Below are 518426 nucleotides of genomic sequence, written 5' to 3'. Positions count from 1 at the left end.
ATGGAATGAGTGGAATGGATGGAGTGGATGGAACGGATGGAACAGATGGACTAGATCGAACAGATCGATCGTGTATGGAACGGATTGAGTGTATGGAACGGATGGAGTGTATGGAACAGATGGAGTGTATGGAATGGATGAGTGTATGGAACGGATGGAGTGTATGGAACGGATGGAACCAAGTGAGTCGATGCAACCGACGGAATGGATGAGTGGATGGAACTGATGGAGTGGATGGAACAGATGGAGTGGATGGAACGGATGGAGTGGAAGAGCAGGTATGGAACGCATGAGTGGGTAGAACGGATGGACTAGATTGTACAGATAGAGTGGATGGAGTGGATGAAATGGATGGAATAGATGGTGTGGATGTAGTAGATGGAATGGATGGACTGGATGAGTTTATGGAATGGATGGAACGGATGGAGTAGGTGGAACGGATGAAATGGACGAGTCAATATAACAGATAGACTAGATGGAACGGATGAAGTGGATGTAACAAACGGAGTGGAAGAAACATATGGAGTAGATGGTAGCGATGGAACAGATAGAATGAATGAGTAGATTGAACAGATGAGACAAACGAGCAGATTGAACGAATGGAAAGGACGAGTAGACTTAATGAATGGAACAGATGGAAAGGATGAAACAGATGGAATGAATCGAGTGGATGGAACGGATGCAGTGGATGAAACGGATACAGTAGACAGGATGGAACAAATGGAGTTGATGAAACAAATGGAGTAGATAAGAACAGATGGAGTGGATGGAACAGATGGAGCGGATGGAACAGATGGAGTGGATGGAACAGATGGAGCGGCTGCAAAGGATGGAGCAGAAGGAACAGATGGTGCGGATGTTACCGATGGAGTGTATGGGACAGATGGAGTGGATGGAACAGATGGAGCGCATGGAGCAGATGGAGATGAATAGGAAGGATGGAACGGATAGAACACATTAAACGGATGAGAAGGACGAAATGGGTCTACGGAATAGATGAAGTGGAGCATGTGGAACAAGTAGAACATTTGTTCACAAGCGCTTTACTGATAACCACCATATCACAGTACCACGCTTACTCTCTCTTATACACCACCACTCAACTAGAACACGGCGATACTATGACACATTCGGTATAGCTGTTCTCATACTAACTCCCACCACATACTCCTCATCATCCTAATTAAACACAGCTAGCACACACCACTAGCTTATGTGTATCCTCAGGTCTAACGCAGCCAGAATTCAGTCTGGGTGTCCACCCTCCAGAATTGAACACATACAACTGACCCCCCCACCACCACACCTACCACTAATAAGCAGCTATCATGCAACTGCCACACCGGCTGCATACATATCCGGTGCACCCACGCACCTTATGACTCTCTCTCTCTCTCTCTACTGACTTGAACTACAGTTCCCGAGGTTGTTCAACCTACCAGTGCTTTGAGATCATACCAATGATACATAAGGCACTATATAAATGCCAAATAACATAAAATAACATCTACAACTCCCTCTCCCTAAATAGTCTCCTTCTAGAGCCCCCCGCTCATCCTCTTCCATCTCTCTGCGTGTGAGCTGTTTTTACAAACAGAGATTTGGGGGTAGATCTTTATCCTCAGTAGGTGCTTCACTCTGGAACAACCTCCCTGCCCTTCTCCGTCTTGAGCCTGATCTTCTTAAGTTCTGGAAACTCCTTAAGACCTTCATCTTCTCGTTATCTTTCTCTCTCCCACTTCCTTGCTAACCTCCTCTTCATTCCCTCCTCCTCTCTTCCCTAACTCTGCTCCATTTTTACTGACTGGTCGCCATGTGCACCTACAGAGCCTCACAGGTCTCAGGCTCCCACACCACTCTTTGCACTTACCCCCAGGACTCTGCACTCTGCTCACCACTACCGCACTTCTGGAATTCGTTCCATGAGAAGGGTAACCTTTCTGCACTTAACTCTCCTTGGCTGAGCGCACGTTTTCCCGTCCCCCTCCCTTTCACTTCCTTTCTGTGTACTTACATTACCTAGAATGCTCTAGGCCTAGTTCACCTTGGCTAGTAAGGTAGTTTTGTTTCTGTGAGTTCTTCTCCTTCTCCTCCCCTCCCCTATCACCTCACTTTTTGTCATGCACTTGCACTATCTGAAACATCACTGATCTAGTATTGTAGTCTATGGATTGTACGTCTTCTCCCTCTCCTCCCCTGTTCACCTTCTTTCCTGTCATGAACTTCACTAGTAGTAATGCCATCAGGCCTACTATACTATTTTTTGTTAGATAATTGGAAACCTCAAGGCCTAAGAACGACTCTGTATTCCCCTGTTCCCTTCCTGCCTTGAAGCGCTTTGAAGCACTTCACTTGTGTATGAGTGCTTTATAAAAAAAACAATTACAATTACAATTACAATATTAGAACATGCTTGGTGGGAGCAGCAGACACCTATTGCCTTACTCAGTTTAACACATAAGAGCTAGCCAATGTTAGCAGGTACTATCTTGTGACATCATAAGGGGGGTACTATATTGTTTCACCTCCACAATTTTCAGAGTGGAATCGTCCCAGTTTCCTCATTGCCATTAAATTGTTGTCTCCTTTCTTCTGAAGGGGTTCCTCCTCAAATCCCCCTCAACCTCTTGTTTCACTCTAGCATGTCCTTTCCCGCATCTATATATATATCATATGTTGGCAATCAAATTGACATGAACAATGAGTCCACTAAAACAATTGGGTAGGCCAAACAACTGCAAAACATAGGTGCTCCATGAAGTGAGCAAGGATGCACCATTGTCATTTTCATATTCTGATTGGCTAGTGGAAAAATATGTTATGGCATGGCTAAGAGTTGACAGCAGGCCTTTGACTGAGTGAATTGGGCACCAACCTAATAGAGATTCCAGTTGAGCATGTACACATGGTGTTGTCCTTTCTAGCTGATGTTTTTGTTTCAAAGCTATGGGAAACAATCCATTTAATTTCAATGTCCAAAGCGCATATACCTGTAGCTTGATCTAGTAGAAAACATTTGCAAAGGGTCACTGGGAAGTTCAACTGTAGCTAAATATATTTATTTATGTCCAAGTTTAATGCACTAACTAGTGGTGGTGCCGGTTCAAAGTGCCTGTAAAAACAACTGGACATTGAGTACCATAAAACATTTATTTACAAAGGATAGAGACATAGGATCAGCTTACAAACCTAAGAAGTCTGCTTAGTTAGAGTTGATAGTTGAGTCACACAGCGTGGTTGGCTAAAGGCCATTGGTTACGGACATTCTGGTGCTTGCAGGTTATTCATATTACAACAAACATAAAAACAAGTGGATTATGGTAACAAGTCAGATAACCGTTCATATGGTGAAGGCAGGCAAATTCAAGGTTATAAGGTAATCTCTAAATGTGGCTGTGTGTCAAAAGTGCTGGTCATAAGTTTTAAGTGTGGTGAGACATGTATAGGAGTCATTTTGGGGAGGGAAGTTATTTGGTTAACATAAGCAGAGATATCTGTGCAAGGTCCTTTGTTCATTGAGTCGGATTTTAGAGCTCCTTTTGAACGTTGTAAGGGAATATTCTGTATTCCGGGTTGTGGGATGTTGTTCCAGAACTTCGGACCTAACACTGTAATTAATACATAATAAATAATTAAATCAAGTGATCATTGTTAATTGAGACAATGCCTGCAACATCTTTCATTGCCAGTACTATAAACTATCTCTATGATTATACAAGATCCACCACTTGCTGAATAGGGCTCATTGCTACTTCATTAAAAACTGCTTCTATCCTATTGTACCCTATTCTCTCATAATCCTCGCCCTCAGGGATGTGGCGGGAATACTGGGGTTCTCGATCATTCCTCCTGGACTCTCTTACCATCTGTTTCTGGCCTTCCAACCTTTAATTCCTCTGAATATCATTTTGCTTGCTTCTCTGGCCCCTTTCCAGTCTCACTTCGTGTTGTGTATCATCCCCCAGGCACAGATGTTGATTTCCTTGACCATCTTTCTCTCCTTCTTTCATTTCTTCTTCCTTCTTCATCACCTTTTTTTTCCTTTTGGGTGACTTTAATCTCTCTTCTTCTGAACATTCCTGCTCTCAGTTGATCTCACTTACTGACTCCTATTATATTCAGATGTTCCCATCCCCTCTTTCCCATCAGTCAGGCTCTTCTCTTTACCTAATATTTTCCTCACTTCCTTCAGCCTAGCCTGTGTCGTCTTGTCCCTTCTATGCCTCTGATAATTTTTTACTTTCCTTTTCTCTCTATCTCCTTATCTTTTCTACTACTACTCATTATTCACCTACTTTTACTCATCGAAATCTTCATTCCTTTGACTCTGCAGGCCTCATTATTAGATTGGCGGAATGGGTTAACGGGTGCCGCTAATGGATGCGGACCCGTTAAACCCATTCCGCCTGATTACGAGGTCCCCTCGCGGGACCCGGTAAGGACACCTGGTAAAACCAGGTGTTGTTACCGGGTCCCACGAGGGGACCAGGGAGCTAACAACAGGCTGGTCGTAATCGGCCTGTTGTTAGCTCCCGGCACCCATTCCCATTGAGCCCTATGGGGGCTTGAATGGGAATGGGGAAGGTCCGGGCCTGGGTTCCCCGAGGGAGGAAATACTGGGCCCTCCAAACTCGGAATGGCCCGGTAATTCCCCATTCAGGGGACCCGGTTTTGGAGGCAGCCATGCCGCCAAAAGCCGTAATGAGGCCCTGTAACTTTTATAATAATAATAATAACAATTTAGCATTTATAAAGCGCTACGAACCCTCAGGTATCTGTGCGCTGCTTAATATTACCCACCTGTGTATGGTGCTCATTTATCGACATCGGAAGGATGAAAGGCTGAATTTGGCCTTGCCGGGATTCAAACCTGCATCAGCAAGCTCAGCACAGATGTCAAAGTGAGAGCTCTTCCTGCTGTGCTATCAGACCAGCTACACTCTTCTCCTCCATCTAGTCCTACTTTATCTTCTTTGCTGTCTATACTTAATTTTGCCTCTCCTCTTTGTTCTTTTACTCCCACTCGTAAAACTCCTCATCCTTGGCTTACTTCTGATCTTATCTCCCTCTACAGCCATCTGAATAAAGCTGTGTTGCACTGACAAAAATCTAGATCACCATCTGATCTTGCTGCACTTACATCTTTACACTCTTCTTTTGACTTTGCCTTCCTTGTGGCAAAAATAATCTTACTTTTCGGATTTTACTGTTACTCTTTCTCACCACCAATCGTCTTTTCCAACTTCTCTCCAACTTCCTGTCTCCTGAATCTCCTGACACGAACCTACTTTCATCCCTTTCTTCCTCCGACTTTGCTAGTTATTTTACATCTAAAGTTGCTAATCTTCGTTCTGTGTTTGCTTCTTCCCCCACTCCTCCTCCTTTCTCTTCTTTTCATACTCTTTATCCTCATTTTCTCCTCTTATCAATTCTGATACTTCTACCCTTCTTACCCGTGCTCATCTAACGGTGTCTCCTTCTGATCCTCTTCCCTGTTCTTATTCCACACGCCTATTCTCTCCTTCTTACTTATCTTGCTTCACTTATTAATTCTTCTCTTTCTAACTCATGTTTCCTCACCACCTTTAAACATGCTCTTATTCTCATGATTCGAAAACAAAAGACTCTTGATCTTTCCACTCCTGCTAATTTTCGCAGTTTCACTTCTTCCCTTCCTCTCTAAAATTCTGGAGCGGGCTGCATATGCTCAGGTTGCTAGTTTCCTGAATCTTAATTCTCTTCTGCCACCTCTCCAATCTGGATGCCGTCTTCTCATTCTACTGAGACTGCTCTTTTACATGTCTCTAACCCTCTTCTCTCTGCTCATCATTCTAAGCTCTCCTCTATACTGATTTTTCCCGATCTTCCTGCGGCATTGAATACTGTTGATCACACTCTTCTTATTTCCTCTCTTTCTTCTTTCGGTATTACTGGGTCTGTCATTGAATGATTGTGCTCCTATCTTTCTCAGCAATCCTAATCTGTACCTTGGTCTGGACACACCTCTTCCTCTTCCTCACTTTCTCTTCTCTACAGTGCCCCTAAAAGTTCTGTACTTGGTCTTCTCCTTTTCTCTCTCTATCCTGCCCCACTCTCTGCTCTTATTTCTTCATTTACTATTTCCTTTTATCTGTATGCATCGTGATACACACATCCTTCTCTCGTTTCCTTCCTTTGACTCTATTCTGCACTCCACTGTACCTACCTGCCTTTCTGTTGTCCAAAACTGGATGTCTTCTCATTTTCCACACCTCAATCCTTCTAAGACTGAGGTTCTGTTTTTTCCGGCGTCAACTATTCTGTCTACTCTTTCTCCCCCATCTCTCTTTTTTCCTCCTTTCCCTCTGCCCTTGTCCTCATCTGCATGCAATTTGTGGATTATCTTTGATCCCTCACTTTCCTTTAAACTGCATATTTCTTCTTTTGCTCTCTCCTGTCACTATGCCCTTTTTAACATCCGTCATGTTCGCGTTTAGGTCTCATTTCATGCTGCTAAACTTCTTCTGTTCCGCCTGGTCTTTTCTGATATCAACTACTGCTCTTCTCTTCTTCCTGGCCTTCCTGCTTCACATCTTCTTCGATCCAATTTGTTTATAATTCTTTGGTTTCTCTTCTCTTCACCTTTTTGCGCCTCTATCACATTTTCTTTATTGTCTATTTCACTGCTTCCCTTTGAATCACGTCTTCTCTACCATTTTCTTTCTATTGTTTTTAAATGTACTGATGCTAGCCTTTTTGTGTTCTCCCCATCCCACAATCTGCTTCTTCTCAATATCCCCAATCCCCCTGTGCTTCTTTCTGTTTCCAATCTTTTGCCGTCTTATGCCCTATAGAATGGAATTCTCTCCCTCTCTCTACCCGCTCTTCTTCTGGAATGAATGTCTTTCACCACTGATTTAGTGCATATAACATTGTGTGTCTGTGATTATCCTTGGGTAAATTTAAAATGCACAATGGTAAAGGGGGTTCCTTAATTTGTGGGTCAGTGCACCCCATGCACATGCCAGCATGCCTCCATGCCCATGTCACAATGCCCACATTCACATGTGTACGAGGTGCAACAACATGTGTGTATTTGGTGTTCTAAAAGGGGCCTTAGTAACTCTTCTGTGACACTTAAGTGTGAGCCCTGCAGGTTTGACAGCATCATGTGCAGTCTGTCCCGGGGCACACTTTAGTGAAACTGCATTTATGCCATGCAATACGGTGGCATCAAATGATATATGGATTTTCACCATATTTTGTTTATTGTAGATTCACTGTTTGTTTGTTTGTTTATTTGGTAATAGGCACCAAACCCTTGGGTAGCTGGGCACAGCAGATACAAAGAATACTTGAAGCTTGGTTACAACATATAAAAAGGTACAGAAGATGAATTGAGGAATGCAGTACATACATAACATGCATAACCGGTTGCAGATGTCAGATAGACAGGCAAGTGCATTAGGTAATGAATAGCATACATGATCAGTGCACAGATAGGTGCTGTCAAAATCCGTTCATGTGTTTGTGCATTAAAGTGGAACATGTGCATTTGCCCAATAGTTAAATTAATGCCGTGCATTTAACCAATATATCTGAAATGTTCCCTGAGCCTGTTTGTCATAGCCAGTGCTTCTGCTGTACACCAAACTACATGCAGTTCACCTACACTGCTAACATCAAACCAGTCCCTACACGCGGGCGCAAAGTTGGATCATAACGGCTGATTTCCTTTTCTTTCACGCATTGCTTGTTAATAGGTGTGTCATGTATGCATAGGTATATGTACATGTGAATTATTAACAGAACATGTATCTTTATATTGAGCATAATGGATGCATAGCATCTGTTGAACAATAAAGTGTATATTTTGTTGCACATGCACCTGCATTTATGGTTGTTGCATGTTCTACTGAAGACAAAGGAAATGCATTGTTTTTGCTTATGGAGGCTATACAATGTCAAATGTTGTTTTGCAAAATATTGTGAAGTGGCTACTCATATGCTGTCTTTAAAGTATGCCTCCTCAATTCATTGGTGACCCCTGTTTTTGATATGTTGTAATGACATGGTCGTTTGCCAACTTAATAGCCAGTTACTTGGGGCAGTATTTCAGAAATCTTACACTGGTACAAATGCATTTAGCAATTGCCCTGGTGCAAAAGAAATGTGTTCAATGCATTTTGCCAACAGAGAAGTGTGTTCCCGAGTCCTAGCCATTTGCAGCGGCGAAACACACATTGTAAGAAAATGTTTTTTGCACATGGGCACTGTCGGCCCAATGCTGATCGCGCTAGCACTGGTGTAAAAGTTTCTGTAATACCAAATCTATCAGATACTCTTTTTTTATGAATAATGTAATGCTTGCACTCAATGATCTCAATGAGATACATGGTTTTCTCTTCAAAATCAGGCACCGTGATATAGTTTATAAATGCCCAGATAGAAGTTCCTAAGAGATTTATGCACTGTGACAAAATGGCTGCACCCAGCACTGATGTCAGAAAACACAGGCTCACACAGCATTTTCAGTTGATGACAAACAGAAACATCTTTATTTGTTGTCTTGCAAGGAATTGAAGACAGCGTCCTATGTCTATCAGGAACTGCCCCCTGTAACCTAACCATGCCTCCAGATCCCTTTACCTTATAGGTCACAAGTTATCCGACCGATTTTAAACCTAAGAGCATGCTGGAACCATCACAAGGCCTTCCTGCAAAGGCGTCCCACCACTTGCCAATAGTATGGATCTTTAATGCATACGTATTCCCCGCTCAGTGTGTACTTCCCGTTGCCACAACATACGATGACGTCATGTCCAGCGATTTCCACCGAGGGACATCGGCACCTGTCGTTCATGTTGATGTATGCTCTCTCATAAGCAGTCTCTTACCAGACACAACTAGTTTATTTTGGACCCAAAAGGTCCTTGCCCCGAATTCCAGCTGAACAGCACTTTTCCGTATCCACCGTCTGGGCGTGATTAAAGTGTACTGACAACAAGTAAGAACAAAGCCAAAACTTAATTGTCACATTGAAACCCCATAGCGTCCACTAGAAGAGGGGGGGGCATGATCTAAGAGCTTTCCAAGAATGGTGTAGCTGGGGTGTGCCCCTAGATTTCATTGTATTCGAACATGTGTTCAATGTTTATTTATTCTTGCTCTTTACTCTCATTTCCACCACAGTCCCCCGTTTTGGACTTGAATGCAACCCAGTACACACGTGAGTGATATTAAAATGTATTCTCCAGGAAGATGCTCTTAAAACAGGTCAGTCACCCTGTTACAACAAATCTTGGTTTCGTGGGAGCTGCCCTACAAAGACAAGACTTTAAAACTCCCCCAGATCACATTCTGAGATTCAATATTCATCAGGGCATCAATCTCTTCATCTTAATAATTTGCTTCATAAGGAATACCATCATACATTATATGTGAGCAGTACATGCAATTATCCAAAATGTCAGAGGGGTTGGAGGCGCTGATGTTCACAGTCTTCACATAGCCTCTATCCTTACAACAACATATCAGTAAAACCACCAAAAGACAGAGAACAGTATCAAATGCAATGCAGTGGTAAATAACGTTTTTTCATTGATATTTTCAATAATGAAACACATCACATCTCAGGGGGAGAACAGGTTGACAGTTCGGTGTGTAACTTCTTTCTTACCTCATCAATGTTTTCAAGCTGTGGTAATATTTCGAACAGGTTTTCAGACCTCTGTGAAATCCCACTGGTCCATTTCTGTTTGATGTGCAATCTTTCCATTTTCCCTTTTTGGCTGGCCAGGATGCATTATGTTTCCTGGTACTAAGCAAAACGTGTAGATATGCTGTTGGTTGTGATACCATATTTATGCAACTGTAGTTTACGGAAACAGAAATATACCTTGAAGCATGGTCCCATACGACACTTCCTTCCCAACCTAGGCCTCATCACGACTTTGGCAGTAACCCTTAAATCCGCCGGTCACGCTATTACCGCCGGATTTAAGGGTCTGCCAACTCAGGACTTCAGCAGATTTCACCCCAGCTCTTGGCTCGGGGGAAATCCACCGAAAATTTGCGCTATTACCGCCAGTGGATTTCCCGCAAATGTTCCCCATTGAGCCCAATAGGGAATGGGGCATTCCCGAATGGGCTCAATGGGGAATGGGGAATTACATTACTGCCGAACTCGTGATCCAGCGCTATTAGCGCCGGGGAGTTCGGCGGTAGGGCTAATACCACCGGCGTTACCGCCAAAGTCGTGATCAGGCCCATAGTCTGCTCTCTCCTAACATCTAGCTAACTTGCTACAACTTTTCATTTGTGGAAGTTGAGGGGGCCAAATTAACCAATGTGTGCTTGATCATACGCACCACTCAGGATTCCGGGGTTGTTCTTGGGGCTGTGGTTAGGTTTCAAGTTGGGCTTCTGGGAGATCTCACTTCCCATACGTCATGATGAGTTACCCAGTCTGAGTTGCCATCTGCTTATGGACCTGATAAAATCGGACTTGTCAGGGCATTTACACCATCAACTGGGCCCTGGATCTGAAAGGTGTACATCCATCATCAACAGCTTCAGCTGCTGCATATCCCTAAGTTCCTCCATGGCCAAATATCTTCTGGAATACCGGAAACATTGCCAAGTTCCTGTGGCCAGATCTGATGAGGTACACCTTGGATTGTTACAAGCTGGTTATTCAGGAAGAGTTACACTTCAGCACAGACAAGGTCCCACGCCAGCAATGCTCCAGTACCCGTGATGCTATGAAAGGACTGAGTCAGAACTTCTCTGGTTGTAGAGCTGAGAGCAGCAATCTTTATTTTTTTATTTATTTAATATACGCATTTAGCCAACCAAGGCTTTACATATATTCACACAAAATAGTAAAAACTTTTCCAAAGGTTAAAACCGCTCAACACTAAAATAGCACACCAACTTTAAAAGAGCTAATTTAAAATATACCACCTGACAATTGTTTAAGAATGTCCAAGCATAAATAATACAAACTCATCACATGAAAAAGTCAATTAACATTGTCCCCTCTTAAAAGATGTTCCCACATTTCATTGACAAAAACATCAAGGTCACACGTATTGTCATATGCCTTCAAATACTTCAGCCTTAGTAAATCCAAACTCCCACAATGACACAAAATGTGTTCCACTGATTCAATTTGTAAAGTACCACATAATCTACACCACCGCTCACGTTTTACAATTCCACATTTAGCTCCAACTATTTCTAGCGCGTCAGAGAGATCCAATTTAAACAATACATATTGTCTGATCGTTTTGCTATCTGGGAATGCAGATACAAATTTAGGAGATTCGCATCGACTCAACCTATAATGTATACATGTTTCACTTTTAGACCTGCAGCAATCACAGATAACTCACCAACGTTAGCATCTGGGTTCATGAGTTGTGCCCGATTCATAAGCTGTGTTGCTCACTTTTTGCGAACTAAACTGTCATTAAGGGAATGGCCTCTATACACATGACACACTGCAAGGGTTTTATTTACTCCATCCCCCACTTTTTCAGAGAGTTATCGCTCATGCATTCTGGACATAAATAATTACCACCACAATTCTAGCCAGGTGGTTGCTCCCTTCCAGCACTTTGGAAACAGAGGGGTTACCGGAAAGGCATACAGAGAAATGGTGAAGATTACAGTACCTTACAAGGCATTCATAATTGCAAAACTATACCCCACTCTATCCCACTAACTTTTGGGTTGAGAAATGATCCCAGTGACATCCTGAAACTCAGACACATTTATATAAGCACGACGCATCGTTGGATGATTGAGCATGATTGAGCATGTGCGATTGTCCTCACTGCCCAAATGTTGGCACAATAGAATGGACACATTTACACATAATTGGTTTGTCAATGTTGCATTGCATTGGAACGCGCTACCAATGATAATCAGAGCTGACACTTCGTTCTGGATGTTCAGAACCAAGGTAAAGGAACTGTTCATAACTCAGCAATAGACTGTTAACTGCACTAAGCTAAATCTTCCTTTCTTGTATCCTTGTATGAAATGTATGCCACTATTACAGCGGACCAACCCGTAACATGTTCCGTCTATAACTTTACTGTGCCCTTCATCAGAGACCATTCTGTAACCCGGTCCCTCACACTATTTATTGTACTGTATCATCTTCGGCTGTCCTTTGTATGTGCAACTTTCTGTAACCATTGCTGCTCCTAAGGCCAAAGCGCCCAGTTACCCCAGGGTTTGACTGCGCTATACAAATAAACAAACTAAAGTAAACTAAACAAAATTGGTGGGATTTTGATAAGCTAGCAAGAAACAGACATGTCCATTGTAATGGTCATCGTCACTGCCTAGCTCTTATTCTTCCCTACCTACATTGCAAATTGAGTTGCTGCCACTATGTGTACCTTACACCGGAGATCTACCCCTCTGTAGGTCATGCTAATTGGCGTGATGTACCTGCACTGTTATCATTCTGCGACAGCTGTCACTACATATACCGACTGCCATATAAAACGTGAAAATTATAAGAACAGTAGGAGAGTAAATTAGATAAATGTGAATTCCCAGTTCTATGACACTGTTCCAGTCCCTTCACAAAGCACATGGCTGACCCTGCAATACTATGGCATATCTTATTTTATACAAAACCATGATTCCACTTCTAAAGTGCTCACTACCCATGACAGGCTTGGTATTCCCTCAGACCCAGTTCTGGTTTGTACCGCTTTGTATTTTTTCAAGAGGAGAATGCCATTTTAAGTCAATAGTATTAACAGAGCCCTAATGCTACTGAGTATGGTTACCTTTAGGATTAATTTTGGTGGTGCCATTGTCTTCTTACAGTAGGAGATGTTCACCCAGGTGGGGAGTTTCCTTACTTCCACTGAAGACCCTGTGACCAACAGTATGTGAAAGCAACACAGCCACCTTGGACCGAATAATGTCTTCCACTGGAATTTGCCAGACAAATATGAATGATGTAGGGAATGACAGGCCTCTTCAGGTTGGAAAATCTTATGCAAACCAGTCCTGATTTAGGGTGGAGATTGTACCCCCCTTTACTATGTGTGCGTATCCATGATATATGCTAGTCCTCATGTAGTCGACAACCATTTATTTCCCAAAAGTCTTTCTCTATAGCAGGGACTGCTTCTTGTATGAGGGCTAACTCGTTGAGTGTCCGTAAGGGTGGTGCCCCTGATTCGTCTTTGAGTCTTAACTCCTTCTGAGCTTGAGAGTTGGAAACAGCCTATAATTTAACAATCGAAACTGAAAAATTATTCCGACAAGCAAACTCTCTATCCAAAGGTTGATGTGTTGCTCACTATCTGTTTAGGTACAATAATATCCTCCAAGAAGCCCCTTACATGAGCATGATTCTTTACAGGTGAACTAGAAGATATCCTCAATCCAAACAACATCCACACAACAATGCCTCATGGACATATACAACTGGATGACAATAAACAATCTCAAACTCAACCCAACCAAAACCGAAATAATGATCTCCCCACCAGAGGATAACATAACACACACACAAAACACACACATCTCAAACTAAACCAACCAAAACCGAAATAATGATCTACCCAACATAGGATAACATAACATAACACACACACAACTGAACTGGTCACCAGAAATGGGAACCCAACCGGAAGCATCTTCCATGATGAAATACCTGGAAATACTCATCGCTAACAGACTCTCACTAAATGCAAGTCAACACATTAGCAAAGAAATGCTTCTACCTCCTGTAACTAATTCGAGGGATCCTCCCCTATCTCTCCTTCCCACACAGAACCCTTGGAATCAACTCCTTGGTATTATCGAAAATTGACTATGCAAACAGCCTCTAATTGGGAATGCCAAACCATCTCACAAAAGAACTCCAAAGCATTCAAAATACTGAGGAAGGATACTCCTGAGGCTAAACATAAGAGACCACATCACACAAGTCCTGAGAAGCCTCCACTGGATCCCAGTAAAAAAAAATAACACATTAAACTTTAAAGCCATCTGCATTGCTCACACATCACTACACAGACAAGATGCCGAATTACTCAAAGCCAAAATCAACCACTACCGACCAGGAAGAAGCCTAATTTCGAGCAACGACCTCCAATTCGAAAAGGAAACACTATAAAAAAAGGAAATTAAGGAGGAACCACATGCTCCCATCTGATAGCCAAACTATGGAACTCAATCCAAAAGGAAATAAGTATGACAGAAGATCACCTTACCTTCAGAAAATGACTGAAATCCTAGCTGTTCAATGAGCATAAAAACAGGCACTTCCCACAACTATCACTGATGACCCAAGACAATCCAGGGACATTACGGATCCTGAAACCAACAATACAACTACCACATTGTACTAATCACTAAACATCCCTGCTCCTCCATCTCTCCAGCATACCCCACACATGCCTCACACAACCTAAAAGGGCAGCTCTACCAGACACAAAACACACAACCCACAAAGGGACAAACTGGCACAAACAAACAACTCAGACACTGGACGTTGCCCCACCAGATACAATAAGCACAGTGCACACAAACAAACACACTCAGAAAGCTGATATGCACAGACACAATTTTCTTCTCGTTCTGCAAGCACCTACAGAAAAGCACAACCTCTGTCCTATTCCTCTTCCCTCACTAACCTACCCAACCCACTTTTTTACAGAGCCACATAAGTGCCTGGAGACCATGCAAATGGTAGTGGTGCATGGTATACATCAACTTAACATAACACGACATAACATAACATAGACAATGCCAGGAAGTTGCATTGCTTCTAAAAAATCACCAACATCATGAGCACCAACAACTGCATATTTTGAGTATATTTACTGTTTGTTCTTCTGATAATTTGCTAGTGCAACCAATTCTGCTACTTGTGCTGAAATGACATTTGGCGAATGCCCACTTTCTACAACATGTCCCAGTGTAAACGCTGTGTACTCTACCACCAGCTTACCATCTTTACCCTATAACAAAACCCATCCACATAGTATATCCAGTCAGTGGTGTGCATTGGTGTATCTAACATATCTATTCTAGGTGTCAAAAGGAAATCAGTGATTGCAACACAGCCATGTGGTTCTCAATCTACTGGAGTGGCAGTAAAAGAGGCTGGATTCAGCACAGGAAATCAGGTTAGTGTGATGTTGGATGAATTCAAAGGTATACTCATATCTGTTGGATTCAGACACAGACATGTTTTGTATTGTTGTCTTTAGTATTAATGAAGCAGTTCTATGTGATCCTCCTGCATATTGAATGCTGTACACAAAAAACGATTTTCTTCAGTCAATTTTGTGCAGCTTTCAATTGCAGAAATATGACATGTTCAGGGGGATTTCACCCCCCCCCCAGACTTCTCTGCCAGCCAATCCCCCACCTGCCTCCACCCTCACCCTGCCCTGCGCTAGTGTGATTTCTTTTAAAATGGTGGGTTTTACCCCTGAACCCTCCTTTTACCCCAGACCTCTCACTTTCCTTCCAAAACATTCACCTTCCACTCCCCACCCACAGATAGGCACACATGCACCAACATAGTTACATACCTAGAATAACATGCCACATAAATTCCCCCGTCTATTCTCTTTCATGCTAAAATCCTTCCATCTGAATCCCTACAGAGACACCAAACACACACACACACAAAAACTCACCTGGGATGTACTTGGCTTCCATTGTCCGTCTACACCTCCCTGTCGGCCCTTAAACTCACTTGTGTGCACAAAGGGTGTGACTGGTCCATTTATAAAGACTGGCCCGAGCGGTCTTGAAGTGTTTTTTCTAAATCAACCTTTTTATGTTTTTAAAAAAAACATTTCTTGACTCAGGATAAATGTAACTACTGAACAGGGATTACTACTTCAAAAGAAGACCCCAGAACTAACTATGTTCTCACTGAGCTGCACTTTCAGGGCTGTGGCTGCAACGGAGCAAAAGCACAGAGGCTTTCCTACAGCTACTAGGTTAAACTCCTTACTATACTATTCAATAAGTCCTTGATTCTGACCATGTGTTTGAGGCAATACTGCCAGTGCAAACCCATTTCTCTCATGACAAAACAGGGCACATTTCTTCTGGCAACCACGGAGACCCAATGCAGGGGCTTTATTTAATACTTTCTAATCATAGAAAATACCCCTTTTCCTTCCTCTATCCATGGTAGAGGATCTGATGTGTTGACCTTCATATAGTGTTGTAATGGTCAGACTATTTAATCATAACCTGTATACTTTGCCTGCAGTAATGTGTAATGTATGCAATCCTCTCATTTGGGTAACAGTCTAGGGTTTATGGATTTAATACACTGCTTCTTTGCTGGAATGGGCTATGGATCTGTGGCCTCGCATAATATCACGCCTCACATTGTTTACCCTTTCTTTACAAAAATATATTTTTTCTAGGATGATTTGTGACCCTTATTCATTAGAACATTCAGTAATGCTTGTGTGTCTTCCTTGCGTGATTCATATGATTGGAAGGCTAATAATAAGGCAGTGTACCAACAGTGACTTTCTGGGAAAATGGATATAATCTTAACTTTCTTAAGCTGCTGAGAGAAAAGTTTAGGTGATTTGGTGTAAACCTGAAGATGTGTGGGATGGACGAAATGGCCTGGTATGCAGATGCCTGCTGTATGGGCAGAGTTGATTTTGATCGTTCAAGAATGGCAAATACTGCATGCTTCACGTACAGTGTTACAGAGCACCCCATGACAATCATGGAGCTTTTCTCAATTGCAAAAGCAGAGGCTGCAAGAGCCTGTTCGCAAGTGAACTGGCACTGCATCACTGAATCCAGCACCCCACTCTAATAGGCCAATGGCTTGTGGGCCATGGTGCTTTTCTGTGTGAGAACTTCAGTCATCATTTGAACGTTCGAGTGGGAAAACAAATAGCACTCTTGAGTGTTAGTCGGGGGTTGCTAGCAGTAGAGCAGTGGAAATTACCTCTTTTAGCTCATTAAAGCTTGTAATCATGTCCTCTGTCCATATTATCCTTTTGTCTGTCTTTTGTGCTTCTTTGAGGCCCTGCATCAGGGGCCTACTGAATGCTGCATAGTCTAGAATCCACAGACTTCAATAATTACACATCACAAGGAACCTCTGCAATTTTTCAGTCATTTTTTGGTTGGGGGGCACTGCGCAATGAAACAGTGCATTGCGGTAACATTTTCTTCCCATGGACCAATATCAATTGTCTCAAGTAGAGCACTTCTTAGAGTCAGTACTGTAGCTTTGTCTACTTTGTACCCTTTATGTGCTAACAGCTGTGAGAGAGTGAGAGAGTCACTCCAGCACTATTGTCCATTGTCACTGCACACTAACAGATCGTCCGCATACTGAATGGTAATACTGAACACTTGGATGTTTCCTAAACCAGCATGTGAGATTCTGTTAAATATACTGGGGAATTCACAATAACCTTGTGGTAATCTTGTGTGCTCGAAATGCATTCCACCATGCATAAACGCTGTGAGGTATTGTGAGTCTTGGTGCAGGGGTATGGAAAAGAAGGCATTCTTCAAATCCACCACAGTGAAAATGTGTTTCTTGTTTGGGGATGCTGCACAAAATGGCCACAGGGTTAGGAACTACAGGAAAAGCTGCTTGTACAGTGTCATTTAGGAATCAGAGATCTTGGATCATTGTACAACTCCCCCCTTTTGCCCTGTTTATCAGGTATATAGCTGTGTTACATGGGGAGGTAGAGGGCACAATAATTCCCTGATTCAGGAGTTAGGAGATGGTGTCTTGTATTCCCTCCTCTGCTTCTTCGGACAGCGGATAGTGTTTTGGCCTGGGCCATACAGCACCAGGTTTCAGTATTATTTGTATGACACGCCTTATAAAAGCTGTACATCATGAGCACTGGTTTTCCATGACCTCTCTGGGTCCTGCTCTAGATCTTTGTCAGTAAATGAGGGCGGGGTAACACGGGCCATTAAATAACATTTCACTCTACGATATTGCACCATAATGTCGCAGGGGATACAGATAGCCAGCACTATTTCTTTTTCCTCAACCCGATCCTCAAACAATTCTGCATCTGTAACTTCTTTTACGGACACCTTTGGGTCAATAAACAATACAGTTCTCGACACGCACCCATCTGACTCTTTTCCTATTACAAAAATCCTCTTTGCAGACACTACCAAGCCTTGCAAATCCAATGAGAGTATGGTCCCTGCCAGAAGCCCTGGGGTCACAATGGGCCTGAAGATGAAATCACATGGTACCCACCAACATGCCTTACCAATTTGAGGCACTCTGTCAACTAGAACTGTGATCCCATACACAAACATATCAGGGTCAACAGGAATGCTACAAACCACCACCTCCCCTCCTGTGACTGTATCATCACCATTGCCCTCATGGCACACATTCCAGTGGTGGCACACATGATCGCCCAATCTGTGAAGGTGATGGTCATGTTCAATTTGCTCAGGAGATCATGCCCTAGAAAAATTTACTGGGGAGGTTTCTGAATAAAGTAAGAGTGCATGCCCCATATTTTCCTCCTATTTTAATGGCTATTTCTTCTGTGTATGGAACTGTGACAGTAGCCCCAGAGAAGCCTTGCATGTTGAGAGTTTCATTTGATAGTGGGAAGTTTCCCTTACTGATGCATAATTTAGTGGCACCCGTGTCGGCCACAAAGATGAATTGCTTATTACCTCAGCACCCACCAAGGGTTCTTTGTCAGGGTGGGTTGTCAGTGACAGGACTGGGCATGCAAGAGCTTTCTGTGGGCTGCCCTAGTCAGGGTATGTGTTGTTACCCGGGAATGTGAAAGGGTTGCCTCCCATGACACCCACCCCCTGATAAGGTGCCACAGTCCCATTCAGTATGGCACTACTTCTGGGCATTGGGCCCCTGCTTGCAATGCGATGCTAGGTGGGGTGGGCAGCTGCGCCTGTGGGGGCTTTGGTGGTAGGTGTGTGTAGGCTTGGTATATCTCATACAGTATGGATGTGGGCATTGGGGATGCAGAGGATTGTTGCTGATGTTGCACTGGGCATGTGGGGGTGTATTTATCATACCCTGTTCCCATTCTGCTTCTGCATTCATTTTCAAAATTACCCCACTTCCCGCATCCCCAGCTCTGGACTGGACCTCCTCCCCCTCTGTGCCCCATCCCTCCAAATCCATCTCTACCCCCTCTACTCTCTTGGAACCCTACTCTTCCACGTTGCTGACCTCCTTCATACCACTCTGAATACAGCGGCTGAGGTCCACTATTCCACTGCCCTTGTCCTTCTCCTGGCCAAAACGTGGCTATTCTTACATCCATTCATGCCTCTCCCTGCTCTGCAGAATCTGTTTGTGTGACTGTTGCTACCACCTCTTCAACTGCTATCTTTGCTCATTTTTTCTGTACCAGTTTTGATTTCTCAGCCTGCTGCCTTTGTGCCATGTCCTTCTCTCTCATTTAAATGCTTACAATGATGTATAATTATAGCCTGTATCTCGGCCCATCCTTTCGCCTCTTCGGCTATGATCTTATCAAGCGTCTGCTGCACTCCCTTGGGTAATCCTCGTTTGATAACAAAATAGAAAATCGGAAGCGATCGGTCCCACTAGTCTCCCATTTTAGCCCTCCACATCTCCTGTACCATCAAAATGTACTGAGCAGGGTCTTCATCATCCCCCATCGTATACTGTATTATGGACTGCAAGTCCGGCATGTCGGGTTACGCAGGCTGTAGTGTGTCCCACACCTGTGCTTGGATATTTTTGAAAGGTGCCCCATTATGTGTGTATCCTCTATTTTCACTCCCAGATATCCAGCTTTCACCTAAACATCTCCGGCTTGGTCTCCTACAATTGTGACAAGCAAACATTCAAGTCCCCCACCGCAAAAAGTATTCCTGCTGTATGCTTTTCAAAGGCATATATCTACTTCCCAGTCCCTGCAGTGGGGGGCGGGAGCACTTTAATCAGGTTATTCTTATCCATCTGGGCCCAGGGTAGCTACTGTGCCCTCCCTATGCCCTCCCTGGGCTGTTATGCCGTTAGGCAGTTATGCAGTAACGGCAACGGCATGCCCACTCCCTACTCCACTTCCTGCTGTCACTTCTCTTTTTCCTGGCTACTACTACCTGCCCAAACCTGTTCCTCAACTGCGGACCCCACAGGCTTTCTACCTGTGTGCTTACTGCCAGAGCCTCCTCATCCTTCAATTCATCCATATTATCTCACTCCTCCTCTTGCAACTCCCTGTTTGTGTCTCTGTCCGATCGCACTGTCCCGTGACCTATGCTCCCCGCTGATCACTCCTTCTCAGTATGTACATCCTATATTGCAGTGCTATCTAGTCTGAACAAAATCGTTCCCTCCAGTCATTTTACCCTCGTTCCCCCTGTCGCCCCCTACTCACTCCATGCACATGCACTCACATTCGCTCCTCACACCCAACACACTACTTGTTGAACAGGCCCTGCCTTGCTCTCCACTGGGTACAAAATAAAAATATAAAACACTAAAACAACAAGCTAAAACAATAAACTAAAATAACAACCACTACTTCATTTTATTCCCCCACCCGGGATATATTGGGCACAGGAATCCGAGCTCTCTAATTATACAGAGACCCTACCTTTTTATCCTCTTTTCACATGTAGAAATATGGTGCCACCTTATTCCCTAGCTCAGAAAGGATCCCACCTCTCTGTTTCATGCTTATCATAATAATAATAATAAAAACTGCCACATGGTCCTTACACACTATCCAATTTAAATACACACCAGACTGCACATGCAAACCTGCACAAAGTTATTCCCACTCTCCCACTTCCCTGTTGTTATCGCTCGCAAGAGGTGTACTTACATATGCGTGTTCACCCAAGCAACTCCGTCACGGGGTCCCATTACCATCCTGCACCTTCCTGAGAGCTGCACCAGGCTCCAAATAGCAGATAGGAAGTCTGTGAAAAAGGCATCAGTACACCACCACGGGTTGCGCGTTTTGGAACTGGTCACTGCAGGTGGGCACGGCCACTGCAGATGTGTGGCCTGGAACCCTCTGCCTTTGTAGAAATCTGGGATCACGTCGGGGTCACCAAAAATGGAGAGAGGGCCCTCAATGCTCAAACCAGAAAAATACAACCACTAGGGAATAAGGCCCAGCACACCTCTTGCAAGCAGAACTAGGTTTGTTTCCATAAAAACAAAGGTGCACCAGCAAAGATGGCTGCTGCCACTGAGCACTCTGGCAAAAATAGCACGTGCAACAAATTATAAAGGCACACAGTGTCATCAGTGACATATATTACACGGGTTACAGATACAGATGGCTGGTTGGTGTGACCCTTTTCATATACTGCCTGCCCCATAAGGGATGCTAGGTTATTGGTCCCAGCTCTGTTTGCTAATCTTCTTCCACGTGGGTTTCTTTTTTGCACATCATCAGGCACCAGGCTCGTAATTGCCAATTAAAAACACAAATCACAACATTCCCTATCTGTGGCCTAATGTGCACCTGGTATTGCAGACATGAGTGCAGGGAATACTTTCATGGTCACAGAAACTTGCAAATCCAAGCTCAATCCCAGACAAATCGGTGCTGTACCAGTTCTTCTCACGCCGGGCTTACATTTGTTACTTTCCCCCCTGGCATCTTCAGCACAAATCACAGGGTTTCAGGACATTGTGAATTTATCTTTCTGCTATGATCTCCCTGATAGATTGGTGATCTAACAGTTTTATGGTCAGTGGTCTGAGGCTGGCTGTTACCTTGGAATGCTGGGGTCTTGGGACAGGGCTTCTTAGCATCATAATTTAGGTTTTGGCCTGTTGCAGGTCGGAGGTTTGTGCCCTCCTTCTCATGGGATAACTGTTCATAGGGAGCTCTCGGCCCTCTCATGGCCTTACAAGGCACATACTTTCTGGGTTACAAGTGTTAATAATATGAGACAATGAGAGCTCTATGAATCTCCACTGGTTTGGCATTTCTCACTACTGCCCAGTCTGCAACCCGACCCTGCATTCACACTTGCATTTTTTTGTTCTGCTCCCATACCTAATGCCCTGGCTGCAAAGCGACGCCAGGCCTGGATTTCAAGATGGCTACTATTTTCTAAGATGGCTCTTCATTCCTAGTGCAATTTACATCCAATTCCATAATACCCAACCCATAATGCAACTCCTAATGACACCCTCCTCCGCCCTATGGCCTTCCCAAGCATCTACAACACACTCTTATGCTTCTGCCGTATTCAGAACATCTTTGGGGTCTGGAGCAATTGTCCCCACTTCCCAACACAAGTTTTGGCTTCTCCTGTAGAACCTATACGGTAGCTAGGGCTTTGTCTGCATTTTTACTAGGGACATTTAGAAACACTCCATCCAGAGAACAATAGATTATGAAATTCAGTTTGAAAACAGGTCTTAGTAGATGAACAGCCGTTGACAAATTGAGAAGGAAAGCATGTGCATCAGAAATTAGTACTGGGATGCTCTTTACTGGTTCAGAACATTAGGATGTACTGAGGTGTTCAACATGCCTGCTGCCTACACTGTTTGAGAGGACAGGGGAATGTCTGGGTAGCAGTCATATGGAAAGGCAGACTAACAGGCCCCAGGGTCAACCAAAGGACACATGGCTTGTCCATCTTTGTCTATTGGTATCATAGGGTAAATAGTGAGGACATCTCTCAGGCTGTCTCATCACAGTTTGTTTCCTGATGTGGTTGGTGTATTTATTTTGGTGAATCATAGTACATTAGGTTTGGGGAAGGTGCCCTGCCCATAAGAGGGAGGAGGATGGTTATGCTGTGCCTATATGGGCACTTGTCCGTCTAATGCTCTGCTTCTTTCAGTAGTTACAGGCCACAGAATCTACATATTTCCCCTGGGCTATCATGGTTGATTTTGCTTTGGTGCTCCTCTTCCTCTCCCTCTTTTTCTTCCCAGAAACCCTCCAAAGCCACCCCTACCTACTAGGAGAGCCTGGGCCTGCAAATTCTGCAAATGTAGCACCATAAGATTTTCTCAAGATCCTCTTCCTCCTGTTCTTGGCATGCCACACAGCGGTTCACTACAATTGCTTTCTTGGACAATGGTTCATCCTGCCAACAAATGCAGATAGATTTTAATTGGGTTTGAAGTTTAGATTGCAGTTCATAGACAGAAGCATTGAGTTCACTTTCTGTACAGTCTCATCATGTTTCGTTAGGTTTCGTTATTCCTGAATGGTTATACCTTCAGTTGGTCTAAAGGTTCAGCCGGAGATGTGTCCTTATTCTGTGTACAATTGATGATCTTGGGGCATACAATAGGAATGGTAGCATAATTATATTCTGAGTCTCATTGCATGGGTTTCCCTATTCCCGAATATGCCTCTGGCTATTGGGCCTATGCTATAGGTCACTGTATAACCTCCAGAAGCAATAACTATCATCATGATCTGGTTCAAGTCATCCCAGGCAGGACTTTAATACTGGATGATCGTTTGGAAATCCTTGACTAAATGTTGAGGGCACATGTGCATAAGATATGTATACCAGGGCCTGCATTAGCGGCCCTTTTGTTATGGTTTAGTTGCTCAACCCATAGGAAGTGACATTTTTGGGCTGTTTATAACTTTGGCACCGTTCGATGAATTTGCACGAAACTTTGCAAAAGAAGGTAAATGACCACCTCTGAATTATTATGCAAAGTTTTGTGCAATTTCATCAAGGGGGGGGCAAAGTTGTAGGGGGGTCCCAAAACATTTGAACTCCGGGTAGACATTAATAGAAAAAAGTTTAGCTCGTAGCTACAGCCCAAACCGCTGGATGGATTTGAGCCCCAGACTTGCGTAAGGAGTGGTGGCCCGGACCCAAAAGTATGCTTTTGTAAATTAGGTGTTATTCCGTCCAGTAGATATTTTAGAAATGTCCAAAATGTAACTCAAATGTTTTTAAAAAATATGCATCCGGTCCATGGACTCACTTCCTGATTCGGTGTCCGGGGATGTCTCTGGGCCCATCAGGGAGTCGTGTGACATTCACTGACATCGGACACACCAGATAATTGGACAATTAAAAACATGAGGTGCATCAAAATCTTTGAAACGGATGCCATGTAGGATGTGTGAAGCGCGCCCTTAGTCTGCAGATATCACAATAAAAAAACATGTTAAAAAACACATTATTACAATTGTCAAACTAAGGGTGATGAGGATGGGATGGGATATGCCAAGAAAAAGCCAAAAATCATGTGTTTCTTTCTTCTCGGGTGTCTGCAAACATCTCAGATGTTCAGGGTCATTGCTGTGATGTTCACAAACTTGACAAATGTCAGAAGACATCCATGCATATTTCTGCATTACACAGTCGGTGAAGAGCAGTTATTGGATGGCTTATAACTTTAGCGTCATTCAATGAAACTGCATGAAATTCTGCAATATAATTGTAGACCCAACAAAAAATGCTTTTGGATATTTTGGTGCCTTTTTCGACAAGAAAGGGCAAGATTAGAAGGGAGTCCCAAAATGTTTGAAAGCTTACACATTTGGAGCCATTTGACAAGTCTGTGTACAGATTTATAAAAAGAGTTTAAACCCAACATTGGATGTTTTTGCAAAGTTTGGTGGGATTTTGTCAAGAAGGGACACAATTAGAAGTGGGGTACCAACATATTTAGATGGCTTATAACTTTGGTGCTGTTTGACAAATCTGCACAAATGCTTGCAAAAGGATTATGGACACAGCTTTGAATATTTGTCAAGTGGGGGCTTAGTTAAATCACTGTGTCTTGTACCTACATTTTGAGACTTGCAAAGTTTGGTGGGATTTTGTCAAGAAGGGACACAATTAGAAGTGGGGTACCAACATATTTAGATGGCTTATAACTTTGGTGCTGTTTGACAAATCTGCACAAATGCTTGCAAAAGGATTATGGACACAGCTTTGAATATTTGTCAAGTGGGGGCTTAGTTAAATCATTGTGTCTTGTACCTACATTTTGAGACTTTAAAAAAAATAAAACACAGACGGATTTGCAGCAAACCTGTACGAGGAGCATTGGCAAGGTCCCAAAAACATGGTTTCGCAAATGAGTCAGTGTTCTATTTTTTAAAATGTTTCATATGTAAGTACAAAAAATACTGATACACATTTGGTGACAATCTGGCCACTGGCCATGACCACCAGGGACCAGCAATGTGGTTAAAGAGGCCATGATCACCATGGACTGGCTATGTGGTAAAGGTTTTTTTCTAAATCGGAATAGGTTTAAATAGGAAAAAGAATTCAGCTTGTGGCTCCAGCCCAACGTGCTGTATGGGGTTGCAGCAAACATGCATGCAGAGCCTCAGCAAGGACTTGAAAGTCTGGTTTTGCAAATGTGTCTGTTTTGTTTTTTGAAAATATGTCATAATGTAGGTACAAAAATAGTGATATACCATTGGTGACTGAGGTACAGCCTGTGGCCATGGTCAGTAACAAGATTGTCTGGTACTGGAAATGTGGTTAAGTGGGCATAGCCACCAGGGATGAGGTTTGAAAGGGGGAAAATATGCTTACAGCGACAGCATGAAGTGCTGGACAGAATTACAGCAAATGTGCACAAGGAGTATCAGCAAGGACTTGAAAGCATGCTTTGCAAATCTGTCCTGTGTTTTAATTTTTTTCAAAGTTTCTAAATGCAACTACAAAAAATAGTGATATAGCTTTGGTGCCAAGTAAGTGGGCCTGGCCCTTGGCAAGGACAAATGTCTGCTCTGATTTGCTTATTGGGGCAAGTGGGATGGCCAAAGCCCATGCCCCATGGGTTGTGGAGACTGGGGCCATGGCTGCAAGTCATGAACACTGGCCATTGGTCAAATTATGACGGTATAGTGGGCACTGAACTGGGATGCAGGGTAGGTGCAGTGGACAACGCAGGTGTTTTGGTGGGGCTGGTGTCATGGTCGAGCCGCATGCCCTAGACAATTGAACAATAACTGGAATCTCCAGCATGCGCTGTTGAAACCGACACATCATATGCATTGCAAAAAATGTATTTGTCAAAGGTTTATAGTTCTTTCATTTATGTTAAAAGAGGAATTATTAATAACATATCTACAGTGCTGTAACATAAAACATTTTCATTAATGAAAACCTGCGAAATTCACTGAACACACTTTGTTAAAGGGACATTATGGTTAAGTTGCACTAATAATTAAGTTGCACTAATAAAAACCTGTGCAATTAATTGGAAAAACGTTGTTAAAGGGATGCTATGGTTAAGTTACACTAATAAAAAAACTATGAAACTCACTGAAAATACTTAGTTAATGGGACGTTATGGTTAAGTTGCATTAAAAAAACGATGAAATTCACTGAAAAAAAAAGTTGTTAAAGGGACGTTATGGTTGCAATTAAAATTGATAAACCAAAGAAATTCTCCAGTTATGGTAAACTGTGCAACCATAACTCGTGCCACTACCATGTACTGCTAAGACTAACAACCAGGACACCAAAGATGACATCACAATTGGCATAATTGATGGAATCACTGATGTCATCACAGCAGTTGTTTTGTTCAGTGACTGTGAGAATTTTAGGCCGATGATTTAATACTACAGGTGCAGGACAGACAATGTGGGCCTCATTACAAGGTAGGAGGTGAGGGATTACCGGTACCGGTAAGGACACTGGTACCGGTAATTCCTTACCACCCTATTCCGAGGTCCCTTAGCAGGTCCCTTCCTTAACGCCTGGTTTTTACCCTTGAGGGACCCGTTAAGGGACTTCAGAGCTAATAACGATACTGCAAATTGCGGTACCGTTATTAGCTCCATCCCCATTCCCATTGAGCCCTACGGGGGCTCAAATGGGAATGGGGAATGGTTCCCGGAATGGGGGCTTACTGAGTCCTCCAAGGTTGGAATGACCCAGTAAGTCCCTATTTCGGGAACCCGGACCTGGAATGCGGTAAGGGTGTAGCCATGGTGCTAATAGCGCCATGGCTACCTCCTACCTCGTAATGAGGCCCAGTTCATTTTATATACCTGATGATGAACTTTAATCTTAGTGTCGTTTTCTGGTCATGTTGTTTCTTTCTTCCTAATTAGAGATGCTCCATTAAAATGAAGCAACAACCTTAATATGTACATGGCAGACATTTTCTGAGCAAGATATATCTTGTAAGTCCAATTTACAACCCCAAAAAGAGGAGGGGAGGGGTGGTACTGCATGAATGTGTGCTTGTTGTTTTGGGTGGAAATTCAGAAAGTTCACATTAAAAAAGCCACGCTTTTCCATCTTACAATGAAAAAAAAGTCATAAAAGTACCATATTTTTTGTTTTCCAGAACCACTCGTAAAGTATGTTTTTGTAATATAAGACCTTCTGTATTTATACTCAAATATAACAAAGCAGCTTATGAAACTAATGTTGTTTGCACTTTAAATGCGAATGAAGAAAATGAAGAAATAACAAACATGTTATCTGGAATAATGCCTTCCTCTGAAAGGTTTGCAATCACGTTTAAGCTCTCGGCACCATACCAGAGTAGAAGTACAAATGTGCAGATCAACCTGGTCCCATTCACAAAAACAGTCGAGGACTGGAATTTCAGGCAATTCTCCTCTGAACACATATACCAACAGCAACACAAGACGCGCCTCTGTCCTGTTGGGTGCCATCAGTGAAGTCAACATAGACTAATCTAGCATTTGAATCCTAGACTATCCGTGTGGGCAGGACCAGACTGATAAGCAAATGGAAATTCTACTCTATAAAGGCAGATGAGCTTGAATGTGTTTGTAGACAATTATTAATGGAGCAGGTTATTTGGGTCTGGTTATTCTCAGTAAAGGGACATTCCCATTGTTCGCAAATAGTCTGTTTCATGTCACGTGAGATAGTTGTGCCTAAGATTCTCACATGACGTCCATTTCATTGTTGGGACCCTTGTGCATCTATGGTATCAATCTTTTTTGCCAAAAAGCATTGTACATCCAAGTGACCCACCCCATGTTTGATGTGACACGTACACCAGTGATTGTATGTTTTAGATGTTGCTATGTTACATTCTGGGAACTGTAGTTTCACTTGACCCATTGCAAGTATGGGTCTAGACACCCAAGCATGCAAACTGTTGAAAAGCTATTTATGTCTGAAAGTGTTGACGTTTCTGATAATATCATCAGAAAGCATTGTCTGTTAATCCATCCGGTGTTTGTCACATTTCCACAGGTGCACTACATTGGCAATACAGCCCCTTATTAACTTGCAGAATGAGTTAGTCAGTTGGATTACAGAAGCTTGTTGAAGCCGAAACAAAACATGGCCACATTGATACCAGTAGCCTCAAAGGATACATTGGGAATCAGTCATGGGATGTGTGTACCGCTTACAATGAACGCAGTCCATGTGTTTACTTTGAACAAGGCCTGTAACTGCTGAGCTTTCCTTCCCTTAACATGACTTTAACAAACCAATTTTTTTCCACCTAAAGGATTTTTCATCAACATTTTTTTACCTAATGTAGATACCGAAACGGATTTTTAGCGAACACCTGTATACTGAATTTCATTTTTTTCATTGGGGCGGTCACCCTTAACCCCTGTTTTCCGCCCTTAAAAATGTCCCCAACATTCCCAAATAAATGTAACACTTTAACCCACCCAAACATACATACATGTATTTTTTACCTAAAGAGAAATCAGTGAAAAATGTTTTCGAGGAAAACATCTTTCAAATACAATGTTTAGGTGAAAATGTCCTCAATGAAAAACCTTTAGGTGAATAGTCTATACCGGTTTTAAGGCCACTTCATGGCTCCAGGCCTGGATTCATTCGCCCATGCTTTTATGTACACAAGTTTAGATTTCGGGAACACCCTTTCTGTAGCCCTTCCAGTATGATCGAGGATGGGCGCGAGCTGTGCAGGATTCAGACACTGGATATTACACAAACAATCCAAGAGGTTCTCTGCCATGATTTGGCGCTCAGAATCAAGCACATGCCAGCAACTGTACCTTATAAAGCTTTGCAGGGATGTCTGTGGACAACAGTATCTGCAAAACCGACATCTGCAGACTGGATAATTGTGTCTGAACAGTGTGGCTCAAAACCCATGGATGTGTTTCCTTCTGTGCGAGACGATATTGCAGGGTATGTTTCATGCACTACGGGTGGTTTTATGATTATTTCCCATTTTAGGGTGGCTGTCAAGGTTGGCAGTACTGTCCCGAGGTGCCGAGCTATGATGCACTCTTCCATATGCCCTCTCAGGGATGAGGGTCTACCCATCCTTTTCCATGGTTCTGACGTCATGGCTGATCTCTGAGACAAAATGCACACGTGGTTTGAACCCTTAAACAGGCAAGGCCTAAAAAACATAAGTAGCAAAGGAACAAGTGGCCTAAACAGCACAATTAAGTATTCGATATATTGCATAATTCAGCTAGCAAAAAGGGAGAACAAAAGTCTATCAAAAGGTTGTTTGATTATAAACCAGTAGTCAAATACATCTACTAAAATGAGAATATCCAAGTGAGAAACAATAAATAAAATCAAAATATGTCAATGCCGATTCCAACCTCTGCAACACTGCATAAGAGATATTCTGGTACCCTGCAGGTCCGAATTTCCCCTTCTCAGTAAGATAGATCTACGGGTTCTTGTGCCTGTTGCAGTGACCTGAGTGTAACAGGCAGTGATATAGCTCCCACACTAAATAAAAAGAGCTCTTTTCCCATTCACCCTTTTGCAGCCAGCCCCCTCACCCTCAAACAATAAAATACATACCCCAGTCTGCTACATAGATAAAACAACTGAAAACATCTTCTCTTGGGATAGAAAGGTGAAAGTGACTGTAGCTGTATTCAAAACGAAGATGTGTGTTGTTCATTCAGCATGTTGTAGGGACTGGTGAGGTGTTAATGTCCTAGTGCAAAGCACCAGCTTTGATATTTTCCGTGTTTGCTCTTTCTTTAGAATGCTCAGGTTCACCTATATAAAGTAAAAGACCCCTCTGCTGCATATTCACTCGTTGTGCTCTGGCCGACAATGAAATAAAAGTTTGAAAAGGTTAAGGAAACAAATAGCTAAGGACAATGTTTACAAAGGGAGGGGCCTATTGGTATTACCTTATAATGAAAGTCGTATTTTCATTACTTCCCTCATATAACAGATATAAAGAAATATCTGGGCAGCAACGATCATACAATGAACACAGGAAGCTTTACGGGGCAAAACAAGCAAACAACTTGTTGGAGCGAGTCTTTCTTCGGACTGTCACCAAGGAAGACACACACACACAAAACATTACATGGCCAGGGTATGGTGCCTCTGCCAATAAGCCTTAACAACATGGAAGCTTGAAGAGTGCAATAAGCCCAAGTAACCCTTGTTTTACATCAGTTCACCAAATCCCACAATTTAACGACCTTGGTGGGACAATTTCAAATAAAGAGAACAACCTTCCAGGAAATTACGTAGACAGACTGTAGGCATCGACAAGGCTCACAGTAGGGGAGCACACATCCGCAGGCTCACAACTACAGTTTGTGTACCATCACGTCAGGCGCAGCCACACGAGCACCAATATATTTTAAGTTAACCCAGCTTGTTCATATCGATGAGTGGGGTCAGCGCTCAAAGTGTAGCAAGCAAACCCAAGAGATAATCGCTTTGCATATCAGCCCATCATCTAAATGCAAACAATCTACCTTGCACTAAAATGATTTTAGTGCAATGTGGAGCATGCCCTTGTAATCAACCAAAAATGTGCCATATACTGTATAAAAATAGGTCCAGCGGACTGTCAGTTCTTTCAGACAATGACCAAATGTCTGTCTAGTCAGTCAAACCATGTCAACGTAATGCTGCTTTAATGTATTTTTTCGTAATACCTATTACAAATATGTATCTGTTTACATTTACACCATACATTATAGTTCTACTTACTAATAAACACCTCGAATTACTTTATACGTTACTTTAAAATATAGGTACAAAGTGTAGTGTTTCTCAAATGTGTCCTTCTTTTTACAATGTTTTACAGATACAAGTGTGTTTATTACCATGAGTAAAAAAACATGAACATCTAGAGCAAATGCGCAAAAAATAGCAAGCATTAAAATGTTTTTACATGAAGTAAACCACCCAAAACATAAAAATAAAAGACTCATACCACAAATGAGCATTGGGTAAATTAAACATTTAAAAATGCTGAAGAATACAAAAGATTAAAAAAGGGTACAAAATAAAAAGTGTAACAAAAAGAAAACAGGCATATAAAATACAAAATGAAATAGCCAAACCAAACAGACACTTTTCAAAAACTTCAATAATACAAACACATGTGTTTGTCAGCAAAAAGAAGAACAATTACTTCCAGGTTAATGAGACAAGTTGATATTTGCATAAGGCATACGTCGATACATTCCTAAAAAAAATTACATTCAAGGCATTATAGATGAAGCATTTGGAATTCAAAGGAAGTTATTTAAACACACTGTTAATGTTTATATGGAGTTAACAATGATACCACATAAGTATAAAACAGCCCTTATATATGTTGTCCATTACAGTCTGGCAACATTTAAAGACAAAGGGCAGTGTTTGGCAATGAGAAAACCTCATTAGAAAATGTCTTGTAAATCAGGCCCAAAATGTTAGGCAAATGCATACATACTTCCTCTTCAGAAAGGCATTTTGCAGAAGAAACTTACTCAGTGAACAATCATATAATATATGCTTTGACAAAAGAAGGCAATGCCTTTGAAAGTATACATGGATGCATTAATGATTTGATTCATATTTAAAACGAACCCAAAAGAATGCACAGCCAAATGAAAGTGTAAGATTTAAGCAATGGACATGTGCTCAAACATGTGCAGTACTAGAATTACTCTGTAAGGGCTTGATTCACAGAGTGTTTCCAATGAGATTGCCCCATTATAAAACACTTCTGTCGATCAGGCCCTAAATCATTTTTAAAGTGTGCAGCTAAAAATTGCCAAAGGAAAAACAGCGTCAAAATACAAATTTAGCGACCAATTCACCACTGTTACATGTGACAGTACACAGGATTACATCAGGTGTATAGTTCTTCTGGCAATCACTGCAATAGCACATAGCACAGTTCATCACATTGGCATGCTTACTCCACATAATACAGCCCTTAGATATTTAGTTTGGAAAATATATATGGCTAAACAACCAGCAGAATTACTGTTAAAATTAAATGAAAATATGGAAGTGCAATGTTTACAAAATATTGTAATCATTTGCTACAAGATACAAGACTGATACTTTGGAGTAGAAAATTTAGAAGAAAAGATTAAAACAATAATGTACATATTGACTTACAACATCCATGCAAACGGCAACGTTGCTTACAATATGATAAACGAGTTAAAATATACAACTGCAAAATTAACCACCATCCATTAGATGTGTGTGAATGATGCAGACACACATACTATAAAAAGTCAGTTACATTTGTAAATGTAGATGAAAAAACTAGCGAAGAAAACATAAACATGTGGGTTTGCATTATAATGGGGGTCATTCCGAGGTTGGAGGTAAGGAATTACCGGCACCAGTAAGGTTGCCGATGCCGGTAATCCCTTACCTCCGTATTCCAAGGTCCCTTTGCGGGTCCATCCTTACCTCCTGCTTTTAGCAGGAGTAAAGTACGGGACCCGCAAAGGTACTTCGGAGGTAATTACGGTACCGTAATTTACAGTGCCGTAATTACCTCCTTCCCCATTCCCATTGAGCCCTATGGAGCAGAAATGGGAATGGGGAAGGGCAAAAGATGAATGGGGAATTACCGGCCCCTCCAACCCTGGAATGGACCGGTAATTACTCCATTCACCACTCCGGATTTGGGACGATTCGGAGGCAACCATGGAGCTAATTACTCCATGGTTAGCTCCAAACCTGGAATGAGGCCCAATGTGTTTATTTCTTGAAGAAAAATGATCATGGGAAGAACATTTAAAAATGTGTTTATATTATTGTAAATATTTGCACCAAAATAAAGGGGGTAATTCATAGAATTTAGCGCACAAGCGGCGCACATGGCTGGCGCACAAAGTTTGCGTGCGACAGTCTGCGCCAGCTGCGTGTGCCAAAACCCATTTTAGCGCACATACTAACATCCATAACCAGCCGTGGCGCAGAGTGGCGCAGCGGCCCTGCAGCAGCACCAGTTACGCCCCAACCCCGCCCCGTGCGCGAAAAACATCGCCCAAATCCCCTACATGGCGCAAAGGCCAGTGGACCAGCATACAGCCCCCCAACCACGAAAATGCATGGAAAACTACCCGCGCACCCCTCAGAATACGCGTACCCCATCCGCGCTAGCAAAAACGAGTGTGAAAGTCCATGCGCACCCCCGGAAGACACATACCCCGCCCGCGCTAGCAAAATCGCGTGTAAAAGTCCATGCGCACCCCCGGAATACACGTACCCCACTGCGTCAGGTAAAATGCGTGGAAAAAGTCCACCCTGTGTTGTGGCCTGCCTGCGGGCCATGCCCAGGAGTGATGGGCTGATGTGGGGCATGCCCAGGGGTGATGGGCTGCCTGCGTGCCATGGGGAAAGTGGATGGGCTGCCTACGTGTATTCCGGGGGTGCGCCTGGACTTTCACATGCGTTTTCGCTAGCGCGGACGGGGTACGTGTATTCTGGGGGTGTGCGTGGACTTTCACACGCGATTTGGCAGGGTGTGCCCTCCTCGGTGTGCCCCCCCTCCCCATGCCCCACAGGCAGCCCATCACCCCATACCATGTCCCACAGGCAGCCCATCACCCACCCCATGCCCCACAGGCAGCCCACATGGCACTATGCACTAGGGAGCACTGACACATGTCCCCCACCCACCCCTATTGACGGGCACCTGCCAGCAGGCCCCGACTCATGTCCCCCCACACCCCTCACCCACCCCCATTGACGGGCACCTGCCAGCAGGCCCAGACACATGGCCCCCCAAACAACATGTCCTAACAAAACAGACCTATGGCCCTAATGCCAACTCAAATCCCCCTTGCCCCCCAGTATGAGCATGCAACCATCCACTGCACCCACTCCCAAATTACCCATGCCATGACAGTCTTAAAAGAACCACATTGCCCATGCATAAATGCACAACAGAACCAATGATAGTACACAACACCAATCATGAAGTTAGAAACAATGTATTAAAAACATAATGAAATAACATAAAGAAAATCAAACTTTAAACTGAATAAACAATGACAGATATAACCAAAAAAAAAGGAAATCCAATGAAAAACAAAAAGCAACTTCATTAAAAAACAAGTGGTCCATCGCCAATGTGAATAAGAAATAAATAATCCAAAGAAAAGAAAACCATTGATCAATGGGGAATTTGAAAAAGAAAGTATGTACAAGTCTTCAACAATTTACAATCCAAGTCCAAAGGATCCATTATCCACAAAACAAATGAAACCTACAAAAAAGTCCTATGAATAAAAAACTATATACATGAAGTGGAGCAAAGTCCATTAACTCCAAAAGAAAAGAAAAAACAAAGGAAACCTAACACTAAAGAACTATGTACAAAGGCGGCAGGCAAGTCCAATGGCTCACTTGTTGATGTTCCGGGCCAGGGCATCATCGAACTCCACGTCGATGTCCCAGAGGCAGGCCTCTTCCCCGGCCTCGAGGTCTCACAGGTATGCAGTCATGGCCCCCTCCAACCTCCAACTCCCTGCGAATTGCCTCGAGGCACTCAGCCTGCCTCAATGCCCTGCGCATGGAGTTCTCCACCCTGACCATAGTGAGCCGTGTCCTCTCCGCCCGCCACCTCTCCGCATCTATCCGCTGGCCCAGCTGCTGCCACATGGAAGACACTCCCAGTCTGGGGTCCTCCTGCCCCTCGGCCGATGCCTGCCCCCGGGGTGTTGATGGCCCCGAGCCAGGATGCCTCCCACGCTGAGCCTGCTGCTGCCTCCGACGCAAGTGCCTCTGCCACCACAACGGCCTCCGGGCTGATGGAATCCACCAGCGCCATCATGCACGTGCCCTGCCCGATGATGCTGGCACATCCTCCATCAGCTTGGGTCCAGTTGGTGGGGTGGCCACCCCTGCTGGATCTCCAACTCCTGACTGCGGCAGGGATGGGATCTCCACCAGGCTGGCTGCGTTGGTTGGGGCAGATCCACAGGGGGCCCTGGTGGCATCTGGGCCGTAGGATGGCACGGTGAACGACTGGCATATAGTGTGCACAGAGGAGGAGTGGGCCGCAATACTGTCCAACACATGGAGGAAACCCCCGACCATGGTCCCTCCCAACTGGGCCATATTGGCACACAGCTCTTCGTGATGACATGCGTGGTCCCCCCAGAAAGCACGCACGTCATCACAAATGTCACGTGTGCGCAATGCAACACCAATCAGGACGGACTCAATCCAGTCACGGGTCCCCTCGTCTGCAGGTAGAGGAGTGCCAGATGACGTGTACCCCCCCCCCCAACGGGCCTGGGATGGGGCATCCCTGCTTGTGCATGGTGATGCAGTCACAGTGTCAGGGACAGAGACATGCACAAGCACCTCCACAGCGACCTGTGCTGCCTCCTGCCCCTGCTCCTGGACAGCACCACTTGCACCAGTGGTACCACCCCCACCAGGCCCCATGTGCAGCTCTGTAGTGGCCTCCTCCTCCGCTATACACACCAGCAACCTGGATGGCTCTGCACCGACTTCCGCCATTGTAAGCCGCTGTGGGGGCTAATCCGCCCCTTCCGCTGCATCCGTAGTGGCAGACGTGGCACCAGTCCCCTTGCTCCCGGATGATGGAATTTTCTGGGAGGGTGACTGGGCCTTGCGTCACCGGCCGGTGGAGGCATCCCTGCCGCTTTCCTCCACAGCGCCGTCTCCGCCCTCTTCTTCACCCGCTGCTTTGTAAAGGGAGACATTGAACACAAGCATAAGAGAACTGAACTATAGTCCCCTAAACACAAAGCAATAGCACATGAGTGGCACTGTCAAACATCACTTCCATCATGTCCCTCCACAACAAATGGGTCAGTGCAGGAAACACACATGCAGGACCAGGCATATCACATGCAACATACATTGGCATCCATGTCCAAGGCACCGTAGATTCATCCAATGGTGGGCTGATACTCACATGCATCTTGGGACATGCTGGTCACATGCACACACATCACTGGAGGGTCATGCATCTGGCCCTCTATACCTCCAGACACATTGGATACAAGGATGACTAGGCTATGTCAGTGAATCAACACATTGTCACGGACATGTGTCATGCATCCATGGCGCACACACTACTCAGACACACAGACATGTACATCATGCATGTCCTTGACAGCAGCAGACATCTCTCACACCCCAAACATGTCAAAGTACAGACACAGGCATGCATACATGTGTGCGTTCCGCATGCTACTCCGCATGATGCATTGTAACACATACACCATCCATTTGGGTCATGCCTGACTGGACTTACATGCAGCACCATCATGTCCCTGCACACGCACATCCAAACATGACCCACGTCAGACATGCAGCCAAATAGCTAACTACCAGCACACTGCAATATGCCCTTTTTTAAACGTGAATGCATGGCCACTTACCGCTCGACTCCAGACGGGCCTGCATCCTGAGGACCTGGTGGTGAAGCACTGGGTGAATGTGCTCCAGGACCCTTATCTGCTGGCTGGTAGGCTGGACCCGGCGCCTCACTGCATCCGCTGCTTCCAATAGGCGCCGGGCCTTCTTGAGGGTCCTGGACTTGTAGTCCTCCCAGTGCTTCTGGACATGTTTTATGTCGCGGAGTGCCATCCCCTCCGTGTTGATGGCACCCAATATGTCCTTCCAGATCCTCTTCCGTCCTTTCTTGTCGGCGCGCAATGGTGTGAAGAGGGCATCATAATGCCCCAGGACTTGCTCCACCAGGATACCAACTTCCTTTTCACTGAAGCTGGTAGCCCTCTGCCTCTCTGCTGGGGGTTGCCTCTGGTGCCGGAAGGTGTTGTGTCGGACATGGCAACCCCCGAGGCAGGTGTGAGTGGGTCCTGGGGCTGGGCTGTGGAGTGATGGAACACAAGTAGGGAGTCTTCTGTTCCAGGAGGGGTGGTCACAGCAACTGGACCCTGCACATGGCAGATGTGCAGGCACCAAATGGCAGGGCACAATGGCAGCAGGCAGGCAGGCAGTGGCAGATGGCTCGTGGGAAGCTGCATGGGGCTCTGGGGGGCAGTAATTCGGCCTTCTGGGCAGGAGCGTGGTCTTCCGTGTGTTGTTGCGTGGCCAGCTTGATACGGAGTGGTTTGGCATGTGAAAAACAGCATGTTTGTGTGAATTCCAAGGAAAGGCCCTTAGCGTGTAAGCGCGTATGTGACGTAACATGTGCGCAGGCATTTCCCTCGGCATGGGTTGAAGGTCCTATGTGGGTTTGCATCGCTCTGTACGTGCTTTTCGTGGAAAGCGGCGCCTGTGTTTTCCAGACATTGGGGTTCACACACGATTACTTCACAGCGGCTACAATGCATACTTCTTCTTTTGGCGTGGGTGTTGGCTCTGCGTTCTTCTTCTAAACGCAAGGCAGAAGGTGAGTCACACATGCTATTGTTCCTACTGCAGGTGTCCCTGTTAGTCGCGTACCCCTTTTTTTTCGGGCATTGTGCGTTGCGTGACATGTCGTATCTCCTAAGGGACCACAGAATCGGACATTCATCATATCTGTATATACGTGCTTTGTTGTTTGTGCGCCCTTTTATACTGCACAGGGACGCTTCCGCCTGCCTTTGGGTGGCAGACGTGTTTAGGCCTGTGCGTGTCTTTTGGCGTGCACGTGTTTCCCCTATTCGATTCCATGAATATGTGTAGTTTGCGTGCGTGTGGGCGTTCCGTGTATTTCACAGCAGTACTTCCCCAGTTACACCCTTATTTTTATGCGTTGTTCTCCATTCCGCGCGTTCTGCCCCGTGTTCTGCCCCCTTTTTGGTTTGTGCACTAATGTTGTGCGCTTTCGCTGTGCGCATCGTGCACGGCGTTCAGGATATTGCAGTGACGTGTGCGCCACGTGCAGATTTTGGCACACATCCCGGGAAATACAAGCGCAGGGCCTTCGATGAATAGCACGCGTGCGCTGGTTTTTTCACGCTTGTGCCAGCTTACGCCAGTAATTTCAGCACACATTTATTCCATGATTACTCCCAAACTGTCTATGCTTTCCATTGGATGAACCAACAACACATCCCCTAAAATATTCCAGGATTTAAACTTATATGAACATTTAATTTTCTAAATTATTTCATGCTTTTTATGATTACAAAAAAAGTCAAGAAAAAGAGCAGCCAATTAACTAGCAAACACTTTAAAGGCAAAGTCGTATATTTACTTTTAAATATACATGTAAATGTGGAAGCTTTAAGGGTAGGTCTTGACTTTGAAAAAAAATATTATTATTAATTATAGAAGCCAACAAAAAGTAAAACAATGTGGAAAGAACTTGCTGATTTACATAAAGTTCATCAATGTTGATCATGGTTAAATGCTAACAGTAAACATTAAGTTACATGTAAATATACAAGAACATATGAATTGAAACCTTAAAGATTCAATGGAAAACAGGCACAACATGAAAAGGTTGTACAGCAAAATGCAAAAATGTACATGAATAAAGTAAAATCCACCTTCCACATTCCAGGTGATTATGTTGAATTATTTTGAATAAGGCAAGCAAACGGCACAATACTAACTATATTGAACAAATTCTTAGAAGAAAGATGCTTTGCTCAATTGTTCCCAACAGAAGATTGGGAAGATTAGATAACAAAGCAGTAATAATATCAGCTTGAGAATATGTAATAAGTTGCAAGTATTCAATACATTCTCAATGTAGACTTAATCATGAATATTTTCTCTAACATTATTATAATTATAATTGTTCTTTTGTAACGTGCTTAATACCAGAGACATGTTTCTAAGCACAAGACTGGCATTCGTATCTTTGTTGTTACGCATTGTCTTTCTTCCAAGACAAACATTTTGCCCCTGAGCTATCCTCCCGGCCTATGAAAGTGAATACCAAAACTATGTTACAGAGTTGCCCATATCCTTATTAGAGGAAAACATGATCAAAACATGACACCAGCTACACTTGTTCAAAAAGTTGAAGCTTAATTTCAAGTTTTCGAAAATAGCATTACTAACATTTTAGTACATATGTGAGAAACATGATAATACTGGTATAGGCTTTCATCTGAATTAAATAATATGTTGCAAAACCTTGGCCCACCAATGTGGTTGTGACTTCAAGGTGTGCAGAACATGCATGGGAAGTACTATTAAACGTATAAATAGAAGCAAATGCACATCTCTCTAACAATAACTCTTTAACTCTAAGTAACCTTTTGCACGCTTGAGCGAGTGAATGTATGGAGTTATTTTCATTATCACTTCCTTGCCATGTTAAATTTTGTTTAACAATCACAGTGCCCAATAGGTAAAGTTACACATTACTTTTGGATAAAAATTAATATCAAGCTTGAGGAGAACACATTATACATATGGCTTTATTGTTTGTAGTATCTATACCAATGGAGACCCTGGATCCTCAGTCCTGGAAATTACTGGAAGAATGAAATGGCTACATCGAAAAAGTAGCCAAGGACTGGAACTTTACCATGAGGTGGGACCTCTTCTAGGGTTAGTTAAGCAAACAAATAAAGACATTTCAGACATAGAGCGTGCAGTGAGTTACTGGGAGTAACAGTTCATCACAAAATATATCAATTATTTATGTCTAAAAAAAGCCACAGCATATAATTCATACCAAAGACTACACTGTGTGATAAACACATGGGCAGTAGCCATACATATAAATCAATCACTGATACCAGATGTAGTCATTTGTATGGATGGTTTGAACTTGGTTGAACATGATTGAATCACAGCTAAGAGTGGTTCTACTGTGAAAGGGCAGAATTCCTGGTTGTCTTGGCTCTTATGAGTTGTGAAACACACTCCAAGGTCCCAAAGACAAGGACAGAAGTGCCCAGAAAGTACCTGTTGGAGCCTGGAGGAGTCTGCAGGATTCTGGCCCCGAATTGGATGTAGCTACGTGCCGAGTGATTTTCAGTGGAAAACTTTCAGTGTGGATTGGCCTCGCCCCCTTTTCTGAATTGGCATCTTTCTACAAAAGGCACAGGCACGTGCCCCTGGGTGTGCGCCCTGGAAGTGCCCAGAAAGTGCCTGTTGGAGCCTGGAGGAGTCTGGAGTAGTCTGGCCCCTATTTGGATGTAGCTACGTGCCAAGTGATTTTCATTGGAAAACTTGGAGTGTGGATTGGCCCTGCCTCCTTTTCTGAATTGGCATCTTTCTACAAACGGCACAGGCACACGCGCCTAGGCACGCGCCCCAGAAGTGCCCAAAAAGTGCCTGTTAGTGCCTGGAGGAGTCTGACCATGAATTGGGTGTAGCTACGTGCAGAGTGATTTTCAGTGGAAAACTTGCGGTGTGGATTGGCCTCCCCCCTTTTCTGAATTGGCATCTTTCTACAAAAGGCACAGACACACGCCCCGAGGCGCGTGCCCCGGAAGTGCCCAGAAAGAGCCCGTCAGAGCCTGGAGGAGTCTGGAGGAGTCTGGCCACGAATTGGATGTAGCTATGTGCCGAGTGATTTTCAGTGGAAAACGTGCAGTGTGGATTGGCCCCACATCCTTTTCTAAATTGGCATCTTTCTACAAATGGCACAGGCACACGCCCCTAGGAACGTGCCCCGGAAGTGCCCAGAAAGTGCCTGTTAGAGCCTGCAGGAGTCTGGAGGAGTATGGCCCCGAATTGGATGTAGCTACGTGCCGAGTGATTTTCAGTGGAAAACTTGTGGTGTGGATTGGCCTCCACCTTTTCTGAATTGGCATCTTTCTACAAAAGGCAGAGACACGCGCCCCTATGCGCGCGCCCCTGGAAGTGCCCAGAAAGTGCCTGTTAGAGCCTGGAGGAGTCAGGAGGAGTCTGGCCTCGAATTGGATGTAGCCACGTGCCGAGTGATTTTCAGTGGAACACTTGCAGTGTGGATTGGCCTCGCCCCCTTTTCTGAATTGTCATCTTTCTACAAACGGCACAGGCACACGCCCCTAGGCGTGCGCCCCGGAAGTGCCCAGAAAGTGCCTGTTAGAGCCTGCAGGAGTCTGGAGGAGTCTGGCCCCGAATTGGATGTAGCTACGTGCCGAGTGATTTTCAGTGGAAAACTTGTGGTGTGGATTGGCCTCCACCTTTTCTGAATTGGCATCTTTCTACAAAAGGCACAGGCACGTGCCCCTGGGTGTGTGCCCTGGAAGTGCCCAGAAAGTGCCTGTTGGAGCCTGGAGGAGTCTGGAGTAGTCTGGCCCCTATTTGGATGTAGCTACGTGCCAAGTGATTTTCATTGGAAAACTTGGAGTGTGGATTGGCCCTGCCTCCTTTTCTGAATTGGCATCTTTCTACAAATGGCACAGGCACACGCGCCTAGGCACGCGCCCCAGAAGTGCCCAAAAAGTGCCTGTTAGTGCCTGGAGGAGTCTGACCATGAATTGGGTGTAGCTACGTGCAGAGTGATTTTCAGTGGAAAACTTGCGGTGTGGATTGGCCTCCCCCCTTTTCTGAATTGGCATCTTTCTACAAAAGGCACAGACACACGCCCCGAGGCGCGTGCCCCGGAAGTGCCCAGAAAGAGCCCGTCAGAGCCTGGAGGAGTCTGGAGGGTCTGGCCACGAATTGGATGTAGCTATGTGCCGAGTGATTTTCAGTGGAAAACGTGCAGTGTGGATTGGCCCCACATCCTTTTCTAAATTGGCATCTTTCTACAAATGGCACAGGCACACGCCCCTAGGCACGTGCCCCGGAAGTGCCCAGAAAGTGCCTGTTAGAGCCTGCAGGAGTCTGGAGGAGTCTGGCCCCGAATTGGATGTAGCTACGTGCAGAGTGATTTTCAGTGGAAAACTTGTGGTGTGGATTGGCCTCCACCTTTTCTGAATTGGCATCTTTCTACAAAAGGCAGAGACACGCGCCCCTATGCGCGCGCCCCTGGAAGTGCCCAGAAAGTGCCTGTTAGAGCCTGGAGGAGTCAGGAGGAGTCTGGCCCCGAATTGGATGTAGCTACGTGCCGAGTGATTTTCAGTGGAACACTTGCAGTGTGGATTGGCCTCGCCCCCTTTTCTGAATTGGCATCTTTCTACAAACGGCACAGGCACACGCCCCTAGGTGCGCGCCCCGGAAGTGCCCAGAAAGTGCCTGTTGGAGGCTGTTAGAGCGTCATAGGCTCACAGCTCCAGCATATCTTTTGGGAAACATCATTCTTGCATTTAAGGTAACGCGGTTTATGTCTACTGCATTGCGGGCTAATTCTTTTCATGTAAAGCACTGCCTGGTCATATTTTTAAGATCACAGCATACGCCGATTCAGGTACCATTAGACCTTTTGTGGGGTGTTCTGTTCGAGTGGATAGTGGAGATATCTACTGTGTTTACCCACACATGCACATATGCCGTTCTGGGCATGGCTTATTGTCCATATGAGGCTTTATCACACAATTTGTTAGAATGCAGTGTAAATAGCTCTAACTTATACTTTCTCTTGGCAGTGCACTCTATGCCCTCCTGTATCCACGTAGGTGGGCTACTTTTGCTAGATTGGAAGGTGTGATTGTAAAGGCTAGTAGTAGCACATTGATTTTTCAGATTTGTGGCATATGCCAATTCAGGGACCCATAGACCTCTCTTGGGGTACTTTGTTCTAGTTGAAAGTGCTGATATTTGTTGAGTTTAGCCTCGCATGAACATAAGCCGTTCTGGGCGTGGCTTATTGTCCATGCAAAGCTTTGTTACATTGCAGTATAAACAGTACTAATTTAACTTTTCTTTTTGTGGTTCATTCTTCACCCTGCTGTGTTTATGCAAGTGGGCGGTTTCTCTCTATTTGGAAGGTCTGATTCCAATGGCAATTAGTACTGAACTGTATTTAGTATAGTGGCAATGGGATATTGTTCCTTGGGTCCACATTTTTCTACATTGATAGTAGTGGATATTTTTCATTAATCTTCCCCCCTCTATTATTGCTGCTGCGTTATTATTTTAAACTTGACCCCATATTATGGTGGGGCCTCTTCGAAGTGGCAACCTTCGAAACTCCTCCTATATCAATACAATTCTAAAGCAGTCCAATAAATTAAAAATTGCTTCGGCCAATGAGACTGCTAATAACTATTCAACTATGGAAACGGATCCCCGTATAGGTTCTAGTAGTAGTGGAGCAGATAATCTGACACAGGACCAAGCTCGTCCCTTTACTCTCGAGCCTAGCTCACCACAGTTAGAGCCTATGAATGGAGTGCTGGCTGACTCCTTTAAGCCCATCAGGGAAGCAGATGTGCTAAATCATAAAAGTTTTTTGAGCATTCAATAAACAATGATCCATTCTACAGATGTTATGGAGGATGAGGAAGATATTTTGCCTAAACCTATTTCAGATACTTCTCTGATTGCACCTGTGGTCTTGGCGGAACCAGATAAAAGGGTAAATTTGTCATGGGGACTCTCCACACTCATTAGTACTAGAGGGGAGGGCATGGATAGTGTACACCTACACAAAGCTCAGGGTGTCGATAACATTCTTGACATGTCTACTATGTGACACAAATATAGGATCTTGCAGGAACTACAGAATGATATACCAGAGGGCAATGTAGGGGCAGAGGAGAAAGCTAAATCGCAGCTGCCTTCAGAGCCCTATAAATGTTCTAGTTCCACTGCTGCTAGCTTATTGCCTCTATATGATCACAAAGCGTCTCATATTGATCCTGCCACCGAAACATTGACCTCTACTGATCTACAATCAGCTCATACATCATTTCCAGTGCTAACACATATTCTGAATCTTCTGGACAAGTGACATGAAAGGACCCATGTTGAGATTCAGGAGCTTAGGCTCTTCCTAATAGACTGTGCGGACAAACTTAGTAAGGAAGGGTTTATTTTTGCCCCAGAGTCCCGACCGGTGGCGGCGGCAGCCATAGATGCAAGGACAATGCTCTTCCCTACTAAGACTCAAAGTACCCAACTATGCATGTAAGCTTTGAAGAAAAGGGAATGCTAAAAAAGACACCATCTATTTCAGGGAACTTGGGAGCAAGTTGCGGAAGTCATACGGCAAGGAGCATCAGACTTGAAAGTACAAGAAAAATATAAGCTGAAGGCTTTGGGGGAAGCTGTCCAATGTAATTCTCTTAAGATTGAATGTTTAGACCATGCAATTAAACTTCTTCCGAAGCGGGAAGAAAAAGATAGCGAGCTTCCGTGCACCCTAAACCAATCGAGTTATAATTTACATATACAGCATACCTCTAATAGTCCATCAATTCTTCTGGAGGTAATGGAACAGGAGTCAAAGAAGAATTTGGATGGGGCAAGTATGGCTGTGGTTGCTTTTGATGAGGTGCCAGATGATGCTCCCAGTCATTATACATCTTGGCGGGAAAGAACAAATAGGGCAAGGGCCCTCAAGATTAGAGAAACTAAACAGACGGAGCCTCCTCAACCTAGTAATAAAACAAAAAAATGACCGTTGATAAAAAAAAAAAATTGCAATTGAAATATTAAAGATATCTTTGCAATAACCCTGGAAGAAGGGACGCTAGATTCAACTCAGTTAGATGAGGAAAGCAATGCGGCTCTTGAGCTTAAGGAATCTGTGCAGAATATCAAAACGCTGGTGGCTTCCATTGAAAATATCAACAAAAAAGGCCAAAATAAACAACCCGCTACTCAAGGGACAAACACCATAAAATTTAAACATATAAAGGAGAATGAAGGGACGTGAACTCCCTTCCGGATTTGGAAGGCAAAGTGGAAAATAAATCTAAGTCCAAATTGGGAAAGGGTTTGAATAAAACCCCCAGGAACTCCTGGCGTAAGCTGATCAATAAAGATAGGGTGGCCATAAGTAATAGTCTCCATACCATCGGCACAGTGGAAATAATTGATCTTACTGTTAGTGATGATGAGGATGAAAATATGAAGAACCGAGTGGTTCTTTGAGTGAGGCTATGAAACACAAGGGAAATAAACAAAATTCAAACAAAAAAATGGTACAGAAGGGTAAGAGAATTGTTAAAGAAGATAGTGTGATTGGTAATTCTAATCAAGATAAGGTCTCTAAGGGGGGGGCATCCAACCATTTTTCACTAAAAATGACAAATTTGTTGGAAAGTCTCCAACTCATAGCCCTGATAATGTACAAAATCTGGACACCTTGACCAATAAACAAGAGATCATCAATTCCACCTCAACCTCTAAAAATGAAAATGAGATAATTATTGTGAAAAAAATAGTTAAGAGTGAACAGAATGTGGAGAATGTACAGATTAATGCAACAACTTCATTGGATAGGGAAGTTGTGATCCCCCCTTCTGAAGGTATTAAAGTTCTGGTGCAAGAAGCCTTATTGAAACTGTTACAATTCCCCACCAATTCGGGTTCCCATCCTCTTTTTCTGAGATGGCTGCCTCGAGTGGTGGAAGGGGGAATCAGCTTCAAATCGCAGCTACTACACGCTGCACTAAAACCCCACACTTATTGGGAGATCCTTTTAAGGATATGCTATTTCCACCTAGAAGTAATCCAGGGAACAATCCCAATGACAATCAAGAACTCCATAGCATTACTGAGAAGAAATCAAGTAATTTAACCCAAGACCTGAGAGGAGTTGGTTTGGAAACTGCTAATGCAGGAGAGATGCAAGACACAGTAAGCTTTTACCAACGGAAGGAATGGGAGGGTGTGTATTCTGATAATAGACACTGGGATACTGGAACCGCAAAGGAAACTCAGGGGGAACAGAGACATCAGACAAGCTATGATCATCCTTGTGAGGAGGTGCAGTGGAGACCTACTCATTTTATTGATGACCCTAGTGTGACACTGAGTTTCCTGTTGCACAAGAGGGATGCTTATTCCCTTACTCGCGGAAGGATTGTATCCCTATTGAATGAAATTCCTCGTCTGTCTCTCATTTCATCAGGAGATATTAAGTTGATTGATTTTATTGATCCTATTGGATTTGACTATGTGAGGATTGTCATGTACTCTCGATCTATCTAAGAGCTCATACTTTCTGAAGCTAAGTCATTTAACAAATTTGGATATGATGTTCAGGATTACAATAAAGGCAGCTTCAAACGAAGGGGTGAGGAATATAGACACATCTTGGATAATGTGATAAACCCAATAAAGGAACCAAGGGTGGAGACCACCAATCAGGCGGACTCTTCGAGTGTTACTGACCTGAGATGGCTGGCACTGACTTTGAGGGAGTCTATTTCTAAAATACATGAGCTTACGGAGAAATCCTAACGTTGCAAGAGAGTAGTTTGATTTCCTGGAATTCTAGAGGATCGTGGTTTTTAAAAAATTCTATTGAAATCTGTTCTCTACTTTCTTCTTGCTCCTTTGTTTGTCTCCAGGAGACATGGGCCACATTACCGCTTTCTTTGGATGGATATACAATAATTAAAGAATTGGCCACAAAGAAATTGAAGGGGAGACCCTTGGGTGGGTTTCTGATTGCCTTCAATAATGAACTAGAAGGGAAATTGCTTAAAGATTTTAAAATTGTAAAAGGGATCATTGCCGTTCTATTGGAATTCCCAGAAAGCAAACCCTGTCTAAACCTGTTGATAATTAATATATATTGGTCGCCTGATTCTTGTTTGAAAGATACCATAGGACTTATAAATTTGGTTATTTCGGAAAGCCAAGAGTTGTGTGTTGAAATAAATATTATTATCACAGGGGATCTCAACTCAGATTTGGGTCCTAAAGTGAATAATTGTTATGTGAATGCTTCCCCAAATCTGGCCCACAAATCTAATAATCAGACTTTTAGTCATAGTGAGGACAATGTCAAATGTATTAATGGGGATAAATGGCTACAAATGTTTGAGGATTGGGGTTTGTGTTGGGTGAATAATATGCTTGATTCCACCTGTGATTCTTTTACATGGTCTAATGGTATATTCTACTCAGTGATTGATTATGTCTTTGTATCCACTTAGTTGCACAATCTGGTGAAAAATGTCTCTTTAAATTCCACACATAAAAGTGATCACAAAGCTTTAGTAGTGACTTTTGCCGTGGATCTGATTAGATGTAAAAATTATTTTTTTCCCATAAGTCTTAGTATTAATAATTCGAGCAATCGTATAACTTGGCATAAAGGGAATGTGGTGAGACTAAATACTTTTTTTACAGGACTTTGAGGTTACCGAATTCAATAGGAAATGAAGCCTTTATTCTTTGGATTTTTTCAGCGATTATGTAGGCTCTGCAGTGAAAGTAATGTGTGGTTCCAAGAAATTTTGTGAAGGAATTATGCTTCATAAGCATTCGTTTTATGAGGCTATGAGAGAACTAAAAAAGGAAAGACATAGGGAATTAAGAGTTTGTCGTAAAAATCTTTTACAGAACAAATCTTCCCATGCTTCTGTCAGAACCATTAAAAATAAATGGAAAAATAGAATTAAAAATATCTGCGCCCTCTTATATAAACATGATGGAGAAAAAATGTTGCTATCATTATCTGAATTTACCTCACGGAAATTTTGGGCTATGATAAATAGAGAAAGGGACCATCAGTTTATGACCCAAACTGTAACGGTTAGACCTGAGGTTTAGGAAGGCCACTTCGCACGGATGTTTGCCCCCCCTGCTTCGAAATGGAATATGCCACAGGATATTTGTTGTTGTCATTGGAATATACTGTTTGGGCAGGCTGACATACGAAATATAATCATGCATAGTTCCTCTTCTTGGGCTCCCGGGCTGCACGGGATTGCAAATGTGGCACTGAAGTCCAATCCTGATTTGTGGTCTAAAATCCTGTTTATGTTATTTAGAGACATACTGTTAGCCAAGAGTATTCCGGACAGCTGGCATCTTTCTTATATAATCCCGATATACAAGAGAGGCGATAGGGCCTGTCGTTCCAACTACAGGCCCATCGCACTTTTGGATACTGAATCTAAGATTTTTGCTGGGATTATTTTGGAACAGATTCAGGATTGGATTGATGCTTGATGCTGAGGGTATTCTGTCTATATTCCAATTCGGTTTTAGGCGCAACATGGGTACAGATGGGGGGGGGGCTTTTGACCTCCATCATGCAAGACATAGCATGGAAACCTGGCAACTTGCCTATTTATGCTGCTTCCATTGATCTGTCCAATGCATTTGATAGGGTAGACAGAACCATTTTGTGGACAAAACTGTATTGTTTTGGAATGCTACCGCCCTTACTCTCCATACTGTTTCATTTCCATGAATGATCTATAATTAAAATTCGGATTAATTACGAAGGTACTCTGTCATATGATATTGGAGTTTGTAATGGGCTTAGGCAGGGATGTGTTTTTCCTCCAACGGTATTTCATCTATATATTTCGGATGCAGGAAACTTTCTGGAACCCATGGCCTTTGCTTCTCCTAAAACAGAAAGAAGAAATATTGGCTGGACTGCATACGTAGATGATGTGACATTATATGACCAGACACCAATTGGCCTTCAGCAGCTTTTGGTTGCATTTCATGATTATTTTGTGACTAACTCCCTTCTTATCAATAATAAAAAAAACTGTTATTATTCAACTATCCCACAGGAAAAGCCCTATTAACTTCACTTGGCTCTTGAATCCCGAAAAGCTACCAGTGAAACCGGTGATTCGCTATCTGGGAATCACCGGTTTTTGGTTAAAAAAAAAGGCTACCCTATATGAGTATCTTGAGAAAAACATTTCCCCTCTTATGGCTCAATTGAGAAAAATCGACTACAAGTTTGGGAAATCCCCAGTCCTTCTTTGCATACGTTATTACAAGAGTAAGACTATTGCACAGTTATGTTATGGACTGGAGTTTGCACCGCTATGGTGTAGGAAAGAACTAATCAACTATGAATCCAAAATTCTAAAAGCAATCTTTAAATGTCTGCCTAAATGTGTTCCAGCGGCTGTAATACATCATGAATTAGTACTTCTGTCAATTAGAAGTATTGTGGAATGGCATAGAATTTCACTTTATAGGAAATTGATGGTGTGCAAAGTTAACAATGTATATTCAATTATGGGCCATGGGTTACGTAATGGATCTGCGGTTTCCAAATACCTACGAGACATGGAAACGGAGGTGCATGAAATCCTGGACAGGGCGGGAATTCCATACGATCTTATCACATCTAATCTTGAGTCTATTACAATACCTAGACTGGAATTTAACTGTGGAAGATGTCTCTAATTACAAATTGTATAGCCACCTGGTATCCGGGGTGAGACATTTTTTGGGAATAATTGAATCTTACCTCCTGCGATTTCCAGACAGGAGGTGGAGACAGGACTTTATGCGCTTCTGCTTTAATGTGCTGAAAACAGGTGAAATTATTGATATAAGAGAAGGTAATACTGAGAACCAATCCTTATGTAGATTTTGTAAACATGTTGAAGTTCGGGAATCATTGAAGCATCTTCTACTCGAATGTGATGGCCTAAGAATGGAGCGTATTAATTGTTTTAGTAAATTTGTGGCGAATACTGCAAATGTGGATTTAGAGTGCTTGTGGCTAGACATGCTCCATGGCAAAAGATTGAAAATGCAGATTGCTGTGGTGCACTTTCTGGGGGCTTTTTGTAAAAGAGAAACTAATATTGATGTTTTGTAAATAGGTAACAGAAATGTTTATCTGTATCTGTCTCTGGGATTTAAGGTTTGTGATTCTGGCTACGGAATATCTATGTTAGTGTAAGAGTGGGGGACATTTTGAGTCCAAGTGTGGCTGTAAAGACTGGTAGGGGGTGTCTGTACTTCCGCTCTCTATATGGTAGAGGAGAGGCACAGAAGACCCCAGCCAAGATTCTCTATAAGGTAGCAATGGACAAGCAATCAAGGGCTAGCTTCTCAGGAGGTGATGCAGACTGGTTCTTAAGTACAGTGTAGTCCCCAAACCCCCACAAAGGAATGTCCACACAGTGTATTACTGAAAAGACAGTCTTTATATAATTAATATTCAAAGGTATGTACACGATCATAACAACGCACTTTGTACTCGGAAGTCAAGAATGATAAATTTATACAATTCTAAAGTGGTACCACTAATGTTATCAAATCTCATTAAAGTGCATCAACTGTACGGTTAAAATGTCACACAGATCAATAACGAGGAAACCAGCAATAGAGATAGGAGGGAACGCAAGATGGTTGAAACATTAGGCAGAATACTGACCCCTACCATGAGGCACAGTTCTGAATGGAGATCCCCCCACCTGGGCAACCTGTAAATAAGATATATCGCACAAGCCCAGTCCATATGTTCAATAGTCTCACTTCTTCCTATTAAGGTTTTATCCCCCCCAATGTACCTGGTGGAGTAGAGTTCTCCGTCGATGCGTCGACCGATCCTTCTGGAGCGCCTCCCTTTCCGGCCGGAGCCATGGATCGTAGAGAGGTGTCGGGGAACTTGGCATTCGGTGTCGGGGAATCGACAGCCCTTCTTGAGTGCCCTCCCTTTAAGGCAGGAGTCACGGGTCGTCGAACATCCGACAGTGAACAGGGTGAACTACGGCAGGGAAGTGGCAATTTCGTTCCGAGCGGTGCTCATCGACGAAAGAGCGTTGGCGTCCTGCAAGGAAGAGGCGTGCGGGGCACCTCGGTGACGATAGTTCTGGACCGCAAAGAGATGATGAAGAACTGTGGCCCAGCAAGGGCGTCGAGTCGTCGGCGTCTCTGTGGTCTTTAGGTGGCGGGAAACCCACCAGTGGATGCTCCTCGGCGCGTCGACGGTCGGGCCATCTCCAGCGGGAGACAAGCGGATGACGATGCATACGAGAGTGTCCGATGATCAATTAAAGTTCTTAGGCAAACGGGAGCACGGCAACTCCGGTCGGCGATGGCGGTCGTCGACAGTGGCGGACAACAGTCTGAGGGCTTCTCCCTGGAGTTCCGCAGCAATCCCTGTATCGGGTCGGCAGCCTGTCGAAGGTCTGTCTACCAGGGAGCGTTGGCAAAGATCAGCTGTGCACGATGGTCCCTCGTAGCCCGGGAAGAGGGCGCCTTACCAGGTCCTCTCTGGGTCAGTCCTTGGAAACACAGCAGCGTTCAGATTGCGAGGGAGAGCCACAGCACTCCTTCTCGTCCAGCGGGGGTTTCAAGGTCAAGCGTCAGTTACTCCAGTTACTCGTCGTAGTGGACTTCAGCTTCTGAACACAATTCCTAGCAGTGAGAGGTCCCCAGATATACTGTTGATCTCCCATTCATTCCGCTGGGTCACACTCAAGCATCCAATCACGACTAAGGGCATTCATGCAGGCAGGCAGCCAATCAGGCACACGAGGTATTCAGGCCATTCACTTCTCTCCAGACACTCACAACAAGTTATGTGTATTGGGACAAGTACCGAGCCATTCAACACTCAAAGCTGCATTCATACCGGTTTCGGGCAGCGTTGTCTCAGTTATTGTGTCAACCACCAGATACTAGACACCCACAACACAGAATGCATATTAGTCACACACTCTATTCACCCAGGTCCCACCCACAAGAGGTACCCACAACATACATCACCGGGAAGGCTCCAGCTAGTCTGGCCGGGCCTTCACAACAACACCATATATGGCATTTCCACCCAACAGCCAGTCAGGGGGAAGGGACAGAGTCAGGGCTTCCCAGGACTTTGGGAAACAAGGTAATGGGTAATAGAAAGCAAGAGGCCACCGGGGCCATCTTGTTCTCCATCAGGAATCAACTGATGCCAATGGCAGGGCCGGGGTGTCCCAAAATGAAGGATACTCCGCACACCTGTCAAACTCAGCATGGAGCTGCCACCAGCCCCTACCCTGCTCTGCGGGCCACCCACAGGTGCCCAAAAACATACACTAGGGGCACAGGGTTGTACCCCCACCCATGGGTGCCAGAAGGGTATCCCACGGGTCTGTTCACCAAACCAAAAGAGAGCTCACCGCCAGGAGTCCCACATGAACTCCTGCGCGGAAAACACGACAGAACACACGATAAAAAGCAGTAAAGGACAAGGATATGGAGGCCCTGTCCCTCCGATGCATTTCCAGCATCACAGTGGCGCACTGGAGTTATAGTGGAATATATTTTAATATTATTATTGATTCTCCTTGATTTAGCTTTTTAGGTTTACTTGTGAAATTTCATAATCAAGATGCTATATGACTGTTACGTATTGAGATGTAAATTTTATTGATTTTTTATCATTCTTTTGTATCTTTTGTAAAGGTTACTGTGTAACCATATACAAATTTTAAAAAATGTACAAAAAAAGACAAGGATGGACCATTTTCTGGGGCTCCCAAACACGGGGGAGGCTGGCACATTCAGCAGGTGGAGCTCCTGGACAGCACAGTGTCTGGCAGCAGTATTTCACCCCCAGTGGTCCCTGGGGATGGGAAGGAAAGAGGTTGGTTCCTGGTTAGTAGAAATGTGAGGGTTGGATAGGTCCTTTAGCCTCTACCCATCCTTGTAAGATGGGCGCTGAAGCGCAAACCATCTCATGACGCACAGACGCTGAAGCAAGTTCAATTCCTCTGACCCTCTACAGTTGCTCTTACGGGAAATTCAGTCTCGTCTGTGCAATTTTCCTCACCTGCCCTATGAAGTGCAAAATGGGAGTTAATGCGGATACATTCCTCTTAACCTTACCTTGTAATGTAATTAGTGTAAATGCTATTTACGCATGGCACACAGCACTTACAATGTTTTCCTGCCTTTTTTTAAAAAAAAAGGTGCTGAAACCATGATGATTCCCTGTCAATCCATCGGTTTTACCAGAGCATGAAAATGTCATACTGGCAATAAGCTATTACTTTTTTGCAGGTAGCATGGGACTACACAGCAGAAATGTTCATCCCATTATGTGCCCGCACTCCACCTGCAAAAATATTTAAAATCCAGTGGAGCATAAATAAATGTGTAAATCTTGGGGCAGCCCTTTGCATGCTATGTTTTTCCACCTTCATTTACGCTCGGGGTAAAAGGAAAACAAGCCCTCCTGTCTGGTGCGCACCAATGGCAAAAGCAGAACAGCATGTTCAAAAGTCTGTATTTCACAAAAACATGAAATGATAAAGACACCAGTAACAATGTGTACCACAACACTGATCAGAACAAAACAAATAAAACAAATGAAAGGATAAATTATAACAAAGCACATATTAAATGAATAACACTGGTGTTAAATGTGCCATTTACTGAATGCAGTCAAAGTCGCTATGGTGGGGCAGATCAAATCCTGGGATGCGGTTGTTGTAGGGCTTTCCCAGTGGATGAGGCATATGCCTAGTTTGAACCTTGATTAGAAATCTATCATGGGTGCACAAGGTAAGCGTTCAACCCCACAGCCACCACTGCTACATAAAGCAACTGGTAACTGAATGATTATTTGCTTGACAGGATGCCTAGGTCACAATCCCAACCCTAGCAGTATGCTTGTGGCCTGGGCCAGCGCATAAAAGTATTGTATGGCAAGGAGCCACGCTAGTAGTGAAATGATTTGCAGTGTCTTGGGAGGCTTCGTAGAGCACTTGTGGTCAATAAATTGGACCTTAAATACTGTTTATATGTGGGGGCAATTTTGCAGATTCGGTACATCGTTTATTCATCCCCCATTTTTTTTGTGGCTTTTTTGCTGAAACATTTCTGCTGAAAAAAACATCGAAAAATATAGGGGTGGAGGTAGGCATATAAGTGGTAGGGTGGGGTGGTGTATAGGGGTAAATAATAGGGGAGGGAGATTGGGGGACATCGGGGGTGCATCGGGGGGCCACACTCATATAAAAATACAAATTCAATGATTTTTTTCAGCAAAAATCTTTCCGCAAAAAGTGCAGCAAAAAACAAAACAGGCGAACAATTAACATAGAGCCACAGATTCACCCTGTGAAAAAAATAATACAAACAAATGTCGCTCATAATGAAACAAGCAAGAAGAGGTTAGAGAAAAACATATCGGACTAACTTGTTGATTCAGAAAGTATGGGAGAATGACACTGATAAGCCAGTTGTTGAGTTTATAAATAAGCCATGGTTGACCATGGTTAACCCATGAGTTTGGCTATGGTCAATCATGAAAAGCATAGATGGTAAAAGATATCAGGGCCTAAATATGGATAATCATCGGCCTTTGGTGTTTATGGTGCCATGGACATGAATGGTGGTCCCTGATCCTCAAAAGATAGGGTAACCATGAACAACCAAGCAGAAACCTAAATATGTGCATGTTCTGGCATGTTACCTGCTCCCTTTATCCTCAATGTACATGTGGATTATCAACAATGTGTGATTTCAAGTCAAAATCATATACGTCTGTGGGTAGCAATATTTGCCCCAGACCTGGCACTGTTTCGCGAGCTATTTCATGGCTAAAACTACCATCCCAAAGTAAAACGTTGTGCATCTCACCAATGCCTGACTATTCTTTTCATACAACCACCGTGAAAGCAGACTCTATGCAAAACCATGGAAAGCAGCCATTTTACTGTTGAGTAGCAAGAGTCTTCTTAGTCCAGGTCCTCCGCTCTGCATAACACTAACAGTATCAAGACGACTTTTGAATTGTATAGTGAAATGTTATCTCGGTTTTAGATGGAAAGAAGCATTTGTATGTGCACTGTGTGAGCTATTAAAGTAATGTGTTAATTCAGGTGGCATTTGTCAAGCCTGTAGGAGCCCTTGAGAACAACCGGCCTGGCCAAATAACGTGTTTCCAACAATAGTTTCCAATGAGAGGCCTAACATCAGATTTCAGCTCACTGTACATTGCATAGAGGAGAGATTTCAACGTGCAAATCAGTATGGTCCCACCCACAAAGCACAACGACAGCCCTACGCCAAAACGCTCCTGTGAACACAAAGTGCCAACTGCAACCCAAGACATATTACTGCATTGCTGGGCATCGGGAGGGCTGTTAAGCTGCGTCTCTCTAGGAACAGAGAGCAAAGGGGTTAATGTCTGAATTACCCTTCTAATTTAGGATGAAAGACCCTATGCTAATTACAAGGCAAATTCAGTCCGGTGGGAATGTAAAAAGAACTAACTTCAATTCTGCAAAGGATTGTGGGTATGGAAATAGGTTTAGCCCCAGGTAACAGAAGGTACAGTTTGCATGCTCACCTTTCACAGTGACTGTGCTAAAAAAATTAAAAAATAAAAAATTTAAATTAAAGGTATATACAGTGGGTAGAGGGAACATAAAAATTACCATGGTTGGGCTGAAATTAATGTGAAGTTTGGAAGGTTGGTGTTTCAGAGTTAAGTTGTTTTGAGGTAGTGCTAAAAAACGTTAACTAGAGTTGTATTATTTACGCAATAACCCCCTAGCTGCGGGAGCATTACCGAGTTAGGTAAAGCCCCGGGGCCTATAGTTACAGGCCTGAGAGAAGCAAGGGCCTTAACGAAGGCACCAGGGCTTTACCGGACTCAGTAATGCCCCTGAGCCAAGGGTCTTATTGCTATTAGTACACAGGCCCGCAAGACCGGGGTACTAAGGGCATTGTTTTTCTGTTCCAAAACACTTGCACGTTTCGGAACAGAAAAAAAAATGTTATAAAATATGCCCACTGGGGAAGGGAAAACTGAGTCTGTTTTCCCTTTCCATGGCGGCCATTCAAAATCAATGTAAAAAAAATTCAACAAAGAAATGGGCGCCATGGAAAAGGAGAACGGACTACATGTAGTCCCTTCTCCTTTTCCATGACGGCCTATCAGGGATCGGGAGCGGACACGCTGCTCAGAGAAATGTTCCCAGCGCGTTCGCTCCCGAAAAAGGACCAAAAAGAAGGCGAGTGGGGTTGAGAGGGTGAGGAGAGGATTTTTTGGATGGGAGGGGGAGGGAGAAAACAGTTACCTGAATCCCCGGCAGGGGAGGATAGCAGCCTCCAGCCGTGTGGTGGCTCGGAGCGGGGATTACCTGTTCTGAGCCTCCTCTTTGGCTGAGGGGTTGCCGCACACACCCGCTGGGGACAAAGGAAAGGAACGCCGGAAAAGGGATTCCCGGTCGGTAAAGCCCCTGGGAGGGCCAATCAGATTGCATGTAACAATCTTATTGTCTCTCGCCGTGTACTAATAACAGAAACACGTGTTTCTCTCAAACATTAACACTGCCCCACTTGAAAATTAACCATCAAAAGAGAGGAAAGAAACATCAAAGATCCACGTCCAAGGATCATGGACAAACCATCCAGAATACACTGAGAACACTAGGGGCTGATCGTACATGACAATGGGCAGCTGTGGCCTGTCCTTGTGTGCCCCAATGACATGGGCAGAGACCATGGATGTAATGGTTGTGATTCATCGACAGACCACGGGAGACCATACCACGGGCACATTTCACAGACGTCAAAGGGATGTCCTTGCTTATTCCTGGACATTTCGTTCAGGGCCGGTGTAAACAGTTTTAAAAAATGCTAGATGTTGAAGTGTTCGAAATGAGAGGAAATACATTTCTTGTCATGGGGGAGTATTTATTTCACAGGGGCAGATTCCATTTCAGAATACATTCTCCGGGTAGACTTTATTACGGAGGAGGGTTTATTTTAGGACACCGGCCCCAGAGACGCCGTTGGTCCCATAATACCATGAAAGAAACGAAGAAAGGGGAGGCTCGGCATAAAGGTGGGTTATAGAGAAAAGCAGGCAGTGGGCCTGGACGTAAACCTGAGAAGAAACGCATGGGCAAGGGTATTTTAAGAGAAACAAAATATGACAAAGGAGCCCAGGAAGGAAGTGCCAGATACTCATAGAAACCGCTTTATCAATGGAAATAGAAAATGTAGCACCCACCACACCTGTGTCGATCATAGAATAGGCAAGTGCACGCGGGATGATTAGGCTAGTGAAAAATAATAAAATAAGGGAAACCGACAGTTGGAAAGACAGAAAATGTATATAGAGTGTCAACTTTGAAGGGGGGGGGGGATACAATGCTTGAAGGAGGAACATTTAAAACTCTCGTTGTCCACACATCGTTTGCATTAAGAAATACTAGTGGCTGGTTTCAGTGTAGTACACACACATTCGGATCTCTGTATGTGTTTGTGGCGTGGCCATACGGTAAGTATGGGTGTTTCATTTCCTTTCTTGTGTGCGTTCAATGCGAAAGACGAGATCCTTGTTCCCTTTTTAGAACTTTTTTTTTGTTGAAACCCCAGCCTCAAGCCCGTAGTGTGATCAGGCGAAAACCTGCGCTGGCATCTTTTCAGCCTTTCACACGCAGCGCGTGGTTTCCCAATCTCCAGCAGCAGCAGCACGAGGTGCGCTCTTCTCGCCAGACGTTTACAACACAGGAAGCAAAGGTATTGTGTGGCATGGCTTTTTGTAATCGTTGTGTGAAAGTTTGCGAGCGAGCAATGTGCGCTTCCGCGTCTGGCACGGCGTGCGTTCTCAGCACTTCTCTAACGTCTGCCTTTACTGCGTCCAAAATGCAGCGTGTTGGGTGACAGAGGGATTGTGTCAGTCCCCTTAAATACAAACGAATTTCCACAGCTGCGCAGATTACCCTGATTCCGATGACTGAAATTATCATATGAAGGAAGCGTCCAGTGTTGTACGTCCATCCAGAGACCATTTTTCCAAGCACACAATTGTGTATTGTAAACAGCCACGTTTTCGGTCGGATGTCTGCAGGACCAATTGTATTTCTGAATCTCCTGCAAACGCGTTTACCATGCAGGTAGCAGCATTGTTGCAGGTTCTGTGCGGTTGCATTCATCTAAAATAACCTATCTTCCATGGCCTGCTAATCTATAAATCAATGACTCTATCCAGGGAGATAGCTCGCAAGTAAAGCGCTCACCTTGGCGCGGGCCTAGCCTGCACTTTGGAGACTCCGGCAGGTCCGGCACAACACTTGCCGGCAGTGCAAAGTCACTCTTCAGCAGTGAAAATTCACTTTGATCCGGGCGAATATTCCATGAATCGGGCCCTTTATCTTTGCCAGGTTGATGAATTGAGCAATAATAGCACCTGTTATTACGGTGCTTGGAAGCAGGAGGAAACCGTCTTGTAGCGCTATATAGAGTTCATTATAAATGAGAAACTGCGTGACATTTATGTATTTCTAGATTTTAATGAATTGTAATGTTACCTACCTTTCTGGCACATTGTATTACCTTATGGAAAGTATAATAGCCTTCATTCTCGCGCTTTCTTCTAATTTACCATCTATCTTAAAGTATAAAACTATCTAAAAAGTGCCCCTTTTTATTATCGTTGCTACTTTGTACTGGTAGGCTGCAGGTGAATGGTAATCTTAGAGGAAACTTGCCAACTTGAACTATACGTAAGAAGTCAGTGGCATCCTTATAGCTGCTGCAAGCACCAACCTCTGCGAAACCAACAGACTATACCTCCACATCATCAATCAATTTACTACTGATAACCAATACAGGCTGCTCAATCGTTGTATGAGATTGGCTAATCATTTCTTGTAATACGTTGATATAAACTGGATACCTGTTGTTGGACTCTCTTGTAACACATTTGATCCTTTTTGTGGTTAAGCACGTTTTGCGATGAGCTAACACCTGGTGAGCACTCGTTTTGTCCAGTATGTTGTCGAGATATGTGGAGATGTGCCTAGTGCCATGTTTTCTATGAAGGGCTAAAAAAAGGCAATTTGAAGCGGCACGGGTTTGCAATGAAAATATTGTTCACAGGAATATGTTTTGGGGCTGCGGCTCAGTGGATATCAAGTCCAAACCATGTGTGTTATTATTTGTAATCCGAAGACGTGGAGAGTCCCCGCCCCATTGTGGGTAGCATGTGTTCGGACTGTGATCAGGACACAGCTCGAGAAGCAGATTTCAAGTCCCAGAGACACCTGGCGCTATTATCTCACGGTCAGTACAGTGCTGGAGTTCACATAGAATATGGCTCATGACGATTTACTCAAATAGAAAGGTTTCAGGCAGGCACACACCTTCGGTCGTGACAGAATCAAATGTCCTCAAAACGTTCTGGAGCTTTCCATAACTACTGTAGGGCGGGAGGCAGTGATATCCATGTAGCGCTCTGCAATGACATGTACAGTAAAGCGGTCTTGGATTCAACACTTCCGCCACTTTGACTTCCTCGTGGTAATGCACAGAGTATTCGAGAGTCAAGGAACACGCCATCCTCCCTGGAATTGATGGTACCCAACATCAAATGGGGGATGGGCCATAACTGGGATGTTTCCACTGAGGGCTTCTGTCTGTGCCATTCATGAGAAGCGCACATTGCTGGTGGTTGTCACTATCAGTGTGGACGGTCTGTTTGGAGGCCTGGATAGGAAGGCTACGCGCACATTTATTTTCTATATTTCTCAGTCCTATACACCCACCCCCACACCGCTCCCCCATACCCCTGCAGTCCACACCGTGACTCTCCCAGACACCAGAAGTGCCTTGTTTTTCATGGGAGAGAGTCAAGGGTTACCTTAGCACGCAGAGCTTGAACATTTTATTTCACAAATTACTTAACTATTGTCCATAACTTTGGTGATAAATAGTTTTGAAATTAAAATGTCTAGACAAGATATTTTATAAAAAGAAAAATGTACAATTGATCTACAATATAAATGCCTAGAGAAAACGTAAAGAAAAACAGAAGTCTCGTGGGACTATCAAAATTGTGTGATACGGAAATATTTACAATGTTGTGGACTAGGAATCAAGCTGTGGAAAAACGGTACTGATTTTAATAAAAAACTATGCACTGCCCTTGTTTTTCATCGTAATAATCGTGCATATGTATTAATATTGTATAGTAGCATGTATGACATGAATGTGATATTGATGTGTGAATGGCATACTTTTATTTACAAGTATGTATTGAATTGTTGGTCAAAATGTTGGATATTATATGGGTCATAAAGTAAGGCAATTGGTCTGTATTAGGGTTGTACCGAATAGTACATTTACTATTCGGCTGAATACCGAATAGTTAGCCAAAATATTCGGCCGAAGCCGAATAGTGAGCCGAATAGTTGGTTAACTCTTAGAAGTTTCTGTTCAGGGACGGTTTCTGTTTTGTTGCGCCCATGTATTGTGTGCTCATGTATGTGTGTACCGGAGCTAATAGGTAGGCCGTGGTGTGTGCTTTGAATATGATTACATCTGAGATAAGTGAATTAAGGCAGTAATCCCAGAAAGTTTTAGTTTTAAGTATGAATCCTTCTTTGTGAGCAAGTGGCTGATGTGGAAGAACCAGTGTTGAAAGGCAGAAAGGTGCTAACACTTCTGTGTTCCCCAATGGAAGTGACGGTCAGGCGGGCTCTGCACACGTAGCTTGTAAGGTGAGTTCTGTAAGCCCCCCAAACGTAATATATGAAAGTATATATTGCTGTCTCATTAGACTGCCGACTGGCAATATTGGGCAAATGCTTGGGGCCTACTTGAGTCTCAAGGCCTCTTTCATTTGAAAGTGCTGAAAGGCCCTGACGCTGTCACTGATTATATGCCATGTTTTGCTTGACCTCAAAATGGAAACATCTTTTGGTGCGCATCACTTTTCCTTACTGTGCCTTGATTTCTAACTATGCACGTTTGGATGCCATGCTTCGTGTCCTGATCGCGCCCCTATATTTGCAATACCCTGGAACCTTGGTCCTTCACCACAACCCCTTCTATGCACACCAACTCACGTGATAAGATAATTACTGCCCTAGATAGTACACCTGTTCTCCACAATTTGTGCTGCTGATTCTTGGCGCCAGCCTAAAGCTATGTCAAACCCAAAATAAATAACGATGTGTCCGTTTTCATGTGGAGTTCTGGATTAACTTATGTGGCATGAACCGGGCACACGGTCCGCGGACATCATGGAATGCTGCGTGGCGCTGTGTTGCTTGTGTGCCCCGTTAGAGAGATTGCCTAGCAATTAATGTGTTTAAAACTTAACTACGTCACGAGACAGCATTGACTATTGCTCGCAAACCAACAGCGTTCCGGTTACAGCTGTGCCCATAACAGCGAATGTGTCTGTCCATGAGAGAAACTCGCCGTACTTGCCTCCCCACGTCCGTCCATCTAGCTACATATGGACGTTTTAAATGTGTTAGATACTTTTAAGCACAACACGTTGAAATGTAATCTGCGGTTAATCAGATTTTAACATGGTGCGTGCAATATAAAAATACGAATTTCACGTTTTGTGCACAGTATTAAAAGGTGGACATTTACCTGATGACGCCTCGATGACCATCTTTCCTCGATCCTCTTCTGGTCGTCTTCTCCCGGTCTGGTCGTCTTCTCCCGCTCTGCTTACTGGCTGCTGTTGCTTTCCCACGGTTTTACTTTCTAGGATTGGCTATCGTCTCTCACACCGAGAGAAGATAGCTAATCATAGAAAGAGGACTAAAAAAAATAATCTTTTTTTGTTCTTTTTTTTTTAGCTTCGGCTTCAAGTAAATATTCCAGAAACATTCGGCCGAAGCTGAATAAGTGCTTTTCTGCCGAAATTTGACCGAAAACCTACTCAAAGCTGAAGTTCGGTACACCCCTAGTCTGTATACAATATTTAAGCCCCTGTTTGGGCTTTTAAATGTGTAAGTGGGCAATATTAAAATACTTTGTCGGAAAATGTCAAGCTCCGGGATGATCTTTCAACACTTTTCAAAAGGTTTTTTCAAAACTCCTATAACTCTTGCCCCAGAACTAAGTAGGAGGTGTATCTTTAATATAAATACCATTGCAGGGCATAACATGTACACAGTATCACCTGCCCCCAGTGGCAGCTGATGATTTATTTTAATTGGTGGCGCGTTAATATTTCCCACAAATATGCCAGAGCAACAGAGAATAACACGGGAGCCTGAACCAACCAAGGAGGGCTTGGGTATGGGAGGCACTCCCCCAAGAATGTGTTGTTATTGTTGGGTTACCATGGTGCATCAAACAGCTGCATTTCTGTGAAATAGTGGTTAAAAAGTCAGACAGCAATTGGTTTTGTAGGGTAACTATAACCCAAAGAAACAATAGTTGCAAGTCACCAACAGTGCACAGGAGCATTTGCCAACACATTTTCATGATGCCTTTACCCAAAATATAGGCCAGTTTAAAAACATGTTCACACTGGCTGTGCCCATACATTTCGATGCTGGCTGCCCCAATATTTGCCAGAATTCCTATAACATAGTCATATTTTCTTGGCATGTAATGCCAGTAAGTATACTATAGGAAAACATGTCCCCACTGTCTGTGCCAATACATGGCTATATCCCCACGAATGAACATACTCATGTTGGTTTTGCCATTTATAGATGCCATTCCAGAATAAGAAAATATGCTGACTGCCCAATGTGGGCCAGTCTAGACACATAATAACACTCATGTTTGCTGTATCCATGATGCCCAGTATAAAATACCATGTGTGGGATGTATTGACCAACTCCGCTATGCTATGCGGCATCACTCTGATAGTATGTTGCAAGGAACTGCAACAATGGTGGCGAAACTGTTGTGGGCGCCAAAAACCTACAAAACCCGCATTCTCAAGCACACAAAAAGATGAATGCACAACCAGCCACCCAAGGTGCATGTTTGGTGGAATAGAGCACATCCTGCAGAAAATTTACCAGTGGGCTCCATGACCAGCAAACAGAGTGCAGAGAGAGAAGCAGCGCTTTGCAAATGAAACTCCAAAATGTGCACATAAATGACATTTGCTTTGTTGCTAAAAACTCCAAAATGCCTATAACACAACACTTCTCAACATTCAAAATCTTGCTTGGCGCTAAAATTCATGTAATCTAATGAAGCATTGTGGACATAAAAAGTCCTAATGTGAAGAGCAAAACATTCATCAGACAAACTGGATTGTCTGTAAACTGACAGCCCCTGTCAAGATCAGGGTGCAGTACCTTGGGCTACCTGAATGACAGCTGTCAGATGAGTTACTGATGAAACTTCAAAGTGATATAAACTAAAAAGTCTGCTGGGTTAGCAAACATAAAAAGGATTGAATACAGATCTCAGTTGCTTTTTATCCCACAGAGTTAAAGCTAAGAAAGTAATGTATTTATGTTTGATGCAACAAGTTTAGTTTTTCCTGGATCTTTAATTAAGAATAAATTAGCTTGGCTGAGCTGCAACCCTTTGGAAGTGGACAAACATGTTTCTTCCAGGGGGAGGGAAATTCTCTCAGCTGAAACTCACGGGGAGATGATAAATGTGGGTTAACCCAGACTTTGATCTACAGAAAGAAAATGAACAATAGCGGACTCTTCATCCCAGGAAACGGAGGTCTGAGATGGTTGTAAATGCCTTCTGGAGGGTACTTCCCCAAGGAGGGGGATGCTCCTGGACTCCAGGGAGAGAAAAAGGGGCGTACCATTTGCTGTTAAGCATGAACAAAGAACATTTTTTAAAGACTCATAACTTATGATTCAAAGTGGTGAAAAATATATACAAAGGACATATCTGTTAGTCTAATTTTTGGCTGCACGTTTTAAGAGGCGGCAGAACCATGTAACATGTTCTGGACAGGAATGGCAATATATGTGGTTTTATGTCAAATGTATTAATCCTAGAATTGTGAAAATGTACACACACATCCCTATGTTAAACACACACATTTGTGGAAATTTGCATAACATTTGGAAAATGTGTTCATGGTGAAAAGGACGCAATTCTGTAAAAAGGTGAAACAAGATCCCACAACTGCAGGATTTTGATGAGCAGATGCTACAGAAAATATGGCATATTTGGACAGAACACCTTAGTGCTTCTACAAACTGTACTGACATCTACAGAGAATGAATCCTTTCCCATCCTGGCTCTCGTGGACTGTGGTGCCATGGGGATTATCATTGATCACGAATGGGCCACCGCTCATAAAATTCCGAGAGAACTCAAAGAAGTGACACAACCAGTGGAAATAATCGACGGTAGACCTTTGTCTTCAGGTCCTATTACTCACCAAACAAATGAACTACCACTGTCAATAAACAACCACCAGGAAAGAATACGATTTGACATCATAAAGGCTGCCCACTATCCCATGGTGTTAGGCATGCCCTGGTTACAGAAACACAACCCTTCCATCAATTGGACAGCAGGTCCCTTGTTTCTTGGCTCAGAGTTTTGTATGTCCCACTGTTTATGTCAGGACACATCTCGAATCTCTTTAGTGAACTCTCAGAACCACGAGCCATCCTCCTTAAGCGTGTCCAACATTATCCAAGTACCGGAATCTTACCAGACCTACTCTGACGTGTTTTCAACAGACATTGTTCAAGCTCTTCCACCCCACAGACCTGAGGTTTGTGCCATTGAAACAGATTCTTCCGCTGTGATTCCATTTGGGAGAACGTTTATACGCTCCGAGCCTTACGTGAGTACCTTGATACCAATTTAGCAAATGGAACCATCAGGACTTCAAAGTCTCCCGCTGGTGCGTCCTTGTTTTTTGTTCCCAAGAAAAACACAAAGGAGTTACGATCTGTTTGGATTATCACAGACTAATTCAATGTACCCTCCAGGACCGCTATCCATTACCACTCATATCAGATATTCTGGAGGCCGTTCGAGGAGCTGTTATCTTCACCAAACTCGCCCTTGGGGGTGCTTACCATCTCATTAGAATCAAGGAAGGTGATGAATGGAAGACAGCCTTTAGAACACCTTTTGGCCACTTCGAATATTTGGTCATGCCCTTCGGTCTTGCCAACGCTCCTGCGGTTTTTCAACGTTTCATAGACAGAGTGTTTTCGGATATGTTGTTCCTTTTTGTTATTGTGTACCTGGATGACATATTGATTTATTCTAAAGATCCTCAGATTCATCAAGAGCATGTTAAGGCAGTTCTACAGCGATTACTAGAAAACAAACTCCTGGCCAAGCCCTCAGAATTGTCTCTTCCATGCTCAAACCGTTCATTACCTTGGATCTGTGCTCAGTCCTAATGGAATTGGAATGGACCCGGGTAAGATTGATTCCATACTTTCGTGGCGGGCACCTACCACTGTGAAGCAGATACAATCCTTCTTGGGACTTGCCAATTTTTACAGAAAATTCCATCCTACTTTTTCTGAAATTGTACATCCCATCATGGCATTGTACATCCCATCATGGCATGGCATTCTTTAAAGAAGGATACACCGTTTATTTGGTCTACAGAACAAGAGAAGGCCTTCCAACATTTAAAAAGAAAGTTCACTGAAGGTCCTATCCTAGCCCAACCCGACATTGATCAAACCTTCCTGATGGAAACCGATGCTTCTGACTATGCCATTGGGGCAGTCCTAAAACAACAATTTGAGGACAAGATGGAACATCCAATTGCCTAGCTATCCCATACCATGACTCCAAGTGAATGCCACTATTCTGTCCTGGAGAAAGAGCTATTAGCCATCTGACAAGCATTCACTGATTGGCGTCATTTACTCCTGGGAGCTAAATATCCAGTGCAAGTACGAACAGATCATCGGAACTTACAAGTATTACAATCTCTGGTGTGCAGAAACAGTCGTCAGGCCCGTTGGGCCTTCTTTTTCGCACAATACCAGTTTCAAATCAACCATCTTCCTGGAATCAATAACATTGTCGCTGACGCCTTGTCCAGACGTCCAGACTACAAATCTGTCGAAGTCAGGGCATTTCCCAAGATGTTTCCAAAAACAGTGTTTGTGGCACAAGCTAATTTCCTCCTGGAAGACATCCATGCTCATACTCCTTCCTCAGATCTCTGGAAAGAATACACCCAGAATAATCCTTGGAACCTAAATACTAAGGATAGTTATCTCTTCAAGGACCCAGGACTGGTCATCCCTACACAAGGTCTGATAGATAAAATCATGAATCTCTGTCATGACACCTTTGATTCAGGACATTGAGGCATTACTACTACCCTTCATCTCACACAGAGAAAATTCTGGTGGCCAAGAATGAATACTGACATAAAAACCTACATTCAATCCTGTGCTGTGTGCAATCAAAACAAACACGACAATAGAAGACCTGCCGATCTTCTTCATCAACCTACAATACCAACACGTTCTTGGGAGTTCATCGCTACAGATTTTATTGTGGATTTACCACCATCCCGAGGTTATACAACCATAATGGTTACAATTGACTTGTTTACCCATACAGCTCATTTCACACCGCTGTTCAAATTGCCCTCTTCACTTGAACTTGCTGGCATATTTATTGAACACATATTTAGGCTCCATGGATTACCTTCCAAGATCATCTCCGACAGAGGTCCCCAGTACATATCCCAGTTCTGGAAACACCTCTGCCAAATACTAGGCATTCAGCGGGCATTGTCTTCAGGATATCACCCCCAAACCAAAAGAATCACAGAAAGAACTAACCAGACCTTAGAACAATATGTCTCCTGTTTTGCTAGCAGGGTCCAGGATGATTGGTCGCTATTGATTCCGGTAGCAGAATTCGCTTACAACAATTCAGATCATTCGGCCATCAAGACAAGCCCATTCTTTTGCAGTCAAAGATTCCATCCTTCGGTTTTACCATCCATTTTGCCACATCCAACCCCGGTACCTGCAGTTGATTCCTGGATTGAAAAGTTGGTGAACGTTCACAAGGATGCTAAGGAACATTTGGAAAAGGCCAGGATATCTGTAAAACGATATGCAGATGCCAAGCGAAGACCTAGCCCTTCTTATTCAATAGGGGACAAGGTCTGGCTATCCTCCAGAATCCTTCCTCGACATCTACGGCCTAAAAAACTGGCTCCCAAGTATTACAGACCCTTCACCATCAAAGAAATCATTAACCCAGTGGCATATCGACTCCAGCTCCCAGATTCCTGGAAAATAATTCATCCAGTCTTTCACACCTCCTTATTGAAGCCAGATGTACAATCCATTCAGATAGTTCGTAGACCTAATCCTGTGCTCATAAATTATCAGGTCGATTTTGAAGTCTGCAAGATATGTGATTCCAGACATAGACGGGGACAACTACAATACTTGGTAGAGTGGAAAGGTTACCCCCCCAGTGAACGTACATGGGAACCAGTTTCTAACATGAATGCTCCTCGTCTACTGCAAAGGTTTCATCGAATACACCTGGGCAAACCCGGTGGGCTCAGGAGGAGGCATGCTGTCATGAATGGCCAGTTTCAACCCTTCTGGACTTCATGGTCCATGATGCACTGCGGTGTTAACTCTTCAACCCATCCAAAATGGACGCCGAGTCAGAACTGTTGCGGTCTAGCCTTTGCGTGCACTCACCAGCTTCCTAGAAAACCGTCACGCCCCGCGGCTCTGCACGTCTCAACTCTTCCCCTACGAGTTACTAGACGTTGTTCGAGTTCGCTCTCTGTGCTTCACGCTATCTATTTTTCCTTTCACTCTTGGAACCCCCCCTTTCTATTCCTTACCTTCCGATATCCTCCTTACTGGACTAATTGACTTTGTTCCTGGATTCCGAACGCCACCGGCTTGGCAGTCGGCTTCCACGCTGGAACCCGAGGACTCGCGTTCAGGCTTGTACAAGTCACAGTCAGTGAAAAAGAAAGAGGCCTCATCCCGGAAGGACACCAGCAAGGAGAAAAAGGTGAGAAAAAAGGGAGCTTCTGACAACGTGTGAATTAGCTTTAAATTGTTTCCGACTTGGACTTTGAGATTTCCATTGTTTTCTTTTGACGAAACCATTGCTTCTGATTGTATACAACTGTTCAAAGCGGCTCCCATAAGAATTTATAACAATTTAAGTATTTTTGACCACATTTGGTGTTTTTGCTCATTCAATTCCAAATACAATTGCAAAGCCATTCTGACAGCTGAAAAGTCAATTCCGTTTTCTTTGTGTTTGAAGGGGGAAGGTGGGACTGATATTCTGTTTGATTTGTGCTATTCCAGGATACCTGCTCTCTCCTCAAATCTCTTTACATTGCCTATTGGTGGGTTGAGGGGTGTTGCAGGGGGAACATCTAGTTCTAACCCAACACAAAAGTTTGCATTTTGGTGCTCCATTTGTTTTGTGCTCCTTACTTGATTCCTAGTGTATTACAGATATCATTCAGTGTTCTGTCACCCCATTGGTGATGGTGATTGTTGTTACCTATTAAAATATACTGTGATTAAATTCTAAATACATAAATAAATATTTACCTTTGCAAACTAGCCTGATTTCTGGTTCAGTATAACCGGCGGGGGGGGGGGGGGGGTTCCAGGGTTCCAGGAGAAGGGTGTGATATGAGTGGTATATCATTCAGAATATTGAACTGATAGATAAAAATACATAAGAGTTTCAATTGTGCACTACATGCTGGGCTTGACTTGGGTGTGTGCCGGATTGAAATCACTTACACATGACATAGTAAACTAGATTTTCTGCCCCAAAATGCCAGCCCAGCCAAGTAATAACTCACATCACACACGCCAGTAGAAAATGTCATGCGACAGTAAAAAAGAAAGGGCTAAACTGGCTACCCCAAAAGGGCAGTCCAACCAAGTAATGACACATATCTTGATTGATTTATCATAGATGTCCAGTGAAAAATATCATACCGCAGTAAGAAAGAGCTAGGCTGGATGCCCCAAAATGCCATTGTAGCCAAGTAATAACACATCATCTTTTTCTTTTATTAACTGCCGAATGATAAAAGAATCAATGATAGGTGGCCAGTAAACAATGTTGTTGTTGCACACCCAACCCCCACCTACCACAATCAGCTTCACAGTCCCAGCCCAAACACTCATTCACAAAAAAATTCACTTGCTCATTCCATTCAGACACACCCTTCACTCATGCATATGTGCACCCATACAACATACACTCAGTCATTCATTCACACACACATATAAAAAACACATAATTAAAATCTTAACTGTACACAGCCCGATCCTCAGGTAATCTCCAGCTCCTGCCCAGTACAAAAAGTAACCAGGAAGCAAGGCCACTTCCTGGTTCCTTCACATGCATGCAGGAACCATAGCACATCTGCCATGCCACCCTCATTCATTTGAATATGCAGGGAGGTGCAGGAGTACCCTCTCGCACATTCAAATGTCCAGTACCGCAGCTTGTACCCAAATGGGCCATGCAAGTCTTGGAAAGTAAAATGGCCATTCCCTTGCTTGGCCATTTGAACATGTGCTGTTGTGGTACGAACTGTCAAAGGGAAACTGAGTTCTTCTTTGACAGTTCAAGCCAGCCCATGAGAGGAGATCGCTTTGGGTTTACAATGGGCTCGCATGGCTCCTCTATGATGAGTGAGGGTTATAGTGGGTCGACACACCTCCTCCATTATGGAGAAGCCACCCCTGCCAGCCTCTCTCCACCAGTTCACGTTTCCGCAATGCACGATACAAAAAAACTGGTCTCTGTTTATCCCTTGTGGTACCTCCTTGTGGCTTTTCCCTCCAAACTGATCATAATGATCAGTGTTTTTTACCAGCTCCCTTGCCTTCCTTGATCTATCCACTCTTCTACAGCCCAAATACACAAGATTGCCTGCCACCTTATACCACCATATGCCACAATCCCCTACCACCACCACCAGTGTGTTCTTTCGTGTGATTATGTGAATAGGGATCTGCCACCATGCTCCGCTGTGTAATGCCTGTCAGGAATTGCAATCTTCCAAGAGTGTCCCAGCCATGGCTTTTTGGATTTGTATTAATTAATAAGATGATGCATGTATTTCCATTTCTTAAGGAGTGAACTGCTAACCAGCTGTCCCTTTCCTAAGCTTCATGCCAAAATCATAGTGTTCATATCTGCCCTGCTGAACCAGTATTTTATGTGCAGTACCCACTCTTGAGCCACAGAACAGGTTCAGAAGACACAGCTGCCCATTTGACAGCTGATGTCACAGCCAAGTTACTTCAGTGCAGAGACTGCATTTGAAGTCTGCACCTCTGATACAAAACCATACAGTCATGAGGAATTACTATTGTGTCAGCAGTTTAATCTTTAAACAAAAAGCTATACCTGATTTAAGGGTATGGTAGATAGTAATTCAAATGACTAAGTCACATCAGGTTGTTATCATCAGATTGTTATCAAACACATATCAGCACTGTGAGCCGAGGCCAGCTGTCAATGACTGGGCCTCCTATCCTTTTGATCCTTTGTGAGGCTTTGTAACATCTCTCCAGAGCAGGACAGCCACTCAGCACGGCTGCCCTGAGATGAAGAAATAAAAGGGCTTATGCATCCGCAAAAGGACTAGCCTCAAAGGTATCAGGCTATAATATCGCCATATATATGGTCGCCGTAAATAATATCGCCAGGAAAATGTTGTGGCAATATTATTTGGGTGACCATATATATGGGGACAGGGGCAAAAAAAAAAAAGTTTGGGGGTTGCGGGGGTGTCCCCCGCAAGTTCCATGCAACAATGTCGCCACAAAAAACGGCCATTTCTCGGCGATATTTTTGCCTGGCGAGATTTTTGTGGCGATAATATTACATGGAACCGCCTCAAACCAGGGTGCTGCATACCAAAAGGGCCTTTGAAATAATTTATACGGGCATGGGGCAAAGTTAGTGTAGAAAGAGAGCACAGCATAGCAGGAGGAGGATTCCACCATTGTGTTTCTTTCTGTATCTCTCATTTCTTCCTGTGTCCTCCACTTCATTTTGCAGAAAACATTTTGGATATGATGTCAGAAGGCAAAGACCACTTGTCTGAAGGCCATGGATTGGACCCCTTAAAGCAGGCATGTTGCTGTTTAGTTACCTGTGGACTTTTGCCTTTAAAATAAGAGGTCTCCTACTCCTTCTTGAATTCATTTAGGAACAAACACCTGATGAAGAATTCACTGGTCCTCTGTTGGGAGAGTTGACACTCCAAAGACCTCGGCCAGAGATGAAGACTAAGGGCCTGATTCATGGATTTGCTTGCATGGTTCAAAGTGACTTTGCAGTGCCAACACAAACCTTGATTCATGGTACTGTACAAAGTGTATTTTTGCAGTGCAAAGTCCATGCAGTCATTTTGTACTGCAAAAATGACTATGCTCTGAATTTGCACTGTAAAAATAACTTTGCAGAGTTCCATGAATCAGGGTTTGTGTCAGCAGTGCAAAGTCACTTCGAACCGTGCAAAGAATTCCATGAATCGGTCCCTAAGTGTCCAAGGCAGAGGCAAACTCTCTCCCTAACCATTTGCAGGGAGGCACATTGGGGGTGCTCTACTGCTTGAGCAAGACATGCATCTCTGCCAGCCACAGTGCTGCCCAGGACATCACTGAGTTGAAGGACACCTGAACGTGTGTGCCAGCCTCACCCGTGCTTGCAACCCCAAGAAGGAGGACTGACATGTCCCTGAATCTCTGGCTTGGGATTCAAAGCACCTGGAGAGTTAACATAGACAGGATCTGTGTGTTCAGCGTTGGACCATTGTGAGACATAGATTGACCCATTTGACTTCATTTGAATCAACAGGATCATCCAGTGCTGCTTTTGTCACTCAACCGATTTTCAAGCCTGAAGCTCGTTGTTGCCCCCGGCACCTTCGAACCGTCTTTCGAACCGTCAGCAGCTTTGTTGCCAATCTTCATCAACAGTCAACAAGACCCTGACTGTCCATCGGACCGGAAACTTAAAACACTGGGCCAAACTTGCCGACTCGATCAACGCATCCAGTCACTAACATCTTCGGTGTCTAACCAATTGCCAAACTGACCCTGATGGCTCTCACAAGCTGAACTTCGCTGGGCACCACTTTGAACAACTTTTGGAAATTTAGTCTCGGGAGGATAGCTCAGGAGCAACGCGCTTGGCAGCAACACGACATGGAGCACTACAGGTCCGATCCCCGGGTCCGTGTTTAGAAACCTCTGGGTATTAAGTGCGTTATAAATAACCTATCATTTCATATCATAACCACCAGCATAATCGCTACCATGGAACCGACACTGGTGCCTCATCAAACGCAACCCTCAAACGCTTAGTTGATTCACCTGCCTCGAACTGTGCAACAATTCGGCAGCATCTTTTCCATTGAACCGACCATCAAAGATACCCAGGTGGTTTTTCTTCGAGCCGCAATGAACTTTAGCTCAACCCCAGCTAGACAACTCAACTGCTCCCCTTCTGGAACAACTGATTGCTGAATTCGAGCTCGCTTTGAATGGCAGGAACAGTACCGACAAGCCTGATTTGATGCTGTCGAACCGCCAAGACCAATGAAAAGTACTATTTACTCTAACCAACCCCTTGGTCCACCTTCGAGCCCTAGAGACTAGTTAGGTGACTTTATATTCCCTTTTCGCATTAAGAACATATCCTTTTCGAGTAAAATATGGTTTTTAAATGCCTTTTAGCCCTGATTCATTACCTATCTTTCTAACTTTGCATATTCCATGTCCTTTCCCCAGAGGTGAGTTTTGTGTAGTGTTTTGCAGATGGGGATTTTAATTAAAGTAGGTACATGTTTGGGGAATCTCTATTGTACATTTCCTTTATTTTGGGCTGTTAGCTGTTTGGTTGTCTGCTGTGATCACATTCACACTCCTCTGGAGAGTATACCTTCCCTAGGCCCATAATACCACAAAAAGCGAAGAATCTCTTAACTGTTCCTGTTCTACCTTTAGGATTGGGGTTGCTCTTGTTTTGTAGAAGTGTGATGCCACTGCTCATCCTTCTTCTCCTGGAGGTCAGAGGTTGATTAATCACATTACCAGACCAATAACGTTTCCGAAATGCATACCTCTCTTGAGCCCACAGAAACTCTTGTGACGCGCGGCAAGACGGAGGCGGCCACTGAGTGGATTCCTACCTGAGAGTAGGCGGGGAGTGTTATCTGCATGTTCTGCATATATGCTTTCTCTGGTTCCGTAGATATAAAAAGATCAATAGCAGTTGGAAAACGGGACAGTGCAATCATGGAGCACTTCCTGGACGTCTAAGCCTATAACACTGGCTAGCATTGTGCACCACTTTGCGCACTGCTTTGACACAACAGCCTTGCAGAACTGCTTTCAGTTTTCATTTGAGACTTATGCTAAAACACACACTTCCAAACGCAAAATTCTCCTACAGGCATATTCATCCATATAATAAAACAGGACTTTGAGGAAGTTTGAAAGACATCGCTCAATCCAGCAAACCACGATTGCCCGTATATTTCCGTCTAATACCAAATCTAATTTGCTCAAACAGAAAATTACGTAATTTTCAAGGGACCCTTTACTTTCACAATGGCGCTAAACCCCCAAGGTGTTTGGGAATAATATTCTACAGTCATAGAATGACTATGCTGCCCCATCCCCTCCTCTTGTACTTAGGCTCTCTAATTCTGTCTGTATGTTGTAAATATCTGCCTATGTACTATGTAACTTAGCATGCCGTCTAACTGCGCCACAGTGCTGTTGCTCGCTCTACAAACGTGAATAAATAAATAACTCTAGTTACTGAAATGCACACCGCGAGAAGGCATGCATCTTAAATATTTGGACATTTTCAGCGAAATAAGGCCCCTGGGACATCACTCTGTGTGCTCTGGAGGCAAGGGATGAATTCCCCCCCCCCCCATCAAAATTTACCCCTAAGCAACAGAGATATGCAAAGAGAGAAATACGTCGCATTTCTATAATTGTACAAGTCAGTATGGGTCTGATAAATAAAGCATTCTTCAATGGGATGGCACCATTGTAAAGTGCTTTTGTGATTCTGTAGGCAGTGCCTCAGCCCACCCAGAGGCTAAACTCTGAGGCATGTTAGAGTCGAACTGAAAAGCATTTTTAAACACTGATTAAGCACACTAACTACTTACATAATGCCCAATTTAAGCATTTACTAATCACTACTCAGGTATGCCTAGTCACGCAAAACCTCTGGGGCGGAGGAGGCTTTCACTTTTCACCTCTGCGCCGCTTGACATATGCAGCCCGGGAAGACTTTTAAAAAGGTCACGCCTCGCTGGACTTGAGGCTGGGCAATTGGGAGCACCGCCGGGCTGCCTGGTACGGGCCTCCCCATCACGCTGCTCAGACTGGCTGGTCCATCTTCAGCCCGGTCAGCCTCACTCAAGCTACCCGGGTCGTTTGGTATTCTTGGTCATATCTGGACTGGCCCCTGCATAGGCCGACGCCTGTCATAGCCCCATGGGCGGCCAAGCTGCCCCTGCCAAGCAGCTTGGCCTCACACCTAACTCTCTGGGGCTCCCCACAAATGTGACCTGCCAACCTTGAAATCTTTATGCCCTGGAGGGCTGCTCGAGGAAACGGCCCCACCATGGGGCTAGTTTCTGCTTTTTCCTCTCTTTGGTTTCTTTCTTCCTTCACTCTCCTACTGCCATTTCTCGTTTTTCCAACTGTCTTTTTCCGCCTGTCTCTTCTTTTTAAACCCTCTTTGGATTGTTTTCTCCCTGCCCCGCCCCCATTCTTGGCTGGTGGGTTCTGTTGCATCATACTTCCTTTATTCTCTCCTCAACATTCCATCCAGCCCCATGGTGGTCTGGATGGATTAGTTCAAAACACAGTCACCGAAATAAAACACACACACACAATACACTTAATAAAGCCTGTTATTGAACCCTAGTGTCCGGATCTTTATTTCTAGGTTTGCTACACATTGGAGGTGTCAGAACTACTGGGTAAGGGGATAGCGGTCCTCTGTACTGACTGGTGCTGCATGACTGTGCATGAAATGAGTGTACTGTAAGTAAGGGACGCTGAGGCCATCAGCTTAACCCTGCTGTGTTTTTAAATGTTGGGACAACAAGGAAAGTGGCTATGGCCGAAACCTGTTGCCACAAGAAAAGGCAAAAGGGCAGTGGACCCTAAGGCTACTGGTGATGGACTTATGCTATAGCTATTGGGATCTGGCTAGGCAGTAGGGAGGGGGGCATGGGCCTTGCACAGTTGAGGGTGCACCGGCCATGGCCAACTGCCATGGCCAGTGGCCTTCCCTCCTTTAAAATCATTGGTGCAACATGGACGGTGGCCACAGCCAAAGCATCATCTACAAGATTGTATTTTAGAAGCGGCTTCCTGAGTTTCAAGTTAAGCATCAATAAGTCATTTGTCAAAGCAGTTAATGCCACCAAAATGTAAATGATTGTGTGCATTGTTAGCTAAATGTTGATTTTGGTTTACCTTCTGACTCTTTACTGAAATGGTAATCAATGTTTCGATCTTCAAGCAGGGCTTATATTTCCAGAGCAGTGGCTTAAGTAATAGAAATCATATTTACTGTTGAGAACATGCTTCATTGTCGTGGGCATCTGGAGACTGACTGGAGGAGCTGCATCATGGAGGAGCTCCATGGCTGCAATGGGGACTTACTGGGTTACTCCGACATAGGAGGACCCGTAAGTCCTCCTTGCCGGAAACCATCCCCACTCACATTGAGCCCCCATAGGGGAGGGAGGTAATAACAGGCAGATTACATCAGGCCCATTATTGCCTCCCTCTTCCCCTCGCGGGACCCGGGAAGCCCGCCTGGTTTTACCAGGCGTGCGATCCGGGTCCCGCGATGGGAAGCTCGTAATCGGCGCTCCCGGATTGAAGGGGGACGGTCTTGTACCGGCCCCCTTCATTCCGGGAGCACCAGCCTTATAATGAGGCCCTGTGTCTTTTTGGAACAGGTCATGAATTCATGGCCTCATGGTTTTCTTCTCTCTGCATAACCCCTGTCTCTTCTGTCCCTTCAAGTTCTTAGTCTGTGCCTGTATTTAGAGAGGACTGATCCTTAAATGTAACACTCATCTTAAGGTGGTTGTCTTGCTGCTCTGATATCTATAGATTTATTGTAAAAATCCTGTTTGACAAGGTTTGTTCTTTTTCCGTTCTTGTCCTGGTAGTTCTCTCCTCCCTGATTGCTAAGTCTGGGTCAATGTGCACTGTAGAGGTACCTGATGTACTTCTATACATGGTAATACATATACGTCTTCAATTATGTTTGGTTTGCAATCAGAGTCCTTTTGTAAAAAATGTTAATATACATACAGGGTACCACCATCATTAGCACTTGCGTGATGTTAGGGCCCATTCATGCAATCTTCAACTTTCACAAAATGGTGTGCAAATGTTAAGAGTAAAAACACGCGGAAAATTTACTCATTACATTTACTATACATTTTTTAAATGCTTTGCAGGTGGCAGTTATCATTGATTCCTCTGGAATCCTCCCGCTTTAACTGGGCTGGTGCTAAAACAGGTGGATTCCATGCAAACCCATTCATTTTACACTTGTCAAGGTGTGTGCCCTTTGAAGTCAGACGGGGACTACACAACAGAAATGTTAATTTCATTTAGTGCTCCTTCTCTGACTTCAAATGGCATCAAAATGGCAAGGAGCGTAAAGTAAAGCGTAGATGGCTAACACTTTGCTTTTACTCCTTACTTTTGCACTCCAGGGCTTGTAACATGACCTGCATTTTGTTTTTTCAAACATTGTGTTAATCTCTTTCCTCACAAAACACTTGTAAGCTTTAAAAAGAGTAAGTTAATTGTGATATTCAAGCATTCGTTTATTTTATACATATGCGGTCATAGCTTCTCTTGGTGGGACCTGATCTGCCTCAGCACAATGAAGAGACAAATCCATTAATTATTGCAAGCATGCATGTGAGGACATAGAAACCCAGATGTGTCACAGATTTCTGAAACCTTTGCCACAAACATCTAGTCATTCCAGACTGCTTCCACCATGTGAGCCGGCGAAGACAGGAGGCCAACACAATCGGCCACCATTGTAAAAACAGCAACCATCCTCCAATGGATTTCAACAAATGTGCCTCATTTTTGTTAGTGCTGAAAAACCAGGCCGCTGTAGCAATGCACTGCAGGAATCAAAATGAGGATATGTTGCACTAACTAGGGCACGTTTGTTGAACACATACCCACCTCCCCCCCCCATGCGCATGCTGAGCTGTTGTCACCACGTGTGGGTTCCCTGCACTTTTACATGTCAGGCCATCAATGATTGGAAGCTGTGGAGAACCACACAAAACAGGGGAAAGCATGTTCGATTTGAGTGTGGCTTTTGCCAGCAGTCGTTCCATCTGCGTGATCGGGGTTCTGTGCTGTGTCTGTTTGGGTGTTAGTACGGCTCCATCACAAAAAACACTTCAGCAATTCCTCACATCTGACAAATCAACTGACCTGTGCTTCAAAGGGAAGCCTAACAAAGTACTGGGTTGTAGTGCAGTTTCTCTCTTTATCTTCCAAAGGAGATCCTTGATTCCATAGTCTTCGAACAGCCAAAAGATGGCAAAGGTAAAGCGACACTACTAGTGTGCATAATGCCATTGGATGAGTACTAATCGCACCTAGTACTCACTGTTTCACTCCCATTCTATCACCCCACAAACACACCTGCCTTAAATCCCCCCGGTTGTGTATTATTTCTATTCCCTCACAAACTTGAGCCTCCCTGAACTGGCAATTTGAAAACAAACAGGATTGAGAAGACTAACACGTTTTTCTTGCGAGATTTTCTGGTGGTCCCACATTGTTCTGGAACACACATGTGAGTTTGATCTAATCAGAACTGGACAAGGGATAAAGTAAAGCAAAAGAGGTGATGGCTGGCAGGTTTAGAATGCATCCTAGCTTCTGGCATTGCTCTGGACAAACTTCCAGACTATCATTATCCCACTTGCCAAGCCATCATATAAAGGGGAAAGACCATATGCATATTCAGGCGTCGTTCGACCCCACAATGGGTAGTCCAGCCCAAAGTACTTGGTCAAGTCCCTTCTGAACAAGACCACAAGCAACCCCAGATGTGTTTCAACCTCATTGGGCATCATCAGTGAGCTGTAGATTGGGTCGCTAGGCTAAGTAGGCTTGGGGCCGTATTTGGGCATACCCCTCGCATTCGGGGTAACTACAGCAAAAAAAGAGGTGATGCCGGAAATGGTTTACAATTAATATTAACCTCTAGCATAACTTTGGGCAACCCTCTAGACATTTTGTTTTCAGCCTGCCAAAGTAATTTTTGAAATGGGAAAGACCATGTATAAATCTGCTTGGTCCCATCCCAAAAGGGCCAGTCCAACCAGAACCACTTGGTCAGAATCCCTTCGACACAAGACCACAAATAAGCCCACTTTGAGAAATAGAGAAGGAACTAGCTCTTGTCCTTTACAGAGACACACAGAAAAGTTAACAGTTGAGCTATTTCATAGCTTGAGAGCTCCGGAGAAATATTTTAATGTTGCTGCTGTCAGGTAGCAAAGAAAGCCAGAGAAATGCTTCTGTTGAGTGGGCTCAAGGCCACTTAGACATTGAATTAAGAAATTACTTAATCATTTAGTCAGAATATTTACAGCATTGAGCTTAAATCCAAAATTGGATTGCCCTAAACCCCCTTCCATATACCAAGAACCTTTGTAAAACTGTAAGCAGGTATAGTTAAAGGAATGGTTCTGCCTGGTGCCTGACTGAACTTTAAACCCCATAATCAGAATGGTCTCTCCTTATATCTGAACTAGACATACTTCCTACAGCATTTGATAACACTTAGGAAAAAGTAATATAACAACAGGATGCCTTCTCCTGAGGTTTCTAATACCATCCACCTTGGGTTCAACAAAATGTCATTTATTTCAAGAGAAGTCTCTGGATTTTATGCTTTTCATTCAGGAATCCACTCTATATTCCCCTTCCTCAGTTACTAACAGTCTTCAGGGTTTGAGTATTCCCAGACTTCTTTCCTTACTCTTCAGTCTGTAAATTAAGATCTCATGCTTATCATCTTTGACTCCTGGCAAATCCCCTCCCCACCCCCACCATGGTCACCTCTCTGCAGACCCTGCCTTTCTGCTCCATTACCTTCTCTTTTTCTACCACTGAATCTCTCAATAAACTCTGCTTCCATACAACATCATCCAGACCACTCCCCCAAAAGCTCATGTGTTTTACAGAGGAATGGCCATTGCTGTGCACCTCCCACAGAATTACGGTATGTCTATTGATCCTTTATTTTTTTTGCTTACATTTTTGAGTGAATTCCTTTTTGATAGGAAGCAGGTTGAGCCCCGCCACACTACTCCCCACTGCCCGTACAGAAATTATTTGAGGAACAACGATAAAAGAAGTATTAATAAACCTACTTCCAGAATTATAATTCAAATTTGTTTGCTTTAACTGCATATTAACACAGGCCTAAGGTGATTTGCATCCCCCTACCCGCAGAGCCTTCCGCTCACTCGCAGGGAAGTGTTGAAGACCCCCCAGCAGGGGCTGCGATAGGAGTAGGAGTAGGGAATACATATACCTGTCACTGTGCATCTGTAATGGGAGCAGGTGATTAACCCCCTGCAGTGAGCGGCTGCCACTCATTCATCAGCATTGGAGGGGTTTACCAATGTCACATATATTTGTATTGATAGTCCACTGCTCGCACCAACCCGTAACCCTTCATATGTGCATTAAAAGACATGTACCATATATAACCCATCAATACACAATCCCATTAGATAGATGCCCCATTCTTTACGTTCATTTTCCAATATTTATCACTCAGTAATGAACACTTAATGTATGCTTCTTACACTCTCATGTGAAAAATATATCTGAGAAAAGTGTAATAAAGAAACATTGCCATTCTAATAGTCACCATACACAACAGAATTAAAATGCAAAAAGTAATTAATGAAAATCCTGGAATCATTGTCATTGCCTCTACCTCAAATCAAGACAAAGACAGATCAACCTTCTCCAAGAAGTCGTGGTCACCTTAAAAAACAACTACTTGCCTCACCAGTCGTGATAGGCAACCTCACAAATGATGATAGGCAATCTAACACTTGCCTCACAAAATCATGGTAGGCAAACTCATCGAAGCATCTGCCTCAATTAATACCTCAATACCTTTCTCAATGTGATATTAAATGAAGGGTAAAAGGCCTCTCCATACTTACTAGCTTTAGAAGGTAAGGAGTTGAGAGGGCTGAAGAAGACTGGATTGCTGATGTTATTGACAATTCAAAGAAAAATTGGAAAATGGAAACAAAATTAAAAACCACATATTAATGCACCGTGATCTTTTCATCAAAAAGTATCACAAATAGGATAAATGGATCAAAAAAGAATTAGATTTCCATTGGGATCAATGGTGACAACATATAACCAATCCAAAATAAGGTGGCTGGTCTTTAGGTGGTGAGCTGATGTGCATTAGGGGTAAAAAAAAATAATCCCCATTCAGCTCAAACCGAATCCAAGTTCTGCTCGAAAGTCAACAGGCAGGGTCCTTTAGGGACTCAAAATGCTTGGTGGCTTTAGTATCCAGTAAGAGAAAAAAGAGGGAGTTGACCTCTCCCAACTGGAAAGCCTCAGTGCTCTCTGTTCAATCTTCCACCCATCTATGACTTCAACTTGCCAGCTCTGCCGCCTCGAACAGCCATGTGCAGGGCTTGTAGATTGTTTTATTTATACCCTTCAGACTTCCCTCTTCCCTATTCCACACCTATAATCACCAAAGTTCATCCAGCACTGAAAATATTTCTAAACAAAATGTCAGTGTAAGCAATAGCAAGGACAAAAATAGTCATCCAACACTAGGAATCTCTCCAACAAAGTGTTTAGCAAACTGCACCTTTCTTGTGCAAATATTAGCCAAGCACGTCTTCGTCATTCATCACTAGGAATCCTTCCAACTGACCCACTCAACAGCATTCACCACATCACTAAGCTGCGTCTGCGCAAGAAACAGCAACCTGGCTGTGCTGGCTCCTGTGCACACCAGGACCTTAATACTGTGTTTTAGCTGCAACAAAAAGATGGCTGCACCATCCTGCCTAGCACACTTCAGGCAAGGTGGAACAAGGGGACACACTGAAAAAGTATGCCAGTGTGTTAACATATAAATGGAATCAAGTGAAAAGGCAGCACTGCTTGACAGAAAACCCAAACTTCCCCTTCAAAATGAAACATTTTCACCCTTTAAAAATGCTGCTTTGATGCTAATTCCATCTGTTCATTTTGAAACCACTGTGATTCAAAAGGCCCTGTCATGCCCAGGATATTTCACTGTGCTTCACCAAAACCAGGCACAATTCCTGAGTGACAGGCCCAGTCAAACCAACTCTGAGAGAAATCAATAAGCAACTTTACTTTCACTCACACGGGAACAAGTGTTTATTTTTTTCCAAAAAGTATCGAGGCTCAGCAGTTCAAAGAGACTTTGGGCCTCATTACGACCCAGGCGGATTTCGCGGTGCTAAATGCACCGCGAAGCATGGCGGAAAGCCGCCGATAGCGCCATGGGGGTTGGCGGATTTACCGCCCCATTCCGACCTTGGCGGGGCGGTAAATCCCCAATCCCCATTCTGCCCTTCCCCATTCCCATTTTTGCCCCATAGGGTATAATGGGAGTGGGGAAGGAGTTAATTACGCCACCGTAAAATACGGTGGCGTAATTAACAACGAGGTCCCGTAGCGCCATGGTTTTCTCCGCCTGGTAAAACCAGGCGGAAAAGGCCGCCATGGCGCTACGGGAACTCGTAGTATGGCGGAGAGGTACGCCATGCACTACGCTGGCGTAAAACCCTCTCCGCCAGGGTCCTAATGAGGCCCTTTGACTCTGTGAGCCAGGTCAGTGTCAAATGTTTCTATGCTTTAGATGAAACTCCTGCATTCAAGTAAATGACTACAGCTGCAAAGGCAGTGGAAATCTGGTGGAGCTGCCAAACCAAATTTAAAGAAAGAAATGCTAGCAGTTTTAACACATGTGGAAAAATGGCTTTTGCTGACTGAGGAAAGAAATGGACCTGGTTAAAAATAAATTGTGAATAAAAGCCTGCTTACTTAGCAATGTTAAGGGATGATTTTAGTGGTGAAAATACACACATAAGCTATCTTCTTTCACAGGTTTGTTTTAATTAATTGAGGACCCAAAATAATAAATTAAAGAGTTTAAAACACATGGGCTGGATTTGCAAGCTCTCAGAGAAAACAGTAATTCCAGTTGCCAGCCAGGAAACTTCCCCCAAGGGGAAGGGGACAACGATAGAAACTCTCAGCAGATACTGACAACCCCCTGATAATTACAGGGTTGAACAGACTCTTGTCTCCGTTGGGACCCAAACAATGAAGCTCCAAGGGAAGGAAGCCAGAGGTGTGAAGGGGGCAATATAATTCCAGCCAAGGGAGAAGCCCACCCTGCTCTAGAGGAAATGACAGTTGACAACAGTGGAAGGACAGGAACTAAAAATGGATTCAGGAACAAAGAGACTGCCTTTTGGTCCTAAAGACTATTTCAGAAATAAACTTTAAAGACTTCTATCTTTGCAGCAAGACTTTGAAAAATTGTAAAAATGTCACAGTTTAAAAGTGATTTTTCGTGCTTGCTTTTAAGACTTGGTAGAGCTCATTGCCGCATGGGGAACAGAAGTTACAAAATATAACAGATTACAAGCAAAGCATCCATGTTGTAAATGTGAAATTTTATACATACATCCCTGGGGATAATTCGCCTCTGTGTACAAAGTTATGTAATTTTAGGCCAAATCTTTCATGTTTAAAATTACTGAAATGTATCAGAAAGGCAAAACAAGGTCCCACAAACCTTAGGATTGGACTGACCTGTTCTGCACATAATATGTAACCTGTGTGTATAATTTGCCAAGAGATTGCAAGAGTATAAATATGTTTTTAGCAAAATCAGATTTTAAGTAAAGTAAATGTGGGAGTTTGTGGACATTGTAAAACACACCTCATAAACCTGACATCATTCCATTGGAAATCCAACCAGCTGAGAGCGAGGCAGAGACTAGCACCCTCTTCCAATCCCTTTGTTAGGGGTGTGATTAGTTAAGCCTGCCCCAGTCATATACTTGGATGATGTCACTAGGCATTATAAATAAGGGTCCCTGACAAGACTCTGGACATACACTCTTCCTGATTTCCTGCGCTGCATTCCTGTATCCATCATCTTCCAGATCCAGACTCCAACTACAAGGCCAAGCATTGCTGATCCTACTCCAGGGCTCATTGCAAAACCCAAGCAGTGCTGATCCCATTCCCAGCAAGGCCTCCAATATAATAACCTACTAAATCTCCCATTAACTAGGAGAAAACTGTGGTACTTTGTCATCCTGATCCAGCTTTGCTTGCTGCCACTCACTGCATGCTGCTGCCATCCTGCTACCCTGATGACCCATATTATCCAGTGACCAGAATTGTAAGTCCAGAAGTGCTACCCGGTAACCAGAACTGCCCAGCTGATCCTGTCCCACTGATTTGTCCGGATGTCCTTTGTTAGACCAGATCCGTGTGGTGACCAGAACGCTGACTGTTCCAAAATCATAACTAAAGTGGACTGTGAGTATCAATAGGAACCATTAAAAACCATTGTATACCTTGCCTTGCTTTGTTCTCATCCAACGCTCTAAGTCACCCTATCCTTATCCTGATACCTTGTTCAAACTGTCACAATCTTTCTTGCCACCCTAGCATTGATTTCTAGTGCTAGCGCCATCTCTGTAGTCATTTTGTCTTGTGTAATCTTAAGCCCTTAGTCCTATTTCGAGTTTTCGGACTGGTTCCACCAGGGTTGGGCACTGAGGTGCGATGGTCTTGAATTTGCAAATCAACCCTGGAGCTTACTATGTCCCTCTTTGCTAGTCTAGCCTGAATGCTCTAGTGTAGAGTAAAACAGTTCTTGTCAAAACTGATTTCCTTTCCTTTTCCACCGCTCCATTTTACTCAAAACGCACCTTTCTAGATCTTGCATAACTCATTCAATATACCAGCTGGAGACTTAATTTCACTTCCATATTGTACCTATGATTTATAGCTACACCCCAACACAATGACAGCACTCTAAATCAGTGTATTTCAGCTGTTTGTATTAAAAACCATATGGGTAATTTCAGGCAGGAATTGCAAAGTTTGCTAAATTTCCAACGTGTCATTTTCTGCAATCTGTTTTAAACCTGCCACTCAGTTTCGACTGTATGCTCTTGGTTATCCATTGCCTGTGATTGTTAGTACATGGACATTGTTGCTGTAGTGAGGAATAATATTTGTTTCAGGATTTTTACACACATTCATCAATTAATTAATCAATTTCCGAATGTCATTTTTAGCATTGCCAGGGTTTAAAATGAGGTTTTCTCTCTTGTTTTTGGAGGGAAGGTCGGATTTCAATTCTGTTTTCCATTTGTCATTCCTGATTACCTGCTGCTTCTGTTTATCCACTCAGAATTGATGGTTTGTGGGTTGAGAGAACATTGCAAGAGGAAATTCTAACTCAAGTGCTATCTTTCCTAAAACCAAAAAGTGCTCTGTTTCCATGGTGGTTTGTAGATGTGTTAATAGAAGGTCTAAGTGTATTGCTTACATTCCTATTGATCTTATCACCCCATTCGTGATTGCTCCCCATATTGCTCCCCATATTAAAAATTGTCTGATTTCTTTTAAATTTTAAAATAAATAAATAAATATCACATTTTATCAACCCGCCTGGTTCATGATCCATTGTGACCTGGGGTATTTGAAAAGGGGGTGTGATATGAGTTGTGTACCATCTCAGTATTGAATCTAACATAACAATATAAGCATTTCAATCGATCGCTGCATACTAGGCCGAAACTAAGGTGTGCGTCGCCTGATTGAAATCCTTAACACAACAAAAGTGATTGCAGACCAAAACTATAACTCGGATGGGTTTGGACTTTTCTGCAGTGCCTTGTTATCTCTTATTTTCTTTTCTGCTTCAACATTGGCTCTTGTCCTAGAAACACCTATAAAGCAGTGAACAGCCTTTGTTTATACAAGACGGCTATGGTGTGCCCGACTTAAGGCCGCCAGCGCTCAGCCTGGACTATCAGTTACTCTTTGATGTATCTTCTGTAGCTTCCATCAATTTTTTCATTTCTATAACTACGGGTTTTTTCTAACAATGGATAAATACAGACTGGAAAACCAAATAAACAGACGGCATGCATGCAGGATTATCTACCAGCAGAGCTATTTAAAGTTAGTTGTATGTTCTTGTGGAAGACGGATATTTCATCACCCTGCCAAAACGTAGCTCATTCCTGCATCAACATACAGACACGCCTGAGTGATGCGCCGCTCAAGAACTACAAAGGCGCCGTACGTAGACCCCGAGTAGATTCAAAAAGAGATTGCGTCCTACTTAATAGTAGAATGACATAGAAATCAGGACAATTTCTCAAATTTATATGGATAATTGTACTACATGCTACTAGAAATTGACAAACCAGTGATCAGTTGCTGGACATAATACATTGCTTTATTTATGCTATTTTTTGTTTTGCAATTTGTTTGTCGATGTAATCAAAACAATGTTTGGTTCTAAATACCAATTGTAATGGCATTAGACCGTTCCAATTTCTTTACCCTTGTTTATTTTTATTATTGATTCTGACTTTGGGCCTCTTGAACTACTATTGCCTATTTAACAACTGTTTGTATCTAGAAATTGTTATTCTAGAACTTGTTTAATTGTGTTAGCCAAAGAAATAAAACATGTCAAATTTTCCTTTATATATATATGTTGAGTGTCCAATATAGTGTGACTTTGCTCCTTCATATTTGAGAGCGGACATGAGGACACAAGAGTATGTGTTATTTAATAGCACACAATGATGGCCCCCGTTGGGTAAAGAGCCATAACCAGGAGTACACACCAGGTAGCAAGTAGATGCACCTAGCTAGGAGTGATTCTTTTTTCTGCAAATGTATATGGAGACAGCACACAGTGAATTACTTCACAGTTAGAGTTTGCATTTTTTCCTGTTGGGACACATTTTCTCGTTTGATTGTTGGTTGGCCTATCCACAATGAAGATTCCAAAGTCAGTGATGAGCATACGCCAAAGGCTCCCCAATCTGTCTGCAGTGCACAGGTTGTTACATGCTCTTTCTATCTGTTAACGTCATACGGTTTATTTTCCAAGCAGAACATGAGTGCATCTTTGTACCATTTTCATGTGTCTCATGATGCTGATTCTTGGTTCTCCAAATAGTCACACAACACGTGTGGTTGAAAAGTTGCCACTTTAACCTTGAAACATGGGTCACAAAATAATGAGAAGAGCTGTTCGATGTTACCTGTAATTATGTAGGACTTTCGCCAACGTGTTTGACATAGAATATATTTACATACATTAACACCCAACCAATGTTGATACCCTGTTATCAGCATCGGGTGAATGAAACGCTGAGTTAACCTTGCCTGGATTCGAACCTGCGATTTACAGATGACTCATAGATCACAGTAGTCAGTGCTCAACCCGCTGACTTATCTTAAGGCAATGCTCGGTTCTTTCCCAAACCTGCTTGAAAGGATATCAAACATTAGCTGCGCTGCATCCGCCACACCAAACATGGTCCCACAGCACGTTTAACAGGTGAAATTGTGTCAGTACGCTACTGGTAAAACCCCACTGAGTGATGCCACGTGCTAGATACCGCATTTTCATGCCTCTGCAAAAGGTTTCAGAAAAGAACAAATTTAAGACAAGAACAGACATCAGCCAGCCATTGTCACTATCTGGCATTAAACATTACTCCACCTAATGCTCAGAGGTTGCAGTCATCAGTGACGGCATCTCATTTCCACTGGGTCTTTCGAACGAGTGCACAGTGAAATTCCAGTGGATAGCAACAGCAGTCTTGAAGTTGTGCTCTGGCAACTAGTTGCTCACCTGCAATTGGTACCGCACATCACCACAATAGGAAGGGTAAGCACAAATCAATGCACAGGGATGGTCTTGTTAATTCGCAGGAAAACGAGTATATTAGACCTATTGCCATAACTGGTTATTTATACGTGCTTAATACCCAGGTTTCTAAGCGTGGCCCCTCGGATCGAACCTGTGTTGTTCCGCGTCGTCTTGCTTCAAAGGCAAGCAACTTGCCCATGAGCTATCCACCCAAGACCTGATGGCTGAGGGCCTTCTACTTTTAGAGGTTCTGTTTTGGTTGACTTGTGAGTTCATCCCTGTCCTGTGCATGATTCTGCATAATAGGAGACCGGAAATATGAGGTAGCCATGTTGACCCAGCCGTTCCCAGCTCAAAGGCTTTCTTTCAAAGTGTGTGGGTTATGAGATGTTGTCACTTTTTATCCTCGATGAAGAAATTGCACATGTTAGATTTTCATGGTGGGCTAAGAAATGTCCTATGCTCGCCTGGCTATGAGGGCTGCGGGGGTAAGGGTGGTAGGGTGGCTACAACACGTCAAAGTTTTACACTTCCAGGTTGAATTTGAAAGACCCTGTACACAGGTAGAGTACTAGTTGTATCTATTCCACGTCTCTGAATCAGTGGCATTGTCCTTATTAGTGGTTTTGGTGATTTCCAGAATCATGTGATGCAACCTTGGCTAAGCTAGATCATCATCTGTATCTTGTGCATTAGCATCATCATCATTCTCAGAGTCATCAGAAGATATTGGCGATGGCAGAGACCAGGCACTTCCAGTAGCCCCTTCCTGTACATTGTGGTTATCAGTAATAATGTGGCATTAGTGGTAAAACATCTGCCATTCCCCAAAACAAGCTGTTGTACTGCTCTGCCAAATTATGTGTCCTAACCAACACTCTTGTAAAATGTCTACTTTTGTGTGGAGGACATTTCTTGCAAACACAGATGCATTACCATATGGGCTATTACCCATGCAGTATTACCCCTACTCTAAATCATAGAGACTATTCCCATTAATGCATTATTACTGCATGCTGTAATAGCAAACACGTTTGGCAGTATTCCCAAAGGACATGCTAACCAAACTCAAAATTAGTTCTTGTATGTTGCTTCTTCTGGATTTTCAGTAGATGCAAACTGCATCGTGCCCCTTCTGTCCCAGAAACAGTTGTCCTTCACTGATCAGGCTGCAAAATACAAGCACAAGCTACTTAATAACAAGGCTGATGTCTTAATTTTATCAAACACAATTCTAACATGAGCAGTACACGCAAAACAGCGGCTCTGGTCATTGTAAAAAGTCTTCTGCTCACATCCCTCCTTGGCATGGTATATTTGGTTTTGCTTGGACATCTTGGTAATCAAGGTCCCTAGTCAAAACAAGATTGAATGCTTGCTATATACTCTGGCAATGCTCCCGAATGACAATCGCCTGCCTACAAACAACTCTGTGATTTTCTCCTTCCTCAAAGTCACTGACAACAGTCAGGTGTATGCTTGTGGTGACTGGGATTCTTTCCTCCTTAGTAGTAACTGTACAGAATAATCACAAAATTGTCCTTTCTCATGCCATGTACAACAACACAGAACAAAACCTCCCATTTACAATATCAACCGACAAGTACATGTTTCTCTCCTATTTTGGCTAATATTGTTGGGACATTCGCCAGGTGGGATATTCACCAGGGGTCATAATATTTCAATCCTTAATTCTTCTTGGGGGATCATTCCTTAATAATGTCCGGGTGTGAGAATCTTATACAACATATTCATAGTAATCAATGAATGTCTACTCTTTTGGAAAGCCTGTAGGAGTAAGAGAAGATTGCATCACCTCTTGTTATATAATTTATAAATCCAATTAGTACAAAATTGTGTATCTCAGTTTCTGCTCAGTAAAGTATTACATTCCCTAAATATGTTTTCTTTAATATTGCTCCCTTATTAATAAGCATGTCTTTTTAGTTTCAAATGTGTGTATTCTGGTGTTGTTGTTTCTCTCACCATACTAGAATTCAAACAATCAATACAGTTTAACATCCTCCCTTCTTTTTATTATTTTACTTCCATATATTTATTCATTTTATTGTATGGATGGTAAAAACTTACCTTTTGTCTCTGCACAGACGTTCATATGCCTTCAGGTGTCATGATTTCTTCAAAAAGATATATTGATTTGTCCATTATAACTGGCTTTCCTCTTGATCTCATTCCTAACTATGGCTTGTTCAGACCACTCACCTAAAACATTATTTAGTAAAAAAATATTGTATTGCTCTACTACGATTTTGTACCACTATGGGTTTATATTCTAATGTCTTTACTCTTGGATAGGAATTGGGTTAATAATTTTCTTATTTCAAGCATGATTTGCAGATTATCTGTCAAATGGTCGCCAGCTCTTAGCATTCTCCATTTATGAACAATCCATTTATTCTCATAATAGTTGCCGCATTCTCATGACAAAAACTGCAAAACCGCCTGATTATAGTCAAGCACTGGGTATTATAATTCCTTCTACCACCCAATCGAATTTTGACTTGGCAATAAGATATTACCACCTTATAGATCAAATATACATACAACATATGTGCTAAATAACCATGCTATAACCATGTTGAATTAATTAATGTCTCCCATTCAATAATGTTTTTACAAACCAGGATGCATAAAATTGGACTTTTTCATCTTTAACTTACATTTGAGCAAATTCCTACTTCGCGCGAAAATATTTGAGGCAGAAACATTTTATGTTTTACCTTTTATGTTTCACTTCCTATGATCTTAAAGTTATTTAGTCTACCCTGCCTTAAGATAACACTAATGCTATTTGTTTTGTCCAAGAATCTGTAGCCCTTCTAATAGCTGTTCATTTAAAATGAAATGACACAATGTCCCTTCTGCAATCAGGAAACAGCTCAATTTAAATTTGTATATCCATATGTAAGGGGAAAATGTTCACATTCTCAATAGAGTTTTAGTTTTACAATGTCAAACATTACTCTACTAATCATACATTACAGCTCTCTTCTTAAATTCTTTCATAACTAAGTTATGGCCAATCAGTCATCAGAACAAGAACATTCAAATTTTCACACCTGACGGCAGCAAGCTCCTTATTGGAACCTTTCTTCAGCATGTATTTATGTATTAAACATTTTTATATAGCACATAAAGGACACAAGAGAGTCTGAGCTCGGTACAGAAGTAACATACATAATAAATACAAGAATCACAGTAAAAAAGGTACAAACAAAACCATGTTAAAATACACTAAATCATAAAGGAAAATACCATTTATAAGATCACACAGGAGAATAAAAATCAGACCAAAGCATAACAGCAGGAGAATGAATTTAAATGACAAAGTCCATAGCCAGGCTTTCAGGTGCTTCCTAAATGTAAGAAAATCCAGTATCACTCATAAATTGGAAGGTAAACAATTCCAATCAAATAGAGCTGTGCCTGAAAAAGAACGTTTGGCAGAGAGAGAGTCTAGCAAACCCTGGTAACATCCAGTCGCAATGAATCGTGACTCCGAAGCCGTCTTGAACCGCCACTTTTCATTTTTCAGCTAAGTACAAATTAGTATTAAAATGAATTGACTTATATGTAATGCATAGTAATTTGGATAAGATACGAGCATGCAAAAGAAGCCAGTGTAGAGTATTGAAAATTAGAGTGGTGTGATTGAACTTTCTGGTAGCAGGCACCAACCAGGCTGCAGCATGAAATATCCCTCTTACATGTGCTAAATTAGACCGAGGAAGACCCGTAAAAAGTTAATTTCCTGAATCAATTCTTGATTAAAAAAAACAATGATTGTATTACAAGTCTAAATTCACATCTGATAGGCTTTTTCGAGGTTGTAAGGCTAAAAGATTAAGTTTCAAATTTCGCAATCACATTGACATGGGGAATAAATGATCCTGTAAAATCAAGTGGAAAAACACATTTACCAGTAGGAGAAAATCCCCAACAATCTTTGAAGCAGAGGAGTGCTGTGCATGAGAGAAATATTAGAAGGGTTTTACTAGAATGTACTGCCCATGTGTGTGTGGTAGGGCTAACATGATGTTTATATACAACCCACCTTTCTACCAGTGTGGTTAAAGAAATCATCAGTTCCTCACTAACCAGGTGTATCAGGAGATCCTTTGGTAGGCATGATTTAATTCAAACATCCAAAGATGTCCTTGCAACTGATCAAGCAAAGTTAAAAACACATGAAGAGAGCATTCCAATCCATATAACATGATGGGTACTAGCTTTTGAAGATAGTTCTTAATTAAGGCCACTGATGAAAACCCATCATACTCATTCTCAAAACATTTAAAAGACCCCAATCAGTATGAAAACTCTCTAAACTTCCAAGGGGTACAGTATTTAAATAGTATGCTAGATTAGACGTCTTCCTATAAGATGTAACATGCATGGCTTTGTTCTCCCAATATTCATCTCCACATGTCAGGACTGTGAATATCTTTCTAATACATAGACCCATTTTAGTTGCATCCTTCAAAACGATGGAGTAGCCTGTTCAAGATAAGGAATATGCAGGACTCCCCATGGTTTGGAGTTGTTACTGCATCATACAGTTTCTAACAATGCTGGTAAAAACCTAACTTTTCACACTTATCTGATTCTCTATATGCTTTTTATAGGATTCATTAACTAAATAATAGTCTCTAGATTCAATGTGTTGACTTCTGCTACACTTGTCATCATGAATGCTACTTAACTAGTACAGCCATCATTATAGCCATGGTCAGAAGTATTGCCATGGTGTCCAGAGATCAATGTCATACCTCTGAGTTCCCTGTCTGTTAAATCACCTGCAGAACCTATCATGCCTTGGTGTAATAAGGAAGAAATTTCAGTTGTTAGTGATTCCTTAAAAAGAGCTAAAGGTGACTCACCTTCTCCACTTGACTAACCACCTAATTCAGTTGTGGATACGATTCTGGATGGTGTAATGGCTGCTAAATCCTTAGTCACGCAGATAAACTCCAAATTGACAACCCTGTAAGTTGCATGGAAGACTCCTTTGGTTGGATGGACACGTTTGAAAAGGAAGAAACACCACTTAAAGCTCATTGTGAAGGATTGTTTCTGGCAGCTGTATGAAATGATTTGCTACTTTAGCAGAGCTTCTGGAATCTGCACATCTATGGTGTACCAGTGGGGGCTCAGGAAGATTACCTTATAACATGTTTTCTTTCTTTTCTTACAATGTTACTTAAATTGCCACCAGGCCTTACGTTGATCATTCTCAGGGAACTTCAAATAGGACTTCTCAGACCTACTTTTTCCATGAAGCAAAACCAAAACCCGGAGGCATGATCCTCTTCTTTTTGGATCACACTCTATTGTTGCTTATCATCAACACTGCTAAGCAGGGTGGAATACGTAAATGATCTGACAATAGAACATTCATATCCCAAGATATCTCAAAAGTCCCAGCTGAAACAAGAAAGGCATTGTTGAGAACCAGGGAAGAACCTGAGAGACTTTTTTTATCCTCGGTCATTTGAGGTTACAATATGAACAACACAAACAATGTTGAGGATCTGCAAAAACGTTCTTTGCTAGACATAGACAGGAGAATATGGAAACATTTACTCTCCCAGATATAGAGTCCAACTCAAGTCAAGAGTTCAGTGATCAAATTATTTCCTAAATTGCTGAACATCTAATCTATTTGTTTTACAAATTTACAATATGAATTGTGCTTTTCTTCATTCTATTTGGGTTAATGTACTGATTGCTCTTGGTTTTTACTCCACATTATTAAACAAATTAGAAACCTCCTGGAAAATGTTTCTATACCCTGGGCGAAGGCTTTACCATTGCTACAAGAGAATAAAAGAGGTAGCACCCAGGCTATTGTTCCACATAGCAGCTGTGGAGAAAGACAGGCAAGACAATAATGTACATCAGTCCTGCCATAGCTGAGCCCTGCTCACATAACTGACAATATTGTTATATTGCTGTGGCTGTATTATTATGTTGTTAGCACTCAACAATTCACAAACAGGCATGGCTTATGTGTACAGGTTTACATGTCACCGGACTGACTAAGACACACAATTATTCTAATTTAGATCAGAGATGCAGGAGATCTAAATGCCACCTCTGCCTGCAGGACTGTTCTGTTCCAGCGCAAGTCACGAATGTACATGTGAACTTTTAACCTGTTCTGTGCCATTGTAGAGCTGATGCTATAGATGTCTGGAGACTGGCTACTGCAAAGAAACATAAGTACTATAATGTTGGCATGGAGCATTGATGAATGGGCAAGGTCTGATTTGAAGACCTCCCTTTCAAAAGCATAATTGTCTGCATTCATTTATGTTAATGAAAATCAAAAAAGCTGGTGTTAACCCGCCCACACCAGATGGCATCCTGACAAAGAGTCAGTCAGAGATAGAGGAGAGATGAAGCAGGAGACACTCCAAGTCTTGGAAGACAGGGTTGTGGCACCCCCCAGGATAAGAAGACCAAAAGCGGGAGAGATGGTAATAGAGAAAGAGACTAGTGAGTGGACATATATGTACCCAAACGAGTGAGCAAGGAGGTTGAACGTGTTATTCGGAGGCTAGAGTCTGAGAGAGTTAAAAATTGAACCAAAAGAGGGAGAGAAGGAGATACTATTAATCCTGGAGGGGAGGGAAGATATGCGACCACCTAGCCAATCTAGCAAAGTTCTAGCAGAGCAGGAAGTCCAAGTCAGGCACAGAATGTGTGAGGAGATAAGAGACAGTGCTGATACATAGATGGTGAGGGAGTTTGTAATAGGTGTAGAGAGGACAGTGGGAAGCCCAGCCTTCAAATCCCAGAGAGAATGCAAGGATTTGAGAGGGAGGATAGGACAACACTCCTCTTGATACCGTGCAGGACTTTGAATGCCAGGGGCCCAGTTTACCAACGCTGGGAACAGACTTTGGAACCAAAGGGTCCAGCTACTCATTGAATTGAGAGGTGTGGTTGTATTTGGTTATTTGTGGGATATGGGCCCATACGTAGTACTTTTATAGAAGGCCTGGGAATATTAAGAGAACTAGGAAATACAGACTTGATTGAACTTCATTGGTTCTCAAGAAAAGGAAGGGTTGAATACTGTGCAATCCTGTGTTCTTGTATTCAACAAAATCATTCTAATACATTCATCTTTTTATTATGATCTTAGATAACACTTAAGGACCAACCTCGCATTGTATAGGCCACCTTGTAACACCGGGAAGTAATACCATTAGTGAATGCTAGTTAGGAGATATTGGCATTCTGGTGATCTCAGACCACACCCCTTTCATAGCAGCATAAAGCATGGGAGGCATAGGCTTTTCATCTGGTAAGTGATATTTTTACAAAGTCTCTTGTTAAATCTAGTAGAGAATTATTTCAAAGTTAGAATTGTATTTACTATTGTGTTCTCTTTTAGAGCCAGTGGCATTCTCCTGAGAAATAAAACGTAACTCTACGAACACAAGACTAGATCCATTATAGTTTTAGGATCTTTGAGGCCTTATATCAAAGGTTTACCACAGCCATACACTGAAAAGCTTGCCTCTGAGTCATCAAGCAGCTCCAGAAATAGTACCAATTGAGGAAAACAGGGTTGTTTACAAATCTCCAAAATAAATCTCTGAGCAACTGTTCAGCTAGGTACATTTAGTAAATTAATGCTTGAGATCTAGCAGTACCTCATTTTCGTTGCATAACATCTACTTACGCGTGCTATGGGGAAAATGTGCTCTGGACCCTATTCCTTCTAGTGTGTCTAAGTCATATAATATACATTTCATAAAAGCTTGACCCAAATGTTCAATCTATGTTATTGATTCTTGGAGAAATATTTAATTTAAGCTTTTGAAAGTTCACATCCCCAAAGCCGAACCCACTTTTAAATTAGATGGATGAACAGATAATATAGTATTTGATGGTGCAGAGCAAATTGTTTTGAGGGAAGTTCAGCAAGTGAAAGTGAAGTTAAGCTTAAGTTTTAGCATCTCATCTGAACAGGCTTGCCTGGCCAAAGCCCCAACGTGGGATGGCAGAGATTACCCTCTATTCCTATCAACTTTAGCTCAAAGGGTTCAAGTCCACCCGCCATATCATATAGAACAGGGGGAGGAATTTTTGCTTGTATGCTTTTTTCATTAGGTTACAGGAATACTCACCATACTTTTGATAAAAGCAATGTACAACTCCCATTGTTACATTTCATTTTTCTGATATTGTGTAAAAATAAGCCCTGTTTGAAAGCTTTCTGTCAAGGTCTATGCCCAAATAGCAAATATTATCCACTACTTGGTGCCCAGTTTCCTTGTAAACAATAGAGAGTTTTTCTTTGACCTATGGCAAATTATTTTCATTTCATTAATATTAATCTCCAAAGCTAGGTCTTGGGCTTTGTTTTCCTAAGGCATAAAGGCTCATTTGCAATCCTACAGGTCTGGAATTAAACGCAACTATATCATTAGGGATGCCAGATAATACATGTGTTGTCTACCTAGTGTCAGGGAGAACTATTGAAAAGGACAATGGTTTCTTCCAAATCAGAGATATATAGAATACATAAGAAAGGGGCAAACACACATACTTGGAAAGACCTTAATAATTAGGTATACTGTTTGAATAGTTACAAATCGTGCCCGAATTGACTTTGACCATGGTGTTTGTGTGGAGTAGCACTATCATTTTAAGAATCCCCCATTTAATCATCTAACCTGACAACTAAGAATTCAGAAATCTAATTGATCAAATGCATTTTTTGAAATTGACAAAATCCTAGTGCAAAGGTCTTTCCCTAAGCAAAAATAGAATTCTTAAAAGGTTGGGAGAGTAGTAGACAATTTGGGATAGTTGATATATCTAGGCTGAGCCTAGTTTCTTTGCATGTTAATGTACCTTTTTTATCTGCCCAATCAGTGAGTTCTCATAACAGGCTAGATGGAAATGTTGTGCTCCTGCCATCTAACAGAGTGATTGCCAAGCAAATACTTGCATATTCTCATTTTTTTAGTAGATTGGAATCAGAAAGGTCTCAGGTTACATACTGAGCATTACAGAAATGTTAATATTGTAAATAAATACATTTTGTACAAAATAAGCCTAGAAATCCAGCGATTGTGGTAATACAATATTTACAAGACCATTTGGGCGGGTCGGGCTTCATAGTTTTAGCCTTGTAACGATGGCAACATCAAAAACACTAAAAGTCCATTCCAATATGGCTTTTAAGGTTTCTGTAAATCATGTCTTAATCATTGCAATTTCACAAAGCATTGTGCCATAACATTCCCCCCGCCCCCTGTTGGGTTGTTTTAAGCGATCATTGACTGTAGCCCTGCTAAATCAGTCAACGGTCAAAATATTCTAACATCATTACTTACAATAATATTTCTCAAAACAAGGGGGAAACACCAGGAAACACAGACAGAAATAATTGTGTAGAGCCTGACCCATCCCCAGACTCAAAATACTCACACAAAACTTTAAGGTCAGGTGTGTGTAGGTAGCTGCAGTACGGAAATACCACATGCTTCTCACAAGAACACAGTATCAACTTATCACTTTAGATAGAACGTTTGCAAATTTTAAAACACTTTTTATTAATCATTTATCAATAAACCAAAAACTCACATACAAAATAAATCACAAAGTTAAAAAATCAATCAAAAAATAATTCCTAAAGTTTCAGAGAAGCTGTGCAAAGTAATCCATTTTTGTTAGTCTCTATCCTGCCCCTTTGTCCTCAACTAAACTAGGTCAAACAGTTGTGACTAAAACACATCAATTAATAAGATTTGTTTTTAGACTGAAAGATCAGTCAGCCAATGATGGAATCACAGTACATTTAACACTCTATGACCCAATGCTCAACATGTTTCTGTTCTTATGCCAAATGAGTGCTGAACATTCCTCAAGAGCTACAACCTTAGCCACCAATCACAATATATTTCATACATATTTTTGAAAACAAACATTCTATTTTAGTTTTGTAAGGAAGGCATGGTATCAAACAGTAAGCCAGACACAAGTGACCACAGTTCAAGGGTGTTTATTGAACTTCAATGGGGTTTGATAAATGCCTATCTAATCCTATATCTAAAGATGGGAAGAAGCTATGACCATCAAATAATAATAACTAAGTCACAGAGGAGTCTGTGAAAATAAAATGGCCTATACTAATAAACCTATTGCCAATCCTTTCTCCTAAATACAAATAGTGTGGAAAACAATGTTATTCAAAAAGAAAAGTGCCCAAGAAAGGATATGTCAGGATATTCAAGCCGTTGGCCTCCCTTCCCCACATTTTCAGCAGAGTACAAGACGGCACTCTCAAGCTTAACACAGTCTCTGGCTTCTTTAAAACAAGATGCAGTACAGATCTCAGCATCATGGCCTTCTATGTCAAAGTCTCTTTGTCATTCAAAGTCTCTTACTTCAGACAGCCTGATGCGATAAACAAACATTCAAAAAATCCTTTCTCTTTAGGATTCTCATGTACAACTTCTTGGGTGATTTTAGACTCATTCTAGGCCCCCCTCTGCCGTGCTCAGAACCACTTTAACACAAAGCCTTCACTTTTCCCCCCTCTGTCAGGCTCGGAACAAATCCCTGTACTTTTCCAAACTTTTATCCACTTCATCGAAATTGAAGACTTTCAACTGCGTGGGATTTGACTTGACCTGTCACAGGACAACCTCGACTGACATTTTTTCGTTCTTTCTCAATTGATCTCCCTCTGCCGGACTTCGACCAACTTTTATCTACTTTTCTCACTTCTTAGCTGGCTACATACAGAGACCTTGATTGAGCACCAACGCGGTGCCGAACCACTCTATCAATGGTATTGTAGTTTGCTTTAGAGTTCAATCACTCATCAACAGTTTAACTTAAATTGTGTCTCTTATCACACATGTTTTAATAATGTTAATTCCAGCGGTCGCCATTCAATGTTGCTGCTTGCAACCTTGGCTTCAAAGGAGACTGGTCTTGTATCGGTCTCCGCAACTCACCGGCTGTGTTGCTTTCACTGAAGCGGCTTTGTTCTTGAAGCCAAGGATAGTACCACAGTGTTTGGAGATTCTCCCTGCCTTGATTACTGATGAGGGAGGGGCCTGGGTACCTCCGACACACATTGAAGGATTCTTCAACCTGGTTTACTGGTCTTACGCTTTCTCTCAAGGTACTGTGAAAGTAATGACTCCTTGATGAAAATGTCAAGAGAACTTTCTTCCTTGCGACCCCCTTCGATTTCTCCATCTTTCTCCTCTTGGTAAACTGCCATCTTGGAACTGTTGTTTCCTTGTGTGCTTTGCCTCGCTCGGAGTGTGCTCTTGCACGCTGCCTTTTATCCGTGTGGGGAAGTGTAACGGAAGTGAGATGTGTGTGATGATCAGTAGTTGCCTGACCTCACCTGACCATTGTATTGGGACATGTCAGGTACACGGCTCGGGTGTTAGTCTGTTTTCCCTTAGAGCAGGCTGTCAGTGAGAAAGTGTTTGTGTTGTAAAAGGGGGGGTAGTGTTCTTAAATATCCTACCAGGTAGGTGTTATAAGGAAGGGAATACTGCCTCTCACCGTCTGGTGTCCCACTCCCAAACCCCAAGACCACTCACTGAGGTGATCCTCCCACACTGGTCTACCCCAAGGAACTGGATCCTAAAGTGATGGCCGTGTCCTGGCCACTTGGATGACAGCTCTCCAGGGACAAGTGGGAGGGACATCTTCTGGTTTCGCACAGTTTATACCTCAAGTTCCTCTTGAAAAATGCATTCAATCCAGGAACTGCAAGAAACCAACACATAAATACCCATTATTGCTATCAATTTATTGTATGGATAAGACCTTTACCACCCCTTACCCTCAAGACAGTGCATTTCACCTCAGGGGATGTTTTAGCAGTTTCTCATAAAGTCTGCATTTTAATTGCATCTTGTCAGGTAATCAAAGTCACCACCTGTAAAAATACACAAAAATGTGTACTGAGAAACCAATTCTGCTATTTGTCCACAACTTACAATCACAACTTCAAAAAACAACCATATGGTACTCAGCCCATGGAGTTTCTCAATTTGCACCACTCCCACTCAGAAATTATATGTCTCCCCAACAGTAGATCTCCTTGGTTAACTACTGTCATAGGCCACTTTGACACTCATTGGGCCTCATTAAGGGTCTGGTGGTAGCCATGCCGGTAAAACCATCAGGTTGCCACCAGACCTGTAATAAATTACCAGCACCTGACTTCCCAGTAGCACTGGGGTATTCCGACCCCGGCAGCCTGAAAGTCAGGCGCTGGTCATTTTACAAGCCCCATTCCCATGGAGTACAATATGAGTACAACTCCATGGGAATGGGGACCACGTAAGCAACAACGGCGCTGGTTCTTCCATGAAACTCTGCAGGTGGGTGCCGTTCTGCCTGCCAGGTCAGACCCTGTTGGGCGGGACAGCACCAGCCCGCAGAGTCATAGTGTGTCGGTCTAGAAACCACTGTGCCAATAGACTTACTGGCACCATTGTTTCCAGACCGGCACACTCATAATGAGGCCCATTGCCTATGGGAAACCACAAAAAATGCTTTGAGTCTCTCGTCCATATCACAAATATTAGCAGCCTAATGTTGCACATTACTGAATAGGGAGCACCCATTGAAGGATTTTGCCTCCACTATGCTCACCTCAAAAGCACCCTATAACCTGATGAAATTAATTGATCCACACATCAGCACCTTCCTAGATTTCTACTGCCAGTCACGGCAGGCAAATGCGCCCTTGTACTCCATGCCAGCTCGCCTCTATTAACATATTTCTTACATGACTTACCTCTCATGGGGTTTGACTCCAATCTCAGTAAGAACCGATGGCTGGATTCTTTAAACTAGGCAGCTTTCTTTGAAGGGAGCATTGCTCATATTCCTATGCAGTTAACACATACACATTAGGAATCTACCAATGTGCTTAACGCCTGAAATAATATATAACATACTCATCTACTGACAGCTAATGCCATACTTCTCCTCAAAATGCAGTCCGTTTTTATAGCTCTGTATTGCTTTCCTAATCGTCTCTTGTTTACACCCAAGATTGTAATCAGTAGAATGTGTGTAAACTATGTACTGCTGTCCTGATTTATACCATACCACCCCAAAATCAGTCCAAAAAGCAAACTGGGGCTGTGGCAGTTTTTTTGTGGCAGGGAATTGTGTTATACAATAAGAAAGGCTGTGGAGAAGGTTGGCTCTCTGTGCATTAGTGCAAGAGAAACATCTACCCCTGAGTACCTGGCATGCTTACTATTGGACAGCATGGTTTCTGTTGTTCTACTTTCTGGGTTAATCTATGTATCAATGCTTATTACCCTTGTGTGTATGATAAACATTAGATGTTATTAATATCTTCCCTACACAGTTGTATTACAAATACAACTATTGTTTACACTTGCAATAGAGCTTTTTATACTCAGGAACAGAAACACATTAATAAAGATGCCACTTTCTTTGTTTAGCATGTATGCATTTGCATTCTTTTTAGTGATAATGTATGAGTATTTAAAATACAATAGTCAAACAATATATGGTTACTAATATCAGCAATGAAGTAGCTGAGTAGATAGCAAGCATCCTACTCTAATAGTCACTTTTAAAATGTTAACACAACCTACTATACTCGCCAATGTGTAATTAGCCATTGTACCCAGTAAGACCTAACATCATACTCCCAAATATGATGCTGTGGATTGGCCAAGACAGGGACCAGATGAGGTAATTCAAACCACCCTATGGATAACCCATTGTGTGGAAGAGTTAAAAATAGCCAAGAATCAAATATATATTTTGAATAAATGGATTAAAATATATCGTTTCACCTCCAAATTATTTAACAAGTAAATAAATCGAATTTTGAAAAATGTGCCAAGTGCCAATTCTTTGCCTCACAAGCAGGATAATGTCTCAGAGTGAAGGCATCGAAAAGCTGTTTGTGCGTGTTTTCTAGGCATCTAAGCTTTGTAATTGATCTCTGCCTCCAAATTAAAGATGCAAGCATTAAAAAACACAATTTTGAAAAATTGGCTAAATGCAAATTGTTATGCCAAAGACTGGAATTACAGTCCTCACCTAGTCATCAAAGTGCCTGCTAGATTCCTTACCCATGTAGGTCAATATATTGTGGGTAAGCAGTGTCCTCCAAGCCTCTGCTTCCTTGTGGTTCAGAGTGTTGCAGCCTTCTGGGAAATTTCAGTAGAGCTGCCATACTGTCTGCATCTGTTAGCTTATAATGCTTAAGACCCACCACTGTATCTTTGTTAGCCAATACAATTCTAAAAGATAAAGACGTCATGCTTTACTCAGTTGAAACAGTAGAATATGACATATTGCTTGTTTACATTTGAATCCAAGCCATTGTTTTGGCTATCAATCGCTTAAGTAAGAACTGGCATGTCTGAATATCGTGGGCCTTTGACAGTGTGATAAAATATGTCAGTGCTTTTATATGTAACATTTTTGGCTATCCTGTTTGCAATTAAACCTTTTCAAAATAACTCTTTTGTTTAGCAAAATATTGCATGTTTTTTGTGTGTGTGTACTCTCTAATGCTATGTTTTCATAATGAAGCAAGCACATTGTGACATACTACTTATATTTAAGCAGAGATATCAGTTATTTTGGAAAACAATCAGAAAATGTGACAAGGTTAGAAGATCAGCAACAACATCTGTTACCTTTTGCTTTCCAGATAGAAAGAAAGAAATGCAGTTTTTAAAATGTACAAAGCTCATCTGGATTCCAGTGAACACAATGGGCATCCTTACAAGTTTGCCGGTCATGCACCCTTCTTTCCGGACCGGCAAACTATGAGCCTGCTGGGGCTGCTGCACCCGACAGGTCAGACCCTGCCAGGTGCAGCAGCCATGGTAAGCAGAATATTCACAGAAGCGGTGGTACCGTTAGCAACAGTGCCAGCGCTTCCTAGTTCCCAATCCTTTAGAGTCCTATGGGACTCTATGGGAATGGGGACTAACATTTTACCAGCGCCAGACTTCCCGCGCTGCCGGACTTGTAATCTCCCGGTAGCACCGGGAAGTCAGGTGCCAGTAAAATGTTACCAGTCCGGCAGCAACCCACCAGTAGCACCAGCAGGTTAACCATCAGACTCGTAATCAGGCTCATTAAACAAGGATTATGCATTCTGCAAGTTTAAGTAATGCTCTGTATATTTGCATGGCTGTCAACATGAATGGTTGGAATGCACATTTGTGAAATGTATCCCTACCAGAGTTAACAGGAACATGTATAACGTGTATTAATGGCTGCATGCTGATGTGGCCTAGCTTGGAGTTTAGAGCTGGTTGTAGCATTTATATATAATGCAATTTATAACAACATCTGATTTTATTCTCCTCTTTGTGTTCCTATATTTTCACCATAAGCAGTGGCAACAGCCAGACATTTAGAAGTTACTGTTTTCCCTGGTGTCAAAGCCCTTATAATAGTGAATACCTGAGCCCAGTCTGAATAACAAGATGGGTCACTGGACTTTCATTATATTTGAAAATTAATTTCCAAGATCTATTCTGGATAGGTAGTTGTCAAAAATATGTTAATTCTTATTTGACCAACAATCTGGTTGCATCCATTATTCACCAAAAAGCCAGTAGTCCCTGAGTTGATACCCATGGGTAGAACAACAGTCTCTAATGACACTATGGCCTTCAAAGGGAGGTTGTCAATCGCATTACTCAAATTTACAACTAAATTATGCATGATATGAAAGTGTGCAACAGAGATAAAACTTAGTCCAAAGTAGAGACATTTCCACCCTGAAACCTCAAAAAGAACCATGACTGTCCGTGGAAATCCCAAAGTTCATCATAACTAATGCCCATGTTTTCAAAGAGTCAGACCAAACTGCCCTTTCTCATTTACTCATTTGTGCTTAATTTGTGCCATAACAGCTCAATTTGGGAGAAAGTCATCGTATTCATCAGCGGTATACAAATCAGATGTACATTTTGTGTTTAAGTCCCCTGCTAAAAGCACCTATGCTATTCCACATACCTGAAAAAGTGCTACTAGTAGTCTAATCATGTATAAGAAGCATTATTGTGTGATCATACACCATACTAATTACCATAACAAGAGCAGACCCAGGCAAAGAAAAGGTTAGGTGGGCTGCAAAGAAGTACTGTAATTTAAATGAGGTATCATATTGTGTGATATAAGTATAATTCCCAACACCAACTGGAAGACCTTCTTTTAGTCAACCTTTGCTCTTTTTTATAAGAGACTACACTAACTATCCATCAATGCGGGAGGGCATGTCAGTAAGACAAGTCTCTGGCAAGCGCATTATATCATGCTTTATCATGAAACTCAGCATCTCATTTTGACCTATGTAAAATACCATCCGATTGAATGCAATGCACTCCATCAAAAAATGCAAACTCAGAAAAGGCTGTAAACAAAAATGTCGAGTGATTACTGTTGTCCAGATAATGCAAAGTCACAGAAAAACATGCTATGTTATAGGCTCTACTTAACACAAGAAACAGTGATTTAAAATGTGTGTTTGCATGTTTGCTGCCATGTTGCATGGGGAATATAGTGAATTAGTGGAACTTGAATTTTAGTTTTCTTAAAAGAAAATGACAAAACAAATGTTAGGTACCACCTTAGACTATTCATTATATACGACAGCATCAGGGAAATATCTGTTAACATAAAAAAGTATTATTTGAATAAACGGTTTGTGAGTGTAAGTGTTAGCTTTTGTGGACCAGGAATAAACAGACCCATAATTCATCACTTTCATCAAGGCAGGGAAGACTAAATGCACCCAGCTGTGTTTGAGACGATAGGCTTGCATTTCAAATTATGAAAAAAGATGTCAAAATGAATTCCAGTATCAGGGTGTTCATGGTCTTTTTTTAAGGTAATTTGGAAGGACAACGTGGGAATGGTTTGACATGTGTCTTGTCGACCATTAGAAAGGACTTCAATGGAAGCCGATGTTAAAACATGCCATAGCTACTGGTCTTGGAGGAGCACAAGGTCTCATAAAGAATGGATATGTTACACAACAACAGCCTATTCAAATAATCCCTTTGTTCCACAGAATGTCATTCTCAGCAGATGGCCCCTGTTGATAGGAGCAGGCCATATTAAAATCAACTAAGTTAATACATATAACAAAAGCCTAATAAAACAAATATGCGTTTACATACGATAACGGGAGAAGCATTTCATTAATACCTAGAGAACCACTTGTCCGATTTGAAAAGCAAAGATATATCTGAACTCAGCAGACAGTGGAACATCCTATTCTTGTTATACGTATATATTAATAGATCTGAAAATTATGTTTTGCATGCAGCAACTAAAACATAGATTATGTCTCCAGATCCTGAATATTCTTCTGAATATGAATATATAATTCTCATCAATTACATGTGTCCTTACTGAAAATGATAAGAAAAAGAAAAACATCCATTCAAATGTTGGTTCCTCGGTCCTGATGGGAGTGCTAGCTAACAGCTGACAAATCCCCATATAATGTAGGGCATTCAATTGGCCAGTGGAAACAATCCCTGGAGAGCTCTAGACAGTTTGAGAACATGAAGGAAACCTATCAAAGGTACTATCCAATCCAAAACTGCAGCAAGGAATGATGCTTCATGGGTGAAGATTACTGGGTATTTAAACTCAAACACATACTAAGAAGAAAGAGTTTTCGGAAAGCAGAAAAGAAAGAGAGCCATCTTGACCGGAGAAAAGCTGAGTGATACTCAGAAATGAAGTAGCTGAAGGGAAATCTCTTAACAGGGGTATTTTATAGGTGGGACAGCATACAGAGGCCATTCCAGAAACAGACTTTGATTCCCTGAGTGGGATTTCTGGAGCAGGTCAACAGATTGATTGGCAGTGTTGCCTGAAGCTGGTTGATGTTACTACCTGACCTCAGCCTTTGAAAGACAAAACAAATGTGAGAACAATGATAAAACAGTATTTAGACACATGTCCCAAGAATTAATTAAAACATAGAAAGCAATCAAATATATTTTTAGGAAACCACATTTAGAAGATATGTCACTGAAAGAGGGAATATAATATAAGGCATACATGCTTTTCGAATAATAATTAAAATGTAAACCTAATTCAGGTTCACCATGATAAAGCAAATCAAAAGAGGTAATGGCTGGAGGTTTTGGAATTAATCTTAACCTCTGGCATCACTTGCGGCAACCCTCCAGACCATCGCTCTTCGCCTGCCAAATCCATTAAAGAAAGGGAAAGACCTTATGCAAATCAGGATTTGTTCCACCCCAAAAGGGGCAGTGCAGCCCAAACTGCTAGGCCACATCCCTTCTGCACAAGACCACAAGCATCTCCCGACATGTTTACGCCTCACTGGGCATCATCAGTGAGGAGTAGCTTGGGTTTCTAGATCCAGCAGGCACAGGGCCCAGATATGGGCATAGCTGTCACACTCATGGTTACTAATGGAAAACAAAAGAGGTGATGTGTGGAAGGTTTAGAATTAATCTTAAAAAAAAAAAAAAAAAAAAAAAAAAAATAGAATTAATCTTAACCTCTGCCATAATTCTTCACCTGCCAAGCCATTACAGAAAGGGGAAAGATATATGCAAATTATGCTTGGTCCCACCTCAAAAGTAGCAGTCCAGCGCAGCCTGCTTTGTCACATTTCTTCTGCACTAGACCACAAGCACCCCAGACATGTTTCTGCCTCATTGGGCATGATCAGTGAGGAGTAGCTTTGGTCTCTAGGCCCAGCAGGCACGTGACCCAAGTCTGGGCATACTTGTCCCACTCTGGATGACTAAAGCAAAACAAATAGGTGATGGCTGGAAGGTTTAGAATTAATTTTAAGCCCTGGCATCACTCTGGGCAACTGGCCAGACCATCGTTTTTTGTCTGCCAGGGCAATACAGAAAGGAGAAAGACCATATTCAAATCAAGCTTGGTACAACCCCAAAAGGGTCAGTCCAGCCCGAACTACTAGATCACATCCCTTCCGCACAAGGCCAGAAGCATCTCCAGACAGGGTTCGGCCTAATTGAATGTCATCAGTCAGGGGTAGCTTGGGACTCTTGGCACAGCAAGCATGGAACCCACGTCTGGGCATACCCATCCCACTTAGGATGACTAAAGCAAAACAAATAGTTGAAGGCTGGAAGGTTTCCAGTTCTTTTCTAACCTCTGGTATCACTCTGGGCAACCCTTCAGACCATCGTTCTTCACCTGACAAGCCATTACAGAAAGGGGCAAGACCATAGGCATATCAGGTTTGGTCCCACCACAGAAGGGGCAGTCCAGCCCAAACTGCTAGATTACATCCCTTTTGCATGAGACCACAAGCATCCCCAGACAAGTTTCGGACTCATTGGGCCTCATCAGACCCAAGTTACTGCTCACTGATGAGGCCCATAATCTCTGAAACAGACACCTAAACAGTTGGCTTTAGACTAAGTAAACTTCAGAAACCATGAATCATTTCTAGCGAGAACATGACAATGAATGTGATGAGTATTTCAAGATTAAAACGGTGATGAGAACTCTTGGGGGTCTTTTAAGGAGACATAGTTTAAAAATGAGCACTTTCAAGCGGAGTCCAATTCCTTAGAAGACACCTTACCAGGCTTCTTGTGAGTTGCTGTTTTAGCCATAGTCAAAACAGCTGTTTGTAATGGGTCATCATTTACGATGTTCTGGGGCACCTTATCCAACATGTGAGAATTCCACAGCGACCGCAAACCATGTGACTTCACAATACGTTTTTTACCTTTCTGTGTAAACTGTTAAGGTCACTGCAAATGTAGACACAGAGTTGTAAGTGCCATCATCTTTTATGGAGTGCACTGTGGTCGCCAATCCATCCACAAAAGACCTCTGGGGGTTTACTGTTCTAACCTTTGATCGCCGTCTGTTCCTCATGGATCTTTGACTTATTTGAAAATAATATTTCTGGTGGTTATTTATATGCGTAAAACCTGATTCTGGTATTTCAGTCACTCTATTACACGAGTGCTTAACATCGTTCTTCTCAATTAGTAACATAGAATCAGCAGAGTCACTGGCCATGAAATAATGCATCAGGCATAGTATCAGATTTCTACACTTCAAGCTCTTCAGAAGGTGTAGGTTCAGTTTCAGGTGGGGTGTACATTTGAGTTTTGCAAGATTGAGTCATTTGATGATAAAACAGTTTTACCAATAGGCTAAATAAACATTGTGCTATTTATTCACAAATTTCTTTGATAAGGATCCAGCCTGTCCCTGTGCTCTTACATCAGCTGCAACGTGGTGGCGATACAGTTTAAATAATGATAAGGATGAAACACTCTCAAAGGGGAGGCCTCTGATGGTGAAATCTTTGCCTCACCATTTGCCCTATACCTGCATCTTATAACTCGTGAAGAAAGGAGCTTGAATCGTTCAACAAAGGATGAAGGTTTTGTTTTCAACCTTCCTTCAACAGTATATTATCTGTTGTCAGACTAACTGTGGCTCGAACACCCGGTGCAAAGTCACAAATCTCTTCTCACAGACTAAGACAAGATTTGATAAAAGTATTATCCATTTATGTTGATTGAGATATAAGTTGACTTTGACTTCAGTCACATTTAACTTTTGATGAATCAATTGACAGAGAAGGATGCTGAATATGATTAATGTTGGCAACATTTTAGGAATTTTAAACAATCTTTAACAAAAAGTTTCGAAACATTATCCCTGATAAATACTCTGATATTTTTCTTTATCAGGTACTCCCTTACTCAATTGGGAGGGTCGGGTAGCCTTCTCTGGATTTTTACTGTGCACATTATAATGGTGTATAATTCAATAGACTTGAGTTGACATTGTAAGTAATATTGGTCTCCTACGCAACGGTAGAGAGAGAAGGAGACCTAGTTTTCTATGAGCTATGAGTTCAAACTTTATTTCCAATTTATAAAAAGACTTCTTCAACCACCACTGTTGTTTTGACCTAAATAGGATTCGATGGAGCAGGGAAGATCTAGGAGCACGACATCTCTTTGTTCAGGAACCCTAGAATAGTCAAACTCACAGTTTAAGAGAGTCAAACATCATACTTTACCGCAGTTACCGCAAAAGTGAACACCCTGGCAGCCTGCTTCGGTAAACTGTGGATAACTGCGTGAAGACTTCTGCACTTAACACGCTTTGGGCCTCATTACAACTCAGGCGTTAAGGGTTAACACCACCGTTAACCCTTAACGCCTGATTCTGATTTTAACGCCTGCTTTTAGCAGGCGTTCAAATCCATGGCGCTAACCTGCCATGGTGCTAATTACGCCGCCGTAATTTACGGCGGCGTAATTAGCGCCTTCCCCACTCCCATTATGCCCTATGGGGCAAAAATGGGAATGGGGAAGGGAAAATGGGAAATGGGGATTTACCGCCCCACTCACCTTGGAATGGGGCGGTAAATCCGCCATCCACCATGGTGTAAACGGAGTTTACACCATGGTGGTAAAGTTGGTGCACTTAGCACCAAGGTTGTAATGAGGCCCTTTGTGTAGAATTGCAGTTTTATGTAGCGTTGTCCCAAAACATACTTCTCATAAAGTCCTGGTGTCTGCTGTGTCCATTCATGGCCAGTTTTGCTGTACACCTATACTATATTTTTATGCAACGTGGCGACTTTCCACAACCAACTCTTTTCAAAAGCCTTGTGGGTGCTGGGTCCAAGCACTGCTGGTTTTGCTGTACATGTGCTTACAACTAAATCTCCTGAAGTTAACTGCAGGACTACTTCTGCCCTTCCTTGTTTTTAATGCCTTGCTATGCCCTTACCATGCCTTGTTAGGCCATGTTATGCCTGCCTGTATGTGACTTGTTTTTTTTGTAAATCTAACTTGCCTGCTCACCCTTCTTCTTTCAATCTTATATTCAATTGTATACTGTTATTTTTTTGTTGTTGTATGTTTTATTGGTTAAACAGATTAAACCTTTAACATTTCACCGTCTTCACTACTGTCACATCTCGGAGATGTCCATTGTTAATAGGTAAGTGAAAGTCTATTCCTGTGCTGGTTTAAAGCTAATGGGTACTATATGCCCACAGGTTCTTCATCCTCCTCAAGTTCTTCTTTGTCTATTTCCAATTTCAGGGATTCGACAAATTTTAGGGCATCTAATGTTTCGCCAACTTTTTCGACTGTCAGCAATCTCTCCCAATACTCCTCCTCCGTCTCCTCAGAGATGTTAACAGTGTAACTTCCCATAGCTGACTGGCGGTTAGATGTCAGGGCCGGACAGGCTAACATCACATGTCTGATGGTTTCCAAATGGTCTTTGTTTTTTACAAAACCTACAGTAAGCTTTTGATTTTTCCACAAGCTTTCTTCTCTATTTCACAAGTCTACATCTCAACAGGAGGTCTCTATAGCGGCTTGATGGAAATTTTGCCAGGTAAGGAGGGAGCAGATTTAAGCCTTTTCGCTCCCATATAATGTTATGGCACTGATTCTTGGACAGTCTGATTGCCTGAGTTTACTCCCAATCCTTTTCCTGGATGGTTCTTTTTGCCTTGTCTGGATTGGATTTCAGGGTATCTTCAGAGATTCCGAACTGTTACAAAATGATCTTACATTTCTTTTTCCAACGTTGGAGTATCGTATCTCCAGTTAAGGGCCCTGTCTGTGCTAGGATATCATACGCTTTAGGTGGCTTATCCAGGATGCATTTTCTGTAGAGCGATAGAGTTTTCCACAGCACAGTTGATACCAAGGATTGGAGCCTTAGTTCAGTTCTTATAAGCTCTAATGACAGCGAATTTGGGAGGCGTAGAATTTTTCTCCAAAAGTAGGACTCACACAAGTTCCAGGCTTCCCACCGTAGGGCTAGCAGGGCCTCGGCCCCATAAGTGATTACGGCCACAACTTTTTGTTTATAGAAGGTTATTATGGGTGTCATGGAAAACTTTCCATAGCTTCGGTATATAGCTAGCCCTTGACTGGTCAGAGTCGTTAGCTTTTCCCGGATCAATAAGTAGTGCCCTTCTTCATTGCAGTTTTTATTTATTCTTACCCCAAGGTATAAAGTTGTGTCCACCACCTCCAATTTTTCCTTCTCTAGAGACCAAGCAAAATGTTTCCCTGCCATGTTTTTCCATGACAGGACTTCATTATTAGGACCATTGACTTCTTGATGTGAATTTTCATTTTGTTTTCGACAAGGTACTTGTTGAAAGCCACTATTCGACGCTGGAGTCCTATGGGCGTTTGGTCAACCAGTACGGCATTGTCCGCATACAGCATCCATGGCACTTCAGTCCTGTTTATCTTTGGAGGGAAGGCACGGACTAGATCTTGCAAGGTCTTCATATCTGCCATACATATGAAAAATAGAAAGAGGGCTAAGGCGCATCCCTGTTTGATTCCACGGGAAGTTTCAATCTTTCTTGTCAGCCCTCCATTAGCTGTCATTTGAATCTGTATAGTAGTGCCGATGTACAAGGGTTGGATCGCTTCTAGAAGATCTGGCGGGCATCCCCAGTTTGTCATTTTGATCCACAAGCGCTCCCGATTTACCCCATCGAAAGCCTGTTCGAGGTCAATAAAAGCTAAATAGGTAGCTTTCTTTCCTTCCAAGGCTTTGCCTTTCAACAGGTTGATAAGGAAGAGGTTTAGACCAGTTCCTACTCCGCTGATGATGTTTGCCTGGATCGCCCATTTTTTTTAGATCTCTTAGAAGGAGAGAAGCAAATAGCTTGCCAATAGAGTCCAACAATGCTATCGGCCTATAATTTCTTGGGCTGCTTCGATCTCCTTTTTTATAGATTGAGACAATATATGCCTCTGTCCAAGAGGAGGGGATTTGCCTCGCTTGTTTTATTTGTTGGAACAGCGCATATATTAGATTCGACCAATCTTCACAACTGTCTTTCAGTATCTTATTCGAGATGCCATCGGGGCCAGTTGCCCTAGAGGCGTTGAGTTTTTCAATTAAGATTACGATGTCATCTCTATCGAATTCAAGGGCCCATGGAGTTTGTTCGTGGATCTTCTCTGTAGGCATTTTCTTGGTTTTCTCCTCATGACACCTAATGCTGATTGATTGCGATCTCTGTTATTCAATAAGTCCCACAAGCTTTGTGTATTATTTGTTGAGACTGCAGCTAGCATTTTCTCTGCATCCCTTTGTGTTCTTAGGAATCGGGTAGAGCGTAGCCAGTTTTTATACGATTGCTGACACTTCCTCCGGAGATCATACTTCTCGACACAGTTTGCCTTTTGAATCCGTGTCAGTTACACTCTGTACTATTTTCTTCTGGCTACTAGAGCTTCGTCGTAAGCGTGTTTCTTTTCGATTGTTTTCACTCTGTTCGGGTCAGATTTAAGTTCAAATGCTCCAATCAACCATTTATATTCAACCACCTCTTTATCCTTCCCAATGGCCTTGTTATAGTCTTGTACCAGCTTTGGTATTGCCTGCTTTTTGAGCTTTAGACAATTTCGACCCCACGACACCTCAGTTTCCATCAGACCTTTTTTCCTTGGAATTGAACTTATTTTCCAGGCTAGTTCCGTTTCCAACAGGCTATGGTCGCTATTTGTTTGCCTTTTTATTGTGAAAGAATTTACCCATGCAAGCGTGTTACCTCCTACGAAGCAGTAGTCCAGACAGGCTCCCGATTTGCTGCTATGCCATGTATTCGCTCCGTTCAGGTCACCTCGCGTCTGGCCATTTAGCAACCTCATGTCTCAGATACGCATTTCCTCCATCCATTTTTGTTCTGTCCCAACTAGATGTTCTGTCTTTTTAATTTTACCCTTAATGTCAAGCTACTTGATATTTAGGTCCCCACTGAGAAGGATCAACTGGTCTTTTTCCTCCGTCATTGATTTATAAATGGCATTAATGATTGCTTTTAGATACCTCGCCAGATTCGGCATATTTTCGCTCCAATAGGTGTTAATCAGTAGCAGACTTGACGGCCATCGGTCTTCTTTGATTTGACTGCTACGTTTACTATTTGCACGTAGGGGTTTTGGGTGGTGTGCTCCAGCACTTGTAGTGGCAATCTAATTTTTTTAGGATCATGAGGCCCGCAAAGGGTCTCCCTTTCGGCCCCTTTCCGGCTGGATTTATGTATACTTTGTATCCCTCACACACTGGTGGTTCACGCAGCCAAGATTCCTGGCTAGAGATGAGGTTGTATTTGCCCAAGAATCTACTGTTTTTAGAGAACAGATGTTTAAAGCCTCTGGTATTCCATGAGGCGCAGTAGACCGACCTTTGGGACTCCTCATCAATCTATTGTTTCTTCTTTGTGTTTAGAGTGTTGGCCATCCACGTCCAGTCGTTGGACTTCTTATCCCCTTTATTAGGGTTTATTTTCCCCTTCCTCAGGTTCCCAGAGTTGTCCACAGTAAACCTCAAGGTCCTCAGTTTTTCTATACTGTTCTTCATTATGGGTAGTATTCCCCTTTGCGTTTTCATGTCTTCGTTCGTGTTTTGGCTTGAGGTCTTCTTTATTTCATCCACTGGGAGTGATCTGTTTTTTTACTAGTCTCCTTCTCTGTGTCTTTCTTTGTATTGTGTACTATTCTGCTCTGCGTTGCCCCACTGAGATTCCGCCAGCTGTAACTTGCTCCCATGTTTTCCCGCAGTAATTTTGCTCATGTGTACTCCACTGTTATTTCATCACTCTTAGATTTTCTTCTCTGGTGTCCCACTGTAATTTTGCCCCATGTGTCTCAGTGCAATTAGTGTCCATCCATGTGTTGGTCTCCAGTGACAAATGTAATTCATGGGCTGTTAGATGTCACCTGCAGAGCAAGCAGAGCTGTTCCTTGGGATTTCACTTGGACTCCCACCCCTCTGAAATGCAAACTCTGAACTCCCCCCAGGAATTGATCTCATTGACTACTTGGTTTTCACTGCTGTGTGCTCCTTATGACTTGCACTACTCCATATGATAACCCACACTTATACAAGGACCGTCACTGAACACGTTTCACTGCTAGAGATACAAGTCATCCACTCAGAATATCTCCTGAGAAGTACCTTAACTGAAGGGCCCCTCTACCGAGACATCACCCAGGGCCACCATTATGAACACCACGGTCACACCAGATGCAATGATATGATATGATATGGCATTTATAACGTGCCTATACAGAAGTGTTTCAAGGCGCGACGACGCAAGGGAGGGGGAACAAAGGGAGGACAGACAGCGATCCTACTAGGCCAGGTGACATTCAGATCGCGCAAGTGCATGAGATGGGGGAAGGGGGAAAGTGTGGTGGGCTGGGGGAGGGGACAGTGCAGTACATGGCATGTAATAATAACAGTAGGTAAGGTAACGGTCAGCAGGTAGCAAGTGCGAAGGTAAATGCAGACATCAGGTGTTAAGTGCTGGTAGTGGGACTGTAGGGATACAGAAACAGTCCCCAAGTGCGGGGGTTGCCAGGCAGGCAGTGCAGGTGTGTGTGACTGGTAGGGGAGGGAACTGGGCCTGAGAACAGAGGGTGGCCAGGTAACTAGTGCAGATTCAGTTTCAGCCAGGAGGTCAGCAGGGGAGAGGAGGAGAAAAGGCAAAAGCAAAGAGAAAGGTGTTTAGGTGCTTCCGGAACCAGAGATGGTTCTCCTCAAGATGGATGCTCCAAGTTGCCCACTGAGCCCTCCACTAACCTCCCAGCACTACATTTCTCAGCCTCTATGCTCAATCTACACACATACCAATTAGGCCACTCGCACATGGTAAATAAATAACACACTTAACAGACATCAAACAACAGAGCACTATGCATCTACAATCAGCTTTCATGATACAGTCCCATCCAATATATACCAGCACCACAGGCACTCGAGGCTCCACTCTGGACACACATGCCTCTTTGGTCTTAACACTTAGAAACAGACAAGCAGGTAGACAGGATGGCGCCAGGGCCTTTCAACTTTTACGGCCTCAGGGGCGGCATAGTTACTGCCCCCATGTTGCCCGTCAGAAGTCTTAAACACAGCATTACATTACATTCTATATTACTTTAGTTCTGGGGCTTTAAATGGATGCTTTGCAGCAATCACCTTACAAGCTGTGTTTGCTGGAGCCCTTCCAGCTTTCACTTACCTCAGTGTATACAAAAGTGGCGCTGCCTTTTAACTCCAGTTCCTCCACATCAGCCACTTGCAGACAAAGATGTATAGCTTTTCAGTGGGCATTTAGTGTTTGTGCTCCTTGATGGCTGGCCGTCTCGTGATAATTGGTGGCTACTAACCTCCGGCTGTATTTATCTCAATTGTAATGTGTGCACCACACGGATGCCTCAGAATCTATTGCGCTCTAAGCAAGGGGTGGGTGGGCCCAACCCTTGTGGTGGGTGGGCCCAACCGGGCCCAACCCTCATGTTGAAATGGGGTGGCTCATGTTGAAATGGGGTGGGTGGGCTCATGTTGAAATGGGGTGGGTGGGCCCAACCCTCATGTTGAAATGGCCCCGGCACATCTTTAACCAGGACTGATGCAGAGATTATGGTACTTTTCGTCTGTATGCATCAACACAACAGCATGGGTATCCTGCATAGTCCATCTTCCTCATTAACCTAACCCTGCCATCTCTTTCAGATTTGCCACAGCGCCTGGAGACCATACAAATGGCCACAATGTACAGTATAACTCCAAGCACCATGACATAACATAACAATGCAGTATGATGCTTAAAGCATTTCAATATTCTCCCCATAGTTCTATGTCGAGCATGGTTCTATGTCGTTTTACCAACACACGTTATTCTTTAAATATTTTTTTCAAAGACATTATTTGGAAAAATCTCATCGACTTTTTTAATATATATTGGGGGTGCGGGGATCCACCAAAACCCTACCTTGTCTATGTCATTAATCTCTTCCCAACCCCCTCCCCACCCCTTTCAACCCTTTATCCTCCCCCTCTATATTTCGATAGTTTTTTTATGTCAATTTTTCGTTAAAAATGACATTGAAAAACCACTTGCGGATGAACCAGAAAGCATACTGTGTACATTAAAAAAAATATAAAATAATCAACAAAATTAATCAGAGTTAAAAATATGTTTGATCAAGCGTACAGGAAGACCTCTTAGGTCATTTGAATCTGTAATTATTTCTCGAATGTCTCCTGGACCAGCAACACATGCATTTCCAAAATTCTAAGATTTTTCAATTGTACGGGTACTTGATTGCCGGGTGCAGGTAGAGTGGACAAATCACCTGTGTTCCTTGCAGAGCAACACATGAAATCCACTGTGTTGGATCAGAAGCTGGATGTGGCATGTTGGTTCACTTCCTGAACCCGTTGTTCACATCATAACTCTGCAGTGTGAAAGAGGCCCAGTCCCACTGGGGCCACACGCGGTGCATCTGCAGAGGAGTGTCATAGGAAATAGTCTATAATCGTAGAAATGCCTGATCTGAAGAGGAACTTAAAAGGGAAATCACATTGGGCCTCATTAGGAGTTTGGCGGCAGCCATGGAGCTATTAGCTCCATGGCTGCCGCCAAACCGGGCTCCTTTACCGGGTTCCCAGAATGGGGAATTACCGGGCCATTCCGAGTACGGAGGGCCCGGTAATTCCTCCCTCTGGGAACCCGGGCCCGGACCTTCCCCATTCCCATCTGAGCCCCCATAGGGCTCAATGGGAATGGGAGAGGGAGCAAACAACGGGCCGATTACGAGTGGCCCGTTGTCTGCTCCCTCTTCCCCTCGAGGGACCCAGTAACGACGCCTGGTTTTACCAGGCGTCCTTACCGGGTCCGGCGAGGGGACCTCGTAATTTTGTGTAATGGGATTAACGGGTCCGCCTCCTTTAGCGGAGCCCGTTAACCCATTACGCAAAACTCGTAATGAGGACCCTTGTTTTAATCGGCATGAATTATGCAAAGAAGTGTGCATTACAGAACTATATTGGTTTAAGAGTTAAAATAGATGTCTTCTCATATAAAAACTATAAGAGAAACAGTCGAATATTTTCGATGTATATGTCCACTGTATATGAATCTCAAAATAGCTTATGGGAGGCCATTATTAAGAGAATTTGTAATCAGAGTAGTTGCTGAAGTTTAACATTTTTGTAAATCAACGGCCTGGGGGACAGTCGCCTTTGCTCTCGCTGAATGTAGCCTTAGGGTGTGGTTATACAGAGAGAAGAGATTAAGAGCCGTGTTGCGAACACTGCTTAATTTTATCACGATACGTAATTATGAATTACGATATCTAATATCTTTTAGAATGTGGTAATGATTGCCGTAGAAATATTTGTTTTTTATGGTTGTATCTGATTACGGTGTTCTTTATTTGTAATGTGAGGTTTTTATGACACCAGGTCAAATACAACTAAATTATTGGGAATTTAAATTATTTTGTTCCTGTATTCCAAAAAAAAATCATACTACAATAGCATTTCTAATGGTACATTATTTCTGTTATGTTTGCTGAGTTCATGTAACTTTAGCCTGGGTTTTTTGTTCTTCTCATGCATAAGTCTGGTTTGCAGCCAAGCCAAAGGTTAATGCCTTACTTTCAGCCAATAGAGTCATGAAGGTTTCGACCCTGCATTGAGTCTCTTCTAAATCAGTTTGACTGTGGAGAGCATTCGTGGGTAGGCTTCAACAAGCAAGGCAGCTACTTTCGGGGGGTGCTCAAAGTCTCTCTCTGCACGACCCTGCGACTACAAGAGCCATTTCAATGGGTAGCCATCTCTTATGTTACTAACAAGATACAGCGATTCCTAAGCAGTGGTTATAGTTGCTGTGTGTGGTTCAGCCCTGCCCTTTGAGTTTCTTTCACTTCTTTCAGAGCTACGCCTTCATTTCAAGTTGACAGGCTTGCAATGCCTTATAAGGTTGTTGCTCTGTCTGCTGAGTGCTGTGGCTGCCCAGACAGCCACTGAAGGCTTACGTGAAATGGAACTGCAGGGCAAGCTGCTTCATGTGTGTTGTCCGTGTCAATGTAAATGCAAACCAACATTTTACAATGTAATTTCCGCTTCCCTCCCTGCCGTCCCACCATACTTTACTGTTTGGATATACAAAATTACCGTTGGTACCCCAAACCATAGACCTGCCCTTCTCACTTTCTACTGAAGACACCTCTGAAATCACCAAAGCCAGCAGGACCCCTCAAGCGCCCTATCGACTAATATACCAAAACAAAAAAAACACAGGTTGGAGCCCAGACAACCTGAGGAGAACGCACCAATCACGTCCGTAATCATTCAATAATCCCCCATTATCTACCAGCAGACACATACTCGCCCGGTTCTGAAAGGCACACACGATTAGATCTGTCTACACCAAACTAACCATCTACCATCCGACACCTCATCCACCCACCTTTCACCACACTCAAACGTCTCCACTGATGGCCATTCCAGGCTTAGCAAATCACAGGAACGATTCCATGTTCCAGTTTATGCTCCTCTCTTCAGCTCTTTCCAGTGTAGACGTGTACCAAAAAAACGTAGTGGAACTGTGACCCAAGCGGGGGATAGAGTAGGCAGGAACGGAGCAACGTGCAACACATTTTCCAATGTTTGCAGCCATGTGGGTTGACTACCAATTGAGTTGAAACAGATTTCAGTTTGGCTGTAACTGCTACCAGGTGGCAAAGTGGAGAAGTGTGCTTTAACGTCACAAACCTCCAGAATGGTGAAAATGCTCGCAAAAAAGTAGTGGAACGGTTAACAGTAAAAAAGTAGTGGAACACTGCTCACGACCGTTCCCGCTCATTTCGACCACGGGCTCTATCACACTCCCCAGCATTAACTTGCAACATTGTAATAAACACGCATCATCCTTTCCAGCCGTGGGCTCTCCTGTTGGGATAACAGTCCAAAATGTCTCTGCCTTTCACATAGGAGCACACCAGCACAAAAAAACAGGTTACTTCTGACCCGAAACCATCAATACACAGGTTTCCCACCCGCCTCTCCCCATATCCCTCTCGCAGCCCTTCACCCCCTTTCTCTTACAAGGCCACACAGAGCACGGCCAACAAAAATGGTCGAAAATGTTATATAATATTATTATTATTATTATTATTATTACTACTATTATTAGGCGTGTATATGTCTAACCTAAACCTATTTAACATGTGATTATCTACAGTAAAATCTAGCGTTGAGCTAGTTTCACAAAACAGTTTTTCGTTTACCTCAGAGTAGTATTTGATAGTGATGGCAAAACCTTTTTTAACAAAATGAATGCACAGCTTCCTTAAAGAGCAAGAAGACAGGGCTTGCAGAGATGATACCGTGATAGGGTGAGTCATATATTTGGCTTCCAGCTGGTTAGACTCTCTTTCTCAGGGAGCTGCAGTACAAGAGAAACTGGGCTGTCATTTGTACGGAAGAGAAGTCAGATTACATATGTTTAAGCAGCAGTCAGAGTACATATGTTTTAGGTGCACAAAGCAACCGGGGAAACATGTTTCCATTTCATGGGAAAAGCTTCTTCTATTTATGTTTGATCCCTTTGTTCCAATGGCACTTTACTATAGGGGAGAGGAATACGCAGGTTTGATATAGATAGGAAAGAGGTCGCCTTTCAATGACGTCATGTTAAATTCAGAAGCTCATCAAAGCAGCAGCCAAAAGAACACTGCTGGTGAGGTGCATATCATCCTAAAGTGGAGCCACTTGCGTGATAATAGTCTGCTGTTAGAAGAGAAGTGCTTGTCTAGTGTGGCAGTGTAAACATTATTAGGGCTTTTTATCACTGGTATCACGTGATTGCTGTGCAATGCACCAATGCCATTACAGTTTAGATAGGGCCAGAGAAAGATAGTACATACAAGCATTGCCAAAGCCAATCGTTTTCCTCTTTAAAGTGGTTCTTTACATTTTATATTTAGAGGCATTGCTGTATGCCGCTCACATAGAAAAACTGCCGAATTCATAGAACAAGCAAGCTGCAGGGTGGGGCCACCACATCACTATTGTACGTGAGCTGTCAGCCTCCGCTGGCTGAATACATGCTAAACAAATATTTTACCTCAGCAGCTGGGGCATGAAGGCTGCAGCTAACACAACCTGCTGCAGAGGACTTTGAATGACTTTGACCTTTGTGTCATCTGTCAAGGCATCATCAATAATGTGAAAACACACCTTCAGGACCCCATTGCCCGGGATATAAACAATCTCCAACAGGAAGGTGTAACCCCTTACAATTTGTTTAGCACAGGGCCTTAAGGCAGAACCAGTACAAAATACAATACAGACACACATGATATACGAGAACATGTGTAGGCGAGTATGCAATGCTTGGTAACTCCTGTTTGCAAACAAGATGGGAACATGGTGCTGCACCAAGATCCAGCACCAGTTTACTAGTCATGTCCCTGCAGAGAGGGCATTAACATTCATGCAAACATGCTAGCTATAACTGACCTCAGGAAGGTCTGATAGCATGAATAACAAATGTCCATTTCTGTCTGTGAAACATCTGAGCAGCATTCGCACCTTATCATGTATCTCTGAGTTAACCGAGGAAGCTGGTAACGTCTGTGGTTCATTGCTTGTCCCATGATTCATCGCAGAGTTGAAGTACTATGAATACCTCCTTGCTTTCCAGCAAGGGAGGGAAAAGGTGTGAAATGTAGAAATATCACACACAGATCATTATGGGGACTAAGGGTATGGCTGCTTCAGCTCAACAGTTTGAACGTCTCATACAATAGGTCCCATTGTATACATTGAGCACCCCGCCCCCTTACACTCTTGTTGCATCCTTTCATTCTTTCTTCACCTTCTCTTGCTCGATTTTCACACTAGTGAGATGAAGAGCGAAATGCAGAGAGAGAGAGAGAGAGAGAGAGAGAAAGATAGAGCAAGAGAGAGGGAGAGAGAGAGAGAGAGAGAGAGAGAGAGAGAGAGAGAAAGACAATGATATACATCCTGAAACAAGTGTTCCTGAAACACTTGTGTAGGAGTGCGATATAAATAAAATATCATTTCATTTATCATTTCATTTCATACATGTGGTGGGAGAAAGAGAGTGTGAATGTGAGAGAGACTGTGACTTTTAAAAAGAGAGACTATGATATTGAAACAAGGACTGAAAGAATGTGCTTCTCAGACTGTGACAAGGAGACTATTTCTGTGTATTGGACAGTGTGACAGTCAATGAGAGAATATACTGTGACTATCACATTGACTGAGAGAATATGACTGAGACTGCCAGACAGTGACTGCCAGACTGTGACTGTATTTCTGAGAGACTGTGCCTAAAAGACTGTGGGCCTCATTACGACCCTGGCGGAAATCGAAAAACGATGGCGGAAATGCAATACCGCCATCGAATAGCGCTCGGTGCGATCATGACCCGTCACCGCAAAGTACGATGCCATTAGCGACACCGTAGTGAACGCCAACGCTAACTGCACCAAGTACGCGCGCGCGCGCCATGCCAAACCGTAATTACCACCATGGCGCAACGGTACGCGAATTCTGACCCTAGCGGACATGCACCTAACGCCATCAAGCACGGCGGAAAGTACCATTCCGCCATGGTGAGAAGTACGGCATCGCGAACCAACCGTAAACGGCCCTACTGAGTGCCTGTGCACCGCTCCCTGGCCACATTGTACAACTCCCCGTAGGTGCAATGAAGTCACACAATGCAACCAGTGAAATGTACTAGTCATCCATGCCTGCCAACGAACAAATGAATCTCAAGAGGGGCCAATGGGAGCTGCAGGGCACAGATGGCACGAATACAGAAGCTATACAAATGGACATGACCTCAGTCTCCCACCAAGAAATGCACGCAAACACAGGCACCTGTGACCAGCCATATTCCGATAATCACATCATTCCACCAATCCAACTGGCTGACCGGCATCTGTCACACAAAAGCTAATCCCCCGCCCCTGAGCATGACATCATCAAAACAGTCATATTGGCAGCCCTTATCCCTGACCTCACTGGGCTTCGTAGGCAAACGCGCCCAGCACAGTACCACGCAACTATACTCCGAAGCTGGAACCCAATGCAGATCTCCTCACAATACATCGCTCCCCAAATAGGAATATGCCACATCACTTGCAAAGAAGAACGCTACACGGTTCATATCAGAAATGCAATACCGCCATCGAATAGCGCTCGGTGCGATCATGACCCGTCACCGCAAAGTACGATGCCATTAGCGACACCGTAGTGAACGCCAACGCTAACTGCACCAAGTACGCGCGCGCGCGCCATGCCAAACCGTAATTACCACCATGGCGCAACGGTACGCGAATTCTGACCCTAGCGGACATGCACCTAACGCCATCAAGCACGGCGGAAAGTACCATTCCGCCATGGTGAGAAGTACGGCATCGCGAACCAACCGTAAACGGCCCTACTGAGTGCCTGTGCACCGCTCCCTGGCCACATTGTACAACTCCCCGTAGGTGCAATGAAGTCACACAATGCAACCAGTGAAATGTACTAGTCATCCATGCCTGCCAACGAACAAATGAATCTCAAGAGGGGCCAATGGGAGCTGCAGGGCACAGATGGCACGAATACAGAAGCTATACAAATGGACATGACCTCAGTCTCCCACCAAGAAATGCACGCAAACACAGGCACCTGTGACCAGCCATATTCCGATAATCACATCATTCCACCAATCCAACTGGCTGACCGGCATCTGTCACACAAAAGCTAATCCCCCGCCCCTGAGCATGACATCATCAAAACAGTCATATTGGCAGCCCTTATCCCTGACCTCACTGGGCTTCGTAGGCAAACGCGCCCAGCACAGTACCACGCAACTATACTCCGAAGCTGGAACCCAATGCAGATCTCCTCACAATACATCGCTCCCCAAATAGGAATATGCCACATCACTTGCAAAGAAGAACGCTACACGGTTCATATCAGAATAGAAATTTAATGCACAACAAATTCACCAAGCCCATACAGCCATTAGGCCATGAACTCCAAAATACATTTCACCATTGTGGGCTGCATCCGCAATAAATGACCAGCTACTTCTTGTGTGACGGCCTGTTCCTTCTTGGTACACAGGGGCTACATTATCGTACGAAAAGGCAACATGGAAGCGCCTAGAACCGCAGGGCCGTCCCAATAGGGAGGCACTAGTCCAGCTGAAAGGCCGAAATGTTGCTCCTAGCCACTAGTACTGCGTAAGGGCATGTGGCCCATTGGCGATCGTCCCATAAGATCGTAATGCTGCTCCACTGATTAACACGAAGCAGCAGGTGTCGGGAGTAAAATCCATCTGCAGGAGTGGCATACAGATGGCAGTGGCAAAAGGGGAGGAGATACCTGTCACCCAAATGAAATGAAAAAGAATAACATGGCCATCAGAACTGCATTTGAATTACTCACTTCAATGATCACACCAAATCCACAGCCATATGCATGCTAGCCCACTCCAAAGGATCATCACCACCCAAAAACCTCTTGCGAATCATAACTATCTATATCGAGGTGAAAACACTATCACAAACGAGTGTACCTGTGCATGCGTCTGTTAAAACAGAATCCATCAGATGGGATTGGTAACGTGCATAGACACAAGTGTCTGAAGGCGCGTCGAGACAGGGAGGGCTCAACAAGGCCAGATAGACGATGGTCCCACTATGGCAGCCCTGCACCACATAGCGCAGGGGAGTCGGATAGATTCCAAGAAGCCCTGTACATGGCAAACTCTGTATCAAATCATCTGTCCATGCATCCATACATCATTCCCTCATCCCGTAATGAAAACGCCTGTTTCCATACTCACATAACATGTCAAATTTCCATTGAGTCTGTGCGTTATGCAGCCTGCAAAATCCACTGTGCCCCAGCCCGTAATTCCAGTGTTGTGAAGTAACATGTATTTGGGAACGTCCGGCCTTATCGCCCACTTCGCTATTGCGCATCCCAAACTATTCATATCAATCATTGCATCCTCGCCATGGCCCCTGTCCCAAGGACATTGAACAATAGAACGTTATATTTGCAGTCAGACCTGTGGGCATCTCCTTGCCGCTAGCTGAAAACCGAAAGCGCCGCCCTTCGAATTCCTCATTTGCAACATCACGTCGAAAAGGCATCTGTGGCCGCTTGAAATCACAAATTAATCCATCTAGTGCGGCTGTGTGTGAAAATGGCAACTGCCTTCACTCACAAATGGGACGCCCCGCCCGTCGGTGAACCTCGGTACAGTGTTGCATGAGGGTCCACCGTTACTCGAGTACTACGTTCCACTGACCCTTCACAAGTCTGTTCGCGACTGCAAAGATAGTATGTGAAACAATGGGACCATAGCCGAATGAACATATCAACCAATGTTACACTGCCATCGGGTACAAATACATGATTGTAATAGCAAGATGCCATTCGTTGAATTGCAGCGTTGTGTGCGGGACGTGCTCGCCCAAAGGGGAGAGCAGCTTGCACAGGTGGAATGAATCACCACAGGTGGAGGCCATACAGCCTGAAAACACATAAATTGCACACCCAGTCTCCTCCCACAACCACACCCACTCCGAAATGCTACCGGCAGGACTAGCTATGTTGGCCCTGGGGGACCTGATAGCACTGCAAGTACTCCAACTTCAAGAAGAAGACGAACACCAACTACAACCGGCCGCACAGAGGAGACGCAGGAGGAGGAGGAGGGCAAGACAGGGCCAGCAAGGGCCGCCAGCACAGCCACTACCACCACGCAGGCAGCCCGCAATCCCACGCCTCCGAGCACATCCGTTCAACCTCACTGATGAGCAGATCCACACCCTCTACCGTTTGGACCGGGACACCATAACCGCCATTGTGGACATGACACAGGCTGACCTTGTCAGCATGATAGATAGCCCAACCGCCATCCCACCCCTACTGAAGGTGGTGGCTGTACTCCACTTCCTGGCCACAGGCACCTACCAGCACACAGTCGGACAGTTGCATGGCATTTCACAGCCACTGTTCTCACGGACACTATTGCAAGTGCTCGATGCCCTCCTGCAGCACGCAGACGACTACATCTCTCTACCACGCTCGGAGCAGGAAATTACCAACACAAAAGTGGGATTCCATGCACTTGCCGGCATACCGGGTTGCATTGGTGCCATCGACTGCACCTATGTGGAATTGGTCGTCCCACATGCCATGGAGGCCCAGTACCGCAACCGAAAACAATTTCATTCCCTGAATGTACAAATGGTGTGTGACTCCAACAGGATCATTACACATTGTTGTGCCCGATTCCCTGGATCAACCCATGATTCTATGGTCTTGAGGAACTCTACAATACCACGCTACATGGAGCGACACGCAGGGAACAGATCCTGGCTACTCGGTGAGTCTCATTTCATGCATGATGATGTGGGGTATGTGATGCGGCAATGACCTGGCAGGAAGGGGGGGGGTGCGTACGTAGCAATGGCATTCCTCAAAATTCCTTTATTGTCCACATACAGGTGATGCCGGGTATCCACTGAAGAGATCGCTCCTCACACCAGTCCGGAACCCACGGGACAAGCATGAGGAGGACTACAACCATGCCCACTCACGTACCCGTGTAGTCATAGAACAGGCATTCGGCCTACTGAAGACTCGTTTCCGCTGCCTCAGCAGGTCTGGCGGGGCACTCCTGTACCGCCATGTGAAGGTTGCAAAGATGTCATGGCATGTGTCATGCTCCACAACATGTGCGTACGTAGAAATGTGCCCATGCCCCCTGACGCAGAACTGCAAGCACCTGAAGATGGTCATGATGAGGGTGGGGATGTGGCAGCACCTCAAGGAGTCCGCGAGGCACAGGAGGGCCGTGACATTCGTCAGCATCTCATAGATGCATGCTTCTAGCACTCACGCCTGGTGGCTGATACATGGACACGGGACTCGTGGCACTGTGTGTGTCTGGAACATGCACAATATGGACTGTACGCCTATAATGGCCTCGTACACAAAGATCAATGTCCACACATCTCATTGGATGATCGTGCATTGTTTATGGCATATGTGATATCATGTTAAACACCCTATCGACCCGCCACCCAAGTGAGCCCAACACACCCCCTCCACCCTCCTACCTCCCCCCGAACACCAGTGTCCAAAGATGCTCATTGTCAGTGGGCAGTCGCTATTGCAAGCGCCCTCTCCGGGTATCAGGGGCACCCCTGCCTGTGGAGCGCAGGTTCCTCCCAGATCTACTTTGGGGGCTGCCCTGGACGGAACTTGCAACGGATGATGTCTCTGCCTGCTCACGTCCATGCATGTCCCTAAGGGTTTGTGAGAGCTCAGTGAGCACACGGCGCACTGCGGCAAGTTCGGCACATACGTCTTTGGACGTCGCATGCAGTTCCCCCCTCAGGCTCTCAGTGCTTCTCTCCATTTGTACTCTCAGGCTCTCGGTGCTACTCTCCATTTGTACTCTCAGGCTCTCGGTGCTACTCTCCATTTGTGCCCTTAGTGTCTCTGTACTTCTCTCCATTTCTGCCCTAAGTGTCTCAGTTGATGTTTCTATGTCTGCCTTAGTGCCCCCACATTCATCGGCATGGTCCTTGAGGAGCGTGGCCAGTTGCTGCTGTTGCACGATTACCTGGTCGAGGGACTGTTGCCTCTGCTGGGCCATGGCCATTTGCGGTGGTGTCACAGAGTGGCTGATCACCTCATGTTGCCTTGCCACAGGGCTTGTGGGGGATGGCCAGTCATCGTCTTGTGGGTGCCCCTGCGTGGTATCCTCATGGTGTACGGGATGGAACAGACAGGGGGATTGAGACAGGTCATGGATGGATCTAACTTCGACATCCCCGTTTTCTGTGTCGGAGCATGCTGCCATTAATGCAGTGTCACCTATGGTGCTGCTGCCACCAGAAGCAGTGCCTACTGTGGCATCCATTGGGGGGACCTGTGGTGGTGCTGTTGTGGGCATGCTGGCTGCTGGGGTGCCTGTTGGAGTTCCCTCCTCTGTGCTGCCACTTGATTTGTGCTGCTTCCGTGTCTTGATGCGTGCAGCTGAGGTGGAGGGTCTTTGGCCGTTGGTCTTGGCCCTCTTTGCAGGTGTGCTGGTAGGGGTGTCCTGGAGCTCGTCGTTTGGATCGGACCCTGTGGTGGAGTAAAGGAGGGCGAGCGTTATTAATGGGTCTGTGGGAATTGGAATGGCAATGTATCACATACATTGGGGTGGTACCTGAGGGTGATTTGGGTCGGGGCCTTGGAGGTGGTTTCATTTGTGTGTGGAGTGAGGGTGCAGTTGTTTTGCAGCCTGCAGTTAGGGTGTGCCTGCTGCACGTGTAGAGGGTGTTTTTAGGATTTTTAATTATTTATGTATTTGATGTGAGTTTTAAAGTGTGCTATCAGGCCTATGTATGTGGACGTTCTCCTGGACATGTGTTACTGTTGCACTATGTGAACACGTGGTACTTCACATGATTGGACATTGTGGTTTTGGCATTGTTTTATTTGGGACACCTACCTGATTCTTCGGATGTCTGCACTCCTTTCTCCATCCCTCCGACTCCCTCTATGCTCTCCATTCCAATGGTGGAGGCACAGATTTCTTCCCAGGGGGTCAACTTGATGGGTGATTCCGATCCTCCCCCGGTAGCTGTGGCAATGTTGCGGTTGGCAGAAAGTATGCTACGGACGCGTATCCGCAGGTCGTCCCATCGCTTTCTGCATTGCTGTGGGTTGCGGGTTGCGGTCCCCACCGCACTTACCCGCTGTGCCACCAGGGCCCATATGGCCTTCTTGTTCGCAAGTGCCGTCCTGGTCATTTGCGTGGAGAAGACGGCGGCAGCATTCTCCTGGAGGGTCTCTGTGAGCACGGTGAGTTCCTCATGGGAGAAGTGGACCTGCCGCTTGCGGTCGCACGCTTTCTTCACTACTTTTCCCATTTTTCTTGGTTTCACTAGGGTGGATGACGGGTTGGGATGTGTCTCAGGGTAGTATTTTTAATGGTTGTGTGGAATTTGTGGTTTTATAGGTGTACGGCGTGATGTTTCCCGTTCCGGGACCATGCTTTTACTTCCGTTTCCGTATATTTCCGGTCACCGTACTTTCCGGTTGGCGCTCACTGCGGTGTCCGCTAAGATGGGTGGCGGTATTGCACCTAGGGCGCCGTGCGGCGGCGGTGTGGGCCGTTTTGGGGTCATTTCCGCCATCGCGGACTTTGCACTTCCGCCATGGCGTGGTGCTCGTGCCCCCTGGGTCGGAATGAGCCGCACTTTGCTCCGTCGTGCAATGGCGGAAACGCTATTTACGCTATGGCGGTCCGGTCGGTTGATTTCCGCCAGGGTCGTAATGAGGCCCTGTGACTGAGAGATGAAGTGATGGACTTAGACTGTGACAGTGACTAAGAGACTGAGACTGTGAAATACTGAATGATAGACTGTGACTTGTAACAATATATTGGGAGACAACATTAACATAGGCAGTGCCCCCGACTAAGATGACCCACAGTACACTATTGATTTTGGGTTCAGCTAGCCATATCTATGACTCAAATAGAGACATATAGATCCCTCCCCCTGTGCCAACAATGAGCTAAAAACCAGGCTGGGTTATAGGGAGAATATCTATGTATTTAAAGTATAGGTACTTGCACTCAATGGATACACATGCCATATTCTCTGTGGCACAAAATAAAGCTTCAAGGCAAAACACAAGTTTTCTTTTTTGTAATAAACAGGTAAATATTACTTGATACGGTTTAGATTCAAAACAAAGCACCGTTTTGGTTTTCAAGAAAAATACAAATTACACATTCAGCCCTTGCAGGTTTAATTCCCCTGCACACTTAAAAATGTAAGAATTTTTGAAATCACTCAGACTTTTGAAAATAATTTTGATTGATAGTATCTTTCTTTCTTCACCCCCACAAGCAATACAAAATCGTTCTGATATCAGGGTCGCTAAATCACTCTCAGAAAAGAGTGCATATTTTTCAATGGAGAAACCAAGGCATTAGTTATATGCAACACTCCTCTATTTAAAGACCAGGTCTAGGGATTGGGGACTGTCAGGAATTTTGTTTTGATGCAAGAACACCGCTGGTGTAAAGGAAAGGTTTAAGGATTGATAACATTTTGGAATTTCGTTTTAGGACAAGTACACTCCTATGTTGAATGGAAAGGTTAAAGGAGTGGTAACAATTAGGAATTTTGCTTTGGGAAAGTACACTCCTTTGTTTAAAGGCAAAGTTTAAGGAGTGGTAACAATTAGAAATGTAGTTTTGGGACGAGTACACCCCTTTGTTCAACGGCACAGTTTAAGTAGTGACAGTTAAGAATTTTGGTTTGGGACAAGAACACCCCTTGTTGTAAAGGCAAGGTCTGGGCAGAATTTCAATGTGTCTGTCCTTTCTCCACAAAGCAAGGGCTTTTTAATATATAAGCCACACATCCAACTATTACATATTAGTAGGTGTCAAATTATTGGTGCTAAGTTTTTAATTAGAGGATTATCCTCTCTTCACGCTCCCAAGAGCCAACCCCTCACTGCCGATAGGCCCTAGGAGATCTATGATGTAAGTGATGTTTTTTACATGTTTGCTTTTTCACTCAAAACGTCCCTACATGGTAAAAATGTGTAATTTACCAATAAATTCCATAATACATAGATATTAATGTTCCCCTAATCATGACGGATATGGGAGACTTGCTTTCATTTCAGCAAGTTATTGCACATTGGAGCTATGGTTTTTCACCCTTTATGCAAAAATTAACATAGTTGGGAATGTGAAACTTTCAACCCATATACCTAATTTAATAAGTCATCAGCTCCCCAACTTCCAGATTCAAGACATTTCTGGGGAAGGTAGAAACACCTTTAAAGTTTTAACAAAAATTCCCCAAATCGCATTTGACAAAAGGTTTATCAATACCATTGCCTTGAAATCAGCTTTAAACTGACATCTGCCACAACCCGGTAAGTATCAAGGTTCAAACATTTCTAATGTAAGTCTATGGGCACATAATAAATGTATATAAGTTACAGTGCTGTTTCTTCCACTTGATATTTATGAGATCAAGTATGAAAGATTATTGAGCCGAAAAGATCCACACGGCGACACTTGCTGTGAGACTGCTGCGGAAAAGATGGAGTTTATAAACTGTTACCCATAAGTACCTACAATCTCTATGCATTATAATAGGCACATGGTGAAGCTTACGGGGACAAAAATTGCCCAATGAATTAAATGGTATGTGTCTCGTGCGATATAGCAATTCACATGATTGCTCTAATTTTAACTGCACGGACGCCTATTCATATTGATTGAGAGTAGGAGAGTGTGTAAATAAAACCCAACGCAATCAACAGATAGGATGTATGCCAAGTTATAAAAACTCAGTCAATACAAATACTTTGTTTGATCTCTATCTAACAGTGGCGAACTTACAACAAAAGATAGAGATAAGAAACTAGAATAACCCAGGAAATTAGGAGCAGGTGGTGTTCGAAGTAGACAGCGATCACCTACAAATTTGGCAAGACCAACTGACTCACCCCAGATTGTTGAGATGTCAACACAGTTAGAGGTTAGTGAATAATCATTTGATGGTAAAAATGTTTATAAACATGTTCTATAAACAAAATAGAAAATAATGATCAGATCTGTGTTATACACAGGTGAATTGAAATTTCAGCCTTCACAAACGGAAGGAAACAATACAGGGAGCAGAATAACACAGCTCCTGACAAGAAAGGAAGAAATCTCCCTTCCACGAAGAATTCTGAAACTCATGTCTGACCAAAGAAACTGACCAGGTCAGTGGGATGTGAGAATGGGGACATAAAACCCCATAATGTATGGGTTATGCCGGTCTAATTGTGTTTTTAAAAGATCATTTGTATTTTGTATCTTTGTCTATAGTGAATTCAAGACCAGAAATACTGGGGAATATATGAATGTTGCATCTACATTGAAGAAATTGTCTGTCCAGAAGAGGGCTAAAATAAGTGAGATAGACACCAGGGATGGTGCCTAACTATGACTTTAGCCGAAACATATGTAGACATATCCATCGGACATAAAAAGAAATTTGTCCAACTGTAATAGAGACTCTATCAACTGCCTCCTATTTAAAAGTTGTCCATAAAAAGAAAACTATTGATAAATGACAACAATGGTGATACTTTCATCAGTGAATTGACGTATATAATAAAATCTGTCACATACTAACCCCACTATTCAGCCCTAGACTTGGCCTGTTGAAATATAGATAAATGTTTGTGTCTTTTTTATTGTGTGCCTTGTGGAAAAGCACACAAAAACTAAATGTATGTGTTTTTATTAATGTAGTGATTTTTTGATAAATGAATACATTTTGTTTTAACAGTTGAAGATATCGGTGTGACCCCACATATGTGTTGTAATCTATGGAGTAGATAACACAAAGTGCAAACCACTGCCTGGCTGAAAAGGCTGACTTAGAGAGAGGTAATTAGGCTGATCCCCCATTGTTTTCGCTAGTACTGTCCCTCTTAAGCCTAATCCCCCTTTACCTAAAAATCTTGGATCCACCCATTATATTTCCTTTCTCTAACCGCCTACTCAAGGCCGGCGGTAGGCAATGTGGAGTTTTCTTTTTATCCCTAGAATCTCCCAAATCTTCGCCTTCATCTCACTCGTAAAATGTAAAATATGTTACTCAGTCTGACTCAATACTTTGTGTCTGTGGAAACGAGAGAAGATGTGGTTGATCATTAGTACGGCAGCTGTCTCTGCCTTACAATTTGGAGCAGGAAGACATTCAACCCACTTAGTGAACAATCAGGTTCCTGTCAACTTGTACTTGTTTCCTCTAGGGGAGCGAATCACTGGCCCAATGAAATTGACTTGCAAATCTGACCAAGGCAGTGTCATTCCCCTTTTTTGGAGGGGAGCACTGTGTGTGAGTTAACTGGGTTGAAATTGAGCTCAAACAAAACACCTGTTCAAATAAATGTTTAGGTCCTGGCCCATGTGTGGCCACTATACAATCTCATGCAAGCTCTCAAATGTCATATGAAACCCCCTATGACCGGCAGTGGCCACGTTATGGGCGTGGTTCAACATCAGGCTTTGAAATGAGTTAGGTACCACCCACTGGTCTTATCCAGATAGGGATCTCCATATCAACAAACCATCCTGGATCCGGAACATCTTGAAAAACTTCATCAACACCCAGTGATCCTCTTTACCAGCATAATCTGATTCTGGTGGAGGAAAACTCACAGGGTCTTCAATGTTTTGATAGAATTTTCCAATAATCGGGTCCTCTTTCTGTGCCGTAATTACATCTGCATATGGGGTATCTTTACTCCACTGAGCAGCCAGAAGTTCACAGTTGGCACAAATTTGTGACCTGTTGGCAGCAGTGACTTGGATTTCACCCAGCTGGGAGTCCATATTGATAAAATCCCCCTGCAGAGTTCTGGTTTTAGCCAACTGGTCAGTCAGGTCATTCACAGTCTTATGTGAGCCCTCTATTTTGGAATGACCTCTTACCTTCTTCCAGTAGATGGTCTCATTAGAGATCACCAGATCATCAATTACCAAGATCAGTTGGCCATTCTTCAATGGTTTGTTGTTGGAAAAAAGCATGCCTTGATCCTTCAAGTTAATCAGGTGTTCCACAAACCCATTCCTGACATAATCAGAGTCAGTGATCATGACAAGTTCTTGGAGTTGATGGTGCATTCAAGTGAGGATGACTTAATAACAAGCCATCAACTCTGCCACCTGAATGCTTCGAGGTCCTATTTTGTAAGCAGCAGCGGGCTCTGGTGTATCATTCACCCAGGCATTCCCAATGCCAGCCACTAGTGCCTATTCCCTGTTATTACCAACATGATAGGAGCACCCATCCACATAAATTGTGGGTATCTCCTTACATGTGTCTTCTTCACAGAATTGTGCAGGGAAGTTAAGTACGGTGACATATTGTTGTTGGTCATTAGACTTTTGTCCTCAAGACAGTTTTCTTGAGCTCCATCATAGAAGTCTGGCAATCCTTGCGCTAGAGGACTGTTCTTGTTTTGGCTATGTCTGACCTCCACAGGAAAGCGTTGCATGGACAGAATCCAGAAAGTAATTCTACAATTACTTATGTTCCCTGTCTGGATTTTGTCACTTTGTAAATATTGCAAGGGTTAGTGGGAGTCTCGATGATGTTGTGCTCCCCCGTGATGAATGAGCATTCATTTTTTAACGCCCACACTGTTGCCAGGAGTGCCTTTCTGCAGTCATTACATTTTTCCTCCACAGAGGACAACGTTTTGCTTGTGTACAAGATGCATTTTTTGACCTGGTCATGCTGCTAGGCAGGTATCTGAGAACCCTATCTCCAAAAAGAACTCCTTATTCTTGATGGTGTAAGCCAAAGAAGGAGCTTGGAAAATGCTTCTTTTCAGTTGTATAACTGCCTTGGATTGTTTCGGACCACACTTCCACTTGACTCCAGCCTTTAATAGCTGGACCAAAGGTCCAAAGACCTCTAACTCTCACAGAGTAGTAGGGTATTTTAATTTATTTCAATAAGACTTCTACCTTCTTTGCCTGGGAATTCAGACCCTCAGTGGTAATTTTGTGCCCTAAGAAGTTCACTCTGGTCTTACACCACTGTCCCTTCTGAAAGGAAATTTTAGCTCTGGCTTTCTGCAACTGGGTCAGAACGCAGCAGATTTCTGCTATTTGTTCCTCCACAGATGAGCTATTGATCAAAACATCATCTACTTAGGCCAGGTTCCTCTTTCATCCAAATCAGGCATGGCCTTATGCAGAAAGATATTAAACTCATTACCAGACTTTGTGTATCCAAAAGGGGTTCAGGACAACATGTTTTGCTGCCCCCCGAAGGTAAAGGCAAGCTTGTATTGGTCTTCCCTACTCACGGCTACTCTCCAGTCGCTGTTAGTCAAATCAATGGCTGTGTACACCTTTGATCCTTGGATCTGTGCCAGTCCTTAATTGATATAGGGAAGTGGCCATCTTGGCATGTGGACCCGTTTGTTCAACTCCCTCAGGTCTGCACATAGTCCCCATTGGCTGTTTCCACATGACGAAGTTGTTAGAGGTACTCTGTATCGGACACATTATCCCACAGGATTCTATATTTTTAATAATCTGTGCGAGTGAATCCATGGAGGCAAATGGTAACCAGTATTGCTTAACAAATACTCCGCCCTCTCGGGGTTCGTGGTTATGGTGGTTGAATGGATGTGTGTCCACAATCATCTGAGGTCACTGAAAAGATATCCTGGAAGTCCAGAAGTACTTGTTTCAGCTTTTGTTTTGCTCCTCGGTCTCACAGGCATCATCAAGATTGATCCTTTCTTTGACCAACCACTTGAAATCTTGAAAGACAGTAGCTTGGCAATTTCAGTGGTGTCCTCCCGTTTTGTGTAGAGATCTCTTATTATGGTGTTAACCTGGACAGGAGTTTCCAGGGATTCAAGATAATTGTTCTTGACTCTGAATACTACCTCATCTCTCCTGTTGCTAGAGGTCACCTCTTCCACTGCACAAGGGCAGGAAGAGTACATCAAGAAATTCCCTTCATGCCTGGTAAAAAATAGTTTCTGGAAGAATACTGTCGCTGATATCATAACAATTGTTTGAGATTGGTTCAATGATTTAATTACCTAAATCAATAGAAGAATGTTGGGCAGCAACCGCCATTGTGATAAAGGTGTCTGCGCCCAAAGTGATACTTTAGAGTTGCTATAATCCACCAATATTCAAATGTTGTCATATTCTAGGTCTACTAGGGGCATTGGATTTAAATATAAACCTTGTTGGAGATTGGAATTCAAATGTATACAGGCATCCTAATGTTTGAGGTTGTCTCCTTGCTTAATTTGGAGGGGAATGGTGAATTGTCGCACCAGTCCTGGGATGGTAGCGTCTTCTCACACTTGAACGTCAACTGCATATGGCAGCAATTGAGCTGACCGAAATGCTTTTTCAGTGTTATCAAAGCCCATGGGGTTACCCTGCAGTCGGGACCTGGCTTTATTATTAATTAGGTTCAAATTAATTGTGAATCGGTTGAGAATGTCACTACTTAAATTAAAATGAGGCAGGGACATCTCTCATGACCCAACAATTATGTTCTATACTTTTAAAGCCAATGGACATTTTTAGAATACACGTGCTAGGCAGGAAATGTTTAGAATGTGGTGTTTCCAGACCCACTTCCCATTTATCAATCAATTTAAATGTGTTAATGGTCTGATCTTTTGGGAGTTTCCTGAATAATCCTTTGCTGATTTAGCTTTTTACATTATGCAGGCATAGTCTGGTGAGCATTGGTACCTCCCACTCACTTATCTGAAAGGGGAAAACAGCTGTTTGCCCTTTTTCGGAATCTACGTCAGATAATGAGCTGGTTCTACAATGTCTTTTTTCATGGGGCTCAAGGTTTCTTCTGACTTTTGTGCAAGTGTACAATGTCAATGTGTTCCCTTCCAGTGTGGAATACCACTTAAAATCGGGTGGAAGGTTGATTTTCAAGAATGGAGGAGGGTTCCCATCACACGTTTGCTATCCTACAGAGATGATGGTGATGTCTGGGACCTCATAATTCTGGAAATGGGATTCCACTTTCTCAGACTGTCATTCAATTAAATGGCAGGTACCATTCAAGCTTACATAATTGGTACACATTTTTTGTTTTATAGGATGGTTAGTCTGGGTCCAGAGGACCTTGTTTACACAGTCAATCAGGGGGGATAACCTCCTAAGCCTAAGGAGATTATTACCCAGTAAGCAAGGTGACCCCTCTGGAGTCACAACTATCAGCGGATGTTTCAACCGATGTATCCCAATTTTCATTTCCAGATATGCAGTCCCTTCGACAGAAATATAATTCCCATCAAAATGTTGGAGTTGTCCGAGAAGAGATATGAGGGGAATTTGGTGACCCTCCCCCACTTCCTGTGTTTAGTTGGTCAAGGAACTTTTTGCACAGGAGGGTGGCTTGGGATACAGTGTCCACCAGAGCTGATGATTCACACTGATCCTGCACCTTGACTGATGCATAAAATATGCCTTCTTTCTCCTCAAGGGTGCAAAGAAAGTATGAGTAATTTGTCAACCTGGATATCATTCGCTTGATATTGACCCCCAACAATGTCTGGTCTTGGGTGATTTTCCACACTCAGAGATAGGGAATCTGTAAGAAACCATTTTCATCCTGCAGTTTGCTTCAATGGAGGATCCTCTTTCTCCCCAGATACTTTGATGCCCCCCCCTTACCTGACGACAGTTATCAGAACCTTTTAGTGGGAAGGGTACCTCTTCGGTTTCCACCATGTCTGGTTCTCATTTTTAGGATAGAAGAGTTTCTTGATCTGGGCCGGTCTCTATATTTACCCTGTCAAACTCAGGGTGTTTTGGGACCCATTCTTCTTTGGGAGGGATACCCCAATTCCTGAAATAGAAGGTTTGCTTACCTGAATCTTACAGGGACTCTTCTCTTTCGAAGGTGATGATCTTGAGGTCCTCCAAAAAAGGGTTCTTCTTTGGCCTCTCCTATTTATCATTTGTTTGTTGGGCTCTAACTTCCCGGGGGTAGAAGAGTGACTTTCAGGCTGAGATGTTCCCAGGGGTTCTGTCTGGGTGAGAAAGGAAGCTTCCTCTAGGTTTTAGCATCTCCCCTCCACCCGGGCCCCTTCCTCTGGAACCTGTGGCTTGTTGGATGCTTCCTCCTGTCCCCCCCCTGGGCTTTAGATCCAGTGTTGGGGAATTCTGAGAAGCAGGGTTAGGTTCGGGGTTTGACTGAGCCCTCAGCATGTGCCCCAGATCATTGGTTAATTTCTGGACTTGTCAATCCAGCTGTGAGACCTTTCAGGGTTATAGGGAGGTCTCAAGCCATACCTCTGCAGCTCCCAAAAGGGTAACTGTCCCTTCTCCCAGAGTAGCTTGGGTACTGGAAATTTCCCCTGTAATTTTCCATCCTGATACTCCCTTCTCCCAGCTTCAGGGATCCATTGTCCTGGAACCTGGGAAAACGAGGAGGATTATACTGGAAGTTCTGATTTGGAGGGTACCTGTGAAAAAAGTTCAGGTTGGGGGTGGAGTGATACTTCACTCCCGAGGGAGGTTTTGAGGGAAGTTTCCCAGGGCAGTACTTACTTGGTTGCGACCCTTTCCGGTGCTGGAGGAGTATACACATACCCTAGGATTGGTTTTGTACCCTTATACTCAAGGCTTACATAGGTGTCAGGGTCAGAGGGATAATTGTACTGAACTCCTTCTTTGACCATCATTCGATTGGGCCGGAGTGTTGTGTCCCTTCTGCCTTCCATTTGGCTTGTTGGCAGGACAGGAATTATTAGGCCTCCCCCCAACTCCAGGTCCAAAAAAAGGGATAGTACTCACCTCTGCCACATTCACAACAGCAGGTGTGATAGATGGCTTTGGGGTTTAAAGGGTATGTATAATGTCAGTGGGCTTTTGGACCTCATAGATCCTGGTAACTTGTTCAATTACCAAATCCAGGATCCTGTGCTTGTGAAAATCATGCACCAACTCAGTCATAATGCATTTGGGGAGCACATAGAAATAGGTGGTGGCAAACTCCCTTCCATTTGTGTTCACCTGCCTGGAAGTCTGAACAAGTGCATGCTTTAATTGCTGCACAAACTCCCTGAGCACCTAAAATTCCACACATTGCAAATGATATGCCACCTCAAGGGCCTCTTGTGGGTTCCTATGTGTGGAAACATGTATCAAAAGGGCTGTGTTGCAGGTGGACCATTTATAATGACCCTGGACCTTCAATCCTGCAAAGAAACTGGAGTACTCAAGTTAGAATATCCATTTGACAAATCCTATGCAATTCACATAATTTCTGATCTCAAATCATGACATCATTTCCTCATAAAATTCCAATTGCTCCCACACCGAATACTTGGCATTCTTATGGTATGGGTTCAGAAAGCTCTTTATGTTTGATTGGGTCTTTAACAAAGCTGTTTGTCTGTTTTGTTGGCTTTTTATTTTTGCACCTGAGTCCTTTCACTTTCTGACTAAGAGCTGCTATTTGGACTCTATACCATGTTCTCTAGGCGCTCTCTATCTCTGTAAGATTGGGAACACCTTACAGACTCAGAGAATCTGGACACCTCTTGCTTAGGTTGCAGTGAACTCTCTGGGTCACTTTCCTTGTCGTCACTTTTAGGCCTAGGATGAAACACAGTTTCTTCATCCTTCCTTCTAGGGAGTCTAGGGAAATCTCTCCCTTTCCCTGAATGTATGCAGGATTTTAGTATGCCTTTCATAGGCTGAAGCTCTGGCTTTTCTTCTCCAGCGAAGCGGGCTAGGTGGTCTCTTTGTAATCTCATTTTTAACCAAGCTATCTCCCTGATTTTCTCCTCATAGGAGTTTTCAAGGTCTGAAGTACTTACAATATTCTTTTTAGTCTCCAAGGACACACCGATCCAGCTCTCTTCGCCGTGTTAGCGATGAATGCTTATCAGTCTGACTAGGCCTGGGTAAGTCAAACTGCCTCATGTCATGCATGAAGTCAGTTCCCATTTGTACATGAGAGGTTGAGGATAACTGACCTGAAGCCCTTAATGGCAGGGCCATCTCTCCTTGATCAGAGAGCCTGATCCCATACCCTGATTTGTCAGGGTGCCTCAAGGCCTGATTATGTTTTTCAATTTCATTTATGAAACTCTCACATCAGCTACTCTCTGTCATTATTTCCTGTTGGCATTCAGAGAGCTGGCTTTTTAACTGACACCAAGGCCTGACTAGTCTTGAGCACCCTGTTCTGAACCTCTAATTGACCCTTCATTTCCCTTACTTCAGCCTGAAATATTTTATTTTGTCTCTAGGAGTCTGGTATTATGCATGCATATTACAGGTGTTTGTCTTTCAAGAGAGTAATTGCTTTCTCTTTCAGACCCCTACAATGTGCTGCCTTTGACAGGTCAGCTTCTCCTTGCTTCACTTGCTTCATAAGCTCCATGTTCTGTTCCCTAATTCTGGTAATTTCCTGTGAAACTGACTGACCATTTTCTGCATCCATGTTTAACTTGAATGAATCTTGGTCTTTACTAAATTGTAATTTCTGCTACTTCAGAATATTTAAATCCTGAAGCATTTGATCAAACTCCTGTTGTGAGTCCATATCTTTGATGATGAACTGACTGGTTTCCCTTTCCAGTTCCTTGATTAGTTGTTTGAGGGCCACAGTGTCATTTTACAGCACTCTAGGGTGACCAGTTTGGTCATTTAATTGGCATTGGATGTGGCTCACAGTTTCTGCACTCTCTTTGCATGTGTCTTGTTGCACAGCAAACTCTATTTCTCGCTCTGCACTGGCCTGTAGGTGGGGTTTCACCTCATCTGTAAGTTGTTCAATGAGGTTTTGTTGTTTTAATTAAAAATTCAGGCTCTGTTGTGCTTTATCTTCTAACTGTTTTAATTTTTTCTTGGCCTCTTCCAAGACCTTAGTCTGATACAGCACACAGGCCTCACTATTTTACACTTATTCTTCTACTAACTGCAAGTGGAAATATAAATAAGCTATGAGCTGAGCCATTTGGATAAGTTCTTCACGAGTAGTTTGGGTCATGTCAAAAGCTTCTAAAGCTTTCTGTGATATCCCACCTTGCTGTGTCAAATGTCAGTGCTTACTGTGGTTACCTCCTGCACCATTCTAGGTTGCCAGCTCCCGGCTTCTCCCTCATGCCATTCTCTTCAAATAAATAGCTTTGCTAGGAGATGCTTTCTGGCATCACTAACTTCTACAGTAGTCATTTTAAGGATGGTTGTTTGCAACTTTGTAAAAGTGACTTCGCTCAGGGACAAACATCTTCATATTCTTGCTTCAATTCCACACTCAATGCCAAATCAAAAATCTATTCTAATCAATTTACTTTTTGTATTGGCACTCTGCACAATTCTATTTCCCACCTATGCACCTTCTTGGCTGTCAGGGGTTAAGTCACGGTGGTACTTTAACAAAACATTAACAAACTTCTATCCACCTCAATGCAGTTACACCACAATTAATAGTCTGTCACAATGCAGTTGTCATGAGTCAAAGACAGTAAGCTAAATCCCGGCACAAGCCCACATTTTGTAACGATATATTGAGAGACGAAACTTACCACAGGGAGTCCTCACCCCATTGTTGGCTAGCTGAACCCAATTAATCGGTGTGCTGTTGTTCCTTTGAGCCGGGGGGAGGAACTCCCAATGGTAAGTGTGGTCTCTCAATATATTTTTACAAACTGAAAGGGCCTGATCACGACCTCGGCGGTAACGCTAACGCTATTAGCGCGGGGGCTATTAGCGCGACCGCCATAGCCCCCGGCGCTAATAGCGCGGGATCACAAGTTGGGCGGACTTGGAAGTACCCATTCCCCATTGAGCCCATTCGGGAATGCCCCATTCCCCATTGGGCTCAATGGGGAAAATTCACGCTCTTACCGCCAGCGGATTTCCCGCCGGCGGTAATAGCGCAAATTTTCGGCGGATTTCCCCTCAACCAAGAGCTGGGGCGAAATCCGCCGAAGCCCTGATTCGGTGGACCCTTAAATCCGGTGGTAATAGCGCTACCGCCGGATTTAAGGATTACCGCCAAGTTCGTGATCAGGCCCAAAGTATGTAACTGAGATTGAGAAGCCATGACTGAAATGCTGATACAGACACTGCGGTTGTGACTGAGAGATGGTGTCTAAGAGACTGTGAATGAGAGACTGTGTGATTGAGACGGTAACTGAGAGACTGTGACTAAAAGAGTGTGACTGACACTCAGACTCTCTAAGTTACAAGTGGGTTGGAGCTTTTAACTTTTCCTCCACCAATGAATTTGCAGGCTAGAAGAAGTAGCATCTCATGGCCACAAATAATTGGGAATCATGAAAGGGCAGTAGAACTTTAATGACTGGTTCCTCTGCAGTCTTCAAATATGTAGGTGTGCACCGTCTGGTCTGCACACAGTCTGCTTTGCAGTTTTGTCCTGCATAAACAGAGCACGTTCCTACATCCTAACTCCTGATTGGCAAACATTTAGTAAAATAACGCCTCAATGATCTATAAGGCAGAAAATAAATAAAGTAACAAATTGTCATACAGCAGATACATGCCATATTCATTGTCAGTTAAAATACAAACAAAATATTCTTCTACTCAACATCCCCTGTGTTCTCTGCTTCTCTGTACAATTGTTTCGGCCGGAGGGTGTTGCTAAAGTGCAACCGCATGTGCCCACATCACCCTTGCACTTTTCCCACTTCCTTCTCCCCTGCACTTGCGTGTTTTCAATGTCATTAGGCCTAGTGAGATCTTTGTTTTGTCCTTCCTTGTTACCCTCCATTGCCTCGTTGCGCTCTGAAACACTTGTGTATGAGCGCGATACAAATAAAATATCATATCATATCAAACCGAAAAGATTGAATTGATAGTGAAACCCGGTATTGATTTTCCATACAAGACCTTTTTTTCAACTAATCGCATCTGGAAATGGAAAACACACATAATCACAGATGTGTCATAGGACCTTGCAGATGTATTATCAATATTCCAATATCTGGATTTACTCTCATGTTGTGTATAATGGCCAACTTAAAAGTAGTGCGCTCAAAGGTAATATATTCTTAGGCTGAGTCACACAGTGATGATTAAATAGTATAATTATGTGTTATATTCTATGGCACTGGATTTATAATTATAATATGATTTTATTTCCAAAGACGATGAATATTATTTAGGCACAAATACTTCAGTTGCATAAACACTTTTCGTCCACACATTCAATCCATTCTTGTACAGCGGCACAGGGCGATGATGGGCACATGAATGCATAATACTTCAGAATTGCTTCTAAAACCAATGGCATTTTAGTGAATTCATTTGGACAACTGTGTGGAAAAATGCACCGCTTGGACCCCTTCTATAACAAAGAGGTTCTTCGAGAATCTATCCCCACACATGTTTGGAATGCTTGGGTTGCTTGCTACTCCTGCTTACATGGTTCAATATGATGCTGGTGGTAGTTTTGGAGGTGTTGTCAAATAGGTGACGAGTGGTTGAAATGATTTCTATCACTGGAAGTGCTCTGCCACTAGCAGTGCTCTGCGGAACCTTCCACACCATCATTTCTAGCCCATTCGTACCATTGCAGAAGGGGACCAAACATGTGCAATTCAGTCTAGTGCTGCCACCAATTGGAGCAGTTCAGCTCAAAGGTCCAGACATGTTTCTGCCTTGCTGGGCCGTATCAGTGGAATGGCATCGCTATGGCAATGTCAGTGGCACAGTTTGATTCCACACCTTCCATCCATCCATTTTACAGTAATATTGTGTCTCCCTACGTGATAGAGGACATTCCCAGGTATAGGTCCCTTGCTTGCTGTGCTATTGAAAACCAAGCTTAACCTCGATAGTGAGTCACGGCAAGACTAAAGATGTATGGGGTTGCTTGTGTTTCCATGGAGTGGGGAGAGGTGGCCTGGCAGATCGGGTTGGACTGTTCCTTTTGGTGGAAGTACCAGTACTGATTTGAATGTAGCTCGTCCGTTTTTCTAATAGCACAAACAGTCCTAATATGGAGATGTGGATAGTGGTCCAGAGCCAGTGGTTAAGATTAGTTTGAAAACGTCCTTCCATCGCAGTTTTTGATTGGAGTATTGCTTGAAGTAGCCCATTCTAAAATGATCGACAAAATACATCTCTGGGTTCAACATTGCAAATGTGTGGCTCAAAAAAACGGAGATTAATTTAAACCATTCTTTATTGTTCTATGGGTTGTTTAGGACGGATCTGATTGGTTTTTATAACCCATAGTAAATGTTACAAAAATAAATGGTATTCTGGGTGAAGTGTAGTTGAAATGACACGTTCACAGAGCTCTTAATGCTGCCCTTTACAGTGGTTGATTTGGAAATCATATGTGTGGTGCATGACCGTGCCCTTTAGGACAAGCTCTGATCGTTTGTACAGTCATTTGAGAAAGTCTGTGTTTTTCCCTTCTAAAAGGTGGTCCAGTGTCCTCCAAACGCAGATTCGGTGCCCTCAAAGACTTGAAAGGCCATCTGCATTATCAAACTCTGGGCAGATTGCTGTCTCAGATTACAGTTAACTAACCATTATAAAACGTAGTTTTTTGTCTGATACAAGATACATGGGCTGTGATGACGTCTATACTTTTTTTTAGAACAAATTAGTTAAACCAGTGTGCAATACTAAGAACAAGTAGTAATAATGTTTTGATGAAAGGTTGATACAAGTAAACCAAATCCAGTGCTTCTTAGAGGCCCCTTTTCAACCCTGCGTATCATATTTTGCTTCCAATATTTCACAATCAATGGCTCTGAATAGCTCAGACTCTTGCTGCACTCACTTCTGCCAGACTGCCCTAATGTGTCCCGTCATCAGTGCCTGGCAGCCCCATTGAAGAACACGAGAATATATCTCGTCAGCCATCTTCTCTACTTGAAGACTTTGGTTGCATCTGAGAAAATGTGTCTATCTACTTGTATTTCAATTATTTAATCTGCTTAAAGGTGTACCACTTAGAAACTGGCTAACACCCAGTGTCAAGTGGTGCCAGGTGCAATCGTACTGTTCAGCCTGAAGGCACACATAGTTGTATCTCTATTCATTCAGAAAGTTGGGTTGTTTTGATAGAATAGCTGATACCATAGACTGTAACATTGCTTTAGTTTTTCATTTTCACATATCATTTCAACATACTTTGATATTTACCTTATGCAGTTGTCTATGATCGCTGCTTCTTGAAAAACTATGCCTATTCAATCTTTTTTTATTTAAATATTTTGTTCATGGGGTTTTGTAAAATGCTCCCCACCACTTCTGCCTACTTCAGAGTGGTTTAGGCAGGGGTTCTAAAAGGAGGGAAGCTTTGGTTGCATCTGAGAAAATGTGTCTATCTACTTGTATTTCAATTATTTAATCTGCTTAAAGGTGTACCACTTAGAAGCTGGCTAACACCCAGTGTCAAGTGGTGCCAGGTGCAATCGTACTGTTCAGCCTGAAGGCACACATAGTTGTATCTCTATTCATTCAGAAAGTTGGGTTGTTTTGATAGAACAGCTGATACCATAGACTGTAACATTGCTTTAGTTTTTCATTTTCACATACCATTTCAACATACTTTGATATTTACCTTATGCAGTTGTCTATGGTCGCTGCTTCTTGAAAAACTATGCCTATTCAATCTTTTTTTATTTAAATACTTTATTCATGGGGTTTTGTAAAATGCTTCCCACCGCTTCTGCCTACTTCAGAGTGGTTTAGGCAGGGGTTCTAAAAGGAGGGAAGCCTGAAGAACATGTATTCCGAAGATCATGTCTAGTACTGCCTATCAGCAGAAAGATAACAGCTTGACAAATGGGTCAGTCTTGACCGTCCACGTGAATCTAAGCCTTGTGCGAGGCAGATTTTGGAGGAAATCCTATGCTGGCTAGGACCATCCACCTATAACTGTTCACAGTGCTGATAACGCATTAGTTCTGAAGTATCCCAACACTTGTCATGCTTCTTCTGGTTTTGATGGCTAGGACCATCCTCCGATAGCTTTTCACAGTGCTGATAATGCATTGATATGGGACATTCTGCGGTATCCCAACACTTGTAATATTTGGGTGGTTGTGATGGCTAGGACCATCCTCCTATAGCTGTTCACAGTGCTGGTAATGCATGCGGTATCCCAACACTTGTCATGCTTCTTCTGGTTGTGATGGCTAGGACCATCCTCTGATAGCTTTTCACAGTGGTGATAACGCATTGATATGGGACATTCTGCGGTATCCCAACACTTGTCATATTTGGGTTGGTTGCGATGGCTAGGACCATCCTCCTACAGCTGTTCACAGTGCTGGTAATGCATTATTTGTGTGGTATCCCAACACTTGTCATGCTTGTGCTGGTTGTGATGGCCAGGACCATCCTCCTATAGCTTTTCACAGTGCTGATAACGCATTGCTTTGGGACATTCTGCAGTATCCCAACACTTGTCATGTTTGGGTTGGTTGTGATGGCTAGGACTAGCCCCCTCTAGTTTTTCATAGTGCTGCTAAAGCACTGATCTGGGAAGTTCTGTGTTTGGGCTGGTTGTGATGGATAGGACCATCCTTCTATAGCTTTTCACAGTGCCAATAACGCACTGATAACGGGACGTTCTGCGGTATCCCAACACTTGTCATGCTTGTGCTGGTTGTGATGGCTAGGACCATCCTCCTATAGCTTTTCAAAGTGCTAATAAGGCATTGATATGGGATGTTCTGCAGTATCCCAACACTTGTCATATTTGGGTTGGTTGTGATGTCTAGGACCATCCTCCTATAACTGTTCACAGTGCTGATAACGCATTAGTTCTGAAGTATCCCAACACTTGTCATGCTTCTTCTGGTTGTGATTGCTAGGACCATCCTGCGATAGCTTTTCACAGTGCTGATGACGCATTGATATGGGACATTCTGCGGTATCCCAACACTTGTCATATTTGGGTGGTTGTGATGGCTAGGACCATCTTCCTATAGCTATTCACAGTGCTGGTAATGCATTATTTATGCGGTATCCCAACACTTGTCATGCTTGTGCTGGTTGTGATGGCTAGGACCATCCTCCTATAGCTTTTCACAGTGCTGATAAGGCATTGATATGGGATGTTCTGCAGTATCCCAACACTTGTCATGCTTGTTCTGGTTGTGATGGCTAGGACCATCCTCTGATAGCTTTTCACAGTGGTGATAACGCATTGATATGGGACATTCTGCGGTATCCCAACACTTGTCATATTTGGGTTGGTTGTGATGGCTAGGACCATCCTCCTATAGCTGTTCACAGTGCTGGTAATGCATTATTTGTGTGGTATCCCAACACTTGTCATATTTGGGTTGGTTGTGATGGCTAGGACCATCCTCCTATCGCTGTTCACAGTGCTGCTAATGCACTGATATGGGAAGTTCTGTGGTATCCCATCACTTGTCATGAGTGGGTTGGTTGTGATGGCTAGAACTATCCTCCTATAGCTTTTCACAGTGCCAATAACGCACTGATATGGGAAGTTCTGTGGAATCCCAACACTTGTCATATTTGGGTTGGTTGTGATGGCTAGGACCATCTTCCTATAGCTTTTCACAGTGCTGATAACGCATTGATATGGGACGTTCTGAGGTATCCCAACACTTGTCATCTTTGGGTTGGTTGTGATGGCTAGGACCATCCTCCTATAGCTGTTCATAGTGCTGAGTGCTGATAACGCATTGATATTGGACATTTTGCGGTATCCCAACACTTGTCATATTTGGGTGGTTGTGATGGCTAGGACCGTCTTCCTATAGCTATTCACAGTGCTGGTAATGCATTATTTATGCGGTATCCCAACACTTGTCATGCTTGTGCTGGTTGTGATGGCTAGGACCATCATCCTATAGCTTGTCACAGTGCTGATAACGCATTGATATGGGATGTTCTGCAGTATCCCAACACTTGTCATGCTTGTTCTGGTTGTGATGGCTAGGACCATCCTCCGATAGCTTTTCACAGTGGTGATAACGCATTGATATGGGCCATTCTGCAGTATCCCAACACTTGTCATATTTGGGTTGGTTGTGATGGCTAGGACCATCCTCCTATAGCTGCTCACAGTGCTGGTAATGCATTATTTGTGTGGTATCCCAACACTTGTCATATTTGGGTTGGTTGTGATGGCTAGGACCATCCTCCTATTGCTGTTCACAGTGCTGATAATGCACTGATATGGGAAGTTCTGTGGTATCCCATCACTTGTCATGTGTGGGTTGGTTGTGATGGCTAGACCTATCCTCATATAGCTTTTCACAGTGCCAATAACGCACTGATATGGGAAGTTCTGTGGAATCCCAACACTTGTCATATTTGGGTTGGTTGTGATGGCTAGGACCATCTTCCTATAGCTTTTCACAGTGCTGATAACGCATTGATATGGGACGTTCTGCGGTATCCCAACACTTGTCATCTTTGGGTTGGTTGTGATGGCTAGGACCATCCTCCTATAGCTGTTCATAGTGCTGAGTGCTGATAACGCATTGATATGGGACATTTTGCGGTATCCCAACGCTTGTCATATTTGGGTTGGTTGTGATGGCTGTGATCATCCACCTCGAGCTGTTCACAGTGCTAGTAATGCATTCGTTCTGCATTATCCGAACACATGTCATGTTTGTGCTGGTTGTGATGGCCAGGACCATCCTCCTATAGCTTTTCACAGTGCTGATAAGGCATTGATATGGGATGTTCTGCAGTATCGCAACCCTTGAATGCTTGTGCTGGTTGTGATTACTAGGACCATCCTCCTATAGCTTTTCACAGTGCTGATAACGCATTGCTTTTGGACATTCTGCAGTATCCCACCACTTGTCATGTTTGGGTTGGTTGTGATGGCTAGGACTATCCTCCTCTAGTTTTTCCTAGTGCTGCTAAAGCATTGATCTGGGAAGTTCTGTGTTTGGGCTGGTTGTGATAGATAGGACCATCCTCCTATAGCTTTTCACATTGCCAATAACGCACTGATATGGGAAGTTCTGTGGTATCCCAACATTTGTCATGTTTGGGCTGGTTGTGATGGCTAGGAATATCTTCCTATAGCTTTTCACAGTGCTGATAATGCATTGATATGTGACGTTCTGCGGTATCCCAACACTTGTCATCTTTGGGTTGGTTGTGATGGCTGGGACCATCCTCGTATAGCTTTTCACAGTGCTGATAACGCGTTGATATGGGACGTTCTGCGGTATCCGAACACTTTTCATGCTAATGCTGGTTGTGAGGATGGTGTGAACAATGAGATGAATAGTTGTCAATCAGTGACGTCAGTAAATAATCTTAAATTTAGCTAACGCTGTGGGGGAATGATGGTTACTTAATCGAAAAGCAATTGAAAGAGGTGTGTTTTAAGTCTTAAATGAAAAAAACAAATGATAGCTCTTAGATGTTGAGAGAGCACTTTCCGGAGTGTAGAGCCAACTATGTGGAGAAATCTGTCCTCAGCTTTTTCACTTGCAGATGGATGGATGAAGATTATGCTATGTTAAACAGCCTCAGACATCTCAGTAAATGTTATGGATGAGAAATCCTGAAGCAGTGTTACGGAGACTATGTGTGGCCTTGTGGATCTGCACAGGATCTTGATGTGCAATTTATTTTATTGTGATCCAGCATTGGGACTTTGGTGTTGGCATAATGTAGTCATGGTATTTTAGCTGGATAATGAGACAAGTGTCATAGTTGTTTTATTTGTCGTGCTTCAGTAATGTCTCTTTTGGGAGTCCTGTGCACATGGGATATTGTACACATCCCAGGCCAATTAACTTCTAGTTCAGTAATAGAGAAATTGACAAGCTAAAGGTGTTTAGGGTTCAGGAGATGGAAGATGCAAATCAAACATTAGGCAAGATGGATAAACCCTGAACCATTATCAAAATGTAATTGAAGGTGTGGGCAGAAACCCCGTTAATTCGTGCACGTGTTCTCTCTGTCCCTTTGTCATTCTTGCCATTTGGAAAGAAGGGATTTCAGAGCACATAACTTAACATTCAGTACTATCGGATGAGCTGGTAAAGTCAAAGAATATGACCCAAGGCCCATGATATTCAGATCTACATGGTCTCATATCATGGTAAAGAATGTAATGCAAGATCAACAACAGCTAGAGTCAAGAACAATAAATAAATATTAATATTGAAAGCATTTTTATTAATGCTAGAAAGGAAATTTGAATGAAGTAAACCCTTTAACTTAGTTCTCTCAGCAATCTCTTGCTTATTTGGCCCGCAACCTTAACTTACACGCAGGACTGGTTTCAATTGCCTCTACATTAATGTTAGACGGCAAATCTCACAAAATAGACACAAGGAAGCATCAAGATTATTTTGTCTTTTCTGTATTAGCATACAGAAGAGTTCTTTCTGTAAATTGTTCTTTAATAGGAAATACACAACTCTGAGACACTCCAATGTAATCTATATTTTGAGGAACCGAAATATTTGCCAGTGCTGGCTGGCATTCATTTGCTTGATCTGGGACAATGACATAGTGGCATCAGGGCTCTAATGACATTTGTAACTTTTGTAATGCACAAAAGGCTTAGGCACAGTAAGCGATATTCAATCAACACTACAGCCAAGTCAATGCCTAGTCTGGGATGCTGAGGAAAACCCTTATTAATGTATTTTTATGTCTAGTTCAGTATTCTGGATGACCACCCTTGTATAACACCCCCCTCTTAGAATCCCCCTGACCCCACTGAGCCAAGAAGTAGGTTTGTTTTGCAAATTAAAAGGTTTATTTGAGAATTTAAACAATATATATATATCGCACTTTATAATAAATTAATATCTGATAGTACACTTAGACATATGATGTTGATCAACAATGGGTAATCTGGCACTAGCACACTTCTTTACAATCAATGAGGAGTTAGTATAGGATGGATAAAGTAGCAAAAACACTTTTATGATTTCAAGGGAAAAGCAATGAGGAATAAATGCAGTACAGAAATATTTGATATGATTTTAGCAAAAGATAAGATAATCACTTTTTCTCTGGCAATTCACCCCCCTCCCCTATGCAATGTAAGAAATGGAAGGAGATGGAAAGGGGAGCTCACAGCTCTCACGATTGCAATCAAATACAATACGAAATTCAGTTCCCCCCCAGCAAGCTTAGAGAAAACAGGGATGAGTTGTAAACACAGGCGAATGACTTTAATGTGGTTTGCAAGGAAGTGAAAAGGTGCTAAAATTGCTTTTAATTCCCTCTAGAGGTTCAGGGTAGGTGATGGCTACTTTATATTAGTTCAGGCTCACTTTAACAATGCTCTATGAGTTATTACCAAGTTGCAACGGATTTTAACAAAAGAAAGAATGGAGCTGCTATTTCGACAAGTGGAGAAATTGAGCCAAAATCGCAAATCGCGGTAAATTTCACGAGTGCGTGAATCGTGATTGCGGGAAAAGTATAAGGAGTAGAAAGTCGGTTCTAGGTTCGTTGGAAGGCTCGTTCCCAAGTGGTTCCAGAGATACGGACGATTAAATAAAGGTAGTTTTTCAGATTTAAAGTAAACTCAAAATGACAGGTGACAGCTTGCAGCTTCAGAATTGACAGGTGACAGTTGTGCAGCTTTACAAATGACAGATGACACGATTTCTAGGAGGCTGTTCTACTTAGGTTAAAATAGTTTGGATTAGATTATTTTAACTAAGAGATTGGTTCTGCACAGTTCTACTAGGTACTCACAATATATGTTGTGCAGGAATGGGCCTCGCCACGGATCTGGTCAGGTTTTGGACTGGACTCCGGTTCTGGTCTCGGCACTTCCCAGCGATCTGGGTCACTGGTTCTGCTCACAGCGGTCTGGGTCAGCTCTGCTCTGCTGGTCTAGCCTCTCTTGATTCTGGATGTAACACTGCTTTCTGGGTACTGCTACAGGTTCTGGAGATTGATGGATTTGAAGTCTGGATCTCTGGATGTGAAGTCGTCGGTCAGCATGCTCCGCAGAAAATGGAATTGAATGTCTCTACCTGTCCCAGCAGTCTCTTTTTATGTGTTTTGAAAATGGGTGTGTGCCTGGGCCTGGCTAAGCCTGCCCCTCTCTACTTGTCATTGGCCCAATTCTCCCCTCTCCCATGATTGGGGGAAGGAAATGGATTGTCATCATGATGAGGTCTGTTTATGGGTCAGAGGATCCTCCCCTGATCAGTTTGCCCACAAATCTATATTTGATTCAAATACATCTTTCCCAGATATACAATTTGTTGAAATTACATGTGCACATTATATATTCCTTATGGTCCATGCTTGTCCGCCTCTGATCTTCCTGGGGGCTTGCATTAAAAAATGACAACATTTTGCGCTTTTTAACTGGTTTTGCAATATCGGACATTTACCCAAAATTACACACATGTGCGCAAGGAGTATGGACATTAATTGATGAAGTGTCAAATTTTTAACATGCAGACATTTGGAGTGAGACCCTATTTTCCGCTAGCAACCCCCCAGAATACACCACAGGGTCCTAACGCCTCTCAAAATGTTCACAGAAAAATCACAAAAATAATGATATTACTTATATAATTCTGACAAGTCCGCACTATGAGTTATCTATCTTTTTAAAATTATGCCCTGGTCAAAAAGGGGTGTGGCTTCCCACATCACAGGGTGGAATAACTGGTTTATCCACTTCCCCCAAGCTCAGCTGCTAGCAGAGGCACTGCCCCTCCCAGTTTCCCCTAAGAGGAAGCCACTTTATGACGCCCCCAATATAACATTTGCCTGAGTCCAGGACAGGCCTTTGTTCAACTCCCTGTAGTCCCCAGCTGCTCCACCCCTAATCTAATCATAGAGGTGACAACTCCTTTTGGCAAGGGGAAGAGTGGCTGAGCAGGTTTCAACTCCTGTCGTCGGGGGTAGTTGTCAGGTAGAATCCAGTTTCATTAAGCCAGGTTTCAGCTAAATGTCACTTTTTGTTCCCAGTTTAAATCACTTACAATTTTTACATATACATTAAATAATTACTTCTTTCAAGTCATTTCAGAATATAGTTCTACATTGTATCCACCTCTTAGCAAGTCTTTCCTTGGTCTGGTTTTGTTTCATTGGTTCAGTTTCACACAAAAGTCTGGTGGTTTTAAAACGCCGGCTTTCTGATAGTGGTGAGTACTGGTAATGCAACCATTTTTGGGATTAAGAAAATGAATTCCCCACAGTTCTGAGTTGCTTTTTTGGCAATCAGCATTGCCATTCCCAATGGTTTCAGGCTACTGTGTGTGTAGCCCAATGGTGGTTTTAGGCAGTGCCCTCCTGTGCTCACAACATAGGCAAAAATGGGTGGCAGCCTATTCTTCATGTTTTCCCTGTGCACTCTCTGGGGAGTTCTGGCCATCATGACGTTTTCCATGCCAGTACTGCACAGTTTTATGTTAGGGCTTGGATGCATTGGTAAAAACATCCCACAGCACGTTGCTAGTCTGTAAATTATTTTATTCTACTGAAATCAAACACTGAACCAAAATACTATTTTTAATTATTAATGGTCATTTTTTGCAGATTATTTTTCTATGTGTTTATCATGTGATATGAAGTTGCAATTGTATGTTTTAATGTTTACGTTTTTATGGCAAATATGTGTATCAAAAAAGTACAAAAACAAAATGAACTATAACACCAGTGGCATTGCAGAAAGTGGCATCACTTGCTCTTTGAGCCTGTTAACAACATCAGAGGAAATGACGGATGTGAAAAACTACACTATGCATGCAATTCATAAAATAACAAATGTATAAAAGACACAATTATATTTTATCTGCATACCATATTTGTATTAATGTGCTGCCTTGATATGCCATGGGCACAGACATGAGGCACCAGGGATACACCCACAAGTAACACAATTAGCCATTCATCATGCGTTCACATGTCAGAACATGCCCACTTACTTCCATCTTGTTTAGTGTGTAACCTCACACACTAGGCAAATACTAAATATTACCACACATGCCTACCATATGCAAAAAGCAGCATCGTAAATGTGGGTACTCACATTGTACCTTGCTAGTTACAGCTTCAAAGTATAGGTTTAGTAATAACATGTACGGCACATGACTAGGCACCAAGATCTGCTTGAATTCATGCAGCATTGTCATCTATGCTAGTTCATCTCTTATAAAGCTGGTGTTTTCATCACATGTGTGATTAGGCCTTTTATGGCCATTTGCTGCTCTCATATGAAAAGTGCAACCTCAAAAGTCTGAATCCTTGAATTTTAAGCCAAGTGAATCCTTGCATGAACGTTATCGTCTCATGTGAATAGCAACTGCAATCATGTGCCAAGTGCAGCCTGAAATGTGTAAATAATGTTTTTTTTTTTTTAATGTAAGGTAAATCCGCTTTTGCCAGGTATAGTTATCACATACAAGGAACAACCTCCCATGTCCAAGGTGCAGCCATCATGTGCCAATTCCAGCCACAAATCCCACAATACCCCAAGTGAAACCTCAAATAGAAGGGGTAACCCGGCATATCCAGGTGCTGCCATCATATACTAAATGCACTTTTGAATACCCCATTACTGCTATCTAATGACATATACATCCCCAATTACGACCTAAATAACCCGCCAAAAAATGGCAACAAGAGGGCGGCCAAGTGGTATATCTACATGGACCCAATTCAATCCTGTAATACTATTGTGTATCTGGGATACACAACTAATAACATCCCAAAAGTTGGGGGCACTAAGGCAAGATGAATGAGTAAATGACCAGCACTGGTGGCTCAATTTAAGAAAATTTAGACTAAATATTGTAGGTTCACTTTCATTCCACTGTTAACCGACTATAGGCAAAACATTCTCCTATCATAGCTATATGGGATCGAACTCATGGATACACCTAACGAAAAAGAAATCAACCACTAAGTGAGCACCAGCTGGAAAAAAGTACTGAATCACCCGATCTGTGTCCCTATGGTTGCTCTCAGGTTAGAATTGGGCATCCAATCGATCGACTCATATATTTTAACGAGGAGGTTGATGACAATTGAAGGGTCAAATGGCAAGTGCGGGTCTATATTTCCAAGTGATGCCGTAATATACAAGGTGAAGCCGTAAATGTCCCAATAATGATTTCTGTTTCCAAAATAAAGCCTGTTATTATGCTGTCAACATATGAACTATGCACCCTGCCCATCCCCCAACGCCCCATATCGTATGGGCCCCTACCCTTTATGGATGGGAAGGGGTTCAGGATAAGGGGTCTGATAGCAGAGTGGAGAGAGCAGTGTTGCTCTATCCTGCCGCATCACTTTCCCTCTCCCACTCTCTTCCTGCTTTTGTGCAAGACTCACTGGGGGGGGCTGAATCTTCCCCAGTGCCGTTCTCAGAGATCAAAAGATGGTAGCTCAGGCGAAAGAGGGAAATGGATGCGCTCTTGTAGGGTTCTTCTGCCTCTGGAATAGCTGAACGAAGCATCAAATGCAAGGCATGTGACTAGGAGGAAAGGAAGCTAAGGGAGATCTGCCTGTCATACAGAGTACTAATGTCAGAGCTGTATTATACCTTCCCATTCCTCCCTGAGGTTCCCTGCCTTTTCTTGTATCTACTATTTGCAGTGATTTGAAAAGTCCCTTCCACCCTTTGTCCCTCCTCTGTCATCTCTGCAGATAAGAGGCTTATAGGAGGAGAGGAGCAAGAGTGTGCATACACAGCATTTGACACAACCTTAATCCTTCCTCAGACTCTCTTTGGAGGTTGGAGGGCAAGAAAGGGACATGGATGGAATCACTGCAAATAGGCATGACTCCTAGCATGATCCTTGTTTGTTTTCTCTTCTTGGGTTTCCCCCGTGACCTCTGACTAACTGATAGCAAGGGTAAGTGCAAGAGATACCAAAAGGATAGCCAATGATGTAAGCTGTGCAAGAACATATGGGATAGTGTGATAGTCATCTCTCTGAAAGTGATGGAGAGAAAAAGGGTAATTATGCATAGAGATTAATCGATGCACAAAAGAGACAAACACAAATAATGGAACTTGATTTAAATTGTTAACCAAATGTGTAAAAGGTGTGACTATTCTGCAGGAAAAGGTTAGGAAATTAAGTCCTTGAGTTCAGTTCAAAATGATGCATCAAAAATTAAGTCTAATGGACCGGCCATGTGAATGGTAAGGACATGTACCGCTTTCTCTCAGACAGAGCCTGTGGACATCTTTGTGAGACATTACAGGGACATATCTGCACAAAAAAAGGAAAAAGAGGTAACATTACTTATGTTATTGCTTATAGGGCAAACCTAGCAAAAGAGCAGCAAAGCGCCTTACAACCGAACAGTGCCGGAATTAGGCTTGGCTTTTGAAGCAATAGGATTATATTTCCCAAGTAGTGAATAGAATACTAAAAGAAATTGAAAACCTTGATTGATTACCTTATCCAGTATAAGAGAAGAAAATACAGAAAATAAATACACTTTATTATCAGAAGCACAGAGTGGGGCCTGCTGGGGAGTGCAATGAATGATTCTTAATATTTGGAAATCATACCCACTTTTAGTTTTGGCTTTTAGGTGTCAGTTTAACAACACCACTATGAGACAAAACCTATGGTGTATAACCTATGGTGTATAATCGAGAAGGGATACGTAGAATAGATTTGTTGTCATTGAGAAATTCCAAGCTACATCTGCCATCTTCATCACATGTCATATATAATTGATGTCTTGTCATTGCTCACCTCCAAACCAGCTCTTTTGTCTTCATCCATTTCCAAAGTGTATTTGTGTGATTTTAAGTGGCACTGGTCAATTGAGTGGCCGGGAACATGTTGGAATCTGCCAGTACCCACCGATGATCTCTCCTGGCACTGAAGCCTTTCCGAGGGGTCCACCATTATTTTCCAGCCCTGCCCCCTGTGTTGCCCTTGCGGCCCAATCGTTTCAGATGTGATTCCACCAGTCCCCTGATGGAAAGGTTTGTGAAGTAGACAGAGGAGAAAAAGGAATCCTCCATAAAATTGAGGTCATGTGATCTGATAGGATCCAATAGACACGTTTTAAAGATAGAGAAGGTGATATAGAGGAGCCCTGACAAGCCAGAATGGGGAGTAATGCTACACTTGCAGCGAGACAGCAGCTGTGTGAACCCCAAGAGACAGGGAAGAGGAATTGCAGAAGTGAAGAGCGAGGGAGCCCAACAAAGGGCAGAGCCCGTAAACCTGAAGAGTGCAATTGTGCCCCAGGAGTAAAGAATGAGACTACCCATAGGGAATCTTTTCGGGATTAAAAAAAATTGAAAAAAGAAACTATGCTCCTAAACTAAATAAATAAATCAGCAGAAAATCAGCAAGGATTCAAAAGGGCAGGTAAACTATGCAGGAATCATTGTCAGGCTTAAGCCCCATTGATACAAATATATAGCAAGCGCCCTAAGGATAAGCATGAACGAGATGTCTTTGTTACTCCAAAGTCTAGTCTATTAACCCAGAACATCACCATGGGTGTGTCAACTTATGTTTAGTATGGCTGATCCTGGTCACTTGAAATCCTGCCACCAATTTCAACTGTCCCAGAAATGTCATGCTTTATTGCCTCTTCCCTTCATTTGGTATCTGTGTTTAGATGTCCTAAATCACTTTTCTGCATAGTCTTAGCACTGTGCCCCACCCAGATGTCACCACCACCAGTATTCCACCTGTTGTGCTTCATGTAGCTCGCAAAGCACTTCCCCACCAGCAGCCGTGCTTGCCCATCATACTCACCATGGAAATAATAAAGGGACGTACTCCCTTTTCTACTTTCCATGGTGCCCCACTTTGTTCCTAGGGATATTCTTAGGGAAATTGGCAATGTGTAGTAGCCATGGCCCTACTTTCTCTAAAAAACTGCTTTTACCACTCCCTGAAAAGGCCCCAGTGTACCAATAGCTGCAACTCCCTTGTTTGGAGGTCAGATAGAGCCGGTAAAGTTCCTGAGCCTTTGCCAAGGCCCTCGATATGCTTGGGCCTATCTTGGGCTTGAGCTGGTAAGTCATTGGCATCCCTGTCTCCCCTTGAAAACAGGGTTGATAGCTATACTAACTCATCCAATCCCATACACTTTCATGAAGTCACAAATTGTGCTAATCGATATGGAAAACAGCCTCTTACATTTTTAGTGATTTCAATGATCTGTACTGAAACCATAACACGCGTAGAATTTTTCTGTGAATTTCTGATTTTTGGTACACTTTATCAAGTATATTTAGTAGGCATTTAATGATATATTCTAACATACACCCAGTGGCCATAGGACCTGGCCTGCCACCATGCCCAGTGAGCACAACAATTCTACAGGCACCCACTTCCACGTGTCCATTGCACATGGCTTGCGTCCAGGCAATGTTCCCTGTAAGCTGCGCACATGTGCGCATGCCCAGCTTCCTTCTAGGTGCTGCTCAGAAGAGTTTTAGCAGCACACACAGACAATTCCAACCTTCTCAAGAATTAAGAAGGCACAAGCCACAGCAGTCACATGACATTTTCTTTCTCTCTTAATAGGTTCAATTACACTAACTAGTCCTTATATCTGATGTAGCCTATTTAATTTGCCCTACTGTAACTAGTGTGACCGTAAAAACCTAAAATCTCTAAAACCAGAATACAGCCTCAAGAAGTTAAAAACGAATATGAAAAAGTGGCCCCATGAACAGAAGAGCTAACTAAGATATGCCTGCACACATTAACCAAATAACTCCCCCTCCCATTCATGACTCCTGTACTTGACTCTACCACACTCATACCTTATGAATAACTTCTGCCCGAGGCCAAATCTAGACATCACAGGACAACCTTGCCTCTGCCTGCCTTGGCTCTGTGAAAAGTTACCAGACTTGGAACCTACATCCACTTATTTTATGTTTGTTGTAATATGAATAATGTTCAAGTACAAGAATTTCTGTGACTCATGGTGCTTTAGCAAAAGCGTCACCCACACTATGTAACCCTACTGTCAACTGAAATATCAGATAGACTGTAAGTAAGCGTGCTAATTGGATGTGTAATCTCATCACATGCTTCCTATTCTTTTTACATAGGTCACACAAACACTTTGAAGCATATCCTTGCAAGAAAACACATTATAAATGCCAATTTGCCTTCTAAGGATTTTGAGTAGGCACATGTCATGCTCAACGTCTCCTACTTTAGGTATCCTTACATATTATCCCTACCAAAAATATCTCCGTACATATGGTCATCTGTCTCACCATAGGCAATATTTTTGGGGTGATAATTCGTGGAAGTGGAGGTTGCGAGGGTGTCCCCTGCACATTTAAAAATAATGCAGGGGTTGCAGGGGTGTCCCCCGCAGGGTCCATGGATCAATATCGCCAGAAAAATAAGGTGATATTTTTGTATCGCAATATTTTTGCGGGGATATTAACACATGGAACCCTACTTTAGCATTACTTGCATTAGGCTGTAAGTGTGACAGCAACATTTTCAAAGATCCAGTGGGCGCAGACCTAACAAAGTATACAGTAACTATCTGCTATACAAAAACAGTTGCACTGAGCATATTCTACATAATAATATTAGAATGTGGTATGCAGCAAACAATCTTCTGTGTGTTGCAAAATAATTGTGTCCGTGCAAATTCATAAATTGCCCATGATATGATGATGAAGCTTAAAAATAGGTTTTGCTTGCAAAGTAATGTGGATATGCAAATATTCCAGTGAATGTATAATAGATACAATTCCTTACTTTTACAGAGCCTTGTCAACTAGTATTGGATGCTAACACAGGAGCCAGCAAAGGGTACTGGGCAAGGGTGAACACTCATTGGGGTTGAAGAACAACACCAGACGTTTCAGCAGGACAGTAAAGGAAATGTGTTTGTTTGCTAACGGTAGTAAACTCTAGTAACAATCTAGGAAACTGCAACTTCTGTTGTTTTTATGCTCAGGGCCAGAAGGCTCTCCAATATAACCATGTGTTCTGCCTTTTTTGCCTCTAGCATCCCCATACATCTTGTTTAACTGACAACAGGGAATTGCAAAAGCTGGGTTCTTGGTTACAGAATAATGCAGTCACCCATTTGTAGCTCTGAGCATTGCAGCTATTCACTTAAATGGCAAATATATGAGATGTACTTTGATGCTCCATAAGAAACCTCTGTAAGGTCGAATGTTGACTAGGCTGCAGTAAGGAAGGGAGAGAAAAAAAATCAAAAGCTGTATTATGTACCCTCTCATTTCACTTCATATGCCAGGGTTCCAAGCAGAGCGCCAAACATATTTTACTGCTCACCTTGAATCAAGTGATTTTTCAGGGAGTAAAAAAGTAGTTAGCTATGACAAAAGGGTATACTTTATGCTTATTAAAAGGTGCTCAATCTCATTAAAATCCCTCTCAAGATCGAGCAGTAATATTATTAGAGGTCCTTCCTATTTGACTGCTCTGCTGGTCATGGACTCCAAAATATTAGAGGAACATTGTGGGTAGGAGCAGAGGTTAGGCTCCTATGTTTGTTGTTTTCCATTTTTGTTGGGCACATTTAGGGAATACAAATGGGTTTGTGTGCATGCCTCTTAGCTGTAAGGCTGGTTTTGTGCAAGCGTTGTCACAATCGTGCTTATGGGACAATGTAATATGGATAGTAAGCAGAGGCACATGTATTCTGATCATCATACTCTGATGGAGCTATTCTGATGAAATGTATATCCTTACACAAATTGAGATGCATGTTCTCCTGGCCCTTGAATTACTAAATGAAAGCTGCACAAGGACTTCCATTGGCAGGTTTTATGACACATTCCTTTTAATTGCCATTGTTCCATCTGCACATTTTGTATCATGTCTGATTTTGTTGCCAGCCACAATAGTTATGAGAAGTGATATTTGTTTTTTTTATAATAAACATGTGTTTTTTTTAGAATGGCATAAAACACTTTCTGCACTGTCTGTGAGCAGTGTCAACAAATGATTAGTCCCACATAAACCTATTGTTTATACCAAGCATACAATGCTTTCTTGGTGCATACACATTATTCTCTGCAAGGGAAAATACTTAGTAGGCACTGTGGCAAATCCTGAATTCTTGGACTGATTGACGAGCATATAAAATATTTGTTTTTTTAACATATATCTTTGAAAAAAGTGCTGTAAAATGCACCTATTACACTGATTTATAAAGAATTACAGTTGTTGGGAAGGGGCAATAGCCTTCCAAACTCTCTTCAGAGAGGATAGCTCACTAACTATGCATGCGTTCGGTCTTGGGCCATGTCCATAATGTCGTTAGTCAGTTGCACGCATGTAAAAAAAAGTGCGCACAAAAGCCAAACATGTCCGCACTTACAGAAAAATAATTAGAGGGAACATTGATGCCAGGTGAACATTTTGGCTGAGCTATTGCTTATAGGTATGACCATGGCGTATCCAGCTTTGCATTGTATCTAACCAGCATGTCCATTGGCCATATCCAGTGGATCCTGTATCCAGTCTATGGGTTTCAGTCCTGCCCTTGTCTCCTCTAAGGGCCCTATGTTGCTTAATGTGTATTATCTGCAGCCATGCCCAGTGGCAAATGTGCATGTAACGTGGCCTTCAACAATACCTCAGCCACCTACAAGCTACCTTTTGTGTTCACCTGGCATAGCCAGGGTATACCTCCTTTGTATGATATCCTGTGGCCCTGCCAAGTTCACACTTTGCTCAGGGATAGGCCATGAGCCATTCGAAAGGCCATTCCAAGACACCCATTGCGTCCACTGGTCATATCCTATAACCATGCCCAGTGAGGACGTTGTCTGCAACATGGTTTTCAGCCATGCCACAGGCACTTACAAGCCACCCATTATGTGCATTAGGAATGTCCTGCAGCAGAGTACAGTGGACACTGTGCCTAGGCTATGACCTTCTGCCATGCCCCTTTCTCAGCTAAGACCCAGAAATGATTGTGGATCCCAAGATAGTACCACATGCCCCTGCAGTTCCAGCTTAAAACCAGCTCAAGGTCAGGCCCCAAGGTGGTTCTGTGGGCCAACACAGACCTCACTCAAACCTATCATTGTGCACTCACAGCCTAAGCCTGGTCACTGTTCCAACAACGACCCAGTGGAGACCACGGTCTATGAGCCAAGTCTCTGCGCCCATATAGAACCAGCTCAGACTCGAGCAAAAACCCACAAGTCCTCAGGAATATGGTCACAGATGTGTCTCAATCAGGAGCAAGTGTCCACAGGACCCAAGCGACTTCATAGGCAAACACAGACCTAGTTGAGTCCTGAGCCAGGTGTGCAGGTCACCCCAGACCTGTCTCTGTCTGAGCTGTCAGGTCCCAAGTTGGGTTTAGGGGCCAACACAAACATTGCTCAGACCGAGGTCACGTCTCATGGACCATGAGTGGATCTGCAGGCCAACACATATGTGACATAGATCTGGAACCAGCAACCTGGTTTCGGGTACAGGAACCTGCCCGAGGCAGGTGATCTTGGATCCAACCTCATGGGCTCGAGTTGGGTGTATTACGTTTCCCAGACTCTGAGATGGGTCTGCAGGATTGTTGACAAAAAGTGTCTCTTGTTTCGGCAGGAATATTGTACCTCTCTGAGCGCCCAATTTGATCAAGTGGGAGCCCGCATGGTTGAGCTTGTAAATGGATGGATGGAGCCGGGTGAACTTGTGGTCACACAAGTGTAAGCATGAAAATAAATCCTTGGGAAATGCTCTGTTTTGTTATCCTTCGTGCCCACACGACTTCATCAAATGAAAGTTGTCGTTCCACATTTAAAAGTTATTAATCAGTAGCTTTCTCTGTAACATATCATCAAAGGAAGGTCAAACGACATAATCAGTATATTTGAAATCAAATTGCAGAAGCAAGCAGTGGTTATCATTTTCCAATCGAAAGGAACATCTTCAAGTCGAACAAATAAAGGTGCGTGATTGCAGTATCCGTCTCCTTTGATGAAGGCGAGTGGGGACAGGATAGCACAACAAAGCATCACACATTGTTTCATGTTCACTAGGTGAACATGCCAAGATGTGTGGTGGACCTCAAAGGGCCACAACACGCCCCTGTTAAAACAAGATGCAGTACACGTTTGAACACGTTTGAACATTTTTCAGATGGGTCCACCCGATCGGATTGGCTTTCTTTCAAGTAGCAACCCTGCTTACCACATACTGAAATGTGCACATCTGGAGTGGGAAGCAGACCCGAAAGCTCACACAAATCAGCTATGCAGCTGCACTTGTGGGCTAAAGTACGTGCCTTGTTTGGTTTATTGAAAATCCAGTCGTGTTTGTTTTTTTTAGTCGTCAAACTTTACCAAAAACTTACTAGACGAATACCAAACATCCATACCAGTGTGCAGGCCCGTATAGGGCTTATCTGGGCTTTGCTTGGCCAGACAGGTTATCGGACCTGGCCGCCTGGTGCCTTCCTGGTTGCCGCTCTTTTTCCCTACCTAAGGAGCCCTCCAGCTTCTTTTCCTTTGCAAATGGGGAGCAGGTGCAAGTGGATCTTGGTCACCTGGCCTAAGCCCCGCCCACATGGTGCCTCCCTGGTTGACGCTCTTTTCCCCACTTAACAAGCCCTGCCCACCTGGTGCCTTCCTGGTTGCCACTCTTTTTCCCTACTTAAGGAGCCCTCCTGCCTCTTTTCCTTTGCAGATGGGGAGCAGGTGCAAGTGGATCTAGGTCACCTGGCCTAAGCCCTGCCCACATGGTGCCTCCCTGGTTGACGCTCTTTTCCCCACTTAACAAGCCCTGCCCACCTGGTGCCTTCCTGGTTGCCACTCTTTTTCCCTACTTAAGGAGCCCTCCTGCCTCTTTTCCTTGGCAGATGGGGAGCAGATACAAGTGGATCCAGGTCACCTGGCCTAAGCCCCGCCCACATGGTGCCTCCCTGGTTGACGCTCTTTTCCCCACTTAACAAGCCCTGCTCACCTGGTGCCTTCCTGGTTGCCACTCTTTTTCCCTACTTAAGGAGCCCTCCTGCCTCTTTTCCTTGGCAGATGGGGAGCAGGTGCAAGTGGATCTAGGTCACCTGGCCTAAGCCCCGCCCACATGGTGCCTCTCTGGTTGATGCTCTTTTCCCCACTTAACAAGCCTTGCCCACCTGGTGCCTTCCTGGTTGCCACTCTTTTTCCCTACTTAAGGAGCCCTCCTGCCTCTTTTCCTTGGCAGATGGGGAGCAGGTGCAAGTGGATCTAGGTCACCTGGCCTAAGCCCCACCCACCTTCTTAGCCCTGCCTCTTGCTTCCTGCTTGTAACTCTTAGATCAAGGACATCTATCGCCCGGACGTCCAAAGCGAAGAGCAGACAAAGAAAAGGGCAATTCCTGTTTGGACCTGTTCAGACCAGGAGGATCCAGGGCCCGAACCCCTGTTCAGACAGCAGCTAATCACCAACATGTGTTTACTCACTCTGTCCCCAGAGGCCATCCCTAAGCCTCTGGTCCCCTGTGATGTTCCCTTGTGCCCCCCCTTCTCGCACACAGGTGATGCCTGTTTTGCATGATTCTTCTACCCTGCTCCCCCTCACCCCCTGATACATTCTGGTTTCACCATCACCATCTCGTGGCCAATGCTGGATTTACTTTTATGGACTTCATTGATTCACGCTGCGTCACCCTTTCTCATGGTGGCCCTAAATCATGCTCTTCCCATCTTCTTCTTTTATCCAGGCTTGCAACATTATGTGTTACTACTGACTTCTGCAATTGAATTTGCTCTCCGCTTTTGCTTCTCCACTCTTTTTGACTGCTTATTCTCTGTTCTCTCCTCCACTCCCTTTCTCCCTTTTCCTATCTCCTTCCCTCCTCCCCTTACTTTCTTCTATGCACTTACTCTATCACAATTGTCCCTGGACCTAGTATGATAGCAACTTCATCTGTCTCCTCCTCCCTCTCCTTACTTGTTTTTTTCCTCCTCACCTCAGCCCCTCCAGCACTATCTGGAATTTCATCAGGCCTAGTACGACAGTCGCTTGTTTTGTTCCTCTCCTCCCATTCTGCACCCCTCTGCCTCACCTTTTAATTTCTCTGGCTATACCAGAAATGTCGTCAGGCCTAGTACGGTAGTTGCCTGTCTGTTTCCAGGTCCTTCCCACTCAACCCCTCCCTTCCTTATCTATGTCTTAGCTCTTGCACTATCTGAAATGTCGTCAGGTCGAGTACGATAGTTAATTTCACATCCTTACTGTTCATGGCCTGTAAGAATGTCATTGTATTTTCCCTTGTTCCCTCCCTTGCCTTGAAGCGCTTTGAAACACATGTATAGGTGCTATATAAATAAACTATCATATCATATCATATCTCTGCAGACTTCAATAATTGGCTGCTTAGAAAAAAGACATTCTGATTCACGGGGAGCTGGCTGAATATTTTTAAAACGACTGCCAACGTGGCTAGTGGAATTTCAGTAGAGACATACATGATGCCTCTGATGAAAGGTCTTTTAAAACTGACACATTGTAGCACCTTGGGTGTCACTACAAACCTTGTTAGGGTCTATGTTGCCTCCGAAGGGTACAACAAGCCCCAAAAAACAAAAAAGCAGTTATTGCAATAAGCCGCCCCATGATTCCTCGCTGTGTCCCGGCCACCCCAAAGACCTGAACCTAAGCAAGTTAGCAGAAAGACTTAGGGACCTGGGGATCAGTCCAGGCACCCACTTCTTTTTGGAACTAAGTACAGCCCTAAGTGCCCTGATCAAGGTCTATGCTTATATTAATAATGGAGACTAACGTAGACACCATCAACATAGCACCAGGTGTGTAGCTTGCTCCAATTGTTGGAGAATTAATTGACAGGGTGTCCGAAAAGTAATGATTCACTGAAGACAAATGATGTTGAATGTAGCTCCTTTCTTTACTGACACGTGTTTCAGCCCCACTTGGTGCCTTTTCAAAAAACAGGGCTGTTGTTACGTTTGACAATACCAATAGGTTGAAAGAATGCTAAATCGACGGGCTCGATCCCTGGGTCCTCTTTGTTGGGCAGGACCTTGCAAACTCTGTTTAATAACGGCTTAATAATGGATCCAACCCTGAGCCAGTTCTAATCTGAGTAGTTCTGGTCATGGGAACATTCATTGTGGGACACAAACAGGTCTGAATTAGGGCTATGTGGGGCTGCAGACCTGGCCCATTGTCCATAAGCCCACAGGCTGGCCTAAGGATGTTTATTGTGGGTCCATGGACTTAGGCCTATAGATCCAGTTTGTGACATGTGGGCCCTGAGCCATGTTTGAGGTACCAACCTCTGATGGCCTGAGATTAGGCCATGTCCCTCTCACAAGGGTGCAATGTGGGCATTGATGAGTGGGCACAATGGCTGGATTGGATGTACCAGGGTCAAGTTTGAAGGGTACAACATCCTTTCATCACAGGATATTCTTTGGTGGGTTTTTTCTACCGCAGATTTATTTACAAAAAAAACTCATTGACATTTTTAGGGGGGGTAGAAAAATATATGTATTTGGGGTGTGGGTCCTGCCCAGGGAAACATGGGTGTCTTTAATGCGCTGTTATATGTACCTTCTTCCTCTGGCAGGGGCCTGAATAATACGTGGGCTACGGCGAGAATGTTGTGGTACGCGGTGAAGTCAACTAATTTAAGAATCTTTTCTCTAATCACTGATGATGGATTCATATGACTAGGCTGAGAGAACACAATAACCGAAATACAGAGTCTGAATAAGAATTTGGGTGTTGGGAGCAGGAGGGAATTTGGCAACACCCTGGAACAGTGAAAAACTATACCTTGAAACTATACCTTGTGACTACGAACAAGTAAAAACTGGTCTTAACAAATCCTTAGATACCGTGAAGGATTTCTTCCAACTATCTACTCGCCATCCCTTGAATTGATACACGGGGATCTGAAATTGGTTTATACCATTCCAAATACAAGGGCAGATCTAATAGTTTGTGCCCCACGTCCTGAAGAAGATCTTGGAAAATTAAAGACAGTCGGTTCTGTTTTATGTGGACCGAAACACGTGTCGACGACAATATATACATTCAGGTTAATTAATAAACCAGAAAAAATACGACACCTGAAAATAAGGACTGGGCCATAAACATTTGTGACAATTACTATTTGGAAATACTTGTATTAGGAGATCAATACATTATGTATAATTTGCCAAATTTGTTTTTTTAAGAAATGACTGTATGAATGAGTGAATTTGGGATTGAGTATGAAAGTTGAATATATGAAATATATGATGATGAATTGATATTTCAGTTTTTTTTTAAAAAAAGCAATACATACAATGATGTACTATGTGTTTATTGATTAAAATGTGTAATATTTTTTTAATAAACCGTGTCATGCCTATCCACTGGTCCACCTTTTGTTTTGTGAACCTTATATACCGTACCTGAAGGACCAGGGATTTAGTGCAGTTACACCCCTTTATTTTGAACCAGTGTACACAAGAGGCATATCCACATGCCACGTTCATTGGGCACGGTGGTTATGTTTCCTGCGGCATGAGAAATATGCCTTGCCGTGGTCTCTGCGCCAAGTGGGCTTTGTGTTTCCGAGTTTCACCAAGCCTGGGACCCTAAGCCGCAGTGTCCAATGCGAAATTCTGCAGAAAAGCGTTTCTGTGGCATTTGGGTTTTGAGTTACCCACTGTCATTTTAATATAATTTTAGGCATATGTTTCACGAAATTTCTGTTTTCATAACAGAAGGTTAAAAATAAAGTCCCTACAAAAAAGGTTATTTTTCAATTATTATATGAAGACGAGTGTCTTAAAAAACAAATGCCACTAACACTAGTGGCGTCCCACCGTTGCCACAATCAACATCTGCTATACATTTCTGTTGGTTCTTTTGAATGTTTGCTACTGGATCATGTTGCTCACATATGGAATTTTTGTACAAATATTATATAGTATCAATCCAGATATGTGTGGCAAATGTCTATTCATATAGAACTCAACAGTAGTTACATTCATATACTGAGCAATAATATTAGTTTTGAATTGTTCTGCATCACACATTTCTACTACTCGCTCTCAATGATCACAATCATCCCGGCCGGATGTAGAATGATGGCTGATGCTGCCAGCTTCAAAGGTGTTCTTCCAGCCCATAGTCCACTCACACACCTGAATAAATACTGTGTATGTGCAAAGGGTATTTGTGTTTTATGTATATATGGGAATTTATTGCATTTCTTTTTTAAATATGTATTTATGTGTCACGTCTTATAATACAAACCTTTCACATATCATTGGAATAACAGAAATCATAAAAAAGTAAAATAATGCAATACAAATATGTTTAGTTATTTAAACATTCCAAATAAAATGATGCACAGGGCACATTTCGTTAACTTCTCAATTTGGCCATAAGACATAGAATTAAATACGAAAAATGATGAGCAAAAATCTAATAGCCGCTAACATTAATGAAATTTGTTTACCTACTAAAATTCTTTGCCACAGTTCTTCTTGATTAAAACACTTAGGGTTCATACAGTGCACATTCACCAATATGTTTTGATGTTTCTATGTTCGTATCAATCCCACAGAATCTGCATACTCGTTTATAACCTTTCACTTGTGAGTGCAACCCCATTATCACATTGGAAGAAAACAAATTACATTGCATTCTGAGGAACAATTACTGCTAACTAAATTAGGAACTTTTTGCAGATATCTTGGAAGGATATTTACAGCTTTCTCTGGCCCACATATATAAGTAAAACGCTTACATTGAATTCCCTCCTCGCTAGTAGTCATCCAGTCAAGTTATCTTCATTATTTCATGACCAAGAGTGGTTGGTCAGTAATCAGTTCTTTGGTGCAGTTTAATTAAATTAATAGATGCTTGAACCCCATCCTCCACGTTATACAATCTTTGTCTGGCTGTAAAACTAGAGCTGAGTTTATAATACCAACAAGGGATTCTTGTTGGGGTATCAAGAACCTTCCTATATAGAGATATAATTTTCCATTTGACTATGTATTTCAGTGGCCCTCATTACGACCCTGGCGGAAATCGAAAAACGATGGCGGAAATGCAATACCGCCATCGAATAGCGCTCGGTGCGACTATGACCCGTCACCGCAAAGTACGAAGCCATTAGCGACACCGTAGTGAACGCCAACGCTAACTGCACCAAGCGCGCGCGCGCGCCATGCCAAACCGCAAACACCACCATGGTGCAACGGTACGCCAATTCCGACCCTAGCGGACATGTACCTAACGCCATCAGGCATGGCGTAATGTACCATTCCGCCATGGCGAGAAGTACGGCATCGCGAATCAACCGTAAACGGCCCCACTGAGTGCCTGTACACCGCTCCCTGCCCACAAAGTACAACCCCCCGTAGGTGCAATGAAGTCACAATGCAACCATTGAAATGTACAAGTCACCCATGCATGCCAACGAACAAAAGAAACACAAGAGGGGCCAATGGGAGCTGCAGGGCACAGATGGCACGAATACAGAAGCAATCCCAATGGACATGACCACAGTCCCCCACCAAGAAACGCACGCAAACACAGGCACCTGTGACCAGCAATATTCCGATAATCACATCATTCCACCAGTCCACCTGGCTGACCGGCATCTGTTACACAAAACCCAATCCCCCGCCCCAGAGCATGACAACATTCAAACTGTCATATAGGCAGCCCCCATCCCTGACCTCACGGGCTTAGTAGGCAAACGCGCCCAGTACAGTACCACGCAACTAAACCCCGAAGCTGGAACCCAATGCAGATCTCCTCACAATACATCGCCCCCCAAATAGGCATATGCCACATCACTTGCAAAGAAAAACGCTACACGGGCCAAATCAGAATAGAAATTTATGCACATCAAAGTCACCAAGCCCATACAGCCATCAGGCCATGAACTCCAAAACACCAATCACCATTGTGGGCTGCATCCGCAAGAAATGACCAGCCACTACTTGTGTGTCGCCCTGTTCCCCCATGGTACACAGAGCCACATTCACGTACGAAAAGGCAACATGGAAGCGCACAGAACCGCAGGGCCGTCCCAATGGGGAGGCACTAGTCCAGCTGAAAGGCCGAAATGTTGCTCCGAGCCACCAGTACTGCGTAAGGGCATGTGGGCCATTGGCGATCGTCCCATAAGATCGTAATGCTGCTCCACTGATTAACACGAAGCAGCAGGTGTCGGGAGTAAAATCCATCTGCAGGAGTGGCATACAGATGGCAGTGGCAAAAGGGGAGGAGATACCTGTCAACCAAAAGAAAAGAAAAAGAACAGAATGGCCATCAGAACCACATTCGAACAACTCACTTCAATGATCACACGAAATCCACAGCCATATGCATGCTAGCCCACTCAAAAGGATCATCACCACCCCAAAACCACTTGCGACTCATAAACATCTATATCGAGGTGCAAACACCATCACAAACGAGTGTACCTGTGCATGCGTCTGTCAAAACAGAATCCATCAGATGGGAATGTTAACGTGCATGGACACAAGTGTCTGAGTGCGCCTCGAGACAGGGAGGGCTCAACAAGGCCAGATAGACGATGGTCCCACTATGGCAGCCCTGCATCACATAGCGTAGGGGAGGCGGATAGATCCCAAGAAGCCCTGTAAATGGCAAACTCTGTATCAAATCACCTGCCCATGCATCCATTCATCATTCCCTCATCCCGGGACCAAAACGCCTGAATAATTACTCACATAACATTAGAAACATCCATTGAGTCTGTGCGTTATGCAGCCTGCAAAATCCACAGTGCCCCAGCCCGTAATTCCAGTGTTGTGAAGTAACATGTATTTGGGAACGGCCGGCCTCATCGCCCACGTAGCTATTGCGCATCCCAAACTATTCATATCAATCATTGCTCCCTCGCCATGGGCCCTGTCTCAAGGACATTGAACAATGGAACGTTATATTTGCAGTCAGACCTGTGGGCATCTCCTCGCCGCTAGCTGGAAACCGAAAGCGCCGCCCTTCGAATTCCTCATTTGCAACACCACGTCGGAAAGGCATCTGTGGCCGTTTGAAATCACTAATTATTCCATCGAGTGCGGCTGTGTGTGAAAATGGCAACTGCCTTCACCCACGAATGGGACGCCCCGCCCGTCGTTGCAACTCGGTACAGTGATGCATGAGGGCCCACCGTTACTCGAGTACTACGTTCCACTGACCCTTCACAAGTCTGTTCGCGACTGCACAGATAGTATGGGAAACAATGGGACCACAGCAGAATGAACATATCAACCAATCTTACACGGCCATCGGGTACAAATACATGATAGCAATAGCAAGATACCATTCCCCGAATTGCAGCGTTGTGCGCGTGACGTGCTCGGCCAAAGGGGAGAGCAGTTTGCACAGGTGGAATGAATCACCACAGGTGGAGGCCATACAGCCTGAAAACACATAAATTGCACAGCCAGTCTCCTCCCACAACCACACCGAAATGCTACCGGCAGGACTCGCGATGTTGGCCCTGGGGGACCTGATAGCACTGCAAGTGCTCCAACTCCAAGAAGAAGACGAACACCAACTACAACCAGCCGCACGGAGGAGACGCAGGAGGAGGAGGAGGCCAAGGCAGGGCCAGCAAGGCCCACCAGCACACCCACTACCACCACGCAGGCAGCCCGCAATACCACGCCTCCGAGCCCATCCGTTCAACCTCACTGATGAGCAGATCCACACCCTCTACCGTCTGGACCGGGACACCATAGCCGCCATTGTGGACATGACACAGGCTGACCTTGTCAGCATGATAGATAGCCCAACCGCAATCCCACCCCTACTGAAGGTGGTGTCTGTACTCCACTTCCTGGCCACAGGCACCTACCAGCACACAGTCGGACAGTTGCATGGCATTTCTCAGCCACTGTTCTCACGGACACTATTGCAAGTGCTCGATGCCCTCCTGCAGCACGCAGACGACTACATCTCCCTACCACGCTCGGAGCAGGAAATTACAAACACGAAAGTGGGATTCCATGCACTTGCCGGCATACCGGGTTGCATTGGTGCCATCGACTGCACCCATGTTGAATTGGTCGTCCCACATGCCATGGAGGCCCAGTACCGCAACCGTAAACAATTTCATTCCCTGAATGTACAAATGGTGTGTGACTCCAACAGGATCATTACACATTGTTGTGCCCGATTCCCTGGATCAACCCATGATTCTATGGTCTTGAGGAAATCTACAATACCACGCTACATGGAGCGACACGCAGGGAACAGATCCTGCCTACTCGGTGAGTCTCATTACATGCATGATGATGTGGGGTATGTGAATTGCCAATGACCTGGCAGGAAGGGGGGGGGGTGCGTACGTATCAATGGCATTCAACATCATACGTTTCTCGTCCACATACAGGTGATGCTGGATATCCACTGAAGAGATGGCTCCTCACACCAGTCCGGAACCCACGGGACCAGCATGAGGAGGACTACAACCATGCCCACTCACGTACCCGTGTAGTCATAGAACAGGCATTCGGCCTACTGAAGGGCCGTTTCCGCTGCCTCAGCAGGTCTGGCGGGGCACTCCTGTACCGCCATGAGAAGGTTGCAAAGATGGTGATGGCATGTGTCATGCTCCACAACATGTGCGTACGTAGAAATGTGCCCATGCCCCCTGACGCTGAACTGCAAGCACCTGATGATGGTCATGATGAGGGTGGGGATGTGGCAGCACCTCATGGAGTCTGCGAGGCACCGGAGGCCCGTGACATTCGTCAGCATCTCATTGATGTATGCTTCTAGCACTCACGCCTGGTGGCTGATACATGGACACGGGACTCGTGGCACTGCGTGTGTCTGGGACATGCACAACATGGACTGTACGCCTATGATGGCCTAGTACACAAAGATCAATGTCCACACATCTCATTGGTTGATCGTGCACTTTTAATGGCATATGTGATGTCATGTTGAACACCCTATCGACCCGCCACCCAAGTGAGCCCAACACACCCCCTCCACCCTCCTACCTCCCCCCCGAACACCAGTGTCCAAAGATGCTCATTGTCAGTGGGCTGTCGCTATTGCATGCCCCCTCTGCGGGTATCAGGGGCACCCCTGCCTGTGGAGCGCAGGTTCCTCCCAGATCTACGTTGGGGGCTGCCCTGGACGGAACTTGCAACGGATGATGTGTCTGCCTGCTCACGTCCATGCATGTCCGTAAGGGTTTGCGAGAGCTCAGTGAGCACACGGCGCACTGCGGCAAGTTCGGCACATACGTCCTTGGCCGTCGCATGCAGTTCCCCCCTGAGGCTCTCGGTGCTACTCTCCATTTGGACTCTCAGGCTCTCGGTGCTACTCTCCATTTGGACTCTCAGGCTCTCGGTGCTACTCTCGATTTGTGCCCTAAGTGTCTCAGTTGATGTTTCTATGTCTGCCTTAGTGCCCCCACATTCATCGGCATGGTCCTTGAGGAGCGTGGCCAGTTGCTGCTGTTGTTCGATCAACTGGTCGAGGGACTGTTGCCTCTGCTGGGCCATGGCCATTTGCGGGGGTGTCACAGAGGGGCTGTTGTCCTCATGTTGGCTTGCCACAGGGCTTGTGGGGGATGGCCAGTCGTCGTCTTGTGGGTGCCCCTGCGTGGTATCCTCATGTTGTACGGGATGGGACAGACAGGGGGATTGGGACAGGTCATGGATGGATCTGACTTCGACATCCCCTTCTTCTGTGTCGGAGCATGCTGCCATCAATGGGGTGTCACCTATGGTGCTGCTGCCACCAGAGGCAGTGCCTTCTGTGGCATCCATTGGGGGGACCTGTGGTGGTGGTGTTGTGGGCATGCTGGCTGCTGGGGTGCCTGTTGATGTTCCCTCCTCTGTGCTGCCACCTGATTTGTGCTGCTGCCGTGTCTTGATGCGTGCAGCTGAGGTGGAGGGTCTCTGGCCGTTGGTCTTGGCCCTCTTTGCAGGTGTGCTGGTAGGGGTGTCCTGTAGCTCGTCGTTTGGATCGGACCCTGTGGTGGAGTAAAGGAGGGCGAGGGTTATTGATGGGTCTGTGGGAATTGGAATGGCATTGTATCACATGCATTGGGGTGGTACCTGAGGGTGATTTGGGTCGGGCCCTTGGAGGTGCTTTGATTTGTGTGTGGAGTGAGGGTGCAGTTGTTTGGCAGCCTGCAGTTAGGGTGTGCCTGCTGCACGTGTAGTGCGTGTATTTGGGGTTTTTAATTATTTATGTATTTATTGTGGGTTTTAACGTGCGCTATCAGGCCGATGTGTGTGGGCGTTCTCCTGGACATGTGTTTCTGTTGCACTATGTGGACGCATGGTACTTCACATGGATGGACTGTGTGGATTTGGCATTGTTTTATCTGGCCCACCTACCTGAATCTTCGGATGTCGGCACTCCTTTCTCCATCCCTCCGACTCCCTCTATGCTCTCCATTCCGATGGTGGAGGCACAGATTTCTTCCCAGGGGGTCAACTTGATGGGTGATTCAGGACCTCCCCCGGTGGCTGTGGCAATGTTGCGGTTGGCAGAGAGTATGCTGCGGACGCGTATCCGCAGGTCGTCCCATCGCTTGCGGCATTGCTGTGGGGTGCGGGGTGCGGTCCCCACCGCACTTACCTGCTGTGCCACCAGAGCCCATATGGCCTTCTTGTTTGCAAGTGCCGTCCTGGTCATTTGCGTGCAGAAGACGACGGCAGCATTCTCCTGGAGGGTCTCTGTTAGCACGGTGAGTTCCTCACGGGAGAAGTGGACCTGCCGCTTGCGGTCGCACGCTTTCTTCGCTACTTTTCCCATTTTTCTTGGTTTCGCTAGGGTGGTTGACGGGTTGGGGTGTGTTTCAGGGTAGTGATTTTAGTGGTTGTGTGGTTTTAGTGTATTTATAGGTGTACGCCGGGATGTTTCCCGTTCCGGCCCCATGTTTTAACTTCCGTTTCCGTATATTTCCGGCCACCGTACTTTCCGGTAGGCGCACACTGCGGTGACCGCTAAGTGGGGTGGCGGTATTGCACCTAGGGCGCCGTACGGCGGCGGTGTGGGCCGTTTTGGGGTCATTTCCGCCATCGCGGACTTTGCACTTCCGCCATGCCGTGGTGCTCGTGCCCGATGGGTCGGAATGGGCCGCACTTTGCTCCTTCGTGCAATGGCGGAAACGCTATTTACGCTGTGGCGCTCCGGTCAGTCGCTTTCCGCCAGGGTCGTAATGAGGGCCAGTGAAAACAGACTTAGGTTCACAGAGTGGTTTCTAATGGGACTACGCCATTATAAAGCACTTCTGTGAATAAGGCCCTTAGTTTGAATCTAATGTTAGAAATCGGCAGCCCTTTGGTAGCCTGAGAATAGATCTCCAGAATATTCCTTCTAATTTAGCCCACATAATATTACTCCAGTGACCCGTTATCTAAGCACCATAAGTTAGTACTTAGATTACCTTGATGTCATAGAACTTGATCGTCGGAATCAAAGAGCAAAGACTGTACTTAGCTTGGGTAACCAGGGCTAGGGTTTTACTATGTAGCAGACTCAAGGAGGCATGGAGAATACCAAATACACCAAAGTATTGTTATACATGATTTTAGTTGCCAGGTAAACCTCTGGTTGGCTTTCTTGTACGGAGCCATAAGCATTACTTTTGTTTTAGCCACATTAGTTTCTAGATCATTGGATTTCAGATAATAGTATATATTATTCAGCTGTCTTTGAAGACCTATAGGTTCATAATCAATCAATACTAAACTGTTGGCATAAGCCAACCAGGAAATGCTGGTGTTCCCCAACGTAGGAGGAAACATTCTATGCGTCCCAAAGGCATCCGCGATGTCTGATATGAAAAGGTCTAAAAACATAGGGAGTAGGGCACAGCCTTGCCGAAGCCCCCTGCAAGTCCTAATCAGTTTTGACATGAACCCCATGTTGTTTAGTTGTACCTCAACCACTGTATCTGGATGGATACATCTCAAGATGTTCAGCAATGAGGGGGCATCCCTATTTTCGCAGCTTATCCCACAAATGATTCTTGTGTACAGAATCGAAAGCCATAGTGAGGTCAATGAAACAGAGATATACTTGCTGACGAGATCTCAAAGATAACTTTTGTATTACATTAAAAAAAAACATTACCAGTATTACCAAAGAGTTTCTCAAAACCCTGATGGAAGATTGTCTATTCTTACGTTTGCAAATGCCCAAGCCACCAGTTTTCTTAATATCAATGATGAAAACAAACATCTTTCATTTAGCTGCAATTCACTACACCACACATATGAACAAAGATAGCTGCACAAATATATTTCTGCAGATGTTCTATTAGGCTACTGATCTTTGATAATGTTTTTGTATTCACTGGCTTAGACAGCAGACATATCTGCAAGTGGTGCTCAATCCCCTACTTTACAATATTGGTTTTGCAGTGTGTAGCCTGCGGATTATGCACAATTCTCTGATGCACAGACATTTCAACTCAAAAAAGAGACTTTCCTTCACTCCGCAGTCTTTCACTACACCTCTTTCCCTCTGTCCTCCTCACCCCTACTTTCCCTCACTCTGAACCACCCTTCTTCCATTGGGGCACAAGTTATCCCACTTCCTATGCCAGTGGTCCCAACCATTAACTATAAACTCAACAATGATACATTCCATAGATGCAGAATACCTGACAATGCAACACATACATCAGTGGGTCTTTGGAGTGTATCTTGAACTAACCCATACCGGGGCCCAACTGCAAAAGAACAGGTAAGGCCAAAACACCACAGAGGATTTGCTTAGTGCTGCAAACCCCAGCCACCGAGAGAGAGAACAAACCTGCATTGGCCATCACATTCAACTTACATGAGGAGCTGGATAACCTGAGCTCCATGAGGGAATAGACCCAGACAAAGAAAAACACAGAGGAGTTATCAAAGTTTGAAACAATTTCCCACCTTAGTAGAGCTGGTCCATAGTGTAGAACCGAAAGGAAGGCCGAAATATTCATCACAACTGAGAGAACAAAGCCACAGCGACAAAGTCATATACAGGAAGGTTATAACACCTTTCCTCCCTAAGGGAACAGGTCCACACTGACAAAGCTCTCACTCACATGTCATGGAAGGTTAAAATACCTGACCACGTCAACGAAACATGGCTATGCAATTGTCATGAATGACCAACCTCTGATCACTCTATGGAAAGAGACCTTCAATGAAACATCATAATCAAGTGTTGTAGAAGATTGAAATACCCATCTGTCATTAGGGTAAAGTGCCACACTGACAAATCACAGCTAGCTGTCAAGTACGGTTTATATACTGATCACCTTGAAAGAGAAATACTACCCTGAAAATAAATCTGAGGTGTTGGAGTTTTAGAAGCCTGGCCTTCTTCAAGGAGCAGACAACTACTGATAATTTTGTTTAAGTTTCCATGGATATTGGGATACAAGCCTGCACTGAGAAACAAAGCTCAACCACATTGATGACACATGTCTCTGCTGTAATCCATCTAGTCGCATCATTATCTCCCTATGACCTAACAAAACACTGCTCATCAGACACATCATAAGCTTTCAACATTAGCAAAACATTCTTCAAAGGATCACACATTGCATCAATCACCTAACAGACATTGTAACACCTCACTCCAAAAACGAATAAAACTTAAGTAATGACTTCTTCCAAGATAAAATATAATCCTACAGATCCCACCTTGGTACATGCCAAAATGAACTTACCTAAGGACAATTACACTTGAAGAACTGACCAGCATTCTAGTAGCCCTTAAGGTAACTGCACAAGTAGATCACATCCTACAAGGCTCTATCTCTCAGACTATCTGTGAACGGGCACTAGCCCCCACATCATCCACAATGCATTGAAGAACAGCCATATGTGTCCCGTACTAAAGAAGATTAAGCTTGAACCAGAAGAGTTTCAAAAATATCAATCATGCACCTCTAGTTAATAGTAAAGATCAGGGAAAAACAAGTCAAGCTTCAGTTGCATGATAGGACCACACGCCGCAAGCTCCTACAGAGCTTTCATTCTGAGTTCTGGCCAAGGTGTATCAGTGAGACAGCCACCGTGAAGGTAATACATTATTTAATCCTCATCATGGATTACAGTGACCCTATCTACCGGTTCTGCTCAACATGACAGCCGTTCAACAATGGTTTGCCTTCTACCAATCACACTAACACAAATTCATCCTGATGGGTACCAATAGATGCCATCACTGACCAGTAACTTTCAGATTCCCAAAGGACCATCTTATCCTCATTTATCTTATAATGTTACCTGTAGGCAATTGGGCAACCTCTCGCTTACCATGATATCAAGATCCACCAATATTCCAAAACACCCAGCAATGTCAATCACTTACCTGAAACTGAATGTCACCGAGACATAATTAATGTCCTTGAAGGCCCTAGCAAACACGTTACTATCCAAAACTTAATGGAAACAAACATAGGTTATGTTTCTTCTCAGCTAACATGCAGCACTAACTCCCTCATGTATGTCACCAAGCTTTTCTTTAAGATCTACTTTAAAAAGAATGCTCATATAGTCTGGTACCAGCTCACTCTACTTTCAAAAGAATCAAGCCCTTCTTGCCTGCCACATACTTCAGAACTGTTGCACAGGGCCTGGTCCATTCACACTTGGGCAGGCAAATGTTCTCCTAAAGACAGACCTAACCTCCTATTTGGCCCCTCTGAAATCTTTCCACAATGCTGCATCCCATCATATCACAGGACATGTGAACAAATCACCCCAAACCCTCGAGAACTATACTGATTGCACCATCTATTTCAATACACCCTGAAAAACATACAAGGAAATTAGAAAGTTATATCATACCTTTCTGAAAACACTCAGCTTGTCTGGGAACCTCCACAGTCTGAAAAATCATACCCGCAGCAGACTAGAATGTAAGCAATGCAAGACGTAAAGAACTATGTAACAGATTTCCAGATACACCCCCAGGGTCTGATTTACAAAGCGTCTTCCAGTGGGATTGTGCAATTGGAATACATGTTTGTAAATCAGACACCCAGATTCTGAAGTAACATACTAATGCACTTCAGATTGGCCCTATCTCTACTATTGACCCGGGACATACTTAAGATACTGGTCTTCAAGGAACGTCTGGCCACCGATTAAACTCATGGCAGTTCCTTTTTCCCCAATTGGGCTTTTCTATCCAGAATCATTTGAATTTTGGATGAGCTACATATGCCCCCCAATGTTGGAGGATGTTCTGTTAGGTATTGTCAATTGAACTGACTAAATGTATCTTACTGACTCTCTGTATAAAGTTCATTGTGTAAACCTCTATAAAAATCCTGAGTTTCTATGTTCCGGTTCCACAAATTTGGAAGAGGGATACTATGCCAGTTTGCCTGTCCATTTCTACACAACTGTATGGACATAAATCCTCCCTCTACCTTTGCATGGTGATGAGTTTGGGGTTTCTGAAGGGCCATCCACTTCCTAGCATACATACATTCATATACACACATGCATCCATAAATACATCAAAGATCAATGAAGCACATTGAATTCCTCAAGGCTCCTTAGCCAGCAAACCTCATCAGAAGAATTGTCTCCCAGCTGCTGATGAATCATTTTCAATCTAACAACATCCTTCATAAGATACAGCTGGCTTCAGGCCACTGAAAGGAACCAAACCTATACTGTCTGATATTTGAGACCATTTGAAGATCAATGCATATTCTGATGGTCCAGCATCCTCATCAGTCCAAATACTTCATCCACCTTCAGTAGGAATAGCCACTAAACCCCAAATTAAAGTCATATTGATGCAGAACCAGAATTATGAGGAATAACGTAATTTCTTTTAACTAGGGTGGAAACGACTACATGCCACCTTTCAACTCAACCCTGTGTAATAAGGCAGGTTCCTTCCCCCAAGGATCCAAGCCTTCACAAAGATTCCCTGTTTCAACAATTCTGACGACCTTCAAATCATCTTCAAGCCAAACACGGATTCAACAAATTGACTACTAGACCCTGCCATAACCCTATCTCTAATTGGCTCTTGAATGCCGAAAAAGAGATTAATGCTCACCCAGAAAAAACACAAATAATAAAAGGCTTAAAAAAACAATACACACTAGTGCAGTCCCTTGGCCAAGAGAGAGGATACACTGCCTTCATTCCAACAAGTCAGCTAAAAAACGTGGGATTGTTATTTACAACTCCCTTACTCTGGAAGTACAAGTCAAAGGAATGGTCGTGAATGGCTTCTTCTATTGAAGTTCTCGCCGTTCATGAGGACATATTTATAATTTCCAAACAAAACCCTTGTGGTCATCAGACTTGTATTTTCAAGGTTATATCACAAAAGCAGCCTCCAGGTGGGCTTCTGAAACCACCATTTCAACTGCCTCCACACAGCACAAAATGCCAAACCCAGACTCCTGTTGACAAAGCAACAATACAAAACAAATACATTACTCTATGCTCTGCAAAGGCATTGTTTTGCAGTCAAAGGCAAGATCAGATTTAAAACACTCCTTGGCACGGTTCCATAGTAACACTGAAGTTAGCTTCTTCTGTCCCAGGCAAGATGCTATGATCTAGCGAGACTTCCTTACTGATAGTTCCATGGTACAACAGGAAATTGATAACTTTTCAGAAACTCCTACCTGTCTCTTTACCAGGCCACTGGAAGGAAATAATGCCATTATGGACATCTACCAGATGAGATTGACTAAATATCTGACACAATATCTGTTGTACAGGAAACAGCTCGCATCACGTACGACATTGAATAACACACCTAAGCTGGGACAGCACTGAAACCAGACAAGGGCCAGATATCATATCCAACTACACTTAAATTAGAAACGTCAGTGTGATATGACAATTCATCATGACATTCAGATTTCACAAACATTGAGAAATAGGCAAGAATGCCCTGTGGTACTGATTATTCAACTGGACCGGCAACACCACACACCAGCATGTGCTGAAGATTTCACCCCTACCTAACCGAGACTGTACATCAGCAGGATACAGACAGGTTTTCCTATACGGTCACAGTGAATTCAGCTAATTCTCAACACATAAAACATCACGATGAGCAAGAATACCTTGTGGTACTGCTTATTGAAAAAGACCAGGCACAAAAAACATCAACTTGCACCAGGATACAATCCCTAAGCATGTATGCCTTTGCAAGGGCATGAGCTAGATTGCTGCTCTCTGCCCCAACTTTCAGTGCTATGCAGATGACACTCATCTCATTTTCCGGGTCCCTTCTGCCACCTCTTCTACTTCTCTCATCTCTGACTGTCTGTCTGCTATCCCAGAGTGGTATTCTGCCAATGATCTCTGCCTTAATGCCTATAAGACTGAGATTCTCCTCATCGGCACAACTGCTCCCTCCATTCCTGTCGCTCTCTGGCTGACCTCTATTGGCCCTCTTCCTTCTCCCACCTGGGAGGCTAAAAACCTCAGGGTCATCTTTGAATCCACTCTCCCCTTTTCTCCTCACATCTCTAATGTCTCTAAGAAGTTACAATACCAGCTGCACCTCCTCAGAGCTATTCTTCCTTTTCCCTCCTTCCCCCAGAACCTCACTGTCTCCAGAGCTCTGGTTTGCTCTAGGCTGGACTACTGCAAAATCCTCTTTCTAAATCTGCCTGCTTCTACTCTCCGCCTTCTGCAACTCATCCAGAACAGGACTGCAAGACTTGACCCTGGCCTCAAGCCTAGGGATCGTATCTCTCCAGGACTGAAATCTCTGCACTGGCTCCCAGTGGCTGTGAGCCTTAAGTTCAAAACCTGCTGCATTGTCCACAAGGCCTTCTGGAGCTTGGGGCCCAAATACCTCAAACTCTTTGTTCCTAAATATCTTCCTTCTCAAGCTCTTCACTCATCCGCCCCCAACTCCCTCAAGGTCAGCCGCTTCTCCAAGCAACGATTTGGTGGTCGATCTCTTTCTTTGGTGGGGGCCTTCCTCTGGAACAACCTCCCTGCCTCCCTGATACTTGAGGAGAACCATCTACGGTTCTGGAAGCACCTCAAGACCTTCCTCTTTGCTTCTGCTTTCTCTCCTCCACTCCCCTGCTGATCTCCAGACTGAAACTGCACTGGTCACCTGGCTACCCTCTGTTCTCGGGCCCAGGCCCCTTCGCACACCAGCTGCACACCTGCACTTGCCTTCCAAGCAACCCTTGCACTTTGGGACTGTTTTCTATATCCCTACAGTCCCACCAGCTCTTGACACTTGATGTCTGCACTTACCCCTGCAATTGCCACTAGCTGGCCGCACTTTTACCTACTGCTTGTATTAATTCTATTTATTTCTCTTACTGTTGATCCCATTTATTGCACTTTTCTCTTCCCCTCCACCCCTGCACTTGCGCAACCTCAATGTCACCTGGCCTAGTAAGATTGTTGTGTCTGTCTTCCCAATGTTCCCCCTCACTTGCCTCATCACGCTTTCAAACACTTGTGTTTAGGTGCATTATAACTGCCATATCATATATCATAACTTAAATAACTAAGAGCAAACAAGAACGCACCTGTCTGGGACTGCTTACTGAAGCAGTTAGATGGGATCAGTTGTTATCGCAAATAATATAGGAAACTCCTCATTGGCTGCCTAAAACAGGTTGATACATTTAACCATACCGCAACATATGCAAGATAATTACTCATCAATACATTTGATCCTAACAACCACAAAGAAGCAGAAGAATGCCTCGGGTCTGCTGAGCTCAAAACGGACACAAGCAACCACAGACAATTATTCATACGCAGAGCAGAGGTACCACCATTTAGACAGTCTCCCATAACATACACACCATTCTTCCCTTGGCTAACCATGTCAATACTGCACAATCCCCCATCCCACACTATTTTACATGTTGAAGCACACTAATGTGAACAGTGCATAACAATGCATGCCCCCCTACGCTTTACTAGCACAAAGAAAGTGGGTACTTCCAAACTGCTTGCACCAACTCCCCAAGTTGCACATCTTGCCTTTCCACTCTTCCGTCTAACTAAACCCCCCTCTCTTGCAGAACTGTGTAAGACGCAGTAACCCTCTTTTATATTACATTAGTACCCGGCGCACATTTAAAAAAATGAAACAACTGCACCGATTGGTGCATTTGCATGCCTTACCATATGGTACCCCGCACACGCTGCAGCATGTCCCTCCTGCGGGTCTTCCCTTTTTTTGTTGAGTAATCCCTTCTCCCTCTGCCATGGCGTACATTTTTATTGTTTACCTTTTTAATCTTTTACTTTAATGGCTGCCATGGAAAGGGAGAAGGGACTATCTGTAGTCCCTTCTCCAATCCCATGGTGGCCATTTTGTTTGTTTACTATAGCTGCCACAGAAAGGGAGAATGGACTATGTTTCCCGGTCCGTAGCAGCTGAAAAAATACACCATTAGTTCCCTAATCTAATGGGACAGGCTACTAATGGCAATAAACCCCTTGCCGGGGGCCATTACCACGTCAGAGTAACTATGGACCCAGGGGACATTACCTGACGCTGTAATAGCCTCCCAGCTCGGGGGTTGTTGTTGGTTTTACTGCATTCACAAGAACCTCTGTTGAGGTTTTCTATTCCTTGATAGAAGGATTGTTGTATTGTGATATGCCACAAAATCATTAGCAAAAAATTTAAACGTGTTTCCAATGTTCTTTACAGTAACAAGGCCTTAGCTTCTCAGTTTAAAGAACAGGAGTGCAACTTCTTTATGTATCTTTTGCAAATGACAGGTGTATTATAAGGCCAGATGAATAAAGAGCCTCTCGAGTGAGGTATTTGTCACCAAACTCATAGGGGTAGTGTAAATACCAACACACAGTCCTGAACACTTCTATAAGGCCATAGGTAGTGACATTCTGCGGGCATGCAGGGCCATCTTAAGCAGTTTTGGGGCCCTGGGCACGGACATCTTTGGGGCCCACCTCCCCAAAACCAAAGGAATTAAGGGATCCAGAATACTGGCTGCGCCCCCCACACCCCACCTGTCTCGCTCACAACCTATAGTTTGATATGCTGTCTCGCAGCATAATAAGCATGTTTACTCCCTTAAAGTCCCCTTGCCCTCTTCATTATTGCTCTAATCAGAATGATAAACAAGTAGCATTTGAAGACCAACATTAGCAATCTACAAAGGGGTTACTGTTCTAGGACATACAGGATACTTTTTTATCAATAACATCCAGGAAGGTAGATGTAGTATTAATGCAGCACCGTATGTAAAAGGTACATGTAACCCATAATAGACAGAGAACTCACATTAGCTGCCTCACAGAATGGAAAAGTACTCATGCATGGATAGAGACCACCAATTGGAAGGAAGGAGAATGCTACACATGCCGTCGCATGGATAGTGGAGACAGATAAGAAGCTACCAGGAAGGTGGCTTTAGCCAGACAGACTGAGATTAGAAGTGGGATATTGTTTTCAAATAGTGTTGCCATTAGATATCAAATGAACAAATGCCTGTGGTGTGCTATATAAATCTGCTCACTATTAACACAGTGAATCCATGAATAAGGCTTTTATGAAGATTATACCATGAGAAGGAAATCACTCTGAAGGGCTGACAATTTTGAAAGGTTTAGGGACTGGCAATATTGAGAGGTTAGCCAATACAAGATTAAATGAGATGCCCAGGATCACACATGGGTGAAGGGGTGAAGCTGGGATTTGTGTCAACTCTGCAATTTCTGCATTTGAACACTTTCTTTTCCAGTTCTTACCATGAGCTAAAACAATCTCATTTTATAAAAGAAACGTACTTGGAAAGTACACAAATCACATTATACAAACATGATCATTTTTAAACAAAATATTATAGAAGGGAGTTATGCAAATGGGAATGATTCTAGCTTCATTCTCTCTGTCATCAAGGGAATGATATAAGAACCAGCATACCAATCGATGTGATTTAACAAATATAATCTGCATTTGTTTTTTGTATTTTAAACTTTTACCAAAAAGCAAACCGTGTTTTGTGTCAAACAAGCAGACCTTAAAATATGCTTGTCTGAGGCCTGCAACATATGGTCCTCTCTCTTCTGTCTACTAACCCTTCCACCCAAATGGCCTACATAAGAAGAAAGATCAAGTAATGGGCTAAACAATACCAGCAACATGCAAGAAGGCAAACGTCACAGAAGACAGCACAGTAATGTAACATATATCAGATGATTTGACCAGGATCACTGTATCATCGGCTGGCAAATCCAGGATACTAACATTAACGCTGTCGTCCCATAGTTTTGAATTTGGATACGTATTCACCTCTTGGACTATCAATGTATGCCATCGTTGGAGATGATTGCCTAGGTTTTACAACGCCCCATCTGAACAAACCAATTTCTAGACCTTCATCATACGGATGATATGTTAGTTTTTATAGCAACCCCTATCTTGTACAGGTACATTGCTGATAATAGCAGATGTTGTTCTGCAAAACCAAGCAAATATGCAGGCAGGTTTATGAACTTCAGACATAGGAAAGGCTCAGCCAGCCTTGCTGGAATGTGATATTCTAATTTTGCATATGAACACATATCTCTGCAATGGGTGCTTCACACACTGAGCTAACTTCTGGACCATTGGGGCACTCAATTTATCAATATGCATTTCACCACTGCCTATTGCACATGATCAACATAATTCCTACAGGAAGGAAAGAATGCTACAGAGTTGTGCCATAAGGAACACACAAACTATGTATACCACGGTGCACACAGAAATCAATACATGATGAATTGATCAAGGCAGAATGCACTTGCCAAAACAGAAAGGCAATGGGTTTAGAGCCTCAGCAGCACTCCATAAAATATCCCAACGTGTGCAATTTAGGACTGGTCAACAATGGAATCTTACTTCTTCAGATCAGGCAGCTTTGTGGGGGCCACCCTCCAAGGTGGGGGCCCTGGGAAAGGGCCCCTTTTGCCCTCCCATAAAAACGTTGCTGCGGGCATGGGGGGCGTTCAAGCCATTATATTGAAAATTAAAGTGTAGAGTATACTGATTGGCACTGATAAATAACAAGCACAGATGCTGAACTTCCAAAATGCGTATGGACTCAAGGCATGGACTTGAAGTGTACTTCTTATTCTTAAACGATTACTGGATGGGGTTCCTAGATCACAGAGATTGCAAAGCCCTCCTTAGTGATTGCAAGCAGCACCATAAGGACAGCGATGGCTATCACGTGAATTGACACTCATAGTACGATTGTCCAGGTGGCTTAGGACCCCATTGCAGATATGGCAGTAATGTTAAAATGAAGTGGTGTTTGAAATACCTACTATTTTTAAAATGCCACATCATCACAATTTGATATCACATATATCATGGGGAACATTGATTTACTGCATCAAGACAATAAGTATCACTTATTTACTCCAATCAGTACGTTTACCCATGAAATCCCAACTTATAATTTAGTTGGTATTTAACAATATGAAGTATTTCAATTACCCTTTTACTGTTGCTCTTCTGACCATACATGTAACTTGGCCTTCAAACAAGAACATGTCTAGCTGAAAGTTCTATTAAAACTACGGGCCTGTGTGTAAGGATGAGACCAGGCAGCGTTGTCTGCACAAAACCAAATATAAGCTTATTTTACACAGATTCTGCAGGAGGGCATGGTCTGCTCAGGAAACTTTGCTTCAGTCTTCTCGCCACTCGCTCCTGGCGTTGCAATCCATAGTCTGGGTGTTTCCTCTGGTCACTCCGGCTAGTCCTTGTAGGCACAACAATAGACTTCTCTTCCCGGTCTTTCGCCTCAAATAACCTACTGCATTGAAGAGAAGGGTTTCCGTTCAGGCTGGGATTAACTGCAGGTTTTGTAGGGGGAGGTTCCCCAGCGGACCAGTCTTAGCCGTCCTTGCACATGACCCACCACACACCCCTAGTAGCCTTGCCCCCTTTCACTCTGGGCGCAGATTGCCATACTGCCTTGCCGCAATACATGTCCTTGGCGAGGAGCCGAGACCTCTGGCAATCCGGTCTTGACAATCGAAATCTGTGTGGGTAAACACAAGCAGGTAAGTGATCGCCTGCTGTACTGGACAAGGAGTATCTGGCCGTCACCGAAACGGGCACTGTAGGGTGAGTCCCTAAGTCCAACTGGGAAGTAGAGTCGCAGCAGGGGTTGCTTCCCTCGAAAATCCCTGTATGAGTATGCCGACAGGTTCAAGAGTGGCCGCTTTGACAACTTCCCCCTGTCACCGGTTCGTGCCTCGTCCGTGACATGGACACTGTTGCAGCCTGATTCGCAGACGTTTTTAGAATGCTGCAATCCCATTGAAAAACGCTATGCAAATCAGGCCCTACATATTTTAACACCAGCATTTTAAGTCACAAAAATATTCAATTCGTTATTTGTAATTCTGAACTTTGCTTGGTCTACTTTAAAGAAACGTTCAGTTAATAACAATGGTATCATTATTATTATTATTATTGTTGTTGTTGTTGTTGTTGTTGTTGTTGTTGTTTAGGTGTCTGAGCCAAGCCACCATTTTGAAACCCACTTCACTAGCAGTTAAACTCAAAGCAGATAGAATAATCCTTAACAAAATGGCGTAATTTAGATGCTTTAAACGTCTACTGCTTTAAAGGTTACTACCATTACCCACATCCATTATTAGTGTTCTTGGCTCCATAACAGTATATTTATTTAGCCACAAAATCTGTTATTTCGAGCGTTTAATTTTTATAAATGCGGTTTAGAGTATAAAGACCAGTTGGAGGTTCCTTTAACTAAATAGATGTGCAAATGATTTAAATCAATAGCTGAAAACAATAAAACATATATAGTTTCAGTTGCAGTACAAAATGATTGTAAAGTTGCATTTCCTGGTTTCACATACGTCAATAGATAGAGCGGAAAACCACCAAAACCACAAAAACTCCTGAGCGGAACACAATAACACAGTAACAGGCTCACTTTTAAATCCTTGCTATATGCTTCCTCCATTAAGGTAACCAGATAGTTTCTCAAGAGGCACATACGACGTCAGTGTTCAGAACAAAGGTATGTCTATGTTTAAACATTTTTTGCTAACTGTGAGCTTAGGTCTACTCTCCATAGAAAGGACACATCTGCGGAGACAAATTAAACATCATACAGATTAAAATCAAATGAATTACACAAAACACTAGCCTGATTCATGGAATTTTTAGCACGGTGTAAAGGGGCTTTGCACTGGTGCAATGTGACTTTGCACTGTCAACAAGCACCCTGATTCACAGAGCGGTGCAAAGTGCATTTTTTCAGTGCAAAGACACTTTGCACTGCAAAACTCTTTGCACCAGGCTAAATGGACCGAATTCACAGTGCAAAGAGTACTTTTGCGGTGCAAAGTCACTTTGCACTGCAAAAATACACTTTGCACCGCACTGTGAATCAGGGTGTTTGTTGGCAGAGCAAGGTCACTTTGCACCGCGTGAAAAATTCCATGAATCAGGCCCACTGTGCTGATATGTCTGCACTTAAGCAGCACATCTAAGGCTTTGCTGGGAGAAGGCAAACCAGGTTCTACTGGTTGTGTAAGGCTACTAAAGGCCTGATTCAGAGAAGCATGTTGTAATGGCGCAATACCATTGAAAAATGCACTATGTTTATGGCCCCGATTCATGAAATATTTGCCTGGTTCAAAGTGAATTTGCACTGCTGAAAAGTGACTTTGCACTGCTGACACAAACCCTGATTGATGGAACCGTGCAAGGTCTGTGCAAAGTAATTTTGTATTGCAAAAATAACTATGCGCTGGCTTTGCCCGGACTTAAAATACACTTTGCACGGTTCCATGAATCAGGTTTGTGTCGGCAGTGCAAAGTCACTTTTCAGCAGTGCAAAGTCACTTTGAACCGGGCAAATATTCCATGAATCGGGCCCCTTGTGTTTATAAACATACCCATACATTCATTTAGATTGTATGTTTTTGGTGTTTGATTGTGCTGAATGGGAATAGCCAGGTGTAATGCTGTGCTCTTGGGTCTTGTACAGCTTTGTGTTTTTCCATTTTTGTGGCCTCTCATTGCGTTGGTTGCTTCATGCAATGGTTTTTGGTTGCTATAGGGTTGCATGGGGAAAGCAGGGTTGTTAGTGCTTAAATAGTGGTATGAGACAGAGTGGAGAAACAATGCTTTGCTGGGGGTGTGCCATGTGACTGTATTTAAAAACATTTGGTGATGTGTTTGTAGCGGGGTGAGATCTGAAGATGCTCGAGTTATTTCTTGCCTAATCGTATCCTGAGGCATCTTCCTGGCTTGCATGAGCCCAATCGCGCAGAGGTGGTTTGCACGTGGCTGGAGGTGGAGGAGAGGTTTTTGGGTGTGAATGGATATTTGCTATGCTTCAAAGATAGTCTACTGTGTGACTAATGATGGGTGCTTGTAAGGAAGGGTGCCTGTAGTGTGCTAGAGCAGAAGAACCTGACTATTGGTGTAGATAGAACGCTGAGTTACATGGTAGTGTTGGGGCATTGGTTGCGTCAAAAGAGTGCGGCAGAGTGACTGTCTGCCACCTCGTTTTCCGAAATGCAAGTGGTACAGGAAGGAATGGAGACAGGGCTTCGGGAAATATGAAAACACAAATGCTCATGACTCCATCATAGGGATGCAGGAAGAAGGCACGAGAAGTCACTGGGCTCATCCCTTGTGGCACATGTCTGCAGCACGTGGGAGATGCTCTGCCTTTCCCTATCAGTCAAATAACTGCTTTTGTTAGGGGTTGATCCAGGCGTTCAGGGCTTGGGGCAAAATCCCTGGTCATTTGCCCTTAATACCTGTTCCACTGCCTCCAATACACGCTTCTGCACACTCTGGAACACAGAAGGGTTGTGGGCGGAAGGCCACAAAAGGAGAGATTTCAGGCTGGAGTTACAGAGTGTGCTCCATTCAAAGAAATAAATATGATCGCAGATAACACAAACACCCACTAATACAAGCACACGCAGTAACAGGCCCGACCCCTCTTCTCTTTCAATGGTGGCCAAACTCACCTGGTGTGGATGCATTTTCATTCCAGGCCAGTGTCATGGACTGGCATATCAGAAATTGTAATAAGAAGCAAAAGAACATAGTCTTAGAAAATCACTTGACATTATAATAATATGTTGTTTTGGTTCTTACTGAAATCTAATTGGGTGAGTTAGCAGTCCCAGTGAAGTGTTTCCTCCCGTGTATTTGTATTACTACATTTTCTCTTTGAAACACCATTGCGAGATCGGCGGTAACCCGCTGATGCTACCGGATGGCAGCTGACCTCATTACACTGTTCCGCCACGTGACATCCTGGTACCACCGGCATATTACAAGTGGCGGCGGGCCGGGATGTCAGGCGGCAGAAACTGTAAATCCACATTCCTGTGGAGTCCCACAGGATCTTACATGCATGGGGGGGAAAGGCATGATCCTGGGCAGGTCAGACCTGCCGGGAGATCCGTCCTCTGTAGGAAATCTCATAGTCTGAGCGGTCCGGAAAGGGTGCCGGGACGTTGCTACCGATACCCTTATTTACGGATCGCTAAACTTGGAATGACGCCCCATGTAAAAACCATGTTAAGGACAACATAGCTGCTAATGGTTAGGTTGTGATAATCGTTGACATTGTTATAGGAACATTTTAATGACTAATGTATCACTAATGATGGTAATAATTTGGAACTCATGTTACTACACATTATGTATTAATATTATTTGATTATATTGTTTACGTTTGATAGATAACCAAAAAAATACTACAGCTTCTAATGTGCCCTAGAATCTGTGTCTGCTCTGGTAAATCATGTGCCAAAAAAAGTGAGACATCAATACTTTTGCACATTTACAGTTCACGTAAAAGTGATGTGGGCAGAGTAGACATCCTTTTAATTGTGCATAATTTAAGAAATTGACCTGAACTGTTACATAAAGGTTAAGCACTACAATGGGAACATGTCAACAGTATGTAGCCAATTGATATAGCACCATCATAGGTGAAAAGCAGTGGAGCAGAAAGGGTGTTTAGGCATAATAGGTCCATTGAATGTTGTACAAACGAACAAGTAGAATAAGCTATTTAATCCAAATCGCATATGCTACATACAGCACCAACCAATAACCATCACCAGACATGTCCCTGCCAGATTTTGGCTCAATGAACACCTCTTATATTGTACACATATCTTTATCAACCCTAAACAGTTCTCAGGGATTCCGACAACTACATGCAAGTGCTATCCGTCTCAAAACTCAGCAGTGCAATATAGTGCAACATCCTCCTCCTCCTCCTCCTCCTTCTTCATCTTCTTCTTCTTCTTAGGGTGACTCCAGAAACCCGGAGCCGGCGAGCCAGCGATTTCCTTCTAATTAGATGATGTCCGCCAAGCAACATCCTTCTGCTTGAGCAATGGTGAATGCTTTAGCAAACACCAGTAAAGTTATTGTGGGTTTAAAAAAAAGCAGGAAAAAAGACTTGCACCTGAAATGTGCGCCACAGTGCCATCTAGTAGGCTTCGCTGGAAGTTCACCTCTAGTTCAGAACCGTTGAGCAATGCATTGTGGTTAGTAAAATCAGCTATTCTGCAATGTGGATATGCACATCAGCTATACTGAACTGCCGATCCCTAATAAGGGTGAAATGTGTATGGCATTGTATCCTTGAGAGCTGTCAGCCTTGGGTTGATAAAGCTATGTGTAATAGAGGGTTCTATGTAAGAACAACACATGTTTTGGTCATGGGTAAAAAACACATTTGTTACCTTTATTTTACTGCAAAAATGCCTTGGGAGACCCCTGCATCCTCCCTCAACTACCCTCAAACTACTTTCCCGATACCTTATGCAACCCTCCCATCTACCCTTTGGTGGCAAAAAACGGTGGTAATTAAACTGCAGTAAAAACAGTGGGTTATTTTTACCCACAACCAACATGGTAAGTTCATAATATAGTGCTGCCCTATTAGACAAAGACAATTTCCTAAAACTAAAAGCAGGCATTTGAGGTGATTTGCATACCCACAATGCATTGCCCAGAGTCTCTGAACTGGAGACCAGCTTCCAGTGATGGCTACTGGTGTTGTAGTATCTTTGTTTTAGCTCAAATGGTTTATCGTAATATCATATTTCTGCTAGTAGAAATGTTTTTCCTGTTTTAAAAACCCACCATAACTTTAATGTATTTTGCCAAACATACCCGAATGCTCCAACAGTACACGTATGATAGTATGCTGTACTCACAATTTCTAGTAAGGTAGAAACGCACACACTGTTGCTTGTATGTGTGGGAAGAGCACAAATAACAATGTCTCTCAGAAAATCTACTGTTTTAGATGCTCTGAAATAATCCGAGCATTTGATGCATACATAAAACGAATGCCTGTATTGTGTATAGTTGTCACATAAGATATTAACACACAAATACGGCATTTTATATTTTCGTTTCATGTGAAATTAAAATCATCACTATACTTACATTACTAAACTTAATTAGTAACCCGGCGAGAGACAATCAGAATGCAACAAGCATTCTGATTGGCTCTTGCCAGGTCCCTACCCGGCCGGGAATCCCTCCGTCGCGATTCCACGGCCTTTGTCCCTGGCAGGGGGCGTGGCAGCTCCTCAGCCAATGAGGGGGCTCGAAGCAGGGCCATCTCTGCTGCGATCCTCCCCACGGCTGAGAGGCTGCCTTCGCCCCCGCCGGGGACTCGGGTAAGTCTTTTATTTTATTTATTTTTTTTCTCCCCCCCAATTTACCTTCTTGATCCTGCGTCCCCGGCGGGGGACGAGGGAAGCCTCCAGCAGTGTGGAGACTCGGAGCGGGGCCATCCCCGCTCTGCGCCTCCACACGGCTGGGGGCTTACCTCGTCACCCGCCGGGGACGCAGGTACTTTTTTTTTTTTCTCCCCACGTCCCACTCCCACCCTCCCAACCCCACTTACCTTTTTTTTATCCTTTTTCGGGAGCGGACGCGCTGTGAGCACAAGTGTTCCCAGCGCGTCTGCTCCCGATGACCGCCATGGAAAGGGAAACCGGACTCCGTTTTCCCTTTCCATGGCGGCGGCCATTTTCTTGGTCGTTTTTTTTCTGTCCCAAAACGCTGCAGCGTTTTACCGCCGCAGGTTTTCGGGACAGAAAAAAATTACTTTTAGCACCCCGGTCACGCAAATTTTGCGGGCCGGGATACTAATATCATTAGAACCCTCCCGGCAGGGGCATTACCGACGATGGTAATGCCCCGGGGCCTTCGGTAAGGCCCTCGCTTCGCTCGGGTCCTTACCTATGGGCTCCGGGGCATTACCTGAGCCATCCCGAACATTCTGACACAGACTGTGCCTGAAACCATCTCCATTGCTAAGGTCAACCTTCTCTCCTGTGCCCTCCTTTGACCGCAGAGACTTCTGTGGATGCTCCAAGGTCAGGTAGAGTGCACCCCACCATGCTCTTCAGACCTGCTCACGTCACTTTGGACTAAATAGGAAAGACTGAAAAGGGACTTTGAGGTCCCTTTTTAGCTTCTGATGGTGGACAGTCTGGCCTGAGAAACCGTACATTTCCGTCCCTCTTATTTCAAAACGCGGCCCTGGTAGCCTTAAAGACCTCCATACCGGTCATGATTGGTTTGGACAATGGCGCATTCACAACTTGTAGCCCTCAGCCTCCACAAGTGCAAAACCCTGTGCGTGGGTCAGCATCCCATGATCATGACCTTGCACTTGGTGTGTAAAGATTAAAAGTATGAGTCAGTGGCCAAAAATATATCTTGAGTCCATGGTCAGCAAGATGAGGCACAAAGAGAATCAATGAGAAGCATGATTACGTCGACTAAAGAGCAACATATTAAGCAGATAATCCAGCAATAACCAGCACATTGGAGATCAGGTGATCAGTGAATACATAGCAGTGACCAGTGGACATGGTAATGTGAACAGTTAGTGATGGAGGGTAAGCAGTGCATATAGCAAAGTGGCCAAGTACTCATACAAGTTGCGAACAATGTAGGTAGGCACAGTAACAGAAGCGGAGTAGCCTTTGAGAAAGTCATGGTGATCAGTGAATGTGACACGCTGACCAGAGAGTAATGAGAGGTGATCAAAGAATTAAGCAGAAGGACCATCGGAAATATCAGGACGAATGATACTCGTGGGAGGCTTGGTCAGCGATACACTCAGAAAGATGATCAGTGAATGAGAAAACATGTTCAGTCAATAAAAGCGTAATGACCAGTGTGTGAGGCAAGGACACCAGAATGGCAAACCGAGAGGTAAAGTGGCCAGTGAATAGGACGGCTGAAAGCTGATAGGTCAATGGAGCATTGAGCAGAGACGGAGGCTTGGGGAGACGTTTGGGGTAGGGCAGGGTACCCAGTGATGATGAGGCAGTAAGAAGTGAGCAATGCCGGTTGGGCAGTAAGTGATGCAGCGAGAAGGGAATGAGGCAATGAAAAGGGAAATAGGCAGTGAGCAGTGGGCAGGGAATGCTGAGCAGTATACATGTGGGGGTGCTTTAGCATCAATAACATTTATGTTCCAAACTACAACTACAAAGTAACTAATAATATATGTTCACCTGATCCAAGAATCATGTGTCAACTCAATCTAAACTGAGAATCATTTTTCATTTCAAGCATGGTTCAGGACACATGAAATTCCTTCCGCCTTCCAATTGCACTAAGCTTAATTGCTTGTTGAAGCAAATGCTGGCCCATTTTTTAGTACATGTCGTGACACATTTGTACCACTCCAGTCTTTTTTTCTTAGTCTGACATCATTATATATGGAGAAACTTATAGTCGAGTCATCAACAGAGACTCTGCGGTTATGGTTACGGTTGACGGCCCATAGGACGAGCACCTTTCCAGGTTTGGTGCTTTCAAATGAAACCTACAAAACATACAAACCTCCATCTGCAACATTTGTTCTCACCAACAGCAAAACCCAATGGATTGATTCAAACAAAACATGTGTGAGAAGCTAACAACTGTCTCATTCACAAACTTTGCTTGGGCTGTTAAAAATGTGCCCAGCAGTTTGTTACATCATTTAAAAAAGTAGACAGTCCATGCATGTGTATTGCGAGCTCTCTGGCCTATTTGTGGGGCTACAGGTCCACCTTTCAGACCCACAGGCCCAGACTGTGTCTGGCATGTTCGAAAAACAGATTATTTGATCAGTGTGAGGCTCGCAGAAATGTTCTTAATGGTTTCCAATGAGGCAATGTCATTTTGACGGTCCTGCTGAATGTGCCCGCTGCCAACCGTAACGGCCACAATGGTGTCCAAAACAAGGAGCGTGGCCTCCCCGAAGCCCCCCAACAAGCATCAGATCTGCTGGCCTCCCCAGCGTACCCAAGGTCTGCTGGCCACCCCAGCAGGCAATGAAGGAAAAGGAGAATATACTCCTGCCTGGGGGAGCCCGCCGGAGCCCGACCAGGACCCTACCGGCGAGAGCTCCTGCCTGACTTGACAGGGCCTGGCGGGAAGTCCGCTGTCCTGTTCGGGCGGTTTGAGGTGCTGCCATCAGTAAATAGGAAAAAAGTAAATAGTAAAAAGGTCCTGCTGTCCTGACACTGCGGCAGTGGTTGCCGCCATTCGCAAGAGGACTGCCTGTGGCGTGGCCCGGGAAGGAGGGGAGGCAGCCGGCAGCGCTGCAAGCTCAGCTCCGCTTAAAGGAGAGTGTCGGGCGGCTGCACAGGAGGGACCATGGCGGCTTTCCACAGCCGCCCCAGAGGAGGTAGCGTGACGTGCCATTGTACAACCTCTGCTGCATGCCCCAACTGCTCCCAAGACGTATGGGCTGCTGCCTGCCCCCTCTTGCCAAGGACCGAACAAGTGGCTAGGACCGTCTGTGCTCGCCTTTGGTCCTGCTCCTACTGCAAATGTTTCCACATGGCCGCAGCTTTCCTGGAGGAAAGTGCGTGTGCGGCCGGGCGACCCTTTCAAACACGTGGCCCGGGGCATTCAAGTTGTCCATCTCCGGCCTTGGGGGGGTGCCATGGCTGGAAGGAGATGCCCCTGGGGTCACAGAGAGCGGCATCCGCCGCAGGGGCGGTGTCTGGGGCGATCCCAGAAAGGAAAGAAGAAAAATGGCCTGACCATGGCTAACAGTTGTCCAAACACAGTCAGCCCTGCCCCGCCACCATGAGGACCAAAGTGCTGATGTGGCCCCCTGTAACCTGGGCGTGGCTTTACCGGCCAGGGGGTCACATTCCCCAATATTTAATGGACTAATAAAGTGATAGGTGAAACTGTTACTCAGCATAGTCCTGAGTGCTTACAATGGTCCCAGCAACCTGTCATTTTACTGTAATCCCATGTATGTGTTGTTTTGTTTATACCCCAGGCATGGGATGTTGTAGCCCAAGCCCCTCCTGGGCTTGAGTTGAAACCATGTGTTAAGTGACTCGTGGGAGACGTGTCATCGGCTCAATAAAGGGCTGAGCGGCTTCCCGCTCCCCTGCAGTGGACCCCCCCCACACGGCCCGTCACCAACAGGGCCTGGGACCAAAGGGCCCCATAACACTGAACTGATGCTGCAAAATCTTTTAAAAGGGGTTTGCTTATCCCTCCTAGATAAGGTTGGGCAGCAGGGGTGGCGTGGTGGAGGGGAGGCTTAATTGAATGATAAAACATGCCCCAAAAATGCCAAACACATGGATAGATTGTTGTACTTTCTCAGTGACTCATTCAGCAGGTTTTGAGGCTGTTAGTTTGCGCTGCATCAACGGGCATGTGTTTGATGTACCTAATAACTTATCAAAGGCTATGGGCTGCATATTGTCTACTGGGCCCGGGGCAGGGGTACCGTGAGAATGTTATTGCATATCATTAAAAAAAGCACAATTCCTGAATACAACTTTGTTAAGTACAGGTACATTTAACATTCCATAAGAGAACCCAAAGCAACTCTACTCATATTTCCCACACGCCTTTGTCAGCGGATACTTTGTGGGTCTTTGCAGAGTCAGTGGCAAATTCAAAGGCTTTGCCTGTGTACAGTTTCTGCACTTTGAGTCTATTTTAGGTGCTGAGCCATGGACGACAACCATGACTCGGCACAGTTTACACTGGGCATGACTCTGCCAAAGTGGATACTTTGGGTGTATTGGAGGCACCCAAGCCATTGTCAAAGGTCATCCATTAGATACAGTAATGTCTGGCTGGCTTGTGGTCATGATCACTGGGCACTTTAAGTCTCTTTGAGGTGCCCAGTGCATGCCTGAGGCAAAGTGTTCAATAAACAAGGCTGGGCACTTTGGGATGTATGTATGGTGCCCAGGCATGCCCAAAGGCCATGGGCTTGGTACCAGGTCCACATTGCATGGCTGCATGTCAAGCACAGTGAACAAAGTCCAAGACTCAGGCAAACAGACCATTAGGTATGGCTGCAAGCCGTGCCCACTTGCTACAATGGGGATCAAGGATGGCCCTGGACATGGCTGAAGGGCAAGTTCAGGGAAAATGTGTCCTAGATGCCCAAATGAATGCAACATTCCCCATGCTAAATGGACACATGAGGTGTCCGAACAGTGGCTAGTGGATAGTCCAACGAAATACTAAAGTGTCCACCGGACATGGCCACAGTCCATTACAAGTGGCCACATTAGGAATCTGGAAGAAGACCGGACCTTTGCATAAAGACCATTGGGCATGGCCACAGTGGGGCTCTTCGATGGATCTATGTGATTATTGCGACCACTATTATTCTGAGGGCCGAAAATGCTGACTTTATATTTAGTATTTTTTTTAAACTCCTCTTACACCACATACATATGCGTGGGGAGGCCCGCCACCCCCACCTCCGCCATACCACCATTATATTGCATACCCCCCACACATATATATATGGTGTAAGGGGGGTCTAAAAAAAAAGAAATCAGCAGTTTCAGCCGTCGTAATTGTGAGGGTAACATTTTGAGCCATTACCCTCTTGGAGCAACCCTAGATGTGACCAAAGACCATGCCATGGGCACCGCATCTACTGAGCATTTCCATTTGCCATGTCCACTGGTTGCAAAGCGTGGTTAAGGATGGCTGGGGCTTCACCATAGGCCATGCCAAGTCCATACAATGTGGGTTTGGGAGGTATACCATGGTCTACCCAGTGGGCACTTACATACAGTAGTCTATATTATTAGATACTCCAAATAATTCTGTGAACAAACTTTGGTAAAGGGAAGTTAAGTTTGCTGCACTATGCAAGACAAACCCATACATGTTGCTTGTAAGACACCAAAAGGAACCATAAATCAGACACCACTTTCCACTGCGCCAGACTCCACGAAGGCCATCACAAATGAGGTGCACAAACCCACAGTTCCTACAGAACGTTCCCACAAACTTTTGCCCCCAGACTTTGTATGCTCACTTTTGATTTAATTTGTGGCTCAACACAAACAAACCTACCTCAAATGGATTGCAAAGATAATTTTGATGTGAGGTTTTGCTACATAAATTAGTTCAATGTGAAGTCACCCAAGCAGTGCATGCCAGTGGCCGAAAGTGATGATCTTTTAATGTTTTGCGCTGCAACCATAGTGCCCATTTAACCATCATTTTTACCAACATACATATACTTCTGGATTATGCTAGTGCCCCATAGGAAGAATTTGTTTCTAGATGCTAATAGCTTCAGCACCATTTGATGAAACTGCATTAAGCTTTCTTCCAAACTAATGCATCAGATTCTGAATTTATCTGGGAAGGTTTTGTGAAGTCCTATTCATGGGGAGGGGAAAAAATAATGCGAGTCACTAAATTGTCACTTCTCATGCAAACTCCCACAGTGATTTTTTGCTCTCACTGAGAGCAAAAATCTCTGAATGGATTTTTACCAAACCTACTCAAGAAGCCTAACCACGTTGCTATCTTCACTTAGTTTGGTGAAAATCTGGTCATTGGTTTTTAATTAAAAAAAAATCTAAAAAGTGAGTTAAATTGTCATGTCTTAATGAGCTACCGGCTTGATAAAGACTCTGCCCCCTTCCTCAGCTCAGAGAGGAGTCCAGCGCCCCTCTAATGCAAACGGAAGGAGCTAAAGGGCACTGGACTAACAACAAAGGGACGTCTCCCCGAGCTTGTCCAGAGCTGATCTGTGCTCTTGCTACAACTATTAGATTTGTAATATGTGGGCTTAAAGGGACAAGACTTCTGAAACAAACCAATATTCTCAGTTCAATGAAGCAATAGTGTACAAGGTACTACAACCCACTTCTATTTCCAAAAAAAACAAAAGCTTAGTTTTATTAAAAAAATCATGTGCATTTAAAAATTGAAACAATTCATGCAAAGCACAAAGCCACAGGCCAGAATTGCACATTTTATAGTCAATGCATTTCAAAGCATAAATTACAAGGTGACCTGCACCCCCTTTTAGTCCCCTGACTTAGCTTTAGCCAAAGCAGCCCTGGTCTATGGGCTAGCCGTCTATTCATAAGGTCTCCCGCTTGGAAATCTCCCTTACCATAGATGCTGTCACTTGTTAGACAAATCCTTCAGCTTCAGGCTTCTCGATTGGAAGTACCGCCCTTTCTCCTTAGAATGATGGTACTCTATGTTTAGTTTCACCCCTCAGAACTCTGCAAAATTGTCATTGTCGGTTTCAGGTGATTTAACAGTAACAGCACCAAGAGGATTTAGCTACCATGTCCCAAATGTCCCTATTTTAAGGCCTCAACGTCACAAGAAGCTTCCTTTAGCTTCAAAGGAAGTTGCTGTCTATTTTTCTAAATACAAAATGGAGTGGATGTAGTCACACTTTCTAATCACTATGCCTATATGTCTGCATAGATATACATGTACAGAACTATTCAAAAATACATTACATATGTAAGCATGTATGCATGTATGATATGAGCAAGCTGCGTCTTGTTATGCTGAATGGTTGCATGAATCAATGTTATCTCAAAACACACTTCTCACTATGTGTCTGTGGCATTACTACTGAAGCTCCTTTGTTATGTAGCTGCTTCCCACTGCAATGCTAATGTAGTCCTCTAGGAGCCCATTTGATAATTAAACCAAACGCTTGGAGTACATTTTTGCAGTGTTCTAGACTGCCCTTAGGCAGGTATCCCACTGTTACTCTTTCTACCTACTACATCCCCACAAGATATAATATAGGAGCATTTTACTTATTTCATCCAATGCACTATCTACTACTCTGCCTTCTAAAGCAAAAGCTAAAATAGTACTTCTATTATGAGAGGAAATTCTTAAATGAATTGGTGTATCGCCTATGGCTCTTACCCTGCAGCGCAGAATGGGGTGAAATTATATGATATGACAGGAGGAGTCATTTACAACACGTCTGTACACAAGTGTTTCTAGGCATGAAAAGACAAGGTAGGGAGACATAGGGAGGACTAAACAAACAATATTACTAGGCCTTGTGTCGTTCAGATCGTGCAAATGCAGTGGGGAGAGGTAGATGAGGAGTGCCAGGGGGAGTGGAAGGAGGAAGTGCGATTAGGGCAGAATTGCTCTGAGCAGTGCAGCCGGGGGAGCCAACTCTGGGTAGTGTAAGAGGCAGGCGACTGTAGGGTTACAGATACAACCCCTAAGTGTGTGGAGGCCCGGAGGCACTGCTGTTGCTTACAAGTCATGGAGGAGCCTGGTGCCCATTGGGTACCAAATCCCATGGCAAATTCAAAATCCCATGACGAAACCAATTTTGAGATCTTTCAAATACACCAACAAGTCAGCAGATCCATATACTGCTCACATTAATTAATTCATCTTTTATAACGCATACACTATTCGAGCCTGTGTTGCTCTGCGTGTCTTGCTTTGAAGACAAATGCATTGCCCCTGTGCTATCCTACCGGCCCATGAAACGTGTTTGCTTAATTCATGTTCCCAGATTTATCCACAGTCCTGAAAAGCAGTAAAATGGAATTTGATGGGCTAATAAAAGTGACCTATTCTGTTAGTTTAGAGATAGACTGAGCATTTTGAGTTAGCTGCCATTTTCGTCCACAGACTCAATGGCACTGACAGCTCTTGGAAACTGGGCATGAAGCAGCAATCCAGGACATATTTTAACCCCTTGCAAGATTAGGATGTGGTTTGGAAGGGTAGAATGTGTCGCCTTTCAACCAATCTACTTGGGTTAGCCATTCTATTCCTTACAGAAACACTAGAAAGTGACAGCACATGACATAATCCTGAGCAATTTTAAACACCAAGTCAGCTGATTAAATAAAAGAGAAGGAGGGATGATCATGGCAGATTAGAAAAACCTCAGACTCTAAAGAGAACCAGGTATGGATAGCTTGGGCAGCAAAGCACTCCTCATCCATATTCTACCAAACCATGAAACTAACCTCTTCTCCCTCCTTAAGGACAGGCCTCCCTCCTATAACCCATGACTTAAATTAGCGAGCCTTGTGCTGGAACATCAGCATCTTTCCTGGTGTTTAAATATCTGGTCTGAGGGAGAATATGAATCCACCCAAAAAGCTCATACATTTATAAGTCCCACATTAAACCAATGGTCATGTTACCAACACATTTTGCTGTCTCCAAACTATGGACGAACACGGTCAAATGAATTGTTCTATTGGATGGTTTCAGTCAGGAGGGCCTGAAACCAACTTTTAGCTCACAGAGGAGACATCTTGATTTGCATATCAGTCTGCTCCCACCCACAAGGACAGTCCAGCACCAACACAGTAGGCAATTCTTCTCTTAAAAAGAGCACTTTCTGCAACCTCACACACATGTTTCTTCTTTCTTGAGAATTATCAGTGAAGTGAAGCTGAGCCTCACTAAGCACAGTGAGCTTGAAGTCCACAACTGGATTACCCTTAGTAGCTTAGTGTGAACCCCCAGGTTTTTCAAAATTTGCAAAAATATGTGAGCCTCTCTTCTGAGAATAGACACAGTCAAATAACCTGTTATGTGGGATGGTTCCCACCCAGGGGGTTCTGCAACCTCATTGTGGCTTACTGTACCTTTTCCAGAGAAGAAATATCCAATTACAAATCAGTCTGGTCCCACCCAAAAGGGCAATCCAGCACCAAACTTCTAAGAAATTCTCTTCTGAATAAGAGTACTATCAGCAATATTTGGCACACTTTTCTGTCTTTTTAACCATCATTAGTCAGATGAAGCTGAGTCTATCTAAGTGAAAGTAATCAGGAGGTCCACAACTGTATTATCCTTAGTAACTTAGTAACCCATTTTGTTTCAACATATGTATACATGTGGGAGCCACCCGACTGAAAACATAACTTGCCAAATTACCTGTTCTATTGAATGGTTCCCACTCAGGAGGGTCTGCCAACACGTGTTAGCTTACTGTACACTTCACAAGGAGAAATAACCATTTGCCTATCGGGCTAAAGAACTTGAACCAAAGTAATTTCAAGAGAAACAGACCTCTCACTCCCAGATGAAAATATAGAGAGGCTCCAGAACTGGATTTCAGAAACACTGAAAATCCTTTCACCACTGAAATGTATCACTATTTCTAAACAAAAACAGCCAGGTGGTTTCCTCCTCACCTAAAGACCCTAAAGAAAACAAACCATACAACTACAGCAATCTCAAAGAAAACACTACAAGCAGCAAGGAAAGGCACTTGGTGTCCTTGTGTGTGATAAAGAAGTGCAGACTTCTAAAATAGAGATACTTTGTGTTCTAGTAACACAAATCCTCTAAGACCAATACAACTAGGATACGTTATTGCATGAAATTATGATACCACATACAAGTTAAAATCAATAGTACCAGTTCTTAAGTAATATCAAATTTGCTTTGATTTCCTATATGATTCAAAAGTGTTAATCCCCCTGAAGAGCCATAGAAATGGTGAAAAACAAGTTAAGGTTTGAGGATTGAGGATAGAAAATTGAGAGGGATTGATGGACAATAAGGATTGAGTGATTACACATTTCTTGATAATAATTTAGAACCCAGAGCATTGATGATTCCAGATAGATAGTTGAAGAAGGGATGATGAGGAATAAGGATTGAGCATTTCAAATGATGTTTGTTAATAATTTAGGACTCAAAAAGAAAATTTAAGACTCAGAGAGATTTGAGGATTCATGCAACAAATCACTCATTCCCACTCTGAAATTGGAAATGGTGCTATGACTTCACCAATACCTCTCCAAATAAAGCGGAACACATCAAGAAACCTCTCTCAATAACAACTGAGTTACAACGGTAAATGCTGAACCAATTTAACCCAATCACAGACATAGATTTTTTTTTTTTTTAACTGGTGAAAGAAATTAACAAAGCAGACCCACCAGTGGACCCTGTACCCTGGACATCTAAAATATATGCTCACCAAACCAAGCCTATCTCTCAACATTCCTTCAACTGATGAGTTTATCCCTGGAAACAAGAATTCTGCCAAAATCTGTGAAAACCGCATATGTTAAACTGTTTCTTAAAATTATCACTGCACACCCAGGAAAAGGGAGTTCCAGTGCTCATATGTGTGAAGGGAAAACTAACGAAAATGGGAATGAGAACAGGGTGGTTTTGGCATGGCTTGATGAAAGATCCATTGAAAATGAATGGAATAAGGAGAGTGAAATGAAATAGGAGATGAAACAAGGTGGAGAGAGGCCATGGAGACACTTAAAGATGATAAAAAGACATTTGCAAAGTAGAAACGCTTTGAAAGAAAGCCAGGAAAAAGTATGAAGAGATGAGGAACTAGAAGAGCGAGAGGGGAGAGAGAGACAGAAGAATTCATATGAAAAGATGGAAAATAGAACACAGAAGTGAGAACTGGAAAGCAGGGAGATCAAGGAGAAAAGAGAAACAATAAATACAGGAGAAATCAAATGCAGAAATTAGGGTTTTAGCAGCAGAAACAGACAGGAGGTGATGGATCTTATGAATGTGAAATAAATCAAAATGTCAGTTTCGGGATGTGGAGCTAATGTGATGAGAAACAGTGAGAGAAGAATCGATGAGAACACCTAGAATACATGCAGTCTCAGAAAAGGGTAGAAGGAGAGGAGACAATGAAAGAGGAAAAATGGGGAGGGAGAGAAAAGTCGAGGATGATGGAAAGAATCGAACAACACTTCCTAAATGAATATCAGTCATGGTTCTGCCCCAAGTGTGTCATTGAATCAGTAACCATCTAGGTGGTGGATGATGCCCTCCACATATTGGAAAAGGATGACTCATGCCTCTGCATCCTCCTCGACCTGTCGCCTGCATTTGGCACTGTCGACCACCCAATCCTTCTCTTCCTCCTTGCCAATAGGATGGGATTCTCTGGTACTGCCCTTCATTAGTTTGCCTCCTACCTCTTTGGCAGACATCACGCTGTCCGGATGAACTTGCTGCATTCTAACCGACTGCAGCTCTCCGGTGGAGTCCCCTAAGGCTCCATCCTCTCACCAATCCTTTAAAACTTTACATGGAGCCTCTGGGCACTCTCCTCAAAGATCCAAATATAGTCATCCACGAGTATGCAGACGATAGTAAGTTGTAAATGAGAGTAAATAGCATGACATCCTTAACCTCCAAAATTACTTAGCCATCATCCGGTCCTGGATGTCGATTGCCTACCTCAAACTAAACTCATCCAAGACTGAATTGGTGTTCATCAGTCCACCCACATAAGAACAACTTGTCCAACAATGGCTCAATGATATGAACCTAGAAGTATTTGATCCACAAGTCTTGGACTCAGCAAAATATTTAGGCTTTACTATTGACAACAGCCTATCCTTCCAGAAACCCATAGCCAAGAAGGTGGAAATAGCCTGGCTCCGTAACTCTGCCCTTTGAAAAATCAAACCCTCCATCCCACTGCAGGAGTTTGAGACCATAGTGCAGGCCCTTGTGGTCTTGACATCAATAGAGGAAATGCTCTCCTGAAAGGACTCCTAGCTGCTCACTTTGCTCCCGTAAAAGCCACCACACTGCAACATGTCGTATTATGGGCGCATGGAAATTTGACCAAATCACCCCCATCCCACACAAACTACATTGGCTTCCTCTCCAAGCCAGTATACTGTTTAATACTGCATGTATCATCTACAAAGCAGTCTTGAGCAGAGCACACCAGCATGCCTGGTGGCTAGGTTTCACGTATCTGGTGGCACACACTCCTCATCCATCCAATCAACCAACCGGCTTGAATCGGAACTCGTCCGTAAAGTGAGAACCCACAAACAATCATTCTCTTTTCATGCACCCACACTCTGAAACTCGATCCTTGTGTTGGCTCAGAATCCCCCCACAATTCTCCAGTTTCACAAATCTCTCTAAACATGGCTTTTTCAACAACACCTAACCAAGGACTTATTCCAATGGATACACATAACAACGCACAGAACTCAACTCACAGTACTGCACTACTGGTAATAAATGCCAGTGCAAATGCTGGCTACCCACACTCTGTACAGCACTTCTCTGCTCTCGAGCTAGGTACACGCTTTAAACAATCAAATAAAACAAATAAATAATAAAAATAAAGAAAAAGACTTTAGTCTTTGAAGGTTTAAGTTGTAGGAAATGAGGATGCATCCAGTGTTGGATAGAAAGTAGGTAAAAAGAAAGAGATGTGTTAAGGCAATCAGTTAAGTTCGAGAAAACTAGAAAGGTTTGCCAGTCATCAGTGTAGAAGTGATAAGAAAAGCCATTTAGAAATTATCACAGAAAGGGAAGGAGTGTAGAGGAAAAAGAGGAGTGGTTCAAGAACAGAGCCTTGCAGGCACCGAATTACAATGGAAAAGAAGAGAAACGATCGCAGAACCACAAAATGGAAAAAGTACAATTAGAAAGGTAAGACTAAAACCAATAAAGGATAGAGTCAGAAGAACCTTTGGAATAGAGAGGGGCAAAAAGGATTGGGTGACTAACTGTCTCGAATGTGACTTACATATTTAGTAGGACAAGAATAGAGAAATGTTTAGAGGGTCTTACATAAAAAGAGAGTTAGTGACATACAGAAACATTGTCTGGATAGAGTGCATGGGGCAGAAACCAGATTGGTGAAGGGGAAGAAGGGAGTGGAGATTAAGATAGGCAAAGATATGGGAGTGGAAGACTCACTCACTGATTTTGGGGTGAAAAGGAAGAAGGGAGAAGGGAAGGTAATTAGAAAGGAGGGAAAGATCAAGGGCATGCTTGGAAATTGATGGAAAAGTATATGATGAGAGATGAGTTAATACAAGTAATAAGATACGGGATACAGAGAGGGAATACATTAGGAATAAGAGAGGATGATAGAGGATCATCAGGAGAAGCAGTCGAATGAGCTCTGCAAAGAAATGTAACAATTTTCGAGTCAGTGATGGAAGAGAAAGACAAGGTTTGAAACAGAGGAGAAGAAATGAAAGAAAGGGGAGCAGCCACTCGGGGGGAGGGAATGCAACTGAAGAACTTCAGATGAAAAAAAGGCAGCAAAACCAAGTGCAAAGATAGAAGATTTAGACCATGATCAGAAGAAGGAGGATAAAGTAGGCGGTCAATTACTTCAAAGCGATGATACAGATGGGGAGAATTGAGTACATAAAATCTGAAAAGTAACTTTTTTTGGCCAAGAGGGGAGCAGGATCATAAAAGGAGTGAAGATAGAACAGTGAGGAGGGATCAGAAAGATATTGTGTTTTTCTCCAGCGGCATTCAGCCCGGTGCAAAGTGGACCAAAGAGAATGAAGTTGAGCATGAAGCAAGGGTTGAGCATTTTATAGGAGGGGCTGAAAGTATGCAGATGTTTAAAAGAGTGTACAGTAGATGGGAAAGAAGGGGAAAAGATCTAAGGCGTTATTCTGAGAATAAGAAGACAAATTAGTCAAAGGAGGTATAAAGAAGGTGGCAAACCATATAAAAGAAGGGGTCAATGTTCTTTAGATTGCAGCATGAGAATGAAGATGAGTTTGAGGGGGGAAAAGTACAGGAAGGGTGTGGTAGCATAAGAGAAAAGAGAGAAGAGCATGATCAGACAGATGGAGATGGGTGCCGAGAATAGGTCAGAGAGAAACAAAATAGAGAAAACTAAATCCAGAGATGTTGGATGGAGTAGTTGAGAGAGGAGAAAGATCATAAGAAAGCAGCAGGGGAGAAGTGGGCAGCAAACATGAGTGGAAGAGAGGTGTAGTTCATAATGGGTCATGCTTAGAGAGACTGGCCATTAAGTAGACCAATAGAGAGAGGTGGGGAGACATCATAGAAAGAAAAAGGAATAAGGTTGTTGCATTTAAGTGTACAATAATTAGACAGGGGGGCAGAATGTTCAGAGAACAGGAATAGACAGTGTCATTATGGCCATAGCGAGAAAAAGCAATAATGTAGAAATAATACAAAAATATTTCAGTCTTAAAGACTGCTGCAATGTAACCCAATGTTGGTGACATGTGGGTAGCGCATTTCCAACATATATAAGCCACCTGTTTCGAAAGTACAGTTTTTCACAGAGTGGAGTTCTCTTGAGACTTGGTTGGGGCCTTTCAGTGCAGAGGACAGAACCTAAAAATCACAGACCCCTACCTTGAATGGATTGGTTAATGTTACTCTAAAAGGGCAATCCGTCATTATGTGCCAACATTCTCGAAATAACATTGGTACATTTTTGAATGGGATGCTATTTTAAATTTTTCAAGAACATGCCAAGAACATTGGGCCTCCTCACTGTACTGAGCCTGTTTGCATTTAACCACAGTCTTCAACCAGGTCAGAAGGGGCACACTCTAGGAAAAACATTCAAAATGGGTATACCTAATAGTTTACTGAAGATGTTAATTATGTTTTATACCAACACTTGTCTACAAGTTAAGCTTGATGCTGCATGTATGCTGTGCAGGGAAATTCAGACCTTTACATGTGTGAGGCAAGGGTCTATTTGCCCTTTACCTTGTTAATTCATACATCTCAAAATTTGAGGAGGCTCTTGAAATTGTAAATCCTTTCTTGCTAAAATGAGGACATCTGCATAAGCACTGGTTTGTATGTATGGATGACATTGTTATTTTGGATATGACTCCCAAAGGTCATCAGTATAGTTTGACATCAATTACAGTATATGCAAAAGAGATTAATCTTGTTGTGAATCCGTCTAAAACAAACATCATTTAATTTTCAACCGGATAATAGGTATATGAATTTTCAATGGCAGATTGATTGTATTTGATTGGAAGCCAAGTCTCAGTTATTGTATTTGTGCTTTTCCGTGTATAACACAACACGTGACTTTGCAATTGTATCAAGACTCAGAGTTCATATTATTCCTTAACTAGCCCAAATGAGAAAGATACATTTGAAAATGGTTATTTTCATTTACTCCAGAAGATTAATTATTATAAATCAGAAGATGCACCAAGTATGCCTTATGGACTGACATCTACGAGTTTAAAGGATGCAATTGTTTGTCATTTTCGAGAGAATTATATGGACATACTTGGTCTTACGTAGTATGTCTCTGATTCCCCATTTTATGGTTATTTGTGAATGAATTACAAGGAATGTACTGCTTCCAAATGAGATAGCTGTTGTGAACTTGACTTAAGAAATAGCGAATGAAGCAAGATTGGGTTGTCACGCAGACTTCCTTTAATAAGTATGCAATATTGATCAAATACAACACATTTCAGCAGAGATTACTTGTCAACCAGACTTTATTGTCATGTGCGTAATCAACCTTTATTTAAATCATCTAATGTCATATTGTAAAGTTCCAACTGACAACAGGGTGGCATTTTTCCAGGCTTTGTACATGTGCCACATTTTATTGCTAAGTAAGCATTTTGACACCGATTAATACTAGGCCTACAAGTCTCCTCAATTATAGAATTGATCAGATATTTAATTAATGAACTAGACTTGTTGGGTAAAAGGTTGTATCCCTGGTGATGATTTTACATATGTTGTGTTCCAGCACCTTTTTTTTGGGATTTAACCACCAAATCTGTTTGGTATTTTAATTATAAAAAAAGGGAATTCTTAGTGATTTATTTTGTACATATGGGAGCTCAGCATTATTTGTCAGAATGCAAACAGCGAAATGTGGTTAATATTTTAATAGTAAAATGTTTACTCTGGAAATATTTTAATTAAAAGAGGGGTGAATTTGAAGGAAATGTAAACTTTTCTGTATTTTCCTTTTCTGTCTTCTTTTCCTTAATGGCCTTTTCATCACAAATCAGTATTTTCATACAGTAATTTAAAAGCTTTTGAAAGGTTTTTTAAATGTCTTTATTTGTATTTGTTATATTGCTAAACGATTGCCTTTCACAAATAATTCAAAACAATTGAAATCACAAATTACAAGATAAAATCCAAAAAACTAGAATATTTCATTCAAAACAGTTGATATATATCTTAAATAGACACTTACAAGATAAAATCAAAGTGCCTACAAGTATTCGAAAGAGAGAAGATATGAAATACCTGAAAGATAAACTAATTAGCAAGATTGAATCCTTACAATGAATACAAGGGTTAGACATCAATCATGAATACAAGGATTAGACATCAATCATGGTTCAATGGCCCTTGAAAAAAGCACACAAAAAAATGATTCATTCAAAACAATTGATATGCATCTGATTTACACGAATTACAGGGTACAATCCAATTGTCAACGAAAAGAAAAATGCATAAAAACAGACTAATTGATAGAAGTTAATCCTTACAATGAATACAAAAATTAAGAAAACCATCAAAATTCATTAAGATAATATGGTTTTGTTCATAAAAAAATAAAAAAATTCAATCATCAATAGAGTTAAGAATAATAAGAAGAAGGCATCACTCACTATAATACCGAGATAGTTGGGGATATGCCCAATTTTAAAATGTTTACAAAGCCTGTCACAGCTGTAAAGGTTGAGGTTGACCATCCTTCCAAGCAGCAATGCCGTACAAAGTCCATGTTCCCCATCATAAAAAGTTAACGAATCTCATAAAATAAATTGATCTCAGGCACTGAACAGCGCACTGAATACTGATGCAGGATATAAGAAGGTTCTTTAAGGTTTACCTTTCTCCCTCTTTCTAACAAAATCTACATTTAACTGACTCAAGTTGGAGATGACCACATTTAGCCAGAACATCCTGTGTATAAAGCAGATTTAACCTGAAGCGTAAAAAGCAGTATCTAAAAACTCTGTTTCGATGATTCGCAAGATAGGGAGCAAGAACACCAACTTGTTTGTGGTCGTCACTTCGATGATGTAGTGATTTATACAAATGCATGCTGTCCAAGGTGCAGAAAAATCTTGCCTAAAAAGATGGTGTTTAACTTTCAAGGGGGTTAGATGCCAAATCACCCAAAAATGAATTAATTCCACTCAGCAAAGAAATACAGAATTTGGAATACTTGTTCATAAATTGATCACAGTTGTTGTCCTTGACAGTTTGGATATCTACAAATAATGAGTCCCTTTTTGGGGACAGTATTCTGTGATAAAACAATTGAAGTTTCCAATGGGCCCTCAATAGTAGTGATTGTAGGGCAGGTTCATATCGAACCACCAAGAGTGGAACATTACTTGGTATCCGAAGAATCTTTTGGGAAATTAGGCCCTCTAATTTTTCCAAGCCGTCTAGGACCTCAATAGGAAGAATGTCAATACCGTATACAATTTCTGGGATTGCCTTTGCCTAATACAACTTTAAAACAGGAGATGGGGTAAACTTGACATATTTGGAATCAATCCTAAGCATCTGATTCAAAAGTGCAATCGTCCATGTTCTAAGCCAATCTATCAGTTGGATCATTTGTGATTTAGCATGGATGGGAAATCCTAGGTAAATAAAACTAGTAGCCTGTTCAATTGTATTGGGCCTCACTCTCCAACTATGTTTCACAACCTTCCTCTGATTATTAAAGTGCATAATGCTTATTTTAATGGGATTAACCCTCAAATGATGACGTTTTGCAAACTCAGTAAAGGCATTAATTAATCGTTGTAAGCCCAGTCGACAACAGTCAAAAAGGAGAAAAACATTTGGCATAAGCCAGACATGTTGCCTTTAGATTAATAATTTTTGGAGAGGCAAATGCAGCTGGTATTAGAGAGTCCTCAATATCTGACATATAAAGGTTAAACAGACAGAGTGCCAAAACGCAACCCTGCATGACCCCTCTATAGATTGCCGTTTTTCTGGATAGAGATCCCTCATGATCTAACCTAATTGGCACATTTGAATTTGTGTATAGACCGATGATCAATCAAAGGAGCCCGTCCGGAATACCCCACTTATTTAACTTGGTCCATAAGAGGCCCCCTATCTACCGCATCAAATACACAGAAAGGTTGATAGTGGCAATATATGTAGAATAATATTTTCTATATCCTTCTTGACTAAGAATGCACTTCAACAAGAAACCATTAAGCAAGGTACTATGTTGTTTTTGAAACCCCATTTGCCATTTTTTAATTCTTCCGAAATTAACCTGGCATTCCTCTAGATTCCCCAACACCACGTCCAAAAAGACCTTGCTGTCAGCATCTAGCATCGCAATTTCATGGGTGAAACCTGGAGCCCATTTTATATATAGGTAAGATATATGCTGTTGACCATGAGGGAGGAAATCGGAAAATAAAGCAATATGTTCAAAAAGGATTGATTAGATTTTGGACCCAAAGTTCAGTATTCCCTTTAAATAAGAGGTTAGAAAGATTGGTGGGGCCTGGGGCTCGCAAGGGACTCATTTCCTTAATGAGAACAGTCAATAATTAGCTTCCAGCTATTATCAAACAACTGCAATTCCTTAGTTTCCTCTACTGGGCAGCCTAGCGTTGGGGCAAATAGGAATGTGTAATTAGTCACCCAGGGCTGTTCAGAGATTGGATTCAATTGAAGATAAGACTGCAATTTCTCATAGTCATTCAGTAGCTTCCAGAAGCCCTGAGAGCTTTCATTATGCAGGGCTCCAAGCATGAATTCCGCATCCCACGGACTAAGAAGAGCACAATTCCACCTCAACCATCTTTTGTATGTTAACCTAACCTTTTTTTTATTCGTGAGAGCATAGAAATCAATGTCAAGATTGAAGTTCTATTAATTAACTTAATCACAGCTCTCATTTCCCTTGTTCTTCTTCGCAACATCCAAATCAAACACATGTATATGTTTTTTTTGCGAGAGCCACCATACTTCTTGTGTCCTGTAGGGAAATTGTCAGCAATCAATTCATCAACAAAACCACAAAATGTTTGATGGTAAAAGTATTACTTTGCGACACAGTTAGTGGAATCAAGGAATAAGGTGGCTGACTCATTAACACAGGAGACTGTAGATGGATTCCAATACACCCTATTGCCAGCAGAATTGACCATCAAGCCAGTAGTGAGGACTCCCATTACTGGACCACCATCTCTGCCAATCTGAAACTTGGCAGATAGAGTACAAGGATCACTATATACACTAGGCAATACATCAAGAAAAGCACATTTTTCAAATAAATTGCTGCAAACAAAAATGTAATCAAGAGTCGAAGAACTATGCCCATTAGACCAGGTATATTTACTGGGGACATCAACAGAGACTGAACCATTCAGTATAAGGAGACCCATTCCTTGTCATTTTTGGCACCAGACTAAGCCAGAATTGACCCTACTCTTCAATCTAGATGCAATCCCAGGGTCATTACTATGGTTTACACAAAAATAATTAAGATCACCAGAATACAAAATTAGCCCATTTGTCTAGGCATTTGTGAATGCAGTTAAACATTAAATCAATAAATATGTTAAGGTTACAAACACCAATATGCCAATATATGTTGAGAATCAAAACATCAGAGATTAACTTGATCAAATATCAAACATGAGTGGCCAATAGGCCATAGTTGTTAACCCTACAGTCAATAATAGACAAAAAATAATTTGATTTAACTAATGTCAATAGACCACCACGAGGACAGCCTAAATCACCTTTTTCTGCCGCTTGGAATGTAGACACGAAACCATCAAAGTCAGCAGATTAGTAAAACCGGTTTCTTGCAAGAATATAATGGAATGGGACCTCAGGACTTGACCTACTAAGGGATTGGCCAACAAGTGGATGTGTAATAAACGTAAAGTGTGTCAGCGGAAAAAAACAAGTTATGGAGGAACCCGTCTATGGAACTAGGAGGGGGGCACCCAAATTCAGAACCACAGATCAAACCATACCAAGAGCAAAGAAATTTAGAAACCATAAATGTTTTATTTGTATTTCATTATATGTTTAAAATATACATATTGAATCATGTTTCGAGCTCATTATCTGAATAATACCGTTTAATTAGAAAATTGAAAAACACAGTACTTTTCTAAAAACACGACTGATAATTCAGTCAACGCTAACTTGATGTAGCCAAGCAGTCTGAACGTCATGTCGGTTGAAGGGGATCATCCAGCTGGCGGTCAGAGGCTACGGCCACATTTAACAATATAAGAACCGCCGTGGCTTACTAGACAAAATAATGTTGGTTACTTCTGAAGTTAAGACCAACAGAAAAAAGAAGGGGTGCCGTACGTCAACTACTATACTGTCATGACCTATTGAATACACTGGGTCCGACGTGTAAATAGACAGTAGTTTCGATGGTACAAGGCATCTAAGCTGATTCACAATTGATGCCCATCTTCTTCAGGACGGTGCACTCCCATCAGATGTATGCCACAGGATTTTATAATGTGGAAAACTGCATGTGTAAGGCGATAATGCGTTCAGCTGTAAAGATTTGTGCAGGCTGAATCCATAAATTTGCCATTATCTCAACCTTGAATGCTGGTCACCTTTTCCCGAATGTAAATCCTGAGAAATAAATGTAGGCCAGCAAAACCAGTTCTCTATGAAGTAGAACTGAATAAGGATAAACAAGGCGAAAAAGACATTGATCTTGACATTGTGTTGCAGGCGACAGATGACATCAAGGCGTCTGCAAAAAGTTGTCCTATCTGGATGGAATGTTGTTCGGCGTGGCGTAATGAGCGCACCAAAAACTAACTAAACAATGTTAGCGTCTTGAAATTGCATACATCTATGCCCCCGGGATTTCAATGAATCTCAAGACAAGTGGATGTGGCCACGGATATTCCAGGAAAGATACCCTATTGAGGACAAATTAATGTTAGGAGGATTGCGAGGTCCCAACCATGAGACCATCAGAAAGATTCCCAGGAATCCAGGACCCTTCAATCAGATGGTTCTCACAGGGTCTGCTGTTGCTGAGAATTTGGACCATGCGACTCACTCCCCTGGTTTGATCCAAAGAAACATAAATCTAAGAGGGGCGGCCCTCCTTTCATTTCCTCCTGTTGATGGCTATTGTCCACATATGGTGATAAGTCAAAACCAAGGATACGAATGGTAGAAAGTTCCTTCATAACAATGTCCAGAATAAACTTTGATCTAAAATATACATAAACACTATCAGTTCTGAAATAATAAGTAAAATGGATTTGATCACTATCACAAGAGGTGATAGCACTCAATCCAGGAATTGCATTAATAAGACACAGGACATTAGAATGATTCAGGGCTATGTGTTTATTTTCTGACAGGACACTTTCTAAAAGTGCCCTGGGAACTTGACCATTCTCCTGAGTTGAGGGAAACCTGGATGAATCTCCAGATAGTCACTTCACAACTGATAGTAGCAGTACAATGTCGTAATTCAAAATTAATATTGGAGGATTCTTTACCCAGGGAACCTCTAAGGAAACTGTACATTAGATTTTTTGATGTTTTGAATATATCCAATGTGGATTGACAGGATTTTTCCAAAATGGTGGGAAAATGTTTATGCAAATTAATTCCCTGTGATGACAAGGGGAAAGGTTTTTATGTTGAGCCATATCACAATAAATCAAATTACATTTCTTGTGAAAAGCGATTTAACAGTGTGGAATTGCTTTCGTTGAGGCACACTACATTGTCCTTTGCAGTTAGTATAAATGGGGAACACGTGTGTTTGCATGTTTTAATTATATTAGTTATATACAGGTATACATTTCTCAGCTACATGATATTGCTTTTCATTCAGCGGTATCAGGCTTCTGCATTCTGCATCTTTCTTAGCAAAATGTACATATGGTTATATATGGACATAGTGGCAGGTGATGCAAATACATAGGTTATTTAGACATTATTTAATGTTATTAACTACATATGGTTATTGAAAGCCTGTTGGATTTATCTTGCCATTTCTGTATGCTGCAGGGTGTGCTTCTTTAATATTGTCATACACGTCTTCGGATTTGCTTCACCCACAGGAATCGTGTTGAGACATTGTAGGCAGTACATATGATATGTAACATATTCTTCATCTATTTTAATGTATGGCCTTAATAGTGGTTAGGGCCCAAGAACATGGGTTGGGGAAGGTGTTTGTGTCTTTGCTTTATGGTGGAGTGAGGGGGTGTGAGGTGTTTTTATTTTCTATTCTTTTTTAGACTTGCTGTACTGGTGAGGATGCTAGTGGGAGATTAAATGGTTAGCGGAGTGCGTTTTGTGGAGTAGCCATTGCAGAGCAATGTAAATGCTTTAGCGTGTGATTTGCATGTGGATGACCATGCATTAAGTACCAATGTTTAGGAGGATTGCCTTATTTTAAATGGGCCAGACAAATAGTTCAAATGAATTCTCTGGCACTTTGTGCATCTTCTTGGTGTGAGACATTGCAAGTGCATACTTCCCATACATAGGATCCAGGTGATACATGTAAGGCTGTGTTTAGGTGTGTGTTGTGTGGTGGTGATGCTGGATTTATCAGTGGTGTCAGTATGTGTTGTGGGACTGTCATGAGGTGTAGACTAGTCTTGAGATGCAGGCGTGGAAGAGTGTTTGGGATGTTTGTTCAGTGAAAGTGTGCATGGGCGCATAGTGGTGGGTGTAGTGTCAGGTGTGCATGGCATGGTGGTGGGTGTGATGGGGTGTGCTGGAGAGGTATTTCCAATGCCAAGGTCACTTACAGTTAAAAGCAAGGAGGACATGTCTACTGGATGATTGTGGTTGGATGCAACTTCCTCTGTTTGCTGTTGACTTATGCAAGGACTTAAATGTACATTTAAAATTGGATCTGTAGCAGAATAGGTAAATGGAGGGTGAAAGGAAGTAGAGGTCTGACCGTAGAAGCCTTGCACTATTCAGGAACATGTAAGTGCAAGAGAAGGAAAGAGGAAGGGGAAGGGAGAAGGGCAGAAGTCTAGAGTCCAGCCAGTCCTTAAGAACAGGTACATTTAGGAATGTAGTCTACAATGGCAGATTCATGCAATAGCGACAATAGTGCTATCTCTGGTGTGGCACAGTATTTTGCAGACTTAGCATCTGAGAGATATAACAGGCTTAGAGCACAACTATAATAGGCAATAACCAATGTCTTCATAGTGACAGCAAACCAAGGACCACCATTATCATCTAAGTGAATTGTCCAAGACCTGTACAGGGAGGGGAAAATCATAGTCATACATACAGATTGCCATTGGAGCCTCCAACACTAATAACAGGACATGAGTTCAGAGTGCCAGTAAGGACCAGTGCAACAAAGGAGAGACTTCAGGTGTTTTCCGAAGTGGAGGAATAGGTACATTGTTACATAGAGAGACTCTTGTGTTGCTTAGCAACTTTCCACCAGGTTACTTTCCCTTAGCACGTGCTGGCCTGGGGAGAAGTCATTGGGCAATACCTAGCGATATTATTTTGCTTAGCGCCAAAAACCACTGTTGAGTAAAATCAGATGTTAATATTTCACAGGTTCATGTTTGCTCTCAGGTGTTGGAAAACATTTTCATGTCCCTTTAGGCTAGAAACCCTGATGTGCATAACAGTGAGCCAAGTTTATTTGAGCACTTAGAGAGAGGGTTCTGTCCAGTAAGTAGAAACAGATGATATGAGTAAACATTTGTGTATCTCTCTCCCGGAGGTAGATCCAGATATTTGCTCTTTGTTAAAAAGACTTCAGGTCCAGAGGGGGTTTATTTATGTATTGTTTGCTTGTTAGGCGCTTATACAGGACGTAAATACTGTTTCAAAGTGCCCACAGGACAACAGGGAGGGGACAAGGGGATGTGAAACAACTAAACAATTAATACAATTAAATACATAAAGAAATATTAAATACAGTGGGTGGGGGGACATACTATGCCTTGTGAGTACTCAGAATGTACAAGTGCAGAAGGGAGTAGTAATGAGTAGGTGCTGTGGTGCTCATGGGTGAGCAACAGGTGAAGTGCAATGTGCGGTAAGTGCAAGCCTCCAGGTAAGAGGGTGAGTCGAGGCAATTGCTGACAAAAAAAAGAAGCTGGTGGCGATTTGGTGTGGTAGGTCAGGGCCCCGAGGATGCATAAGGGCCCTGTACACCAAACAAGCAACTGTTATATTAGCAGAGGAGAGTTCGTGGAAGGAGGAGGTAAAGAGGAAAGTCTTGAGGAGCTTCCGGAATTTAAGAAAGTCCTGCTCAAGACGAAGAGGGAGGGGGAGGCTGTTCCAAAGAAGGGAGCCAGAAGGGGAAAGCAATCGACCTCCTGCCCTCTGTTTAGCAAAACGGTTTACACACAAAGAGTTGGTGCCAGAGGAGCACTGGGGTCTAGAGGGGGAATATTTAGGAAGAGAGAGTTGCAGATAGGGTGGTCCCCGGCCCCAGACAGTCTTGTGGATAATACAGAGGGATTTGAATTTAATCCGTGAAGCATCTGAGAGCCAGTGAAGACTTTTTAGGGCAGGGGAGATGCGGTCCCTGGGATGGAGGCCAAGGATAAGTCTTGCTGCCCTATTCTGGATTAGCTTTGAGAGGTCGCAGAGTGGAAGAAAGGAGATTCATGAAGAGGCTATTGCAATAGTCAAGCCTAGAGAGAACCAGGACTCGGGTAACATTGAGCTTCTGGGGGAAGTTTAGAAAAGGTAAACTTCCTTTGAGAAGGAAGAGATGAAAGTGTGAATTATTGGCAATGTCCTGAGTGTGAGGGAGACAGTAAAAAGAGGAGTTGAAGCTGACTCCAAGGTTTCTGGCTACAGAAAAGGGAGCAGGGGGAGATCCCATGGTTGAAGGTCAGAGTGAAGGGAAGAAGTTGGGGGCATGGGTCCCATTGGGAAGGATCTCCCTTTTTCTGGCACTGAGGCAGAGACCATAGGAAGTGTACCAGGCCTGGGTGGTAGAAAGGCTGTCAGGGATGATGGAAGGTGCAAGAGGGTCAGCGGGATGTTTGAAGAAGAGTTGTGTGTCATCAGCATAATACAGGAAGTTGGGGTAGAAGGAGGAGATGAGGAGTGCCAGCAGAGTGAGGTAGATATTAAAGAGCCAATGTGAGAGGATAGAGCCCTAGGGGATGCCACAGGTGGAGAAGGAAGTAGGAGAGGAGAAGGTGCCCAGGATGACTTTAGAGGAGCAATCAGTAAGGAAGTAGGTCAGCGAGTCCAGTGGCCACGCCGATATACCAGGGGTGGCATGGAGCATTTGTTGGAGGATGGAGTGGTTGGCCATGTCAAATGCAGACGAGAGATCAGTAAGGATGAGTACAGCTGGGGAGTTGGAATCCAGGGATGCGAGCAGTTGCTCACTGGTGTTCAGAAGAGCAGTTTCCGTGCCTCTGGATGCTCGGAATCCAGATTGATGGTTGTGGAGACCACCAATTAGTTCAGTGTGAGAGTTGAGTTGTGACAGGGCCAACTTCTCCAGCAGTTTCCCCAGGAAGGGGGTGATGGAGATATGGCGGTAGTTGGCTGGACAGGAAGAGTCTGCTGACGGCTTTACATGGAGGGGGCACACAAGGGAGTGCTTGAGGGAGGAGGGGAAGGAACCAGTAGCAAAGGAGGGGTCACAGAGATCAGCAAGTGCAGGGGCAAGAGAGCCAGTGTTGTCCTTGATGGTTCTGGAGGAGCAAGGGGAAGTCTGCTTGGAAGAGACCTTCATGGAGCGAACAACTCTGGTGCTTCATCAGGTGAGACAAGAGAGAGGGAGGAGAAGGAGTAAGCAGAAGGGTGAGTAGCCAAGGGACGCAAGGGGATGGGGGATGGGTTAGGAGAGTATGAAACAAGGCTGTTCAGGATGTCCTGAGTTTTGGTGGTGAAGTGAGTGGTGAGTATGTTGCAGCGGGCGTTAGACAGAATAGGGGAAGAGGATACTGCAGAAGAGCTGGCTAGTTCCCTGCAGATTTTGAAAAGTTTAGCCGTGTTGTTGGATGTGTCACATACCTGTGACTGAATGTAGGCCCTTTTATTGGCACAAATAGAGATTCTGTATTGCCTTTGTAGCAGGCGGCAAGCCAGTTTGTCAGAGGGTGCACCTAAGGTTTGCCACTTCCGTTCCCCAGCTCTACACTTTCGTTTCAGGGCTGCAAGTTTGGAGTCGACCAGGTGTTATGCTTAGAGGCGGGTTTCAAGCGGATCCTCATGACTGGGGCAAGAATTTCAAGGGTGTTGGTGATGGACAGGTGGAAGTTACTGAGAGCAGTGTCGGTGGTAGAGTCTGAGTTGGGGCAATCTGGGATAAAGGTGGAAGTGAAGGCAGCAGCTGACACTCGTTTCATTGGGCAGATGTTCATGAACGAGGTTGTCAGGGCTTTTGGAGGTGAGGTCATAGGGCCATAGGGACCCGGATGGGAGGAGGGAAGGGAGTGGTCTGACCAAGAGAGAGGGGGGACCATGGGAGGTGAGAGATGAAGGTCAGAGTGGATGAGGGCGTCCAGAGTGTGCCCAGCAGAGTGGGTTGGACCAGAAGGGAGAATGGAGAGAGATAGAGAGGTGCAGAGGTCAATGAAAAGAGTGTGCCAAGGGAGACCAATTGGATGTTAAAGTCACCCAGGAGCAGCAGGTTGTAGGAGGTAGAAAGTAAGGTGGAGCAGAAATCAGCCCATTCATAGAGAAACAGGGAGTTAGCACCAGGAGGCTGGTAAATGGTAGCAATGGTCAGGGTGGAGGAGGGAGAGATAACTAATTTGCATACCAGGTTCTCAAAGGAAGAGTAGAACTGAGTGGGTAAGATGGAGGAGGGAAGCCACTCCGGGAAGATTAAGGCAACCCCACCACCAGTACGGTGAGGTCGTGGCTTGGAAATGATCTTAAATCAGTCAGGGAGGAGGGAGCCAAAAGCGATGACTGAGCTGGTATTGAACCATGTCTCAGTAAGAGCGAGAATGTCAAGGTCACTGTCTTCAAGAAAGAGGCAGATGTCAGGAGAGTGTTTGTTGGCTGAGCAAGCGTTAACAGCCGCCAGGTGGAGATGATCTATGCCTTTGAAGGTTTTCTGAGGTGTTGTACAGGGGCATGGTACTTCAGTCAGAGGGGGGGCAGACGGGGATGTATGGGGAGAGGCCGGAGAAGTAAGAATGTTAATGAGGGATGGAAGGATCCGGTCAAAGAGGAGGTTGGCCTGAGGACCCTGAACAAGAATAGTGCCAGTGTGGTAGACATTAATGACGCACCGTGAGGAGAAGAAGCCTGCCAAGAGGACTTCCCACTTGTTGCCACCATTATGGGAGAGGATGTGAAAGGGGAGAGAGTAGAGATTAGATGAGATGAGACATCCATAGGTCTGGAGAGGGGACTGAGAAAGGGATATAAGTTAAGATCTCTCTGGAGGATGCACTGACACAGGTGTCTGTGATGGGAAGGCCAGGATTTGCACCAAGGATGTCTTTTTTGTGCTTTTTCCACCCAGATTTCATGAGAGAGGGAGGAAAGGTGAAAGTGTAACAGCTAGAAAAGATTGGAAAGATGGTGAGTGCCATCTCAGCGGCAGAGGACAGATGAGAGAAGGAAGAAAAAGGGGGGGCTGCACTAAGGAGGGCACAATACAATGCAGAGCAATAGGTGAGGTGCAATACAATACAGTGTACAACAAAAATGCAAAATGTCAAGCAAGGTACAATGCAATGCACACAAGGATGGAAGATAGAATGCAAACACACCCACATTTAAATGTTTAAAAACACAACACAATGCAATGCAGTGAACAAAATGTAAAGCAAAGTCACAATGCGGTGCCCAGAGAAAGGAGAAAAGGACGTGAAATGAAATGACCAAATGCAGAACACAGAGTGCCGTGACGAAAAGGAGGAGGACCAGGGAGAAAAGGCAGAAATAGGAAAGTCACATTTGTGAAACAAGTAGATAGCTGGAGGAGGCAATAGGAAGTTCAACCATCACTCACTTGTGCCTAAACAGTGGGTCTGTGGGGATGAGGTCCATGATCAAGAAGCAGCAGGAAGTGAGGCTGCAGCATTATGTGTGTGGCGGCAATAGGGGGGCACACAAGCCAAACCAGGCCCGGACAGGCTCAGACAGGAGCCTTAGGAGTAGGGCCCTGAGATGGGGGGGCCAGCATTCACCTGCCAGATTGGCTGATTGGGCCTTTAGCAGGAAGGGGGGCCCAATCAGAATCTTCCTTCCCAAGAGGGCCGGTCACTCCAGCCATGTTGGAAGGGGGGCCAAATGCTTCCTCACAATTGATGTCAAGGGCACATGGCACCAGGCGAAAGCTGTGAGAGCACTCCAAATTGAAAATGTTCTTGTTTGTTTTTCCATCCAATTAAGCAATAATTTACAGCTCATCAAAAAGGTTGCAAGGTTCCTTGTGCGCCGTTTGTGCAGGGGGCTGCTTAAGGCCCCATAAAGCCCCAGAAGGCTTAGCTTTCATGTCAGCGTGGGGGGGTAAGGGGGAGTCCCAGGCCTTGTGGAGTACGCTGACTGGAGGGCTCCCCGACAAACTGCAGACAGAGGAGGGCTCTCACAATGCTTTTCTGTGTGGGCCCAGGTAGGTGGGCTGGCATTCAAATGCCGGCTTGGCTGATTGGGCCTTTAGCAGGAGGGGCCCAATCACAGTGTTCTTTCCCAAGAGGGCCCGGTACTCCAGTGCCTACTGAGCGGCCATGTTGGAAGGGCGGCCAAATGCTGCCTCGCAATTTATATCAGGGGTGCACAGCACCAGGTGAACGCTGTGAGAGCGTTTAAAATTGAAAATGTTTCTTTTTTGTTTTTCCATCCAATTAAGCAATAATTTACAGCTTATCAGAAAGGTTGCAAGGTGCCTCATGCAGCGCTTGCGCAGGGGCTACTTGGGGCAGCAAAAGCCTTACCTTACGTGTCTGCGTGGGGGGGGAGTCCCAGGCCTTGTGGAGTAGGCTGAGAACCCGTGCTGGCTGGCGGGCACCCCGACGTACTGCCGCAGGTTGACTTCGATATTTTTAAATGTTTGTCACCAGTATGGGTATACACTTAACATTGCATAACGCCTATTTTAACCCTTGCTAGCTCTTCGGATAGTTGGAAACAAGGCATAACTTGCCTATTTTAAAAGGGGGAGACAGGAGTTCACCTCAAGTCTATTGTCCAAATAGTTTATAGGGCAGTTCAGAAAATAGTTTCACTAAAGTTCTTTGTATAAGACTTACTTGATGACTGGAGGTCAGAATGTTCCTCAAAAATGCAATATGGATTCTGGAAGGGTGTAGGGATCTAACTACAGTCCCTAAAGGGATTCATGATCCCAAATAAATACAGGTTGGGATACAGGAAACAGGTCCATTTAAACATGGACCTGTCCTCTGTGTTCAACCACATAAATCGACAAACTTTGTGGTCATTTCTGACCAATATGGGAGTCTGAACTGCTTATTTACATTCTTTAACTGAGCTGCATACTGGTACTTTTTCCCAGGTGATAGATGGGATGACGGCGGGATATAACCTGTCTATTTCTTACTGAGAAGTGGGTATACCAAAGATGTGTATTGGCTCCCCTCCTCTTTAATGTTTGTTTTCATGATTTGTCAAACACTCTTGAAAAAAATACACTAGATCTTCCACGCTGCAGTCATCAACTTATTCTAATACGGCTGTACCGCGTTGATGCAGTGATGTTGCTCTGGTCTTTAATGGCTTTGCAGGAGTGGGTGGACTGCTATACTAATTTTATTAACAAAAAGGTATTAAGTGCCAACTCTGTAAAATCCAATGTCATGAACGTGTGTCGTAGAATACATGCTTTGAAAATAATCATGTTGGTCAAAAACCCCTGCCAAGGTGTGCGGCATACTGTTACCTTGGACATCGTTTTAAACGAAGTTTATCCTGGACCAAACTGAAAAAGGAAGGTTACAAATGGTACAATTGATGGGAAGAAAGGAATTGTTCAATATGCTACAAATTGAAATCATTACCCCATAAAAGAGATGATCCCCAGATGTAGAGCTAAGAAAGTGAGTGTGGCCAGCTATGGCGCACGTATATGGTGTGGGTTGACATCAACAGATTATCTTCAAGTGAAAGACAATGTTTTAGAAAGATATTAGATGTGCCTTCCTCCACTATTCTATTTGATATACTAATGCAATCTAATGAGCTTTTTCTGGTCAACACCATAGTTATCCAACTCCTATACCTATAGATCCTATCAGACTTGGGCCACTATACATGCATCTTTATCTAGGTCAATTCTGATTGAGTTGAAACATATTTACTGCTGGTAAAATCCCCTAACCCGGGTATTTTTCAAAACAACTAACTGGTTGGGGATATACAAACTGATATGCTGACTCTGGATTATCCCATAGAGCATCAAGCAGACTCTCAAAAAAATAGGGCACTTGCTATCATATACTAGTGCAGTTACTGAGAAAAGAAAAATGACTGAAATGTTTAACCTACCATTAACCTACCATTTGCAGTAGGCAACACAAGACACCCTAACCTGTTTGGTTTGCCAACATTTGACACAGACTATTGCGGTCTAGACCGAGACTTGGCACATTGCTGCTTAAAACCCTCACCAGCCATTGGGCACACGGGGGAACTGTCGATATATCCTGTCCATGTAGGAAAGGAGAAGAGCCTCTGCTTCATTTTGATTGTTTTGCACTTTATACAGTTCTAGAAGGATGGAGGAACGTTTTACTTTTTTGGGAAACAGGGGTTGCACACAATGTCGGCTGGTACTGTATTTTCTGATGCAATTGCCAGACACAATAGTTGTTACTTCAATGTCTAATTTCATCTGAGCTGCTCTCAGAATACAAACATGTTTAGGAGAAAACATGTGTTTTATGAAGTAAGATGTGTGTTTTAATGAGTACTACGTAATGTATTACTTTGCATGATGTATTTATGATCTACATTTTATTATAGTTTTATGTGTAAAATGTGTTTTTAAAATAAAGGACCACTAGACTTGACTTGACCTGACTTGGCTTAATAAGGGCTGCATCCTAATCTTATATAGACTGACAACATTTTATTTAAACACAGGATGTTAATGATTTCTAACAACAAAGCCATTGACCAAGTGTGGCCCTGATGGCATGGCATCCTCTGGTAACTACACTCATGTGATACATGGTAACCACGTGTTAAAATGCTTTCAAATGCCTTCAGCACTGATGATGGGGGACATCACTGGCTGATGACAAAGGCACATTATAATGTGTCAATTAGGGCCACCAACCAAATACACAGCTGTGTCTACCATTATGGGGGTCCCAGCGACACCACTCCCTAAACAACATCAGAGCTGCCAGAAGTATCCCATCCAGCTGTAAGAACAGCCACCTTCTTGGTGTGACTTGTGTCCTCACACATTCTGCAATTACCACAGCTTTACCACCCCTCACTGATCAATGAGGCCTGTAAGTTCTAGTAATAGGAAAGTAAATGCATACATACAGCATGTTATCAAATGTTGTTTCTGACTAACTGGATGTCTCATTATATGTTTTTCTTTTTCGTAATTATATTCATGGCGTGTTCATGTACTTTATGGTTGTTAACCTATTTATGTCTGTTAATATTATGTATTCTGTGCTGTGCACTGACCATTCAAATACGAAGAAAGGGAATTGAATCAGAAAAAAGAATTACTAATAATCATGCTGTCAGATGATGTCCACCCAATAGTGAACCCTGATTCTGAGGTGGAAGTGGAGTGCCTGAGAGGTCACAAAGTCCTCCTGGGCTGAAAGAGGAGGGTCCATGCACAACCGTGTTGGCTGCTACAAGAGGAAAGGCAATAGCGGGATAATTGTCATGACCACCCAGCAAAGGTTGCTTCCATAGCCCATTGTGAGATCACAGATATCAGCCATTGAGAAGCACCATCATCCACCTGAGGACATCACCATGGCATGAAGCAGGTGGGAGGTGTTCATAGAACAATCAGGTACTGCCGTCTGGGACCTCACAGATGCCATCAAGAACAGAAACACACAAGAAAGAACAGAACAGAAGTCATCAAGAACAGAAACAGGACATGACTACTCGGGAGGATAGCTCAGGGGCAATGTGCTCGCCTTGGAAGCAAGACGACGCAGAGCAACACATGTTCGATCCCCAGGTCCACGCTTAGAAACAGTATGCCGTGATAAAATTGCGTCAAAAATATCACCTGTGCAAAAAATCGCTGCAAAAATGCTGTGGTTTGACCCGGTAAAGGTGTACTCCATTATACCATTTAAGTGGAGCAGGGTGTGCGGGGTGTCCACTGCTTCCCTTAAATGGTATAATGGATCCGGGGTTTGCGGGGGTGTCCCCTGCATCCTTTACATGGATTGCGGCGGCAAAACCACAGCCTTTGTGCCGCAATATTTTGCGTACACAGCCATTTTTGCTGCGATTTTAACACATGGAACCTTAGAAACCTCTGGGTATTAAGCGCGTTAGAAATAACTAACTGCAATTACCTTCGGAGCAGGCATGCCAATGACAGAGATTCATGCTTCTTCCACAAACGCCCACAAATAATCAAATGGGCATGTACAATGGATATAAACATTGCATGTGCTATGCTCTCCAACTCACATTCCAGAGAAACTTTGGTCTGCCATCCTTTGGCACAGTGCAATAAAAGTCTTCCAGAATAGCTGACTTCCAACCACCAAACCGCCATTAACAGTCACTAAAACAACCGGATGTGGATCAGCAACACTGGCTGTGAACATGTTCAATGTACATTCAGGGTTATGCTGGAATATGATTGTGCATATGACTGGGCAGAAAGGGCTTGGGTGGAATTGGGCGTATCCAAAATACAATATTGGGATTGTTGGGGAATGCAGAGGCTGTCCAATTGAAGGCCTGTAGAAGTTAGTGAAGTGTTCACATTCTGTGTTATGATGTTGGGCTTTGCATTTTGCAGGTTTTTTCATTAATTTGAATATGCATTTGTCACTTTAATGATGAAAAGAAATGGATGCCCGCATGTTCTCTTGTCAGTGTTCCATTCACTCTGTTCTGAAAGGTGCTCATGATACAGAAAAGCAGCAGAGACCACAGCTTTGGGGAAATATTGCCACCCAGAGACCCATTCTTCTCTGTAAATCTTGAAGGATGTGGATCAGAATGTACGGATGCTGAACAGTATGTACACGATGGCGCTTTTCTTAAGGCAGTGACAGCCTGTCCATTTGAACTATTAGATTTCTCCTCTTCCGCCATGTTGTCTTGCCTGGCACGTTGCCCTGCATGATGTGCTGCCAGTAAGAATAGTAATATAGCTGCAGCAACAAACACGACTTATGCTGTGCATTTTCAATATGGTTCTGCCTTTTGCAGGGTTACCCACAAATTCCATGTATCTGTGTTCGATTTCTGACGCCTTTTCTGTGGCAGAGTTTTCTAGTAATCCAAGTTTCTCGTTTTTCTCATACATACTATTTCTGCACTAATTATTTCTATGTAGGAATTCATGAGTACCACAGAACTTACTGATCAAGAATTGAAAAACCCACAGGATGACATCTTGAGAGACAACTGAGGGGTTTCACAAAAAAACTTTGACAAGGCATGTCAGTTTTGGTAGGATATATAGTGTGCTATTTCGTGAAGTATGTAGATATATAACTGGTGTGGGTTTAGAAAAACACCGGATTGAGGGGCATAGGAAGGCTTTGGGCCTCATTACGAGAATGGAGGTAACCATGCCGCTTTTTGCGGCATGGCTACCCCCATTCCGTGTACCGGGTCTGGGTTCCCTGAATGGGGAAATACCAGGCCATTTTGACCTTGGAGGTCCCGGTATTTCCCCATTCAGGGAACCCGGACCCGGTACATCCCCAGTCCCATTTGAGCCCCGATAGGGCTCAATGGGAATGGGGAGGATGCAAACAACGGGCCCGTTAATGACGGGCCTGTTGTTTGCATCCTGGTCTGCTCACACGACGCGCTAAGGACGCCTGGTTTTACCCCGTGTCCTTAGCGGGTCCTGCGAGGAGACCTTGTAATGAGGCCGTAGGGGATTAACCGGGCCGGCAGCTCTACCGGCCCTGTTAAACCCCTACCGCCTTCCTCGTAATGAGGCCATTTGTCTTTCATTGGCCATTAAAACCATTTGAGAATAGTGCCCAGGAAGGATCCATTCTCCAGAGAAACTCTGTTATCAAAGAAAATTAACATGGCAGGAAAGTACAAAATAAACAAATCTGACTCCAATGCCACCAATTCAAACAAACAAAAAGTCCCCAGAGTATGCTTAAATTCATGTGCATTCTTTGCTAATACTTACATTTATGCAAAAGATCCTTTTAATCCATAAATTAATTTCTATGAAAAGCATCAATTGAATCATTAAATTAAATCATTACCAAGAATAGTAGTATATATATAGTGGCTCAGAACGACTAGGCTACTAGGTGGCGTAGTGGAATGTGTGACTTGGCTCAATTGTACTTTCATTCTTTGATATTTCTGATGAAAAGTCTTTTTTCAAACCTTTTTAAATGCACCATAACTTTCTTGGTGTTGTGAAAAAATGGCAAAATGCTCTACCCACAAGGCTTCCAGGACTATAATGCACTGATGATCCCTAATAAGTGTGAAACCAGGTATGTAGTTGTCCTGGCAGCCTTGCGAATGTCTGACTTGGGCTGATAAAGCTATGTATAAAGAAGCACTGCCCCCTTAGACAAAGACAATTTCCTGGAGAAAAAGGTTTGCATTTGAGGTAATTTGCATACCCACAATGCCTTGCTGTCGTGGCTCAGAACTGGAGGCGAACTTCCAGCGATTGCTACTAGGTGGCATTGGAATGTTTGACTTTGCTCAAATGGACTTTACTACTTTCACATTTCAGTTGAAAGGGTTTTGTTCAAACCTTTTTAAACCCACCATAACTTTCTTGGTGTTGTGAAAACATGGGAAATGCTCCAACCACAAGGCTTTCAGGAATGTACTGCACTGATTATCCCTTATATGGGTGAAACCAGGTATGTGGTTGTTCTGGCAGCCTTGCAAATGCCTTTCATGGGTTGGTTAAACTATGCATAAAGTAGCATTTTCTGGATAAAATGTTTGCATTTGAGCTAATTTGCATACCCACAATACATTGCTGTTGTAGCTCAGAGCTGGAGGTGAAATTCCAGCAATGGCTACTGTTGTGAAGCAGGTTCCACGCGTTCTTAGTTTGCTTATTGTAAGTTTATTACAGGTTCTTAAGTTACATATTACATGAGACATAGGATGAGTGGACAAGACATGACACCGGCTCCCATCACCCAGGCAGGGAGTATCTAACTGCCTTAATCAGGAACCTTCACCCTAAACGTTCCAACATTGAAACATCAACATTCAGGATGACATCACAGAGCACAGCCAGCACAAAGACAACATCATAACAGCTACTAGGTGGAGTTGTGGTATGTGTGACTTGGCTCAAATGGGCTTTCCTATATATATATATATATATATATATACATATATATATATATATATATATATATATATAGGAAAGCCCATATATATTGGAGATATATATATATATATCTCAAAACCAGCAAGCCATGCAAACGTACGTTGCAAATGCACTCCCCCGCCTTCAAAGGTATATTTTAACAAAAAAGGAGCCACTGCATCCTTCAATTGGCACACAGTCCTTTATTAGTGGATCCCTCAGAACGGACAAGAAGCTAGTATAACGCGTTTCACAACAACACAGTTACTTGAATACATACAATAAAAACACAAGTTGTTGCATTCTATATACATACAAGAAGTCTCTATGGTCAATCACTGGTACACACTGAGGCCCTTGTTGATGTTTGCACCCCATTTCACACAACCACATAATGAGTGAAACAATCGGTCATGTTGGAACAGTATACCTACAATGGCCTAATGGTCATGTTTATAACATTTACAGATGACAGCAAGCTGTCACATGAAACACCTGGGTTTAGGTTTAAAACACAAGAAATCGGACATGTAAGGTGCTTAGTGGATACACAGTGGGAAACATATCTATGTCTGTAGTTATTAATGAAGGAAATCTGTCACTTCAAATGCTTGGGCATCCAAATAAACAAAAGAAAACATCCCCAGTAATGTCTAAAAGATAACCACATGATACTGTTTTAGAAAATGAATCATCCAAAGCAATAGATGAAATAGGGTGCATATGACATACGGAACATAATGTTTCATACAACTAGTCGTTTCTCTAAATGTTCATAGATGTGGCACTGGACTCCGTTCAAGTGTAAAAGCATGTATTCAAATGAAAGGAGACCCAGCAGAAAAAGGGGGCTGGGGGTTCTAATATGCACAGTGCTTACCTCTAGGAACTTTCCTTTAAAGTGCAAAATTCTAAAACCTAAGTATCTCTTATACGGTGCGAACTCTATGAAAGTGCTATGTGCATCACATTATCCCAAGGATAACTCCATTAAAGTGCAATCCAATGGCTATTTGATCATACAATGAATGCTTCCTTAAATCATTGGGTTTGTGGAAAACAAAATCCATGTTCTTTCTTTGTTTTCAGTGTTTATTTGTTGTTTCTGGCTAATGTTCTATCTGTTGGCTTGTTGCATATTGTTAGATACCTGTTGGTGAATTCTAACTGGTTATATTTTTTTATTTATATTTTCAAGTTGCTCATCTAGCTGTTGGGTTGTTGCAGATTTTTGGGGCAGTTAGATACCTGTTGGCGTATTCTAACTGTTTATTTCTTCTTATAATTTAGTGGTATTGATTTATCTGTTTGGTTGTTGCAGACTCTTGGGGCAGTTAGATACCTATTGGCATATTCTAACTGTTTATAGTTTTCTAATTTAAGTTTTATTAATGGTTTATGCACAGATTAGTTATTACATTTTGGTTTTAAGAATATTAAATAATTGTTTATAAGATTTGCTAGTAATCGCTGCTTTATAGTAATGGTACTATCATTACATTCGAACCATCCACAATTCTTTTTTATATATGCAGTGTAATGACCTGCATTGGTTGTGGCTCCTGTGTGGTAGATTATACCTATTGTTGTGAAGGTTTTCTTACCAAGTGATACTTGACCATGTGTGAATCCAGTCACCTTGCAGTTGTTGTTGGTACCATCTGCATTGTAACGTAGAAGCATTAGTATTATGTATTTACTATGTGTTTGTATTTGTAAGGTGGAGCGATTATCTGAATTTCAGGTAGTACATAATCTGCCATGGTTTGCATGTTGTTCAAGTTGCTGAAATGGAATGGATTCACAGTTAGGTATGGATACATACACGAAGCGTTCATTAGGGATTTGTTCCTGTGCCACATTGTTGCAGAGAGTGCATGTATGTTTCCACATATATGAAATCTGGAAGATTTCATTCATAGGTATGTTTTTGTTTTCCAGTACTTGCAATAAGTAAATTAGAAATTCTTGTGGATCTTCTTGTGAGTTTATAGTGAATTTCACCATTCCAGCACAGTAGTCCAATTCGTGTCTTATTCCATGAAAACTGTATGTGTTGTCAGGATTGTTGCTTGCATTTCTATGAAGGACTAACAATTGGTCTGTATTGTGTAGGTAAATGTTGTCAACAATTGGTGGCAATTGGAATAGAATATTTATTGCTACATTTGTGTAGCAATTTACACCAGTTATATTTGAAAATTTGAATGGACCAGATCGTTCTGTCCAAGTCATTTTTTCCAAGTGTGTGTTGAGGATTTGCAGTGTGATCCTGTTGCATTTCTGTTTGAAGTAGTTTTCTTTTACAACGTTTTGCTTTTTGTGGAACAGGATAGGTTTTTAGATGCGAGGTGTACAGTGAACGTAGTCTATTGTATTCTAAAATGCAAGGATTATCAGCGTTTACTTTACTTGTATCAAAGTTGATTAGTAATAGACCGGCAAGTGTACATAAGCGTGATAGTGCTACGTAGCTCATGCTTCTTTAAAGACTGTGTTCCCAATATCTATCAATGCTTTATCTAGGGTAAGACCTTCTGATTTGTGAATGGTGACTGCGTATGCTAGAGTTATAGAAAATTGCTCTCTACATACATACATGTCTTTGAAAAGAAGGAATCGAGCTGTTGAGCGTCCTATCCTTTTTACTTCTGATAGTTTGTCAAAGAGAATATTGACAAACTGAATATTGTTGTCACATGGGTATGTTTGAAAGCCAACAACTGTACCAAGTGCTCCATTAAGTAGTCCTTGCTCCACGTCAAGGTTACGTTTAAGCAATACTCTACAGTTTAAAGATAATTTTATTATGTTCTCCAAACCAGCTGTTTTCTAAGGTATTTAGTCTTATTGTGGCTTGTTGACACATGGGTAGTATCATACCATGCACATCCACATTCCGGCCACCGAGTGTGTTCTAAGAACAGCTCCATCTTGCTTGCGGACAGTACGGACAGGTATAATGTCCTTAGGAGACCTCCATTTTGGTTAATTGCGGACATTCAGGACACCAAGTGTGTTCTAAGAACAGTTCCATTTTGCTTGCGAACAGTACGGACAGGTATAGTGTCCTTAGGACACTTCCATTTTGGTTAATTGCGGACATTCCGGACACGGAGTGTGCTCTAAGAACAGTTCCATCTTGCTTGCGAACAGTATGGACAGTTATAGTATCCTTCGGACACCTAATTTTGGTTAATTGCGTACCTTCAGGACACAGAGTGTGTTCTAAGAACAGTTCCATCTTGCTTGCGGACAATACGGACAGGTATAATGTCCTTAGGACACCCCCATTTTGGTTAATTGTGGACATCCCGGACACCCGCGCTGTCCGCGGAGATCCTAACTGCCTTTAAAAAAAAATAAGACACAAAGGACTCAATTAAAACACACATAATATGTTTTTATTATATACAGATATAAAATGTTTTAAAGAGGGGGTAAACAGAAACTGACACAAATACAGGGGAATGAGGGGTTTGGAGAGGATGGATGGGAGGGGATGTAGGGATGGAAGCCTCATAATAACGTTTTTCTTGGTAGTGAGGGTTTGGGGATAGTTGACTGGAACATGGAGAGGGGAAACAGGTGCATGTGGGACAATGATATTTAATTTTTTCTTTTATGTGGTCCTCCACAAAATGTTTTAAAAATTGAAATTTTCCAAAAGCATATCCATTTTCTAATGTCTCTTTTGCTATATTATTTTCAATGTTTGTATGGTCTGTTCAAAAATATTTATATATGTTAAGTACACATAAAGTAATGATTATTAATTTTCTTATATAGAGAAGTGTCTACCATTAATATCACTGTCTTCAGTCATTTCCTCACGTGGGACATTTTGTTCAAGCCATTCGAAAGTACTGGACATTTATGTAAGTTTAGAAATATATAAGAAAAATGAAGTTTACTTACTCGTTTCTGGTATGTTTTGTTGTTACTGTTGTGTGTTGCTTCTTGCTGTGCAGTTTCTGTGAGGTAATTATGTTGGAGGCATATCTTTTTTGTTTTGGTATATTCCATTTTAGTACATATGCTATTTAAATGGACGGTTGATGTGTTACATATATAGGTTCCACATCTTATTTATTATTACATATAATGTGTTTATATGCTGCTTGTTGAACTTGTTCAGTGTTTATATGGCATGATAGAACAATTTAAGATACCCCCTAAGTTTTTGGGTAGTGTTGATGTTGTCCGCGTCCGTCCGCGGACATACGCACAGTCCACAGACATCAAATCACTAGCAGGGGGTTCAGTATATTCTATGTTACATGTATATAAAGTAAGGCAATCCTAGTAAACATCTATGAAATGTACACTATGAATATGTATATTCAGTAAAAAAAAAAAACTTTGATAAAGGGAGGTTATGGTTAAGTTATGGTTAAGTTGTGCTATTAAAAACCTATGAAATTCAGTAAAAAAAGCATATTTGAAGTATAAGTCTACAAATATAGTACTTTTTGATTTCTTTGTTCCTAAGTATTACTGGCTAAGATATATCTGTTTTTTCGGTTTCTATACATCGATTTCCATCCAGTCCAATTCTTATGTCTGTGTGCACATTTAGTGAGCATTTTGTTGCAGCTCTCTTTTGCCATCTATTTAGGATAGCGGTACAATGTATATGTTCTTTTGCCCACGCCAGGTATTTAATCAGTACACTCTGTGGCTCTCTATGACTATGCAATCATGTACCTGCACCACATGCCTTGTATTTATTTTTGCTTTACTATTGCCTATGTATTCCAAGAGTTGTACCCATTAATGCATTTTGCGGCTTTCTATGACTATGCAATTATGTACCTGCATTATGTGCCATGTATTTATTATTGCTTTACTATTTGCCTATGCATACAAAGAGCTGTACATATTGGGCCCATTTTATAATCATGCGCCGACTTTTCAAAGAATTTGTTAACATCCCCATGAGGTCATCTTACATTCTGTTGATGCATGATTTTTTTGTATGAGTCACATGACGGTTACCATGACAACCAGTTGGCTAATTTTAGCTCCTAAATTAATTTTTCAGACGGATGTGTATCCCGTGTGCCCTCTAAATTGATTTATTATCACTATGCTCCACCAGTTCGAGCGCTATACATTTTTTCTCTGGCTGCTCGATTTCAGCCTGATCCTAACATGGCTGCCATATAAAACAAACATGCAGCCATGGCAACAGCTTTTTCCCACGCTGTGCAGTGTGCTCCTTCAGTCACTCGAAGATGCCCAGCTCTCTGCACACAGCCTTTTGACAGCCTATCTGGCCCACCACCACAGGTAAATTCACCAGCATGGGCACTTTTAGTTCCACATGAGCAGTCGTTACATTCAGACACTTAAATGTGACTTTCTGTTTACTTGCAGCCAACCTTTGATGGCTGACCGCTTTACAACACATTGGACCTTTTCACCTGTAGTTATTCGGTGAAAGGTAAGACACGTTTTATGCTTTGTGTACATTTATATTTATTATGTACATAACGGTTGGGGTTTAGACTCACGCTCCCCCCCTTTTTTCTGTTTAACACAACAGGAGTACCTAGAGACCAGCCCAGTGTGGCGTATGGATCTCTAATACAGTGCCTATCAATTGCTACATAGGTAAGCTGTGTGTTTTCTATTTTGTGACTACACATTTTTGATTCAGTCAATTTAAATTAGTTCTGCGGCTCATACACCCACCTGATTGTGATCTCCCTTCCCCACAGCTTAGACGTCCCGTGTACAGAACCTTGTCCTGATGATGGCCGTCCCAAAGATGAGGCTCATTTAGCCCAATTCTAAATGGCCGAAACACCTGGTGTAGACATACTACTCCCCGAATTCACAGCACAGTGATTGCTGTTCACACATGAAAAATCTTATCTGTTGCTTCTTAGTTGTTTTACGTTGTCTTTAGAATTCCGCTTTGAATTGTTTCACAATTGAACTGTGTCTGTTTTGACAAACCTCCACAGAGGTTTGGTTTGTTGCACACACACCATTTTCAACTTTGTCCCGAGCATTGGTGGTAAATGGTGTTTTAAAGCATTTACGTTTATGTTCTGTTATGGTCCAACAAACCATTGATGATGTCTATTCTCTCTCTGTAAATTGTGTTGTTGTGTTTTTGACTCATGCAATTACCACATAAAAAGTCCTCTAGAGATCTTTCTCTATGATAACAATTTCGAAGAGTCATTTTTTCAAACCAATTGTGGGAGCCCTTCGTGTATGAGTACCCTTGAACCTATTCATTGGTGTATTTTGTTTCTAAGATATATCACTAAAGGAAAAAAGAGGGAGCCAGGCATGTGATGTCATCAGTGATGTCATCAATGACATCTGTGATGTCATCTTTGATGTCCTGGGTGTTAGTCTTAGCCATGCATGGTGGTGGTGCGAGTTATGGTTGCTTAGCTTACCATAACTGGTGAATTTCAGGGGTTTTTCGGTTTTACTTGGAACCATAACGTCCCTTTAACAAAGATTTTTTACTGAATTTCATAGGTTTTTAGTAGCGCAACTTAACCATAACTTCCCTTTAACAAAGTTTTTTTTACTGATTTTATATATATATATATATATATATATATATATTCGGTAAAAAAACTTTGTGAAACCCCCAATTCCCCTGTGTTTGTGTTAGTTTCTGCTTCCCCTCTCTTTCATAAATTTTACATCTATATATAATTTAAAAAAAAATGATGTGTGTTTTAATTCAGTCCTTTGTGTCTTATTTTGTAAAAAAAAAGGCAGTTAAGATGTCCGTGGACAGGACGGGTGTCCTGGATGTCCGTAATTATCCAAAATGGGAGTGTCCTAAGGACACTATACCTGTCCGTACTGTCCGCAGGCAAGATGAAACTGTTCTAAGAACACAAGCGGTGTCCGGAATGTCCGTAATTAAACAAAATGGAGGTGTCCTAAGGACACTATACCTGTCCGTTCTGTACGCAAGCAAAACAAAACTGTTCTTAGAACACACGCGGTGTCTGGAATGTCAGTAATAAACCAAATGGAGGTGTCCTAAGGACACTATGCCTGTCCGTTCTGTACGCAAGCAAAACGAAACTGTTCTTAGAACACATTCGGTGTCCAGGATGTCCGTAATTAACCAAAATTGAGGTGTCCTAAGAACACTATTCCTGTCCGTACTGTCCGCAGGCAAGTTGAAACTGTTCTCAGAACACACGCGGTGTCCGGGATGTCTGTAATTAACCACAATGGAGGTGTCCTAAGGACACTATTCCTGTCTGTACTGTGCGCAGGCAAGTTGAAACTGTTCTAAGAACACGCAGAGTGTCCGGGGTGTTTATAATTATCCACAATTGGGGTGTCCTAAGGACACTATACCTGTCCGTGCTGTACGCAAACAAAATAAAAATGTTCTTAGAACACATTTGGTGTCCAGGATGTCCGTAATTAACCAAAATGGAGGTGTCCTAAGAACACTATTCCTGCCCTGCCTCAAACTTTCCCCATATTGCACATACTGTTCAGGTGTGCAGGTCATGTATATACATCCCCCTCTGCCTGCCAAATCTACCCATAACTCTTTGTAGATTTCAGGATCCGGGGGAGATACAGTGGTGGTGTGGTATAAGTTGTCAACTATGACCCAAGAGGGAGGGGGACCATGCAGTGTGTGCTGGGCCATAATTTTGTTCTGTCTGGATCTCTACCTCTTTGGTATCATGAGGTACCTCATTATTAGCTTTCCCAATAGTAACCATCATTATTGCACTATTAAGCACAGCTTTGGCACAACACCAGAGACCCAATTGGCATGTGCAGAAGATCACCAGGATAATCACAATGGTTGGGACCTGCATCTTTACCAATGTTCCAGGCCATGTTGGAACCCAGCTAAAGGCCATGGTGAACAATTCTTCTTCTTTGGCCCCAGCTTCCTTTTTCATTTTCACCCCGAGTTCAGGCACTGCTGCGATGATGTGTGATAGTGTCCCATTTTCAGCGTCTTCAGAAGGTGTGAATGTGCAACATGATCTCCCAATCGCTTTGCAAACACCACCCTCCATAGCCGTCAGCCGGTCAAACACATACTTAGTTTGTATAGTCATTAGTCTTAGGGCCCTCAATTCCATTGTTATGACATTGAACACTTGTTTGATATCATTTGCCAGCTGGATCAGTTCCCACTCTTGCTCCACCTTTTATCCCTGTGGGGAAAGGAAAGGGCTGTCAGGTGTATGTGATTCTGGTCAATTGCCTGACTTTGCCTGACCCTTGGGTTGGGACATGTCAGGTAAACAGTTGTTGTTCATTGTCTCTAATGATGTAAGCTAGTGTTTGTGTCACAAAGGAAGGGGGTAGGGTTTATAAAATAGACAGGGGGGATTGTGGGAACAGTAGTGCTTTGTTAATGTCAATTGAGAGTTCAGAAAATAATAATCAGATGGGCGTGTAGAAGAAGGATGGGGAGTATTTGGGTGGAAAACGGGAAAATAAAAATTCTGGGAGTTGTGGTTTTAGAGTGTGACATGGGTTGGGATTTTAGTTGGATTACTAGAGGTGTAGGGGTGGTTGGATTTAATTAAGGGAGCTTCTTTGAATGGAAGTGAGGTAGATGTGGAATACCCAAAAAAGGCCTCATGGGCTTTGTCCCTGGTAGAATACTGCATCTCACCTGGGCATTCCCCGAAGCACAATCCTGGGCTCCCCTACCCAGGTGATCCTCCCTCACTCATCCACCCCCAAGAGCGATGGCCCTGCCTCGGCCACCTGAGTCAGGGATCCCCGGGAATAGCTTGGGAGAAATGCCTCAGGTTCCTCACAAGGACCAACACAGCAAATAGGAGTTCGAGGAGGTTATGTGCAATCTTTGTTGTAAGGTTTTGTGGAGTGGAACTTTGCACAAGCCGTTGCAAAGCTTGGAAGCATCCACGTTAATTCAGCATCTTTTCCAAGATCATTGGGATGAAGTGGATGACCTATATAGGGGCGCTCATGTGAAACATAAGGCAAAGCACATGGAGCAAGATCAGCAGAGCAGTATTTATCATCTGCGGCACAAATTTCCAACACAATTATTAGCTATTTTCCAACAACTAACACCAAACCTCAGTCCATTGTGTGTGTGTGTACCATATCTTTCTAACTTTATTGTGATGTGAAAAACCTGTCACAGCTTGATCAAGGTGGGAGGTGGCCCATTAATGTGTTAGATTATACAGTCGGCATGGCCAAAGGCCATAGTCACTGGCTGGAATTATGTTGAAGCCCATGGTTAGTGTATATAATATACAGTGGGTACAGTCATAGGACATAGCTAGTGACTGATTTATGTTGTATAATACACAGTTGTCACGGTCAAAGGCCATCTCTTATTGCACTTTATTATTTTAAAAAATACAGTGGACATGGCCAACTGTTGTACAAACTGCTCAAGGTCAAAGCCCATGGCTAGTGTCCCACTTATATGTATACTGTGCACAGCCAAAGGTTGTGGGCACTGCCCAGTATTGTGTTAAAGTCCATGGCTAGTGCCTGATCAGTGTACATAAAATGATATGCAGTGGACACAGTTCAAAGCTGTATCCACACTAGTAAAGGCCAAAATCTATAATTGGTAGCATGTTAGTGTTTTAAAATATTCAGTGCACATGGGGGAAGGTTATAACCACTGTCCATAACTGAAGGCCATGACTAGTACCCATTCATGTGTTAAAATATATTTCATTCGAAAAGTTATTCCTGCTTCTAAAGTCCCTACATCTAAATAAAAGTCCCTACAAAGAAGATCTTGTTATCCCTCCCTGTGATGTTCTAACCCTAATAAGCACTGCTGTTATGCCTATCTAGTGTGAGGGATAGCGAAGAAACTCACCCTATCCTCTCTCACTACTTTCACTAAGTGCTAAAAATGTATGCACACTATTTGGAAATCGATTCTTTCCCATTTGACTGTTATCGCTTCAAATGTAGGTGTCTTATTAATCTACAAGGTACTTCATTAATCCTAATCAAGTGTTAAAACACAATCCTGGTTCTGGATTGCTTAGTGTATATTTATATTTCCACTTGTCTAAAAGGTGATACACTTTCACCGAGCTCACAAAAAAGTGTTGTATGTCTCGGGGATCAGGTCATCACACCTGAGCCTTGGTATTGTCAACCGGTTTCAGCGGTTACAGGACCCTTTCCGCTTTCTTCAGGACATGAATAATGACATTAGTTCATTATATTGTAATACAAAGATAAAAAATACAATATTCTTGTTCTTTGTCTTGGTCTCCATTTTTTGGACTATCGAGAGCGTCTTATGTTTTCTCTGATGGACATCTTAGTTTCCTTCCAAATACGCTGTCTTCATACAGTGTTTTGCACAATCACTTCTTGTGCAATCTGATCTGTTTAGAATATTGGCTGAAGACAACCCGTTCTCAATTCCGTGTGGTCTTCTACATAAACCTCCCTCTAGATCACTCTACACAATTTCTTCCTTCCCTCTCTATAGTCATCTTCATTTCTTGTGGGTACGGTTACCCTGTTAACAGTGATTCTGAATCCTCTCTCCTTAGTGAATCGTGGATTGAGAGAGGATTCTGAAATGCTGTTACGTAATGTAATTAGTGATGTCATCAATGATGTGATCTGGGATTTCATCATTGTGGTCATAGGCTGTGCAACAGGGGGCGCAAAGGTATGGTGGCTTTATGCTGAATTGCAGGGGTTTTGTTGTGTTTAGTTCTCACCTTAACGTCCCTGCAACTAACTAACACAATGGAGCAACACACTTTCCTCTACTTTGCACTCCATGCACAAAATCCAGGTATGCACTCCAGACTGCAGCAAACCTTTGTCATTAAAAATAGCTTTTATGAGTCAGAGGGGACGGAATTGAGGCTTTTCACACTTCGGGACTTCCTCAGAATGTTATTTAACGTTATTTAACGTGTCTGAAACAGTCCATTTAAAGCCAAACCAGTTGATAAAGTTTCCCTTCAACATACTTACACCGGTCGCCATCTTTAAATGTATCAGCAAACATTTCTGCATGTAGTTATTATTCCAATAGCATCCTTTTTCTTTATGAAATATGCATACATTTATAGTATTTGTGACATTTCATATTTTGCTCAATTGCCATTCATATGCATATTCATAACTCTGTTGCTGGCTCATTGTATAAAGTGTTTGGTATGAACATATGCAGCGTATCGAGTGCATCTTATGTAGCATCTCTGTGTATCTAATTTGTCACAGTTCGAGACGTGCTGACTGCCGGCTACCAAGTGCGGGTTTGAACCAGGATATGAACATGTGGACCAAGCATGAGGCCTGCTTGTGTCTCTGCAGTCTGGCTGTGTCTGACTGTGTCTACGCACCCAACGCCAGGTCTATAATTCTAGAGCCAGGAGTATCCTGTCCTACAGATGTGCCTCACTGCCTACAGTCCAGAACTTGGTGTAAGCTGGAGCCATGTTTGTCTTGGGCCTCTAAGACTGAGCTAGGTCTGGTTAGCATGTGAGCCATGAGTCTGGTATGAACTGGGTTGGTGTGGGCCCACATATCCTGCTTGGCACCTTTGGGTCCCAAAATAGGTCTTTGGCGGGCCTACGAGCCTGCAGACCTCATCTGGGGGTCTTCGGGTTCATGAGCCTCCTTAGGCCTAACACTGGCAGGGGATGTGTTACCTGCAGATCTGCCTCAAGGCCTATGGGTCCAGAGCTAGATCTGTGTTGGCTCGCTGACCTTGCTTTGGGTCGTCATTCCCCAAGCTGCATGTGAGCCTTCTGTATTGGCCCATGTAATAAGGGTGAACTAGGTATGTCTGCAGTCTTGCGAACTCTTGGTATTGGGTTGATTAAACTTTGTATAAAGTAGCACTGCCCTGTATGGCAAAGTCAATTTTCTGTATTCATACGTTGTATTTATTTTGATTTTTATAACACCTTATGTGAAAATCGCTGAAGAAAAAGGCTTGCATTTGGGCTAAAATACATACCCACAATGCCTTGCTGATATTGCGCTGGACCAGAGGTGAGCTTCCAGTTGTGGCTCTTGGTGGCATTGCCACATGTTTGACTTGGCTCAGAGTGATTATTCTACTTTCACATTTCAGGAGAAAGTTTTTTTTTCAAGTCATTTTAAACCCACAATAACTTTTCTGGTGTTTGCTAAACATGCCCCAGTGCTCCAAACACAAGCCTTTCAGACTATCCTACACTGATGATCCCAAATAAGTCTCAAACCAGTGATGTAGTTGGCTGCAGTCTTGAGAGCTATGTGTTTTGGGTTGATCAAGCTATTTATAAAATAGCATTATCTTGTAAGACAAAGGCAATTTTCTGGAGCAACGCATCCATGTGGGATAATTTACATACCGACAATGCCTTGTTGATGTAGTTTTGAACTGGAGGTGAATGGCCAGTGAAGGTAACTAGATGGCATTGTGGCATGAGTAATTTGGCACAAATGGAATACTTTCAAATGAAAGTTTTTTTTTTTTTAATGCTTTTTCAAAGCCATCATAACTTTGCTGTTGTCTGATATATTATAGGGCAATGACAGCTGCCCCATAGTTAAGGTGAGTATGACTCCCATACCAACCCCTTAAAATTATTTTTAATAACTTTTGATTGGAGTAACGTATTTGGCCAAAATGTTTAAAGTGATTAGGGACACGCGCCCCCCAGACTGCAAAGTTTTGTAAAGATTTGTTAAAAGTAAAAAAGTTATAAAGAAGACAACACATTTGTTTTTACAACTTTGCAGCCCACTTCCTACTCATTACATTTTTGCCATAGCGCACAGCCCAAACCGCTGGACGGATTTGGACCAGGTCCAAAACAACTTGGCCGCAAAGCGTTAACTTGAGATACATGCTTAGTTTAAGGTTATTATGTGCAGTAGTTATTTAAATATTTTATGGAGAAGGGGAATTCATAGATTTGAGTGACACTATGGTATGTGTACTTTTCAAGTTATCTTTGTAAAGCAGAGTATTGTTAAAAGCTAGACATGGGGGTGAGGAGTGGAAATGATGGGAGGGCAAGTAAGTCATGAGTATTTGCCACAATGTGGCAAGAGAGTTTGCAATCCTGGACACTGGTGCAGTTGTTTTCCCCTGATTGTGGCTGCTTTTCAGGGCACAAGTAAAGGACACATGTGGGTGAACAGCGTAACTTTTCTTCAAAGGGTGGACACAGCCCCTTGGGTTTTTTCGAGGTTGGCAAGCTTGCTCAAGTATTTGGCACAGAGGAATTTACTCAGGTTGTCTTGTTCCCAATGCAAACGCTTATTCAGAAGACCACAAGCAATTCTTTCATATTGGGATTTAGCTTTCCAGGGAATATTTCACAACAGATTACTGTTTTTAAAAGGTGAACACCTTTTATGCTTAGCCAGCATATTTATTGGAACATTTCATCTATCTGGTTTTTTTTAGGTGTTTGTTACTTTTATTGAATGTTCAATGCTATTTTGTCTTGCACACTTTCTTCCAAGGAGAAGGTCTATTAAACTACATTTGTATATTTCACTTTAAGATATATGTTCACTTACTGTTCGTGTATTCATGGGTGCCAGCTTTTGATTTTCGCTATGGGGGCAAAAGTACCTGGGCATATGATATTCTTGCAGCTGGTCATTTTTATCCCTTTTTTGTGGTGCTTAAAATTGGGTAGTTGGGGTTGTGCGATGTATCACAACAGTCACCAAGAGACTGGCCATAAAACAATGGGCTTGTAGCACACTGCTTAACAAAAGTGTGTGATCCTCTGCAAATCATGTAATCACACAGGGCATTAACTTAAACCATTGGGAGTTCTCAAAGCCTGCAATGTTTTATACATAATAAAGGATAGATATTTCTACAGCTACAGTCACATTGTGGTTGGAAAAACACTGTTGACCCTGCTCACCCATTCATGCAGTAACCAGGAATGACCCTGCTTTGCTTCACACTGAGTCAAAGGCCAGCCCCCTTAGCCATGGTGCCTAGAAAAGGAGGCAAAGCTATAAGACCACTTAGAGTAACATGGACTGAGGGGGCTGGCCCCTTCCTCACTTTGAAGCTAAGCAGGACTGTGCATATATTTATGGGTGGCAGCTTTTGATTTTCGCTATGGGTACCTGGGCATGTGTTATTCTTGCAGCCAGTCATTTTATTCCTGTTTCTGTGCTGCTTAAATGTGGTTAGTTGGGGTTGTGCGATGTATCACAACATTCACCAAGAGACCGGCCATAAAACAGGTGTGTGATGCTCTGCAAATAATGTAATCACACAGTGCATACTCTAAGAACATTGGGAGTTTAGTTTAGTTTAGTTTTGTTTATTTATTTGTGACGCGCTCCGAACCCTGCGGTAACTGTGCGCAAGAACTTGATAGAAGGTTACAGACATACAAGAGGATTAAAATATAGATGTGCAGGTCAACTGGAAGTTACAGGTAGTTGAGATGTGAAATAAGTACAAGTGAGCAAGAGTGAAAGGCGCCAGGGGTTACAGTTTTGGCGACCGTACTATGCAGATAATGATACAATGGGTGAAACAGAATAAATTAACAATGCGCAAAAGTGTATAGTCAGTTAGTGATTCTTGTCAGCGAGCCAACTCTTTACTTTGGCTCTGAAGGTCCAGAAGGAAGTTTCTGTTCTGATGGTGAGAGGGAGGGAGTGCCACGCTTTAGTGGCCAGTAAAGGGAAACTAGCTCCTCCAGCTCTTTTCAATTTGAACTTTGGAATAGTCAGACAGTGAGAATACAGTGTTCTGGTGGGTCTGGTAGATTGGTGTTTGGAGAATTTGTCTGACAGGTACTTGGAGGCCGAATTGTACAAACATTTATTAGTGATGACTAAAGTGCTGAGAGATATTCTATTGTGTACTGGGAGCCAATGGGCATCATGTCTGAAACTGGTGATATGGTTGGACTTGGGTATGTTCAGAGCAGATCTTAGGGCATTATTTTGTATTTGTATTGTATATTTGTTCCATTCTGATGAGTCGAGAAACAAGGTGTTACAATAATCGGTCTTAGATAGTACTAAGACCCTGGCTAGCGTGATGCAGCTATTAGGAGAAAAAAATTATTTGCATGCGTTAATGGCTTATTGGTGTAGGCAGTAGCAGAGGCGGTGGCACTCACTTGTTTCTTGAGAGAGAAGGTTGAGTCTAAGTAGACTCCCAGCGTTTTGATTTCCTTAGCTACTTTAATCGAGTTCCCATCAATGTTAAAAGATGTGTATCGGGGGTCTAGTTTATTTAGCCGTACTTGGGAACCAATGATCAAGTCTTCTCCTCATTGAGGCAAAGGCTATGGTTAGCCATCCAGGCTTGGATCTCCAGCTATATGTTGTTGATCAATTTAGTATTGTCTTCATAGCATCCTGACAGTGTGATGAGAACCTGGGTGTCATTAGCGTAATTCGTATATGTGACACCCAGGTTGTCAATACGGTCGTAGAGGAGCTTAGTGAAGATATTTTAGGGTGTTGGTGAAATGCAGGAGCCTTGCGGGATGCCGTACTGGATGGGGATGAGGTCCGCTCAGGCTGAGGTGTGAAGACCCTGGCAGTTCGATTGGAGAGGAAAGAATGGATCCAATTAGTAGCATTACTGGAGAAGGTGGCTGCTGTGGTTAGGTGATCTGTGAGGATCTGATGATCCACCAGATCAAATGCTGCCGAGAGGTCTAACAGCAGGAGCATGGCCAGTTTGCCATTGTCCTTGGTTTCATCCATTTGGATTTTGAGATCCAACAAGGCTGTTTCTGTGCCGTGTCTCAGCCTAAAGCCATATTGTCTCAGGCCAAGTAAATTGTCTTCCAGATGTTTCTGGATTTGTAGATTGGCGACTCTATCTAGTATTTTTAAGAGGAAGGGGACGGTGGTGATGGGCCTGTAGTTGGAAGGTTTATTCGGGTCTAGATTCATTTTTTTTTTAAAAGAGGCATGACCCATGCCTCCTTGAGGATGTTGGGGACTGAGCTGGTCTTGAAGGAGGAGTTCATGAGGGTGACAATGAATGGTGCCAAGTCTTTGGCGTTTTCCTGGATGATTGAGGCCGGACAGATATCGCCTTAGCATATAGAGGGTTTAAGGCCTTTGATAATTTTTTCATCTTCGTTAGGTGTGACTGGTGAGAAGCAGAAAGGTGGGTAGGATGGGGCATGAGTGTTCGAGGAGTAGGAAGGGTTGGCGCTATTGATCAAGCTATTTTTTTTAGCCTTGATTTTAGTTTGAAGCAGAGTGATATTATTGGTGAGAGCTATTTGTATTTTGGCGCACCAGTCAGCGTCATTCACACAGGCCTCTGATGTTCCAAAATCCTGCAATGTTTCATACATAATTTATAAAATTGATATTTTTACAGCTACAGTGACATCTAGGGTGAAAAATCACTGGTGGCCCAGGTCTCCCATCCATGCAGTAACCAGGACTGACCCTGCTTAGCTTCAAAATGAGGAAAAAGGTCTTCCTCCTCAGGTCATGGTGCCTAATAAATGAGACACAGTTACAAGACCAAATAGAGCAACATGGCCTGAGGGGGCTGGCCCCTTCCTCACCTTGAAGCTAAGCAGTAGTGTGCGTATATTCATAGGTGCCAGCTTTTGATTTTTGCAATGGGTGCAGAACGTATCTCGGCATATTTTGTTCTTGCAGCCGGTCATTTTTGTCCTGTTTCCGTGCTGCTTAAATGTGGTTAGTTGGGAATGTGCGATGTATCACAACAGTCACCAAGAGACCAGCCATAAAAAAAGGGGCTTGGGAACGGGGCAGGACATTTCGGCATGGCAGTTAGCTGCATGCCGTTATGGCGTGACCTCTTGCTGCAGTTTCTGTTTGGGAGTGCCCAGTTAGATGCAGCAGGTTGGGGCAGGGACCTATCAGCACAAGGATGATTTGCTGTGAGAGGTCGCAAATGGCATGAACCTGCAGGCACTTTGCATTTTGTAATATGGATTAAACATGAAAAAGATTTATTTACTGCAACAGTATAAAACAGGATGGGACTGTATTACACTATCGTTGCAGAATTGAACACGTATTAAACAGCACCAAGCTATATGTGTGTGTGTATTTTTCATTTATGTGTGTTTTGTCTAGAGCTGTCATATCAGCAATCAGCACATCACCTTGCGAGCACTCCGGAGCACTAAGTGTGCGAAATACTTCATAGGTCCCTTTAGGTATCCTGCTTGCTTGTGAGTCTTGTGTAGGGCAAGTAGGAGCACTTGACACATACATGCGCAACACATATCTGCAGGGGGCATTGACAGACAGGAGTCACAGTACACCATGCTGGTAAGGAAGTTCTCCATGGCCACACATGTACATTTTCGAGTTAATCAATTCCCAAATATGTAGTAGCTAACCAGGATGAATACTACTAAAACTTAAACATCTACATGTTGGGAACAAAGGAAAAGCAAAGGGCAGCCCATAGCGAGTGAAAAGAAACGTATGGTCCGGTATTAGAAAGAGATTTTTATAGCACTGTAGAGGCCAACATATTCCTTCTTTCTGACTCTGTCTTGATCCAATGTTCTTTGACTGCTCCAAAAAGTCTGCCTTTGTTATTTTTGGACTTTCTATGGATGTCTGTTTTAGTATTCCTTAACTCTTCAAAATATGTGAAACCGGATTTTAAACAGTTTGTCACTCCCACGAGGGATGTAGTAAATTGCCAGATACTTTTATGAACGAGTACGTGCGCTTCTTTTATTTGAAAGAAAGAACACTGAACATGATTTGTGTAATTTCAAGAGATTTCATGATTCGGTGCCAGCGCTTCTCTCTGTGGGGAATGCATTCTATTTTTCCACTGAACCTATTAATGCAGACCATCATGGCTGAAAGAAGGGTACATATTAATAGATGCAAGGCAAGGGCAGAAATTCTGTGGTGTAGTCCGGCTGCCAATTCTTCATAGATAAACTGAAAGAGGGATCCTGAATCTGCAACTATAACATCCTCTGCTCTGCCCAGTTACTCAAGATGATACAATAATAAATATTATATAGCGCTACGAACCCTCAGGTATCTGAGCGCTACTTATTGTTACCCACGGTGTGCGGTGCTTATTTATCGACCTCGGAAGGATGAAAGGCTGATTTTGGCTCTGCCGGGATTCGAACCTTCATCAGTGGGGTCTGCACAGATGTCAAAGGGAGCACTCTACTTGCTGTGCTATGTGGACGAGTCATTTCAATTTGATCCGAATTTTTCCAGTTTCCACCATTGCATCAGCCTTATTGTAGCAGGCTCTCTTGACTAATATCACTTCCTGGACACATGCCAGTTCACACAAAGAAAACTGTGATTTGCAGTGGAATATAAACGGCCAAAGAACACCGGATCAATGACTTGCTTCAGTTCACATTCCATTTCTACAAATAATAATGGATAGATAATTGCTAACAAAGAGCCACCTGATTTGGAGCAAATGTTAATTTTAAAGATATGCTCATTGGAGCAGGTATGACCCATAACATAGGCCTTTGATGCAAACAGGTGCAAAAATGAAAATGTGCAAGAACCACCAACCTAACTCTAGACATGTATAATATTTTCAAGCATCATACATTAAAAAAGGACAAAATTGCTGAGCTCATATAAAGAGATTATTCCCACTTTCTACTCTATATGTAGATTAAATAAGTAATGCAATGAGGGGATGAATTATTAAATGTGCATCCCTTTCTGCAAATGGCACATTGCCACTTATTCTTATCCAAGAGGGGACTGCGCATTAATAGCTCACCCCTAGAGAGCTCTTTGAGTGCCAGAGGGCAAGGTTCGAGGAACCCTCTAAAGATCTACCTGGGAATGTAGTTATAGATGACACCTTTATGGGTGGGGCTGACCCCTTCGGAAAGATTGACCATGTCAGCATGGCTAAGAGTAATATGCAATGGACTGGTATCACGTGGGGATCACTGGACATAACCCAATTTTCCACTGTTATAATGGATGAGCCACCTCAACAATCCTTCGCCCGCTAGAAATGTATTTGTTATCAAATATATTTTTTTATGTTCACTAAAATGAGTTCACATAAACACACTCTTATTAAATCAATAAAAAGTGGATAAGTGCCAAAATGTCAATGATATTCACAAATACATTCATACAACAGTAATCACTTATCTCCACACACTGATTCATACAATGAGATTATATTATATAATTAGATTATATTCCAGGATCAACACATGAGGAGTGATATTTTTACCGCTTATTTATGAATGTGGATGAAATGTGTAAATCTACATACGGTTGGATGTATTTGCACTTTGTGGTATTCAGTTGATGCTGAATATCGCACCTTCATTGAGTGATGATGAGTATATTTGATTTTGTATGAATGCGTGTGTGGATAAGCGATTACTATTGTATTATTGCAATTGTGAATATCATTGGCACTTTGGCACTTATGCACTTTATATTGATATAATACAATTGTGTTTATTTGAACTCATTTTTGTGAGATTTTTTTTTAAAAAAATATTTGATACAGTATAGGTCTGTGTGAATTCCAGACTCCAGTATTTTCAATTGTGTACTCTAATGGGTGAAGGATTGTTGAGGTGACTCGCCCATTATTAAAATGGATGATTGGGTTATGCCCACCGATCCCCACGTGTCCTTTGCATATTGTTCATGTTCTTGACCCCAGGTATGATTGGGTTATGGGGTCTACCGTCCCTTGTGTACTAAGCATTTCTAAGAATAGCACGTTGCTTGATGCCATGCAGATAATGTTAGCAATCGTGCCCCACCCATAGATTGTGACAGAGTGATTGGTGAAGCTACCAATCTGTCAACTCTGGCCCCCTTGTTCTTATTTTACTTCCTGCATTCTGCAATGCCTGTTTTGGATAATGGGGGGCAGGCTCTGTAAGCTACCCCCAGCTGCTTGAATGGGCTTTGCTTATCCAGCCCCAGGATGTATTTAAACTGATACAGAAAACAAGGATACCAGTAGGGGCATTCGACGAAAGATCTGTCTCTTGTCATTTTAAAAACTAATTTTAAAAATACATAACATATGAACTAGTTGCAGTTTATGCAGAGACGATGAGTGGCCATCCATGCTTGGAAGGTCAGGTAGACAGAGTTCAGCAAGGCGGAGTTGTCATGGTAGTTGCCTGAGAGTGGGATGAGGAATTTTGTATCGTCAGCATTGTTCGTGTAGGAAATGTCAATGGACTCCAGAAGGTCGAACAATGGTTTAACGAAAATGTTATATAATTGAGGGGATACACATGCCCCCTAGGGGGTACTCTGCAGGAGAATGGGGCTGGGGGAGCATTGGCATTTTCAGAGAACACTCTGATAGTTTAGGAAGGAGGCAATACACTTTGAAGATATTGAGGAGAAATGGGCTGCCGTGATGAGGTGATGACAAAGGATTTCGTGGTCGACCAGATCAAAGGCCACTGAGAGGTCCAAAAGAAGGAGCAGGGCAGGCTTTCCTTCATCCCTAAACCCATCCAACTATTTTTTTAAGTCTAGCAGCACTGATTCAGTTCCATGGCCCGGGTGGAATGCGGATTGCTGCAGACCTAGGATATGGTTAGATTCCAGGAAGAGCTGTATTTAAATGTAGGCTGCTCTGTCTAGTATGTTCAGGAGAAATGGGGCTGTTGTGATGGGTCAGTAATTATTCGGTACCATCGGATCTAGAGTGGGTTTTTTAATGAGGGGAAGAACCCAGGCTTCCTTTAGACTGGTGGGTCCACTCCAGAAGAGAAAGAGGCATCTCAGGAGGATAGCTCAGGGGCAATGTGCTCGCCTTGGAAGCAAGACAACACAGAACAACACAGGTTCGATCCCTGTGTCCGTGCTTAGAAACCTCTAGGTATTAAGTGTGTTATAAATAACCTATCATGTTCATCAATGAAGGATGTGATAAAGGGGGTAAGGGCCTCAAAACAGTCTTTGATAATAGTGGCTGAGCAGATGTTGCCTTTACATCTTGAAGGTTTTAGGCTCTTTAGGATGGTTTTGACTTCAGGCTCTGTGACGTTAGAAAACTGAAACGCGGGCAAAACTTGGTTGGGGAACAGGGAAGTTTGAGTGCGGGGGTGAAAGTAGTTGTTTGGCTCTAAGGGTGTTTGCTTGAGATTGATTTCGGTGTCCAAGGTATCCATCTTGTTGATTTAAGTCATTTTGTATGTTTTATACAGTATCAGGTAATAATGTGCTCATACATAATATCCCCATACATAATGTCGCCGGAAAAAGCCATTGGGGACATTATATATGGTGACATTGTGCATGGGGGCTGGGTGCGGGTATGTCCCCTACTCCCATTTAAAAATAAAAAATAAAAAAACAGGGGTTGCAGGGGTGTCCCCTGCAAGTTCAATGTAATAATATCTCTGCAAAAAAATAGCGACTTTTTTGTCAGGGGACATTTTTGTGGGTACATTATTATGCAGAACCGTTGGTACACCAGGCCTGGTCTTTGGTGAATGAGGGATGAGGAGCGGATGGGGTTTCCACTTCACTGAGGATTGTGATGATTTTGCGAGTGTTGGATTTTGTGTTCAATATTCTGGTGTTATAGGTAGTTGCTTTCGCTATTATGGTGGCTTTTTTTGTAAAATTTCGCTGTGGTGGTGAATGTCAGTTTTAACTCGTCCCAGGGTGATCGTTTCCAGTTTGCTTTCACTATGTGTTTTTTAGCCCAAAGCTCTTGGAGGTCAGAGGTAAACCAAGAATGTATATGAATAGAGGGTTTAGTTTTACAGGTTGCCAGAGGGGAAATTGTGTCTATTGCTTTTGACAAGGTCCCAGAATAGAGGTTAGCTAGGCTTGAACATTGGGATCAGTGATGTTAATGTATTCTGAATGGCGTGAGTTAAGCAACATTAGTTAAGTTTATACCATTTCTACCATTGCCATGTACATACACCTCTGCTTTGCATACTGTGTAACCCTGTCACCTAAGCCTCGCATATTCTTTACTGTTGCGCCCTGATACCTTCGGGTCTGGCACGCATTATAAATGAATAAAACAAACAAACAAACAAGTTTCTAGAGCTTCGGGCCAATGTGGGAGGCATGGAAGTTGCAGGTTGTATGGAGTGGGATATTGGCGAGACAGTAAAAGTCACTACGTGGTGGTCAGTCCACAGGCAAGAGGTATTTGTATTGACAGTGACCTGACAGTTAAGGTCTATAATCCAATCAAGGATGCAGCCTTTCTCGTGAGTTGGGGAGTTGATACACTGTCTGAGGCCGAGGTTACTGAGGGAGTTAGCTATCACCGTAGCATTACCATCACTACGGTCATTCCGATCAAGAGTGAAATCACCAAAGAGGATGCAAATGGTGTTGGTGTGCGAGATAGGCAGTTTATACATGTGCATGTCAAAGTTACCTATCTTGGTCATGTAAAGCTGTCTGATGTGCAGTGAGTCTTTAGCAATCAATGCTACTCCTCTGCCTCTGTTGTCAGGTATGTCACTCCGGAGTTTGGAGTAGCCTGCTGGTAGGGCTAGAGAGAGGACTGGTCCAGATGCTACATGTAACCATGTTTCTGTGATGGCTAAGATGTCCAAATTATGGGCAATGATTAGAACATTGATGTCTACAGTGTGGGCCGGGACAGATCTAGCGTTGATGAGCATGCATAAGAGCGGCAGGGTGACCTGTTTAGTAACTGGTTTAGCCTTCCTAGGACTGGTGATAAGAGATTTTGTAAGTCTGCTCAGGTGTGCGGCTGGTTGAGAAAGGGGGGTAGGTGCGGGTCAATTAGCACTTTGTGCGATGGGCTGTTTGTGACTCCCAAAGGGCTGAGCTCCTTCATTGATATTCGCCTGGATGAAGTCGGGGTTTCTAGCTCTGACTGGCGGGAGGCCGTGACCAGTGGTGAGGGATTTAGTGCGGAGGGACTTGCAGGTGCTCTATCTGAGTCAGGTGTTCCTTGCAGTGAGGGAAAGGGGAGAGAACAGGGTGACATCTGCCTGGTGTGTGTACAGAGCCTGCTATTTCTCATCTGGAAATGCTCTATTTGGATGGAGGGGCAGTACCATTCTGCTTGGCATTTACAATCCTCATACTTACTTATATCCTGCGTTCTCTGTTGCCATCCTGTGAGTCATGCTCTTTATTACAAATGTTGCAATCAGACCCTAATCTTTATCTCTTTTTGAAGGCTGCATCTCATTGGCCTCGATGATATTGATGTATATTCCAAATACAAACATAATTACAACCTCATTACTTACAGTGTACAGTACTTATCCACGACATCAGTAATACTGGCCAACATGTGACATCCTCTTTTCCGCGATACAAGACGGTTGTCCTTGTGAGAAGTCCTGAAACATTTACTGGTTTTCCCCATTGCCGATACACCCAGTAGGACACTAACTGTACCTCTCCAATCCCTATCCATTGCAGAACTAGACAAAAACTACACTCCCCATGTGCAAAGAATTGGCTTATGGTGACATGGCTGCAGTGCTTAAAGGTTAGGTAAGCTTGGGGCAGAAATAAGCCTCAAGGGTTGGTAGCCAAGGGGGTCTGCTGCTACCTTTGCAATGATGTTGGATAGCCAGAGTAGTCAGTCTAGAGTATAAAGTGTCCAAGCGAGGAGCCCCTTGACAACCAATGCAGAGTTGTATTTATACATTATTTTCTCCAAATTATATTGTATCAGAAGTATTATTTATTTACAAATATACTAACGAGAAACTACAGACACAGCATTTAATGGCGTACAGTTGAAACAAAATACGAATAATAAACTGTACATGTCCATGCTTATTTTTTTATGGAAGCATTTAGCCTCACGGTTTGGTAGGCGACTGGATCTGTATGGGGATCTGTCTGGCTGGTTGGTAGCTTCAGGTGGCCCATTGCAGGATGAACAAATCTTACCCACCAGTAGTTCCATCATTTGGTGTATATAGGACTGCATGCCCCATTATGAATTTGGCAGAGATTCATAGAATTCAAGTTTTTGTGCAGAATATTGCACAATAGTGACTTGCTCTGTGCTGTCAATTTTTGTCCTGCACTCAAATTCCAATCTTTTCACACAACATGAAGACACAGACAGCATATACATGTCCCACAATTAACACAATATATATATTAAAAAATAATAAGGGTCAAGAAATAATATCTCTGATACAATATAATTTGAAGCAAAGAATGTATAAATGGGGACTTTTGAAACTATCTACGTGGGGCAAAATCAATTGTATCAAAACGAACTTGGCACCACGTGCAAACTATCTCCTTTGGATGCTCCCGATTAAGGTGCCCCGAAACATTTTCCGAGAGATTGACAGGTTCATGCAAAAATTCATATGGGATGGCAAACCACGAAGACTTGCTTTATGGAAAATGCAACTTCCTCTAAAACAAGGCGGCATGACTCTCCCTAATTTATTTGAATACCATCTTGCATTTATGGTTAGCCATCAGTGCAAGACCATTGGCGCAGAAGAAGATCAAACAGATGAAATAAAGACTTAGTGTAATATCTTATCACAATTGGCTCCCAAAGCTTTACTGATGACATGACGAAGCTTGCTAAAGGGCAAAACCCATTAACTGTATTTAAAGCGAGAATGCTGGTGCAACATATCGAAAAATGTGGGAAACTATCCATGTTTATTCCAGGATGCTTCTATCTGGCTTAATCCAGCATTGACCTCACAAGGAAAAGTAACATTCTGGCCAGCTTGGTTTCTAGGTGGAATAAAATACATAAAGGATTTGGTTGAGGGTGATGATTGGATCCCATTTGCGCAACTATGCAATAAATTTCATATGAGTGAGTGCACTTATGCTGATTATAGGAAGTTGAGGGGCATTATCAATGCAAAAATTAACCCTTCACAGTTGGCTAATCAGAGTGCAACGTGGCCAACATTGGAGACTTGCAAGCGTGCATTACACCCAGCTGATACTATGTATGGAATTTTGAAATCATGCCGTAAAGGAGATCCAGAGATTGTCACTATCTGGGCTGAAGAACTGGGTGAAGTGATTGATCAAGGCTGCTGGCTAAGGTGCTGTGGCAATGTACGATTGGTGAGCATAGACTGGGGCCTAAGAGCATCACAAACTAAACTCCTCTTCAGAATTTACTGCACTCCAGAACGCATGTTCAAGAGACATCTATTGGAAAGGGAACTTTGCTGGAAGTGCAACTGGCAAGGGGCACTCTGAGTCATTTGATTTGGTTATGTCCAAAAACTAAAACATTCTGGGAAGGGGTTTGTGAAAGACTGGGTTTGGTCTGAAAGCTTCACTCTTGGTGCTTGGAGATGTATTTTTGCTCGATGACATACAATTCAGTAGGAAAATATGGATCCTCTGGGCTTGTATGATTGCCAAAGAAATGATCTTGAGGACCTGGAAATCATCTGCCTCCTTCTGTATTGACCATTGGGTGATGGAGCTGTTAAGCTTATCCACCTATGTGAGGGCAATCTACAGTCTGCAGATAGTGACAAGTTCTTAGATATATGGGGATGCTTTCTTGATGTTTATGGCTAATGTGTCCCGATAAAATGCATATTCTTTGTTATGCAATTCCTCTTCATGTATCACTTATTTCTTTTCCTTCTACTTTCATTGCCACTTGTTCTCAATGATACTTCATAGTTTTGTAATCCTGTATTGATGCATTTTTGTTGATCGTATTGGTAAGACTGTTCTCAATGTTTTCAACCAATTTTGTTAAATGTCATGCTGTATGGAATATAAACCAATACAATTTTATTTTTAAAAATAATAATAATAAGGGTCATAGATAAGGAATCATATAGATGAAAATCTGAATAGTCTGTACTAAACAAAGTCCTAAATACTAATAATTTTAAACCTTAAGGATACGAAATTACTTAGGCAATCGATCAAATGCCAATATATGGTCTACATGCAAGTACCAGCTGTACATAAATAAAAGGCCTTCTTTGGGACCAAAGTATCAAGGAGATTCTACGTTATGAAGCCAACAAAAACATTGCTACTTCAGAATGAGGGGCCGAAAATTGGAGCAAAAGTCCAAGAGGAATTGAACGGCCAAAGAAAATGCAGGTCAACAGCATCCTTTAAATCACATTCTTTACGTAAAGCACTTGCAGACAAGGGGACTCCCCTAAAAGGCGTGCAGTCTTGCAGGTGTTTAGAAGAAATCTGCAGACTAGCATGCCACACACATGGACTCTTCCCATCTGAAGCAATGATAAGGATACACGTTGCAGTGAAATGGCAGGGGGCCTAATTCATGGAAAGTTTAGCACGGTGCAAAGTGACTTTGAACTGCCCAAAACCACGCTGAACCGGGCCTAATTCACAGAGCGGTGCAAAGTGCATTTTTGACTGCAAAAATACTTTTCACCGTGCTAAATGGGCCTAATTGAGAAAAAAGCACTATGTAAGGCGGACGTAGTGCTTTTTTCTGAATTAGGCCCATTTAGCATGGTGCATGGGTACTTTTGCAGTCCAAAGTGACTTTGCACTGCGCTGAACGTTCCATGAATTAGGCCCAGAGGCCCTTATTCACAGAGCGTTTTCCAATGTGGTTTTGTGATTATAAAACTCTTCTGTGAATTAGCTATATCAGCTCTACTTCAGAGATAAATTGGGGACAAAATAATGACAAAATGTGTTGGTGGGATGACTGTCCACAGAAATACAAAATAGTGATGTATACAAATTTCACTCTCAAGTGTCTCTGCCCCATCATTGACATGACTAATTACCCACAATGGCCTAACTGCAATGGGAAATGAAAAGCAGAATACAGTCGCCATTCTTAGGTCTTGACGATTCCGAATGATCTAACAGCAATAACTGGCATACTACGCCAAAGGCATATCTACTAGTGAAGTGCGAGGGGAAAAGGGGGGCAGAGAGGGAAAGGAACATACATATCAATAAACTCAATAAACTAAAGTACTGGTGACCTTTCAGATTGCTTGGTGGTTGGTGCACCTATGCATGAGTATTTCAAGCACGACAAATCTAGGGAGGGGAGACAGAGTGAAGACCAGACAGACAGACTGGCTAGGCCTGGTACATTGAAGGTCGTGCAAGTGCGCAGAGCAGGAAGTGAAAGGGAGGGGAGGGCGACAAGTGCGCCCAGTCCAGCAGAGCCTGGGTTAAGCGCAGGGTGGTTGTCCCTCTCATGGAGCATATTGCAGTAGTTCCAAGCAGAGTGCCAAGGCCCGGATGCATGTGCAGGACTTGCGGGGGAGCCTGGGACCTCTGAAGCTCTGGAAGTGCACCAGGCGACCAGTTAGTTAACTGAGCAGGTTGGGGAAGAGAAAGAAGGAGGGAAAGGAGTGAAGAGAAAGGTGGTTAGCAGGTGAGTGGGAAGGAGAAAGAAGAAGAGAAGAGGAAGGTCTTGATGAGTTTCCGGAACTTAAGGCAGTCCGCCTGAAGACGGAGAGGGGTAGGTATGATATGATATGATATGGCATTTATAACGTGCCTGTACACAAGTCTAGGCGTGACAAGACAAGGAGGGGGACACAAAATAATGATCTTACTAGACCTTACTAGACCTTGTGTCATTCAGATCGCACAAGAGCAGGCAAAGGCGAGGGGAGATGTGCTGAGGATAGGGGAGGATAGAGAAGTGCGGGACAAAGGAGAAAACAAGAGTGCAGCCAGCGGGTGGCAAGTGCGGATACTCATAAGTGCAGCCAACGGGTGGCAAATAAGTGCAAGGGGAGGCTGTAGCGTTACAGATACAGACCACAAGTGCAGGGGAGCCACAAGGCAGTGAAGGATTGCAACTGGACAGGCAGGGACCTAGGCCCAAATTCAGAGGGTGGCCAGTGCATGGAACCGGCAGATGATCAGCAAGGGAGAGGAAGACTAAAGACAGAAGCAAAGAGAAAGGTCTTGAGATGCTTCCGGAACCAGAGATGGTTCTGCTCAAGTTTCAGAGAGGCAGGGGGGCTGTTCCAGAGGGAGCGCCCAGCTGAAAGAAGAGATCTGCCCCCAACTCCTTGCTTGGAAAAGGGACTGACCCTCAGAAAGTTGAGGGTTGAAGAGCAGAGAGCTTGAGAAGGCACATATTTAGGAAGAGTGAGTTGGAGGTAGTGTGGTCCCAGGCCCCAGAAAGCCTTGTAGACAATACAAAGGGTCTTGAACTTCATTCATGCCACCACTTGACAATGAAGGGATTTCAGAGCTAGAGAGATACGATCCCTGGGCTTGCGGCCAAGGACAAGGCTTGCAGTCCTGTTCTGGATGAGTTGTAGAGGACAGAGAGTAGAGGCAGGAAGATTTAGAAAGAGGCTGTTGAAGTAGTCCAGCCTACAGAGAACCAGAGCTCTGGAGACAATGAACATCTGGGGGAAAGTGAGAAAGGGAAGAAGGTGCAGCTGGTAGTTTGACTTCTTAGAGACCTCTGAGATGTGAGGGGAGAAGGAGAGTGTGAAGTTGAAGATGACACAGAGGATCTCAGCCTCACAGGTAGGAGAAGGAAGAGGGCACAGGGTGGGCTGTTCCACGGGGAGGAACCTGCAGAGGTTAAGGATTTACCCCCAAATCTCTGTTTGGAGAAACGGCTAAGCCGCAGAGAGTTGGAGGAGGGCTCTAGAAGGATAGTATTTGGAAAGAGAGCGTTATAGATAGTAAGTGCCCCGGCCCCACATACTTGCCTATGTTTAGTGTTTCCTTAAAGAAAGCAGTTATGGGTACTTTGTGGATAAATGAGAACAGTCCTTTCAAAATGGATGGTGTATGGTGAGAAGAACCAGGGAATACTCTACACAGAGCCCCCATGCCCAAATGTGCATAGCGCGTGTGAAACCTAGCCCCAATGGCCATGCCACCCTCTTCCCTGAGGGCCATCAATGGACTTTATCACACTAATTCTATACATGATTTTCTAGTTGTGACATCACAAATGGTTGATTATATTGCACACCTCTATTTGTAATGGCTGTGAACACTTACTCACAGAAAGTAAAACTTGTTTTGTGATTGGTAGAGTCCTTAGTGCACTATCCTCTTTTCTCAGATAAAGAGCCCATATTCTCAAATTGTGGATAGGTATGCTTTCCTGAAAAAAACATCCCTTCTATATATTGAAACATTTTCCTAACTTCAAGTTACCTAGTGGCTACTTCAAAAAGGGAGCACAAAGGTGGTAATATTTCAATCGCCTTTAAAGAAAAGCATATGAGAGGAGCCATACCTATACATTTTGGTAGGGGCAAAATAGGTATGTTTTCATTTACTTTTTTAAAAGTATTTATATTTGTCTATTACCTTAGAGAGTTAGGGTTGTAATTCCAAATCAGGGGCCTTACACGGCAGATGTTCTTCCCAGGCCAATTTCAATTGATATTTTTACTAATTTGGTAGTGGGTAGTAGAGGATCTCATTGCTCGATTGGAGTCCTTCAGTGTAATTTGTGTTTTTGAGATATTTAGGTGTGTTTAGTTCAAGGCATTTATGAGTTAGCGTCGCCACCTTAACTATAATGGTAGTTTGAGTAATATGCAAGGAAGTGTGGGAACTGACCACAGTTTGACCAATTTTATTTTGAAGAACTTGGAGTTGAAAAATTGCTTTTTGCATGCATCTCAAATGAAGGGTTTTGCAGGAATCAAGTTTGAAGCCAGTGATAGCTAAAGCTATATGGTCAAATGGTATTCTGCAAGGAAAGTATGGATTTTATTAAATAAGGGAATGTAGTAGGTCGTTGAACAAGTGATATAGTTTATATATGAATAAATGTAAGGTTGCAGATCACGGAAGACTCAAAGGCCCTCATTACGAGTTTGGCGGTCAGAATGTCAGAATTACTGTTACCGCCAAACAACACAGCAGAATATCTGCCGACTCATGAGTAGGCGGAGGGGTGCACCGCCCATCAGCGGTAGCAGTAATTCCGGCTGCAGAAGTACCACCGACAAACAGAACACTAACAGTACTTCTGCCAATGTTCGGCAGAATTACAGTTAGCGCCATATATTGATGGAATTTACCAAAGGTAATTCCACTATTGGAATTACCGGTGAACAGGATGTCGTCATGACGCAAACGGGAAAAACTCATTCCACTTTAAATCACCATTAAAAAAGTGCCATCCACCGCCAGAAGACACAAACAATAATGTCAGATGGGAAAGACAAGGGAAAGGTGCCTGAAATGCAGCAACACAAGCAAAAGTTCACTAAGCTCAGTGAACTTGCAAACCAGGTGTGGGCCCATGCACAGGATCTATATGGACAAAACACAGCAAAACATCCCAGCAGTGGAATAACGCCAATTTGGGCGAAAATCAGGGACAAGGTGGTGGCTGAAGGACATGTCCCATGGGACGGTGAGGACATGCTGAAGAGGTGGAATGAACTCAAAGCCTGAGTCGCACCCTCATCTCCAACCACCGTTGATACACAGCAGACATTGGTGGAGAAATAGTTGCCTGCTGTAGCTGACCCCCTGGGAGGAGACAGTGAGCAGCATTCTCCACATGGCGAGCTTGGAGGGTGTGGGGTTGGCAGAGGTCTGAGCCAATATCCATGAAGACCTCAGCGGGTACATGAGTGAATTATGGGCCCATTGCACAAAAACCCCAATACCATGTTGACATACACATACTTCCATGCATCCAGCTGAGAGTAACCCAGGCAATGCACAAGCTATCAGTTTGACACCGCATAACAGCACATCCGGAGGCATGGAAGGTGACCACCCCTTTAAATACGCACCATGTAGAATGAAGAGGCCATGATGTAGGACACATGCAACTACCATGCAACAGCAAGTATCATGTACAGTCACCCAAATGCATGTCACATCACCACCACCCCTTGCCAGCATGCTGAGCACCCACGTACAAACACATCAGCCTAAACTCCTGGCACACAGGTAGAGTATGGCAATGAATCAACACCACTGGATGTGTAGCTTAAATGAACAACTAGTAGAAAAGAACAGTATCTGCAAGACCTCCCTGAAGATTGTGTCTCACGTAATGTCCCTATAACACAGCCATCACTAGAGGGCACCCCTAGCTGACAGTATAACAGGATATGGAAGCAACATTGGCCCGACCCTACATGGGCACATGGACCTGCACAACTGTGTAGCACATAGCACCAGAATCCAAGAAAAGCACACATTCCAGATTGTACATCTGCACACACAACCATCATATTGTCTACCATATGAAGTAGGTCTGCATAGGGCTGTAGCGCCCTGTGACCCCATATAACATAGAACACTACATGAGAGCAAACCCTACTAAGGTCCATCAAGGTATTGATGCACTATTTCCTGCCCCCTAACAAGCACATAAGACACCCAGGACCCCATTGTAGGCAGCAGCACCTGTGGGACAACTGTCACAGGAAGTGGGAAAAGGACATAGGATACGCTGCACCCAGGAAGGGGAGTGCCCACAAGAAACCCAGAACACCCTTTTCCAGGGGCACTGCTGCTGCCACCTCTGGGGGCAAAGGCACTCCTGCCACAATCCTGTCACCAACTGCAGACATTACTGAGGCTGCAGGCCCTCCCACCACTGCTGGGGAGTCTGAGGAACAACCCACCCACTCAAGTGTCAACAACATGCAGGCACGGGACCAGCCCACTTCACCCGTTGACACTGCAGCACCAGAGTCTGCCACCAAAGCCTCAACCTCTGCAGCTTCCCCTGCGAGACACAGGTCCTCAGATTCATCCCCCCGGACCAGCATAATGCCCATGCAGTCTTCTTCCTCCCCCTTGTCATCTTGCCATGCCCTCCGTTATCACAGTCCCGAGGACATGCATTCTCAAAGTCATGGTGACCAGGATCAAGCTGGCTAGGCATCTGGCATTGAGGGAAGGCACCCCATCCATCTCCCCAGCTAGTGCAGGTATGCAACCTAAATGCCATCTGGGAGAGTCTCACCCAGATCGAGCAGAGCCAGTAGGCAATGCATCAGATAGCCCAAGAGCAACTGAGACACTCCCATGATATGGTGCTGGGTGCCTACAGGCCGGGGCCCTCGTCCCTGGACCATCTGTGTCAGCGTGCAGCCAAATCCACTGCCATCAACACCCTAATGAGTCAAAAGGTACGGTAGTTGACTGAGCAAATGTCTGCCTCACATGAGATAATGGACAGGGCATCACACTCATGATGCAGCACCTCTGGAGCAGTGAGCATGCAAGGTCTGTGTCAGACACCCCTACTGAGGGATAAGTGGCAAGCATACCACCAAGGCGCTTCCAGCACTGCACAAGTCATGCAACCGTGGCTATCTGGAAAGGGGACAAGTGAGGCGGTAGTAGACACTGTAATGGGACATACCGGAGACCAGAGGGGTGTGGAAATGGTGATGGTGCTGGGGATGAGGGTGTGGTGACGGGATGGTGTTGGGGATAGAGGTGTGGGGAGGTGAGTGGTGTTGGGTATGAGGGTCTGGGGAGGGGGATGGTGTTTATGATGATAGTGCGGGGAGGGTCATTTTGTTGGGTATAAGGTGCACAGTTGTATAATAAATTACGTTGAACTACAGCCATTTAATCGAGCGGCAATTTCATTAGAGTGATACATTTGAATACAGGGGAAGTTAAATGTACAGTGACAGGTGTCTGTATGTGCTTTCAGAAAAAGTTGTCAATGATGTCCTGCTGGACAATACATCCTTCCTTCAAATCCTCACATCTTTTTTGAGGTGCCCTGTTGTCACCTGCATCTTCTTCACCATCTGAAGCAGGGTGTGCAATGTCCTCATCTGGAGGCATAGGTATATTCCGGCATAAACACACATTGTGAAGTATAGCCCAAGTGACTACAATCCTACCCAATTTCTCAGGAGTCTGTGCCCCACCTGTCTGGTGGAAGCACCTTAACCTTCTCTTGAGTACTCCAAATGTGCGTTCAATGCATGTCCTGGTCCTTATGTGTGCCTCTTTGTAGACTGTCTCTTGTGGTATTTGAGGGTTCCTCACCAGTGTCAACAACCATGTTAGCAGCGGAAAGTCTGAGTCACCTACAGCAGGTAAGGAGCAGCGTGTTGAGCATTACAATTTTGCTTCTGCATGCTAATGGTATTCACTAATGGCCTGGTGGCCTTTGCGTGCTGAAATGCGTGTAGGGCTGAATCCCTGTACTGAACGGAGGCTGTAGGGGTTGTATTGCATTGTGCTAAATGTTTAAAGTGCAGATTAAGGCTCAAGAGCATGTAGGCACTGAAATGCTCTGCGAAATTGAAGATAATCTCCAATGTCACAAAGTGAGGCTGGAAGCTTGTTCCACAGGATAGGTTCGAGAACCCAGAAGGAACGGCCACCGAGGTGAGCCCTGTGGTAATGTGGCACTTTAAGTAGCATTTTAGAGTATGAGCGAAGACGCCTTGTAGGTTGCTAGCGCTTGAACTTTTTTTTCAAATAGATTGCCCCAGTGTTCTGAAGGGCCCAATGGGTGACACATAAGGCCTTAAACTCCACTCTAAATTTTACAGGCAGTCAGTGAAGCTGCCACTGCCGCAACATGCTTACAGAAGGGGCAAATCTTGGGGCATCTAAAGCCAACCTTGCCAATGAATTCTGAAGCACTTGCAGCCGCTGTATCAGATAACATGGTTGTCCCTGGAAGCCCCCGTACAATTATCCAGGGATCGCATAACTGCTATGGTAACCACCTTGGTACGACAGTCTGTGGGAAGAAAAGAAGAACCTTACAGAGCACTTTTAATTTAGCAAAGCCAGAGTTACAGACTACCAATATCTGGGATTTACAATAATCTGTAGGGAGGAGCCTAACACCAAGACAGAGGCACTGGGAGTGGGGCATGGGCCCAGGGAATCAGACCAAAACTCATGGCTCCAGGTGGTTTGAGCCGCCTGGGGACCAAACACAAGAACTTGATGTATTTCCCCATTGAGCTTCAGCCAGTTGGATGCCATCCATAAAGGTATAAAAGTGAACTCCGAACTTAATAATATCGGCCAGCTGACGCACATATAGATTAAATATGAACGGCAATAACGCCAACCCTTGGAGCACACCACAAGGCAAAGAGAAAGATGGAGAGACACAGGCCTCGAATAAAACAGCCTGAGTCAGTTCAGTAAGAAAAGAGTCAGTGGAGTTCCCAAGATTCCCACTTGTTCAAGGCGGCTAAGGAGAATGTCATGATCCACTGTATAAAAGGCCGGGGAGAGGTCAAGGAGAATCAATACGCTGAGCCCCCCCCCCCCACGGTCCTGTATCATGGCCAAATCATCCATAAGTGAAATCATGACAGACTCAGTACCCATCATGGGGCAAAAGCCTGATTGGTAGGAGTGAAAACAGTCATTGGCTTCTAGGAACCTGAGGAAGAGATGGCATGATCATGGCCTCCATATGTTTGATAACAACCGCTAATAGAGATATTGGCTGTAGTGACCAGCACCCACTTCAATGAGGGAGAAATCATCCCTGATGCAAAGGAGTGCTAAAGTGCCATAGTGACTAGGGAAATGGCTTTCTTAGGGAGTACCTGAAGGATATAAAGCGATACAGGTCACCTGCAGAGGCTGATTCCAATTGTCCCAGAGCCTTAGCCGCAATAGTTTCATCTACTGGTGAAATGGCCACTTGCTAAATGTATGAGGTTTCTTTTTGGTTTTGCAACTATTACAGCTTTTTATTTTCAATAATTCATCAAACAAGATAGATTCTCAGTTATATTAGCCTCAGTCCCAGCCTTGTGGGCTTTCCATGATAATAGTAATGTAAGTCTTAGTTGTGTGTGTGGACCTTTTTAAAGGGGCAACCCATCCATGATAGAATACTGTTATAGCTTTATATGTGTTGTACAAGATTGATGGAAGATGCCATTTCTTGTCAGGCCTTCGAGATTTGTGGTTTAGAGAACTGGTATTTTAAAGAGATCTTTGGTAATGATAACAACATATTGGTAGATGTGATGACTAGCATAGGAATTTTGAATTGAATTTCAAGTGGTCAGACCAATTCATTGTATCAATAGATATTTAGCAAATAGAGCCAGTCTTACCTTTAACATAGCATCTTGAAAGGGCTTTTATGTGGGTAGGGCCAATATTGGGATCTGAAAATTCCAGTTCTCTGAATTGTTCAATTATATTGAAAATAAAATGTTCTGCTATGCTGTCAGCCCAGAGGTTAAAATCATTCAAGACCAAAGTGTATTCACTCGGGACGTTAAGATCCACCATATTAAAAGATCTCTTGTAGAGGTATTGAAGTGATCACACATGATTCATAAAATGTACACTTGTCAATATCAAATTCTGTTACTGGGCTTGGGACAATACATATGTCGTACACAAATGTTGCCTAATTATTAGCATAACTCTGTTACTCAATGTCCTCCATCCACTCCTTTTGTTAATTAATAACATTTTAATCACATTGGTAACATTGTCTAATGGGTTCAGAACATTGTGAGGCATGAATGTAAATAACTTTCCATATTGTAAATTACATGTTCTGTTCTTTTCCTGTAGTGTCATTTTCATCAGATTCTAGTGATTACAATGAATACTTTTCAAAGACGATCATAGTCTTTTTTGAGTAACTATTACATTTATAAGGTTCTCTGCTGGTTCCAGAATGACACAGTTTGGAACATTAAAACCTACTACACAACAGCCAATGGACCCAAATTGATCCGGGCTCCACCACCTAACTTGGGAAAAACTGCACATCCTGCTGAACCAAGATTACAGCTAAACAGATACAAGTTGTCACTATGGGAAAATGAATGGGAGCAGTCCCCAAAACAGCATAGCATTTTTTAATAGATTTTTCATTTTGGCCACGAGCTTTGGCCACGTCCACTCTATATGTTCCCCCAATGTGTTTCTTTTACACCTACTAAGTGGCCACAGCCACTGTACATGTCTTTTGGGCCCAATAGCCAAGGCCTTCAGCCATGTCCATTGTACATGTACTCCCAATATGTTTCTTTTGCACACACTAGGTGGCCATAGCCTTTGGCTATGACCACTATACATGCCAGGACCACTATACTGTATTCACACCATTCTTAATGGCTTTTTCATTTTTTGATGAATTATTACCAACATGTCCATTTTGGTGGGGGGGGGGGTTCTTGACAATCCCTTGGTTTAGAAAATGTCATCCACATCCATCCCGCATTTCAAAAGTTATTAGCCTCTCTCAGCCTCTCTGCTGCAAAGCACCAATACTGATACAAAGGGTTTAAGGTGCAGGGGCACCCCGTTTTCTGTCAAAGATTTTAAGAACTACTGGATGGATTTACCCCAAACAAGTCAAGGAAATTAAGTCAATGCTTTGTGCCCACATTGTTTCTTATTTGGTCCAAATATGCCAAGCGGCTTTCACACTGCGACTGTTCAAAAACCGCAGGTTTGGTGGGGCTCGTGATGAACTGCTTGTTTGGAAAATATCATCCAAATCCATCCAGCAAGTCAAAAGTTATTAGCCTCGCTCAGCCTCTCTGCTGTAAAAAGCAGAAATCCTGATATGAAGGTTTTAAGAATCAGGTGGTACCCCCTTCTCTGTCAAATAGTTTAAAAACTACTCGATGGATTTACCCTAAACCAGTCAAGTAACATAAGTCAATTCTTTGTGCCCTGGTTGTTTCTTATTTGATCAAAATCTGACAAGCGGTGTTCACGCTACAGCTATTCAAAAACTGCACTTTGTGGGGCTGAAAACTGTGAAACTGTGGTGTTTTCTTTTCTTGATAACATTTTTATCTTAGAGGGTATTGTTCCCAAAATGTGAATTTGGGGGGCCCTTGACAAACCTCTTGTTTTGAAAATGTCATCCAAATCCATCCAGCAAGTCAAACATTATTAACAATCAAATTTTAGGAAAATTATGTCAGCCTCCCTGCTGCAATGCACCATGGGAGATATTGCTGTAACTTTGGGAGAATGAGGCACCCCCTTCTCCATTAAATATTTTAAAAACTACTGGATGCAATAACCCCAAACCCCTCATGGAAATCGAGTCAATGCTTTGTGCCCAAGTGGTTTTGTACCTGGTCCAATTCCTTCCAGCAGATATGCTGTGCGCTCAAGCAAAATTTGACTTTTTCTCTATAGGAAAATGAATGGGAACTAGGCTGAAACAGCGTTTATTTACTTTCTTAATAATGTTTATATTTTTAAACCGATCTTTCCCGAAAATGACAGTCATCACAGGGCCATGAACACAAATTCTTTTACAAAATTTCAGCCAAATCTGTCATACAAATCAAACGTTATTAGCAACTCTTTTTTTGGGTTGCCCACAGAACTCAATACTCAACTTAACGATAGGGTGGAGGTCACTGTCCTATAGTTAAGGTTACTTGGACTCCCATAGGAACCCCAAACAAATGAATTGCTAATAACTTTTGACTCGTGCAAGGGAATTGGTCGAAATTGTGAAGACAACTAGGGATGAACGCATTGACTCAAGGCCCTTTTGTGGTTTGGGGTTATTCCGTCCAGTCATTTTTAAAATATTTGATGGAGAAGGGAGTGTCACGTTCTTCAAAATAAATAGCTATATCTTGGGTAAATTGCCATGAAACTGGGTGCTTATAAATGAAGCAGCCGCCATCTTTTTTTTTCTCAATGCGAGAGAAAACCACTGCTATAGCAGAGGGGATTGGAAAATTAAACACAGAAGAAAGCTTTTTGCAGTCGGAAGGGTTCTAGGGACTGAGTTTGCAACACAAAGTTGTTCTGTAAGTAACCTCGGCTATCAGAAAGAATAGCCACAGCTACATGACATCTCAGCTGAAGGTACTTCACAGAAACAAGAGTGTTATAGGGGGAATGGGAGAAGTCAGGGGAGGTAAGGAGGCCATCAGGGGAGTGGGGGAGCTGGCCTCGATGCTGGGGGCACTTGGTGAGGGCTTCGGATAGAAGGAAAGCATTTTGTTTTCACTGTTTCTACCGATAACAAACTAACAATGTGATTCGGTGTTATCATACGAGCGGATATAGAGCATCGCACCGGCTATAGCCTGAGGTATACGGGCGGCTAGCTGTAATTTAGCCTAAAACTGCATCACAGAAATGACAAGTGTTATAGGGGGAATGGGAGAGGGCGGGGGAGGTGAGGAGACCATCACAGGAGTGGTGGGAGCTGGCATAGATGTTGGGGCCACCAAGTGAGTCTTGTGAGAGCAAGAAAGCATGACTTCTGATGTTTTTCACGATACCCTCAGGTATGACAGACAGAAGCAAGTAGTTTCATTGGCTGTTGTCATACACCGGGGCTATAGAACATTGGGCCAACTTTAACCTGGGGTATACCCATGGCTAGCCGACATTTTGCCAAAACTGCGTCACAGAAACAACAAGGGTTATAGGGGTAATGGGAGTGGTCAGGGAAGGGGAGGCGGCCATCAGTGGAGTGGCAGAGCTGGCATAGATGTTTGGGACACTCAGTGAGGGATGGGAGAGCAAGAAAGCAATTTTGTTTTGTGTCATTTTTCCCGATAGCCTTGGCAAACAGAAACAAACAATTTCATTGGGTGTTTGCATACCCGCGGGTATGGAGGATGATGCTAGGCATATGCAGCCGAGTAAACGTATCACATCATTTGATTGGTTGCTGATGTACACACAGCTGTGTGAATAACCATGTGTATTAAGCCATGCATTTTCATCACAATAATCATTTTATTCTGTGGATGTTAGACCACACAATTTTACATGTATTTCTAATTCTATGCCCTCATCTCTACACTTCTCTTATTTGAACTTTTAAAGGCTGTCAATGTGTGTTTTTGAGTTAGTTAAAAATGGATATGTATCTGAGGCTACAAGAGGGTGTTTATAGCTGCGGGTGAAATAGCTGCAGTTTATACAAGGATGTTTAAAGAAAAAAAGAAGTTTTATGTTTTTTGGTGTTTTTAATTGGTTGGTGTTACTGTTGTAAATGTGTACTTGTCTGTGATAGCTTCCTAACTATAATCCTTTTTTTGTGCCACTGATTTTGGAAAGTATAATAGACACAATGTTGTAAGGTTTTGCCATTTTGATTGCATAACTCACAGTGTACACATGCTGAATCTGTGGCTGACGTCAAAGTGTCAGTAAATATTTACATATAAAAAGGTTTATTTGCAGTGCAGAGTGTAAACTATATGAATTAATTGATGTATGTTGATGCTGAAGATTACCAATGAGATTTTTAATCAAGATTATATGCTGTACTACATGGTCATTTTATTTTAAAGGAATAACGGTTGGGTGCTGGTAAAATAACAGCAGATGGGTTTCGTGCTCCACTTGAAGAAGTTGTGCCTTAAGTGGTGGTGGCTTCAGCTGATGTTGAAGGAGCTGCAGAGCAAGTGGTAGCTGCAGGTGAGGATGATGGAGTTGCAGCAAAAATAGATGCAGCTGCAGGAGGACATCGACATAGTGAACAAGCTCCACACCGTTTCACCCTGTGATGTTCATGGGCTATTCTATAGTTGTCATCAACGTCATCTCAATGTAACCATACTAGATGGTTAATAAATACAGAGGTTCCCAAGCTCTGCAATGTGATGGTTGATGGTCTATGTTGCAGAAGCTTTTTTGCAAAAGGTGCACTGCACTTCCTTTACCTCATTCAGAGTATGGTGTTCCTTCATAAGAAAGAATCTCCAACTGTCAAAATGTTTGTTATGGCACAGAGCTTCTTCTGGGATCAATTGACGGTTAAAGATGTATTTGCATGCACTTGTCCTAAACTTTCTGTGGAATTCTGTTGTTGAGACATGGCTACTTCCCAATTCGCACATGTGTATAGGCACGTTACAAATGTCATATCATATCATTTCATAGCACTGCACCTCCTCAGCCTCCATTTGGGAATGGTGCACCATCAGAAGGAAGTACTTACAACTATCAGTACTTCAGTTCACCCCACTTTGCTTCTTGGAACATTTACCCACAGCAATTTTACCTAACCCTTACTATATCCACCCACTTACCCTACTCACACCTTTTCTACCACCATTGTACCCCCACCATCTCTCACCCCATCCATACATCTAACCCACTGTCTGTCGACCCCTGCACATTCATCTCCCAAACTCTTGACCCCAACCCACCGACCCTACTGCTACTGAATCAATGCAACCATCTTTTGGGACAGGTGGTCTTTCACAAGGAGCTCTCAGAAACTGGAAATGTATACCATTGATTTTCTTGTATGGGTTTTTTTCAATGCATCTTGGATATTTCCACAATGACCCAATGATTATTATATGTGAAGACAACAACAGTGTACTATGCACAAATGTACCAAAGATAGTGCATATGATGTACTACTTATGATGGTCAAAAAAATGAAACAAATGTGTACAACTGTAACTAACTGTATTTATAAAATATGTTCTCTATTTTCTTGGACAGAAAATTGCAAATGTCACCCTTGTCACCATACCTAACTAAGTGTCCATACCTAATATGATGCCTAATAACCACATTTTTCTATTTACAATGTTCATATTCGTTGCATAATAACTGTGCACATATTTATGTGGCCATGGCTAGTGTCTTTTACTCTACCCACCTACTGTATCCCACCTTCTCTACATCTACCCAACCTATCCCTGCCCTGTCTACTCCAACCACCCACCATACTCCAACCCTCTTTATCCTCACCCACCTTACGTAACCCTGACTGCTCCACCTACTCACCCTACTTACATTATTTGTGCCAACATTGTACCCCCACCATTTATTTCCCCATCCATACAACCTACCCACACACTCTCTACCCCTACCCAGCCTACCCCCACCCTCTTGACCCCTTCCCACCCATCATACTGCTACCGAATCTATTCATGCTTCTGTACCCTATGCCCACCATCTCTTAGACTGTCTGTATTTCAAAATACAACGTATAAGGACTACTGAATACACACATATATACATATGTAAATATGCCGGTCAAGTGGCACAGTGAGTAGAGCGCTCGCTTTGACATCCGTGCAGAGCCTGCTAACGCAGGTTCGAATCCCGGCGGGGCCAAACTCAGCCTTTCATCCTTCCGAGGTCGATAAATGAACACCACACACCGTGGGTAATAATAAGCAGTGCTCAGATACCTTAGGGTTTGTAGCGCTATACAAGTGCCAAATTATTATTATACATTTTTTGGTCGTAACTGCAGCAACCATCACAGCCGATGCAATTGGGAGAACCATGCATGCGGTTAAGTGCAGCAATGACTGGAGGTCGTATCCACGGCTATAACACCGCCAGTTGCAGCGTGGCACACGTAGCCGTGGCTATCCCTAGGTCGATGGGACATTGTGCATTTTTGGCAGGCTCATGTAGCTGCAGCTATAACTGTTCTTGGGTAGCCACAGCTATAATTTGTTGATGTAAACCAATGTGTGATTGGTTGAATGAAGATATATTATGGAACATGTTGTTGTATTGGACGGTGGTGTGTACTTTGTATTGTACTAAGAGTGACCTGTGTCATTAGCAGTTCCGAGGTTGGAGAGGTCACATTTGATATTTGAGTGGATTTTTGTGGACGCTGACAACTCTTCCACTGATTATTTACATCCTGAATTCTTTTCAGAAGATTGTGGCAGAATTTGTGATTTTGATTTAAGATCAAACAGTGATATAGAGGAAATTGCGGAATAGCATTGGCTAAGTACATTTTGTTTTGGTTGGAGAATGGCGATGTGGGAAGATTAGCAGGATGTATGATTTGTGAATAGAGGTTTTTGGTAGGGAGTAGAAGATATTTTATTTTTGGGGAAAGGCAGCATCTAAGGAAAGTGTAGAGATACAAACTGAATTTGGTTTTTAAACCTTCAAATGGACTTCATAAGGGAATTGCAGAGTTTGACACATTGTCAGAATAAAAAAAAGTATAATATCTAAATAGTACTCTGAAATATTATACTCAGTTTACCCCAAAACAGTCCTTTTAAGGACTATCTATCATATAAATATGTATCTACGTATAAAAACATTTAAAACGTCCCTTTTTAACCATCATTTCATAATAGCAGCTACAAAAAACACCATATCCGTGGCTGCAAATACATTCTGAAAGATACATTTCAGCAACTCAAACTGCATAAAATAGATCACATAAGATGATGTGATCTTTTAGTGCAGTTTGTGATTTATTTTGTCTATTTTTAAACCTTAGAGGGTGGCCCTACAAAGGGCCGTTTTTGGGGGGCGAGGGAAGGAGGAGGGTGGAACTGGGAAGGGAAGAACATTAGGGATGAAAACTATAACAAAGCAATTGAAAAAAGGGAACATACTTTTTTGTTGCTTTTTGTTATTTTATATTTTTTGTTGTTTTTTTTAAAAAAAGAGGAGAAAAAATTGTCATTTTAAAAAAGAATACTAGCAATTGCAATGGACCTGATGTTGGGAGATGGCCATTTCCCAATCAGCTAGTGTGGAACTTCCTTGGACTAACCAATTGTGGAATGTAGTGCAAAGAATGTTAAACTCTGCAAGATTGTGGGCCAGTAAAATAACAGCAGGTGGGTGTTGTACTCCACTTGTAGAAGTTGTGCCTTGAGTGATGGTGGCTGGAGCTGAAATTGAAGGTGTTGCAGAAGAGGTAGCTTGAGGTGATGACGAAGGTGGTGTAGAAGAAGTAGATGCAACTGTAGAAGCACGCCAACTTAATGAACTAGCACCATGCATTTTCCCCTTGTGATGTTCATGGACTTTTCTGTACTCGTCATCCACGCCATCCCAATGTATACATACCACATGGTTGATTAATGTAGGGGTGCCCAAGCTCTGTGAAATGACATGTGATGGTACTCGTTGCAGAAATATTTTGCAAAAGGTGCATCTCCTCTGCCTCCTTTCAGCGAATGGTGCTCCTTTACAAAAAAGAATCTCTAGCTGTCTGAAGTTCTTTTTATGGCACAGAGCTTCTTTCATGGTGGTGATGGTGTTGGCAATTATATGGCATTGTCGTCACTGCTGCACCTCTGCCAGACATTATGGCAATATTCTATCAAGGGAGCAAAATATCAAAATAGAAAAATGGCAAAACAAAAAAGACAATGCCACAAAATGGAAAATGTAAAAAATAAATAAAAAGAATAACGAATCAAAAGACAAGGGCTAGAGGTTTAGGAAAAAAGTGGGTAAAAATGTGAAATAAGGTATAACGAGCTGGTATAATGAGCTAAAAGTACTTTGTGCATCAGAGAACACCTGAATACTGCAAGGATTAAAAGCAATAACTTAAATGAAGAAACTTGCCATGAGGTGCTGATTGATAGACACGGCTACAATATAAGCCAATCATGCATCGTGATTTGTAGCCGCGTCAACGACACCCATAGCCGCACATACGTGAGTCACGTTGTCATTGGCTGAGGCGGTTGATGCGGCTTTACGACATGTGTACTCGTGTAAGCGCAGTGCGCACTCTGAATGGCCGATTCCGCACAAGCAGATGTCCTCATATGGTGTCGCCGTAGCCAGCATATTCGACTTGTGCTGTCATTGACTGAGGCTGTTGACACGGGTATATGCCATGTGTCCTGCGTAAGCGCAGCACACGCTCTAATGGCCCGCTTCCACCCACGTGGCTTTCGTCATAGGGTGCCGCTGTAGCCTTGCATATGCAAGTTACGCTCTCATTGGCTGAGGCTGTAGGCATGGTTATCTGTCATGTGCACCTGTGAATTTTGAATATTGTATGCACGGCTATTCATTATTGCTTAGGCTATCAAACTTGGTCCTTGATTGGTTAGAAGCATAGCCACGGGTACCCACTGTGTACTCAGGAAACCCCTTTACTTTTCCTCATTGCTTTTTGGATCTTGGTTCCTAACACTTCTGTGGAAGCCTCCAAGAACTTTCAGAACATGTAAACTTCACTGTTCCAATCCCTTTTTGCCTCCCTTACTCCTAAACCTCTTTCCTTTGTCGTCTGTTTTGTGATTTGTCTACATTTATTAATTTACTTTCTAATTTTCTAACCTTTTTGATTTTAATTGGCAACGTTTTTTTGTGGTGTCTTTTTTTGAATTAGCAGGAGATATTTTATGCTGCAACAATACCATAGATGGAATGAGGTAGAGGATGTAATGTGCACTTTGTGGCAATAAATACTGCGCAGTGTACCAGTATCCATACATTCTCAGAGTCTGGGGACTTTGGCGCTAATACAACACCTAGTGAGAGTCCACTGGAGTGACATGGATGAGACATACCAGCAAGCTCATTATAAACAGAAACTGAAGACACATGGGCCCCAGTCGGTATGGCGCTATCTTCAAGAGAAGTCGAGCCCTGTCTCTTTAGCATCTTCTGTTTGTCTGGAGTCCACCTCTGCCCCTCCAGCTACATCATCACAAGCTGCAAGTGCACCCTCATCTGCTGCCACAACATCAAGCAGCACTACTCATCCTCTTCCACTGCTAACAACCCTCAAACTATGAAAATATCGAGTTCTTTTCCCCCATTTTGTGAAAAAAACAAAATAAAAGGAAACACCAAAATCCCCCAAAAATGAATGTTCCCTTTTTTACCCTTTGTTACTTGTTTGATCCTTAATGTTGTTTCTGTCCCTGTTTCACTCTCCTTGTTGCCTCACCCCCAAAACAGCACTTTTCAGGGCCTCTGTCTAAGTTATAAAAATAGACAAATGAAAACACAGACTGAAATAGTGTTCATATGCCGCAGGTAGTGGCTAATTTCCCTGAAAAAAAATAATTTCTTTCATACATCTTAAACTCCAAAATTATATTGGCCCTCATTATGTGTGACCCGGTTTGGAAACAAGTGCCGGTAACAACAGTTACCGGCACCGTTTCCAGACCTGGTCACTCCGAGTCTGCTGGTAGGGGCTGTGAACTACTGACAGGACTAACCTGCCGGTAGTTCAGGCGCCTTCCAGCAGAAAAATCACTGAAGCACCAGCACTGTTACTAATGGTGCTGGTGCTTCAGTGTTCCCATTCCTGTGGACTCCACGGGAATGGGAATTTACCGTTCCTCTGCCACCCATTAAAGCAACCTTGTAATGAGAGCCTTTGGGCCTCATTACAAATCGCCCGGTATAGAAACAACGGTGGCGGTAAACCCGCCGCCACTGTTGTTTCCATGCCAGGCGATCACAACTCCTGCAGGCGGGAGGTGATGTTCCCGCCAGGTCTGACCTGGCGGGTTTAACACCGCCCGCCTGCAGGGGGACGAGGAAACACCGGCAGCTTTACGAGATGCTGCTGGTGTTTCCATGATCCCCATTCCCATTGAGTCCCATATGACTCAATGGGAATGGGGATTAACACCATTCCGCCTCCGTGATTCCCGGAAAACCGGGGTTGTAATGCCCCGGTAATTCCGGGAATCACGGAGGCGGAATGGTAATACGAGTCCGGCGGTAACCAGGCGGTTTTACCGCCTCGGTTACTGCCGGACTCGTAATGAGGCCCATAGTCTTTATACCACCTTCTCTTCTTAGAGAGCAATGGCTAGTGGCTAGTGAGTGTTGTACAATATACCATGGCCCTGGCTGAAAGCTGTGTCACTGGTCATGGCTTAAGGCCCTAGATAGTGGCTCTTTAATGTGTTAAAAAATACAGTGTGCACGGACGAAGGCCGTGACCACAGGCAATGGCTCCTGCCCATTTAGTGTTAGAATATATAAGTAAGCATGGCCAAAGGCCGTTGCCACTGACCATAGTTGAAGGCCATGACTATTTCCCCCTAATGTGTTCAAATATACAGGGGGTGCGGCTGAAGGCTAGTGGCTGGTTAGTTTTCTGATGTATAGAGTGGACACGGCCAAAGGATGAAGCCCTAGCTATTGGTCCCTCAATGAGTTAAAATATACAGTGGGCATGGCCAATGGCTATGGGTACTGTGTAGTTAGTGTTGTAATATATAGTGGACATGGCTAAAGGCGTTGACCACTGGCCATAGCCAAACACAATGGCTAGTGGTGCATTAGTGTTTTAAAATATACAGTGCACATGGCTGAAGGTCGCAGCCATTGGCCATGGTCAAAAGCCATGGCTAGTGGCCCCTTAATGTATTAAAATAAACAGGAGGCATGGCCTTGGCCACTGGCCATTGCCAAAGGCCATGGCTATTGGTTCCTTAATGTGTTAAAATATACAGTGGGCACAGCTAAAGGCTATGGCCGCTGGTCATGACCGGTTAGTTTTGGAATGTAATTTGTAATGTCACCAGTGATGTCACATATGATGTGATTAGTGATTTAGTGATGTCACCAGCCATGCCATCAGGGATGACATCTGTGATGTCATCTTTGTGGTCAAAGGCTGCACAACAGGGGGTGTGAAGTTAAAGTGACTCCAGCTGAATTTCAGGGGTGTTTTGTGTTAAGTTCTCACTTAACATCTGTGCAACTAAAATGCATATATATATATATATATATATATATTCAGTGAAAAAACGTTGTTAAAACCAAAAACAACCCTGGAATTCGGCAGTTATGGTAAGATAAGCAACCATAACTCGCGCCGCCACCGTGCACTGCTAACACTAACACCCAGGACATAAAAGATGACATCACAAATGTCATTGATGACATCACTGATGACATCACATGTGCATTTACCTTTCATGAAAAGTCTGTACAAGGGATTCTTAGTGTAATGTTAATAAAACAAGTGTCAAAGATTGTTGGAATAAATATCAAGTGCAAATCAGTGCATTAAGCTATGCATTGATATAAATAGCATTCTATTATTAACTTCAATCCAGTATACTAAGGTACTTATGTAGAAACATAGGCATTGTGTGCAGCATACATGATGGAGGTGCAATATTCATAAGCTTGCCATGTTGAATATTGAAATGATAACTGTTTTCATATTAGAGTTTTGTGTACAGTGAAACTTGTGATAAGTAGGTAATAAAACCCACTTACTATATAATTGCATTATTATACACAAATCACAAAGAGACAACACCACATACAAATATGAATATATACAAGGGAATTTAAGTAGGAAAAAGAAACAACAATAGTAGCAGAAAGTGTTCATAACCTAACTGATTACCTCTATGCAGAGACATGATTGCTCTGTTTCAAAGCTGTTACTTACCCTATCTATATATATCACATGATGTGTCTGGACCCTAAAGAAAATAGTGTGAGTACAACATATAAAAATATGAGCATATACAGGGAAAGTACAGTAATAAAAAAACATCAAAAGTATCAGAAAGTGCTGATAAATCTACTGATAATTTTAATGCACAAAAAGGATTGCTGTCTTTCAAGGTTGTGACTTCTCCTATGTATATGTTTCATATGATATGACTGGACCATAAGGGAATTATTCTAAGAACATACTTGAAGGATAAGTCTACGAATATAGTAATTTACAATTTTTAGTTCCTGACAGTTACTGAAGAAAATCATGTGGCCTAGATATGTCAGGAAAGGAAAAAAGGGGGAGTCAGACATGTGATGTCCTCAGTGATGCCATCAATGACATTTGTGATGTCATCTTTGATGTCCTGGGTGTTAGTGTTAGCAGTACACGGTGGCGGCACGAGTTATGGTTGCTTATCTTACCATAACTGCTGAATTTCAGGGGTTTTTCGGTTTTACTTTGAACCATAACGTCCCTTTAACAACGTTTTTCACTGAATTTCATAGGTTTTTAGTAGCGCAACTTAACCATAATGTCCCTTTAACAAAGTTTTTTTACTGAATTTCATAGGTTTTTAGTAGCGCAACTTAACCATGACGTCCCTTTAACAAAGTTTTTTTACTGAATTTCAGAGTTTTTTAGTAGCACAACTTAACAATAATAACTTTGACTTTATGTACATATTATATGGAACATACTGAACCCTTTTTACTGAATTTGACGGTCCGCAGACATGTTTGGACAACAGTACCACCACCTAAAAACTCTGGGGAGGTATGTGTAATAGTTATACTTAAAAAATGTTACCCATATATGTAACACACTAACCATTCATGTACATACAATATGTTTTAAAATGGAATATACCAAAAGAAGATAAAGTGGCTTCCACCATAATTACTTCACAGACGCTCCACAACCAACAGCAAGGCCAGACGTATACACTACTGATTACATATCTCACCAGACATAGTAAGTGCACTTCTTTTTACTCATATATTTATAAACTTTCTATATTAGAAAAAAAAAACATATTACTTTTTTGTTTTCTCACAGAAATGTGCAGTACTCTCGACTGGCTAAAGGAGCATTTCCCACGAGAGGAAATGTTAGAAAATAGTCCACCTAATGGTACACACTTTACTATATAAACCAATTAATAAATATTATTTTGTATACATTTAACATATACATTTTTTGTATTACAGACCATACAAAAATTCCAAGCATCTCACAACAACAATCAAAGGATATCACTCTACAGCAGATTAATCAAAAAATGGACGACCTTATGGAAAATTTTATGGATTTGAAAAACTTTGTGGAAAATTATGTGAAACCCCCAACAGCACACCATTGTCCAACCTGCACTTGTCCCCTCTCACCCTATCCCACGCAGTTAATCCCAAACCCTGTCTATGGACCAAAGCGTTTCGATGAGCTTTCCTTCCCTTCTTCACCCGATCCCAGTTATCTAGAAATCCCTAATTCTCCTGTTTTTGTTTCCGTTTCTGCCCCACCTTCCCAGTCATAATTGTATATATATATATATGAAATAAAGTTACTTTTCTTATATTGTGTTGTAATTACTTTCAGTTCCTTGTGATAAAACCAATTTAGGTGTCCATGGACACCGCAGTTGTTTGGAAATGTTCGTAAAGAAATGAAAATGTGACTGTCCTGAGGACACTACATCTGTCCGTAATGTTCTCATGCAAGTTGAAAATGTTCTAAGAACACTCGTAGTGTCCTGAAATGTTCGTAAATAAACGAAAATGGAGGTGTCCTTAAGAACACTATCCCTATTCGTAGTGTTCGATAGAAAGCAGAAACTGTTCTAAGAACACTCGTGGTGTCCTGAATTGTTCGTAAATAAACGAAAATGGAGGTGTGCTTGAAACGCTATGTCTGTCCGTATTGTTAGCAAATAAATTAAACTGTGCTAAGAACAAACGGCTGTCCGTAACTGTTCGTTTTACATGTAACGCACTTTTAATTAGTTCAGGACCCGAACACTGTCCGCAGAACATCAACACGCATGCGCAAAACAATGTCCGTACATTGGGTGTCCTGCGGACGATCGCTACCTTAGCGAACATGCTCACAAAACAATCATGTGACCACGCCCACCCTCATCTCGTGCTCTAAATGCGGACACTGTTCGTGTCCCTGACCAGTTTAAAAGTACATTTCCAAGTAATCCACAATATTTCTCATTAAAAAACCACAATACCACAAATCCCACATACTAATCCTAACTTTCCACATAGTTTTTGTGACTTTTTTAACCTTTTTTGGTGTTCGATCTGTCGTGCGGACGGCGCGCATATCCGCGACCCGCGCACAAGCACCCCGATATAAGACCACGCCCTAGAGCGCATTCTCATTGTGTTTCTGACTATTCCACAGAGCACATTGCATTTTGCTGCATACTTTGCAGATTTTGAGATTTCCATCTCCAAGCCTATGACATCCATGGCTCGACTATTACCACATGGTGCTACATCTGCCTCAGCCCCACCCCCCACCCCCTCCACCACCACCATTTCCCCAAGGGCCTGAAGAGGGGAACAGGAGTGAGGATACAGAGGAGGAAGAAGAGTATGACGAGAATGAGGTAGAGGAAATCCCTACTACCCGGCGTCGGCGTGAATCTTGGGTGTGGCGGTTGTTTACCATTCATGGAAACAGTCCTAAGTCTCATGCGAATCGTGTCACCTGTAATAAGTGCAAAATGGTACTCAGTCGCGGGAAGCATGGTTCGTATAGCTTTGGGACCACTACCATGAAGCGACACCTGCGCTCATTCCACACTGGTGCCATTCGCAAGGTTGTACCTTGCGAGAAGCGTAGTAGGTTGATTGCCTCTACTTCATCCTCCGTTCCTGATCGTGTCACCACAAGGAACACCTCTGTGGGACAGCGTCTTCCTCAAGCTGCCTCACAGGCCATACAGAATTCTGATGACCCTTACCTTTCGAGGGTCACAGTTGTATGTGTGTACTGTGACACAGTACTCTGCAGGGGGGAGCGACTTCGGAGTGCTTTTGAGACGATTGTCTCAGAGCACCAGAAGACCTGCTCACTACCCAAATAAAACTCACTCTACATCTTCCTCTCTCAGCTCGCCCTTTCTTATCCCTTTGGTTGGTGTCCCCCTCCCTTTACCCTCCTTTCCCTCCTCTCCTAGTGTGTCGTGTATAAAAAAAGAACAAAAAAAATACAAAATAACAAAAATAAAAATAAAAAATAAGGCTCTTTTCAGAGCCGCCTTTCACAGTTAAAAAAATAGAAGTGAAGATACATAAAGCATAGCCATTTCCATTTCGTGAAAGTCCGCGGACGGTCCGCGAACAGAAAAACAATTGCATTGCTACCCTATTGAAACCAATGCATTTTTCTCTAACAGGAAGTGGTGGCTCTGAAAAGCCCCCTTGTGACTGTCTTTTTTTAATATAATGGTTTTGTAGCTTGGTGTCTGAATGTAAAACATTTTAACTACGTAAGACGTACTTCAAAACGAATGCTGTATTTCTAAAAAAAAAGGTCGCAATGCATTTTGTACATTTCTCAGAAAAATCTGATTGCCAGCATAAGTAAAATGGACTCCATCTTTGCGGAAAATGTATGTACTACGAAACAAAATATTTTCATTGTTAAAAGAGGACATGCCAAAATCTCTTAGGAAGGCACAAACAGCCTTATTAACATTACGCCTTGCTTTCTCCATTTGTGGACCACATGAGAAAGAACAAAGTCACACTTGTCTCTGCGCAATCCGTGAAAATATTATTTTAGAGTTTGGAAACATGTCTATTATCCTCTGAAGTCCTTCTTTCATTGCAAATTGCAAAGAAATTCCAGACACATGTCCTAAACTGTTCCCTCCACAATGAATTACAATTATGTCTGGATGTTCCTCTATCTTCAAAGTTGCACAGAGAGGTAGTAAGTCCAACCACTTCATTCCACGCACTCCATGCCAGTGCACTTCCACATGTGGGAATCCAAGATCTATAGATACTCTACAGCTTTCTGCATGCACCTTCAACCAATGAATCCACGAGTCTCCCAAAATTCATACAATCTGTGTTTTGAAACACTCAGCCATAGCTATCTGTTCTTCTCTCTGCAAAAACAATATCTGAGAAAACCTCTCCTAGCACAACACACTCACTAAACTTTACTGACCAATTCCTTGCTTCATCCAATCTCATTTCCTTACCTCCCCTCCCCAAATTCCCCGGATGTAATACGCGTTGTCCTAGAACTACCGCCATGTCCGCGAACGTATTGTAACATGTACAGCCCTTCTACCATTTCGGTTTCACTCTCTGTGCCATTCCCTCATTGGATGTAGCTAAGCAATCACATGACCATCCACCAATCAAATCCAATAACTCTACATGTAACTGCATCATCATAGAGCAGCACTACAAATGTACGGTGTATCTCTCGGAGTACAAGCCTCATACCATTGACAACCACGATCTACGAGAAATACTATACAAATCTCCAATATTTCTACTTGCAGCTTGGTCCATATCCATATACATGAACAGAAAGTACAGGTATGCATATTTTCTACACAGTACATGAACACATTTTCTAACCGACTTTTACCTTCTATAATCTGAAAAATGAATGGATGATCATTGTTTCATTGTCCTAAAATGACCTGTCACTTACAAACCTTTATATCGTTTAATTTCTTCATACACACACACACATGCAAATACTATTAAACTAACATTTTTGAAATAAAATATATACATGACATATAATCACACAAAATAACATACACACTCTATGATCAAATCTCAAACAATAATATTTGTACAAACACATAATTGGTTTTAATTTTTTTCATTTATATAAGTACTTACATACAATTATATAGGACAAGCAGACTATGACATTCACTCACTGTTACGTGCAAAAGCAGGCTATGACAGATAGCTCTCAACTCACACGCTTTTGGCGGGTGTCACCCGCCTTGTAAAGGACTGACTCACCCGCCAAGCCTCCTGCACGCCCATTCATTCCAAAGGGCGTCTCACCCGCCAAAAACAAAATCAGGTGATTTCACCCGCCTTTGCAACACACATGGTTGAGAGCTATGATGACAATGACTCACTATTACGTGGAAAAGCTTAGTTACAAGAATAGTGGTATAGGTTGGTAGATTATGAATTCCACAAACCATAGTAAAGATATTTTTTTTCCTACTCTTAGTCATAATATAGTTTTAATGGTTTTCAGGAAGGCGCTGAGCATTTCAATTTAAAAAAATCTATGTCTAAAATGAAAACAGTGCTATATAGCAACCAAATTACTAATTTCTTTCTTTTACAATTGCAGTGAAGCCCATTCTCCTGAATAGAAGCAGCCGATTTTGATTTACAAAGAACAACTAAGAAGCAAACTACTCATTTTTGAAAAAAAAGTAAGTAGATTGTTACCATAATATTTGATTTATAACTCACACACACTGTACGGTGCATTCATGGTATTTCTGTGCCTAAAAATAGAGATTCTGCACCATTCTGACCAAAAATCCCCCCCCCCCGTCTTAAACAGTGATCTCCTGTCAGAATGGCCCTCAAATTCCTATTATTCGGCACACAAATTACCCAACTCAGTCGCTAGAATGTAGATGTTGTGGAAAAAACAACTGTTTTAATTGTATAGCTTTACCTATATTATTTATTCTTCTCCACACCACCGGCTTACTTTTTTCTGGCATCTGAACCCCAGTTTAGTAACACATTAATTGAAGAATACCCATCCCTAGTAGTTCAACTTCCCAATTCACAATCACACACCATTACATACATTTTTATCATCTTACTCAAACAATCATGCACACAACACACATGCATTGCAGAAAACCCCAACCCATACCTTCTGTATTTTTTTCAACAGACGCTAAGGAATGCCCACCAAAAAGCAACTCCATAGAAAGGGACGCAGAAGTAGAGCAAATGAAAAGAAAAGTCTCCAACATAAACACCCATCTATAGCAGAATTTGTAAAAAACGTTGAAACACAAGAGCTAATACAGTCATGTTGTGAAACAGAAGAAGTTTCTAGTGCAAAAACTTTGCCTCCTCTATCACAAAGTAAAACGACAAAAAAAAATATTAACAGAAAATCAACTATCACTACAAATAAAACGTCTTCTATAAATCTTGATATAGTACAAAGTAAGCATACCAAGAAAAGTATATTAGCCAAAATGTTCCGTCACAAAGTCCTTCAAAATCTGATAAAAACAGGAGAGAAACCAGGTTCAACATTTCAAACCTATCGTAGGAAAGTAATCTTAGAAGCGTTGATAGACAGTGCAATTCTTCTCAAAAGAAACTTATTTATTGTTGTGTTAAACAGAATTAAACCACTAACAAAACTAATAACTACATTTCAAAAACGACTTCTCAATAAACGAAATGTGAACAGAAATAACTTCTTAAATATCTGTGGAGGTGAATGGAGTCACACTACAACCACAGAACCATACTTTAATGAAGAAGCGTACAAACAAAAGCAAACAAATACAATTGCCATACATAGCAGTGGTCGAGGTTATGAAAAAGTTAATAATACCATAATGGAACAAGAAGTACTCCTTACAAAAATATGCCCTGAAAACTTAGATTTACCCCTCCATTCGACTGAATCAGAACATCTAATTTACACATGGCCATGCACGTCAATGTGTAACATTCCCAAAAAAATGTTCAAATCTTTACGCCTATTCATCAATCAATATGTGAAAATCAAAATTAAAATACTGCAAAGTATGGATGCTTGTCCAGTACGCAAGCACACAGGACTGCAAGGACATTTGTTGGCCTGCATATCAGGAGCTACTTGCAAAACAACCTTCCATGATATCAAAAGGATATCAACACATCATGCAAGTATAAGAAATCTAGTTTATAAACTGTATTATGCAAAAAGTCCTGCTTTAGCACTAGCCAATTTAAATAACATTCTTCTACATGGTACACCAAAAGACCTACTAGAAGAAATCGAGTATATACAGAAAAAATATTTTGGAAATGAAACCCACTTACAAGATGAATTAGCTGTCAACCAACTTCGTAACAAATCTGCACATGGCAACCTTTTACTACACACATACAAAAAAGAAATACTAAAATTTCAAAGCACTTCAACTGAAGTACCAAACCACGTGTGTGTATGTTGCCGCAGAACGTGTTATAAAAGTAACACAAAAACTATAGACCTTTCATACAAAATAGAAGACAATGAAGATTCTAAATGGTTTGAATTAGCTCTCTACCTTATAGCAGAAAACAAATACGAAATAACTGACCCCATAATACTTTGCAGTTACTGCACTACCAAACTTGACAACAACCAAACTCCTTCACGTGCTATCTCAAATAACTTGGAATTACATCCACTACCAAAACTCCTTCAACAACTTAATTTATATGAGAGCATCATAATTCAAACAGTTCATCCATTTCAAGCAATAATACGCCTTCAACCAAAAACTGCAAAATTACCTCCCTCTGAATTAGTGAAAGGTATTCGTGGAAAAGTAGTGTATTTACCATTAGATCTAAAAGATAATGTGCACACTCTAGGAGTGCAACGTCCAATGCAACAATCTTTCATTATCTTGGTAAATGGATTACCTACAAAAGACAAAAAAATTTGGCAACAACTGGTAGATTTACATAAAGTTAGAAAAGCCCTGCAATATCTCAAAGAGAATAATGATTATTACAAAGAAATTAATATTGAAGAAAATTTGAAAGATACAACTGAAATAATTCAAGAGACACAAGAAACTGGTCAATTTGAGCGCCTAGATCCTGCTACAATAGCAAACACTTTAGACCATTATACAATTCACCCATTGCACTCTAATGACACCATAGAAGATGCACTGGAAACGTACCAAATGCGTCAAACAAAGGGATCACCAATCAGCATATGGGAAAAAAGTATAGAAGCACATGCTTTTCCTCTACTCTTTCCTACTGGCAAAGGAGGAAGATACGATGATAGACCTGGTCAAATATCAGCATCAGAATATCGCTCATTACGAATGTATTCTGAAGATCCCAGATTTCGACAACATGTGGAATACATATTCCACCTACTCTTTGAAAGTGAACTAGCAACTTTATGTTACGGAGTTGCACACATATTAAAATCAGGATCACACTTTCAAAATACGACAGCCACACAATTATTACAAAAAGTTCAACAAAAAGATGAGGGTTTACAGGCAAATCTTACAAATCTCTTAGCAAATATGCGAGGTACTAAAGAGTACTGGTTTCGACGCCATGGAGATGTACGTTGTATGATCAGAAACCTTGGCCCACCCACTTGGTTTGTTACATTAAGTTGCGCAGAATATGCATGGGAAGATTTACATGCTTTCCGACACATATCAAACTAAAACAAAACAAACATAGATATACTAATACCTGGAGAACTTTGTTCTCAGGATCCTGTTAATGTTTCTAGATATTTTCACCATCGCTTCATTGCTATGCTACATTTTATTTGTAATAAAACTGTTCCTCCCCTTGGAGAAGTGCAACACTTCTTTTGGAGAAAAGAATACCAAGCCAGAGGAGCGCCACATGTCCACATGCTTTTATGGATTAAAGATGCTCCTAAATTTGGTCAAGACAGTGATGCCACTGTTTACAGTTTATTGAAAAATATGTCACTTGTGAAATTCCGTCAGAATCCACAAATAGTGATCTTCATGCAAAAATCTTCAATTCCAAAGACACAAATGTGGCAAATATTGTCATCGCAAATACAAAAACAAAGGGAAATACTACACCAAATGCCGATTTGGTTTCCCTAGACCAGTTACAAATACAGGTCAAGTGAACAACCTCATGTCTTCAGTTAGACATAGTGTTAAAGGTAAGTCACCTAAAAATGCATATTGCATAAAAAGAAAAGAAGAAGAAAAATATATCAATGATTACAATGCAATCATTGCCCACTTGTGGAATGCAAACATAGATGTGCAGTACATTGCAGACAATTCTACTGCAGTTGCACGATATGTCACAGCATACTTAACCAAATCAGAAAAGACAGAGCTCCAAGACCTCTGGAATGCCTGTCATCAGATAAAACAGTGTCTCAGAAATTATACAGCTTGGCATAAAAATGCTGTCCCACAGAGAATGTGGATCCTATGAAGCAGCTGATCGATTAACTGGTACTGCATTGTATGGTAAATCTGCAAATATAGTATGGCTAAGTCTTGGTCCAGCTGAATCTAGAAAAAGAGTTCTAAAATCATACGAAGATATAGAAAAAATAGCCAAACATGATCCCAACAGCCAAGACATTTTAAAAAACAATTTATTGGACACATACTACCCAAACAGGAGTACCACTTTGGAAACCATGTGTCTATACCACATAGCCCAAAACTACACATACAAAAATAATATAAAACCTGATGAGCAAAACCATAAATACAAAGTGACAAACTGTGATGGCAGCTTAGTAAAACTCACCAAACCAAATTTAATTAATCATATCAAATTGTCATTTAAGACTCCTCAACATAAAGAAATATATTACATGTCCCTGCTACAACTCTTCAAAGCATGGAGAAAAGAAGAAGAAATACTAGATACCTATGACTCATATGAAGACGCTTTCAAAGCCAATGAAAGCAGTATAACTGATGTAAACTTTGCACAGTACAAAACAATGCTGCACAATGAACAGCAACACGAAGAGGAACTCCAGGCCCAACTAGATAAGGACACTCCTGACAGTAGTCAACCTTCTGTCACAGGAAGCCAAGAACCACTGGGAGAACCACTAATAACAAATGAGGCATAATTAGCTATGATAGAAGTAGAAAACACCATGTGTCACTATGAAGATAAAGAAGACTTAACTACACTAAAATCAAAACTAAACAAAGAGCAACGTAGCATTTTTCAAGAAATAACAAAAGAAATTGCACATGGTGTGCAATACGAAAACAAAGAATGCACCTGCCAAAATTACAAACCTATACTATTGTATGTCAGTGGTGAAGCTGGTTCTGGCAAAACATTCCTAATCAAAATCATCAGTAGTTCCTTCAACAATTGACAAACAACAAACTGTCAGCTGTTGTCACTGCCCCCACAGGTTTAGCTGCCTACAACATAGGTGGTGTCACTTTACACCGATTACTACTCCTGCCAGTAGAACACCAAAACAAGTTAGATTATTACAAACTTTCTGCAGAAGCTGCAATGGAAGTACGCAGAGTATTGAAACAAATGAAAATGCTACTAACAGATGAAGTGAGCATGGTGTCCAACCTAATGTTGGCTTTGATTCACCTCAGATTACAAGAAGTACTCAAAACAAACTATGAAGAGCTCTTTGCAGCAAAACACATCATTGTTTTCGGAGATCTTCTTCAATTGACACCTGTAAAAGGTGAGCCTATTTTTAAAACATTAGGACACAAACTCTGCCGTAAAACTGTTGGCAGCATTGGAAATGTCAACCTTTGGCAACATTTCCAATACAGAGAATTAACAGAAAACATGCGCCAATCTACAGATCTCACTTATGCCAACATCTTAAAAGGTATCAGAGTTGGTATACTTTCTAGAGAAGCAGAAGCAATATTGAAAACCCGGCACATTCATGCACTTTATGGTGATAATGCATGTGCTACAGATGTTATGGAACAATTAGCCCACAAAAATGTCAATTGTATGGCCTTAATGCCAACTCTTGCAAGCTGTTTCAAATTCAATGAAATAATGTTAAGCAAAGAAATGCAACCAATTATGGAAATTAGCGCCACAGACAAACTAGATGTACATGGAATGACACTACCCATGTGTGACCAAGCCACAGCAAGACTAAATAGTTCAGAAAAATCAATCTCAAACACAGCAGGCTTGGAAAAGATATTAAAATTATACTTAAATTGCAGAGTAATGCTTAAACGTAACCTTGACGTGGACCAAGGACTAGTTAATGGAGCACTGGGTACAGTTTTTGGCTTTCAAACATACCCACGTGACAACAAAATTCAGTTTGTCAATATTCTCTTTGACAAACTTTCAGAAGTAAAAAGAATAGGACGCTCAACAGCTTAATTCCTTCTCTTCAAAGACATGTATGTACGCAGAGAACAATTTTCTCTAACTCTTGCATACGCAGTCACCATTCATAAATCACAAGGTCTTACTCTAGACAAAGCAATGATAGACATTGGTAACACAGTCTTTAAAGAAGGCATGAGCTACGTAGCACTGTCACGCCTACGTACAATTGACGGTCTATTTCTAATAAACTTTGATGCAAGTAAAGTAAACGCTGATATTCCTTGCATTTTAGAATACAATAGACTTTGTTCACTATACACCCCCATCTACAAAGATATCCTGTTCCACAAAAAGGAAAATGTTCTAAAAGAAAACTAAATCAAACAGAAATGCAACAGGATGTCACTGCAAATCCTCCAGAGACTAAAAGAAACTAAAACTTCATCAAGTACCACAAGCAAAAAAGTATCAATTAGGGAAAGTAAACCAGGTACTTCTTTAAAGAAGGAAGACAAACTCCCAAAAAAGCAGTTAGATACAAAACTACCTGGACCATTTAAATTCTCAAATATAGTTGGTGTAAGTTGCTACGCAAATGTAGCAATGAATATTCTATTTCAATTACCACCAACTGTTGACAACATTTACTTACACAGTACAGACCCATTGTGTTTGCAAATGTTAGTACTTCACAGAAATGCAGCAAACAATCCTGACAACACGTATAGTGTTCATGGAATAAGACAACAATTGGACTACTGTGCTGGAATGGTGAAATTCAATATAAACTCACAGGAAGATCCACAAGAATTTCTAATGTACTTACTATTAGTACTGGAAAACAAAAACATACCTATAAATGAAATCTTCCAGATTTCATACATGTGGAAACATACATGCACTCTCTGCAACAATGTGACACAAGAACAAATCCCCAATGAGCGCTTTGTCTATATATCAATACCTAATTGTGAATCCGTTACATTTCAGCAACTTGTACAAAATGCAAACCACGGTAGATTATGTTCTACCTGCAATTCGGATAATCGCTCCACGTTACTAATACAAATACATAGTAAATACGGAATACTAATGCTTCTACGTTACAATGCAGATGGTATGAAAAACAACTGCAAGCTGACTGGATTCACACATGGTCAAATATCACTTGGTAGGAAAACCTTCACAACAATAGGTATAATCTACCACGCAGGAGCCACAACCAACTCAGGGCACTACACTGCATATATAAAATGTGGATGGTTTGAATGTAATGATAGTACCATTACTCTAAAGCAGAGATTACCAGCTAATCTTACAAACGCGTATTTAATGTTCTTAAAACCAAAATGTGATAACTGAACTGTACTTAAACCTTAAGTACACTTGTAGTAAAAAAATATAAACTGTCACAATATTTCAAAACCTATCTAACTGCCCAAAGATTCTACAACAACTAATCAGATAAATTAATACCACTCAAATAGAGCAAAAAATAGACAGTTAGAATATGCCAATTGGTATCTAACTGTCCCAAAATTTACAAATATGCAAACAGATAAATCAATACCACAAAATTATATCAAAACATAAACAGTTAGAATACGCCTACTGGTATCTAACTGGGCTAAAATTTTACAATATCCAAACAAATACCTAATATCTTACTGCTCACAAAAACTGGAACAATCCAATGCATAAAGCATTAGGCAGAAAGAACAAGTAAACGTGGAAAACAAACAAATAAATAAACTGTAGCATAACAGAAAAAGTTTTTTTTTTTTAATCCAACATGGATTTTTTTTCTCCCACAGACCCAATGATTTTAGCAACAAACACAGAAACTTTGCACATTGCACAGTACTCTGGTTTGTAATCTACTAAATATGAGGGTCAATAAAAAGAAGAAAATGTTGATTGTACAATGTTTTAGGTCATTATAAAATACTAATACTAACATGCTATTTTCTTTTATTACAGAAATGAACAAGAAAAACATGGACTCCCGTACCTAAACCAAATAGTACGTATAACAAGATAAATACAACCATCGCAGCATATCACACCAATACAAGCTTATAACATTGTTCCTTATAAATTAGTTTTTGACCCAAAGTTAAAAGCCACTATGGGTGTGATATGCTGCGGTGGTTGTGGCCAGGGCATGCACTCTTGGGTGCATGACCAAATGGCCATGCACCCAACATTCTATACCCTGGCCACAACCACCGCAGCATATCACACCCATAGATGCAAACATTGCAACCATGTTTATGTCCGCGGACAGGGGGAAGGTCCTAGGACACATTCAACTTGCCAGAGGACAATACAAACAGCGTCCTCAGGACACCCCCATTTTCTTTATGTACGAACATTTCTGGACACCGCGATTGTTCTTAAAACATTTTCACCTTGCCAACGAACAATACAGACAACGTCTCCAGGACACCCCCTGCAAACATTCCAAGACCCCACGAGTGTTCTTAGAACACTTTCAAGTTGACACCGAATCCATTCTGTTTATTTACGAACATTCCAGAACAGTCGTGTTGTCCGCAGACAAATTGAACACAACAAAAGCGTATAGCACATAAATAAAATACAACTTTGAACCTATCTCATACTCCCCCATCCTCCCCAAAGACTTCTACACACCACCACACTCTACTAAATACACATTTTGAACAAACTTTCACTGCGCTGTCCGCGGACGTCCGCAAATGCAAGATGGCGGGCGCGACAGAAGATCTGACGCGCATCACGCACCACGCCGCCCAATCAGCAAACAAGTTGCATGTCCGCGGACATGACGCAAGCCGCTGGGCCAATCGGGGTGCTGTCCACGGAGCGAATAGGGAAGTCCGTCCGCGAAGCGAACACAGATATCACTAATTTTTTTGCCTTACATTTTGGTCATTTTTTAAAAAACTACTCGACGGATTTACACCAAATTTGCAAAAGCACGCTTTCGGGACCAGGCCGCCACTCCTGCCGCAAATTTGGTGTAAATCCGTCCAGCAGTTCGGGCTGTAGCCGTGCGTAAAGTTTTTTCCCATTCAGTCTATGGGGAAAAAAAAGTTTTGGGACCCCCCCTATAACTTTTCCCCCCCTGGACGAATCGTCACCAAACTTCGCAAAAAAAATTGGAGTGGGCCATATACTTTTTTTGCAAAGTTTGGTGAGGATTCGTCCAGGGGGAGCGAAGTTATAAGCCGCCCAAAAAGTGCTCTTCCTATGGAAACACCAATTTAACCATAACTACTAAATGGCCGCTACCGCGGGTGGAATTGGTGTTCGGATCACTAATGTGTTCACCAGTCACCAGCCCACTTAGGCTTTACAATGTTCAGTGCTAAGACATGGAGCTGTCATGCCTAAAGTCTGCTTCTCTGGGAACAAATCTAAAAAGCTGCATACATTCCAAAAATAGTATGTTTTCTCATCTCATTACGTATTCCATCTCTCTCGCCCTTCTTCTTCTCGGAATTTCAGCATGTCTCCATTGTCTTTCCCTTCTTCTCCCTGCTCTCTACCCCTCCACTGCTCAGCAATGCAATGGAGGTGATGGGTGATGTGCCAAAGATGGTTCCATTGTTAACAGCTTGAAGAGGGAAGTAAATCCGCTTTCCATTCAATTAAATGCCTGAAGAGCGCTGTTCAAAGGAGATGCTTTTCATACTCTGTGCAACTCCGGCAGGAGGCATTTTGATGTCAAAGGTAACACAAATAATGATAGGATACTTCTGATCCAGCTGACACTAAATTATGTATGGTGGAAAAGATGCCTCTACTATAGATAATGCAAGGCATGAAGAGTTCAGAAGCCAAATGGAGCAAATGTATTTATTCAGTTTTGAATCTTTGCGGTGAATTTCAATATACTTTTATGTGAGACAGGTGATGTTTCTTTCGGATTTGCTCAGCTTCTAAGCGCTGTAGTAACAGGCGTTAATATGGCCCAATATAATGGTATTCAGTTTATCAACCTTGGAAGGACGAAGGGCTGAGTCAGTCTTGACGTTCTAATAGAACGTGCAGGATGGCCCATGTCTGATGCAAAAGTGATGTAGAATAATGTAGAATGTCATCAATTGAAGAAAAAAAAAACAATATCCAGCTTGTAATGTGTGGAACACAAATGTTTATAAGCAATATAAAAAGCAATATAAAATAAAGCATTTAAAGTATTTTAAATAAATGGTAACCTGCTGATACACAACCGAGTCCCTGTAGTAAACAGCAACAGTGAACTAGACAAACTTACTATCACAAATGTTTCCTTATTAAGCAATGACGGAATTGTCAGAGAAAGTTGGTTCAGATGCTGGGGTAAGCGCTATTCATGCATGCCTTAAATGATTAACTTAAATGGCACTTGGAATACTGCTGTGTGTCTGCCCAGGCAGGGGCATTGCGGAGTCACAAGGCTATTATATTGCAGTAGTGATGTCAAACTCCAATTACATATAGGCTCCACTAGATGTCACTAGACTTTATTAAACAGTAGTTAGAGGTTTCAACACAGATATTATAATCGTGCAGGTATTTGTATGGGCTACAACACACTTCATCAAATGCAGGAAAAGAGACTGGGATACACTTCTATTTTAGGTGAAGTGAAGGCCAACTATATGACACCAATTCCACCTGTAACACCTTATTTTTTCAGACTTATTGTATTTTGCCATGTTTTTAACTATTGGATTACTGGAATAACAGTCGTGGCAGAATTGAAAAATAATTTAATGAAAAGGACTGGGAGGTCAAGCCCTTGAGGAAGCGCTTCCTGAAGCATCTGTTCCTATGTCGTGCTTGTAGGACCTTAGCTGTTGTTATGGCAATGTGTCTGGACACTGCTGATGCAGAGGCTGTTCTTGGCACAGCAAGTTACTTGAGTTGGGAAAGAATAAATTCACATGAGAAAGTCCAAGTTGCTGAGTAATGCTACGGTGTAAAGATACCCATCCGTAGGAGTTGTCAGGTCCTGTAAAATGTTGACCCTGTTTTTATCTGTTCCTTTTGGTAAGGTGATGATTTTGTAATTTTAGTGGAAGTGACTTTTGAGCTAAGTGATTGTGATGTTGTAATTGATGTGGTTTTGTTTGTTATTTGTGAACTGCTTTTATGACTATTTTGTAGAATCAAAGCAATAAAGTAAAAAGGCTCTGTATTCAAATGCAAGGCCATGCATAGATGGGAGACTTGGCTCATGTGAATGAGTCCAGATTGGATATTTAGGGCCTAATTCACAGAAGCGTTTTATAGTGGCAAAACCCTGTTGGAAACCGCTCTGTGAATCAGAGCCTTAAGTTTCTGTCTTGTCCTAGTACACACTTCGGGCCTGTTCAGCGGAAAGGATAAGAAGAGCAAAAGTTACCCTACCAAAGGAGGGAATCTGATGGCACCATGGTTAAAACAATAGACGATGCTCGACTACACAGTGTACAATCCAGCTAACCATTGATATGTATATATTTGAATCAAATATTTCTCAGTATAGGGTGGTGGATACCGTGGATGCCAAAACACACATTGACAGAGCTCAACGCCACAGTGCAGAAGTGTCACAAGCTGCTTGGGCCACCAGGCTGAGGAGGAGCAATAGACACTCTGTAAGCCTCATCATGCTGGGACTTAAAGGGCCATCTATCGAATGGGGAAAAAAGGCACTACGAGTCCCAGCATGCCATAGTAATGTGGCACTTTATTATAATGCTTCAAGTCGGATTCTGTACCCCACTCTACCGCCCACACCTCACAATACACAAACACCCAACTGTACCCTCACCCCACCAATTCACCTCCCCACTACCCCACCTGTTTACCTGCACTTTAGAAACTCACGCTACGCCCATCTGATTCTACCCCACCCAACTTCTCTACCCTCACCAACTCACCACCTACTCCACCTCTCCCTACCCCGCCATTCTGCCACATCCATCAAACTCAACCCACTAGTATACCCTATATCACCCAACTCCAACCCACTATTCGATTACACCCACTACAACACCTCACTGCTCTACCCCACTTCTCTATCCCAAGTCACTTCTCTACACCAGTACCTACTACCTTAACCCCCTCCAACTACTCTACATGCCACTCCATCCCGCCCTACTTCTATATCTCCTCTACCCAAACCACTCTATTCCACCAGTATACCCCAGTCTATCCCACACATTCCACTCCATCTTATCTCACTGTAACACTACACCAGGCCCACTGTACTACACCCACACTTTACACCTCTGTACAAGATCACACCCCACTACACTTCACCCCTCCCTATCCTGTGCTACTCCCACCCACTATAATTTGCTCCATTCTACCCTTGCCCCACCATAATATACCCTTCTTCACCACCACCAACCCTACTCTAACCCACCCCGCTCTACTACATCACTATACCATATCCCAGGCCACTACTGTACCCCCACCTCGACCCACTGTACCCCATGTACTTCACTCACACTACTCTGGCCCACACTGCTCTACCCTCACCCACTACATTACCCAACCCTACCCCTACCCCCACTTTAACCCACCTCATTCTACTTTTACCCAACTCGCCCTCTAACGCTTCACCACTCAAACCCTTCACTACTCTACTCCACACACCCTACTCTACCCCACTCTACTCTTGTCCCACCTTACATCACCCCCTTGTACCAGACCCACTCCACTCTACCAGCATCAACCCCATTCTTCTACTACCCCACTCAACACTGACGCCCTAGAATAACCCACCATAATACACTGTCCTACCCACAGTATCCCATACCACTCTACCCCACACTACTACTCAACCCACTCTACCTCTACCCACTCTTCTCCACCAGACTCTGAACCCTCACCATACCTCACTACTCTCTACACCTTCCATACCCCACTCCTCTCTTCCCACCCCATGACTCACCCATCTGTAGTGTATCCCTCTTTAACCACCAGCTAATATTTAATCTCACCCACCACCCCACTCTACCAGCACCTACATCCCCTACTTACAACATCCAGCCGACTACACCTCATGCCACCTTCCCTACCTCACCTCTGCTCACTCACCCAATGTCCAGTATAATGTAGCATCCCACACCCAGCCTTCCTACGTCATCTCTGCCTGCTATCTCCCACCCACACTAGCTCACACCTGCCCCTCACCCTACTGCAACATACCTGCCATGCTGACCAATGTCAATTGATTCCCACCTTAGCGTACCCATTCTCCCTTCCACTTTAGATCACACTTAAAATCGGCATGCTTAATTTAACAGTTCTAACATTTTTGCAAGTTAGTGTTTGTCGGCACGTTGCATTAGTAATACACATAGTTAGCAAACCTCCAAACATGAGAAGTCTTTCTACTATGTTTTTTTTACTAACATCGTGTTTGCAAACACCAACTTGAAGACACGTATGGAGTGACTGTAAAGCCCACATATTTATGCAATTCTCATTTGCAAATGTAATATGCAATAAAAAACTGCAAATGCAAAACTATTGCCTTTTCCTAAGCTTGTAACATTTGTTGACATACTTACAATCAGGCCCTAAGCCCTCAAAACATACAAAAAAATAAAAAGTACAGCCATGTAAATATGCATTCAAATATATGCATGTGAAAGCAATTTGCTACATTTTGTAAGAGGCTAAATAACATAGAGTATCTCCTTATTGAAAGAAGAGGATTTATTTTCCTGAAACATGAGCATTCAGCAAGTTGTATTTCTAAATAAACAAGACTTTAAGACTGCCAGCTACTCCCCATTCAAACGTATCACAGCATGCACCTTATCAGAAGATGAAGGATAATGTTTTTGATAGCACTAATCGATAGAGCTGTAGAATACAGCATGGCATTCCGTGGTAATAATAATCTCCATTTCACAGACATTTAATATTTGGACTAGACATAGAAAAGTGTCTTGCAGAGTCCCACAGGTTCATCTGGAGGGGCAGGAGGAAGGGGGGGGGGGGGGGTCGTTGGCCTCTGCTCACAAATTATAGTGCCCTAATGTGATGAAGAATTTTACAATTGAACACATGGATCATTTTTGTCGTTTAAAATAGCTCAAATGTACTTGTTGTACATAAGGTCACACACAGACATATTAGAGAAATGGAGAATGGAAAAATTACAAACATTGCATCATCGTATACCATAGAAGTACTTCATACATAACCCTTGTGCTTGATGCATCTTTGCCTTCCTCCATAATGAAACAATTGACGGGTCCAGCTCTCAACGTGCTCCTCAGCATCATGAAGGCCTCCCACACAGGAGGGTAATTCCCGGATATCCTCAAGGTGTCATACAAACTATTTATTCTGAAAAAAACTAACCCTATATCCAGATGACCTGGCCAAATACCAGGCATATACAAACCTCCCGTTTATTGGAAACATTTTGGAAAAAGTAGTTGCTACACAGCTACTCACCAGAATTGAACAAGATCACCTCCTTAATGACTATCAGTCAGACTACCATCCCAAGTGTAGCAATGAGACAGCAACCATCCAGGTGGTGGATGATGCTCTCCAAATCAAAACTCCATCGTCTCACACATTCTTTTTGACCTTAACATGGAGTCTTTGGGCACTCTCCTCAAAGTTCCCAATGTATCCATCCAGCAATACGCGGATGATACTCAGTTGTACATGAGAGTACATTGCACGCAGGACACCATTTTTCTATGCGGTTACCTAGCCATCATCCAATCCTGGAGATTGACTGCCTACCTCAAACTAAACCCATCCAAGACTGAATTCATCCCGATCAGTCCACCCACTGACCCACAACTTGTCCAACAATGGTTCAATGGCATGTGCCTAGATGAATTTGGCCCACGACTCTCTGACACAGCAAAATCCTTAGTCTTCACCATTGACAACAGCCTGTCTTTCCTGTCTTTCCAGAAACACATAGCCAAGGAAGCCCAAACAGCATGGCTTTGAATTTGCACCCTTCACAAATTCACACCATTCATCCAACTGCAGAACCTCCGGACTGTAGTGCAGACGTGCACATCATTGGGGGAAATGCCCTCTTGATGGGGCTACCAGTTGCCCACTTGACTGCACTTAAAGTGATCCACCATGCTGCAGCATGTCTTATTATGGGTGCACAGAAATTCGACTGAATCACCCCCATCCTACGTGAAATACATTGGTTTCCTCTCCTGGCCTCTCCAGGCCAGGATACTGTTCAAGACTGCATCTACAACGCAGTTATGAGTAGCACAACAGTGTACCTGGAGGCTAAGCTCCAAATATCTGGTGCCACCCGCTCCTTGTGCAGCAAATTGACCAACCAGATTTAATCATAACTCATCCACAAAGAGATGACTTTTACCGATGAAACATCAAATAAGCTCCAAGAAGCGCTGCTCACTTCATTTATCTCATTTAACAGAGCATAGAGTCTCCTTAAAAAAATATTTTCCCAAATGTAACCTAGAAGTGAGACAGTGAGGGAATGAGGGAAGGAAGCAGTTTCTGGGATTTCACCTTACATTGTTGAGGAGTTGGGTAGAAGCATGAGTGATATGTGAATGATGCTGCACCAATCCTACCCACCTCCGTCATACAGCAGCTTGTCTACATTTCTTGCATGTGATTGTCTGGACCAAAATCCCACTGTCCTTAAGTAGTCGCTAATTTGTCAAGGCATTAACATAAGAGTTTGATACCTCTGAAATTGTGGAAATATTGGGATTAAATCAGTAACATGGCAAGATTGCTTGACATGTTGCCAGTTGTGTCAGAGATCTATCAGTTGTTCAAATGAACAAGACCTATACCGCAGCCTCTTAGACTATTAAATATCTCAGGGGTTAATGCAGAGATTACATAGAACTCTGCACCTGCTAGAGAGATCTGCTTGTAGGTCAAGGTGTACTGTTCAAATTAGGACAATTTGAGTTCAGGATAACATATTTGTTTAATGGACTAACATATATTAGTATTAACTCGCTACGTGATAATTCAGTCAGTGGTGTGCACTACATAAATGGCTAACAATATGAATATTAATAATAATAATAATATCATAAGGTAGATGTGAGTGAAGAGTTGGGAAAACAATGCATTTATTAAGGAGGAGTTGATTGACGTTCTTCAGTAGACACCTCCAATCAACTTAACTGTGTTTTATTTAATGGCCAGACTTGGCAACCTAACAGTAACCATGGTTCCCACCTTGAGGAGCCATACTACAAGATGATAGCCAATCTTACTGCTGGGTGATAGCCATACTTACCACTAGGTGACCAAATTCTCCCAGGGGAATTACAATGACCTAACTGCTGTACTTAAATCAGAGGTAAACATGTTTAAACAACATAAGACCAGCTGCATTTATTAGCCAATGTCTATGAATGCCTACATATCTCTGTTCAGCACATAAACATGTATATTGTTGAAATGACAATTTAAAATGGCAGTATGTTTTGGAGTACACCTGTGATTAATTTCTTTCTCTTGAATTCCATTTTGCTAACATCCATTTCTTGCATCTGTTTGCATTTTTACAGGTTTTGGATGCTTACAACACAGACTCATTATACAGTTTCACATGATGACTCACATTTCCATGAACAATTCTGCTTACTGCGCAGTCTACAATGAATTGGAAACATTCACCTACTTCTACTACCTAATTTTCTTGGTTGGATTTATTGGCAGTTCTTTTTCACTGTGGGCATTCACTCGCAAGTCAGTCAATGAAAAGTGCATAAGTGTCTACCTCATTAACCTGCTGACAGCTGACTTCCTATTGACCCTCGCCTTGCCATTTAAGATTGCAGTTGACTTGGGAATTGCTCCTTGGGGACTGCAAATATTCCATTGTCAAGTCACAGCTTGCATGATCTATATTAACATGTATATATCAATCATATTTTTAGGGTTTGTAAGTATGGACCGCTGCCTTCAAATTATGAACAGCTCCAAATGTTATCAAATTCAAAAGCGTGGATTTGCCAAAATGATATCTACAGTCATATGGGCAATGGTTCTCTTTATCATGCTCCCAAATATGTTAATACCAATTAAAAGCATCCCGGAAAAACCTATTGTGGGATGTATGGAGTTCAAACAGAAGATTGGAAGGGACTGGCATGTGATGTCTAATTTCATTAGTATAGCAATATTCCTAAATTGTACTTTGATGATTCTTATTTCTAATTTCCTAGTCATCAAACGACTTTGTAAGCAGCAATACAGTGATGATTTTGAAGACATAAAAAAGGGACTTATCAAAATTCTGCTTGTCACAGCAGGGTATATCATATGTTTTCTTCCATATCACATTGTCCGGATACCATACACTCTAAGTCAGAGCGATGCCATTACAACAGACTGCAATGTCAAGAAATCTCTGTTCAAAGCAAAAGAGTCTACGTTGCTGCTATCAATATCAAATTTGTGTTTTGACCCCATCCTCTATTTTTTCCTTTCTAAAACGTTTAGATCTAAGGTTAATGGGCGACTTAGAAACAACAAGCACATCATCAATCAAATTGAAGAAACAGGGCATCAAACAAATCGCTCATCCATCTTGCAATATCTTCCAGCAATCCAAGCTGATCAATAATGAACACTCCAGAAAATTGAAAGCATGTGTTTTAAAGATTATCCTCAACATATTTGTTTTGTAAATCCTAACCCTCTAGAAATGGGGCATTGAGTATCCTCGTACAGTGTAAAGAAGAAAGAAAATAACAATTATGCAATAAATAAATATATGTATCACCTGAATGTGCTCTTGGACTAAGAATAGACTCTTAGATTGTTGATGCTCTTTGGGATGCTTCAGAAGGTGAATAGGGATTTGTTGAACTCTCAATGCAACAATCTGTTTAAAAGTCTATTGTGTACTCAATCAAAATCTAAGAAGTGGGAATGCTTAGGAAAGAAGGACCGACCATGAAAAAGAACCTGATGGCTGAATCCCATCTCACTAGGAGACAAGTATTAACCCAGGATGCTCAATGTCTAACGGTGCTTTGGACAACACAGCGATTCAATGTCTTCACATTGGTTTTGGTTGAAATGTTTGAGAAAAAAACACAAAAAGTATGAACTGGTTAGAAGCTGATTAGAAGTCAAGTTTAATCTCTAGAAGAAAGAGCAAATGGTTCCTCATTTTAAAGCACAGCAATTTTAAATTAAGCTTTTCAACGAAGACAAGATTGCTTCAAATTTCACAGATATCAGCTAAAGGCGTACAGACATGCGAGGAAAGGCAAAAGAAATGCTTCAATCTTTGCAACGACAATCTTTGGCATTTGTGTTTTTTTTGCATTCCAAGTATCTATATATACATAAAACAAAGTCATGTTTGTTTGTGGATTTGTATGTGGTGTTGATCTTGGGTACGTAACGCCTCATGAACGGTGAGGTCTGGCATCATGAATTTTGCATGGAATATTCTTTATTTAATTCACAAATGTATGCAACTATTTCTAGCTCGATAGGTCATCTGGTTCCCGAGATAATTAACTATTTTTGATTTTTCAGCATTACATTTTGTGGTGTTCCACGCACCATCTACAGGTTTTTATAGAAAGTGCTCATCTTCGTGCACTCATAATCGCGCTATCTGTGCTGTACTGGTCTTGTGTTTTTTGTTTGTTTATTTAATTTTGTTAGAAGAGAGTGAGTGTGTCTTCCTTTTCATTGATTTCTTTTGCAATACACTTGATACATGTTAATTTCACTAATTGATTGAACACCACATTTTTATTTACCTCTGAACTAAACTCTCACATGAAAATCATATTTTTATGCTTACTCTGATTATTTGCAGTGTATGTTTAGTAGCAACAATGGTCACCACTGCCAGCAACACTGCAAATAATCAAGAGTAAGCATTCAAATATGATATTCATGTGAGAATTTAAGAGATAAATGAAAATTTGGTGTTCAAGTAATTAGTGAAATTAACATGTATCACGTTTTACCTTTGTGGCAAACAACAATATTTGTTCATCTTTTTCGGTGGAATATGAAAACAAATTTGAAAATCGACATCCCGGGTGAATCGGGGTACTACGGCTAGTTTTAATAAAGGCAAGGTAAAGCCAGCTACATTTGTGCAGTAATATATGAAACTTGACAGGGTTAAGGAGAATCATACTTTATTTAAATAAAAAGCGATTGAAAGCACATACTCAATTTATTAACAATGAACATGAAATTATAGATGCAGTGTTCAGTGTATCCTGGGTGGGGGATTCTATATGGCCATACTGTTAGATTGTGTCAGTGTCAAGACAACCAATGGAATTGGGTTTCAGTGGGGAAATGGTGTATTTGTCACTTGTGGGGAATACGGACATTGGGACTCTTTCAACAACCTTTGGTGTCTCTGTGGCAAAATGTAACCATACAGGTCCAAGGGGGACCAGTTGCCTGTTTCCTTCATTAGTTGTACATGGCATGTTCAACCAATGAAAGAGTGAGAAGCTCATTGATCAAATGTTCCACAGCCAGGCTGTTAGTGACTTCCACTGTATTTGTATCTTCTTTCTTTGCAAGCATTGTATTTTTTCAATCAGATTTTGCTCTGCTATGGCAGTTTTCATACGTCTTTTTCATCTCTGGGTACAACTAGTGGTGATTGTGTTGGCTTATCTGTCTCCAGACCATTGGTGCCCCTAAGGAATTCTATTACAAAACTATTGGATTGTAAAGCAATACCATATTTGAAGCACCAGTGATCCCTGGGAATGTCTGCATCTCCCACAGGGATGTGGGTCAGCCAGGTTTTTTAAGGACTTAATCAAGGGTGAGTACAACACTCTATTTGGCAGACAAAAACATTTTCAGCTTTTCATCCAGGCTTTTATCCTACCTCACCTAATTCCTGCAAACAGTCCTGTGATAAGTCTTAATTCCCAGGCTGACTGTGCCTAGGCGTTTGTACATGTTGCTGAGGTTACACAGATATTTGTCCAACATGATACCTGTCATCATCCTAAAGTGACTCAAGGGGATTCCGTCCAAGAATTTTTGATCATCGCACCACTAAACAGCTTGTATTCTGAATAGGAACAATCGTTATCTCTGCATAGAAGGTAAAGTCATCTGTATGGGATCCCATTCTCATACTGTAACGAATCAGCAGTGTAGAAGACAATACACAAGTACCAATTTTTTCCAGATTATTTCTTTTCTCTTGGACAAATGGAAGGGCAAAGCTATACCGAATCTTCTAGTAAGCTATAAGGGTGAGCTCAATGTGTAAAGTAAGTACGTGGGTTAAGGAACACTGCAGTTCTAGTTCCATGTAAGTAGGTTTATTGTCCTTAGATACACCCCAGGTCGGTGACAGACAAGGTACGATATATGGACAGGAAAGAACACTGGTACATCGACTTCAGCCAGCTACAGCTATGACTGACACTTTGAGATCCTCTAAGCAGTCACCTACCCAACATGCCATGCAGCCATCACAGCATTGAACCCCCAGACCTGGGGCCCTTTAAGACGAGGTAGCAATACTTGGAGATGGATGGGGATGCAGAACTTACTCATATATCAATAATCAAACCAACTCAGGAAGTTGGCACATTTTTGTACTGTTTTATTAACAATGATCTAAAACAGGGAGTTACAACAGACATCAACAGACGTTTGCTCGATTTCTCTCAAAGCATCACATGAAAAAACAACATTCTGACACTAAATATGTGTCACTACTGAGGTCATGCTATGTGGTAAACTAGGAAAACCTACTTGGGGATGTGAAAGCCTTAAAGGGAACATCTAGGTATACGTTCCATACTGACAGAGGTTGTGATTGGGTCTCTAAGATCAGGTGGACAACTAAGCCAAACCCAAGTCATTTTCCGTGTCACACTAATACTCAACACCCTATTGGTTACACAAACTATAGGTCTCTTTAGTACGTGGCCCTCCATAATTGGTTGGCATGCTTGTCCCGTTCTGGAATATTCCACTTGCTACCAGCACGCAAGCTGGTTACCACAGCTGTTGGGAGGGTTGGCCTGGTCATGCCTCCCCACCCAATTAGTCCTCATCTATCATCACTCCAGTGGTCTGCCATTCAATTAGGCTTTGAACTCGGCCTTGTAGATGCTCACTGTGCCTGGGAATAAAATAGAGTGTGGCATGGTCTTATCATCTGGTTTCGGTGTAGCTCGACCCACAGTCTATTTCCATCTGATCATGTGACTGAAGACCACATTTTTGAGCTTTTAGCTGCATAAAATACTATCAGTGTTTTTCCATTACACCTCAAACAGAAGTTTGCTTCTTTCTCAGGTTCATGTACCTTCTTGATGGACGACCAAGCTCACGGTGGCCCGACTCTTGGTGCTGGGCCATCCAGCCTTTCTTGAATTCTCCTTCACCATCAGCTGTTTTCAACTGTGCCACACTTTAAGCCCTTTCCAGTCACGGGGTTCAACTTTGCTAAAGTGCATTGTGGAACTTCCAGATTCTATACATTCCTATGTATATACGGGACGTCGCCGCAATCTATTCACCACCTAGCCAGCCTCAGGATTACTTTGTCTACTTGCGTTACACCATCTGTACAATTGTAAAATGACTTTGCATTTTCTTTAGTGTTTCCTCGCATGGGCAGTCTTCATTTCGATCCAAAATTGTTTCTTTTTCTTTGATACCTCTTCCTTAGATCCTATAGACTGTCTCTATTCCTTCTTCATTTGTGCCTTTTCTAGATGTGTCAGTTGTTCTTCGTATGGTGTCACCAGTCTTCTTTCTCATTCATTTTCATACTTCTTCCGGGACTCCAGAAGACCATTACTTCTTTGTGCATGCGTACAGGGTTTTCTCAATGGATATCTTGTCTCGACGATTCTTTGCAGTATAGGCATCCTCACTGGTACTGCGCATGTCGCAATTTCCGGTTCCCAACATATAAGCAACATGGAAGAGGAGCTTCTGGTAGGGGTATTTAGCTCTTCCTCTACATCCCCCCCTGCTGAGCGATTCATCGACCACTCTCTCATCAGTCTTTACATCGAGACATCCTCGTCTGAAGAAGTGCTTCTTTGGAGTCCATATCTTTATGACTCCTTTCAGGTATCCTGCTGATTTCACATGTTCACCAACACTCCAGGTCATAAGGCTACATTGTCCATTTGGACTGCAATAGATCCATCTTCCCACATACCTCTTGTGGTTCTTCAGATACAAGAACTTTGTTCACTCAGGTGCACAAATGTTGGCCTTCACGTAGTCTCCGATTTCTTCATCTGTCTGCTCTTTAGGTTTAAATACCTGATTCAACGTCAATCACAATCTTCATTCCTACTGCTTTCTTTCTAGTATTATTGCATTGTGTGATTATTATCCTGATCACACACAATCCAAACATGATCATCACCAACAGGACTCCAAGGAACTTAAACATGTTCGCCATCCATTGTGGAGCCCATGCGAAGATTGAAGCAAACCGCTATCATCTTCAATGTCTTTCACTTCATCTTCCATCTTGACGTGCAAGTTTGTTACCATGCTTTATGGCTGCTGTCAAGATGCTATTCCCATTGTTGTGAGAAGGTATGATTGTGCAACACGATTCACCAATTTTGGCAAAAACACCTCCATCCATAGCTGTAATTATAACCTATCATATCAAATCATATCTGTTCTTAAGAGTCGTCAGGCATGCAGCTCTTAACTGCTGCTTAATAGCATTGAATCGTCTGCAGAAGCTCCCATCTGGTGATTTGCAACCACTTGGCATTTGCCATCATCTGGATCCCAGGCATAAAGATAGCAGTAAAAACTGAAGCAGTCTTGCTGAACAATCTGTGTTCAGATGGAATAGCATCAAAGGCTTCTATCGATTTGGCTGAGAAATTGTTTTCTCTCTTCATTCGATTAAGGAGTTGAGCAGGTCTCTTCTTCCTCAGGTGAGCATCTGCTTTTGCAAACTCACCAATGTTCAGGTCACTCTTTGGAATCACCAACGCTAGAACATGAACAATCACTATAGAACACAGTCCTCCCCAATCTCTGGGCAGCTTCATATAAGCTCTGGATCCAAAGGCCCAGTAGTGATCCATTATCACCACTGTCCCATCTTTAATTCCTGGCACATCGAATATTCAACCACACTGCTTATTCTCTCCAAATTTTCTTGTGGCATTTTCTCTGAAGCATATCTCTGCACTAGCCAAAGGCACTATTTGCAACAGGCCTCCTTTGTCTTCGAACCATGTCAGAAGCTTTGCGAGCCTCGGCCAGAGAGGTTTGCATCCTTTGCCCACTCTTTCGATAACCGGCTTGTGATGAGCAGTTACTGCCACAGCTCTGCATACAACTATGCCTACTTCCCAACCATCTGGAGAAAGTACAGTTCCCCAGGTTCGCATCTGGTCTCTTTCCTTGCAGCTTCATATTTCTTCAACAGTTCTTCTTTGGCAGTTGAGTTTCCTGGTTATCTCCCGTCTAATTCCAGCTCCCTTCATGCCAGGCTGTTCATATCATATCATATCACATGATCTCTGGTGTGTGCGCTCTCTCTTTTCTTCAAATCTTGGACATAATCATCTTCTTCTGGAGCTGACCATTCTATCACCCATAACAAGGATACCGTTTGACCCTGGAATTGACTTCTTGTATGACAGAGTGCAAGGTGAGTCAGGCAATGAGCTGTTTGGACATCTATCTCTATAGCTATGAATATCTTAGACTTTGCCATAGCATGAGGCAGGATAGCACATACATAGCAATCCTCCTTAGAAGTTATTTTTCCTACTTCTTTCATGTGTTCATACCACATGCTGTTTCCCAAATTTGCTGTACTAAATAGTCATTTAATTCATAATCATCTTTCATTGCACTTCTCTTGGGTCTCTTTCTTTGCTTTGTGAAAATAGCTTGTACCTGACACTCATTAAGAATATTCAAAACAGTCCGTCCTACAATAGGAATCCTAGGAACATTTGTCAAAAAAATTGGTGCCTTCACATGTATCACTGGTGTAGGAACAATCACATATGGCATTGAAATGCTTACAGTGTCTAGTTCTGCAAAGGTGACTGGAGTGGGAAGGATTAACAGAACTCCTTCCCTTTTGGGAACATAAAAGTAAACAGTGTGGATCAATAGAAACAGAAAAACAATAATAGATGCTGATCAGGCATATATTATGCACCCATACATTAGGCCAACCATCAGTGTCTCTCCACACATCGTTAACTCTGCTCACTTTCTGGAATCGCAATATGTTCAATGGACCACATTATGCATGTAATTACTTTTAAGGAAGGAAAAACTTCTTTAATCAGGCAATCTCACTAAATGTTCATGTAGCTGTCTGATTTGTTCTATTATTGCTGCCAATAATCGTCCAATTGCTGAGCCATTTTCAGGATCTTGACAAAAGGGCACACGTCAGTGCTGCGCCCAACAAGATAGGTAAGCTCGGAGTACAAAAACAAAGACAGAAAGAACTAGTCTGTGAACCTCAACATCTGACAGGACCATTTACGTGTCCAAAGAGAAACTCAGTGAGAAACGAATCAGGGAACTGCTCCCTTTTCCAGTTGTCAAAAAGGACTTCCTAGGGTCCAATGTCAACAAGCTCCGCTTGCACAAGTACAGTAACTTCCTCATTTCCTAATTATGATATTTATAAGGAATGTTTCAGGGCAGCCACAGTCCAAATGTACACTTGCGTCTGTCTACTGGATTGTCTTTGCATTCTTCTACCTCATCATCGATCGAGTCTGCAAGTGCTGAACTACTTCTTCTTGACTTGGTTCCGAGTGCGGTTGGGATATGTCGGTCTGACCACTATGCATCTTTACATCTCCCAAGTGGATCCAAACTTGCCTCCCTTGGACTTTAACTGCTGAAGGAGTAATATCTTCTACAACATAAGGACCAATAAACCTGGGCTTGTGCCACTTTCTAGTGAGGTTCCTAATTAGAACAGAGTCTCTGGCAAAAATTTTAGGAATACATAACTTTTCAAGTCCGGTTGCTGTATTGTCCTCATCTGTGTCCTGAGACCGACACCCCTTCTGCTTGAGTTGATCTGAAATGACAGAGATACTAGCAGTCAAACATGTTAAGTATGCATGTAACTAATTTCCTAACAGTTCTGCAGTTGTCTGGGCATCACTCCTAGTCCTCGATGGAGGAGTCAGAGGTGTTCTCATCTGCCTCCCTAACTTACTCGTGGGGTGTGAGGTGGTGATCTGATCCGGGCTGATTTCTCAATGCATATAATGCAAGGGGCAGGCCATTCAGCCACCCCTTCTTCAGTGTCAATTTCACATTTGCTATCCTTTCCTTGAGAAGAACGCTGAGTTTCTCACATATTCCGTTCGCTTGCAGGTGATAAGCAGAAGAAAACATATGCTTAGTACTAAGCAAGAGGCTAATCTTTTCGAATACCTCATTCACAAAATGAGGACCATTATATGATCTCTGGACCTCACATAGTCCCCATCTAGGAAGTAGTGCCATCAGGATGCTTGTATGGACCAGCTTCAATCCATCTCGAAAAGGGGCACACTACAACTTTCATATACCTCTATCCAGTACATACTTGCAGCATGTCAACATAGTCAATATGTAAATGCTGAAAGGGACCATTTGGTCAAGGAATCACTCCTCTGACTGTTCTCAGTGTGTGCCCAGCAGTAAACTTTTCACATATGATGCACTTTATTACATAAAAAGCAACATGTTCTAACAGGTTCGGCACAAACCAACCCTCCGCAGTGGTTGCTGCGAGGCTCTCCCTAGTAACATGTGCAGGGTAGTGTAGCTGTTCTAACGCCACCCTTAATAAGGCTACAGGCATCACCGGTTTACCAGTGCAGTCTTGCTGCCACAATGTTTCGGAAGGGGATAAAGAACACCCCCTCCCTGTGCATAGTTCACAACCATAATTATAATCATTCTTTCTTTCACATCAGGAGTATCAAAACTATAAATATCACATGAATATACAACCTTTTTAGCCTCTTCGTCTGCGTCTTGGTTTCCGTGTGAAATAAAATCATTTCTAATAGTATTTGCTGAGCACTTAACTATGGCAATGGCTACTGGGAGTTGTACTGTTTTAATAAGCCTGTCCAATAATGCTGCGTGTTGCACTGGAGTGTCGTCCGCTGAGAGGTAGCCCCTCCTTTTCCAACGTGCTAGCCCTGTGCGCACAGTCGACGTCACATAGGTGGAGTCATTGTACACTGTCACTTCCTGCCCTGAGTGATTCTCGAGCGCGACAATAAGCTCCACCAATTCTGCAGCCTGTGTTGAAAAATGAGACTGCCGTCTCGCACTTGCTACAACTTCAAATTCCCTGTTAGCTCTGTGCCTTACCACAGCTGAACCTGGCTGCCTTTCTCATTCTGTGTGATTGATTTTCGAATAGCCTCGTCAATAAAGAGAACCTCCCCCGCTGCTGAAGCATTCTCCTTTACTCTCAGGATCTCATCATAAAATTCCTCATAGCGCAAACATGCACTTGCTCATCCGCTGACAATGGTTCGGCTACAAACGTGGCAGGATTCACTATTTTGCACCTGACTATTTTGATCGCTGGATTCGATATAACCACCTCATATGCAAAAGCCCTCTGAGATGTCAGTGTACCGTTAGGTCCCTCCAAAACAGCAAATAATTCATGCTCAACAAATAAAGTCATGGAACACCCCATCACTATGCTTGCAGATTTCTCAGTAGCGAACACAGCTGCTGCCAATGATTGTTCGCAATGGAAGTGACCTCTCATAACTGGGTCCAAAATCCCACTATAATATGCTAAGGGTTTGTACCTCAATGTGGTTCTCTGCGTGAGTACTGCTATCATAACTGTTCCATTTGTGTGCGAAAAAAGGTAAAATTCCTCAGAATAATTAGGAATCCCTAAAACTGGAGCTGTGCAAATTGCTTTTTTTAATTTCATCAAACCTTTCCTCAGTTCCTCAGTCCATTCAATGTTTTCCTTATTCACCTCTGCTTTCTTCAGTGCTTGCAAAAGTGGTCTTGTATATGAACTATAATAAAATACCCATGCTCTGACATAATTATAGTCCCAGAAATGGTTGCATTTGCTTTATCGTGTGTGGTTTGATGTTTTCATAATTGCCTCAGCTCTTTCAGGTGTAACTTTGTTTCTTTCATTTTAATATTAATGTCAATGTTAAAGGATATTTGTACCGCGCACTATCACCACCGGAGTGGTCCCCTGGCGCTCTGGCAGTTCTGAAAATAAAAAGGATGGGTGGGGGGAGTTAGTGAGGAGGAGCTGGAGAAGTGCAAGAGAGCAGTGATGTGCTGTTGGCGGCCTCAGCCCAGAATTCCGTTGGCTGGGCTTGGGGTGTTATACTGTCAGAAGACGTTGTGTGCTGTTGTGCTGGTCTATTTGTGCTTTGTTTTGTTGTTGCAGTATAGTGAAGTTTATGCAGATTGTTGTGTTGTAGGTTTGTGTTTGTGTTTGGTTAGAATTTGGGAGGTGTATGCAGCGGGTGAAGTTGTTAGTTGGTTGGTTAATTTGCATTGCTGTCTCGAAGTCAGGCGCTAAATTTCTGTATTTCTAATCATGTGGGATGTTTGGGCGTCTCTGTGTCTACGTCCAGAACAGGGGCTGTACCACACTCACGGTCCCTTTCCCATATGGCATCATTTCATATGCATAGCCTTGGGTAGCGGCCGCCTACGTGGCCCCTGTTTGTATGTGGGCAGGCAAGCATTTGTGCGTACCTTGCAGCCTAGCCCAGAAAGCATTCCCAATCTAGTAGGAGGGCGGCATCGGTAAGCCCGGGTTTACTCCCTCCATGTTTTGGAGCTGCTCAGCATTCATCATCTTATTCGGTTGCTCATTCATGTTACCGCTTCTACCCCCTTTGGAATGTGGCCATGCTAATGCTTGCAATTTTGTCCAGGTGAGGCGTGTGCCTTCATTCACAACTCTCTTCGGTCCATGCCCCTGCCAATATCCACAGCTTAGTTAGTGTGGCAAGTGCTAACGTTCACGCGAAATTAACTGACTTCTGTATAACACCTCTTACTGACAATTATACACTTTGTATCCTTTGTCTGCTAGAATAATCATTAGCTGAATTGAGTCTCATCTGCACTCTTCCTCTGTTGTGGTACAAAATTAAAATATCATCTACATATTGCAACACAATACTTGCCAATTCAATATTGCTTAGGTCCATCCGCAGGTGTATTAAAGATCAATTGAGACTCACAATGCCCCTGGAGCAAATGTGTGCTTTTCAGCTTAGTCTGACAGAACGTGAATGACGTAAGATCTTGGGAATTGTTGTGCAATGGGATTGAGAAAAATGCATTTTTCAAGTTAATCACCGTGAAATATCGTGCCTCTGGGGGAATCATCACAGGATTTGAAACCAGAAGAAACTCTGCCTCTACAATCTGGTTAATCAGTATCATGTCCTGAATTAAACACCACAACCCCCCTTCGATTTTTTCACAGGATACGCTGCAGTATTACATGGTGACTCTGACATCACCAGGATGCCCTGTTCCATCATGGCCGATATAGTTTTAAAAATGCCCTCATCTGCCTCTTGAGACATAGGATACTGCCTTGATAGAGGTAAAATTGCTCCTGGTTTCAACTTAATCTTAACTTCTTCCACCCCCTTCAACAGGCCTATGTCATATGGGCATCTCACAAAAAGAGTTCAAAATCTAGGACATTACCTAGACCATCACCATTTAACAAACAATGTGCACAAATACACATATGTTTGGATCACCAGTATCAAATCATGTAATCTATCACAGATACACCCCAATGAAAGAAACTCTAATTTACACTATCACAAGTGGGGCCCCTTCATTACAAGTGATCGATTCGATCACGGGCAATTATCCCATACATGTGCCCTGAATGTATAATTATGTGAAATAATGGATTACTAACTGCGACCTTTCTAAGAATTTGGAACATAATTATGCTGTTGTTGATAACAGACATTATCGCCAGTTTCGACGGTAACAGTGAGGATTTTTAAGCCTCCTCACTCACCCAAGATGGCCGCTAACATAACATGCACATTATTACATGAGAAGCCACAGTGAGTTAAACACGTGATTACGTGATACCACGTGACACCACGCAACAACGGAAGTAGAACAACAACACTTCCTCCTCTGATCTCCAGGCAGCTAAAAGGTAAAGAAAATTCTGCTTTGCAAACACTATATACTTCGAGTGGCTATATAGATGGAGTGAAAATAGATAGACATGTCTTTAAAACTAATGCTAGGAACTGCGCAAAACAGAATAGGAAAAACTCTAACAGTCCCCCCCACCCCTTACTTTACAGCCTTTGGGAAAGACTGACGATAACATTAAGAGGAGTAAGCCGTACTCAACCAAAAGATCGGGCCAATTCTTTTGAAGCCCAATACTGATGCTACTACCACATACAAGCCGGCAAAAAACAAAAAGGTCAGTACACAAGCAATATGATCTGTGTAATGTTATAGACAAGAAAGGAAAAACCTTCAAACAATGAATATGGGTTTGCTTATAAACAGGTTTCCCTGAATGGACAACAAAAACCTAAACCAGAGAAATTAGAAAACAACGACATCCGTATCATGGCTTTTGAACAAAAATTCTCTATTTTGTCTACAAACCAATCAAATCAAGCTAACTGACAAGAAGAATGAAATAAAATTGTTGCATAGTGCAACCCATGAAAAGAAAGCAACCTCCTATTTCTCTCTAAAGAACCACGCTTTAGTCCAACTATAACATAATATAAAGGTCAGTGAAAAGTTTGGAGAGGGGAAATAAAATAGCCCCAATACACATGAACTTTGCCAAAAGAGTTTTTAACATTGCAATGCTTTTTTAGTTAAGTACAGAAACTTGACCATTTCCAGACCATTCATTAATACACACTTTGCATTTTCCATTATTTTACAGTATCCAACAAAAATTGTGAAAAACTGGGACTTTGTTGAACTTTTTGTCAACCTGCTAAAGCAATATACTGTCCTGAAGAGGGCTACAACAAAAACAGCAGAACACCAGGGTTGGTGTTGATGTAATCTGTGAGCCAAAACATATGTAGACATCCCGTAGACATTTTAACAATTGTGTCTTTTTTGCAGCACAAGTATTTTCCTTGTGCAGTACATTCACAATATGTTCCCCCAAAACGCAATGCAATGAATACTTTGAAAACAGTATGTCAATGTGATGAATTACAACTGTCACTTACTAACCTTGGACACCACTGGTAGAAAACATGATATTTCTGGACTTTTTACTTTTTTCTAATTGTGAAATCTTTTTTAGTGTGTGAGGTGCCTTGCGGAAAGCACCCACTACATACTTGCGTGTTGTGAAAACATTTTTGATTAAAATGTGTTTTTACTTTGTTTACTCTACGGACAAAATTCTTTGTTTCATGTGAAATTCGGATAGATGAAATAGATAATCTATCATGATTCTATTCTTTTCTGTGACCAGTCTCTGAAGTGGACTAAAAGAGGGGTAATTGAACACTTTGCTTGTTTTCTTACGCTATGTCATAGGGGCCCGTAGTCCATAAAGAGGTTGGCAACTTTACTATGTCTTCATTAAAAAATGTTGGACACTGTGTACTATCATCATTCGCTTTTTTATATCCTAATCCAATAAGTAATGCTCATTTCGAACACCACTTCATTGTCTGACCGGTCCTCTTTAAAAATATCCTCGTCAGTGACGTCATTCAATTTGTACCCTTCCGCATGGCAATCACTGTTCTCCACTGCCTGCCCTCATCATCAAATCCTTCGAGCATGGCCTGTTCCCCTCACACTATAGCTGCCTGCAATTCTAGGGGAAAAATATGTCCCCTCTCTTCGGCCATAGGTATATGTGGCCTAAACAAAAATTCATTAAGTATTCTCATAATCTTGCCCACTAAACCAAGTAGCCACGTTAACGAAATGTGTACCCCATAGTGAAAAACATCCTGCTTTAACGGTTCCTCGCAGAGCTATTTGTCCTGTAAATGCCATGATAAATTCACCCACATTTAAATAATGTATTCCTGGCGTGGAACACACAATACCTCCGTCAGTGAAGGAAATCGTAATTTTTAGCTTTGTCATTAAATCTCGGCCCAAAATATTAACTGGTGTCTGTCCTGAATACAATAATGGGACAGACATATTGCACTGTCCTATAGAAACTGGTAATTTCTCAGTGAAAGGAACTCTACTTGTAGCTCCAGAGAAGCCTTGACTATTCATGGCATTTCCTGATAACGAAAATGTTCCCTCTTTTATACATGAGCAAGTTGTCCCGGGGTCTATTAAAAAAGAAAAAGGATTTGCCTCCTATGGTAACATCAACCCTTGGTTTCTCTTGTGGATTTGGTGCCACCGATAGTACTGAACACATCAAGTCACCCTGTGAGATGTCCTATTGTGGTTACATGCTTATTCCCGTGCCTGTTAAAGGATGCCTTCCTGCGAAAGTGACACCCCCTACTCTAGGAGTCACAAACTGTCCTGTGTCAATCACCAAATCCTATGCCAACACCTGAAATCTGCTGCCCAATTCTCTGAAAATGCCACCAACTGGATCAGATCCTTCCTTGACAATAGACTCATGAGAGTATTCTCACCCACGGCCTCTGCTGACCCATCTCCGGTCCCATGTGGAGTTCCCCAAGGATCGTGTGTATCTCCTACACTCTACAATGTTTTTACCAAGCCTTTGTTTGATGTGCTTGATTATCTGGGTGTCACCTACACCAACTATGCGGATGACACCCAGATACTCATCCCCATCACTGGTGACTACATCGTAGACGCTAAAGCTTTCAACGATGTATACCAAGTCGTCGAAGCATGGATGGCACATCATGAGCTCCGCCTCAATGATGACAAGACAGAGCTCCTCATCCTTGGTACCCAACAAAGACTTAGCAAGCTTGACCCGTCCTTCAGCACGTTCAACATAGATGGTAATGCCATCAAAGTGGCTAAAGAGACCAAAACCCTGGTTATCTACCTTGACTCCACACTGTCCCTCAACCGACAAACTAATGCAATTGCCGCTGCATCCGCCTACACTTGTAAGTTTATTACAGCCTGCCACCCATTCCTCTCTACCCAGAACTGCATTACTCTCACCAGGACATTGGCTATGTCTAAACTTGATTACTGCAACGCCCTCTATCAAGGCACTAACCAACGTAACCTTAGCAAACTTCATATCGCCCAAAATAATGCGATCAGAGCAGCCCTCTCCATTCCAAGATCGGCACACATCTCTGACACCAGGTAGAGCTTACGTTGGCTCTCTATCGCCCAAAGAATCTCACTCAAATCACTGACTCTCACTCACAAATGTGTCAACAACCAGCCCACTACCTACCTAACTTCCTGCTTCTCGCAATATATCCCCTCACGGATCCTAAGATCTGCCCAAGCACAATCGCTTACTATTCCGAAATACAACTTGCAGACTGCCGGTGGCGTCAGCTTCCCAGTCTTCGCATCCAAACTCTGGAACTCGTGCCACTTTCCATCAGAACCCTACCGTCCGCCACGCTTTTTAAACATAAAGCCAAGCTATGGCTATCCAATACTCCCCACTCACTACCAGCCTCACAGGGTAATTCATAGAATTTCGCAGAAAAGTGTCGCAAGCGGCTGGCGCAGAGTGTCCGCGTGCGATTGTCTGCGCCAGGCACGTGCGCTAAAACCGATTTCTGCGCACAGCGTATTCATGGATTTTAGGCTCCCAAACCAGCCGTGGCGCAGAGTATCGCAGCGACCCTGCAGCAGCGCCAGTAACGCCCCCAAGAACGCCCTCGCGCAAGGAAAAGCCATCAAAATCGCTAAATCATCGCAAAGGGCTGCGCTAACCCTGGACCAGTTTACAGGGCTGCCAAACAAGGAACGCAAAGCGGGTAACGTTCATATCAGGGGTACGCGGGACGTTTTACACGCGATTAGCCAGGGTACGTGTATTACAGGGGTACGCGGGAAGTTTAACACGCGATTGGCCAGGGTACGTGTATTAGAGGGGTACGCGTGAAGTTTTACACGCGATTAGCCAGGGCACGTGTATTACAGGGGTACGCGGGAATTATCACACGCGATTTGGCTGGGTAGGTGTATTACAGGGGTACACGGGAAGTTTTACACGCGATTTGGCTGGGTACGTGTATTACAGGGGTGCGCTGGAATTATCACACGCGATTTGGCCAGGTACGTGTATTACAGGGGTGCGCGGGAATTATCACACGCGATTTGGCTGGGTACGTGTATTACAGGGGTGCGTGGGAAGTTACACACGCGATTAGGCTGGGTGGGTCCTCACAGGTGTTCCCTGTACACCCTCCACGGCCCCTGCAGGCAGCCCACAAAACAGGCGACTACCCTGCACACCTGCTCATGTCCCCCTGCACCCCCACCCCCCAGCCACCAGGGGCACCCTCCACCAGGCCCCCACTCATGCCCGACTCATGTCTCCCACCACCCCCACCCCCCAGCACTGTGGGGCACCTACCAGCAGGCCCCAACCCATGTCACCCACCACCCCCACCCCCCAGCAGTGCAGGGGCAGCCTCCACCAGGCCCCCACCCATGTCTCCCACCACCCCCACTCCCCAGCAGTGCAGGGGCAGCCCCCACCAGGCCCCCACTCATGTCCCCTATCACCCCCACCCCCCCAGTCACCAGGGGCAGCCCCCACCAGGCCCCCACTCATGTCCCCTATCACCCCCACCCCCCCAGTCACCAGGGGCAGCCCCCACCAGGCCCCCACTCATGTCCCCTATCACCCCCACCCCCCAGCAGTGCAGGGGCAGCAGGCAGTCAGGCAGCAGCAGGTGGGAGCGTGCTCGGGCTCTGGGGGGCAGTAGTTCGGCCTTCCGGGCAGGAGCGTGGTATTCCGTGTGCGTACGCGTGGCCAGCTTGGTACGGAGTGATTTTGCACGTGAAAATCCTGCACGTCAGCGTGAAAACTGAGGAAAGGCCCTCAGCGCGTAAGCGCGTCTGTGACGTGACCCGCACAGGTGTTTCCCACACAGCACGTGATGACAGAGCACACGTGGAAAGACTGCACGTCAGAGTGTAATCGCGTGTGATTGGTGGAAATGGCCCTACACGCAGAAGTGACAAAGCGTGTGATTGGTGGAAATGGCCCTACACGCAGAAGTGACAAAGCGTGTGATTGGTGGAAATGGCCCTACACGCAGAAGTGACAAAGCGTGTAATTGGTGGAAATGGCCCTACACGCAGAAGTGACAAAGCGTGTGATTGGTGGAAATGGCCCTACACGCAGAAGTGACAAAGCGTGTGATTGGTGGAAATGGCCCTACACGCAGAAGTGACAAAGCATGTAATAGGTGGAAATGGCCCTAGCGCATACACGCCGCGTAAGTGACGCTGGACGTGTGGGCCTGTATAAAAGGTACGTGTAGAACACGTTTTCCTTGTACGTGCTTTTCGTGGAGAGCGAGTGGGTGAATTCTGTACTTCTTGTCGTTTCACACGCGATTTACTTCACGGCGTTTCAAGTTCGTATTCCCTGTTACCTCTGACAGCTTTTTCTCTTTTTTCTCTTTTACTGGTTTACCTGGGCCTGTTCCCTCAAACAGTGTTCCCTTCTACTGTTGTCCTGTCTCCTCAGACAGCGGACAAATCTTCTTTTGGCGGGGGTGTTGCCAACCAAACGTGCTCCTTTTACACGCTCGTTTACCAGGCAGACGGTGAGTCACGCACGTATCTAACATCTGTGCTTGCCCCGTGTGTAGCCTACCCCTTCAGAGGTCATTCTAGGCTGCGTGTGACACGCATACGTTCATTCTTGTGTTTCTGGGTGCCACAGCGTAGTGCAGGTTTTTCTTTATGCACACGTGGTCTAGGAGGGGTTGCGTGCACGTCATCTCCCTTTTTTGGGCCTCCTGTGCATTGCGTGACCCGTCATCTTTCCCCAGGGGTTACATTCAGCCTTGCTAGAGCACTAGGGTACAATTACCATCTGGTACCCAACCCCTTTGACCCCCAATTGCCCAGGACAATAGTCTACATCCACTCCCATACGCACATTAACATCAGTGCCATGGCTGGGAGGCGAGGATTCCGTAAGGGTGGCAAAGGTGGAAGAGCCACAAGTGGTGGCCGTGGTGGATCCGGTAGGGGACGTGGTCATAACTTGCAGGGTGAGCCTGTCCCCCATGTGTGGAGGACCAGTCACAGGTACCCATAACCCCCCCCCCCTCCCCCCCTCCCATTGAGGCTGATGTGGCTGACACCATCCATGCTCAGCCCTTGTTGGACCAGCCCATTGTGGCACCAGACCTGGCTGACTCCATGGCTGACTTCCAGGTCAGCAGGGCTACGACACGTGCGCTGGTGCACGTTGGTGCCATCATGCCACGTGGATCTGGGGCAGCAAGGTCATCTGCTGCACCAAGGAGGCAGGGCGGAGAGACTGCAGGGGCAGCTGCGGCTCCATCCACCCCAGCCCTCACACACCCAGCCAGGACAGTGTCGGTCCTAGTCCATGCTGCTGACATTCCCCCTGACACCATCACACTAGAGCCAATGCCTGCACCAACTCCCATGCTGAGTGTGCAATCCCACACTCCTGATACAGAGTCCACCAGGGCTCCTGCCCCTAGTGTCCAGAGCGGTGCAGGACACTCAGGATCACCACCACCTTCCAAGCGGAAGAGGAAGAGTGCTCGTCCGGCACAGGCTGATGCCCCAGACACGGCTACACAGTCCGGCCCGTCCAGGAAGCCCAGCTTCACGGATGACGAACTGAATGCACTTGTCGAGTATGTGTCCGGACATGACAACGAGATGGTCATTGTTGCAGGATCCAAGACCACACCTGCACAACGCCAGGCACACTGGCAGACGGTTGCGGACATCGTAAGTGCCCTTGGAATCGTGAGGCGCACAGCCAATGATTGCTATAAGCGCTGGAATGACCTAAAGCGCAGGGCAAAGAGTAAGCTGGCCTCAAGTCATGCCGCAACTCTAGTGACTGGAGGTGGGTCTCCAGTAGTAGACATGGAACTCACTCCACATGAGTCAGTCGCTGGGACCTACGTCACGGAGGAACAGATCCAAGGCGTGGGAGATCTGGCTGATTACGAGGCATTGTCCGGTGAGTGCACATGCATGTGTGTGTCATCCATGTGCATGGTGTGTGTGTGAGGGCTTCTGTTCGGGTGCCAGGTGAGAGTGTGTGCGCCTGAGTCGTATGGGTCAGCCATGTGCTTCATGCAATCCTTCCTGCGCAGCTGCATTTGGCCATAGCAGTATCCCTTCTGCCAACAGTAGACATCTAGCCCAACTGCACGCCAGTTGCCCTTGAAGTGTCACCTTGCCACAACATATTTGCTTCTTTTTCACTGTTCATTCAGTCAGTTTGTTTGCATTCCACCACTTTCACTAGGCATGTCACTGTCCACTAGTCACATGTCTGACATGGGTATGGTAAAGTGGAGTGACTTTGTTACCTGGATATCATTTGTACACACATGTCCCTGTGCAATTGGACCATTTCAGACTGGCAGCTCCAGGTGAAAAATCTGACCTGTTAGAATTAGAAAAGCAATTACATGCGGGAACTGGACTGAATGAATAGGTGCTGCCCTCCTCTCCATCTTCACTCAATAGCAATGGTACATGCCATCTGTGTGATGGCATGTGTGTTTCACCTGCCAATCACAGGCCAATGTGTGATGCCACTGCCAGGCAGCATGCAGAAAATGTGTTCATCTTCCATCTTGGTGTCATCAGTGTGTGCCATTTGCCTGCACTTCATACGCAGTGAGGGTGCATGCATGGGAGGGTTTTAGTCATGTGGGACATGTGTCAATCAAGTACTGGTTCTCTTGCTTCTCAGCCCTCAATGTGTGCCATGGTGCTAATGCCTGTTTCCATTTCTTTGTTTTCATGTCTTTGCAGGGGAAGACGCACCTGATACTGCTGGGGTTGTGGAGATGGTGCAGACCCAGGAGGGGTCCGAGGGCCGACCAACCACCAGTGAGGGACGTGGTGTGGTGGTGGGGGAGAACCCACAAGTGCTGCAGGTCGTGCTCTCAAGGGGTGTCTCTGGCTGCACCTCCCCCGAGCTGTACTCAGGTGTTGATTCGGATGAGACCTACGTGCCGTCGCAGGTGAGTGTTCCAGGGAGGGATTCTGTTCTGTCTCACCCACCTGCACCAGGGTCATGGGGATGTCAGTGTTGGCAGCTACGCCTTCGGTGGTTACGGATGCAGGGTCACACTCCGCGACATCTGATCCTGTTCCTGGGCCAGCAGATCAGAGGGGGAATGCAGTCCTGCAGCCTCAGGCAGTGCCGGCACAGCAAGGCGCAGTTCGCCTTGCCCCAGACAGGTGTGGTGCCCGCCGACGTGGTGGCCGTACGCCACCCGGCAATACCGCATGGGAGCAATCCATTTACGGTATGGCAACCCAACAGGCTGCATCATCCGAGATGATGGCTCAGGCCATGGATAGGGTGGCCACTTCCATTGTCCCCCCAGAAAGGCTGATGGAGCGACTAGAGCAGGCAACCGACTCCATCTGCCAGTCACACAGGGAGGACATGTTGGGGTCCAACAGGGACAGGCGGGCGGCACTGGCGACTCTGCAGGAGGCCATCTCCATTGAGTCCCAGGGCCACAGGGAAGCCCTGAGGCAGGAGCTCCTTCACCTCAGGACGACTCTTGTTGAGCTTGAGGCTTCAACACACCAAAGGACAGAACAGCAGCTGGAGCGTCTCACCCGTACGCTCTCAGCTGAGATGCAGGCAACGAGGGCGGAGGTCCGGGCATCCCGTGAGTTGTTGCATGGGGACCTCCGCACACTCATCCTCCAGAACCAGACCTACCACACCCGCATGCTTGCAGCCATGGAGGAGCAGACTAGGGCCTTGCGTGGGCTGCCTCCCATAGTGCAACCACCTCCGGATGCAGCTGCACAGGGTGATAATAGCGACAGCAGTGATACTCCCACAATAGGGTAGCCGTGTGGGCCATGAGCCCATGGAGGTGTTTTATCTTCCCAGGATCCACGCAGGTGGGTTCTGGTGTGCATCCTGTCCTCGGGCCTCCTGGGTGGCCTCCCCAACCCCCCCGGGCCCATCAATGGCCATTTTTGATTGTTTCTTATTTTTATTTTTATTTTGATTTCTTTTATTCCCAATTTTTTTGGGACGATCTGTTGGCTTCCGTGGTTCCTGTGGGCATACGCTGCATTGTGGATGGGCACATGCAGGCTTGTAATGTATTTGGTTCAGATGCTTGGGTTTGAATCACACACACCCCTCCTGCTTCCCATTTCCATGGGCTTGCAAAGGGTGTGCCCAAGTGACAGTGAATTACACAGTGACGTTGGACTCCCATGAGCTGTGTGGGCAGTCTGTAGTCAATACTGTGTATACATTCCTAGTGCATATTGCTGTTGTGTTGTACACTGCATGTTGCATTGATGTGTAACTCTTCTTCTGTGTCTACCTCCCAATTTGCAGGTCCCTTCCTCATGTCCACACAAGGACCTCTAGTCTGGAGATGGGGTCCATGTTGGCAGCAGTGCACCTACAACTCTACATGGCGACAACACTGCACAGTTGGTAGTGGTGGGAGTGCAGGCATTTCCAGGTGGTGAGACTACTAATATGTAACATTTGTGATGTCATGTAAATGGTACTACGTGCTCAAGTATGTTGTTGGTCCGGCATTGCTGTGAGCATTTCAGGTGTTGCAGGTTTCTAATAGTGCCACTGTACATAGTGAGACTGATGTCATGTTGTGGGGATTACTTTGTTTACCTGCAATTAGCATGACATGGCACGGTGTGTCGTGTGGCGGTGCTGGGGTTGGGTTGGCTGACATGGCACTGTCCTCTTGTTGCATTTTGCAAGTGGGTATTCATTTTAGCTGCTTCAATGTGTAACTTCACAAGACTGCATTGGTGGTGTCTGTGTGGGTAGGGATGCACACATTGTGACACTTCCAGGTGAACAATCTCAGGCTGACATGGTATTCCCGGTTCATTCTCCAGACATTCAGGATCAGTGTCAGGTTGAGTCATCATTGATTGTCAGATGGAATGTGCCAGGGCAGTGTGCACTCCACAGGGGTGTGATTTCTATGTGAAGTAATTAGCCACTAGCTGTGTACGGGCTGCCTCCCCCCGTGCCCTTTCCCCTCCCATGCGCAGCGGCTGTGCATGTGGTTGGGGATGTGGGGCCACCACCATGTCCACGGCCAGGCCCCGGCGTGTTGCAACGTTGTGCAGGACACATGCTGCCACTATGATCCTGCACACTACTGGGGGAGCGTATAACAGCTGCCCGCCAGAACGGTCAAGGGAGCGAAAGCGCGACTTTAGCACTCCGAATGTGCGCTCCACTATGCCCCTGGTTGTAATGTGGGCTGTGTTATATCTTACCTGGGGTGGCGTGGTGGGGTTCCGAATTGGCGTCATCATGTGGGGGCTGAGAGGGTAGGCACTGTCCCCTGTGGAGGTGGTGATTGGTATCATTGGTGGGGTTGTGAGCTTGCTCAGTATCCAACATGCATGCATGTGCAGTGGCATACATACTCACCAAGCAGCCATGTATCGCCATGCCGCCCAGCTTCTAGGTCCCGGCTTAGGGTGGACATTCAGTAAAGGAAGCTGTTGTGGGTGGAGCCGGGATAGTTGGCATATACTGAGGTGATGATTCCCTTGGCATTACATGCTACCTGCAGGTTGATGGAATGCCAGTGCTTGCGGTTCCTATAGATGTGCTCAGATGCCCTGGGGGGACGTAGAGCCACATGGGTGCAGTCGATGGCACCTAGCACTTTGGGGAATCGTGCCACAGCGTAAAAATCCAGGGCGGCAGCATGCCTTTCTGCAGGTGTTCTGGGCAGGTATATGTGCCTGCGGACTGATGGGCGTGCAGTGATGATGTTCAAGACCTGGTGTAGGCAGAGTGACTGGGTGGCCTGTGACACCCCACCCACTATGGCACTTGTCCGCTGAAATGATCCAGTGGCTAAGAAGTGCAGTACATTGAGGACCTTCTCCAGGGGGCTGAGTGCTTGGGAGCACAGGGTGGGTGATGTGAGGTCATCCTCCCACTCACTCACCAGGTCCAGTATAATGTGTGGTGGAAACCTGTACCTCCCATACACCTGGTCATCAGGCATCCCGAAAAGGCTGGTTCTGGGTGTGAATATTCTGGCCCTGACTATCCTCCTCCTCCTCCTTTGGTAGCCCACTGCCACTGCTGCTAGGAACGGTATGTTCATCCTGGCGTCTGAGCTTGTTATTGTTAAAGTCTGCAAATTTATGCTTTGCGCGTGTTCTAGGCGAGCGTGTGACCCGCGCACCCCTGGAATCCAGTTCCCAGTCCAATAGCGTGTGGAAATTCACATGCACCACGGGATACAGCGTGTGACCCGCGCACCCCTGGAATCCAGTTCCCAGTCCAATAGCGTGTGGAAATTCACACGCACCACGGGATACAGGTTCGCTGACGTACTTGCGTGTTTAAGTGCCCGCGCACCCATTAAATACACGTACATAGGCCAATCGCGTGTACGCGCACTTTTGTCCAATTACACGCGATGACACTCTGACGTGCAGTATCTCCACGTGTGCCCCGTCATCACGTGCTGAGTGGGGAACACCCGTGCGGGTCACGTCACAGACGCGCTTACGTGCTGAGGGACTCTGGTCCAATAGAATCGCGTATGCGTGCTGACGCGCTTACGCGCTAAGGGCCTTTCCTCGGATTTCACGCTGACGTGCAGGATTTTCACGTGCCAAATCACTCCGTATCAAGCTGGCCACGCGAAAACACACGGAAGACCACGCTCCTGCCCAGAAGGCCGAGTTCCTGCCCCCCAGTGCCCCGAGCAGCCTCCCACGTGCCATCTGCTGCTGCCTGCCTGCCTGCCTGCCTGGTGCCACCGTGCCCTGCCATTTGGTGCCTGCACATCAGCCATCTGCAGGGGTCCAGTTGTTGTGTCCACCCCTGCTGGAACTGAAGACTCCCGACTGGGTTTACATCGCTCCACAGCCCAGCCCCAGGACCCAGTTGCCCACCCACACCTGCCTCTGGGGTTGCCATGTCGAGCACTTCCACATCTGGCACCAGTGGCAACCCCAGGCCAGAGGGGCAGAGGGGCACCAGCTTCACTGTCACCGAAGTTGGTGTCCTGGTGGAGCATGTCCTGGGGCAGTATGATGCCCTCTTTGGATCGTCCCGCGCCAGCAAGGAAGGACGGCAGAGGATCTGGGCCGACTGTGTGGTTGCCATCAACGCGGAGGGGGTGGCAACCCGCGACGTCCTGAAGATCAAGAAGCGCTGGGAGGACTTGAGGTCCAGGACCCTTGTGAAGGCCCGGCGCCTCATGGAGGGGGGCCGGGGCCGCATGAGTTCCATCCAGATGAGGGTCCTGGAACGCGTACGCCCAGCGCTCCACGCCCAGATCCTTGAGAGGGAGGCCCGTCTGGAGTTCAGCGGTAAGTGTCCATGCATTACTGTGTGAGACAGGGCATGTTGCGGTGTGCTGGTTCTATGATACTTGCCTGTATGTGTGCCATAGGCCATGTATGCATGTATGTGTGCAGGGACATCATGGTAATGCATGTGCGACCAGTGATGTGTGATGCACATGGTTGTTGCATGTGTTGAAATGCCGCATGGGGAGCCCTATGCAGATTTTGAACATGAGAGCATGCCAGTCTCTGTACCTGGACATGGGTGGGGGTGAGGGATGGGTGCTGATGCCAGGTACATATATGGTAGCCATGTCTGTGTGCCTGACCTGCGTGTCTGTGACTTGTGCATGCCATGGATGCATGACACATGTGTGTGACAATGCACAGATTCAGTAAAGCAGCCAAATTACCCTTGTATCCGCTGTGTTTGGTGTGTTTGGGGCCAGATGGATGTGACTGAGGTGAAGTGTGTGCATGTGATAGGCATGAGCCATGATGCATGTGAGTTACATATCATTGAATGTTTCAAGAGTCCATTGGACATGCATGGAAATGTCCATGGCATGCACCATGCCTGTTACTGTGTGTGTTTTGCCTGGACTGACCCATGTGTTGTGGAGGGACATGATGGAAGTGTACTTTGACAGTGGTGCTCATCTGCTATTGCTTCCTGTCTAGGGGACCATTGTACAGTGCCCTGATGCTTGTGTTCTTTGTCTCCCTCTACGCAGCGGCTAGTGAAGAAGAGGGCGGAGACGGCGCTCTGGAGCAAGGCGGCGGGGATGCCCCCACGGCTGCAGCGGAAGGGGTGGGTGAGCCCCCACAGGGGCCTGCTACGGTGGGAGACGGTGAGGAGCCATCCAGGTTGGTGGTTTGCACAGAGGAGAAGGAGGCCGCCAGTGGGGCACACATGGGGCCTGGTGGGGGCATCCCTGCTGGTGCAAGTGGTGCAGTCCAGGGCCAGGGGCAGGAGGCAGCACAGGTCACCGTGGAGGGGCCTGTGCATGTCGCTGTCCCTGACCCTGTGAGTGCACCACCATGCACCAGCAGGGATGCCCCGTCCCAGGCCTGTCCGCAGGTAGAGGGGATGTCCATGTCACCTGACTCCCCTCCACCTGCGGACGTGGGAACCCCTGGCCGTGCGGAGAAGGTCCTGATTGGGGTCGCGATGCACACGGCTGTGATTCGTGATGCCGTGCGTGCTTCCCGGGAGGAGCACGCACGTCATCACGAAGTGCACCGTGCCGACGTGGCCCAATTGGGATCGGCCATGTTCGGGGGTTTCCTGCATGTGTTGGCCAATGTGGCGGCCCTCTCCTCCTCTGTGCAGGCTATCCACCAGTTGTTCTCCTTGCCGTCTTCCAGCCCAGATGCCACCAGGGCCCCCTGTGGACCTGCCCCGACCAATGCAGCCAGCTCGGTGGGGATCCCATCCCTGCCACAGTCGGGAGTCAGAGATCCAGCAGGGGTGGACACCACAGCAACTGGACCCCAGCAGATGGAGGATGTGACGGCATCATCGGGCAGGGCACGTGCACGACGGCGTCGGTGGTTTCCATCAGCCTGGATGCCATCGTGCTGGCACAGGCAGTTGCGTCGGAGGCAGCAGCAGGCTCAACGTGGGAGGCATCATGGCTCGGGGCCATCAACATCAGGGGTGCAGGCATCGGCCGGAGGGCAGGAGAACCCTGGAATGGGAGTGGCTTCCGTGTGGGAGCGGTTGTGCCAGCGGATAGGTGCGGAGCGGCAGCGGGCAGAGGAGGAACGGCTCACGATGGTCAGGGCGGAGGACTCCATGCGGAGGGCGCTGAGGCGGGCTGAGTGCCTCGAGGGTCTTCGCAGGGAGTTTGAGCTTGACACTGCGTTATCCCTGCGGGACCTCAGGGCCAGGGAACATGCCCGCCTCCAAGCCATTGACCAGGAGTTCGATGATGCCCTGGCCCATGACAACAACCAGTGAGCCGTCCGAATAGCCCGCTGCCTTTGTATATAGTTGTATAGTTAGGGTTAGGTTTCCTTTGTTTTTTTGATTTTTTTTTGGTTGCGATTGGACAATGCACCACTTTTTTGTATATAGTTCAGTTTTTAGTTAGTAGTCATAGTTAGGTTTAATTTGGTTGGGCTCATGGACCCAGGATGATCTTCTTCATGGTTCTTCATTGGCTTATTTTAATTTTTCAGATTATTTTCTTGGACATTCATCTTGTTTTGTTTGATTTGCTTTGTGTTTTTTCTTATTTCATTTCCATTCTACTTGCTGTTCAATACATATTTTTTTTGATTCTTCAATGTGTCGTATCATCTCATTGCTTTCAGGCATGTCATGTTGGGTGTTTTGTCATTCACTTGCAGCCATTGTGTGTGACAGACATGTGTTCAATTGCATTATTTAAATTGGGGGTGTAACATGTAATTGCCTTTGATATGTGGTTGGGTGTGATAGTTGGTTGGGCCTTTTGGCAGGGGAGGATGGGCATTACGGACATGATTGGGGAATGTTGGGACCCAGGTGCAGGGGGGCATGGATTGGACATGGGTGGGGGCCTGCTGGCAGGTGCCCCACAGTGCTGGGGGGGTGGGGGTGGTGGGAGACATGAGTGGGGGCCTGGTGGAGGGTGACCCTGGTGGCTGGGGGGTAGGGGTGGTGGGAGACATGAGTGGGGGCCTGGTGGAGGGTGACCCTGCACTGCTGGGGTGTGGGGGTGGTGGGAGACATGCGTGGGGGCCTGGTGGAGGGTGCCCCTGGTGGCTGGGGGGTGGGGGTGGTGGGAGACATGAGTGGGGGCCTGGTGGAGGGTGACCCTGCACTGCTGGGGTTTGGGGGTGGTGGGAGACATGAGTGGGGGCCTGGTGGAGGGTGCCCCTGGTGGCTGGGGGGTGGGGGTGGTGGGTGACATGAGTGGGGGCCTGGTGGAGGCTGCCCCTGCACTGCTGGGGTTTGGGGGTGGTGGGAGACATGAGTGGGGGCCTGGTGGAGGGTGCCCCTGGTGGCTGGGGGGTGGGGGTGGTGGGAGACATGAGTGGGGGCCTGGTGGAGGGTGACCCTGGTGGCTGGGGGGTGGGGGTGGTGGGAGACATGAGTGGGGGCCTGGTGGAGGGTGACCCTGCACTGCTGGGGTGTGGGGGTGGTGGGAGACATGAGTGGGGGCCTGGTGGAGGGTGACCCTGCACTGCTGGGGTGTGGGGGTGGTGGGAGACATGAGTGGGGGCCTGGTGGAGGGTGCCCCTGGTGGCTGGGGGGTGGGGGTGGTGGGAGACATGAGTGGGGGCCTGGTGGAGGGTGACCCTGCACTGCTGGGGTTTGGGGGTGGTGGGAGACATGAGTGGGGGCCTGGTGGAGGGTGCCCCTGGTGGCTGGGGGGTGGGGGTGGTGGGTGACATGAGTGGGGGCCTGGTGGAGGCTGCCCCTGCACTGCTGGGGTTTGGGGGTGGTGGGAGACATGAGTGGGGGCCTGGTGGAGGGTGCCCCTGGTGGCTGGGGGGTGGGGGTGGTGGGAGACATGAGTGGGGGCCTGGTGGAGGGTGACCCTGCACTGCTGGGGTGTGGGGGTGGTGGGAGACATGAGTGGGGGCCTGGTGGAGGGTGCCCCTGGTGGCTGGGGGGTGGGGGTGGTGGGAGACATGAGTGGGGGCCTGGTGGAGGGTGACCCTGCACTGCTGGGGTTTGGGGGTGGTGGGAGACATGAGTGGGGGCCTGGTGGAGGGTGCCCCTGGTGGCTGGGGGGTGGGGGTGGTGGGTGACATGAGTGGGGGCCTGGTGGAGGCTGCCCCTGGTGGCTGGGGGGTGGGGGTGGTGGGTGACATGAGTGGGGGCCTGGTGGAGGGTGCCCCTGGTGGCTGGGGTGTGGGGGTGGTGGGTGACATGAGTGGGGGCCTGGTGGAGGGTGCCCCTGGTGGCTGGGGGGTGGGGGTGGTGGGAGACATGAGTGGGGGCCTGGTGGAGGGTGACCCTGCACTGCTGAGGTGTGGGGGTGGTGGGAGACATGAGTGGGGGCCTGGTGGAGGGTGACCCTGGTGGCTGGGGTGTGGGGGTGGTGGGAGACATGAGTGGGGGCCTGGTGGAGGGTGACCCTGGTGGCTGGGGGGTGGGGGTGGTGGGAGACATGAGTGGGGGCCTGGTGGAGGGTGACCCTGCACTGCTGGGGGGTGGGGGTGGTGGGAGACATGAGTGGGGGCCTGGTGGAGGGTGACCCTGGTGGCTGGGGGGTGGGGGTGGAGGGAGACATGAGTGGGGGCCTGGTGGAGGGTGACCCTGCACTGCTGGGGTTTGGGGGTGGTGGGAGACATGAGTGGGGGCCTGGTGGAGGGTGCCCCTGGTGGCTGGGGGGTGGGGGTGGTGGGTGACATGAGTGGGGGCCTGGTGGAGGCTGCCCCTGCACTGCTGGGGTTTGGGGGTGGTGGGAGACATGAGTGGGGGCCTGGTGGAGGGTGCCCCTGGTGGCTGGGGGGTGGGGGTGGTGGGAGACATGAGTGGGGGCCTGGTGGAGGGTGACCCTGCACTGCTGGGGTTTGGGGGTGGTGGGAGACATGAGTGGGGGCCTGGTGGAGGGTGCCCCTGGTGGCTGGGGGGTGGGGGTGGTGGGTGACATGAGTGGGGGCCTGGTGGAGGCTGCCCCTGGTGGCTGGGGGGTGGGGGTGGTGGGTGACATGAGTGGGGGCCTGGTGGAGGGTGCCCCTGGTGGCTGGGGTGTGGGGGTGGTGGGTGACATGAGTGGGGGCCTGGTGGAGGGTGCCCCTGGTGGCTGGGGGGTGGGGGTGGTGGGAGACATGAGTGGGGGCCTGGTGGAGGGTGCCCCTGGTGGCTGGGGTGTGGGGGTGGTGGGAGACATGAGTGGGGGCCTGGTGGAGGGTGACCCTGGTGGCTGGGGGGTGGGGGTGGTGGGAGACATGAGTGGGGGCCTGGTGGAGGGTGACCCTGCACTGCTGGGGTGTGGGGGTGGTGGGAGACATGAGTGGGGGCCTGGTGGAGGGTGCCCCTGGTGGCTGGGGGGTGGGGGTGGTGGGAGACATGAGTGGGGGCCTGGTGGAGGGTGACCCTGCACTGCTGGGGTTTGGGGGTGGTGGGAGACATGAGTGGGGGCCTGGTGGAGGGTGCCCCTGGTGGCTGGGGGGTGGGGGTGGTGGGTGACATGAGTGGGGGCCTGGTGGAGGCTGCCCCTGCACTGCTGGGGTTTGGGGGTGGTGGGAGACATGAGTGGGGGCCTGGTGGAGGGTGCCCCTGGTGGCTGGGGGGGTGGGGGTGGTGGGAGACATGAGTGGGGGCCTGGTGGAGGGTGACCCTGCACTGCTGGGGTTTGGGGGTGGTGGGAGACATGAGTGGGGGCCTGGTGGAGGGTGCCCCTGGTGGCTGGGGGGTGGGGGTGGTGGGTGACATGAGTGGGGGCCTGGTGGAGGCTGCCCCTGCACTGCTGGGGTGTGGGGGTGGTGGGTGACATGAGTGGGGGCCTGGTGGAGGGTGCCCCTGGTGGCTGGGGTGTGGGGGTGGTGGGAGACATGAGTGGGGGCCTGGTGGAGGGTGCCCCTGGTGGCTGGGGGGTGGGGGTGGTGGGTGACATGAGTGGGGGCCTGGTGGAGGCTGCCCCTGCACTGCTGGGGTGTGGGGGTGGTGGGTGACATGAGTGGGGTCCTGGTGGAGGGTGCCCCTGGTGGCTGGGGTGTGGGGGTGGTGGGAGACATGAGTGGGGGCCTGGTGGAGGGTGCCCCTGGTGGCTGGGGGGGTGGGGGTGGTGGGAGACATGAGTGGGGGCCTGGTGGAGGGTGACCCTGCACTGCTGGGGTTTGGGGGTGGTGGGAGACATGAGTGGGGGCCTGGTGGAGGGTGCCCCTGGTGGCTGGGGGGTGGGGGTGGTGGGAGACATGAGTGGGGGCCTGGTGGAGGGTGACCCTGGTGGCTGGGGGGTGGGGGTGGTGGGAGACATGAGTTGGACATGGGTGGGGGCCTGCTGGCAGGTGCCCCACAGTGCTGGGGGGTGGGGGTGGTGGGGGACATGAGTTGGACATGGGTGGGGGCCTGCTGGCAGGTGCCCCACAGTGCTGGGGGGTGGGGGTGCAAGGGGACATGAGTTGGTGTTCATTAGTTCAAGGAGACATGTGCCTTTGCTGGGGGGCATGCCCATGGTGGGTGGGCTGCCTGCGGGACATGACCAGGGATGCAGGGTAGTCCCCTGTGGTGTGGGCTGCCTGCAGGGGCCGTGGAGGGTGTACAGGGTACACCTGGGAGGACCCACACTGTCAAATCACATGTGGAACTTCCCGCGCACCCCTGAAATACACGCGCCCAGGCTATTCGCGTGTGGAACTTCCCGCGCACCCCTGAAATACACGCGCCCAGGCTATTCGCGTGTGGAACTTCCCGCGCACCCCTGAAATACACGATCCCAGGCTATTCGCGTGTGGAACTTCCCGCGCACCCCTGAAATACACGCGCCCCCAGGCTATTCGCGTGTGGAACTTCCCGCGCACCCCTGAAATACACGCGCCCAGGCTATTCGCGTGTGGAACTTCACGCGCACCCCTGGAATACACGTAGCCCGCTCCCCCAGGCCCGATCGCGTGAGGAACTTCACGCGAACCCCTGTAATACACGTAGCCCGCTACCCCAGGCCCGATCGCGTGAGGAACTTCACGCGAACCCCTGTAATACACGTAGCCCGCTCCCCCAGGCCCGATCGCGTGTGAAACTTCACGCGAACCCCTGAAATACACGTAGCACGCTCCCCCAGGCCCGATCGCGTGAGGAACTTCACGCGAACCCCTGTAATACACGTAGCCCGCTCCCCCAGACCCGATCGCGTGTGAAACTTCACGCGAACCCCTGAAATACACGTAGCCCGCTCCCCCAGGCCCGATCGCGTGAATAACTTCACGCGAACCCCTGTGATGCACGTACCCTGCTGAAATCGCGTGTTAGACTTCCCGCGCACCCCGGTATACACGCACACGTATTTTTTGTCAGCGGGTGTCCGTGTTTGTGGGTACCCCTTTGCACGTCATTTTTCCTGGAGGGCCACAGTATGGGACATTCATCATGGCAGTATATAGGTGCTATTTGTTGGCGCATCTTTTGGCGCACATTTCTTACAGCCGCAGAGACGCTACCGCCTGCTTTCTTGTGGCGGTCGTGTTTGTGCCTGTGCGCTGGTTTGAGCGTGCGCTTTTTTGCCCTATTCTATTCCATGAATACGTGTTGTAGGCGAGCGTGTGGGCGTTCCGCGCACTTGTGCCCTGTACTTCCCCCGTGACGCCCACGTTTTGGCAAGTTGTTCCCCATTCCGAGTGTTACGCCCGTGTTCCGCCTACTTTTGTTGCGTGCGCCGCGCTATGTGCGAATTTCGCTGTGGCCTGTGCGATTTTCGCTGTGACCTGGCGCACGCTGTTAGATGGCCTGTGCTCCAACGTGCGCCGCGCACTTTTTTATCGCACATCCGCTGGTTTTCTCGCGCACGGCCTTCCATGAATCGACGTGCGCTGCTTTTCGTGCGATTTTCGCAATTGCACTGCGATTTTTGCTATTCCACTGCGATTCGCACGTTTTTGCCCACTTGCGCCGCGCTAATTATTCCATGAATCGGCCTGTCAGTCACTTGCTCCACTACACATGCACTACCGGCAACTTTCCTTGTGAACCTATTGCTTGTCTGTACCTGTAGTCTTGCCACTTTTGTACCTTTGTGCCTTAAGATATGCATCTGTGAATATAATCTTTGCCTGTATGTAACGGTATCAATGCCTTTTTTCTGTACCTGTGCCTTAAGATATGCACCTGGTTGCCCTCGGGCCTAATGCGCTATACAAATAAATAAAATACAAAATACAAATTGATTTCCCCCAAGGCTTACAAGTTTTCAAAGACCACTGTTTCTGAAAATTCTGAATATAAGCAAGCAGATCTTTGTCCTCATTCATCTTAAATGCCATAATTGCACTCATTTCTGACCTATCAGGATATTGTACTCTAAGCGCTTTGAAGGCTGCCAACCTGCAATTATAGAATGGTGCTCCATCATGCACTGTTCTGTGCTGTGACACTTGAGTATACTGGTGTCATCCAAATGTCGTCAGCCCTTTCCCCAAGAATAGCTGCTAGAAGACCCTTAATGTCCCCTATAACTAAGGTATTTCCTCCTGTCATTATTTCCAGTTCATAAATCAATTTCCCCGCCCCCGCCATTAAGCTGGGAAGGTTACATCTTAAATTGTCCATATCCATCTGCGGCCAGGGGATATACTGCGTTCTGACCTCTCCTTTCTCTAATAAAGGGAATTGTGAAATCCCAAAATCGCAATTGACTCACATCGTCTGCCTATCCATAGAAGGGACAATGTTTCCTGATTGCCTTCTCCCTGGTATTGACCTCGGTCTGCTCACCTATGGTGGCGATTTCCCCCTCTAACTATGAGATTGCCTTTTAGGTCACTCTGGCATCCTTTCTTTAGGTTGCTCTAAATCTGACCATCTTACTTCCTTATCTTTCTGGAAGCATCCCTCAGGACCGCATGCAGTGACACCCTCCTCATCACGGAAGGTTTCCCTGTCTTCGTCTGACATATCTTGTCCCCAACTAGTGTGGCAATCATCTTGCTCCTCTCTGTTTAGAGTCAGTCTATCCAAAAACAAGACTCTATGCTCGAGACTAAACAGACTACCCTCCTTGCCTCGCAACTGGGCAATTTCAGATCGATCTTCTTTTCCTCTTTTCCTCAATTAACTTTTTGTCCTCATCTCCTGATAAGCTTTATCGATTCTGTCTCCAATAGAGGATCCTGGCATTGCTTCTTGTGATGGGAGAAACTCCTCTCTGTCTTCCCATAATACTACTGGACTTGGTTGCATTAGCTCTTTCTCAATGTAATCAATGTCAAGTGCCTTCTATCTTCTCTTTCGTTCCATTTCCTCATCAAATGCCCTTCATTTCTTTGCTTCCTCTTTAACCCTTTCTTCTTTTTGTCTTTTCGCTTCCCTTCTTTCATTTGCCCTACACACCTCTTTGTCTTTGCATTCTTTTATCTTTTAATTTCTGTTCTTCCTCCTCTTCTCTCTTCTCTCTTCTTCTCTAACCTATCTTGTTCTTTGATAGTTTTTTGTCTATTATCATGTCTTCTTCGATCTTTTTTCCTTTCTTAACCGTTCTTGCTGATATATTTGTTCTTGTCTTTGTCTACTCTTTCTTTTATACTCGTCTTCTTTCAATCATTTATTTTGTTCCCTGTCTTTTTTATTCTGCTCATCTTGGCAGGGGCGTAGGAGACACATAAAATATGGGGGGGACAGACACCTTGGGGACTTTGCTTTTTCTTTTTATTTATTGTGTAGGACTGATGGCATCCCCTCACCTGGCACAGTGTCTATTGGGTGTGACACCAGGCCATGCAGAGTGGGCACTCTGGGTGTGTTCTCTGTCCTTGACGACTGTGCATTTAGAGTAAAATTACAGCCAGTGTACAATTCATTGCTGATTGGTTCATAGTTACAGGTGGAAATTATCTGTGCATTCAATGTTAACACAGGTGTCATGCTTTATTAGAGTGAACACCGAACCGAACAAATGCATGGCCCGGCAGCATGATAGAAGCCATTTTGCAAATATAGGGTGGAGTGTAAATGGGGAAAAAGGGAAAGGGATGATGGTAAGAAGAAGAAGCAAAAAGGGGGAGAAGAATGGTGAGAGAGTGATGTGGCCCCCAGAAGCTGATGTTGGTGACTCTGAGAGGGAGAGGCCACAAGTGATCCTCTGCACAAGATGTGAATGACTGAAGAGTGGAAGTGGGGCAAGAGAATGCGAAATTAAGAGAACAAATTATGATGAGGATTGAGGAATGCTTTTTGATGTAATATTTGCAACATTATAGAAAGTGAAACAAATATGCAAACCGTATAAAGGGAGGCACCAATACTATGGAGAAAGGGAAGGTAAAGAAAAAAAAGGAGGTTAAAAGGGAGATGTAAGGAAGGAAGAGAATGCAGCACTAGCTCCTACTGCACCTCCAGCCAGCTGTCCCACAGTGCTGCCTTTAAGTGTCCCCAGTGCCCAGGCCGCTGATGACTGAAGCATGTGGCGCAGTCCACACAGAACACAAAGGAAATGCTCCCCAAGCTCACACCAGGCTTCAGAGGGGCTGGCTGCCAAGGGCTCCTGTCACAAGTGTAAGCCTCATACCTACTCTCACTGGTAGAGTTTCCTCAGGTGACCACCAGAGCCGAACTTGCCTCGCGCCCTCTTCTGTGATGCTGCACAGTGCGCACCTTTTCCAGCCTTCAACTTGAAAGTCGGTACCTACACTTAATACTGCCATTATTGCCTGTTACATTTCTGGGCAGTTTGCCACAGTATAATAGACTTCATAATTGACGTGGACCTGTCTTAAGAGGGCCTGAAATTCACAATGTTCACAGTATTTGGTTGAAATGGCTGCAGCTGACACCACAAAGAATCTTCTAGTAATCTTGTCTCTGTAAATCTCTTTGGTTGTTAAGTTTTTAAGTATGGGTCATTAGCACTTCAAATGGCAAACTGAATCACAAAGTAAACCTATTTTTAAAATATTTAAAACATGGATTGGTTCATGTCTGCTTCTTTGATGAGCATAAACCATGTTTGTGTAAATTAAATGTTTTGCACATTTTGCATATCTGCAAGATGCATGTCTGTGCCAAACAATGCTCTCAGGCAAGTGACTTTATCGCAGTGCCTTCCAGGGTGTGTCTATGTCTTGAAGGCAGCGCAACCTATAGGGCAGCTTGCACAGATACCAAGTTGCCCAATGTAAAGTGTAAAATCATAAACATGTCACTGCTTTTAAGTTAACATCATATTGCATTGTATTAACATCTGATGTTGGCCTGATTCTTTGGCCTGCCGGTCGAGAGCATATGCATTAAGAAAGAAACGAGACAAGGATTTAAGGTTATCCACAGATCTTTGACGTTGTTACTTAACCCAATGAGCTAGGCTGGGGTAATACACGTGTAGAGTTCTATTCATTTTGCAAGAGAACAGGGCAGGGGAGCCAATGCCTACACCTTTCTCTGAGTGGAATTCCCTACCTGACAGACAAGAAGCTGCTTCCTTGGGTGCGTAGACAGAGAGCTTTCAGAACTGGCTGGGATGCGCACAAAAAGAACTGCTAGCTGAGTTGCCAGTCAAATTAGCAGCAAGGCTGTTCGGAGCAGCCTCAATGGTAAATTGGCTGACAGGCTCGGTTTGCCTATGAGCCAATGCAGCTTTGCATTGAAGGACAGCTCCCCAGGACACATATATATATATATATATATATCTTTACAAGCCATTACACAGAAATAAGTAGCAAATACTGAAATGTGGGCTACTTATTTGCTATGGCGAGTACCAAAGAAAAAGGAAGTAGGTCTCATTGCACATACTTTTGTGTGCGTGAACCCTGTGTGAATTGTTTGTTCTGGGGGCCATGCCTCTGCTTCATTAGGAGCCGAGTAAGTACTTTAAATTCTACACATACACGATGTTTTATAAAGAGTACTTTAGAGTGTACTGTTTCCTTCCTATCAGACAAGTGGATAAGTTAATGGTTAATATTAGCAGGTGTTGTAACCTATTTATTTCCACATTTCTCATAGGAAAATGATTGGACTTTCTGAAAATGTGTGATATGGGACCACTTTGAATATTATTTCCAGGGCCTCTTTTGGATCCCAGTCCACCCCTGAATATTAGTAAGCCTCCAGTCTTGTCAAAGAATAATAACACAAAAAACTCCTTGTTTTTTGGAAAACATGTTTAACACTTGTATATGTTTGCAGAACCGGATGAAAGCACCCCTTTCCTAGTAAAGTGCATTGTTTGTGCAATATTGAAGTCCAACATGATAATATGCTGATATCGAATTCTCAAGTGCTAAGGGTGTGTATGTTCGCCTTGAACTCCTGTAAGGAATCATTGCAGGCTTTGCCCACTCGATTTATAAGCACTCTGTGAGTCCTTCACTGAAGTCCTGTCAAAACAAGCAATGACAAAGCTGACAGTTTTTGCTTGTGTATAAGTATTAGACATTTGCCATCCACTGCTATTAGATGTCCAGGTACATGCACCATTCTGCACTTGCTACCATCAATGGGCAGTTAATACCACTATGTCAGGGCCTAGCATGTGCCTTTGCCATGCCTACACAAAAGCCTAAACTGTTGGCATTGCCGATGCGTGCTTTTATTTTCCATAAGGCATTCCTTTACATGTTTTATTTGCATAGTTTTAAACTCTGATTGGTACATTTCATTGTAAACTATGTTGATCTGTAACTGAAAGCGAACACATGAAAATGCAGTGTGATCTCTTGCCGGGAGTTGCAGTGTGTTCCAGTCCCATCCCCAGCCCCACAGCAGGGTGAGAAGCAGAAGTGCTGCATTAGTCACTGCATCGCTCTGCCGTCCACGGCCTAGGGTCTTTGCTTGGGATAGTAGGCTTTGCTCTTTCTCTGCCACTAGGCAGCCAGGGGCAACAATATTATACACCAGAGTGAAGCCACAATAGTCTAATTAGATTGAATTCTTGTCCAAGAATGTGACCTTTTAACTGTACAACTTTATATACAGTTTTCTATTTCAAAGGAAGCAACCCATTGTCCAAAATAAATTGAACATGATTAGAAAGATCAATACGATTGGAAGTTTGGAAAGCATAAAAACTGTGTTTTTGTGCAGGGGTACACGATATAGGGAACACAGAAATACCTGCGAGTCCATCTGTGGGTGCAGCCTATTCTCTAAATCAGTGTTAGGTCGTGTCTGTAGTATATGTGATCCTGCGTGAATGTTCAAATTGGTCTGTTTTATTGGAACAGGAAGACGCTTGAAAGAAATTCTGGAGATGTTTACAATGCAATTACTAAGAGTTATGCCTCTTCATTTGCAATGCAAATTACGTTGCCACTTCAAAATGGCTGGAATGTGCAGCAGACAGTGGCAGAAACACAGTGCACTGTGCACAACACAACACAAGAAAGGGGTGCAACAAAAAGCTTAACAGGGGCTAGGGCACTAAACAACCTAAACTAGGTCAATAATGAACAAAAAAGAAGTACAATGCGCTCTAGCCATGTATAACAAGGTTTTCAAACAAACACAATCTTTCAATGGATCTAAAACAGAAAATACTTCATTTTTGTCTATATTGTTGATCAAACTCAATGGGCCTCATTACGACCCTGGCGGAAATCGCGGTGCAAAATGCACCATGGAGCACGGCGGAAAGCTGCCGATAGCGCCATGGGGGTTGGCGGATTTTCCGCCCCATTCCGACCTTGGCGGGGCGGTAAATCCCCATCCCCCATTTTACCCTTCCCCATTCCCATTTTTGCCCCATAGGGTATAATAGGAGTGGGGAAGGCGTTAATTACGCCACCGTAAAATACGGTGGCGTAATTAACAACAAGGTCCCGTAGCGCCATGGATTTCTCCGCCCGGAAAAACCAGGCGGAAAACGCTCCATGGCGCTACGGGAACTCGTAGTAGGGCGGACGGGTCCGCCGCGAATAACGCTGGCGTAAACCCACTCCGCCAGGGTCGTAATGAGGCCCAATGAGTTCAAAATAGCATAAATAATTCACCTAGCCCAAAATTGATCACAATACTGATTTGCAATGCAAATTTGACACTGCTCACCTACCAATTATCAAAACACACCCACTGCTTTCCCACTGCTCTTATATACCACACACAAACAAGACATAACAATTATAACCAAAAAGAACACAAGCTAAAATCTTATAAAGTTATACATTGCTAAACAAACTGAATGTATAAAACCATTACGTTTTTCATACAAATGTCCAAAATTCTCCAATATTTTGTTGGTACTGTGATTTGTATATTATTTACAAACTCTCTACTTCTTAGAAATAGATGTAAATCCAAGGTCTTCGTCGACTCGAGTTTCGGCTTTACCAAGGGTTCTCAAGATGCTCTGCGGACCAGCCGCATCAGGACGAAGTGGATGAACGGTGGTGAAAAATTGCTAATTTGTGCTGTGACAAATAAATTCACAGACTTAGAATAGTTTATCTACAGACATAAGCAAGGCAGGTTACTATACACCCATCACATGCATGATGATTTTAAAAAAGGGAGAACGGGAGTGAGATGGAAACAGGAAGAAGGGAAAATTCACTTCAAGCCTAAGATTTCTGAATGCAAAATGTAACCAATAATAAAAGAATTATCCACCAGTGTGCACCTGCAGAACCCTAGTTGGAGCGAACCGCCTCAAGAATTGGGGTCGAGAGGAGAAGGAAGAGCAAACATCCAGCAGAAATGTTGACTATTCAATAGACAGGGCACCATAACCAAGTTAGACAATGGTGACTGCATGCCGGCTCCGACTAAACAACATTGGTGGTCACCCAAAGTAACAAGTGAAAATTTGCAGGGGAAAAGAAAAACACCCATGCCCCGTGGAGATATACTCAAAGGCCTTTACGTCCATTAATTTACCTGGCAACAGATGTTGTCAGTATAAGGTTGCTGATTGGCAATTCTCGATGGATAGTACAGTGACAGAATTTTTGTGCTGTGGTAGAAATGTATGTCAGGTTAATGCACATTGTTAACCATTCATAAAATGCAGGAAAGATTAATGTTCTACATTCTAAATGTACCTATTACAGAGTTGTTATTAAACTACCTATCAGGCAGTCAGTCTAACAACAATGATCGAACGCAGCACTCATATTATTATTATTATTATTATACGTGTTGCTGTGAACTGAAATAATATTTGCTGGATCTTATGGTTGAAATAAGCTTCCAATTAGTAAAAATCCGACACTCGAAAAATTCAATCAAACAGCTTGTGGGTGTGATTGCATGACAACATTGTGGGGTACATAGGTTTTTAATTTTCGAAACAAGGCATAAAAGAACATAGGCATGGCCAGTGTGAAAAATAAATAAACCCCCTTACCTATTGTCTTTATCGACATTTTTAAATGCAGTTCATGAGCAGGGCATCCCATTAGGCTGTGTGTGATGAATCGCATCAACGCCGACAGGGTTAAAGAGAGGCATTACTGTAGAAAACAAACACAGCTTGTAAGCAAACAGTTCAAACTGTCCCCCCAGGAATGCGTTGGTTTAAGGGAACATGAGGGAAAGCTCTGAGAGCTCTGAAATCAAAAACAAAACATAAACGCCGCCCTTTGCCTAAGGTCTTTTCTGCCGCTCATTTATATGTATATCCTTAATTTGTGTTCATAAGTGCTCCACTGGAGTGTTAAAAAAACGACCCTTCGGGGGGCGCTGTTGTGCCGAAGCAAGATGGCCGCCTAAGGGTGAAGCTCCGGACTACGAGGGCGCATATCCTTAGATATAACCTCATGAAATACACTGGGAACATTCTTATTGCCGTGGCTGCGAGATTACACTGCCTTCCACACTCGAGCCAAATTGGAGATCTGGAGACCCCCTGTGGACCTTGCTAGCACCATCGATTATACAGCGCTGCTGGTGGCTGATTCGCCCTGGGACAAAGCTCCATAGAGCTCAACCAGCGGATCCACCCGATCCCCGGCGCTGGAGGCCTGTGTGGGGGAGGGGTGTCAGAGCGCGCGTCCCGCGCCGAGCAGCCGTGCAGCCCAACACATTTTCTGGCGAACCTGTGGCTGTGCTGCACCATCGCAGGCCGGTGCCCGGAGCCTGAGACCTGGGCCCCCCTTCTCACCTGGAACTGAAGCTGCAAACAGCTGGAGCCGCCGCGGCTGACCCGCGCTGAGGTGCGACTCGTCTGCCCGTCTCCCTCGCTCCCCCTCTCCTGTGGCGCCCAGGCCACAATCCAACATCAAGGTAAGGAGGGGTGTAGCGGGGAGCGAGCTGCCCTCCTCCGGAGCCGGGATCCCGCTCTTGTGGCCGCGGACCGGCTTGGGGCTCTCTCTTCTCCCGCCGACCTCCTGCGGGTGGGGTGCATCAGCAGCGTTCAACCCGACCATCACTCAGCAGCTCTCCGGTTTCCCACAAGTGGCCCGCATCAACAGCCCTCAAGACGGTCACCAACTAGCACCCCCCCAGTCTCCCACTGCAGCTACTTGAGCCACCTACTACGCGAGCGCCCCAGAGGCGGTGACTCAGGGCTTGAAGCCTCATCAGCTTGGACGCTGTGGAGGCCTCCGCTCCCCCCCACTTCTTCATATCCAAGGCACGCACATCCTGCTGAAGGACCAACAGGGGAATCCCTGATAACGCGCTCTCGTCCCCCCTGATGCAGCCTGAGCTTAGCGTGGACACCCTGACTCCTGAGCACCACCACTTTGACCCATGACCACCGGGCCGACAAGTCCACCTTATACACCTCTGCTGCAGTAACTCGGATACTTACCGTGCGCCTTCTCGGGGTGAGGGGGTGTCGCATCTGAGCCCCAGCGCCTGCCTTATACTTAGCTGACTCGACCATACTGGACCACCAGTGCCTTCATCCCCCCATTGACTCTGCCTTGGGGGTCACCTCCCACAATGACCGTCACGTGTCTGGGCCTTGTACATTTGGGGACACATATATGGCTTAGCAGGGAAGCCTGAAGCGCACCTTTGCTGCAAACATGATACTGATCCACAGGCCCTAAGGGTTACATTGACCCAGATATTCCTACCATACAGTTGTTACTAGGGGGAACCGCGTTTCCTCTGTGAGCCCACTCTGGCCCAGGTTCCCGGTCCCCGAACCAAATTGTTTCCTTGTGTTCCCCACTCAGCCAGGGGACCTGAAATCATTGCGAATACCCTGATACTGGATCTGTTTTTGTGGTATCCACTTTAGACAGTATACCAACTGGGCCGACTAATCCAACTCTGTGAATCCTACACAGCATTGATCTCGGTACCGTTCAGTTTACTTGGAAAGAAGATTGGGAGCATAACTCTGCCATTAGTTGGACGCTGACCCGCAGGCCCGGAAAGCTACATAACGGTCAGCCTAAGTACCCCTTAACTGCAACTAATCTTGTAGGAATCTTACTTCTCCTGAGTTTCTACCTTCGTCCGGGATTCCGGACTCTGAACCCGATCTTCAACATGACCAAAGGAGCCGGCGCTGGGAAAAAGCAAAGCTCATTAAACATGTTCACAAAAATGCCTTCCAGGCCTGTCCCAGATGACCCCGAGGACAACCCACTACCTCTCTCCCATCGGCCTCGGATGACTCGCAGAAGTTGCTGGAATATATTTGGGATGGCTTCACTACACTTCATACAAAACTGGATGACATGAATGGGACCATCTCTTCCATAAAAGCCCATATCGAAAAAACGGATGGGAGAGTTGCTGACGTCGAAACCAGATTGGGAGTTGCCGAAAATGACCTGGGCTCTCTACGCGCTGCAGTCTCCACGCTCACCAATCGTGTGACGGCGGTGGAGAAGAAAAATGATGACCTCGAATCCCGCTCGAGGCGGAACAATTTGCGCATTATTGGAATACCCGAGGACAATATTACAGAGCCCATGGAGGACTATGTGGAACGCATCCTAATGACACTCCTCTATGCCCCTAAACTCTCCTCGCAATTCTCTATTGAGAGGGCACACCGCTCCTTGGCCGCAAAGCCCAGACCTGGTGCACCACCGCGACCCATTATAGCCAGGATTCTAAATTTCCGGGACCGAGATGCCCTCCTACGTGCGGCCAGGTTAAAGGGAGAACTTCTTCTTGGTGCAAATAGGATCCACCTCTACCCAGATTACTCAGTGGCGGTGCAACAGGAGCGCCAATCGTTTATGGCTGTGAAAAAAAGACTTTGAGATTTAGGAGTAAAGTACTCCATGTTGTTCCCCGCAAAATTATGCATTGAACATTCCAACAAAACTTTCATTTTTACGATCCCGGAGGAGGCCTCTAAGTTCCTCGACGAGCACTTCTCTGGCTGATCTACTGCTGCCACAGGCCCAACCTGTTATGGTACCTATTTGTTAGGTTGGGGCAGTGACGGGCCGCATTTGGGCTCATTCTCAGAGGTTCTAAGCCATGTACACCGACTCTGAATGTTCTACTGGTTATTCCTGTTGGGTTGATCCTCCATGCTTTGATCTTCCCACGGGGAAGACTCTCACTTTGTTTAGCTATTATTGATACCCTGCAGTTACTCTAGTGCTTGTAGCGGTCCGGTCTCCCTGCAGGGGAGCCGGTCTCAACTAAATGCTCACAAGCATGTTGTGTCATGACTGGAATCAATTGTAATGCATAAACATTTTGCGGTGACCCACCTGTCTTTACCATAAATCCTCTACTAAGGTAATCTAAGCCGAATGCACTTGTTATTCCTACTGTATTTGAACCATCCTCACCCTCTTCCAATCCGTTGCGCCATGGCTAGGACTGCTAACAGGCCCCCAGGCACTGATGCCGAGTTGTTTGTTGATGATTTGTTGGGTATTGGGTTTCATTCCTCAAGTTGGGGAAGGGATGTGGGTGGGGGCGGGGGGATTGGGAGTTATGTTGGAAAAATCTTGGCAACCACCAGAGAGGTCACACGTGACATACTAATACTACACAGGACCCCGGATGGGGTAACGCATTGGCCTTGGCCGAGATGACTAAGACCAGCACAAACCCACAATACTAAATTCAGTCTGCCGCTCCATGCAGATGGCGGATAACACCATAACTTTCATGAGCTGGAACGTTAGGGGTCTGGGCAAGTACAGAAAGATGCGACAAATACAACTCTATGCGGATCGACATGGTATCCAAGTTCTATGCTTGCAAGAAACCCACCCCCGTTCCGAACAGTGCAAGAGATTCGCTAAACAATGGGGACCCCAGAGATACTACACAAATGATTCCACCCAAAGCAGAGGTACCCTCACCTTAATCCATAGGAATCTTAAATTCAGTTGCTCACATTCGCATATTGACCCCCTTGGGAGATATGTACTCATTGTTGGTAAATTGCAAAATCAAGAAGTAGCTGTCTTGAATATATATGGACCTAACATAGACGACCCTGAATTTTACCTACAACTGGCCTCGATTCTTGAAAGTTGCCCCCAGACCCCGATCATATGGGGTGGAGACTTTCAAGGGCAGCTTACACGATCCTCACAACTTTACCCCGACTGGCCGTGATCGACGCTTGGCGCCTAATATACCCAGACTCTGGTACGTACACCTATTATTCCTCAGTGCATGATTCGTATTCTAGGATAGATAGATGGCTCGTGTCCGATATACTAATTTGGTGCCTATCCCGCCTAGCAATCCTCCCCAGAACACTGTCCGATCACTCCCCGGTGGTCGTCTCTTTAATTTGGGGGCATGGCTCTGGAAAAGCAAGACAATGGAAAATGAGGCCCTATGCCCTCCTGGACCATACCTTCACCTCTGAGCTCGAGTCCTCTATTGAGGAGTTTTTTGAGGTCACAACAGTTTCAGTACCCTCACAAGCCACCCTTTGGGAGTCATTCAAAGAATATGTCAGGGGTATCGCCATATCTAAAGGTTGTGGCATTCTAAAACGTATTCAAGAGGATATCGTTGACAGTGAATTGTCCCTGGCCAAGCTGGAATCCAAATATTCTCAGGATCACTCTGCCACGGCACTTGCAGCACTGGGTCAGGAGCTGTATAGGTTCCGCGGCCTTTCAGAGCGCGAGGTTAAATTCCTTGACAGTCCCCTGGCAGTTAGACGACACAGGGAGGGCGAACGGCCGGGCCGGGTACTGGCCAGGCTAATTCAACATGAGTTTGGCGCTCCCAACATCCCGGCAATTGAAAGAGCCAATGGCACTCTTGCTACCTCATCTCAGGACATCAACACGGAGTTCCTCGCATTTTACACTTCTTTGTACTCTAAAGCTGAGGAGCCTCATGTCTCTGAAATCGACGCACACCTAGAGGGACTCCCTCTTACTGCCCTATCCGTCGATGCCTCCGTTTCCCTAGACAGACCTTTCACTGTCGAAGAGCTGATCGAAGCCATCGAGACATTCGCTGCGGGCAAGGCCCCTGGTCCCGACGGTCTTCCTATGGACTTTTACAAACATTATAAATCTCTCCTGGCCCCACAATTACTAGCATTATGGGAAGAGGCCTGCGAAGTAGGCACACTTCCTCCCTCTCTTCGAGAGGCCATGATAACAGTACTCCTCAAACCGGGCAAACCCCCCACCCAGTGTGGCTCATATCGCCCCCTCACACTGATAAACTGTGATGTTAAAATATTTGCTAAACTACTGGCTAACCGCCTAGCTCCACTCATGCCTCACATCATACATCCCGACCAGTCGGGTTTCATCCCAGGTAGGTCCACATCCCTAAACCTTAGGCGGCTCTTCAATGTGATCAGCAGGATTAATCCGAATACACAGGCGGTGGCAGCCACCCTGGACATGCAGAAAGCATTTGACTCAATCGTGGGTCATACTCCTCTACACCAACCCAGTCGCCAGAGTCCGCACCGAGGATAGATGTTCCACCCTGTTCCAGATAGCCAGAGGGACACGACAGGAATGTCCTTTTTCCCTATTATTTTTCGCTATAGCAATTGAACCCTTCGCAGACTTGATGCGCCAATCACATTCTCACAGTGGTTTATGCACAGCGGGGCAGGCAGATATCGTCTCTTTATACGCTGACGATGCTTTGCTCTATATTCGATCCCCAGAAGCCAAACTAGCCCCATTCCTACATGACGTGACTCGATTCGGTCAGATATCTGGTCTCAAAGTAAACTACTCTAAATCAACCTTATTTCCACTCACGGATAACACACAACCACCCACCGACCTTCAGGGTTTCACTTGGTCCCGTTCCACCTTCACCTATCTAGGAGTGGCAGTCTCCCGTCACGTCGAGAAGTTGCGTGCCGACAATTACCAGAACTACTTAACTAACCTAACGACTAAAACCACAAGTTGGACTAGACTCCCCATCTCCTTGGCTGGTAGAATTGGTATCCTTAAAATGGTTGTGCTGCCTCAACTCATATACCACTTTACAAACATTCCACTGTGGACGGGCGACAGCTTCTTCAAGAGGCTATGCAGCATTACTAATACCTTTCTCTGGCACTCCGGTGCAGTCCGGCTTAAACTGACTACACTTACTACTCTCAAAGAATTGGGCGGGTTCGGCACCCTGGACTTCCTCAGATACTGGGTAGTCGCTCAATCCCAATTCGCCTCCTACTGGTTCAGCACAGAGGACACCCCCCCTCATGTCCGACTTGAAAAACTAAAGGTCAGTGAACGCACGATTGGTTGCCTAATCCTTAAGCCGGTTCCATCTGATCCTGACTCTCCGGACCCTGTGGTTGGCACGTCACTTGCACTCACCAAAATATGGGTAATGGCCGCAACACCTAATCCGTTCCATGGTGACCTCCCAGTCTGGAACTTTTTCCCTGATGTCCCATATGTCTCCCAATCTATAGTTTCCCGCTGGTCGGAAGCAGGCTTCCTGACCCTGCATGATGTATTTGAACGGGGCAACTTCCTGGAGTGGTCGGACCTCCCTCCACTCCTTAGGCGTAAACCATCAGCGTGGTTGCAATACTCCTCGCTTTGGAGGGTTCTCAAAGCCAAATATCCTGAATTTCCTGCAATCCCTCCGGATGACCCCATAATAACTGAACTGTGCTCTTCCGATGCCTTTAGAGGGAAATTATCTAGGCTTTATAACATGCTGCAAAATAGAGCTGCCCCCTCTTTTGCCAAGCTAAAGCTCAGATGGGAGGAAGACCTCGGAGTCGAGATCACTGATGAGCACTGGGCCGGATGTGTTCCCATACCCAGGAGGTATCTTACAACTCCAGGTTTAAATTAGTGCAGTTCAAGATACTGCACAGGTATCATCACACACCAGCTAGATTACACTGCATGTTCCAAGAGGTTTCACCCCACTGCCCCAGATGTGGAAGCGACCAAGCTACTTATCTTCACATGATCTGGCACTGCTCACACCTTGCACAATACTGGCAGGACATATGCTCCTCTATATCAGACATATTAGACTGTACCATAGATCCTTCTCCTATGAGCTGCCTCTTTCATGAGCTACCCAGTCTGAAGCGCGACGCCAGGAAATTGGCTGGACTCTGTATGTTGTTGGAAGTGCGCTGTATTCTGTTGTGCTGGCTTCGCCCCAACGCACCCATGCACGCCCAGTGGCTCCGGGCAGTCACCTGGGCGCACGACATGGAGGAGTCCTGGGGGGCTATGCAACACCCTCACTCCAGACGTAGGGATATCTGGCGTTGATTTTGCGAATACATGTCCGCCCTGTCCTCCAGCTCAGACTCAGGAACCCCCTCCCCGTCTCACTCTCCTCAGTAGCTCACTGCGGTATTTACCCCCCTCTCAAATCCTGGGCGTAACCCTCCCTTTAGTATCCGCTCTGAAAGTTTCACGTAAAGATGTTGCTTTGTATTATGAAATGTGCGTCGTATGATTTGCAGGCTCATGCCATGATGTACCTTTGTTTTTTTTTCCTCAATGAGGTTGTCAAGTTGATTAAATAAAGTTTTAAAAAAAAACTACCCTTCGGCAGTGTACAGTGATTAGCGGCAATGAAGAGAAAGTGAAAGTTTTACCGCGTCGCTGCAAAAAAGGCAAGCAACATGGTTTGTTATTGCCAGGTGGAAAGCTGTAGCCCTGGAGATGCATCACATTTCACAGAGTGTGCCCTTGCGAGACAGAATTGTAAGAAAAAGACAAAGAAAAGACCCAGGTGTAAAAATGTTAAACCTTTACCTTATTGCATTGCTGCCGTGCGTATGACTGAAACAACAACACAGACATGTTCTAGGGGGGATACATTCCATTAAATTTTGGAGGGGGATGTATACCCCCTGCCCCTCTATTTCCTACGCCCAAGTTCCTAACACATTTTTGTAAAGACTGAGGACAAGCATAGGTTTAGACACAGACAGATTATTATTTTAGACTTTCAGACACCGATGGCTCTTAGAAATATCTGTTACGGGAACCATCTCTTTAGAGTTAGGGCCAGTTAGGCATTACACTAACCCATGCTGCTGAAGGGTGTACTTGTCCGGCAGCAGTTGTATTCCCTTCCGAGTTTGTGGATAATGGTGAAGTCAAAGTGTTAGCCATAAGCCTCATCTTTCTATTCATGGAGGCATCTTGCATTGAGACCTTCCGTAGATGGTCACCAATGCTTGATGATCCATCACAATTGTGAATGGTTTTCTCAGGAGGAACATTTGGAAGTGCTCACACGCCCATACGTCGGCGATCCCTTCTTTTTCTGGTTGGGAGTATCTTATCTCTACCTCTGATGGGCTCTTTCTGGAATATGCGATCATTATTATGGGAGTTTCTCGCCCTGGCCGATGTTGCACCAGGATTGCCCGCAGGCAAACGGGAATGGAATTGACGGTTACCTCCGTGCACATGTTCCAATCAAAGCATACCATGTATTTGGCTGAGGCAATGTCACTTTTGATTTGTATGAACACCTCTTTACAATGTTTTGACCATTGAAAGAGTCTTCCTTGCTTTGTGAGCTCTCTGAGAGGGGCGCTGGTAGTCGCAAAGTTTAGAAGCTACCGGCTGCAGTAGGTAGCGATTCTTTAGAAAGATCTGACCTCACTGACATCTTTGGGGGGGTCAAAATCTCAGAGATGGCTGCAATTTTGCTAAGGTCAGGGCTCATGCCTTTATGTGAGAAAATGTGTCCATAGAACGTGTGGTGTTTTTTGGGGAAGGCACACTTTTCACGGTTTAGTGTCAGATTGGCTTGATCGTGCTGTGCGTTGGTGGCTCCAAAAATCAGGATATCATCACTGTAACTAAAACAGTTGTTTACCTGACAAATTACTCGCCACACAATCTCCTGGAATATTTCAGCTGCAGAGCATATGCCGAAACATAGGCCCTCATTCCGAGTATGGTGGTAGCCATGGTGCTATTTGCGCCATGACTGCCTCTCATACCGGTACCGACTCCGGTTTGGTTCAATGGGGACTTACCGGTCCATTCCGACCTTGGAGGGAGCGGTAAGTCCCCATTTACCAAACCATTCCTCATTCCCATTTGAGCCCCCATAGGCTTATGCCAAGCCCGTTATTTGCACCCAGGTCCCTTAACGGGTCCTGTCCTTAACATCTGGTCAGACTAGGCATTAAGGAAGGGACCCGCTAAGGGACCTCGTAGTAGGGCGGTAAGGGATTACGGCACCTCATTACGAGTAAGGGCGGTAAGGTATTATCGGCACCAGTCTCCTTACCGGTGCCTGGTATCCTTTACCGCCCTACTCGGAATGAGGGCCATAGTCTTTTGTATCTAAAGCGTCCAATGGATGTGGCAAATGTGGTGATTTACCAGGATTGTTCATCTATTCTGATCAGATGATAATCTTTGTTCAAGTCTAGTTTCGAGAATACTTTCGCTCCATTTAGTAAGCTGATCATGTCATCTAGGTGCATTCCAGGGTGCTTCTCATGCCCAAAGGCCTTGTTCACCTGTTGCATGTCCACAGATATGTGTATTTTGTCTAGTGACCCTCTCTTGGGAACAGCCACCATGGGGGACACCCATGGAGTCGGACCATCAGACAGTTATAGTATGCCTTCCCTCAGTAAACACTGTATCTCCTTTTCTACAAGCGGTTCTAGATGGATCAGTATTTTCCTCAGGTGTTGAGCTACAGGCGTAATAGGCTCATCGATGTGGACTGTCACAGGGTCTCCTTTAAGGCACCTAATGCCTTTGAACAGAGTTGGGAACACCTGCACGATTGAGGGGCTGAGTTGCATGGTGTATGTCATGCATGGTGTATGTCACCGCACAATCTCCATCTTGAGAGCGGTGGGGCAGCCCAGTAGGTTAATCCCAGGACCCTCTCCTTGTAGCACGTGAAATTCAGCGTGCATGCACTTTCCTTCGCATCGTAGCATTGTGGAGAACCTCCTGTGATTTTGCACTGGCCCTCTTACTGCCTACTGGAAGAACTTCAGATCAGATGATTGTAACCGTGGAGGATATGTCATCTTGCAGTATTCTGACACGCACTTGATATTTAGGGTGGCACTTGTGTCAATGAGAAATTTGGTCTGGTGATCCATTTCTAGCAGGTTGATGTCACCTTCAGGTGAAGTCGTTACCTCATTCATCATGTGGGCATAGTCGTGCTGGGTACTTCTCTGGGAGTTGAGGGTGTTGAAGACATTCCTGTAACTTGCCTGATGTGTTTTACGAGGGCTTGCATTGCACCTGCATCCCTTCTTCGACCAGCATTGCACCTGCTGTGCTCTTGCTTGGGAGGCATGATATTGTACCTTTGTGGTCGCCCAGGTGGGGAGTTGCAGATGACTGCTAGGTGATTTTCTCTGCCTCATTTGATTCAGGTCTGTCCAAACACGAGACACTTCAAACCTTCTTGATGAGGGAATTGGAGGCTGCATCTACCAGACAGAGCAGGTCCCCTGGAAATATTGCCACCTGCATGTCTACTTCGAGTCACTGGTGAGAATTGATATGTTGGTTCTCTTCCCAAGACCTTAGTTGTTTCAATTGCGAGACCTGTGCGTCTGCTCTGGATTATGTCCAAGCCATTTGCAGTATGGTGGCTAGAGGGAGTGGTTCTCGGAGCAGTTTGTAAATTTGTGGAACACGCAGTGCCCCACCAATTTGCGAAGACAAGTTACAAATGCGTCCATGGATTCACCTACGGCTCCATTAACTGTGTCCTCTGCAGGACACAACCCATTCTGGGCATTTACCAGCAAATCTGCAGAGCCGGACTGCCCTGGACACCCATGCCCCACCACAGAATCACCAGCACAGCTCTCTGACTCCAATATGCTCCCGGATGCCCAAGCTCCCTCCTGTGTGGTGCCAGTATGCACAAGGTCTCCATGGCAACATTCTGTCATCGTGATCCCACCACAAGCAACGGCATGTCCACATACAGCAGTTCATGATGCATCTGAGCTCCCATCGGGCAATGTCTGAGCTCCCATCGGGCAATGTCATCATTTTCCCGATGCCACGGACGTGAACATATTTCTGTGCCCCAACCATCTGGCCTCAGCCCATGACTCCCTGGGCTAGAGAGACTCCTCTCGCTCCTGTCGGACACTGACTGAGACAGTTGCGCTTCGGTCACCCACTTGAGCTGACTCGGCTGACACCCCTATAGCCACTGGTATGGCTGACTTCAGTGACATCTGCTGCATGGCTCAAACATCCTAGGACCACGGCACTGAGCTGCCAGTCCGCTTCACCTGCCATCTCCAACGCTGCTGACACTTGCACCGCCCAGCCTGTGAGGTATTTTGGGACCTCAATGTCTCCTACCTGGTCTCTTCTTCTGCTGGTACTTGCATCACCTTGTTTCTCTACTTGCTGGTGCCATTCACTCCTTTTTCTCACTGGCTGCTGACACTCAAAACGTGTACCACAGGCCTACAAACCTTTCAGAGCTCTCCAACCTGGGCCCTCAACTCCTGCCAGCTCCTGTCAGCTACTGGGCTTGCACCACCTGGCTTGCAAGCTCTTCCCGACTGTTCTGCCTGGTCCTGTCTCCAGCTGGCACCACCTCATGGATGTGCATCTTTGACCTGGAGGGCAGTGTCTGTCTGCCTGTTGCCCCCTTTACAGCGATTCTTCTAAGTACCTCTTGCCATATCTTTAAGACCATCTCGTCACCAATGAATTAAGTATATGGGTTAAGGAACACTCTAGTCCAAGTTCCATGTAAGTAGGTTTATTGTCCTTAGAAACACACCAGGTAGTTGACAGGCAAGGTAAGATATATGGACAGGACAGAACACTGGTGCATCACTCTAGCCAGCTACAGCTCAGACTGAAACCTTATAAGTCCTCTAAGCAGTCACCCACCCAGCAAGCCCAACATAAGATATAACATATCTCCTTCTTTCACAATAACATTGAGACAGTACCCCAACTTAAGATATTACAATGTGCATCATTATCCAACTTTCTTGCACAAATGTGTTCACTCGGATTTTGTTCTTGTGATTCATGTCAGATTTAGTATCGCCTGGGGACCAAATCCATTGTTGAAGGTGCACTATATAAGTACCTTTAACATAACATGAAATAACAAGCATATGTGGTTCTTTGCATCGTTTACCCGATCACCCACTTCACATTAACTATCTGCTGCAAAAATTCTGTGATCCAAAGGCCAGATAGTAGTTCCAGAAGTTTAGTTAGTTCAAAACCCCTCTAATTGTTGGAAGTTGCACTTTCAAAAATGTTAGACTGGAGGAATGCTTTCATTATTCTGTAAAGATGACTTTGAGCTATGTTATGTTATGTTATGTTATGTTATGTTATGTTATGTTATGTTATGTTATGTTATGTTATAAGGCTTTATAGAGTGTACAAGGCATCTTGGCACTAGGAAACCCCAATATGGTCCACCCCATTTTGCTCTAGAATAGAAAGGTTTTCAGGGACCGTCTAAATTCCAGATGATCTGTGATCTGTTTTCATGTGGGTGGCAGGGCATTCCACAATCTAGCCACTGCCACTGAGAATGTTCGCCCTCCCATCCTAGCATGCCTGTAGGCAGGGATCACCAGAAGGCCAGCTGTCGTGGAGCGCAGATCGCGTGTCGAGCAGTAGCGAACAAATTGTTCCTGAAAATAGCCAGCCCCAAGACCCAGCATGGCCCAGTGAACCAGACACAGTGATTTGAAGTCAATGCACCTGGACACCGGAAACCAATGCAAGTCGAAGGGGGGAGGTGACATGGGCTCCAATGGGGGAGCCTGTGGCCACCCGTGCTGCCAGGTTTTTCAGCCGCTGGATCACGCACTTTGGCTGGGCGAGATAGAGCAAGTTACAATAGTCTATTCGACTAAGGATAAGGGCAGCCACCACTAGTGGACAAAGATGCGGAGGAGCAAAAGGGAGTACCTTACGCAAAATCCTAAGTTGGAAATGTCCCGATATACAAACTGCTGCCACTTGCTGAGCCATGGACAGAGTGGCAGAAAAAGTCACGCCCAGATTTTTTACAACACCTGGAATAGGTGGAATAGGGAGTTTGCCCAGTGACGATGGCCAAAAAACAGGCACCCTGAGTGACAACCCCGCCGGTGCACCCACAGCCAACATATCTGTCTTATCCCTGTTGAGTTTCAGGCAGTTCTGGTTCATCCAGACCCCCACAGTCCCCATGCACAGACACAGGCATGATGACATCTCTCGATGGTCAAGATCTAAACGGACCAGGATCTGTGTGCCGTAGGCATATGAATAGCGCCTCAGGCCATAAGAGCCAGAAGAGGCTGAAAATAGACATTAGTAAGTATCGGGGACAAGGTGGAACCCTGCGGAACACCACAGGAAAGTGAAACGGGGGAAGAGAGGAATGGAGGTAAAGAGATTGTTTGGCCCCTGTCAGCTACGAAGGGCATAAACCAGGCCAGGACAGTACCCTTCAGGCCGGCAGAAGATAGCGGGGACTGCAGGGTAGGATGATCAACTGTGTTGAAGGCCGCTGACAGATCTAATAATATCAGGGCCCTGACACTGCCTTTATCAACCAGTCTGGTCATGTCGTCCATCACTGAGACCATGACACTCTGCGTGCCCCAGCCAGGCCGGAAACCTTACTGAAAGGGCTGAGAGAATCCAGAAGACTCAAGAAAAGAGGACAGAAAGGGAGACACCAGTGCTTCCAATAACTTCATGAAGAAAGGTAGGAGAGAGAGATAGGCCATAAACTAGAGGGAAGTGAAGGGTCAAGGGATGGCTTTTTAAGCAGTGGGATAACCGTAGCTTGTTTTAGCTCGGCAGGAATGTACCCTGTCTGACAAGAGACATTAACTGCTTTGCAGATCCAAGGTACAATGCCAGAGAAAGATTTCCTCCAGGATCAATAGGGGAAAGGGATCAGAGGGGGCTCAATGGCCTACCTGATAACCTCTACAGAGAAAAAGGGAAACTGCGCCCAAGTAGAACGGAGCTCGAGACTTATCTCCTCCCGGGGATTGGTCAGGACATCACTGTCTACAGGACTCGCCTAAATATTAGACCGAATTTTTTCAATTTTGCTGGTAAAGTAATTAGACAGCACGTTGCAGAATTCCTGAGTTGGAATCACTGAGTTGACCGTGTCCGATACCTCATGAGAGTGATTTTACCACTGCGAAAAGCTCTCTGGGTTGGCTAAGTGCCTTATCAATCTTGTGAGTCATGAAGGTTTTTTGGTTCCCTAATTAATGCATGATAGTCCCTAGTACACTATTTAAGGGCTATGTTTTCTGTGTCTCCATAGGCAGCATGACATATTTGCTCTGCTTGCCTCAGGACAAGGCAAATAGCCTTTAGCTCAGCAGAGAACCAAGACTCTTAAAAGGAGCAACTATATCCACAGCTCTTTTCAGGGTGCTGGTAAGCACCAAAATGTCGACTACTGGGGTGGAGCTACAGCTAGTATTAACTAGACCAACCAGAGTCTCCAGGTCTGCATCGCGCCACTTCCGTCATAAAGCCTTAGGTAAGGGAATCTTAGGAGGTGGATTAGGGAGTTGAAACTGAAAAGAGACAAGATAATTATCTGACCATAGGACAGGCTGAATGGATAGAATCCACAGATCATCAAGTTTTGAGAACAGTAGGTCTAATATGTTGTCCAATCTATGAGTAGCTTCTTCTAAAATTTGTTTAAGACCATATCTAAAATACCAAAAAACATGGCTAGCAATTCGAGATCATGGGGAGTTAAATTTGACATTGAGATTAATTAAAATCACAAGACGGGCACATTTCACCTGTAGCTGTGCAACAAGATTCATAGATGGATCAAGACCCATGGGGTCTATAACAGACCAGAAAATGCCAAGAACAGGAAGCCGAGGCCACAAATCATACCAACAGTGCCTCCATAGGAACTAGATGGCCTAAGTCAATCTCTACCAACTTATATTTAGCTTTAAAGATCATCGCTACCCCTCCATCAGGATGCACGGAGGGACGGTCAAGATGGAGTATCTTATACTCAGGCGAAGAGCTTGGACTAGTGTGGGTGCTGACAAATCTTTCAACCAGGTTTCTACTTGAAATAAAAAATCTGGTGAGCGATTGCTCAACAAGGTGTTAATGGAGAGTGCATGTGCCTGCAAAGATCTTGTGTTTAGGCATGGCACACATATCACAGTCGTCAACATCCACATGTTTAGGGCTGATAAGAGGCACATCCCATCCCTCCGGAAATACCATGGTAGGTGGTGCCAGATCCAGAATGGTTTTACGAGAATGCCATGGTCCCGGCCCTCCTTGTCCGGACGGGCACAGGCAGGCTTAACTTTGGCACGACTTGGGCACATGAGGCCCTCTCCCACTGCACTCGACTGCTGCGCTGTTCGGTGTGCCTTCCAATTAAGGGGCACATGGTATTACCTTAGCCAATCCCCTGTCTTTCCTGAAAGAGGTAGAAGGCAGACTCAGGAAGTCAGTGCATGCAAAGAATGAAAAGAAAGCAACAGCAGCATCCAAGCCTCGGAGTGCCCTGTGGCCAGGCACCCTCAGCCTGTAAAATAATTGAAATAAAAGAATAAAATAAATAATGTTAAAATTATAGTGCGTGCAAGTAAAGGAGCGCCCAGTCATGCGCTAAGACAGCAGGAAGTGCTGTTGCCTAAAGGGAACAGAAAATTATGTTTTCAATGTAAAGGAAATCAAGAATAAAAAGACAGGAGCTCAGAGCACTGCAAATGAAGTATCCAGCGAGCTGCTAACACTGCAGACGACTAAGCTACCCAGTGGCCAATTCGCTGTCTTGCCTGATAGAGGTAGAAGGCATACTGAGGAAGTCAGTGCATGCGAAAAATGAAAAGAAAGCAACAAAGCATCCGAGTCGAGCCTCGGAGTGCCCTGAGGCCAGGCACCCTCAGCCAGCAATTCTGACCTACAAGGAAATTAAAAATAATTAAAATAAAAGAATAAAATAAACAAGACCTGTTGCTTAAAAGGAAAAGGAAATCATATTTTCAATGTAAAACAAATCAAGAATAAAAAGGCAGGAGCTCAGAGTACCTTCCCTGAAGTATCTGAGATACAGAATTAGCCAAGCATGATATAATCTCGTTGCTATGTTAATCTGTATGCTGTTCACCAAGCCCCACGAGGATAGATACCCAACTATCATGTTCTGTCTTAATTGTGATAGTAGGCATCGAAATTGAGTTGCATTATTCAAGATGAAGCCAAAGGCCCAGATATTTCATCTTTTTATGACATCACGTTTTGACCCATTTGTCAAATAGGTTCTTCTGACTGGAGGAGGTAGTATTTCAGATTTCAGCCAATAAGATTTGCCATTGGGGATCTTAAGAATGTTTATTTTTGATCCATCAGATAATGCATGCTCATAGGGGAATTCTGCAAGACTAATAGGTGGATGTGCACATATAATAAGAGGGCAGGACTGCTCCCCCTGCCCCAAATGTCAGTCCTTGAAAGTCCCCTTCCTTCCTCAGAAGGATAATTAGGGGATCAATCTGAATGATGAACGACAGGTGCAAATGTGGGCACCTTTGCCTAGTCTCACTCTATAAAGAGAATTGGTGCAAGGACATATAATTGCTCAGAATGCTGGCTTCACTCCTTAAATGAAGCCTGAATGACAAGATCCTTCATTGACAGAAACTACAACTAAGTAATTCCACAACATCAGCAAGAGCCTGAGAGAACCTAAACATCTCAGACTAAAAGAATGCCTATTCCAGATAACATTAACCGAATGGAACCTTTCTCTGTGTACCTCCATGATACTCCGTGGGCCTGCATACAGGGCTGGCTTCAACTAATTGATCTTGGGCTCTCCCCTCGGGTTAAAGACACCACTCAAGGTATTTGCTTTGAACCATTTAGATGCATATTGCTACTCAAGGCAAGTGTACGTCTGGCCTGCCTACATTAACACCACAGACTTTACATCTGCCTTCCCCTTTCTCCGACTAACAAGTCCTCCTCATCCTCTTTGACATGGTTTAGAGGCGGTATATAAGACCACAAGATCCCTTTGCATTGCAGTACATTACTTCATTAACATCAGGCTGAATTTCATTTTAGGCATAGTTACAAACAAAGCCACTCAACCCAGTCAGATGCTTTCTCAGCATCTAAGTGCACCTTTACGTTATCAACATGTTGATCTTTCTGCATAGTAAAGATATGTTTCTAAATGCTATCTGCAACATATCATGTCTTTACAGATCCAGCCTGACATTCATGTTTGATGGTTGGAACATTTTATAGTTCAAATGTATAAGACTGACTGGACTGTAGCTCCCACACCGAGTCAGGGACTTGTTGGTTGAGGAGTACTGTGATGAAGACATGTCATAATGAAGGAGGTATCTGGTCTTCATGGTAAATAAGTTCATAAAATCACTTTGATTACAAATTTATTTCTAGCAAATTAACAGTGTTCTTGTCTGAATCACTTTTCAGTAGTGTTAGCTTTGTCGCTGTCAAAGATTTTAACACTACGTGCCCATTGTTCTTTCTTCGTTTAAAGTATTTTTTTCTCAATCTGAAGAGGATGTGTTCCACTTTTCCTGACACCAGTTTATTAATGACATATTTAATGTAATCAGTTCTGACAGCACACTTCACTCATTCGATTCAGCACATTAAGCTTTTTGGCATTTGACCTCACTTTTTTAGTATTGATGTTGTGTACGTGATACACATAATGCGCATGCGCGGCCCTCGGGCCGGCGCATGCGCAGCTGTTAAATAAAGGCGGCGCCCGGCGGCAGTTGGAGCCGGAGCGCCGGAGCAATCGGACGTCTCCGTTGTGGGTTCTTGCGCGGCGCAGCAGCGCGCAGGGCCCAGATACGGGGGGGGGCATGCACTCCACCACCGTGTGCCCTCCGATCATCACACTGGCGACGAGGAGGAGCCACAGCCCACTCCCGTGCCCGGCAGCAACGGAGTGATTAGGTCCGCCGTGTTACGGACCGACGGAGCACCGGCGGCCATTTTCTTTACCCGCCCCCGTCACACGTGGCGACCGTGGTTGCGGCCCATCAGGGTGCTCGTGCGCCACTCGCCAACGGCGTCGGAAGAACAGACTTACAATTTTTGGAACGCCCACAGTCTTGCTGGTGCAAGACTGTGGCAACTAAGAAGAAAGAAGGGGATTTTGCTCCCAACACTACCGCGGACCCGAGACCGCCACCCGTGAGTACCCAGCACCAATATGGGTGATGGCGCTGACGATGAGGGTGCTGCAGCCCCGATCCCCCGCAGAGCCCGCAGCTCCCTAGCCCCCATGCCGGAATTCGACGCCACTGGGCCCCCTTCCAAGCTAGGCCCGAAGTGGCTATTGTGGGTCAAAAGGCTGGACATGTTCTTTAGGGCAGCCGGGGTTGACGATGACGACGAAAAGATTGCAACCATGATCTACTCGGCAGGCGCAGAAGTCCACAAGATCTACGACTCCCTGGTCATCCCCGTGGTCACGTACGACGCGGTCAAGCAGGCACTCAAGGACCACTTCTTACCCATGGCCAATGTGGATTTTGACAGGTTTGTCATGGGCGCTGAGAAACAATTGGACGATGAACCCCTAGACAAATTCTGCGCCCGCCTGAGACACCTGGCGACCTCCTGCAGATGGGCCGACGAAGAGGAAATGGTCCGCAACCAACTACTGCAGGGGTGCAGCTCCGGAAAACTTCGGAGGCAAGTGTTGAGGGAGCCTGGCCTGACCCTCCAGCAGATTCTGGACCTGGGCAGGGCACATGAGCTAGCAGAGGCCAGAGGCGCGAAAATGGACGCTGCCTCGCGACCAGGACACAACGAAGACGCGTTTGCAGTAGGACGTCGGCGGCGAGTAGGTCGAGATGGGCGCCGAGAAGGCCTGACACCGCATCTTCTCCAAGCAACGCCCCATCATGCTCGAACTGTGGGTACGACCTCCCACACAGCGGTGACTGCCCGGCGAAGTCGAGAACATGCGCCCGATGCGGAACGCCGGGTCACTTTGCCAGAACATGCCATGCGGCTGTCCCTGTTCCAACAGCGAGAGGACCAGAGAGAGTGGGGCGAGGCGGTACTCGCAGAGTGAGAGGCATCTCCTCGATTGATCAAGGCCTGCAAGACCTAGACCTCGCGGAAGAAGAAGAGGAGGAGGAGGAAGAAGTCTTCTTCATCTCCAGCATCGCGAACAGTTCTAGCTCGAAGCGCCAACCCAAGTGCACCGTCAACATCAAAGGCACTCCCACCCCCATTCTTATCGACACCGGAGCGTCAGTCTGCGTGCTAGCCACCAAACACTACGTAGCCCTGCCAGGCCCACCAGAACTGTCGACATCAACGGCTAGGATATATGCATTCGGTGGAGACACCCCCTTACCCATCCAGGGTGCATTTATCGCCCCAGTATCTCATGGACAGAACTCCATCAAGGAAAGATTCTTCGTCACCGAAGTCAGCCCCCATTCTCTGCTGAGCTGTGCTGCGTCAGAAGCCCTCGACATTGTCCATTTCACATTTGGGGTATACCACGCAGATCTGAAAAGCATGCTACACAAGTTCGAGAGTCTCTTCAAGGGTATCGGCAAACTGAACGCCGACCCTATTCGCTTGCACATCGACAAATCCGTAAGACCGACAGCCCTCAAACACCGCCGAATTCCATTTCACCTGAGGGCACAAGTGGAGGTAGAATTGCGACAGCTAATGGACCAAGACATCATCGAACGGGTAGAAGGACCCACCCCTTGGGTTTCACCCATCGTAGTAGCCCCGAAGCCGAAACAACCAGGGGCTGTGCGCATCTGCGTGGACATGAGACTCCCAAATGCCGCCATCAAAAGAGAGCGCCACCTCACGCCCACCCTGGATGATATCGTCGGTGAACTCCAAGGCGCCAAGGTCTTCTCCAAACTGGACCTCAGATCCGGCTACCATCAACTGGAACTACACCCCGAGTCGAGGTACATTACTACGTTCACAACGCACGAAGGATTGTACCAATACAAGAGACTTAACTTCGGGATCTCATCCGCGGCCGAGGTCTTCCAGAACGCCATAAGAGGAGCGCTGTCCGGCCTGAGAGGAGTCATCAACATGTCCGACGACATTTTAGTCTTCGCCAAGTCGGAGAGCGAACACCTTAAAAGGCTGGAACGCACGTTCGAGAGGCTCCAGGCAGTAGGTCTAACACTGCACCAAGAAAAGTGCGAGTTCCTTAAAGATCGGCTGGAATTCTTCGGGTTTACCTTTCACGCGAACGGCATTTCACCTGATCCCGGCAAAGTAAAAGACATTAGAGATGCACCTCCACCCACATCTCCAGCGGAAGTTCGGAGCTTCTTGGGGATGGTCAATTATTGCGGTCGATTCATCAAAGACCTGGCCTCCCTATCAGAACCACTGAGAGCACTTACCAGGAATGACGTACCGTGGCAATGGACAGCGACGGAACAAAGTTCATTCAATGCCATCAAAGAGGCCCTGTCAGAGCAGGAGACAATGGCCTACTTCCACCCCAGCCGGGAATCAGAGATCGTGGTTGACGCCAGCCCGGTAGGACTTGGGGCAGTCCTCATGCAGGCCGATGAACTGGGAGCAATGAGACCCATAGCATACGCTAGCAAGGCCCTCACCGACACGGAAAGGCGCTATTCACAAATCGAGAGAGAGGCCCTTGCCATCCTATGGGGATGCAAACATTTCAGGATATACATCCTCGGCAAACCTGTCGTCGTGGTCACAGACCATAAACCCCTGATTCCCATCCTGTCCGGCACTTCTTCCAAGCCGCCTCCCCGTATCGAAAGATGGATGCTATCACTCATCGAATACAACGTCAGGCTGGTGTACCGCCCAGGCACCCACAACCCCGCGGACTACCTGTCCCGCCACCCAGGCACGAGGGACGCCCAGAATCCGGTGGAGTTGTCAGACGCTGGGGACGCTGTGCATCTTGTCGTTGAATCGGCCCTACCAGTGGCCCTGTCGAGGGAGAACATTGCAGATGACTCGAACTCTGATGAGGCATTCTTGCGAGTGAAAAGAGCGGTAGCCACGGGGGAATGGCGTGACGTCCTCCTGAACAACGCCCGAAGAAACCCAGAGGCGCAGAGAGACCTACAATCATTGTGGAAGGCTCGACACGAGCTCTCGGTGTCCACGGACGGCCTGCTACTGAGGGGAGACCAGATCGTGATCCCCAGGTCCCTGGTCACGAGGGTCCTCCAGCTAGCCCACACAGGACATCAAGGCATGGCTAAGATGAAGGCGCGCCTAAGGCTGAAAGTCTGGTTCCCCGATCTGGAACACCGGGTGACCGAATTCGTAAAGGCCTGCATCCCCTGCCAAGACACAAGTCCGGCAGAAAAGAGCCCGCCCATTCAAGCCATGACACGGAGCGACGTGCCGTGGGGTACCGTCCACGCAGACTTCGGCTCGACCGGCAGAGGCCTATACTTTTTAGTAGTGACTGACCAGTGGTCAAGATACCCGGAAGTGGAACTCGTGGAATCCACCGCCAGCGATCACACCATCCTGGCCATGGACAAAATCTTCGCCACCCACGGCTTCCCGCTCGAGATATGCTCAGACAATGGTGCCCCGTTCCAAGGGCAGCGTTTTGCCAGGTACTGCGCGGAGCGAGGCATCAAGCACCGTAAAGTGACCCCGCTGTGGCCAAGGGCTAATGGAGAGGTTGAGCGTTTCATGCGGACACTTAACAAAATTTTTCGCATCTCTGTCAATGGTGGGGAAGACCTGCGCCATAACCTGATCGAATTCCTCCGTGAGTACCGGTCCACCCCACATCAGTCCACCGGAATCGCGCCCGCCGAAGCACTGTTCAAACGTATACCCAGAGGGTTGATACCGGAAGCAGGTGAACGGTATCAACCAGGGGTGATTGATGACGCACAAGTGGCAGCGGACAGGGCCGCGCGAAACGAGAAGGAGACAATGAGGCGGAAGCTGCCGGAAAAGGAGATAGCAGTAGGTGACACCGTCCTGGTCCGAAACAGGAAGCCAGAGGGGAAACTCTCAATGACTTATGAAACACACCCGATGGGAGTTACCCACGTCAAGGGATCCATGATCACGGCGGCGAACGCGCGAGGGACGGTGACCAGAAACGCGTCTTTCTTCAAACGCATAGGACCAGCAGCCTCTGAGGAAGAAGCGGACCCCAGCCAAAGGCAGGCGGCAGAAGCGCCGCCGGAGAGCGTTGAGCCGCCCGGAGACCCTGAGGGGCCAGAGAACCTCGAAAGGTATCCACTTCAGTAGCATTCCAGCCTTTCTTGTTTTTAGAATACCTATCCTGGGTTTCAGCAGCCTACGGAGCCAAGCAACACTTCACCCAAGCGAGACATCCTGCTAGAGACTAGTAAGTACTACATGGCGGTTTCCGCTCAGAGCTTTCTTCTGTTTTAACCACTTAAAACAGTACTGACATGCTCTAACCCAGGGTTTCTCGATTCCTAGTCTCTAGCAGGATGTCTCGCTTGGGTGAAGTGTTGCTTGGTTCCGTAGGCTGCTGAAACCCAGGATAGGTATTCTAAAAACAAGATGGCCATATTTGTGGCGTATATAGGCGTGACATCATCACGTTGCGTGCGTGCATGCATGACGTCACTAATGTAAACAAGTGGGCGAATGACTAAATTACACATTCTGAAAGCCTTGGCTTTATAGCCCCAGCCAGTGTGCAGGGGACGGGAGTTCCCTAACAGGGAACTTACTTTGTTCTCACTTGCCTAAAAATGCACCAACTGCGCTGATTCACTTAGAACTTCAAATAATGCCAGTGGCCGACCTGATTGCCCTTAGGCCAGCCCTGTAATTGGTGAGGCTTTGGTCGTCAAAGCCTGGCCAAAGATGCTTTGAAAGACTTTCTGCAACTGGGCTGGGTCCTACAAGTGAAAAAGATACTGTGCGAGTTAGGCGCCAGTCACTTCTGGGAAATTCCCAGTGAGTGTTGTCCTTCACTCAAAGCTGAGCTCAAGCTAGCCGCTAAACCCAATACATTTAGGAACCTTGATATTCAAATGCATGCTCTTAAAAACGGCCCTGTATTCCTCCTATCCAATTCAATGGGAAGTAGTAAACCATTCCTGGACGGTATTCATCCCCCCTATGAACACTCCTTATATGTTCACTTCACATTGGGTATATTGTACACTGCCTGGTATATGCGAGGTTGGTCGCCTCACAATACTGGTGTTTGCCCACTTTGCAAAAAAGTTAAAGAAACTTTGATTCATTTTACATTGTTATGTCCATTCCCATTGGGGCTTATGCACAGATACTTATTACCAATCCTACTTTACATGGATCTGAGAACCACGAGGGAATCAATGCAGTTCCTCATTAATACACTAGAGTGGAACGTGGTTTTTGCCTCTGCAAGGTATGTCCACCGTGCCTGGCTTTTAAGAAGCAGGTTGCCAGGCATTGATTTAAACAACTCTTAGGCTACATTGAGGCTGCAAGCTGTGCTCTCCTCCCATAGTTCATTGTGCACCCTGAGGCCTGCGGTGTCTGGCACGGTTTATAACAATTCCAATAAATAAATAAATAAATAAATACATAAATAAATAGTCCTCTATATTGCAGTTTTGAGGTGGCGAGCCCTACTCTCCTCTAAAAGTTGAAACCCAATCGCATAGTTGTTAATTTTAACTTTTTTTTTTCCTCTTCTCTTTTAAGTGCATGGTTTTATCCTCATGTGGATTTACTGTTTGTGGGTTGTTATATTCATTAAGTGTGTCTGCGATTGTGTTGTTATGCGCTAAAGGATCAATCCGAATAAAGCTTTTTGATCATTTATCACACTGTCATGGCCTCTGTTACATCTTGGAAAAATCCACCTCCTCCATGATCTTTGATCTTGCATTTTTATTTTGAAATATAGAAATGTGCAGCCCCTAGGAATCATTTTTACTGGGTGTTCAAGCACCAAGGGAAGATTTACTGGCATTTGATCTTGATCAAAATGTTGCCAATATGGAGGCTGCAGCCGGTGGGTGCAACACAACCCTAAGAAGAAAAAACTGTTATTTCATGAGTACACATCTTGACATTCAGAGCAGAAGGAATCTCAGACAAGTTTGATGCTGTAACCACTACTTTTCTGCCCGTCGGTATTATCCTATCAGGCTTTTAAGAATTTAAGAGTGGTGCAGAATCCTCAGGGATCTGGTACAATCCAGCATTGAGCCAAGAACATTATTCAGGTCCCAACCTGTTGTAAGTGATTCGACAATATAGTCTTGGATATGTGAAAAGAAGGACAACTGAAGCTCCTTGTCCTTTCACTAGACCATTCAGCTAGCATTTGGCATTCCTCTAAAGTGAGTACTGGAATGGGACAAAGAAACGTGGAGGTACTGATGAGATTACCTAGTGGCAATCTTCATTACTCCCAATCCTGCTGGTCTTCAGCAGAGTACTCACAAGATGCCTCTCCCTCCTGGAAGGGGGTGAAATGGTCCGTATTGCTATTATGAACTGAGACATTGTGGAGCATGGGGAATATGTTGCTCTCCTCAGGAGGGGTGGAGCAAGAAAATGAAGTAGATGGGAATTATTTTCAGGCGAGGTGAGTACTTCTAAATTGTGTACTGGGACGGGTAAGGGCAGGACTCGGAGTAATGATGATTACCAGTAAGTACTCGCTTCACTTTCAGCAAAATGAAAGCGCTCCGTTTCCATTTCCAAAGTGCAGGAGATACCTAGAGGAGAGAAGGAGCGGAAAAACAAGAAGGACCTTCAAGGCTGATAAAAGGCAGGTATCTGAAATACATAAAGGGAGGAGTGTGGCTGAACGCTTAGAAAGCCGATTTATAGCAGCCCATCTTGGCCATGTTTTAAGCCTTCCGAATGGCTAACTCAGAGTCTCTGAATGCTAATTCTTCAAAAAATTATAACACATGTGTACTTATGGTATTGGGAAAAATGCAGAAACATGGTTCCCCTCCTTGATTCCCAACTAGCATTATAAAAGTAACAGTTAATATTAATCGCAGACATTTCAGAAGGGCAGAAATGAATGCATGCTGTCAGGTCATACTAATTGGCATTCATGTAGATGGTTTCCCTCTGACATACCACACAGGAATGGAGCATTATTTCTGAGAACCAGGCTACAAATAATCTGGGCCTCACATACTGTAAACAGATGAGATCAGCAAGCAAAATACCAGCATGTGTTTATGCAATTAATCAAGTGACACGATAAATAGAAGCTTGTATAATGGCAAAAAGCAGACGGAATCTCGTTGGACTCATTTTTTTTTTAATTTTAATTTTGAGTACCCAAATATATAGATCAAACCCATTGTAATCGGTGTATATAGTAATTTGCTGTTGAATCCTGAAACGGAGCAGGGATCTGTGCAATTCACAAGGAGAACCCACACAATCATAATGTGGAACTGAAAGATGGCCATCAACCAGATGTCCCAGCATATCCACCTAACGGACAACGTGACAGCCCAGGCCCAATGCCTCCAATGTCTCTGTGCAGCCCTTAACTTTTGCCGCCATGCACAGGCCTATCCCACATGCAACACCCTGGGGCCTGGGCAGAGAGCTGGAGGGAAAGGAGATGGGAGAAAACCAAGCATCCACAAGTCTGTGTACTTTCGCAAGATGACACTGATCTCGGCAGCCATTTTGAAGTCAAGTCTATATAAGCCATGCCCAATGCCATGGCCATTACTCAGCATTGCACGCACCACAAAGCGTTTACCTGTTGCATATTCATGCAACAGGTAAACGCTCTGAACACCCGGTTTTCCTCAGGTTTCTTCCTCAGCATCTTCATCAGCACCTACAAAGGCCAATGAGAAGGTCAGTAAGACGATTTTAGCATCAAACTATTTTAGTATTGAACACACCTTATGGGATATGTACCCACCTGAAATCCTGTTCTGGCTGAATTATTCTGCCAAGGAGTTGCACAGCATCTGTGAACAGAAAGAGACAGGAAAGTTCAGCTTTGTTCCACCTATTGAAGTTGTAGTAGAGAGTGTATATCTTAGCCTTAAACCGACGACGTGGATGTGATCGGAGCTCCAGTGCAGCCAACTGGACATGTTCAGTAAGCCTGGCATAACTGGACTACTTCAACCAAGATCAGTTAAGGAACTGACTTGGGTTGCTCTGATCCGTCCTCTATACCCCCAGGTTACAGGGGAGAAATGGAAACAGTGAAGGGGAGGTTTGGGCTAGAGACCAGAATCAGGTACAGGTCAATGATTTGTATTTCATTTTAGGGGGAAGACAGGGCCACCTCGAGTGAGGGCAAGTGGTCTGAATATTTAGAAACACATTCCCAGAACACTTCGCCAGTGCATCACAAACACCTCCCAATTTCCCCCGTTGGACTCCTCCTTTCTTGGCATCCTGCTGATCCAGAAGGTAAGGTGTTACAGCAGTGAAAAATGCAGAACAGATGTGGGAAGAGTTGCTTAATTATTTCACACCTTTAGAGTCTTCTGAGGGAACTGCCACAGAAGAAGGTGGGAAAAATGTAGGAAGAGTTGCTTAATGACTTGCTACCTTTGGGATATTCTGGGGGATTAGGGATAGAAAAAGTCAGGAAAAATGCAGAAGGGGCTGCTGAAAAGCCTTGTCACCTTTGGGGTCTTATAGGGTGATTAAATGGAAACACACCTTTCTTTCCTCTCCTATAGAATATGCAAGCAATGAAGAGATTACCTCAGGGACTCGACATTGTAGTTTGGAAGGTAAGATTGTGTGAAACACACAGGAATATAGTTTCAGTCAGAACAAAGTAGTTAAACCAAAAACAAATGATTTAAGACTGGAACTGCCTCTTCGTCTCTAACCTGCAGTCCTTCCCTTGCAGACCACTGTCTCTACTCGCTTATGCCCTTCCACATGTACTAATAATAGGCTAGCCTCCATACTGTATCCATGTTACCGTTTTACTGTAGCCCTTGTTGTACATACAGCACACGGCCTTGGCCTCACAGCTGGATTGCCCAATATATAAACTAGCACATATATCACACGCAGTGGTTCTTCATGCGTCAATAGATGATTAATGTGGCTACAAATGAAAAACAGAAACTGCAAGTGCAATTGTGAACATTTGTCAAATATGCATAAAAAATGTGAAAAATGGTCATTATTGTAAAAGTTCCCCATTCATAAATAATGATTATTCACAGCCGGTGAAGAGGCTTCAGCCAATTAGGTGGCTGGGAATGCAGTGGGTAACCTGCCAGTGTCTGCCCACATTTTCACAGCGTCCAGGCCCCAATCACTGGCTACCACCCACCCCCCCTGCAACTCGCAACCCCTCTCCCTACTTCCCTCCTTCCCAACTTAATTGTTTGCTAGGGTGCCTCTTTCTCTGGCCACGCTGCCACTACGGCTATGTTTCCCCATGAAAATAGAAAAGTGACTACGTTCTTTTTCCTATAGCAGTGGCCATCTTTGGTTTTTTTTTCTCATGGCACAATTGGAATGCTTAAGATGCGTGCAGCATGGTACGACGTCCTTTCATCGACATCTGTTTTTACGACTGGTGTTTTACAGCAGAATTTTGGGGGGGTGGGAAGGGGCATATAAAGGGTTGGGGGTCAAGAATAAATAGCTAAATTACAGGGGACTTGGGGGATCCCCCCAAAAATAATAGTTAAAAAATGTCAAAAGGTTTTTGGGGCAACAATTCCATGGAAAAACACCCATCGTAAAAACAGGTATCAATGAAAAGACATGGAACCGTGCAGCACGTAGCCCATAAAAAAAGAACTTTTAGCTATCCCTCACGCTGGAGGAAACTCTGGGGTGCAAACAGCTTTCACCGCCTTGTTTGGGACATGCAAGGTCAGTAACAGCCCTGAGCAGGGGTGTTGCTAGGTCTGGAAAAGATCCGGGGCCACGCTAATGTCGGAACTGCTGGGACTCGGGGCTAGCTAGCATTTTTGTCGTAGCCCCTGAGATTCTACTCGGGGCTACAACCAAAAGACCCAGGGCTATAGCCCCTTAAGCCCCCCCTAACAACGCCTCTGGCCCTAAGCCTTCACCTAGGCTTGGGCTGGCAGGGCATTGCCAGCCCAGTACGCCCGAAAGTGTGGGCGATGGCTATAAACCTCAAGTCTTATTTTGCATTTGAGCGATAATTTGCGACAACAGCACAAAATAAAGAAAGGCTGGAAGATTTCAACAGATGGATGGATCATCACCCTATGCTGACATATCCAGGCCTTATATTCCAAAAGTCTCTACACTTCCGAAAAAGTACTGGGTGACTATTCCTATACAAGGCAGCATTATCCACTTACTGCGAGGAATTGGGCCTGAAGGCATATTTCTCCATCATTTTAGATATTGTTTGTATGTGTTTTGGCGTGAAAATCAACCGAATTAACCAATCCATGTCCATGTATAGTCGTGGAAGACCTCTGCATAAGGAGGCAATGAAGCACGCTACATGGTAACAACTAATCTGGTGATATCAAGGCAGCTTTTAAGAATAATATTTCCAGAGGAATGGCCAAAGTAAAGAAATATGTCTGACTGTGAGTATGGAACTGGGTTGATGTCAGTGTACATTTTAAAGCAAGGGCACAGTGTTTCAAACCTCTGGAACACCACTTAAGAAACAATTGGCTTTGAGAATCAAGCGAAGCACCCTTGGCACAGCGGGACACCGCCACTCTTGTATGCACCACAGAGCTCTGCACAGAGTGCGGTGCTTTTCGCTGCTTTAAAATTCATAAAAGCAAGTTTGTCTTCCACTTTGAAAACAATAGTCAGCCAGTGTAGATCTCTTAGGATGGGGTTAATATGCACAAAGCATGAATGATGTTGCAGCATGCAATCAACAGTGTTGTGCACCAGCTACAGTTTATGATTCAAGCAGATAGGCAGAGTTGCATAAGTCACACATTTATTTTGTGCAAATGTGTCAACACAAATGCATAGACCGATAATTCTATGTCCACAGATGACATGAGGAAGCACAATCCTTTGCCTCTATGGATGTAAAAATCCCCAGGCAGCCGTAACAAGTGTGTCAGCTTGCATGTACACATTAAGGCTGTGGCCTAACAGGATGCCAAGGTTGTGAACTTGGATAACAGGGATGGGCTGTTTACAAGTGTCCAGTAGCAGCTTGCACTCTCCCCGACCTCGACCTCCGTCACCTTTCACAACTCACAATGGTTATTATCATCTCGCCTCGATTCAGCCAGTCGTCCTTCATCAAGGGAACAACTTTCCTCATTCAGATCTTGCAAGGTAGCCTTAAGACAGCCTTGGAAAGAAAAATAGATCTGGATGTTATTGTATAGTGTATTGACTGCACTTCAGACCCGGCCTTCAGTCGATATCACCAGGCGAATAGACATAAGCATTGACCAATAGGGGGCAGCACCAAATCATGTGGAGGGCAGTATGGTACACAGCCCACAGGCGATATAAAAGGTCTCATTGTTCTATGTTGGTTTTCACCCACCAAGAATGAGGATATCTATTCAAAAACGGGTCATCAGCCTCTGCCAGGTCCAATAAATAGGTCAACAACCTACTGTGGTCAATAATGTAAAATGCTCACAAGGCCTATTAGGACCACCTCGATACTGTTCATTATTGTATTCTATTGCCTTCATCCCATGTTCCCTCCCTTTGCCCTGTGGGCCCTTTGAAACAAAATGGGCCTCATTACGAGGCTGGCGGTAAGGGGTTAATGGCACCGGTAAGGATGCCGGTGCTGTTAATCCCCTACCGCTGCATTCCGAGGTCCCTTAGCGGGTCCCACTAAGGCCGGGAGCCACTAAGGGACCAGGGAGCTAATAACAGGCCCGCTATTTTCTTGCCCGTTATTAGCTCCTTCGCCATTCCCATTGAGCCCTATGAGGGCTCGAATGGGAATGGGGAATGGTTTTCAGAATGGGGATTTACCGGGTCCTCCAAGGTTGGAATGACCCGGTAAGTCCCCATTCCGACAACCCGGACCCGGACAGGACTTTGGAGCAGTGGCGTCGCCAGGAATCAAATTTAGGAGGGGCACAGAGGGGGCCAAAGACAAAAGTAGGGGGGCACAGACAAAAGTAGGGGGAGAACATGGTCACTGAACGTCTTATGTAGGGGGCACAAAGGGGGGCACAGGGCTTCAGAGGGGGGGGCCTGGCCCCCCCAAACCCACCCCCAGCGACGCCACTGCTTTGGAGGCAGCCATGGTGCTAGTAGCACCATGGCTGCCTCCAAACTTGCAATGAGGCCCAATGTCTTGCTGTATAAGCACCTTACAAATGCACAATGAATAAATACAATTAAAATAAAAAGCTGATGACAGACCTAACACGGCAAGGACAGGGATACTGGACCTGTCCATGGCCATGAACAAGTCATCTACCATGCAGGTCAGGGTGGTTTCAGTTCCATGCTTGTCTCTAAAGCCAGAGTGTGAGTCGTAGAAAAAGCTAGACTACGCCTGACTATTTCCTAGCAGTGTTAATAATACCCACTCCAAAATTATTCCTGGTAGAGGGATATTAGAGATAGTGTAATACTTTATGTGCACATCTTCATAAAGGCCTAGTTTTGTTGTTATGGACGTTGTGAGCCATTACCTTGGTAGTAGGAATTGAAGCCATCCCAATCAGAAGAGACTGATGATTTCTATCAGCCAAGGTATCACTTTTTCGACAGCCTGTTTAAAGAGAACCAGACACATAGTAGTCCAATTTGCATGTAGCCCAATTACTGCCCACAGTGAGTGTGCAGCGCTTGAAGGTGGTGACAGGTCAAAATTACTTTTTGACTAGAGGGATCAAGGTTTGAGGTAAGGAGTCATAATTAAGAGTGGGATAGTGCCATAATGAATGCACTATGCTTTGTTCACAACTGACCAATGGAATTCTCTGCAGAGCTCCACAGTTACAGCAACAGTGACGGATGCAGACGTTGCGGATCAGACTTGGTGCATCAAGAAGAATCTGTTGCAATAGTACATAATGTGGCATATGACAAAAGACATCCTTGTCTTAAAAAGCAAATTATTGCCCTCTTAATAAGCCTGTTTGGTAACCCGTTTGGCCTTTCGACTGGCTCTTAACTAAGGAAGCTCTTTTGTTTGCACATCCACATACAAGAATCCGAGGTAACAGGAATACCCTGTGGAGCTCAGGCGTTTCCTGTGGAGTATTTTGCAGAAGAAGTCACTTTTATGGATGAACACCTTGCAAACAGGTCATTTTCCCCCAGGTTATCATTGCTGTCATTATCCTTGGATACAGGAGGTTCATTGTGGCTTCAAGATGGTCTTGAATCAATAGCGTTGATGTATTCTCATGGGCCTATCCCAAGCAGTCGCTGGGCTACTGCTACTGTTCTGTGTGAGGGGGGTTGCAAAGTTCATCGGATCTCTGCCCCAATCACCTTATGATCTGTCCCTAGTTGGGTAGAACTATTAATTTCTCCCATTGGGTCCCCTTAAGCAAAGATCAGTTTGGGTATATAAGCATGTCTCTAAATAGGATCATCAATAAGTTGGTAGATTTCCATGAATTTCCATTTCCTCTGTGCTGGTTGACTCATCGGGTGGTGATCCAGAAACCTGGTGAAATCTTTGAGCACACTCGAGTAAATGTAATAGATGAGGTAAGAATGGAAAACCATGGCATCATAACTTTTTCCTTCTATCCCCACGTGAATTCAACACTGAGGATCAATTAATTTTGAAAACGGACAGTGGAGAGTTGATCATCAGAGTTAGTCAGGATAATATGATGAATACCAGATGGAGTTGTCCCATGATAATTGTGTCCTGCACCAGAGGGGAACCACGCACAACTGACCTGGCCTTTACCAGCATGATCCTCATGGTTTTTACCATTTTCCTGTGGTAATTGTCTGCAAGTTAGGATTACACTGACGCTGATGAATATGGCGCAGGAGCGATCCACCAGCTTGATCCTCTAAATACATCCAGATGATGATTCATCCGACGCAAAAGGAAACCAAATGCCAGCCTCTCTGCATTGTTTCTCACAGACCTTATCAAACCAACGAGGTGTATTGTGGAACAGAAATACCAATGTTAATTTGGTACAGAGCATCCCATCCCAGACAATTACATTTCCATGTGTGGGCACACAGAGGAAACATAAAAAGGCAAGCACAACACAGGTAAGGAGGGTCAAAATGTCAACTAAACAGGCAATTGTGCATATGATGGTTCTGAGTACCACCTCTGGTGGTCTGTCTTATACTGCCCTTTTTAGCCCAAATACATACAACACACAGGTGGAGCCTGCTTCCAGGTGATATCCTAGAACTGCTCACATATTAAAGCGATGCTGTGAGGGAACATTGTTTGTGCAGTAACATTGGGACTGGTTGTTTAACTTTCTCCAGCTACTAGTTTGAAATGTAAACTTTGCGACACTTTGCACAAGCTCCCCACGTCTCATTATGCATCATTGGCACCTGGGGGACAACAGTCCTAATTTGGGTTGAGTTGGGGTGTGTCTGTGAGCTGCCTTCAATAGTAGGACTATCATTCTTAAACCATTGGCACCTATTTGAGCACGTGGGTGTGGATTGTTTAACTTTCTGCTAATACTAGCTTGCTCTCCACACTTTTGGACAATTCACTCAAGATCCCCACATATTTGTACACATCACCAGAAACTAGTAGGCCTCAAGTAATAGATACAGGTTGAAGTGGGGCCTGTTGTTTACTGGCATGCTGCAACATTTGTGCTACACATGTGGTGGCCTGTTGAGTCATCTGACGCGGTAAGCAAGCCTGGAAGCCAGCCTAACAATATTGCTGATGACAAGCCCAGTATCAGGTGGTGTGTATTTGGTAACAACATAAATGTAAGTGCACATTTCTCAAATTCATTTGTGTTAAACTTTTTTTCTGGTAAAATGGTGAAGCATTCAGCAACTTGCCCCCTTCAGCCAAAAACGAAGGTGTATAAAAGAGGGACTAGTTAGGCAAATGTGTTATTTGAATAAATAGGTATTTTTTAGCACTCTAATATTTCAACAAGATGCCTTACCCCACTCTGCAGTAAGTACACAAATAACTGAGCAACTACTGGGTTTGTGTTGCCCCAAATGTGAAGCACTAACCACTTATGCCAAACAGTGAAAAGCTTTACTAAAACCAATGGAAAGGGGTCTGTTGAGGCCACAAGAGCTAATTCCTCCCTTCCAAGTCAGCCACATTTATCTCATAGGGAAAAAGAATAATCATAGTTGATTACAACAGATGTGCAAACTATTGAGAATCGAGGCAAACAATACCCTGCTGAACATGTGACATTGAGATTCAAAAATCCCTGCTCCGAATAAATATAACTGCAAATTGTGACAGCATTTTAACTTTAGATGGGTAATGTTTAATTAAGAATTGATTTGGGTCGCTACTAGGTGTTTAGATAGAAACAGTGCATTCCTTCCATAATAACGTGAATCCGATACCCTGCTCAATAACTTAATATTGATAACTTAACATTGACTCTATGGAGGAAGCTCACCAGCATTGAATAATTTAATTTAACAAACACTTATCAAATCTTAGTGAGAATGGAAGGACCAGCTTTTTTGGACATTGATTTAACTATCATTTATTTGCAGATTCCTATTACTAATAGTGCACCGAAGGCCCAGAAACCAGTTTAACCATCATGGGACAGTCTACGACTACGCATACCATCCGTACTGCTTGGGTTCACGCTTTACTGAGAATGGTGCAACACCTCCAGATGTAGGTGAAAATGTTGTAACCATTGGCTTCCCCACCTAATATTAATTATGCCACCCAAATGTCACGTGGTAGCCTTGTAAACCAAACTGGGACCAAGACTGAAACCTGAAATGAATGGAGCCAGGGACCCTACTGCAAATAAAGAAGTGCCTCTTAAATGCCATACTCAGAATAAAGCTCAGGAATGTGATGCTAAACATTTAAGGAGGTCCCCTAATAACCTGCATCAAAACCAGGAAACTGCTACTAGGGAATTGGGATAATTGCATCCAATAGTGGGCAAACCAGGGGTAGGTTCTAGATAGAATGCACCTATTATTGACAAGGTCCCTCCATTAAAGGATGGAATTCAAGTAGCCACATCTTTATTACACAGTAAGTCGCTTAATTGGATGAGTCACCAGATATTATATGTATCATTAGTCAGATGAGATATTATATCTAGCTGCAGATTAAAAGCAGTTTGGGGCTTAAATTGACATTTTGGCACAATTGAGCTTGATTTATTAGATATGCATATAGAAGAATGGCACCTAACTTTAGACACAAGAATATTTCCCCCGAAGGATCATATATCCAATTCCAATGCTCTATATATTGGCTACTGGTGATGTGAAGCCAGGACCCGGAAAATAAGGTGTTGTTAATACATGAACTAATTCCTGAATCTATAGATCATTTTAAAAAGGTTCCATTACCACTTCTACTGCCCTTAATGGAACACTTTCAATTGTATAGTTGCCTTTTAGAGGACAAGAGCTTAGATATGAATGATTCATTTAGTTTGTATGATTTTGACTGATTGTTAGAAGAATGCCACAAGAATGCACATACCAGAGCCAAAGGCCGCTCTCCTGGTGACTGGAACTGTGTCATCAACATTTTATAAGAATAACAATAAAAATGGGTGTAATGTGGCCAAACCCAAATCTTTTGAAATAATTGCCAAGGCAACAAAAGCTAGTTCTTTTCTACAATTATGACAAAACATTGAAACTGTATTAAAGACAGACTTTGAATCTAAAATTGGAATATCACAATGCTGTACACAGACAATAACTAAAATTGACTTAACTGTTCTCATTATTTAACACAATTAATTGAAAAAAACATAAAAATCACCATTAATAATCAACAACCTGGTCATGAACCACTTAATACATAAGACAAATATGAATACATTTACATATGACAAAAAATATACTTAACATAATTTCTAAAAAATATTTCAATTCATCCAAAGTACAAAATCTGTTACAAATGTAATATTTCTGAATAAAGAGTGTAAGCAATCTGACTAAAGAGCTTAGATATGTTCCAATACCCACATGCCTTTCCTTTTTGACACAAAATAATAACAGACTTGTAAATGACTAAAAATGTAAGATCTGTAGATATTACGATTTGCTCTTTATGCTTGAACATGTGCAAATGGCTGGCGTATGGAAATGTGGTAGAGCCTTGCCATTGACCCACAGACAACTTCATACAGATAAAGTACCAATTCTGCTCTAGAAATCTGTATACATAATATATTGATGTAACTTGCTTAATATTTAAAGTCAGTGTTTGGGTTGGATTTGTGATGGTATGAAGTGAATGTTTATACTTCGAGTTTCACTGTTGAATTTGTAGTGGTATAGAGTGAGCGTTTGTACTTTAACATTGTATTTCTAATATTTGTAGACTTCACTTTAATCTTAATTATCTTTTTAATGTTTTATTTTTATTTGAGTGTTTTTCTGGGAACTACAAATTATAGTCTATGGTTGTATGTCATATAGCCGTATGTTGTGTTAGTGTATTGTGTATGAGTGTATTAGCATATCACCATCTGGAGTATGAGTGAATGTCTACATATATGTCATGTGAATATATTTTCAATTTCCTATGTGTATGTCATGTGAATGTATTGTGTTTGGGTGTTTTGCATATACTATATCATGTTTGACTGAATTGTATAGGGTGTATGAGTGCTTGGTATATGCTGTGTGAGTTTATTGGATATGTGTTTATGATGCATGTGTTTATGTTGTGTGTCTATGGTGTATGAGTGTATGGTGTAAGCCGGTATGATATATGATGTATGGGTAATGAGAGGGATAGCTGTTAATGTGGAGGGATGAACCACATATCAACTTGGTGACAATACATTGCTATTTTTTATGTCTACTGAATTTTAATAACCAAATTATTACATACGCCGACTTCAGCAGTGAGACCGACCGACACCAACTGCTCCTTGGAATCGGACCCCAGGAGGTTGCTTACGCAAATCCAGCACCAGAACAAAGGCACCGCCATTCCAGCGGCGACAACGGCCCATGTGCCACGCACTTCAAGATCCACTAAGAGGATCCCCCCTCCCTGATTCTCCAATCGTTACGGACCAGGGCTCCAGCTACCCTTGTAGACATTAAGACCGGCGATAAGCGGGCCAATGGTCTGCATGGTTATTCAAGCCAACCGCCTTTTCGGATTGACAGACCTTTCTGTTCCCCACCAGGACACCATTGCCTAGGTTGAAGGGCAAGTCTGCTCACAGCTTGCACCGCAAAACACGCCACACAGAGACTATCCCAGAGGCCCAGAAGAAGGCTTACCAACCAGGAGCTGAAACGCCTGTCGACCAAGCTTACAACAAGCTCCCGTGTCCACATGAACTTTTAGGGGGCTTCTCCCACTGGCGTAGGTTTGGTCCTTTGTTGGGACATCCAGTCCACCCTTAATCTGGTCCCCCTAGCAAGGTCCAGCTCCTAAGCCTGACTAAGAATACAGACTAACACCTACCTGTACTAGATACAGGTTTCAAGCATGTTCCTCTCAAATTATAATAAGGAAATATTTGATCATTAGCTTTTTCTGCTTCGTTTCTCATTTATGTGCCACTAAAAAGAGTTGTTTTTTACATACTTGAAATGGTGAAATATGATGTAATATTTACCTCGAGCACAGAACTAACACACTTATAATTCAGATATTGTCTGTCATGTTTTGTACAACATTTATGCCTATTTTTATGTTGAATATGCTTTTAGTTCTACAAGTATGAAGTAACAATACTGAAGATGTCTGCCTAGTAAGCAGTCCTCAGAATACCTGCTAAAACAATAAAGCAGTCTCATGAGCTATTATTGCCGCCTAGTGATATGTGTATGGATTTAGTCCACATTTAAACTACTTCATCAAGGCATACTTATCTTACTTTTAAAGCATGGTTATGTAATTTGGTTATTCGAATTCACTAGACATACACAATAGCAATGTATTGTCACCAAGTTCACATGTGGTTGGAGCCCCCTATTTGTTTCCTGATATATGATGTATGGCACATGAGTGTATGGTGAATAATTGGCACGGGTTCTGACATGTCATATAAAAGATGTGCAATCCTTCTGTGAATGTGTGATACATAAATGCATCTTAAAACCTAAATATAAAAAAATTGTCCAGGTAGATTTTCATTTTTTTTAGGTAACCAAATCCTTATGAGATCTATAACACTCTTAAGATATATGGCGTGAAAAAATATTTTGTTTTGACAAAACCCTATTTTAAAAGTAGTTTAAAACACAAATAAAACAACCTTCTTAAAAAAAAATGAAGTCGTCCTTGGCAAATTCAAAAATATTCCATGTAGGGGCTGATGCCTCCAAAATGTATTGTTGCAATATTAAGATTTTCCATGAAAGAGTTCACCTTTTAAATAAACAATAAGTTACCCTAACAAAAAGTAAAATTGTGAAATAGAAATAAACATGTTAAGGCACAAACAGTCTATATCACTACAAATTCAAACATAAAATATAACGTATATACACTCACTCCATACCACCACAAATGTAACTTTTACACTCCAATCTCTGCATCTGGACTTTGTTTTCTCACTAGAACTCTGACCACTAATTGCTCCTAGTAGCCTCAATATGGCTTCCACAGAGCAAGTCTGTCCACAAAGGTATCAATAAAGTCAACATGTCAGTGATTGAGTTTCTCCAAAGAGAGGTAGAGACAGCCCTTTCCTGCCATTGAAGTCACAGCTACTACACTCCTGTGAACACGATAAGAACTTCTATTCATAGGACCAACATGTTCTGAAATGAAGAATAAAATCTGTTTTTTGACCTTGCACATTAATTAGAATCCTTGCTATATGTACATTCTTGTTTGCTAATGTGAATGGTGATGGAAACATATCCCATCTACCCCAATACTCCAAGAACAGTACTAATTGGGGTGAAGTGATGCTGTGGTAGCCACCTGCCTCTGTGTTAGTTGGTATAATGTCAACTCACAGCTCTGATGTTCCCAGTCTCCGCATTACATAATGTATCCATGTTAGCAGATTAAGAACCATTTTAGAGCACTCTACATGCAATCCGTCAGCACCAATATGTGCAACATAATGTTTCTTAAAACTACTGTTTCTCCAATATATCACTTTAGTTTCATAGAATATGTAAAATATCCCTAGGCATCCAAGCCTGACCTGACCCTTTAGCCTTGGTCAGGTTTAAACTCAATTTGTACATCTGGAAATGCTCCTTTTGTCTTCAAAGAATCTCTCACTGGCTTACATTGGCCTTTTCATTTGTATGGTTTATGGAAATATTGCCCTCCATCAATTTTAAAGTACTGTAATGAATCCCAGGGTATTGTTACTGCTTCCATGAGGGGAACACCTTCCCATAGGGCCAGGGAGGTGAGGCCGCTACGCATGGAGGTGGTGCTCAGCAGGTAGATTTCATTGGGTGACAACCCCTTGGGGGGGAGCGATGAACTGAGGGGACCACAGTTTCCCTTTGGCATCCCCCACTCTCTGTTACAACCGTCCCTCCTTTCTACCCTGACCCCATGTTTTTCTGCAGTCACACAGAAAAAGGAACAACTGAGCGAGGAAGATCCAAAAGGAGCTTTGCCACTTTGACCAACTCAGTACTGTGATGATCAGGAGGAAGGGAGGAGAATCGAATGCCTACCAGAACCAGCCAGACCATTCTAGTCATTCAAGTCAGTAAACCAAAATCATACCGATAAAAAGGAAAGAAGGACAAATCTCAGAACTTAAATGTCTGCCCAAGAAGAACCATGATTCGGAGGACACTCCATGAGGTAAGGAGGCAATCAGGGAAGCTGCTTAAGAAGGGGACTGCTGGCAAGCTGACACAAGGAACTAGAACCAAGCAGATTGTGGCCAGAATGAAAATCTGAACTTCCAGACCAGTCGGGACAAGTGGGGAAATGGTCCCACACCGGCAACAGCAAGACAAATACAGCAGAGATGCTGTCCTCCACAAAGGAGCAGGGGAAGCCTCGCTGGAGATGGCAGTGGAGGAGGAGGATGATCCGAAGCCATTGCGCACCACACACAAAGAAATGTGGATGGAAGCGGAGGTCCAGGGACTCCCGTACCGTGGCATAAATACGTATGGGAAACAAACTGAACCAAAACCCACACCAAAAGGTCTGAGAACAGGAAATTGAAGAAGTGAAACAGTGGTGGGCTTGGCAAGGGAGTGAACCAAGCTACCACTATACACATTGCGAGTTCAGGACCTGCACCAATTCAAGAGCCAGAGAATAAGAGAGTCTGGTAGCCCAAAAGAGACAGAAAGCAGAGGGGAATAGTCACGAGCTTGGTGGACCATCCAAGGTACTCTTCCTCATAGCAGTGCCTGGCAGGATAGTAAACCAATCCTGTAGGGTAGAGAGAGGGGAACCCCATGGGTCTGAAATCCACATCAATGTTGTATGAAGAGCACTACACCTGGAAGAAAAGGGAACCAGGATTGTGCCAGAACTTTGTGAATACTGTAGCCAGGGGAAGGGAGACATTCTTCCCTGGAGTTGTTTGAGAACTCTAAGAAGCCAAGAGAGGATAGGCAACCTCTTGGCCTTGCGAATACCAATTCAGTGGAGAAAAATCCTTCCCCCTGATATTACATCTGAGAATTCAAGTTGTGGAAATCCCAGGAGTACCCAGACGCGTCTCGTGTCCACATAAGAGAGGAAAAGAAGTGCACAAAATGTAGCTAATGTTCAAGGGCCAATTGCCAAGAGAAGTTATCATTTTTTTAAGAATAAACCTGCAGTCAAGTCTGACGGGATAGTGCACCAGACCTGACACTACATTGTTTTTCTGAAGCAAACAGTGGAAGAGACGCCCCCTGATACTTGGAACGGTGTTTTGTAAGGGAAGATATACAGTCAAGTCTGGCAGGATAATGCACCAGACCTGACACTACATTGTTTTGCTGAATGAAAGAACAGGGGAAGAGAATTCCCTCTGATACTTAGTATCTGTGTTTTGTAATAAGAGGATCTATAATCAAGTGTAATAGGATAGTGCACCGGATCTGACACTACATTGTTTTGCTGAAGAGAAGGAGAGGGCAAGAGACTTCCCCCTAATACTCAGGAACTGTGTGCTGTGATAAGAAGGTTTACATTCAGTATAGTAAACCAGACTTAATACCACATTTGTGAACTGAAACAGCAAAGGGAAGAGACTCCCTCTTGATACCAGGGAACTGTGTTTAAAAAGTCACTCATTGTGTTTTCTCATCAAGAACTGTATCCAGAATGAGAGATGCCCCTTCTGGATCAAGAAGATGCACAGTTTTTCCTTAGTTTAGCATATAAGGGGCTGAAATAGGTTTGACACAGGACGGTGGACATTTTACTTTACAGGACATCCTGACAGAGTCCTTACTGTTTTTGTTGAGGTAGGTCTGTTTCTACAAAAAGAAGGTATCGGTGGGTGTGTCTCTATAGAAACGGGACCACAAAACACTCATAAATGCATTGAATTCTCATATATCTATTGATATACATTTTATTATTCAAAAAACATTTTTCACAATCATTAAATGATCACATTACATAAAAAACATAAAGAACAACACAAGTAAAACACTACACTGGGATCTTATTCGTATAGTACAAAAACCTCCACGTGACTCTTCATGCTGGGCCCTTTTCCCTTTTCAGTAGGGTCTAATCACTTTTTCTTATTGTACAATGCAAAAACCCAACATTGTTGAGGTAGGGCAATTCCTCATAGAAATAAGGCAAGATAGGTTTTCCTTTTATTTTATATAAATAAAAGTATTTGCCAATAAACATGCCACAACTGTGTCAGGCTCGTACTTCTGCATCCTTAGTGTACACACAAACAAACAAAACATGTTTTCTTTGTGTTTCAACAATTGTTTGTCAACAGTGAAAACGATCCTTTTGTACTTGCATGGGAAACATTGTATAGGGATGTAACAGTACCAGAAATCCCCAAAATAAAATGGCTTGCTTACTAGTAGGCCTCCATCTAAGACTACTGACTAGGTCATTTAAAATCATCTGTTATAAATGTTGGGAACACACATGTTTAGTACATTCTGTCAAACATTAAAACCTTGACTGATAGATAAACAACCTTCCAAGAACATTCTTGCTTTCCATCATAGTACACTATAAGACATCTAAGAAAATGGAACATCATTCTGAATGCATTCTTTGGTCATTGCAATGAAATAAAAATGCTATCCTACCCATATTTGTTTTGTGGTTATTGTTATACATACCATCATACTGTTTTAAACAGCTTGTCCTTTGTTATTTTGTTGATGTAGGGCAACGCCTCATAGAAATAGGGCAAGATAGGTTTTTATTTTCTTTACTTTTATATAAATAAAAGTCTCTTCCAACAAACATGCCACCACTGTGTCAGACTCATACTTCTGCACATGGTATCAGCATTTGGATCTGACCTGGTTGACACAAACCACGGGAAACCTGAGTGCAGTAACTCAAACAAAATACCCACTATTCCCACTATTTCTACCAGTGGGACACCCCTTCAGTCCACGGAGAAGATTCCTATCCACTACATAGCCAAGTTAAAGTCCCTGAGCCAAAACCAGAGGAGAAGTCATGAGCCCTACAAACATCTGAACCCTAGAATGCGAAAGGTCTTTCATCCATTGACTTCCTGTGGCATTTTTCCAGTGAGAGAGATTATACAAAGGAACAGTAACAATCTTTTTTGTCCACGAGAATATCTGGTTCCTACTAGAGATAAAATCCTTCTCATTTTAGAGCTACAGGTGAACTTCCCCATGAGTATCGTCATCTATATTATGCTTCTTGGGGAAAGTGACCGAAGTAGAGAGACCAAAGGGCCACAGCTCTGGTCCTGTACAGATGAAAAAGTGTTTGCCCTCTTGAACTTATCATCAAGCCCAGTTAAGATTGAAAGGGGCTAGTTGATGGGGCACTTAATCTATGAGAGCCTCTGGGAGCTCTTATCCAACCTGCCCCATAGAAGTGAAGAGGTATATTACCCTTTGAACCAACCTAGGGAGAGTAGATACCAAGAACAATGCTTTTATCCTTAGGAAAAGAAGACTGTGATAGACTTTAACCTGGGCCAGGGTCAGACTGGGGGTGAGTCCTCCTCAGAAAGCACCTTCCCACTTCCCTAACATCTTTGGAAACTCACCCACCATGAAATAGAAACCTGAGAATACCTAGAGTTTAAAACCACAGCATCCTCCTAGAGGGGTGACACCCCTGTGAGACTTAGAGCTGAGAATACCACTCCATACCCATGTAAGGTTGAAGCACCCGAACAACCGAGGGAGAACATCCAACCAACTTGCCCAACCTGCATAACCCTAGCAATGGCCCCTACCAAGGAAAATGTCAGCCACCCTGTCTTCACAGTACTGTCAATACCCTTCAATGGGGAGCCCGTAGATAATACAGGGAAGGAATTGAAACAGGGAAAATATCCCGATCTGTCATTTCCAACTGATAGGTAGGATCTCTTAGAAGTCCATCTTGATAAGATTTCACCCCGACATAGCTTCCTGATAGGACAGGAAGAGAAGGGAGAACCATCCGCCCTCTAAAAATCTGACCACCATTTTCAAGAATTGGAAACACAAAATTCAGCAATAGTAAATCAGACATCAACGCCCTCAAAGTACGAGATGAAGAAAATATGACATCCTCTCTAAACCATCTCCTACTCTTAGTAAGAAATGTTTCTCTTGTGAGGAGTTTGGTCATAAAATAAGGGGTCGCCCCTCAAATACAATTAACCTCCCCACTATCTCCTCATTTAAAGAACACAGGCAGAAGGAGGAAGTTAAGAAATTGAGTACCAAACTACTCCTTACTAATATCCTCTATGCCCAGCCCAGTGAGATAACAACACAGTGGGAAGTAAGTCCAGATAATTCTAAAACAAAAAGGAGAAAAAATAAAGGTAGGAAAGATCCCAACATCTTTTTATTTACTAGGAATAAAACTCAGTACAGAGTAACCGCCACCTTTCAAGGAAAGAAAATCTAGGCCCAATTAGACAGTGGGATTAGGGGATGCAAATATACTATCAGCTATCTTTAATGATACTCTCAAAAATGCCATAAATTCTATAGCCCCACTTGAAAGCAAGAAAGAAAAAAAATAATTTCCCTGCAACTCTTGGTTCTCGGATGAACTCCAAACCCTCCGAGCACAAAAGCGTCAGTCACTAAAAAACTGGCAAATGGATCCCAGTGACCTAAATAAGAGCCTTTTCAAACAAAGAGCCTTCCAATATAAAAAAAGCCATCTTAGCAGCAAAATCCAACTCTTTCAATGAGAGGATTTCAAAGGCCAATTCCCAAGCTAAAGAATTATTCACAATCTTTAATGAACTAGTCACACCCCTGGCTACCGCAGACGAGATAACTGCAGGCCTCCAGTCCGCCATGCTCAACAAAATAAAACTCCTCCAGAATAAAATCCAAAACCACTGTAAAGCCCTCCCAAACCAAAAAGCTAACCACCCTACACAAGACAAGGGCAGTAACTTCAATCACGCTCAATTTGCCTTCAGAGACATCGCTGAACCTGAAGTCCTTGATCTCATCAAAAACCTCAAACTATCTCTCTGCAAAGCAGACATCTGCCCTCCCATAATCATCAAGGAATGCGCTAAAGACCTAGCACCCCTGATTACTGCCTTCATTAACGCATCATTCCAAACAGGAACTGTCCCAAACAATCTCAAGGAAGCCTGGGTGCGGCCACTTCTAAAAAAGGCCACTCTTGACCCAGCGCAAACCAATAACTACAGACCGATAACGGCAGTCCAGTTCCTCTTGAAAATCCTGGACAAAGCAGCTCATAACCAGATCCAGTCATAGATAGGAGCTAACTCCATACTAGGAAAAAGGCAATCTGGCTTCCGTGTCGGACATGGAACAGAATCTGCCTTATTAGACCTAAAAAATAAAATCTCACAGATCATGGACAAAGGCAAACCTGCCCTGCTCCTCCTTCCCGATCTATCAGCAGCTTTCGACCTGGTAGATCACCAAACACTCACCACCCACCTCACTCATGCAGCTGATTTCTCTAAACAACCAGCATCCTGGATCACATCCTTCCTCGAAGGAAGAGCCATGAAGGTCTATCCGACACAGCAAACGCAGATCCTACCACTATAAACTGCGGTGTCCCCCAAGGATCTTGTACAGCCTCCACCCTCTATAACCTTTTCAGAAAACCCCTCTTCGACCTACTTGACTGCATGGGTGTTGCATATACCAACTATGCAGACGATACTCAAGTACTTATACCTCTATCTGGACTCTATCACCAAGACGCCACGGCCCTTCACAACATCTATGCTACCATCCAAGCATGGATGGCAATCAACGGCCTATGCCTTAATTGAGAGAAGACTGAAATCCTCATCCTTGGGCAGAAAAACACAATAACGAAGCTAAGCCCCCAATACGCCAACTTCAACATAAACAACTCGACCATATCTGTATCATACTCCGTCAAGACTTTAGGTGTTCACATTGACGCAAATCTATCAATGAACAAATAAGTCAGCACTATAACCTCTGCATCAGCTTTCAGCACCAAACTTATCAATGCCATTAAACCCTACCTATCCACTCCCAACCGTTTGGCCATAGCTAGAGCAACTATAAGCGCTAAACTCGATTATTGAAATGCTCTCTTAGCTGGCACCTCCGCCAAGAACATTCACAGACTGCAAACCACACAAAACAATGCCCTAAGAGCCGCTATGAGCATCCCCAGAAGAGACCATATATCCCAGGCCAGACTTGAAGCACGGTGGCTACAGGTCAAAGACTGCATTACTCTGAAAATTCTCACCATCACACACAGATGCATCAACAACACTACTCCCACATACCTATCTGAAGCAATATCAAGAACCACTTCCACCCGCCCCACCAGAGCTCAGTACACCAACCAGCTACACATACCACGCATCAAGAGAGCCACAGCTGGAGGTCTTGGCTTCTCCTATATTGCACCAAAACTTTGGAACTCACTCCCTGCCACCCTTAGAGCTGAAACTTCCATCTCTGTCTTCCGCAACAACCTCAAGACCACTTTCCTCAACTAGCACTGCTACTTCCTCCTCTATTCCTGTCAGGTATATTGTAATATAAACACAAATGTAATATAACTATATTGTAACCTTGTATATATATTGTATCCTTGCTCAAACTTCTCATTATGCAACAAATACATGCCTCATGACTCTGTAACTAAGCACTGTACTGTAACAAGTGCCACGATGCAAACAAAGGGGGGTCTGGGAATCTCTCTACCAGCACGAACACAGCCCAATGACCTGTTCTTGGGTGAATAACCCCTGGGAGAGACTCTACCAAGTCTTTAGCTCACTGTCCTTTTCACAGAGAAGAAATTTCCCAGCATATCAGCCTTTGTCCTGCCCAGGGGCAGTCCAGCGCCGAAATGCTAGGCAATTCTCCTCTGAACAAGAGTACCATCAGTAACCCCATACACGTGTTTCAGCCTTGTTGGGCATCATCAGTGAGGTGAAACTTTTGCCTCTCTAAGAACAGTGAGCAAGGGGTCCACGTCTGGATTGCCCTGTTAACTTAGGGTGAAACCCAAAGTTAATGTATGCAAACAAAGGGGGGTCTGTGAATCTCTCTACCAGCACGAACACAGCCCAATGACCTGTTCTTGGGTGAATAACCCCTGGGAGAGACTCTACCAAGTCTTTAGCTCACTGTCCTTTTCACAGAGAAGAAATTTCCCCGCATATCAGCCTTTGTCCTGCCGAGGGGCAGTCCAGCGCCGAAATGCTAGGCAATTCTCCTCTGAACAAGAGTACCATCAGTAACCCCATACACGTGTTTCAGCCTTGTTGGGCATCATCAGTGAGGTGAAACTGTTGCCTCTCTAAGAACAGTGAGCAAGGGGTCCACGTCTGGATTGCCCTGTTAACTTAGGGTGAAACCCAAAGTTAATGTATGCAAACAAAGGGGGGTCTGGGAATCTCTCTACCAGCACGAACACAGCCCAATGACCTGTTCTTGGGTGAATATCCCCTGGGAGAGACTCTACCAAGTCTTTAGCTCACTGTCCTTTTCACAGAGAAGAAATTTCCCCGCATATCAGCCTTTGTCCTGCCCAGGGGCAGTCCAGCGCCGAAAAGCTAGGCAATTCTCCTCTGAACAAGAGTACCATCAGTAACCCCATACACGTGTTTCAGCCTTGTTGGGCATCATCAGTGAGGTGAAACTGTTGCCTCTCTAAGAACAGTGAGCAAGGGGTCCACGTCTGGATTGCCCTGTTAACTTAGGGTGAAACCCAAAGTTAATGTATGCAAACAAAGGGGGGTCTGGGACTCTCTCTACCAGCACGAACACAGCCCAATGACCTGTTCTTGGGTGAATAACCCCTGGGAGAGACTCTACCAAGTCTTTAGCTCACTGTCCTTTTCACAGAGAAGAAATTTCCCCGCATATCAGCCTTTGTCCTGCCCAGGGGCAGTCCAGCACCGAAATGCTAGGCAATTCTCCTCTGAACAAGAGTACCATCAGTAACCCCATACACGTGTTTCAGCCTTGTTGGGCATCATCAGTGAGGTGAAACTGTTGCCTCTCTAAGAACAGTGAGCAAGGGGTCCACGTCTGGATTGCCCTGTTAATTTAGGGTGAAACCCAAAGTTAATGTATGCAAACAAAGGGGGGTCTGGGAATCTCTCTACCAGCACGAACTGCTGCTTTTTTTAATAAAAAAAAAAGAAAAAATAACAGAAAACGAATCCTGATAGAAATATAACTTTAACACAAAAATAAAACTTCGACACGGTATCAAGCAGGGGAAATTAACATAATCTCCCACTGTGCTCTTTTTTTCTTGTTGAAGTGCTCGCAGCGCTTATGAGTCTGATGGGACTCTCTCTGACAACACGAGATCAGTGCACGCATTCCGATGATAGGTAAGCCCTATTTGGAGACAGATCTATTTTAAATTTAACTAGCAATTGAAATATAAACTAATCTCTAGTTCCTTTCTGTTATGTTTTCATTTTTTATTTTATTTTTTATTTCCTGCTCTACCAATGATGTTTCCCTCCCTCCCCTTCCTCTCCCACGGTAATCGCTCACGCCACGACATTTTCTCATGTCCCGTCACCAAATTTGGGCGCCATGATGGTATGTTCTATGTTTTTATGTTTTGATGGATTTACACATGTTTTCTCGGAATCATAATGGTGTGGAAACAAACTGGTGATATATTTTGTTTTGTGTTTTTAACAAAAATGCTGATCTGTTCGGGTCATATGCTGGATAATATGATTGATATGCATTTTGTCTTTTGGGAACCCCTGGGAATCTATTTTATCTACACATCACAAAAATTGCTTTTGATTTTAATTTTATTTAATTTCTGCTATCTTGTATATAGTATATCATGCAACCCTTAATGCCCAGATTTGAAAAGGCACACTTAGGGTGCCGAAACACGTGTCATCCTTATGGGCTATCAATAAATATAAGATGAATTAAGAAAAACTGGTTTTGGTTGATACCTGAACTTCACTGTGGCGCAGTAATAGATGGGCGCAGAAACCCTTTTCACTTTTTGGTATACAGGTTTGGCGACGGGATTGATAGGAGGCATGTCGAGAAAGGGCCCTAGCAGTGCTGTCCTTACTACGGGCGGTCATATTAACGGCTCCTGGTAAACCTTCTAAACTGAAGAACATGGTGGAATTGACCTGCAGCGCATGGGCTTATGTAGAATTGAAGGGGAAGGGGGTTCTTGTACTCCCCTAAACGACCACTTACACACGTCCCAGGCTTACCGTTTACAGGCGAACTTGGATATGTGCGTTGTATGGAATGGCTAGGTATCTTATTTTTTTTAGGTAGTGGGGAATGGGTTCTAGAAACCGAACGCTCCTCTGCTGAGCTCTATGTGGTCACAGCGCTTTCTCTGGTGTTTCTTTGCAAGGTCACAGGGTGGAAGAGGCAAACCCAATGCCCCTTAAGGAAATTTCGTACAAAGAAGTCCTGGTTACCTTGCAGTAAGTTGTGATGTATTTGACGCTTGTAAATAAAAAGGATCTCACTCAGGTTGCTGTGTCTTCAGATGTGGTTTTTATTGTCCAAGATGTGGACATATAGTAAAAGGAAGGTGGTCAGCCGACACGTGTTTCAACCCCAAAGGGTCTTTATCAAGGCTGATATTTATACAGTATTGGTCACAAAAGTCACATTAGTGTTTTCACAGGGTAAAGTGTGGTGACAAAAGTGACCAATGTGACATAGTGGTGAAGAATGTGATAATGTGAGAGTGAATTCCATATACATTTTCATTAGGATTTAGCATTTGGATTTTGTTAGTGACATAATGGCAATAGATTCGGATATGCAGCATGACGGAAGAGTTAACTGCAAATTAATAAAAGCAATGGTCAGAGAAGGAGAGAAAAGGTAGAGGGAGGAAACATGAAGGGGAAAGCAAATTAGTTGTATGTCCTTCATGGCAAAGAGTATTAGGCACGATATGTATAAAACGGAAAGTAAGGCCCCATCGGGGGAGCTTACCAAACGTAGTATATCTGGGGGAATTTTAACCCATGGTGTTCCGGCTGCCGGTTGCCAATTTTTCGTATCGATCTAGTAACCGGTTGACAATTTTTCTTATCAAACTTGTAGAGTCCCTAAGGCTAGAAGGAGATGGTCGTGAGTTCAGACACCTTATGACATCATAAGAAAAAAGAAGAAAAGCCGGGGAACGCACATTTTAGTGAAACAGGAAAAGAGCTGAAACCCATGGGCAGTAGTGCTACAGAAGAGGTTCTCAGTCCTAGAGCTCTTTATGTTTAAAAAACAAGCATTGCAAGGCCATCAGTTTTGTTTTTTGTATAGGCACTAGCCAGGCACTGCCATAATGGTATTACCTGACCCTAAAACTTCAACAGCTGGAAAATGGTGTGAGTACCCCAGCATATGGTAGCAGTGCCTGACAAATGTCTATTAACAAACCACAACCTCTGGAATTACCAATGCTTGTTGTTGACAGGACTTTAGATGTTTGCTTTTAATAGGACTTCAAATGAAAGGACACACATACTTCTTATATATCAAGTTGCCAAAGGTACACATGGTTATGAAAGTTGTATTATGCTAGTAGCACATTTAGAGTTGCAATTAAACAATTAATTATCAGAACACTGCTTTGAAATAACTCTCATGGTCAATATTATGGAGGGTTTCATAAAAGAAATAGACACATCATTCTATTTGTATACTAATAGTAGAGTAGGCCATTTTAGCAAAAGGGCACACATTCACAGAGCCACCTGGAAGTCATCAATGGAAGTTCACCTCCAGATCAGAGCCACATGACAATGTAATACATGTATGCAAATTAGCTGAAAAGCTTGCTTTGTTTTATATGAGTAAATTGTGATTTTCTTGTAGGACAGTGCTATTTTATACATATCTTTGTCAACCCGAAACTGACAACTCGCAAGGAGACCACAAACACTGGCAGGCCCTAGACTGAACAAAGTCTGATATTACTTCTTGCTAGAGGTAGCTCAAAGTGGGACTTGTTTTGGGTGGAGAGGGGAGGGATGGATGGGGATGGCTATAAAGGTTTGCCTGGCTATGAGTGGTAAATGGATGGGAAAATAACCAAACAGCACCCACAGCCTGTCAGTCCCGCCTGACATTGAATCTCTCTCCTATCGTCACTTCCCATGACAATAGTTCAGATTATAGGAAGTGGTGTCAGTGCCATCTAATAGCCAAAACTAACAAAAAAAGCAGTCTGGACTTGCTTCTAATCCCAATCGACAGCTAGAGAATAACTATCCCAGAATCCTACATATGTGAAAAAGTGTATTGGAAACACTACACCACCCGCGCAGAATAACCGACACTTCTGATGTCAAGCGAAGATGGCCACATAGGATCATATCAAGGGGATACACACTGAAAAGTCAAAGCAAAATACTAACCAAAATGTGTTTGAATGAATGGGAACAACCAAATGCTTGTGCCTCTATACAATGATATGCAGGGAGGGGAAAGGCAATGTGAAATCATTCACCATTTTTCGTGTGGGCTATTAGGTGGCGCTTTAGCACAACATATGAGCCAAAACTATTGTGTTAGAGTACAGCTAGGGAGAAATGGGATATGAGGAGGGACACAAAGTTTGTAGGTGTAGTTTGGTTATTGCCCCACCCATTGACTATGCAAATCCATATGGCCATACCCACCCAGTTTTCCGCCCCTCCCTGCCCAAAGCTTGCTTTAATCAAGCCTCAGGATCAAACTTTGCACTCAAAGTGCATGCCACTCTTTTTTCAAAGCAGACTTTCCTAGAGTTAGTTACTTAATTGGAGTTGTAAACATGCTACAGGTGTAATAGAAATGTCTTAATCGGATCTGGCTTCAGCTTCTCTATAATCACTGTGTGTGATCTTCACTGAACACTGAAGTCCTGTTAAAAATAAAAAGCATTGGCAAAGCCCACAGTTTTGGCTTGTGCAAAAGTATTAGTCATTTGCAAAGCACTGCTATTAGATGCCCAGGTACTCGTACCATTTTGCAACTGCTACCATCAATACCCGGCTAATACCACTATTGCAGTGTCTGGCAAGTGCCTTTCCCATGTCACAGAAAAGTCCAAACTGTTGGCATTGCCAAGTCTTGTTTTAAAAGAAACCTCAGTGCAAACAACAAATAAGTGAGTGCTCAGCGTGCATGTTGCTACTTGAAATGTTCAACATTAAAAAGGGCATCTTTCAAGCAGCAAATAAATCACTAGATTGGAAAAGAAGTAAGCATTGCTAACACCCATATCGTAAACACATTCATATCTTTAAGGAAAGCGGAGAATAATAAAATGGAATAGTTAAAGGACTGTATTTTATGTTTTTCTTCAAAGACAGTTTCCTCTATTGAGACTTCAAATATTGTACTTCGCAAATGACACAATTATTTAAAAAGATAGCTCAATTTATTGTGAAAATAATGATGGCAGTGGCCTTCAGTGTGATGATTATGAAATGACGAGAACAGGTTGCGTTTCATGACATCCGCTGGCAACCACTGATTCAACCCCCAGCAGGGGCTGAGGCAGTTTCCAGGGTCAAGATAAAACGAGCACCGCTGCAATGGCGTAATAACAAAACGTGCTCACAGGCAGGCCGGCGAAGCCACGGGCGTGGCGAGCGCCACGTGAACGTGCTTTCCAAAAAAGAGCGGAGTAAAGCTGGTTGTCTGACTTGGGCTCAGCATGTTCTGGCAAGATCGGTAGGTTTTAGGGCCTGAGGGATCTTTCCAGTCGTCACGCTGCATATTTTCAATGATATTTTTGGCAACATTTGTCAGCGCTCCTAAACATCATGTCCCAGTCCCCGTGATAATTCGTCCGCATTTGAAGGCTCCATCCATTCGAAAAGGCGCTTCAAGACACAAATGTATTCTCGCCAATGACAAAATGGGACTAAACAATGCTATGCATTGAACTAAATAAAAGTACATTTGCGGAATGCAGATTACACAAGGCTATATATGCTTGCGGCCTGCCCTGCTCTCGCAGCAGGTTTACAAATACCAACTAAGGTTACTGCTAAGCTAAGTTCTCTTTTTTACATTCTTTTCAAATTAATACCAACCAAATAAACCCGTTCTGTTCAGGTTAATCTGTCTTCATATGATTTATGTGTACTCATGTACGGGACTGCAGGTGTTTTTTTCTAACAGGACGTCAGCTGCAAGGAGCCACAAAGTTAATAAAGCAAGTGTCAGAAGGCACACTTGGTTAAGTGATTTTATTACACCATTTGTCATTATCAGATGCAATTAAGCCATCAACTCTCAGGCAGCTGCTTTGAAATAACACTTGTAGGCCCTTCACAGAGCACAGAGCTAAAATGGATGTTACTGCTTGATGGAGCTACCTCAAAGAGAACCCAGTGGCACGCGTGTTGGGCCTGCAGGCCATGTGACCATCCTCATGTGTTGTCTTACTCCTATCTTCACTTCCTATGACAATAATTTCAGATTATTGCGAGCACTTTCATCGCCACCTACTTTCCAAAACTAATTAGTGGGCATTCACTTTTGAAACCCTGAAGGCCACCTCTCAGATGATGGATATTGCCTCTCGACAATACAGTTAGGTACAACTGGCTGTCATGTGAACACTGGTGCATGGGGATGGCCCAGCTGGTGACTAGAATCCCATGCATCTCAATGTAAAGGTTAAATAACATGGGTGACCAGATTAAACTCTGGGGCATGGTAAAGGGGTCCACCGTGCTAATCTCAGCCTCATTAATTGAGATAGTTTGGATAAAAAGGATCACACTCTACTGAGAAACCCTCCAAAATGCATTAACAGATGTCAGTGACTAGTCTGTGGTTGACTGTGCCCACAGATGCTGAAGGATTGTGGAACACCAGCCGACAGGCATCACAAGCATTGAGCACATGGCAAACATGGTTCAGACCTCCACAACTGTGGTACCTGTTCTACAACCTTTGCCAGAAACCATACTAGGAAATCAGCCCAAAATAATTCAGTTGAACAGAATTAAGCATTGACGAAGTGTACCCAAGAAGGGCTGAGCTGTAATGGGGGGGGGGGGTAGTTAGACAAACAGTCCATCTCAAGAGAAGATATCTTAACTAGCAGTGTCTTATATTTAAGGCATTAGGAAGGAAACATGGCTGGCAGACAAATTAATAAACTGTCTCAACGAAGTTGAAGTTAATACACATGCTTCCATAGCTCTCATCAACAAGTTTAACTAAGATGCATAATTCATATTGAAGTCTACCTGGGTTTCAGAACACTTCTATTTATTGGTAGTCAGAGTATGGAGGGCCCAGAATAGTCAGGGATATTATCACTGACTGCAAGAACATAGTTGGCAAAGAAGATGAGCTAGTGGCATGTCTCATGCTACTCTTCCACAGCTGCATCCACGAATGCGTTTCTATGATCTTCAGGAAGGAAAAGAAAGCTCTAAATGTACTGGTAGCAGACATGATAGATCCTTTTCATCAGAATGGGCCTCATTCCGAGTACGGCGCTAACCAATGGCGCTATTAACGCCTTGGTTGACGCCGTACCCGGACCGGCAGCGACTTGGTGGATGGCGGAATTACCGCCCCATTCCAAGGTTGGCGGGGCGGTAATTCTCCATTCACCAAGGCTCTTCCCCATTCCCAAATGAGCCCCCATAGGGCTCAATGGGAATGGGGAAAATGCAAATAACGGTGACCGTTCATTACGGTCACCGTTATTGGCTTGGAGGCCCCTTTGCGTCCTCAACTTTAACACCTGCTCAAAGCAGGCGTTAAGGGCGAGGGCGCAAAGGGAACTCGGAGTATGGCGGTAAGGGATTACCGCCACCGGTCTCGTTACCGGTGGCCGCTATCCCTTACCGCCATACTCGGAATGAGGCCCAATGTCTTTAGATAGAGAGAATGTTGGCTCCTAGACAGAGCAACGATGGCTAAACCTTCCCCATTCTACTGAATGTACCCCTCAAAATTATGAGATGGAGTAAACCAAGGACCAATAGGTCTCAACTATAGGTGGGAAAAGGATAAATGTGCAACTGAGTCAATCACTGAAACCAAATTATGCAGACGCATTATTTTATTTCCAAATGATGCTGACATCAGGTTGGCTGTTCTTCATGCATATGTCACTGAGATGAAGAACAAGAAGGTTTAAATGAGCAGTGAGTAGTCCCTGAAGATCCCCCAAATCCGGATGCATCCTTCCTTGATGTTGCTGCTCCAGTAAGATGAAGAGAAGCATGCCGACAGTTATAAAAGGGTTTGGACAGGTCCGCAATGCTCAAACCCTGAACCTGCAGTACCTCCGGCCTGCAATAGGTTCTGATCTCTGCCGCAGATCATTGGAATGCTCTGCCCAAGAGCTAAAGAGTGAACCATAGGATGAACAGTTCCATCACAGCTGAGAAAAGAGATTTTGTTCTCCACATGCAAGGAATGCAAAGGATGCCTGCATCACGTGCAGCTAGTCAGAGGTAGCAAAAAGGCTGTTGTGAGGTTTTTTTTATCCTTCAGCCTGGATTATATGTGGAGGTAGGGCAGTCTTCAGTGTGCCCCATGGAGTGGGGTTCATCACCCGGAGTTTAAGATTACCCAGTTGTCAATGGAAGCATCCTCTAGCAAGTAATATGGAAACAAACAACAGGAGGAGCTCAGTAACCAGGCTATATATAATTAGGGTGGTGCTGGGAAACAAGCTGTGCTAATTACTAAGCCCAGGATATTCCTGACAAAATGTGTTGGAGTTAAGCAGTCTTGAATATGCGCGATGAAAGTTAGGAAATGTTCAAAGGTAGAGAAAAGTTGTCACCACAATAAGTACTCAAATCACAAAAAATAATGAGATCTTTAAGTGAGCAGTAATAACAAAAATTCATGCATTCCTCCAAGACAGCAATATTTTTCCTGGAAGGATTGCACATTATGTATGATATAATAATTTATGTATAACCCGCCTATACACAAGTGTTTCTCGTCGTGACACAAGTGTTTCTAGGTGTAGAAATACTAATTAGTTACACCGAAAAGAAAGAATTTCAAGGCAGTTCAGAAGTGGAGCACAGTGTGCAACTCTTAGATAGGTTTCATAAAGGGACAGGTCTTAAAGGCAGGATATGTGAACAATTAAGCACAATTGAGGATAAGTTTGAATTTTTTTTAACCCGAACATGCAGAACACCGACTGGGAAAGTTCTGGTAGATATTTTGTAAGAATGAAAGAATCTGCAATTTCTCTCCATGCATTTATTTATTTACTTATTGGTGTAGCGCACCTAACCCTGAGGTATCTGGGCGCATTGCATAGGTTACATTTGGTTTCATGACAGACATATATGATACAGTACAGCTGAAGGTAAGAAAATACAAGATATGTACAAATACTTACAGAATACCTACAACTTACTAGAAGGTAGAGGGCATATAAGGTGCCTCCTGAGTAAGGAGCCACGTTTTGACATTTCTCCTAAAACACTCGTAAGATGGTTCAGCTCTTAAGGCTGCCAGCAGGGAGTTCCAGGATTTAGCTGCCAAGAAAGGGAAGCTACTGCCCCTGCTTTTACTAGTTTAAATCTGGGAACTTTGAAGCAGTGTGATTGTGTCAATCTACTAGGTCTATTGGATAGGTTTCTAGTGAATTTACAAGAAAGATATTTGGGCGCTGTGTTGAAAAGACATTTATGCGTGAGTGCTAAGGTTTAGTATACAATTCTGTTTTCAAATGATAGCCAATGGGCATTGCATCTAGTCGCTGATATGTGGTGGTTTCTCGGGATGTTGAGCGCAGTTCTTAGCGCATTATTTTGGAGTATTTGTAACTTTTTTGGTTGCATTTGTTTGTTCCTAGATAGAGGGGATTGCAATAGTCTAATTTTGATAGTATAAGCGTCCTTGCCAGGGACATGCAACTGCCTGTTGATAGGAATGGTCTGCAAGCGTTAATTAATTTGCAGGTATAAGCTGTGGCAGATGCTGTTGCATTGACTTGTCTGGACAGGGTCAGAGAGGTGTCATGGTATATTCCAAGTGTTTTCACTTCCTTGGATACCATTATATTAATTCCATCCATATTGAATACTTTGAACTGGCTGTCAAGTTTGTTTAGACTTGTCTGGGAACCGATGAGGAGAAGCTCAGTTTTGTCATCATTAAGACAGAGGCCGTGAGTGTCCATCCATTCTTGGATGATACAGTATATCTTATTGAGCATTTTCGTGTCCGTGTCATAGTCCCCAGTGATAGGGATGTGAATTTGGGTGTCATCTACATAGTTTGTGTAGGTGACGTCCAAATAGTCAAGTTTGCCGAAAAGAGGCTTCTTAAAGATATTATATAGTGTTGGGGATACGCAACAAACCTGTGGTACTCTGCAGGTGACCGGCGCCTGCCCTGCCGATAATGTTGGAGCGAATACCCTCATAGATCTATTGTCCAGGAAGGATTGTATCCATGCAGTGGCTTTGGTTGAGAAGTTAGCTGCTGACCACAGGTTAGACAGGACTTCATGATTGACGAGATCAAATGCAGCTGATAAGTCTAATAAGAGAAGGAGGGCTAGATTGCCTTTGTCTCTTATGTCGTCCATCTGAGCTTTTAGATCTAGTAAGGCTGTCTCAGTGCCATGTCTCAGTCTAAAGCCAGATTTATGCAAGCCTAGTAGATTATTGGTTTCGAGATGTTCCTGTATCTGTAGGTATGCTGCCCTGTCTAAAATTTTCAATAAAATAGGCACACTCGTTATAGGTCTGTAGTTCGTAGGGATGTTAGGGTCAAGGGTAGGCTTGTTTAAGAGAGGGAGTAGCCATGCATCCTTTAGGTTGGTTGGGACCGAGCTGGTTTCAAAGGATGCATTTATTAATGTGATAAATGGTGCAAAGTCTTTTGCTGCCTCTTTAATGATTGTTGCCGGGTAGATATCCCCCTGGCATTTTGATGGCTTAAAGCTCTTTATTATACCCTCAACCACCTTAATAGTTAAAGGGGAGAACTTGGTCAGGGGTGAGAGTAATTTTTTTTGCAGCAATCTTTTCTTGAAGGAGGGTTATTTTGTCGCGTAACGCTTTTTTGTATACTGGTACACCAGGTACTGTCTTTAGTACAGGTTTCCACCAGTGACGTTGGAGATTCCAGCTCTCTAAATACGGTAAATAATTCTCTTGTGGCTGAGTTTGCTTTATTAATTCTCTCATTATAACTGTCTCGTTTAGTCTGGTGAGTGGCTGTTTTGTAGCTGTGAGAGATTTTGAGGAATTCATCTTTATTCAGAGAAGAGGGGTCATTTCTCCATCTGGTTTCGGCACTTCTTTTCTTCTTCCGAACGGTAATGAGGTTCAGGGTGAATCAAGAATTGAAATGAGCACGCGGTTTGGTTTTGTGCATTTTTAGTGGTGCTACAGTGTCAATGGCCTGGCGTATTGTTTGGTTATATAATTCTACTAGTGAAGATGGGTCGTTCTTGGAGTTATTGTAGTTAATAATCAGTTGAAATAGAGGTAGTAGTTTATCGACTGTGATATTACGTTTATTTCTCGTTAGTGCAGGTGGTGCTAGTATATTGTCGTAGTTGAGGTGAATATTAGCCTGTAAGGTAAAAGAGATGATATGGTGATCAGACCAGTCGCATGGTGTGATAGAAAGTATGTTAGTGTCACAATTAAGGTCAGCGAGCCAGTTTAAGGTTCTTCTTTTGCTATGTGTAGGCAGGGTGATATGATGGGTGAAGCCGAATTCTGTAATGCAATTAGAGAGAGCTAGGGTAGGGTGCTAGGTTTGGTATTGGTAGTGAGAAGTGAGGTGATATCTTCCTCTAAGGTGGATATTGGGCCAGGAGGTCTATATATAAGATGGATTGTAACTGTAGGTGAAGGCGTAAGTGTTAGTTTGATGTTCAGGAGTTCACCTGAAGGGAAAGGTTGAATGTCGAGGGCTCTTAGGCCAGTCTGTTTTTTGTCAATAAAGGCCACTCTGCCTTCTCTAGAAGATTCTCTATCATGTCTAATTATAGTATAGTTGTCTGGTATGGCTAGTCAGAGCGCTGGGCCTGCAGCAGCGTGCAGCAAGGTCTCAGTTATAGCTAGGAAGTCAAGGTCATTTTGGGTTATGAGGTCGGAAATATCAAGAGCATGCGCTATCAGAGATTTGGCATTTATAGGTGCTGCTTTGATAAGTGATGGTTGACTATTAGGAAGGTTTGTTGGTGAGGTGGTGTTAGCTGGTATGGTGGGATCATTATTCTCTAGGTCGATGTTTAGTTTAGGTATATTCAAATCTGGATCATAGTCTGGAGTTGCTGAATTTAGTAGGGCACGGTTGGTTGGCTATGGGCCTGCAGCAGCATGCAGCGAGGTCTCAGTTATAGATAGGAAGTCGAGGTCATTTTGGGTTATGAGGTTGGAAATATCAAGAGCATGCGCTAGAGGAAATCTGGCATTTATAAGTGCTCCTTTGATAAGTGATGGTTGACTATTACGAAGGTATGTTGGTGAGGTAGTGTTAGCTGGTACGGTGGGATCATTATTCTCTAGGTCGATGTTTAGTTTAGGTATATTTAAATCTGGATCATAGTCTGGAGTTCCTGAGTTTAGTAGGGCTGTGGGCCGCGTGGTGTAAAGTTGGATCCGCTGGAGAGGTGAGAGCGTTTTGGTATTTCTAACTATGGTTCTTTCAGTGGTATTATATATGGATGGGTGGAGTGGTGGCAGGAATGTCGTTGGAGTTATAGTGTAAGAAAGCAGAAGTGACGTGGGCATAGTTAATGAAATTGCCGGTTTACTCACCCGGGGGGCTGGTAACTTGGTATACTACTGGGTTCTGTGGCATTTCGTGTTGGCAGTGTATGGGCTTGGCATAGGTATGAGGGAACATCTTACTCAAAGAGGGTACACTAAGTGCTAGTAGAATATATTCAGGTATGAAAGTATGCCGCTGCATATCTTAGAAAGTATGGTTTAGACCATTCGTGTAGTGAGATGATGTCAGTTAAAGCAGCGAGCTAGGCTGAGTAGTGTGGTCAATTTATGCTAATATAGGCAAGGCAGGTGTTAAAGACTACCCTTGCATTCACCTAGGCTAGGTCTAGGCTATAAGGTCTCTAGACCCATGGTCCTAGAGGATAATTCATTGCTAATTCAATGTGCCAGGCTGGGTCAGGGTGGTAGTGAGTACTAAGATACAGGTGATAGCAACTATACATGGGAAGATGAGGTAGTCATTTGTTAGTTTCGTTAGTAGGTTTGAGTCCTAGCATAAAGCGGTTTCATATTTACTGACAATTACATCAGTTTGACATGAAAATCTATTCTAGCATGAATCAGTCGCACATTTACTGACAATTGCATCAGTTTGACATGAAAATCTTTTCTAGCATGAATGGGTTGCACATTTACTGATAATTGCATCAGTTTGACATGAAAATCTTTTCTAGCATGAATAGGTTGCACATTTACTGATAATTGCGGCGTTTAGGCAAGAAAATCTATTCTAGCATGAATCGGTCACATATGTACTGACAATTGCATCAGTTTGACGTGAAAATCTTTTCTAGCATGAATGGGTTGCACGTTTACTGATAATTGCGGCGTTTAGCCAAGAAAATCTATTCTAGCATGAATCGGTCGCACATTTACTGACAATTGCATCAGTTTGACGTGAAAATCTATTATAGCATGAATAGGTCGCACATTTACTGATAATTGCGTCAGTTAGGCAAGAAAATCTAATCTAGCATGGATCGGTAGCACATTTACTGACAAGTGCATCAGTTTGACATGAAAATCTATTCTAGCATGAATCGGTCGCACATTTACTGACAATTGCATCAGTTTGACATGAAAATCTTTTCTAGCATGAATGGGTTGCACATTTACTGATAATTGCGGCGTTTAGGCAAGAAAATCTATTCTAGCATGAATCGGTCGCACATTTTATGACAATTGCATCAGTTTGACGTGAAAATCTATTCTAGCATGAATAGGTCGCACATTTATTGATAATTGCGTCAGTTAGGCAAGAAAATCTAATCTAGCATGGATCGGTCGCACATTTACTGACAAGTGCATCAGTTTGACATGAAAATCTATTCTAGCATGAATCGGTCGCACATTTACTGATAATTGCGGCAGTTAGGCAAGAAAATCTATTCTGGCATGAATCGGTCGCACATTTACTGATAATTGCAGCAGTTAGGCAAGAAAATCTAATCTAGCATGCACGGTCACACATTTACTGATAATTGCGGCAGTTAGGCAAGAAAATCTAAGCTAGCATGGATCAGTCACACATTTACTGATAATTGCGGCAATTAGGCAAGAAAATCTAATCTAGCATAGATCGGTCGCACATTTACTGATAATTGCAGCAATTAGGCAAGAAAATCTAATCTAACATCGATCGGTCGTACAGTTAATAAGTTATGGAGGTAACAATAGTTAACACGGTAAGATATAAGATATGGTAGGAGGTGTTACCACATTTCAAAGGCGATAGCACTCGGTACACTTTATGGGAAAATATACACTGCAAATAATGTGATGTGCAGAAAGTTGGAGATGGGTATACAGCGAGGTAGTTAGCAAGATAGTGATGCAGAGACATATATATGGCGTACCTGTAAAGTAGTCAGTGATAGTTTTTATGTCGCAAGTTCATCGTGGTCGTGAGTATCAGAGTTATTAATTGTCGTTTGACGTTCCTGTAGGATTCACTCGGTGATAATACACACCTGGTAAGGGTGACATACTTGCCATTAGCATTGCAGACTGTATGCTGGTAGACTGTGCCAAAAGATGTCACAGGCCGTGCCATAAGGAGTCAAATATGCCAAGGGGTTCTATTGTGCCAGGTGGAAAGGCTAGCGTTCCTTGCTCCTCGGGTCCGGAGGGCCTTATTCAGTGGGCCTTCGTCGGTGGGCCGGCTTCTACCTGCCGGCGGCAGAGATTGAATGAAAAAGCCTTCAGCTGCTAGGCGATGCAGGTAAACAGCAGATCAAATGCTGTTGTGCCGACCATCTTGGAAAACTAATGATGTACGCAATCTACTGCATTACTGATTCACTGATATGTTGGATCTTCTTATCTTGAGCCCTTGAGGCTCCGGAGAGTATGTAGGGGTGTGGGCTATAATTTCTGCAATGCTAGGGAAGGATAGTAAAAATCAAGCCGATGCTTCATCAGCAGCTCTGGGACAGCTACGCTGGTGTTGGGCTGGCGGATGATGCTCTGCCTGCAACACACATTGTAAGGGGGGAAAGGGCTCCTGCCCTCTGCAGTCAAATGGCTCCAGGTTAGCTTTTCAGGGCAGACAGGGCCTTATTTAGCAGCCCTTTGTCGGTGGGCCAGCTTCCGCCTGCTGGCAGCGGAGATTGGATGAAAAAGCCTTCAGTTACTAGGCGAAGCACGTAAACAGCAGATCAAACGCTGTTGCACCGGCCATCTTGGAACCCTAATGATGGACACGTTCTACTATGTTACTGATTCACTGATATGCAGGATCTTAGAATCTTGTGCCCTTGAGGCTCCGAAGAGTAAGTAGGGGTGCAGGCTATAATTTCAGCAATGCCTGGGAAGGATACTTAAAATCGAGCCGATGCTTCATCAGCAGCTCTGGGATAGCTATGCTGGTTATGCTGCTCCTGCAGCACACGTTGTGAAGGGAGAAAGGACTCCTGCCCTCTCCATCGAACGGCTCAAAGTTAGAGCATTAAGAGCGCAATCGAATGGAAACCAAATCAAACAAATCAAAACTCATGTTTGGTTAGTGGGGAATAGATGGCAGGAAAAGCTATGCGTCCTTACTGAATATTATACAGCATTTTACTACAGAGAATTTTACACCACCAACTACATTCTCGTTACCTAGGAAAAATATCCACCTATCTGAGGTAAAACCAGGATCAGAAAAAAGAAATCCAGAGAAAAAAAGAAATGTTGATGATGTGAAAGAAACAATAACAAGTTTTACAAAGGCCAAAGTCCCATATTTATTTATTTAATTGTTTTTTTATAACGCACCTAATAATGTACCTGAGTACGGTTTCTCAGCGCGTGTCCGGGATTCAAACCTCTATTGCTCTGTGTGGTCTTGCTTCCAAGACCAGCAAGTTTCCCCTGTGCTATCCTCTGTTCATATCCAGATTGCTTAAGTTCAGTATTTTGAAAAACTGTTTTAAAGTGCTTAATACCCCACTGGTCAAGACGTAGAATTCCTTTCTCTGGCAAAATTTCACTTCCAGTGATGTGTCTCCCTCCCCTTGCCAGCAAATTGAAAAAAGACATATTCATTCTACTAGATAATATTGACACTTAGCAATGCTCCACACAAAAATGAATTTTTTGAAGAATTTATTACAGCAAAGGACCACATAGATCAACAAAGGAGCTGTAATTGTAACCAGGAATTGAGAGGCCACACAAAGAGACATGTTACAATAGATCTCCCCAGTTGTGCTGGAGAAACAATGACTCACAAGGGGGTGCCTACAAATCTGCCGGCTATGCCAATTACCACCACAACTGAACAAAATGTAAACACCAGAGCTTTGAAAGTGGAGTCGGAAGGGGAGTTCCCAGCCACCCCCCAGTACCATCTCCATATATGGCCTTTTCCAGAGATATTACCTCAGGACAGCAATTTGGGATGAAGGGGAACTCAGAAGGTCCACCAGATACTAATTACAAAGATCAAGCCTACATACTCTTTGAGAAAACTAAGAGGACGCCGATATTGGGCTGAAGAAACCTCTAATACGATGAAGAGGTACAGAGGCTAGACATTTTCTAATAAATCTTCCAACTCCAGCAAAACCACAAAAAAGCGGCCTACAATAAGGTCAATACAATGAAAATCCCACATCATAAAATGGCTACTAAGATCGACAAAAAACAGTCACAGGCAATAACGATTGAGGACCTTTTGGATTTATCCGTCTACTCAGTTGAAGACAAAAATGCTGATATCCCTCTTCCACGGGACGACAAGCCTAGTGGGTCTAACTTGAGAGAAGAGGACTACTCACGATTTGCTCATACTACTCTCTTGCCAAGTAAGATGAGTCCACGACAAGCATCCTCTACCTCTGCCTTGTGGTTCCTTACCCTCTCGGCAAAAAGAGAATGGCTGATAACCAAATTTGAGGAAATAAAATTAATGAACATCACTGGAAAAAAATCTGGTATGATTGATAAAATACCCCTAAGCTCGACAGTATATATTAAAAGGAAAACATATGACAGGAGTTGTCCCCCAAGAAAAAGGATAACGTAAGTAGAAATAAAGAAATTAGGAAACCAGAACATCGATAACTAAAGGAAAGCTTTCACACAAAGAAACTCCAAATGCAATCTGGAAAAAGATATGAAGAGGATGTTAAGACCCATTAATCATCTCAACTCAAAAGTAGGAGCATTTTAAGAAACATCCACCATAGATGTGTAAGATTGGAAAGGGTGGTTGGCAAGGGTGATGATCTCATTCTCAACAGGAAGAACGTGGTCAGACTATGTTGTACGATACCACGGCTGAGACATAGCTCAATGGAAGATATCACTATTATTGAGTTCAGACGGGAAGACAGAGAGGACCCAATTCACATCCATCTGCATTCAGTGATGGTGAAAGATTTGTTCCTATCAGCCTCTCATAATTTTCTGGCAAAGGGTTTTGACATCACAGAACTATCAACAAAAGAACAATAACGGAGATGCAGAGCAAAAGAGTATAGTACTAGCCGATCATCTGAGACAAAGAAGGAGACCAAACATCGAACATCGGTAAACAGCATAGTACAAGAATCTAAGGAAATAGTAAATCGATCTCAACAACATAAAAGGAAGGATAGACTTAGATTGACGGAAGAACAAACCGGTAAGAATATCAAAACCAACTTTACTTTAACAATAAACAGAGACATGAGTCACAAGCAGACATTGTCCCCCCCTGCCCTCAGAGCATACTGCTGTTCAGAATATGAAGAGGTTCAAAGATGCCTGGGATTGGCTCCCAGAAGCATTGCCACAGAAAAAAAGAAATAGCTAAAAGCAAAAGATAATAGCATCCGAAATGAACTTACTCTGGTCTCATGGAATACAGGGGGATTCAGTCATCTTACCCAACAAAATGCTCTACCCTGGACTGACTTAGATCTAATATGTCTTTAGGAAACTTGTCTGAGGGAAGAACCCACCTTAGATGGCTTTACAGTCTTGATTAACCCAGCCTTAAGAGGAACGACGGGTAGACCTAAAGTGTGATTACTCACTCTAGTCAATGCTCAAGCAGGATTTGAAATCATAGAACACCATAACCTATCTCCGTACCTCCAACTTTCATTTCTGAGAAAGGTAGACAAAAGACGGAATGTAATCGCAGCCGCTCCAACTCATGTGGTAATAATAAATATCTACTGGAGTGACTCGGATACAGAACCAAAAGTTATGTTGGAAAAAAGATAACCGAAGCCATTGATATGGGGTATAAGTATGATAAAGCTTGTATCATTTTATGCAGCAATTTCAACATGCCGTACTCTACCAGACCGAACCAAAATCAAGAATCTGGATGTAAACCAACTACCTCACAAGGAAAGATCCATATATGGCACCATTTTTTGAAAAGTCATGATTTGCACATGACCAGTGGCCATTTCGATCTCCCATGCTACATGGAGTAGAGTGGAAACATTGACTATCATTGATTACATTTTTGTTTCCAGAGATATGATTTTGAAAATGAAAGCTTTGAAAATAACAACAAAATACAGATAAAAGCGATCATAATTGGTTCAAACTAACCTGGACAACCCACTCTTTATCTGTCTGATTAAATTGCAATAAATCAGTAGAAGTACTTGGGCAAGGTAATTGCCTATGACTGAACGCTGATAAGGTCGATCAAGTCACTTGAATGCTAACCAAAGCCATATCAAAATTCAACCGAGCTAATCCAACCGAGATGGTGGACTATACAAATATACTGGTACTATACAGGACCAAGAAACCACAAAGGTGGGCTTGAATACATTGTTAAGTCAGCACATATATGATCTTATTTTTGTACAAAAAAAAACGTAGAGAGATGAGACAAACCTTGAGATTGCTGAAGAACCTCTAACCAGCAGTTAGAGCAAGAAAAATGTAAACTATAAAATCGCAGTATAAAGTTTGGATCTATAGGAATAAGCTTTCACAAAATGACGCAGAAACTATGCTGGCAGCGCTAAAAGGAAAATCTACTGTGCAATCATGGTCATTGATAAGAGCACTAAACCAACCTCAACAATATCTCCAAGCAGCAGGAATGTCAGAGGATGTTTGGATAGCCTTCTATTCCAAACTGTTTGAGGACCCTTGTCGGGGGAAAGACGAGAAGAAGAAAGCTGGAAATCAATGGTGCCTGTCCAACGATCAAGATTAGTTAATTAAAATGATAAGCCAACATAAGTCATCAAGAGCACCATGCCGTGATGGGGTGTCAAATCAGCTGATGAAAGAAAACCCTAAACATTGGGCCAAATTGATTAATACAGTAATTCAAGATACACGTAACAAAACAAATGATAAGCCTACAGTCTTACTTGATATGATGGAAAAATGTATGCAAGCCTTGTTCTGAAAAGGCTAACCTGATGGTTGGAAGCCAACAAACTTCAGGAGAAATTCCAAGGAGGATACTTCAAAGGAATAAGAACGCCCCCCCAACCCCCCTGGCTTTTGTAACCTCTATGCTGAAAGCAACTGTGCAGATGATGAAACAAAATACATTTAGCCTTTGTTGATTTTTCGAATGCTTTTGATAGCTTGAATAGAGACCAGCTCTGGTGAAAAATGGAGGAAGCAAATTGCCCAACAGATCTATTATAACAAATCCAAGGTCTTCATCCGAAAACTACCATTAGAATTCGACTCAATACAGCGGGCCTTCCGAGTAAGGAAATACATACCTATAGAGGAGTAAAACAAGGATGTGCTTTATCTCCAACCTCTATAACTTCTACATCTCAGACCTAAGTGAGCATATTGCAGCAATCTGATGTTTTCTGCCAAAATTGGGAGCAATTAAAATTTGACTGTGGTTGTTACATCGCTGAGGCCTAACTAAACCTACCGTCAATTGAACAACCTTTTTATCCTTCCCATGCTCTGTCCTATATCAAATTACTAATGACAGCAAGCGTGGATGTGTTTTTCTTGTCTTCAATTTCTTGTCTCTCCCAAACAGGATTTGTCACTCTCTTTGGCATTTTTCCCCTGGTTGGGTGTCTAGACCTTTGTTTCTTTTTTTAACTTAAATTACCATAGGATAATTCAGCTAGTGTATGGGATATTAAACTACTATGTACCCAAAATATACTAGTGAAATAATGCCATAGGTGTTTCTTTTTTAAAACACTTTCGTTCATGTATGTATATACATGGATATGAGTGGCGATGGACAAGCAGGGATGAAACAATCTACAAGATTGTAAATGTTTATTCAAAAATAATTTCTCTTTACATTCTTTTCCTGTCCCTATTAGATAAGCGTCCCATTAGCGCATTCTAGTACAAGATCGGGACTAGGTAGGCATAGTAAGAAAATTAATCTATCCTTCTGTCTTCTGAACACAACCCTGCTCTCCATGAGCCACTCATTGTCTGTGGAACCACTCTCGTGCTGTAGAAAATGTATACACAGTTGTGTTCTGCCCTCCTTTTGTGTTGCAACATTGAAAATCACCCATTTGGTATGTGCGGACAACCTTGTTCTCATGTACTACACAGAAATTGGCCTTCAATGCCAACTAGAGGGTCTGCAACACTACGCTGAACTAAACAATCTAGAAATTAACATAAAAAACTAAGATTCGGATCCTGAAGAAGGGGGTAGGAGAACAAACAAAGAATTAAAATGGCATTTGAACAAGGAAATGATAGCAACAACAATTTCCTTTAAATAATTGGGAATAATAATTTCAAACAGCAAGGTGGAAACAGCAGCAGCAGCGGAGGCTCTGTTACTAAAAACCAGAACTTTGGCAAGCCAAGCAATAATACTGAAGAGGAAATATTGTACATTCTCACTGACCCCCCATTCTGAATTTTTATAAAACAAAGGTGATTCCAGTCCTAACATATGGATCTGAAACCTACCTGAACATACCGATGAAATGGTGGCCACTCATAGAAGGCCGAATTTGGAAGAAGGTATTCCTATTTCAATCTATACAATCTATACCTATTTAACTAATAAGAAAAGAACTGGCCTTAAGCTCACTATCAATGGTAGTACATTGCAAAAAACGTACGTTGCATGCTAAATGTATGATTAAACAAACTGTAATGATGCTAGAGTGGATCCAACAAGAATTTAGATACAGAGTGAACCCACTAATCACTGCTTGGAAAAACAAATGTGAACCATTATTGAAGAGTTTGGAAAGCAAATTGAGTGACCTGTTGATTATACCATCTACAATTAAGGAAAAGTTCCTACTGAAAGAATGGATTATAACAATGGAAGAGGTGGCGCAGCTGAAACTCCATCAGGACTTGGCAAGAGAAATAGGAAAAAGAGGCTTTCCTCAACTATACCTATTGAAATGTCCGGATCCAGGTATCCGAGCAATATTTATGAGAATTTGTTTTAATCTCTATCCCACAGGAGAAATACTGTCAGCACGTGATTCATCACATTGCAAAAGTCTGCTTTCTAGATTCTGTAAAAAAGAGGATACAAAGGAAACACTTGAACATATTTTCACACTTTGGGCCTCATCTCGAGTTTGGTGGTAACCCTTAAATGCGGCGGTAACGCTATTACCGCCGCATTTAAGGGTCCGCCAAATTACGGGCTTGGCGGATTTTCCCCCAGATCTGAGCTGGGGGCAAATCTGCTGCGATTTAGCTGATTTTGGTGCTATTACCACCGGCGGTAATACCGCTGGCGGTAATAGCGCCGAACATTCCCCATTTGGCCCAATGGGGAATGGGAAATTCCCAAATGGGCCCAATGGGGAATGGGAACTTACCGTTCCGCCAAACCCATGTACCGGCGCTAATAGCACCAGGGGGTTTGGAGGTAGGGCTAATAGCCCCAGCGGTAATACCGCCAGGGTTAGCGCCCAACTCGTCATTATGCCGTATGTATGTACTTTTCAGAGCATAGAACACGTTTCTCAAGTGGCTTATTGACTTGCATACAGATACCTCAATACAAATCAAACTATCCAGTGATGGTCTCCTGTCCGATCCAATTAAGACTGCATGTGGGTTGAAACAAGGCTGCTTATTAGCCTCAGCTTTATTTATCTTCTTCATCTCAGATATTGGTGTAGATTTTAGTAGAATTGTGGCTGATCCACCCAAAATCAATGGCGTTAATGTAAATTATCTACTCAATGCTGATAATATGGTGTTATTCTCAAAGACCCCCAAAGGGTTACGTGCACTTCTGTGTGCGTTGGATATATACACCAAAAAAAACTGTATTACCTTCAATTTAAGTAAAACACAGGTTATGCAGTTTGGTAAAAGCAAGCAAAGGAAAGCCACATATAGATGGCCTTTACAAAATGTTAACCTCTCTTCAGTCTCCTTTTATATCTATTTGGGGGTCTATGTAAGTAATTCTCCAGATAAGCATGCTAACCATCAACATCTAAAGCCGCGCTTAACGACTGCAATACCACAAAGTAGACTAATAAGTAGCAAATACTGCAAATTCTCTATAACACCATTATTGGTCTATTATAGACAGAAATTTACCCCGGTAACTCTCTATGGTTCGGAGGCTGTCTTGAGAAAATCCTACCAATACTGGGCCATATTAGAGGGTTGTTATTGGAAGCGTGCTTTAAATCTCCCCTTGTCAGAACCCATTTGTATCTTGCGACACGAGCTAGGACTTCTGTTTTTTTTATGCCATCTACAAATGGAGGTTATGCTTGTTGTATCGTAAGTGTATACTAAGTGTTAACCTACCAGGGTTATTAGGTATGATTGCAGTGTACCTTTTAAGATCTGACGATGCATTCGCGGTTTCTTGGAGAAGTCACGCCGAAAAAATCATCATTAATATCGGTTTTTCATTAGCATTACTGCTAAGAAATCCCGATAAGGCGAAAAAACGTATATGGGAGGATGACTGGATAGAAACACGGTCAGCATGCCTCCAATACAAAAAGTTTAAGATTAATCCATTTGCCTTAAAACGTTATGGGGAAACAGAAAGTTATTTAATTCTGTTTCCTCATTCCCGACAGCGGGATGATTACCTAAGGTTTCGACTCAATATTTGGCCCACAAAGGAACTTCTGTGTGGCCGCAGAATCATTCTAAAAAATGATGTCCAATGTTGGTTTTGCAACCTTGCAGTTGAAACAATGCAGCATCTATGTATTGAATGTCAAAGCTTGCAAGCGAAAAGAATTGTTTATTTTGAACATCTGTTTTCTGGGTATATGACCATGTCTAAAACATACTGCTGGAATCTGTTATTTCATAGTCATTTGAAAGTTATCAGGTATGCCATATTGAATTTTCTGTATAGTTTGGGACTAAAAGGTAAAGTCAGTATTTTAAGTCGTATCTAAGGTGTTCACTATATAAATTTTAGACTCAGGGTCCATCCTATCGATTGTATTTTGATGGGTATGTATTTGTCCTGTTTTAAAGTATGAATAAGTATATGTATACATCTACTTTGCAAATTAATTAGGTAATTCTGTATATGGTTTTGATTTGTGTTAATTTTTCTTTTAAATCTAAATATGTTATGTATATTTTATGTTGAAAAATCAAGTTTTACTTGATTAAAACAACTTTCAATAAAAAAATTTAAAATAAATGTACACAGGATAATATATGTGATTCAGCCCACAGAAAGAATGCCTCCTTTACGTTATATCATTTGATGCTTAGAAGTCTTTTGATCAAAAAGTATTAATGAATTTTGATGGTACACCTGTTATGCTAACCTAGATATTGGCAAATCTCTGAGCACCATGTACCTGTAGCAGCATTAATAGCTTGCTGTCACATGTTGTTAAAATTCAGAGGAGAGTAAACCAGCGTGATTATCTCTGATTTTACTGCTTTTCTTGGAGCCCACTCACAAAAGATTAGAGACTGCTAAGACTTATCGGGCATATTCAGTGACAACACATTTCATAAGGTTGCAGACTATTTCTGAACATGTTTTGCATCATGTATAAGCTGACAACTAATTTGTAATGTCATTGTGCAGCCGACGCGAGAGAAATCGGAGCGGCAGAACTATCTGCCATTGGAATTTGTCCTTATTATTGTATATCGGACAACAGTCACATGGACTATATCGCAATAACATTGGCCCTGATTTGACAAAGGCTCGTGGGAGCCGAAACGCGTAACCAAGTAGAGGGCTATTGTTTTCATATATAGCTACGACATATACAGATTGTGCTATTAAACAATCAAGTTTTCCACTGGCGCTGAGTCCTGGAGTCATCTGTTTTTTCTGGCATTTTGTATGGACGGTATGGGCTTTTTATCCGACGGAATCCAGTGACCCGCGACAACTGATGTGGATTAGTCAACCCAATATTGTCAAATACGTGGCAATTAACAGGGATTGTAATGAGTCGCCTGCCTGAGCAACTTTGAAAATAAGCCCCACATTTTCTAATTTGTAATGTCATTGTTTCTCTATCCTAATTAACCCTCCCAACTACCAATCCTCAATCTCTGTCTCAACTGTATATTGTTGGTATAATTGCACAAAGATATGGTATCTATATTTTGAATTTTGTTAGAAATAACACAGCCCAGTTTGGAAAGGCTGTGAGGCCGAAACACGTGTTAACACAGAAGGGCTGAAGGATGTAATAAACCAACTTAAAAACAAATCCAGTTTTTGAGTATTCTTGGGAGGTCTGGCGCAAACTAGGAGTACAGTACCTGATTCTTCGCAAAAATAGCCTATCCTGTTATAGCCTATCCTGTTTCCGTTTTCTACCTCTTCCTCAACTAAGTACTAGTCTACTTTTCTACCTATCCTGCAACAAAGTCCTATTTTAATGTTCTACCTATCCTCCTAATACCGACTATTTTAATTTTTCAGTGCTATGCGGATTACACTCAGCCCGTTTTCAGGCTCCCCTCTGCCACCTCTTCTTCTTCTCTCATCTCTGACTGTCTGCTATCCAGGAGTGGTGTGCCGCCACTGATCTCTGCCTTAATGCCAGTAAAATGGAGATTCTCCTCATCAGCACACCTGCACCCTCCTTTCCTGTCACTCTCTGGCCGGCCTCCGTTGGCCCTCTTCCTGCTCCCACATGTGAGGCTAAGAACCTTTAGGTCATCTTCGACTCCACACTCTCGTTTTCTCCTCACATCTCTGACATCTCTAAGAAGTCAAACTACCACCTGCACCTCCTCAGAGTTATTCTTCCTGTCCTCTCCTTCCCCCAGAAGCTCACTGTCTCTAGAGCTCTGTTTCTCGCTAGACTGGACTACTGCAACAGCCTCTTTCTAATTCTGCCTGCTTCTATTCTCCGCTCTCTGCAACTCATCCAGAACAGGACTGCAAGACTTGTCCTTGGCCACAAGCCCCGGGATCGTATCTCTCCAGCACTGAAATCTATGCATTGGCTCCCAGTGGCTGCAAGAAAAAAAAAATAATAGGGGGCATGCGCGCAAAATCGCATGCAAGCGCCAGTTTGTGTGTTGATGGAATACAGTGCACAGGGTTTACCAGGGACTTGCAAGGAATCCGTGCTGGTCCAACATGTCACTGCGACACCACGAACGCCTTGCGCGAGACTCGTAGTGAAGGGACGTTGGATTCTGGGCAGTCACCTAAAAAGGGGGAGGAACACGTGGAATGGGTAAAAACAAGCAAAAATATGGGCGTAACGAAGGATGTACCAAAGTAAAATCCTTGCAACACCCATAAGCGCGCTAAAAACCTGTATTCATGTAATTGAACAGGGTTTGCCAGCGCGAGGTAAAATATGTGCAAATCCTCAAACATGTACGCCACGTGATAGCTGGAAGATACATCAATGCGCACAAAAACAAATGAATAAAAAGCCAGCGCGATCAACAAACACGGGTATACAGCTACGATGAATGTACCATTTCATGCAGCAGTGATTGTGAGACACCGCAGGAGGATGGCCAGGGCCTGGATTTTTTTTACCTAGGACCAGCCTTTTTGGGATGCCTGATGACCAGGTCTATGGCAGGTATAGGTTTCCACCTCATATCATATCGGACCTGGTCACGAAGTGGGAGGATGACCTCACATCACCCACCCTGTGCTCCCAATCCCTGAGCCCCTTGGAAAAGGTGCTCAATGTTCTGCATTTTTTGGCCACTGGGTCATTTCAGCAAACAATTGCCATAGGTAGGGGAATTTCACAGCCCACGCAGTCAAGCTGCCTACACCATAATGACTGCACGCCCCTCAGTCTGCAGGCACATCTACATGCCCAGAACACCTGCAGAAAGGCAGGCTGTGGTCCAGGATTTTTATGGGGTGGCGCAATTCCCTTGAGTGCTTGGTGCCATCAATTGCACCCATGTGGCTCTACGTCCACCTAGGGCGCCAGAGCACATCTCTCGCAATCGCAAGCACTGGCATTCCATCAACATGCAGGTTGTATGTGATGCCAACGGTATCATTACGTCTGTATATGCAAACTTTCCAGGATCCACCCATGATAGTTTCATATTCAGAATGTCACCGCTATAAGCACCACCACTAGTGTGCAGGATCATTGTGGCAGCGTGTATCCTGCACAATGTTGCAACGCGGCATGGCATACCGGTGGATGTGGTGGTGCCCCCACACCCGCAACCACATGCACGCTGCTTGCGCATGGCAGGTCAAAAGGCACGTGGCGAGGCTGCCCGTACCCAGCTTGTGGCACAATTTTTCACCTCAAATCCAACCTCTGTGGAGTGCACACAGTCCTGGCACATTCCAGGTGCCATTCAATGATGACAAAGAGCCAATCATATGTGCCCACCAAACCACCCTGAGAATGTGTCCTTGGAAGTGCTACATTGTGTGCATTCCTTAGAACTAAAAATAAATAAATTTTGGGTTTCCAAAAGAAACACATAGATGAGGGACTATGCCACTACCACCATGTCAAACTAGACATCCAATTGCCTGTGTGTCACATAAACCGTCCCATATTTTTCATTTCAATTATTTGCATTTATAAAGTGCACAACAGGTCTTGACCATTGCAGCACTGTTACAGAAGGCTTACTTAGTTACATAGGTGCTTGTCAAAATATACATGTTGCCTAGCCCCATTGCAGGGTGGCAGCAGCATACAAATGTAGAAAGTCATTTTAGGCGGACGTGGCTTGGAGGAGAGGGAAGAGGGGAGGGGGAGGACAACGAGAGGGTGGTGGTTGGCACACACAACATCACAGGTGACCATGGGGGGGGCAACAGATAGTGATGTAGCTCCTTGACCCTGGTTGGTGCAGACATCAGCATAACCTGCAGCCCCCTAACCCTGTTGGTGGTGGTGCACAGCTCTCGCTGCACGTCCCAGACCCTGGCCACCTTGGCCACCTCTGCCACCTTTCCCTCTTGTGGCCTTCCCACTCATGGTATGGATGGATTAGTACAATGGAAAGCACACCAAGGAATTGTCCTGGGCAATTGGAGTGAGGGGGCAAGGTACGTGATGTAAAACGTACTAGGATGGTCCAGCAAGGCTCAATATTAACACAGGAAAAAAATAAAATGGGACGCGTAACGCACAGGCACCCCAAATATCAAAAATGCATGTACACGACCCCTCAGTAGCTCATGTGAAAAGAAAAAGCATTACGCAGTACGCTGTGGCACCCAGCAACACACAAAATGCGTATGTGAAGCACAAGTAAGCTACTGTAATGTTAAGAATGGGGGTATGCGATACGATGCGTGTCCGCATGACTTCTATGGATTTGTCAATGACGTGAACGCGTAGGGGTTCTGCCTAGGTGTGCAGAGTATACGCTTGCAGTACATAATGTACGTTCAATCGCATCATGAGACAAGGGATTTTACTGTGCTGGCGGCAACTGCGGTTGCGTGATGCACACCACTGTACCTCCTGCCCACACTGCTGCTTGTCTTTCCTCTTCTGGCCCTGCTTTTCCCCATTCACCACTACAGGGCTGCTGCATGCTCGGGTCTGAGTGCCTGCCTGCAACCAGCACTGTCTTCTTGTGCCAGCTGCCACACTTTTGCCTGCAGTCCTGTGTTGGCCCTACAACCACCTCCACTGAACTTCCAGGGACTTCCACCTCTGCATAGACCACTGTTGCTCCACGACACTCATCCAAGACCCAGGAAGCCCATACCTGCCTCGGGGGTGCCATGTCTGCCCCATCTGCATCATCTGGTGAGGGCAGCACCCCCACATCGAAGCAGAGGGCACCCAACTTCACTGACATCGAAGTTGGGATCATGGTGGATCGGGTCCTGGACGCCTATGATGCCCTCTACAACCCAGGGACGCAGCTGGGCTGCGACGCAAGGCTGAGGATCTGGGATGAGATCACAACTGCCATCGACGCAAAGGGGGTGGCAGTCCACACCAGGGACCTGGTGAGGAAACGTTGGGACGACCTCAAGACCTGCATCCATATCAAGGTGTTGGCAGCCTTCGGGATGGAACCTACCATGGAGGTGCACCGTGCAGGCTGCCACCGCTTCCACCGGACACAGCTGTGGGTACTTGAGAGGTTCTACCCAGAACTCCACTCCCAGTACTTGGCCTGCAAGAGACGTCTGGATGACGCTGGTGAGTACCCATGTGGGATTATGCCTTACGGCGTATGTGTGGCTTGCATGTTTGCAAGTTCCACATCCTCTTTGTGTCTTGTGTGTGTTGTAGCTGATTGGCATCTCATGCCAATGGTCGACATTTGTTGTGTATGACATTGTATTGCAGCAATTGTGTGTGGACTGGTGGATGGTGCAGGTATGGCTTGTTGTTGGTCACATGCAGGGTGTGTGTGGTGTAGTTGCTTGGATATGGCAGATGTGGGCTGGATGGGTTGTGGCCATGTGAGTTACATGCAAGATGTGCAAGTCTATGCGTGGTGAGACTGGCAATGCATGCATGAAGGCACATGTGATGGATGTGACGCGTGTTCAAATGCCTGCGTGTGTGCATTGTGTGTGACTCAGTTCATGTATGTGACATGATGACTGACTTGCCATGTTTATTTGTTGTATGCCACACATCCATTGGCAACCATGACTGATGTCAATGTTTTCTCTCCTATGTTTGTACAGTTTCTGCAGCTCATGGAGAGTGTAGAGGCGTCGTTGGGGAGCATCATGGCAGGGACAACACGGCAGGCATAAGCGCACTCCCCAGACAGGCCGACTTGACTCAATCTCATCTCAGGGTGAGTCGGCTGGGGGTTTGCATGGTCCATCATCACAGCTGCTTGGGGTACATCCCAGGAGGTTGGTGTGGAAGGGGACTCCTCTGTGGCTGTGGGCCAAGGTGCAGGGATGGAGGGGACATCCAGTGAGTAAGGCTCTCTAGAGTCATCAAGGGAGATGGAGGTGGTGGTGGAGGAGGAGGAAGATGAAGGCCAGCGCACAGGGTTGGGTGGAGACATCCAGGAGGGGATTCAGGCTGCACCCCTGGAACAGGGACAGGAGGATGTGCAGTGCACCGTGGAGGGCACTGACCAACCTCCTGTCCCTGATCCATCTGATGCAGCACGGATCAACCTTGTGGATGCCTCCACACAGGCAGGCCCCCCTAGGGGCCATGATGGTAACCCCAGAGCTTTTGCACGCCCTATTGGCTCAGATTGAGAGGCGGGTGGGCATGATCCGTGATGATGTGAAGGTAATTTGTGAGAGACTCTCAGATCATAATGAATCAATTAGCAACTCCCTGTCCCAGCTGGCACGTGCACTGCTCTCGGGTGGTCTGTATGCACTGGCACATTCAGCTGCCCACTCCTCCACTGCCACTTTTGTGCCCCAGTCGTCCTCTGCGGGGCCTTCCTTGCAGGTTCCCATCACGGCCTACTCTACTCCTGTTGTGCCAACTTCCCCCTGTCTTGTGGTTGGAACGTCTCTGCCTGAGGGGGATATCGAAGGGAGTATAGTGGAGGTGGTTGCTGTGCCTGACCAGGCTCCTACACAGGACCGGGCATCAGTGGGGAAACTGGCACAGCAGGACAGTGCTGGCACTGTACCCCCCCATCAACCAACATCAAGATGGCGGGGGTGCATGCGCAGAGCACGCTGGAACAGACAGCTGCAGTATGGCAGCCGTCAGGTCCACTCTTCCCAGGGCCAATTTACACCGAGGAGGCAAGGTGCACATAGGTCAACGGTGACCAGGCAGAAGGAGCACCGCCCCTCAAGGGACATGGTGTGTGTCCAGGTGGAAATATTGATGCTGCTGTTTGCTGAGAGGTAGCAGGCCTGGGAGGTACAAGTTGCCAGGGCCAGAGCAGAGGCGGTGGAGAGGAGGGCACAGAGGCAGCTCCAGCTCCTGGAAGAGGCTTGCAGGGATACAGGGGTGCTGGAGAGGAGGATGAGGGACAGCCTTCAAGCCATCCAGGAACAAGCAATGGGCCGCCTCCAAGAGGAAGAGGAGGAATGTGAGTGAGCCTTGGATAGCCTAATAGATGAACAATGAGCATGCTGCCTTTGTACATAGTTTTTTTTAGATATAAGCTTCTGTTTATAGTGTTTATTATTTGGAGCCTTTGGATATACTCCATTTTTTTGCACATAGTTTTTGGGTGTGTGTTTTACAGATCCCGTTTTCCATGTGTAAATTTAATTTTTATTTTTGTATTATTTTATTATACATATTTTCTTACATGGACATTTTTATATTTATTATTTTTACATGTACAGGTTTTGACATTTCATTTGCAGTATGCATGCAGCTAATACTGTTCAATATATTCGCACACTCATTGTTTGCAGGATCACAGTTTATTAGCCCTCACTGTGTTTGTGAGGGAGGTGGGTGGGATGACTGTGGGAGTGTTACATGTTCAGGATATTGGCACATGACTTGCTTGATGCTGTGTAACCCACATATATGGATTTCCCCTTCACCAGCATGTGTTTGAGCAGTTAACATTATCTCTGGTGTTGGTCAACCTCTTGCACTGGCATACACGATTGGCATTTCTTTGTATATACACATCGGCTGACCAATACAACTGTCTCGGTGCGTGGCGCACTGTCTAATTACCATGTCCTTCACACATGGGAGAAACAGTGATGTGTTTATTTGGAAATCTATTCTAGGAATAGCAGCTCATTGTGGCTCAGGCTGTGAGACGCCTGGTCAGAGTATGTTGATGTGGCACACATTGAGGATGGTTTGTATTCTGTCATTGTAGGACTATTTGTCCCTGGTGATTCTTCACATGACATTGTCACGTGGCCAGCAGGGCGTCACTTTGACATTGACTTGTTACATTTGTATGTTGGGAGATGGTTGCAGACAGCAATTGTGTTTGAGCAGCTGCCACACTCATGGATGTGGCCCAGGTGTATGCGTTCATTTTGGTTTGCAGGATACATGTACCAGTGTATATTCCAGGTGGTGTCATAACACGGCAGTCAAGGTGCACGACACCCCAATCGATGGACTGATGATGTGTCACTATGTCAGCGTACCGCATGCAGGTGATGTCCTGTCTGGAGAGGTCTGCCTGCAGGGTGGGGTCACGGGTGATGGGGTTGGGGTGTCCCATGTGGAGAGGGCTGCCTGCAGGGTGGGGTCACAGGTGATGGGGGCTGGGGTGTCCCATGTGGAGAGGGTTGTCTGCAGGGTGGGGTCACAGGTGATGGGGGCTAGGGTGTCCCATGTGGGCAGGGCTGCCTGCAGGGTGGGGTCATGGGTGATGGGGGCTGTCATTTCCTGTGGAAACAGAATAATAATATGAGGCCGGGAAGCCCAAAAAGAAACACACCAACACAGGTTACAAAGAAACATACAAGTGCTTTATTCAAAAGCTACAACAGTTACCAAAGTCAATTGACAAACGGATAGCTATTCGGCTCTCAGAGTAACGTAACGAACTTCAACGAGGGTTCGATATGTTAGTGAGAGAGAGCGTACATTGGAATACTTGGGTCTTTTATACTCTTTATCCAGCCCTTGGCCAACCCTCTCGTGGGTTAACCATTCTAGGAGTCGGGCCTATGGGTTCCTTGCCAGGTCAATCCTATAATATATGCATTTTGATTAGTTTCGCTGATATAGTTGTACATTTACACATAGGTCAAGAGTAGGACAAGGTCTCAGTTCGCGACCCCGACAAGTGGCCTGCAGGCATATTAATTATTCAGGTGTACGGAGGTCACAACGGCCAGAATCTTACTCGGAATGTCATTCGGCCTCTATTTTGATGTTCAGGGAGACTTCCATATAACAAGAGACCCTAAAATGGTGGCTTAATCCAAGATGGCGACTTACATTACTTTCTCTAAGGTCAAGACCTTGCCGTGGAGTTTGTTCGCATACGATGTTTAGACAACTTGGCGTAGGCCAATACACACACAATTGTTGCGATAGGAGGTATAATATTGTTTCAATTCCGACAAACCCTCCTTTTGGCCTATGCCAAGTGCTAATATCATTTCTAATACCTCTGTAAATAACTCCATGCATTGTCGTCCATACATCCTGAATAATTATCAGTAATGTCTATAGCCATTAGGTCGTTCATCAGAACCTCTTGTAACACAAACTCTTTAGATGCTGTATCTGGGGCATACATTTTGTGCCCTATTGTGCTCACCGCTTGAGCACAACATCCCCCTAGCATTGCACATAGACTAGGTAGACATTGGAAACAGCAACAAAGGAATAGCAGGATTCCCAAAATAACCATGATAACAGAAAGCACCTTCCACCCCCAGGATCGTAGAGAATCCCAGAACCAGGCGCTAATATTCCAATCTCCCACAGGAACATGTACTTCAGAACTAAGGATGTGCAAGTTCTGTATTGCTTTGAAAATTGTCGGTGAGGAATCTGGTACGAAAACACAGCAAGCGGACCCCACTAATTTGCATACTCCACCACGTTCTGCCAGGATGACATCTAATGCCATCCGATTTTGGAGTGCTACCAATCTTATTGCTTTCTGTTCTAGTGTCATATTGTAGAGTATATCCGTGGTCCGATTGTTGGTTCTCTCCAGTACCCTTGCTAGCCCCCTAATATTTTCAGAATTTGCTATCTGTCCCCAAAATGGCACAACTGATTTTGCTATATCTCCCAATACTGGCCCAGGGGTATCTCCGTTCTCGTCCCGCCATGGGCGAGCCTTAGAAACCTCCAAAGTACTAGCTATGAATACCCCAGGTAACAGGATTCCTAAATAACAGGTTCCCTGCCAATCCTTGGGCAACCAGGGAAATGCTGAACTACCACAAACAAAATAGACAGGCCCCCTACATACAGAGGTCTGTTCTCTCCGGTCAAATTTACAATGTTCATACAACCTTCAAAATCTCCCATTGACCGAGTGCCATTTCTTTGTACACAGAAGGGGACTGAATCGGGGCTATGATTAATAGAGTAGGAAGGAGGCACGGCGTCCTTATTGCCTATCGGAGCCATTTTAAAGGAAATTAGAGTTTGAAAAGGAAGAGATAGTTTATCAGACGGCCTAATAAAAGCAACATTAAGTTTACTTCTATTTGCAAAAAGCGAGCATCCCAGGGGAGTCAATTCACGTTTCTCAAAATCATTTAAATTAGTTCCATCAAAGTTCCCTGAGATGCTATCATTCCAACGGCCAAAGAATAGTGCTCTAAGAGAGGCATAGCAAGCAGTTGTTAAAGGTAAAGGGTGAATATACCATCCTAGCCCCTTGTTCCCATGTTGCGGTAAATGGGTACAAATCCAGCAATTACTCTTATTAAAAATGGCATGTGTTGAATTCATTATTATCATTAAAGTGTTATTATGGTACTTTGGTCTATGCTGGGAGTCTCTAGGTGACAGAGTGTGAAGGTGTACAGAGGGAGTCAAAGCAGTAGGTACAATCTCAATTGGCAGTAGAGGTTTTAGAGGGTAAATTTCTTCGAAGTACCAAAGTCCCACAGCAGTAACTATACAAATTCCAATTATTATTAACACAACACAGCAATACGTTTTCGGGGCCCAGGCACATTGTTCATTGTCCAAGTTGGTCACCCCTTTATTTACAAGTCCAATGCGAGCAGCAGCGGTGGAGGTGGCAGGCATCGTAGTTTCTCAATCGACGACCCCAATGTTCGTTGCTGGCGACACTACGGTCGCGCGACTTCTTAGTCCTTCCCCAACCCTAGCCAGCAGAATCCCTTTTTTCAACAAAAAACTTCCTTTTGAAAGAGAAAAGACTCTCAATAACTTTTTCTTTCCAGATGCACAGGCAAGACCTGTGCCGTAGTTCTATTTTCTTCGTCGAAGGTCGTACCTGGTGGTACCCAGTACTGTTTGATCCGGAAATAAGGTATCGTCACTTCCTGAGGGAAGCAACGTATCGGAGGCGACGGAAGTCGCAGAACTTAAAACAGTGTTTTCCGGAAGTGACTTTTTCAAAAAGTGCAGAGACGAAATGGACTGTTCCCCAAGCTCCACGGGCTCAGAGAAATTCTCCGACGCACTCACAATGTTATTTGCTACTCCAGGATCAGAGATTGTAGCATCCGCGAGGGGTTCTGCTTCTTCTGTAACGTGTGGCGTCGGGTGAGGAAGTTTCTTGACATGCGTTGCGTGGATCCAAAGCTTCTTTCCAGCCACCCGCACTGCTGTTTGGGTGACCAACAATACCTGGTGGGGTCCCTGCCAGCGAGGCGCGAGACAGGAAGACCTTTCGTAGGCCTTCACTAGGACCCAACTTCCAGGCTGAATATCGTGTCCTGGGCCCGTAAACAGTACAGGTAAAGCTGATTGGACCTGATGATAAATGAGATACAGATTTTTAGTCAACTGGTTACAGTAGTCTACAAGCAATACATTTTCTACCTCCCTCAATGCTTTAGGCTTCGGAAGACCCCAAATGTTAGCAGGTCTCCCCATCACTACCTCAAATGGAGAGAGCCCAGTCTTCGTTTGAGGTGTGGCACGCATGGCTAACAAAACAATAGGTAAGGCGTCCGGCCATTTCAGTTTGGTGCCGGCACATGTTTTAGCAAGCTTATTCTTTAGGATACCGTTATGTCTTTCTACTAACCCAGCACTTTGAGGATGTCTAGCCGAGTGAAATCGCTTTTCAATGTGTAACGCTGTGCATATCTGCAAAATTACTGCTGCAACGAAATGGGGACCGTTGTCCGACCAAATTACAATAGGTAGCCCAAATCGTGGAAAGAATTCCTTTACCATTGTCTTTGTGGTGGTCATGGCAGTAGCATCCTTAAAAGGGAAAGCCTCAACCCATTTACTAAAGGCACAAATAATCACAAGAACATATTTTAGATTGTTACACCGTTCCATCTCAATAAAATCAAAGTGGATGACCTCGAAGGGAACAGAAGGAGGCCCAAAGTTACCCCTTGGAGTTACTGTCCCCTTCCCCACATTGTGCTGTAAGCAAATCATACAATTCTGAACATGTCGCTGTGCAATCTTCAAAATTTTATCATTCACCCAGACTTGTTCTAACATTTTTGTGATCTGTTGAGCACATACATGCGTAGGACCGTGTGCCATCGTAACCATTGCCAGCACATATGAATCAGGGAGCAACCATTTCCCTTCAGATGTATCCACCCAACACCCATCGTCATCCAGTTTCCCCATCCCTTCGGCCCTTCTTTTAGATTCTTCTATTGTGGCATCAGTTTGGATATCTCGCACAGACCCAATACCCTCATCCATTACATAGGCATCTTTTGTTTCCCTTAGAGCATACATGTCTGCGCTAAGGTCTGTGGCCGTTTGCCTGGCTATCTGGTCAGCAAAAGCGTTCCCTTTTCCCACATCATCTATGACCTTACGATGTGCTGCACATTTCATGATCGCTAACTGCCTAGGGAGTGAGAGTGCCGAGAGCAATTGCACTATCAGGGGACCATGCTGAATCTTGGTCCCATGTGAGGTTAGGAACCCTCTTTCCGACCAGAGCCTCCCAAAGTTGTGAGCCACCCCAAAGGCGTACTGGCTATCAGTATATATATTTACTGTATGCCCTTCGGAGAGTTCACAAGCTCGGGTCCACGCTATAATCTCTGTGGCCTGCGCTGAGTTATGCGGAATTCTCTTAGTTTCAACAACCGTACTCAACATAGTAACTGCGTAGGCAGCTGTAGATGTGCCATCTGGGAGCTTGAAGCAGGAGCCGTCACAAAACAGCTCCCCTTCCGCATTATCCAACGGAATATCTATAAGGTCTATTCTGCCCTTTGTTTCCTGTTCAGTAGTATACAGGCAGTCATGTAATTCTTCGTCACTGCAAACAGTATTTTGCAGGAGAGGTAGGAGTTCAGCCGGATTAAGAACACAACACCTCTTAATTTGAATGTGAGGGGCAAACAGAATTAATTCATACCTTTTCAGCCGTGCAGAGGTGAGGTGTTGCGTTTGGGTTTTATTCAATAGGACACCTACAGAGTGAGGTACCATCAAAATGAAATCATGGCCTAGGACCATTCCCTCACTCTGTTTTACAGACGCGGCAGCAGCAGCGACAGCTCGCAAACATCTTGGCAAAGCGCATGCGACAGGGTCAAGGGCGGAAGAGTAGTAGCCGCACGGCCTATTCTTCCCTCCATGTTCCTGTGTTAACACAGCCAAAGCACATCCATCACATTCATGCACAAACAACACAAAGGCCTTGTCATAATTTGGAGTACCCAGAACCGGTGCAGACCATAACGCGGTTTTGAGAAGCTCAAATGATCTTTGATGTTCCGATTTCCATGGCAGCGGCAGAGAAATGCCCTTCTTTGTCAAAGCCAACATCGGTTTTATCACTAGTGAAAAGTTCGGGATCCACAACCTACAGTAAGAAGCCATACCTATTAAGGCTCTGACATCCTTCTGTGTATTTGGAACAGACATGCCAGAAATGAGTTTTATTCTTTCAGGTGTCAATCTTCTCCCCTCCTTTGACAGGAGGTCGCCTAAATAGGCGACCTCCTGACAACAATATTGAAATTTTTTGAGCGAAGCTTTATGACCGTTTTCAGCCAGATGAATAAGCAACAATACAGTGCCTTCTTTACAAGCACTTTCAGAATCTGCAGCTAAAAGTAAGTCATTGACATACTGAAGCAATGTACAAATAGGTGGCAATTCAAGGGTATCAAGCTGCTCTTTCAAAGCCCTACTATAAATGCTTGGACTTTCAGTATATCCTTGAGGTGCACGAGTAAATGTGAACGAACGTCCTCCCAAGGTGAACGCGAACAAATATCTACTCTCCTTGTGTATAGGAATGCTAAAGAAAGCATTCTTTAGATCCACAACACTAAAGTGTGTAGCTGTAGCAGGGATCATTGTTAGTATCGTTGTTACATCAGGCACAATTGGAAATTGTGGGGCGACAACTTTGTTAATAGCACGTATGTCAATTATCAAACGGTATGGGATTGCATTGTCGCCTTTCTTGTATATAGGCAAAATCGGGCTATTACATAAACTACCTGCAATCTCTTCAATCACTCCTCGATGCACAAAATCGGAGACAATGCACTTCAAAGCACGCTCGCCCTCAACTGATATTTTATATTGTGGAATGCGCGGTAGTTTAACTCCAAGTTTCAAAACTATTTTAACGGGCTGAATCTGTAGCACCCCGACATCAATGTCGTCAACCGCCCACAAACATTCCGGAACAACACTAAACTCAGGAGGCAATGGTCAAGTCAAAAACTGAGAATTGGGAAGTTGCTGTGGTGAAACCGTCAGTCGCACTCCGTCAGAGGAACAATGAATTACTACATTCAGTTTCTTTAACAAATTTAACCCCAGCAAATTCTCTCCACAGTTCGAAGTCAGGAGGAAGGGACAATGGTCCGTGAAGGGACCCAAAGAAACAGACACCGGCAAAGAAACCGGGCAAGCAATTGGTATGCCAGAAAACCCTACAGAAACATTTGTTTGCCCTGACAGTGGAATGTTTGGAACCCGGGAATGATCAATGGAGCACTTCTGTGCTCCAGTGTCTATCAAAAACTGATGTTTCCTATTCCCCACTAACAAATCAACGTAGGGACCTTTCTGATTAACGGGAATAGGTGAAGGTTCCAAACCCTGCTTCGGGCAGTCCTAACGAAATAAAATGTCATCGGAAGGAAGCTCTTCAGAAAGGTAGGCGGCAGAAGGGTGATCAAATATGTTTCTTGTGTCCACACTAGAAGTCTGATTTTCCAGTGAAAAAGGTTGCTGAGGATCTTGCGAGAACTGACCTCTATCGGGGCCCCCCACTCCGGGGCGACCTCTAGGTCGTCTACCCATACTCCCAAATGCGTTGTTTGACCTCTGTCGAAGGACGGGGCACTGTGCTCGCCAATGACCTTCCTGGCGGCAATAGGCACATTGATTAACATTCACAGGACCCAAAGGAGCGTTTCCTTTTGGGACATACTGACCTCTGGTCTGTGAAGTACCTCCTCTGGGATTTCTAACAATTTGTTGTAACAATACTTTAGTCTTCAAATCTCCTTTCCTCTTCTCTATTTTCTCTTTTTCATTATTAACACGGTTCTCATAATACTGAGCCATGTGCAAAACTTCAGATTGGGATTTCGCCTGCCAAGCACTCTCAGAGGACATAATCTGTGACTGGATGTCGGGCAACAATCCACGTACAAATTTGTCCACAAACAACCTTTTCCCAGACTCTGTGCCCAAGTCCTTTCCACTTAAGTCAGAGAATACCTGTTCGAATCTATTAAAGAATTTGGTGGCACCTTCAGTTTTTCCTTGAACACAGGCCGTAAGCTTGTCCAAAATAATTCTTTTCTCAGGAATTATGGTTTTCAATTTTGCGATAATTCTATCAGGCAAAGTAAGTATTACCTGAGGTGGCTTCTCACCAGCTGGTCTTTCCCCATCAAACCTAGTCATGTTAGCCCACGTATCTCAAGTCAATATCACTTAAGGTGAACACAGAGGACTGCAAAACGGACTCTATCTCTTTGTAGAATCCTGTCGGGTTTTTCCTAATATCGGGAATTGATTGTCTAATAGTGTTCACTTCCTGTCGTGAAAACGGGACGTGAACAAATTGCGATACACAATGTGCAGGGATGTCCACAGCGGGTGCACCAGTCCCAGCATTAGCGGGAATCTCAAGCTTTGGGACAAATGTCGGAGGAACCTCTCTCATAGGCAACTGAGATATAGGTAACTCTGACCGCTTACTAAGCAACAGAGCCAGGTCGAGCGCTAAGGCAGCTGAAGCAGTGTCGGGCGAAAAAGCCCTCTTACAAATACCCAATAACTCTATAGGACAACTAACCTTCTTCCTTACACATTCATCCTGCAGGTACTGTACCATTACCTGAATAACCTTCCTCTGCATTTCTACTGTATACTGACTATACGTGTCATATACTTCATCCGGCGGTATCGATGAATCCGAGATCCATCGAATCGCATCTTTGGTACAAATTCGTACTTCCTCAGATGCCGATCTACGACACGGAAGGAACCGTTTCTGCACATACATACTGTCGTCTTCACCATCCTCATCCCGCAATTTTTCAAAATCCCTCCTATATTCAAACAATCTCTCAACATGACCATATACTTTCTCCTCTGTGTCCCTCGAAAGCGCTAAAGTATTTAGATCCCTCACCCCTTGTGGGAGATCCGTATTATGTAATCTACCCCACATTACACATAAATGAGTCCCCAAACCTTCGATAAAAACATTTTTCTTGGGAAAATTACCCATATTTGATAATGTGGAAAAAACGTTAGCTTGATCACCTCTCTCCATACAGTGCTTAGCCCATGCAAATAATTCCTGTTTCTTGTCTGCAGAAACAGTATTTCGAGTGACAATCTTTGACCCCGCACCCCGATCAACTTCAGTCAATACAGAACCACTCGGGAGCGGAGGTGTGGGCAAATTCAATGAGGGTGCAACTATCGGTGCAAGAGGAAGGGGTGGTAGGATAGGTGGAGGAACAACAACTAGAGGAATAGGAACAGTAGGTTGTACAGGGGGAACAGGAATAACAACATGAATGGGCAGAGCACCAGGGAGAGGATCATACGGAGGTGGCGCAGAGGCACCAGGCCTGCGTTCGTTTAACAATTTTTCAATAAATTCTTCAGAAGCATGAAAATCTTTAGAGGGATACATTTTCTGGATACCGAGTGAGAAAGCCCTATCCATATTTTTGACTGACTCCGAATGTTTTTCCTTATCATATAACAGCGCCTTTTCGGCATTTGTTTTATGAAGGCGTGCATGTTTATCCCTACTTTTAAGCTGCTGCAACGCTTCTTTTTTCCAATTCTGCAAAACATCAAATGCTGCAGGTCTGGCCTTCTTTTTTAGCAAGACCGATTCTAGGTATTCAATACGGGGGATCTCGAAACTACCATTGATTGGCCACTGAAATTCGGAGGCATGTCTGGTTTGTCTGTGCCAAATATCATTAAATACTATGCTTCCAATGCCATACTTACAGTACATAGTACATGCCGGCGACCCCTCCTGTGGTGCTGTGCGGCTAAATTCCAAAGATTGTCGATCGCTGCGGAACAGAGCCCTAAAGCAGCTAGACAATTTCCCAGGCATTTCACAAAAAATTGGTGTTACCTGGTCAATAATTGTGTCTGCAGATACAATACGCCAAATTCAAATTGTTAGGGTTAAATTAAGAGTCGGGTCACGACTGCACCTGACCAAATCTAAAGAGGACCGTACGGTTTACCAAAGAACTTACCTAACGAATTTTACCTTGTGTTTGGTGGTTTCGACAAATCTACCCGCCTCAAAAATGGACCCTCGTCAAGATGCCGTGTCAGACCACACGACTATCGACCAAGGATCGGATCGTGCAGCGCTGCCGAGGTATCGCATCTCGTTCGGTCGGGCCCGTAGTATCACACCGTCCGATCCCGGTTCGATAGTCTGCGTCAACCTTCAATGATCCGGGCGCCAACTGTGGAAACAGAATAATAATATGAGGCCGGGAAGCCCAAAAAGAAACACACCAACACAGGTTACAAAGAAACATACAAGTGCTTTATTCAAAAGCTACAACAGTTACCAAAGTCAATTGACAAACGGATAGCTATTCGGCTCTCAGAGTAACGTAACGAACTTCAACGAGGGTTCGATATGTTAGTGAGAGAGAGCGTACATTGGAATACTTGGGTCTTTTATACTCTTTATCCAGCCCTTGGCCAACCCTCTCGCGGGTTAACCATTCTAGGAGTCGGGCCTATGGGTTCCTTGCCAGGTCAATCCTATAATATATGCATTTTGATTAGTTTCGCTGATATAGTTGTACATTTACACATAGGTCAACAGTAGGACAAGGTCTCAGTTCGCGACCCCGACAAGTGGCCTGCAGGCATATTAATTATTCATGTGTACGGAGGTCACAACGGCCAGAATCTTACTCGGAATGTCATTCGGCCTCCATTTTGATGTTCAGGGTGACTTCCATATAACAAGAGAACCCAAAATGGCGGCTTAATCCAAGATGGCGACTTACATTACTTTCTCTAAGGTCAAGACCTTGCCGTGGAGTTTGTTCGCATACGATGTTTAGACAACTTGGCATAGGCCAATACACACACAATTGTTGCGATAGGAGGTATAATATTGTTTCAATTCCGACAGTCCCATGTGGAAAGGGCTGCCTGCAGGGTGGGGTCATGGGTGAAGGGGGCTGGGGTGTCCCATGTGAAGAGGTCTGCCTGCAGTTGGGGTCACAGGTGATGGGTCTGGGGTGTCCCATGTGGAAAGGGCTGCCTGCAGGGTGGGTCATGGGTGATGGGGGCTGGGGTGTCCCATGTGGAGAGGGCTGCCTGCAGGGTGGTGTCACAGGTGATGGGGGCTGGGGTGGGGGTGTCCCATGTGGAGAGGGCTACCTGCAGGATGGGGTCACGAGTGATGGGGGCTGGGGTGTCCCATGTGGAATGGGCTGCCTGCAGGGTGGGGTCATGGGTGATGGGGGCTGGGGTGTCCCATGTGGAGAGGGCTGCCTGCAGGGAGGGGTCACGGGTGATGGGGGCTGGCATGTCCCATGTAGAAAGGGCTGCCTGCAGGGTGGGGTCATGGGTAATGGGGGCTGAGGTGTCCCATGTGGAGAGGGCTGCCTGCAGGGTGGGGTCACGGGTGATGGGGACTGGGATGTCCCATGTGGAGAAGGCTGCCTGCAGGGTGGGGTCACAGGTGATGGGGGCTGGGGTGTCCCATGTGGAGAGGGCTGGCTGCAGGGTGGGGTCATGGGTGATGGGGCTGGTGTGTCCCATGTTGAGAGGACTGCCTGCAGGGTGGGGGTCACGGGTGATGGGGCTGGGGTGTCCCATGTGGAGAGGGCTGCCTGCAGGGTGAGGTCATGGGTGATGGGGGCTGGGGTGTCCCATGTGGAGAGGGCTGCCTGCAGGGTGGTGTCACGGGTGATGGGGGCTGGGGTAGGGGTGTCCCATGTGGAGAGGGCTACCTGCAGGGTGGGGTCACGGGTGATGGGTGCTGGGGTGTCCCATGTGGAATGGGCTGCCTGCAGGGTGGGGTCACGGGTGATGGGGGCTGGGGTGGCCCATGTGGAGAGGGCTGCCTGTAGGGTGGGGTCATGGGTGATGGGGCTGGCATGTCCCATGTGGAGAGGGCTGCCTGCAGGGTCGGGTCATGGGTGATGGGGGCCGGGGTGTCCCATGTGGAGAGGGTTGCCTGCAGGGTGGGGTCACGGGTGATGGGGGCTGGGGTGTCCCATGTGGAGAGGGCTGCCTGCAGGGTGAGGTCACAGTCGATGGAGCTGGGGTATCCCATGTGGAGAGGGGGGCTGGGGTGTCCCATGTGGAGAGGGCTGCCTGCAGGGTGGGGTCACAGGTGATGGGGCTGGTGTATCCCATGTGAAGAGGGCTGCCTGCAGGGTGAGGTCACGGGTGATGGGTGCTTGGGTGGGGGTATCCCATGTGAAGAGGGCTGCCTGCAGGGTGGAGTCACGGGTGATGGGGGCTGGGGTGGGGTGTCCCATGTGGAGAGGGCTACCTGCAGGGTGGGGTCACGGGTGATGGGGGCTGGGGTGTCTCATGTGGAGAGGGCTGCTGCAGGGTGGGGTCATGGGTGATGGGGGCTGGGGTGTCGCATGTGGAGAGGGCTGCCTGCAGGGTGGGGTCACGGGTGATGGGGGCTTGGGTGTCCCATGTGGAGAGGCTGCCTGCAGGGTGGGGTCATGGTGATGGGGGCTTGGGTGTCCCATGTGGAGAGGCTGCCTGCAGGGTGGGGTCATGATGATGGGAGATTGGGGTATGCGTGTTCTGTCAGGAGGGGGCTGCATGCCACGGATTGCGAGGTGTCGCTGCACATTTTGGCAGGGGTGCGGCCGGGTATCGCGCAGTGTTTTTGCGTGATTACGCTGGGGTGTGACCAGGGATCGCGTGGTGTTTTCACGTGATTTGGCTGGGGTGCAGCCGGGGATTGTGAGATGTTTTTGCGCGATTATGCTGGGGTGTGGCTGGGGATTGCAAGTTTTTTTGATGCGATTATGCTGCGGTGCGGCCGGGGATCACGCAGTGTTTTCACGTGATTTAACTGGGGTACGGCGGGGGATTGCGCTGTGTTTTCATGTGAATTGGCTGGGGTGCGGCCAGGACTCGCTGTGTTTTTACGTGATTACGCTGGGGTGCGGCCGGGGATCACGCTGTGTTTTCGCACAATTACGCTGGGGAGCGGCCAGGGATCGCATAGTGTTTTCACATGATTTGGCTGGGGTGCGGCCGGTGATCGTGCAGTGTTTTCACATGACTTGGCTGGAGTGCGGCTGGGATTGCACAGTGTTTTCACACGATTTCGCTAGGGTGGCTGTATGCTGGCCGAGGGATGGCGCAGAGGCTTACGCAGTGTAAGGCATTTCACTTGCTTTTTAATGGGCCATGGGAGCGTGTTGGGGGCATTACTTGCACAGTTTCTGTTACTTGCGCCACGGCTACTATTGCCTCTGGAAATCCATGAATACGTGTGCCGCACAAAGATGTCTATGAATCAGGCCCAATGGGTCTAGAACCCTAAAACGTCTGTGGCAGAATTTGAATTAGTGCATTTGCGGAAATCCCCAATAAGCATAGTAATCGATTCACAAAGAATGCCTTGCTTATCAAAGTTAGGTCAGGCATTAATAACTACTACGTCTGTGTATAACTTAAATCTGAGAAGGGCATTCATGAATAATCCAAGCGTAGCATCCTACTGTAATAAAATGTCTGGAAGTAACTGCTTATTCACTAAAAGTCCACTTACACCCAATTGATGGACGGTCTTACAAAGCGCATGTGACTCAGGAGTAACTTACACCATGTCAGAAAGAAAAGGAATGTACATTTAAAAAAAACACTTCTAGCATTTTTTTTCCTCAATCCAGAATATTTCCCAATTTCATATCCCCTTTACTCCACTTCCCCCACACATATATTCAATTCCATTCACTTTCACACTTCACACCATTCAGGTTCTAAATTCAGTGTGTTCACAAAAGTTTCAAAAACATTTTTGAGGGTTTGTGAATACACCGTTGTGAGCATATACATTTTGCCATTAGGACACCACTTGACACGTCCACCAAACCCCAAAGGGCCCCTGGTGACCCCGGTTTTGCTACCCTTGGAGTGAGGTAGGCATAAGCTATGCCGAAACGTGCACCAAAAGGAAAGTCCTACATGTGTAACTCTATATTGTCTCTGACTCTAAGGATGTTGCTGCTCGGAAGAGTGAGATTGTTTTTGAACCTGTGCTTTTCATTGGGCCTCATTCCGAGTATGGCGGTAAGGGATAGCGGCCACCGCTAACGAGAGCGGTGGCGGTAATCCCTTACCGCCATACTCCGAGTTCCCTTAGCGCCATGGTGCTTTTAACACCTGCTTTTAGCAGGCGTTAAATACCATGGCGCTAAGGGACCTTGATGTTAATTACGCCACCGTAATTTACGGTGGCGTAATTGACGCCTTCCCCACTCCCATTATGCCCTATGGGGCAAGAATGGGAATGGGGAAGGGTAAATGGGGATTGGGGAATTACCGCCCCGCCAACCTTGGAATGGGGCGGTAATTCCGCCAACCACCAAGGCGCTGCCGGTCCGGGTACGGCGTCAACCAAGGCGTTAATAGCGCCATTGGTTAGCGCCGTACTCGGAATGAGGCCCATTGTATTCTAACGTGAATGTCCTAGTGTACGGTGGGGGGGGGGAGGGGTGACTGCATTTGTGTGCAGTTCACATTCTGTGAGACTTTACAAGAACCACAGACAATGTAACGCAACCCAGACGCACACCACATCCTGCAATCCACTCGCATGTGTCAAAACGATTGTGAACTGTATGTCTTGCAAAAACAACCACAACCTTTTTTTTTGCCCATTTCCAGTAACTTTATCGGCTCTCTACTTCTAAGTGTACTTCATCATCGTTAACACAATTTAATCACTAATTCAGTGATAATCTAGACTTCCAACTGATGGACTCTGATCCAATAGTTTGAAACATTCTATACAACTGGAGTCTGTTTTACAGAGATCATGAGAATGTTAGCGTTTTTCTGCCTCGAATTTCACGTGAGTTTTCTCAGGAAGGCTTGCAATGACTGCGACTCTGTGTGTGGCCTCCTCGTCTGCAGATACAAACCTGAGTTGCACAGCTTTAGTGCATGCTCTACGAAACAATTGTATAGTAAGTTCACTAAGAATGATGGTATAGCACTATATGTGCCTCAGTTCTAATCAGAGAGCCTTCAAACTTGTAGTGCCAAAATGGCGACTGTTCTTGCTGCTTTGCTAGTGGCAATGGAGTGCCAACTTAGATGTGCCTTGTTGTAGCACCAGCCATGTTTAAGTGACGAGGTGGCGTTTGATATGGTTTGTCAAAAAATGATAATCAACCACTTCCCCCCCCAAAAATCAATATCAGGCGCCTGTATCTGAAATGGCTTAAATATCGTTTTGGGCAGTTTACAAGAGTGTTTTTGTACCACAAACTCAAATGTATGCGGGTAACAAAAAATAGTAGTGGACTATGGGCTTCATTATAACCCTGGCGCTCCGGTAAAAAAGGGGGCTGGTACGGGACCTGCCCCCTTCATTACAGGAGGGCCGATTACAAGCTTACCTTTGCGGGACCCGGATCAGACGTCTGGTAAAACCAGATGTCTTTTCCGGGTCCCGCGAGGGGAAGAGGGAGGTAATAACGGGCCATTCGTAATGTGCCCGTTATTACCTCCCTCCCCATTCCCATTGAGCCCTATGGGGGCTCAAATGGGACTGGGGAATGGTTCTTTTCAGGAGGAATTACCGGGTCCTTCAATGTTGGAATGACCCGGTTATTCCTCATTGAAGGAACCCGGTAATGGAGCCCGGTTTGGAGGCAGCCATGGTGCTATTAGCTATTAGCTATTAGCACCATGGCTGCCTCCAAACTCGTAATGAGGCCCATAGTCTGACTGAAGACATGAAGTTGTTTACTTGACCTGTTGCTGAAACTGGTCTAGGGAAACCAAAGCGGCATTTGGTGTAGTATTTCACTTTTTTCATATTTGCAACGGCAATATTTCCCGCATTGTGTCTTTGAAATTGTAAAATTTGTTCATGAAGGTCACTATGGGCCTCTTTACGACCCTGGCGGTAAGTATGGCCATTACCGGCATGGCGCTATTAACATGTCCGTGCTGGCCAGAGACCGCTAAAAGCGGCACATTACGACTTCTTGGGCACGAGCATTGCGGCATGCCGGTAGTGTAATCACTGCCATGCCGCTAAAGGCCGTAAAACCCCACTTACCGGCATCGTATGCCGTGCAAATAGCACCTCCGCCACCCTAGCCATCGACATTAGCGTTCACCGCTAATAGCGGTAACCGAAATTAGCGGGAACCGCTATTAGCGGCAACTGTAAATAAGCAGATCCGGAAGTTGCGTCACCGCACAGGAACGGGAAAGAGCACAGCGGCCATCTTTAAAAACACAATCCATTGCCATCCTCTTCAACCAGTGGACACCTGACCCCCACAAACTCCACAAACCTTCTACACCACCCATTCCACATCACAATGCCAAAAGTTTTGAAAAAGACCGGAGATCGGCTGCGGCAGGAGCGCTTTTTAAGGAAGGAGTTAAATATGTTGGCCGAAACCCGAAAAGAGCATGCCGATGTTGTCTTTTCCACGGAGATGACCAGACCGGCACTGATGAAAAAGAAGGCCATATGGGCCATGGTAGCCAAGAGGGTCAGTGCTGTCTGCACAACACCCCGCAATGCCAGACAATGCAGAAAAAGGTGGGACGATCTACGTCTCCGCGTCAGGAGTATACTGGAGGCCAATAGGAATCTGGGCATGGCGACTGGCGGAAGAGCTGAGTCGCCCATCAAAATGCAGCCATGGGAGCAGATATGTGCCGCAACCATAGGCACGGAGAGCATTGAGGGGGTCGGAGATATGGAGAGAGGAGCCCCGACATCAGGCGACGCAGGTAGGTGCCTTAAGTCCAGCTATGCCAAACTCAACACAATGATGTCCAGATGTTTGGGAAGTGCAATGATGCCTAACAGGTTCCACACGACACATTAGCACAAGACTGCCTACAGGCAGTGCTGACCTCCACCTTGTACACATGCATTATGCACCCCCTTTCTGTAACCACCCACTGCCTCTGTGCTTCTACCACCTAAGAGGGAGACAACCTGTATGTCACTGCCTCCAATGTGCACCATCTAGTAATCAAAATGAATGCAGCCTTCCCAATGCTTGCTCAATGTCCGTAGACCCATCACTCACCATCTCCCTCCTTTGGTCCACCACAGGCTCTCATTCAGACAATGCCGATGAAGACACAGGCACAACACCTGCCAAGAAGCCCAGGCCCGGAGAGTCACAACACCGTCCCTCCACCTCAGGTAGAAAAAGCAAACCCCCACAACAGCAAAAATCCCACAGCACATCACAGGCCACAGCACCGATGTGCAGCAAGTCAAGCACTACGGCACCACCGACTTCAACCATCCGCCCAGTGGTGTCCACTGAAGGCACTGGGTCCGCAGGAAGCAGCACCATCGGTGAGACTGCTGCCACCGCAGCTAGCTCAGACAACGAGGAAGGGGATGTAGATGTTGTCGTGGGTCCCCCCACTGGCCCCCTGCATTCCTCCTACCTGTCCCCGTGCAGCCAGCATGACAATGGCATACAGGGGCAATCTCCTGAAAACTCTTGGCCGGCCACTCCATGCCCAGTAGCAGATGTGCAGGAGGGGATCAGCATAATAAAACCCAGGAGTCAATGCAGGACATAATCACGCGGCAACAGCAACTAACATCCCTGTTGACACACCATGTTGCAGAATGTGCCAGCGCAAGGGGGGAAATGCGCGAATGTGCTGATACTGTAAAGGCTGCCATCGAGTCCACTTCTAAGGACATATGTGCCGAACTGGCCGCGGTGCAGCACATACTTTCCGAGCTTGTCCAAACAATGAGGGACATGCGTCCATGTGAGCAGCCCAGTTCCTCCTCGGCTGCCAGTTCTACCCGAACCAGCCCCGTCCGCAGATCGGGCAGGAACCTGCAGCATACAGACAGGGGTGCACCGGGTGCCAGGAGAGGGGGGTGCCAATAGACACGGCCTTGTGTACAGATGCCACATGATGCACTTGAGCACAATCATCCACACCATGTTATGGGGAGTTGAGGGGGGAAGGGGGAGTGGATGTGTTGGGGAGTTGAGAGGGGGGGGGGTGTGTTGGGGAGTTGAGGGTGGAGAGGGGAGTGGGTGTGTTGGGGAGTTGAGGGGGGAGGAGGGAGTAGGTGTGTTCACTTAGAATTACTATTTCAATACACTTTTTGGTTATGCACAAATCACATGTGTGGACATTGCTCCTTGCGTACGTGTGTTTTATTGGTGAACAGTCTACAGTGTGCATGTCCCAGACACACCCAGTGCCCCAAGTGCCATCTCCATGTGACACCCCCCATCCATGTGTGCTAGATGATTTTGTTGATCAGAGTCCGACGCATGTCACGTCCCTCCTGTGCATCGCGTCCTCCCTGGGGTGCTGCCCCATCCCCACCCTCCTCATCTTCTACGTCAGGTGGTTGCTGTTCTGCGTCAGGGGGCAGGGGCACATTCCGTCTGCTGCACATATTGTGTAGCATCACACATGCCATGACAATCTTTGCCACCTTCTCATGGCGGTACAGGAGTGACCCACCAGATCTGCTGAGGCAGTGAAACCGTGCCTTCAAGAGGCCAAATGTCTGCTCAATCACCACACGGATTCATGTATGGGCATGATTATAGTCCTCCTCTTGCCTGTTCTGTGGGTTCCGGACTGGGGTAAGGAGCCACCGCTTCAAAGGATAGCCTGCATCACCTGCATGTGAGCAACAATGTATGTGTAAGTTAACTCATCATGTTTGACCTCATTGAGTGATACCATGGCATGCATTTGTTTCTTCATCTCAAGCCCATTTCCATGCATGAATGGAGTCACACGATGTGAGTGCTATGTGTGTATTCCTCTAATGGACTGTTTTGCATGCCATCGACTAGTGTGCGCTGGGGGGTCCAGTTCCTTGTGAGTGCACATGCACTGTGTTAGTCTTTGACGGTTGTTTCTGTGATCTTGCAGATGTCCAGTAATTTGTATGCTTTCATCCTGGCAACGTTGATGTCAGCCTCATGATGCTCTCACTACGCACAACAAATGGTGTCATGCAATGTAATTGGGCATCTGTGTCAGTGTAGTGGTGTATTGATGTATTTGATCCTCATGTGACTCCTTTATACGCAGTGATGGGGGACTGGCCTTTCAGTTCATGGTGTTTTGTGGTGTGTATTGACTATAGTCGTTGCTTGTAGCTGCATTTTGTTGAGGGGGATGTGGTCTGATTTGGTACAGTGCACATGCAGATGTCTGTGGGATGGTTGGGACACCGCTTCATTCGCATGGTAGGGCTGCTTACATCTTGCATTATGTGGTCAGGTGTCAGGTCCAGTCTGGGCTGCTTTTGGGGTATGAGCTTGCTCCATTCCCCCTGGCACTCGCAGCTAAGTGAAGTATGCATCTCCCCCCCCCATCTGAGCCAGGTGAATTATGCATCTATGCCTCAATCATCTACCCACATTACATTTCCATGAGCCTAACATGCGACTCACCAAGAAGCCAGGATCTCTGCCCTGCATGTCGCTCCATGTAGCGTGGAATCGTGCAGTTCCGCAGGACCATTGAATCATGGGTTGATCCGGGGAATCGAGCGCAACAATGTGTGATGATCTTGTTTGAGTCACATACCATTTGCACGTTTATTGAGTGGTATCGCTTACGGTTGTGGTACGCTACCTCCATGGCATGTGGGACCACCAATTCCACATGGGTGCAGTCGATGGCGCCAATGCAACCAGGTATGCCGGCCAGTGAATGGAAACCCACTTTGGTGTTTGAGATCTCCTGGGCAGACCGTGGTAAGGAAATGTGTTTGTCTGTGTGCTTGAGGATGGCATCAGGCACTTGGTTCAGCGTACGTGAGGATAATGGTTGTGAAATGCCATGCACTTGCCCCACTGTGTGTTGGTAGGTGCCTGTGGCCAGGAAGTGGAGCACATACACTACCTTCAGTAGGGGTGGGATGGCGGTGCGTGTTTCAATGAGGCTGACTATATCCTCATGTATAATTTCCACAATGGTGGTGATGGTGTCCCGGTGCAGGGGGTATAGGGTGTGGATCTGGTCAGCGGTTAGGTTGAATGGACTGGCTCAGATGCATGGAATAGGGGACTGCCTGCGTGGTGGCACTGGCTTTGCTGGTGGAGCATGCTGGCCCTGCCTTGCCCTCCTTCTCCTCCTGCATCTCCTCTGTGCTGCCTGTTGTTGTACTTCTTGTAGTTGTTGTTGTGGCACTTCCACTTCAATCAGGTCCTGCAGCCCCAGCATTGCTAGTAGTGTTGGATTCATTGTGGAGTGGAACTGGGTGTGGGAAGGGGTGGGGTGTGCTCCTTTTGTGCTTGCCCAGTCTGTATTGACTCCACCTGTGCTGATTGTGTGCACCTGTTGCAGCTGGGAACACTGCACATGGCCATTTACGGTTGGTCCGCGATGGCGGTATTAGCGCCATGGCGGTAAGGTACTTTACGGCCTTCACAAAGGCGTTATTACCATGTCCGCATGACTCGTAATGTTCACAATTTAGCGCCATGGTGGTATTTCCGGCATAGGAGTCGCGTGCCCGCGCCCTTGGTGATTTTAACGGCACCGTTAATTACGGTGCCGCTAATAGCGCTATCTCGGGTCATAATCGGCCTTAGTGGTAAGCGATGCCGGTAATCCTTTATCGGCATCGTTTTTCACTTACCGCCAGGGTCGTAATGAGGCCCTATGTGTTGTTTGTGAAGGGATTTTACAAGTGACATATTTTTGGATGAACTGCAAAACAGTGGCATCAATGTCCTGACCAAATTTAGGAGCATCTTTAATCCATAATAGCATGTGGATGTGTGGTGCTCCTATAGCTTGGCATTCTTTTCTCCAAAAGAAGTGTTGAACTTCTCAGAGGGGAGGAACAGTCTTGTTACAAATAAAGTGTAGCATAGCAATGAAGCGATGATGGAAATAGCTTGATACATTAACAGGATCTAGAGAGCAGAGTTCTCCTGGTGTTTTTATATCTATGTTTGTTTCATTTTTGTTTGCTATGCGTAGGAAATCGTGTAAATCTTCCCATGCATATTCTGCACAACTTAATCTAACAAACCAAGTGGGTGGGCCAAGATTTCTTATCTTACAGCATACATCTCCGTGACGTCAGAGCCAGTATTCTTTTGTACCACACATGTTTGCTTGTACCACACATGTTTGCTAAAAGATTTGTAATACTTGACTGTAAAACCTCATTTTTTTCTTGCACTTTTCGTAATAATTTCGTAGCTGACATATTTTGAAAATGGGCACCTGATTTTAATGTGTGTGCAACTCCGTAGCAAAGAGTTGCTAGTTCACTTTCAAAGAGAAGGTGGAATATGTATTCTACGTTTTGTCTGAATCTGGGATCGTCAGAATACATTCATAGAAAGCGATATTCTGATGCTGTTATCTGAGTAGGTCTATCATCGTACCTTCCTCCTTTTCCAGTAGGAAAGAGTAGAGGAAAGGCCCGTGCTTCTATACTTTTTTTCCAATATGCTGATTGGAGATCATTTGGCTTGTCGCATTTGGTACGTTTCAAGAGCATCATCTATAGTGTCTTTAGAGTGTAAAGGATGAATTGTATAATGGTCTAAAATATTGGATTCTGTATCAGGATTTAGAAGTTCAAATTGAACAGTTTCTGGTGACTCTTGAATTATTTCAGTGGTTTCTCTCAGGTTTTCTTCAATATTAACTTCTTTGTAGTATTCATTGTTGTATTTTAGATATTGCAGTGCTTCTCTACCTTTATGTAAGTCCATGAGTTGTTGCCAATTTCTCTGGTCTTTTGTAGGTACGCCATTTACTAAGACAATTAAAGATTGATCTATTGGCCGTTGCTCTCCTAGAGTGTATACATTTTTTTTTTAGATCTAATGGTAAATAAACTACTTTACCACAAATGCCTTTGACTAATTCAGAGGGAGGTAATTTTGCTGTTTTTGGTTGGAGGCGTATTATTGCTTGAAATAGGTGCACTGTTTGAATTATGATGCTCTTGTATAAATTTAGTTGTTGGAGGGGTTTTAGTAGTGGGAATAATTCCAAGTTATTTGTGATAGCATGTGAAGGTGTTTGGTTGTTGTCAAGTTTTGCAGTGCAGTAATTGCAAAGTATTAAGGGGTCAGTAATGTCGTATTCGTTTTCTGCTATAAGGTAGAGAGCTAATTGGAACCATTTTGAATCTTCATTGTCTTCTATTTTGTACGTTATGTCTATAGTTTTTGTGGTACTTTTATAAGAAGTCCTGCGGCAACACACACACACATGGTTTGGTACTTCAGCTTAGGTACTTTTAAACTTTAATATTTCTTTTTTGTTTGTGTTTAATAGAAGGTTGCTATTTGTGCAGTAGTTGCTAGTTTGTTGTACATCTATTTCATTTTGTAAGTGCCTTTCAATTCCAAAATATTTTCTTTGGATATGCTCTATTTCTTCGAGTAGTTGCTTGGCTGTACCATGTAGAAGATTGTTATTTAAATTGGTTAGTGCTAAAGCATAACTTTTAGCATAGTTGGCATGCACGCTAGTCCCCATTGTTCCAATATCCGCACCTCCCTTACTGCCTATTCGCCCAACCTTATCCGGCAGCAGCAGTATGGCGATCAAACTGGGCACACCCGGGGGAAGGCGGGCCGGGATGGCCGCCCGAGGTCGTTACGACCGTTTCTTCATTGGCAGTTGCCGTGACGCTGCTCAACGGTGTGCCAGGGCCGCCGGCTCAGTCTGGTTCCGCGTCACGTGATCGGGAAGAGATGATCACCTGTGCTTTCCACGGAACACGTGACGCGGAAGCATCAGGAGAAACATGCCACGTGACGTCTATCACCTGACTCATCAGTGCATTTAAAAACAGCGAGTAGACGCTGACACAGTGCTTCACAGATGCTTCGTACCAAGTACTGTTTGGCATTTCCTGGACCTTATTTTCTCGGTTATTGACTACGGAAAGTTTACAGACCCCTGTTCTTCTTCCTCGGATCACAGACTGCCTCGTACTTATCTTCTGGATAACCGACCTCTGGCATTGATAACTGGTTTCGTTCTGGATTTCCCTTGGATGTGTTATACTCTCTGGTTTCCGATCTCGGATTGTTCTTTGGACTGCTCACGGATTACCCAACTCTGAAACCATAACATTGACCCTCAGTACCCTTACAGGTGCACATAGTGTTCCATCTAGTGTGCTACACAGGACCTTTTACGCCTCTCTTGCTGCTGCCGGATACCTCAAGCTCCTGCCCATTTGTCATTACTCGGGGTATGGTTAACAACCACTCCTCTTCCGCCTAGGTAAGCCTTATCGCAGTTCACCTCCTGTGTTCTAAGTATCAACTGCATTGCCGTTACCTTATACTTAACCCTTGCTTGCCTTACAGCAGTCAGGGGAGTTTCTGGCATTCCTGGTTCCTGTTCCTTGGCACTCAACACCTGTGGCCTCAAGGATCGCACAGGTAGTTATATTACTATCTCCTCGTGTGGTACTTGGGGACGGAGGTTCTCATAATCTTCACAACCATCAAGACAGAACAATAGTAGAGTTTTTGGACTAGATTTCTTATAGTTGAATGATGCGTTGATATCATTTTCATATGATGGAAGGTGCTTTTGCAAATAGGTCCTGAAATGCAGGCTAATGAATGCACTTGTAGTCCAGTGTATTTGCGGTAGGTTTTAAGGGTTGTTCATGATTTCTCTCCTGTTTTTAAAAGGTTCTGAAGGACTCTGTGGTGGAACATTTTTTGTAAAACATTTTTTTTGGTATGCTTACTTGCCACTTCATCAGGATTTATAGGTGCAGCGTTAGCAGTAGTGGTAGCTGAAGTCTTGTTAATCACTTTCTGTTTGGTTTTTCATTTTGTTAGAGGAGGAAAAGTTTCTGTACTGGAAGCTTGTTTTGTTTCTCTTAATGGTTGTATTAGCTGTTTTGTTTGAACTTTTTGTACAAAATCTGCTAGAGATGGATGCTTATTTTGGACACCTATTTTGATTTTCTCTACTTCTGCGTTGCTTTCTACAGAGTTGCTCTTTGGTAGGCATTGTTTGGGGTCTGTTGGAGAAAAAAGAAAGAGTGGGTTGGGCTGTTGTGCAGTGTATGCGTGCTTTGTGCATGAGTGTCTGAGTATGATGGTAAGTATGATTGTGGAGGTGTGATTGTGCAATGGGTAGCTACATCAAGTAGGGAAGGCTATTCTTGTATTTGTGTGTTACTATACTGGGCTTCAGTTGACAATGTAAAGTATGCAACTGGTAAGGGGAAGCACTAATACTACATCTAATGGTAAAGATTTCATATATTTGTTTCTTCTACAATACTAAAATGTTAGTGTGTTTGAGTGACAGTTAGAACATTATGTTAGTTTTGTACTTACTTTTTTGTATGGAAAGAGTACGTTTCTTCTAAGTCCTTGTTCGTACTTCAGACGCTGCTGCTTTTCAGGACAGTGGTCTTCACTGAAATTGTAAAAGAAAGAAGTTAGTGAATTTGTGTGTTTTTAGCACTTTTGTTAATGTACACATTTGTTTTGCACTTTGCATTGCCTATGTGCATCCTGTATATTTTATTTAGAATCTGTTAGTTGAATATGTTTTTCAAATGAGTATAATAGTAAACCTATAGAGCAAACTTTTTTTTTTTAATGTTATGTTAATGGATGTTAAGAGACAGAAGAAATAATCATATGCATGTTTTGCTATTTTTACAGGGTAAATGGCAGAGATTGTACATAAAAGCATTAATTGTATGGCTTTGTGACGGTGTGGGAAATAAAGCAGAAAGAATTCATATAGAGGCAGTGGTGTTGTTTGATCTGGGAGCCTTTCTAATGATATTGTCTGCGTGGGTGCTTGAATGAAGATGTATGCACTCATCCTGGCTGCATGTAATTTTATAATACACTGAACAATCTTTTTTTATAATTATACTGTTATTTTTCCCATCTTATAATATGAAACAATATTTTTTTAGATAGGTGTGTGTGTAAACAAAATAGATGGTAGAAATGACAGTAACTTCATTTTACAGTTTACACAGGGTAAGTGGCAGTTACCCTGTTCATATTTTTATTGATTTCATTTTACATTTTTAAAGTGCTTACGCATCCCGTGGGCATCGAGGCGCTGATACCGGAATTGTTTGTTTTTTATTTGTGTAATTATTTTGTCTTAGTTGCGTATTTATAACGCACTTAAACATCCAGAGGTTCCTAAGCGCGGACCCGGGGATCGAATTTGTGTTGCTTCGTTCCATTTTGCTTTCAAGGCGCGCACGTTGCCGCTTAGCTGTGCTCTCGGGATGTATTGTATTACTAGAAGAGGTGTACATGTACTGTGTAAGAAATATTCATACCTGTAGTCTGTGTTCATGCATGTGGATGTGCATGAATCTGCAAGTGGAAATGTTGGGGAGTTTTATAGTAGTTGTTGCTGTAGGTCCTTTGCAGTCATAGGCAAATTGTACTGAGGGTGATCAATAGTACATATAAAGTACTGATCTGTGATGACAGAGTTAGATTTAGAGTTCTTGGATGTTATTGATGGATGTTTGTGTGACTACTTAACAGTAGCCAATGTAGAAGTGGTGCAGAGAGTGTAGTGGAAAGAGTAGAAGGGCTGTCCCAGTGTTACTTACGTGCTCCGCGGACAGTGCGGTTGTTCGCAGACAGGACAGATCCGGGGTTTCAGAGCACGAAGTGGGAGTGTATTTTGAGGATTAGCCAATCAGGTGTTGAGGGTCTGCTTCCTATTGAGAGGGACTGTGTGTAGTGAAGATGGCGAAGGTGCAGAAAGTCAGGGTGTTGTTGGTTGGAGATATGTTTGTGAATGGTTTGGAGCAGTATGCTAGATCTAGGAATGTGGCTAACCATTTTGACACAAAAAGAGTGGATATGGTGTGGAGCACTGTGCCTGATTTGAATTTTCAGGCAATTCTAGTAGTTTGTCAGGATATGGTTAAGTTTCATAGTCCACATGTAGTTGTCCTACACTGAGTTTCTGTGCTTTTGGGCTATGCCAGTGCCCCTACTTTGTTGCAAGATCTGCAAAACCTGGTTCAGGCAATCATGATAGTCCTTCCAAATGCCAAGGTAATTTTTTCTGCTTTGTTACCTAGAGCAGTATGGGACAATAGTTGTGTTTTTTGTCCTCAGCAAAATATCGCTAGGTATGAAATCAACCAAGGCATGTTTGCTTTCATGGTTAGAGCTAGTATGTTCTTTTGTAATAATGAGAACATTGATTCTGGTAACGTTGTTTATTTTCAAGAAGATGGCATTTCTTTATCTTTTATGGGAAATGCCATGCTGTTTTGGAACACAAGAGTTTTTTTGGAGAAGCTAATGTGAAGATTTGATGTGGAAAATAAGAAAAAAACAAAAGAAATACAAAATAAAAGGTGTTTCTGAAGCATCTGCAAAAAAAAGGCTCTTTTCAGAGCCAACCTCAAAGGGGAAATGGGACACACTATTTAAATTTTCATTTCCCACGCTCATATTTTTTGATTTGTCTGCGTACAGCGCGGTTGTTTGCAGGCAGCGCGTATTACATACAGGGATTTTGGGGTTGCGAGGCATGCAAATGAGACTAAGCAGAGAAGGGATTGGTCAATAAGGTTTACTGGGTGTGTTGTGTAAGGAGAGAGTGTGTCAGAAGGTGTTTTTCCTGAGAGAAGAGCAGATAGCTATTGTTAAAACAAAACCAAAATATCGAGGCTGAGTACCCCAAAAGGAAATACACTGAACACTCTCGTTACAAAGGAACATACAAAGGTCTTTTATTTTATACTGAACAGTTTTCCAAGATAAGTAACAGATAGCTATCAGCCCTCAGTACAACACAACAAACTCCAGCGTGGTTCAGTGTGCTTAGTGAGAGACGCTGTACATTAGAATTTGTTGCTCTTTTATACCATTTGCGAATATGATGTCAAACCCTACTTCGGGTTAATATTCCTCTAATACATTACTGATCTAGGGTTCATGCCGAGTTTGCACATCTACATGCTACAAGTTTGCCTTTAATACATACGTCAACAAGCCTACATGGCAACAGTGTATTTTAGAATTTCTCATAAAGGTCTTCTCATACATTAATACAATGTAGTTAAACAAGTGTTCTTAGTTCAGTATTTGGATACATTGTTCTTAACATATGCTCACGGATTAGTTTCATTGGCGCGAGTAATCCTTTACACACAGGTCAGCGAAGGACAAGGTCTCAGTTCACGACCCCAACAAGTGGCCTGCAGGCAGGTTACATATCAGTTACACACAGAGGTCAAGACGGCCATGTTGTATTTCGGAATTTCATCGTCCACCATTTTAACTCACAGGGTGACTTTACAGAGAGATCCTAAAATGGTGGATTGACCTAAAATGGCGGCTTACATTGATTCTAAGGTCAGGATCTTGCAGCACGGATTTTCTTCGCAAGTGGCTTATAAGCAGCTTGGCATAGGCCAAGATACACATATTCGTTGCAATAGGAGGTCCGATATCATTTCTCGTTTGACAAACCCTCCTTTTGGCCTATGCCAAGTGCTAAACTACTTCTGATCTCCTTGCAAATAACTCCATGCATCATCGTCCATGCACCCTGAATCGCTGTCAGAAATATCTATTGCCATCAGGTAATTCGCTAAAAAAAAATTTAACACGTATTCCTTGCAAGTTTTATCTGGGGCATACACTTTATGTCCTATTGTACCGATCGCTTGTGAGCAACATCCCCCTAGCATCGAACATATACTAGGTAGACACTGGATACAACAACAAAGGAACAACAGAATTCCCAAAATGATCAGTAAGACCGAAGTTACCTTCCAACCCCAAGATTGCAAGAAATCCCAGAACCAAGCGCTAAGATCCCAATTTCCCTCGGGAACATGCACTTCTGAACTAAGGATGTATTGCCTTGAAGATAGTTGGGGAGGAATCTGGCACGAAAACACAGCAAGCGGACCCCACTAATTTACACAATCCACCACGTTCAGCCAGAATGACATCTAATGCCATCCGGTTCTGAAGCACTACTAGTCTTATCGCTTTCTGTTCTAATGTCATATTATAGAGTTTGTCTGTGGTCCGGTTGATGGTTCTCTCCAGTACTCTCGCTAGTCTTCTGATGTCCTCGGAATTCGCTATCTGCCCCCAAAATGGCACAAATGATTTTACTACATCTCCCAAGACCTGTGCTGGAGTGTTACCATTCTCGTCCCACCGTGGACGAGTCTTTGAAACCTCTACTGTACTAGCTATAAACACCCCATGTAACAGGATCCCTAAATAACAGGTTCCCTGCCCATCCCTGGGCAACCATGGAAATGCTACATTACCACAAACAAAGTAGACAGGTTCGCCTACATACAAAGGTCTGTCTTCCCCAGTCAAATTTGCAACGTTGGCACAACCTCTAAAATCTCCCATAGACTGAGTACCATTCCTCTGTATGCAGAAAGAAACTGAATCGGGGCTATGGTTAACAATGTAAGAAGGAGGCATGGCATCCTTATTGCCTATCGGAGCCATCTTTATTAAAGGAAATCAAAGATTGAAAAGGACGAGACAGTCTATCAGAAGGCCTAATAGAAGCAACGTTGAGCTTACTCCTATTTGCGAAAAGCGAGCATCCCAGGGGAGTCAGAACACGTTTCTCAAAACTATTCAAATTAGTGCCATCAAAGTTCCCCGAGATACTATCGTTCCAATGGCCAAAGAACAGTGCTCTAAGAGAAGCATAACAAGCAGTTGTCAAAGGTAAAGGATGAATATACCAACATAGCCTCTTATCCCCGTGTTGTGGTAAATGTGAACAGACCCAACAGTTGGACTAATTAAAAATGGCATGCGTGGCATTCATGATAAGTAGCAGAGTATTATTGTGGTACCTTTGTCTATGCTGGGAGTCCCTAGGGGGCAGAGTATGCAAATGTACAAAGCGAGTAGGAACAGTAGGTACATTTTCAGTCGGTAACAAGGACTCTAAAGGATGAGTTTCCTCGAGGTACCATAAGCCTAAGACAGTGACTATTATAAAACCAGATTTTATTATAAAAACACAGCAATATGTTTTCGGGGCCCAAATAATTTGTCCATTATCCCGGCTGGTCACACAATCATTTACAAGTCCCATACGAGCGGTAGCGGTGGCAGGCATTGTAGTCTTCAAACGAAAACCCCCAATGTTCGTTGCTGGTGACCTCCCGGCCGCGCGACTTCTTAGTCCTTCCACAACCCTAACCAACAGAATGCCCTTTCTCAAATTTGGCAAAAACAAGACCTCGATGATCCTTTCCTTCTCCGAATGCACAGCCGAACCGTGCCGTAAGTCTATCAGATGCATAGCAAAACCGTGCCGTAAGTCTATTTTCTTGGACGCAGATTGTACCTTGCTTTTCCCAGTACTGATTGATCTGGAAACAATGTGTCGTCACTTCCCGTTGGAAGTAACGTATCAGAAACAAGTGAAGATGCCGAATTTGAAACGACAGTTTCCGGAAGCAAAACTTTTGGAGAGTGTGGAGACAAAATGTCAGGTTTCCCAAGCCTCACAGGCTCAGAAAGATTCTCCGATACACTCTCAGCGCTATCTACTGCTTTGGGATCATTGGCTGCAGCGTTAGCGAGGGGTTCTGTGTCTTCTGTATTGTGTCGCACTGGGTGAGGAAGTTTCTTGACGTGCAACGCGTGGATCCAGTTCTTTCTGCCAGAAACCCGCACCGCCGTCTGTGTGACCAACAGGACCTGGAATGGGCCCCGCCAGCGAGGTGCAAGGCAGGAAGAACACTCAAATGCCTTGATGAGCACCCAGTTCCCAGGCCGTATGCTGTGGCCCCGGCCCTCGTATCGCACAGGTAAAGCCTCTCGCACCTGGTGATAAATCAAATATAGGTTTTTAGTCAACTGGCTGCAATAATCTGAAAGTAATGCATTTTCAAAATTTCTCAAAGATCTACATTTAGGAAGGTTCCAGATATTGGCATTACCACCTCAAATGGAGAGAGCCCAGTCTTAGTTTGAGGGGTTGTACGCATGGCTAATAACACGATCGGTAAGGCATCCGGCCATTTTAATTTAGTACTGGCACGTGTCTTAGCGAGCTTGTACTTGATGATACCATTGTGTCTTTCTACTAGTCCGGCGCTGTGAACGTGTCTGGACGAATGGAACCGTTTGTCGATCTGTAATGCCGCACATATCTGCAGAATTACAGCAGCGACAAAATGTGGACCATTGTCCGACCAGATGACTCTTGGTAGCCCGAACCGCAGGAAGTATTCTTTTAACATAGTCTTTGCAGTAGTCATGTCTGTAGCATCTTTGACAGGGAAAGCCTCGACCCATTTACTAAAAGCACAGATGACAACTAATACATACTTCATATTATTACACCGTTCCATTTCAATAAAGTCGTAATGGATGACTTCGAAGGGGACAGAGGGTGGCCCAAAACTTCCCCTTCGAGTTGATGTCCCCTTTCCCACATTGTGTTGTAGGCAAATCATGCAGTCCTGAACATAGCGCTGGGCAATTTTTGAAATTGTGTCATTTGCCCAAACTTTCTGTAACATTTTTCGTGACTTTCTGGGCACATATATGCGTAGGACCATGGGCCATGATGACCATCATCATTACACAAGCGTCAGGGAGTAGCCATTTCCCTTCAACTATGTCCACCCAACACCCGTCATCATCGAGTTTCCCCAAGCCTTCAGCCCACCTCATGGATTCTTCTAACGTGGCATCAGCTTGGATATCCCGTACGGACTCAACACCCTCGTCCATTGCATAGGCATTTACAGTCTCCCTTGAAACATACATCTCCGTAAAGAGATCGGTAGCAGTTTGTCTAGCTATCTGATCAGCGAAAGCATTCCCTTTTCCTATGTCATCTCTAATCTTTCGATGTGCTGCACATTTTATGACAGCTAACTGAGTAGGGAGCGCAAGCACTGAGAGCAGTTGTACTATTAGGGAGCCATGCTGGATTTTTGTGCCATGTGAAGTTAAGAACCCTCTCTCTGACCAAAGTTTCCCAAAGTTGTGAACCACCCCAAAGGCATACTGACTATCAGTATATATGCTTACTGTAAGCCCTTCGGAAAGTTCACAAGCTCGGGTCAATGCTATAATCTCTGTGGCCTGCGCAGAGTTATGCTTGATTCTCTTGGTTTCCACGACCGTGCTTAATGTGGTGATTGCATAAGCAGCTGTGGATGTACCATCTGGAAGTTTGAAGCAGGAGCCATCACAAAACAGCTCTCCTTGCGGATTATTCAAAGGAGTGTCTTTCAAATCAATTCTACCCTTTGTCTCTTGTTCGGTAGTATACAGACAGTCATGTGACTCTTCATCGCCGCAAGCAGTACCTTGTGGGAAAGGTATGAGTTCAGCCGGATTAAGAACACAACACCTCTTAATTTGGATGGGGAAGCAAACAAGATCAATTCATATCTCGTCAACCGTGCGGAAGCGAGGCGTTGCGTTTGGGTTCAGTTCAGTAGAACATCTACAGGGTTAGATCATGGCCTAGGACCATTCCCTCACTCTGTTTTACAAACGCAGCAGCAGCAGCGACAGCTCGCAAACATCTTGGCAAAGTGCATGCTACAGGATCAAGGGTGGAAGAAAAGTAACCGCACGGCCTATTCTTCCCTCCATGTTCCTGCGTTAATACAGCCAAAGCACATCCATCACATTCATGCACAAACAACACAAAGGCCTTTTCATAGTTGGGTGTGCCCAAAACTGGTGCCGAGCATAATGCAGTCTTGAGCAAGTCAAACGATTGCTGGTGCTCCGTGTTCCACGGCAATGGCGAAGAAATGCCCTTCTTTGTCAAAGCCAACATCGGTTTGATCACTAGTGAGAAATTCGGGATCCACAAACTACAGTAAGAAGCCATACCTATCAAGGCTCTAACTTCCTTCTGTGTATTTGGGACAGACATGCCAAAAATGTGTTTTATTCTTTCAGGTGTCAATCTTCTTCCCTCCTTTGACAGGAGATAGCCTAAATAGACGACCTCCTGGCAACAATATTGAAACTTTTTAAGCAAAGCTTTGTGACCATGTTTAGCTAGATGAATAAGCAACAACAAGGTGCCCTCCTTACAGGCGCTCCCAGAGTCAGCAGCTAAAAGCAGGTCATCAACATACTGAAGCAATGTACAAGTAGAGAGCAATTCAAGGGTATCAAGCTGTTCTTTCAAAGCCCTACTGTAGATGCTAGGACTCTCTGTGTAACCTTGAGGTGCACGAGTAAATGTGAACGAGCGTCCCCCTAAGGTGAACGCGAACAAGTATCTACTATCCTTGTGTATAGGAATTCTAAAGAAAGCATTCTTCAGATCCACAACACTAAAGTAAGTAGCTGTAGCTGGAATCATGGTCAATATTGTCGTCACATCAGGCACAATTGGGAATTGAGGAGCAACAACTTTATTAATGGCACGTAAATCATTTATGAAACGGAATGGGATTGCATTATCGCCGTTTTTGTACACGGGTAAAATCGGACTATTGCACACACTTCCTGAAATTTCCTCAATCACCCCGCAATGCACAAAATCGGAAACAATGCATTTCAAAGCTCGCTCACCCTCAACTGAAATCTTATACTGGGGAATGCGTGGCAGCTCAATTCCATGTTTCAAGACTATCTTAACAGGCTCAATCTGTAAAACACCGACATCATTGTCGTCAACAGCCCATAAGCCCTCTGGTACATCACTGAATTCTGGCGGTAAAGGTCTGGTTAAGAATTGAGAGGCAGAAAGTTGCTGTGGTGAAATTGTCAAGCGCACTCCATCGAAGAACAATAAATTATTGCATTCAATTCTTTCAACAGATTCAACCCCAGCAAATTCTATCCACAATTTGAAGTCAAAAGGAATGGACAGTGGTCCGTAAAGGGACCCAAAGAAATAGGTACCGGCGAAGAAACTGGACAAACAACTGGTGTGCCAGAAAACCCTACAGAAACATTGGTTTGCCCTGACAGTGGAATATTTGGAACCCGTGAATGATCAATGGAACACTTCTGTGCTCCAGTATCTATCAAAAACTGATGTTTCCTATTTCCCACCACCATTTCAACGTAGGGACCTTTCTGATTGACGGGAATAGGTGTAGGTTCCAAACCCTGCTTCGGGCAATCATAACGAAACAGATATCATCAAAAGGAAGCTCTTCAGATAGATATGCAGCAGAAGGATGATCAAATATGTTCCTAGTATCCACACTTGGAGTCTGATAATCCTGTGAAAAAGGTTGCTGAGGATCCTGTGCAAACTGACCCCTACCAGGGCCCCCTACGCCCGGGCGACCTCTGGATCATCTACACATATTCCCAAATGTGTTATTGGACCTCTGTTGGAGGACCGGGCATTGTGCACGCCAATGACCCTCTTGCCTACAATAGGCACACTGGTTAATGTTTACAGGACCCAAGGGCACATTCCCTTGTGGAACATACTGACCTCTAATCTGCGTACTACCCCCTCTGGGGCCTCTAACAATTTGCTGTAATAGTACTTTAGTCTTTAAATCACCTTTTTGCTTTTTAACTATATCTATTTCATTGTTGACACGATTCTCGTAGTACTGAACCATGTGCAGTACATTTGATTGGGACTTCGCCTGCCAAGCGCTCTCAGAAGACATAATTTGTGACTGGATGTCAGGCAGAAATCCACGCACAAATTTGTCCACAAATAATCTTTTCCCAGACTCTGTGCCTAAGTCTTGTCCGCTGAAATCCGAGAATACCTGTTTGAACCGATTAAAGAACTCGGTAGCACCCTCAGACTTCCCTTGGACACAGGCTGTAAGTTTGTCCCAAATAATTATTTTCTCAGGAATTATGGTTTTTAATTTTGCAATGATTCTATCAGGCAAAGTTAGTATCACCTGGGGCGGTCTTTCACCAGCTGGCCTTTCTCCATCGAATCTAGTTATGTTCGCCCATGTATCTCCCAACCCTGGTACGTCATCTATAGTCTTAACTTGTTTCCACATATCTAGAGGCAGGAGTACAGGAAATAACAAATCAATATCACCTAGGGTGAATACTGAGGACTGCAAGACGGACTCTATGGGCCTCATTACACGGAAGGCGGTGAGCCATGGCGCTATTAGCGCCATGGCTCATGCCGGTAAAATACCGGCACCGCCTTGGCGGAAAGGGGATTTACCGCCCCATTCCAAGGTTGGTGGGGCGGTAAATCCCCCTTCCGCCATTGCCCTTCCCCATTCCCATTTCTGCCCCATAGGGCTCTATGGGAATGGGGAAGGCGCTAATTACGGCACCACAATTTTGCGGTGCCGTAATTAGCTCCGAGGTCCCTTAGCGGGTTGGTTTTTAACGCCTGCAAAAAGCAGGCGTTAAAACACCAACCCGCTAAGGGACCTCGTAGTAAGGCGGTAATGGTTAACGGCCACCGTTACCATTAACGGTGGCCGTTAACCATTACCGCCTTCCGTGTAATGAGGCCCTATGTCTTTATAGAATCCTGTCGGATTTTTCCTAATATCAGGAATAGATTGTCTAATAGTATTCACTTCCTGTCTTGAGAACGGGACATGAACAAACTGCAATACATAATGTGCAGGAATGTCCACAGCGACTATACCCGCCGCAGCATCGGCCGCAATCTCAACCTTCGGGACAAATGTCGGAGGAACCTCTCTCATAGGCAACTGAGAAGTTGGCAACCCGGAACGCTTACTAAGCAACAGAGCTAAGTCGAGCGCTAAAGCAGTCGAAGAAGTGTCAAGTGAAAAAAGCTCTCTTATAAATACTCAATAACTCTGTGGGACAACTAATTTTTCTCTTTACACAATCATCCTGTAGGTACTCTATCATTACCTGTATCACTTTCCTCTGCATTTCTGGCGTATACTGAATGTATGTGTCATATACCTCAACTGGAGTTATCGACATATCTGAAATCCATCTAAGCGAGTCTTTCGTACAAATTCGTGCTTCCTCAGATATCGATTTACCACAAGGAAGGAACCGTTTCTGTACATACATACTTTCCCCCTCGTCATCCTCATTCTGTAACCTTTCTAACTCCTTTCTATACCCAAATAACCGCTCGACATGCTCATTAACTTTCTCCACAGTGTCTCTTGAAAACGCTAAAGTGTTTAGATCCCTTAACCCTTGTGGGAGATCTGTATTATTTAATTTGCCCCACATTACACATACATGAACCCCTAAAACTTCAATAAAAATATTTTTCTCAGGAAAATTATCCTTATTAAAAAGTGTAGCTAAAACATTAGCTTGATCATCTCTCTCCATACAATGCACAGTATTGCGAGTGACAACCCTTGACCCCACACCCTGATCGACTACAAGCGGCACAGGACCACTTGGAGAGGGGGAGCAGGCAAATTCAATGGTGGTGCAATAGGAAGGGGTGGAGGAATAGGTGGAGGAACAGTAACTGGAGGAAGAGGAACATTAGGAAGAGCAGGAACAACAGGAAGAGGCAAAGCAGTGGGAAGAGGGACATACAGAGGTGGCGCAGAGGCACCAGGCCTTCGTTCATTTAGCAATTTGTCTATGAATTCTTCGGAAACATGAAGGTCTTTAGAAGGATACATTTTCTGAATTCCAAGTGAGAAAGCCCTATCCATATTCCTAGTCGACTCAGAATGTTTATCTTGGTCATACAATAATGCTTTTTCGGCATTCGTCTTATGACGGTGCACGTTTTTCTCTACTCTTAAGTTGCTGCAATGCTTGTTTTTTCCAATTCTGCAAAACATTGAATGCTGCAGGCCTAGCCTTTTTCCTTAATAGAATCGACTCTAAATACTCAATACGAGGGATATGAAAACTACCATTGATTGGCCACTGAAGTTCGGAGGCATGTCTGGTTTGTCTGTGCCAAATATCATTAAACACTATACTTCCAATGCCATGCTTACAGTACATAGTACACGCCGGCGATCCCTCCTGTGGTGCTGGACGGCTAAATTCCAAAGATTGTCTATCGCTGCGGAACAACGCCCTGAAGCAGGTAGACAATTTCCCAGGCATATCAAATTATTGGTGTTACCTGGTCAATAATTGTGTCTGCAGATACAATACGCCAAAATCAAATTATCAGGATATTTAAGAATCGAGTCACGACTCACCTGATCAATCCTAAGGAGGTCCGATCGGATTACAAAGAATCTTACCTAACTAATCTTACCGCGTGTTTGGTGATTTCGGCAAATCTGCCCGCCTCGATAAGTGGACCCTCGTCAAGATGCCGTCTCGGACCACAAGCTAATCGTCCAGGGATCGGGTCGTGCAGCGCTGCTGAGGTGTCGCGTCTCGTTCAGAAGGGGCCCCTTATTTTGTCACACCGTCCGATCCCGGTCCGATTGCGTGTGTCAACTTTCGACGATCCGCCATCAATCTTGAGGGTCCCTATTCGGGCACCAACTGTTAAAACAAAATCAAAATATCGAGGCTGAGTACCCCAAAAGGAAATACACCGAACATAGGTTACAAAGGAACATACAAAGGTCTTTTATTTTATACTGAACTGTTTTCCAAGAAAAGTTACAGATAGCTATCGTCCCTGGGTACAACACAACAAACTCCAGCGTGGTTCAGTGTGCTTAGTGAGAGACGCTGTACATTAGAATTCGCTGCTCTTTTATACCATTTGCGAACATGATGTCCAACCCTACTTCGGGTTAATATTCCTCTAATACATTACTGATCTAGGGTTCATGCCGAGTTCGCACATCTACATGCAACAAGTTTGCCTTTAATACATACGTCAACAAGCCTACATGGCAACAGTGTATTTTAGGATTTCTCATAAAGGTCCTCTCATACATTAATACAATGTAGTTAAACAAGTGTTCTTAGTTCAGTATTTGGATACATTGTTCTTAACATATGCTTGCAAATTAGTTTCATTGGTGCGAGTAATCCTTTACACATAGGTCAGCGAAGGACAAGGTCTCAGTTCACGACCCCAACAAGTGGCCTACAGGCAGGTTACATATTAGTTACACACAGAGGTCAAGACGGCCATGTTGTATTTCGGAATGACATCGTCCACCATTTTAACTCACAGGGTGACTTTCTTGATTCTAAGGTCAGGAGCTTGGCGTAGGCCAATATACACATATTTGTTGCAATAGGAGATGCGATATAATTTCTCATTTGACACTATGGCTGTGTGTTTCAGAAAGCAGATTGTTTGGATTTTGGGAGATTCGTGGATAAATTGGTTGGAAGTGCATGCAGATCGCTGCGGAGTGGCTGCATATCTTGGATTCTCTCATGTGGAAGTGCACTGGCATGGAGTGTGTGGAATGAAGTGGGTGGATTTGGTACCTCTCTGTGCTTCTTTGGTGACACAGCGTCATCGAGACATTATTATTATTCATTGTGGAGGGAACAGTTTAGGACATGTGTCTGGAATCTCTTTGCAATTTGCAATGAAAGAAGGACTTGGGAAAGTCATGGACATGTATCCAAACTCCAGAGTAATTTTTTCCCGTATTGCCCTGACAGTGGAATATTTGGAACCCGTGAATGATCAATGGAACACTTCTGTGCTCCAGTATCTATCAAAAACTGATGTTTCCTATTTCCCACCACCATTTCAACGTAGGGACCTTTCTGATTGACGGGAATAGGTGTAGGTTCCAAACCCTGCTTCGGGCAATCATAACGAAACAGAATATCATCAAAAGGAAGCTCTTCAGATAGATATGCAGCAGAAGGATGATCAAATATGTTCCTAGTATCCACACTTGGAGTCTGATAATCCTGTGAAAAAGGTTGCTGAGGATCCTGTGCAAACTGACCCCTACCAGGGCCCCCTACGCCCGGGCGACCTCTGGATCATCTACACATATTCCCAAATGTGTTATTGGACCTCTGTTGGAGGACCGGGCATTGTGCACGCCAATGACCCTCTTGCCTACAATAGGCACACTGGTTAATGTTTACAGGACCCAAGGGCACATTCCCTTGTGGAACATACTGACCTCTAATCTGCGTACTACCCCCTCTGGGGCCTCTAACAATTTGCTGTAATAGTACTTTAGTCTTTAAATCACCTTTTTGCTTTTTAACTATATCTATTTCATTGTTGACACGATTCTCGTAGTACTGAACCATGTGCAGTACATTTGATTGGGACTTCGCCTGCCAAGCGCTCTCAGAAGACATAATTTGTGACTGGATGTCAGGCAGAAATCCACGCACAAATTTGTCCACAAATAATCTTTTCCCAGACTCTGTGCCTAAGTCTTGTCCGCTGAAATCCGAGAATACCTGTTTGAACCGATTAAAGAACTCGGTAGCACCCTCAGACTTCCCTTGGACACAGGCTGTAAGTTTGTCCCAAATAATTATTTTCTCAGGAATTATGGTTTTTAATTTTGCAATGATTCTATCAGGCAAAGTTAGTATCACCTGGGGCGGTCTTTCACCAGCTGGCCTTTCTCCATCGAATCTAGTTATGTTCGCCCATGTATCTCCCAACCCTGGTACGTCATCTATAGTCTTAACTTGTTTCCACATATCTAGAGGCAGGAGTACAGGAAATAACAAATCAATATCACCTAGGGTGAATACTGAGGACTGCAAGACGGACTCTATGGGCCTCATTACACGGAAGGCGGTGAGCCATGGCGCTATTAGCGCCATGGCTCATGCCGGTAAAATACCGGCACCGCCTTGGCGGAAAGGGGATTTACCGCCCCATTCCAAGGTTGGTGGGGCGGTAAATCCCCCTTCCGCCATTGCCCTTCCCCATTCCCATTTCTGCCCCATAGGGCTCTATGGGAATGGGGAAGGCGCTAATTACGGCACCGCAATTTTGCGGTGCCGTAATTAGCTCCGAGGTCCCTTAGCGGGTTGGTTTTTAACGCCTGCAAAAAGCAGGCGTTAAAACACCAACCCGCTAAGGGACCTCGTAGTAAGGCGGTAATGGTTAACGGCCACCGTTACCATTAACGGTGGCCGTTAACCATTACCGCCTTCCGTGTAATGAGGCCCTATGTCTTTATAGAATCCTGTCGGATTTTTCCTAATATCAGGAATAGATTGTCTAATAGTATTCACTTCCTGTCTTGAGAACGGGACATGAACAAACTGCAATACATAATGTGCAGGAATGTCCACAGCGACTATACCCGCCGCAGCATCGGCCGCAATCTCAACCTTCGGGACAAATGTCGGAGGAACCTCTCTCATAGGCAACTGAGAAGTTGGCAACCCGGAACGCTTACTAAGCAACAGAGCTAAGTCGAGCGCTAAAGCAGTCGAAGAAGTGTCAAGTGAAAAAAGCTCTCTTATAAATACTCAATAACTCTGTGGGACAACTAATTTTTCTCTTTACACAATCATCCTGTAGGTACTCTATCATTACCTGTATCACTTTCCTCTGCATTTCTGGCGTATACTGAATGTATGTGTCATATACCTCAACTGGAGTTATCGACATATCTGAAATCCATCTAAGCGAGTCTTTCGTACAAATTCGTGCTTCCTCAGATATCGATTTACCACAAGGAAGGAACCGTTTCTGTACATACATACTTTCCCCCTCGTCATCCTCATTCTGTAACCTTTCTAACTCCTTTCTATACCCAAATAACCGCTCGACATGCTCATTAACTTTCTCCACAGTGTCTCTTGAAAACGCTAAAGTGTTTAGATCCCTTAACCCTTGTGGGAGATCTGTATTATTTAATTTGCCCCACATTACACATACATGAACCCCTAAAACTTCAATAAAAATATTTTTCTCAGGAAAATTATCCTTATTAAAAAGTGTAGCTAAAACATTAGCTTGATCATCTCTCTCCATACAATGCACAGTATTGCGAGTGACAACCCTTGACCCCACACCCTGATCGACTACAAGCGGCACAGGACCACTTGGAGAGGGGGAGCAGGCAAATTCAATGGTGGTGCAATAGGAAGGGGTGGAGGAACAGTAACTGGAGGAAGAGGAACATTAGGAAGAGCAGGAACAACAGGAAGAGGCAAAGCAGTGGGAAGAGGGACATACAGAGGTGGCGCAGAGGCACCAGGCCTTCGTTCATTTAGCAATTTGTCTATGAATTCTTCGGAAACATGAAGGTCTTTAGAAGGATACATTTTCTGAATTCCAAGTGAGAAAGCCCTATCCATATTCCTAGTCGACTCAGAATGTTTATCTTGGTCATACAATAATGCTTTTTCGGCATTCGTCTTATGACGGTGCACGTTTTTCTCTACTCTTAAGTTGCTGCAATGCTTGTTTTTTCCAATTCTGCAAAACATTGAATGCTGCAGGCCTAGCCTTTTTCCTTAATAGAATCGACTCTAAATACTCAATACGAGGGATATCAAAACTACCATTGATTGGCCACTGAAGTTCGGAGGCATGTCTGGTTTGTCTGTGCCAAATATCATTAAACACTATACTTCCAATGCCATGCTTACAGTACATAGTACACGCCGGCGATCCCTCCTGTGGTGCTGGACGGCTAAATTCCAAAGATTGTCTATCGCTGCGGAACAACGCCCTGAAGCAGGTAGACAATTTCCCAGGCATATCAAATTATTGGTGTTACCTGGTCAATAATTGTGTCTGCAGATACAATACGCCAAAATCAAATTATCAGGATATTTAATAATCGAGTCACGACTCACCTGATCAATCCTAAGGAGGTCCGATCGGATTACAAAGAATCTTACCTAACTAATCTTACCGCGTGTTTGGTGATTTCGGCAAATCTGCCCGCCTCGATAAGTGGACCCTCGTCAAGATGCCGTCTCGGACCACAAGCTAATCGTCCAGGGATCGGGTCGTGCAGCGCTGCTGAGGTGTCGCGTCTCGTTCAGAAGGGGCCCCTTATTTTGTCACACCGTCCGATCCCGGTCCGATTGCGTGTGTCAACTTTCGATGATCCGCCATCAATCTTGAGGGTCCCTATTCGGGCACCAACTGTTAAAACAAAATCAAAATATCGAGGCTGAGTACCCCAAAAGGAAATACACCGAACATAGGTTACAAAGGAACATACAAAGGTCTTTTATTTTATACTGAACTGTTTTCCAAGAAAAGTTACAGATAGCTATCGTCCCTGGGTACAACACAACAAACTCCAGCGTGGTTCAGTGTGCTTAGTGAGAGACGCTGTACATTAGAATTCGCTGCTCTTTTATACCATTTGCGAACATGATGTCCAACCCTACTTCGGGTTAATATTCCTCTAATACATTACTGATCTAGGGTTCATGCCGAGTTCGCACATCTACATGCAACAAGTTTGCCTTTAATACATACGTCAACAAGCCTACATGGCAACAGTGTATTTTAGGATTTCTCATAAAGGTCCTCTCATACATTAATACAATGTAGTTAAACAAGTGTTCTTAGTTCAGTATTTGGATACATTGTTCTTAACATATGCTTGCAAATTAGTTTCATTGGTGCGAGTAATCCTTTACACATAGGTCAGCGAAGGACAAGGTCTCAGTTCACGACCCCAACAAGTGGCCTACAGGCAGGTTACATATTAGTTACACACAGAGGTCAAGACGGCCATGTTGTATTTCGGAATGACATCGTCCACCATTTTAACTCACAGGGTGACTTTCTTGATTCTAAGGTCAGGAGCTTGGCGTAGGCCAATATACACATATTTGTTGCAATAGGAGATGCGATATAATTTCTCATTTGACACTATGGCTGTGTGTTTCAGAAAGCAGATTGTTTGGATTTTGGGAGATTCGTGGATAAATTGGTTGGAAGTGCATGCAGATCGCTGCGGAGTGGCTGCATATCTTGGATTCTCTCATGTGGAAGTGCACTGGCATGGAGTGTGTGGAATGAAGTGGGTGGATTTGGTACCTCTCTGTGCTTCTTTGGTGACACAGCGTCATCGAGACATTATTATTATTCATTGTGGAGGGAACAGTTTAGGACATGTGTCTGGAATCTCTTTGCAATTTGCAATGAAAGAAGGACTTGGGAAAGTCATGGACATGTATCCAAACTCCAGAGTAATTTTTTCCCGTATTGCGCAGAGACAAATGTGGCTGCGTTCTTTTTCATTTGGTCCACAAATGGAGAAAGCAAGGCGGAATGTTAACAAGGCTGTTTGTGCCTTTTTGAGAGATGTTGGTATGTCCTCTTTTCAGAATTAAAATATTGTGTTTTGTAGCACACACATTTTTCACAGAGATGGAGTACATCTTACTTATGCTGGCAATCAGATTTTTCTGCGATATATACAAAATGCATTGCAACCTTTTTGGGAATTACAGCAATCCATTTTACAGTAGGTGTTGACCATTTGAGGTTTTTGAAACACAAAAAAACACCACAAAAAGACTCTTTTCAGATCCACCACTTCCTCCCAGAGAAAAGTGCAATGGTTGTGACAGGGCAGCACTGCACAGTTTTTAGATGTCCACTGACTTCTAAAAAATGCACAGGGCCCTGCACTATTTATTTGTCACTTCTGTTATTAAACTGTGAATGGCGGCTCTGAAAAGAGCCTTTGATTTTATTTATTTTTGTTTCATATTTTTTTTTTTAAACACGACACACAATGAAAGGAAGGGTAAGGAGGTTAAGGAAGGGACACCAACCACAGGGATAAGAAAGGGCAGGTGGAGAGAGAAAGATGTAGGGTGGGCCTTATTTAGGTAGGTCGCAGACCTTCTGATGCTCCTTGACCGCAGTCTCAAAAGCAGTCCTAAGGTTCTCCCCCTGCAGAGTACTACGTCGCAGTACATGCACAATATTGTGACCCTCGAAAGGAAAGGGTCAACAGCATCATGAATGGTCTGTGAGGCAGCTGGAGGGATGCACTGTCCAACAGGAGTGTCTTTTGTGGTGACAGGAGTGGAAACGGAGGATGCTGCAGAGGAACTCAACCTACTACGTTTATAACAAGGTACAACCTTACGAATAGCCCCACCGTGGAATGACTTAAGGTGTCGCTTCATTGATGTAGTACCAAAGCTATACGAACCAGCCTTGCCACGACTCAGCACCATGTGGCACTGAGTGCCGATCACCTTGTTCGCTTGAGCTTTTGACTTTCCATCAATGGTGGTAAATAACCACCACACCCAAGAATCACGATGAGTGCTAGTAGTAGGGACTTCTACTACCTCATTCTCTTCATCCTCTTCATCCGTCTCCTCTGCATCCTCACGCCTGTTCCCTTCTGCAGGCCCTTTGGGACGTGGTGGTGGTGGAGGGGGTGGGGATGCTAATGCCGAGGCAGTAGCAGCAGAAGCAATTTGAGATGCCATCTGGAAGGTTAATAACCAGGAACTAGGAAGGAGGAACCAAGAAAAGCAACCTGCACAATTGTCCTGTTCTAAATCTTGTAAATCCAAAAGCAGAATGAGGATCAGCTCTGTGGTGTGGCCTTTTACAGGGGTACTGGGGCGTGCTTTGCGGACACCCGCGCCGCCCCCAAACTCTTCGAACACCAAGAACGGGCTCAAAAAGTTCCAAAAAGTATGTATATCGGCAGGGACATTGTCTGGGACATGTGCAATGGTGAACTTTTACTGTAAAATACCTTGGATTGCTCAAAAAAGCCGTTTTTAAATGTTTGGGGACCCGGACAGTGTCCGCAAATAAATGCAGCAAATAAATGCAGCATAACTGGTGAATTTCTGAGGTTTTCCGGTTTTACTTGTAACCATAACGTCCCTTTAACACATTTCTTCAATGAATTTCATAGGTTTTTATTAGTGCAACTTAACCATAATGTCCCTTTAACAACGTTTTTTCATTGAATTTCATAGGTTTTTATTAGGGCAACTTAACCATAACGTCCCTTTAACAACATTTTTCATTGAATTTCATAGGTTTTTATTAGCCATAACGTCCCTTTAACCAAGTTTTTCAGTGAATTTCATGGGTTTTTAGCAGTGCATGCTATTTTCCTACAACTTACTAATGTCATATTTACCCAACATAGCAACATTTGTGTGCAATTTACAAAGTTTCACCTTAAAACTCTGCCAATTCCCACATTGTAGTATCATTTTTACACTTCTATACAGTTTTTGCTACTTTTTCAACTGATTTTGCGTCCGTAGACGTCCACGAACATCTGACTTCATCTCGGACATTCTGGACAGTGCCACGTGACCATACGCTGGTGCGTGGCATGATGACGTGTCCGAGAACGTGTCTGCACTCCGCAATCAGATCCGTGCTTCGCGGACAGTTCGTAACTGAATTTTCTACTGATCTAGGAACTTTCAACTTCAGAATTTCCCTTGCGCAGCTCCTACACCTATTCTTACTCATTATCCATTAACAATCTAGTACACAGTACATACTTGGAAGAATTTTTGCAAAACTGCTATTTATCTTAAAAATGGCATCACCTATTGCCAACCCTCGTCCCCAAGAGTCACCACCACCACTAGCTGGAGGACCTTCACAACAAAGAAAGTGCAGTACTTCCAAAGACAATGAAGAGGACTGTTAGGGAGAATCCTCAATATGTGCTAATTTCCCTTACCTTTTGAGACCCCCAGCAACTTTGCTGTATTTCTAGGATTTGATTTTTCTACCTGGGAAGAGTGTGAGCCTTTTTTTCCCACTCTTCCATGTATTTTGCATGTATTTTACTTTTGTGGTCTTTGGTTATGGTGTTTTAAACAAACTCCATGGCATCATCCTTTTCTGTGTGTCACACAGCACCTTCAGTGCAGTGGCACATGGGTGTTTTTCAGGTTTAAATACCTTCTCTGGGACTGACTACTGTCTCGCAGAGCATGTAAAGTTAAATTGGCTTTACTAGTCTCTTTAAATTTACTGACCCGGGACACAATATCTTCCCATAGAGTGCTGGAGGGCTTGCCTAGCTTCCCCTGAGTCAAAACACTCATGTAACAGTAAAATGTTACCCAATCCTACTTTAATTGGCTGGTGGCAGTGGTTTAGATCAAACTCCCATGATTTTTCCTGACCGCTAACAACCGTAGCTAAAAATCGGGTCAGCCATGTTTTTCAATATGGCGCCCAAGACTTCTCTGTAAAAACAGACTCTGGTCATCTTTTTTCACCATTTCTTTTAGAAAAGGTCTTTCTTGTGTTTGTCTCTGCGCGCCAAACCAGGTTTGGTCCCTTTGTTCGTTGGCCTTTGGCAGGCTTCAGTGTCTGGGGTGGACTGGATGTGAGGGAGGTGCCCGAAACTCCCTGTGCTTAGTCTCCTATGAGACCCAAATGCACTCTGGCGTGATTAGCTGGCTGGCTGTCCAACAAGGACAGCCACCCTGCTGTGTGAGTGACAGCCAGGCTGGAATGAATGGGGGAAAACTGTTTAAAAGCAGGTCTCTGGGACTTGGAAAGTAGAGTCGACCACTGGAACGAAAGAACCGAAGAGGAGAGGAAGGAAGAGGACTGCTGCAACTCCTGGATGACCGGTGAAGCCCTGCTGCAGGTCCAAATTGCCTGAAACTCCGACAACAGAGAAGCCCTTCAAGGTTAACTTCTTCCCTTGAGTTTGGTGGGAACAACTAACTCGCAAGCCACCTGGACACCGTCCTCATCTGGTCGAATTTGCATCAGAGTGCTGTTGAAAACCGGATAAGCCAGAGGGAAGGAAACCAGCTTGTGGACTTTAAGGCACTCACACCTTAAATCGACGTCTTGCTATAGTTTTTGGCCTCTTCCGTGGGCATTAAAGGAACCTCCCGACATCCTCCTTCTTGTCATCACAATTGAAGCTCAGGAACAGGGAGATGTGTTCGAACTGCCAGGAACAACTGCCTCAGCTGCCTCTTTCTTCATTAACAAGATATTGTGCAAAAGCGGTCCGGAATTCTTTTCGGCCATCGAGAAAGTGTGTGAAACTTTCCTCATCTACGAAGGCTTGTCCTTCCTTAAACATTCGTCAAATTTTTTTCGCCTAGCCAAATCCTTTACAAATCTGTGGCAAAGACTTAACCAGCTATATACCACAACTGTGCTATCCAATACAAATGACTCTGAACCATTGACTTTGGCCCAGGGCTAATGAGAAGAATTGCTGGTTGTATTTAACTGAAACCCTTTGCCCTGCCTATGACTGTATTTGGGCTGTCTATTCTTATAATCTTGTCTTTTCCCCCCCTTTATTAAGTATCTGAAGTGCCATTTTGCTCCCACTTAATTTTGGAGCTAAACGTGTTCATTTACTTACCGGTTGGATTTTTGTGGTTTATTAGTGTGTGATATCGAGCTGCTTATGCTAGTGTAATGTTTTCTAACTGACTGAGTAAATAAATCTATATTCTTTTACCAAGAAACCTTGAGTAAATGTATATTTGAATCACTGTATTTGTTGGTCCTTTGTGTAACTTTTTCTACTGCTCACTCAACTCTTGAGATAAGTCTGGCTGTTCAGCCAATGCTACCACATAACTGTGTAGTACAGGCTTGTACCAAAGGTGAAATTGTACTGACACTTGTAGTCTTAATTGCATGTAGTGTTCCCCAAGGGTACTGCATGTGATTTTGCCTAACAAGGACCAAGAAGATGAGGTAGAGGAAGTGCCTACCTCTAGCACCCAGAGAGAATCATGGGTGTGGCAGTTCTTTACCACTGTTGGGAATGTGCCAAAGGCTAAAGCTACCAAAGTGAAATGCACTGAGTGCAACAGTTGCAGACTCCCCAGACAGTACTCCTACGGGACCACCTCCATGTGCTGCAACACTAAATCCAATGACAATGCTCTCAGAAAGGTTGTTCCTTTCTTAGCAAGTAGGAGGCTGTCTTCCTCCACCTCATCTTCCTCAACCAATACTGTAACCACACAGCCTACTTCTGTGGGATACAAAATCCCATCAGCTACCTTGAAAGCAATAAAAGATGCTGTTGATCCATATTTTTTTTAAGACAACAGTCCTCTGTATATACTACAACACATCATTCTGCAGAGGGAAGCAATTTTGAAGTGCTTTTGAAGCGGTCATCAAGGAGCATGAAAAACACTGCCCCATACCTTAGAAGTAACACATGTGCAACATCTTCCCCTGTCCACCTGCCCCTCCATATTAGTGCTTGGTGCCTCTTCCCTCTTTTCCCTCCCCATTTTTCATTCAAAGCTCTCCTGCCAAAAAATAAATACATCAAAAAACAACAAAAGAAATGTTCATTTAGGAACCACCTTTCACAGTAAAAAAATAGAACAAAAAATAAAACTTTCAGGGTAATTCATGGAATAAATGTGTGCCGAAAAGGGCGCTTGGGCGTGAAAATGCACCAAGCGGGCATTTTCGCACACATACATATTCATGGAACACATTGCGCATGGCTTACCTGACACATGTGCTGAATCCGCGTGAGTCCAACACCTCACTGCGACATCACAAATGCCTTGCGCGATACGGCCAGCGAAGGCGCACACCAGCCAGCGCACACACCTAAAAAGGGGGCGGAACACGTGAAATGGGGAACAACATGCGAAAATGTGGCCGTTGCGGGGGAAGCACCGCAGTAAAATCCTTGCAACTCCCACACACGCGCTAACAACACGTATTCATGTAATCGTACAGGGCTCACCAGCGTGCGGGAAAAGACGCGCAAACCCAGAAACACGTACACCAGGCAAAAGCAGGCAGAAGTGCCCCCACGCAGCAAAGCCAATGCATAAAATTGTGCGCAAACAACAAACACGTGAATACAGCTACGATGAATGTACCATTCCTCGCAGCAGTGATCGTGGGACACTGCAGGAGGAGGAGGATAGCCAGTCCCCACATTTTTTTACCCAGGACCAGCCTTTCTGGGATACCTGATGACCCTGGTCTATGGCAGGTATAGGTTTCCACTTCATATCATCCTAGACCTGGTCACTGAGTGGGAGGGTGACCTCACATCACCCGCCATGTGCTTCCAACACTGAGCCCCTCAATGTCCTGCATTTTATGGCCACTGCGTCATTTCAGCAGACAACTGCCATAGATGGGGGCATCTCACAGCCCACGCAGTCACGGTGCCTACACCAGGTGTTGCCAATCATGAATGCACGCCCCTCAGTCCGCAGGCACATATACAAGCCCACAACACCAGCAGAAAGGCAGGCCTTGGTCCAAGACTTTTACGGCATGGCACACTTCCCCAAAGTGCTTTGTTCCATTAATGCACCCATGTCGCCCTACGTCCACCTAGGGCCACTGAACTCATCTATTACAACCGCAAGCACTGGCATTCCATCAACGTGCAGGTTGTATGCAATGCCAATAGAATCATCACCTCTGTCTATGCAAACTATCCAGGGTCCACCCATGACAGTTTCATATTCAGAATGTCACCCCTAAACCAGGACCTGGAAGCTGGGAGGCATGGCAACACCTGGCTCATTGGTGAGTAAAAATGCCTGTGCACATGCATGCATGTCACACAAAGACAAATAGACAAACCCAACTAATGACAACCATTATCACCTCCGCAGGGGACAGTGCCTATCCTCTGAACACCTACATGATGAAACCAATACGGAACCCCACCACACCACCCCATGTAAGATACAACACAGCCCATATTGCAACCATGGCCCTAGTGGAACACACATTCGGAGTGCTCAAGTCACGTTTCCGCTCCCTTGACCGCTCTGGTGGACAGCTACTATATGCACCCCCAGTAGTGTGCAGGATCATTGTGTCAGCATGTGTCCTGCACAATGTTGCAACATGACGGGGCATACCGGTAGACATGGTGGTTCCCCCACATTCTCAACCACATGCACGGCCACTGCGCATGGGAGGGAAAGGGCACGTGGCGAGGCAGCCCTTACCCAGCTTGTGGCTCAATTTTTCACCTAAAATCCCACCCCTGCGGAGTGCAAACAGGCCAGGCACATTCTAGGTAACAATCGATGATGACAAAGGGACAGTGAACTGTCACAACGTTACCACTCTGAGAATGTGTCCTTGGAAGTGCTACATTGTGTGCATACCTAGCTACTTAAACAACCCCAATCCCGTGTGACCAAAAGGCACATATTCAAGGTGCATAATCCACTACCCCCTTGGAAAACAGCACATCCAAATACTGGTATTTTATTTATTTTTATTTATTTGCATTAATAAAGCACACATCGGCCCTGGGGCATTCTGGCGCTGTTACAGAGTACTCACTTGGAAACAGGCAATAGCAATGAACAGGGGTGACATTATATAGACCAGGCAACAGTAGTACAGAGCATGGCAGCAAGCGTATGTATGTCACCTAAACCCTCCCAAACCCCATGTCACCTGCCCAACACACCATGCCATGGCATGCAACGTGAAAACAACAAAATGAATGCACAACACATGACACCAGATGTGTTGCTAGGTCTGGAAAAGACCCGGGGCTACACTGATGTAGGAACTGTCGGGACTGGGGGCTAGCTAGCCTTTTGCTTGTAGCTCCTGGTATTCTATCCGGGGCTACAACCAAGAGATCAGGGGCTATAGCCCCCTTAGCCCCCCCTAGCAACGCCTCTGCATGACACAACTGTCATAAAGTGCACAGTGACAAATGGAAACAGGCCAGAGACAATTCCCTCTGACACATCAAAATCAAACCATACACATGAACATATATTTACCAGCATAACATATCATGAACCCAGGACCCACCACTGACAACGTCACACAGTGACAAATCACAGTAGCACAAGTGTCTCAATGTGACAAAGCCACCACATGAACTCCTCCCATCCTGAGTGTGTCGCTGCTAGCTAAATGTGGCAGGGTACCTCATACAGCATGAAGTGCATCAACAACGGAGACAGGCAAGGTAATACATGAAGATGTAACATGTAAATATGCACAATTAGCAATATACAAATGAAAATGCATGTCAACCATGCACTGGAGAAACCATCATGAATCCCCACTAGGGGTGCATACACAGTTTGGACTTCAGACTGGCCACACAACTGATGGAAGCCCAATGCCTCTGTTTAAGTTACTATCACACAGTGCCTTCCTTGCAAGCCCATGGAAAGGGGAAGCAGAAGTGGCATATGTGTCTGGACCCCAAGCCTCAAACACAAAGACGAGACAAGCCTGTATGGGCCCAGTCGGAACACACAGTGGATGCCTTTGGATGCAACACACTGTTACGTGAATGCACACTAGACAAAGATTTTTTTAACTAAAAAAATATTACAAAAATTAAAAAAAGAAATGGCCATGGTTGACCGGGGGGTAGAGGGACCACACGGGAGGGAGGAGGTGCAGGGATGATGAGAATATATATATTTTTTTAAAACTCCATGGGCTCATGGCCCGCACGGCTAGCCTATAGTGGGATTACTGTCGTCGCTGTCGTCACCCTCTGGTGCAATATGAGAAGGTGTGCGTGGTACAAGAGGCTGATCACGCATAGCCCTGGCATGCTCCTCCATGGCAGCAAGCATGCAGGCCTGAAAGGTCTGTTTCTGCAGGATGATGGTCCGGAGGTCCCCATGCAGCACCTCATGTGTAGCACGGAATTCTGCCTGCAAGGCCTCACATTTTGCACGGACTTCTGCCTGAAAGCCCTCACGTGACACACAGGTCTCCTCAAGGCTTGCCTGGAGCTCAGCCGAGATGTTGTGTGTCAGCTGCTCCATCTGCTGTTCTGCCCGTCTACATTGGGCCATCTCAAGTGCACCCAGAGTAGCTCTGAGGGAGATGTTCTCTTCCCTCAAGGCATCCCTGTGGGCATGTGCCTCTGCAGCCATGGCTGTGCACAGAGCCCCCAGTTCAGCCCGTCAGTCCCTGTTGGCGGCCAACATGTCCTGCCTGTGTGAGCGGCACGTGGACCATGTTGCCTGCTGCCGGAGCTACACCTGCCTTTCTGGGGTGAGAATGGAATTGGCCACCCTTTCCACGCCCTGAGCCATCATCTCACATGATGCCCCCTGTTCCTGTGCAATGGCATACATGGAATTATCCCACACAGTATTACCCGGGGGCGCATGGCCACCGCATTGCCGGACACCACACCTGTTGGGCCCAAGGAGACCTGGTCCTTGCTGTGCTGGCGCTGCCTTTGGCTGCAGGATTGCATTCCTCCTTTGATCTGCTACCCCAGGAACAGGAGCAAATAGTGTGGAGTGTGACCTTGCATCCGTAACCGCCACATGCAGACATACCAACACTGAATGGCCCCTTGAGGGGTCTAGCCCTACTGCAGGTGTGTCGGACAGAACAGCATCCATGAAAGAATCACTCACCTGCGATGGCGCATATGGTTCAATATCCGATTCTGCACCAGAGGCATAGAGATCCTCAGAGGTGTACTCAGAGACACCCGTTCCCAGGATGGTATGTAGCACCAATGGATTTACGTGCACTACCACCCCACGGCCTCCACTGGTGCCTGGTTGGGGCTCTGAATACTGCACTCCCTCCGCCATCTCCTCCTCCACTGCTTCCAGTGCCTCATCGCCTGCACAAAATGAGAGAGAAGACATGACCACACATGTTAACCGCATAGGCCACACAAATAGATATTTCAATGTTGACAGTCAACACATGAAGCAGCCATTTGACACATAATACATACTCAGGCATGCATGCAGTGCCTGCCAAAGTAATGGAACGGGACCCTGAAAGCAAGCATGGATGCCTGTCAAATGGAAAAATAAGACATGTACTGCATGGTGCATAGCAACTGCATCACACACAAGCTTGTGACTGGCATAGTCCTTCCACAAACATGACAGATGCCAACACACAGATGGCACGTGGCATAGCCATTGCAGAACTGTCAACCAGCCCCAGATGGAAGTCAAATACTACTGTCCATGATCCATGTAATATGCATGTCATCAGACAGTACATGGAAATCAGTACGACAAAACACGCATGTGTCACTGGATGCAACAATGCTAGGGTGTTCAAATACAGTGAAGGGAGGCACATGGGTACATTAATGCTAGGTCAGTTTGACATCACACAAGTGAATAGGCATGTTGAAGGGTGAAACAGGGCTCAGAAGTGTGTGGGTGCAGGGCGGTACATGTGTACAGCCTCAACTATCAACAAAAAGACAAAAACAGTCATTGCAATGTCGTGTCATTATGACAGTGTAAGGGCAAGTGCAGTCATCATGTGCAAAGTGTTGGCAGTGGGTTGTAGGGATAGAGTGAACCCCAAGGATGGGGGATGGCTGGCTTGGAGGCAGTGCATGGGTCGAAATGGTTACTCAGAGTACCCTGTTGTAGCAGACAGTGTGGGCAGGTGTCAATTGCATTGTCACAGTAATCTGGGACTACAGCAAGGGAGAGTAGGACAGAAAGCACAACACATGAGGAAGCATCAGAAGTGCCCCCCAGACCCGGAGAACCCACAACAGCAGTTGCATAGAGGCAGGCAGGTTGTACCAAAGGGAGGAATCCTCTCGACACAGACAAAAACCACAGACTAATGGCCATGTGGAGCAACTGACCCCGAGGGAGCAGGAAAGGGATGATCAAATACCATGAGAAGGAGGAAATACCGGAGATGGAGTCGGATGAGGTGTTTGCCCCGGACCCATAGGGGCTTGCTTGGAATGCACATGGTCCATGAATGAACACTCATGGCCACTGTGAGCCTGTGCCATCAGCACAGTCCGAGTGACAGACCCTGCATCAAGGCCAAAGGATGTTCCACACAGTACAGGTCTGGCAGAGTTGCAGAGGGAAGAGTGTATATTTAGAGAAAATCAGGAAAAGCCTGTTGCAGTAGTCTGCCATGGGAATCACCAGTCCCATGGAAACAGTACGCTGCTGGGGTATAGAGAGGCAAGGAAGGATGCCCCTGAGGAGGATCAGCGTGCAGGTGACCTCACAGAGACGTCAGTCATGTGACGACAGAGGGCGAGCCTTGAGTGGAAGATCATCACAGGCTATCCGCAAACATGTTTTGGCGCAAGAATTTGGACAAGAGAGGCGGAGAGTGATTGTCATGGATGGAGGAAGTAGGTGTGTTGATGAGAATTGCCTCCGTGTGCAGCACATGGCCTGTATGCAGTCTGCATCACAACAAGCACGCATCAGTCAAGCATCGCATGGGTCACACATGGCAGTCATGACTACATAGCCTGCACTGGCAGTCAATCACAACACATCACCCAAGCAACATACACATGGTTTGGACACACACGCATAAACACTCACTGGACATTGTCTCATAATCCAGGAGGTCTCCCATGCCTTGCATCTGACCCTCTGCGATTAACCCTCCGGTCACCATCCTCTGGTTGTGACCCACTTCCAGTCACCAGAGTAGAAGCGTAATTAGAATCCTGCTTGTTTTTTGCTGTGCGTTTGAGGTCATTCCAACGCTTCGAGCAATCATCAGCTGTGCGCTTCTCACATCCCAAGGCACTAACACGGTCCGCAACGCACTGCCAGTGGGCCCTACGCTGAGCAGGCGTAGTTTTGTACCCTGCCATCACCAGCATGTCGCAGCCATGATCTGACAGGTAGCCTACAAGTGTGTCCAGATCCACTTCACTGAAACTCCACTTCCTTGACGTGTTGGAAGCCCGAGCCGTGTCTGGGGTCCCAGCCTGTTCTGCAATAGCACACTTCTTCCTCTTAGGAGGTGGTGCGGACCCTGAGTGGCTTCTGCCACTCCAGTCAGTAGGGGCTGAAGCGCAGGTGGACAGGCCATTGGAAGCTGGCAATGGCATGACGACCGAAGGTCTGACTGCAGGCATTGGCTGCTGGGTGCTGTCGCCAGAACCCAGCGCCACAACTGCCTCGGTGTGAAGGGCTGGGACCAACACAGTCCCGGCTGGGTGACTCAGAGAAGGGGTGGTGTCAGCTGCAGCTGCCCCTGCAGCTTCCATACCCTGGATGATCAGGGCAGCAGATGACATTGCTGCCCCAGATCCACATGGCCTGGTGACAGCAACTTTCACTGCCACACGTGGCTTGGTCTTCCTGACATGGTAGTCAGCCTGTGAGTCATCCCATGCCTGTTATGTGACCAATCCAGGCCAGGCTAGCAGGCCCTGAGCTGGGGTGGTGTCAGCTGCAGCTGCATCTCCCTGACCCGCTGGGGTGAGGGGCATAGTTGTCCCTGAATGGGCCTGGACACACTGCCCTCATGGCCCACCCTGCCCACGTTGCCCACCGCGGCCACCCTGGCCACGTCTACTACCGCGGCCACCTCTGGGAGGTCGCCCAGCTTTGCCTCCCTTACCACTTGTTGGCCTCCCAGGCATGGCACTGATGTACTAGTGCAAATGGGAGGTGCAGACAACAATTGTCCTGGGCAATTGGGGTGAAGGGGGCAGGGTACCTGATGTAAAACGTACCCCTGTGCTCCTGCAAGGCTGTCTGTGACCCCTGGGGAAATATGATGGGTCACGCAATGCTCAGGCACCCCAAAAACAAAAAGAACATGCATGTGACCCCTCGGTAGACCACGTGCATGGAATTAACTTCCCACAGTATGCTCTGGCACCCAGAAACACCAAAAATGCGTACACATGGAACACGCAGGCTACTATTACCTCGAAAATGGGGTACGTGACACACAGGGGCAACCACAGAGGGAACAATACGTGCACGACTCACCCTCTGCCTGGAAAAATGAAGAAAAAAAATGTGCATGTGCGCATCGGCAACACCCCTGCCAAAAGAAGAAGTAAGCACTGCCGCAGTAAACAAGAAGTATGCACTGCCACAGTAGTGAGCAAATGGCGGGTGAACCCACAAGAAGAAGAATATCACGCGTTGGACCCAAGGAAAAGCATGTACAGGGCACTGGTGTCCTACATGGACCTTTAACCCGTACTGAACGGCAACGCCCAATGCCTCACGTGTGTCACGTAACTTATGCGCTTAGGGCCCTTCCTCTGATTACACACTAACGCGCTGTTTCCGCATGTGCAGAGTCACTCTGCATCCGGCTGGCCACCCTAAAGCACACGGAAGACCCACACTCCTGCCCACAAGGCCATTTACCTGCCTCAGACGCCCCGAGCTGCCTCCTACGAGCCATCTGCTGCTGCCAGCCCACTCTGTGTGCCTCCTGCCCATGTGCCCTTCAATTTGGTGTCTGCACATCAGCCATTGCCAGAAATCCTGTTGCTGAGACCACCTCTGCTGACCCAGAAGATTCCCGACTGCCTTTCCATCACTACACAGCCCAGCCCCAGGACCCAGTTGCCCACCCACACCTGCCTCAGGGGTTGCCATATCGGACCAAGCAACATCTAGGGCAAGTGCCAAACCCCGGCAGAGAGGCAGAGGGCTGCCAGGTTCTCTTGCAAAGAAGTTGACATCCTGGTGGAACAAGTCCTGGGGCATTATGATGCCCTCTTCCCTGGACCATCGTGACTCAACAAGGAAGGACGGAGTAAGATGTGGGTGGACATTGTGGGTGTCATCAACATGGAGGGAGTGGTACCCCGTGACTACAAACATGTCCTGAAGCGCTGGGAAGACTTCAGGTCCAGGACCCTCAACAAGGCCTGGCACCTCGTCGCATCTGGTGATGGAGTGGGGCGCTGGGGCCGGTTGACCAACAATCAAATGGGGGTCCTGGAGTGCATCAAACCAGCGCTGCACACCCAGGTCTTTAGAGTTGCAGCTCTTTCCGGAGTCGAGTGGTAAATGTCCATGTGTTCTTGCCCAGCGTATCGCATGTTGAGGTGTGGAGGAGTGTGCACCTTGGACTTATGTGTGGCATGCCTCATCTACGGATGTCTTTGTGCATGTCCATGACAGTGCTGTATGTGAGTCCAAACAAGTGTGTTCCACATCAATGGTGTCTGTGTTGCAATGCATGATGTGCACCAGCATGTGACGAGCACACATGTTTGCATGCCTGTGTCTGGACTTGGCCATGCGAGAGGTGTGAGACATGGATGCTTATGTTACCTTCATGGACATGCATGGTGTACATGTGCGTGTGTATGAGCGGTGCATGTGACTGGCCAAATCCATGGATGCATTACACATGTGCATCTCAATGCGTGATTGGCTCATGCGGCCCAGTTGTCCACAAGTATGCTGTGACCGGAGGTCTACATGGCCTGATGCATGACTGTCAGGTGATGTGTGTGCCTGTGATGTGCATGTTGCATGATACATGTGAGGTTCAACCCTCTTCTGTTGTGCCTGCAGTGCCGTGTACATGGATGCTAATGTTTTTTGCATGTGGCATGTATGTTTATGCATGTGTGTTGCTTGCACTGACATGTGTGTTGTGGAGGGTGATGATGGTAGTGACATATGACAATGCCACTCATGTGCATTTGCTTTGTTTCAAGCACACATTTGTTCGGTACACTGATGCCGTTGTTCAATGTCTCCCTATCCACATCGGTGATGGAGGAAGAAGGCGGGGATGGCGCTGTGGAGCACCGCAACAGGTATGCCTCCACCAGGCGGAGACGCAAGGCCCAGTCATCCTCCCAGGTTACAACATCTTCTGGGAGCGAGGAGAATAGTGCCGTGTCCGCAACTACGGCCTCAGCTGCTGAGTGGAGGCCCAAGAAGGTGAAGCTGGACCTGGGCTCCTTGGCAGCAGGAGGGACAGGTGAGCCCCCACAGGGGCAAGCCGATGTGGAAGATGGTTCAGAGTCATCCAGGGGGAGGAGGAGGCCGCATCAGACCAGCACATGGGGTCTGGCAGGGGGTGATGAGGCAGGTGCAACTGGTGGAGTCCAGGGGCAGGGTCAGGAGGCAGTGCTGGTCACCGTGGAGGGGCCTGTCCCTGAAACTGTGCCTGCATCAGGATGCACCTGCGGGCATGCCTCAGGCCAGACCCGTCCACAGGTAGTGGTTGAGTCCACGTTAACTGACCTTCCACTACCTGTGAACCAGGCAATTAGTGACAGGGTGGAGCCCATGCTAGCAGGGATGGCGAGGCGCACAGGCGCCCATCATGATGATGTGCATGCTTCCTGTCGGATGCTTGCAAGTCATCACAAAGAGGTCTGGGCCCTCTTGACCTGGCTAGCTCAGCTCATTGTCGCAAGTTTTCTACATGTGCTGGGCACTGCTGCGACCCCCTCCTCCTCTTCCTCCACTATGCGCCAGTCATCCTCCCTGCAGTCTTCTGGCCCAGATGCCACCAGGGGCCCCTGTGGACCTTTCCCAACCAAGGCGGCCAGTCTGGTGGAGACCACATCCCTGCCACAGTCGGGAGTCGGAGGTTCAGCAGAGGTGGTCACCCCAGCAACAGCAACAGTGTCAATGGAGGTTGTGCAGGCACCTTGCAGCAGGGCACGTGCACGACTGCCCTGGGGGTTGTCATCATCCCGTAGGCAGTCCTGGAGGTGCAGGCACAGGCACAGGGCTCATTGGCAGCAGCAGGCTCAACATAGGAGGCGACAGGACTCAGGCCCATCAAAATCAGAGAGGCAGGTATCGTCCATTGGGCAGGAGGGAGACGTGGACCTTGGCCCAAGAATGTCTTCCGCGTTGCAGCAAATGGGCCATCAGATCAGTGCAGAGCGGCAGCGGGCACGGGGGGCATTACTTACCATGGCCAGGGCAGAGAACACCCTGCATCGGGCAGAGAGGTGGGCGGAGTTCCTTGAGGAGACTTGCAGGGAGTTTGTGAGGAGCATGAGGGAGTGAGTCCCTGCGGGCCCTCGAGGAGGTAGCACTGGCCTGCCTCCAGGATATTGATTTCGATGATGCCCTGGCCGAAACTCTTGGGGAAAATGGTGAGTCGTAGGAGTAGCCCACTGCCTTTGTACATAGTTATTTAGTGGTAGGTTTCCTTTTCTTTATTATTTGGAGTTAATGAACTTTGCTCCACATTTTGTAAATAGTTCGCTTTTTAGAGTTATTATGGATGTTTATTCGGGTTTTGGGATCATGGACCCTTCAGACTGGTACATAGTTGGACATCTTTTTATTTTTATTTTTTTTTCACCATGGAGTAATGGTTTTTTTCATGATTTGGATTTTCATTTGGAGGACAAACATTGAAAATTGACCACTTTTTGGAGTTTCTCATTTTTTAATATCACTTTTCTTTTTGTTTTGGATTTCATTTTCATTGGCATTCCTTTCATTTTCATTTTCATGGTTATGTTTCAGTTGATGTGGTTTTTTGTTCTTAATCCATTTGTATTCATCCTAATCATAGTGGTGTCTGCTCGCAATGGTTTGGTGTATGTGTCACTCTTCATTGGCTCTGTCGAGTGTCCCTGCTGTTGAGCAATGTTGGTCATGTGTTTGCAAACATACATGTGTGCATTTGTCATTCACATGGCATGGGGCAGGTACTGGGGAGTAGGACCAATGGATGGGTGTGGAGTTGCACTGTGGGGGGGCAGCGTGTGGTTGCATTTCAGTGCACATTTGATACATGATTGCATGTTGGGACAATGTGTTTGGTAGGGGGACATGAGTCAGGGCCTGCCTGCAGGTTGCCATCACTGGTGTGGTGTGGGGCATGAGTCTGGGCCTGCCTGCAGGTTGCCGTCACTGGTGAAGATGGGGGGACATCAGTCGGGGCCTTCCTGAACATTGCTGTCACTGGTGGGAGTGGTGGGACATCAGTAGGGGCCTGCCTGCAGGTTGCTGTCACTGGTGGGGGTGGGGGGATATCAGTCAGGGCCTTCCTGAACGTTGCTGTCACTGGTGAGAGTGGTGGGACATCAGTCGGGGCCTGCCTGCAGTTTGCTCTCACTGGTGGGGGTGGAGGGACATGAGTCTGGGCCTGCCTACAGGTTGCTGTCACTGGTGGGGGTGGGGTGACATCAGTCGGGGCCTGCCTGCGGTGTATGGTCCCATGTGGGCTGCCTGAGGGGTATGGTCATGGATGTTGGGGGATCCCTTGTGGTGTGGACTGCCTGTGGGGCATGGTCATGGGTGTTGGGGGTCCCCTGTGGTGTGGGCTGGCTGTGGGGTATGGTCTTATATGGGCTTCCTGCGGGGTATGGTCACGGGTGATGGAGGCTCCCTTGTGGTGTCGGCTGCCTGCGGGGCATGGTCACGGGTATTGGGGCGGTCCCTTGTGGTGTGGGCTGCCTGTAGGTATGGTCACAGGTGATGGGGGGCTCCCTTGTGGTGTGGGCTGCTTGTGGGGTATGGTCATGGGTGTTGGGGGGTCCCTTGTGGTGTGGGCTGGCTGTTGGGTATGGTCTCATGTGAGCTGCCTGCGGGTATGGTCATGGGTGATGGGAGGCTCCCTTGTGGGGTGGGTTGCTTGCGGGGCATGGTCACAGGTGTTGGGGGGTCCCTTGTGGTGTGGGCTGGCTGTGGGGTATGGTCTCATGTGGGCTGCCTGCAGGGTATGGTCACAGGTGATGGGGGCTCCCTTGTGGTGCGGGCTGCCTGCTTGTATGGTCATGGTGATGGGGAGCTCCCTTTGGTGTGGGCTGCCTGCAAGGCATGGTCACAGGTGGGGGTCCCTTGTGGTGTGAGCTGGTTGTGGGGTATGGTCTCATGTGGGCTGCCTGCGGGGTATGGTCACGGGTGATGGGGGCTCCCTTGTGGTGTGGGCTGCCTGCGGGTATGGTCACGGGTGATGGGACTCCCTTGTGGTGTGGGCTGCCTGCAGGTATGGTCATGGGTGATGGTGGCTCCCTTGTGGTGTGGGCTGCTTGCGGGGCATGTTCACGGGTGTTGGGGGGATCCCTTGTGGTGTGGGCTGCCTGCGGGTAAGGCCATGGGTGACGGGGGCTCCCTTGTGGTGTGGGCTGCCTGCGAGGCATGGTCACGGGTGTTAAGGGGTCCCTTCTGGGGTGGGCTGCCTGCGGGGCATGGTCACAGGTGTTGGGGGCGTCCTTGTGGTGTGGGCTGCCTGCAGGGTATGGTCACGGGTGTTGGGGGAGTCCTTTGTGGTGTGGACTGCCTGCGGGTATGGTCATGGGTGATGGGGGGGCTCCCTTGTGGTCTGCGCTACCTGCGGGGCATGGTCACAGGTGTTGGGGGGGTCCTTTGTGGTGTGGGCTGCCTGTGGGGCATGGTCACGGTTGTTGGGGGATCCCTTGTGGTGTTGTCTGCCTGCGGGTATGGTCATGGGTATTGGGGGGATCCCTTGTGGTGTGGACGGCCTGCGGGTATGGTCATGGGTGTTGGGCGATCCCTTGTGGTGTGGGCTGCCTGCAGGTATGGTCATGGGTGATGGGCGGCTCCCTTGTGGTGTGGGCTGCTTGCGGGGCATAGTCACGGGTGTTGGGGGGGTCCCTTGTTGTGTGGGCTGGCTGTGGGGCATGGGCCCATGTGGGCCGCCTGCGGGTATGGTCATGGGTGATGGGGGGCTCCCTTGTGGTGTGGGCTGCCTGCGGGTATGGTCACGGGTGATGGGGGTAAACCCCACAGCCAAATCGCGTGAAAAGGCCCTTGCATGCTCGCGCCAGCCAACTCGCGTCAAAAGGCCCTCACGTGTTCGCGACAGCCAACTCATGTAAAAATGCCCTCGCTTTCCAATGCGAAATCGTGTACCCCACTCCTGCCAGAAAAATCGCATGAAAATGCCCTCACGTACCCCCGCGAAATCGCATAAGCTTGCTCGCGCAAGCCAAATTGCGTGAAAAGGCCCTTGCGTGCTCGCTCCAGTCAACTCGCGTGAAAAGGCCCTCTCATTCTCACACCAGCCAACTTGCGTGAAAGGGCCATCTTGTGCACAGAAGGTAGGTGACGTAGCAGTACGGGCTGGACTGCCCCTTTTGGGGGGGACCAAGCCTGATTTGCATATGGTCTATCCCCTCCTGTAGTGGCTTGGCATGCTGGAGCACAATGGTCTGGAAGGTTGCCCAGAGCTGTGCCAGTGGATATGAATTATTTGAAACATTCCAGCTATCACCTTTCTGTTTAGCTTATTTGGTAAGTGACACACATATCTTGATGTGCAAAGTAGACAATGAGAAACACTGATAAGATTTGCGTTGATGCTGTGCTGTCATCGAGTACTGCAGGCTGCTCTTACTCATTCCTAACTAGCTAGACCAAGCCCCCATACCCTTCCTGTTGCTACAGTACTGTGTATGAGCTGCACAGACAGCCCCACCTCTGAAACCAACAATTCAGGCATTCTTCACAAATGGACTGCCAACCTATTAGTGGTGGCGGCTTCATGGTTTTTCTTGCAACCCTGTTATTTCTCCAGCTAACGACATCTATATTCCAGGTGAAAAAAACTGTGGCACATGTAGCTTTACAACTGCCTTTTTTCAGGTGCAACACAGATATCTGCACTTGGCAGTGCCTCTTTCTCCAGTGACCCAGGGGTCATAAGGACAGGTTTAGGGGTAGCAGATAGGGATACGGGGTAGCAGTTGCTACCCCTGGCAACCGCCAAATGAAGTCACTGTTTTGTGGGCAGAGTGTATGTAGTGGAAACTAGCTTACACATTTAGAAATCAAGGCTACTAGCTATGAGAAAGACTTGAGAGAGGGAGAGAGAGAGAGGGGGAGGATACTGGTGGCCTATATATAAAAAATACTCCCTGGACCCTCAGGTAGATGATGGGGGCTCCAGAGTGCACATACTGCTATTGGAACATGTTATTATCACACAGTTTTGGAAGAATTCTCGACTCCCTTCTATTCGGATTTGGTGGGGGAAATGTGCAACGTGATTTCTGTCAATAGGATAGCTGTCTTCGCACAGGGGGGTGGTAACTAACACAGAGCTACTTGCTTCCCATGCATGCAGTTTGTCAGTGGGTCTAATGAGTTGGCTTCCACTCAAAGACCTAGGCTATTAAAATCCTTTGCTGTATTAAGAAGATGGTTGGCGTAGCAACTGAGGACACAAGAAAATGTGCATGTATGGATCATAGAAACAAGATCCTGAAGCTCGGGTAGGAAGGTTCTAGCTTCCGTAGTGATTGTTCATTTTTGGGATATTGTTCAGTTGTGGGAGCTTGCTTGTGTATTGATTTGTAAAAGGTTTTGTACTGATGACTCCACTAAGTTATGTGTTGTATGGTTATTGGTAAAGCAAAAAACGCAAACAAAATACCTTGTCACATACTAAAGACAGCCTTAAAAAACATCTGAACAAAGCATAAATGCATTAAACTCAACAAAAGTGATTCAAAGGAAATCATGTCTGACACTGTTCACAATCCACCAGACGGGGCTGGAAAGATAGGAATTCCTAACAGAATGTGCGCGATGAGAAGAAAACATTAACTTTCCCAAGACAACTTTTAGAAACATGCCTAAGACAAGACAAACAATAAAGACGTCTTTACAGAACATTGTTCCTTCTGGGGCGCAACTTACAAGTTTCAACCGTCCAAGACTTGCCAGTTGAGGTGATAAAAAAGAAAAAACAAATGTTACTATGCTGACAGAATAGGTGTGGACATGCACCATAAAACACGTTTTAATTTGGACGGCTCACTGGGTTGGTGCCTGTGCCTGTGACAGGGTCGACTGGCAGGGCCAATTCAGCCCGTCATTCTTCTGAGGTCAATAAATGGAATAACATTGAATTGTGAAATATTGCCAGCTTCTAGAACAGCCGTTAAAACCGAGTGGAATCCTGCAAGAAGTGTTTTATGAAAACCTCATCTTATCATTACTATTATTATTATTATTTCTAATATTATTATTATTATAATTGTTATTATTTTCGTCCCTCCAATCACTTTGAAAGTCCTCCTGCATTTAGGTGGGAAAGTGCCCAAACCACTGAGACAGCATTTCAATGTTATCGGGATCAAATACAAAGTCTACACAGCCCAACAGTAGCACACCTCAACTAAAAGATACACATATGCAGTCCGAAATGCTGCAAACACATGTCCATTGAAATATGTAGCATCTGTACCAAATGTATGCATAGTCAAATAATAACTATTAATGTTTATCTATACTACTGGTATATTCAGCATTGTCACTCTATGTTAAGATGGATTTCGAGAATCTGACCTGGTGGACAGAATTTACGACCTCACCTCCAACCTCCCCACGCCCCTACGTATAGTGAACAAGGGAACTCTGAGGGGTTATCCAAACCAAATCAAGGTGAGCGTGGAGAGTGGTCAAAGCTTAGTCTCAGGATCTTGTGAGTGGGGTCAGAGGTCCACAATGAGCCCACAGAGTGAAGCACACAATCATGCAATTTAGGCAGATAAGTACAAAAATACTACATTTATTATAGTCCCAAAAACACACTCTAGGCAATGAAATAAGCAGGTTATCAAACATATATACTGTCATCTTTTGGTTTGTAGGAATGCATACCATAACTTAGACAACTAAAATAAGGTAAGGAGTGATGGAGTAGAATGAAACCAGTTTACAAGAATGATACCCTAACTTTATAAGTTCAATTCCTATGATGAATGGGGCCTTGTGCCCAAATGTCAAAAAGGTTCTTCTTACAAGAGGGGAATAATGTGGGAAGAGTTCTTGTGGTGGTGAAAATGCTCCAAAAGATATTTCAGCAAAGTTACAGAGAGGTAAAATTATATTCCTATCTTTTCGATAAAAGCTTTTAGATCTGACAATCAAAAAGGAATGGAATGGAATAGACAAAGTTTTTTTTATTTTTTTTTATTCTAAGGTTTACTCTAAGGAGAAAAGGGGGAGGGGAATGCATTGCAATTGCTAACCCCCCCACCCCGACAGCGATGTTCCTAGATGACTAGGTGGGTTGACTGAGAGGTCGCTGGAGGTAGGTTTTTCTGCTGTTGGTTCCAGTAAGAGGTATCAAGGAGCTGCGGGTGCAAAGATTCTTCCAGACGCTTTCAGGAACAGAGTGCAACCATTTGCAAAGAAGAAATGCAGAAGGCACCAATGCAGACACCTCTTCAAGACATTTCACCAGATGGGGAAGGCGTGTTTCAGCAACAGCTACCACACTCGGGCAAAAGAAGACATCTTTCCTATTGCGGTTGAGCCTTCCCTTGATCTTGGGATGCTGAATTTTGGCAGTGATGCAACTTATCCCACGAATGGGTGACCACCAAAGGTCAGGTGACAAACCAGAACAGCAACAATTCTACAGAGGAATCCCACTGTAGAACTGTTTAGTCCCCCGAGTGGTCCAGGGACCCTTCTGATGACATAAGGAAGCTGGATCCTCGGGAATGTGTCAAGAATAGTTGGTCCCACCAGTCCAAAGGTTGAAGCACTGCTCAGAGCCTTCGCCGATCAGGTAGTCCAGCAGGGCTTCACAGGGCCAAACGCAGGAAGGGATGCCAGGGCTCTTCGGGAGTCGTCCACGGATATTCAGTTGGCTCCTCTTCTACACTGGGTACTTGGCTCCAATGCTGATCTAAGGAAATGGCTGCAGGAGGCCTCTTCTTATCCTAAATCCAGGCTGGAAGCAAGTCCAAGCCCACCAATGATAAGGATCTGCACCGTTCAAACAGCCAGCAGTGGTCCAATCAGGGGCCACTGTGGGTTTCACTCATGCCCCAAACACAGACTCTATGGCACCATTGATGTGGAGTGGGACCAGACAGTCCCACTCACTTCCTGAGTCACACACACACATCATCTTTAGCTTGTCAAAGCAGCAGCTTTCCCGGGCAAGTGAATGTCCTTACATGGTATTTCCTGACCTGAGAAGACAGGAAGAAGGCCAAATAACAATATGGCCAAAGAACAAGCGAAATATCTTGTGGCACTGCTATTTTAGCCCATTAGCCACGTTTAGTAGCCAAACGCGGTAAATGCATATTTGCACACTAAAAATACTGCAAAAATGATAAAAAGGTAATTGCTGCCACCTGCTTGTCTTTGGGCACATATAAAGGTATCCAAAAATCCCAAGTGCAAAAGATTGTGGTGGTACAAAAGGATCCCCACTGCAATGCATTGTAAGATGTTGTGTGCACTGTTAAAAAGTGACCACAAAGCTAAAATGTAAAAAGACACAAAGGAAATATAGTTTTCCAGTGAAGGACAGATCAGTTTCCCCATCACAAAATTAGCAAAAGGCCAGGGAAGTGAAGCTGCAGGCTTCACTTCCCTTTTGAAAAGTTAGGACAGGTTCAAGAACAAAAGCAAAAAGTGTGGATGTCCATAGAATATGGAGGAAAATTTGCTGAAAGAGAAATCTTTCCTAACACTCGCCCACCCAGACTAGGGACAGGGGAATCTAGTCGACCGCTAGATGGGTTTCGTGTTCCAGTCGGTTATACATTCTGGACAGACCATCAGCATTGCAATGTTGTGCACCTGGCCAATGCTCAATGGTGAAGTCAAATCCTTGCAGGCTTATGGATCACCTGAACAACTTAGGGTTCTCTCCCTTCATGTTCATTAGCCATTTTAATGACCCAAAGAGGTAGGGTCTCAGCTTCCTCAGGGCTCACTCGATGGAAAAACATTCCTTTTCCACAGTCACCCATCTGAGCTCTCTGTCCTTGTGCTGGCAGCTAATAAAACATATAGGATGCTCCCTGACTTTATGTATTTATTAAATTATTTATAATGCTTTGAGCAGGCCTGTGGGACTAAAGGCACACAAAAAAACAAGACGAAAGAACAAACAATCACAAGCACCAGTAACGCAATCACAGCAAAGATGACAAAGCAAGTTAGAGCCCTTATGCGGATAGGTGTGTCTTCAGTATTTTTTTTAACGCTGTCTAATGCATTAATCCTTATCAGATTCGGTAGCAGAGCATTCCATTGTACGGGGAATCCACAAAGAAAACACCTTTGCAGACCAGAGACAATTTTACTATACGAGCAACCAAAATAGGCGAGTCATTTGACATCAAAGTCTGTTGAATGAAGCACCTTTGTAACAAATCAACTTCTGGGGCACCACTGGTCCAGGGATGAATATCGGTTTCTAACCCATCAATCAGCCCCACACCTTTAGTAAACCAGAAGGGATCCAAAAGGTTTAGAAACACAAGCAAATTATAAACCTCCTGTCCAATTTTGTTAGCGTGGATGTATCGGCATGCTTATCTCCAAAAGGTTGTGAATTGTTGGTCAGTTGTAACACAGTGAAAATACAATTATTACCCAATGATAAAAGGGACTTTCCAGTCAAGGTTGTATACAAATAGTTACTTTATTATTAACACAACAGACAGTTCTAGCACATTATGAAATACAACCCACCCTGTGAAGGAATGGAATTCAGAGGACAGACATTTTCAAAGAAGGATTAGGGATGCACTCTGGATACTGACAGGAGAGTAGTCAGTATGGTAAATAATTGCAATGGTTGAAGGATACGTGACTTAAGCACAACAGGAGCAATGGGTCTTTAAATGTCTGTAGGGGCCTTCGGAGAAGGATCCGGGGACAGAACCCCAATATACATTGTGCTTTTAGTGTTCTTGGTGTTCAACAGGTTTGAGTCGATAACAGGGCGCTTTGCAGATTTTGTGAAAGAGTTCAAGATGGGCGACAGCTGCGGGTATCTGTGATTGCTGTTGAGATATGGTCCTGCTTGGCTCACGTGAATCTAATTCTTATTTTATGTGTTTATTGGAATAGGGTGACTATTACTTACAAGGAGTTGGAAGGTACAATTGATTTAATTTTAGAGGATGCATTGGGCCGACACGCGAATATAGGTGTCCTGGTTGGAGGAGACTTTAATTCATCTTGTTTATTTAAAGGGCAGAAAGCTGGACAGAAACTGTCATCATCCGCTCTTACGGTCAGGAATGGTAAAAAATGGGTGGAATTTTTTCTAAATTGGGACATCCAGGTGGTTGATGTGTATGATCAAACATCCCCGTATACATGGTCACGAGGGGGGTCCTTCTCTCATATTGATAATTTTTTCTTGTCCACCTCATTGTATAAATCCTGTGATCCGATTACAATTGAAGATTTGGGTTTTGGGGATCATCATGCTATTTCCCTTAAACTTGATATTGGAGAATGGGTTTATAACTCTTGTCCAGTTCTTACACTGGTGGATACGGACAGACCCGGACTGTCGATTAGATGGTCTTCATCCCTCTGGCACCAGCTTATTTGGTGGATGAAAAATGACCCTATAATTACGGGTAAATTGACACTGAAAAATAAGGATCCAGCCTGTATGGATGCATTCCTAACAAAGCGAATTAACTTCCACTTAATGGCCTTGGTTAGGAAGATGGCGCCTGTCAGTACTTATAAAATACAAAAGCATAGCTTTAACATCTTCAACCTATAGAAAGTTAAAAATGCAAACCTCAGACACCTTGCAAGAACGGCTACTGATAGGGAATCATATTGGGACTCAAAAACTAGAATCCTTCAGACGTATGAAAATTCACTCAAGAGCCTCAAAGTAACTCAATATTTAGAAGACAATCAAAATATTATGTACCATCTGTTGAAAAGTGATACACGTAACATTTGGGCTATACTAAGATCTATAAATGGTGAAAATGTAGGTCTAAAGGAAAATGCAATCGCGGGTTTTGAATGGGTAGATCACTTTACGCTAAAGTATACATTGCCTATTGATTTTGCTACTAGAAAATTACTTCCTCCTGTAAATGTATGGTTGGCTAGCGCTCCACGGTCCCTCAATGATATTGATAGGGCAATCACGAAATTAAATGCATCTAGAGCTGTTGGCCCGGATGGAATTCCAGCATGCCTCCTAAAATCTGATACACATTTCTGGGCAAAAATCATAAAATATCAAAATGATACAGTGTTTGCCACCCAAGCATTACCTAGTTCATGGTGTGCTGCTACGATCATTCCAATCTATAAAAAGGGCCCTATAAATGATATCAACAACTTCAGACCGATAGCCCTCAGTGATGCCTCCTCAAAAGTTTTTTGTCATCTTATCTTGGAGGAGCTTTTGGAGCACATGCATGTCAATGATATTCTTTCTAAATACCAAACGGGTTTTCGTCGCTCCATGGGATGTTCCCTAAATGCCACAATAGTATCTCACATTCAATGGAACATCAAACACAATCACACGGGTGCAGTCTATATGGCTGCTCTCGATTTGAGTGCAGCCTTCGACTCAGTCGTGAGAGAATTATTATGGGGAAAAAATGTTACACATGGGTTTTCCTCCATACCGGGTGTCGCTTATTGCCCTTCTGCATACCTCGACGTACTATAAGGTCAGATTAAATAGAGCAGGCGTGACTACGGATGCAATACCAACAGATATCGGACTTAAACAAGGCTGCACTCTTGCAGCGGTACTATTTAATCTATATATTTGTGATATCGAGGATTGTTGGGCAGACATCATCATCTTCCCGGTGAATGTGGGGCTGCTTAAAGTTAATTACATGGGTTTTGCTAATGATTTATTATTATTTGAAAAGACCCCTTTTGTTCTCCAAAACAAGTTGAATTCCTTTTCTTTATATGCATCAGCGCATAACTTAAAAGTGAATCAGTCTAAATCAAACATAATTGTTTTTACAGATGGGAAAAAAAGGCATATCGGTTTAATTGGTCTGTTGATGGGATTTCTATCGAGACAGTAAAATCAATTAAATATCTTGGCTATATTCTGTCCGATGTGTACTCCCTGCAATGGTGGAAAAATAAATTGTATGACAAAGCTAGGCCCTTAACTTCTCAGATGAGAATTATTATGAGGAAACATTGTTGCTCCTCCATATTACCAGTCTTACAATTTTACTTACTAAAGGTGGAACCTTGTATATTATATTTTCTTAACATATGTCTCTATGAAATTGAGGAGTTCCTTGATTCCCTATAAGGGGGTATATGGAAGCAAGTATTGGGTCTGGCCACCTCAATACCAAACGATGTAATCCGACATGAATTGGGCTTCTTCCTTTATCCGTAAAATGGCATTGGCGGATGCATAATAATTATGCTAAATTCTTAAAACCACCTGCTAATAGCCTTTATGAAGATCTAAGTAATCAGGTATTGCTTAAGCACCCGCTCTCTATATCAGCATTTGTGGAAAAAATGAAGTATATCTTGTCTTGTACGCTTATTCCTGAAGAACATCTAATGTTGGGTTTACCGAGCTGTAAAAGGAAAATGCAATTATACTATTGGTGCTGTCAATCTGACAGAATAGGTTTGTACACCTCGTATCAGGAATATGCACAGATCCGAAGGAAATGGGGAACTTCTCCCAGATACCTTATACAGTTTCCATCTGCATCAGGACGCAATTTATACCTCTGCTTTAGGTTGAACCAATTTCATACGAATGAAAGGTTAGCTCAATGGGGAAGATGCAATGAACTATCACAACTAGGCATTTGTAGATTTTGTCAAAAGTATAATATGATTGAATCTCTACAATACTTGCTTATCTTTTGTGACTATTTTGAGATCTTGAGATTTAGGGCCTCATTACACGGTAGGCGGAGGACCAAGGTGCTATTAGCACCTTGGTCCATACCGGTAAAATACCGGCACTGCCTTGGTGGAAAGGGGAATTACCGCCCTATTCCAAGGTTGGCGGGGCGGTAAATCCCACTTCCCCCATTGCCCTTCCCCATTCCCATTTTTGCCCAATAGGGCTCTATGGGAATGGGGAAGGTGCTAATTACGGTGCCGCAAATTGTGGTACCGTAATTAGCACCCTGGTCCCTTTGCGGGTTGGTTTTTAACGCCTGCTAAACAGCAGGCGTTAAAGTACCTACCCGCAAAGGGACCTCGTAGTAAGGCGGTAAGGGTTTACCAGTACCGGTGCCCTTACCGGTACCGGTAAACCCTTACCGCCGTCCGTGTAATGAGGCCCTTATTATTCTTGGATCCTATTTTAATCCCTCCTCTCTGTTGGCGAGAATGACCCTTTGGTCTAGGTGTATGTTGGGCAATAGCACCAAAATGACTATGAAATTGACTATGCTGCTGTGTGAAATTGATAATAAACTGAAGGATATTATTTCTTTATGTATATAGTTTAAAACCAACAAAAATTAAGGTCTAAGATGATGTTATGATTTGGCTATTTCTATTTTATTTCTGTTATGTTTTAGATTATTGTATTACATATGAAGGAAATGTTAACTACACATGAATTGTAGCAAAGGAAATGTGGTTGCTTGAAAGGAAAAAAAACGAAAAATGTGTATTTCTTAATTTTTTGTAATTATAAAAATGTGTATTCAGAATTTTTTTTGTAAATTGTAAAGTTTTGTAATATTACCAAACACAATTTAAAAAAAAAACAGCTGCGGGTATCAGGTGGCAAACAGTTTGGCAAGCGGAGCTGGACAGATGGCTGCAGGCAGGCCTCCACGGCAGCTCAGGGTCAGCTGAGGAGTGTGTTGCAGGCAGCTGCCTTATCCTTGGTTTCGGGTTCAGAGACACTCTGGCACTTCCCACCTAGGAAGCTTGCTGCAGAGCCTAGCAGGGCACAATGTGTGCTGGCTGGGTACCAGTTCTGGAGCTGCTGGAGGGTCCTCTGGGTTCGGTATCGCCCTCTGTTCCCCGGGAGATTTTTAGGGGAGGGATATTGCTTCCCTATTTGGATGTCCTGGGATTCCTTCAATGGTGGAAGATGTAAGGCAGACTGTACCTTCAGCCAGTATCCAATTATCAATTCTTCCTTCTGCATCTGATGAAGCCTTCAGATAATCTGCCAAAAGAGGTGCTCGGCCTTCTTTTAAAGCCAAATGGACCACAAGGATTGGTGTAGGGTAAGCCTACCTTACTGAACCAATCCTGAGTCCTCACCAACAATCTCTTCTATGATTGAGGTCATACCCAGAGTGCTTTGCACCAGAAAAAGTAAAGGGGTGAAAACATGTAATACTAGGTCTCACCCATCTTCATGTCTGTTGTGGATCAAAGGGTCTCTCTGGTTAATGGAGCTCTCAGTGGTTCCTGATTAAAGCAACAGGTCTCGCTTGAAGCTGCAGTGAGACCGGACTCTCTGGTTCTGGGAAAACCACATTCTCATAGTGTGAGGTTGTGTGGGACTATCTGGGGTAGTCACAGGCAGTTTGATAGGAAGACAGGCCACTGCTGGTATTAGCGGGCTGTGAATTGGAGCATACTCGGCAGCACACTCTTGGCATACGTGCCACCGGTGCTTGATAAGCCGCACCTGCCAGTGGCGCATTTGCTGGTCATTGAAGAATCTATGGCACGCGTCGCGAGGTAGTGATTCTATTGCTTTATTTTGGAACCCCACTGTGTGGTGGTGATCTTTTCCGAATCCTGGCGGTGAGGATATGCGCCCAGCATGTCCCTGCATTCTGGTTGGGCAAAAGAGACTTTGGCTCTCATTACGACCCAGGCGGTAAGTTACCGCCTGGGTCGTACCCTTACCACCATGGCGTAAACTACGTTTACGCCATGGTGGTTGGCGAATTTACCGCCCCATTCCAAGGTGAGTGGGGCAGTAAATCCCCATTTCCCATTTTACCCTTCCCCATTCCCATTTTTGCCCCATAGGGCATAATGGGAATGGGGAAAGGCGCTAATTACGCCACCGTAAATTACGGTGGCGTAATTAGCACCAAGGTCCCTTTGCGGCATGGGTTTTAACGCCTGCAAAAAGCAGGCGTTAAAATCACCATCCCGCAAAGGGACCTTGGAATCAGGCGTTAAGGGTCGGCGCCGTTTACGGCGCCGTAAACCCCTTAACGCCTGGGTCCTAATGAGGGCCTATGTCTGCTCTTCAGCGCCTGGGGCGCCGGAAGGTTACCCGAGCATAAAATAAATAAAACACTATAGCATGACTCCAGCATGCCACATTAACACATGTCTTGTATATACCATTCTAGATTTTGTGTGCACATGCTAGGTACATGGATTAATGGGTGCTGATAGAAAAAGTATTCTACTGGCAGAGTAATAGATACTGTTGGTGTCATGGACTTGAATATTACCTGGAAGGCACTGTGAGGCAAACAGTGAATATCAGGCTATAACTTGGAAACAGACTGTATGTTTCTATAATTCTGCTCTGAAGAAAACAGTGTTTTTGTAGGGCAACAGAACTTGATCATTCCAGCCTGCAGAGTCAGAGAGTAAACTAGGTCTCCACATTGTCTCTCGACCATGCAACAGAGGGCCTCATTACACGGTAGGCGGTAACCCTGGCGCTACTAGCGCCATGGTTCATGCCGGTAATTTACCGGTACCGCCTTGGAGGTAAGGGGAATTACCGCCCTATTCCAAGGTTGGGAAGGCAGTAATTCCTCGTTCCTCCATTGCCCTTCCCCATTCCCATTTTTGCCCCATAGGGCATAATGGGAATGGGGAAGGCGCTAATTACGGGACCTCGTAGTAAGGCGGTATGGGTTTACCGGTACCGGTAAAATACCGGTACCGGTAAACCCTTACCCCCTACAGTGTAATGAGGCCCAAAGTGTGAACCAACCATTTATTTGGGCTTCATTAGGAGTTTGGTGGTAACCATGGCGCTAATAGCCCCATGGCTGCCTCCAAACCCTTACCGACTCTGCCCTGGTGAATGGAGCGATTACCGCCCCATTCTAGGGTTGGCGGGGCGGTAATTCCCCATTCACCAGGGCCCTTCCACATTCCCATTTGAGCCCCCATAGAGCTCAATGGGAATGGGGAAGGCGCTAATAACGGTACGGCAAATTGCAGTACCGTTATTAGCTCCAAAGTCCCTTTGCGGGTCCCGTCCTTAACGCCTGGAAAAACCAGACGTTAAGGGAGGACCCGCAAAGGGAACTCGTAGTAGGGCGGTAAGGGATTACCGGCACCGGTGCCCGTAATCCCTTACCGCCCACCTCGTAATGAGGCCCTTTGTCTTTGTGGTTCATTGTTACAAGAGTACCCATGTCATCTTATATGTGTTCCATCATGTTTTCATTTCATTGTTCACTGTGATGCTTAGTTAATGGAGGACAAGTGACTAGGTAATCAATTGTGTATGATAGGATGGTAAGAGGGGTCATTACGAGGTTGGAGATAAGTAACAGTCCTTACCGGCATGGAGCAAATACCGTGTCCGTTTAGTAAAGAGCCCGCTAATAGAGGGCCATTACGAGTTTGCGTGCACGAGCTTAGCGGCATGCCGGTAACGACATTACTGGCATGCCGCTAAAGTCCAAAAAATGGCTCTTAGCGGCATCATGGAAAGCGCAGACAGCACAACCGCCGGCGTCCTCCTCTTAATAACGTGACCGGCATCAATGGATACGGCATTAACGGGCACTGCTATCAGAGGTGACCGCTAATGGCGGTGCCCGTAAATAAGCGGAACCGGAAGTAGCGTCATTGCACAGGAATGGGAAAGAGCATGGCGGCCATCTTGAAAAACACAATCCAATGCCATCCTCACCACACAGGACCTGGAGCCTATTTCTGACTACAGTTATCAACCTCCACAACCAGCATCATGCCCAAGGCTGTAAAAAAAAGGCGCATCCCGGCTGCCGGCAGAGACACTGGCAGACAATGCAGAGGTTGTTTTTGCCAACAGCCTCAAGAGAGAGGCACAGATAAAGAAGAAAGAGATCTGTCAAAAAGTCAGTGCCGTAGGCCAGCATCCCTGGTTGCATTGGCACCATCGACTGCACCCATGTCGAATTGGTGGTCCCACATGCCATGGAGGCAGTGAACCGCAACCATAAATTATACCACTCCATCAACGTGCAAATGGTATGTGACTCAAACAAGATCATCACACATTGTTGTGCCCAATTTCCAGGATCAACCCATGATTCAATGGTCATGCGGAACTCCACAATAGCACGCTACATGGAACGACACGCAGGGCACAGATCCTGGCTACTCAGTGAGTTGCATGTCAGACTCATAGCATCGCGATGTGGGTAGGTGATTGGGGGGTGAGATGCCTACTTCACCTGACTGAGATGGGGGGATGGGAGATGCCTACTTCACCGGGCTGAGATGGGGGGGAGAGATGCCTACTTCACCGGTCTGAGATGGGGGGGAGAGATGCCTACTTCACCGGGCTGAGATGAGGGGGGGGGGGATGCCTACTTCACCGAGCTGAGATGTGGGGGAGAGAGATGCCTACTTGACCTGGCTGAGAGTGCCTGAGAGGACAGACCATGCTCATACCCCAAAGCAGGCCAGACTGGACCTGACACCTGAGCCCAAAATGCAAGACGTAAGCTGCCCTACCATGATAATGCTGCAGTGCTACAACCATTCCATAGCCATCAACATGTACACTGCACATAATCAGTGCACAAGCCCTCCACCCCACACACCATCTCCCACTCCCCCTTCCCCTCAACTTCCCCACACACCCTCTCTCCCTACCCCCTCAACTTCCCCACACACCCTCTTCCCCTCCCCCTCCCCCCTCAACTTCCCCACACACCCTCTCCACCCTCCCCCCTCAACTTCCCCACACACCCTCTCCCCTCTCCACCTCCCCCCTCAACTTCCCCACACACCCTCTCCGACCTCCACCTCCCCCCTCAATTTCCCAACACATGGTGTGCAATTGCATGCACCATTAGTCTTCAGGAGTTCAGACTGGCAGGCTGCACCTAAACCCCTTTTCCACTGGCAGTATCGGACCGACCCCTGTCTGACCTGCGCAAATTCCAGCCAGACCTACGCAGGGGGCTGGTCTGTCTGGAGCTGGCATTTGAGGAGGTACCTGATTGTTCTACCACCTGTGTGGGATGCAGGGCCTCCAATGCAGCCACCTTTTGGGTGAGGACCTGCCTCACAGCCGCCAGTTCGCCACATATGTCTTTGGTGGTGGACTCGATTGCAGATTTGAGGGATGCTGCGCATTCCCTGATTTCCTCCCTTGCCTGGCCACATTCGGTGATGTGCTGGGTCAACAGCCCTGTCAGTTCCTCCTGGCGCTGTTGTATTGCCCTGATCCCCTCCTGCCTGTCCCGGACACTGGCGGATGTTGATGGTGCATGCGGAATGGTTGGGGCCTCATGCATGCTGCCCGTGGGGCTGAAGCTCCCTGGCTCCACCGCGGACAGCTCATGGCTGCTGGCATACTGATTGCTGGGTGGGGAGAGTTGGGGTGACTGCTGGGGGTCTGTAGCAGTAGGTGTTCCGGGTGTCGGAGTGTGTTGTTCATCATCTGACACAGCTGCCGTGGCAGCTGTCTCCCCAACAGCACTGCTTGCAGTGGATACCGTGCCTTCAGCCACTGGCTCCTGTGTGGGTGGTGTGGGTGCTGTGGTGGTGTCCCTAATGCAAATTTGTGCTGTAGGTTCCTGGGTTGTGTTGGGCTTGCGCAGTAGTCCAGGTTGCACTCTTCCCCTGGATGTTGAGGGATGGTTTGCTGGCTCCATGCCCCTGGACTTCTTGGCTGGTGTCGCAGCATCCTCCCTGGGGTCCTGATCTTCATTCTCAGATTGTGTGCCTGTGGGGGACCAAGAGAGGGAGACCATTAGTGATGGGTCTACATGCATCAGGCATGCATTGGGGTAGCTGCATTTCTATGGAATGGCAGGTAATTGGCGTTGGGGTAGTGACATACGTGTTGCTTGCCTTTTGGGTGGGTCCTGCGGGGATGCGTCTGGGATGAAACATATATGGGGTGCATCATGCATGTGGACAAGATGGTGCTGTGCACTGCCTGTAGGCAGTCTTGCAAACATGTGTCTGGTGGACCCTGCTTTGCATCATTGCACTGTCAGTTCAGGGGGACATCATCATGTTATTCTTTACAGTGGTTCAATTGGGACACCTGCCTGCATCAGCCGATGACGGGGCTCCATGCTCCATGTCCCCCACTCCTTCGATTGCCTCCATCCTGTTGGGTGTCCTGACCCACGTTTAAGCTATCATGCTACAACATTTGGTGCTGTGGGCTTAGAAAGTTCAAGATGGCGGAAAACCCACATGTGCGCCGAAATCCAGGAAAGCTGCGCAGTTTGTGCGCACACCAAAATGGTTGCCTCACTTGCCACCCACCAGTGCGAGAATGAAAGGCCGGGTTGCCATGAGGGAAATGGGTTGCCAAAGGAAAAACAGTAGCGCCGGTTAGCTTCAAAGCGCTTTAAAACCACCATTGGACTACCCGCACAGTAGTCTGAAACCATTGGGAATGGCAATGCTGATTGCCAAATGCAACCTAGAATTGTGGGGAATTCATTTCTTAAATCCCAAAAATGGGTGCAGTACCAGTACTCACCACTATCCAAAAGCCGGCGTTTTAAAACCACCCTGTGTTTCTCTGAAGGCAGGCTCAAAATGCCTATTTTCAAACATTGCAACATGTGCAAAATATTCACTGAACACCAGCAGACATTTGGCAGAATGAGGTTTTGTGTGCTTACAAAATCTGGGAAATGAAGAGCCCAAAACAATGCTTATAACAAAACTGCTATGGAGTCAGCAGTTTAAGTTGCACTGGATTTAAAGACACTAAAATCGAAAATGTTTAGATTAAATGAGTGACCTATGTTTGGTGTCACATGCCTTTGTAACTGTTGAAATGTCATAGTTTTGCACTTAGAATCAGCATTCTAGCTGCATGTGTAAAATTGCAAGTTAATTTAAAAAGCAACAAAAAACATGACAGTTAGCTGAAAGTCTGGCTTAAGGAACTTGATTTTGCTTGACAGCTACCCCCATCAGGAGTGAAACTTGAGTCACAACTGTGTTCCCAGGCCTATCTGCCTTTTGCTGGCCACACTAAGGATATGCCATCTATCTGATAATTGAATTACCTGTGCTCTACAGGAGCTCTGAACAAAGCCTGTCTTGACTCAGGCAAAGGTTTTATTACAGCGGTCGTAAAATGTAGCTTCCTCTTGGCAGAAGCTGGGAGGGGCACTGCCTGTGAGAGCAAGCTGGCTTGGCAGAACTGGATAAACCAGTATTTCCACCATGTGACCTGGGAAACCACACCCCTTTGTAGCCAGAATATTGTTTAGAAAAAGATGAATAACTCATGGTGCGGACATGTGAAAATTTTATAAATGATACCATAATTCTTGTGATTTTTCTGCCCACAGTTTAAGAGGTTTTTAGAACCGGTGGTATGTTCAGGGGGGTGTTAGCGGAAAAGTGGATATTACTCTAAATGTATGCATGTTAAAAATCTGAAACTTCATCAGTTAATGTCCATACTCCATGCGCATATGTATGTAAAGTTGGGTCAATGTCAGAAATTGAAAAATCAGTTAAAAAGTCAATTATGTGCCATTTCTGAATGCAAGCTCTTAGAAACAGCAGATTTGGACAGAGACATGGCTAAATTCAGCCACACCATGTATATGTAATTTCAAACAACTGTGTAACTCTGAAATATGTATTTTGATCATATATAGATTTGGGTGCACAGATGACAGGGGAGGTTTTTCAAGAGATCATAAATGGCTGACATCACTCTGACACAACTTAGCTCCCCCAATCAAATGAGAAATGGAAGTTTGACCAATTAGAAGCTGAGAGAGAGGTAGGGTCAGTGATGCTAGAACACACCCACATTCTAAACACATAAAAGCAGACAGACAGGACAGATAGGGACTTTCAAATCCATCTGCCGCTGGAAGCTCTGCCGGAAAAATCCATACTTTACCTCCATCAAACCTCCAGAGAGCCAAACTAGAGACTTCAATCTATCCAGAACTAGAGACCCAGACCAGAGAACCAGAGAGAGCTGACCCAGATCACTGTGAAGTGCAGAGACCAGAGGCGAGTTTAAAACCTGACCAGATCCATGGCGAGGCCCATTTCACTCAAGAATATAGTGTGAGTACCTAGAAAACTGTGCAGAACCAATCTCCTAGTTAAAATAATATAATTCAATCTAGCTTAATCTAAGTAGAACTGTCTCCTAACTGTCACCTGTCATTTGCATAGCTGTCACTTGTCATTTTCTAGTTGCAAGCTGCACTTGTCTTTTTGAGCTTTTAAAATTTCAAATCTGAAAAACGACCTTCACAAAATTGCTCATATCTCCGCGACCGTTTGTCTTAGAGACTTGCAATAACTTTCATCTGAAAGCTTAGAATCGTGGCTTTCCTACGAACCTAGAACCGCATTCCTACCCCCTATAGTTTTACCGCAATCGCGGAACACGCATTCGCGAATTTTACCGCGATTTGCAAATTTCTTCACGTGTAAAAATCAGCTGCTGCTTGCCTTGCATTTGCCAGAAAATCGTTTGCCTCATAAAAACTATCCCTGAATCATTGCAAGAGTGAGCCTGAGCTAATATTAACTTGATTTCACTCACCCTGAACCTCCTAGAGGGAATTAAAAGCATTTTAGTATATTTTTTTTTCTTCATTGCCAGCACATATCAAAGCATTTTGCCTGTGTTTTCAACTTCTGTAGTCTAAGTTGCGGGGTGAACTGAATTACAGTTGATTGCATTTCTGAGAACTGTGTGCTTCCTTCCATTTCCTTGCATTGTATCAAGGGGGGGAGGGGATTGCCAGAGAAAAGTGATTACATTGTTTTGTTGAAATCATATTGAGTATTTTCTATACTGCATTTCATTCATTCAACCTTGCATTTCCTTGAACCCTATAAAGCATTCTCTACCACATTATACTTCTGTACCTATTCACCTGTGTGCTACCTTATCCATTTCATGTCAACTCCTCATTGATTATAGAGAAGTGTGTTAGTGCCAGATTCTCCGTTGTTAATCTTTATCATATCAGATTAAGTGTGATATTCAATTATTAATTTATTATAAGGTGTGACATATATATATCTATTGTTTAAATTATCAAATAAACCTTTTAACTTGCAAAACAGAACTACTTCTTGGCTCAGTGGGGTCAGGGGGATTCCAAGAGAGGGGTGTTATATAGGGGTAGTCATCCAGAACGCATGAACTGGACATAAAGGTATACCAATAAGGGTTTTCATTCAGTATTCTAGACTAGGCGTTGACTTAGCTGTAGTGTTGAATTGAATCCTCTTACAATCCCGTTGGTATTCGCACAGGTCTCCTCCCAGCGATGCATCTTTATGGGGGAGGCAGCACCACCACCTGTTGCCATCCCCTCGCTACGGTTAGCAGCGATGATGTTACGAACGCGTAAGCGCAGGTCATCCCAGCGCTTCCGGACATCTTTCACTGTGCGCGGGGTGGTGCCAACGACACTCACTTTCCGCGCCACCTCCGCCCATATCTCTTTTTTCCACATCACTGCAGGTCGCCGCATGTCATTTGAGAAGACAACATCCCCATTTTCTGCCAAGGTATCTGCCAGCATGTTGAGCTCCTCTTCTGAGAAGCGCTCCTTGCGCAAGTGCGCAGCACCTTTTTTTAGTGCCTTGGGCATTGTAATATGTTGCAAGTGAGTGACCCTGATGGATGCCTGCATGCTCCACCCATATAACAAGCAACGTGATCATCAAAAATCCACTGCCTAATCCCCTCTACTGTGTAGAAGAGCAATAATACCAATATATGCATGATGCTTGTCAAAACATCACTTATGCCGTCCCTCTCTTGGTCCCCCACAGGCTCAGATCCTGAAAGCGAAGGCCCAGGACTCTCCCCACCAGGCAACAACTCCCTGGAAGAGGGCCAGGGAAGAAGGCAACAGGCCTTCCACATTGAAAGGCCCAGCCAAGCCACCACAGGCACTGAAGGGGCAAACAGCACAGGATACCACGGCACTGGTGCCGCTAAGGCACATTGCTACAGTCCCCACAACACATGTGTCACCTGCACAGGAGACAGTGGGTGACGGGGCACATTCAGCAGAGAACAGCTCTGTTGGGGAGGTGGCAGCTACGGCACCCCAGACAGACGATGATGCGCAGGTCCAGGCTTGTGTTCCTGTCGAGGACGACTCCTCGGACCTTCCTGCAACACCCAGTCCCGCACCATCACCTCAGATCACACCTGTGTACTCCTAACATGACACCACAACAGAGCAGTCTGGAGGGGAGGCCGTACAAGGGAGCATGAGCCCCACAGAGGAGCCACATGGATTTGGCGATGTTACACATGCACCCACCACCTCCACTTTTGTACAGGCAGGGGTGCAGCAGATAGGACATGTAGTGCAGAACCAGGAGGAGCTCACAGCCCTAGTGAGGCAGTTTGTTGCAGATGGTGCCCAGGCAAGGCAGGAGGGGCGCGACAACACTGCTTCCCTGAGGCAGGCCATTGAGGCAAGCACTACAAGAATATGCAAGGAGGTGTCTGCTCTGAGGCAGGTCCTCTCCCGCATAGCAGATTCCTTGGAGGCTGAGCGTCCGGCCCCTAGACTGGAACAAGCGGCCACCCCTTCTTCATCCAGCTCCACCCAAACCAGCCCCTTACACAGGTCAGCGCACACCTTGTGGCGATCGGACATGCCGCCACCAGACCAGGTGCAGGAAGTGGAAGAATGTAGATGGGGCAGCCTGATTAAGGCAATAGACGCAGACACATGTAGCATTTGCTTGGACACCATGTGTGGGGGAGTTGTGGGGGGAGAGTTAATGGGAGAGGGTGTGTGGGGAGTTGTGGGGGGAGGTAGAAGGGGGAGAGGGTGTGTGGGGGAGTTGTGGGGGGGAGGTGGGAGAGGGTGTGTCGGGGAGTTGTGTGGGAGGGGGAGGGAGAGAGGGTGTGTGTGGGAGTTGTGGGGGAGGTGGAGGGGGGAGAGGGTGTGTGGGGGAGTTGTGGTGGGAGGGAGAGGGGAGAGAGGATCTGTGAGGTGGAGGGTTTGAGCACTTAATTCTATTGGACAGTTTAATACATCCATGGTGTAAAAAAAATCTTGAGTGGACATTCCTTATTGCATATGTGTCATTTATTGATATACAGTGCATAGTGTACATGTACTCCCATACCCAGTGCCCTCTGTCCCACTTTCATGTCACCTTCTGCACCCATGTGTGTTAGAAATATTGTGCAATCACTGACTGACGCACAGCACGTCCCTCCTGTGCATCGGCACCGTGATGATGTGCGCCCACATCTTCTTCATCCCCTTCATCATCAACAGATGGTTGCAGTTCTATGTCAGGGGACAGGGGCACGTTCCGTCGGATACACATGTTGTGCAGAATGACACATGCCATGATGATCTTGGCCACCTTCTCATGCTTGTAGACGAGTGCCCCACCCGACAGGTTAAGGCAGCGAAACCGTGCCTTCAACAGGCCAAAGGTCTGCTCGACGACCACACGGGTACGGGTATGGGAACGATTGTAGTCCTCCTCGTGCCTGTTCTGCGGGTTTCGGACAGGGATGAGGAGCCACAGCTTCAAGGTATAGCCACTATCACCTGCGTGAGAGCAAATAAAGGGTATATGTTAGTCGATTCATGATGGACAACTGTACTTGTCACACATGCCTGTGGTTAGTTGTTGGTCACATACACATGTCCCTGGTTGTATGCACACATTTTTCATGCCCTCAATGTGTTCTGTGCCATGAACTTATGGTGTGGATTGCATCTTCAAGATGATACATGGTGTACACTGCCTTGATGTTACTCATGCATTGTGGATGCATACCGCTGTGTTTGTGTTAAATATGTGATGTGTAGTGTTCTGTATGATTTTCTAACTGGCAGCGTTGGCAGTAGTCTCTGCATTAATTGCCATTCAGCTCTGATTATTCCCATGGTGACATGCTGCACTTCTGTGGTGGTGGCCCTGTGACAAGCAGTGGATTCCCTTGGTGGTTTTGTTCCGTGCACTCTCATGAATGCTTGTACTGTGTGGTGATTTGCTGCAGACACATACATAGTGAATACTCACAGCATGTTGCTGGATTATGTTACGGAGGGTGAGGTACGATGATGGGTGGTGCACGGGTTGTGGGATGTGGGGTGGTTTTAAGTTTGGCATGTTGTCATAGGCATGCAGCTTACTTCATTGCTTTGGGAATTGGTTGTCATGTTCAGTTTGGGATGCTTTGGGGTGCAGTGTTTTGGGATGTGCACATTGTGCTGGCACCACAACAATGACACCATGAGTTAATCCGGGAAATTGGGCACAACAATGTGTGATGATCTTGCTGGCATCACATAACATCTGCACATTGATGGAGTGGTATTGCTTGCGATTGCGGTACACCACCTCCATGGCATGCGGGACCACCAACTTCACGTGGGTGCAGTCGAGGGCACCAATACAATTTGGCATGCCTGCCAGTGCATGGAAGGTAACTTTTGTATCAAAGATCTCCTGGGGAGTCCATGGTAGGGATATGTAGTCCCTTGTGTGCTTCAGGAGGGCATCCAGCACTTGGTTTAGATGCCAGAAAATAAGGGTTGTGATATGCCATGCATATGCCCCACTGTGTGCTGGTAGGTGCCTGTGGCCAGGAAGTGGAGCACTGACACTACCTTGAGTAGAGGGGGGATGGCGGTGCGTATTTCAAAGAGGCTGACAATGTCATTGTGTATCTTGTCCACAATGGTGGTGATGGTGTTCCGGTCCAGACGGTACAGGGTGTGGATCTGCGCAGGGGTTAGGTTGAATGCACTGGCTCCAATGGGAGGGATTGGGGACTGCCTGCGTAGTACCACTGGCTGCATTGGTGGGGCATGCTGGGTCTGTCTCACCCTCCTTCTCCTCCTGCGTCTCCTCTGTGGTGCCTGCTGTTGTTGTTGTTGCTGGTGTACCAATGCAAGCATGTTCTCCAGCCCCAGTATTGCTACTACTAGTGGTATCATTTTGGTGTGGGAAGGGGTGTGGTGTGTGGGTGCACTCCTTTTGTGCTGTCCCAGACTCCATTGCCTCCACCTGTGCTGATTGTGTGCACCTGTGGCAGTTGGGAACACTGCACATAGCAGTTTACAGGTGCTTCGCGATGCCAGTATTGCCGGCATGTTGGTATCCCGTATTAGCGCCTTTATGATGCCGGTATTTGCATGTCCGCCTGACTTGTGATGTCCTCCTGTTAGCGGCATACCGGTTTTGACAGCCTGATGGGCTCCGTGCCCGCGCCCATGAAGCTATTAGCAGCAACGTTATTAGCGGCACCTCTAATACCGGGTTCTTGGTCGGAATAGCCCAGAGTTGTATGCGGTGCCGGTAATCCTTTACCGGCATCATTTTTCCATTACCTCCAGCCTCGTAATGAGCCCCCATGTATGCAAGCAAGGAGTTCCACAGGCACTAAGCAAGGGAGTGTCTGTGGGGGTCATTATGAGTGCGGCGGTAAGGGGTTAACGGCACCGGTAAGGATGCCAGTGCCGTTAACCCCTTACCGCTGCATTACGAGGTCCCCTAGCGGGTCCCACTAAGGCTGGCTGGTAAAAAAAGCCGTCCTTAGCAGGAGCCGCTAAGGGACCAGGGAGCTAATAACGGTCCCATTGTTAACAGGCCCATTATTAGCTCCCTCCCCATTCCCATTGAGCCCTATGGGGGCTCGAATGGGAATGGGGATGGGTATTTTGAATGGGGACTTACCGGGTCCTCCAAGGTTGGAATGACCCGGGAAGTCACCATTCAGGGGACCCATACCCGGACACAACTTCGGAGGCAGCCATGGCGCTAATAGCACCATGGCTACCTCCAAACTTGTAATGACCCCCTGTGTATCTGCATAAGAGGTTTTCAAATGTATGAAGCATTGCAAGGTTTCCTTTTCCTAAACTCCCCCTGCTTATCCATTACATGTACCCAATCCTCTTTCCGGTGTTCCTCTTTCCCTCTTTCCCTCTACCCATCCACAACCTCTGCCTAACCCTCTTCCCCCCATTTGCTGTCTCGTGGTGACCTGTTGCTTCAGAATCAGGGACCTCCATTTGGTTGCTGTGGTTGCGGAGGGGATGTGGATTGGATTGGATTCCTCACCCTCCTGACCAGACATGTACCTTACGAATGGGATCTCCCTGCAGGACTAACTACTGTAAACATGCAGTCCCAGACATGACAGTTCACTGTCAAACAATACTGCGGTTGGGAGCTGGCTTCAGGTCGACAGAGTTGCATATGAATGGTTGTTGGGGTTTCCTGTCTCCTTTGTTAACCTCTGCAGCCAGGCCCCATGTGGGCCTGTTTGAGTTACCCTGTGAGTAGTATGTGAATCGCTGCGACCAGCTGCAAGGTGCAACAAAAGGACATGGTGGATCCATGGCGCCTTTGTTAGTTAATCAGGCTGACCATGGCAGGGGGAAGGTTTGGTCCTCCCCCTTCCAGAGATGCATCATCTACTCCTCCTGTCATATTCCAACTAAATGTGACAGGGGGGCTGCGCCTGTAGGATGTGTCCACGCAGAGTACACAGGTCTATGAATATGTCAGACAGTGAGCATAGGCAAATGTGTGTGGATTAGCCTCACACATTTTCCAGAGGTTGATCTACCATCATTCATGTTCATTTAAAATTTCAAGAAAAGCCCAGGCAATCGCACACCAACTGTACGGATGGTCATATTCCTCACATGCCCCCCAGCCTCAACATGTGAACCACCACCCTACTGAGAGTCTGATTCGTCATCAAGCCAAATGGACCATCTGAGGTTATCTGCATTTCCATGCTGGGAGTATGGCTCGTGCTGGATGTCCATATCAACTGCCTGTAGGGATATGGCCCAACACAAAAGCTTTGGGAACTCCCATCACATCGGCATTAACCATCAAAGAGTCTGGTGGTTAGTCTGGATAGTAAAGTGTGACCCAAAGATGTAGGGTTTCAGCTTCTTTACGGCCCATAAAACCACGTAAACCTCTTTTTCAATGGCGGCCCAATTCATTTCCCTTTTTGTCAACCGTCTGCTAATGTAGGCAACAGGTTGCTCTGCCCATTGAGAGATCAGCTGCGTTAACACTGCTCCAATCCCCAAATCACAGGCGTCTGTCTGGCAAATGAACTCCTGACCATAGTCTGGCACTTTCAGAACTGGGGCCCTGCAAAATCCGTCCTTTAAATCCTGAAAGGAGGTTTGGCAGGCCCCGGTCCAAGTTACCTTCGTTGGCATCTTCTTGCAAGTTACATAATTCAGGGGCATGGCAATGGTCCTATACCCCTTGATGAATGACTGGTAGTACCCTGTGAGACCTAGATAGGCTCTCACCTGTGTCTGTGTGGTGGAGCTGCCCCAATCTTTCACAGCCTGTATCTTCGCTTTGACAGGTTGTTTCTTACCCCCAACAACCAGGTGGCCTAGGTAAATCACACTGCCCTGTGCTATCTGGCACTTTGTAGCCTTGATAGTCGGACCTACATTCTGCAATGCCTGAAGCACTTGTTTCAGGTGGAATAAGTGATCTTCCCAGGTGTGGCTGAAAACTGAAGTGTCATCTAAATAGGTGACACTGAAGTTTTCCAGTCCATACAAATCCTCATTAACCATCCACTGAAAAGTGGCAGGGGCATTCTTCAATCTGACTGGTATCACAGTGAACTGATAATGTCCTTCTGGGGTTGAGAATGCTGACCTCTCTCTCACTCGATCTGCAAGCCGACCTGCCAGTACCCTGCCAGGAGGTTGAAGGTACTCATGTACTTGGCATCACCAAGCTTGTCAATGAGCTCATCTGCCCAAGGGATGTGGTGAGCATCTGTCTTAGTGACAGAATTGAGGCCCCTATAGTCCACAAAAAATGGACTTAAGTCTTCCCACCACTGTTCTTTTTAGGGACCAGTATCACTGGGCTAGCCCAGGGGCTGTGGGATGACTCTATCATGCCTAGGGACAGCATCTTGGAAACTTCTTTCTTGATGGTGTTCCTGACCTTATCGGACATCCGGTGAATCCTGCTTTTCACCGGCTTACTATGTCCAGTGTCCACATCATGGGTGGACCAATCTGCGTGACCTGGAACCAGGGAAACCAGACCGGTAAACTGTCCTAGTAAATGACGACAGTCTCTCAATTGCTGTTCTGACAGGTGCATTGCAAGGCTGACACATTCAACTGATCCATCTGTGGCTTTAGTGTGCAGGAGGTCTGCAAGGGGATTAGTCTCCTCAGTCTCTCCATCAGTCACTAATGCCATGAACAAGTCATCCTGGCTATAATGGGGTTTTAGCCAGTTGACGTGAATGACCCGCACATCTGTTTAGGTCCTTTCACGTCCATGAGAGGATTCACCTCACTGACCTTTTTTCGCACCACCTAGGCCACCTGATAAGGCCCAGTCCACTTGTTCTGAAGGGCACTTGGTTTGACAGGCTCCATGATACACACCCACTGGCCTGGAGAATAGGCTGTCACTGTGGCATTCAGAGTGTGTCAGTGCTTTATCAGCTCCAGACTGTCCTTTAGGTTTTTCATCAACTGTTCCATAAACCTTGCGTTTCTAAACCGGAGCTCAAGTACATAGTCCACCACATCTCAGGTAGGGGATGAGGGGTTTCCCTCCCATCCCTCATTCACTAGACTGAGGGGACCTTGTACAGGATGTCCAAACAGAAGCTCAAAGGTGCTAAACCCTACTCGGTTCTGTGGCACCTTGCTGTAGGCGAACAGAAGGCATGGCATGAGAATATCCCATTTTCTCCTCAGGTGCTCTTCCAAGCCTCCTATCATGCCTTTCAGGGTCTTGTTGAACCGCTCAACAAGCCTGTTTTTTTTGTGGATGGAAAAATGTAGAGAACCAGTAGGTGACTCCACACTTTTCCTACATTGCCTTCCTATATGCTGATGCAAAGTTTTATGACCTGTCAGAAATTACTTCCTTGAGGAATCCAACATGAGAAAATATCCCAATCAGAGCTTTTGCAAACACGGGCGTGTTGATGCTTCTCAGAGGGACAGCCTCGGGGTACCTTGTGGCATGTTCTACTACCACTAAGATGGATCTGTTCCCTGAGCTGGTTTGAGGATACAGAGGACCCACAATGTCCATGCCCATTCTCTCAAAAGGCCGCCAAACCACAGGTAGTGGAATTAAGGGGGCCTTTGCGGCACCACCTAACTTTCCAGAAGCTTGACAAGTCAAACAGGACCGGACAAATTCCTTAACTTTTACGCCGAACTGCAGCCAGCAAAAGTGCGCAGACAACCGGTCTGATGTCTTAGTCACTCCCAAGTGACCTTCTAAAGGAATTTGGTGCACCAAATCCAAAAGAAACTTTCTGTGGCATTGGGGAATCACCAACTCTGATGCCCTCGCCCTACGAGTCTTTTGACTCTCTATGCAGGAGTCCATCTACCCAGTTCACTTTGAATAGTCCAGAGGCCTCGCCCTTAGCCTGCTCCAATGCCTGCTTTTGCAGGCTCTCCAGAGTGGGACACATTCTTTCTGGGCTTTAAAGAAGTCAGTCTGATCCAAGCCCCAGGCTGATGTGAACTCATCTAGCTTGGGCAGGCCCTCCAGATCTGAGCTCACCTTGTCCTCCACCTCAGGTTCCTGCACTGCGCCAAGAAACTTTGAAGTCACTAAGTCCCCTGCTGCCAAAGTAGGGTTCTCAGTGGCTACTGGACCCTCTCCCGCAGGAGTAGGCGACTCAGTAGTCTGTGGACCTGGACTAGGGGCTATTGGTCACGCAAGTGAAACACAATTGACTTGATGGATAAGCGCCTTACAAATGCACAGTAAATAAATAAATAGACAAGCCCTCCAGAAATACTCCAGGCCTCAAGGCTCTGAGAGTGTTCAATCTGGTGATCTCTTTAGCCCTCGATCAAGCAGACAACGTGACTATCTTGGGGTCAGGAAGATCATTACCCAACAGACTTGGGACAGGGACAGAGTCGTTCACTGATACAAAGCGATGGGTCGTTTCACCTCGCCAGCTAAACTCTGCTATCGCCAAGGGGCACTTACTCTTTCCATCAAGCCCACTGACGCTACAATCAGGGCCATCAATATACAGGCCTGGCTGCACCCACTGCTAATTACTACACAATGCGTTGGAAGGCCCAAAGCCACAGCTAAATAACCTTTTTTACTATCTGATAGTTGTCTGGAGAAATATATATTTTCTGAAGATGAAAATATAATGATCTAACCGGGCATTATTTCCTACAACATGTGGTATTGAAGTTGTAAATCTGTGTATACATAAATGTTTAGAAAAAAGAGGGGAAGAGGCGCGCAATCTATTTCCTAGCTTTGTGTACCTTCTCCAGTTCAGTTTCTCTTCTCCTCCAAGGGGTTTCATGCCTCTTGCAATCTTCAGGGAGGCAGTCTGTTCAGGTGTTGCTGATTAGTGCCAATTTTGGCCTCAGGGAATTCTGGTAGCTGTAGTCAATGCTGGTAGCCAGGTACCAACTGCCCTCCAATCCATAATATAAATCCCACGGTGCGGGAAGTGGGGAAAACCAGCATTATGGTTCTTCTAAGTAGGGCATGGGTTACCCCGGTGCTGTGCCTCTGGAGCCTGGGACTCCCAAATCAATATTTAGAAAAAAGAGGGGGTGAGGCGCGCACTCTAGTTCACAGCTTTGTGTACCTTCTGCAGTTTAGTTGCTCTTCTCCTCCAAGCGCTTTCATGCCTCTTGCAATCTTCAGGGAGGCAGTTTGTTCAGGTGTTGCTGATTAGTGCCAATTTTGGCCTCAGGGAATTCTGGTAGCTGTAGTCAATGCTGGCAGCCAGGAACCAACTCCCCTCCAATTGCATAATTTAAATCCCACGGTGGGGGGATGGGAGAAAACCAGCATTATGGCTCTCCTAAGTGGGGCATGCGTCACCCCGGTGCTGCGCCTCTAGAGCCCGGGACTCCCGAATCAATATTTAGAAAAAAGAGGGAGTGAGGCATGCACTCTAGTTCCCAGAGTTGTGTACCTTCTGCAGTTCAGTTGCTCTTCTCCTCCAAGCGCTTTCATGCTTCTTGCCATCTTCAGGGAGGCAGTCTGTTCAGGTGTTGCTGATTAGTGGCAATTTTGGCCTCAGGGAATTCTGGTGGCTGTAATCAATGCTTGTAGTCCGGAACCAACTCCCCTCCAATTGCACAATATAAATCTCACGGTGGGGGCATAGGGGAAAACCAGCATTATGGCTCTCCTAAGTGGGGCATGGGGCACCCCGGTGCTGCGCCTCTGGAGCCCGGGACTCCCGAATCAATATTTAGAAAAAAGAGGGGGTGAGGCGCGCACTCTAGTTCCCAGCTTTGTGTACCTTCTGCAGTTCAGTTGCTCTTCTCCAAGCGCTTTCATGCCTCATGCAATCTTCAGGGAGGCAGTCTGTTCAATTGTTGCTGATTAGTGCCAATTTTGGACTCAGGCAATTCTGGTAACTGTAGTCAATGCTGGTAGCCAGGAACCAACTCCCCTCCAATTGCACAATATAAATCCCACGGTGGGGTAGGGGGGAAAACCAGCATTATGGCTCTCCTAAGTGGGGCATGGGTCACCCCGGTGCTGCGCCTCTGGAGACCGGACACCCAAATCAATTTTATAAAAAAGAGGGGGTGATGCGCGCACTCTAGCTCCCAGCTTTGTGTACCTTCTGCAATTCAGTTGCTCTTCTCCTCCAAGCACCTGGCACTTATATTGTGCAATTGGCATTATTTCATACAAAATGTGGTATTGAAGTTGTAAATCTGTATATACTTAAATGTTACTTGTTAATGTTACATGGATTTGTGCATTTCACTGCAGATCTATGGCTTTTATGAAAGTATGTTTTTCTTTGCTGTGTACTCTTGAAGAACACAGATCACAGACCAGATACTGTGGAACTAACATTCATTATGTTCTCTAATTGATAGCTTGCATGTGTTTTTCAAATTGGAATAACAACCAGCTGTATGGATGGAGCTTTCTTCCATTGTACCAACCACGACATGGTTTTAAATCTACATTATACATCCATTAACTCTAAATAATGTTATCTAAGACAGAGGTCACTGTGAACTCTTCAACCATCTGCTTACAAAAGGCAATCATCTTGGCAACAGCTCATAACCAATCAGCCCAAAAAGTATTTAACTGATTGTTATCATTTATTACAACCACATTTCAGGGTTCAATAGAAAATGCCTGTGTTATTTCTCATCACAAATGCAGACAAGAAGTTTCCTGTACAAAACCCCATGTCCATCCACCCTTCAAAGGTCTACGATTGAATGACCCATTTGAAAATGCGATAGCCTTTTAGTTTAACTGAACTTTAGCCTCGTCTTTACTTAAAAGAAAAATGCCAAGCACATCTCTTTATAGCATGTAAAAAATAATCAAATGTTCATTTAATTACAAATTAAGCAAATAAGCATCTTCAATAATAGGAATTACGCATACATATGTCCATACACCAATTGTTGGTTGAATGCATGTTCCTGTGAGTAAATTGGTATTTGAAATGCTACCCTTTTAACGCTTTACGGTTTTAATATGTATGCTTAAAATACTCAATAAATAACGTACATTATTTAATAAAATCCCAACCAACACTCGCAAGGAGTTGACATAAGTGGAAAGGGTCATAGCTCTGGTCAAGACCAATGATAGTTAAAAGTATGTCCCTCCAGACAAGAAATTCCAAAACCATGTCAGATAAAGACATCAAGGAGGCTTTCAAGAATTTGTTTAGGAGTTTGCACCCGTCTCCAAACCAATATCCCGCAAACACTGACAGCTATTTGAGAGCAGTGGCAATTCATGTGATATCTTCTCATTAAGGAATGGACACTCTCCCTGCTTTTATAGCTTTACATCAGACTGTTACAGACGGCATATGTCACATTTAGGGCTGCTATTGACTGAAGTTCTCGATGCAGCAATTCGCCCCAGTTACTTTCCGTCTTCATGAAAACCTCACAGATAATCTTAATTTCTAAACACAACAAGGACCCTCTTGAAGGCTCCATCTAAGGGCCAGCTTAATGTTAATGCCACATTTCTTACCAAAATTGTGCAGTAAACACAATGATCAAGGAAATCATGATTAAAAACAAAAATGAGTTATTCAGAAGTAGAATAGTGTGAATCAAGTCTGTCTTTTGGCCTGCAACATCTTCTCATTTTCAACGGTATCAGGTTCAGGCTGATCCCATCAAAGACTAAACGGTCAGAGAGATAGACATCTGGAAATCGGTACAGAGGTCTGGCCTGTTCAAAATGTCTGGGGCCAGAGCCTATAATGTGTGAAATCCTACATCTGCACAGTCAGGCTGCAGGGAAAACAGCTGTCTATTTCATGCAGTTCCTGTTTCTTATGAGAGGAGCTATGCAATTGCAGGAGGTAGGCCAAGCTCCTGGGGAATCATCTGGTTCCTTGGGGTAGTCCTATGCGGCAGCATTTATCCTCAATGGTACTCATGGATGCTCCTGGAGTAGGCGCATGCTGCATGGAAAACAGTGGTTTCTTTGAAGCAATGTCTCTATGGCAGTGGCTCTACAATGGGGATGGTTGTAGCACCCCTAGAAGTGAAGCAGAGTCAAGCTTGAGAGGAATCAGCAATTCTTTTGAGCGGTACCTCTGTGGAAGCATTTAAAAATGGGAATTTTACCAGCTTTGTTGTGTAGCTGATATGAGGTGATGGAAACAGCTGTTGTTCAACTTAAAACCAATATTTTAAAAAAGTAAACAAAACAATTAAATTCAGCACATTTTAATACGTTTATATTGTGGGGATTTGTTTTGGCCTTTTCCTCTCTTTTGGAATCTTTTCAATAATTACTCTATGAAATTAAGGAAAGAGCATGTGTCTTTTCAACCATTGGAAGGAGAAAGTGAACACAACGCCGGCCACTCCCATCCGCATGTTAAAGACAACTTGACATTGACCCCTGATCAATTACACTTTCAGTATTTCATATGCATTCTGGCTGTCCCTGATCTCTGGAACCCTTACGCTAGAACTCCAAAACTGGCCATGCTGCCTGTTATTTGCCTCAACCTTGAGTTTGTTGGCATGGCACAATCAATCCATGAGAAGCATACTCGCTTATAGCATGTTGATAGAAATGCTAAAAATGACAGCAACAATGTTCCCCCCGCCTCACTGATGCCTGGCACCAGGTACTAACTATAATTTCAGGGCCTTCTTCTGGAAGCCCCCAAGAACTATTAAAACCGCCCCTTATCAATGAGGATGGTGGCATGTGTTTGGACTGTGAAAATGGAAGCAACATTTAAAATTCACACTCATGCGCGAGCCAGGTAGCAACCTCACCTTTGATGGTATGTATTGGGTGGCAGATGAAAGCCTTATACACTTTTGGTGTATTGCCAAGAGTTGATGAGGAGCGCTGTGATAGCCAATGAAAGAGTGATTGAAAATATTCCCCTCCAGACTTATTCCTCACACCCTCTACACAATACTGTGGGCCTCATTACACGGACGGCGGTAAGGGTTTACCGGTACCGGTAAGGGTACCAGTGCTGGTAAACCCTTACTGCCTTACTACGAGGTCCCTTTGTGGGACCCTACCTTAACGGCTGGTTTTACCAGCCGTTCAGGATGGGACCCGCAAAGGGACCTAGGAGGTAATTACGGTACCGCAATTTGCGGTACCGTAATTACCGCCTTCCCCATTCCCATTGAGCCCTATGGGGCAAGAATGGGAATGGGGAAGGGCCATGGTGAATGGGGAATTACCCCCCCACACACCTTGAAAAAGGGCAGTAATTCCACCATTCACCATGGCAGACTCGGTAAAATACCGGCGGCAACCATGGCGCTAACAGCGCCATGGTTACCGCCGTCCGTGTAATGAGGCCCTATGTCTTCCTCTTCTTCTGCTTGCTCCATCAAGCACAACAAAATGGTCTCATACCCAAGAGGATGGTGGCTTCAGTTTCAGGTGAGGAAACCTTCCTCTTCCTCCCCTTAAATTTCAGATTGTGCCTGGCTTGCGCTTTCCATCTGCACACGGTTGCGCCTGCTAGTGGTCGGGTTGTGCCCTCACCACACTACCCCACCTCAGATAGCCTCAGTAGCCTCAAATAGTACCAACATTGCCATCATTAGACCTATCAGCCCATGTCTTGGGAGGATAGCTCAGGGGCAATATGCTCAATTTTGAAGCAAGACGACACGGAGCAACACAAGTTCGATCCCTGGGTCTGTGCTTAGAAACCTCTGGGTGTTAAGCAAGTTATAAATAACATACCATATCAAGTAGCAGACTGTCTGATTCACGGAAGTGTTTTATAATGGTGCAATCCCATAAGAAAATATTCTGTGAATCAGGCCCAATGGTCCTAATTCATGGAACATTTAGCACGGTGCAAAGTGACTTTGTACTGCCCAAAAACACATTGTACCGGGCCTAATTCACAGAGCTGTGCAATGTGTATTTTTGCAGAGCAAAGTCACTTTGCACTGCAAAAGTGCTCTTTGCTCCACGCTAAATGGGCCTAATTCACAAAAAAAGCACTACAGTGCTTTTTTGCCAATTATGCCCATTTAGCGTGGTGCGAAGAGTACTTTTGCACTGCAGAGTGGCTTTGCTCTGCAAAAATAGACTTTGCACCACTCTGTGAATTAGGCCCAGTGGAACGTGTTTGTTGGAAGTCCAAAGTCCCTGTGCACCGCGCTAAACGTTCCATGAATCAAGCCCGTATTCTTCTGTAATGGCAGATTCTGAGGTGGGGGGGTAGAGCAGTTCAATGTAAAAAGCTTGTTTTCATTGGAAGTGAGATCCATAATAAAAGAATCAGTGGGCCAGAGTGTGACCTGGTTCCTTCCTTTGTCTCATTCGGATTAGCTGCGTCCTCCAACTCGAGATCACCATATTCCTTGGGGAGTCTTGTATACTACATCACCAACACCAATTTGCTAATCCATTCAACAAAAAATCAAAACATCTAGCAGCAAAAATAATAATAATAAAGAGAACAAAGAAACACAAAAATGAAACAATAACGAACAGGCGTGTAACACCTTTAAAGTAGAAGGAATTAGTGAAGCACAGAGTCGTATAACCCCATATAGATTTGGGGTCAATTGATCATATGTAAACACACTCTGTCACTTTAAAAGTGAAGACACAAAAATGTAAATAAGCTTTATTTAAAATTACAAAGGTAATGTGTAAAGCCTGTATGTGAAATAGAATGTGCAATGTAAAATAAAAAGTGTGTTTTACAATGTAAAAAGGCTAGACGGTAATGATTAACTGAAATACTATTTTATTGTAATAAAACAAGCATTGTGGGGAAAAGGGTATGTGGACAACATTCTACAGGACAACGCTTGCCTGCCCATGTTGCACTATTTCAGTCATCCTATCATGCTGAGGAGACATGTTAAAGGTGAGCTGCCACACCCAGAAGATAATGGAGCAGCCCGGTGTCTGCACGTGAGTACCAGAGCCCGTTAAATCTGTGGGGCTTAGAGGAAGACCCCTTCACTTCCAGGGTCTGTACCGACCTCACAATCTCAGACGGAAATGGAATGCTGACTGCCAGGGAGAAGGTAAATGCACTTTGGCCCTCAGGATTCTCGATTGAACACCATGCTTTTGTGTTCGTGCAGTGCAGAGAAGGAGGAGGCACAAAACTAAAAGACTTTGCATCATTTTGGCCAGATTGGGCTGTGGTGACATGATTTAGTTCGAGTGACATGTGGCCAACTCAGCCCTATCCAACCAGGATTGCCGGCCCGAGGCAAGGGCAGTCTGTGCGTCCGACCAGTGCCTCGCAGCCATTAGGGCCCCTCAGCCACCAGCTCCCTGCTTCCAGCATAGAAATGAATATTTTTTCAAAAGTGGCACTCTTACCCCCATGTAAGAGGCTCAGCTGCCTTTCTTTTTGTCCTGGCGAGGCAACGTGTCACTGTTCAACCCCCTGCTGTGACACCCTCGAGACAAATTCCCCATCCCAGTGGCCAACTAGATGCGGCAGGACTCGTGAGCACTGCTGATCACTGTCTTCCTTAAAGGAGAGCATTTAAATAAGTGATACCTATGAAAGAGACCATTGTTTTGAAAAAGACGTTCTTAACATTTCCTTGTTAAGCACTGCAAAGGGGCGTTTTTATTTTGAAAGAACACGCAAAGCACCAGTTAGCTGTCTATAATCTGTGCCTTCCTCAAGGACTATTGGACATATCACACAAAACCGTTTTAAAGTATCATATTTACCAGGCCAAAAAACGTTTTTTATAAGTAGAATGTAACATTTTCCTCACATTATATATAGGGCATGCCTTTGTCAAACATTGAAACTCAAACAGGTATCCTTTACCCACATTACCTTTGTTATGAGTGTTTTTAGTCTTGAAAGTACATTTTCAAAATCCATAGGCCATTTTTTGCATTCTGTTGACTTGCATTCTGGTATTAGTATTCTTCCATGCAAGGTGGAAGGAATAATGCCAAAATCGTAAACTTTTTGCATAGCATATTTCTATAAGGGTTTATACATTTGTATGAGTACCTTACTATGGTGTGTGTACTAAGTTCTCTTTATATAACAGAGTATTGTTAAAAGCCAAACATGGGGGTGAGAAGTGCAAGGATGACAGGGCAAGTGAGTCATGACTGTATGCCTATGGCGTGGCAAGAGAAGTTGAAAATCTGGAGACTGGAGGGGTTATTTTCTCTGGTCCTGGCCCTGTGCTGATTTTCAGGGCACAAGTTGAGGATACATGTTGGTGGACAGTTTCCGCCCACTTTTTCCAGGGACGGACGCAACCCCTTATTAGGTGTTTTTGAGGCCAGCATTAAAAAAAGGTTTGCTCGCCCAAAGTGTACCCCAGGTTGTCATGTTTTCAGTGCAGACGCCTACGCACAAGACCACATGAATGTTTCAGACATGTCTCCTGTTTGGATGTTATTTTCCTTGGAATATTTCTTTGTACATTTTTGGGTTTAAAAGATGGGCACCTTTATACTTTGCCAACATAGTTATTTGAAATTCTTGACTTTCTGGTTATTTTTCCATTGTTGATTACTTTTTTGAAAAGCTAATAGTCATTTGACTTGTGCACTTTCTTCTAAAGGGAAAGGTCAATTGAACTAAATATGTAAATTTCACTTTAAGATATGCTCCTTTACTGCGCATATATTAATGGGTAGAAGCTTTTGATTTTTACTACGGGAAATAGATTCCCACACCCCACACTGAGTGACGTGGGGGAGATGTACCCATCCCCAGGTCGAAACAACACATTTTACAGCACATTTTGCAGCAGGAATAGAAAAAAGCCATATGATTTACAGGAAGGTCTAAACATACAGCAACAGTAACCTAACCTGCTGAGCTGTGCTTGCAGCATTCTGCTATATGTTTCCCTGCTACTCCCGAACCTGCAAGGCAGATTTGGACTGCCCATCCTCTCCAATCAAAGGTGAGGTGGTCCACTAATGAGGCTGCTTTCCAATATTGAAGTGAGCAGCAATTGCGAAATTTGCAAGATGCATACGAACATGTCACCAAGCCTGAACCCAGCAGGAGTGGAGAATGAAACTCTGCCACAACCAGTGATTTAGATGAGCATAGCAAGGTGAACGGGTTCCATCTGCCCCCATGTACTCAGCACCTATGCATATATTATCGATCCCCCTCTTTTTTTTAGGCTTTTTTGTTAACATTTGAAGACCTGTAAAATGCTTACTTCCCTGCCTCAAGACCTCCCAGGTAAATAGGCTGTATTGCATTCTAAGGAAATCCTGCAGTAGACACAACCAACTGCCCCACGGCCAATCCCTGCCCTGACATGACATCCTTGGAACTTGCTTGGAGTTTTTTTTTTTTTACGGCCAAATAATCCTCCTCTGCAGCTTTTGAAATAAACGCATATTGCTGGTTTGGACAATATGACCAAATATATCCACAATAAAAATAAAAAGAATTGGGAACTGCCTGCAAAAACCACAGTCAACTTCAGTTAACAAAATACAATCACCATATGTTTGCATTGCCTTCCAGTCAGATGGTGGTTTAAAACAAATGTTTCAAAAATAATATTTAGAAACAATATTTCTACCAATTACATCTGGGAAGAAATGTGTTCAAGTGCCTGAATTGCTGACTGGTCTCAAATACTGGCTTCACCACTTAACCAAAGTGTGTGCTCTCGTGCAAATCCTTTTACCTCACAATGCCTTATCTGCCAAAATAAAAGCTTATTGAAGGTACTCAGCTCACACTGTCTGCTACTTCAAAACAATTCTCGGGCCTGATTTAAAAACATGTTTTAATGGGACTTTCCCATGTTACATTTTTTTGGTAAATCAGGCACTCACTCCTGATATTTCCACATAGGTAAATATGAAGAGTGACATTCATATACTGGACCTCACACTTTATTTCTCTCCTGCCTTACTCATGGTGTGTCTTTAATTTAATGTCCCCTGATACCATTGCTTATTGAAGTATCATTCTATAATATGTTCTGTAATATCACTGATGTCACTATTTATGCAAATTAAAGTGGGGCCCATACACCTTTTGCCAGCCAGGGCCCCACAAAGCCTGGGGACAGCCCTGCCCACTAGCCTCTCAACATCTCTAACACCACACAAATGCAGGGAAAGCACACACTCTGTGATCATTTCCCTTGCTGCCTGCAACTGAAAGTAAATCCTCCAAAACCTCCAAGCCCACGATGTGTGGTCAGTCATTGCTTCATCAGCTGCTAGCACGTGTGCACAACACCAGCCGCCCAGTGTCATTTTCAAGGATGTCTATAAAAGGTCACCTTCGCTTATCAGGTCCTGAGCTGGCCACAGCTGACAGCCTCCTTCATTTTTATTTATTTTAGTTATTGGATATTTATAATGCGCCTATACAGCCAAATGGTATTTCAAGGCACATCAAGACAAGGAGGGGGAGAAATGACAGGACAAAAACGTTCCTTCTAGGCCTTGAGACATTCGGATTGTGCAAGTGCATTGAGGAATTGAGGGGAGAGGGGGAGGAGGGAAAGTATGGGAGGAGAGCGAAAGGGGAGGGACACAAGACAAAAAACGTCCTACTAAGCCAAAAGGCAATTTGGATTGTGCAAGTGCATTAACAGAACAGAAGGGGAGAGGGGGAGGAGGGGAGTGCAGTCAGGGGGGAAGAAGCAATGCAAGGGGGGAAATAAAGAGGAGTGTGCAATTAAGTGCAGGTGATCAGGTGCAATTACAGCACAAGGCTGGACGTGGGACAACATTGTAGTGGGTGCACAACTTGGGAAAGCATCACCTACGGTGTAGGGGACTACATCGAGTCAGCAGGTACAGGTAGCATCAGGTAAGTAGAAGGCAACATTGGAAAGCCTCACTACACATTGCAGGGGACAACATCAAGACAGACGGTACAGGTAGATCAAGTGAACAGTGGAAAACCTTACTGTATAGTGGAGAGGGTTACATCAAGTCAGCAGGTAAAAGTAGGTGAGGTGAGGTAAAAGCAACAAAGGGATGCAATTCCTCAAAGCAGGGGGCAACAACAGATATACAGGTGTACAGGCATTCAGAGGGTAAGCAAGGCGGGAGCGGAGATCAGAATGCATAACAGTGCTAAACATTAGTGAGGCCCGGTAGGATGAAAGTCAGTTGGGTGGGCAGAGGACCATAAGGTAGGGTCCAGGCAGCCAGCGTCTGCTGCATAAAATACACAAAGATGGTATTGGCAGCCTAAATACAAAAGTGGATGCAATTCGCAATACATACACAAGAGGCAGCTGCAAGCCGACCTGTGTCAAAAGTCAGACAAGCTGCGGGTAGCGGTGCGAGGCAGAAGTCAAGTTGGGAGAGGCCAGGTCACTTACCGGTGGGGGCAAGGCTGAGAGCCAGGTCAGGAAGAGTGTCCGGGGTCAGCAGGAAGGTGATAGTTAGATCTGATGTAAGCCGGGCAGCTACAGAAGGTGCAGGCGGGCCCTGACAGCTTAATGGTGCGGTGCAGGCAGAAGTCAATCATGTGACAAGATCCAGTGAGTCGGTGGGAAGGATGAGTATGATCGAGGATCATAAGTGCAGGGAAAGAGTATAATGGCTGATATGGTAGCAAGGCGAGAACAACAGGACGGTGAAAGACCCTACCTTCTGGAATTGGAATGCGTGGTAGCCACTCTGAGAGTATTGAGGCTGATGCGACCCAGCGGGAGGGAAAAATATCAATGAGAACGACGCGCACTGGTACAGTGGAGCAAGAGAGTATGGCCCCATGTGCAGTATGCGCCCAGACAGGCCCAGAAAGGGGTTTTTATAAGAACCTCAGATGAGTCCCTTGGAGGGGACTGGCATCACCTGCTGTCTTGTGTGGAGATATTCAGGCCCACAGCCAATCTGCAGCAGCAAAGGTTGATGCAAGACAATTCAGACTCCAGGCTGCTGCGGCAGCCATGATGGAGAGTCCGCCAGCTCAAACAATAAAATAGGCACCCGGAAGGGCTCATCAGCGGCACAATGTTGTTTATCCTGCAAAGATGATACATGAGCGTGATGGTTCTGCTCCTTGATGAGCTAATCCCTGTACAATCTCTAGGAATGCCTGGAAAAATACTGTGTTTAGTAACTACTACTATATACACTGGATGCTAAGAAAGGTAATACCTTTCGTTGACATAAAACATCAGGCCCTGTTTGTGGGTGAAGCTATTAACGCTAGGCTTGACTATGCCAAAGCATGTTATGTTTGTCTTCTTGCGGGGATTATCCAAAAATGGCATTGAACACAGGTTGTGGTTTTATGACTTGTCCATGGCCTATGGAAACATGTTACAGTACCCTCAGCTCATTACACTGGGTAAATGTAAGAAGCAGAATTGCTGTTATGATACACCAACATGCAGATGACACAGAGCTTTACCTAAAGATGAACTGCATCTATGGCATCTATCTATTGAAGACCTGTATGTCCCTCATCCAAGCCTCGGTGTCAAGTGTCTATTTGAAGTTCAAACCGACAAAGACCAAATTAATGTTCCTAGAAAAGCTCACCAGCCGTGCCCAAGTCCTGAATTGGCTGATGGAAAAGAAGTTTGACCGATTCACACCTAAACTCTTACCCAGTGAAAAAGGTCTGGGTTTCACAATCGACTGTGACTTTTTATTCAAAGCACACTTTGCCAAGAAGACCTAAACCGTAGGCTTAATCCCTGTCCTGGGGTTCATCTCCCACTGGACTGGGAAAATGCCCCACTCACCGGATATCCCAGGTGCCACCATGGCCCCGCTTAAAGCTGTCCAGCACCCTGCAGCATGCCACATCGCAGAACTAAGGTAATGTGGCCACATTGCCCCAGTCCTTAGTGATGTGGACTGGCTACTTCTTCTTGCATGCATCGTGTTCAAGACAGGCTGCATCACGCACAAAGCAGGCACAATCAAAACATCACTCTACCTGGCTGAGAAGGTCATCATCTCCAGAGGTCAACGCGTGATTAGAAGCCAGGAAATTGCCCCCACTGGAAACAAAGGATAGCAAGAGGGAAACACTGGAATAAAGTCTTTTTCTACTCTGCGCCTTGTCTCTCGAAAATGTCATCAATGCAGAGGAGTCTGTCCCCTCCTATCCTCCATTTTAGGAAGGACATGAAGACCCTACTCTCCAATAAACATCTCAACAATAGCTGATTACTGCAATGAACCCAACGTCCCCTCATCATCATGGAGCAGTCCTTTCCCCTACTTCTCCTGTGTATCCCAGCGAGCGTTGCTACCGCATACCTTATCAGTAGCCCCCTAGGTGTGTCCTCTTGAAATAGCATGTTGCTTCCCAGCTAGGCTTGGTGTTCGTAAATGCCATAAATACATACATACATACATGCAAACATACTTACAGAATACAGATCAAGTTGGCAGGTCAGGCCGCAATCTCTCTGTCCCTGCTTAACTCATTGCTAAATTGACCTGATATGTTCCTACCCAGGATCTCCGAAGTGGGAAACTTATTCTGTTCTCTCCTCCACCATTAAACATTATTTTTTTGAAGTGTGTTGTTGCTTTGAACTGAAAACATCTAAGCTTGAGAATGTGCTTTTGAGTGACGTCCAGGATCACTTCTCTTTCTCAGTCTCCTGTTTTAAATTGAAACCTCTTCTGTTCCGATAGGCAGTTCAGTAAACAGTGCCCAGAAGCCTCTAGGGGTATAAGGTGCTATATAAATGTGCTAAAGAAATGCCAAAAGACGAGCGTCTGCTTTTTGGACTAAGGAACAGGCAGTTGCATGTCAGGCAGAGTGACATGGGGCTGATTATGGCCTCACTCCAATGGCTTCCAACAGGAACTTGACAGATGGGGAATGTCCCTGTTTTCTTATTGGGCAGTCTGCTTCATGGGAAGAGATGAAAGGACTTTGGGCCTCATTACGAGTTTGGGTCCGGGTTCCCTGAATGGGGAAATACCAGGCCATTCCGACCTTGGAGGGCCCGGTATTTCCCCATTCAGTAAACCCGGACCTGGACAATCCCCATTCCCATTTGAGCCCCCATAGGGCTCAATGCGAATCGGGAGCATGCTAACAACGGGCCCGTAAATGACAGGCCCATTGTTAGCATGCTGGGCCGCTCGCGGGACCCGCTTAAGACGTCTGGTAAAACCAGGTGTCCAGAGCGGGTCCCGCGAGCGGACCTCGTAATAGGGTGGTAAGGGGTTAACGGCTCCGGCACCTTTACCGGCACCATTAACCCCTTACCACCCACCTCGTAATGAGGCCTCTGTCGTTCAGAAAGAGAAATCGGGAGAGCATGTATCTGCTGTTATGGCAAAGGAACAATAATGCATGTAGTGATGTATTTGTTTATCTGAAAATAAAATGCTTCCCTATAGTCTATTCACATCTTTCCCTTTCTGGCCATACTGTTTCAATATATAAGAATTGATATGTTTGTGTGCATGTGGGACAGTGGGATTGAGAGAATTGCATCTACGGGTGTGTCAGCGAGGAGTAGGAAGAGGAGTGACATGTCGAAGGGTTCTCTTCAATGCTTAGGAAAGTCTCATTGTACCATGAATGATATGGTGTGGATGGGAGGAAGAGGGGCGAGTAGACATGGGGTGGAATATTTGGACATGAAAAGACTTCTTAACAGGAAGATGCATTTAGGACATCCGTAGGGCTGGGGCTCAATGAGTAGACGTGACATTGAGGGACGTGTTTAATACCGATAGAATCCTAATGGTCTCTCAAAAGAAATACCTTTTAAGAAAAACATTTTTATATATACTCGCCAGTGCACGCCCTTAGAGAGGTAGAGTGTCAGTATTCAGAGGGTGGTGTCCATGTACGATAAAGAGACCAACATCAGGAGCTGGAGTTACATAATAGCCTGATTGCAGCACTATACTTCACAGGAATGTGGGCAGTGCAAATACGATATCTGCAGTCAAGAGTATCCAACGAATGTTAGCTCGTGGAGATCGTTATTGACCTCTCAGCCAATCAGAATGTTTGGAGTGCAGCGAATAACTACAGTTATTGCCAACACATGCAGATCAAGTTGACTTGTCAAGCTTCAATCTATCTGTCCCTGCTTAACTCATTGCTAAATTGGCCTGATATGCTCCTACGCAGGATCTCCGAAGTGTGAAACGTATTATGTTATTAACTACAGTTATTGACTGCATTCTGAACATTCTGTCTTCAGAAGCAGACAGGGAAAAAACAATGCAATGTACACACAAGATTTCCTTCGACGAGACACTTCCTCTCTGACAGGATGCATTTTTTGCTGTAAGAACCTATTTAACGCACGAAAGAGAAAGCTAAAACATGGGAAAATATTTTCACTTTCCTACAGCGAAACCATTCACTTTTACATGACACCAAATGCATGCTCATGTGAAACCTGTTCCATTTCAACAAAGTGTAGCATGTGGCCCCACCAGGCTGGCTAGCAGGGGCTGGTCGATCATTATGATCTTCCTATAAGTATTCAATGTGTGCCCCTCATGTATGCAGATCAAGAGGATATGGCAGATCCAGTACAGTCCAAGCACTTCAGCTTTGGTACCGCTTACCACTTGATCTGTTGAAAACTGGAGATCTTCTGAAGCGTCAGAAACACATTAAAAAAGCAAAATCTGTTGAGAGTTGAATGCCTTTCCTGCACATAACATAAGTATGCACTCTTAGATACTGCAAGTTGTGGCCTCTCAGCTGGCCCTCCTAGCCTGCTATAAGAGGATTACTATGCGATGTGATACAATACGGGCTACATGCTTGTCCCCTAAGCGACCCTAGAAATAAAGATGCACCAGGGCAATAAAAGTACTTTATTAAAAATATAGCATGTGTTTTATTTATTTATGTGGTGTGTTCATGTTTTTGTGTTGGATCGAGCCATTCAGCCCATAAGGAGGCTGGATGAAATGTTTAATAGAGCATAGAAGTAAAAGAACAAAGGCACAGAACTCCCCTGCCCAAACGTGGACTGGGAAGGGGAGGAAAGAATCTTGAGATGAGTTTGAAAGAGAACAAGAAACGTTAGAAAACAACAGTTAAAAGGGGAAAGTAAGCAGAGACAGTGTCTCGAGCAGCCTGCCAGGGCCTACAATCCATTAATGGCACCAGGTGGCACTTGGGGGAGCCACACAGAGAGTGAGCCAGGTGGCCGAGCTGTTTATGCCCTGGGGCAGCTCGGTCACCCCTGGGCCATTGCAGGTGTCGGCCCACCCAGGGGCTAGACCGGGCAGGCCTAAGCATCATAAATGGCCCAGGCAGTGTGTAGGGTGGTACCCTGGCTGAAAAAGAACAGTGCTGGCTGGGACACATGAGGGGGCGGCCAGACTAAGCTGTGTGGCCATGCCCGCTGTCAGCCCGCATCCTGGCCAGTGACGCAGACCCTTCATAAAAGTCCTCCCAGGCTGCGTATGTCAGGCGCGACCAGGGGGTGAAAAGCCAGGGAAGTCTGCTCTGTACCAGGAGGGCGGAGAGGTGAAGTAAAGTCTTGGGCTAGCTCGCTGGTCGGCCAGGGTTAGGAGGAGGAGGGAGGTACGTGCTCTGCTGCTCCACTAAGGCCCTCTAGAAAAACTACTAAGACAAAGGGAGGCATATTGGATTTGTATTATGGACACTTGCCACTCGGGTTTGAACACAGATATGGAAATGTATCACTTCCTCTGGCCAACTATGATACTGAGAATGTTTTCATCAAAATGACCAGATGTATATTTGTTTGCATGCTTTTCTGTAACAAACTTGGAAAGTCAATGCATGTTGAATAGAGTTTATATTGTGTCTAGAATGCAACTTAGAAATTGAATTTTGTGAATCTCAAATGACAGGTATAAAACAGCCAAGCTTAATATCTATACAAGACTGATGAAAGTTACAAGATACATCGAACCAATTAGACATATACCCCTACTCGTATACTAGATTGAATTAGGGTAAGTAAATTTGATATATCATCCAGGTAAGACTTTTAAGATACAAAAAAGATGAGAGCCACAAGGTAGATCATAACCAATTAGACAAATAATCTTCATATCAAACATGATTGCAATTCGAGTTACCACAATCAACATACTATTCAAATATGGCCTCTTAGATTCAAGGCTCCCCATCACCCATTCAATTTTGAAGAAAATCAGCCTTGGGTATTCTTAAAATAACGATCCAAGACTAAGTACCAGTACAATGGTAATTCTAAAAAAAGGGCAAACCAAATATTATTAAACGGCAATATAAAAAGTACTAATAAATAACACACGCTCAATATGCGCGACATCACATTACTACAAAAGGTGGCCATTTTAGATCTCCTGCGGCAATCGTACCGCGAGGAAATCTGCAAATACTGAGAAAGGAAAACTGCATTACAACAGGTAACATTTATGGCAATCTAAGCCAACCCGATTGCTTAATTTGTATAAACTAACATTCACAATGTTATAGAGTGTTAAAACGCTTTTAGACAAGACCATTATTTGCATTGTAGGAGACAATGGGCCTCATTACGACCCAGGCGGTAAGTTACCGCCTGGGCCGTGACTTTAGCACCATGGCGTAAACTATGTTTACGCCATGGTGGTAGGCGGACTTACCGCCCCATTCCGAGGTCGGCGGGGCGGTAAGTCCCCAATCCCCATTTACCCTTCCCCATTCCCTTTTTTGCCCCATAGGGCATAATGGGAGTGGGGAAGGCGTTAATTACGCCACGCGTAATTAACTCCATGGTCCCTTAGCGCCATGAATTTTAACACCTGCTAAAAGCAGGTGTTAAATCCGCCATGGCGCTAAGGGACCTCGTACTCAGGCGGTAAGGGTCGGCGCTGTTTACGCTGCCGTAAACCCCTTACCGCCTGGGTCGTAATGAGGCCCAATATAGGAGTGACCCACAGCGCTATAAGAAACAAAAGCCTGAAAACTTGAATAGTACTCCATAACTCAATGAGGCATACCAAGGGACAAATCTAGTGAGTATGATTGAATGTAATTTGGACTACATATAACCAATATGAGACGGATAGTGTGCAAACTAGTAAGTCTTGAATATCATTTATACCGTAGGTCAATATGTAGAAGCTATTTCAAATGCTCAAGCAAACATGTAAATAGAGTGATACTAACTAATTGAAACATACCAAAGGCATAACCAGTAAGTATGATTGAATATATTGATGATTGCATATATATAGACAAACTAACTGATATCTAACAACAATAAACATTTTGTGTGTCTTAGGTTTCTTAAACAATAGTTCAAGGCACAAAAATATCTCCTGATGAACCGTCTGACCCAAAGACGGGGAAACACGTGTCGAGGATATACACAAGGAGGATTCACATAAGAGAATGAGTATGAGGAAATATTCATGAGGAAATGCAATTGAGAATGAATATGAGGAAATATTCATAAAAAATACAAAAAAAATCAATTTCTGTTGAAGTCAGTAGTTCAATACAGAAGCAACAAAAGGATAATGTAGGATGTTGAATGAATGTATCTCGACAAATATACTCAAAGCAAATATTTTGAAAGGACGCCATATACAAGAATTATTCTTTCTAATATTAAGAGATTGAATTAAGTGAATTCAACATAATTAATTTAAAGCTAGAATATAAGGTGTACAAAGTATCTTCAGACTTATGTTATTATCAAAAATTGAGGAGCAGCTGATGTACTAGAGGCTCCATGATCTTCCAATCAAAACAAGGATGTTTACCTATTTACCTAAGTACAAATATTCGAGAAACAGACCAACAATTTTGCATCATTAATGTAAAATAAAATTTAGTTTGGCGCAACTAAACAGGATCCAATTGTGTGTTTTCAATGTGTATCAAGGTTCTGGACCGCCTAAGGACCCTTTGGATCCGACATTGCAGCCTAACAACAATTCTACACAGAAACCTACATGTTACACTACTATTACTAACTATTACATTTTTCCAAAAAAGGGGGATTCATCATTAGCTGTTTAAGGCTGACAATATTCTTTTTGAGTGCTCTGCTAAGCAGCCCAGGTGAAGGAAAGCCACAGGCTGCCTCATGGAACAGTCCGGGTGAATGCCAGTGGCCCGCCCCCTTGCGTTTAACAACGCATTGCAGGGAGGTAAGAAGATCTAACAGGCTGCGGCCTTCAGCAGTGACAGTGGCAGCCTCCTTGTTGCCCAGGAGCGGCATTGAAAATTGGAGCATACCCACGACACAGGGGGTACTGCCTGAATTCAATATGATGGCTGTGGGCCATGACAGTGATGTTGGGTGGCCACCACGCTAACAGGGATGCCCCAAAGATTTTAAAGTAGGCCGTGGGTGCAGCAGATGTTGCGGGTGGGGTGGGACCCCAGCCAATGTGGTCCACCCAGAAGATTATAAAAGGCCCCGGGCATGGCAGTGATCACGAATGGCCCCACATGGTGGACAAGGCTACCCTAGAAGAAAGAAGAGGAGGGGGATCAAGTCACGGAAAAGCAGGGGACAGGTCCCAGGCAGCTGCCGCCAGAGATAGCTTTAAATGTACTGTGAAGGGGAAGACTGACTGCAGAAGTCACCCCCACTGTGGCATCATGTTTATATAGTGGTGTATGTTGTATGTATGGTGGCTGTCAATGTATATATGTATGTGTAGGTATATGTATATATTTAATGATTACATTTTAAGTAGGATGATATGTACGGAGTAGTAGTTTTTAACAGGAATGTTGTGTAGGTTGAACGTTAAGTAGGTGTAGGCTGTTTTGTGATAGGAAAAAGGGGGTAGAGCAGAGGTACCCTGGTGTGAGGTAGTGTGAGGATGTGGCCGCCTGCCTGAGGTACATTGTTAGATGGGACCACCCACAGAGACCATTCACTGGCCTGACAATCCATGTGGGTGGGACCTGAATTTAGGTAAGGGGTCGGTTGCCTCAGACTCACCCTAAGGGTTCCCGCAGCCCCTCCAATGAAGGGAGACGTAGACGTAGGAAGCTCACACCAGGGGAATCCTGGGGAACAGTAAAGTGGAAGGTATTAAAGGTATACACTCTGTGTGCAGCCGATTTCCTGTTATCAGTGATATTATTTGGCAGGTGCACCGCCCACCCTATCCAGGTGGACTGGTGGGTGGGAGTGGTGGTTCCTGTAAGGATTGTCTCTGCTCCTGGAAAGGCAAGAGAACACCCTTGCATGGATCAGTGCCGGAAATCAAGGGGCTACACAAGTTTGCAATTACAATGCTTACGCTATTAAGGCAACCATGTTATATGAATATTTGTATTTATTTATTGTTATATGGTTATTTTCAAACCTTTGACAAACAGTACATAGCCATATAATTACAATCTTTAAACTACACATTATCACTGATTATCCAGAACAGTTTATCAGTACAAAAAGAAAAAATGTAAGGCAAGAGGTTAAAACATCAGCAATTACATAAGTATAAAAACAATTGGATAAAAACAAGCTCAGGTTTCCCCGCAAAAAAAGGACAGTTTCATACAAGTTTCATTCAAGTTAAAAATCCGACAACTTCTAAGACAATGGAAGTAACCCGAACTGCTAGACAAGTGCCAAAGAGAGTTATTATCCTCTGTAAAACACAATAATGCACAGTTCTTCAATTAAAGCTCTGCTTTCCCCTAAGATATGGACAAGGCACAATTACATTTTCCAATGTGTCTACCATGTCACACCAGTACTACAAAATAGAAGCACATTTAATTTACTAACTCAGTTGTCTATTACCCATTCCATTACCAAGTAAAAATCCATTCTCGTATCAGAGTGGCTTCAAACTCAAATGTGCGTGGCCCTGGCAGGGTAAGTAATATAATATTGAAGCTCACCCGCCAATGTGGGCTTCTATTCTGCATTTATTAGAGCAATTATAAAGTAAAACGTTCTACTTCACTAGCAAAATGGCGGACAACCCTGTAACCAAGGACATACTTCTAACACACTGGGGGGGGGGGGTTCTAGGGATGATGCACCCCTGCTCCTCTCATGGGGTGATCTTCTCTGACGGGACAACCCCTCACCTCCATAACTGCTGGATG

The 518426-nt window shown here is 44.4% G+C and overlaps 1 protein-coding gene across 1 annotated transcript; it reads left to right on the top strand.

Moving 5' to 3' along the window:
- Positions 1–57238: 57238 nt before the first annotated feature.
- On the top strand, positions 57239–308271 carry GPR171 (G protein-coupled receptor 171). Its single transcript, XM_069618383.1, has 2 exons — positions 57239–57330; positions 294196–308271. Exon 2 carries the CDS (start codon positions 294237–294239, stop codon positions 295254–295256), a length of 1020 nt encoding a protein of 339 aa, XP_069474484.1. The 5' UTR covers positions 57239–57330; positions 294196–294236; the 3' UTR covers positions 295257–308271.
- The last annotated feature ends 210155 nt before the right edge of the window (positions 308272–518426 follow it).

The sequence above is a fragment of the Ambystoma mexicanum genome, chromosome 10, assembly GCF_040938575.1.
Source record: "Ambystoma mexicanum isolate Mex_15411 chromosome 10, UKY_AmexF1_1, whole genome shotgun sequence".
In the NCBI taxonomy this organism is placed as follows: Eukaryota; Metazoa; Chordata; class Amphibia; order Caudata; family Ambystomatidae; genus Ambystoma; species Ambystoma mexicanum.
The sequence above is the reverse complement of the archived record's forward strand: the minus strand, read 5'-3'. Positions and strand labels throughout refer to the sequence as shown.

What these genes read in the sequence shown, in the direction of transcription:
- GPR171 (XM_069618383.1), top strand. Translation starts at nt 294,237, where the DNA reads ATGATGACTCACATTTCCATGAACAATTCTGCTTACTGCGCAGTCTAC.